Source organism: Corythoichthys intestinalis, chromosome 11 (assembly GCF_030265065.1).
Source record: "Corythoichthys intestinalis isolate RoL2023-P3 chromosome 11, ASM3026506v1, whole genome shotgun sequence".
In the NCBI taxonomy this organism is placed as follows: Eukaryota; Metazoa; Chordata; class Actinopteri; order Syngnathiformes; family Syngnathidae; genus Corythoichthys; species Corythoichthys intestinalis.
This window is the reverse complement of record NC_080405.1, coordinates 25810174-26375662: the sequence shown is the minus strand read 5'-3', so window position 1 is coordinate 26375662 and position 565489 is coordinate 25810174. Positions and strand designations below refer to the sequence as shown.

Below are 565489 nucleotides of genomic sequence, written 5' to 3'. Positions count from 1 at the left end.
AAATGTTCAGTTAAAGAGATGGCTTGAGTGTCGAAGGCTGAAAAAGACGAAAAAAAACGAGCCGACCTAAGCATAGCTTTAGCTTTTTTATCAACGCGACTGACAATGACATTCTCCTGTTTCAACAAGCTATCCTTTACTATCAGCCCTGTCTTTCTTGTATATCCTCTGGTTGTCCTACGTCTCTTACCGTTCTTGGGGGTAATTTAGTTAGCTTTGTGTAGCGATCGCAAATGCTACTCAGTGACAGTCAACGAACACTTTTAATTTTTTCATTGATAACACATCTTAATTCTAGAATTTATTTACACTTCCCCCTTACTAAAGTTGTTATATATATATATATATATATATATATATATATATATATATATATATAAATAACAAAAACGGTAACAATGGGAGTCAGATACCATTGTAATTCTTTTCATGTCATTTATTGTCAGACAGAAGCAGTACGGCACAACGTTACGCAAAAAAAATTATAGTTAAAAATTAGGGCTGTCAAAATTATCGCGTTAACGCGCGGTAATTAATTTTTTAAATTAATCACATTAAAATATTTGACGCAATTAACGCACATGTTCCACTCAGACAGTATTCTGCCTTTTGGTATGTTTTACAGCAAGGTTTTTTGTGCTGTCTAACAGCGAACTCTTGTGGTCGCTTTGCGACATGGTTTATTGCTTTTTTGCCAGTTCAATATGGCTGCACGACGTCTCGGGCTGACGCCTACGTTGTAATGTTGTGCATATATGATCCTTGGACAAGATTTGTCCCTAAGTATGGTTGTTGTAAAGAATGTACATATTATGTTAGTAAGCGAAATGTTATATTTTTTGTATGAGACGCTTTTTGTTTATGTTTAGTGAACCTGTATAGCGTGCTAAGCTAACGTTGTTGCTAATGCAATGCTTGTGTACTTTTTTTTTGTAGTTTTATGACGGTCTAAAGAGGACAATGGTTTGAGGCTATTTTATTAATAAATCAGATGAAAAAGGAAGAAGTCTGATTATTAAGGCGTCGTTCACTAGCTGTCTAGCTTTGGAAAAAGTAGACGCTTCGGAGTGAGGACAGCATAGACATAATTAAATGACAGTAGAGTGAAATGCCCACTACAGTCCTTATGTACCGTATGTTGAATGTATATATCCATCTTGTGTCTTATCTTTCCATTCCAACAATTTATTTTACAGAATATATATATAATTTACAGAAAAATATGGCATATTTTATAGATGGTTTGAATTGCGATTAATTGCGATTAATTACGATTAATTAATTTTTAAGCTGTAATTAACTCGATTAAAAATTTTAATCGTTTGACAGCCCTATTAAAAATATAAAAATGGCTTACCTCTTTGTCCTCTGAAAGACCATGCCAACCCAACATAATGTTTACTGCATATGAAATGTGAATGGATTCACCGAGCTGGTGTTAAAGTCCGCGCAAGTTGATTCGGTCTTCACATTTTTTCCTCCCGAGTTTTTGGTTTCCGGAAACGTAAGAAGAAACATCCTTCATGTTTCGTAATGTCTAGAGTCGTTTCTACAAGTTCCAAAAAAGCAATGCGTGATCGGCATGTTCGTTTTTGAAAGATTACCGGCGAAAAGTAGCACAAATTACGTTAAGTCTATGCGAGTGCGGGTCTATAATGTCCCACTTCGGCTTTACTTCCGCTTTACGATGCGACGTTACGGTCTAAAAATAGCCTGCGTGCGGTACGCCATTTATTTATTTTTTGTATGTGTTCAATGTAGTCAGATTTAGCATTGAAAATATTTGGCGGAAAACACTCAGGTGACTTGATGCTCCGCTCTAAGACCCCCAAATTCGCCAAATTTCAAAATTGTTCGATATGCATGTGTGATACATCATTGGAAAGCATAACATCTCAATTTTCTGGGGGATGAAAATTTTTGGACAGGAGGGCATTTTTTCAAAATAAATAAAGAAATAAACAGCAAAACCCTACTGGAGGTGAGAGCACGCGAGAGCAGAGTTACAAACGCCATGACTGTAACGAGACATTATTGCGTACAGTACCTTGTTTCGATCCAAAAACTCCATGTAGCATGTATTGCTAAGTGTCAAGACACAGCTGTGAATGGCCACAGCTGGATTTTGGGGGGATTTTATGGGTGAAACGTGGTAATATAACAAGGGTCGCGATGCAGAAATCGCAGACATCAAGGAGTTGTCGAGATTTTCTTTTTCATATATTGACCCTTTTAAACATTTTTTTCCAATTTTTCTTTGTTTGGCACAGGTGTCAAACCGATTCTAGAAACGGCCAAGTGGGTGCTGGATTTTGTGCCAACCGATACCGTGCAGAGAGTTTAACCAATGAACTACTACTGAAACAAGCAGCACCTGACAAAGTTTAACTGATTACACATGTGAAAGATCTGATTGGTGAAAAGGTGCCCTCTTTATTGGTTGGAAAGCAAACCTGCACCCACTTGGCCCTTTCTGGAATAGGTTTGACACCTGTGATCTAACATATCGGGGAAAATGCGACACTAACAAAAAACTACAATTTAGCGATAGTTATGTGGTAGATATCCGTGACTTTTTTATAGACGCCATTTTTTTCATTGTGACGTAATTTGTTTAAAATATGCGAGTGAATAATTTTTTAAAGTCGTTTTCTTTTTTTTTTAAACAAAATATTAGACATCAATTAATGATTCTAAGTTGAAAATGACAGACATTTTGAATAATAAATATAATGACCTTGTTTTCATGGCTGGGTTGAAACAAAAACGGTTGCGCGACATCTGTAAACGGGGGTTTCCAGGGTAAAACGGAAAATTGTTCGGAAACTTAATGCGCCATGAATCTGCTATGGCAGCATATAGACATTTTGTTCTATCAAACACAACAGTCCTTTTGGCTTAAAATACAGCAGTTTCTTTTAAAGAGGAGTGCAAGAGCAGAAACTGCTTTTTCAGCCTTGTCTGTGTTTTTCCGCCATATATATATCCATCCCCCATATATATATATATATATATATATATATATATATATATATATATACATATATATATATATATATATATATATAAATCAATCATGTTAAAATATTTGACGCAATTAACGCACATGTCCCGCTCAGACAGTATTCTGCCTTTTGGTAAGTTTCACAGCAAGGCTTTTTGTGCTGTCTAACAGCAAACTCTTGTGGTCGCTTTTCGACATGGTTTATTGTGTTCTTGCCAGTTCAATATGGCTGTACGACGTCTCGGGCTGATGCCTACGTTGTAATGTTGTGCTTATATGATCCTTGGACAAGATTTGTCCGTAAGTATGGTTGTTGTAAAGAATGTACATATTATGTTAGTAAGCGAAATGTTATATTTTTTGTATGAGACGCTTTTTGTTTATGTTTAGTGAACCTGTATAGCGTGCTAAGCTAACGTTGTTGCTAATGCAATGCTTGTGTACTTTTTTTTGTAGTTTTACGACGGTCTAAAGAGGACAATGGTTTGAGGCATTTTATTAATAAATCAGATGAAAAAGGAAGAAGTCTGATTATTAAGGCGTCGTTCACTCGCAGTCAAGCTTTGGAAAAAGTAGATGCTTCGGAGTGAGGACAGCATAGACAGATTTAAATGACAGTAGAGTGAAATGCCCACTACAGTCCTTATGTACCGTATGTTGAATGTATATATCCATCTTGTGTCTTATCTTTCCATTCCAACAATTTATTTTACAGAATATACAGTGCCTTGCAAAAGTATTCGGCCCCCTTGAACCTTGCAACCTTTCGCCACATTTCAGGCTTCAAACATAAAGATATAAAATTTTAATTTTTTGTCAAGAATCAACAACAAGTGGGACACAACCATGAAGTGGAACAAAATTTATTGGATAATTTAAACTTTTTTAACAAATAAAAAACTGAAAAGTGTGGCGTGCAATATTATTCGGCCCCCTTGCGTTAATACTTTGTAGCGCCACCTTTTGCTCCAATTACAGCTGTAAGTCGCTTGGGGTATGTTTCTATCAGTTTTGCACATCGAGAGACTGACATTCTTGCCCATTCTTCCTTGCAAAACAGCTCGAGCTCAGTGAGGTTGGATGGAGAGTGTTTGTGAACAGCAGTCTTCAGCTCTTTCCACAGATTCTCGATTGGATTCAGGTCTGGACTTTGACTTGGCCATTCTAACACCTAGATATGTTTATTTTTGAACCATTCCATTGTAGATTTGGCTTTAGGTTTTGGATCATTGTCCTGTTGGAAGATAAATCTCCGTCCCAGTCTCAGGTCTTGTGCAGATACCAACAGGTTTTCTTCCAGAATGTTCCTGTGTTTGGCTGCATCCATCTTCCCGTCAATTTTAACCATCTTCCCTGTCCCTGCTGAAGAAAAGCAGGCCCAAACCATGATGCTGCCACCACCATGTTTGACAGTGGGGATGGTCTGTTCAGGGTGATGAGCTGTGTTGCTTTTACGCCAAACATATCGTTTTGCACTGTGGCCAAAAAGTTCAATTTTGGTTTCATCTGACCAGAGCACCTTCTTCCACATGTTTGGTGTGTCTCCCAGGTGGCTTGTGGCAAACTTTAAACGAGACTTTTTATGGATATCTTTGAGAAATGGCTTTCTTCTTGCCACTCTTCCATAAAGGCCAGTATTGTGCAGTGTACGACTGATTGTTGTCCTATGGACAGACTCTCCCACCTCAGCTGTAGATCTCTGCAGTTCATCCAGAGTGATCATGGGCCTCTTGGCTGCATCTCTGATCAGTTTTCTCCTTGTTTGAGAAGAAAGTTTGGAAGGGCGGCCGGGTCTTGGTAGATTTGCAGTGGTCTGATGCTCCTTCCATCTCAATATGATGGCTTGCACAGTGCTCCTTGAGATGTTTAAAGCTTGGGAAATCTTTTTGTATCCAAATCCGGCTTTAAACTTCTCCACAACAGTATCTCGGACCTGCCTGGTGTGTTCTTTGGTTTTCATAATGCTCGCTGCACTTTAAACAGAACCCTGAGACTATCACAGAGCAGGTGCATTTATACGGAGACTTGATTACACACAGGTGGATTCTATTTATCATCATCGGTCATTTAGGACAACATTGGATCATTCAGAGATCCTCACTGAACTTCTGGAGTGAGTTTGCTGCACTGAAAGTAAAGGGGCCGAATAATATTGCACGCCCCACTTTTCAGTTTTTTATTTGTTAAAAAAGTTTAAATTATCCAATAAATGTTGTTCCACTTCACGATTGTGTCCCACTTGTTGTTGATTCTTGACAAAAACATTAAATTTCTTATCTTTATGTTTGAAGCCTGAAATGTGGCGAAAGGTTGCAAGATTCAAGGGGGCCGAATACTTTTGCAAGGCACTGTATATATATATATATATATATATATATATATATATATATATATATATATACAGTGGGGAGAACAAGTATTTGATACACAGTCAATGGGAAAACCCATTGGCAGTGTATGAAATACTTCTTCTCCCACTGTATATATGTGTATATACAGTATATGTCTGGTTTTCAATGCAATATCTACATAGGTGTTGATAATTGTGTTTGCTAATTGCGTTAGAAGGCTAATGGATGATTAGAAAACCATTGTGCAATTATGTTAGCACAGCTGAAAACTGTTTAGCTGGTTAGAGAAGCTATGAAAATGACCTTCCTTTGAGATAGTCGAGTATCTGGAGCATCGCATTTGTGGGTGTGATTAAACTTTCAGAATGGCCAGAAAAAGAGAACTTTCATGTGAAACTTGACAGTCTATTCTTGTTCTAAGAAATGAAGGCTATTCCATGCAAAAAAAAATTGCCAAGAAACTGAAGATCTCCTACAACGGTGTGTATTACTCGCTTCAGAGAACACCACAAACAGGCTCTTACCAGAGTAGAAAGAGAAATGGGAGGCCCCGCTGCACAACCAAGCAAAAGAACAAGTACATTAGAGTCTCTAGTTTGAGAAATAGACGCCGTACAGGTCCTCAACTTGCAGCTTCGTTAAATAGTACCCGCAAAACACCAGTGTCAACATCTACAGTGAAGAGGCGATTTCGAGATGCTGGCCTTCAAGGCAGAGTGGCAAAGAAAAAGCCAGATCTGAGACTGGCCAACAAAAGGAAGAGATTAATATGGGCAAAAGAACACAGACATTGGACAGAGGGAGGTTGGAAAAAAGTGTTATGGTCAGATGAATCGAAGTTTGAGGTGTTTGGATCACACAGAAGAGCATTTGTGGGATGCAAAACAACTGAAAAGATGCTGGAAGAGTGCCTGACGCCATCTGTCAAGCATGGTGGAGGTAATGCTATGGTCTGGGGTTGCTTTGGTGCTGGTAAAGTAGGGGAGTTGTACAAGGTCAAAGGGACTTTAAATAAGGAAGGCTATCACTCCATTTTGCCATACCCTGTGGGCAGCGCTTGATCGTACCCAATTTCATCCTACAACAGGACAAACACCCAAAGCACACCTCCAAATTATGCAAGAGCTATTTAGGGAAGAAGCAGGCAGCTGGTATTCTGTCTGTAATGAAGTGGCCAGCGTAGTCACCAGATCCCAACCCCATTGAGCTGTTGTGGGAGCAGCTGCACCGTACGGTACGCAAGAAGTGCCCATCAAGCCAATCCAATTTGTGGGAGGTGCTTCTGGAAGCGTGGAGTGAGATTTCTCCAGATTACCTCAACAAATTAACAGCTAGAATGCCAAAGGTCTGCAATGCTGTAATTGACAAAAGCAAAGTTTGAAGAAATTATTTTTTCGAATAAAAATCATTATTTATAACCTTCTTAATGTCTCTACAATACTTTCTATTTATTTTGCAACTCATTTGATAAATAAAAGTGACTTTTCATGCAAAACACAAAATTGTCTGGGTGACCCCTAACTTATGAACAGTAGTATGTATGTATGTATGTATGTATGTATGTATGTATATATACATATATACAGTGGGGAGAACAAGTATTTGATACACTCACAATGGGAAAGCCCATTGGCAGTGTATCAAATACTTGTTCTCCCCACTGTATATATATGTGTGTGTATAGTTTTTAAGCACCTCAAATGTAATAATTATGATAAGTTTGACACATTTTACTGTCCCACCAAATTATTTTTAAACAAGAATAAAGCAGCTTTATTAAATACTTCATAGAGTGAGTCCACTCAAATCTGCTCACTTACACACAATGAGTTGTAACAGGAACTGTTTAACTAGTTAAATGATGATTGACGCATGCGGCGCTTTGATCTTGCCAGAGGAGTGAACCTCAAACATTAAACGTCTGTCAATCATTATTTACCTTAATCAGCGACTCCGGTGCACTCACTGCCTGACCAAATAAAGGGCAGGGAGGAGGAGGGAGAGAGCTTTAGACTACAAATCTGCGATGGACTGAGGGCCCGAAATTTGAAACGCGAAGTAGCGAGGGTTCGCTGTACTTAACGTAGATGGAATTTCATGCAGTCCGTGTTGCCAACTTGGCGACTTACCAAAGCCCCTTAGCGACCTTTTTTTTTTTAAAATTGTCAAAAACAACTAGCAACAAGTCATTTTTTCCTATTGTACTGTAACACATTTCTAGTCCATTTAGTTTTGTATTTAAAAAAAAAAAAAAGGTTTAGTGTTTATTAGTAGTTCCAAACATATTCAGGGTGTGTTTTTTACCCACTTTTTTTTTTTCACTCACTCACATTCCTCTCTCCTAAAGCGTACATTACAATAACATGCAAATTGCCTATAATGCATATTAGGCGACAATGTCATTTAGCGCCTTTTACAACAGCCAATAGCAAAAAAAAACAGAACAAAAAAGGACAGGCAATAGCTACTTTGTACGTTCCTTACTGGGGAGTTGGCAACACTGAGTCCATGCATTTGACGGCACCTTTTGTATGAATTACAACTCATAATTAAGTGATTTCATTGAAAAACGTGCTGTATTGTCACTAGTCAGAACATCAAAAAGGTCAAAAACTGCATCAAAACTTTTGTTCTCCAATCATTTTAATGTCATAATCAGCAAAACATTATTTACACAACTTTCTTGGCATCACGATGCGATTTTTTTTCTTTTCAAATTTTTTCCCCAAAATAGAATTTTACAGAGTACATAGAATTGCTTTGAAAAGGATTTCTGCGATTTAAAACCAACTCAAGTGACATGAGAGCCAAAGCTCAAGTACATGATAAAGTATCAAGGCTGCTGAATGGTTGAACAAATCACAGCAGTGAGAACTATCAGGTTGTTAATTACAATTCTGTCAGTATTTGTATATTAGTTAATTGTGTTATTAGCTTGATAATAAATGTCATAAACCAGGGTAAACACACCGACCCGTGATAAGACTTCCACAGTCAAACCGTCAATTCATTCATTCATCTGTGCATGGTAGAATTACATTCGGAGTGCTATCAAGGGGGGACAGGGGTCCAAACCAACAAAACAAACAGAAATGAGTCGAAATAATATTAAAAATTTTGCTAACTTTTGATAGCATGACTACTGTAATACACACAAAGAGAAGGAAAAACATTGAATTAATTCTTTATCACTTGGGATAAACAGAAAACAAGCAGTTATTTACAGCACACGTAGATTTTTTTGGTTAGCGGGTGGTTCCAAAAACAGAACAATGCTGAAGGTTACCGAGTTAGCTAGAGGAGGCGCGGGCTTTGACATGCAGTGTGTTCAGTGCTCCCTTTAAGCCTTGACAGAAGTATCACAGTTCAAAAGACAGCGCGGCATGTCCCGCATTAGTCCTTCCCACTTGAACCTCAGTTAGCAGCGAGTTAGCTTAGCGCAGCTAAATTTACCTTCTATGATGTCCAAGCTTCTAGACTATTACAGCTGCCAAATTTGTAGGTACAAGACTCACAAAATTGGGAGGGGCATCGAGTCAAATTTCAGGATGAACCTGAAATGCACTATAATGTGATAAGCGCAATATCAAAAGGTGGTGTTAGCCTACACTAAACTAAGCATGCTAGGCTCTAGGTTAGCGAGAGTAGGCAAAGAGGGAGCACTGATTGGTTCACTGGTGTCACATGAGTACATCCAGGTCATCGCCGTGGTCGTCTTCCTCGGTCACCCGCAGCGACAGCACTTCCTCGTTGAGGAACAGGCCGCTCAGACGCTCCTTGCGGGCCTGACGCTGCTCCTTTAGTTGACGTTTGCGTAGGGCTTTCTGCTGGAGCTTGCGTTGCTTGGAACGTTTCTACAAGGTGGAGAAAGTTATGAGAGAAGGTTGGGGATGGGCTTATATATAAATCGTCTTACTTTAGAATCTCTGATGCGTTCTGCAGCACTGGAAAGATTGCCATCGCTGTGGGCTCTGCTGATGTTAGCCACGCTGCTTCCACTGCAAGCTGAAGCTGTTCCACCTGGAGATCATCACGATGGTAAAAGTATTTCACTTAAATAGTAGTGAGTAGGGATGTCCAAATCACATACATTTGCATGAGGATCGAATACATTGTCCAGATCCAATAACCCGGAAATGTATAAATGATATTTATTTAAATAATTAAAAAAAAAAACTATCCAGACATTATAGCTATATAAAGATGTTATTTGTACAGCAGTGGTTTCAAGAAAGCTGTTTTTTGCAAATAAATGTGCAGCACAATATAAGGTTGGAAAAAAATTACGTTTGAATATTTTGTTTGTGATCCCTCATTTTTGGCGGTTGATGGGGACCAGAACCCGCCACGATAAGTGGAAAAACCGCGAAGTAGTGCTCCCCCCCAAAAAACAAAAGTAGGTTCAATTTATTTATGCAGATTTAGCATTGGAAAGAGATAAATATAAGGCATGTGTGTTCACTTTTTTCCCCCAAAGCATAATTAAAAAAAAAAAAAAACGTATGTATATTTTAATAAATGGGTTTTATGCACTTAAAATCTAATAATAATGATAGGTTTTAAAGATGCTACTTTCCCACCGAATTATTTTTAAACAAGAAGAAAATGCTTGTCTTTATTATACGCTTCATTGAATAAGTACACTCAAATCCGCTCAAGCTGCTCACTTACAATGAGTTGCAACAGCAAATGTTTAACAAGCTAAACGATGATTGACGCATGCGGTGCTTTGAGTTTTGGTTTCCAAGCCTCTCTGACAAGATCAAACCTTAACATCTGTCAATCATCGTTAACTTTAATAAGCAACTCCAGTGGACTGACAGATCAAGGAAAGCAGCAAGAGGGAGAGGGAGACTACGTGATCGGATCGGGAGAGCTCTTCTGTATTTATTTATTCATTAAAATCCGCAATGGACTGAGGGTGCGAAGTTTGAAGCGCGGGGTAGCGAGGGAAATCTGTAAATAAATAAGTTTATATCATAAATTAAGTTGGTAATCCTATGTGATAAATGGAGCTCTCGGTTTAATTTTCTTGACTTTCTTTTGCTATCAGTGGACATTTCTCTTTATTCTACAAAGTTTGTTTCAGTAGTGTAAATATGTATAATATCTATATACACACACGTTATTTTTTTTTTTTAAATATCTTGCTTTCAATATCATTTTACCTCTAGATCAGAGATCCCCAACCACCGGGCCGGGGAACCAGTGTGGTCCATGGCGCATTTGCTACCGGGCAGCAGAGAAATAATAAATAATTTATTAATTGGTTAGCGACTGCAATCTGGCTTGTGCCTCTTGACATATGACTAATCTGAGTAGAGATTTGTGTACGTCGCCCTCTAGTGGTTGGTCACCATTACTGGGGTTTTTGCACTCCTATAGAGCCTACCCACCAACGTCATAAAACCACGTGCTCGCTGTATGGTTCCGCCCACTTGTCCGTCATTTTGACTCTGTATTAGCATTGTTTTCAATTGATGGCGGAATTTAAAATGCATTTCACGGAAGACCCGGTGCTTTCTGATGCCGCAAACTCACTGGATCTGTTGCATAAAAGGCGTTATGTGGAAAAGCTTCGTTCTATACAGTCGCCAGATCCATATCTGATGCCTAAATCGATGATTTTTGACCGGCTGCCTTCGCCGTCTCTGCCTGACCCTGATATTTACAACTATCTTGTCCACACAAAATCAGCCTATTCTCACGAAAGTTTGAAAAACTTTAAGAGCTTGGAGGCTTATAAATGCTACGTTGCTGGTTGGGTGAAACAGGTCCTCGTACACGAAAATTCGGCAGGAATCTTGTGCTCGGAAGGTGAGTTACGAAATTTTCAATTCAAAATCTTTTGTTCTTGCTAACATCCACTGTCAAGTCTAATGTATTTCATGTCATTTGTCAATGGAGCTAGGGCTTTTAATGTTTATATGGTTTAGCGATAGCACTCTCACGACATACATACGTGTATGTTGTCGGCGATTAGCCTAGCAATGATCTTCATTGTGGTTATTTGTCAGCCCCGTAGACGAGGCCAGTTTCTTTCACTTGGTACCAGCTAAATATTATTCAAAAAATAACGATGGTGGAAGAAAGGGAAGTCACAAACATCTTGAATTTGAAACTATGTCGTACTACGTCGTATGTTGTCGGCGATTAGCCTCGCAATGATCTTAATTGTGGTTATTTGTCAGCCCAAAACCCCCTAAGTATATCTTAAATGCATCTTACCGGATATAAAATGACTACTACATAGTCTGTGGTGATTTTTTGGTGCCCAGTTTTCACGTCGAATTGCAGCCGTCCATTTCGCTCTCCTCTTTGGATCCCTCGGAATACGGTAAAACTTCAAGTCTCTTCTTCCATCTTCTCTGTTAGTGCAACCAACAGCCACACACGCCTTCACCATTTTGATTATTAATGTTAAGGAGCAGAAAAACACGCCGTAAATAGGAGAAATGTACGTAGCCGTAACAGGTTAACACAATGTTTTGACGGACAAGTGGGCGGTACCATTCAGGAGAGCGGAGCTGTGACGTCACGTGGGTAGGGTCTATAGCCTAGAGTCATTAAATGTAAACAGTAACATTAGCTGCTGTTGTGTGTGTGGTGACGTCTTTGGACAGCTTTTCATTCAAGTCCATTCTGCATAATATGTGGCTAAAATCTAGCAAATGAGGCAACAAAAACAAATGCACTGAGAGCATACCATGTGACGAACTGCATTCCTCTAAGAAACCTTTCTCGATTAGAGAAGAACTCATTACGCCTGCGATCAAGGATATTTGCCGTCAAGTTTTAGGAGAGGCCGCTGTTAAAAAAAAGTTTGATTCAGGGATTACATTTTCCCTGCACTTCCCTTCCCTGCCCGGTGTGTTATTTTATATTTACTGTAATTTTCTGCCACACATTTCCGGTCAGTAAAAAAATAAAAGGCTCACATCACACCACTCCTTGGAGCAAAAAAGGTTGGGGACCACTGCTCTAGATTATTTTGTTTCTTGTTTTCACTGCCATTGTCATTTATAGATATCAAATCCATTTCAATTGGGAAGGCGAGAATTGAGTGCTCATTGTTTACTGATTGACCGGCTGAATGATCGTGATCCTTCGATGGCTGCCAGCCCCCTAGTCAAGTTCGATTTGACGTCAATCGCCGTAAATGGCAGCCAATGAATTAATACTTATAATAAAATTAATACATTTTTTAAAATCCCATCTTTTACACAGGATTCTGATCCTCTGAAAATGTGTTGGATTTGGACTGCTGACATCCCTAGTAGTAAGGTTGTTTTTTGAAAGAAGTGGAGAATTTTTTTCTACCTGCGACAGAGTTGGAGGCCGTGGAGCTGGTCGAGGAGCTGGCTGAACTGACCATGCTGGCGTTGCTGCTGCTAGCCCCGCTGATGCCGCCTGTGCTGGCGCTGCTGTGGCTGCTTCTCTTCCAACCCTCCCTTGTGCTGCTGGCCCTCTGCCTCGGCCCGTGCTCTCTGATGTAGTTCCGTACCTGGAGGCGGTAAATACACACATCATGAACTGTGCTCTGAATCATTTACTTGCATAATTTTTTTCATTTTGGACAATACATTTGACTAATCAGGCAACGAAATAATAGCATTTGATTTAACACTACTTGTGCGTATTATGTCATTGCAGTCTTATAAGGTAGATGATTCACTCTTGATTTATCAGAGTGCATTTTTTGCCCAATGAATTGAAACTCTGTCCATTGTGTTGTGCTGTGTTACACTACCTTTTTAACACTTTTAACAACCTATACCCAAAAACTGACCTTAACCTTTTCATTGGTCAGTTATAAAAACAATAAATAACAGTTGAAATATGAGACTCTCCCCAATGGTTGCAATACCGCTCAAAAAAAAAAACAAACAGCAAAAACATGAGAAATTACTCAGATTTCTTGGACACTAGGTTTACTGTATATTTCCCTTTTTGCCCATTTTTTTTAATGCAATGATTGTAGAACATGAAATACTTTATCACAATGGAGATTACACAATCACAATCTATTTTCCGCTCGTTTAAAACAACAGTACACCATTACTTGAGTGCTACAGTAACAAAACATGATGTCTTTAATTAAATTTGAAAAACATAATGCACTAAACTGGCATCTCTTCTGATTGGTCGAGTAGGTAGTTCAACGTTCAAGGATATTTTTACACTTAAAGGGTATGAAAACACTAAGGGGCTGTGAGATATCAATAGAACCGTTATGTGGCAAGATAACAAATATTAATAAAGTTAACAAAAAAAATAAATCGCATTCATGAGCAATTATCGAAAATAGATAGAAAATTACGAACATTTCCGAAAGTATTCCGGAAACAGCCGAATGGGGCGGAGACGTCATAACAAGGAAACAAAAGGTTGAGGCAGGTGCCATCGTTGTTTATCGACGAGAGAGTTGCGTTCGTGTTTTATCAAAAAAATCGCTAAAATGGTTCAAACCTGTCATGCTATGTGGTTTACAAATAGCCATTTGTCGCAATGTAGTACCCATGAGTTCCCGAACACGAAAAAAAGAGCTGGACTACGCAGACAATGAGTAAAGTTGGTCCGTGCTAAGAGGGCTAATTTTGCAGACCCAGCCTCCCGCACGGCTTTGTGTGGTGCGCATTTTACACCTGAAAGCTATACGAACTATGGACAAACGAAATCAGGTTTTCCTAAGAAATTGCTGCTGAAAGCAGATGCGGTGCCCACCTACACGAGCATTCACCTAAATGTCCCGAGATAACAAGAAAGAGGACGATGACTGGCTCTGATGAGACCACCCCACCACCCCAGGCAAAGCAAAGGAGGGAAATGGCCAGGGTGAGTACTCTTTTATAATAAAAAACATATCACGCATTGGATATAGGACTGGACACATGTATAAATTATCGCTCGTAAAATATATAGAACAAATCCTCTAATCCCATTCATATTTGTGTCGGTTGGCAGAGCGAAAACCGATGATAGCACATTAAATGATAATTATTCTATACATTACTTTATTTTGCGGTCACGGTGTATCAGCTTCACAAAAAGAAATGCAAAACAAACCATTCGGTGTTTCTGTTGCCGCCGGTGTTTCATCAGTGTGATTGCTCCCCTCAATGATCCTTTCATTAGGCTGCATTGGCTTTCGTTTGGACTCAAATTGATAGCCCAAAACACCAAAGAAAGGTTCATAACTCTCCTCGTCACCATTAGAAGAATGTTCGTTACGTCGGATTCGTCGCTGCAACTAACAAAATTGTCCGCCATCATCGCCGCCATTCAGTACTAAGCACTGAGCCGGTTGTTTCCTTATAGTGACGTCACGCACACAATATGCTAGATTTCCGGTATCTCGGGGGCGGGTCGTTTTAGCTTGACAATCGACCTAATTTCTATCATTTTCTTGGTGTTGCGATGTGTGTAATTACACGAAGTGGCATGATATGAATTCAAAAGGCATGCGTTGATGGATAAATAATGGAATATTAGCATTTCCCCAGGTGTTGTCATACCCTTTAAAGGCATGAATGCCCCACACTAAAAATCAAACCATACCCAAAACCCGAGAAAAAAAAAACGCATTTCTTTTACAAAAATATAAAGAGTTTTTATAGCCAGTGTCGTGTGGCCCACCTGCTTGAGTTTCTCATCAGTGAGACAGTTGAGCTCGATGATGAACTCGCTATCCGTGGGGGAGATTTGAGCACAGGGATCGATGATCTTAATGATGTCAAGTTGCTCTCGCAGGCCCATCTCTGTGCTGACTTTACGACTCAGGTATTCGATGTACTCCACCTGAATGATAAAAAGGTAGTCACTGTTTAATCGCTGTTGTCTAGACATGTTAAAACTGTGATGTTTTAGTAGCATTACTTGTTCATCATTGGTCATGGCGCTCCATGGCAGCTCATCCAGGTTGCGGTGAGGGTGGGGTTTAGGCTTCCTCTTGGGAACCAAACAAGGTGAATTTGGGACACTCGGAATGATGTCGGACAGGACATCGCTGTTGCTAGTGATGTCACTTCCTGGCAACTGGAAGACAGATGGAGAATGTGTGAAGATTCACAAAACGCACAGACCTCCACTAAGGCCTAACTCGGTAGACTATCTTATTATTTATAATTTTAATAGTTTATTTATGCACCATGAGTTTGTGACGTGTGGTGACTTATAACACCCAAGAGACATCAGAGGCATTTAGTTGCCGTTTCCTCACTATAAATAGCCAATTCTTGATAATTGGCGATAGTAAGAATAGCAGGAAATTATGATAAAGTATAGATAAAAAATCTGCAGTTTTGTGTAAAAGAAAAAAAAACAAAGTACTGTTGATGTTTTTTGTTTTTTTTTTAAAATCACAATCCCACCTGCCACTCAAACTCGCTGTCAGACCAATCCCAGTAGGTGCTGATGGAAGAGGAAACATCACTGCAAACGCTTCCCTCGGGAAACAAGTCCAAAGATGTCAGCTCTTGGTCATCAAGGAGAGAGTAGCAGTCATCCTGGTCGCCCACGGACACAGACGAAAAGAGTTCCTCGCTGCATTCGGAGCTGGCCACACTCGTGCCGCAAGAAGTGAGGTTCCACCTGGACAACAACAAGTCGAGGAATCAATTGTCGAATGTAAAATGACTTGAATGCATGATTTTCTTCTTGTGGTCTTTAACTGAAGCTAGTGCTCATTCAATGCCATCCGCTCCCAGTTGAGATGGATTGAATCATAAAGGAGTCAAAACCTACTGAGTGGCTAATTTGGCAACTCATTTGGACTATGATAGACAGTCTACCTCCTTGTTATCTAACTAAGAAGGCTATGATTGCTTGAGCCTGACTTTTCTGTCGCTAGGATTAATGGATTAACACACTCTTTGATAGGGATGTCTAGGGCAGTGTTTTTCAACCTTTTCTGAGCCACAGCACATTTTTATTATAGGAAAAAAAATAGTATATACCAGTATATAACATTATATTTAATTATCCAATAATTTCTCAATATTTATTCTAACTCAGTGTGACTTGAACCTGTTTAGATGAACAAAAAGCCGATATCCTGGTTGGAATTGAAGAAAGACGTGCCCGAAGCTCTTCTTCAACAGCTCTTTGTCTTTGTTTTTATTTTGTCTTTCGCAGTTAGGCTTCAAAAGCTCAGACTTATCAGACAGAGGGACTTTAGCAATGTCTTTAACCGCATCAGGGCCGAGCATCTTTCTGTCTCTGCCACAGTGTGGGACTTTTTGAATTTAGCGACAAGTTCAGCAACAACGTAACTGGCTTTGAGGGCTTTCTCATTTACCTTTGTAGTTTTTCTCAAAAAAGTTGCCTGTTTCTCTGTGTTTTCATAAAGGCGAACAAAATAGTCCATTGACTTGTTTTGAAGCGACGGGTGTTTCGTTTGGAGATGACATTTAAGCTTGTTTGGCACCATGGGGCTGTTGGATAGCTACTCGTGTCGCATTCAAGAACTACTCTGATTTCTAGCCATCGGCCACCTTGCTGTCCTCGACAATGTGTTGGAATAAAACACAGGGGGAGGATTGACGGTCGTCACATATGGATAAAATAGAACACTTTTGTGTATATCGACACTTGATAAGTCTAACTCTAATCCAATGACGTACAGTAGACGTGCTAAGGTCCACACTGTCGCGGATAGCAAGGTGGGTAGAAATCCGAGCAGCTCTTGAACACAACACCAGCCATACCTCCCTCATTAGCACACAACCGAAACCTTCTTCCTCGTCTCTCCTTCCTTGTGCAACTCCGCCAGACGACATAAAAAATTTTTAAAAATGCGATATTGGATAATTTCTCACGGCACACCTTACAATCTCTTACAGCACACCGGTTGAAAAACACTGGTCTAGGGTTCTGATTTTAATCCAATTTTTTCAAGATATGTTTTGCCGATTCAGATCTCTTTATTTTCAGACCTGAAAATCATGCAATAAAAAAAAAAATCATAATTTTTGTATTAAGCCAAGATCTGCTGCTGGCTCTTCAAGAATATTACACAATGCTCTGTTACTATAATTAGTTCCTGAAGAGCAGTTGTCTCAGTCAGCAGATGTATTTGCTCTCTAGTTTGATTTAGAGCAGCCGAAAAGCATGATGGTACTGCGAAACATGCGACGACTGGATCGGATCTTGTCAACAAATCTGATACAATCCGATACTCCAAAGTTAGTCGTATCGGAGGTAGGTATGTGCCGGTAAGCGGTTTCAAGGTTTACCGTATGAAAACGTTACCGTTTCAAAACCACTAAAATTTTCCGTAATACCGTAGTACGGTAAGATCTATTATTTACTGTATGTCCCGATAATCCGGCGGGAAATGGCTTGGAGCGGCAGGATGCATTGCAGCGCTACAAATGTAAATAATAATCAAAATTCGTGGTCTGTGCTAATTATGTCTTCAGTTACTGTTCCAGTTGTTTCATTAATTGCTAGTTATGGTATTTGGTAACACTTTATTTAACAGTGGCGCCATAAGACTGTCATAAGACCATCTTAATTACGACATGACACTGCCATGAGTATTAATGAATTCGATGTAATTTTGTGTCATCCAGTAAACCATCTCACTTTTGATTGCATGTAAAAGATCCGAGCTGGACATAAATGGAGTTAGTGACATATTGGCCTGATGATACTTAATGACATCTGTCGTAAGCATTCATTAATACCCATGACAGCGTAATGTCATAAATATGATTGTCTTATGGCAGTCTTATGACGCCACTGTCAAATAAAATGTTACCTATTAACCCAAATAAATCAATAAATAAGCGCAGTGGACTATGAGTTGCTCGATTCAAAATGAGGGGAAAAAGTACAGGCTTATAGTCCGAAAATTACGGTATATATTTATATTTTTTTGTATTATTTATTTAATTTTATCTGGAAGTGTTTTTACTTTTTTATGGAAAATAATTATTTTTGTTCCTATGTTTAGCAACTAGAGCTGTTGATGTGGGTTTAGTCTATAAATTATATTTAAGATAGTTCCGTGATTTAATTTTCATTTATTTAAACATTATATTCATGTTGTTCCAATTTGGCAAATTTGTTAAAAATAAAATGAAATCCTGTTCAATTGAACTTTTTTTTAACCCATACATTTCAAAATAACACATTTTAGAGCTATAATTGCAATACCGTGAAACCACGGTATTTTTGCTTAAGATTGTCATACCGTAAAAATCTCATACAGACACATGCCTAATTGGGTGCTGATATCAATACTGAGTATCGGATCGGGATATCACTACTCTTAGACGATTTGGCTAAGGATTAACTCAAACGCTTTTCAAATTTTTCCTTTAAATGCAGACAGGTCTTACATTAAAAGAGAAGAAAAACAGAATAAGAAAGCGTTTTTTTTTTTTGCAAGAGCTGTAAATGCACTGAACTGATGAATATTTGTCCCTTCAAATGGGCTTCTCTGTGTCTGAACATATCTACAAATCTTCATGCATCTCAGACAATACTGTACTCGCCTGTTGCCGTGGAAGCGGCGCAGGGGGTCCGTCCTGTGACAGGATGAAAGCTGACAGCTGAAATCACTGACATCAAGGGTTCCCACATCACTGAGGTTGGCTCTTTGGGAGAGGAGGGGGAAAGGCTCCTCTGGTGCCAGAAATTTCTCATACAGAGAATCCGACATGATGTACATGAACCTGAGAACGATTTTAACAAATAAATACCAATAAATTAAAATGAAAACAAATATGTCGCACAAGTTGAATCGTATTCATTCATCCTATTTGGTTGTAACGGCAGTCATCACAAGACTAAAAAATTATTTAAACTGTTGTAAAAGGAACAAATAAATGGACGAACAGACGAACAATGTCAGATGCTGATTGACAGCATGCCAAGATGCAGTCAAGGCTGCAGTCATCAAAAAACAATGGCTATGTAATCATGTACTAATTTTTATGTGTAACTACGGACTGAAGCACTTATTTTCAGTAATAAAATAAGTGCAGTAATAAAACCTCTCCTAAAAAACCTCTCCTAAAAAAACCTAATCTGGATGCCTCAACCATTAGTAATTACAGGCCAATATCAAATCTGACATTCCTGGGGAAAATTATCGAAAGGGTTGTGTTTGAACAGATCCAGACTTTTATGATGCAAAACAATCTTTTTAACTCATTTCAGTCTGGATTTCGGCCACAACACAGCACCGAGACCGTGCTTATCAAAGTCCTAAATGATATTCGTCGGAATACCGATGCAGGCAAATCATCTGTTCTGCTACTATTGGATCTCAGCGCCGCATTTGACACGGTTGATCACAAAATACTACTCAGCAGATTGGAACAGTGGGTAGTGCTTACTGACACTATTCTTCAGTGGTTCACATCCTATTTATATGATAGAGATTTCTTTGTGTCAATTGGAAACTATCAGTCAGAACGAACCAAATTCACGTGTGGAGTCCCTCAAGGGTCAATTCTTGGACCACTCTTATTTAACATCTATATGCTTCCGTTAGCTCAGATAATGGAACAGTATGACATCTCCTATCACGCCTATGCAGATGACACACAACTGTACATTTCTGTGTCCCCACATGATTACAGTCCCTTAGTCTCCCTGAGTAAATGCATTCGTCAAATCAATGAATGGATGTGCCAGAATTTTCTCCAGTTAAATGTGGAGAAGACAGAGGTGATCATTTTTGGGCCAAAAAAGGAAAGGTCAAAGATAAGCAGCCAACTTAGCACAATGTCACTTACAGCTACAAATCAAGTCAGAAACCTTGGCGTAATTATTGACTCAGACCTAAAATTTGATAGCCATCTAAAGTCCGTCACTAAATCCGCTTATTACCACCTAAAAAATATAACCAGAATTAAGGGGCTTCTGACTCAACAAGACATGGAAAAACTTATGCATGCATTCATTTTCAGCAGATTGGACTACTGCAACGGTATATTTACAGGTCTTGATAAAAAATCAGTCAGGAAGCTGCAGCTAGTACAGAATGCTGCAGCCAGAGTCCTCACAAATACAAGGAAGCTGGACCACATTACACCGGTTTTGAAATCGCTACACTGGCTTCCAGTGAGTCAAAGGATAGACTATAAAATACTACTGCGCGTCTACAAAACACTTAATGGCCTTGGACCAAAATACATCCTTTACTTGTTAGATTCCTATGAGACATCTAGAGCCCTAAGGTCGTCTGGAACGGGTCTTCTGCATGTTCCAAGAACAAGAACCATGCAGGGTGAGGCAGCATTTAGTTATTATGCTCCTCACCTCTGGAACAAGTTACCCGAACGTCTGAAGTATGCTCAAACTGTTAGCTCCTTTAAATCAGGGCTAAAAACGCTTTTGTTTGGCACTGCATATCCATAACTGTCTATATATTTCAACCTACCTGCCTTCTATTCCTCTTGTGCTTATCTCCATTGCTGATTTCAATGATTATTAGTAGTAGTAGTTTTTGCTTTATTTTTATTTTTGTTTTATTTTTATTTATTTATTTTTATTCTGTGATTAAATGCGATCATTTGTCTTGGTTTTTACGTTGTGTTGATTTAAATGTGATTTTTATGGTCTTCATGTGATGTAAAGCACTTTGAATTGCCTTGTGTTGAATTGTGCTATATAAATAAATTTGCCTTGCCTTGCCTTATTTTGTCTACACAATGTCATTGTCACTGATGTAAAGTAGGAGTGGGAACCTCTTGGTACCTCACGATACGGTGCGATTTGCGATACAAAGCTCACGGGTAACGATTATCTGACGATATGGCGATACAATAATTATCGATACATTTGTCAGGAAATCATTCTAGGATATTCTACAAACAACTAATTAACAGAAAAACAAGCATCTAGTTTGAATTGGAATTAGTTTATCACTAGTAGATGCCCAATCCATTTGAAGTCGGAGGGTGGCAGCGAATGAACGAATATTCGCTGCCATCCCTCCCACTTCAAACGGATTGAACGTCTATGGCTGTCAGTGGCAGTCAATGACGGGCAATTAGGTAATTTTGGGCCATTTAAGGTCTCACTGGAACAGCACCAAACAAAAGTTCCAGCATCATTACCTTGTCCAATGCAGATTCTTGACTCTTGACAAGGTGAAGATGCTGGAACTTTTGTTTGGTGCAGTTCCAGTGAGATTTACAAAGATGATTGCCTGTAGAAGACACCAAAATTCCCGCGGTCCTTGATGATATGGAGCTGCATGTCAGGCAAAGGCACTGGGGAGATGGCTGTGGTTAAATTGTCAATAAATGCACAAGTTAACATTGAAATTTTAGACAGCTGTCTTATCCCTTCGATTGAAAATATGTTTGTCATTTTCTAAGATGACAATGCATCATGCCACAGAGCTAAAACTGTTAAAGCATTCCTTGGAGAAAGACTCATGCAGTCAGTGTCATGGCCTGCAAATAGCCAGATCCCAACCCTAATGATAACCTGTGGTGGAAATTGAAAAAAATGGTCCACAGCAAGGCTCCAACCTGCATGGATGATCTGGCAACTGCAATCAGAGAGAGTTGGCACCAATTTGATGAAGAATACTCATCAAGTCCATGCCTCAGAGACTGCAAACTGTCATAAAAGCCATAGGTGGTGCTACTAAATACTAGAGATGTATTTTGATTGTTATTTCTTTGTTTGTTTCTCATCATTCCATATTTTTTTCCTCAGAATGGAGTGATTCCATATATATTTCCCTGCACTTGGTCAATAAAATTAACATTTACTGACCACCACAATGTTTTTTATTCATTTCTTTTAGTGTTTCTGAATGCTAAAGATGTGCATTTTTGAACTAATTCATTATTTTTTCAAGCTTTTAACCTGAGTTTGTTCTACATGATAAAATGTATGAGTGAGTGATCGTCAGAGACTGGCGATTGCATACTTTTTGCTAGGGGTTGTATTATGGTGGAAGATTTTGATAATAACTTTTATTTATTTATTTATTTTTATTAAATTTAAAAAAAAATTGACACAGTTTTTAAAACGATATCTCGATTCTTGGCAGGAGCATATCGATAACCTTTTGGAATACAAAGTATCACGATATGTCACCATTTTGATATTTTGTTACACCCCTAATGTAAAGACTTAGGTATTATGAAGGAAATTGCCAGAAATCAGCTCTCAATTTTTTTAGCTCAAGCCAGCATTATATTTGTCTGAAAATAATAACAGGTTAGTATGCTTTGTATATAAAGCATTTAAAATGATCAATTTGTTTCACATAAATGTATATAACCGCACAGCAAATTACACTGCAATTACCTACTAGGCCAAATAATTAAATATTATTGTCACAGAAAAAATAGTTTTTATGGGTAAGGGCTGCAACATAGATTTACAGGCTATCTTTACGTTGTTATTGTTAGTTGCTGTTCTCACGTCACCAATATGATCGTGTCGTAAAACACTTAATAAATCCACTGCCGTGCACTAGACAAGATCAAGATCTAAATCAATATCTTCGATTCGAGTTGTTCATGGTAAATTATTGTTGTGATCAGTAGCTTGCAACGGAGCGCTTGGCTGATTGTTAGCTTGCTGCTATTGCTAAATGCCAACGGGGCGTTGACAAAAGCCATGAAATGATACTAAAGTGGTTTTTACCAATCTTAAAGTAGCTTTGTTAAATTAAATAAATCTTAAATCAGTGAGATGAAATAATGAAACAGTAAATCCTAACCTACTGCCGTTTAGAGTCTTCGAGTTCCCGCAGCCTCCATTTGCAAATCTTTGCCAGCAAAACGACAACGCGAGAAATGACTTATCGCGAGACTTACTACACGTACACGAGGACCAAATCACGTGACGTGACACGGAAGTTGTCGTGTCCTCGAAAAGAAAACATGACCGCTTTGTATGTTACTGCATTTTAGGGACTATTAGTGAAAATTTTGAAGATTTGAAAATGTCGTTAACCCAAATAAAGGACACCAGTTTTCTGGGAGGTAGAATACCAGCTGAAATCGAGTCGATGTCAAAAAACTTGAAGGAAGTGGAGCAAGAGCTATTTAGAAAGTTACTAAAAGGTGAATGCTAATGATGGAAATAGATTTTTAGGTTTTAATTACTATGTTGTATTTTATACTTAATTTTGATCTTTCCATTTTCAGCGGTAGTGAATGCCTTGGAAGGAAAGGACTGCAGAGACACGATGAAGACAATCGCAGAGAACAGTGTCATTCCACAAGAGAAGCTCAGTCACATTGTAGCTGGGATGTACAGATTGTTGTCAGAGGCTGTTCGTATACCGCAGACATTACTTAAACAGGAGGTGAGCCTACTGCCATAACTTGAAATTACTGGTTTTCACTAGGCCTGCACAATATATCGTTTGAACATCGCCATCGCAATGTGCACATGCGCAATAGTCCTAACGCAGGACGTTTTTTTTTTTTTTTTGCCTCATAAAAGCAGGTGTACAGGGACATGGCCTCCTGGATCCCTTTTATCAGAGCTGGGAAGAGTAGGCAAAAATTGTACTAAAAATGTACTCAAGTTCAAGTAAACAAGTATTTGGTGAAAAGTATACATAAGTAATTAGTAACATTGTGAGTAACTGCTTACAATGTTTGATTTTTATTATTATTACTTTTAAATGTTTTTTTTCTCAGCGCATACAGCAAATACTTAATTTTTTATGGTGCTTTAAAGATGGTGTGATTGAACAGGCTGGCATGATAGAAGAACAGCAAGCTTGAGTTTGATTGGTATAATTGTGTCATGTGATAATTGTTGTGACATCTCATTGGTGAAACTGGTGGAGCTACTGTTGGCATCGCTGACAAAAATTAAGTCAGTATGTAGAATAAAGAGGAAAAATGTACTGACTCTAGCGTAGCCCAAAGTAGTGGCGTAACAGTAGCGTTTCTTCTTCTTCTTCAGGAATTTACTCAAGTAAAAGTAAAAAGTACGTTTTTCTAAAAAAGTTACTCAAGTAAATGTACTGGGTAAATGGAATGCGTTGCTACCTACCAATGCTGTTTATATACAGCAATTGTCATTATTCACAAATTAAACCCCTTAGCCCGGAATAAACGGTATTGTATGAATAAAATGTGGTCATGGTGAGTCAACCAAAGTATCTAACCAAATTCTTCCAGTTTTAATATATGATATATATATAATATATTTAATTAAGATATCGCAACCACCCCAAAAATCGCAATGATAGTTTTTTTCCAATATTGTTTAGGTTTAGTTTACACATCGGATTCAGAATTTGACAGACGTAACATTGAGTTTGACGAGTAAATGGTGCATATGGGTTCATTATTTTATAATTTACCTCGTCATCTTCTGGTAAAAAGCAAGACTGCGGCAGATTTAATCATCTTCACTTACATATCTTGGACGCACACACGCTAAAATTAAAGGTCATTTTGTATTTTTAAATCAGGAAAGATATAATCACTCACTTATTTTCCTTTGTAGGCTTTTAAAGAAGATCTTCGAGAACTGAGGCAAGTATCAACACTTGATTACAGCTGCTACACTCTTCCCAGTTTGTAACTTTTTTTTTGTTGTGACTTCAGGATACCAGAAGACTTCATCACAGATTTCTGCAGTGTGGTCTTTGGGAATCGGTGTGTATTTTCACTTATGCATTATGAAATTACTCCTTGCTGAGATTATCAAGCAACTCTTGTGATCTTCAGTAAATAGCGTGTAAAATTACATCCTTGCTGCCTCTCATTTCTGTAATTGTAGTCGTGCAGCTCTAGAAGCCGCAACTTCTCAGAGGGATCCTCACCTACCTACATTGGATGAATTTAAATGGAGAGTAGATGTCGCCATTTCTACAAGGTAAAGCAGAGAGGGTGGCTTACCAGATCATAGACAATTCTCTGGTGTGGGTCTGGAAAGTAAATTTGACAAATTCGTCTCCTCAGCTCTTTGGCCAGAGCACTGCAGCCTTCTGTCTTGATGAACATGAAGCTGTCAAATGGAAGTGTACACCAATTTGAGGTACTTAAATAATTAAATATGATTTATTCTGGAATTTGGGCACCATTAGGAAACCATTATTGGTTAGCTCGTCCACCTTACAGACAGAGATTCTGATGGTATGATAACTAGGGATGGGAATCGAAATCCGATTCCAATTCGGAACCGGTTCCGAGTGTTTCGAGGCCTCGACATCACAATGAAAAAGCCTTAACGATCCCTTTAACGATTCCTAAAGACGCGTATTGCGTTGTGACGTGTGTTGTTGTCCAGACGCATCAAACTAGCATGGCGCTAAGAACCACTCGCTCCAAAGTTTGACTACACTTCACCAGGAAAGAGTGTGAAAATGAAAGGTTACGACGGGTAAGCACAAGCATTGCAGCCATAAACATAACAATGACAGCACGTAGGTTCAAACGCTCGAAAGTGTGTCTTCACTTCACGAGGAAAAATTACAACAAAGCGACTTGCAGTCATTGCAAGGTGGCGATAACTGCATCGGGAGGGAATACTGCGCTGTCCTCACAGAGAGGCTAAGGCTCAGTCCTGGCTATACAGCTAGCTAAACTCCCAAATGACGATGCAGAAGACGTTGGTATAATTTGCTGACTTTATTCAACCATCACTTGAAGAGTGAAACTAAGAATAGAAATGAAACAAATCAATTTCGTCCCCAATAACAAACAGGTTTGCATCAACGTAAATCGACGATGATTAGCTGCTAATAACAGTAATAACAAATGGTTAGCATTCGTTCGCTAGCATTAGCACATCGTTCAAACCACTACACAACTGGATTTAAGTGTCCGATCGCGAGTGGAAACACAACAACAACACAAAAGATGATACATACAGGCGTTGCCTCTGTAGATATTAACATTAACAAAGAACGTAGGCTCGTAGAAGTGTTTCCCTCTCTCACTAACTCGCTCACTCACTTGGATGCGGCATTTCTTCTTTGGGTGTAAGCGCGCTCTTCTTCACGTGAGCGCGTTCTTCTTCGCGTGAGGAAGCGCAAGGGCGCCCCCACTTGAGCGTGTAAGCGCCACAAAAACTAAAAGGCATGCAATTCAATGTAATGGTAAAATAATACACGTTAACCCAGCAGTTCCCAAACTGCGGCCCGCGGCCCAAATACGGCCCGCCTCCACATTTGGTCCGACCATTTTGAATTTTTTTTTTCTCAATCGTGTTATTTATTTCCTGGCCTTTTCCTTGAAGAATTCAGAGAGGGTTATTTGGTTATTATCTATTTAATTAATAGTGTTTTTATTATTATTAATTATTATTATTATTATTATAAAGAATCCAGAAAGGGTTATTTGATTGTGGCTTTCTGAAAAACAATAATTTTTTACATTTATGCACTTCTGCAATCGTCACACTTTTTCTGTTACAAACTGACCCCGGCACCTCATCAGAGAAGGGAAAAGTTATGTGGCCCTCACAGGAAAAAGTTTGGGGACCCCTGCTTTAACACATATTGCCAAAGGCAGAACAACAAACTATCTGCCAATATATACCAATACTTTTTATTTCTATTAGATAAATGTTTCAGTAAAATGTTACACATTCTTGTGTATTTGCCACTTATTGCCACAGTTAACATTGAGGCTTTGGGCCTCTTTTGATCTCGTTGTGAGTTTGTAAGGTTGTGACTTCTGATTAAACAAACTCGATGCCAATCAAAACGTTTGTTCTTCTTTTTCCCCAAATTAGAATCGATAAGAGAATCGATAAACAATCGAATCGTTAAGCAATATCGATAATGGAATCGGAATCGTAAAAATCCTATCAATTCCCATCCCTAATGATAACCTTAAGTAGAAATATTACAGTTTCACGGTATCACGGTATTGCAATTACAGCTTTAAAATGTGTTACTTTGAGATATCTGGGTTAAAAAAACTTTTCTCATTGAACAAGAATTGTATTTTTCAAAACATATTAGCAATTATTATGTAATGTTAAAATACGTTTTAAAAATAACAAAAAAATAACGAAATATTCTAAATAAAATTAAAATAAATGCAGTCCTTTGGAGAGCGTAAACCCACAGCCACAGCTCAACATTATTACCATCAGAACAAAAATAATTGAATTATTTTCCATCACAAGCATGTGTGTATGACTTGTGTCATGTTTACCTTATACCCACACTCTCACAACACAGTTGCCAGAGAGAAAAAAACACCACGTTTAACCACTGAAAGTCACACTGAACACAATGGAGTTAACTCTCGTACCTAGTGGGAAAGGTTAATGACTGTGTTTACGAACCTTTAATTTTGTATAAATGCAGAATCATATTGGAGGTATTGCTTCCTCAGCAGCCACCCTCCGCAAACATGTTTTACATGTCGGTTGGCCCTCCTCGTCTAAGCCGCGGCCATCTGTAACTTTTCTGTAGCCGAAGTATTCCCATACCTGCCATTTCGTTTTCTTTGATGGGGGAAATAAGTTCAAGAGTTTAGCGTATATAGCATATAGGAGTATATATATATAAAAGAGTATACGTTGAAACCGGTAACCGGCACATGCCTACTCACAGTTCTGAGATCAAGGGCTCAATCCGGTCTTTCTGTGTGGAGTTTGCATGTTCTCTCAGTGCCTGCGTGGGCTTTTTCCAGGTTTCCTCCCACATCCCAAAAACATGCATGGTAGGCTGATTGGACACTCAAAATTGTTCAGTGTGTGCGTGAATGCTTGTTTGTCTCTATGTGACCTGCAACTGGCTGGCAACCAGTTATGGGTGTACCCTGCCTCCTGCCCTCTGTTAGCTGTGATAGGCTCCAGCACCCCCGCGACCCTTGCAAAGATAAGCGGTTCAGGAGAGGAATAAATGAATAGTACACATTATATTAAACTGTACTGTTATCAATATATAAACTATATTATCATACCAATGAAGTCAACATTAGTTTTGTTTTTGATTTTTAAAAAAAAAAAAAAAACTGAGGGAAAGAAGTCACAATAGTTTCAATTAATTTCGTAGAAAAAACAGGAAATCAAACAAAAATCACGTTTAAAATTGGAATTCAAATAATGTACTGTACAGTATGTGTTGCAATCACCTTGTATTATGTGTATCAAACAATATCCTAATCCCAAGCATTGGCGTTTGTAAATGAGAAAGATACTTCAGTCAAAAGGGGGCGCCACACTCCTACATTCAGGCTCAATGTTGATGAACGAGTTGAACGCGAGTGTTTCTTCAGATCACAGAACAGTCGCAGAGCCTCAACATCTAAAGTGCAAACTTATCAAATGACTTATTTTTAGTCATCCTGGAATGTAATGATATATATTTTTTGATTGTTTTTTCTGTGCAGGTGCCAACATCCAAATTCCACGAGCTGCGCTACAATGTTGCTCTTATCCTCAAAGAGATGAATGATTTGGAGAAGAGGAGCATTCTCAGGATTCAAGACTGATAAGCATTTCATTTTCGGTTAAAGTGTCAACTCTGATAAGGAAACTTCATAGTTGTTTTTTGTTAAAAATATTTATTCAGCATTCATTTCATACTTTCCCTTTTCATACCCAGTTCTATTGGTATAGACCCTACCCACGTGACGTCACAGCTCCGCTCTCCTGAATGGTACCGCCCACTTGTCCGTCAAAACATAGTGTTAACCTGTTACGGCTACGTACATTTCTCCTATTTACGGCGTGTTTTTCTGCTCCTTAACATTAATAATCAAAATGGTGAAGGCGTGTGTGGCTGTTGGTTGCACTAACAGAGAAGATGGAAGGAGAGACTTGAAGTTTTACCGTATTCCGAGGGATCCAAAGAGGAGAGCGAAATGGACGGCTGCAATTCAACGTGAAAACTGGGCACCAAAAAATCACCACAGACTATGTAGTAGTCATTTTATAGCCGGTAAAATGCATTTAGGATATACTTAGGGGGTTTTGGGCTGACAAATAACCACAATTAAGATCATTGCGAGGCTAATCGCCGACAACATACGACGTAGTACGACATAGTTTCAAATTCAAGATGTTTGTGACTTCCCTTTCTTCCACCATCGTTATTTTTTGAATAATATTTAGCTGGTACCAAGTGAAAGAAACTGGCCTCGTCTACGGAGCTGACAAATAACCACAATTAAGATCATTGCGAGGCTAATCGCCGACAACATACGACGTAGTACGACATAGTTTCAAATTCAAGATGTTTGTGACTTCCCTTTCTTCCACCATCGTTATTTTTTTTGAATAATATTTAGCTGGTACCAAGTGAAAGAAACTGGCCTCGTCTACGGGGCTGACAAATAACCACAATTAAGATCATTGCTAGGCTAATCGCCGACAACATACACGTATGTATGTCGTGAGAGTGCTATCGCTAAACCATATAAACATTAAAAGCCTTAACTCCATTGACAAACGACATGAAATACATTAGACTTGACAGTGGATGTTAGCAATAACAAAAGATTTTGAATTGAAAATTTCGTAACTCACCTTTCCAAGCACAAGATAGATTCCTGCCGAACGAGGACCTGTTTCACCCAACCAGCAACGAAGTATTTATAAGCCTCCAAGCTCTTGAAGTTTTTCAAATTTTCGTGGGAATAGGCTGATTTTGTGTGGACAAGATAATTGTAAATATCAGCGTAGCAGATGTCAGGCAGACAGGGCGAAGACAGTGGGTCGAAAAACATCGATTTGGGCATCAAATATGGATCTAGCGACTGTATAGAACGAAGCTTTTCCTCATAACGCCTTCTATGCAACAGATCCAGTGAGTTTGCGGCATCAGAAAGCACCGGGTCTTCCATGAAATGCATTTTAAATTCCGCCATCAATTGAAAACAATGCTAATACAGAGTCAAAATGACGGACAAGTGGGCGGAACCATACAGCGAGCACGTGGTTTTATGACGTTGGTGGGTAGGCTCTATAGTTGTGGCTTAATATACTATAGATATTGATCATCCTCGTCGACGGGCTATATTTACGTAGGCATGGATCATCTCCCGAAGATACTAGCATGTCATTAATACACATTTCTGCAACTCTACTTACATCTCTCATACCATTTATACAGTTTTTTTATGGTAAGCGGTAACACACAACTGTGGATTATCATTAAGCACCCTGTTATAAGAAAAAAAATAAAGGGCGAGGGTCCTACCCTCTCAAAGGGCCAGAACAATGAGATGTTCATTCGCTCATCTTAAAGGCCCAGTCATAAACATAAACAACATACACATTAACTGGGCTTTCCTACACAAGTGATTGGGCATCATGTTGGGGTGTTGCTCTTGTTATTGCAGTTTTAACTTGTATAATGCTCTATGGAGGAAGTCGGCGTGATGTCACGATGACGTCACCTCGCTTAGCAACGTGTCGCTATTTTGCGAAGGGGGCATGCACAGCTAAACATTCCGTAGACAAATGTCTGAAATTTATATATTTCAGGTGTGTTTTGCGTCTTTTTTCATAAAAACGCCTTAAACATGGCTTATACTATTATCACTAGTCACTGCCGACAGACGCGAGGAGGCGATACAATTTAAAATTACCGTGTATTGGCTTGCAAGTCTGCCCATACAAAGTCGCAGCTGATAGCTGGATGAACAATCCAAAGGAATGGCCTGCAGTGGAGTTCGGAAACATCTACAACTACCTCATAAAGTCACCCAAAGTTGACCATTATCAATTACGTGGAATATGTACTGCGTGGAACTAAGAAACTGTTAGTATATACGGAGTGATTATTTCTGCCGTCACCGGTAATTCGCCTCCAAACGTTAATTAGCCGTGAACACGTCACGGCAAAATAATCAATTCCCACCAGGCCAATAATATGCCGAATGACTAATCAGTTCACGGCAATAGAAAAATAACGCTTTGCGAGTTGCTGTTTACGGTAATAATAACCACTGCCTAGTCTATTGAATCCTAGCAGCTAATTGGGGCAAAAAAATAGATTAGAGTTTACTCACCAGTAATAAAATGTCGGCTGCAAACGTAAATGCGCTTGGATTTAGGTTCCGAGAATAGTCCATGGAGCCGTCTTCATTTTACTGTTCCTCGATTAATTGCTTTCAGCCATTTGTTTCTCTTCTTCTCACGAGGAAGAATGAAGAACTTCAAATGCGGCTCCGAACTCTTCCTTGTGTGACAACCCGCAACACAGCAACTTTTAGTCATTCCAACGGAAAAAAGACCGCAAATAAGACGAAAGTTCAACGCGTTTGTGTTACAATGCACAACAGAGCAACTGCTTGTGACTCGTCTTTTGCCCTGTTTTCAATATGGCGACGCTTTGTTGTGGCTGGTGACGTCATTAATGCCAGGATACCCGACGTCTGTCTGAAAAGGTTTAACCATTTCACAGCGGACAACTATTTATCAGTCATTAGTTTTAACTAGGGCTGTTCAAATTATCGCGTTAACGGGCGGTAATTAATTTTTTTAATTAATCATGTTAAAATATTTGACGCATTTAACACAAATGCCCCGCTTAAACAGAATAAAATGACAGCACAGTGTAATGTCCTCTTGTTACTTGTGTTTTTCGGTGTTTTGGTGCCCTCTGCTGGCGCTTGGGTGCGACTGATTTTATGGGTTTCAGCACCACATGGGCATTGTGTAATTATTGACATCAACAATGGCGAGCTACTAGTTTATTTTTTGATTGAAAATTTGTACAAATTTTATGAAAACGAAAACATTAAGAGGGGTTTTAATATAAAATTTCTATAACTTGTACTAACATTTATCTTTTAAGAACTACAAGTCTTTCTATCCATGGATTGCTTTAACAGAAAGTTAATAATGTTAATGCCATTTATTGTTATAATAAACACAGTACTTATGTACCAGATGTTGAATGTACATATCTGTCTTGTGTCTTATCTTTCCATTCCAACAATAATTTACAGAAAAATATGGCATATTTTATAGATGGTTTGAATTGCGATTAATTACGATTAATTAATTTTTAAGCTGTAATTAACTCGATTAAAATTTTAATCGTTAAACAGCCCTAGTTTTAACTTATTCATTGCCAGCCCAGGTCACAGAGTATACAGTGGTTTGAAAAAGTATCTGAACTTTTGGAATTTCTCACATTTCTGCATAAAATCACCATCAAACTTGATCTGATCTTTGTCAAAATCACACGGATGTAAAAACAGTGTTTGCTTTAACTAAAACCACACAAACAATTGTAGGTTTTCATATTATAATGAGGATTGTTTGCAAACAGTGATAGAAGGGGAGAAAAATAAGGTGAATCATCACATTTAATGTTTTGTTGTCCCCCCTTTGGCAGCAATAACTTCTACCAGACGCTTCCTGTAGCTACAGGTCAGTCTGGCACATCGATCAGGACCAATCTTGGCCCATTTTTCTCTACAAAACTGCTGTATTTCAGTCAGATTCCTGGGATGTTTGGCATGAATCGCTGTCTTTAGGTCATGCCACAACATCTCAATGGGTTTCAAGTCTGGACTTTGACTTGGCCACTCCAGAATGTGTATTTTGTTCTTCTGAAACCATTCTGAAGTTGATTTACTTCTGTGTTTTGGATCATTGTCTTGTTGCAGCAGCCATCCTCTTTTTTAGCTATAACTGTATGACGGACGGCCTCAGGTTTTCCTGCAAAACATCCTGATAAACCTTTGAATTCATTCTTCCATTAATGATCGCAAGTCATCCAGGCCCTGATGAAGCAAAACAGCTCCAAATCACGATGTTCCCTTCACCATGCTTTATGGTGGGGATGAGGTGTTGATGTTGGTGAGGTGTTCCATTTTTCCTCCACACATGACGTTGTATGTTACTTCCAAACAATTCAACTTTGATTTCATCAGTCCACAAAATATTTTGCCAAAGCTTCTGTGGGGTGTCCAAGTGCCTTTTTGCGAACATTAAACGAGCAACAATGTTTTTTTAAACAGCAGTAGCGTCCTCCGTGGCGTCCTCCCATGAATACCATTCTTGGTAATAGTTTTACATATAGTCGATGTGTGCACAGAGATATTGGACTGTGCCAGTGATTTCTGTAGGTCTTTAGCAGACACTCAAGGGTTCTTTTTGCCGCTCTGAGTATTCTGCGCTGAACTGTTGGCATCATCTTTGGTGGGCGCCCACTCCTTGGGAGAGAAGCAACAGTGCCAAACTCTCTCCATTTGTAAACAACTTCTCTGACTGTCGATTGATGAACATCCAGACTTTTAGAGATGGTTTTGTATCCTTTCCCAGCTTTATACAAATCGACAATCCTTGATCGCAGGTCTTCAGACAGCTCTTTTGACCGAGCCATGATGCACATCTGACAATACCTCTTATCAAGACAATTTTTACTTTTAACTTTTTAATGATTTTTTTTTTACTTTAAACCACTCATCAGTGATTGGGCACACACCTGACTTAAATTGTTTGGTAAAAATTGGTTTCAATTGTTCTTTAAGTCTCCTTAAGCAGAGGGTTTACTTACTTATTTTTCCCCCTTCTGTCATTGTTTGCATGCTATCCTCATTAAAATATGAAAACCTCGGGTGATTTTAGTTAAAGCAGACACTGTTTTGACATCTGTGTGATTTTGACGAAGATCAATCCACATAATGCTGATTTTATGCAGAAATGTGACAAATTCCTAAAGGTTCACATACTTTTTTATACCACTGTTAGTTGGGGTAGTTGGTAAAAGAGGGGAATTTATATTGAAAACGGCTATTGACAACAATAGACAGCCAATTCATTTTAACTGGGAGGGGCTGGAAGCCATTGAATGATGGCTTCCAGCAGCTCCCAGTTAATATGGATTGGACGTCTATTGCCGTCAATGGCAGCCAAAGAGTTGAGCTATGTGAGGTCACAAGAGATATAGAAAACAAAACAAAATGAAATAAAATTCCCTGAGCAAAATACAGCTGGGCCACACTTATTTGAATTAGTCTTCTTTTTTTTTTTCAAATTTATTGCAATTTCTTTTACTTTTTTAAAAAGTTTTAATTATTTAATCTAGAATTATTTATATTTTTTTAATTGTTTTTTTTTTTTTTTTTTTTTTGTTCTTTTTACTTTGTTATTATCATTCAAATAAATGCCTTTTCCCCCAATAAGAATCCTTAAAATTAAAGATACACGATAATATCGGTCACCGATAATTATCGGCCGATAATGGCAATTATGAGGTCACACAGATAATCCAGATAATAAAAAAATTCAACCGATAATGCAATCCGATAATTACAGTATATACTTGATTTTGCCTCCAAATGCGCGCAATCGAAGAATTCAGCATGCCGCCTCCTCAACCCCTCCCCTCTCTGAAGCCCCTGAGGGAGGAGGGGTTGAGGAGGCGGTGTTACACAACAAGAAGTAGTTGAATATTATGGCGGCTGTTACTAAAAAAACGACGCTCTCGCCATCTGCGAAACATGTACCGTAGCAGTTCCACGAGGCAGAAAGAAAGCGTCCTCATTCAAAACCACTAACCCAGCAGCCATTTAAAACTGCATCACAAAGATTTTTGGAACGAATACGAGGCTTCTGCTAGGGGGAATGCTAAAGCTATTGTAAACACTAACCAAGTTAAACTAGAGGGCTTGTGACGATACAGAGTCGGTCTGTTTGGGAATGCAGCCCAAGGCGGGTGGTAAATTCGCATCTAAGGCTAAACACCGGCACGACTGGAGACCGATAGTCGGCAAGTAGCTGTCTTCCGACGGAGCCTGCCGCTCTGGCCGGTCCGGCAGGCAGGCCGCTGCCGCCTCGCTATAGGCGGGGCGGGCCGAGCCCGGTTCCCCGGCTTCGGGACCTCCGGCGAACACCCCGGTTTCTCGAGCAATCCCCAACGGCGTGCGAGCAGAGCCAGGACCCGAATACGCCGCGGCGAACCGGCTGGGGCGGGCGGATTATCCGGTACGAAAGTAGCTGCCGCCGCCGCCGAGATGAGACATGTTTTTTTTTTTTTTTTTTTTACCTAAATGACCCGAGAACCAAAGCCCTGGATAGAAAAAATAATGCAGTTTATACGACCACCATTCTTCATGAAAAAGTGATGTCCAGTAAGCAAGCTTATCATGACGGCACATTGGTTAGATGATAATTTAAACATGGAGAAAACGAAGTCAGCCAGTCAATAATGCATTCAGTATGTAAAATGACGAGTGGCCAGATGACTTTGCCTTTATTTTCGGCCTAACAAAACTCAGGCACAAAACAACACGCACGCGGATGCGAGCTCCAACTCCGTCCAGATAGTACTGCCGTGTATAAGGTGTATCAGTTTAGCTGCTGTGAAGCAAATGTCGTGAAAGCCGCAAATGTAAACAAAGCGCTGTAGAATGGGTACATGACATCTCGCTCTTTTGAGTTAATCATTTTCACAGTGTGCAACATAGCATATAACATTAGCAATCACTTTTCAAATTATTTAACATATTTCTCTGATCAATTACAGTCACAGTAGATAATCAAATTCTTAAATCAATATTCTGTAGCCACAAATATTATTCAAAATCTTTCCTTCTTCCAAGTTTTTGTTTTTTTTAGGATTAAGTATAATAATGTATTGCTTAAAACAAGGCTGTTAAGATTATTTTCAGCTAGCTATTTTTCTTCCAAGAAATCTGAGAGAAATAAATACACTTGAAGCGATGGCAGATAATTTCACTTATTGCCAATAGATTTACACTTAAAACTGACTAGTTTTAAGGAGGTGTGTTTTCCAGTGTATTAATGTTATATATGTTAGGAATGGCTTACTTTTAAAGGCATTTTGTGCAACTTAGGTATTTACTCTTTAAGTAATTGTTGCCAAAAGTTTACCATTACACAATGTCAGACAATCTGTCATTATTTAGATGTTTGAATTGACGACTTGTTCATATTTTATGTTGAAAAAAAAAGCGCAATAAATTATATTTTTGCACAGTAATAGTTTCTTTTGTGTATACTTTAAAATTTTACATAAATCTTTTAATAGAATTATCGGCTTGACATTATCGGTTATCGGTTGGAATGAGGAGGAAATTATCGGTTTTCGATATCGGTTGAAAAATGTATTATCGTGCATCACTACTTAAAATAATTTATTAACCATATGTAAAATTATATATACTGTAAATTTTGTATTGCCCATCACAAAATACGTGCGAGCAACACTAATATTACAATTGAATGCCAAATGGGTGCTGCAAAATATTGTTCCGTGGGACCCAGTTATGTTTAAGACAAAGTTTGAGGGGGGGGGGGGGGTGGAGAATCATAATTCGTGCATGAAGGGGTTAATATCGGAAAACAATGACTAATCATATTCATCACCATGGCTTATGTGGCTGTATCTTCTCCTGGCCAGGCTGTTGAGAAATTGGAGGATCCGTAAAAATAAAAATATCACTGTGATACAGGTCATGTAATATTTCCATCAGCATCTGTGTTCTTGCATAAGACAAAAAACGTGTGCCCTCATTTGTAGAAATAACTTCTGTCTGTAACCGTGTCAGGTGGTCCGTGTGTGACTGCTGTATGTCCACTAGCCTTAAATGTCTGCGTAAGGGATTGAGTCCGCAGGCTAGACCGGCCGACCTATATTAAACACTCCTTTACTACTGACATGACACAGATCATCCTAAAGTAATCACACCCACTGCTTCCAGATTACCAAATAGCTTTATTGTGAAATGTCAAGAAGTAGTGCCCATCTGCATAAACTGCTAATAATATTTTATAATTAGAATCATTTGGAGGAGAATCCCTTCACCACAATATGGAAACTGCACTCAGGTTCCTTCTTTGATATTACGTTAAATAAAAATGTCTTAATGAAAAAGTCACGACTATCAGTGCAGAGATTTAGATACCATATAATACAGGCAGTATTTCAGAAAAATGTCTGTTTTCTTATGCAACCACTTACGCAACTACTGACGAAACTTCCATGTGCTTAACTACCACCTTGTCTTTCTTACTAACATCCCCCAGCCATGGCAGTCACTGACAAACAATGAAGGGTTTTATCCATTCATAATATACTTTTTAAAAAAAAATTTTTTTAAACCTGTTCTGTTCAGCTGTTTGACACGGAGAATGGAAGTCTTAGTGCCCGGTTGGTCTGAACAGTTTTAATGCTTCACATTGAGAGTATGGTATACTCCCATGGTGATCATTCAACATACCTCGTTTATTATGACAAAGCAGTGAACAGGAAGGAGTTATGGGGGAACGTTTACACAAGCTACTAATGTGTTGGTGCTATCGTCAGCTAGATATATTTCCGGTTGACACCATGTGGGGGGCCTATTGACCAGGGAAAGAGGGGGTTGGGGGTGGGGGAGTCTATAAGCTAAGTGGTTGAAAGGGGTAGAGTGTACACAAATCAGCTCTGTGATCTGTAACCCAGTAATCGTGTGAATCCCTTGTGAGTGTAAGCCTGTTGGTGACCGACCCTACGCCGCCCCACTGCCACTCCCGGCACCGGGACCCCCCACCCGAGCGCACCCTATTACATCCTGCCGCACGCGAGCACAATCAAGCACGCGACAGCCACGCAGACGAGCGGAGACACCACGCGGGCACCAACCCAGGGCCACGGCACCCACCCAGCCAACCCGGGGAGGGACGGCCGTCGGGGGGAGGGTTCAGCGCAGCCCATCCCTCCTCCCGCAGCCCAGCAAAGGAGCCATCGTCTGTCCCCCCCGCACCCCTCCAGGATCCAGGGTGGTCCCTCGGGCCACCCGTGCACCCATCAACTGGCCTTCAGGGATGGCAAGAGGGGACGCACCAACATGAACACACAGCACCGAGACCGTGCTTATCAAATTCCTAAATGATATTTGTCTGAATACCGATGCAGGCAGATCATCTGTTCTGCTACTATTGGATCCCAGTGCTGCATTCGACACTGTTGATAACAACATACTACTCAGCAGACTGGAACAGTGGGTCGGGCTCACTGACACTGTTCTTCAGTGATTCACACCCTTTTTACATGATAGGGATTTATTTGTGTCAATCAGAAACCATCAGTCAGAACGAATAATTTCACGTGTGGAGTCCCTCAAGGGTCCTTTCTTGGACCACTCTTATTTAACATCCATATGCTCCCCCTAGTCAAATCATGGATAAGTATGACATCTCCTATCACATCTATGCAGATGACACACAACTCTACATCTCTGTGTCCCCACATGTTTATAGTCCCTTAGTCTCCCTGAGTAAATGCATTCATCAAATCAATAAATGGATGCGCTAGAATTTTCTCCAGCTGAATGTGGAAAAGACAGAAGTGATCATTTTTGGGCCAAAAAAAGAAAAGGTCAAAGATAAGCATGCACAGACAGACAGACATCCAATCCTTTTTGACTCGCCGTCAAATTTTGTCCAGCACTGGGCCTGGTGGTCATCTTGCTGCGTGCGCAGGCAGTGCACGCAAGGACGAACGAGCGGGTGTCTGTCACAAGGGTCGGCCACCAAAAACGCTGTCTCAGCACTGCCAACGTCCTCCTAATGCCGGGTGGCAAAACAAACGGGAAGAATGGGCCCACTCCAATACCTGGGCTCGAAGGTCTGGAGGAACGAAGAGGGTTGGTTGTGGCCCAACACGAGGGTCGGGGTGGTCCTTGAGTGATTCTTTCACCTTCCCCTCAATCTCCCACTCCATGGCGGCAAGAAAGCAGGTTGGTGGGAGGATGGTCAAGGGTTCCTCCTGAGACTGGCTCCTCTGGAACTGCCGGGACAGGGCGTTTGGTTTTGCATTCTTGGAGCCTGGAATGTAGGACAGATTAAAATTGAACCAGCAAAAGTACATGGCCCACCGTGCTTGACGTGGATTGAGACGTTTGGCGGACTTGAGGTATTCAAGGTTTTTGTGATCGGTGAGCACAAGGAACGGTAAGGATGCTCCCTCCAGGTGGTGGCGCCATTCCTCCAGGGCCAGCTTCACAGTGAGGAGCTCTCTATCACCGGTGCTGTAGTTACGTTCGGCTGGGGACAACCTGCGGGAAAAATAGGTGCAGGGGTGCACTTTGTTGTCGGCCCTGCGTTGGGACAACACAGCACCCTTCCCAACCTCGGAGGCGTCAACTTCAACAATGAATTGAAGTGCCGGGTCGGGATTGACTAGCAAAGGAGCAGTTGTGAAATGGGCTTTGAGGTCGCGGAAGGCTGCGCTGGCAGCATCAGACCAGTGAAAGGGCGTGGCTGTGGAGGTGAGGGCCGTGAAAGGAGCAGCAATCCGGCTGTAGTTGCGAATGAACCGGCGGTAGTAATTCACAAAGCCCAAGAAGCGCTGGAGCTGTTTTCGGTCTGTGGGAAGAGGCCAATCCAGGACTGCTGAGAGCTTAGCTGGGTCCATTCGTAACTGGCCTTTGCCGATGATGTAGCCGAGAAAGGTGGTCTCAGGGACGTGGAACTCGCATTTTTCTGCCTTAACAAAGAGCTTGTTCTCCAGTAACCGCTGGAGCACTTGGCGGACATGTTCTTTGTGTTCAGCGAGGGTGCGGGAGTAGACCAGGATGTCGTCAAGGTCCACCACGAACCGGCTGATCAGGTTCCCGAGGACATCGTTAACGAGGTTTTGGAAGACGGCAGGGGCGTTGGTGAGACCGAATAGCATAACGAGGTACTCATAGTGACCCAGGGGCGTGTTGAATGCAGTCTTCCACTCATCTCCCTCTCGGATACGGACGAGATGGTAGGCGTTGCAGAGATCAAGTTTGGAGAAGATGGTGGCATCCTGGATGGGGGTGAATGCAGACTCGAGTGGGAGCGGATACTTGTTCTTTACAGTGATATCATTCAGGGATCGATAATCAATGCACGGGCGTAAGCCGCCGTCTTTTTTCGGCACGAAGAAGAATCCCGTGCCCACCGGGGAAGAGGACGGCCGTATAATGCCCGTTGCCAAGGATTCTTTGACATACTGTTCCATCGCCTCCCTCTCAGGTTGAGAGATGGAAAACAGGCACCCCCTGGGGAGAGCTGCTCCTGGTAGGAGGCCGATAGCACAGTCTTACGGGCGATGTGGAGGGAGCGAAGCGGCATATTCCTTACTGAACACATGCCCAAGATCATGATAGCACTCCGGGACCTTGGAGAGGTCGGGTGGCTCCACTTCTGGGACAGGGCAGGACGGCATCAATGAAGACTGAAGACAGTGTGCGTGGCAATATGAGCTCCAGGCGGTTATCTTGGGGTGGGACTAGTCAATGGTGGGATTGTGTTTTTTCAACCAAGGCAGCCCGAGGACAAGGGGGGAGCGAGGGCTCCTGAAAACGAGGAAGGGGCTCACCTCTCTGATTACCTGATACGAGGATGTCGAGGGCTTCGGTCTAATGGGTCACCCAGAACAAGATTTGGCCGTCCAATGCCGTGGTCTGCATAGGTGTCGAGAGAACGTGAATGGCAAGCCCCAACTGATTAGCCAGTTCTTGGTCAATGAAATTTTCATCAGAGCCACAGTCCACCAAGGCAGTGATGGTGCGCGACTGGCCCTTCCTGGAGAGGGTAACTGGGAGTTGGAGTCGGCAAGAGGAGATGTTGCTCATATGGCTCACAAGTAGTCCCTCTGTTACTGGTGAGCCATAACTTCCCGGGCGTACTGAGCAGTCGCAAAGGAAATGTCCCCCTGTTCTGCAGTAGATGCACAATTTGCTTCTGAATCTTCGCTCCCGTTCTCCTGGTGTTAGTCGTGCTCGACCCAGTTGCATGGGCTCTGAGTCGTCGACAGGGGGCGCGCCCGTGGGCACACACGCAGCGCTGGGTGCCGGGCCGGGAGGCCGAAGCGGCCGGGGGAGAGACACACGGGCGGGCGGAGCCTCCTGCTGCTCTCGGCACTGTCTCCTTCATTCCCGCAGCCGATTGTCCAGCTGGATCGAAAGGGCGATCACGTGATCCAGCGAAGAAGTTTCCCTTGTGGCCAGTTCATCTTTGAGGGATTCGTTTAGCGCACGGGTGAATCCTTCCTGTAGCGCCTCGTCGTTAAATCGGCTCTCCGTCGCCGGCGTTCGGAATACATTGGCGAATTCTGCAACGCTGCGGGCTCCCTAGCGCACTGACATGAGCCGCTTAGCGGCTTCCTTTCCCTGAACGGGGTGATCGAAGATCTTCTTCATTTCTTCGGTGAACCTGGCATAGGAATAGCACACGGGGGAATCTTGCTCCCACACGGAAGAAGCCCACTCCAATGTGGCGCCGCGAAGACAGCCAATCAAATATGCTATCCTTGTCCTGTCATTCCGGTAAGTAGATGGCTGTTGTTTGAATACCGGGCTACACTGCACTAGAAATGTCTGGCATGCTTCGAGGTCGCCACCATAGGTAGCTGGGGCGGGAACGTGAGGCTCACGGAGATCGAATAGGCCCGGTGGGGAAGTCGGCGGCCGGCGATTGTGTGGTTCGGCCGGGCGATCCGGTCAAGGAAGCGGCGTAAGCTGTGCCTCAATGACTTGGAGCATCAGCCCAATATCCGCTACCTTTCCGTACAGGCCCTGGATGGCTTGGTGGTGTCCAACTAGCCATGCGGGCGGGCTCCTGGCGTTGTCTGCGGGATCCATTTCATGGCCCGAACAAACTGTTAGGGATTGCGGAACCGGTGGGGGGATCCCAACGCAGGCAACTTGACAAACACGATGAGAGGGAGAATTCTCGTTTATTTGGGTCTTGAGCTTCAAGCGAGGCAGAAGGCAGAATGGTCGCGGTGAGCACTGTGGATGCCACGTATGTCGCTGTCAGCTGGGGGTTTGACAGGCTGGGGTTGGCAGAAGTATCCGAGGAGGGGCGAGCTGATCAGGTCCTGGAAACAAAAGATATCGTGAGCCGGAGGTCAAAGTCAATAGATACACTAGGGATGCAAGAATCAACTGACGTGCAAAACAGACAAGTTGTTCGGGCGACGTGGTGGTGCATCCGCTGGGTTTTTAAGCTGGCTGATGACGATTGCTTACAGCTGGCCGCTCCACCCGTCTGACGTTCGACCTGTAATCAGGCAAAACTCCCCTCACCTTAGGCAGGGCTCAGGAAGGAGGGGCGGAGGCCCTAACAGTCGTGCAATTGCTTTTGTTTCAACCCAGCCATAAAAACAAGGTAAGTAATTATATTTAATATTCAAAATGTCATTTTTAGCCTAGAATCATTAAACGATATTTTGTTTAAAAAAAAAAAGACTTTAAAAAAGTATTCACTTGCATATTTATTTTAAATCTTTAAACAAATTACGTCACAATGAAAAAAATGGCGTCTGTAAAAAAGTCTCGGATATCTACCTCATAACTATCGCTAATTTTAATGTTTTTATTAGTGTCACATTTTCCCGATATGTTCGATGATAAATAATCGATCCACACAAAGAAAAATTGGAAAGAAAACGTTTAAAAGGGTAAATATATGAAAAAGAAAATCTCGACCACTCCTTGATGTCTGCGATTTCTGCATCGCGACCTTTGTATATTACCATGTTTCATCCATAAAATCCCCAAAATATCCAGCTGTGGCAATTCACAGCTGTGTCTTGACACTTAGTGAACATGCCAGATGGAGTTTTTGGACCGAAAAGAGGTAAGTACGCGATAATATCTCGTTAAAATCGTGGCGTCTTTAATTCTGCTCTTGCGTGCTCTCACCTCCAGTTAGGGTTTTGCTGTTTAAAAAAGATATTTTTGGGGGGGAATATGCCCTCCTGTTCAAAATTTTTCTTCCTCCGGAAAAATGTGATTTTAAGCTTTCCAATGTTCTATCACACATGCATATAGGACAATTTTAAAATTTGGCCAAATTGGGGGTCTCAAAGCAGAACTTCAAGTCACCAGAGTGTTTTACGCCTTATGCTTGATGTACATTCCTGTGACAGTCTTTTTTTGTTTTTTATTTTTTTGGTTGGGAGGAGGAAAAGTGTCAAATCTGAGTGAACAAATTCAAACACACACAAAAAATAAAATAAATGGATTGGACGTCTGTAGCCGTTCAGGGCAGTGAAACATGATCACTAAATGCTAGTCTGATTTGCATAAATTGAGGTTAAACGTCCCACTGAGTTAAATTGAAAGATGTTTTGGAAGGATGTTTTAGTCTGTACAACAAAGTGTGACTTATGAATGTATTTCAAATGTAGTTTGCCTTTGGAATATTGAAAGACGTAATTATATACCTGACCCGTCCGGCGAGTCTAGAATGCAGGTCAGAGCGGCTGCTGCCCTACAGTCACTACGGTTAAGAACGTGTTACATGGCGAATTGTTTTGTAATCGTTTTTTTCCCTCAGCGATAGTCCAATGAGAACGTCCCACTGGGGTCACGTGACACAACTTTTACGTAAGCCCCCCGCCCTCCCTCCCCTGCTGTAATGAATGAGACGCGTAGTTCATGGAAGTCAAGTGAGAGCGCGCCGGTAGTTTAGTCTTCAGTGCTTCCCGGTACACACGTAACACTAGCGGGGATGCTCCACACATATGAGCTCCTCCAACAAGCTAGCCGCCATGGGGACAGAGAGCGAGAGCATGCTGCAGCTCGCCGCGGAAGCTTTCCGGGCGAAAAACTTCGACCTGGCCGCGGATATTTACGAGTGCCAGCTCGCGGCACTGGCAGAAGAAGACACCCGACATGAGCTGACGGTCAAGCGGGCGGACGCGCTCGCGTTCGGGGGGAAATTCGCGGAGGCTTTCATGGTGTACCGACGAGCCGCGGAGATGGAGAGACTGAAACCCGCACATCTGGACAACCTCGTCGACTACTTGACCTCCATCACGAGGCTAGACAACGACAATGACCGGCGGGGTGAGGACACGGAAGCCCGCGCGACGGCGGCGGGACACCCCGACGCAAAAGCCACAGGTTGCCGGGGCGAAGACTTGTCATGTCGGATATGTCTGAGTTCGCTGTTCGAGCCTGTCACTTTGGCGTGCGGGCACTGCTTCTGTAAAAAGTGTCTGGAGAGGGAAAAGAAGGACAAGGAGGTGATTTGTAAGGAGTGCAGGCTCAGTAGCGGAGTGGCTGTCCACAGCTTTAGGGTCAACGTGGTGCTCAGCAACATCCTGGCCAAATGGTTCCCGAGGGTCTACCAGGCCGGTCAACTGAGACGGGAGGGCAACGGCCTCTACTCGGAGAAGAAGGTGGAAGCGGCCCTGGAGAAATACAACCAAGCTATCTTGATTTGTGAGTCATGGCTGTTATTTATTTTTGAATACTAACTTCATCGACAATAACTAACTTTTTTTGTATCACATGATACAACAATAGAATCTAATGTTTCCCAGGTTATGTGATATTGATCATGACCTCCTTTCTACCAATGATTATTATCACAGTGTTCAGGACTTCACAAAACAGAGGGCAGAGAAAAAGACACTTCAATGTGTGTCATGAAAACATGTACTGCAAACTTTATCGTGCGCTTATGTATGTATGTGTGTGTGTGTGTGGGGGCGTGACGCGCACTGCGTCTCCACGTGTTGAATAACAAGCTGAATGTTGGCTGGGCCAGTGGGCCAAACATTGCGTAAGCACATCACCGCCCCCTTGGCTCGCTCGTTGTGTAATGGGAGAATGACACAAATGTAGGTCAAGGGTATTATTGTAGGTCACCACTAGGAATACTCAATAGGCCAACTTTGCTTCTATAACGGGCCTCCAGACATGCTGATATACAAGATTAACTCATAGTCCTCCATTGACAGTGATAGACGTCTAATCCTTTTGAATTGGGAGCTGCCAGCCTCTCCCAGTTCAAATGGATTAGATGTCTATCACTGTAAATCGCAATAAAACTTTACCATTGCTAACCCTCCATTTTCTCTGGTTTTACATGACTATATTATGCAAGGCTGGTAGTTAAGGACACCATAAATACTGTTCATGAAAGAAAAATGCCTCTCCTGTCTACATTAGTAGGCTTGTGATAGACGTCTAATCCATTTGAATTGGGAGCAGCCAGCCTCTCCCAGTTCAAATGGATTAGATGTCTATCACTGTAAATGGCGGTAAAACTTGAACATACTGAATAGGCCAACTTTTCTTCTATAACGGGCCTCCAGACATCCTGATATACAAGATTAACTCATTGTCTTCCATTGACAGTGATAGACGTCTAATCCATTTAAATTGAAAGCTGCCTGCCTCTCCCAGCTCAAATGGATTAGATGTCTATCACTGTAAATCGCAATAAAACTTGACCATTGCCAACCCTCCATTTTCTCTGGTTTTGCATGACTATTTTATGCAAGGCTGGTAGTTAAGGACACCATAAATACTCTTCATGAAAGAAAAATGCCTCTCAAAAGAAAACAGGGTTAGCGATTAGTAGGCACGTGCTGGTATGATGTTCTGATGGTATGATAACCTTAAGCCAAAATGTCATGGTATCACGGTATTGCTATCACAGCTCTAAAATGTGTTACTTTCAAATATATGGGTTTGAAAAAAAAAAAAAAAAAAAAAAAACTTTTTTACATTGAACAGGATTTTTATTTTTCAAAACATTCTCAAATTGGTTAAAGTTAAAATATTTTTTTTTAAAAACAATTTATTGTGAAGAAAATTAAAATGAATGCAGTCCTTTAAGTGAGCCTAAACTAGGGCTGTAGCTATCGATTATTTTAGTAGTCGATTAATCGATGAACTAGTTAGTTCAAATAATCGAGTAATATAGCGGATAAAGATCATGGAAAATGGTATAAAACGGTATAAAAAAAAGAGGATCTATGTACAACAATAGAACAGTTGGCTAACTTACATAGCAAAAGTCCGCTAGCTAAATGCTAAGTTTATTTTTTTACAATGCTCTTAACAAATGGTTCAGACACATATTCCCACAAAAAAAAAAAAAAAACGATTAAATATGCCTCAAAACTAAATTATGAATGCATAAAAAACATTGGGTCAAACATAAACTTAGCTTACGTTGGTCTTATCAGGGGGCAGTTGGATTCAGCCATGTGAAATGAAGCAGACCAGAGGGCAGTGTATCCACCCTAATTAACAAAACTAAATGCAGTTTCAAAATAAACCATTTACAACACCACTTTAATTAAACGAATACTTGAAGCAATAAAATTTAATTTGAATATTTTTTTCGAATCGAATACTTGAGTTAATCGATTAATCGTTGCAGCACTGGCCTAAACCCACAGCCACAGCTCAACATTATTACCACCAGAACAAAAATAATTGAATTATTTTCCATAAAAACCGCGTGTACTCGTATCATGTTTACATTATACGCACTCTCTTTCTCGACACAGACAGTTGCCAGAGAGAAAAAACACACCAAGTTTTACTCCTGCTAGTCACACTAAACAAGCTGGAGTTAACTCTCGTACCTGGTGGGAAACGTTCATGACAGTGTTTACTACCGTTTAATTTTGTATAAATGCAAAATCATATTGGAGGTATTGCCTCCTTAGCAGCAACCCTCCGCAAAAATGTTTTACACATGGGTTTGCCTCCTCCTCTAGGCCGTGGCCGTCTGTCACGTTTCTGTAGCCAAAGTATTCCCATACCGGCAATTTTGTTTTCTTCGATGAGGGAAAAAGTTCACGAGTTTCACCTCCTCCAGCCTTTGTGTAGCACAACTGACTCACTGACACTGAGTAACAACCGGCAGGGGAGGTTTGAGCGCATTGCAGCTGCAAGCGAGGGATTTCTCCATGCTTTTTTGGAATACATCCAACTTGATTCTCAATTTGAATAGCATAATCATTCTTTAATATTATATTACAGTCGCGTTACACGACTACAATTAGGAGTAAAAGTATCGTTATGAATTTTCACGCGGTCGTAGATGGTGTCTTAGATCTGAATTGAGGTCACGGGTGGAATCAATTTTATGTCGAGACATTTGGCTGTTGTGTGTCATATCACGCCAAGCCCTCAGGGAATGCAAGTGAGTTCACTGTCTTGTACTGTAGAGAAGTATAATTAGCACAGGGTTTTTGGGAGTGTGGATAAATGTGTATGGAATGAACTAGTATGTGTGCATCAACATCTACTGAACACCTTTTTCTTAGAAGGTGTTCAGTTGTGTTTGTTTTTTAAATGTTTTTTTTTTTTTTTTTTTTTGTAATTTTTTTTTGGTGTTTTTATTTCATTTCAATTTCGCCCATATTGACAGATATGTCCTGAATCCTCCTTCAATATTCTTTAGGCTAAATGTGACATTTGCATAAGTTTTTAGTAGTTATGAAACACAGAATGTGGGTCACCTTGATAGTGCTGCATGGTTTTGTAAGACAGGCGTTTTGTAATATGGGACCTAATCGTTTTGATATGCAAAAGTCATTCTTTCATATGACTTGCCCCACATGTAACTCTCTTATATATCTAGTTTGGTATTACATATATGTATTGGTGTTACATATATATGTATTACATATCTGTCAAGTTTCAGCATTCAAAATTATGCATTTTAATTTTCCATATCGGTTGACAAAAGATGGTTGAGAGTACAAATGGTCATTAAAATGATTTTGAGTTCACATCAAATTTACAGTTATAGAATTAGGCTGTTGGAACCACCTCTGCTTTTATTTCAGCTTTTAAAACTTAATGATATTGCAATCATTTTTCAATAATGAACAGGGAATTTCACATTCTTTGGAATTCAGTTCTTTTTTTTAGTTTGTTTACCTACCAAAGTTTAAATCCAAGGAAATTCTGTTGATGCAACTTTTAACCTTTTTGTTTATTGTCACAACGTTTGTGAGACAAGACAAGCAATTTAAAACCTGACACTTTATTCATGCGGTTGTATTTAATAGGAAACCTAATATATATTTTTTAAATTATTGTTATTCTACACTTTAGCACCCATGGACCACATCCTTTTCAGTAATCGTTCCCAGATCTACTCCAGTCTGAAAGACTATGAAAAGGCCCTGAGAGATGCTGAGATGGCCTGCAGACTTATGCCTCTGTGGTCCAAGGTACGACCTAATATGGAGAAAGCAAATCCACACCTTTCCTTGAGTTAGACTCTATGATTAACTTTTAAAAATATATATATACTTCTAAAATATTTTCACACATTAAATTCTAACTTTTTCATTCCACCAGGGTCATGTCCGTAAAGCACAGGCCCTGGTGTCACTGGGCAGGACTGAGGAAGCGTTGCGAGAATACCTGCTATGTCTTTCCATAGAGCCTGAATGTCGACTGGCTAGAAATGAAGTTCACAAGGTATTCATACTTTTGTGTATTCACTACTTTTTCATGAATTTCATAAACTGATGGATTCAGTTTATTTAGAATGTCCAATCTAAGGGGTTTGTAATAATGGTTTTACCTTGTACATGCAGCAAAGCAAGTACTATCTGAATATGGTGTTGCCAGTATAACAAAATATTTAACTACTGTATATTCTAATGTATAAATTGCACCTGTATAAAGGAAAATGTCGCATTGGATTTATACTTGCATTTTTGGGGTGAAATATACATTTCTTAAACAGATCAAGAACGGGTATTTTTATTTAAATGCAATATTGCTGCCAGTGCCCGATACAGTTTTTGGAGTATAAGACATTATCGGATTTGGCCAATCCAGTATTCAAGTGTGTTTTCATCCTGGTTGGCTGCCGTAAATCAATCAACCACTGGGCAAACATGTCTGCTGTGTTGGACCACTTTTCTTTAGAAACCAGTGATGGTAAAAGAGCATAGTGTAACATTTGTAAATAGAGCATTCCACATGGAGGTACAACATACAAGTTCAAATGAACTACGATCGTCCAGCTCCCTAACTCATCATCAGCCCTGAGACATAAGCACAACTGAAGAGCACCCGTGCCGTCTACTGGAAAACTGAACCCATAGGCAGTATAGGTGCCTAAAATAACGTTTGGATAATTATTTATGTTAATTGTAAATAATTTATTTGGTTATATAAGACAGAATTTTTATTTGTTTACTTGGTTTAATTGGACGGGCTTGTGACGTCATGTCGTACGATATAAATGGGCAGCAAGGGCTGTTTTGGACGAGTCAGTCGGCATGACCGCAGGAAGGAGTAAGGATAGAGCCCAGATAATTTTTTGACCTACATTCTCTTCATCTCTACCTCTTTTTCTAGCGATCTCAGTTGCTCTTTTTTGTTTGTATTTTGGATGTCGCTCAGTGGATTGCCATTTGTTGTATTAAAGAACGAACACGTAAGGAGCGGCGTGAGAGTTTTTCCTCCCCGCTGTCTCGCGGGTACGAGGGAGAACGAAGAAGATAGCCTCTGGCTGAAGGGCCTTTTTCATTGTGGATCCTACAGGCAGCAACACTGGTCTACAAACAAAATGCTTCCTGGATAAAAGTAGTGAGACTTTACTAAATTTGGGTCATTCAAAAAGACAAATGTGGTCAAAAATGTGAATTGGCTATATTTTTTTAATAGACAAAGTATCTGGCTTAAATGTTAAAATCCAAGCAATTTAGGCGAAAATGAGTATTACTGTAATTGAAATGAAAAGGGTTATTTCTGGGTAAAAATACAGTATGTCCCTAAAATAATTTTATACCATTTCAGACAAGAGCTTTACCATAAATGCTGTTTTTAATGTATTTCATAACTCCCAGTGTTATGGAAGTGGACAAAATGCTTCACACATTCGTTAGCTGATGATATCCATCTCATGTCAAATGTAGCCACTTGTAAAACTGATATCTAATTACACTAATGCATTTTTGTAATGAAACTTAAAGATTAAATATCTTGAATATTGTAGCTAACCAGCACTAAAATCTTTTATTTTTCAATCCATGTCACCACAGCAAGAAGGATTTAGCCATTTTTACCTCTGAAGCATATATATTCCAAAATTTTTGTAGACTAGTGCAATAAATACGCAGTGACTTAATCATCCCTACGACAAAAAAAATAATAAATTAAACCGGTTTCTGAGCATCGATGCATGTACGTAAATTCCTAGAATATATCTACAGTCATCTAAGATAGTGTCCTCACCAAGAAGACTACGAACAACACGTGAGTGAGTTGTAAAGCCTTCCGGCCAGTCTACCTCTGCTGTGCTTTCTACCCATAAAAATGATAAAAAGAGGCAAAAAGCAAATGTACCAAATTTCTTTAATTTTATTAGACACTCCTTAGACACAGAAGGAGCAAATTGTAAAATAATGTAAATGACATTTTATTTTGTAAAGCTTCTTAGTGACCTCTTGGCCCCTGTGGTGACTGATAAGGTGCCCATCTCAGACTTCCCCAGCATCCTACCTTCTAGAAGGCACATGAAGAATGGCGTCAGTGTAACCTCTCAGGTAAGAGAAGATTGAGTGAGCACGGTTTGACAATATGGTTAATTATAACATTTCCCCACGTCCTTCTCTCAGCTTTTTGACTCTGTCCGGCCGTCATTGGAGTGGAGCATGGCTTCCGGCGCTCAGGAGGACCGAAATATGGACCACTGTCTTTTACACAAGAGGAAGCGAAGGATCACAAAAGAGGAGTGGGAAAAAGGGCAGGAAGAAGAAGGGAAGAGTGATGCTAAAAAAAGATTAAAGTCTGGTGAGCACATGCAGAAATATAGTGACTATGGCAATGATGCACTAAAAAATGAAGCGCTGAAGGCACGTCTCGTATTTTAGAATCAGCAGAGGTGAACAATCTGTGGAGTTCTCCAGTTGGTGAAATTTTGGACCCGACAGATTTGGAATGTTCTCTTTGCATGAGGTGAGGAGCTGTATCTTAAATCAGTTGCAGCTGTTAACATAAATGCTAAAGGGCAGTCTTTTACTTAGATTGCTCTATGAGCCGGTGACGACGCCGTGCGGCCACAGCTTCTGTCTCCAGTGCCTCAAGAGATGTCTGGACCACAACCCAAAGTGTCCACTCTGCAAAGAAGAGTTGTCAGAAGTATTTGAGCTTCCTGTTCTAACTATTCTGTGTCTATAAACTGCTGTGTACTATTGCCACAATTCATTGTCGATCTCGTATACTAAGTGTCTGCGTATCTGTCTCTGCAGTACCTAGTCCAAAGACAATACTGCAAGACCACATTAATGGAAAACCTCATAGAGAGATATCTTCCGTCTGAGCTCATGGAAAGACAGAAAATTCACAATGAGGAGATGGCTGAGCTTTCCAAGTGAGTTTACAACTTCCTCTCAATATGAGGAGCAGAATTATTTGCACCCCTTGTAATTTTGCAAGTTCACCCACTTAGAAAATAGGTAGAGGTCTGAAATTTCAATCATAGATGCATTTCCACTCATAGAAACATAATTTTTAAAAGCGTCAGAAATCACATTGTATGATTTTTAAAAACAATTTATTTGTAATTTACTGGGGTTCATAAGTATTTGTACCACTGAGAATCAGCAATAATTATGACACTCAAAGATTTGTCAGACTATCTTAAAAAAAATCCACCTTCACCCCATGAGTAACCACCCACCCACCACCACCCGTTTGAGCTCATTATTGTCGCCTGTGCACCTCACAGTCAGTAATAATCCAACTGCTACTATGGGACAATTGGAAAGCAGCTTGGTAAGAATAAATCAACAGTTGCAGAAATTGTTAGAAAATGGAAAAAGCTAAACATGACTGAGAATCTACCTCGAACTGGGGCTCCATGTAAAAATGTCTCCTCATGGGGCATCACTCATGATGAGAAAAGTGAGGGCTAAGCCTAGAACTACACGGCGGGAGTTGGTCAATGTCCTGAGGAGAGCTGGATACACAGTTTCAAAGGCTGCTGTCAGTACAATACTACGGTGCAATGGTTTAAAATCGTGCTTTGCTCAAAAGGTTCCCCTGTTGAAACCAGTACATGTGAAGACCCGTCTGAAGTTTGCCAGGGACCATCTGAATGATGCAGAGGGGTCATGGGAGAAAGTCATGAGACCAAAGTAGAACTTTTTGGTGCAAACTTTACTCGTCATTTGGGGAAGAAAAAGAAGGGTTCTTGGGATTGTACTCATACAATCCCAAGAACACCAACCCCACTGTGAAGTGTGGGGGTGGAAACCTCATTCTTTGAGGCTGCTTTTGGCAAAAGGGACAGGACGACTGAACTGTATAAAGCAGAGGATGAATGGTGAATTGTATTGTCAGATTTTGAGCCACAACCGCCTTTCCTCAGTCAGAGACTTGAAGATTAGTCAAGGCTGGATCTTCCAACATGACAATGATCCGAAGCACACAGCCAAGCTGACCAAGAAGTGGCTTTGTAAAAAGCATATCAAGGTTCTGTAGTGGCCTAGCCAGTCTTCAGGCCTCAGTCCAATAGAAAAATTTTTGGATGGAGCTCAAACTTTTTTCTCAACAACAGCCCCAAAACCTGACAGGTCTAAAGAACATTTTTGTGTGGAGGAATGGGCCAAAATCACTGTTTTCATATATGAAAACTTGGTGAAGAACAACAGAAAGTGTCTGACTTCTGTAATTGCAAACAAAGGCTTCTGCACTAAATATTAGCGCTGATTTTGTTAGGGGTACAAATACTTATGAACCCCAATAAATTACAAATAAATTATTGCAAAATCATACAATGTGAGTTCCGGAATTTATTATTATTATTTTTTTTTTTAGATTATGTCCCTATAAGTTGAAATGCCTCTATGATTGACATTACAGACCTCTACCTATTTTCTAAGTGCATGAAATTGCAAAACCAAGGGGTGTACAGTATATACTTCTGCTCCTCACTGTATAGTCTCCTATCATGGTACCTTCTTATGATTTATGACATGTTTAACACGACTATAGATAGCTGAGAGATGTCTGAAGTCTGGACTTGGGTAACCTTTCCTCTCGTGCCACGCCTTATTTGTTGGCCTGACATAACTTGTTTGACCTACTGCCCCACTGTAGCTCGTCTGTCGAGATGACACACTGACCTCTTATTAGATAAGCGTCATGCCAAGTGTCAAATATCACCAACCGGAGGCCTGAGCATAAAAATCTATTTATAATTATTAACCTTATACAGTGTCATGTTATTTAGGTCTGTATTTTTTATATTTTATCGTTGAAGGTCAATTTTTAAATTAGCTGAATGGAGTCAGTGCGCTTTGCTGTTTTGACTATTTAATATGCCGTGCTGCACAATGGATCAGAAAAATTTACGCCACAAATGGACTAAATTAATGGTTCTCTAACTTTTGGAGGGGGAAAAAATGGCGAAGTACCACTAAAATGACCATCATTAAACTAGAAGGCCTCAATAGCGATTAATATAAATAGACAAAGGTTGTTTTCCAAAAGTTGTAGGTTAAAAAAAAAAGATTTTTCATGAGTAACATCCCAAATTTAATGTGGAAAAACTAATTTCAAATATTGCAAATATTTTTTTGCTCTGAGTCTAAAGGCATTCAACAAGAAATATTAAACAATAATAAATACATAAATCGACGACGACAGAAGATAAAATCCAAATTAAACGATATTAAAATGTTATTGGAAAACATGTAATTTAAGCTTAAAGAATCAAAATAAAAGACAAAAAATATAATCTCGCAAATAAGCAAGTTATGACATTGGTCTCTGAAATTAAATTCCTAAAAAAAAATTTTTCAATGCAATGCATGTTAAAAAAAAGATATTAATTGGAAATGATATTTTTCATGCCAAATTTAATCGTGATGTTTTACCGAAAATGAAACAAACTGTAAAGCAGATAGTTTCTTGAATACATGTCAAGTTGTTTTGTAAATGCAAAACAATGCAAATAAATAAATGCAAATAAGTAAATGCAAATATTAACTAATTTCCTGCCATTGTCAAAGATAAACATCCAATTCATTTAAACTGGGAGGGCGGGCTCTGAATGCTCATCTGTCAATGCTATTGACGGCACAAGATGTCCAATCCATTATGACTAGGAGGGGTGGCAGTGATCATTCGCTGCCTGCAGTGTTGTTTTTGGCAGCCCTTTTAATTTTCTTCTTAGTCGTTTAGACGAAAATACTTACTGGTCTTTGTCACATTTTAGTCATTTCAAAATTTGTTCGTGTTGTTTTGGTCAACAAAAACTCAAGACAAACTTCAACAAACAATTAATCAAAAGGTTTTGTCTGTAAAATTTTAAAAGTCTCAGTGAAAAAATAAATAAATAAATAAAGGTTTCCAGCAATTTCGAATGAACATTGTCAGACGAACATAATTATAGCATCTACAAGGACATCACCATCTTCGTGATGTTAATACACACTCAGCAAGGCAAGGCGCGGCAAGGCAAATTTATTTTGTACAGCAAAATTCAACACAAGGTAATTCAAAGTGCTTAACATCACATGAAGATCATAAAAATCACATTAATCAATAGAACTTAAAAACAAAGACAATCGAAACAGGAAATAAAATTATACATAAAAATTGCTTTTAATTACGAATTGAAAAAAAATACAATAAAAAAAAAATACCACTACTACTACTAATAATAATTGAAATCAGCAATGGAGATAAAGCACAAGAGCAATAGAAAGCAAATAGATTGAAAGATATAGATAATTATGGATATGCTGTGCTAAACAAAAGCGTTTTTAGCCCTGATTTAAAGGAGCTAACAGTTTGAGCATACTTCAGAAGCATAATAACTAAATGCTGCCTCACCCTGCTTGGTTCTTGTTCTTGGAACATACAGGAGACCGGTTCCAGATGACCTTAGGGGTCTAGATGTTTCATAGGAATCTAACAAATCAAGCATGTATTTTGGTCCAAGGTCATTTAGTGTTTTGTAGACAAGCAGTAGTATTTTATAGTCTATCCTTTGACTCAATGGAAGCCAGTGTAACGATTTCAAAACCGGTGTAAAGTGGTTCAGCTTCCTTGTATTTGTGAGGAGTCTTGCTGCAGCATTCTGTACTAGCTGCAGCTTCCTGACTGATATTTATCAAGACCTGTAAATATAACATTGCTATAGTCCAATCTGCTGAAAATGAATGCATGCATGCATAAGTTTTTCCATGTCTTGTTGAGTGGGAAGCCCTTTAATTCTGGCTATATTTTTTAGGTGGTAATAAGCAGATTTAGTGATGGACTTGTGTGTTCAGTTGTGTGTCATCTGCATAGGTGTGATAGGAGATGTCATACTGTTCCATAATCTGAGCTAGGAGAAGGATATAGATGTTAAATAAGAGTGGTCCAAGAACTGACCCTTGAGGGACCCCACACGTGAATTTGGTTCGTTCTGACTGATGGTGTCCGATTGACACAAAGAAATCTCTATAATGTAAATAAGATGTGAACCACTGAAGAACAGTGTCAATAAGCCCTACCCATTTTACCAATCTGCTGAGTAGTATGTTGTGATCAACCGTGTCAGCAGGAAAATCATACATCATTTTAAATGAATTAAACCCACCTGGATGCCACGAACTGTATGTAAAAAAACAGATGTGGAAAAGTTTAAGATGACGCTTGCCACGCTAAATGCTAATGCGAACGCTATGCTAATGCTACAAGTTACATTCAGTGTGTGATGATCACTCATTACAGACCTTTAAAGGCTAAAGCAACATGGCATATTCTCTCGAGCCAAGATTACAAAAACAAATCTTACCAAGTGTTTTCAAAACAAGCAAGTCTGGAGCCTGGAGAGCAGTGCTACGATGCAGTCTAACTACATATACGATAAGAATATGTCACAGATTGTGAATTTATGACGGAAACTATGGCGCATTTTCATTGTCTCGTCAGACAAAAACTGGCATTCGTCTCTTTATGCTTTAGTCTCCCAAAACATGTTTTCAGCTCGTTATCGTCACGTCATTGTCATTAAAAAATTGTTCATTGACGAAATATTTTCGTTATCGTCCATTGTCACTGGCTGCCAGCCTCTGCCAGTCAAAATGGATTGAACGTGTCGCACCTTCAATGGAATTCAGTCAATAATTACATTATTCAGCTTTCAATATTTCCACGTTCCCATTTTTTTTTTCATATTGCTATCTTCTGGTTTTCTTCAGCCTCAACAAGAACGTGCCTATATTTGTGTGCACTATGGCCTTCCCCACCGTCCCCTGTCCTCTGCATATCTTCGAGCCCTGTTACCGACTGATGATTCGCCGATGCATGGAGACAGGAACCAACTGTTTCGGCATGTGTCTTGGGGACGACCTCAAAGGGTGGGTGTGCCATTCGCTTTCGGCCTATGCTTGCAGATCGTATGATATTCATTCACCTCCCTGTTTTTTTTTTAACTAGTTTCGCAGATTACGGCTGCCTGCTGGAGATTCGCGACGTGCAGTTCTTCTCCGACGGGCGCTCGGTCGTGGACACTATCGGCAGGCGGAGATTTAAAGTCGTCCAGCAGAGGGAGAGAGATGGCTACAATACGGCCGACATTGAGTACCTGGAGGACGTCAAGGTAATATTGAAAACGACGAAAAGTGACGGCGGATATTTTTTGCAAGACTCAAACTGGATTGCTAAATGGTTTGTAGGTGGAAGGCTTAGCAGTGGGGGAGCTGCAGTCGTTACATGACTCTGTGTACGACCAGGCTCTGGTCTGGGTCAACTCCCTGAAAACAGAGCAAAAGGAACGTATTGAAGGCCACTTTGGACCGATACCTGAGAAAGACTCTGAACTTCAGGTATGTGTCACTCTGGGCCAAATTACCCCGGGCAACATTTCAAAAATCAAATTGCTTTGGGGTTTTTTTTTTTTTTTTTTTTTAAAGTCTGACTTTTTAACTATTTTTTTAATATCAGTTTTTCACTTGTTACATCATTTTTTTCTCCACATCTTACAGTGCTAGCCAAAAGTAATGGCACCCCTGCAATTCTGTCAGATAATGCTCAATTTCTCCCAGAAAATGATTGCAATTACAAATGCTTCGGTAGTAATATCTTCATTTATTTTGCTTGCAATTAAAAAACACAAAACAGAATGGGGAAAAAATATTAAATCATTATCATTTTACACAAAACTTCAAAAATGGGCCAGACAAAAGTATTGGCACCCTTTGAAAAATCATGACGCTTCTCTAATTTGTGTAATTAACAGCACTTGTTACTTACCTGTGGCACATAACAGGTGGTGGCAACAACTAATTCACACTTGCAGCCAGTTAAAATGGATTAAAGTTGACTCAACTTCTGTCCTGTGTCCATTTGTGTACCACATTGAGCATGGAGAAAAGAAAGAAGACCAAAGAACTGTCTGAGGACTTGAGAAGTAAAATTGTGAGGAAGCATGGGCAATCTCAAGGCTACAAGTCCATCTCCAAAGACCTGAATGTTCCTGTCTCTACTAGGGCTGCAGCTATCGAATATTTTAGTAATCGAGTAATCGACTGAAAATTCTATCGATTAATCGAGTAATCGGATAAAACTTTTTTTTTAGGTAAAGAGCAATTATAATTATAGATGAGAAAACGACATTTCATCTAATACTGAACCATTTTCAGTCAATTACTGTCTTTGCTTTCGATGAACATTGTTGAAAACGGCCAACAATTGCATCTCAAAGGTGACTTAAAAAAAAGACTATTTCACTGCTTTCACTCAAAAAACTTTTAGATCTTATAAAAAAAATAAATAAAAAAATTCTTACCTAAAAATGTCATTACGCTTGATAACACACATCACTTAAAAGTTAGGTGTTTTTCCCACGTGTTTCAATTGAATTTCCACGTGTGTCAAGCTATAAGTTCTAGTTAAGTTTTAAGTTAGTCTAAACTGTAAGTCTTGATAGGATTTTGAGTTTTTGCAGTGTTCAAAATAAATGCTGTTCTGTATTGGAGCACATTAAGCACCAGTGCTACTTGGTAATATATCCAGTAATGACTACTGAGCTAAAATTGACAGTTAGCATTATTAAGTTTTTATTTTACACCCTAATCACTCTACAGCGCTGTTTTCACAAATTCAATCAAGCCTGTATGTAAGAGTTAGCCACGCATTGACAGTGGTCATAATGAATAGAAACCTAGCCATCCGCAGGGATAATGTTATGTGAGCGAGTGACAGCAACGTTGATCTTATTTATGAGCGCTGAGAAGTGTACTGCTTTAAGATGGCGGCTGTTTTATTAACGCCGCCGAGTCGGTCATTTCGCATCTAGTTCTACGTACATGTGATATCTATGACACGCATCAGACGGCAGACGCTACCTGCTACCACCGTAGCAACACGCGGGCGTAGTTTTTAGCAACGTCGACGCAGTTTGTAACGGCTGTCGGCTGCAGTAAGGTATTTTTTTTTTTATTGCGTCTTCCTCTACGCACGTGGCGTCAGCACGTTGTCCCGCATTAAAAGTAGTCTGGGCAAAACGCGATGCTGAGAGCTGTCAAAATTAAACGATTCCTCGAGGTGAATAAAATTACTCGGATCAGTTTTTAAACTCGAGTTACCCGAGTTGCTCGAGTATTCGTTTCAGCTCTAGTGTCTACCGTGCGCAGTGTCATCAATCAGTGTAAAGCCCATGGCAATGTGGCTAACCTCCCTAGATGTGGACAGAAAAGAAAAATTGACGAGAGATTTCAACGAAAGATTTTGCAGATGGTGGATAAAGAACCTCGACTAACATTCATAACAGTCCGACGGTACAAGTTTCAACCCGTACTATCCGTCGGGGTCTGAATGAAAAGGGACTCCATGGTAGGATACCCAGAAAGACCCCACTTCTGACCCAGAGACGTAAAAAAGCCAGGCTGAAGTTTGCCAAAACTTACCTGAGAAAGCCAAAATTGTTTTGGAAGAATGCTCTCTGGTCAGATGAGACAAGAGTAGGTTTTTTTGGGAAAAGGCATCAACATAGAGTTTACAGGAAAAAAATAACGCCTTGAAAGAACATGGTCCACACAGTCAACCATGGCATAGGTTCCCTGAAGTTTTGGGGTTGCTTTCCTGCCTCTGGCACTGGACTGCTTGACCGTTTGCATGACATTATGAAGTCTGAAGACTACCAACAAATTTTGCAGCATAATGTAGGGCCCAGTATGAGAAAGCTGGTTCTCCCTCAAAGGTCATGGGTCTTCCAGCAGGACAATGACCCAAAACACACTTCAAAAAGCACTAGAAAATGCTTTGAGAGAAAGCACTGGAGACTTCTAAAGTGGCCAGCAATGAGTCCAGACCTGAATCCCATAGAACACCTGTGGAGAGATCTGAAAATGGCACCCTTCAAATCTCAGACCTGGAGCATTTGGCCAAAGAAGACCTTTCTAAAATTCCAGCAGAGCATTGTAAGAAAGTCATTGATGGATACCGGAAGCGGTTCTTCAGTTATTTTGTGTAAAGGTTGTGCTACCAAGTATTAGGCTGAGGGTGCCAATACTTTTGTCCAGCCCATTTTTGGAGTTTTGTGTAATGTGATATATATTTTCTTCCTATTCTCTTTTGTGTTTTTTCATTGCAGGCAAAATAAATGAAGATATTACAACCAAAGCATTTGTAATTGCAATAATTTTCTGGGAGAAATTGAGCATTATCTGATAGAATTGCAGGGGTGCCAATACTTTTGGCCAGCACTGTGTCTACTTATTATATTGTACATATACAAAAACCAGACTTATGCTTTGTCAAAACATAATAGTGTTAAATAAATATTGCAGGCATGTCTATTACTTTCATATTTCATTTTTTGCCAGGGAAACTCTTTGAGTTTAACTGTGTAATCTTTTACAAGTTGGGAATGAACAGAAATTCATTGGATCAGGCATGAAAATGGGTCAGGGGTTAAAAAGGTGAGAAGGGTGTGGAGGAAATATGTTCCAGTACATTGTATTGTACACCCCAACAAAATATTGAGCTCTGTCGACCCACACTGTGTTTCAGCAGGGCCATGCAGAGACCGGTGGAGGGGTGGGTGCTCGTAGATCAAAAGGGGCACATGAACAAGTATTTAATAGACCTTAAAACAACATAATTTAAATTTTAACTAGCTTTAGATAATAATTGGCTGCGACTGTGACATACTGTACTTTAATTGGGAGGGGGCAACAGTGAATAGAAATCAAAACTGTCATCAACACTTTCTGGCTGTGACTCAGTCAGTCTGCCTCTTTTCTTCCTTCAACGTCTGCATCAAAACTTCCTTCCTCAACTTGTTCATCTGAGAACAAACCACATCAGATGGTCACTGAGCCACCAACAGCACAGTTTTCTTAAAACTATTATTTCATTATTATCCATACTTAACAACTCTAGCACCTAATGATTAATAAAGCAATGACATAAAAATCTTATAGAAAAATAACATTGTAATTGTGTTTATAATTGGATTTAATACCCGACTATCCTTGCAAACTTGTTCTTACCAGGTCTGCTATTCACCCAGCTGATGAGGTATCCACTGCCTTTAGCAGCCTCATCTAACTCCTTTTTTTTTATCCCTCAATCTCCCTTCCCTACGACGCATGTCTATGTAATGAAATATAAATATTTAAAAAAACAAACAGACTCCCCGGTGGCTTTTAGTTTTAAAGCTTTCTTAATTTCTTTCTCTCTCAATAACGATGGAGTTAGATTTGTGTTTTTATTATTCAATCAAAAAACAAAGTTACTTCTATCAAAAACAAAGTTGCTTCAATCAAAATACAGTATATACTTTTAATCCCAAAAAGTAGCTTCAATTTAAAAAAAAAAATGTTTTTGATTGCAATAATAAATTTGAGACAAAAAAAGCATTTGAAAACTATTTTTCTTGATTGAAACCAATTTTTCCAGTTAAGTAATGTTTTGCGTTTGGGCCACATTTTGGCTAGGACATTTGTGTCTTTATTATTCAATCAAATAAGTTGCTTCAAACAAAAAAATATATATAAAAAGAAAAACTTTGCACATGTGCCAATCACCGTTTACCAAAGCCTGAGAGGATTTGAGTAGACTCACTATGAAGCTTTTAATAAAGCCAAGCATTTTCTAACTACTTTATTCTTGTTTAAAAATAATTCGGTGGGGCAGTAACATGTTTAAAACTTATCATAATTCTTACATTTTGAAGTGCTTGAAAACCATTTATAAATGATACTTTGGTGAAAAAACATGTCTTATATATATGTATCTTTTTTCCAATGTAAAATCTGAATAAATGCATTGAACACGCACAAAAAAATGGGGGGGGGCGCTACTTCGCGGTTTTCACTTATTGCGGCGGGTTCTGGTCCCCATTAACCGCGAAAAACGGGGGATCCCTGTATTTCTGAAAAGCTTTAAGAAGCAGGACTCATTCCCACCACTCGTCGGGCCGCTGTTGTGCCGACACCGGCCGTTAGCTCAAATCCAAGCCGAAAATAACGTGTCTCTGGCGGACGACGGGAGCGATGTGAGGCGCCCCCTCCATCCGAGAGAATGCCGCTTAATTTGACTCAACAGTGTGTTTCTTCGTTTATATTACCGCTAAATACACAAGCTTGATGCCAATTTAACGGGAGCTATTTTTTTTTCATGGGAGATTTGGCTAGCTCTGGCAGTGTTTAACGCAAGCTGCAACGACTGGCAGTAACTTTTTTATATCGCAAAACGTGAAAACGATTGAAACCATTACTCACCAAATTCAATCTGCTGGCAAATACAGGCAAGTGTGTATGCTGCGCTCTGGTCTGCCCCGATGTGGATAAGGCCTGCTTTTTGTTTTCGCTGCTTTGCAATGCAACCGAAGGCTCTCCGAGCACTCCATGTACACGCGTAAGGAGTGCGCGTTTGGAATAATGGAACGCAGCTTGGGCCGATGATTGGTTCTCGTCAGCGAAGCATCTAGAAGGATTTGCTGACTGTGTTCTTAAGTGCTCAGTTTACGTACTAAGTTAATCACATGATGATAACAATAATAATTAAATAAAACCTCCCGACCCCCCCCCCCCCCCCCCCCCAAATAATTTCTCCTCGGATCTACGCAATTCACGTAGGTCGCCCTTTTTGACTTCAAAACGGTGAATTTCGCCGAAAGGTGAGAGATTTTCATGCCTGTTGGATTATACCACAATTTCCAAAATTGAAGTTCAACTCGTTGGCTGCCATTTTCAGCGATAGACATCCAAACGATTTGAACTGGGAAAGGCTGGTAGCCATTAAGATAAATATAAAGGCGATATATTTCAGCATAATCCTTTATAAAACAAGATTTAGTACGATGTAAATTTACTGGACCTTGTCGACCCTTTCACAGGACAGTCCTAACGGTCCATCGTGGTGTTGGTGGTTACTCGCCGTTCTTCCATTAGAGGGCAGAGCCCAGCTGCCTTTCCTCGCCATCACGTCTCTGAAAGACCGCCTGAGCGGCATCCGCAAAGTTTTGCTCTTCATGGCTCGCAGCAGACATCGGGGACATGCCGTGGGTCAAAGGTCGTAGTCCCGCTCGCCCCCGATAACCAACGAGCAATTGACCTGTTCTTCCTTCTGAGACTTTTATGTTCAAGTGACACCACCTTCCAATAATTCATTCTTCTGAGAGGTGGAAGGCAACTCTTCCTCTTTATTTCATCTTTGTAAAAACAGACTTCTTATTGTGTCTAGATGTATATTTCATTATCTTTAAGATTATCATCTTTCTTTGTAAAAGTTTTCATAACGCTAATGCGCACAACAGAAGCAATGGACTCAACGTATGCCTGGCACTCCTCCAGTTTTTAGTTGTCAACACTTCCAACTTGAGATAATGTACTAAAATGAAAAAAAAAATGCAATACATTTACATTTTTCTTGAAGTGAGTTGCCTATCTAAACAGCTTTAAAGCAAAAACAAAGCCCCCTGATATACATATGTATATGCTTTATGTACAGTGCTTAACATGTTTAGACCACCAAACATTAGTAGAAAAAAAATAGTATTTTTACCATTGAAAATGTATATTTATTTTTAAGCAATATATGGAATACTTTGCTTTCCATACTACGTAATGCCATGCCTAGAATTGATACATATTCAGGTATGATGATAACATTTTAAAGTTTTTTTTTTAAACACCTTTCACACACTAGTGCATTATTACCACTTAAGAATAATATTGGGTGTTGGTCTATTCCATTTGTTAAGCACTTTATGTATCTAAGTGTACTTATGAATTCTGAGAGACCAAACATACAACTTTTTTGTAAAGGCACTCACTGCAATCAAGTGAATTATGATTGAAAAAATGAGTTGAAATCTATCAAGTGAAACGTCACTTAAAGAAAAAAAAAAACACTCTGACTGACTAATTTATTTGAATGTGTAATCTTTTTTTTCTTGTGTGGCATTTTTTTTTTTTATCTCCATTATTTATTTATTTTTTTCATTATTTATGCAAGCAATGACATTGTTTACATTTGTCAAAAAAAATGTGTTCCACAGGATTGTTTGTGTGAACGTAGAAATTTAGAGCACATATTGTACAAATGGAAAAGGAGAAAGAAAAAAACGGCTCACGTTGCTGCTTTGCGTCATATAATTTTTTTTTTTTTTTTTCAAATCAGTGTTAATTGTTTAATTGGTACTTCCACCCAAAGGAGGGAAAAATAACTTCCGTAGATTGAAATAGTTAATAAGTAACGACTTCTTTAAAAAAAAAAAAAAAAAAAAATCTTCCATTAAAATTCTAGATATGTGAATGAATTTATTCTTCATTCATGTTTCCATTTTCTTTTTTAAATGTTAGCAATCATGTATTTGGGAGACATTTTGGCTATTCCAGAAGTATATTGTGAGAGAAATTGTTATGCGTTTCTAAACAAAAAAAAAAGGACACCTTTCTTCCAAAATTGTTGTTGAGCCCAAAATTGGAGTTTGTTATGAATCATAATATTAAATATGCAATAGTACAGAGATGTCACCTTTAATAAATCACCTCAATTTGGTTTTTTTTTTTTATCTGCAATGAGGTAAATACAGTGTACTCCAACTTAGTTATCTACAGTGATCCCTCACTACTTCGTGCTTCAAACTTTGCGCCCTCAGTCCATGGCCGATTTTTTTATCCAATTGATAAAATAATATCAAATGCAGATGAGCTGTCTTGAGCTGATCGGGTAGTCTCACTCTCCCTCCCTCCCTCCCTCCCTCCCTCTCCCTGCTCTTTGTTGGTTAACTTGTTAAACAGTTGCTGTGGCAACTCATTGTGTGTACGTGAGCAGCTTGAGCAGATTTGAGTGGACTCACTCAATGAAGCGTTTAATAAAGCCAAACATTTTTCTTTATTTTTGTTTAAAAATAATTCGGTGGCACAGTAACATGTTTAAAACTTATCATAATCATAGGACACGCCCCCCAAATGACCTGATATGAAAAGGCCACGCCCCCCAAATGGCCACAAATGACCTGATATGACCAAGCCACGTCCCCCAAATGACCTGATATGACCAGGCCATGCCCTCCAAATGTCCCCAAACGACCTAATATGACTAGTGACATTTGAAGTGCTTAAAAAACATTTAAAATATGAACACTATATACATTTTTTAAAAATTGTACTTTGGAGGGAAAAAGTGAAAAAATGTCATATCTATCTCTTTCCAATGCTAAATCTGAATTAATACATTGAACACAAATTTTTTTTTTTGAAGATGTGCCCCCCATCTTCGTGGTTTTTCCACTTATCACGGAGGATTCTGGTCCCCATTAACCACGAAAAACGAGGGATCACTGTATTGTATTCTTGTAATAGTTTTTCTTTATTTACGTTTTCTATTACCCACAAAAATAAGCAGGGTTCAGTTGCACCTTTCTTGTATGTTTGATATTTCCCCACAATTTATGAGGTAAAGAAACATTTATTGTAATCATTAGATCTGAATCAACCTGTTAAGCTGATTTTCTTCCACAACTGAGCAAATATAATGGGCCAAAAAGGGAAATGCTTTCAGTCAAATGTAACTACTGTACACACAGAGTGTCAACCTACATGCGTTGCACCCAATTATGATTAGAATAATTGTTTTGCAATAGAAAATGATTGAAAACATCATGTAGCACATCTTCTTTGTGATGGACATTGGTTGAAAACTGAAAATGATCTTCCACTGAAAGCAGTTCAAGTGCCTTAAGTTGGACTTCTTCCTGTTACATAGAAAGTGGAATGTTTTATGTATGCGTGCAGATTTCCGGGGTTCCCTAAATTACAACAATTCCATACTGTGTATCTTTAATTTGAATACATCCTACTTACTATTCAGTTTCAAGAGATGGAAAAAATTAGGTGGACGAAGAGTGGGTTGAATATGACTATGTTTTAAATCATTAATGTTAAAATAAGCTAAGGATATCTCTGTAAGGTTTTTGTCCCTGTATAAGTCATCACATTTGTAAAAGTAGCAATTTAACTCATTGGCTGCCTTGAGGGCGATAGACATCCAATCCATGCGCCGTTCATGGCATTGAATGAGTTGACAAACTATGCTTCCATTAAAACTAGTTCAAATTAGCAGAAAGCACGAATACTGTTGAACTAGGTTACAAAGATGACAGTGATACTTTTGCTGCTTCCTTTTGTTAATTGTAAAAATGTATTTGTCAAGTAAACTGGATGCTCAAAGGCTGTTGCAGTCAATGTCATGATAAATGTCCTTGTACCGTCAAACTGACAATGTTCTAATAAAAGACAACATGCACATGACAACAGCAAGCAATGCAAATATTTGTTGGGCAGCTTTTGTGTCTATTTTATTTATTTTTTGGTTATTGGGTTGGAAATATTCAGACAATTAGGTTATAAAGATTATTGACTCCTTAATGCCTGTATTTACAATTACAAATATACTGTACATAACACATTGTAGGAATACACAATTACATAACATTTATACAAAAATACCAAATACAGAAAATTCGGATCGCAGGGGTGCTGGAGCCTCTCCAATACACCTATGGGCAGCTTGAATTGTTTACCAGTCAATCGCAGAATACAGGGGGGAAAAAGAAAGAACGAAAAATACAGTTAGAAATGTGAAAATCCTGAAATAATAATGTAAATTTCTTTTCTTTAAAAAAATAAAAATGAACATTTTATTTAAAATGTAAAAAATAGTAAAACATTAGAGCATTTAAATTTTTTCATCCATTCCTCTTCTAATATAATCCAATATTAGAAATGATGCTGTGTTGTCAAGAAAGTTATTAAAGTTCTCTTTGTTAGCAAAAGAAAATTCAGAGGAACATGTTCCTCTTGCATAATGAGTGCAACAGTTCATTTGATTGTGTTCTACAAGGTTGGCTAAGCTTCCTTAATGGGAACAGTTCACATTACTGATTGCATCATTAGTTTCAATGATCAATTATTTAGGTCTTTAACCTTTTGAAACTATCTCATCTATCAATGAATAAGGTTTGAAGGAAATATACCTTTTTTCCCCACGATGTTATATGAAGGTGTTGATCATGTGTTTAACACGCGTTCATCAAAATACCCTAGATTTAACAAGCTTTTTTATTCAACCTATTTCAATACGTTTTCAATACAGTACATCAGGGGCGCTGCCAGGGATTTTGGGCCCCATGAAAAGATATCACTTTGGGCCCCACCACCAGTGCCGGGACACACACACACACACACACACACACACACACATTTAGAGTATCAACTACGTAATTTCCTGCATTCTGGTGAATCTTTACACACTAATTTGTGCATTTTCTGCATTAATTTAAGATGAAAATATATTTATGTAAACATACAGCGTATAGAGCAATAATGAATAGACTGATATCATCTTTAAGAAATGTACTGAAGCCCATCTTTTACAATCTAAATATATTTTTATTAGAAATATTCTCAAATACCACAATGAATGACTTAAGTTAAAACAAAACTTTTATTCTAACAATACTACAGCATACATTAACGCCAATCAAAAAAACAATCTTTAGAATGATATAACAAAGCGAACACCACACATACACACACACACACACACACACATACACACGCAATCACACTCACAATTACAAACAAAGCGAGCAGATTGCAGGTTGCTCAGCCTTAGTCACCAAGAGCCCAGCGCCGAGCCTTCTTGATAGCAAAGTCAGTGATCAAATCATTAAAGTCTAGCTTCCTAGCCAACTGACTTTCAATGGACAACATGGCAAGACTAGAAAGCCTGTCCTGACACATAGTGGACCTCATATAATTTTCTATGAGTTTTAGCTTACTAAAAGCTCTCTCGCCGCCTGCAACCGTTACGGGGAGTGTACAAAATATTCGTAAAGCGATGCACACTTCTCCAAAAATGCTTTGCAGCTGCATCTTAAAAATTGCATTCAGGAGACCAAGAGAGGACAAGTTAGGGGGGAATGTAGCAGTATACACAGAGTTCAGGTGTCTTACTGAAGATGGTCCTGGCTCTGTAGTGTACATAAAATGACAAATATAACAATATCTTCTATATTATTCTAGTATCTTAATTTAATTATTAATTATGTATCATTAATTAATAATAATAATTATTATTATTAATTATTATTACTTATTACTATTTGTCTCTTAGCCACTGATATTTTATGTGTGGTGTGGCTGTGTTCAAGTTGATTCCTCACCTCCTTCAGTTGGGAGTAAAGATGAGGCTGGCTCATAAAGGGTGTCAGGAGACAGGGCTGCTGAGCCAGACGCAGCAAGAGGAGTTGTGCTTGTGCCTATTACAACAGGCGAGGGCAGAGACAACTGTTTTGGTGTGGAGAGCTTGCGAATGGGTTAACCTGCTGTACTAATTAAATGTAAGCTAAAAGTGGAGCAAACACTAGCTAGCAAACAATTACAGTATTTCATCATGGAGTAGGCTTAGCCCCATTTGAAAACTTACAATCTCCACTATAGGCTACAGCTCCGAAGCCAGGTCCCTTCCTTGTTAACTAAATTTAATTGATGACAAACTAAATTCAATAAATTCTTGACAAACTGGATTCAACCAGATTAAACAAAAAATCCACACCAACTTTCAACATGTGTATGATACCAAAAAATGCCGTCATTATTTGGAATTCATGTTCTTGAATTGGTCAGTGTCGCTCACTGAGGTCGGGAAAATCCCGTATTTCTTACGGAGTGAGCTGGGACCTGCTTCTGAGCTTTCTAATAGACGTCGCGTGAGCTAAAATAACAGGTTAATTTTCAGCACTACACTGACACAATTTACACCAACCTTCCTTTGTGAAGTACTTTTTCACATCCTGTTGGCCTTTTCTACCCCTCTCCTGCTTTGCTTTATTTTCTTTCCTCTTTTGATAGCCTGATTTCTGTTTTGAAAACATTTTTGATGTAGCCTACCGCACGCACAGTACTCAGAGTCATTGACTGGTGTAAATGTGCACCGCTGCTCAGCCTGCGCGCGGTCTGATCAAAGGAAGGGCGGACGAAACCAATTAATGAAAATACGCGGGGGCGGGGTTGCTGGCAGTACATATGCTCTCTGGATGTTTACTTTTGGCCAAAAACAAAACAAGAAAAAGAAACCCTTCGTTTTATACCTTTTAAAATTATAATGATTAATATTTAAATTTGCAAACGATTACCTAATGCTCTAATTTTCTTTGTGGGCCCCCTCAGGCCATGGGCCCTTAGAATCAGTACCACTTTTCCCCCCTATACAGCGCCCCTGCAGTACATTCACAGTGGAGCTTAAATTGGCTTCCATTGAGGGCGATAGACGTCTAATCCATTTTGACTGGTGGGGCTGGCATTGATCGTGAAACCCCCCCCCCCCCCCCAATCAAATTGAATTGAAGGTCTAGTGCCGTTAATGGCACTAATTGTACTAAATGCAGTGTTGCTTTGGCAGCCCTTTTATTTTCATCTTCGGCTTTTGGAATATAACACTTATTAGTCATAAATATATATTTTTGGAATTTCTCACATTTCTGCATAAACTCATCAAATGTGATCTTTGTCAAAATCACACAGATGAAAAAAAGTGTCTGCTTTAACTAAAACCACCCAAACATTAATAGGCTTTCATATTTTAATGAGGATAGTATGCAAAGAATGACAGAAGGGGGAAAAGTGAACCATCACATTTATTATTTTGTGGGCCCCCTTTGGCAGCAATAACTTCAACCAGTCGCTTCCTATAGTTGCAGATCAGTCTGGCACATCGATCAGGGCTAATCTTGGCCCATTCTTTTCTACAAAACTGCTGTAGTTCAGTCAGATTCCTGGGAGGTCTGGCGTGAATCGCTGTCTTTAGGTCATGCCACAGCATCTCAATGGGGTTCATGTCTGGACTTTGACTCGGCCACTCCAGAACGTGTATTTTGTTCTTCTGAAACCATTCTAAAGTTGATTTACTTCTGTGTTGTGGTTCATTGTCTTGTTGCATTAGCCATCTTCTTTTTAGCTTCAACTGTCTGACAGACGGCCCCAGGTTTTCCAGCAATACATCCTAATGAACTTTTGAATTTATTCTTCCAATAATGATTGCAAGTTGTCCAGGCCCTGAGGCAGTAAAACAGCCCCAAATCATGATGCTCCCTCCACCATGCTTCTCGGTGGGGATGAGGTGTTGATGTTGCTGAGCTGTTCCATTTTTCCTCCACATATGATGTTGTGTGTTACTCCCAAAAAATCAAACTTTGGTTGCATCGGTCCACAAAATATTTTGCCAAAACTTCTGTGGCGTGTGCAAGTGCCTTTTTGCAAACATTAAACGAGCAACATATTTTTTGTAGACAGCAGTGGCTTCCTTCGTGGAGTTCTCCCATGAACACCATTCTTGACCATAGTTTTGCATATAGTTGATGTGTGTATTGGTATGTGCCAGTGATTTCTGTAAGTCTTTAGCAGACACTCTAGGATGCTCTTTTACCTCTCTGAGTATTCTGCGCTGAACTCTTGGTGTCATCCTTGGTGGACGGCCACTGGGAGAGAAGCAACAGTCCCAAACTCTCTCCATTTGTAGACAACTTCTCTGACTGTTGATTGATGAACATCCAGACTTTTAGAGATGATTTTGCATCCTTTCCCAGCTTTATACAAATCGACAATCCTTGATCGCAGGTCTTCAGACAGCTCTTTTGACCGAGCCATGATGCACACCAGACAACGCTTCTCATCAAGACATTTCTTACCAGGTGTGTATTTTATAGTGGGCATGGCAGCTTTAAACCACTGATCAGCGATTGGGCACACACGTGACTTAAAATGTTTGGTAAAAAATTAGTTTCAATTGTTTTTTAAGTCTCCTTAGGCAGAGGGTTCTTTTCTAAAAATGTTTTTGTTAGCATTTTTTAAAAGTTACTCCAAAAATAAATGAATAAAGGTTTCCAACTATTTCGAATGAACTTGAACAGATGAACGCATATTGTAGCATCTACAAGGACAACGCCAACTTGGTGATAATAGAAACTTGGCAGGAAAACAGTACAATATTTTCAATGAATTATACTAGGGGTGAAGCTACCGATTATTTTAGAAGTCGATTAATCGATGAACTAGTTAGTTCGAATAATCGAGTAATCAGATAAGGAACATAAAAACGTAAAATACCTAAGTTGAGTCTCAAACGGTATAAAAAAATTAATAAATGAGGATCGAAGTACAGCAAAAGAACAATGGCGTACCGCAAGCAACACGTCACTTCCGTTCATTAATATTCATGACATTAGCTACTGTTGCTAAGTAAGGACAAGCCACCGTTTGTCCCTAATAGGAAATGAATGGAAATCGTGTACGAAGGAGATGTTTACAGAGTTAAACCAACCAATTTTCTCCGAAAATTATGTGCCTGGTGCCAAATTCACTGGCAAAGATGTGGAAGAACATAAAAATGTTCAGTTAAAGAGATGGCTTTAGTGTCGAAGGCTGAAAAAGACGAAAAAAACGAGCCGACCTAAGCATACCTTTAGCTTTTATATCGACGTGACTGACAATGACATTCTCCTGTTTTAACAAGCTATCCTTTACAATCAGCCCTGTCTTTCTTATATATCCTCTGGTTGACCTACGTCTCTTACCGTTCTTGGGGGTAATTTAGTTAGCTTTGTGTAGCGATCGCAAATGCTACTCAGTGACAGTCAACGAACACTTTTAATTTTTTCATTGATAACACATCTTAATCCTATAATTTATTTACACTTCCCCCTTACTAAAGTTGTTATTTTATATACTGTATATAACAGAAACGGTAACAGTGGCAGTCAGATACCATTGTAATTCTTTTCAGGTCATTCATTGTCAGACAGAAGCAGTACGGCACAACGTTACGCTAAAAAAATAAGTTAAAAATATAAAAATGGCTTACCTCTTTGTCCTCTGAAAGACCATGACAACCCAACATAATGTTTACTGCATATGAAACGTGAATGGATTCGCCGAGCTGGTGTTAAAGTCCGCGCAGGTTGATTCGGTCTTCACATTTTTTACTCTTGAGTTTTTGGTTTCCGGAAACGTATGAAGAAAACATCTTTCATGTGTCGTAATGTCTAAATTCGTTTCTACAAGTTCCAAAAAAGCAATGCGTGATCGGCATGTTCGTTTTTGAAAGATTACTGGAGAAAAGTAGCACTTTTTACGTTGGGTCTATGCGAGGGCGGGTCTATAATGTCCCACTTCGGCTTTACTTCTGCTTTACGATGCGACGTCACAGTCTAAAAATAGCCTGCGTGCGGTACGCCATTGGCTAACTTACATAGCAAAAGCCTGCTAGCTTAAATGCTATAAAATGCTAACTTTTTCTTTTTACAATGCTTTTACTAAATGGTTCAAACACATATTCCCACAAAAACGGCTGCTAAATATACCAATAAACTAAATTACGAATGCATTAAAAAACATTAACTCAAACAAAAACTGCCACTAGAGGGCAGTGTATCCACCCAAATCAATAAAACTAAATGCAAACAATTTCAAAACAAACCATTACAACGCCACTTTAATTAAACAAATACTCGAAGCAACAAAATTGAATTTGAATCTTTTTTTCTAATCGAGTAACTCGAATTAATCGATTAATCGTTGCAGCGCTAAATTATACCCACCTGGACGCCACGAACTGTATGTATAAAAACTGTCCGAGAGTAAGAGGAGAGCTTAATGCTAACTCAGCACGTCACAAGTGACACAACCAGACACTGTTATGATGCAGGCTAACTACATATAAAATGTCATACATTCTTACATGACGTAAACTATTGCACATTTTTGTTTTGTTCTTGTCTTGTCAGACGAAAACTGGCATCCATTTCGTTACGTTTTAGTCTTCCAAAATACGTTTTTAGTTCGTTATCGTCTAGTCATCGTCATGAAAAAAATGTTCGTTGATGAAATACTTTCGTTATTTTCATTGTTAACGGAAACAATACTGACTGAATGAAACATGATAATTCAATGCTAGGAAATGAATTGGACACCTATTGTTGTCTATCACAAGCAATGAGAAAAAATCAACTTTACAGTGTTATTGGATCCATAACCGGGAGTACCCAGTATTTCTGTTTCTTTTTTTTTTTTTTTTTTTTTTTTTTTTTTTTAAATTTTAAAATTGAGCAAATTAAAATGAATAGTTGTAATTGAGACCTGGCATGAACACAAGTAGATTTTACAATTTGTGTCATGTAAGCCACACTTGTATACCAAATGTTAACATTGTGCCCTACATGACCCAAAGCGTGATGTCTTTATGGTAGGGTTGCCACCTTTCAGAAATACAAATAAGGGACGCCCCACCTCGTGCCCAAAGCCTTACGGGCGAAAAAAAAGGGGCATCCCCAAAACTCCCAAAATGCATAGAAATGTATGTATTTTTAGATGAGAAAACTGTATTGTGTACTTTGTGGGCATGGCAGTTTCCTTGCAGCAGATTGTTTTTTTTTTTCTTTTCTGCAGGTTAGTGAAAACGAAGTTGTGAATATCGTAATTAACATTTGTGTTGTCGGCAATGAATCCGGTCACGTGATGCATTGACAAGCCAAATTTCTTAAGGGAATGTTCCAGGATAGCTACAATTCCAGCAGCTGACTCGTCTGCATTCTCTCTGAAGTCCAGCATTTTGTTGGTGAGCCCAGACTCTGGACTGAAGTACTGGACAGCAAGGGGAACATCTTCCTATTCCATTTATTCGAGGCATCGGTCTGTATGGAGAATGGGATGGGTGACGTTAAGATCTTAAGCACATCACCCACTGCCTTTGGACCCAGGACTTGTTTCAACAGTGCCTCTTGCTTGTTCTCCCCAAAGTCATTTTCTTCATCATTTTGGAATCACATAAAAATCTGATTGAGCCTGTGTCAGCAGTCAGCACTATTGTAGCTCTGGCTGGCTACGTTTTACTGTGTGGTATACCTGTGTCACCTCAGCTGCAGTAATTTAGAGGGTAGGAGTGGGATGATGTCAAATTCACTATTAATCAATCAACAGATAGCATATATTTGCAGTAGGACTATTTATTCAGTGTTTATTTGCTGTTAATCTAATAGGAATAATTCCAAATAAGTAGCATTAGTTAGCGTAACAAAATAACATGTTCTTTATGGGTACATAAATTCATTCCATATTGATTGATAATAAATGCATGTTTCAAAAAAAAAAAAAAAAAAATCAACATTCCTAAAATAATCAACCATAGTAGCAACTGAAATAGCATAGCTATGCGCCTATCAATGCAAGATGTATGAAGGTAAACATAAATATAGCCTATATGTTATACATATGCAAGAGCATAATAACACACCAAATCAAGCTCAGGGGATGTTTCAGGTACAAAGAATTGTGACGAAGGCTCTTCTGGGATCTTATATTCCGTTTGTGGAGGTCCCTTGCAGCATGCTGTTTTACACTTCCATGAGACACTGAAAAAACTTTCCTGCCTGCCTTGCAGTTCGTGTTATAATCATCATCAGTGACTCTATCGAGCCACTCCAGTCTAATTTTTGGAGATGTTTCCCCTTTTGAGGATGACGTGGGGTGTCCTGAACTTCTAATGTTGAAGAGACATGTTAGTTTTGAAAACGCGCTGGGCGGTGCACTGAGCAGAGAGAGCGAGGTAACTAGGCAACGAACCCGGAAGTGGAGCGCAGTGCAGGACAGACAGCAGCGGGCAGGCAGATAACTATCTTGCTGTCTTTAATATCTCCTGCCCTTTTTGTTCATTATTGTTGGCTCAGTGGTCACTCATGAGCGCAGGTGTGTGTTTGTGTGTGACAGACGTGCATAGGCTGGGCGCACCGCCGCCTGACACGCAGGAGCCGCGGGTCGCGCGGGGTCGACCCATGGGACAATTATGAAAAACGGAATAAACTGCGTTCCGTATTGGTTCAATACAAAACGCAACTTTTAATTCCCAATTATGGAACGATTCTGTATTTCAAGTGACAGGTAGCACACCTACTTTATGGGGTTAATTTTTTTTTTTTTTTTTAACCAAGTCACTTGGCCTATAAAGGGATAAGAAAAGTCATCTCATTTCAGAGTGTTGGAATAACATCCAACATTTTTTTTTCATCGTTATTATTGTCAAATGGTGAAGCAGATAACATTTGAGTTGAATATATAAGTGTAAATAAGTAATCAAGTGAACAGAGTTTTAACATAGTTGGAATCATCCAAAATGTTGATTTGAGTTAAAATAAGGTCAAGACTTTTGACTGTGTTATGCACTTTCTTGTCATTTTGTGTTGCTATTAACAGGAAGCAATGCTGACACCAAAATCCTCAAAACAGTTTAAGTTACACAACATTACTTTTATTTCGGCATTGAGCAATAGTTTCAATGTGTTTTCAGAGAATGCAGGGTGTTGCTGGTTCACACATGAGAAAAACACAGGAACGGTTCATGTTCCAACTCACAACAACACTCTAAATTATCTTAATTGTTGACAATGCACTCAATCTTGAAGCAGCAAGCGGGACAGGAATAGTTTATGCAAGTGGGATAAATGTAGGTCAGTCAGTCAAAGGTTGATGATTTGAAAATGAACCGTTTTCACATGGTAACTTTGACATAATAACACTTAAAACACCGAAACTAAGGGAACACATCAAGGACCTTCCCAATGTTAAATCCGTTGGACCTCTATTGCTGTCAATGGTACCGAATAAATTTAGTTTACATAATACACAACCGGCACTAAGCCAAATTACTCTTTGTGAACTATACTCTCCAAATTTTCTTGTCAGTTTATTGTTTTCATAGCACACCTCTTGCTTTTGTCTCTTCACCTCTGGGTTTATGATTCTTGCCAAAATTGTTGGTTATATAACCTGTAAATGAGAAGGTCAACCTTAACAGTCATCTCTATGGATACTTGGCACACACGCACACGTCGTCCATCATGACTGGTCCAGTTTGGACTTACGTGTGTGTGTGTGTGTTTGGGTTGATGTTGCATTGAGCAGAAATAGGGCAGCAACCGCAGCATTATCTAACTCACCCAGAAAAATAAATCTGGAAGTTTATGTGGCCCCTGAGTGGTTACATGAATACACAATAGTCTAACAAGCAGTGAGACAATTTGACCTAAAAAGTTCAGTATTTGTTATATGATTGTGACAACATGAATGTCATGGGACTGAGTTTAGAGGTATGAATCCTCTTTTTGACTGTTTGGACAGCTTTATCTTCCCCCCAAGGTTGCATTGTGTCACAACCTGCAGTCAATGACAATTTATTGTTGAGCAGAGTGGCACAGCGTAAGCGTGCTGGGCCCATAACCTAGAAGTCGAATTTAATGTTGATTTTAAATTTCGGACGAGTTGAGTATGGCACATGGGAACTCTTATTTTGACTCCTAACATCAATAAAAATGATCACTTCCAATCGATGACACAAAAAACAAGTGTGACACCCAAGATTAACGACACAAAAATTTTGACTCCATCCATCCATCCATCCATCATCTACCGCTTAATCCGGGGTCGTGTTGTGGGGGCAGCAGCTTTAGCAGGGAAGACCAGACTTCCCTCTCCCCAGCCACTTCAACCAGCTCCTCCGGCGGGATCCCAAGCCGTTCCCAGGCTAGCCGAGAGACACAATCTCTCCAGTGTGTCCTGGATCTTCCCCGAGGCCTCCCGCCGGTGTGACATGTCCGGAATACCTCTCCAGGGAGGCGTTCAGGAGGCATCCAAACCATATGCCCGAACCACCTCAACTGGCTCCCTCAACGCCGAGGAGTATTGGCTCGACACCGAATCCTTCCCGGATGATCGAGCTTGTCACCCTAACAGAAACTGATATTTAAAAGATAATAGAGAACCAAAGAGAACCAAAGAGATCCACAGGTGTTGAACAATAGGGCTTCTACAAGTATTTAACCCAAGCCAGGTCGAACTGATGACAGTCAGGCTGACAGTCAAATAGCAGTGGTGATTCAAACCCACACCTCCTGAGAAACTGGAACCTGAACCCAGCACTTTGGACAGCTCAGCTCCTCTACTGAATGGCACCACCTCCATTATATCAGAACCCTACAAAATCTATCCAAGGTGTGGTCTTATACTTCTGAGCAGGGCTGTCAACAGACTTGCAGGTGCCCGGGGACAAGACACCATTATAGGGCCCTCCCACCCCTACCACCGGCTCGTCACGACGACATACGCAGTATTTTTAACGCTTTGCAAGCAATGACAGTGTAAAAATTCAAATTATTTGAGATGGACAGTTAAATTTTACAGACCTTAATGTGATGTGACACAATATAAACAAACAATTTCCATCTATTGTCCAATGTAGGCTACTATACAATACAATACAACTGAGAGTGCTATGCCTACGCTCCTCTGCAGTTCCACTGTGCTTTGTGCTGTTTCGGTGATGCATTTGTATTAGCATTTGCTATAATACACAGTGGATTGTAAACCAAAGATAAATCCAGCCGCCGGACCCGAGTCTGTTCAACCTCGCGCACCTGCTCCCGACAGACTAACACATATCCCTGATCTCCCATTACCTTCTCTCTCCTCGGCTCAAAGCGAGCAGCATGTCTTGTCATACCGCAGCTCAATCGGCTACAAGCGGCCGGTGACAGACTCGAATCAGGCTTTGGTCACGGTGATCACGAATGTAAACGTTTAATGTTAGCGGCTGATGTTCACATACCGACATCACTGTCCACTACCAACTCTAGCCCTAATTCTCTGGCTTCTTATCCCCTTTAAAAACGTCATTGTTTTTTCTCGTTCACTTCTATGATCTTCATCTCTTTTTCTTTTTTCTTTTCTTTTCTCCGCACCCGATTTATGACGACTTGCCATGTTTAGAGTTTATAACAATGACAGATTTTAATTTCCCACTTGTTCAGGGCACGTACGTAGCGTAGCCTTAAGTGCGGCAGACCGAGGTGAAACCATTCTCTGCTAAGAGAGAGGTGGTCGGGGGGGGGGGGGGGCGTTGTGCAAAAAAAGGAAAAAATATATATTTGAAATATTTAATATGTTAAAGTTTTTAAGTATATATCGAGTTGAACATAATATTTAACCACAGAATGATTTAAATAAAAAATAAATATGAGAATGTAAAGCAAGATAAATTAAGGGTCATTCAGGGGCCCCTATGGTCCTGAGGCCTGGGACAACATACCCGGTTGCTCAACTACTTTGTCTATTGAAGCCATCAGAACAGGCATCCAATAAATGAACTTTTAGAAAATTTTGGAGCAAGTTCAAGAAATTTCAGTTGCCTATGTTGTACTTAGTAGTAGTTCTGTACTCTGTATCATTAAAGTGCATACGACAGGATAACAAAAAAAGTCTTAAAAAGCATTATTGTGTGAATTAGAATCATATTTTGAGACGATTTGACTATATCCAACAATTTGGCAAAGCACAGATGATGACAAATTAATTTTTTTAATCCACCATTTAGCCACGCCTACCATTATAGGGCTCTAGCGTCCCCAACAGGAGGATGACGTCGGCAGGGTCATGGTTTCATCTGATTTACAATTCAGCCCATTGAGGGGGAATTATTCAGAACCAGGAAAATGCGACGAAGGCAGCTGCAAAATGTCATTGTCTCAGTCTCTCTCCTCCAATATTTTTTTACAGGATATTCTTTTTATCGAAGTATTTTTCCCCAATTGCTAAATAAATGTATGTTCATGACAAATAATAGTCTTGTGCTAAATGGAATATGAAATAATAAAAATGCATTTATTCAATACGACATGGCAAAATTACTCCATAATGGTCAAAACTGTCGACTTACTGTCTCACCTCCCGAACGATATTTTATGCCACCGTAGTTAGTCAGGCTTTTGTCATTTCCCTGCCCTGGCTTCGGAGAATGTAAACAAACCAAGAGGCGTGACAGGTAGCCGACATGCTAACCTGAACCGAGTGACGTCTCAAAGTCTTATTTTTGCTTTTCGAAGCGAAAAATCACACAAAACTAGCTTGGATCATGTCACACGACTGCAGGGTTGTCATTGTTTTTGCTGATCGGCAAACCGCCCGGCGGTGAGCAAGTTACAGCTTGTTGCCCTGCTACGGAGAGGAGAGCTTGCTGGGGAAGCAGCTGGAGAGTACCCCCGGACAAACCGGCTGACGCCGGAGGAGCACGTAGCTGCCACATGGTCACCACGAATATGCCATAAAATAATGTTTTACTACACGGCGAAGACAAACAGAGAGCAGCTTGCAGTTGTTTTGCAGCTAACATGGCAGGATATATCTGAGGAGAACTTCTCTACATGTCAGTCCCAGGGTCCCCCCAGGATTGATAAATCTAAATTCAAGACTTTTAAGACCTTTTTTAATGCCATTTCAACTGAAAATTTATACTTTTCTCGCACCCATTATTTAGATAATATTTAATCATATTAAAAAAATAAAGCACTGAACATCAAATTTAACCTCAATTACTAAGTGTGTTTGACAAAAGAATGCACATTTATTGAAGATACAATTAAAACAAAAAGTTTTGTGCCACAGACCGGCCCTCTTTATGTCATGACCTACCTTATTAAAATATTGTAATAATAATCGTGCTGTCAAGCGATTAATTTTTTAAAATCGCGACTAATCGCATGATGTCAATAGTAAACTTGCGATTTTTTTAAATGCATAAATTATATATTTCAGTTTCTAAATACACCTATTAGCACAGGAGTTCATCAAATTTAAGCCTCATTAGAAACAAGAAAAGAGTTTTCCTTTACACTAGTAAAGATGAATCAAATATGAATTTTCCCCAAATAACTTGTAAAAAGGGAGGCACAGAGGAAGAGCATGTCTACTGATAGTTCTGAAATCAAGGGCTCAAGCGCAGGTTCTGTGTGAAGTTACCATTTTATTTTTGGGGTACTAGCTATAATTTTATCTTGTATTAGACTGACTTTTTAAAGAATGAGGAACCTTTTGCAGGTGTTTTGAATTACACATGTGGCAAGTGTGTACAAAATTAAAGCTTTTCATCATATTTTTTTTTTGGGTTTGTGGTACATGCAAATTGACATACTCAATTTTGTTGGTTTAATATACCAAAATAAAACAACTTTTACTTGATATTCAAAATTTTGGGGGCGTACTGTATATAGTTTAAATAAATAAAAAATTAATGTAATATATCATTACTTGTGAGTGTTTTCATATTATCCATGACATAAAATTACGGCAATTAAATGTGAAAGATTGAATGAAAGAATAATTGAACAGACACCTGTGAATTTCAGGGTAGTTCACACTCATCAATCCACCTCAGAGTGCAATGTTTTGGGTTAAAACTTATGTTTTGCCTGAGAACTTGGATTTCACCCCAATCCTCCGTCTTTGTGCCCACAAATAGTGCCTGGAGCCAAACATGCTCAAAAACAACGATAATGGGTCGCGCCAACAGCCAGACGGGTTCACGCTCTCCATGCTGCCTCAACGTGCCCCATTTCGGCCATTAAAATCCAAAATTAAGTTTTTCCAGAATCAAGTCAACAGGATGATATTATGATACTCTTTCCCAGAGGCAGAGCTGGCGGCATTGGAGAATGAGAGGGAGCTTGTTGCGGGGTATCGAATTTCAAACTACGGAATGCTAAAAGGGCCACAATTTATGCGCAAAGCGGGGTTGTGTGATGCCGTTCGTAAATAGTTTAACTCAGACATGTCCAAAGTCCGGCCCGGGGGCCAAATGCGGCCCGTGGTCAGATTTCATCCGGCCCCCAGCCTATGTCATAAAATCAATAACGTCTGGCCCGCACACAGACCTAATAAATTGGTCAGCAGTACTGCTACAAGCATATGAAGTAGCTTACACACTAAATGCTGCTCCTCATTTACCCACTAAAAGGGAGCAGCACTCTAAGCAACATTACCAGGTGTGACCCTTTACTCCCAATTTTCTAAAATGGCGACAATCAACAACAAAAAAAGTTGACTGCAACGGCTGGCGCTTAAAGGATAGGTGGAAACTGGACTATTTCGTCACTAAAATACGCAACGACTGTGTCTGCCTCATTTGCAAAGAGACATTCGATGTTTTTAAAGAGTTCAATATGAGGCGATATTACTAAACAAGACATGTTGACATGTGCGACAAGATTACAGGGTAAATACGTAGCGAGAAGTTGAAGCAACTTGAAACTAGTTGTATTTCGCAAGAGCCCGAGAGTCGAAAGAGAACGCCACAAACGCTAGTTGCAAAATTGTTGAAATTATTAATTTAAAAAAAAAAAAAAAAAAGTAGTCCTGCAACGATTAATCGATTAACTCGAGTATTCGATTGGAAAAAAATATTTAAGCTAAATGTTGTTGCTTCAAGTATTCGTTTAATTGAAGTGGCATTGTAATGGTTGATTTTAAAAGTGTTTGCATTTAATTTTACTGATGAGGGTGGATACAATGCCCTCTGGTCTGTCTCTTTTCACATGGCTGAATCCAACTGCTCCCTGTTAAGACCAACATAATCTAAGTTTTTGTTTGAGCGATGTTTTTTTAATGCATTCTTAATTTAGTCTGTAGGTATATTTAGCCGTTTTTGTGGGAATATGTGTCTGAATCACTTGTTAAGAGCATTGTGTAAAAAAAAAAAAAAAAAAACTTAAGCACTTTATAGCATTTAAGCTAGCTGACTTTTGCCATCCAAGTTAGCCAATTGTTCTTTTGTACACAGATCCTCTTTTTTTTTTTTTTTTTTTTTTTATATCATTTGAGGCTCAGCTCAGGTGTTTTAATTTTTCATGTTCCTTATCCGATTACTCGAATATTCGAACAAACTAGTCCATCGATTAATCGACTATTAAAATATTCGATAGCTGCAGCCCTATAATAAAGCAAATGTGACACACAGAACGGCTTGCTAAAATTTGCTTAAATATATTGTTCTATGTAAAGGACGTCAGCCAAAGTCGGCCCCCCACATTTTTACCACACCAAATCTGGCCCCCTTTGCAAAAAGTTTGGACACCCCTGGTTTAACTGAAAGCTTCGTTAAAAATGTGTATTGCGACCTGCCCAAATGTCAGGCCGGCCCACCGGGAACTGTCCCGGTTCTCCCGATTAGCCACTCCGGGCCTGGTACTGTGCGATTGCCTGCTGTTGTTACGTTGATGCTAACGGCGCGCACGCACGAGGTGCAGTGCATCATAAAAATTCTACGCGTCATCTTCGTTATGGATTAAAAAAAAAAAAAAAAAAAAAACTTCGTCACGGATATAATTTAGGTTGCACTGAGATGTTCTTGAAAATTAAAATCACTGTGAAAAAATTCCGGACTTACGACAGCTAAATTAATACTTTAATACCTTTAATAATGGAAAACTAAATTCAATGCCTTTTTAATACTTTTAATAACTCGCCGGTACCCTGAGTCAATGATCAAACGTAAGTAAATAGTCCTAATTTTAAAGAAAGTTTGTTGTGTAAAATTGAAAATTTGACAAAACACCGGGCACACGAATAGGGCAATAAGCAGAGTATAGCGGCGGGGGAGGGAGGGGGGGTGCAAACAAGCCGCCAGTCGTGGGCCGAGCCACTTCAATATTAAAACATGTGCCATGATCCCACTATTTGACATAATACAAAATACAATGTTTACTCCCTCGTAAGTCCAATGGTCCCACATTAGTAGGACTTGTTTTGCCCAATATCCACGGTGAACGGGAACCTTTTGAAACCCAAAAAAGCTAACGCGCCTCTCCCTAGTGCAGCAACAATTTTCTGCAGCCGTTTGGCTGGCGTGATGCGAAAAATAAACCAATTAATCCGCAAAATCAGCTGAATCTGCAGTCCATCTGCATGCTTTAAAGCAATGCTGTATTGTGAGATGCTGACCCGGGTGACATCACATTTGCATTTGTCCTAAACCCGAGACTGAAGCCAGAACTCACTCATTTTCATGGCGCGGGATTCAAAAAGTGATTTGGCGGAAAACACAAAGCTGAAAAAGCAGTTTTTGCTCTTGCACCCCTCCTTAAAATAAACTGCTGTATTTTAAGCCAAAAAGAACTGTTGCGTTTGATAGAACAATATGTCTATATGGTGCCATAGCAGATTCACGGCGCATTAAGTCCCTGAATTATTGTTAATTTGTCCGTTTAACCCTGGAAACCCATTTACAGATGGCGCGCACGCGCTTTTGGTCCAGCCTAGCCATAAAAAGAAGGTAAGTAATCGTGTTTATTACTCGAAATGTCTGACATTTTTAGCTTAAAATCATTAACTGATGTCTAATATTTAGTTAAAAAAAAAAAAAAAAAAAAAAAAAAGACTTAAAAAAATTATTCACTCGAATAAACAAATTACGTCACAGTGACAATATTGGCGTCTGTAAAAAAAGTCATGATATCTACCTCATAACTATAGCTTAATAGTATTTTTTTCGTTACTGTCACATTTTCCCCAATATTTTAGATGATAAATAATCGATCCGGACAAAGAAAAAAACAAAACAAAACAAAAAAAAAACCTTTTAAAAGGGTAAATATATGAAAAAGAACATCTTGACCACTCCTTGATGTCTGCGATTTTTGCATCGCGACCCTTATTATATTACTATGTTTCACCCATAAAATCCCCCAAAAATCTGGCTGTGGCCGTTCACATCTGTGTCTTCACACTCGGTGATAGATGTTACACGGAGTTTTTGGATCGAAACAAGGTAAGTGTGCGATAATATCTCGTTAAAATCGTGGTGTCTTTAATTCTGCTCTCGAGTGTTCTCATCTCCAGTTAGGGTTTTGCTGTTTAATTTTTAAAAATTTTTTTTATTGCCCTCCTGTTCAAAATTGGTCTTCCCCCAGAAAATTGAGATTTTAAGCTTTCCATGTGTCACACATGCATATTGGACAATTTTGAAATTTGGCCAAATTGGGGGTCTCGGAGCGGAACTTCAAGTCCCCCGAGTGTTTTCCGCCATATATAAAATGATCGCTTCCACACACATCCAAGCAGTCCATTCATTCAGGAGCATAAAACACCGTGTGAAATATGAAATAAACATGCTTTTTGGTGTCATACGCACTTTAAATGCACTGAAATGTTCAAACCCACATTATATCTTGATTGTTGCTTTTGTGAAAAGACAGCAGGCAGATACATAGAGGCATAAAAACACAGTAAGATTTCATTTTTTGTTTACTGCACCTTTTACGGATACGACAAATAATAAAAGGCAACATAAAATAAACACATTAAACTACACTGAGACAGATCAATCTGATACCAATGGAATCTCTCGTTGAACATCAATCTCCAAATAGCTGGCTGCTTCTTTATTAGATTTTCTGTATCATTAGCACACTGTACATTTGGTAGTGATTAGATATCAAGCAACACTCAAAAGGCTGCCAACATGATGATGCGGTACAAAAAAAAAAAAAAAAAAACTGAAAAGAATTCATGTAACAAACATTTTAACTCATTGGCTGCCACTGACGGTGGGCTGGGAGCAAATGAACATTCGTTTATTCGCCGCCACTCCTACAAGTTCAAATGGATTGGATGTCTACTAGTGACAAAGTCATTGAAATCCACAGCAGAAAGATGAAAAGAGCCACATGATTGGGCGTCTATGATCGTCAATGGCACTGAAAGAGTTAAGATTTTTTTCTTATGGCCATTGTCTTAAAAATACACAGGGCACCTACAAGTAACGGTGGCCTGTTGAGAAAATGCCTGTTAGGGACTTAAGAATTACTTAAGAAGAGTTGTACAATATGTAATTAGGAGAATAAATTAAGGTTAAACAAAAAAAGACTTTGAATTTGACAAGAATATTTGAGCTTTTACGAGAAAAAATAAGAGGGGGAAAAAAAAAATCTAGTTTATGAGAAAAGGCGAAGCGAGACATGAGTAGTCTTTCTATTAGGACTGTACTGTTTTAACAAGAGAACATTTGACACTTGGTATCAATACTGTAATTACCTATTAAGTGTTAAGTATGGCAGGTTTGACACTGTTGCATTCATGTTTCTGTGGGAATTTCGACATTCTTTAAAATGCTCTTTTCCTTGACAAATATGTCATTATAATAGCATAACGAGATTATGCACGTGACTGTCTTTCTTTGGTAATTTACGTTTTTATCTTGAGTGGCCATAATAGCCATTCACAAAATATTATACCTAATACCACCTTTTCTCTTGAACAGGCACTTCTCTTATCAGCTAAAAGTGCACACGTGTGGATAAAACTTAAGTTCAGTCTATATCTATTTTGGAGGTACAAATTACCCTGTCATTGCTGGACAACATATAGAAATAAAGAATTAGTGTCAGACATGCTAATACACGAGAAGACAATTACATATCATTAATGTGCAAATAAATTGTAGTCCATCCAGACTCTTTGCAGAGACAAATCATTAAATGTGAGCCTTTCGGGTCTTTAAATGTTCACACTGTAGAGCAGAGTACCGGGTATTGTGTCATTTCTGTCACTGAACTATTTGAGGCATCTCACTCCAAGCTTTGGCCTTCTTTTTGGCCAAAGCCATCCACGGTGGCTCATCCTGGGGCAAAGACGAAGGTGCGAGTCCGCGCGGAGACACAGGAGGCGGACCGGAAAGTGACACAACTCTTGCCGTCGGCAGTGGAGGGTTGATTCTTGCTGAAAAAGGAGGCGAGGTGAGGATCATGCTCTGGGTCTGAGGTTTGGATTCTAGGGGGGGCTTGGATGGGTTCAAGATAGACTGAGGTTTTATGGCAACCGGAACAGGTGTAGGAGGGGGCAGAGATCGATGGGAGGGTGCAGATTTGGAGCTAATCAAGGGATGTGCTGGCTTGGGGTTTACAGATTTAGGAAGCTGAGGTGGCACTGGAGTCACAGGAGATACAGACTTCCTAGTTTCGTTTTCTGGAGTTGATGAAGGCTTCTCTGGCAGACTCACTAAAGGAAGGAAAGAATTGTATTGTGAGCATACCTGACGTAAAAGGCAGGTGATCCTCTTGTACTAATATCTGTAAACCCTTTATAACTGAATTTACAATTAACAAATCTACATCATTAAGCACTGGAGGAATACATAAGTACAGGAAAATACCAATAACACAAATAAATAAGGAAACTTTCATTGAAAAATACAACTACAAATTAAACAATTTTAAGATTTTTTTCTTTTAAACAGATACAAAGATACAAAATATAGAAAACTAATTGAAAGTAAAGATTTCCAAAAATTTCAATTCCCCAAAAATCTTTTTTAAATTAAAGAATTAAAAAAAATAAAAAATAAAAAGGAGCTTACAAATAAATATATTCCTTCTTTTGTATTATTGAAATGTATAATTTAGTTTATCATGTAGTTTTACTACTTTTAATGCCTTTACTATATCAGGCATGAAAATGGGCCAGGGGTTAAAAATGTGAGAAGGGAGAGGAGGAAATATGTTCCGGTACACTGCACAACTAGGGCTGTTCCAAACGACTAATTTTCTCCCGATTAGTCAGTCGACTATTTTTATGATTAGTCGACCAATCCAATAATCCCCCCTCCCCCTTTTATTTTTTTATTACTAATTTAGCAATGAAATTTTTTATGACACTTATTAATTCACAAAAACATTTTGGAACACTTAAATTCTTTATTAAAGTACAAATAAACACATAAATAACAACAATAAATTACAAATAAACAATGAGGTCAAATGCTGATGGCATTAACTAGTGCAAAAGAATGGAATGTAAACAAATTCAGAACACTGACTTCGCCTTTCCAACATGATTCAAAACAATTCTTAAAAAAATATCTAGCGTATAGTATACAATATATAATAGTGGTATAATAATTATTCATTGCTAATCAGATTTTTCATAAAGGTTGTCATTTTAAAGCTATTCTTAGTGTAGGATCTGAATTCTGAAGTACGTGGGATTAACTCCAGAAATCGTTATTTATATGACGAACATGACATGCTTTTATTTTTTAAATGTTCACCGGAAGTACGTTCGCTAAACCGCTAACCGTAAGCTTTACACTTTTTCTCATTGTATGTAGTGTCAGTAATCAATTTTTTAAAATCACTTTTTTTCGCTTGCAAATGCTGTTAACCAGTGATTTTTCATTTTTGAAGTGTTACCTTTTAACCGCAAGTTGGCGTTTTGGAGAAGACTTTTTTCCCCATTAGCCTCTATGTAGCAATGCTAACGTTTACAGTATTTAGTATAGATGTGTCTCCTTATTTTGTATGTCTGAACTTTAATTCTACGCCGTGTTGATGACCAATAAACATCTGTTAAAGGAACTGCAGTCTCATGTGCCATCAGCACGTATGCACAAATTTATGCACGCGGGCGCGGCGACAAAATGCAGCCGTGAAAATTACCGCCCTCATTTTTATTTACCGTATGATAAATGGACTTGTAGCATTTTGCGACAGGCTTCGCAACTTCAATAAAACATGTTGTCAGCTAAATGGACTTACGATCTGCCAGCTTGTAATTGTCACCTGTCGTCTTTCAAAATTATAACTGGGTGACGGCGCTTTAGGTGTTCATTCACGGCCGACGTGCAGCCAAGCTTGGCATTGAAGACACAGGAAACAACAGTGTACCCTCCTTTGTTTCGTTGAAATAAGTCAATGTTTTGGCCACTCTGGTGTGCTTTTTTGGTTTTGTGCTGCTTTTCTCGGTTGCATATCAAGCGTCCACAATTTAAAAAAATCTCCCGAACCCCCCCCCTTAAAAATTGTCTCCTCAGATCTACACATTTCACGTCGGTCACCCTTTTTGACCTCAAAACAGTGAATTTCGCCAAAAGGTGAGAGATTTCCATGCCTGTATATTTACTTAGTTTTCTTATTCTTTTACAGTAGGATTTGTTAATTTTTAGGGTTCTTCAATCATATATTTAGTATTTCTTTTATTAATACTATTTTTCATATGTTGAAATACTCTTGGCGGCATGGTGGCAGAGTGGTTAGCACGTCCGCTTCACAGCTCTAAAATTGAGAGTTTCAATCCCGGTGCCTGGTGTGGAGTTATGTGTGCATATTCTCCCCGTGCCTGCGTGGGTTTTCTCCGGGTCCTCCGGTTTATCCACACACCCCAAAAACATGCATGGTAGGCTGATTGAACACTCTAAATTGGCACCAGGTATCAGTGTGTGCGCAAATGGTTGTTCGTCTCCTTTTGCCCTGCGATTGGCTGGCAACCGATTCAGGGTGTACCCCGCCTACTACCCATAGTTAGCTGGGATTGGCTTCAGCACCCCGTGACCTTAGTGAGGATAAGCGGCTCGGAGAATGAATGAAATCTTCCTTGAATGCTTTATGTACATTTATTAAATGTAAATTCAGGCATTAGGAGTTAATTTTGTTTAATAAATTAATTTATTAGTTGCCACTGACTAATATAGATTTTCAATCTCTTTGGACTGTGAGGGCTGGCATTGTAACACCAAACCCCTTCCAGTTCAAATGGATTGGACACCTATCACCATCAATGAGACTGAAACACGTACAGTTGTGGTCAAAAGTTTACATACACTTGTGAAGAACATAATGTCATGGCTCTCTTGAGTTTCCAGTTATTTCTACAACTCTGATTTTTCTCTGATAGTGATTGGAACAGATACTTCTTTGTCACAAAAAACATTCATGAAGTTTGGTTCGTTTATGACTTTATTATGGGTGAACAGAAAAAAGTGATCAAATCTGCTGGGTCAAAAATATACATACAGCAGCGCTAATATTTGGTAACATGTCCCTTGGCCATTTTCACTTCAATTAGGCGCTTTTGGTAGCCATCCACAAGCTTCTGGCAAGCTTCTGGTTGAATCTTTGACCACTCCTCTTGACAGAATTGGTGCAGTTCAGTTAAATTTGATGGCTTTCTGACATGGACTTGTGTCTTCAGCATTGTCCACAAGTTCTCAATGGGGTTTAAATCAGGACTTTGGGAAGGCCATTCGAAAACCTTAATTCTAGCCTGATTTAGCCATTCCATTACCACTTTCGATGTGTGTTTGGGGTCATCGTCCTGTTGGAACACCCAACTGCACCCAAGACCTAATCTTCGGGCTGATGACGTTAGGTTGTCTTGAAGAATTTGAAGGTAATTCTCCTTCTTCATTATCCCATTTACTCTCTGTAAAGCACCAGTTCCATTGGCAGCAATACAGCCCCACAGCATAATACTACCACCACCGTGCTTGACGGTAGGCATGGTGTACTTGGGGTTAAAGGCCTCACCTTTTCTCCTCCAAACATATTGCTGGGCATTGTGGCCAAACAGCTCGATTTTTGTTCCGTCTGACCACAGAACTTTCCTCCAGAAGGTCTTATCTTTGTCCATGTGATCAGCAGCAAACTTCAGTCAAGCCTTAAAGGTGCCGCTTTTGGAGAAAGGGCTTCCTTCTTGCATGGCAGCCTCTCAGTCCATGGAGATGCAAAACACGCTTGACTGTGGACACTGACACCTGTGTTCCAGCAGCTTCTAATTCTTGGCAGATCTGCTTTTTGGTGATTCTCAGTTGAATCTTCACCCTCCTGACCAATTTTCTCTCAGCAGCATGTGATCGCTTGCGTTTTCTTCCTGATCGTGGCAGTGACAAAACAGTGCCATGCACTTTATACTTACAAACAATTGTTTGCACTGTTGCTCTTGGGACCTGCAGCTGCTTTGAAATGGCTCCAAGTGACTTTCCTGACTTGTTCAAGTCAATGATTCGTTTTTTCAGATCCATGTATGTATATTTTTGACCCAGCAGATTTGATCACTTTTTTCTGTTCACCCATGATAAAGTCATAAAAGAACCAAACTTCATGAATGTTTTTTGTGACAAAGAAGTATCTGTTCCAATCACTCTATCAGAGAAATATCAGAGTTGTAGAAATAACTGGACACTCAAGAGAGCCATGACATTATGTTCTTCACAAGTGTATGTAAACTTTTGACCACAACTGTACATTTAATGGCAGCCCTTCCTGCTAAAAATAGATTTCATGTCGATCACCTTCGATGCCAGTGAATAAGTTAATGCATTTAGTCTGCTTTCCAGGTAACATTACATTGCAGATCTGTTCTGTCGTGTTTGCTTATTCTAGTTCCTAGTTATTGTGGGTGTAATACCACTGGCAACCACTAGAGAGCACACTACAGTATTTTGTTTGACAATGGATTTGATGAAACAAAGGATAGAAACATGAAGATTTTTCTGCTCACTGATATAATTAAGTGAAAAAGTATGAAGTTTAATTTTAACATTATACAATTTAAATTTGTCAGGTTTTCAGACCTTTTCCAGTAAATTCAGGTGCTTTGGTAGGGTGTTCCTTTTTTGATGTCGAGCTGACATACGCTGGCAGTGAAGACTTCCTGTCTTGTTCCTCCTGAATAAACAGAGTCGACATTTTCAGGTACATTCTCAATCTTTCAGTTTGAAAATTAAACAAGTGACATACCTTCTTGACGGTCATCTCTTCCAGTGAATTTTCTTTGTAGATCTTCTGCTTCTGTCTGGCCATGGAGATCCAGCTAGGACCTTGAGATTCAGCAGAGACACCACGGGATGGTGCGGGCTCTAAATGAAATAGGCAGCACAGTTAGGCACTATTGGAGCCATAACGCCAATCTGAGTGTAAGACCAATATTTCCATGTACGTATGTGTTTGTATGTACCTGAAACACGCTTAGATTTCACCACGGTGTCCCCATGGACATCCGGTTTCTTGGGAAGGGCAGGTTTTGTGAGGACTGCTTGACTTATAGCGGGTTTGAAACTGGATGCTTCAACTTTACAACTAACAGGCTGCACTGGGGGCTCAGTGGGTTCCTAAAATGAGGGAACAACAAATGCAATAATTAGTACAAAGTTGCTTGAGTTAAACTTCGACTAGATGGCAGTCAGTACAATCCTGTGTACCCATCTGTTTCCATTGATTATAAGATTAGAGATGTCACATTCCAGGAACATCCTATCCACACTTAAAAATAAAAGAATTAACACTGACAAAGATTAAGACTAGCTGATTTGTTTGCACCTCTGTGTTTTCCTCTTCTGAACTGAAGCGGGGCAAAACGGCAGTCTTCCTCAGCCGAACTCCAAAGGGAGTGTCGTAGCTTCCCTCCATCGCAGCAGAGCTCTCTGAAGATAGAAGTGCAAGATGAATTGTACTTTAATATGTTTAAATTTAATCAAATAATAAAATCAAACTTCTTTAAATAAACCACAAAAAAGTATTTCATTGTTTTAAAAAAAAGTTGCCAGAGGAGTCAAGAAAATTGCAAATCAGCTAACGCATGCAACAGAGTAAGAATGGCTACACTTATGAACAGGCATCACTAGACAAAATATAACTGTTGGTGTTGGGATTACCATTTGAATATTAAACATAATATTAACAACATTAGCTGTTTGCTCAGTCATTATGTCCTGTCATACCCTAATCCGTCCCTTCTTCCATCTTCCTGTCCCAACAGTTGTTAGGTTTATCTCATTGATAAAAAAAAAACAAAAAAACATCTCACCTATACTAAATTTACTGTAATCTCAGGCCAGCAAGATATATGATGATGTTCCCTTCAACATTGTTTACTAACATCAAAAACCAGAGTAACAAAGCACCAAATCTTAGTAATGCTAGCGGTTCAACATCCACAAAAATTACAGTAGACTAATAGGAAGTGACAGCGAAAATGCCCCAAAATCAACAGGAAGTAATACGATACAAACATCGAGTGACAAGAAATGCCTCCAAAACATCAGAAAGTTATCTGGAAGTGCCCAAAAAAATCAAAAGGAAGTGACCCGGAATAGATACACAATCAATTATGGAATGCCTGAAATGCCCCAAAATTAACTCATTCAATGCCATTGACAAAGATATATGTCCAAGCATATGTTTTTTTTTTCATTCTATTGCTATAAAATTATTTTGTCACAAGTAGACGTTCAATCCATTAGAACTAGGAGGGCTGGCAGCAAATGAACAGCTCTCTCAGGTTGTTTGTCACCGTCAGTGGCAGCCAATGAATTAACAGAAAGTGACCCCAGTGAGTTCCAGTGTTGTCACAGATTACTTAAAGTAATTTAATTACTGATTACACCTCAAAAAAGTAATCTCGTTACTTTACTGATTACTTTATTATCAAAGTAACTAAATGACTTTAAAAGTAATTTATTTAACCAATTTTTCTCCCTTTGCCGCTTCAACATAAGAGCGACAACAGAAAAATGTCATCATATATAACTGATTTTCCGATAATTTAATTTAAAGGTGACATAAGGCCTAATCTTCGGGTTAGCGGAGCTTTAACTAGTCGATGGAGTTGATTTCAACCAGCATTGACTAGCGCTAGCTTAGCCACTCCAGAGCCCTGAAACCAACAAATAACTGACAAACTGTGTGGAATTTGTTGAAATCAACTCCACCGACTAATCAAACCCTGCTAACGCGAAGATTATACCTAATGTCAAAAATTGTTAATTTCAGGTTAGTGTTTAGGGTTAACAGCACATCATTGTCAATGTAAAACAATGCAAATCGACTGCACAATATTCAACAACACATAAATTAATTGCAGAGTGCAATAAACACAAAGGTAGGGATGGGTGAGGATGCGCGCGCACAACCTTTGAAGTACACCGTACACAGACGAGGTCAATTTAGCACTTTACACTCAATCAGACTTACAGCACATCCCAAAGATGCTACATGAACACGTCACCTCACCGTATAAATGTGCAACACCAATATGATGTATAAAATGCTTGCCGACTTGGAGTGATGACCAACCGCCGTTGTAACGGCAAAGCTACAAAGAGGCCGCACAGGTAGCGGCTTCAACCTATTGCTGGAACCCTCCAGAATGAAGGAAAAATACTAACGTTCATTCCCTCGCACATATCAACAGGTGGCTGCACTCGGCTCGAACGTGTACCCACACTGGCCTTTCTCAGTCCCAAAACACTCAGCACGTGTGATTGAGACCAAAACAGGAAGTAACTGTGAGCGGTTACCATGGAAACAAACACGTAGTGGGAGCCTTTCTAACATTTTCTATTCAAAATGCTCTTCGTCCATGACTACAATATTCTTCATTTTTCATACATTATGAGGCAATAACAAAATAGTAATGCACTGACAGTAAAAAAATAACTTTAATCAGATTAATGGTTTGGAAAAATGAACGTTTTAGATTACTCGTTACTCTCAGAAAGTAATTAGATTACAGTGACGTGTTACTTAGTAAGGCGTTAGTGACAACACTGGAGTTGACCAACCAGCAGAGCAAAGCATCCCCCCTTAAGTTACTCACCTTCTTTGCTTGGAACAGTTGAGGTTTGAGCTTTGACTGATTCATGGACCACAGCAGCCTTTGTAGCAGTGCCTCTGACCACTGTTGTTTTTACAAATTTCTCCATCTGGGCGTCTGATGGTAGGTCTTTCTTGGTGGTCTCTTCCATATCCTCAGCTACAGGGTCAGCGCCTGGAAGTGGGGCTGATGATGTCTGTTTTGCTTCCTCATCAGATAGGGACCTCTGCCAGGCGGGGGCAATGGTGAATCGAACTTTGCTCTCATTTGAGCCTTCGAGGGACTGTTTGACTATTTGATTATCAGACGAAGGAGGCATGGCGTCTTCGGTAACAGCAGCTGGAGCACAAATGTGAGCCATTTGCTCTTCTACCTCTGACACTGTTTCGAAGGTCTCTTCGTCAGCACGTTGCTCTGAAGATGAGACTTTGGTACATTCATCCGTTGGGGAGGGCTGAAATGAAAATGTGACTGACTCTGAAGTTGGAGAGACAAGATTCATGTGGACAACGGTGGTCCGAGTGTTCGTTTCGGGAGGAGGAGTGATTTCTCTAGGTGTATTATATTCACTTGCAAAAGTGGTTTCATGGAGAGTGGTGATCTCACTGGGAGTGGGAGTTACTGTATGTTCTTGTAAAGGAGATTCAATGAGTGGAGAAGAAGAAGACGGTATAGGTGATATTTGGTCTTTTTCCATCTCCAGTAATTCTTCCTGCTCCACATTTTCATCCTCCAGGTTTGCTTCTTCCTGTGGCTCAGAATGAACCTCTGTGTGCTTAAAGTCTTCATCGTCATCCACTCCCTCCTCCCTTGCTTTACATTCACTGTCATTTTCATTGGGAGACGCCAGGCTTTCGTTTCTGGAGTCCTGATCACATGACTCTTGATGTGTTTCAACATCATGTGTGTATTGTGTGTTATTCGTGGCATCAACAATTACAGATTCCCTTTCCTCCTGCATGAAAGTGACACTGCAAATCTCTTCGCTTGTTTCATCAGGAAGTATTTCCCATTCTTCGTCCGTCTCTTCTTCTAATTTCTGGTTTTCCTCTACTTCCTCTTCCACCATCACCACATGACTCTCTTCCTCCACTTCTTCATCACTTGCCTCAGTTTCCTGCTCCTCCGAGTGGTTGGATTCTGTTATGTGTGAGTCATTTTGTTCTTCAGGTTTGGCTTCTTGAGGTACGTTTATGTCTGCCATGTCCTCCGAGGGAATCTGAAAGGAGACACGAAGTTATTTTTATGGACATGTTTACAAAGATTTGAAAGAACACTACATGGTCAATACAATAAGACCAATCAATTAAAAAAAATTAAATCAGATTAAGGTAATTCATTTCCTGTTTATCGATGATATGCGGATACTAAGGATGCTCTATTCAGTGCTATTGACGATGATAAGACATCCAATACAATTTGACTGGGAGGCTATGTCTATCGCTGTCAGTGGCAGGCAATCAGTTAATTTATGAAATAACATTAAAGCTGTTATAACAGTTGTCTAGTTGTTTCCTTAGTTCATCTATCACATAGGTGTAAAATTAGTGGCTCGGGGGCAAATTCTATTCCACCACATTATTTTGTATGGCCTGCGAAAATAAATCACGTGCAGTGACTTCATGTTTGCCGCTAAAATAACATTTCTGTAGTCTTCCGTAAGACTGAGCAGTCTAGACGTTGGTATTTTTTTCCAAAAACTAAAAAAAAAAAAAAAAAAGTTGTTAAAAAATGTAAATATATAAAAAGTAGGCCTGCACAATATATCGTTTAAACATTGTCATCGCAATGTGCGCATACACAATAGTCCCATCCTAGGACGTGCGTTGTTTTGTTGTTGTTTTTTTGTTGAATTACCGTATTGGCCCGAATATAAGACGGTGTTTTTTGCATTGAAATGAGACTGAAAAAGTGGGAGTCGTCTTATATTTGGGGTCTAGACATTATACCCATTTACGACGCAAGATGGCGCCAGATATCACTGAAGCGAATGCTGAACTTGAGGAGTAATGTTCTTTCATGACAGATCTCAGCTACTCTCAAGTTTAACCAGTTTGCATTATTTTATTGCAATGTTTTTCCTTATTCAGATTTGTTTCAAGACGACAGTTACAGTTAGACCTCACTTTGATGGTTAATGCAGTTATTGCAATTTTGTTGTTTTATCACAATAGATTGGTTTATTTACATTTCAAAAACCAGAAGCCATTCATTTACGAATGTGATTGCACTTTAGTTTACATATTTAAATATTTAGATATTAAGATTTGAATGAGGCCAAATAACTTGCTTTTCCTCTCAAATACATTGTTATAATCATTTGTTTCAGATGTACTGTAATTATTTTCTGTCTAAAAATTAATTTGGTGTTCAAAGAGTCTTTTTTCAAACTTGGGTCTTGAAAAAGAGGGGGTAGTCTTATAATCAGGTCCGTCTTATATTCGGGCCAATACAGTAGTCGAAACTTTTGTTTTTCTTCATAAAAGCAGCAATTGTGCAGGGACATGGCTTCCTGGACCCCTTTTATACACACCAATCTTCATCGTTCACGAATAACCCCCCTTTAGCCTGGATCAAACGGTTTAATAGGATTGCTAGGGATGTCCTGATCGCATATTTTTGCACCCGAGTCCGAGTCCAAGTCCAAGATTTCGAGAATCTGCTGATACAGAGTCTTGATCCGATACCAGAAAAAAAAAAGTTGTTTTTTGCTTTGATGCTCACGCTGCCGAGAACAGCCTCTCACTTACACAATGAATGAGTTGCCACAGCACCCTTAAGACTATGTACTAAGCTTAACGATGATTAACACATTTATGCCTTTGATTGTAGAGCTACCGAAGCGTGTCTGGCCAGATCAAAGCTACAAACCTGTCAATCATCGTTAACTTTATGTTAGGGCTGCTTCATTGCAGTCTGGAGGCCAGACAGTGGGGAACAATGACCGCTGAGGGCGATCAAGATCAGCCGCCTTCATAAGCCTGCTCGTCGTTGCCGCTCGTCGCCAGACCAACTTTCGGTATCCCTGGTTAATCTGACTTCAAATCAACCGACTGGATTGTTAAAATTGTGGCAACTCATTGTGTGTGCGTGTGTGTAAGTGAGCAGCGTGAGCATATTTGAGTGGACTCACTCAATGAAGCATTGAATAAAGACAAGCATTTTGCTACGTTATTCTTGTTTAAAAATAATTCGGTGGGACAGTGACATGTTTAAAACTTAGTATAATTATTACATTTGAAGTGCTTAAAAATCATTTATTAAAATATAACTAAAACGTTTTTTTTCTTTTTAATTATACTTTGGAGGAAAAAGGTCAACCATGTCTTATAAGTATAAAAATAAATTACAATATATATATATATATATATATATATATATATATATATATATATATATATATATATATATATATATATATATATACACTTTAGGGGAAAATAGTAAACCATGTCTTATAAGTATAAAAATAAATTTGAAACATTTTTTTTAATGTAAATAAGCTCCGCCTATACATCGCGGGTCCCCATTAACAGCGAAAAAGGAGGGATCACTGTAAGAAAGAACTGCTTTTGAAAGTTTCAAAAAGACAATTTGGACAATTTTGTGAACATGGATTTGACGTTTAGCTCTGTCAATGAACGCCAATGATTTAATACATTGCTAATGTATTGGATCAGGACTCAAATCTATGGAGTCACAGGAGTGCCAAAATTAAAAATAAATAAATGAATAAATAAATAAATGAATGAATAAATAAATATGAAGAGAAATAAATATATAAATAAATAAATGAATAGGTAAATAAATGAACGAATAAATAAATATAAAGAGAAAAAATATATATAAATAAATAAAAAATATAACCGTATACTTTGTCATTGACATTTACTTTTGGTCATTAACAACCACAAATGGAAAAAAACAATGACAATATTTTTCATTGACTTTTACTTTCTGTCATTGAACACCACAAACGGAAAAACCAATGACAATTATAGTTTTTGCCTTTGCCTTTTCTGTTTGGCTTTCACATTGCCATTGTCTTTTGCCGATCGCCTTTCCTCTTTGGGAATGTAAATGGCAAATGCGCAGAGAAACTGTCTGTCAATCAAATGACGTTGGGAGGGGCTTTCCAACCAGGAATAGTGTCGATAACTGATTATTCCTGGTTTAACTTTCCGCACATGCGCCGTACGGCTACCCAAGCACGACCGCGGCTGTTTTGTGTGACTGCACTACGCCACTTCCTCCAATGTCGTCATGATTATAAACGCGAAGATTCGAACATAGAAAATAATTATTCTTTGAATGGTCTGGCATGTGGGTCGAATAATATATAATATATTTTTTTACCGGTCTAGAAAAATGTATTTCTATCGTTGAATCTATCACGTAAAAAGTCTATCCATATCCATATCTATCCAGTCTATCCTATCCATAAAAACCGCACGTGCAACTCGATAACCGACGTCACTTTCCTTCAGGTAAACTAGGAATAATCAGTTATCGACTACTATTCCTGGTAGGAAAGCTCCGCCCAAAGTCATTTGATTGACAGACCGTTTCTCTGCGCATTTGCCATTTACATTCCCGAAGAGGAAAGGCGATCGACAAATGACAATGACAATGTAAAAGCCAAACAGAAAAGGCAAAAAATACAATTGTCATTGTTTTTTCCATTTGTGGTGTTCAATGACAGAAAGTAAAAGTCAATGAAAAATATTGTCATTGTTTTTTCTGTTTGTGGTTGTTTATGACCAAAAGTAAATGTCAATGACAACGTATACCGTTATATTTGTATTTATTTTTATATTTATTTCTCTTTATATTTATTTATTCGTTCATTTATTTACCTATTCATTTATTTATTTATATATTTATTTCTCTTTATATTTATTTATTCATTCATTTATTTATTTATTTTAATTTTGGCACTCCTGTGACTCCATACAAATCCAGGCAGTTCCTCAAATTCAATTGCCTCGGGATGCAAAAATATGTGATTGTGACATCCTCAGTTGATAGTAAAATAGTACATACACAAGGTTGACCGAATCTTTCCACAACAAGTTCCTCTTCCTCCACCTCTTCCTCTTCTTTTTCATTCTCGTCTTCACTTTTCTCCACTTCATCAACATGTGGAGAGGGACTGCTTAAAGCGGTGATCTCCTCCTTCTCGTCCTCGCTGGACTGATCCATAAGGACTGCATCGCAAGGAGCAACTAGATCAAACACAGGCTCATCTTCATCTTCTGTCTCCTTGTTCTCATCTTTTGTCTGGTCCTTCATTTCCAGGACTACATCTTCAGAGTCCACACATTGAGTGCAAGAAGTCTTCAGGGAGCTTAGTACTTCCTGTAGGAAAGAGCTGTCGGCTACTACACCTCCCAGTACATCATCTTCGACCAGATCTGGTCCTTCCATGTTCCCCTCATTCCCATTTACAATTGAATGATCTGGGAAGTCTTTTTCACCAGCAGGAGGCTCTGGTGTGGTTCTGAAAGCAGAAAAGTTTTATTTAGCTGAGTAAACCGCAATTATAACACATGCTAAATACGGAAGTGATGGTAAATTACCTAGGAGTGTCCAGGTAGGAGCTTCTGGTGCTGAGTTGGGGTGAAGGTGAAGGCTGAGTGTCAGCAGCGAGAAAATCTGATTGACAAGAAGTGTCTTGAGCAATTGATATATCCTGCTCTTTTTCCAACTCCGTTTTTTCTTTTGCTTCCTGCAACAAAGGCTGCTTGTTCTCTTGACATTCTTCTGCCTCCTTAAACTTTTGTTTTGACTCATCTCCACTTGCATCTGGATCAACAGGGAGAAAATGATGAAAGAGACAATAGAGGAAGCTGTCAGCAAGAAGGGAGAGGAGGAAAAACACTTACCAATTATCTTCTCTTCCTCTTGTCGCTCTGGGAAGGGGATGTTTAATGATCCATTTATCTCATTGTGTTCCTCTGACTTAATCTCAAGCCTCTGCATGGACCAGACACAAAGCAGCAGTAATTTGAGCACCGCAAACAAGGCAATGAACGAAGATGCGCATCTGACCTATCAAAACAGTTGATTCTTGGAATGGAAAGTTTTTATAAATAAACCAAGGCACCAGTGGTGTTACCAGGATACCAGGTGTGGGTGGGCATTAGTCTAACCTTGGGGGGCAAAAAACAAAAACAAAAAAAAAACCCTACAATGCTCAAGTAGGTCGAAATCCAGCGTAGGGCTACTGAACCTTAAAACATGTTTTGTTTTCTCCTTGAGATAACTGTTGTTGTGATTTGGTCCAAACAAATAAAAGTTGATTTGATTTTATTTGACTTAGAACACATCCATAACTGAACAGTATGGACATGCAGGTGACAATGTTTTTTTTAGGTAACCTATTGTGGTTCCTTGATTTTATTATTATTATTATTATTATAGTCTTTGTTCCGCAGCCCTTTTGAGCTCAATCTGACCCCCTTAGAATGCTTCAAAATGCACCAAAATCGGCAGGCAGGTCAAGACAGGTGCAATCTTTGATACCTTGTAATGACAAATTCTAAATACACTATCTAAATACACATTGTTTGTCCCACCAACGCTTTGAACCCCACTTTGACCCCCTCAGAATGCCTCAACAGTCAAGTGAACACTGGTGAAAACTTAAAAAAAATGTAAAATAAATAAATAAATAAATAAATCTAAATATGTGTAAATGTGTGTAGCGCCCCCAAGAAACAAAACCAACATTTCATTTCATTTTTTTTTCTTAAGGTGAAAGAGGAGGTAACAACGCAAAGGTTAAAACTTAGAACACATTAGTACTATATGAATGGGATACCATACGCGGTGCCCAGACTGCCGTTAGTACTACATCCAGTTTTCTTTGGGTGGGCAGAGTGTGTCCGTGGGAGGGCACTGTCCACCCTTGCTTGTAATTGACTTCCTATAAATGAATTTGAAGGAGTTCAGAATTTTTGACATAAGGCTTAATCTTTGAGTAAGCGGGGGATTAATTAGTCTGTGAAGTTGATTTCAACAAATGACATCTGCTAAAAGCATTCATTAATGCTCATGAAATTGTCATTTCATAATTATGATTGTCTAATGACAGTCTTATGGCGCTACTGTCAAATAAAGTGTTACCAAATACCACAACTAGCAATTAATGAAAAAACTGGAACAGTAAATGAAGAAATGGCACAGAGCATGACTTTTGATTGTTATTTACATCTGTCGCACTGCAATGCATGCTCGGAGTCATGTTGGACAACAACAGGGTTGACAGCAGGTGGCAGCAGAGGTTGACCGTCTCCCCCAAGGGAGCAGTGATGGCCAAATGAAGCTTCTTGAAGCAATAAAGCTTTGCAGCCAATTGGTTCAAAGCTGGTGGTTCATTTGGTCTTATGACATACTTATGTTGCCGCTGTCAAAGTGTTACCGGTTAATAACTTTTGGTATAAATATCTTATAAATAGGGATGGGAATCGAGAACCGGTTCCTATAGAGAAGCGGTTCCGTGTGTTTCAATTCCATGGAATCGTTTGGCAGTTTATCGAACGATTATCTTATCGATTCCAAAGAGTACAATTTACGTCACGTAACTTACGCATGTTACACACATTCGATTCAGAAAGGGAGACTACATGATTACTCCGAGAGCGACCACCCACAAAGTACAGTTGTGGTCAAAAGTTTACATACACTTGTGAAGAACATAATGTCATGGCTCTCTTGAGTTTCCAGTTATTTCTACAGCTCTGATTTTTCTCCGATAGAGTGATTGGAACAGATACTTCTTTGTCACAAAAACCATTCATGAAGTTTGGTTCTTTTATGACTTTATTATGGGTTAACAGAAAAAGTGATCAAATCTGCTGGGTCAAAAATATACATACATGGATCTGAAAAAGCAAATCATTGACTTGAACAAGTCAGGAAAGTCACTTGGAGCCATTTCAAAGCAGCTGCAGGTCCCAAGAGCAATAGCGCAAACAATTGTTTGTAATTATAAAGTGCATGGCACTGTTTTGTCACTGGCACGATCAGGAAGAAAACGCAAGCTCTCACCTGCTGCTGAGAGAAAATTGGTCAGGAGGGTGAAGATTCAACCGAGAATCACCAAAAAGCAGATCTGCCAAGAATTAGAAGCTGCTTGAACACAGGTGTCCGTGTCCACAGTCAAGCGTGTTTTGCATCTCCATGGACTAAGAGGCTGCCGTGCAAGAAGGAAGCCCTTGCTCCAAAAGCGGCACCTTAAGGCTCGACTGAAGTTTGTTGCTGATCACATGGACAAAGATAAGACCTTCTGGAGGAAAGTTCTGTGGTTAGACGAAACAAAAATCGAGCTGTTTGGCCACAATGCCCAGCAATATGTTTGGAGGAGAAAAGGTGAGGCCTTTAACCCCAAGTACACCATGCCTACCGTCAAGCACGGTGGTGGTAGTATTATGCTGTGGGGCTGTATTGCTGCCAATGGAACTGGTGCTTTACAAAGAGTAAATGGGATAATGAAGAAGGAGGATTACCTTCAAATTCTTCAAGATAACCTAACGTCATCAGCCTGAAGATTGGGTCTTGGGTGCAGTTGGGTGTTCCAACAGGACGATGACCCCAAACACACATCAAAAGTGGTAATGGAATGGCTAAATCAGGCTAGAATTAAGGTTTTCGAATGGCCTTCCCAAAGTCCTGACTGAAACCCCATTGAGAACTTGTGGACAATGCTGAAGAAACAAGTCCATGTCAGAAAGCCATCAAATTTAACTGAACTGCACCAATTCTGTCAAGAGGAGTGGTCAAAGATTCAACCAGAAGCTTGCCAGAAGCTTGTGGATGGCTACCAAAAGCGCCTAATTGAAGTGAAAATGGCCAAGGGACATGTTACCAAATATTAGCACTGCTGTATGTATATTTTTGACCCAGCAGATTTGATCACTTTTTTCTGTTCACCCATAATAAAGTCATAAAAGAACCAAACTTCATGAATATTTTTTGTGACAAAGAAGTATCTGTTCCAATCACTCTATCAGAGAAAAATCAGAGTTGTAGAAATAACTGGAAACTCAAGAGAGCCATGACATTATGTTCTTCACAAGTGTATGTAAACTTTTGACCACAACTATATGTGTGTTATTGACTACTTTACAGTCAATTTGCATTGTTAATTGCATCAGCACTAATTTTCTTTCCTTTCAGAACCACACATATAACCACACATTCCAATCTTTCAAACACATACAAATACATCAACATCTTTCCACGCATGCTCTCATCTGCTCATTGAGTGATTCTCATATCAAGTACCATTGCCTGTATATAGTTGTGCCTGTTGCCAAGTTGGATTAAAAGTGGCAAAACCAACTCCACTCTCCGGTCCTTGTGTTCTAACCGACACCCCGAGGCGAATGAACCATAAAACATACAGTGCATTAGTCCAGATTAGAATCGATAAGAGAATCGATAAAGAATCGAATCATTTAGCAATATTAATAATGGTATCGGAATCGTAAAAATCTTATCGGTTCCCATCCCTACCCATAATACAGGGAGGACAGCTGTGGCTTATTTATGAACAAATGCCGTTTTCGTGTCAATTTGGTGGGTGGTGGCTTAAAGTCAGGCGCGCCTTATAGTGCAAAAAGTGTGTGTGTGTGTGTATATATATATATATATATTCATTCATTCATTTTCCATGCCGCTACATGTATATATATTAGGTCTGTCAAAATTATCGCGTTAACGGGCGGTAATTAATTTTTTAAATTAATCACGTTAAAATATTTGACGCAATTAAAGCACGTGCCCCGCTCAAACAGATTAAAATGACAGCACAGTGTCATGTCCACTTGTTACTTATGTTTTTTTTTCTCCCTCTGCTGACGCTTTGGTGCGACGGATTTTATGGGTTTAAGCACCATGTGTAATTATTGACATCAACAATGGTGAGCTACTAGTTTATTTTTTGATTGAAATTTTTACAAATTTTTATTAAAACAAAAACATTAAAAGGGGTTTTAATATAACATTTCGATAACTTGTACTAGCATTTATCTTTTAAGAACAAAGTCTTTCTATCCATGGACCGCTTTAACAGAATGTTAATGTAAATGCCATCTTGTTGATTTAATGTTGTAATAAACAAATACAGTACTTATGTACAGTATGTTGAATGTATATATCCATCTTGTGTCTTATCTTTCCATTCCAACAATAATTTACAGAAAAATATGGCATATTTTATAGATGGTTTGAATTGCGATTAATTACGATTAATTTTTAAGCTGTGATTAACGCGATTAAAAATTTTAATGGTTTGACATAATTGTTTTGCTACAACAATATTTAAACTCCGCCTATGACTGAAAGTAAGGTAATACTTATCAGAATAACTGGTTATATGTTACTTTTATTATTAATACAATAATGTTTAATATTTGTGCTTAGTGTGATAAAATAACCCTCCACAAAATGAGACTTATACTCCAGTGGGACATGGATGTTTTTCCCCCCTCATATTAATTGTGCATTTTTGGGGCCAGAGAGACTGATAGTCTGAAAATACAATATTTGTCTTCTTACATTGGCAGGTTTCCTCTTGTTGTTGGCCTTCTGTCTCAAACCCAGCTTGTGTTTTGCTGCAGAGTTATCCAGACACCCGAATGGGCTTGCAGGCTGGCTGAAATCCCCCGGAACAGTCACCAGAGGGCTCACTACTCTGCTGGATGCAGCACAAGACAACTGTGGAAAGAACAGCAAAAGAAGGTTTCATTTATTTGTCTCACTTCATTTGGTTTCACTCAAATCTTTCACTTTATTTATTCAGCCATCCATCTCGTATAAGGCTTGTACTCATGTGGGTCATGGGCGAGCTAGAGCCTATCCCAACTGTGCACTGGTTGACAACCGATCACACATTTACGCCTTTGAAAAATGATTTTTTTCCTTAAGTATTGTGACTCAATGGCCTATGTTCAAGTGTGCTTCTATTTACAGAAACATATGGAAGATCTAAAAATGTTGGCAAACTGAAATCCAAATACCAAGCGTAAACACAACCTTGTCTGTACGATGGCCGAGAAGTGTCAGGCGAAATACAAAGTCCAAACACTTTGCAAAAAGAAAAAAGCATAAATGCAAACTGCCACAACACAAACAGCAATTGCAAACGCTTTGCAAAAGAAAAAAAGCACAGATTCAAATTGACAAAAGCACAAAGCCCAATCGCCACAACACAAATGCAAGTGGCTCGCAGCACGGACACAAAAGAAAAACACACAAATGCAAATTGCCACCACATGATCCCCAGTTGCCAAAGCACGAGTGCAAATTGGCAAAAGCACGAATACAATTGCCACAACACAAATGCAAATGGCTCACAATGCAACCGCAAGAAGCCACAGCACGGATGCCGATAGATGAAACAGAAGTAGACTAAATTTCACGGACGTAGACATGAGGACTCCTAGTCCCGCTTAACCACAAGTTATCACGTCACATCCTCACATGTGCAGAGCTTGAAACCTTAAGTTACAGAAATTCACACTTTGGTATATACAGAGGTACATCTACATACGAAGTTAATTCGTTCCAGGACCTTGTTTGTAAGTCGAAATGGTCGTATGTCGATCAGGATTTTCCAATAAGAATACATTATAATTCCATTAATTGGTTCCACAGCCCGAAAACCTACAATAAATCCTTAATAAATACTTCTGGTACTATTACAAATGGCAACTAGAAACTGCAATTTCTGAAGTCTGGGTCTTTGCTATTTGGAGATACAGATCTTAGCCAAAACCCAGGTTTGTTTGGGGACATTTCGGGGACAATATCAGGTCACTTCCTGTTGATTTGGGGACATTTCGGGGACATGTCCAGGTCATATCAGGTCATTTGGACACATTTGGGGGGCGGGGGGGTGTCCAGGTCATATAAGGTAATTTGGGGACATTTGGGGGGGCGTGTTCTGGTGATGTCAGGTCATTTGGGGACATTTGGGGAGCGTGTCCGCGTCATATCAGGTCATTTGGGGGACACGTCCTATTGATATCTGGTAATTTCCTGTTGATTTGAGGACATTTGTTTTTTTGCCATTGAAAATGAATGGGAAATTTGGACGTCCATGGCCTTCAATGGCATCGACTTACATTTGCGTCAATGAAATCCAAGTACATTGGCATCAATAGAACCAACAAACATGGAGGTCAGTGGCTTTAAACAAAATAAATTCCATTGAAAATGAATGGGAAATTTGGACGTCCATGGCCGTTACTGGCATCTACATCCATATCAATACAATTGATATACACGGGACTCAATGGCATCAATGCACTGTAAATTCTATTCGAAATTCCAATGGAAGTGAATGGGAAATTTGAACCAACGTTGCATGCCATTAAAAATGAGTGGGAAAGTTTTTGGCAAATTTCCGGGGAACTGTAATTTTTTTTCCAAATTCTGTATACAACTTTTATGCCCTCACCTTCCTGAAATTTTTGATGTCCAAAATATGTGATTTGGACATTAAATGTAGGACAAGATACATTTTGAAAAAATGTTTTTTTCCCCCCCAAAATCGGTGAAAATCGGCGTTTACGGGTGAACAGAAAATTTTTTCGATGTCGTTCGAAAAATTTCCTGCGTTGTGTGAATATTCCGGTCGTTTCGATATTCAAACGGTGCCGATCGGTCAAACGGTTCGGGCTGTGCGGCGCGCCAAAGAAATCTCATTCAAAAAGTAAATCCAGAACAACACTATCTGGGTCTTTGAAAAAGACCCAGATATTACACAAAGCAAAACATACATATTAAAAACCGGAATAATAAAATAATAGTAATTACTGTAGCCTATATATGTAACGAATCCGGTTCTAATGTGGCGGCGTGTTGTGTTGCACAAGTTCTGAATTAAATGATAAAAACCTGACGATGTTACCACAATAATAATTGTTACCTTAACTTATAAAGACTGGCAAAGGGAGGTCGGAGGAGGACCGTGGAGATCGTCGACATTCTACGGCCGTATTGTTGAGCCAGTTTACGTGTGCACACCCCACGGTCATCTTTTTCAATCATTTCCATCTTCATCTCAATGTTAAGCGTGACCTTTTTACTTGTTTCACCACCTGCACCAACCTTCTCGGAACCTGTGTTGATTTCTCTCACAAGAAAATCCGCCGTGCGTCCGTCTGTGGCACTGTCATGTCATCATGTCATCACCACTGTATTGTTTTGTGACTATCTCAATGGTGGCAGCATCAGGGTGGGAGTTGTAGTCCTTCTGTGTACTTCCATGGAATTTAGTCATCCTTTTGCATTCGTGTTGTGGCTGTTTGCAGCTGTGTTGTGATTCCATGTGTTTCCATTTGTGTTGCGGTCAATTGGGGTTCGTGTTTTGGCAACTGGGGTTTGTGTTGTGGCTAATTTCATTTGCGCTGTGGCAATTTGCACTCGTGCTTTGGCCAATTTGCATAACTTTTTTTTTTTTTTTTTGCAAAGTGTTTGCACGAATGCTATTTTTAGACGTAACGTCGCCATCGTAACGCGAAAGTGGGACATGATAGACATGCCCTCGCATACAATTCAAAAGGGTATCTGACAACCCCTGTTACCTTTTCTGTTGTAAAAAAAAAAAAAAAAAAAACTTTAGTAAGGGGGAAGTGTAAATAAATTATAGATTTAAGATTTGTTAATAACGAGAAAATTCAAAGTTTTCGTTGGCTGTCACTGAGTAGCATTTGCGATCGTGAAACAAAAGTAGCAACGTAAATTGCCCCCAAGAACCGTCACAGACGTAAGACAACAAGAGGATATAATATATGAGAAAGACAGGGCATAAGGTGAAGGACAGATTGTTGAAACAGGAGAATATCACTGTCAGTAGCGTAAGGCACTGCACACAAGAAAAAGGTGTCGATAAAAAAGCTAACTCAGGATTAGGTCGGCTCTTTTTCAGCCCTCGACACGCAAGCCATCTCCTTTAACTGAACATTTGTATGTTCTTCCACATCTTTATCAGTGAATTTGGCAGCAGGGACATCATTTTCGGACAGAATTGGTAGGTTTAGCTCAGTAAATATCTTGTTCGTACACTATATCCATTTATTTACTATAGGGGACAAACAGGAGGTTGACCCGTCTAGCAACAATTGCTAACGTCATGAATATTAATGAGCAAAAGTGAGGTGTTGCTTGCGGTATGCCATTGCCGTTTGTGTTGTGGAAATCTGCATTCGTGCTTTTTTCTTTTTGCAAAATGTTTGGACTTGTTATTTCGCCTGACACTTCTCAGCCATAGTATGTCTGCCTTTGTTTGACCAGATTTGTTCCAGGCAGTGCAGCTCACATCACACATGAGTCACTGACTTGCTGTGGCTTTATGAAGACAACTTCCAACCATGAAATGATGGTCGGTTAGTGTTGAAAAGTTAACGTTCTTATACTTGAAAGATGAAGCCTGAAGATAGGAAACCTAAAAGGAAATAGAGCACGACTGTGTGTGAGTACGTCCAGCTGTATAAATATTAGCCGTGCTTTAAACACTTGTGGTGTTGATTATAGAGGCCGTGCTTCTCCACTAAGAGAAGATTTCAAACTTGGACTAAATTCAAGAAAAACTAAGCTACGACAATGGGAACTTACTTCTCCCGCTGAGGTGAAATGAACATTGTTAAAAGTGTGTTGTGTTAAACCTCTTAATTTTCCCACCTATTTGGTCACGTTATAACCTAATTCCAATGTCAGAGCATTCATTTTTAAACCTCAACTCTTTAGTTTTGTAATTTCTGTACCCTCTTGTCAATGAATTTTTTTGAAAATAAACATAATAAACACATTTTTAAACATAGAGCTAATGTAAATGAAAGTATTAAAAAAAATAATCAAGAAAAATACAAATTAAAAAACAATTTTTGAAAAAAGAAACTGCTTACAGTTCCCTAATACAGTAAAAGTGTTTTTTTTTTTTTTTTTTTTTTTTTAATTTATAGTAGTTTTTCTAGTATTTTCCCATACCAACAGGTATTCTCATAGTTTTAACCCTTTCCAGGATAACAGTATTGTTTTTGTCAACGATGACGATAACGAAAATATTTTGTCAATGAAAAACTTTCACCACGATGACGTCACGATGACCCTCTGAAAACGTGTCTTGGGAGACTAAAACATAACGAGATGGATGCCAGTTGTCATCTGACGACACGAAATCGAGAGGGAAATAGTTTCCGTCATAAATTCACAATGTGTGATATTTTCTCATTGCATGTGTAGTTACAATGCATTTAGCGAAGTTTGCTTGTGTCACTCGTGACGTGCTGCGCCTCGCTACGACCCCTCGGCCCACAGGCAGGCTTACTCACACGGGTGGTGAATAAGTGTGTGCCCATTCCAGGCTCCTATTGCGAAACATGTGTCAGGTGATGCTTGGTAAGTTTTGCTTTCTTATCTTTGCTAGATATGCCATGTTGCTTTAGCCTTTAAAGGTCTGTGCTGAGTGATCATCATACACTAAACAAAGTTGTAGCGTTAGCATAGCGTTCGCATTAGCATAGCATTCGCGTTAGCATTTAACGCGGGGACTCTGCGTCTTCTTAAACTCTTGAAAACTCTTCTACATACAGTTCGTGGCGTCCAGGTAACTTTAATTAATTGTAAATAATGCACTGTTTTGCTGCTGAGTGTGTATTGTCATCGTGATGTTTATAGACAAAACCATTTTGAGAATTGTCGACTAAAACTAGACGAAGTCAAACACATTTTGAAGTGACTAAAATATGACTAATAAGTATTTTCGTCCAAAAGACAGACTAAAACGAAAATTAAAATGGCTGCGAAAAACAACACTGCAGGGTGACAATTTTTTGGTCATTTCTAAACCATTTGAAAATGAAAAAAAAATTGCAATTGTTCAAAAATAAATCTAAAAAAGTAAATACATAAATAACACAAAATAAAATAATAATAACTAGGCCTGCAAGCAGGACTGAACGGGCCCTCGCAATCTAGCGCCAACTCGGACGTCACGCAAGTCTGACAGTGTGCAGGTCAGGGTGGTGGCAGATCGTCCTCTCTAATCATCTCATTAGAACCTAACATGCTCGGAAGTCGCCTCTTTACATTCACACACCTAAGAGATAAAAACCCGTATTGGAGAGAGTACTACAAAAAGGAGCGAATAAAGGGTCGTCACGGCAACAGACAGAGACGTGTGGACATGGGCTGTAAAATAAGTATTTCAAAAGGTCTTGAAACTACAATGATCAACCTGAAAAGACCTGGACATATATTAGAAAAATGAGTGACTTTCTATTGCCACTAGTTGGCGCTGTAGGGTTGATGCAAATGACCCCTACAGGACCCTTCAGAGTATGACTCAACAAGCACGAGATGTTTGGCGCAGATATGTTGTAGAAGTTATGACCGTTCAAAACTTGTGGTGAGACGAAATGGCTTCAGTCATTTTCACTTCTCCTGTTGGACTCTTCTGCTTCAACCAAACCTCAGTATTTTTCATCAGGCACCTGAACACAGGTCTTAAGGCTCCCCTTATGCAGGTTTGAGGTCAACAGATTTTTTTCCCTTGGAGGAGGAACCTGTCTCGTAAAAAAAGGCATTTCCTGTTCTCACTAGAGGGCGCTAGGCCTAATGGGTAATATTTCAAAGCACTCGTGTTAAGGGTGGGATACCGCACATACATGCCAAATATGAAAAAGATTGAACGTTGTGTCAAGGAACTATTAGTCATTTACTGAATTTGTCATTTTGCCGAAAAAATGGCCGACTTTGGCACCATGCCCAGGTCAGACCCGTGAATGAAAACGCACCATTTTAAAAACTTAAGATCTCATATGTCTCCTGAACAGTCTCACCAATTTTGAAGATGATCCAACTAACTCCCTCGGCAAAAAGGTCTGAAATGTGCACCCTGTAAATCAGGGGTCCCCAAACTACGGCCCGCGGGCCGGACACGGCCCGCAGCCACATTTGGTCCGGCCCCCTGAACAAAAAAAAAAAAAAAATTGTAAAAAAATTTTTTTTTTTTTTTTTTTCCCCCAATAGAGTTATTTATTTCCTGGCTTTTTTCTGTGAAGAACCGAGCAATGGTTATTTGGTTAATATCTATTTAATTAATACAGTATTATTATATTATATTATATTATATTATATTATATTACATGATATTATATTATATTATATTATATTCAGGGGTGCACATAAGTGGTCCGCACATGCGTACTGGACGTAGACAAACGCGATCAAAGTTAATTGGCTCTAAGTAAAGCTTGTCATAAATTTATCGCATCAGGTGGGTCGGCTCTCAAGCTCAATGAGGACCAAGTCACATCTCCAGGTCCTCCTCTGAGAACCTGGGCAAAAAAATTATGTGCACCCCTGATTATATTATATTATATTATATTATATTATATTATATTATATTATATTAAGGGCTGTCAAAGTTATCACGTTAACGGGCGGTAATTAATTTTTTTCATTAATCACGTTAAAATATTTGACGCAATTAACGCATATGCCCCGCTCAAACAGATTAAAATGACAGCAGTGTCATGTCCACTTGTTACTTGTGTTTTTTGTCTCCCTCTGCTGGCGCTTGGGTGCGACTGATTTTATGCACCATGAGCATTGTGTAATTCTTGACATCAACAATGGTGAGCTACTAGTTAATTTTTTTGATTGAAAATTTTACCAATTTTATTAAAACGAAAACATTAAGAGGGGTTTTAACATAAAATTTCTATCATTTGTACTAAAATCTATCTTTTAAGAACTACAAGTCTTTCTATCCATGGATTGCTTTGACAGAATATTAATGTTAATGCCATCTTGTTGATTTATTGTTATAATAAACAAATACAGTACTTATGTACAGTATGTTGAATGTATATATCCGTCTTGTGTCTTATCTTTCCATTCCAACAATAATTTACAGAAAAATAAGGCATATTTTAGAGATGTTTGAATTGCGATTAATTACAATTAATTTTTAAGCTGTGATTAACTCGCTTAAAAATTTTAATCGTTTGACAGCCCTAATTATATTATATTATATTATACTATATTATATTATATCATTTTTATTTTATTTACTTTGGTTCCGTGAAGAATCCAGAAAGGGTTATTTGATTGTGGCTTTCTGAAAAACAATACATTTTTACATTTAGGCACTCCTGCAATCGTCACACTTTTTCTGTTACAAACTGACCCCGGCCCCTCATCAGAGAAGAGAAGGGTTATGTGGCCCTCACAGGAAAAAGTTTGGGGACCCCTGCTGTAAATCGATAAAAATTTCATATTTGATCCAAAATAACCGATTTCCTGTTGGATTTGGAATATGGGTGTAAATGCTTTTTTGGAGCGGTTTTGGACAAGGTATAGACCCTCCAAATTTCATTGCTCTACGCTGACAGACCCTAATGTTATAGGCCAATTTAAAAATTTCAAGGGGGCGCCACTGAGCCATTTTGTTATATTTTTTTGCAACGTCGAAAAATTATCGAAATTTACAATTTTTCGCACGTATGTGCAAATTTTGGTGACTTTTCGTGCATGTTCATGTTTCATTTGCCCTGAGAAAAAAAAAAAAAAAAATCCTTTGCAAAACAATAGGGCCTTCGCACGCTTAGTGCTCGGGCCCTAATAAAAAAAAAGGTTGGATACAGCAACAAACTGTATGATTTGAAATTCAAAGTATTGCAATAAGTGTCCTGTAACGGAGTTGAATTCAGCTGGAAAAAAACAGACAAAAATATTGGAAAAAAAAATGGCAGCAAACAAGTTGTAGGAAATTCAGTTAAGTTGAGATATTTCCGACACTTGTGAAACAGTATCCTTACTCTCTGTAAACCTGTTTATTCCATCAAGCTTGTTTAAGTGCTACCAATGGTTCACTACAACCAACCAAGAGATTTGCAATTTGATTTCCAAGGGTCTGCTCAAGGTGGAGAGATAGAGCTGAAGACAGAAGGAGGTCAAACGACATGAAGGGGGTTTTTAGAATAACCACAAGTGATTAAACTCAACCATGAGATGTTTTTTCCATTGTAGTCACATGGGAAATAACTCAATAATACAAGGCTCTGCCGCACGGCATAAAGTGTGTCCTCCCGGCTTTCATAAATCACATAAAGTATCTTATGCCGCTGGCTTGGATGGATTTCCTGGCCTACATTTAAATACCTGACTTCTTTCTACAAAGCATTCACTTTCTTTTCTAGAAAGCTGCGTATTTACCTCGATCAAAATGGTGGCTTACATCTGAGCCAAAGAGAAACAAAAACAAAGAAATTGGAACTGCATTGGCCCATAAAGAGTTATAACACCTTATGCACCAAATTTGTATGAAAGCCTGAACAGACTGCAATGTAACGCAAACTAACTTAGTGTCTGGGTCTGTCGCTGCATCACAGGTGTCAAACTCAAGGCCCGGGGCCCAGTTGTGGCCTGCTAGTTATTTTGTCTGTTTTGCGGAAGTAAATCATATCCATTGGCTTTATCTATCTCAGTAAAGTAAAATTAAAATAGAATTTCTATAGCAGTCAATGAACGATCGTGGACTACAGAAATCAGAAAACATTTAGCTGTTTTTTTTTCTAATGAAATAATTAAATAAGCATTTTCTTAAATTAAAAAATAAAAAGAGAATACTGTAATTTTCAGACCATAAGCAGCGACTCCCCCCCCCCTCATTCTGAATCCTGCGGCTTATTGTCCAGTGGAACTTATTTGTTGATTTATTTGGGTTAATAGTTAATACTTTATTTGACAGCGGCGTCATGAGACCGTCATAATTATGACATGACATTATCATGGGCAGTATTGTTAATAATGGCGTTAGATTATAACCGCGTTACTAACGGCATTATTTTTGTCAGTAGGGAATATTCTAATTAATTAGGGAAGGGGGTTGTAACGCCGTTGCAAACGCGATGCTAGGTGGATGGGAGTGTTATTAGCATTGCATTTGCGTTCTCGCTAGAATTAGCATTTAGCGTGGCGAGCGTCATCTTAAACACTCAGGAAACTTAAAAAAAAAAAATTTTAAATACCGTATTTGCCCGAATATAAGACGGTGTTTTTTGCATTGAAATAAGATTGAAAAAGAGGGGGTAATCTTATATTCGCGGTCTAGACATTCTACACTTTCACCACGCTAGATGGCGCCAGATATCATTGAAGCGATGTTCTGTCATGACAGATCTCAGCGGTCTAGACATTATACCCATTCTTGATGCTGGATGGCGCCAGATATCATTGAAGCGATGTTCTGTCATGACATCTCACCTACTCTCAAGTTTGCATTATTTTATTGCTAAGTTTTCCCTTATTCAGATTTGTTTAAAGACTACGGTTACAGTTAGACTTCACTTTGATGGTTAATGCAGTTATTGCAATTTTGTTGTTTTATCACAATAGATTGGTTTATTTACACTTCAAAAATCAGAAGCCATTAATTTATGAATGTCACTGCACTTTACATATTTAAATGTTCAGATTTTAAGATTTGAATGAGGCAAAATAACATGCTTTTTCTCTCAAATATATTGTTATAATCATTTGTTTCGGATGTACTGTAATTAGTTTCTGCATAAAAATTAATTTGGTGTTCAAAAAGTCTTTTTTTTTTCCAAACTTGAGTCTTGAAAAAGAGTGGGTTGTCTTATAATCAGTGCCGTCTTATATTCGAGCCAATATGGTACATACAGTTCCTGGCGTTCAGGTGGGTACAATTAATTGAAAATGGACTGTTTTCCTGTTCAGTATGCATTATCATCACCAAGGGCCGTTGTCCTTATAGATGCTACAATAATAATTTGTTTTTGTTTAGTACTAAAAATAGTTACTTGCACTAAACTTTTCTTGAATGACGTATCCATAAACCGTGTGTGATTTAAAAAAAAATCAAAACAACTAGAGCAAAGATAGAAGAGGGAAGAGATTCAGAAGCTCTCCTGCATGTTGAAAAAAAAAAAAATTATTAGGGGTGTGACGGTAAACACAAGTCACTGTTCAGAACGACAGGAAAAAGGCTTTTTTCTCACAGCAATTTTAAAGTTAAAGTTTGTATACCATTAAACTCTTAAATAAGTGAAATTACAAAACATGTAAAAAAGGCGACTTTTGTTTCTTTTTTTGAATGAAAAAGAGTTTAATTCAATCAGTTAATATAAGCATATTTGATGTGAATAGAATGGATCATGTAATAACGTGTAGACCATGAAAAGTAACGTCAGTTACTTTGCCGAGTAACTGATTACTCTTACGTAAGGGTAACCGAGTTACTAACGCAATTACTTTTTGAGAGAAGTAATTTGTAAATGTAACTATTTTTTTTTTTTTTTTTTAAGTAAGATTAACAACACTGGTCATGGACATGAATGAATACTTATAACAGATGTCATTAAGTGTCATCAGGCAAATTTTGTCACTAACTCCATTTATGTCCAGCTCGGATCTTTTACATCCTTTTAAAAGTGAGGTAATTTGCTGGATGACACTAAATGATATCCGCTATAAGCATTCATTAATACTTATGACAGTGTCATGCCATAGTTATGACGGTCTTATGAAAGTTTTATGACGCAACTGTCAAAGTGTTACGGGTTAATATCTTTGGTGTAACTATCCCATAGCACAGTGAGGACAGCTGCGGCTTATCTATGAACAAATGCCATTTGCGTGTCAAATTTGGTGGGTGGCGCCTTATAGTCCGAAAATTACGGTACTTATTTAAAAAAAAAAAAAAAAAAAAAATTCAACTGAAGAGAATACTGTTTTTTTTGTTTTTGTTTTTCATTAAACATGTAAATAAACACTATAACATAAAATTGATAAAAAAAAGAAGACAATATTTAATTTTTTTTTTTTTTTAAATTTCTAATTTAGACCATAAAATACACGGTTACTGACGCACCTTACTGTTTTTATGGATATTTTGTTATATTGTATATACGCTCACCTTGTCGTCATCACTGTCCACTCCCTCTAGGCTAATAGAGCTGTTCCTCTGAGCCTGATTCTGAAAAATACAGGTTGAAAGAAAACAATTCATACATACATGGGTATATATGGTGATTACATGGAGCGTGTAGTGGGACACGTTACCTTGGCGACATGAGGTGAAATGTACTCTGGTGGACTGCAGGGCAGTCCGTCGTCCTCCGACATGGTTCCGGCATCTTCCGACCTCTTCACACACATCAGTGACGGAGGGGAGCCCAGTCTGATGGCTTGCTTCAGTTGAAGCTGCGAATCCATGGAAGCGACACATGCTATCCTTGGTTTTGAAATCTAGGTGTCGAAAGTGGTACCTCGACATACGATCGCTTCGACATGCAACGTAAAATTTGACTCGCCATTTGTTTCTACATCCGATGACATGCTCGAAATACGACGATTTATGACAGCGCCGCAGTTTCTTTGTTTTCCTCTAAGACGGACACAGGGCGGATTTTCTCGTGAGGGAAATCAACATGGATTCCAACAAGGTTAGCGCAAGAGGTGAAAAAAGGAAAAAGGTGACGCTTACCATGGAAATGAAGATGGAAATGATAGAAAAATATGAGTGTGTTGTGCGCGTCCATAAACTGGCTTGACAATATGGCCTAGAATGTTTACGATCTCGACGGTCGTCCTCCGACTTCTGACAGTCTTTATAAGTTAAGGTGACAATTATTATTGTGGTAATATCGCTAGCCTAGTCAGGTTTTTAATCATTTATTTCTGAACCCGTGCAACACAACACGCCTACTGTCCGTTGCAGTTCACGCCAACAACAACAGAACATTAAAGAGAAAGTAAAATCTCAACCGCACCTATATCACTGTCACATCAGCTACGTGGTGCGTTTAGGTACAGCACGCAAAACAACCGCCACATTAGAACCCGATTCGTTACATTATTACAGGAATTATTATTATATTATTATTCCCATTTTTATTTATAATTTATTTGTTTTGCTATGTGCAATTGCCCTTTGTAATGGTACCAGCAGTATTTATTGTGGATTCAGTGTAGGTTTTCGGGCTGTGGAATGAATTAATGGAATTATAATGTATTCTTATGGGAAAATCCTAGTCGACATACGACCATTTAGACAAGAAACAAGGTCCTGGAACAAATTAACTTCGTATGTAGAGGTACCACTGTATTTTTAAAAAAGTACCATATTGTCTGGACTATCATACACACTTAAAAAAATGCTTTAGTTTGGCTGGGACTATGACTGTGCAAATAATGGTCTGAAAAATCTGGTACAAAGTTAGGAAAATTTACAAGGGTTCGTCAGTAGTCTTGTACAAAGTATGTGAAAATAGAATTTAGTACCAATATTTTGACTGAAAATAAAAGTTTGCCTCAATTTAGTGACTGCCAAATTCCTGGAAATGTTTACTTAGGAAACTCACTGGTGTGGAGTATGATTAACACACAATGACTAGCTCATACAGTCGCAACAGAGTGGTAAGTGTTTATTTTAGCAGTGTGCATGCGCATGTGTGTGCGTGTTTGTTTTTGCCGGTAAGTATCACAGAAACTAAAAGCAGCGCATTTTATCTGTTTGCTGCATGTTACACTATGTGTAGTCGGTCAGTAACTCATTTATCAGGGTATCAATAAACATTCTGTGCTTACCAAGTACATTTTAAGGCTAGAATAGCATTGTCATGCAACATGCGGTGTTTTTTTTTTTTTTTTTTTTATGGATGGATGCTAAATTTTGTATACTGTAGTTTTAGTTGACATTATTTGGATCCTCTTTTGCCTCATGATTTCAATCAATTACTTGTACAATACAAATGTCCTTAAATGGATACAATTTTGAGATCTGTCATAATCCCAACTACACGAGTCGAAAATCATAAAACTTTGACCTGAATCATGAGGTGGGATGGAGGGCAAACATTTTCAAACTAGGCCACTATGTGGGTGGCAAAACGTGCAATTTTTTTGCAATGTGCAGCTTGCGTGTTACATAATGTTTCGACCGCATTTCTGTCTTCATGAAAATAACAGGCCAGTTGATTGTTTAGATTAGGATAAAAAAATCCCGATAACATCTTTCAAAAATTGGATATGTTGAACTCATAATGTCTCATAACTACAGTGGTATTAAAAAGTATCTGAACCTTTTGGAATTTCTCACATTTCTCTATAAAATCACCATCAAACGTGACCTGATCTTTGTCAAAATCATACAGATGTAAAAACTGTCTGCTTTAACTAAAACCACCCAAAATGTAGAGGTTTTCATTATTTAATGAGGATAGCATGCAAACAATGACAGAAGGGGGGGAAATAAGTGAACCCTCTGCCTAATGCAGTGCTTCTCAATTATTTTCTGTTACACCCCCCCAAGGAAGACATAAATGTTTCGCGCCCCCCCAAACTCTCTGCCGCCACTGTAAATAGTATCATTTGTCTATAAAATTACTATTATAAATACGCATCTGCCTAATATTGTGTCCTTTTTTTTCTAATAAAGAAAAAAAGTAACATAGATCAAGTTATAATGAAGTATAACTTTATTAACATTGTTTTGTTTGTAACAGACAAGACTTGACACGCATCAATTTACCTGAATTTAAAAAAAAGTCACATCCAAACTGTAAAAAATACACTCAAGGTACATTTTTGACCATTTGATACAGAAAAATAAAATGTAATAAAATCAGTAAATAATAACAAATTAAAATTGATTAGAAACATTCACTCATGAGGACAATATGCCAAAAAATTTGACCGAAAAAACAAAACTGACTAAAAGAAAAAAAAGAGTGTCCTTGGACACAAGGTCAGTTTTGATTTTTGCTGCTCACAGTATTTACCTCCTTTGCAATGGTGTGGAGTTATTTTGCAATGAGCATGCTAACAATGCTCACTGGTTTACTGATATAACACTGACAAAGCAGGACGATTGTTGGCAATATTTGGCACGTTTTCACTGAAAAACAATCAAGCGGCTTATCAATGAGATTGGGGTTTAATGTCTTTAAGTGGCGTCTTAATTGATTTGGCTTCTGGCTGTCTGTTATAATTATTTTTAGACACAGTAAACAGTGGTCTTTCCTCATCAGCCACTGTATTAAAAGTCAAAGCTAAAAGGCAAACGGCACGAAAAAAGCGCATTCTCGGCGGCCGAGGTAGAACCGTAGGTGAAGGCGGTCGTCGTGACGATCCCAAGCCGAAAATGGCACTTCTCGGGCGGCGACGTGAGAACCGGACAAGACAGTGGGTCGCTGCGTGAGTGAGTCCGGTCGGAAAACGGCTTTCGAAAACGGCGGCGCCACACTGCTCTTCATATCTGTTTTCTGTGTGTGCTGAGTGCTCTTCCTTAGTTCAAAAATACTGCGCGCACTCTGAAAATGAGAGCGCCACTGCCACCCACTGAGTGGATGTGCAAGTACACTTTATTCCAGTACGGCAAAAAAAAAAAAAAAAGCATGTTCCCCGAGGTCACATGCGCCCCCCCTGGCATTGCTCTGCGCCCCCCCAGGGGGGCGCGCCCCTCTATTTGAGAAGTACTGGCCTAATGAGACCTAAAGAGCAAGTGAAACCAAACAATTTAAGTCAGGTGTGTGCCCAATCACTGGTGAGTGATTTAAAGCTGCCCATTCCACTATAAAAACACCTAGTAATAATTGTCTTGATGAGAAGCATTTTCTGATGTGCATCATGGCTCGGTCAAAAGAGCTGTCTGAAGATTTGCGATCAAGGTATAAAGCTAGGAAAAGGCACAAAACCATCTGTAAAAGTCTGGATTTTCATCAATCGGCAGTCAGAGAAGTTGTCTACAAATGAAGAGAGTTTGGCACTGTTGCTTCTCTCCCAAGGAGGGGACGTCCACCAAAGATGACGCCAGAAGCGCAGAACACTCAGAGAGGTAAAAAAAAGAACCCTAGAGTGTCTGCTAAAGACTTACAGAAATCACTGGCACAGTAGTCCAATATCTTTGTGCACACATCAACTATATGTAAAAATATGGCCAAGAATGGTGTTCATGGGAGGACTCCATGAAGGAAGCCAATGCTGTATAAAAAAAAAAAAAAAAAAAAAAAAAAAAAAAAAAATCTTGCTCGTTTAATGTTAGCAAAAGGGCACTTGGACATGCCACAGAAGTTTTGGCAAAACATTTTGTGGACTAATGAAACAAAAGTTGAATTGTTTGGGAGTAACACACAACGTCATGTGTGGAGGAAAAATGGAACAGCTCACCAACATCAACACCTCATCCCCATCGTGAAGCATGGTGGAGGGAGCATCATGATTTGAGGCTGTTTTGCTACCCCAGGGGCTGGACAACTTGAAATCATTAATGGAAGAATGAATTCAAAAGTATGTCAGGATGTTTTGCAGAAAAACCTGAGGCTGTCTGTCAGACAGTTGAAGCTGACGTAAATAAACTTCAGAATAGTTTCAGAAGAACAAAATACACATTCTGGAGTGGCCAAGTCAAAGTCCAGACTTGAACCCCTTTGAGATGCTGTGGCATAACCTAAAGACAGCGATTCATGCCAGACATCACAGGAATCTGACTCAACTACAGAGTTTTTTAAGAGAAGAATGGGCCAAGATTAGTCCTGATCGATGTGCCAGACTGATCTGCAGCTACAGGAAGTGTCTGGTTGAGGTTATTGCTAGAAAGGGGGAGGGGCGGCACAAAATATTAAATGTGATTGGTTCACTTAGTTATTTTCCCCCTTCTGTTATTGTTTACATACTATCCTCATAAAATATGAAAACCTATGAAGGTTTGGGTGGTTTTAGTTACTGTTTTTTTTTCATCTGTGCGATTTTGACAAACATCAGATCACATTTGAGGGTTATTCTATGCAGAAATTCCAAAAGGCTCAGATACTTTTTCATTCCACTGTATGTTCAATTTTATTCTCAAACACACTCTTAAAAGAGACAACTTTGGTGGTAGGCTTGTCATTTTTTGACAAGACAACTGTGTCTGAGGTATAATTTAGATAACATAAAAGGAAACACTTAGGCCTGCAATTATTTCTTATGGAAAGACATTATAACACACTTCCAAGTGATGGAATTTGAGCTAAGCATTGTTTATGGCAGCAGTAAACATCAGTTAGTGATCCTTGCAGTGAAAACCAATTGAAGTGAAATGTGCAAGTATACCTGAAGAGATTTCACTTTTCCATGAATGCTGTCCTGAGAAGCCCCCAGAGCCTCGTTGGCCTCAGATGAATCCGAGACAAAGACAGAGTCGTGTGACAAGGCCTTGCTGCCCAGGCTAATCTTTGACCTTTGGAAAACAGGATGTTGGCAAAGAAAATAAAACGTTTCACCAAACCAGACAAACACTTTTATTCTTTTGCTTCCATGTTTTGTTTTAGAAGTGGGACTATGGTCTTCCAGTAAAAATGAGTAGGAGTTACAACAGGATGTGGCAGCAACACCTAGTCTCCCCCCCCCCCCCCCCCCCCCAAAAAAAAGGAAATTAGGACTGTTCCAAGGAAGAGATGCTCCACTACCTAAAACAAAAACAGGAAAAAGCTGTCCTCCTATTTTGTGCGACTTAAGTATCCGGAGATGGACTCTTTAAATCGTTTTTCCTCTCCAGAAAGCAATACATAGGAAAATAGCACTTCAGTTGACATTGTGTTTGCAACTTTTGTATGTTTGTTCTCCCTTACAAACATAAAATATGCACGTATGATCTTAGATGTAGCTTATTTATGTATTAAATATTGTAAAACACACCTGATCAATTTTTAGAAGAATAGTCTATCAGAATCTTCATTGGTAGACTAGTATTTTTAGAGCTAGTAATAATTTAAAAGGAGTTTTATAATTACAATACCACACACAAATTGGGGGTCCATACATAGGAAATGTTTCGCATTGGTGCGGTTTCAACTGATTTATCGGGTAACACTTAAATTGACAGTGGGTTCATAAGACATCATTTTGACATGACACTGTCATGAACATTAATGTATGCTTATGACAGCTGTCATTGAGCGTCATTCCGCAAATTGTGTCACTTTTGAAAGGATGTAAACAATAATGACGGTCTTATGAGCCCACTGTCAAATAAAGTGTTACCATTGACCATCATATTTGGAAACCTTTCTAAGTATTTAGAGACATTCAAGGCACTCAGGTCTTTTGTGGTGGTACAGGAGGCCCCAAGTATGGCTATAGGAAAAAATTGTTTAGGCATGATGCAAAAGGGAATGAGCTTTTTATAAATAAAGCCAGCCAATACAAACTTTAAATCTCTAACTTCTTGACAATGAACTAAGCCTTTGCATGTGGTACTATTTTTCTGAAAAAAAGTCCAGAAAAAGATCATTTGTTATTAACTTGATTATATTATTTAATTAATTAGCATTTATCATAAGCGGCTTTTAAAGGGGGGAGGGGGGGGGGGCTGGTGGCCGAAAAGTGTTATTCCATGAAATTGACTTTCCTATACATATATATATATATATATATATATACATATAAGTTGTAATGCAATAGAACTGCAACAAAAATGAATGAAATGAACAAAAAAATATATTTTGATAATGGGTCAAAATTATTTTGTCAAACAGATCATGTGACAGGCACCTTAAACAGTCATTTGCTTTGCATATAACTTAAAAAAAAAAAAAAAAATAGGGGAGGGCAATTTTATTTTTCAAATTGTTATTATTATTATTGTATTTTTTTTTAAATGAAATGAAACAAATGTCCTACCCATAATATGGGTACACAACCCACAAAAAATTGCTTCAGTCAAACTTTTTCAATGAAAAATTAAGTGTTCAAATGCAAATTTTTCAATCTCAAATATTTACTATGATTGAATTTTCTTTTTTTGATTGAAGTGATTTTTCTTTTTGAAAATATTTTTTTGGAAGCAACTTATTTTTTGATTGAATAATAAAGACAAAAATGTCCTAGTCAAAATGTGGCCCAAACACATATCAACATTACTTCAATCAAAAAAACAAAACAAAACAAAACAAAACAAAACAAAACAAAACAAAAAATCAAAGAAAAATAGCATTCACGTGCGTTTTTTTGGAGTTTCAAATTTATTTTTGCATTCAAACACATTTTTTTTTGTTTTTTTTTGATTGAAGCGACTTTTTTTAATTGAAAACAAATATTTTGATTCTAGCAACTTTTTTTTTGACTGAATAATAAAGACACGAATCTACCGCCATATGGTTCCGCACAGGGGATACAATTTTTGACTGGGGTAACTACATTGGCACGACACCGGTGGGCGTACCATATTCAAAGGATGACCATATTGGCAAAAAGTATTGCCCAAGCAGCCTAATTTAGAATTCCCCTTAAGAATGATGGGAAACAAAAAACGCTTTATCATTATAAATATTCTTGTAAGTCAATTTTATTGCTGACACTGCTATTCGGGGTCATCAACATGTTGTGCCCCCCCCCCGCTCCAAAAGTCAAACTCCACCTATGCTATTTATTGTTATGCACTGTTGTAATTGCATTACTATTTGGCTGATACTTTCAGTAATTTTGTATGAGGATGTGCATATATTACACGTGTGAGCATGATCTTACCCCTTCTCCTTCTCTGAGCGACTGAGCGTATTGTTTTGCGACGTTTTACTGATATTGTCACTCGACTGACTGCCTTTGAGCTCTGCACGATCTCCAGTAGACTCCTTTTTCTTCTTCCTGGCAAAGAAGTTTTTAAAAGTCTGGAACTTGGACTTCTTCTTTCCTGAGGGTACACATGAGAGGACTATGTTTGAAATATGCTAGCACATTTTTGCTCTCCTGTTGGTCGTTGACCAGCTCTTTCAAACAAACACCGCGCGGTGGTAATCTAATGTGGCAATTAAACACTCAGCATCTTTATACACTACCAACATATGAAACACTGTACCCGCAATTTGCCTGTTGGCTTTAATAGCCTAGGTAGGCACATGAGAAAAAAAAAAAAACCCGCACATTCATGCGTGTTCACACTGATAAACACATAAACACAACACACACGCTTGTAAAGGTTTCCTCAATGGAGCTGCAGCTCCATTAGCACCGCAGTGGAAAACTTGACAACTCTTTTATAACTCATTAAATAGCTACAAATTGCTTTCATTCAGAAGGATAAGTGGAAGGTAATGAGACTGATTTCGTGCCATAACGAGTGAATCGGCTATTTCAGGATGGTACCTAGAGGTAATTTGTTGAAAATGAAATAATTTTTTTAGTGTATTATAGCAACAATTATTTTGTAATAATTATGAATCATACTGATAACTACTGCTGTACCAATACCGATGACGGTATTGGTACCGATACGGCACTAAGATGACATCATCGGTACTGGGGATGGCAGCACTTCCGAAGATGACGATAGACGTCCAATCATCCTTCTGGGAATTTTAAATGACTATCACATGTAGAGGTCCATTAGTTTGTAGTGGGAGGGAAGCAGCGAATTAAGGTTCTTTCATTCGCTGCCGAACCCTCCTGTTTCAAATGGATTGGACATCTGGTGCCGTCAATGGCAGACACTGAATTAGGAAGTATCTGACCAATCCTTGATAGAAATTACCTTACATTCAAGTAAGTATAATAATATATATACAGTTCTCAAAAAACATTGAATTGGTACACTCGGCATTGGCCGATACCATAGGTGTTGGAATCGGTATCGGGAGCCCCCTCAGAAAAATGGCATCGGTGCAACACTACTGATATCTTAATGCAAACTGGTTTAGTAAATAAAAACCTTTGCAATAGTCAATTAAAAAAAACAAAACAAAAAAACAACAACAACAAAAAAAGGACTGTCTGGACAAAAACAAAAACACAGTACACATCTCTGGATTAAGAAACAGAACAAGCAGAGTCAAGAAAACAGTAGCAGATGAATACAAAAACATTTAGAGTAGAGTTGTCCGATATAACCGGGTAGCCAATAAAAGTATTTTAAAATGATATCGGATAAAATAGACATTGGGTTTTTATTATCGGTTTTGGGCCCAATATGCATATGGCAGTGCCTTATAGGAAATTTGCACTTGCACTTGACCCAAAAAAACTTAAAAACAAAAGTCTTCATTTCAACAATTAATATAGTGGTGAATATAGGCACTTTTTCTCTTATATTTTTCGCAGAATGTTTATTTAGAAAGCCTTGAAGTTGTTACATACATCATTACCAAAGCATCCAATGAGGCATCGCAATACAATTTGCCATAATATGTTGAGGGCATGAATTCATATACTGTATCTGTATTGGGTAAATATCGGCTTTTTGGAGTTTGACAATACAGTGATCCCTCGCTACTTCGCGCTTCAAACTTCACGCCCTCATCCCATCACAGATATTTTTTCCAATTAAAAAAATTAATGAATACAGATGAGCTGTCTTGATCCAATCACGTCGTCTCCCTCTCCCTCCTGCTGCTATTCTTGGTCAGGCAGTGCACTGGAGTTGCTTGTTAAAGTTAACGATGATTGTCAGACGTTAAGGTTTGATCTTGCCGGGGATGCTTGGAAGCAGAAACTTCAAAGTGCCATATGCGTCAATCATCGTTTAATTTGTTAAACAGTTGCTGTGGCAACTCATTGTATGTAAGTGAGAAGCTTGAGCGGATTTGAGAGGATTTAATGAAGCATTTAATAAAGACAAGCATTTTTCTACTTTATTCTTGTTTAAAAATAATTCGGTGGCACAGTAACACGTTTAAAACTTATGATTATTACATTTGAAGTGCTTAAAAACATTTATTAAAGTGTATATACATATATATACACACACACACACACACACACAAAAGTTTTTTTTAAATTGTACTTTGGGGAAAAAAAAGTGAAAAAACCATGTCTTATACGTATCTCTTTCCAATGCTGAATCTGAATAAATACATTGAAAAAAAAAAATCTCAAACATTTTTTTGGGCGCTACTTTGTGGTTTTCCACTTATCGCGGCGAATTCTGGTCCCCATTAACCGTGAAATACGAGGGATCACTGTATCGCTATATCGGTTATCGGGTAAAAAGCCATTATTGAACAACTGGGAGAGCTGTAACAAAAAAAAACAAACCTTACTGATATCAGCAACAACTGAAAGAGGGCAGAAGTGGAGCTAGTATGAGTCACTTGAATTACGATAACACAAAGATTAACCTTTCACAAAATAAATGGAAAATTTGAAGTAAGAAAGGAGCAGATCTCAAACTGTGAAACAAAGCCATGGTGTACTGCTTGCGCTTCTAGGATGGGCCCCATTAATCTTTAACCTTACAGTACGGTGGTTGTCAAACATTTTACACCAACTGCCAATATCAAGTGTTAACATACAGTAGTGTGTATGTAGTAAGTAGTGTTGGGTGAGGCCGAGATTTTAATTCAATAAAGTACCACTAGAGACACTAGCTACAAAGCACACATTTATTTAGAATGAGGTAAAATGAAGTGTGACACCCCCCAAACAAACTCGAGAAAGAAAGTTTTTTGACACTGTTGAAACACAGAATCTAATTTATCTCAATGACTGCCATTGACAGCGGTAGACGTCAAATCTTGGCATTGCATGATTGTTTTACACACTGACAGTAATTAGACGTACAATCCATTCTGACTGGGTGGGGCTGACAGCTCCTTCCAGTAAAAATGATTGGAAGCCTATCCGGCCAGAATCAATTTATGAAATAACATTGTTGATGTGTTTCCAGAGTTTCAGTGATGTGAGTGCTCTAGTGAGTGTAAGTATTCTAGTTATGGTGCGATAAATATAAAAACAGCTATTTTTAAAGCAACTCTGGCTTGTTAATCACTCACAATTAATGAGTTGATTTCCGAAATAACATTAAAGCCATTTGAACGGTAGGACGGTTGTTGATTTGTTTTCCAAGTTTCAGTGTTTTAAGTAGAAATATGCCAAAGTTATGTCTGGTCAATGTAAAAACAGCTCATTTTTCAAGCTACTCTGTTTCCCATCACTGTCAATGGCAGCCAACAAGTTAAAAATAAGATGTTTTGTTAAAAATCAAGTTGTCTCCAAATTGACCAGACCTATGTTTTTCCTCTGGAAAACGAAGTAATGAGGATATTTAAGAAGGGTACTTTAGTGATGTACTGATACTTAAGTTGATTTGAATTCTAAACATTATATACACTATTTAGCGCATTATGTTGGTGTTGTCAAATATTTTAAATGAATCACATTTTACCTGCCAGACTCTGAGTCATATAGCAAAGAATCTTTGAGCATCCTTCAAACTTTTATCAAACTACAGTTGAAAATATGCTCAGAATCTGAGATCAGGAGGTGCACATTTTGTCTGAGAATCCATCATTTTACATTTGTCTTTCTGTATTACTTATATTTAATTTAGAAAGCTGCCTTCTTTACATAAAACTTGAAATCTAGTTGTCTATGGAGGTAGATTTGTGTCTTTATTATTCAATCTAAAAAAAAGTTGCTTCAATCAAATAAAAAGTGGCTTCAATCAAAATATATATTTTCAATTGAAGAAAACGTCACTTCAATAAAAAAAAATGTGTTTGAATGCAAAAATAAATTTGAAACTCAAAAACATATATTTGAAAACTATTTTTCTTTGATTTTTTTTGGTTCTTTATTCAAGTCGTTATTTTTTATATTGAAACACCATTTTTGATTGAAGTCATGATTTCTAAGTCTCAAATTTTTTTTCACATTCAAACCTTTTTTTCTACGATTGAATTTAAAAAAAAAAAAAAATTTGATTGAAGTGATTTTTCTTTTGAAAATATGCTTTTTTTTTTTTTTGAAGCAACTTATTTTTGATTGAATAATAAAGACACAAATGTCCTAGCCAAAATGTGGTCCAAACGCAAAATTACATGACTTCAATCAAAAATGGTGTTTGAATTTAGAAAAAAAAAATTGACTTAAATCAAAAAAAAAAAAAAAAAATTCAATCAAAGAAAAATGGTTTTCAAATATATTTTTTTGAGCTCAAATTTATTTTTGCATTCAAACAAATTTTTCTTTTTGATTGAGGTGACGTTTTCTTCAATTGAAAATATAATTTTGATTGAAGCAACTTTTTATTTGATTGAAGCAACTTTTTTTTGGATTAAATAATAAAGACACAAATCTACCTCCATAGTTGTCCAGGTCATTTTTGTGTGCTTAGAAATTTCAGCAACTAATTCCCATTTCCTTTGTCAGACAACGCAAAATGAATAGCTTTAGAGTTACTTCCAGCATGCTCTTGAAAAGGCCTGTCTGTATTACAAATGTTAAAGTCAGGTGAAAATACTATTAGGTACTTTTATTGTGCTATTTCAGGTACAATTCACCACTAATGTAAAGGTTTGTACAATAGAAGGTCAACCTGAGCAACTAACCATGAAATTTCAATTACAGTCTTTTCTTTGCTATCATTACTTGTACACAAACATGGGAATTGACCAATAGCACAAACAGTGGGAAAATTGTGACCTTTAACAGGGGCGGAAAACGAAAGGGAGGTAAAGCGCATCTACGCTGACATCGTATCAGCATGTGTTAGAACTGAAAGTATGAGGTCATGTTCTCTCTAGAGCAGTTGGCTTTCTGACTTTTAAAGCAACTTGAAGGACAAACTGTACAAGCAATAGAAAATCACGTCATGGATTTAAGAGTACCAAGATTTCGTACATAGCAGTGTGTTTTATATTTTGGCACTATCCACACTGTGCTGTGCGTCTTGCAAATAAACTTGATTGAAAATGCACACTCTAATATTCTCTACTATATATTCTCAGAAGTACAAATACTTATGAACCCCAGTAATTTAAAAAAAAAAAAAACATACAATGTGAGTTCTGGATTTTTAAAAATTATTTCTCTTAATGGAAATGCATCTATGATTGAAATTTCAGACTCCTACCTATTTTCTAAGTAGGTGAACTTGCAAAGTCAAAAGGGGTGTAAATACTTCTGCTCCTCAGTGTATATATACGAGAATATTGACATTTTCCCTTTTTTCTTTACATAAAAAAATAAAACATAAAATTAAATTTAAAAAAGAATATGTACTGTTTTTACTTTTTTCCCCTCCCCCTAGGACACTAGGTACAACGTGGCCCGCAACAAAAATGACTTTGACATACCTGCTCTAAGTAATCTCATTTTGCAGATCCAATCAAAACACAGAATGAGATACCAATGGGAGATAAGTCATCTATGTGAGCAGTAGTCAACAACACATCGCTGCCTCGTTGCAATCATATCAGTGTGTGTTGTTTATCTGTGAGCCAATGTTATGTTCTTGGGCATGTGAGATAATCTTAGCTTTCTTTTCTTCATTTCCTCTAAGTAGGCGCAGTACGGCCATTGAAATATTTACAGTGGCCTGGCAATATGTTATGTGTGATGCTAACAAAACAATTTCCTTTCCATGAAATTCTATGTACACATACTATCATACTGCCAATACCTACAGTATATTAAACATCTCTGGGGCAAAATACAACTTGAAAGTTCTAATAAAAGCAATCATGACATCCACAAATCTTGCAACACGAAAATTCTAGCCTATATGAACAAGTGGAACAGAACGGATTATATCCCTCACTGAAAATGCTGAGAAAGGCATGTTGGTGGAACTGGTGAAGAATTTGTCAGGGGTAGCAACTGAAATCAAAGGGGGCAGGACTTATCAAAGAATCAACTACAAATGGAGGATTTAAACTTACAACTAATTTTTCAGAGAAAATAAAGGATTTTGATGGAAAGTGGACCTGTAACTAAATTCGCTTTTACAGTGAGGCAGACAGTATAATATGTTAAAATATTACTTAAAACATGATATAAACTTTAAATATTAGTTTTATGATCAAAATCTGAACACGGAAAGGATTATATACTATAATAAAGAGGTCGAAAATTGTCAGAAAATTTCAAGCAAGTTTATGCAAAATTTTGTTCACAATTCACAAAATTTTGCATCATGAAAAAAATGAGCAATCAACTGATGTACTGTATAATGTGCACTCCAGAAAAGATCGTAGTCAAATTTAGGAGTCCCACTTACTATAATATAAACTTGCCAGTGTGTTGGTGTCTTTGTAGATAATTTCTAATACAAACTCCAATAGACTTCATAATGTAATGACGTGACACATTCACCCTTCACTGCGTCGTGTCTTCCCGAAGGGGGCTGTCCCATACTCCGTCTCATTTATTAGCAGTCAGTCACATGCAGTGATCTAACACCGGATTTAGGTTGAAAAAGTACGAAAGCTGTAATGCATACAAACAGGCAGGATTGTCTCAGGAATGATTTGTTTGAGGTTTCAAGGTATTTATTATATTTTTCATACCATGCATGCATTTTGAACCTTTGTGAAAAAAATCAATGGGAGAAATTAGCCGCTACAGCATTGGCATTACACTTCGCAATATTTATGTAGAATAGATACTACCTGCACGTTTTTTTTTTTGTGTGCTTTCAACCAAGAATCGAGACTCTTTTAAATCCATATCAATAAAGAATTCAGGGATTTAAGCATTTATTCACAAGAATTGTCAACGGAAAAAGCATTTTGTTTACATATGGCGGCCGCTGATTTCTTTACTGACGAGCCTCATAGTTCGCAATATTTACGTAAAATATATGTTACCTGCACAGTTTTTTTTTTTTTTGCTTTTAACCAAGAATTGAGACTTTTTTTTTTACATCCACTGGGGATGGTGTGGCTCAGTGGTGGAGTAGTTGTCCCACAACCCAGAGATTGTGGGTTCAATTCTCCACCCTGATGAACTCGCCTAAGTATCCTTGCGCAAGATACTGAACCCCGCATTGCTCCTGGTGCTGTGTCACCAGTAGGTAGATGGCGATGTAGTGTAAAGTGCTTTGGGTACTTTGAGAGGTAGAAAAGCGCTATACAAGTATAACACCATTTACTGACACCATCCATATCTATAAAGAATTCAGGGATTTAGGCATTTATTCACAAGACTTTTCAACGGAAAAAGCTCTTTGTTTACATATGGCGGCTGCTAATTTCCTTACTGACAAGCCTTATAGTTCGCAATACTTACGTAAAATAAATGCTACCAGCATGGTTTTCTTGCTTTTAACCAAGAATTGAGACTGTTTTACGTCCATATCTATAAAGAATTCAGGGATTTAAGCATTTATTTACAAGAATTTTCAACAGAAAAAGCTCTTTGTTTACATATGGCGGCCGCTAATTTCCTAACTGACTAACCTCATTGTTCGCAATATTTCAAATGCTATCTGCACGGTTTTTTTTTGCTTTTAACCAAGAATTGAGACCGTTTCACGTCAATATCTATAAATAATTCAGGGATTTAAGCATTTATTACTAGAATTTTCAACGGAAAAAGCTCTTTGTGTTTCCACTTGGTCACCTTTGACGGAGATTGGCCACCTATGAATCGGCCCCGCGCCCTGTGTCCCATCAATACATTATGAAGTCTATGAAACTCCTATATGTCATTTCATGCTGTGGATGTATTCATGCATGAGAGCACAGAGCGGAAACCCGTTAATGTATTTTGGAAAATATGATTAGATGTGATTAAAATTATTACCAGAATTATGGCTCAGAATACTATACAGTATATGCTTTGTTATGTGAATGTACCTGAGCACTCTTCTGAGACCTCAGCAGGCTCCTGGTTGGCCATCACATCTGGAGGTCCTGATGCCATGGCGGCAGGGTCACTGCTGTGAAAGAGAATGACTGCAATGAGCATGATCAACCTTAATACTATTGCGGCTTGGCAATACTGTTAGAAATTTTAATGAATGTATTCTTGCTGTGGGGAGTAAAATTGAAAAGTAAACATGTATATACATAGAAAATATTTCACTCTCCTGGGGCTGCATAAATTCTTCATTGTAGCTGCATATCCACTTCGAAGCAATCGGACCGTCATGATTATAAAGTGTTTGAAGTGTGATTCTCGTTAAAGTAGTGTCTTGTGGCAGAGACAAAATTATTTTCAGATATCACAAGGAACTTTTATTTTTATCACAATGCAAGAACCTCATCAAACGAACTGCGCAATCAAGTTCAAATAACCCCACAGAGGCATCTATCTGAGCTATATTTATCATTGCCTACTGATGATGCCAGTGTAGCTTCACCAGAAATGTCTGTTAAATGTACGGTACCTGCAGCTTCTTTATAACCAATCATTATCTCATTTCGAGATACTGTAGTTAATAAGGTTATTTTCTTCTCACAGCGAAATTGAATGTCTTTTTCCAAAAGGGAATAGAAGCAAACAACATACTTCTTGTCATCTGTATTGATATTATGTACATAATTGGAGCAAACTGAACATTCTGGAGTTTATCAACAAGCTATTGGCCTTTCTACTTGTACAGCAGAGAGGATTAGTAAAATCAATTTGGTTTCTAAAATGGTTTTATCACGTGACACAGAAATTAAGACAGTAATGGGCTGAAGACAGGAAACAATTAGTGTTGAAGAAAAGACAATTGTGAACTTTCAGCAGCAGGGGTTGTACTGACTGAACTGTAATATACTGTATAAAGCATTCGGGAAAGACAAAAATGAGTATGATAGACACAATAAAGGCAAAATACAGTGCAGAATATGTAGAATGCAATTACGTGCAGAAGTGAAATATACAGCATGCTAGCATTAGATAATAGCAGAGTTATTTAACTTCAGTGTTACATTGGAAAAGACTGTTTGATGTGATGTTAAATGACTGATATTACAAAAAAATCAAAGATAATGCTGTTTTCGGTTAGTCTTTTGTCTTTAGGTTCTGCATGCCCTGCAATTGATTAGTGTGCGTGCTTATGCTAGCTGTTTCAAATTTTTTTTTAATGCTAGCTCTTTAAGCTCTTGTATTTTTGGGAAATCTTGTGACTGAGAAACATTTTTCGATTTAAGCCTTAACTTAAGTTTATACAGTGTACTCCCTGACATAACAAACTGCTGATTTAAACCGCAATGCCAGGGGGCACAACAAGCAGGAGAAACAGTGGGTTCAACAAGACAAAGTTGATTTTTTAGAAAAGACTAAATGACTACTCGTGGCTTCAAGGCAATTTTTTTGATCGGCCAAATCACAAGATTTTATCTTTCGGTTTGCATCTTTCTCCCCTTATGCCAGTCCACCAAGGTTCTGATGGTGAGCTCTTCCAACTACTTCTGACCACAAAAGGCTAACACTCCTCTCTTTTAAAGTGATACATATGAAGTCACATTTGTAAATTGACTGTGATAGAAAGGTAAGAACAAATACAGTAATATGTCCGCACAAGGAGAGACATGACTTGACAGCTTGCGCTGTACATTTGGATCAATGTTGTTCCACTTAACTCATTGGCTGCAATTGACAGCATTAGATGTTCAATTCATTTGAAGTGGGAGGGCTTCTGCCACCCTCCTACTTTAAATAGATTGGACTGACATCTACTAGTGATCCACAACAGAAGGATGAAAAAAGCCACATCATCGTCTGTGGCACTGAAAGAGTTAAGTTTCAAAGTGGCACTCATCCACATTTTTAACTGTTGCCAACTTTCAAAACGAATCAAGATGAAGTCTTGCCATCTGTGCCTCGGTGATGTGAGTTACAAAAAAAACAAAAAAAAAACAGCAACAACAAAACTGAGCAGTGTTCTTCTTATCATTGACGATTTGTGCCAGAAATACAGTGGGGCAAATAAGTATTTAGTCAACCACCAATTGTCCACCAATTGTGCAAGTTCTCCTACTTGAAAAGATTAGAGGCCTGTAATTGTCAACATGGGTAAACTATCTCAACCATGAGAGACAGAATGTGGAAACCCCCCCCCAGAAAATCACATTGTTTGATTTTTAAAGAATTTATTTCCAAATTAGAGTGGAAAATAAGTATTTAGTCACCTATAAACAAGCAAGATTTCTGCCTGTCAAAGAGGTCTAACTTCTTCTAACGAGGTCTAACGAAGCTACCAAAAAGTTCTATTTTGGTTTCATCTGACCATAACACATTCTCCCAGTCCTCTTCTGGATCATCCAAATGCTCTCTAGCGAACCGCAGACTGGCCTGGACGTGTACTGGCTTTAGCAAGGGACACGTCTGGCAGTGCAGGATTTGAGTCCCTGGCGGCGCATTGTGTTACTGATAGTAGCCTTTGTTACTGTGGTCCCAGCTCACTGTAGGTCATTCACTAGGTCCCCCCGTGTTGTTCTGGGATTTTTGCTCACCGTTCTTGTTATCATTTTGACGCCACGGGGTGAGATCTTGCATAGAGCCCCAGGTCGGGGGAGATTATCAGTGGTCTTGTATGTCTTCCATTTTCTAATAATTGCTCCCACAGTTGAATTCTTTACACCAAGCGTTTTACCTATTGCAGATTCAGTCTTCCCAGCCTGGTGCAGGTCTACAATTTTGTCTCTGGTGTCCATGGACGGCTCTTTGGTCTTGGCCATAGTGGAGTTTGGAGTGTGACTGACTGAAGTTGTGGACAGGTGTCTTTTATAACGATAATGAGTTAAAACAGGTGCCATTAACACAGGTAACGAGAGGAGCCTCGTTAGACCCCGTTAGAAGAAGTTAGACCTCTTTGGCAGCCAGAAATCTTGCTTGTTTGTAGGTGACCAAATACTTATTTTCCACTCTAATTTGGAGATAAATTCTTTAAAAATCAGACAATATGATTTTCTGTTGTTTTTTTCCCCACATTCTGTCTCTCATGGTTGAGGTTTACCCATGTTGACAATTACAGGCCTCTCTAATCTTTTCAAGTAGGAGAACTTGCACAATTGGTGGTTGACTAAATACTTATTTGCCCCACTGTATATGGGGGAGAACGGGGTTTGTTGCACACAGGTTGATTGTCACACTTGCTAAAACTTGACCACTGGAGGGCAGTGTTTGCGCAATATCAGTATTGATATGATTGGAATTGATCCATTTAAAACTTTTTTTTTTTTTTTTTAAAGATCAAATTTAGCTTGTGCCAGAATCACGTATAAGTAATACATTTACTATTATCCATCTGGCAGGGAGAGTACTTCCAGTACTTTAGTCGGACTGAAAAGATATGGAAACCTTCTACTGAAAAGATATGGAAAGATTGCTGGAGTGAGAGATAAAGTAGCAGCTGCTAATCTTTTAAGAACTCGCGGCATTCATTGAAAAAAATATCTTCTGGTGAAGGCAGACCCTCATTGCTTCCATTAAGTTGAATCAGTGCAGCTGGATCAATATTCTCTGCCACTTAAAGTCCACCAACTAATGCATGTACTGTACCCAAAAATGCACAAAAGGTTCAACTTGTAAATAGGCCTGCATGGGTACTCATGTTTTAGCAAGTAACGAACACTGCGCATACAATATCAGTTTTTGTGTGTGTTGTGCATAAAAAGACGATTAAATTTTGCACACTTAATGTTCTTAGTACTGTCCAATCCAAGAAATCCAAAAGATGTCCTAGCCTTTTCCGCCATGGAAACATAAGGAAGCTAGGGGTCTAAATGACTGACCTTCGCCCGCTTCCAAAGCTTGCTCCCCACGGCGACATCCTCCGTTTCATCTATGAGAAAGATGGGGAACGACGAGGAAGAACGATGAAAAAGAAGAGAGAAGAGCGTTGACGAAGAGGTCATTAATGCAGAGCCAAGGACAGTTTGGACAAAAAAGGGAGAAAGGGTCACAGATGGGGTTGTGAGAAAGAACAACAAGAAGAGAAAGAAAGTCAGTTAGATAAACTCATGACTGAGAAGAGAAGGAAAACAGTCTTACAGTAAACAGAATGTGCCTTGTAGACTAAATCATGGGTGCGGTTTTAACCAAACATGGCAAAAGACCCACATGTAGCTTTTTACACGCCGTCCAGTTAAGCCACAGGTGTCAAACTCAAAGCTTGGGGAGACACATCCAGCCTGCCATTTTGTTTTGTGGGGACTGCGAAAGTAAATCATACGCATCGACTTTTCGCTAAAATGAAATTCAAATAAAATGTATGTAGTCCTCAATGATGGTTGGAGGACTACAGAAATGAGAGAATACTTACTCTAACATTTAAAAAATAATTTTTTTGAATTATTAAAAACTAAAACATATAAAAATAACTTAAAAAGACCATAGATAGTTTTCCATTTTTTGAAAAATGAAAAATATAAATTAAAAAAAAAAAGAAAAATGAACAGATTATTTGCCCCCCCAAAAAACAACAACCAAAAACTAAAGAACACTTACAGAATATTTACCATTTTAATTAAAAAATGCAAATAAAAAAGGAAAAAACTGTTTAGACAAGTATCCAACGTACTTCTGCTTTACATCCGCATTTCTGCTCACGACTTCCGTTTTCCACATTCGCTAACCGAAACAACAATGGAACTGGAGTGGCATCCCTCATCAAAATCCCTCAAAAAAAGGCAATTTACCGCATCCATCTGCCATCTTCACAACACTGGAGGACAACATGTTCATGAAGGCAGATGTGAAACCAACACCCTGCCACCACAAAGACTGGGTGTTTATGTAGCCATGTTGCCGCTGAGTTGTGGAAGATATGTTCTTTCTATCCCTGCATTTTCATGTGTACAGCGCTCCAAAAATACTTAAGCTAAACTCTTTAGCATGAAACAATTTGTTATCTTTGATATTTTTATAATGATGTAATTATGATGATGTTTAATATTATTTACTACAACTACTGTACTACTATGGCTGCAACACATGCTATGAGCTGCTAGCCTGTTGCTGATCAGTACGTGTAGGATAGCACAATTATATTAAATTTGACTACTTCGCTAAATCTAGTTATACAACGATAAAGAAATGGAAATCAAACACTCATCTACTGGGGCTTCTTACCCTAAATGCATAAATGCAAGTGTTACAAGTTTTTGTCTGTTTGTTTACAAGTGGAAAAAGCTGTTAGGCGAGGGAAGACAACTTGATGTCCCTCACAACAACATTTAGTGTGCGCTGTTGGACATATATCAAGACTACGTGCATTCTACTTTGATGATGGAAGGCTCGACTTAGGCTTCACCTTCATTAAAATTTCTCTAATGATTTTATAAATTGTGATTTATTGACCTGTTTTGCACATGCACCAATTGTTATAAATAAGAAATGGAATCATGTTGTATAAAAGTTTGATTGCGATCAATATCTGCAATAAAAAAGAATGACATACTATTTGTGTTTATATGTACATGTGTGATGAGCTCATAAAACCATAACTATAAACTAACCAGATGAAAAATACCTTGTGGTATTTCCTTGTAACAACAAAATCCGTGAGCCCTTCTGCATTCGGCAACTGCAATATTATTTGCAATTTTGCCTCATTTTGGTCACCTCGTATTAACACAGGCTGCACAGATTGTTAGAATTTTGCCCACCAACGAAGTGATAAGAACAAATGGACAACACAGAAAGTCCAGGAGCGTCATCTACGTTGTGCTGAATCAGTTTTTGGAAATTCCGTGGGTTCCTCTGGTTTGATTTTGACGTTTTAACTGTCTACATCAGGGGAGCCCAAACTTTTTCCTGTGAGGGCCACATAACTTTTTGTAACAGAAAAAGTGTGTGGATTGCAGGAGTGCCTAAATGTAAAAATTTATTGTTTTTCAGAAAGTCACCATCAAATAACCCTTTCTGGATTCTTCACGGAACAAAAGTAAATATATATATATATATATATATATATATATAAAATATAATATAATATAATAATACAATAATAATAACACTATCAATTAAATAGATAATAACCAAATAACCCTCTCTGGGTTCTTCACAGAAAAAGCCAGGAAATAAATAACACAAGTTAAAAAAAAAAAAAAAATTGTTCAGGGGGCCGCACCAAATGTGGAGGCGGGCCGTATCTGACCCCTGTAGTTTGGGGACCCCTGGTCTACATTCTGCTTCAACCGCACTTCCTTCCGTTTTGTCAAAACCGGAAGTCCGAAGCAGAAAATGTCAAAGATGATGCCGCCCAATTGTTGCTCAAGAAATTTAAGTCCATATATAGGCTATTTTCTATTCAGAGGTTAAAAAAAAAAGAGGACAAAGTCTCTAAACAATAATCGAATATCAGAATAATTGTCGATTCATTTAATAATCTATTAGCTGTAGTTTTTAGTTGATTCATCGTGGCAGCTACAGCTGCCAATAATATGGCACTCCGAAGGAAAGCATACCTCGAACGTGACCTGTGAAAATATGAGTTGACACCTTTGATCCAAGCAGTCTTTTTATCTCTTTTCTACCTGCCAGAGTAGTCTGTAAGATACAAATGCTGGATGGAGAGTTGAAGTTGAAATGGGAATTTACTTGCGAAATGAATGCATCTAGGTTTTATTGAATGTTTTGTCCTGCATTTTGATTAATGATGGAAATGGAATATGCAATGTACAAGGAACTAAGAGTGTAAAAGAGAGTAAATACTGATATAAAAGTAAATAGCAAGTCATAAGCCTTAGCTATAGGGCTTGGTGGATAGGCAGAATGCAAGGCAGAAAGGAAGGAGGAGGATAAAGGGGGCATCAACTAAGGGGAGTGCGAGGTCAAGCATACAGGATGTTTCACTGAGATGTATACAGGGAGGGCTCATGCAACGGAACACTAGGGAGCCATTCTTGCAGCACTGGGTCATGCCGTTTGGGGGGCTGTGTCTTGTTGAAAGTAATTCACCAGTCATAATTAAAGGAGGCAGCAGAAGGTGTTGAGTTAGCCAGTCGGCCATGACTTTAAATTCACTGCACATCAGCACTAGATACAGTTTATATATGGGTTGGTTGTGGAAGAACAGGAAAAAGACCTCAGTGACCTCTAACAAATGTTTTCACTGATATTACACGATATGTAGAAGTTATTTTTTCCCCAGGTTATGAACACTCTTTTAGTCCAGTTGTATATAAAGATGTCAAACAGCAGTGAGCAAAAAATATAGTTTAACACATTCATAAGGGTGTGGAAACGCTTGTAAATGTGTTCCAATACTTCATTGTTATGGTGAAACATTTCACAAGAAGCAGTATCACCTTTAGTTGAAGTTCACAAAAACACGTTGCATCATTTTCTGGAGGTCTAAACATGCTCACTTGTGTAAAGCACTTTGTGTAAATCTATAAAATGGAAAACCTCAAATGCCACATTCAGGCCTAATTCAGGCCAGGCATACTAAGCAATCTCTGACAATTCTAATATTTTCAAGATGACTGTCCAAAAATTGGAGTCAATTGAAAATAAATTCAGTGTTCTTTTAAAACCACTAAAGTGTCAACACGGTATTATTGAGCTGGAACACGAGGGCTCTTGTCTACGCAAGAGTAAATGTGTGTGTATGTGTGTGCATGTGTTTGTGCCAGAAATCTTACATAACAATGGATTAGCACATAAATGGCTGGCTTTATTAAGCGTATAAAATAACATCAGTTTCACATATAAACATTCAGAATAAAGGTTTTGACAAATAGAGGCCCAGATGAGACAATAAAACTGAGGCTGAGGCATGCATTTCAGTTACAGTAGAACAGAAGGATATGTACAAACAATCAGATGAATGGTTGTAGCTTGTTCTTATGTCCCCTTGCCCGAATGATGTAACACAAATCCAGTCTAATTCGCCTTAATTCCTCAATGAAACCAGTGTCACCAGACTCAGTATTCTACAGGTCCACGACACTTATTTATGATAAACTTCCATGCTAAATAAGATGACTACTATGCAATAAAAACAACTTTGTACAAACAAACAGTGTAAATGTAAATAAAACTTTTATTACTGAAGTTCACAGCACCGTCAGATGGAAGACTTCACAATGTACTATAAAAACTAAGATGGACTTATTATTATTAGCAATTACAGTAGATCATAGAGTACTTCAAATTTCTAAGAGCTTCAGGAGTTTTACAATGTTATTTACTATAATTAACTGATTCACTGCCATTGACCGACTGCAATTCCATTTGAACTGGGATGGCTGGCATTGAGTGACCATGTTTCACTGCCATTGACGGCACGAGTTGTCCAATCCAATTTGACTGAGAAGCTCCCACTCAAAATGGATTGGACCGTCTAATGCCGCCAATGGCAGCCAATGAGTTAAAAAATTGATTTACTTCTGTTTAAAGCTATTATTATCTTCGCTTAACATTTTTATTCCTTTTAAAAGGCTTTAACACTGAATGAAGGGATGAAGAGGTCCCAACATTCAGCCTTCTGACCTAGTATTAGCACTGTAACAAATGTCTGTCAGCACCCATGTGGAAGGTATTGGCGTAATTCCAGGAAAAGAGTATGAAATTTAACACGTTCGCTAACACTAACATTGTCACGCATGTACCGCATTTTCCGCACTATAAGGCGCACCGAAAAGCCTTCAATTTTCTCAAAAACTGTCAATCCGCCTTATAATCCAGTGCTCTTTATATATGGATCAATATTGGTTGATCATGGCATGAAACTCCCTTTAGCGCAACTCCATATAGTGGTATGCATAACATAACCCCTACTACTACTACTACTACTGTGCCTTATAATGCGGTGCACCCTATATATGAATAACATTTTAAAATAGGCCATTCATTCAAGGTGCACCCTATACTCCGATGTGCCTTGTAGTGCGGAAAATACAGTAATTGTTTGATTGGGTTATATGCGGTTGTCAGGTAAAAGGCATACCTGTCAAGTTGTACGGTTTCGGCGTAATTTGTACAAGTGAGCACTGATTTTTAAATGTGTACGCCATACGTTCAAAATCTGTACGTTTTTCGTGCATTACGTTTTTTTCCCCTCCGTTCGGATTTTGTCATCGTCTCGGCAACGAGACAATGTGCGTTACTACGTTGGTTGAATGACGCGAGAAAAGTCAGAGACACTGAGAGAAAAGAGTGTTGTGACGCTGTAGCAAACGCGATGCTAGGCTAGGTGGCTCCAATATTTCCTGACTGTAGCCGACAGCCTACAATCTACCCCTAGATATTAAATGCTTATAGAAATACATGCGAAATGACAGACGGCGGCGTTAATAAACAGCCGCCATTTTGAAGCAGTAGACTTCTCAGAAAGGCTCTCTTGTAGTGAACCTTCCTAGTGAACTTAAGTAACTTTTTATCTAAAATAATACTAAATCCGCAAAATCTTGACTTGAATCTATCTTTAAATGATGAAATAGTTTTAAAACTTTAACATGAAAGTAGACGCAAGGGAACTAATGCAAACACGGCAGCAATTTTAACAACTTTAACAGTTGATTCACAACATTAAACGTTTCCAAACATAGCAAAGGTTACTATTTTTTTATTTATTTAAAAAAACAATAAAAACAACAACATGAAAGGTAACACCAGTTACTTTGCCAAGTAACTAATTTCTCTTACCTTCAGGAAACTGAGTTACTAACTCAATTACTTTTTGGGAGAAGTAATTTGTAACTAATTAATTACTTTTTAAAAGTAATATTAACAACACTGGTCATAAAGATGAAGTCTGCAGAATGAAAAGTGACGAAAGCGGAGATTTCATTCTGCCAATTTGTTGCCGAACACAATTGGCCTGCAACTATTGCTGATCACTTCTCAGAATTAGCAAAAGAAATGTTCCCTGACTCAAAGATTGCATCGCTAAGTTAATTTTAACAATTGACCTTTTCAATTTATAATTGGACACACTAACAAACTACCTTCAAGTCAAACTGAATTGCGAGCTGAAGTGCCATGAAGTGCAGCCATCAAGACATGATGGAAATTGCCAAAAGTGCTACATACAATTATAACAAAAGTCACTGTTAAATTTTAGTAATCATGATGTAGCTGAATATATTGATTGTTCTTTGATTGCCCCAGGTTATATGTTACAATATTGCCAATAAATTAATATTATTTTAAAAATTGAGTTTAATTTTATTTCATATTGCACGCTATATACAACGTTGTAAAATTAGTCACCGATTTGTAAGGGCATACGTCACTATTTGTAAGACTGCCAACGGCCTCGGGTTCCCAGGTATGAAAAGGTCACACAGCTGTGGCAATGTTGCATAAAAATAGGATTAAATATACAGTTAAGAACTAAAATGCAAACGTGGATAAACCTCGAATCTTATTTTCAGGTTTGAAGAATATTGAAATTACACACCGATCTTCTGTCATGCTAATCTGATGACCAAAAAGTAACATCTAAATTGGAATTTCCCAACAAGCTTGAGCAGAAAATATTTTGACTGTGCGTCTTCCCCCCCAAAATGATGTCACGCAACTGAATTTAAGAAGTTGATAAACTGATTTCTGTTTTGTACAAGGAGCATTAAAACTAATTCATGGAATATCCCATGAAAAACACATCCTCAGCGTTTTTTTAACACAACAGTTAAAAAATAACAATTGCCAACATGTGCTTCATGCTGTCGAAAGATCTGCTTCGCATCTTTTCTATACGCTGCATTTGAGACACAAACTAAATTGTAGCTATGCATAGCGGGGCCAGATGAGAAGCAGAACAGAGGAAGTGCAGATGGATTGAGTTTGGTAATGTGACGTTGGTGATTCGATGATGAACCACAGGCCTTCAATTTACAGAGAGAGCCGGAGATGCCAAAGGGAATCAAGAAGGAACTGAGACAAGGCTAGGAAGATTATCGTGCAGATGAATGTCACTTGACACCTGTTCTGTTCAGAGACATCAGCAAAGATGGAACGACTCCGGTACTATTCAAGACATCAACAAAAATAATCAGTTTAATGTGCACGTAAAAGATCAGTGTGAACAGAGTGAGAGTTTTGATTAGCTGATTCGCACCATATCTAATCCAACAGTCACAAGGCAGCTTAGCCACGAGTGGAGCCTTTCAAATAAAAAGGCATGTAACAAAGTCAACTAGTCAAGGCCTGAATAGCTGCAGGGAAATCACTCAATTGGAGATTTGAGGAATTTGTCAGAAAGGATATCCTGAACCGTGTTCTACTTCTCAATGGAACAATAACATGAGTTTTTGCAATTTCACTACTGGTTTGTAAAATGAAAAATACATAAAGTTAACTTTAAATCTTTGTTACTTCACTTTTATTAGATTGACCAGAACTCCTATCTGGAAAAGATACAGAATCTGGAAATAGGAGTGGGAACCTCTTGGTACCTCACGATTTGCGATACCAAGCTCACGATAACGTGACGATATGGCGATACAACGATTATCGATAAATTGGTCAGGAAATAATTTTAGGATTTTCTACAAACAATTAATACACAGAAAAACAGGTTCCTGCTGTGAATTGGAATGAGTTTATCACTAGTAGACGTCCAATCCGTTTGAAGTGGGAGGGGTGGCAGCGAATGAACATTTCGCTGCCACCCTCCCACTTCAAACGGATTGAACGTCTATGGCAGTCAGTGGCAGCTAATGCCAGGCAATGAGGTAATTTTGGGCCATTTAAGACCATTTACGTGTTGATTTTCAGTTACTTCCTGTTGATTTTGGGGTATTTTATGGGTCACTTCCTGTTTATTTTGAGTTAGAGAACAGGACGTGACCTGGGAATCACCCAAATGAATAGGCAGTGACTCAAACTCAACAGGAAACGACCTGTAAATGCCCTAAAATGAACAGCAAGTGACCTGTAAATGCCCCGAAAATCGGACCGAATGACTGTGAATGCTCTGGTTTCGAATTAACGAACGTTCCCAGTCTAAATGGATTGGGCGTCGAGCACCGCCAGCCTTAGAGGTAACTGAGACACTATTATGGTGGAAGATTTTGGTAGCAACTTGATGGTTCCTTTTTTTTTTGAAAACATTGACACCTTTTTAAAACGATATCTCGATTCTTGACAGGAGCATATCGATAACCTTTCGGGATACAAAGTATCACGATATATCACTATTTCTATATTTTGTCACACCCCTACTTGGAAATGTGTACACAATACAACTTGGAATGCTCAGACAAACACAAGCATTTGGGGGTGTTCTCATCAGGCACCTCAATCCACTACACTCCCCCATCACACATACTTCCCTGCTTGAAATGCGACTGTGTTCTTAGCAACGGACCTTACAAGGACTCCAGACAGAGCTTGACCAAACATTGTTAACAATCACTCTGCACAATCTACAGTACACTCACTTACATCTGCATCAGAAATACAATCTTCAAAATGTGTTACTGATGTAGACTTCATTCAGGTGAAAAAAATATTGATTAGGCAATATAACAATGAAAAGCAGAACAAACAGCTTTGCTAGTTTATGCAATAAAGTAATAACGCTGGCACCATTGACTGCAGATTGTGCTAGCCAATCTACTTTCTGGCCTATTTTAGGAACAAATTGATCTGGCACTACCTCAGCTTTTTGTGTGTCAGTCGTGAAACAGAGAATTCAAAAGCAAAATGAGCTCTTGTCTTAATGATAAGAATAATCTGGCATAATTAATTTTTACCCTGCTTAAAGCAGTTATTAAACCTCACTGCAGCAAGGGCATTATTCAGCATTATGCCACTTAATGTGGCAATGTAGAAATGCTCAGATTTTTCTTTACGGTTACCTGCCACGGAAATACACTCAAACGAGCATCCCTCAAATTACTTTATTGAATGCAGATGGATACAAACATAATATTCTCCAAACAAAGCATTTAGTGTTTACATTTTATGACTATAGCCGATAAAAGTAAAAGATTATTTCAAGATCTCCCAAATGAAAATACCGTAAGTGGGAACAATGGGAATTCACTATTGCGGGTTATCAAAGTGTGGTACTAGTACCACCAGTTGTACGCGGGCTCCTTCCGGTGGTACGCAAAAGACTGACTGAATAAAATGTTCAAACAGCCATTTTTAACCTACTACAGTGCATTAGTCAAGTATGGTTCACTTGTATTCATTTTAACCTATGAAAGATTCACATTTAATGTTTAACGATTTCTTTTTAAGTAATTAGGAACAATTTCTAGGCGTAATAACATTGAGATCAATCCTTAAATACTAGTATATTACCATTTCATTATTGCCCCCCCTCCCCCCCCCAAAAAAAATCTAACCACACTTTTAAATATCAAAATGTGGCTTATAAAAACAAAACAAAACAAAAACTAAATTCCCTGCCTTTATTTCTCAACATTTTGGACTACTACACTAACGTATTTTAACGCATTGCCCGCTTTTGACGGTGATAGCCTTCCAATTCTTAAAAGCTGACCCTGTTGTCGTGTCATGAAAACTGAGAGTGAAAATAAAGAAGTTAAAATGGTAAGTCGTGTACACCACATCTAGTACAAAAATGATGCTTGACTGTAGCTTAAATAGCTCAAAGCAGTCATTATACTAAACCTCTGTGCTCCAATCACACTGCCAGGCCCAGTTAAAGTGCTCTATATATATATACACACTGTATAACCAATTCAAAGCACAAACAGTAAATCACTGAGTGACTTCAAGTTTCGAAGCAAGCCATCAATTGAGCAATATGCCTGTTGCTGAGTCATATCCATTATCCTAATATTCCTGCATAACAACCACCAACAAAAGCAGTCTCATTTCTCAGACGGGGTGACCAATCATTTACTCAGAGTGAAAAAAAACATACAAACACAATCAGTCCATCAGCTCTGAGTCATCCAGCTGACTGTCATTGCCAGCTACAAGCCATCAACTGTCTCAATAAGCAAAGACTGACAAAAGCTTCATTAGCCAACATTCTGGAACAATACCGGTTCAATTCATTTGTGTGACAATGTGCCATACAAGCTAAAACTAGTACATTTTGGTGAATTAATTGGAATTTTACTATAACAGAGTGCAAACCCATCATTATCTTCAAGTGCACTCCAGCTCATCTGTAACCACTTAACATGTAGTGTGGAAGAAAATGACATAGCAGCAATGAAAAACAGGCACACATCTTATTCAACAAATATAGACCGAACAAACTTACTCTTTCCTCTTGAAGCATCCATACATTCCGGCCGTGCTGTTGAAGTCTTGTTAATGATAAATTAAATCTTCCTCTTGTTTGTCCAACAGCAGAATATAAACTGTTGAATCCTCTTTGAACTTCAGAGAATGGGGACCTCTCTCTCTCAGTCTTGAAAAAGAAGTTGCCTCTCTGTGTGAGATGATCGCTCTCATCGCAGTCAAACCATCTTCTGAGGTTACTCCCACTTATGGAACCTTACTGTCGTCAAATTACATACAGAATTCCCTTTAACCAAATGTTGGGAAAAAAGCGGGTCAGAAAGAAAGAACGCCAAGTTTAACTGCTCCAGTATGCACAATATCCCAGAAGCACAAATTCTTTTCAAGTGAGTCAGGATTTTGTGAGTCTTCAAAACAGTTTTGTCTTTTTTCCTTTCTCCGGTTATTTGCAAGCGATCCTGAGTGCTACAGTGCAGTGTTGAACTAAAGGGGAAACAATGGACTGACTACATGACTAAGTGGCTGACTGCATGCCTCGTTCCTCTCGTCCCAGTCACCATGGATGGTAATGCTGCAGCGGGAGGAGGGCGAGACTGCCCTCTAAACTTCCTCTCATGTCTTCTTAACTGGTGTATACTACATACAACAAGTCCAACAGCCGGATACTTGTCCACACATATCCAGCTCCACTTGCTGGAGGTCTGACTGCCCTCAATTTTGTCTTAAGCAAGCATAACTTACTATTAGGGTTTTCAAAAGTATGGATACCAAAATGTTGTATCTGAATACAATTTTGATTGCAATAGGTCGAGATCTTTTGCGGTTGCTGCCTCCAGGGTTGTGGAATAGCCGTCCCCCTGAAATCCGCACCACCACGACTCTATTTCCTTTTAAGTCTCGGTTAAAAACACACAGATTGGGGTAGCCTGGTTTTATGTTTTATTTCTTAAGGGTTTTTAATTTTTTACTGTTATATTGTTTTATTTGCTGCAGTGGCGCCTCCAGAAACTTTTCATAGGGGTGGCCAGATGGGGCCACTTAAAATGTTGGGGTGGCAAAAACTAAAAGCCATAATTTCAGGTTTTCATTATATTATTGCAGTAAAAAGGTCAGGGGAAAACTATCAGAAAGACTTAAGGACACGGAAACTGATATACTTTGGTGTATTGTGTAATATTTGATGTTACTAATGATTTAATGTGCTTAGTCCATAACTGTCCAGTCAACATTTTGAGTTCCACAACAATTCTGTTTTATTGTGTTATGTATATATTAGGTGAAAGTTGTGCATTTAACTAGGGCTGTCAAACGATTAAAATTTTTAATCGAGTTAATCACAGCTTAAAAATTAATTAATCATAATTAATCGCCATTCAAACCATCTCTAAAATATGCCATATTTTAGTGTAAATTATTGTTGGAATGGAAAGATAAGACGGATATATACATTCAATATACTGTACATAAGTACTGTATTTGTTTATTATAAAAATAAATCCACAAGATGGCATTAACTTTATTAACATTCTTTCTGTGAAAGGGATCCACGGATAGAAAGACTTGTAATTCTCAAAGGATAAATGTGAGTTTGTATATTGTGACTAAATATTGCCATCTAGTGTATTTGTTGAGCTTTCAGTTAATGATACTGAAGCGACCTAACTGTTCTGCCCAAATGCATGATGGGAAGTGGTGCAACCATGACTGTGTGGTGGCTGCAAATGTTGCATCTTCTCTGCGCTGGGTACACTACAGGGTGTTAAGAAAAAGATCAACTGCTGTCATTCTTCCCCACCTCGCTTCCCTCAATATTTATAGTTGCTGTGGGAGAGATGACAAAGCTTTTGCCAATTAAAAGCACGGCCCCAATGAATGCTTGTATTTACTCCACTCTGCCTCAAAAGTAAAACGGCGCCATTGTAGGCTGTTTGCGGCAATGCGTGAATGAGTCGTACCGCGAATGCGTTAATTGCGATGAATATTTTCACGTGATTAATTTTAAAAAATTAATTACTGCCCGTTAACGCAATCAATTTTACAGCCTTACATTTAACAAAACAAAATAAAAGCATTCATTTGGGATGAAATGCATAACTGATGCTACAACAATCTAATGATGTACTGGCAAGCGGGGTGGCCAGTGGGGTGGCCACACTGATTTGCTGTCTGACTTTTATCGCGATGCCCTGTTTTTGTTTTATTTATTCATTTATTTATTTATTATTAATGTCATTGTATAATACTTTCCTGCCTTCTATTTCACTTGAGACATGTTTGTCTTTGTTGTAAAGCACTTTGGGGAGCTTTCAGGTTTTGTAAAGGGCTATACAAATAAATTAGATTGATTGATTGAAAAGTATCAGTACTCATTTGCACAATCACAGTTCAAAAGAAATTTATTGTCATGAGGGTAAATTTGATTTTGCACTACTTTTGATAGTAATGGTAATGGAGGATATTTTTGCATTTTCCTTTGTTAACTAATTGAGTGCCATTGACTGAACAAGAAGTCCAAGTCATTTTGACTGGAAGCAGGGTTCCTACAGGTTTCCTCAAGTTAAATTTATGACTTTTTAAGACTTAATTAAGACCGTTTTTAAAAAACGTAATACCTATTTCACAGCCATATCGACAACGGGAAAAAAAAGTGAATTTGGGTTATTTCTCGAAAGTGGAAATGTGGAATGTGTGCAGGATCTAAGAATGCAGCGTATTGAATAGGCTAGTCACACGACACCACCACAGCGCAGACACAGACCACAGGCCAAGTAGAGGTGTTCTCGTTAGCATTAGCATGTAGCATGGCGAGCGTCATCTTAAAACTCTTGGGCAACCACAACACTTGCTTTCATGGTTGCTGTGGACCCTAACCATGTACGTAGATCCACTTTCGCAAATCCACTAGCAATCTTAGCTGGGCTGGTATGCAGGGGGGCTGCGGCACTAGCAGCTGGCTGGCTAGTGTTAGCTGCTGTCACTTTGCTTACATTAGCAGCATGCTGGCTGGCTTTAGCTTCTGTCTCGTGAGCAGCTAGCCGTCTTATACAGGCAGATTGAAAAATAACGGCAATGGAGGGAGTTTCTTTCCTCGTCTGGATGTTATGTACTTGGATGATTTAGGCTAAATCGTATGCTAAATCATTTAGCATGGGACTCTAGTGCCTTCATGCCCATTGTACCCAGCTGAATCTTTTTTTTTTGTTTTTTTGCATATGACACGGACAAGTTACATACATCATAAATTTTAATACCCAGATATAAAAAATCAATACTTTTTCAAGACTTTTAAAGGTATTATTTCCAAATTCATAAATTCAATGCTTTTAAGACTTAAGACCCCACGGGTACCCTGTGAAAGGGGCTAATGAATGAATTTTCATTCGCCCATCCGAGTCAAAAGTATTACTATTATTTTAACATGATAAATTTACCATAATCCTTAAAAATGAAGTACACAAACTGGAATCAAATCAAATACTCATTTTGTATTTGTATTTTCCAAAGAAGGACTGAGAAGCCACATGCAGCTGTGGAGCCATGCTTTTCCGATCCCCCTATTGCCCTTTAAATAATCTGTCAAGAGTCATATAAACACCTGTGAACCCTTTCCATTAGTAAAGACCAAGTATCCGCTATCATACTTGTCACATGATGTGATATGCTTCGCCTCTGCATTCTTTTCTCATCACTTTGATGTTGGTTTCGTGTTATTTTTCTCCTTTGTTGTCTTTTGTATTAAAGGGCAACAGAAGACCTTTCCGGATTTTGGTGTAATTTTACAAATATAAACTTTGGACGAGTTCGTCAAAACAACCATGACATTATCAACACGTAATTGTAAGGATAATTTGCGTTTTTTTTTAGTTTTTTTGCACTCAGTTAATGGTCCCTCCGCAAACCCGGAAGTGTGACGTAGGCAACAGAAGACTACCCACAGCTAGCATAGCAGCAACAACTATGTTAGGATCGCTCTTTCGTGACGCTACCGATGGCAAAGGCTCCCAGGAAAGATGAACTACAATTAATCCCTACATGTTTGAACCTGAGGCGTGAGATGACAGTGATTTACTTGACACAGCAGATGGCGTCATGACGCCATTTGACAGCTCGACACTTCACGAACGGGAGAGTGAGTGGTAAACCTAAATCCAGCATCGTGATTTTTTTATGAGAGAGAATGTGATTACATGGTTGTTTATTTTCCCATGCTCTCCACATAGCTAAAACTGGATATTAGGTAATGGGACAGCTCCTACCGATCTAAATATGGTAAAGCTAGCCCAAATGTGGCTAAATGAATGATATGTTATTGATTTTTCAAAATAAATGACAAAACGATTTTATTTTCCAGGTGTTGCTGTAAACCGTCAAGTAATTACCCTTCCAACATTATGCCTGTGTCGTCAGGAGATCCCAGACGTGAGAGCCAAACTTGAGGAGGCTGAAGCACTGACAGGGGCATGAATTACATTAAAAAAATAAAACCATAAATTGTAAACAACATTGACACATTTTGTTGACTGTTTAATGTATTCTATTGGTATATAATATATTGTAATTATATTACATTCTGAAAAAATATTCAAAAGGCCACAATAATAAATGATACCAGATTTATGTTAAATCAGCATCAGCTTTCGCTGTCAGATTGTGACACAACATATGAGCTAAGTTATACCAAGCACACAATGGCACACATCAAAGACCATAAATTTAGTAAGCAAAACAAAGTTAGGATAGCAACGGATTAGCGCAACATTGAAAAATGATAATGGCAGTGGGAAATATGTATTTATATGATAAATATGTATTATATATGAAGGTAACTAGATTTTTCTTTTAAAAAATGTGTACTGTATATATGACTAGTTTATGATTTCATGTCATCAAAATTTGCTACATTTATTTCTCCTAAGTCATCGTCATCTGATGTCGCAGATGGAAGAAATTCAGCATCTGGCAGGCCTCATAGGATCTCTTCAGTCGTCATCGCTGGACACCGCATCACTTGGGTCATCATATGACTCGACCCACTCTCTCTTGATTTTGGGAAACTGGGTGGCGACTGACTTGCAACGCTTTTTCATCGTGTTGTGGGTTTCCGCCACTTAATTTTTTATGTTTGGCTTCCTGGGGAAAAAAAAAAAATCACAGCAGCATGAAAATATTGGATGAATCCTAATTTTAATTTAATAATAATTTCTTGGTGATCAAATAATAATGCCCCAGTCAAAGCATCATCTATTTGATGCTATTGTTCCCTCTTCAAATAGGCAGACCTTGATGTTGAAGGATAACAAGTTATTGTTTTATTGAGATGTATTTGATACATTAGGGCCTGACAGGTGGATTGTTTTGATGTTATAGGCTTTATATCTGCCCTGTGACAGGCCAAAAAACAACGAGCCAAGGACCTATTTGGTGCTGGGGACATTTGAATTTACATAATACCTATTGATATAGTAATAAAATCACATGAGTAGACGACATGTCAGCCAACCTATCTACTTATGACAGGCCAACAGCAACAACAAAAAAATGTCGCACTTCAACAAACAGGCTGTAGGAGTCCCCCTCGTTTATCAAAAAAACCTAGTAATGTTCTACTTACGTCTTTGTAAAACCAAGGTTGCATTGTTGTAGGTTTTCAAAGCTGTCGTCGCTGAAATGAGGAAAACAATGAGCCGATTGGGGACCTGTATGCATACTCACAAAAACGGTCCAAACCTTTGCAGGAGAAGTTTTTTTTGACCACTCCTAGAGTCTCGAGTCTTCCTGTGAGCAATTCATCGCTACACATCGAGATGGCATGACGAATCCCGCGAGTAAAACCCAGAAAATGTTTGCAATATATGGCGAGGATAGCGTGGTGCTATATTTCCGTGTTCAGAGTGGTGGCGAGGCTTCCTGGAAGTTACGTCATGAGGTAGCGGTCGGCAGGACGGCGCATCCCTCGTTGCTATGGTGTTGCTATGGCCATAACTAAAAAACTACGCGGTCAAATTTTTTTTTTTTTTTTTTTATGTGACTGTGAGACAGCGAATGATGCATTTAATACAGTTCAACTGAGTAAAACACTTAAGAGCGAAATCCGAAAAGCTCTTCAGTTGCCCTTTAAATTTGAAAGTAGTAAGAGAGAGAGACAGATAGATATGAAATGTCCTGCATATATTGTAAGGAGGAATTGCACTGGAACACGTCAATTTCTTATTGCCTTAGAAAGCCAGGGAGAGAGAGATGATACTAGCGTGCCTTTACAAAAGTATACGCTCCACCCCCAGACCCGGAGGCATGCGCATTAGGGGGCCGGGCCCGCCCCGAGAGACTACTGTGCCCGCGCTAGATTGATTAGACTGTACTGTGTAATTTTTTTTTTTTCACACGTGAGTTTTAACAGTTCTTGTCTACATGGTTGCACTTCACTTATAAACAAAAAAAAATACCTAGGGTTTTCATTGTGCACATAAATCAGTATTGTGCTATGTATTGATGACTAAATGTCTGTGATGCGTCTTCCTTTCCCTTTGCAACAACTAACAGAAACTAACCTCTAACAGAAAGCGAGCAAAAGTGGAATGAGCTGGAGATGTATTGTGGTCATCCTTGTTAGATTTAACACTGACAATAGGATCCTTGATGGGCTTCATGTTACTCATTTAATCTGTCCAAGCAGGGGGCCAAGAGACTGCAAACTGCCCGTTGCAGCTGATCATAGTAAGTAGGGAGCTTACAGTAAATACCGACAGAAAGTACAGCTCCACAGGCTTATCGGTGTGTGTGGCTGCGAGAGGTGCATGAGGCTCGATTCTGAGCTGGTTTGTTGCGAGATTCCCCCACGTTAGATCCTCTCAGACACATGAGCATCCTTTAAGGGAGGTAGCCTATTTTAGCAAGTTTATTGAAATTATGAAAGTGTGACTTGAGCTCACATAGAGGTGGGTTTCAACTTGGCAGGTCAACATCTATCTACGCTGTTGGAGGATTAGCGACTAGCGCGCTTTCAAAAGTAAAGAAGATTGTAGAATGAAGCTGTGTGAACGCACAGCACATCACAACTTGGTCGAGTGACAAAAATGTAGTGCTGAAAATTGGAACAACATTTATGTCACTCAAAGATGAGTGAAGTTGGGGAAAATTTCTCAATTTAACATGTTCAGACTTAGCCCCATTCACACACATGTCCTGGTAAATTCCCGTGTAAGGAGACGCGGGATTTACTCGCGTAATTGCCTTCTCACATGGAGAGATATCCCGGAAATGATGCAGAAACTTTCACAAACGTGTCCTGTTTTGCCGACTCGACGGTCTCTGTGCTGGGAGGGCTGCTGGCGGGATTTTATAACCGGGACATTACGTCATTTTTGGTTGGCATCGGCTGTCGCATTCTCTTGGTGATATCATGTTTTGTTACGGAGCTGGTTGTGGTAGGGAGTGTTCCCGACGTCGTACCTGCAGCCAATTCAAGCTCATCGAGACTGTATTCAAGCCCAGGCAATCCAAGAGAAGGGTGCCGAGATATTAACTTGCTGGGCGCCATTCGACACCTTGTACTCTCGAATTTCGTGCATTTGCTAGCTTGTTCGTCTGCCCCCCTTGTTTTGAAAACCCCTACGTTGTGCTGGAATTTGAGTGTATTTGTTTTGTCTTATCGGCTCTCTGCTTACTGCTTAGGTTAGTATTATTGATACACGTTGACCTACTGTCACGGACCCATTGTGTTATTTCCCCTTTTCCGTGATCACGTGTATTTTTGTTTGTATTTAATAAACCTTTGAACGCATCCCTCTGTTGTTTTTTGATTTGAGGTACAACCATGTTTCCACAGTTGCGGACCCGAACATCGGCAACAAAAGAAACCACATACTTCCAAAGATGGACGATGGGCTCTCTTCCTCGGCTCTACGATCCAGTACCAATTTAACTTCGTTATGTTTTCAGTTTAATTTAGCTACTTCCAGCTTGCTATGTTGATAATTGCGATGTTTGTCAACCGCTTTTCTTCTTACTGCGAAGAAAGCGGAAGTGACGATCAGCCCGCCATGATTTTTACTTCATCAGCCATTTTGCTGTGACCCGGGAATTTAACGCCTGCTTTCACACACACACCCCTTCCCAGGAAAGTCCCAGACAATATACTAAGATGCAACTTGGAAAATGTTCATGTCATCTCCGTGTCAGTTGACCCGGGAAATTTGCTCTCACATATAAGGGCTGCCTGTTTAAATCCCGGGATTTAAACGGTGTTCAGGTGTTTGTGAAAGGGGCTAAAGGTGTGTGACACATAACATTGCCGTGGGAATGGGAATTCAACAAAAACGATTACTGATAAGCCAAATTACTAAAGAAAGAGAAACAACTTTTGTATTAATGATCTCTTTAGTATTTATATATAAACAATGTTGTAGCTCTCATTATTTCCCATTTTAAATTTAGTAGTAGAAAATCTATAACATAAATTTCGTTTTAATATATGATTGAACTGAGAACTTTCAAAAATAAGTATCAGTCCAGTCATTATTTTAGTTAAATTGTTTAGAGTCTGGCTGTACGTTATTTTCAACACATTTTAAAATCGCGGTAATGGTATGTGTAATATGCTTAACTTGTGCAATAAATTAATACTTACTACATATACGTACAAGTTGTGTGTTGTATACGTGGTTGCACAAATTTGGCATTTTTTCGTATTTGACCAGTTGCACTTAATCTTAAACATGCATTGCCATCCATCACACTAGATACTGTTCTCCTATTGGCTAAAGCATGGTTGTTATATACAAATGACTGCATGAATAAAATAGTTAAAAGTAATGCCTTTTCATTTGTGTGAATTTTGCAATATTTTTTTTGGTGTGTACGCATTTTGCAGGTGCTGCTTTGTCTATGTCTTGGATGCTGCCTTTTCTTGCCTTAATAGACTCCAGATGGGATGTAATACCATACCAGAAGGGCATCAAGTAAAACGAAGACCTTTGCCAGGACTAATAACATACTGTACATTCATGTAAATCTATAATGAAAACAACACATGATTTTTTTCTTCCTTCTCCAAAAGTGTTCAAATGGAATGTAATGAGATCTAAACCACATTCAGGCCTGGCTTCAGTTACTAAAAAGTAGGAAAGTAGGTCACACCAAGTTGTCGTTTGGTTACCAGACAATAGAGTATAGAATATTGTACAGGTTAAAAAGGGCAAAGAAAGAGCTATCTAAAGTCATTTGGTGCTCATCAGTTTTATCTTTGTAGTTTGTCAATCTTGTAATAGCATAACAGTAAGCCAAAAATCATGTTTCTATCTGACAAACGACTTTAGTCATAGAATGCCACACCAGAAATGATCAATTTTTGTGACTATCAACTGTGAATTAAACCCTATACCAGGGTGCATGTTTTTAATTCCTGTCCTAGTATGATTTCCCACAAACTTTATTCCATTTTAGCCAAGTGGGTGAAACTACAAGCGCAGTTAAGTGGGGGATATTGACAGTATTTCCATTAGAATAATCAATGGAATACTTTCTGCACCATGTCCACAGTCAATGCCATTAAATCCAGTCACTCCCATGCTGATGTGATTTTCTGGTATATTGTTCTCCTATAGAACAATGAGATCCGCAAGCAACTCATCAGTTCCGTAAAATATAGCATGTGAGATCATATCCACGAGAATCTGCACAGAATCTTTCAAAACACAGCTAGTGAATGTCTCCAATGTGCATGTGTTGACTTTCCCAGGGCTAAACGTGTCCCAGCGTATCCAAGAGCAAAATATGTGTACATGATGTGAGTATACATATTTATCAAATATGTGACTTTGTTTATACAGCTAAGAGGAATGTCGTTCAACTAAGTTTCTCTTGATGAAAAAAAAAGGTTATCGGTATTTCCTGAACGAGCCTGGAGAACACCCACTTTGTCCGCTTGCCTTTTTTTTTTTTTTTTTTTCTAAAGGGAAAGCCTTGCTGTCAAAACACTGGGCCTTCACCTCAACTTCTGCAGAGTGGTTACTGAATTTAGAGACCACCAGGAAAATATGACAAAAAAAAAAGGAATTCCCCTCTCTCTTCCATAATGATTTATTGAAGTGTTGGCAAATATTGTTGACATAAAGCGGATACAGAGTGAATTTTAGTGAGGTTTCATGTTTATTATTGTGGTTTGAGTTTGCAGTGATTTAGAACTGCAGTGCTTTACATTGTCACTTAGATTATAAAGGCAGTATTGAACCAGAAAGTACCCCTAAATATCAACAAGAAGTGACCCTGAAGTACCCCCAAATCAACAGGAAGTGACCCAGAACCAATTAGGCATGTGCCGGTATAAGATTTTGACAGTATTATAATCACGGTATTGCAATTATAGCCCTAAAATGTGTTGAGATGTATGGGTTAAAAAAAACAAACAAACAAAAAAATTCTCGATTGGATAGGATTTTAAAAAATTTTCAACAACATGAATGTAATGTTAAGATAAGTAAATAAAATAATGACAAATAAATAACTGAAATGTTTTAAATAAAATTGAAATAAATAGAACTTAGCCACAGCTCAAGTTGCTCAACATTACAACAAGAACCCTTGGTAATATATAACTGGACTGAAACAATATATGATCAAACTGATTTTATGTAAAACACATACCACTAATACTATTAATATTAATTAGTTGAATATTAATGGAGAGCAACAGTAAGAGACAGAGCGTGTGTGTATGACTCGTATCATTATTTACACATAATACACATAATACATAATACACTCACCCTCTCTCAACACAGAAAGTTGGCAGAGAGAAAAAAAACACCACAGGCTGTATTATGAAAATGTTGATTTTAACAGATGTTTACAATGGCGGAAGACATTACAAAAGTAGGCTAATGGTAGAGAGGAAAATACTTGGCCATTTGGCATGCTAACTAGCCACATTAGCTGCCTCGTTAACAAGCTTATGTTATAGTATTTTGTTTTACCATCGCTAGACACACTAAACACGCTGGAGTTAACTCTCGTAGCTGATGGGAAACGTTTATGTACCTTAAATTTTGTGTAAAGTGATGGATGATCGTCATGTAAATATGAAATCATGTTGGAGGTGTAGCTTCTCCTGGGAACCACCCTCCGCAAGCATGTCGGCTGTCCCTCCTCCTCCAAGCTGCGGCTGTTCATTTCTTTACAGTAGTTGAAGTACTCCCATATTAGCAACTTTGTCTTTTTGAGGGAGGGAAAAAAGCTCAGGTGTCGTGTCACCGACAGACACAGGACAGAGCAACAACCGGTTGGGGGAAGGGTGAGCGCTGGCGCTCCAAGCCACGGATTTCTCACTGCATTTTTTTGGACAGAAAAAATAGCCAGTGCAGTACGACGGAAAATTTTAATGGTTTTGAAACCGTGACGTTTTCATAACACGGTAAACCTTTAAACTGGTAACCGGCACATGCCGAGACAGGAAGCTACCTGCGGGAGTTTACTGACCAGCAGAGCAAAGCAACGCCATGCAATCCCTCCAGAAACTGCCTTTTCTAGTTACATAATGTAGTGTGTATCACTGCATACGAGAGCTACAATTTTGCAAAATCGTGTGTTGACAAAAGTGAGCTGCTTCAACTGTCATGCATGAAGTATCCTTCAAAATCATCACCTTTTATATAATAAAGTGAAAGCTGACAACTGTGTAATTGTTCATTTTCTATCAAATCTTGATCTATCTTGATCAACGAGGATCACGGGTGAACCGGTGAAATATGCCAAACACTGGTTGAGTCGCCAGCCAATTGTAGAGCAAAACCTTTCAAATTCCAATTCACATTAACTGGTATTTTTCAATTAGTCTTACTAGTTTTATTTTTAATTTGGATTTTTTGAATGTTCTGAATTCCTCAGTTTGTGTATGCCAGAGTCACAAACAGCAGCGAAATGGCGTCCGGAAGAGTTGTGCCATTGTGGAGGTGGGCGTAGGCCATATCTTACTTATTATGTTGGGTCTTTGGACAGTCACAGCACAGATCATACAAATCTACACCATTATGGACAAATTACTATCATCCACATTTCAAACTCTAGTACTCTTGGACACCTTCTGTACAAGATTACACACATCCACCAAAGCTAAACCCCGCATGGAAATGTATGCAAATTTAGAACAAATTTAAGTTTGTCTTGACTTGGCATCCCCACTCCCCAAACTAAGTACATTTTTTGTCTTTACCGAGACGCTGGTTGGAATGCTACAAGGAAAGATTTCCATGCTTCCCTTTTGACATCATCTCTTCCTTTTTTTTTTTTTTTTAATTTTGTGGTTTCTCTCCATCCGCCCCCTTCCCCAGATATCTTTCTGTATCTTCATGTGCATAGCAAGAGGAGGAGGAGCAGCTCTCTGGCGCCCTGAATTCCACCTAACATCTGGAAGCCATCTTCTCTCGCTTTGCCAAACATTCACTGATTTTCAGTGTAGCTCTCTGCTGTAATGTAAATAACCCTATAATCAAACTCCGGCCCTTAGTTTGCTACCATCCATGCTGTGTGTATATATTTTTCACATGAAAAACACTGCACCATTAAAGAGCATCTTTTTCTTCCTCTCCATCCGAAGATGAGATTTATGGTCTGTGAAAAAACAAATAATCTTCATGGACTTAGCATTAAGTGTGTATGTGTATTAGCACTTATCCTTGTATTCAAACTCTTGATTTTTACACTGTATTTTTCCTTGATTTTCAAGTATTTCAGACTCCTCGGCTATTTCCCCCAAATTACCATCACATTTTCCTAAAAGGGTTTGTATGATGCTCATTGTATGTAATTAAAACTGGCTTGGCACAAATTACATTCCTGGGTTTGGAATTCAGTGGGTAGCAGGGTTTGAGTTGTGTTTGAGTCATCTAATGCAAAAGTTAGTTTGGAGTAAAATAAAAGATTTCTGCATTTCTAGGTCTAGCTATAGTTGTTACCTGGAGCCAAAATTATCTTATTCAAGTGAGTATACCAACTTAAAACTACTCATCAGATAAAACCTTCTTTGATCTCATCAAAGAATTTTCTTTGATAATGTGTCAGCCCAAAATATCTACTGTGGCAACAGCAAGACACACTCAAAATAATAATTTAAAATAATTCTATTAAAAGATGACCGAAAATTAAAGCTGACCTAGCAAGAGGAATTTTATAAAAGCTCATCCTAAATTTCAAAATTCAGTTATTGAAATACTCCAAATGAGTGGTGGTGAACATATTGCCTGTGGGCTACAATTGGCCTGCTAATGGTCTCAATACGGCAGAATGGTTCTGAAGGGTGTTCTTTAACCTCCAACTGTCAGACAGGGTGTGCATATTCACACACACACATATATCTATCTATATCTATCTATATATATATGATTCCAAACAGTTATGCAGCTTGCTTAGGTGGAACACTAGCTTCTTGACAATGACAAATAAACTCTGAATCTGAATCTTGATGATGACTTAATGCATGGATACTATCCATATTAGCCAAATATGTCATGCTTGCTCATAGTCAACCACCAACTGGAATCAAATATCAGGCTGGCAGTGTCAAAATAGCCACGTTTAAGTCTTTAATGTGCTTTGCAATACATATAGTGTAGACATTTCACCCTGCTTTGCTATTTTTTGAGACTGCAAAAATACTGAGGTCAAAGGAAAATTACTCTCTTATCAGTCACTGGTGAGGGCCAGAATATAAACAGGAAAAGCTTGAGGTTTGGACTAGTCCGTGGCAACAAGCTGCTAAACAAAAAACAGAACTACATTCAGATTTATCAATGAGTTAAATTATTATTTATATAGACAATCTACATTAAAAAAGTTATTGCAGTTTGAAAAAAAGAATATAGTGTAATTTAGAACTATTCAAGCATTTCTATCGATAACCATTTCAAATGGGTGCTTCCATCCCATACAAATCTAGATAGATAGATAGATAGATAGATAGATAGATAGATAGATAGATAGATAGATAGATAGATAGATAGATAGATAGATAGATAGATAGATAGATAGATAGATAGATAGATAGATAATGCATATCATTGGGCTGCAATTAATGAACGTTAATAGAGGATAAAACAGTGATGTTTATCTTCCATATGGATGAATTGGATTATTTCCCAAAAATTTCACAATCTCCTTTCAGTCATTCAAAAACAGACACCAACAGGCACAGGCAGGTTGCTGCATGATCATCACAGAGCTTTTAAAGTAATAAATTATGAATAACAATAAAAACAAAATGTTTACTCGCTGACTGATTGGTATGCAGGATGGTCGATTCACTAACCTCATTGGGGAACAACAACCATCCATTGTTGATCACCCACTGAGACCTCACCCACCAAGGTGTTGAAAAAATAAATTCAACTGAAGAAGCTATTTGGATTTAAAGGTGCAAACGTGTTTAACAAACAACAACAGCCTAGTTGTTGTGTCTGCTTGGTATACCATGATAGCCTTAATTACTCAGAATCGCGGTAGACACGTCTAGCCTGTCTTTATTGTAAAATGCACTGTATGTGTTACAAATGTCAATACTAGACTAACAGAAAAACTATTTTCAAACCGAGGTATATTATACAGCATTTAGTACAATCTTAAAAAGGGATGTCCCGATCGCATATTTTTGCGCCAGATTTTGAGAATCTGCTGATAGCCCTTAACAAAACAAACAAACAAACAAACAAAAAAACATAAGTGTACTGCCCAAAACAGTACGTTTCCTTGTGCACTATCAGATAGCCAGCTAACATTGAATGTCACCCAATGAACCAAAAGGCTTGGTCTTTTCTTGTTTTCATATGAAGTCATTTGTTTAGGTTTGTGAAAGAAAACAAAGAAACATGCATGCATTCAACACAACTGCACAATACACGCCGGTATACAAATACCATGCAGACACCACTGTTCACTTTAGCTACAAGCTATAAATAAAGGTTAGCTTCCATACAGCAGGACTTATTAACAAATTTCGTTCATATAGCTTTTCTTCATAAACACACGTATACTGCATATTTACAAGTTGGTACAGATGCTATATTTACTGTATATGTACAGTGGGGAGAACAAGTATTTGATACACTCACAATGGGAAAACCCATTGGCGGTGTATCAAATACTTGTTCTCCCCACTGTATATATATATAATACTTACATACTGTATAGTTTCTAAGGCAGAATGGCAACACAAAGCACTCAACAGCATCAGTGTCACATGGTGGGTGCAATGAATTATTATGGCCACAGGGTGGCAGTAATGCTCTATAAAATGTCAACTGGCTCTTAACACTGGAGACTCTAGCCAAATTAAAATTAAATTAAAAACCTGACCCTTTTCACCCAATTCCGATTCTCTGAAAAATGGTCCGATCGGCCCAATTTCTGATCACGTGATCGGATCGTGGATATCCATAATCTTTCATGCTAATGTTTTCTTATTAATATTTTTCCCATAAAATACTTTTACAGTCGTGGGCATCACCATACAAGTCAACATGCAAAATGCAAATTTTCAAAATAGTATATTTCAGTACAACACATACCTGGGCATGGAAATCTTGCAAGCTTTTAATCTTTAGTTGCTAACACTCAATGCAAAACCCTGTTGAGAGGCTAAAAAAGCTAGCAACAAAATTGTGATATTATAAAACTCTAAAAACCGAATAATTAAACACTGCACTAACAAACACAGAAAAATAATAGAGCATAACAATACTCAAAGGCATTAATACTTACTATTCTTTATTAATTCATGTCCGGTGTGACTTCCCTTGTCAAACTTTTTTTGTATTGCTACAGTACATCTGCATGCATGTGTCACACTGTCCCTAAGAGGCTGTGAAACGCACAATAGGTAAAGCTAACTCTCCAATACAAGGTATAAAAAGGCACATTTGATCGCGTGACACAGCTGATCAATAACAAAGGTTATTGCCAACACTTTTAAATGATTGATTACGACAAAAGCACTAAAGCTTTGCAATGTCATCTTTAGAACAATTTCTTTTGTATTTAGATTTTTTTCATTTCAAATGTCACTAGCTTTTACAGTCTGCTCATCCAGGGTCAATCAATGGCGAAACTGATCTTTTTCATGGTGGCATGTCACAGCGAGTTAAAACAAGCATCGAATTGTCTCCTGATGTACTATGAGTGATCATGATGGGACACTGAACATGACATCTCTGTATACGCTCTCACATGGTTTGTACAATGACCTAGTGAGAGATGACCTGATCAGGCCTCTCTAATCACGAGTCGCGCGCACACATTCACATGCACAAACACCAAGCCTATCAGTCAGATTACCAGCTCTGAAGCTTTTAAATGTACATATCCCCATCCAAAACAGTTTGTCATCTCTCTTAATCACAATTCATTTGAGGGCCAAAGGCATGATTGTAGCATTTATCTGATACCACGCTCATGTGCGAAACAATCCATGGACTACGATGCACTTTGTTGACACTATTAGAACAATTAGATGGAGTGGATGATAACTAGTTGACAGTGAGTGTTTGAATGTGTGCATGAGTGACTGTGAACCACTTTGGGCATCATGATGGTTTTGGGGATTAGCTCTAAAAGTGCTCTCCTTTAGTACGTACAATTAACTGGTACTGCACCAGGACTCCAGACTGTGACCAAATCACATTTTGCGATTAAAATTAGAGCCAGTGTGAGCATTTTTTTAATCTACTCACATATGTGCGACCAGTAACATTGCATTTTTCTTTTTGCTTTTGCTGGCAAACTCCTTCACGGTCAAATCCATTATTTGGCGGTAATGTAATGAGCTGGTTTGCCAAGGGAAATACAAGAGAAGAAAAAGAAGGCAGATGATGTGTGAAGCGGTCGATGCTCGGCCAGCAGCGGGGTCGGCCCCTCCCGAATTGATGCCGAGCAAACTGGAGTATATAAAAAAATGCTTAAGGGAAAATTAAACCACGAAAGGGAACCGCGTGGTACCCCACGCACACAGGCGCGATTGTTTTCACTTTCATGACTTTTTGGACTGTCAAATTGTCGCCACTTCCAGGAGAGCGAGACTCACGAAACAAGCTGGCAACAGAACATAGGATATACAATATACAGTATATACTGTATATACATACATACATATATACATACATACATACATACATACACACACACACATACACACGCTGTAAGGCTCTCGTGGAATCACATTTTAAAATGTGTTGGGTGTTTTGGCTTTCTGGGTCAAAAGGGTCCTGACCCCTGACTACAATCCATGACTATCTTTATATTCTGCTTTTTTAAAGTTATTTTTCATATGTATATATTTATTCTTTGTCATTAATGTGACACTTGGTATACTTGTTACAGCTGGGTCCCCCCCCCCCCCAAAAAAAATGTCCCATATTAACCTAATTTGTAAGCAGTATACTGGTTGATGTCAAAACTGATAGAGAATAAAATATAGATGCAGAAGTTTGTAGTTTTATGCATTTATTATGAAAGTATTTATCAGTTAAACAGTGAAAATTAGACAAAAACTTTGCATGTCGATTTACAGTGTGCGCCCTTTAATCTTTTGCTTGCGCCCCTAAAATTTTAAGTTAGGGACAATTGTGCACAGATCAATTAGTACAAAGTTTCACCTCACTAGTAACATCTATTTGTTCCACTACTGCACAGAAGTAGTTTCTATTGTAATTTCTCTTGTAAGTGGTAGTTACAAGAGAAATTCAGATCAATAGTGGAAGTAGATGTTGTCAGGTACATGGGCCATTTAGTGCCATTTCATGCCCTCTTTGAAGCAAAGCAACAGGCGAGCAGAATCCACCCGTGTCTGTGTTTAGGATTAGAGTGGTTCCATCACAGTTAAAGATAACTGTTTAATCTGATGCGCCCTTGACTCAGTCAACACCGTCACTAGTAGAGAGGGAGGAACACAACTAAGTCATTGGCCACCATTGACGCTAAGTGACGTCCTATACATTTTGACTGAGTGGTCTGTCAGTGATCAAATCTACTCCAGACGGATCACTAATATTGAAGTGGCACATGACATTCAATATCCTAGTTGCAAATTTGCCTTTGATCATACACACACAAATAGTTGGGAAATTTACAAAGACATATCTTTTAAGACTGGAATCACAGGACTAAAGAGATTGAACACTTTTAAAGTGATATACTACCTACAACAAAGCACTACATAGAGCACATGTATCGATTGCCAATCACCACTCCCAACAGCCCACAAACTGGTCTTCAGCTACAACAACATAGCAAAGATCAAAGTTGCTATAGTTTGCACCGATGACAGCCAAAGTTGGTGTGTTCAAGGTTCGGAGAACAAATCACACTTACGGTGTTTCTTGGATCTCAAATGGTCTCAGAGTGAAGTCATCTCTCAGTGAGTGAAACCAAGACATCAGCGCTGTTGGTGGACTAATGATTGGATTATTTGTCTCAGTCCTGCCCAGTTTCCTCGGTCTCCCATGATGCGTTCAGGGATACCTAGGAACTTTCACAATTACAAAAACTTCATAGCATTTTTAAAGAATACAATACAAGAATACAAGAATACAACTGTATGATATAATTACATCGTCACACATACATTTCCAATGTGTCTGTATACAAAATAAATAAATAACATGTAACATTTTCTCACATTGAGACTAGTTGAGGAAAGGAAAATAAAGACTAGATAATGTCTAGCTAGATACCTCGAGCAAAACGGTGGATATTCTTGGCAAAGTGCAGTGGTTTAATTCCACATGTTAAGAATATTTTTGTACAGTCTTCCAAAGATCCAATAAACGCATGAACGATGCGATGGCCAATTTCCATTTTTATATAGTAACATTGAAGGCATCCTAATTGCAGCGCCGATCACGACCCAAATTACTTTAAAGAAAGGAAATGAGGCGATAAATTTACAATGTTTTGTGTTTACTTACATTGATTTACTCCAAATGAAAGAGTTTTCGAGTAGACACAATTCAATTATTTCACAATTAGACAATTTAACTATATGTATATAATTCGTGATTCCCCCCCAACATTGAAAGGAAATACTATTGGATGTAGTATTTGAGCTACACCGTTATAAATGGTGATTTAAACACTGCCACCTAGTGTTGATATTTGGTTACACAATTTACCACACCCAACCTTGATCAATGAAGATTTTTTTAGATTTAATAATGTATCATAATATGATAATATACTATGTAAGTAGTTTGGACGTTAATTAATATGATTAATAATAATTTAATATGGGTTAAACAAAAACTGCCAGCCTTAATTTATTCAGATGAAAAACTATCATCAAAAATATTTTTTAAAAAGTGCTTGCCTTGCTTATTGTTCACTGAGTGGAATTGTCATACATATATAAATTTATGGTAGATTTTCAAACCTTGATAATATTATGGTGGCCTCTTCTGTCACTTTCTGTATGCACAGTGTATACTGTATGTTAGAATATACAGGGCAGTACAAATAAGAGGTTGCCAATTTTATCATGTAGCACATTTTATTAAAAAAAAACAACAACAACAAACAAAACAAACATAAGAAATAAGAAAATAAGCACGAATTCGCTTGAAATCTTTCAATTAGAAAAACATTACATGATTTGAAAGGTCCAATTTGCAGATACTTTTAAACTGAATATCTCCATTCCTCAGTATGTACAAAACTGATTTTTTATTCAAAGATGAATAGAATCATTAGTTATATGAGATACAGATGTTCAAAAACTGCAACTATAGAAAACAAATAGGCACAGAAGCTATTTATTCCATTACAAAAAGAAGCAGACTGAGAAAAATAACTCGTGCTAGTGTGAAACCGCCCTGAGGTTTTCATACACGATGAATTTGCCTAGATAACAAAACATGACCTGTGAACAACCCAGGACACACTGGAGAGACTATGTCTCTCGGCTGGCCTGGAAATGCCTTGGGATCCCACCGGAGGAGCTGGTTGAAGTGGCTGGGGAGAGAGAGGTCTAGGCTTCCCTGCTGGGGCTGCTGCCCCCGCGACCCGCCCCCGGATTAAGTGTTACATGATGGATGGATAGGTGGAACAAAACAAACTGTTACATAAAAACATTTTTTGCCGCTAAAAAGTACATGCTCACCAGTGAGCGAACAGTTTTGAATTACAAATGATCAACATACAAAAATAGATCGGAAAAACTGTGTCTATGAGCAGGTGGATCATTACAATCTCCCGGCTTCTCTAAATTGACTGAGCAGTCCATCATCTGCCCGCAGCGGGAAGGATAGACTCCTGGTTTTATAAAAACGTGGATTGGACTGTAGGTTCTGGATGACATCTGTGAGGAGGTGGGCACGTTCTACTCCGCAACCCGGCGCCTCATAGCCAAGCTTGGTGAAGTGGACATGAAGGTGGTAGTAAGAAGGCTGGTAGTGCAAGTAGATTCTCAGCTTGCTGGCTGGGAGGCTGTAGCGTTGCAGGATGGCCTCCTAATGCACATGGTTAGATCAAAGTCGCAATGAAAAAATAAAGACAAAGTGGTTCAAGAAAGTTCGTGAGGTTTCACCTTTCCTTTCTGTAAAATGTTTTGAAGGAGTGGTAAGTGCTCCAATGTCAGGTCTCTCAGACTTTTGATGTTTCTCTGATGTGTGATAGCGATCAGGTACAAATTATCCACCTGAAAGGAGACACATTATGTCATAAGTAACAAGTCCAAAAAAGTCCAAAACAAGCTGCAACAAGCATAATCCTGTATTTCTGCTAAACTTTAAATTACATAGATTTTACATTTTTGTTAAAATATCTCAGCTTGCATGGTATATGTACTCGATAAAGTACGTATAATGTATGTTTACCTGTTTCTGGTCCCATTTGAAGTCCGGGAGTAGGACAAAACCAAGCATTGGGTCTGGGTCTTCAAACACTATCCGCTCAGACTCTGCCTTCTTCTCCAAGATGTTATATACCCACTAGAGAGCAAATATAATGCCCCAAAAATATAACAACAAAATTTAAGTGTTGACATTTTTCTGGCACACAAACCTGCACACTGAAACTCTGCTTCTGAATGAAAGGAAGCGTGATGGACTCATAGTCATCCGCAGTCTCGTCCACCAGGAAGCTTTCCTGACGCTGGTATTTCTTCACATGCTTATCAGTGGCTGGACATACCACAGTCGCCTTGATCTCTGAAAATAACAAAAAAATACATCTTTCCTCTTTCCTCACAAATATTTGATGTCTTCATCGTATATATACCATTAAGGTGAGGTGGAGCCAGGAGACGGTAGGTGCTGTAAATGTCATTCCTTAGATCTAACTCCAGGGTCGAAGCAGTGAATATTTCAGACAGGGCTTCTTCTCTAATGGGTGTCTTTTCCAGGATGACAACAGCATTCTGGTCGGCAAGCTGATGATAATGGAAACAACCCAAAGGTAAATACAGGCCAAGAATACAATAATTTCGCCCTAAACAAATGTTGTTAACCTGTGGATGCCTATTGTCTCCAATCAGTGATATTCCAGATCAAAGCAGCCTCAATGCACCCCCTCTCTCTTTTTTTTAAAAAGCATAAATGCTTGTTGTTGCTAATTTGCACATACATAAAATTATATTTAAGCGTTTTATTTTTTAATTGCTTATTGTATTATTATTTATGCATTATTATTTTAATGTATTATTTTAATTAATGTTCTCACAAGTCTACGGTTCTCAACTTCATTTAGCAGCTACCTGAAAACAAAGTTTTTTTGTTTGTTTGTTTAAATCTAATGCAGTGATAGGTATCAAATTTATTTTGGCTAGAATGGCTGGCATTGAGTCAGAGTGATCAGATCGTTCAGTCGCTAACACCCCTCCACTACGAAGTCAAATTAAATTGGACGTCTATCATCGTCAATTGCAGCAAATTAATTACTATTTATTATTTTAATATTGACGTCAAGGGTATTGGGTATTATGTTGGAAATCATGGCGTATGAAGATGTTGCTACTTATTACCAAAAAACGCTATTCAAAACGAGACACACTCGCCAAAATCACGAAAACAGACTGTGCTGTAGCAATTACACAAACGGAGGTGTACATACGACTACAAAATTTCACAGTTGATCGTAAATTAAAACACCGATTTAAGACAACACGTCAATCACATAAACAATTTGTAACATGTAATCAGATTTAGCCAAATACTAATGTCATTATGTCTACCTTTCCGTGGACGAAGATGGTTTTCTCCCTAGCAGAATCACTCAAAACGGAAGCGGTTTGAAAACCTGATAGGACACTTTTCCCAGATTCATTTCCATTTTCTCCTCGATCATTTTCATGCTCCGTTTTTGTCTTCTTAGCTTTTGGAGATAATTCATCCGATGCAGCTACATTATTTTCACGTTTTGTTGAATGGTCAGCCATGTTTTACACCGCGTCCTCAATGTCCAAAGATTGTTTATTAAAGAAAGACACTTCACTCTGAACCACAACAAAGCGTGGAGATATGAAATATTGCGCATACGTGTTCACTTGAAAGGCATTTTGATACGTGAGTTTCATATTACGTATTTCTGACTGGCTTTGTTTCTGAATTATGATATAATAATTGCATTAGTTGTGAATTTGATCTTTGTCAGTGAAACTTTGAAACTCGTAATGTGATTGACAGATTATTTAGCTAACTGAATCACTAGCTAGGGGCGGGGTTACCTAAGAGTAGACCTATGAAAATACAGCACAGATAACGCTAGGAAGCTATTAAATAGAAGGAGCGGCCGATATGTATTTATTTGTTAAGAACAAATTTAGAGGTACGGAGATGATAATTTAACTTCATGTACATGACTTAAAAGTGCCCTTTGGACTTCTTAGCAACATGTACATTAATGTCCATAAATGTATTTTTGTCATTATTCACGTGCTTCTTGTCGGTGCGAGAAAAGGTAAGCCAAGTTCGTAACGTTGTGTGAGTACTGTAATACTAGAGAACAAATCAAAGGAAAGCTAAATGTCACCCCCCCCCCCCCCCCCCCCCATTTCAACACAAGTGTTTAATTTAATTTGGCAATAATTCGTCGTAATAGAATTCTTGTTATCCACTTTATGGCCCGAGTAAGTAGAACATGTCAGCATTTCTGTGTAAATTTACCAGCATTTATTTATTTATTTATTTTTAAATTGCTTACATTACAAATAAAATTACAACTTTCTGTCCTTGAATCTAGAGAGACGAAATGTCCTTTTCATCATTGCTGACGACCTAAGGACATCTTTGGGATGCTATGGAGATGTTACAGTAAAATCACCAAACATTGACCAACTGGCATCCAAAAGCCATGTTTTTCTAAATGCGTTTGCACAGGTTAGCCAACGATGTTAAACAATGATTCAAACACATCTACAGTATATCTTTACATACATTTGGTTTTATATTTATTGTTATTTGCAGCAAGCAGTGTGTGCCCCAAGTCGAACATCCATGTTAACAAGTCGAAGACCAGATACAACTAGGCTGTATGATTTTAAATCCTACTGGAGAGTGCATTCTGGAAACTACACCACTCTTCCACAGTACTTTAAATCCCAAGGTTATACAACATTCTCTGTGGGAAAGGTTTTTCACCCAGGTAAATTGAATTTAGAAAACCCCATACTCCTTTGCCAATATCATCATTTGCTGCATTTTTGGACTATCCGCTGTCATTCCTTTTCCATTGAATGTTTGGAACAATGATTGTGCTTTGTTTGTTGGCAGGCATCGCCTCAAACTACACCGATGACTATCCTTACAGCTGGTCCATCCCTGCATACCACCCTGCTTCATTCAGATTTGAGAAAGGAAAGGTACACCCAAGAAGTGAAGTTCATATAATGTTGACATTTTGACAACGCAAAACCAGGATGCAGCTAACCTAAAAGTTATTATTTCTAAATACAAAATAACTCGTGAGATGACACCGTTTTTTTCTCATTGTCTTACACTGCTGGCCAAAAGTATTGGCACCCCTGCAATTCTTTCAAATAATGCTCAATTTCTCCCAGAAAATGATTGAAATTATGAATGCGTTGGTAGTAATGTCTTAATTTATTTTGCTTGCAATGAAAAAACACAAAAAATGGGGAAAAAAACTAAACAAAAACATTATAATTTTACACAAAACTCCAAAAATGGGCCGAACAAAAGCAATGGCCCCCTCAGCGTAATACTTGGAAAAACAACCTTTACACAAAATAACTGCGAACAACCGCTTCCAGTATCCATCATTGAGTTTCTTACAATGCTCTGCTGGAATTTTAGACCATTCTTCTTTGGCCAACTGCTCCAGGTCTCTGAGATTTGAAAGGTGCCTTCTCCAAACTGCCATTTTCAGATCTCTCCACAGGTGTTTTATGGGATTCAGGTCTGGATTCATTGCTGGCCACTTTAGAAGTCTCTAGTGCTTTCTCTCAAACCATTTTTAGTGCATTTTGAAGTGTGTTTTGGTTCATTGTCCTGCTGGAAGACCCATGACCACTCAGGGAGACCTAGCTTTCTAACACTGGGCCCTACATTATGCTGCAAGATTTGTTGGTAGTCTTCAGACTTCATAATGCCAAGCACACGGCCAAGCAGTCCAGTGCCAGAGGTAGCTAAGCAACCCCAAAACATCAGGGAACCGCCGCCATGTTTGACCGTGGGGACCGTGTTTCTTTGAAGGCCTTGTTTTTTCCCTATAAACTCTATGTTGATGCCTTTCCCCAAAAAGCTCTACTTTTGTCTTATCTGACCAGAGAACATTCCTCTAATCCGTTTTTGGCTTTCTCAGTTAAGTTTTGGCAAAGTCCAACCTGGCTTTTTTATGTCTCTGGGTCAGAAGTGGGGTATCCTACCATTGAGTCCCTTTTCATTTAGACGCCGACGAATAGTACGGGTTGACATTGTTGTACCCTCGCACTGCAGGACAGCTTGAACTTGTTTGGATGTTAGACGAGGTTCTTTATCCACCAGCCGCACAATCTTTCGTTGAAATCTCTCATAATTTGTTCTTTTCTGTCGACATCTAGGGAGGTTAGCCACAGTGCCATGGGCTTTACACTTATTGATGACACTGCGCACGGTAGACACAGGAACATTAAGGTCTTTGGAGATGGACTTGTAGCCTTGAGATTACCCGTGATTCATCACAATTTTGCTTCTCAAGTCCTCAGTCAGTTCTTTGGTCTTTATTTTCTCCATGCTCAATGTGGTACACACAAGGACACAGGACAGGGGTTGAGTCAATTTTAATCCATTTTAACTTGCTGCATGTGTGATTTAGTTATCACCACCACCTGTTATGTGCCACAGGTATATCGCCACCACCTGTTATGTGCCACAGGTAAGTAACAGGTGATGCTAATTACACAAATTAGAGAAGCATCACATTTTTTCCCCCATTCTCTTTTGTGTTTTTTCATTGCAAGCAAAGCAAATGAAGATAGTTCTACCAAAGCATTTGTAATGGCAATCATTTTATGGGAGAAATTGAGCATTATCTGACAGAATTTCAGGGGTGCCAATACTTTTGGCCAGAAGTGTATTTCTTATCCTTTTTTGTTTTTGTTGAGAAGCGTACGCAGTGGCATGGACAAAAATGATGATCAATTTGTTTCACATGACATGAAACTTCACAATATTTGATTTTTTATTTCCTAACACCACAAGTGTTTAATATTTTACCTTTTTTGCTTGTGTATATTTTATATAGCTACTTATCCCAAATGTCAGACTATGTTCATGTGATATCAGTCCACTTCTGCTCTCTGTTCCAGTAATTTTTAACTTCTGCCACATGCATTTTCTAAAGTCATGAGACCCAAACACATTAGTCAGAAAAAGTTGAAGTGAGATTAATTATTTTATTACTGAAAGCTTGAAGCAGTTTTCTAAGGTTCTGGCGACAAGTGTAATTAGGGATGTCCCGATCGCATATTTTTGTCTGAGTCACCTGGATTTGAGAATCTACATCTACATAATGACATTTATTATTTTATTTTATTATTATTTTTTTTTTTTACACAAGAATAACATAGAAAATGCTTGTCTTTATTAAATGCTTCATTGAGTGAGTCCACTCAAATCAACTCACGCATTGACGCTCACGCTGCTGAGAACAGCCTCTCACTTACACACTGAGTTGCCCAGCACACAGCCGCTAGCAAGCTAAACGATGATTTACACATTTGGGCCTTCGATTGTAGCGCTATCAAGCTTCTCTGGCAAGATCAGAGCTACAAATCTGTCAATCATCGTTAACTTTAAGTACCAAACAAGCTGGCCAGTTTGGCTGCACTGCTTAGCAGGAGGGAAGGTGATTGCCTGGTACACCAGACTCACCACTGTTCCAGCTATAGTCTGGCGACCGTTCAGCGGATCAAATTCCCAGGGCGGAGCAAGCCACAGCAAACAGACAGCGGAGTGGACCAATCAGCGACGGGCGGACATGCCGTTGATAAAGCGACAAGAAACTCTAGCGCGAGGGAATAAACATACGAGGAGAATAGAGAAGTTTATTCAACATGGCTAGCGCGAGACAGACTGTTGTTTTTAGCGACTCAGTGTGTTTTTGGTCTGTTAAAAGTGAATTTACCGCGGATTGGAACATATTCTCGGCTCTCCTGTTTGCCATCTGTGTTGTTGTGGAGCGCATTGGAAGTAGTCTCCAACGCACAAGAGTGACGTTGCTCGTTAAGAAGATGTCGATTTCGTTCTGGCTCGAGAGGCCAATAAGGAGATGGATCCCAGACTCTTCTCACAGTTTTGAAAAATACAGGGAGAATAGTCTGGCGGTGCCAGGCAAGGAAGGTGAGAGGCTCTGTCGCTATACGAGCATGATTCAGAAAACATAAATATATTTTTAAAATTAAAAACCCGATTCTCTGAAAAATGGCGTGATCGACCTGATTTCCAGTCACGTGATCGGATCGGGACATCCCTCCCTAGTACGTAATACTAATTCTTTCCAACCAAAACAAAGTGTCAATTACTGGTTATCTTACCTCTTCGATCGTAATCTAATTAAATATGTGATAATGTGAATAAATCGCTAACAAAACCTTGTTTTCAGATGTGTAGAGGAGAGGATGGTCATCTCCATGCCAACCTGCTGTGTGCAGTCAATGTCACCGAGCAGCCTGGAGGAACACTCCCTGACATGGAGATAGCGGATGAGGCGGTGAGACTACTGAAAACTCAAGCCACTGATGGCAATCCTTTTTTTCTGGCTGTGGGCTTTCACAAACCTCACATTCCCTTCCGGATACCACAGGTATGTTATGCTATTCTATAGAAATGACTAAAGTGTTACTGGAATCATAATAAATACGTACTTCGATATTCTAGGAGTATCTGCGGCTCTACCCAATAGAGCAAATGACTCTGGCACCTGATCCAGATGTTCCCAAACGCCTTCCCCCTGTAGCTTACAACCCTTGGGCAGACATTAGAAAGCGAGATGATGTCCAAAAGCTCAACATTAGCTTCCCTTATGGACCAATTCCTAAAGATTTTCAAGTATGAATCTTACTCTATGAAGGTTTTTCAAACTTGTGTCATTCCTTTTAACCACTGGGCATTTGTCTTTCAGCTTCGCATCCGCCAGCACTATTATGCTGCAGTGTCCTACATGGATGCCCAGGTTGGGCGACTGCTCAGTGCTCTGGATGCCCTGGGGCTGGCTCAGAGCACACTAGTGGTTTTCACCTCTGATCATGGTGAGCGAGTAAGGACAAGTACTTGTCATAGCTAATACCAGTGTTTATAATACTGTATATACTTTTGTGATCATTCTACGCTGTTTGATATCACGCATGGTAGGTGCCTCTATGAAATGCAAGCCACCAGAGGGCAGTGTTGTCACAGTATTGATTCAAATTTGTTTTGGGCTGCTACTGTACAAGATTTGGGAATATTGACTTATTTCTTCTATCTGTAACTTATCATTTTCAACTGTATTCATTATACAAGACTGGAGATAGACACCACTTCACGATTTAAAGGCCTGTTTCTCTACTTCCACAATCATCCAAAATTCTTGAAAAATTATTCAACAACAGATTAGATAAATTCATAAGTAAATATAACTTAGTTTTCAACCGTCAGTATGGATTTAGTGCAAACAGTTCAATATCTCTAGCTTTAATAGAATCAGTTGAGGAGATCAGTAACACAATTGATCACAAATTACACTTAGTTGGAAAATTCTTAGATCTTAAGGAAGCATTTGACACCACGAATCATGACATTTTAATCAATAAACTTGAAAAGTATGGTATCAGGGGGTGGCACTACACTGAGTGAAGAGTTACTTAACTAACAGAAAACAATTTGTGAATTTGGGTGACTATTCATCATCATGCTTGGACATTGCTTGTGGCGTCCCTCAGGGTTCATTGTTAGGTCCAAAACTGTTTAAAATGACATATACAAAGTTTCAATAACATTAAAATCAGTTTTATTGGCAGATGACACAAGTATCTTTTGCTCTGGGGAGGATGTACATGAGCTCCTGTGGAAGGCTTCTGATTAAGTTTGTAAACTAAAGACATGCTTTGAGAGAAACAAATTACATTAAATGTAAGTAAAACCAAATTCATGATATTTAGCAGATACAATAAATATACGGTAGTCAAGTACAAATACAGATAGATGATGTGAATATTGAAAGGGTCTATGAAAACAGGTTTTTTTAGGTTAGTTATTGTTGAGAAGGTTAACTGGAAAGCTCATATAAAACATATTCAAAGTAAATTATCAAGAAGCATAATGTATCAGTCCTGAATAAAGCCAAACACAGTCATGAAATAAAACACTCCACATTCTTTACTGTTCTTTAATCCAACCATATTTACACTACTGTGCAGAGGTCTGGGGTAATACTTATCAATGTACAATAAATTCACTATCCATTTTGCTAAAAAGAGCCATAAAAATAGTACATAATGCCGGTTACAGGGATAATACTACTATATTATTTTTAAAATCCAGAACATTAAAACTCACAGACTTGGTTCATTTTCGAACGGCTCAGCTCATGTAGAAGGCTATACACAGGTCACTTCCTGGCAATGTACAGAAATTCTTTTTTAACAAAGAAGGTCATTACAGTTTGAGAGGGAGCTTCACTTACAGCATCAGAGGGTACAGACTACATTAAAAAGTTTTTGTGTTTCTGTTTGTGGAGTGAGGCTGTGGAATACGCTAGATGAGGGTCTTAAGCAATGTCCAAGCATGACACAGTTTAAGAAGTGGTACAAGCACATGGTTTTCACAGGGTATAGAGAAGAGGAATGGGTTATATAATAGGGGAGGGGGTCCTCAAATACAAATCTTGAAGGTCCACAATTATTATTTTTTTTTTTACACAAGCATGGGTCCATTTATTAATGTCCATCAAGTACAAGACAAGTCAAAGGTGGTAAAGGAGGTTTTCTTTTGACCAAACAAAAATACAGTGCACATTCTGATTAAATAAAAATAAATTAACAAAACATTTTCTTGACTTAAAAAAAAAACATGCAAGTACAATGTTTACACATGTACACTAAATAAAAGAGATAAAAGATCTCTCATTAAGGTGCAAACAATAACTATTGACAGTACATTTTGTAACTATAAAACACTGCTGGACAAAAAAAGAAAACTTGCAAGTAGTACATGTTCACATGTACAGAACATAAATGACAAGCTCTTTCATTAAGGTGCAAACATAATAATTATTGACAGTAACTTTAACTTTAATACACTGCTAAATGAGAGAAATGGCATTTGGGTGTCACAAAGCTGTTTACTCATATCATCAGCCAGTACTTCAGTGTGTCTTGTGGTTGATGAATCTGAGAGTGAGATTTGTTTGATTTTTGTTGTCATTTCCTCCTATTCATTTCCTTCAAGCATTGCTGCCATCACCTCACTCATACACTATTATTTCTCCATCAGAGAACTGCTTCTTATGTTTGGCCAACACCCTCAACACTCTGAGTGAGCACTCCGTTGCAATTTGTTGTTGTGTCATAGTTTTATCAATAACCTTCCTTGACTCTTGATATGACTGCTTCAACCTGTTAATGTCTTGCCCTCTCAATTCTGATTTAGGAGGAAACTTCTCTTCAAAAGAGCTGTGCTCTTTAACATAATGGTGTTTCACATTTTCACTTTTTATCAGAGCAACTGTCATGAAGCATATTAAGCACATAGGTTTGGTACTTGCAGTTGGCAAAATGGATGCATATTTGTCAGTCCATTCATCATTGAAACGGCGATTTTCATTGTACACTTTTCTTCTCTAGGTCAAATTTGAGCATGCCATTTTGTTAGATTCGGTCTTCTACTGGGGGCATGTAAACAAACAGATTGCAAAGTGCCGGGTGCAACTCGTGTTCCACCCTGTTGCGTTCCGTCCAGTCTAGCTAGCTAGCAACATGCAGGCTCTCTCAGCCAATCAGCGCATACATGCACACTCTCTCAGCCAATCAGCGCATCCATGCAGGCTCTCTCAGGCAATCATTGCATCGTTGTCTTAGATATGACAACAGAAGTGGGGAAGATATTTGATTAAAAATGAAACAGAATGCGATAGAATAGTAGCGCATAGCGATAGATCAGCGAGTCATACAAATAATATATGTAAATAAAAAAATTTAAAAAATTTTAAGTGCAGTTTGCTCTGGGTCCGCAGAGAGGTGTGCTGTGGTCTGGTCGTGGACCGCGGTCCGCTAATTTAGGACCCCGGTTATAGGGTTTTTCACATATCGGTTATCGTCTAGTCCTTTTTCTTTCTTTTTTTTTTTTGTTTCTCTTGCTTCTTATGTATATGGTTATTTACTTTATTTCTTTGTTGAAATGAGGACTAGTTAAATAGGGCGGACTGATATTAGTATTATCATTGGTTTTGTCAGATTCTTTTTTGTTTATTGTTTTTATTTTCTAATTAAATTAAAGCATTCATTCATTCATTCATTTCTTTCTTGGACACTTTGTTAATCTTTGTCCAAATTTGTTTCAGGCTGGTCGCTCGGCGAGCATGGCGAATGGGCGAAATACTCCAACTTTGACGTGGCAACACATGTTCCTCTTATCTTCTATGTCCCTGAAGCATCTGCATCTTATAGTGGGTTTAAAAGACCTTCCTTTCCCTTTATGGATGTCTTTAGCCAACCAGAGTTCATCTTTAATAGTAAGAACCTACATTTCTCAAAATATCTAAAATTGCACACATTGTTGACAACTTTAAGACCCAGTAAAATAAAAAATATTTTTTTTTTACAAAAATAATTCTCATTTTAATGCCACAGTTTTTACTGTGATAGCATATTATGTTGTCAGTTTCTGTAAATAATTCCTTCAGTTGAGACTGAAATTGATTAACATGTCTTTTCCAGTTGATAATGTTGTACGAAATGTAGTGGAGCTTGTAGCTGTTTTCCCAACCGTCTCCCACTTGGCTGGTCTAAAAATACCTCCACCCTGTCCTGAGGTTTCTTTCCAGGTATTTTTCCATGATACTTAAAAAAAATATTTTCCCCCTTAAAAACTAATACAAAGTTTTTTTTATTAAGCTTCTCCTCTAAGTACAGTTTTACATTAAATGTAGCCATACCATTTTTTGATTTTTATTGATTTAGTCGGATAATCACTTAAAAAATATATTAATTATAATGCATAGAAAGACATTATGAAGTATCATGTGTTGTACGAAGCAATGTACTGAAGCTAGCAGTACAATGTTGAAGGCACCTCATTAGATCAAAAAAGAAAATAAACAAAAAACAAACCGAACCCGTTTTGGTCATGTAGTGAAAATGATCAATACACACACAGAGAAGTTGATTGAAAAAGAATTGTAATGAGGTGGCCAGCTGGAAGTCTTGTGCTTCTGCTGTCAAATCACAGAAATTGCTCATGCCACAAAAATGAAGATGGTGTCATTGAAATAGAACTTCAGCTGATCATAAAATTCACCAGTGTAAATATCAGAAATGATTGATTGATCAATGTAATTGTCCTGGGATGTATTGGAAGTCCTAATCGCTTTTTGAAAACATTTAGTGGTTCCCTAGTTTTGCATTTTCTACATGGACTCTAAATTGCCCATACATTAACATGTTACCCATTTTTTTTGTCTCTTTGAGTCAGCCCTGCTATTGAGACATGATTAATCTGTGGTATACTCCCACTTATCACCCTCCCATGTTGGTGTATTTATTCCCTGACATGGATAAGATGTATGTACATACCTCACTGAAATCTTGTTTATTCAGAAAGAGCTGTGTACAGATGGAAAGAACTTGTCCCAAGAATTCAACTCTCCCCTCAAAATTAATATGGAGGCAGTGTCTTTCAGCCAATACCCACGACCTGCTGACACACCACAGGTAATATAAGTGAAAGGCTTTTTTTTTTTTTTTTGAGGACAAATTAGCTTTGGATGTGTTATCTTCTTATCTTCTCCTTAAAGTAGCTATAAACTTTTAAACACCACCACTCTATTCTAGTTAACCCTTTCAATCAAAATTTTACCACTCATTCAACTCAGTCTGCCATTGACGGCGCCAGACGTCCAATCCATTTTGACTTCATTCTCGCGCTGTCAATTGCCCAGAAAATGAGCATTCATGGCCAACCCTCTCAGTTCAAAGTTCAAACGAATCTGATTTCTGTCACCATTAATGGCATGCAATGAGTTAAATGCTGTACTATTGGGGGGGTTCGTCAGGATTTTTTCTTTAACATAATAATATTACAAATAAAAAAAATACAAACCAAAAACACCAACATTAATTAGAAGGCAGATGTTTTGTCCACAAAATATTAGCAACATAAGCTTCCCACTGCATTGTCCAAGTGAGACATTTACAAAGGTTTTGCTCTCTAGTGATAAAAAAATTAAAATATGTGATATGGCAGGCAGCACATATTTAAAAAAAAAAAAAAAAAAAAAAAAAAAAAGTACATGAAAGTTGAAAGATGCCTATTCCAAATGTTGGATAAAAAATCAGAAAGGTGCAATTACGAGCACAGCATGTGTGCACAAATCAATACACCCACTCTTTGTGAGTGGAACATCATTTAAAGGGAACCTCGGACTGAAAGACTTGTTGGCTCTTGTTCTCTTTTACTAAAGTATGTTAATAGAAACATAAAATATTGTCATTGATTTAAAAATGAATAATTATTCGTACATATTTTGACCTACGGAGGGTGCCATGTTTTATGGACGCACGGGGTGATGACGTACATTGTCACTGTCACTCGACAAATATTATAGGGTTTCTGCAATTCCTTCTACGTGCCGAGACGTCCAACACATGCGCTCAAAAGTGGCGAGTACTTACTATTTTTGTTTTTATTGAGTCTTATATTACCTTTTCATTGCCTCAAAATACTTTTTGCATGTGTTTCCCCTCTCATACTTTTTAAGCATTGTTTTCTTGTGGTAGCTTTAAAGCAGATTGTTGATCTGTTGACCACGTAGCATATTTAAACCACCCTTGTTTGATATTACTACGCTTAAGTATTTTCTTAAACCATCTTTAGTATTTTCTGTCTGTAAGCATCTAATCAAAACAAGCTGAAAGCACACGGTAGTAGTTTGCGTGTCAAATTCGCCTCTTGTAGGCGTTTCGCCGGTGTAGCACATTTTGGCAGAACACTTTTTTTTTTTTTTTTCCTACTCTTGCCTCGTCTCGTCTTTCATGTTCATTTTGCTTTTCCTGCTCATTTTGTGAAATATCGACAGTGCTGTCATGCTCATTAATGTTCTTCTTGGGTTCAAATTGAAAGGATTGAACAGATGACATGTTTCTGTCACTAGAGTCATTCTCTGGAAGCCTGGCAGTGTAACCATGTGATGTCACCGCCCTGTGACGTCGACAACAATGGCGACCTACTAGTTAAACGTATTTTACAAATTGTATAAAAACGAAAACATCAAGAGGGGTTTCAATATCAAATTATTTTAACGTATAATAAAGTTCTTTTTTTTTTTTTTTAAGAACTACTAGTCTTTCTATCAGTGGATCCCTTTAAATACACAGATGAGATAAAATACATTCACAATTGGATACTGCTTAGGGCAGGGGTGCTCATGATTTTTGCTCCAAGATCTTCTTTTTAAGGAAACAACCTCCCAAGACCTACCTGAAGAGCGGGGGGGTGTTTTGCTGCATAACCTCATATAGTATGTTGCTCACACAACATAATCAAGCATGTACATTTAAAAAAAAAAAAAACAATTTTTTTTGATGCCGCGAGCTACCCACACTAGCGTTGTGTTCGATCGCGATCGATGTAATGGGCACCCCTGGTATAGAGTTATGTCCATGTCTTTCAAAAAACCCACAACTAATTACATTTCTTTGTTCTATGCCAAAGAAGAACAAAACCACCAATTAGAATCTTAACATTGATTGCCATTGAAAAATTAACGTTTTAATTACCTTTCTTTTCGCAGGATTTGCTGTCATGCACTTTCATTGTGGATACCAATCTTCGAAACAATTTTATTAACACACAACTGCCACTAGATGGCAGCAATGCATCATTTTAGATTCGAGATCAGGCCTGTTTTTCAGTACCCTATTACAAGGTCTAATTAGGTCTGAGAAGTTAAGGGCTTTGCCATTCAAGTACATATATTTTACAGGGATCCCTTGTTTTTCGCGGTTAATGGGGACCAGAACCCGTTGCGATAAGTAAAAAAACGCAAAGTATTTATTTATTCAGATTTAGCATTGGAAAGAGATGCATATAAGACATGTTTAATTAAAAAAACCTTTTATGTGTATCTATATTTTAACAAATGGGTTTTAAGCACTTCAAGTGTAATAATTATGATAATTTTTAAAAATGTTACTGTCCTACCAAATTATTATTAAATAAGAATAATGTAGTAAAATGCTTGTCTTCATTAAATGTTTCATTGAGTGAGTCCACTCAAATCCGCTCAAGCTGCTCACTTACACACAATGAGTTGCCACAGCAACTGTTTAACAATTAAACGATAATTGACGTATGCGACCCTTTGAAGTTTTGGCTTGCAGGCATCTCTGGCAAGATCAAACCTTAAGGTCTGTCAATCATCGTTAACTTTAATAAGCAAATCCAGTGCACTGTCTGACCAAGAAAAGAGCAGGAGCGAGAGTGACATAATCAGGTCGGGACAGCTCATTTGCGTCCATTCCATGATGGACTTAGGGCGTGAAGTTTGAAGTGCGAAGTAGCGAGGGATCACTGTATATGTATAGTTTTAGTAGAGTATGCGTTGTGGGTACTGGGTAGTGTGTGTGTCATATATATCAAATCAAATGATAGCCACTCTTCTGCTTGGATAAAGTATGTTTTGCTTTACAAAAATTTTCTTGGTTTTGTGGGGGAAAACGGCTGCTCTTTGTAAAACCTTCAAATTGCTGACAGCGGGCAGTTTGAGTGCAGTTAAACAAACAAAAGTTAGTGTCTGAGGTGTAATATTTGTCATCGTCTACTAGGAGGACTCAGACCTGCCTGACCTTAAAGACATAAAGGTGATGGGCTATTCATTGCGCACCTATGACTACAGATTCACTCTGTGGCTGGGCTTTGACCCTAAGACATATCAGGTAAAAGTTCAGTCTTCAAATACAACAACACAGCTTTAACTCAATCTTTCTCAAAGCCACTCTGTAAAATGACTGATCATCTGCCTTGTGTTGTTGACATTTCCTACTGCTGTCGATTTTAAAGGTCAACGTATCTAATGTCCATGCTGGAGAGCTGTACATGCTATTAGATGACCCCGGCGAGGACAACAACGTTTATGATGATCTTGAGCGGCACAGCATGATGAAGATGATGAGCAGGAAAATGAAGAGCGTGCCTCCTGTAAGTTTGCTTATGTCCATCCATTTAACTTCTTCATCAATGTGATTGTCATTGTTGTTTTTCCTGTCTAGACTGGGAGTGTACAGACGAGGATGAAGCTGCAGCTCCATTACCTCACAGCAGGAATGAAGATGAGTGGAAGGACAAGGCAATGACAGATGGCTGTAGAGTGCACACAAGCAATAAACCCACAAAAGGGAAACAACTTTTTCTTATAAAATAAGCCTTTGATTTGAATCTAAAATGCTATTTTGCACTGTTTGAATTTACAGCAACTGTCATATAATCTGCAGTTTTTGTGACACAAGGTCAGATTTCAACAGCAAGCACTCTCATGGACTGCTTTAATTAGTTGTAAATTATTCTGTTAATTTTATACACTGCTTCCTCGAGGAATGCTGATAATGAGTGTTGAGCATGTTTGATATTTCAAGGCATTGTTTCTACAGGTTTTGTATTAATTCATATTTCTATTGCACTTCGTCACCTTGTACACAACTGAGCTCAATCTGTGCACACATGCTATCTGTAATAATTGAGTACCAACGAAGACTTTCCCACACTACTTGCCATTTCACTGAACATGTTTGAGGGAGAAAACCGATTTGTTGATTGGACCCACTGTTATTTCAAGCTAAAGTCTCTACACAATGTGTTTCCTGTTATACTGTACTGTATGTAACGGCACAAAAGTGTTGCAATGATATTTCGAATGTCCTGCATAGGTATGTATGTCTTTTGTGTGTGTATATATTGTACATATATACATTTGCAAAGTTCAAACCAAAGTTTGAAGCCTCATTCCTTTTAAACATTTCGCACTAATGAGATTTTTCCAGTACAGAAGTATAAAGAAGAACACTCTGTATTTAACAGTTGGGATAGACAGTTTCAAGCTCCTCCCCTTTTCCTCCAAACCTAAAACTTTCATGCACATATTATGATGTTTGTTTGTTTGTTTTGCTTTTTTTTTTTTTTATTACATTCATATAGGACAGGGGTCCAAAATTGATATACAATTGATTTCAAGTCCATTTTAACTGGGAGGAGCTGGAAGCGATTGAAAGATGAAAAAATGCTGCTAAATAAAGGATTGCTTTTAGCCCCTCCAAGTTGAAATGGATTGGACATCTATTGCCATCAATTGATGTTTGCAATATCAGTTTATCTCTTTTACTAATGACCACAACACATACAGCATACTCTGTGACCTGGGCTGGCAGTGAATAAATTAAGCTGATGATAACTTTTGAAAAGTTGTCCACTGCAGTGGCCATTGTCTCTAAAAGGGTTAATATAAATCATGGCCAAATACTGTACTTCTATTTCTAATAGTAGTTGCAAATCCCAAATTAATGTTCAGTCTAGTTCAGTTCTTTGATATGTTTTCAGAGCGATAGTCCTGTCAATCTGGTACAATATTAACGAGAGACATCTACTGTAATGCAAATCAAATTGAATGTGTGATCATACAACATAGATCTTTTACTCAGACTCCTGTCATTGAGAAGGATGAATTGATGTAAAACATTTTACACTTTCACATGAAAGCAAACATAATTAACAACGCTGGGTGTTTTTGTTCTCTCTTAATTTGTTTAATCTTTCCTATGTGGGATTTAAGGAATTTTACCTAATTGTCTGCCATTGGCGGTAATAGACAGCTTGTCATTTTGAATGAATTGAGCATCTATTGCTGTCAATGAGACATGTACGATTGCGCAAAATAACGTACAATTTGTGTCCAAATTCAAATATCTCATACTAGTGGACACAAAGAAAGAACAAGGAGAATAGTGATACAGTACAGTATATGCTACATGCAGTAGTATGAAAAAGTATCTGAACCTATCACATTTCTGCATAAAATCACTATCAAATGTGATCTGATCTTTATCAAAAACATACAGATTTAAAAACGGTGTCTGCTTTAACTAAAACCGCCCAAACATTTATAGGTTTTCATATTGTAATGAGGATAGCATGCAAACAATGACAGAAGGGTGAAAATAAGTGAGCCCTCTGCCTAAGGAGACTTACAGAGCAATTGAAACCAATATTTACCAAACAATTAAGTTAGGTGTAGTAGGCCCAATCACTGATGAGTGGTTTAAAGCTGCCCTGCCCACTATAAAACACACACCTGGTAATAATTGTCTGGATGAGAAGCATTGTCTGATGTGCATCATGGCTCGGTCAAAAGAGCTGTCTGAAGACCTGCGATCCAGGATTGTTGATTTGTATAAAGCTGGGAAAGGATACAAAACCATCTCTAAAAGTCTGAATGTTCATCAATCGACAGTCAGAAAAGTTGTCTACAACTACTGCGCTCCGTCGCGGGTCGCTGGCTGGGCGCCGGTGTATCAGCGGGGTGTCGCCTGCACCGGCGGGGGGCCCTGCCTTGCCTGGGGCTTGGTGGGCCGCTGGGGGTCCCGTGGCGTGCCGTGCCGGTTGGGGGGCTGTGGCTCGTGGTCCGGGTGGGCGGGCGGGGGTGGGTGTAGGCGTGGGGGTTGGTGATGCGTCCCCTCCTGCCATCCCTGAAGGCCGGTTGATGGGCGCGCGGGTGGCCCGGGGGACCACCCTGGGTCCCGGGGGGGGGTGACGGTGGCTCCTTTGCTGGGCGGTTGGAGGAGGGATGGGCTGCGCGTGGATCCCCCCGCCCGCCCTCCCTCCCCGGGCTGGCTGGGTGTGGGCCGTGGCCCTGGGTTGGTGCCCGCGCGGTCTCTCCGCCCGTCTGCGTGGCTGTCGCGCGCCCGGTGGGGCTTGCGTGCTGCTGGATGTGGTAGGGCATGCTCGGGTTGGGGGTTCCGGTGCCGGGATTGGCGATGCGGCGGCGTAGGGTTGGTCGCCAACGGGCTTTCACTCATAAGAGATTCACACGATTACTGGGTTCTAGATCACAGAACTGATTTGTGTACACTCTACCCCTTTCAATCACTTAGTTTATAGTCTTATAGACACCCCCACCCCCATTCTCCTCTTTCACTGGCCAATAGGCCCCCACATGGTGTAAACCGGAAATACATCTCGCTGACGATAGCACCAGCATATTAGTAACTAGTTTAGATGTTCAATGTATTTCTTGTTGTTGTTTGTGTATGTGTTTCTTTTCTTTCTTCTCTTGTATTTCTTTTCTTCTGTCCCCCCATAATCCCTTCCTGTTCGCTGCTTTGTCATAATAAAAAGGTATTTTGAATGATCACAATGGGAGTATGTCAGACTCTCAATGTGAAACATTAAAACTGTTCAGAATCCGGGCACTTAGACTTCCATTCTCTGTGTCAAACAGCTGAACAGGACAGGTTTAAAAAAAAAAAAAAAAAAAAAAAAAAAAAGAAAAGTTGTCTACAAATGGAGAGAGTTTGGCACTGTTGCTTCTCTCCCTAGGAGTGGCCGTCCACCAAAGATGACGCCAAGAGTCCAGCACAGAATACTCAGAGAGGTAAAAAAGAACCCTAGAGTGTCTGCTAAAGACTTCCAAAAATCCTGGCACATACCAATATCTGTGCACACATCAACTACAGCAGCACCAACATCAATACCTCATCCCCACCGTGAAGCATGGTGGAGGAAGCATCCTGATTTCGGGCTGTTTTCCTGCCACAGACCCTGGACAACTTGCAATCATTAATGGAAAAATACATTCAAAAGTTTATCAGGATGTTTTGCAGAAAAACCTGAGGCCGTCCATAAGACATTTGAAGCTAAAAAGAAGATGGATGCTGCGACAAGACAATCATCCAAAACACAGAAGTAAATCAGCTTCAGAATGGTTTCAGAAGAACAAAATAGACGTTCTGGAGTGGCCAAGTCAAAGTCCAGACTTGAACCCCTTTGAGATGCTGTGGCATAACCTAAATACAGCGATTAATGCCAGACATCCCAGGAATCTGACTAAACTGCAGCAATTTTGCAGCGTGGAATGGCCAAGATTAGTCCTGATCGACGTGCTAGACTGATCTGCATCTACAGGAAGTGTGTGGTTGAAGTTATCGCTACCAAGGGGGGGGGGGGGGGGGGGGGGCACAAAATATTACATGTGATGGTTCATTTACTTATTTTCCCCCTTTCTGTCATTGTTTGCATAATATCCTCATTAAAATATGAAAACCTATAAATCTTTGGGTGGTTTTAGTAAGAGCAGTAGTAGGAGTAGTTCGAGCATCTGTGTGCTTTTGAAAAAGATCAGAACACATTTGATGGTGATTTTATGCATAAATATGAGAAATTTGAAACGTTTCAGATCCTTTTTCATACCACTGTGGCTTTAAGTGGCCATACAATATCATTTTACGACTTCATATACTGGACTGTCTCAGAAAATTAGAATACACAATATTCTAATTTTCTGAGACAGTCCTGTATATTGTTCTATGTAAAGGACGTCAGCCAAGGTCGGCCCCCCACATTTTTACCACGCCAAATCTGGTCCCCTTTGCAAAAAGTTTGGACACCCCTGCTTTAAATGGTGGATTAATGTACAGGACTGTCTCAGAAAATTAGAATATTGTGTATTCTAATTTTCTGAGACAGTCCAGTATACCTTCTAACTGATATATACTGTATATTTTGCAGGTAGGATGACATTATTTAAGTCAACCTGGGACCATTTAAAATCATGAAAACATGCATAATGCCAGATTTTAGCTCATAATTTAGCAGCATTTTGTGATTTGGACTCACAGCAGTATATTCACTTTCATGTTGTGCGCATGAATATAAAGCACTGAGTCATTGTGGTTGTGCCTGTCTTGTGTCAGCCCATAAATGTCCCTCAGTGGTTTTATCCGATCAATATTTATCATCCCGAGCAGTGATCTCTTACCATGATCACATTGATCTAATGACAATTACGTTAGTGTTGTTTACCTCCTGCCTCCTTTTTGTTCTCAGTATGACATACGTAGCTGCTCCTGCTCCCCCTAGCCACTTTGTCATTGTCACACTCTCATTATGATTCATACACTGCTAATCACATTACCACTATGGGCTCATAGCCTGGCAGGTCACCCTGCCTTTCTGTTAACATTGGCGACACACAATTACATTAGAGAGATGGAGTGTGGGCATGTGTGTGAAAAAGCTTAGCTCAGCTTCCTCACACCTGGGGTTGGACTCAAACTGGGTGTGTGTGTTTGTGTGTGCATGTGTGAGAATTCGGCAACTTCCCACCTTTTCCTCATGGAACCTGTCCAATATGCATTATATTAGCTACTTTTATTTGGAGGTAGATTTGTGTCTTCATTATTCAATAAAAAAAAAAAAACAGTTGCTTCAATCAAAAAAAGTTGCTTCAATCAAAATATATATTTTCAATAAAAAAGGCACTTCAATAAAAATGTGTTTGAATGCATAAATAAATTTGAGACAAAAAAATTTGAAAACTATTTTCTTTGATTTACTTATTTTTTTTAACTGAAGTGATTTTTTGATTGAAATAGTGTTATTTTGTGCTTGGGCCACATTATGTTTCTTTATTAATCAATAAAAAAAATAAGTTGCTTCAAACAAAAAAATATTTTCAAAAGAAAAACCAATAAAAAAAACAATCAATCATTGCAAAAAAAAGGTTTTTGAATGTGGAAAAAAATGAGACTCAAAAATTTACATTTGAACAGTTAATTTTTGATTAAAAGTTTTTATTGCTTCAATCAAAAAATATTTTCAATAAAAAAGCCTACTTCCATCAAAAAAAAAAAAAAAAAAAAAAATTCAATCAAAGAAAGATAGTTTTCAAATGCTTTTTTTTTTGAGTCTCAAATTTATTTTTGCATACAAACACATTTTTTTTTAATTGAAGTAGCTTTTGTTTGATTGAAAATATATATTTTGATTGAAGCAACTTTTTTTTTGATAGAAACAACTTTTTTTAAATTGAATAATAAAGACACAAATCTACCTCCTTACTTTTGGGGCTAATTGTTTCTCTGTGTAGACTGAAAAACTTGAATTGAATTAACATGAAAGATTTATAGGGCAAGTGATTATTTAAGGCAATTTAAAAAAAGACCTGGTGTCCACATGCATCGGTATCACATTTTGGATCATGTAGGCAGACAAGCTTAATATTTGGTATAAGTGTGGTCTACATGACTCAAATTAGGTCTAATTATTAGGTACAGTTCTGGCCAAAAGTATTGGCACCCCTGAAATTCTGTCAGATAATGTTCAATTTCTCCCAGAAAAATGATTGCTATTTGAAATGCTTTCGTAGTAATGTCTTCATTAATTTGCTTGCAATGAAAAAACACAAAAGAGAATAGGAAAAAAAAAACATGATCATTTTACACAAAACTCCAAAAATGGGCCCAACAAAATTATTGGCACCCTTTTTGAAAATCATTTGATGCTTCTCTAATTTGTGTCATTAACAGCACCTTTTACTTACCTGTGGCACATAACAGGTGGTGGCAGTAACTAAATCACACTTGCAGCCAGTTAAAATCGATTAAAGTTGACTCAACCTCTGTCCTGTGTCCTTCTTTGTACCACAATGAGCATGGAGGAAATAAAGAAGACCAAAGAACTGTCTGAGGACTTGAGAAGCAAAATTTTGAGAAAGCATGGGTAATCTCAAGGTTACAAGTCCATCTCCAAAGACCTGAATGTTGCTGTGTCTACAGTGTGTAGTGTCATCAATAAGTGTAAAGCCCATGGCACTGTGGCTAACCTCCCTAGATGTGGGGGGAAAACAAAAATTGACAAAAGATTTCAACGAAAGATTGTGCGGATGGTGGTTAAAGAACCTCAACTAACATCCAAACAAGTTCAAGCTGTCCCGCAGTCCGAGGGTACAACAACGTCAACCAGTACTATCCATGGGTGTCTGAACGAAAAAGTACTCTATGGTAGGATACCCAGGAAGGCCCCACTTCTGACCCAGAGACATAAAAAAGGCAGGCTGGAGTTTGCCAAAACTTACCTGAGAAAGCCAAAAAGACTGTTCTCTGGTCAGATGAGACATAGGTAGAGCTTTTTGGAAAAGGCATCAACATAGAGTTTACGGGGGGAAAAACCAGGCCTTCAAAGAAAAGAACATGGTCCTCACAGTCAAACATGGCGGAGGTTCCCTGATGTTCTGGGGTTGCTTGGCTGCCTCTGGCACTGGACTGCTTGACAGTGTGCATGGCATTATGTAGTCTGAAGATTACCAACAAATTTTGCAGCATAATATAGGGCCCAGTGTGAGAAAGCTGGTTCTCCCTCAGAGGTCATGGGTCTTCCAACAGGACAAAAAGGGGCTAAAGTGGCCAGCAATGAGTCCAGACCTGAATCCCATAGAACACCTGTGGAGAAATCTGAAAATGGCAGTTTGGAAAAGGCTCAAATCTCAGAGACCTGGAGCAGTTGGCCAAAGAAGAATGGTCTAAAATTCCAGCAAGTAAGAATCTCATTGATGGATACCGGAAGCGGTTGTTCGCAGTTATTTTGTCTAAAGGTTGTGCTACCAAGTATTAGGCTGAGGGCGCCAATACTTTTGTCCGGCCCATTTTTGGAGATTTGTGTAAAATCATCATGTTTTTTTTTTTTCATTTTATTTTGTGTCTTTTCATTGCAAGCAAAATAAATTAAGATATTACTACCAAAGCATTTGTAATTAGAATCATTTTCTGGGAGAAATTGAGCATTAACTGACAAAATTGCAGAGGTGCCAACACTTTACATATATGTATATATGTATATGTATATACTGTATGTGTAGGTATATATATATATATATATATATATATATATATATGTATATATATATATATATATATATATATATATATATATATATATATATATATATATATATATATATATACAGTGCCTTGCAAAAGTATTCGGCCCCCTTGAACCTTGCAACCTTTCGCCACATTTCAGGCTTCAAACATAAAGATATAAAATTTTAATTTTTTGTCAAGAATCAACAACAAGTGGGACACAATCGTGAAGTGGAACAAAATTTATTGGATAATTTAAACTTTTTTAACAAATAAAAAACTGAAAAGTGGGGCGTGCAATATTATTCGGCCCCCTTGCGTTAATACTTTGTAGTGCCATCTTTTGCTCCAATTACAGCTGCAAGTCGCTTGGGTTATGTTTCTATCAGTTTTGCACATCGAGAGACTGACATTCTTGCCCATTCTTCCTTGTAAAACAGCTCGAGCTCAGTGAGGTTGGATGGAGGGTGTTTGTGAACAGCAGTCTTCAGCTCTTTCCACAGATTCTCGATTGGATTCAGGTCTGGACTCTGACTTGGACATTCTAACACCTGGATACGTTTATTTTTTAACCATTCCATTGTAGATTTGGCTTTATGTTTTGGATCATTGTCCTGTTGGAAGATAAATCTCTGTCCCAGTCTCAGGTCTTGTGCAGAAACCAACAGGTTTTCTTCCAGAATGTTCCTGTATTTAGCTGCATCCATCTTCCCGTCAATTTTAGCCATCTTCCCTGTCCCTGCTGAAGAAAAGCAGGCCCAAACCATGATGCTGCCACCACCATGTTTGACAGTGGGGATGGTGTGTTCAGGGTGATGAGCAGTGTTGCTTTTACGCCAAACATCGTTTTGCATTGTGGCCAAAAAGTTCAATTTTGGTTTCATCTGACCAGAGCACCTTCTTCCACATGTTTGGTGTGTCTCCCAGGTGGCTTGTGGCAAACTTTAAACGAGACTTTTTATGGATATCTTTGAGAAATGGCTTTCTTCTTGCCACTCTTCCATAAAGGCCAGATTTGCGCAGTGTACGACTGATTGTTGTCCTAAGGACAGACTCTCCCACCTCAGCTGTAGATCTCTGCAGTTCATCCAGAGTGATCATGGGCATCTTGGCTGCATCTCTGATCAGTTTTCTCCTTGTTTGAGAAGAAAGTTTGGAAGGACGGCCGGGTCTTGGTAGATTTGCAGTGGTCTGATGCTCCTTCCATTTCAATATGATGGCTTGCACAGTACTCCTTGAGATGTTTAAAGCTTGGGAAATCTTTTTGTATCCAAATCCGGCTTTAAACTTCTCCACAACAGTATCTCGGACCTGCCTGGTGTGTTCCTTGGTTTTCATAATGCTCTCTGCACTTTAAACAGAACCCTGAGACTATCACAGAGCAGGTGCATTTGTACGGAGACTTGATTACACACAGGTGGATTCTATTTATCATCATCGGTCATTTAGGAAAACATTGGATCATTCAGAGATCCTCACTGAACTTCTGGAGTGAGTTTGCTGCACTGAAAGTAAAGGGGCCGAATAATATTGCACGCAAACTCCAGAAGTTCAGTGAGGATCTCTGAATGATCCAATGTTGTCCTAAATGACCGACGATGATAAATAGAATCCACCTGTGTGTAATCAAGTCTCCGTATAAATGCACCTGCTCTGTGATAGTCTCAGGGTTCTGTTTAAAGTGCAGAGAGCATTATGAAAACCAAGGAACACACCAGGCAGGTCCGAGATACTGTTGTGGAGAAGTTTAAAGCCGGATTTGGATACAAAAAGATTTCCCAAGCTTTAAACATCTCAAGGAGCACTGTGCAAGCCATCATATTGAAATGGAAGGAGCATCAGACCACTGCAAATCTACCAAGACCCGGCCGTCCTTCCAAACTTTCTTCTCAAACAAGGAGAAAACTGACCAGAGATGCAGCCAAGAGGCCCATGATCACTCTGGATGAACTGCAGAGATCTACAGCTGAGGTGGGAGAGTCTGTCCATAGGACAACAATCAGTCGTACACTGCACAAATCTGGCCTTTATGGAAGAGTGGCAAGAAGAAAGCCATTTCTCAAAGATATCCATAAAAAGTCTCGTTTAAAGTTTGCCACAAGCTGAAGATTGCACAAGATGAAACCAAAATTGAACTTTTTGGCCACAGTGCAAAATGATATGTTTGGCGTAAAAGCAACACAGCTCATCACCCTGAACAGACCATCCCCACTGTCAAACATGGTGGTGGCAGCATCATGGTTTGGGCCTGCTTTTCTTCAGCAGGGAAGGGAAGATGGTTAAAATTGACGGGAAGATGGATGCAGCCAAATACAGGAACATTCTGGAAGAAAACCTGTTGGTATCTGAACAAGACCTGAGACTGGGACGGAGATTTATCTTCCAACAGGACAATGATCCAAAACATAAATCCAAATCTACAATGGAATGGTTCAAAAATAATCGTATCCAGGTGTTAGAATGGCCAAGTCAAAGTCCAGACCTGAATCCAATCGAGAATCTGTGGAAAGAGCTGAAGACTGCTGTTCACAAACACTCTCCATCCAACCTCACTGAGCTCGAGCTGTTTTGCAAGGAAGAATGGGCAAGAATGTCAGTCTCTCGATGTGCAAAACTGATAGAAACATACCCCAAGCGACTTGCAGCTGTAATTGGAGCAAAAGGTGGCGCTACAAAGTATTAACGCAAGGGGGCCGAATAATATTGCACGCCCCACTTTTCAGTTTTTTATTTGTTAAAAAAGTTTAAATTATCCAATAAATTTTGTTCCACTTCACGATTGTGTCCCACTTGTTGTTGATTCTTGACAAAAAATTAAAATTTTATATCTTTATGTTTGAAGCCTGAAATGTGGCGAAAGGTTGCAAGGTTCAAGGGGGCCGAATACTTTTGCAAGGCACTGATATATATATATATATATAAATAAATGATTCGGGTGGACCCCGCTTACTGCCCATTGTTAGGTCAAAAGTGTCAGTTGGTTATAGTTTTTGAGATGGCCAACCCTTGCTTAAATCTTTTATTTTCCAATCCATGTCACCACAGCAAGTACCATTTAGCCATTTTTGACTGAATGTTCATGTTTTAGTGCTAGATGTCCATCCATAATGATTGAAATATTAATCCCATGAGAATCTTGACAGTTATTGTGTTCCTAGAAAAAAAACCCCAATGACAATAAAAAACATTTTTTCAAGTGAAAGCTTTTACTTTGTATAGCACAGCACAACATAAGAAGTTTGCCTACCACTATAATTTTACACCTCTGCTCTAAGCTAACTACTACAACATTGCCATAAAAGACTACAGTGGCTGACATATGCCATTTTTAAAATGTCATGAAATAATTAATTAATTACAAAACACCACAAAATAGATTGAGGTCAAGCATAATCATTTACGGGCGTGTAATTTGATTCAAAACCAAATTTGCACAGTTTAATGGGGCAGCCGATGCACAAACGTCATTAAAACTGTCTGTACGAACTTGAAATTTGCATCGATACAGTAACATACATCCTGAAAGTTTAATGATTAGTGAGCGACAGTCCTCATCTAAAATTCAACAACAACACACGAGTTAATCGTCTTGGTGATACATGTTTGATCTGTTGATTGGATATGAAGAGGCAGTCTGGGGTGAGCACTGGATCAAAATGATAAATGCTTAAATGATCTAATAGGAAAGGTGTGAAGGGCATGTTCTTTCTAACATCAGGTTCATTTCTTCTTTCTTGGCTTTCATGTCCACTTCCACATGCAGGTTTCTTTTATTCTGAAATGTATTTATAGTAGAGTTGCGTACAACGACCAATGAATTGAAGATTCACTGCAAAAGAGACTAATAGTCAAATGAATGTAGAAATACATTAATTCTCCATTAGCTTAAAGGGAATGAACACATTTAATGGATCACATCTTTAAAGCGAACAGACCTTGTTGAGTGCACCTGTGAGGGTTTATTCATTAAGAACAATGCTCTAATTATGAGGATCCATTACTAGTGTGTGTGCGTGTTTTTAAAAAATGTATATATCTATATATATTTTTTTTAAGAAAACAGTTGAAGTTTAGATGTGTAACTGCTTTGTGAAATTTCAAGGTTTCCCTTCATTCTTCAACTTTCCTACATACTAATTTCCCCACTGCGCACAAAAGATATTTTTTTCAATTTTTAACTACATTTACCAAGATAGAAGCCATAATTCCTTACAATTGTAGCTATTTGCCAATCACCTATTTTGCTTGTCCTCATTAAGGTGGTAAGAAATGGCTTTTATCAACACAATACTCCTATTTATACTAGATTCACAGTTAAATTCTAAGCATCATTGTGTAAATATGTGGCTTATTTATGACGTGTATTATCTAATTCATTTTTTATGTGTGTTTGTCTCAGTCAAGGCACCATGTTGCTGCTGGCTTTGTACTTTATTTCACACTTTAGTGATGCCAAACACTATACAATGGCCAAGTAGCTTTTTAACATTCATCAAACATTAGTCAAAGCTGTATTTCCTTCACTTCTTACTTACTCTTGCACAACATCTTAATTTTTCCGACATCATGATATTTTAGGAAAAGGTCAAACCAAAAACAGGAAACTTGCAGAATCACAGGTACAAACTCAAAATTTTCATTATAAAAGTAAAAAGCAAAACAAGGGAAGTAAAATCGAGTAAAAAGTCAATAAAATAATTATATCAAAAAGCGATGTTAACAAGACTCCTGAGATGAAACTCACGACAGAGTCCAAAAAATGTAACAAGCTACAACATAAAACATAAAATTTGAAAGACAGCAGGAAAGCTATAGCCTCATATTTGTGCAACCAGAAACTAAATCTGAATTTCGGAAAATTAATCTGAAATACTAAACCTGAGTTGAAAACACTTAACTTGAATAGTTGAAATACAAGGGCGTAGGTTTGGTCTCAACATTGGTAGGGACGATATAACAGCATAATCTGCATGCACACTTTTTGCTTGGGATGTGACATTAATAAGACAAAACAGGTTGGGTGAACGGGGGTCAGGGCTACATTTCTCACGAACATGAACCTAATTAATTTATATGCTCGGGTGCTCATCACGTTGATCACGATCGACCAGTCGATCGCAACGCTAGTGTGGGTAGCTCGTGATTACAAAACCCGCCAACATTTTTATCTTTTTATGTACACAGTTAATTATGATTATGTTGTATGAGCAACATTTGAAGTTTTGTAGCACCCGTCTCTCTCCAAGCAGCTTCTTGCTCATGTTTATCTGGTTTGAAAGTTTCCAGCAGAATTCACTAAATTTTTCACAGTTTAAATAATGTTAACAGTAGAAAACACAAACAGAAGGACACTTCTCTCTAAGCAGCTTGCTACTCGAGTTATGCAGATCAGCAAGTTCACACAGTTTAATGTCATGTTTACTCTGATGCAAGTCGGACAAAATTAGTGGTGTGTTTTCCACCTCCACAACTTTGGTGTCTTTTTAAATTACTTACAGTGGCTGTTGCTTGCCAAAAAAACTTCTACTATCCCTCATCTTTGAAGGGGGTGGAGGAGGTGGCATGTTGTCGACATGTATTGCTTTCGGGGCTGTGTGTGTGTGTGTGAGCATTCATCTGTGTGTTGAGGGTGGGTCAAATCATCAGCGAATCAAACTTGCATTTAAGGGGGAAAAAATGGACTGGTGCATTCAGCAAGTGAAAAGGGGTAAATGTGAGTTTGAAGAAAATGGAAATAATTCACTTAATCATGGTAGGGTCAATTCTTTCCTTAAAACATATGGGAGTACAAGACAAACTAAATTACCTGTACAACTGAACTCATTATAGAATGCATATAAATTTGCTTAAAGGTTGGTGGGGACAATTTGAACATCCTGAAAAGTTGGTAGTGTTATGTACCTACCATCCCTATGCAAACCCTTGTTGAAATATAAAACAGGGTCTGAAAAATGCAATGTAAACTTGCATTGCTTGATTTGAATCACTGCATTGAAAACTGAATGGGAATTATTTAATTTGAAATTTGTAGTTCACTTTCATGAAAAGTTCAACTTCAGTTTTGATTACATTAATGTCGAGTAATACAAATTCAGTTTGAAACATAGAAATTCAAGTTGCAAAATTCAGATTCCAATACTCGTGACATACATATGAGTACTTGGGGAAACGCAATTGATCACAAGTAACAAAGATATCCTCTTGGCCAATCAGCATATTTGTTTTTGATCACTCGACATGCCTTCGGGAGAAATAATATTAAGTAAATGAAACTAGCGTGACACACTATCACGCGTATTTGTAATATAATAAGTAAGGCTATAACAACTAATTGATTAAATCGATTCAAACCCATTAATAAATTAGTTGCAAACTTAAATTGATAATCGTTTTTTTCCCCGCAGCTTTGAGCAGTCTCGTTTGGGTCCTTGTTTGTGTGTTATGTGAGGTTGCGCGTGCGTGTCAGTGATTACAGCAAGAGAGAGAGAGTTCACTGCTCCACACAGGTTGAGTTGCTGAATCAACAATAATGCAAATTGTCGAGAGTCAGATTGTCTTTTCTGTTGTTACATCCAGTGTGCCTCTGTCAGAGGTGAGTAAATGAAGCCAATTGTATTTTTTGTATTCTTTATTGATGAGACATTACTACTTAACACAGAGCGCTAAGCTAGTCAGCGATTATGGTGATCAGTGTCTTAAGCAACAATGTACTAACTATTTTACACAGGGCATTAGTGGGTGCTGGGTTTCATGCCAACAAAGCAAGATGACAACCGAACACCAATCTGGTGTCTTACAAGTGTAATCAGTTGATTGTAGTCAGGTGTTGCTTGTTTTAGCATAAATTTAATTGGTTAAACTGTCTGTGCTCGATTGGTAAGAACAAAAACCAGGACCCACAGTGGCCCTTGAGGACCGGTTTGGATACCCCTGGTCTTAAGTGTCCGTTTGTATTGTGTTTTGAAGAAGCATATTACCACTTGAGTTATTGTAAGATAGTTGTCTAATTTCTTTTTATAAAGAAATCACACACATAAACCCATTCATATAACAGCTTAGTCTCCTTTCAACACAAACTTCCATTCCAACTGTAAATTGTCATACGAGAGTGTGCTTTGAAATTGGATTGTATTTATGAAGAACTGTTTGATATCATTACTGTCTTCCTCCTCCTTATTCGATTTTGTTTAGTTTATTTAAAGAACACGTTTAATGTACTTAAAACAGTACAGTTGTAGACTACATTTAAGTCAGGAAGCTGTAATATTATATTATTTTTGAAGATAATAGTCATCCATTTTTTTTTTGTAGGAAGTGACTGAAAATCTACAGGAAATGAACCATTTTTCATTTTGTAGTTGCTATTGTTACTGCAAGTATCATGACACAAGTTGTTGGTCTGACGCTACCATTTATTGCATGCAACGTTTTTCATATCAGGCATTTCGGACAAACCTTAAAAACATCAAGGAAAAAAAAAACAAAACAAAACAATGGAAACTTGACACTTCGAATCAGACATTTTCCTTAAAGCCAAACTCCAATGTCATCATACAGTAAATGCTAGTAAAAAGCTTATGGAAACATTTGATTTTACAAAAAACAATCTCATATTTGTACCAATATGGTATGGAAAGTCACTTAGATTCAGTATTTTTTTCTTAAATAAATAGAGTAATTCCCACTGGACACGAATAGAGGCACTTAAGTTTTTTTTTTCTTTTTTCCATTTTTTTGTCAAATGTTCTTTCCACATCCGCATGGTCTTCCATACACATTCAACAGTGGTTACATGATTGACAACCGAAACACTCACTCTCGATGAGCTGGATTTACACAGACCACATGACAACATAAAAATAAATATGATTAAACCCAAATCAAAAGAACAGCACAGAAGGAAGCATGGAGTTTTCATGTGCCGTAAAAGAATGACGGATTTTTTGCTATGTGCGACCATAAACAATCACACACATTTCTCTTTTTTCCTCACTCGTACAAACACGCACACGTTACAGAATATACTGTAGATGTTCATTAGGTATCTTGTTTTACATCATTCAATTGTCCGGTCACTTTGAACTGACACAAACAACCACAACAACAATAACAACAACATCACTGTTTGTAGAAGTCACAGTCTCTATATTGTGGAGCACAAACATTACTGTTGTCCAGTCGTTTTTCAAAGACTTGACACAATCAGCTGTACACGTATGCAAACGACAACACAACAAACGATCAAAATGTCCAGTGGTGATTTGATCGGAATCAAATTTGTGCAAAGTTGCCATTGGTGCACAGTCTGTTGGTGGGGAATCTTGTATTTTATACTCCACTTTGGACAGTTTGCCAGATTGGTGGGTTACCGTGGGAGCCAGAACTGAGCCAACTTACCTAAAAATGAACTAGTAAGGCATAGATTAATAAAACTCAAGAAATACCGAAATGCCTCATTTTGTGTGTAGCTAAAATTCGCAGACTTCTTTGGTGAAAGATTTCACTTTAAACAATGACAGAAAAGTCACCGTGTCAAATTCAGATTATCTTCACTAGTTAGCTTGAATATTTGGCAATACAACAACAAATGTTTTCATTTTCAAACCTTACAGCAGAGGTGTCAAACTCATATTTTGTCAGGCTATTTCACATTTGTCACATCAAAGTTATGGTTTGCCTTGGAGGGCCATCATGACTAAGAATTTGTATTAATGTTTGATCACCTCATATCATTACATACGGGAAAAATATTATATTTTCAAATAATTTTCAAATAAGTCTGAAAACCAAAATTACTTGTATTATAGCTCTTATTTCAACATTTTTAATATCAAATTACAGTCTTCAGGGTTCCCGTGAGGTCTTAAATTCGTTCAAAGTCAGGAATATCTTTCTGATATATATTTTTTTTAATACTGTGGGATTATCCCAGAAATTTGCCCTAAAATTGGCAATGACCTCTATGATTACTGGTCTTAAAATATCTTTAAAATTTGACTTCATAAAATCCATTGGTATCCTGATTTTGGAATTTGGCCACAAAACATGAAGTTGATACACATGATTTGCTTTTACGGGCCACACAAAATGATGTAACAGGTCGAATCTGGCCCTCTGGTTTTGAGTTTGACACCTGAGCCTTACAGAATTCCAAACTTTCTTCATGAATAATGAAGCATAGTAATAAAAAATCCTTTTAAAAAGACAATGTCAGCAAATGATTGTATTTAGGAATTAGTGCAAAGGCAGTTTCCACACAAATAAAAAATAAATGACTTGGAATTAAGCAATCTAGGGCCTACAAGACAGTAGCAAACCTTTATAAACCACTGTCAACCGCAAATACAGTATAAAGTGCCAAAAAAAGGCTTATATTAAAGGCCAGTTGCTGAAAATGCAACCTTATTTGTTTATTTTGAAATAAAAATGACAGTCACACAGCGAAACATCAAATGACTTTACAATAAATGACCACAGGAGAATTTAGCACTTAAAACTGAATCCTTGAATGTGTCAGATGTTAATTTTCAGATGTCCAGTGTATAAATGATGCTTGCCTCTTACTTAATTGTTGCACTGAACAACTACTTTAGAAACTGGATCAATATCAGACATGTTTCTTGGAACCTTTTTGGAGCTTCCTTGCAAGCGTCATCCACTTTAATCGCAACCAGCTAATGTAGAACATTTCCTTTTGAAAATGATCCAATCTTGTTAAAAATACATCTAACTTATATTCCTATTCAGGGAGGAATTTAAACTGCACAAATCAGAGTATAATTGTTGTCTCTCCGAAGAGGCACATCAATTTCATTATGCTAATCAGTGCTTGGTGAGTCACATTCAAATGATGTAGTTAGTGTTCATTCCTAAGTGCTGATTGATTTTTGCTCAATTAATCCACCTAGTCAATGCCATTACTTTATGACTGCGTGTTGAGTCATTTGAAGGACCCCAGCGGGGACTAAGCGTCATTGTGTGTGTCATCGGACTGATCCCAGTTCTAGCTCCCAGGCCCATTTGATGATTTTTCTGTCGTTTTTTTTTTTTTTTTAAATAGCTGTCTCTGGTTCATCGCCTACAGCAGGTGAGCCTCAATGCGGAGCCAGTGCAGACCCTGTCTGATGTAACGGACCAGTTCAGTCATGCCGCTCTGCTGGCTCAACGGCTCCATAACAGAGTCCAACTCGCGGTAGAACTCTGCAGGGATACAAGAAGACACTAATCAAGTTATTTCTCACAATGGTTAATACAGTGAACCCTCATTTTTCGGGGATAAGTGAAAAAACGCAAAATAGCGCCAAATATATATATAGTATTTTTTTTGTATAATGCATTTATTCAGATCTATCGCTGGAAAGAGATACATAGAAGACATTTTTAAAAATCTTTTTCTTCACAGTATAATTAAAAAACATATATATATATATATACATATATATATATATACACTCACCGGCCACTTTATTAGGTACACCTGTCCAACTGCTCGTTAACACTTAATTTCTAATCAGCCAATCACATGGCGGCAACTCAGTGCATTTAGGCATGTAGACATGGTTTAAGACAATCTCCTGCAGTTCAAACCGAGCATCAGTATGGGCAGGGCCGGCCCAGCCTATACGCAGACTATGCAGCTGCTGAGGGCCCCTGACCTCTTGGGGGCCCCCAATCTGGCAATTGTTTAATTTATTTTTATTTTTTTGTTTACTACAGTTTGCTTTATTTGACTTTTGTGAGATTTGATACTTGATTACAAGCTTAAAAAAAATAAAATTTCTTCCTTAACTTCTTTCTTTCCACTTTTAGAAAAAGGTTTGGCGCTATCTACTGTAAGTACTGACAATCATTTGGGGTGAGAAGTTTGAAGCATGCAGTGCAACAAAATCTGATTAATATACAAAATATGGACGTATGGGTTGGATCGCATGTATGGGTTTCACAGTACACTGTGATGAAATGGTGGGCCAAAAATATGGGCCCCTTTGCATTATTTTGCTTAGGGCCCCCAAATGGCCTGGGCCGGCCCTGAGTATGGGGAAGAAAGGTGATTTGAGTGACTTTGAACGTGGCATGGTTGTTGGTGCCAGAAGGGTTGGTCTGAGTATTTCAAAAACTACTGATCTACTGGGATTTTCACGCACAACCATCTCTAGGGCTTACAGAGAATGGTCCGAAAAAGAAAAAATATCCAGTGAGCAGCAGTTCTGTGGGCGGAAATGCCTTGTTGATGCCAGAGGTCAGAGGAGAATGGCCAGACTGGTTCGAGCTGATAGAAAGGCAACAGTGACTCAAATAACCACCTGTTACAACCAAGGTACGCAGAAGAGCATCTCTAAAAGCAGGGTATGTCGAACTTTGAGGCAGATGGGCTACAGCAGCAGAAGACCACGCCGGGTGCCACTCCTTTCAGCTAAGAACAGGAAACTGAGGCTACAATTTGCACAAGCTCATCGAAATTGGACAATAGAAGATTGGAAAAACGTTGCTTGGTCTGATGAGTCTCGATTTCTGCTGCGACATTCGATGGTAGGGTCAGAATTTGGCGTCAACAACATGAAAGCATGGATCCATCTTGCCTTGTATCAACGGTTCTGTCTGGTGGTGGTTGTGTAATGGTGTGGGGAATATTTTCTTGGCATTTTGCCCCTTGGTACCAATTGAGCATCGTTTGAACGCCTCAGCCTACCTGAGTATTGTTGCTGACCACCATGTCCATCCCTTTATGACCACAATGTACCCAACTTCTGATGGCTACTTTCCGCAGGATAATGCGCCATGTCATAAAGCTGGAATCATCTCAGAATGGTTTCTTGAACATGACAATGAATTCACTGTACTCAAATGGCCTCCACAGTCACCAGATCTCAATCCAATAGAGCATCTTTGGGATGTGGTGGAACGGGAGATTCGCATCATGGATGTGCAGCCTACAAATCTGCACCAACTGTGTGATGCCATCATGTCAATATGGACCAAACTCTCTGAGCAATGCTTCCAGCAACTTGTTGAATCTATGCCACGAAGAATTGAGGCAGTTCTGAAGGCAAAAGGGGGTCCAACCCGTTACTAGCATGGTGTACCTAATTAAGTGGCCGGTGAGTGTATACTGCATATATATAAATAAAAAGCTTATCTTTATTAAATGCTTCATTGAGTGTCCATTCAAATCCACTTCAGCTGCTCACTTACACACAATAAGTTGCCACAACAACTGTTTAACAAGTTAAACAATGATTGACGCATGAGGCGCTTTGAAGTTCGAGTCTCTGGCTAGATCAAAGCTTAACCGTCCGTCAATCATTTTTTAATTTAATAAGCAACTCCAGTTCATTCTCTGACGACGAAAGAGCAGGGAGAAGGAGGGAGCGAGCGGGAGACTGAGTGATCGGCTCGGGACAGCTCATTTGCATTTATTTATTTATTTTTTAATTGAAAAAAAATAATAAATCCGCGATGGATTGAGGGCACGAAGTTTGAAGCGCGAATTAGCGAGGGATCACTGAATTATGATTTGCTAGACCATTTATTTAATTGTTTCAATGACTTTCCGAGGAAATCACAATACAGGTAGTCCCCAGGTAACGAACGAGTTGTTTTCTACACTGGCGACGTAACCCAAATTTCCACGTAAGTTGGAATGAACCCTTTAAGTACCCATATATAAAGAAATAACTGTCCAAAAACATGTGTTATACGTCACTGTATCGTCCTCGCCAAGACGTTGGAGCAAAATCCTAGCTGGACAGCGAGCTAAGCTCCGAAAAGACGATGTCAGATGACTGTGTGGTTTGCTGAGTTTATTCAGCTATTAATGACATCAAAACTTGCAGAATGAAACTAAAATAAAAAATTAAATCAGTTTAATCTTTAATAACAGCAATTCAAATTTGTGTTTATAACTAGCTGCTGATACAACAATAACAATCCACACAAATGATTAGCATGTATGAGTTAGCGTCCGCACATCATCAAAAACAATCACATAAACCCGCCCCAAGTATTCGACCACAATTGAAAATGCACAATAAACAGAATGAAATGTGTTATATACAAGCGTTGCCTCGGTTGATGCTTTACAAGCAACAAATGTAAGCGCAGGCTTACAGCTGCAAACTATCCCCTCTCTCACTTGTCTCTCGCCCACTTCTTTTTGGGAGTAAATACGCTCTTCCTCGTGTGTGCGCGTGCGTTCTTCTTCGTGTGTACATGCGCTCCTACTCGCGTGCGGAAGTACTACCTACTCTGTGCGATTCCTGCGCCAAAATAAAAGCATGCATCACAAAACAAAAGTCAACGTTATATTTTTTTGATAAACGACTGCAGACAAAATTGTGGACGAGTATAGTAAAGTCGAAATCACGTAAGTCAGGTACGTCGTAACCCGGGGACTACCTGTATTCAACCGAATTTAGAATGCTCGTATTCATTTCCTTTTCCTACCTTGACTACCAGAGGCCAATCTGTCAGCTGTTTCCCAGTGTTCATAGCTGCGTAGGATGTTGTTAGTGATGTTGACGTGACTAGCCGCCATGTGGTGGATTCGTTGTGGAATAGCTACGGTGCCTGATGAATTTGGCGCAACTCCTGAGGTTCCGCCTCCAACGCCGCCGCTGGCTGGCGACAGACTGAGAGAGAGTGGAGACGGGGTCCCGTTGATCCTGGAATTCACAGAGTAACTATTAGTGAGATTTAAACAGTAACCGATGAGTTAATGGTGGGTTATTAAAACATGAATCTTAACATCAGCAATTCAGTATGTCAAACAAATACTACATGCTGCTTTTTCAATGCTAGCTTTAACAGCTTGTGGTTAGCATGTCGGCAACACAGTTCTGAGGTTTGTGGATGGAATCCTCCCTGTGTGAAGTTTGCATGTTTTGCGCTTCTTCCCACATTCCAAATATGCTAGGGTTAATTGAAGACTCTAAATTGGCCACAGAGTAGCAAATGAGAGTGTGGACGCTGAAGGTCTTCATGGTTTAAAATGTTTTCTGTGTGACACAGGGAAAGGAAAAATCCCATTTAAACATCCCCCCCCCCCCCCCAAAATAAAAAAGCTCCTACATCAACATCTAATAAAAATATCCTTTAACTTAGAAATACAGTATTAAGGATGAAGACAGTCAGCGCAAAACTTCAATGATTAAAACTTCATAGGGCAAGTGACTAATTTTGTAAATTAAAAACAAAAAACAACAACAACCTCAAAATTTTTGGACATCACATTTTGGGGCGAGAAGGAAACAATATAAACATTTGATAGACCCAAAATTAGATGTCAACATATGCGGATGTCAGGTCTATACTACAACTATATTATCATTTATAATTATTTATATATGGCGGAAAACACTCAGGTGACTTAAAGTTCTGCTCTGAGACCCCAATTTGACAAATTTCAGAACTGTCCTATATACATGTGTCATCATTGGAAAGCTTAAAATCTCAATTTTCTGGGGGAAGAAAAATTTTGAACAGAGGGCATTTAAAAAAAAACAACAACAAAAAAACAGCAAAACTCTAACTGGAGGTGAGAGCATGACAGAGCATAATTAAAGACACCATGATTTTAATGGATATTATCGCATACTTCTTTTCGATCCAAAAACTCCATGTAACATGTATCACCGAGTGTCAAGACACAGCTGTGAATGGCCACAGGCGGATTTTTGGGGGATTTTATGGGTGAAACATGGTAATATAACAAGGGTCGCGATTAGGGGTGTGACAAAATATCGAAATGGTGATATATCGTGATAAATTGTATCACAAAAGGTTATCGATATGCTCCTGCCAAGAATCGAGATATCATTTTAAAAAGGTGTCAGTTTCTAAAAAAAAGAAGTACAAAGGAACAACAAGTTGCTACCAAAATCTTCCACCATAATAGTGTCTCAGTTAACTCTAAGGTTGCATTGACGGTGCACAACGCCGAATCCATTTAGACTGGTAACGTCCGTTCATTCGAAACCAGAGCATTCACAGTCATTCTGTCAGATTTTCAGGGCATTTACAGGTCATTTCCTGTTGAGTTTGACTACCTATTCATTTGGGTGATTCCCAGTTAACTTCCTGTTCTGTAATTCAAAATAAAAAGGAAGTGACCCGTAAAATACCCCAAAATCAACAGGAAGTAACTGAAAATTAACAGGTAAATGACCTTAAATAGCCCAAAATTACCTCATTGCCTGGCATTGGCTGCCACTGACGGCCATAGACGTTCAATCCGTTTGAAGTGGGAGGGATGGCAGCGAATGAGCGAATGTTCATTCGCTGCCACCCTCCCAGTTCAAATGGATTGGACGTCTACTAGTAATAAACACATTCCAATTCACAGCAGAAGCTTGTTTTTCTGTTTATTAGTTGTTTGTAGAATATTCTAGAATGATTTCCTGACCAATGTATCGATAATCGTTGTATGGCCATATCGTCAGATCATCGTTATCGTGAGCTTTGTATCGCAAATCGTATCGTATCGTGAGGTACAAAGAGGTTCCCACTCCTAGTTGTGTTGCAGAAATCGCAGATATCAAAGAGTGGTTTAGCCTTTTAAATGATTTTTTTTTCAATTTTTCTTTGTTTAGATCAATTATTTATCATCTAAAATATTGGGGAAAATGCGACAGTACCAAAAAAATACAATTAAGCGATAGTTATGAGGTAGATATCCGTGACTTATTTACAGACAATATTTTTTTCATTGTGATGTAATTTGTTTAAAAGTTTAAAATATGTGAGTGAATAATTTTTTTTAAGTCGTATTTTTTTTTTTAAAGTAAATATTAGACATCATTTATTTTATTCTAAGCTAAAAATGAGAGACATTTCAAATAATAAATATAATTACTTACCTTCTTTTTTTGGCTGGGTTGAAACAAAAGCGGTTGCGCGACGTCTGTAAACGGGGGTCTCCAGGATAATACGGACAAATTGAAAATAATTCGGGGAATTAATGTGCCATGAATCTGTTATAGCAGCATATAGACATATTGTTCTATCAAACACAACAGTTCTTTTGGCTTAAAATACAGCAGTTTTTTTTAAAGAGGGGTGCAAGAGCAGAAACTGCTTTTTCAGCCTTGTCTGTGTTTTCCGCCATATGCATTTGTTTTAAATACCTAAAATAATAAATACATAAAAATGTTTTTTAAAAACTAAATTGACAAAATTCAAATAAATAAAACAGAAATACACTCTGCTTATGGCCCCAATAACACTAATGTACATTTTTGGTTTTTGTTTTTAATTTCATAGTGTTTAACTCATTGCTTGCCATTGACAACGATAGATGTCCAGTTCATTTAAACTGGTAGGAATGCTCATTTTTCGGTGCCATTGATGGCGCTAGACATCCAATCCATTTTGACTGGGAGAGTTGAAGGTATCATTTGCTAATTGAGTGCTCTTTTAATGTTTAAACGTTAAGCATGAACTGGTATGATGCTTGTAAAGTTAGATGAAGCTTTCAAGTTCAAAAATCTCCTCCCGCATCACACAGTGGGTGTGTGACTCTGACACTGACGTCATGTCTGTGATTATGGACTCGGCCCTTGCTAATCCTTAGACTTGGCGCGTTCTTGGCTAAGCACACATTACTCACACACACACATACACACACACATGCATTGGGGTCCGGTCTTGCTGTTATACAGCGTCAGAGCTGTTCAAACTCATTAACTTCACATCCACAGCCCCTCCATGCCTCTCCTCTTTCTATCACCACCCACTCTATCTCACCTCAGCCAGCACTCGACAGCCCCTCTAGTCTTTTGCTCACATCTACAGCAAATCAATTCACTTTTTTTTTTACTTCAGGGGTTTGTTTGTCTACAAGATTGTTAGGGACGCCACAGTATTTTGCAGTGGAGCGCCAGTGAATTCTAAATTCAAAATTATCTGTGTGAGAGCAAGGATGTGTACTGTATATGTGTGTACTTACTTTCCATTTGTCCTCCAGGGAGAGGGCGCATGGTGGGAGCTCTTGGCAGAATTCTGGTATACAAAATGACACACAAGAGAAGCTGCATTATTTACAGAAATCGAAGTACAGGTACATGCTGAAGGCCCTTCTTGAGAAGAAGCTCGGGAATATCATCTTTTCAATTTATTTATTTAGCTACTCTGAGTTTTTGCCTTTGTTGTGTTGAATTTACAGTGATCACTTCTTTGTGAACCACAGATCCAATAAACGCTGCATCTGGGTCATTTCAGTACACAGTGACAGTTTTTTTAAGTGTGCTAACCCAAGTTTAACCTTGTTTTCATGCAGTATTCATGAATGAAACGTGTCAGCGGTCTGCACAATTTTCAAACAGGTGCGTGAAGCTTAGGAATGAGTGACAGCAATCTTAATTACAAAAAAAAAAAAAATCAGTTTATCCACACTATTTAAAAAGCTAATCCCAAAGGGATATTTAGATTTTAAACGTACTTTGCCAAGGTACAAATAAACCCAAATCACAATCGATTACAAAACATTTCAACCACAAGAGCAGCAACTAAGTCATTAGATGTTAAGTAATACTGGCCACCAATTCATTTTTTCATTTTTTTGTTGCATGAATGAATTTAAAAAAAAAAAAAAAAAAAAAAAAAAAAAAAAAAAAGATTCAGGTAACACTTTAAAATAAGGGTTTCTTAATTAACATTAGTTTTTGTCTAAAACTGCATTGACTAATGTTTGCGTAACATTACAATAATTAATATAATTGCTTATCTAACATTTATTATTATATTAATTAACATGAGTTAATGCATTAGATAATGCATAACCAGACAGTAACTAATGGTTTGGTAAAAAAAAAAAAAAAAAAAAGCCTATATAGCGTTAGAGTCAGGGTTTTGGGTTGGGGTTTGTTAACTTAGCATTTATTATTTCTTAGTTAAGGGACACATGTGGTACACTTTACAATAAGGGTCCAAAAACATTCAGTAATGGTTAATAAAGGTTAAGGGGGGGGGGGGGGGGGGGGGGCGGGGACTTTAGCATTTATGATTTCTTAGTTAAGGAACAAATGTGCTACACTTTACAATAAGGGTCCAAAAAACATTCAGTAATGGTTAGTTGAGGTTAAGTAATACTTATGAGGTATGTTCACGTGAAATAACACCATACTTAAGGTTAGTTTAGCAGCACCCAAGGACTCACAGAGCAATGTTTCTCATTTTAGAATAACATAATCACTTACTAGTACCAGTATACATTAATAACTATTTATTAATGCACTAATGCATATGTGAATTAATGTTAAGTAATGTATTATATAATTATACATATTATATATTATAACCTAACCTTAAGTATGGTATTATTTCCCGTTAATGTACCTCATAAGTATTGCTTAACCTTTAACTTTTTTGGACCCTTATTATAAAGTGTAGCACACGTTTCCCTTAACTAAGAAATTATAAATGCTTAAGTTACTCCCTCTTAACCTTTATGTATTATATATTTATATATATTATAACCTAACCTTAAGTATGTTATTATTTCCCGTTAATGTACCTCATAAGTATTACTTAACCTTAATTACAGTAATTACCATTACTGAATGTTTTGCTACCCTTATTGTAAAGTGTAGCACGCGTTTCCCTTAACTAAGAAATTATAAATGCTTAAGTTCCTCCCTCTTAACCTTTATTAACCATTACGGAATGTTTTTTGGACCCTTATTGTAAAGTGTAGCACATGTGTCCCTTAACTAAGAAATTCTAAATGCTTAAGCCCCCCCCCTTAACCTTTATTAAACATTACTGAATGGTTTTTGGACCCTTATTGTAAAGTGTAGCACATGTGTACCCTAACTAAGAAATTATAAATGCTTAAGTTAACAAACCCTAACCCTATATAGGCCTATATATATTTTTAATTTGACCAAACTATTAGTTACTGTCTGGTTTTACATTATCTAATGCATTAACTAAATCATTAACTAATGCATTAACTCATGTTAATTAATATATTAATAAATGTTAGATAAGCAATTATATTAATTATTGTAATGTTACTCAAACATGAGTTATTTTCTAAAAATGCATTAAGTAATGTTAATTAAGGGACCCTTATTGTAAAGTGTTACCAAGATTCATATAAGATTATATATATTTTACACAAGTTCTTAATATGTTATCAAACAATACCCATTTAACTTTTCAGTCCTTTTAATAGTTATATATAATATTTTTTTTCTGAATCATTGTCAACATTAGCTTGTCGTGGTTGACTGATTTTCACATATTGGTTCACTGTGATCAATGTCACATCGTCTCTGTTGTTGGTTTCCTGTGTCTGCAGTTGTCTAAAACATGGCATAACAGGTATTATTTTGTAACTAAATAAATAATAAATGTGGGCTGACTATTTCCCTTCATATTGTTACTTTTGGACTATTTTTTAAGTGCCAGTTGTAAACCTATTTTGTTAAAAATAGCACTTTGCAAAATTTTGCATCTCACAAAAAAATGTAAATCTTGATTTGCAAACAAAGAAACAAACAAACAAGCAAGCAGAAAAAAAACTTTACAGTCAGATTTGAATTCAGCACCCCAAAATTAAAAAAGAACAAGTGTTTGCATCAATGCAACATTTTTTGTTGTTGACCAAAGCGGCACACTTTGTTCATTTAAAATGTGCATTTATCATATTGTGAAACTGTTTTTATTTTGCAGTGTGACTTAGTTCATTATTTTGTCCCCACAACACTGCAGTACACAGCCTGACTACCACGCTTGCACGCAGCTCCCACAAAATCTCATTCCGTGCCTTCCCAGAAATTCAATCCCATCACTGCAAATACGGCACTGTGATAATGACATCCTCAGTAATTAATTAAACTACACATAATTAATCAAAACAAGTACATTAAACCCTAACAATCCTCTCTGATGATTGATGGAGCTAATTAGGGCGCTAATATCAAAGAGAAAGAATGGATTTTAATAACGCCATACAAAATTAATGCATCGGCACCATGAAAACGAATATGAAATGTGTTTTAGGGATTGTAATTGGCTCTGCATGTTTTTCACCCACAGAGTGGAAAATTAGTGGGGAAGGAAGTAAAGTCACTATCTTCGCGTGTGTGCCAGTATGTGTGTATGTGTGTTACCTTGAAATACTCCATCAGCGAACGTGAGTATTTGACAGCATGGTCTTTCTTCAAATGGAACATCCTCAGATACAGCAGAGACAGACAGCGGTTACTATGGAAACAAAACCATTAGAAGGCAGATGAAGCCTCTGTATAAATTCACCGTAAAAGCTTCATCCCCAATACTGTATTATCGTTGCATCATCCCAAAAGAATACAGTCAGATTTTATATATGCCCACTCAGAAACAGAGTAGTAGAAATAATGCAAAAAATTAACTTATAGGCTGCTATTGACGACAATAGACATCCAATCCATTTTGACTGGGAGGGTTGGCAGTGATTAAAAGATGCACTGAAAAAAATGTGGTGGATTTACTTGATAAAATCATTGTAACAATTTGCAATTACTTTTATGAAGTAATTTTTACTGCTTGCAGTAAAATTTACTTAATAAAAGTAAGTGCAAGCAGTAAAATTTTCTTAATAAAAGTAAGTGCAAATTGTTACAATGATTTTATCAAGTAAATCCACCAGTTATTTTTTTCGGTGTAGATAGCAGCCCCCCAGTCAAATTAGATTGGACGTCTATCGCTGTCCATTGCAGTGAGACATGAGCACTCAATGTCAGCCCTCCCATTTGAAATGGATTTGATATCTAATACTGTCACTGGCACTGAATGAGTTAAGGTAGTACACATGAAGGGCAAAACACAACATGTGTTTATCTAATTCTCCAGTATGATATGAAACTAATGTATCAGAAATACTTTTTTTTTTTACAGAATAACATGAAGAGGTAGATGGGTGTAACTACTAGGGAAGTCCCGATCTCATATTTTTACACTTGAGTCCGTGTCACCTGATTTTGAGACTGCTGATTCCGAGTACTGAGTCCCGATCTCATACTGAAAAAACTTTTTCCGGGAGTGTTGTGGAGTATAAAACGTATATATTTTTGTTTCTTTTGTTTTTTTTTCTGAACTATTTTGTTACTTTTTAGCCTTTAAAAAATAATATATATTTTAAAAAATAATTTAAAATCCGATGTTTTTCACCCAATTCCGATCCTTTGAAAAATGGCCCAATCGGCCCAATTACTGATCACGTGATTGGACGGGGACATCCCTAGTAACTACCTTTACCAAAGTTTTCCAATGGGAAATATAGTTTGGTTTAGGGCAGTGCTTCTTAATTATTTTCTGTTACACCCCCCCAAGGAAGACGTAAACATTTCGCATTGCCCCACCCAAACTCTTTGCTGCCACTATTTTGTAAATAGCATAATTTATCTATAAAATTATTATTATTATTATAAGAACACCTGCATAACATTGTCCTTTTCAATAAGAAGGACATGACGCATTCGTGTCTCTGAACCAATAAATAGACTGAATTTAGTTGCTATTGCCACTTCTGGGAGATGATTGGTTGAAACTTTACCCATCGAAAAAAAAGGTCACGTCCAAACTGTAAAAGTATACTCAAGGTACCTTGAGTATACTTTTGCCCATTTTTGACCATTTGATACTGACAAATAAAATGCAATAAAATCAATAATAATAAATTCAAATTGATTATTAACATTCACGCATGAGAACAATATGCCACACAATTTGACCCAAAAACCAAAAATGAATAGAACAAAACGACCATGTCATTAGACAAAGGGACAGTTTTTATTTTTGCTGCAGGCGATATCAGCTCCTTTGCTAAGGTGCGGGTTTATTTTGCACTGAGCAACTTGGTAGGCCACCTTATATGATGCTAAGTTAACAGTGCTTACTGGTTTACTGTTGTAACACTGACAAATATGGACGATTGTTGGCAATATTTGGCACATTTTCGCTGAGAAAAAAAAAATCAAGCGGCTTATCAATGTGATTGAGGTCTATTAGGGTCTTAAGTGATGTCTTAATTGTTTGGCTTCCTGCTGTCCGCAGCCAACATTTTTAGATATGGTAAACATATGGGTCTTTTCTTGTCTCCCACTGTATAATAAGTCAAAGCCAAAAGCCAAACGCTACATACGGTTCGTCATTTTTCCTCGCCTTAGCTCTTATTATCTCCAGCGCGCTGTGCTGTGTCCTCTTGTTTGGTTAAAAAATACTGCGCATACTCTGAAAAGGAGAGCGTCACTGCCACCCACTGAGTGGATGTGCAATTACACTTTATTCTAGTATAGTGAAAAAGAATGCTCCCTGAGGTCACATGCGCCACCATCTGGGCGGCACCCCCCCATTATTTGAAAAGTACTGGTTTAGGGCAATATCTTACTGAAAAAAAAAAAATCAAAACCAAACCAAAAAAACACATAATTGCTTTTATTTTCCTCCCAACTTGTAATACCCTAGTACATAAAGCTGGAAGTATTGTTTAAACATTTTGGAATTTATATTTTTTAGACCAGCCAACCCATGTGAAGGAGATAGTTCCTTTTCTCGTAGGCACCGTCTAACTGTTTGTATTACTCTAACATCCCCAATATAAAATAAATGGCACTTATACCATAGTTTAAGGAAAACAAGCAGAATATAGGGCATAAGAGATAAACAACGCATTCTTACCACAGAAGCTCAGCGCGTGTGTCATACAACTGACTGACGCACCAACTCTCGCAATCAGTCCTCCCGGACAGTCCAGAACAAATAACAGGGGGCTCTGTCTCAACACAAGGAGACCGATATCAAACTGATAAAACTCCTAGAGCCCCTTTGATGCTGAGGCGGCAAAATCCACAACACTCGTTGCCCTGACAACAGTAACTCCCGACTCCTCCTGTCCAATCCACAAAACAGACAATACTCCCAAACACACCCTTCTTTCTGCCCACGACCTGCCTCGCGAGATCCTTCAAAAGACTGAATGTTTAACTAATTGTTGTCATTTTTCTCGGGAACCTTTTGTTGACTTCTGATATGGAACTGGGTTGAAAAATTATTCAAATAATTAATCAAACACAAAAGGAAAACAAAGCAGCGGTGTTTTAGTCAGCACATTAGAAAAAGTCATGCACACCTAAACATCAAAATTTTCTAGTTTCTACTTTGCTAAGGTGACTTTGCAATTAGAAAAAAAAAAATTTCCATTTCCAACTTCACTGTAATACAGCAGACTTCGGCAAGACATTGAAAACTAAATTGATACCAGTATACGTGGCAGAACCTTGTACTGCAATGTGTGAAAGTGAACCTGTGAAGCACTTTGGGCACTGCAATAGTGGGGATAAACATGAGCGTGAACTACATAATCTGTAACTGTGTTTCTTTTGCGCTTTTTTTTTTTTTTTCAAAATAAAAGCGATATTTTAAAAACAATCAAAGTATAGGAGCTTCCATTAAAAGTTGTTTTTTGAAAAAGACCGTATTTCTCGTCAAGTCTCATTGAAAGAAGATGCTCAAAACCTGCTGGATGTGATCATATGACGAGGTAGCTCACATTTTGTGGCTTATAAATTAAAAAGAAATGTGTTTGAATGGCACTTTTGCATTGTATATCCATATTGTCTTTTGGGGATATTTGAGTGTTTTTATTTTTTAAATTCAGGCGTTTCTGTTACCAATTTTTCATTTTTGTTTTGCCAATTATTGGATACTCGAAATGCAGACTATGTAGTAAAATAAAATCGTAATCATACCATAACACAGCAAGTTTCTTCTCGGCTATGGTGGCTGAGTGGCTGGTGAAGTTCTTCAACCTCATGGCATACCTAGAAAAAGCAGCAAGCGAGAGACAAAGAGCGAAAATGAGCGATAGAGAGAGTCAGTGATAAGGCTAATAGTGTACAGTATAGGGATGTCCCCGATCCGATCACGTGATTGGAAATCGGGCCGATCGGGCCATTTTTCAGAGGATTGGAATCAGGTGAAAAGGATCTTTTTTTTTTTTTTTTTAGCTTTTTAAAGAATATATAGATATTTTATTTTTTAAGGGCTAAAAAGAAACAAAATAATCCAGAAATACAATGGCATTGCCAAAAAAAACCCCTAAAATATATACGTTTTATAAAACGTTTTTAGCGTTTTAACGTAACAGAAAGTTTTTTTCATTATCGGATCGGGACCCGCTATCGGCAGAGTCTGAAAATCAGGTGACTAAGACTCGAGTGTAAAAATATGCGTTCGGGACATCCCTAGTAAATACAGCTATCTATCTCTTCATGCTATTCTTTAAAAATAAACAAAAATTTCTGATAAATTACTTTTTTATTTAATTAATCAACCTCATAAATTGGCCTCTAATTGGTAAATTGGAAGAATGTGAGATTGCAGAGATAGAAAATAAAAAAATATTTTTTATTTTTTTAAGGGCTAAAAAGAAACAAAGGAATCCAGAAATATAATGGAATTGCCAAATATAACAAAAATATACTGTATACGTTTTATACTCCGCAACACTCCCGGAAAAAGTGGAAGAGGAAATACTGTAAACAGTATTGTAACATGTTTAGAACTTTTGTTCAAATTAAAAAAGAAAAACAAAACAAAACAAAACAGAAAATAGCATAACAGAAAAAGTTTTTTTCATTATCAGATCAGGACTCGCTATCAGCAGAGTCTCAAAATCCGGTGACTCGGACTCGAGTGAAAAAATATGCGATCGGAACATCCCTAGTTGTTACAGCTAGGTATCTATCTCTTCATGCGATTCTGTAAAAATAAAAAACATTTCTGATAGATTAGATTTTTATTTAATTAATCAACCTCATAAATTGGCTTCTAACTGGTAAATTGGAAGAATGTGAGATTACAAATATAGAAAAATATAAATATTTGATTTTTTAAGGGCTAAAAAGTAACAAAATAATCCAGAAATATAATGGCATTGCCAAAAGTAGCAAAAATATGTACGTTTTATACTCGACAACACTCACAGAAAAAGCGGAAGAGGAAGTTCTATAAAACAGTACAGTACTGTAAGATGTTTGGAATTTTTGTTCAAATAAAAGAAAAAAAAAGAGAGTTTTTTTTAATATGAGATCGGGACCTGGTATCGGCAGAGTCTCAAAATCAGGTGATTTGGACTTGAATGCAAAAATATGCGATTGAGACATCCCTTGCACAGTATAGGCAAACAACTATGTACAACAGTCTTTACTCGTTTCTAATTTTCTCTCTCAAAGTTTTTTTTTTCACACTATCGTATTGCCCACTTGCTGCATGCGTGTTATCGCATACTGTGAAAACCCTACACAAACCTTTTACTCCATTTTGATTTCGAAGAATATATCTGACCTTTGGTTATTGATTTTTGATTTGAGAAACAGACATACTGTTGGGTCAGCTGTTGCTTTCTGCCCTCAGTGACCCAATCAGCTCTGCATGATTGCCTTCTGGAGCAGTTAATCAGTCTTCTGAAATTCAGCACCGACGGGTGAATCAAAGAAGATGACTTGGGCATTTATGCTTTATTGATCTTTAGGAAAATGTGTGTCCTTCCTTCTCTTCTCTCCGCTGGGAGACCAAAGGTGCAAATAAGCAGCCTTGAAGCTATAGCAAGGAGTCAGTCTTGCTCAAGGATACTTCAGTAGGATGGATGAGGTTGGACTGGAGTCCTTCAGTTAAGAGTCCCTGCCTTCAACCTGTCTGCTGTCTGAAGCACAAGTGGTATGTTATGACATAGTCTCGGAATAAGATACAGCACTACTATCTGCTTTCTAGGAAAGTACGCTTTGATCCATGCATAAAAAACAACAACAAAAAAACTGACTTTTTTTTTTTTTTTTTTAAATTATGTATTTGATTTTTATCCATCATTCTTTAAAACGTCCATCTCACTTACTGACATCACTTCAAACCCATACCTGATTAGCTCGACAGTTTCCGAGTACATTGTGTATGGAGATTTGGCCTCAAGAGGATCACGCTCCATAGCATTTCCACACTCAATGAATGAGAGGGCACCGTCTGCGTAGTTCACTGCTTTACCAAATTTGTCCATCTTTGCACAAAGAAGACATATGAGACAAAAAAAAGCAATTAGACCACCATACATGTTTAAAGAGCTTTGTGGTAGACAGTCCCCTATTAAGGCACAAATCCCTGGATAAATCTGAGAAAATATTGAAAAAATATAAGCTAAATTAGACTTGACTACATCCTTATCTTATTGTTTAGAAAAATCCGATAATTATTTTTGATAATGTTCCTCTTAGAAAAATTAAATCTCACAGTACAGGCCTTGATATAAATCTTTCATGGGGCATTAATTTATGGTAACTTATTGACTGCCGCTGACGGCGCTAGATGTCCAACCAGGGGCGTTACTGGGTGGGGTGCCCCCACCCCCACCGTGGGGGGGTATAGTGCCCACCCACGGACACGCTCTGCCCACCCAAAGAAAATTGGATGTAGAACTAACGGCAGTCTGGGCACCGCGTATGGTATCCTATTCATATAGTACTGATGTGTTCTAAGTTTAACCTTTGCGTTGTTACCTCCTCTTTCACCTTAAAAAAAAAAAAAAAAAAAGAAATGAAATGTTGGTTTTGTTCCTAGGGGGCGCTACACACATTTACTGATATTTGGATTAAAATTTTTTTTTTTAAATTTTTTTTTATATTTTATCAAAGTTTTCACCAGTGTTCACCTGGCTGTTTAGTTTGGTGAGTTTTGAAGCATCCTGAGGGGGTCAAAGTATGGCTCAAAGCATCGGCGGGACAAAGAATGACTGCTAGGGGGCGCTACATAGTATATTTGGAATTTGTCTTTACACCGTATCAAAGATTGTACCTGTCTTGACCTGCCTGCCGATTTTGGTGCAATTTGAAGCATTCTAAGGGGGTCAAATTGAGCTCAAAGGGGCTGCGGAACACAGAACAACAACATAATAATAATAATAAAACCGAGGAACCACAATAGGTTACCTAAAAAAACATTGTCACCTGCATGTGCCTACTGTTCAGTTATGGATGTGTTCTAAGTCAAATAAAATCAAATCAACTTTTATTTGTTTCGACCAAATCACAACAGTTATCTCAAGGAGAAAACAAAACCTGTTTTAAGGTGCAGTATCCCTACGCTGGATTTTGACCTACTTGAGCATTGTAGCTTTTTCTTTTTTTTTTGCCCCCCCAGGTAAGACTAATGCCCACCCACACCTGGCATCCTGGTAACACCACTGCGTCCAATCCATTTTGAATGGGAGAGGATAGCAGGGTCATTTCCTTGTTTGCTCATTGGCCGCTATTGATGAGTTAGACCTCCAATCTGTTTGGACTGGTAGTGGTGGGTGAATGAACCAATCATTTAAATTTACAGCAGATGGATGAAAAAAGCAACATGATTGGATGACTATCATTAGTAATCTTTATTAATTAGTTTTTTTTTTGTTTTTTTTAAATTTAAAAAAAAAAAAAAAAATCTAACATCTTGGCAGGGTAGTAACTACACGAGGCATCATATTTGCAGCTTTAGCTTGTTAGAGTCAGCAATGTTCTTGTCATAATTTTGATTTAATTTTGTTGATAAATTCTAATGAGTAAAAAGAGAAATACATTCTAGTTCTGACCCCTAACAACACTGTAAAGTTGATTTTTATTTTTTTCATAATAATTAACTCATTACCAGCCAACAATAGTTTTTTTTTTTCAAATGACCAAAAATAGTCACTTGCCCGCAAAATTAAATAAATAAAAACAACATTTAGAAATAAATACCATTTGATAAATAACAGATGGATTCTGGAATATGTCCTTTAAATTGTAAAATAAGGTAATATTATTACCAAAAAGATTTTATAAGATAAAAAGTTATTATTATTATTTTTTTTATTTCAAATGCCTTTTCCCACAATAGGCTTTTTATTTCATAATGTCGTTTTTCAGCAAAAGGAGATTTTACAAGATGAAAAGCGTTTTTCACAAAGTCATTTCTTTCATAATGTCTTTTTCCACAATGGCCTTTTTATTTCATAATGTCGTTTGCCAGCACAATTAAGCGTGTGCACCGTGAATCAAATAGATAAGGTGGAGTCAATTAAATGATTGGCTGGATGGATCGTGAAGTCTGGCTGGCTGCGCTACCATTTCGTAGCGTCACTTTCAGAGTTACTCAGAGAAGTTGCGAACCGGTTGGATAGTAATGAACGACTTTTACCTATGCCCGAGCGAGGATTTCAGCAGCAGCGTGTTTTTGATTGTATGCTTTGTGGAGGTTTCCCTAACAGTTCATCGACGCTACCGAATGCTAGCACAGCTAGCCAGACTCCATGATCCAGCCCATCACTTAACTGACTCAGCCTCAAGGGCGTAGGTTTGCATGGGGACGGTAGGGACAAAACACTACCAACTTTTCAGGATGCTGAAATTGTCCCCACCAACTTTTAAGCAACCTTATTTGCATTATATAATTTGTTCAGTTATATAAGTCATTTAGATTGTCTTCCCATATGTTATAACTATAGAATTGAGTTGGGGTACCTACCATTATTAAGTGTATTATTTTCAGACTTACATTTACCCCTTTTTCATTTGCTGAATCAGCCAGTCCATGTTTTTTTTCCTTAAACGCAAGTTTGATTGGCTGCTGACTTGACCCCCCCAACCAACACGCACACTTTCACAATGAAGAATTATGTTACATGTCGACATGCCGCCTCCTCCGCCCGCTTCAAAAAGGAGGGATATTAGTAATAGTAATAGCCTTAGTAGGAAACTGCTTCAACAAAAGTGTCCTCCTGTATGTGTATTCCACTATATTAACGTTAAATAAACTGAGAAATATCGTGAACTCTGCTCAGTTGTAAGAAATGTAGTGAACCAAGGTTTACCCCCTTCTTCCCAGTTTTCATTTTTATTTTGCTTATGTGGTCTTAAAGCAGCCCAAAGGAGATTTCATTTTTTGTTGAGTTTGGCTGTGCTTGTGGATAAAAGCAGTAGTGTTTTTCCTGATGGAAGGCTCCATTTTTATCTATTTTTGGTAGACAATTTTGAGTGGTATTAAGGCAAATGTTTATTTATTTATTTTTTTGCATTCCTAGATAGTTAAGAGATGAGTAACAATTTTGTATTTCTTTGTATGTTAATACACTAGTTTGTGTTCAGATATTGTAATTTAAATTTGCAAATAAAAGTTAAAATAATAAAAAAAAAATTCTTTAGTAGTTTTTGAAACAAAGGTTTGACTCGAACGGTGTATCACCTGGACCTATACATGTGCACTGCAAAAACCCATCTCCTTAAAACTGAAAAAATAAGAAAGCTAAATTCCCTTGTTTTGAGTATAAATCTACTAGAAATAAGTGAAATCATCTGCCTGTGTAAATTTTACTCAGATTTCTTGAAATTAGAAAAATCGGTAGCTGAAAATAAACATTACAGACCTATTTTAAGCAAAAATCTTCTATATTTAATCTTAAAAAATTTGTGTGTCAAGAATAGATATTGTTCAAAACATTATTTGAAAGCATTTTTGGGGGGGATTTAGGAGAAAAATGACCGGTTTTTAGATTTTTGAGCTTAATAAGAACAAATGGTATTATTTACTAAAAGTAAATGGAAGAATCTGATACATTAATCTGTTAACTAGCCTTTAAAACTCAAAACAAGATGAAGAAAATATTTCGACTAGATTTAAGAAAAATTATGTTATACTGTAAATTTCCAGTGGGAAAGTTAATATGTGTCAATACAGATTTATTTTGCATTAATCATTTAGCCTATTGATTAATTAGGTTCTTATTAGTGAGAAATGTAGCCCTGACCGCCGTTCACCCAGTCTGTTTGGTCATATTAATGTCCTGTCCCCAGCATAAACTGTACATGCAGGTTGTGCTGTTATATCGTCCCTACTGACATTGAGACCAAACCTACGCCCATGCTCGGCCTTATGTATTCTATTGACAGCACACGCTTCATTTTGTTGAAAAACTACATTATGAAATAAAAAGGCTATTGTTGAAAAAAGGCATTATGATATAAAAAACACACGTTGTGAAAAATGCTTTTTATCTTGTAAAGTCTTTTTCATCATTAAATTACCTTATTTTACAATTTAAGGGCCATATTACACACTTTCTCTGTTAGTTGTCAAAATTGTATTCATTTCAAAATGTTATTTTTATTTTTTATTTAAATTTTGATGCTATTGGGGTTTCATATAAAAGCCTCTTTGCCTTTGTGGGGACTCAAATGCACATATTTAAATGCAGGCACAATACCATACCCAACAAAGCTAGGACATACATCATTACAGTTAACTCATATATTGTATTTTTAAAAAAAAATTTATTTAAGCTTTACATAGTTTTTCCTAAATGCATCAGTTCATGGAAGTGTACTTGCACTATGAGTGTGTGTGTGTGTGATCTTCATTCGGTGGTGATCGTCAATAAACTTACCAAAGCATCAGCCTTGTGCTTTAGCCTTTTGGCCTCCTGCATATAGTAGTCTGCACTGTGAACCCTGGATACGGCAAAGAGAGAATATAGACTGTAAACAGGCACAAATAGTACATTTGGGCAGGGATGTCATTCACCCCAAAATGTAAAAAAAAATCTTTGCGTTAAAGTGAAAATCAAATAAATTACGTACTACATGGTGGCACCATATATAACCCCAACAGGTTCACATGGTCTCTTTAATATTGAATTCAGGAAGTCAAAAGCCTCCAAGGAAAATATGTTCTTTTTTTCTTTACATTGGTTAAGCTGTTAGAAGAATATCTGCTCTGTCCTGCATGACCCGATTTATTTACTTTGGTTTAAAAAAGACTCAGCGGTGAGATTAAATCACGAGTCACCTACCGCAGAAATTACATACATCACATGTAAAATAAACATGGTGTAGTTCAATGGTAACAGACACAAATGTGTTTAATTTAAGAAAATTTGTTCAATACTATAGAAAGGCATAATTACATACTTTATTTGTAGTATGTACATACGTTTCGCTAAACGACAGTCTTGGTCTTGGAGGTTCTGCTGGTTCTGTCAGTGGTTCTGACCAAGCGTCTGAGTCGGACTGTCCGTTGGCATGGAAACTGTCTCCACAAGGCTTCTTGTTGTGATGATCCGTTAGCTGTAAAAGGGAGTTGGAAACACAGATTTTGAATGAACTTCCTGATTCAACTACACTGCTGGTCAAAAGTATTGGCACCCCTGCAATTCTGTCAGATAATGTTCAATTTCTTCCAGAAAAGATGCATGATTGCAATTACAAATGCTTTGGTAGTAATATTTTCATTTCTTTTGCTTGCAATGAAAAAACACAAAAGCGAATGATTCTTTTTTTTTTTTTTTTTTGAATCATCATCATTTTACACTTAACTCCAAAAATGGCCTGGACAAAAGTATTGTCACCCTCAGCCTAGTACTTGGTAGCACAACCTTTAGACAAAATAACTGCGAACAACTGCTTCCAATATCCATCAATGAGTTTCTTATAATGCTCTGCTGGAATTTTAGACAATCCTTTTATTGCCAACTGCTCCAGGTCTCCGATATTTGAAGGGTCTCCAAACTGCCATTTTCAGATCTCTCCACAGGTGTTCTATGAGATTCAGGTCTAGACTCCGCTTTCTCACACTGGGCCCAACATTATGCTGCAAAATTTGTTGGTTCTTCAGACTTCATAATGCCATACACACGGTCAAACAGTCCAGTGCCAGAGGCAGCAAAGCAACCCCAAAACATCAAGGAACCTCTGTCATGTTTGACTGTGGGGACCGTGTTATTTTCTTTCAAGGCCTCGTTTTTTTCCCTGTAAACTCTATGTTGATGCCTTTTCCCCAAAAACTCTACTTTTGTCTCATATGACCAGAGAAAATTCTTCCAAAACGTTTTTGGCTTTCTCAGGTAAGTTTTGGCAAACTCCAGCCTGCCTTTTTTTTAATGTCTCTGGGTGAGAAGTGGGGTTTTCCTCAGTATCCTACCATAGAGTTCCTTTTCATTCAGACGCCGACGGAAAATACGGGTTGACACTGTTGTACCTTCGGACTGCAGGACAGCTTGAACTTGTTTGGATGTTAGTCGAGGTTCTTTATACATGATACACCCAATCTTTCATTGAAATCTCTAGTCAATTTTTCTTTTCCGCCCACATCTATGGAGGTTAGCCACAGTGCCATGAGCTTTACACTTATTGATGACACTGCGCACAGCAGACACAGGAACATTCAGGTCTTTGGAGATTAACTTGCAGCCTTGAGATTGCCCATTCTTCCTCACAATTTTGCTTCTCTAGTCCTCAGACAGTGCTTTGGTCTTCTTTCTTTTTTCCATGCGCAACGTGATACACACAAGGACAAAGGAAAGGGGTAGAGTCAACTTTAATCCATTTTAACTGGCTGCAAGTGTGATTTAGTTATTGCTATCACCTGTTATGTGCCACAGGTAAGTAACAGGTGCTGTTAATTACACAAATTAGAGAAGCGTCGCATGGTTTTTCAAAGGGTGCTAATACTTTTGGCCGGGCCATTTTTTGAGTTTTGTGTAAAATGATAATGATTTAATTTTTTCCCATTCTCTTTTGTGTTTTTTAATTGCAAGCAAAATAAATAAAGATACTACTACCAAAGCATTTGTAATCATTGCAATCATTTTCTGGGAGAAATTGAGCATTATCTGACAGAATTGCAGGGGTGCCAATACTTTTGGCCAGCAATGTATGTATTAGGTTATATTTGGACTCATAAGTAAATAATAAATAATAACAAACAAATAATAAATAAATAATAAGAACCATCAGCAAATAAGGACCAAAGTGTAATACAGACAAAAACAAATGTCAATTATATTAATAACCATCATCAAATAAGGACTAAAGTGTTATACAGACAAAAACAAATGTCCATTTATATACGTTTTAATTTGGCCTAATTATGAATGAGATTAAAATAACACTTCAACATTACACAGCATAATTGCATAGTTTTGAACACAACTATATAATTAAGATAACACATGAAATTCTGCAGCTATTTTCAATGAATACAAAAAAAAAAAAAAAAAAAAAATAGCCAGAGAATCACTGCACTTTTTAATGATACTGTCCTCCAAGTTCTATCATCATGTTCATTGTTTGTAATTTTTTTGTTGCTATTTGGGAAAAAAACAAAAACAAAAGTAAACTAGATTAGCTCCAGGTAAATATTAGGCAAATCTTCAAACTTACACTTGTAGCAACATTTCTGGCATGTGATAATGCTCTGCTTTCTGCTCTTTTGTGTCTGTGTGTGGAGGAGGAGATGGAGCAAGGCACCACTGAAGTTGAGGCGCCATCCTGGCCGAGAGATGAACTGCTCTCACAGGTACGTTTATGCGGGGGCTCCTCAGAAAGGGGGGACAGTAGTGGAGGAAGGAGCTTCTCATCTTGCCGCCGGGACTGTTTCCGGTTTAGAGATCTGAAGAACATGCAAAGACACACGCACACATTCATTTTAAAATACAATAAAACAAATACCGAAACTCATGGGATGTACGCACCAATGTTTGATTCCTATTTTGTACAATATAACAGCCATATATGTACAAGTAATATAAAAAATATATACTGTTTACCAACATAGCATATGGATTAACATACTTGTTGTGCTCTGTGTTTGTCTTATGGCTCTCTAAATCTAAAAGTGTTGATAGCAACAAACATTCTGAAAGCTTTCCATGCTGTGCTATCTACTACATTACACTGAGAGACTTCATTTGTACTTGAAAGATAGTTTAGAAAGTTGAAATGGTCCTTTTTTTTTATTTACTGGTAGAACTCCGATGATTAATCCCTCAGTTGCCTTATTGTAGCTCCTGTGACTCATATTGTTTGCAACACCGCAGATAATATTTTTTATGTTTTTCCTCTCGCTAGAAGCTCTGGGGGGTTGATGCAATGCAAAAGTTGCTGAGCTCGCAGAACAGCACCGCAGGCTTAGACATTAGTGATGATATACAAAACCTGCGAGACAAAACTAATTAGTGGCAGAGTGTCTGCGCGCGTGTGTGTTATGGCTATGTGTGTGTTCAGAATAATGAATGTGAGCAATATGCATGACAATATGCATGTTTGTGTGTTGTTAAAAATGAATGCTGGTTTGTGTGTGGATTTCAGGGCACTCATGCATCTTTTAAGGTGACAACTACCAGTGTCATGGCATGATATTTGCCAAATATTCTCTTGCAGTTTATGAAATGTTACTTAGCCAGTTGTGGATAGTTCTTGCTTTCAAAATTAGAAAGGAAATCCCCAAAACTAATTTTTAACTGTTAATTTATATCATCATGATTCGACCAACTGAGCGGTGATAATCTGTCAAAAATCACAGATTAGAAAATGGTGAAAGGCTCTGAGTCGGGTAATCACATCAGCCAGTTTACAGCTACTATAAAAAGCCTCTTGGGCAAAATACAGACGCCTCACACACTGAGGCGTCAGGCGCACAATGTTGAGGGTTCAACTCCAGGTCACCCCAACTTTCACTCCCTTCTCGCTTGCCATATAATCTGTGATTGTGATGAGCTTCTTTGTAAATCTCTCTCAACGCCACGTTGGGTTTTATGCAACAAGACAGCCGGCTTGATCTGTTTTTAGAAATTTACAGAGGGTGCCGTATGTCATTTGTGTCACAGTGTAATTTGTATTCCCTGATGTTTTCATTAACAATCAATTCAGTAATTTAAATCTAGCTGTAGTTTAATTTTAAGGAGATTTAAATGTGGATCCTTTCTTTAGTACTCACTCCATTGAATTGTTCTTGTGGTTGTGTATCGGAGAAATACAAGGTGGAAGGAGCAAACAGTCTTTGTCCAATTGTAGCTTTTTATTGCTGTTGCAGGAGGGCTCCATGTGGTCCAACTGGGAATAGAACCAAGACAAATATGAGTTACAAAAGAGTGACATGAATTGTGCAAACACAACAGGAACAACACTTAAAGCTAGGGGTGATTCTTTTACTTTCAGGGCAGTGATCAATTACTGTATAAAAAAAACATGGGTGGATAATATTTGCAGTTAGAGTACATTAATTAATAAAAGCGAGTACTATAGTTTTCCTAGTATCTAGTAGGCCAGGCAATTTATCGAATTTAATCGTGATCTCAATTTTTGGAGCAAAAACAATTTAACAAGAGAGTTACTTTACATTTAAAATGTGGGCTCTGTTGCACATCTAATCAAGCACATCCCCAAGTAGTCAGCCAGTCAATCAACCACTAGGGGATGAGCAGACACCCCTTACTGAATAATAGTGACAGAAAAAAACTACTGCCTCACAAGGGTCAACCTTTGTTTGAACTTGTTTCGGGTTCATGGCAAGGGACAATAGACAGGATCATAGCATATTGGAAAAAGTTAGGACACCCTACCACCTAATAGCTAGTGTTACCCCCTTTGGCTAAAATAACCTCAGTGAGACGCTTTTTGTAGCCATCTACCAGTCTTTGACATCGGTCTGAAGAAAGTTTGCCCCACTCCTCAACGCAGTGTACATTCAATAGTGAGATGTTTGAGGGGTTTCTTGCATGTACAGCCCATTTCAAGTCACCCCACAGCATCTCAATGGGATTAAGATCTGGGCTTTGGAACTCTCCATTTCTTTTCAGCCAGTCCTTGGCAGAGTTACTGGTATGTTTTGGGTCATTGTCATGTTGCAGGGTCCAGTGTCGCTTCAGCTTTAATTGTTTCACAGATGATCTCACATCTTCCTCAAGCACCCTCTGATACACGATAGAATGGCGTACCGCAAGCAACACGTCACTTCCATTCATTAATATTTATGACATTAGCTACTGTTGCTAAGTAGGGACAAGCTACCATTTGTCACAAATAGGAAATGAATGGAAATCGTGTACGAAGGAGATGTTTACAGAGTTCAACCTAATAATTCTCTCCGAAAATGATGTGCCTGGTGCCAAATTCACTGGCAAAGATGTGGAAGAACATAAAAATGTTCAGTTAAAGAGATGGCTTGAGTGTCGAAGGCTGAAAAAGACGAATATAACGAGCCGATCTAAGCATAGCCTTAGCTTTTTTATCGACGCAACTGACAATGACATTTTCCTGTTTCAACAAGCTATCCTTTACCATCAGCCCTGTCTTTCTTATATATCCTCTGGTTGTCCTACGTCTCTGACCGTTCTTGGGGATAATTTAGTTAGCTTTGTGTAGCGATCGCAAATGCTACTCAGTGACAGCCAACGAACACTTTAAATGTTTTCATTGATAACAAATCTTAATTCTATCATTTATTTTCACTTACAAAAATAAGTTAAAAATATAAAAATGGCTTACCCACTTTGTCCTCTGAAAGACCATGCCAACCCAACGAAATGTTTACTGCATATGAAATATGAATGGATTCACCGAGCTGGTGTAAAAGTCCGTGCAAGTTGATTCGGTCTTCACATTTTTCCTCCCGAGTTTTTGATTTCCGGAAACGTGTGAAAAAAACATCCTTCATATGTCGTAATGTCCAGAGTCGTTTCTACAAGTTCCAAAAAAGCAATGTGTGATCGGCATGATTGTTTTTGAAAGATTACCGGCGAAAAGTAGCACAAATTACGTTGTTTCTATGCGAGGGTGGGCCTATAATGTCCCACTTCGGCTTTACTTCCGCTTTACGATGCGACGTCACGGTCTAAAAATAGCATGTGTGCGGTACGCCATTCATGGTGGATTCTATGATGGTGTGCTCGCCAGGTACTGCTGCAGCAAAGCTTCCCCAAACTATCACACTTCCACCTCCATGCTTCACAGTTGGTATGAGGTTCTTTTCTTGGAATCCTGCATTGGGTTCACGCCAAAGATGCCCTCTGTTCTGGTGTCCAAATAATTCAATTTTAGATTCGTCTGTCCTAAGAACATTATTCCACAAGTCCTGTTCTTAGTCTACATTCACTCTAGCAAACCTCAGTCTGGCCTTAATGTTCTTCTTGGAGAGCAAAGGTTTCCTCCTTGCACACCTCCCATGAATGTTAAATTTGTGTAGTCGCTTACTGATTGCAGAGGCATGCACTTTCACATCAACAGTAGCAAGAGCCTGCTGTTGGTCCCGTGATGACATTTTTGGGTTTTTGGAGACTTCTTTTAGCATCTTGCGGTCTGCTCTCAGGGTGAACTTGCTTTGATGGCCAGACCTGGACATGTTGGCAGTTGTTTTGAATGTCTTCCACTTGTAGACTATTTTCCGGACAGTGGAATGGCGCTTTTTATATTATTTTGAGATCTTTTGAAATCCCTTACCAGACTCATAAGCATCTACAATCTTCTTTCTGAAGGCCTCAGACAGCTCCCTTGATCTCACCATGCTGTTTTCTCTCACTTCAACAGTCAGTCACTGTTGAAAGTATTCTGCGTTGAGGGGTGGGGCAAACTTTCTTCAGACCGATGTCAAAGACTGGTAGATGCGTCTCACTGAAGTTATTTCAGGCAAAGGGGGTAAGACTAACTATTAGGTGGTAGGGTGTCCTAACTTTTTCCTCAGTTAGAATATGTATTTTTGTTGATATATTTGGTTTAATAAGTAAAACAATGTTAAGTTTTGTTGTTTACCTGCAATTAAATCACTTTCTTCTCCAGAGATAAAGAAAAATAAGATCAGACTTTGATCTGTAAACATTTCTTAATAAAGAACTGAATATTTAATGGGGTGTCCTCATTTTTTCACATGACAGTATGTACAGTATGCATTAAGTACTTGGTTTACTATTATTTCATTGATAAACCGCTTATTGGATGCTTGGTTTACTATTATTTCATTGATAAACTGCTTATTGGATGGACAAATAACAATTCAGGTGTGCAACCAAAGTTTGAATAAAATCCAAACAATATTCTACCTTGTGTTTTCTCTTGCTCTTGCTGGTGTGCCTTTCTGTCGGTGCTACCATGCTGCCACTCGCTTGCCTCCTGTGTTTTCCTTCACTCTCTCCTCTCTCCGTCCTGCCGGGCAGCCTTGGAATACTCTTCTCCTGCACAGGGGGATTGTCTGGGACCCTGAGCCCCTGACATGCCTTCTCTCTTCTCTCTGCCACCTTGTCTCTTTCTCCTAAATTGAACCTTTCTCTGTCCTCTCTGTCCATCTGCCTATCCCTCTCTGTTGATCTGTTGCCATTACATAGCCTCTCTGTATCCTGCACTAATGATTCATTTTCTTCATTCTGCTGTTCCCCTTTAGGTAACTTTGTTCTTTCCCTGAGCCCTTGCCACTCTCTGTCAGCCTGTTTTTGTCTCTCTCTGTCTGATACCATGACCCTTTCGCGTTCTATTACACCCACCCTAGATATTTGACCAAAACCCTGTCCTGGCACCCTGTTGATCAAGCTCAGGTCAATTTTCACCCATAGACTCTGAATCTCAAGGTATTCTGTTAGAGGGGAAAGAGGCAAATCTTGTCCCATGCTGAAGTGTGGTGACATAGACTCTAGGTTCTTGCATGGTTCACCTAACCCTCCTGGGTCAGGAACAGAAGTACCAAAAGAACCACTTATGTTGATAATGCTTAGCGTGTTACAGCTACTATTACTTCCAATACCACTACTGCTGATGCTACTAGTGCTACTATTGATATTGGTAGTCACATTGCTACCATCTCGGACACATAGTCCCTTCCCCCCGAAGACTCCCTGATTTCCCACACTGCTGGCCGAGCCAAAACAGGGAAGAGGCGGTGTGTACGAGTTGGACTGAGACTGCGTGTTAATTGCGGTACGTGTTGACTGAAGCGGCAAAGCAGGGATTTTCATGGCTTGCTCTGAATCCGACTGGCATTCCGAAGAGGAGGATGAAGAATCTGTTTCAACAAACTCTCTGGACTTGGGTGTGATTTTGCTACTTGGGCCTCTGTGCTTTCTCTTGTCCTGTAAAAAGAATCAGGATTGATAATTCCTGTTGCTAACATGTTTTGCTGCGACATTGGATGCTATACGACAGTGTTCTCAGACTCAAGTCAAAATATTTGTTGCGGGCCATATCATAGTTATACGTATAAAGTTACATTTGGAAGGTTGTAATGTGTGCCAAATAAGCCTGCATCAATGAATCAAGTAATTTACAACTATAATAATGAATTAAATCAATTACAGGTAGTGCTCACATGAAAATTGTCCAAATTCTCTTTAGTGCCTATAATTATGTAATGTACTTTAACTTCTTTTATATTTTTAATTTTTAAAAATGTATTTAATTAAAACAAAAACAAAGGGGGGGAAATGTAAATACAGTGGTACCTCGACCTATGATCACTTCGACACACGATCTTTTCGACATCTGACGTAGAATTTGACTGGCCATTTGTTTCTACATCCGACGACATGCTCGAAATACAACGATTTATAAAAGCGCTGCAGTTTCTTTGTTTTCCCGCAAGATGGACCCATGGTAGATTATCTTGTGAGAGAAATCACTATGGGTTCCGAGAATGTTAGTGCAGGTGGTGAAAAAAGTAAACAGCGGAGGCTTACCATTAAAATAAATATGAAAATGATAGAAAAATATGAGAGTGTTGTGCACGTCCGTGAGCTGGCTCGACAATACGGCCGGAGAATGTCTACGATCTAGACGGTCCTCCTCTGAACTCTGTTCGACCATCTTTATAAGTTAAGGTGACAATTATTATTGTGGTGACATAGCCAAAAAATCGCCAGTTTCATCAGGTTTTTAATCTTTTATTTCAGAACTTGTGCAAGACTACATGCCTACTGTCCGCCACAGCTGAACATGAAAAGTGAAAGTAAAAAGTCCACTCTCACTCTGTCAAGTCAGCCACGCGGTGCGTTCAGGTACACCACTTAAAACACATCCGCCACATTAGAACACGATTCGTTACATTATTACTAGAGGTGGGAATCTTTGGGCCCCTAACGATTCGATTACAATTACGATTCAGAGGCTACGATTCGATTATGAATCGATTATTGATCCCCCCCCCAAGCTATTAGCTGCTTTTAATGTTTTGGACATTAGTTAAGAAAATTGTACAAAAAGCCTCTCAGGTTAAATAAATGACTATTTCAGTATCAAGTTAACAATTCAAAACAGTAAATAAAATACTCAAGTCCCCATTTTGTATCAGCAGCTTTAAAATACATTCAATTAACTTAATGTTGTAAATTAACCGTTAAAGTTGTTTAAATTGCTCCCGTTATTCCATAATTTCCCTTCTGTCTATTTTCGACATGTGAAAGGTTTAAAACTGTTTTAAAGATACAGTGGGGCAAATAAGTATTTAGTCAACCACTAATTGTGCAAGTTCTCCCACTTCAGAATGTCAGAGAGGCCTGTAATTGTCAACATGGGTAAACCTCAACCATGAGAGACGTAATGTGGACCCCCCCCCCCCCCCCCCCAAAATCACATTGTTTGATTTTTAAAGAATTTATTTGCAAATCATGGTGGAAAATAAGTATTTGGTCAATACCAAAAGTTCATCTCAATACTTTGTTATGTACTCTTTGTTGGCAATAATGGAGGCCAAATGTTTTCTGTAACTCTTCACAAGCTTTTCACACACTGTTGCTGGTTTTTGGCCCATTCCTCCATGCAGATCTCCTCTCGAGCAGTGAAGTTTTGGGGCTGTCGTTAGGCAACACGGACTTTCAACTCCCTCCACAGATTTTAAATGGGGTTGAGATCTGGAGACTGGCTAGGCCACTCCAGGACCTTGAAATGATTCTTAAGAAGCCACTCCTTTGTTGCCCTGGCTGTGTGTTTGGGATCATTGTCATGCTGAAAGACCCAGCCACGTCTCATCTTCAATGCCCTTGCTGATGGAAGGAGATTTTCACTCAAAATCTCTCGATACATGGCCCCATTCATTCTTTCCTTTACACAGATCAGTCATCCTGGTCCCTTTGCAGAAAAACAGCCCCAAAGCATGTTTCCACCCTCATGCTTCACAGTGGGTATGGTGTTCCTCGGATGCAATTCAGTATTCTTTCTCCTCCAAACACGAGAACCTGTGTTTCTACCAAAAAGTATTATTTTTTTGGTTTCATCTGACCATAACACATTCTCCCAGTCCTCTTCTGGATCATCCAAATGCTCTCTAGCGAACAACCGCAGACGGTCCTGGACATGTACTGGCTTCAGCAGGGGGACACGTCTGGCAGTGCAGGATTTGAGTCCCGGCGGCGCATTATGTTACTGATAGTAGCCTTTGTTACTGCGGTCCCAGCTCTCTGTAGGTCATTCACTAGGTCCCCCCTGTGTGGTTCTGGGATTTTTGCTCTTGTTATCATTTTGACGCCACGGGCTGAGATCTTGCATGAGCCCCAGATCGAGGGAGATTATCAGTGGTGTTGTATGTCTTCCATTTTCTAATAATTTTTCCCACAGTTGATTTCTTTACACCAAGCATTTTACCTATTGCAGATTCAGTCTTTCCAGCCTGGTGCAGGTGTACAATTTTGTCTCTGGTGTCCTCCGACAGCTCTTTGGTCTTGGCCATAGTGGAGTTTGGAGTGTGACTGACTAAGATTGTGGACAGGTGTCTTATATACCGATAATGAGTTAAAACAGGTGCCATTAATACAGGTAAAAGTGGAGCCTCGTTAGACCTCGTTAGAAGAAATTAGAGCTTTTTGACAGCCAGAAATCTTGCTTGTTTGTAGGTGACCAAATACTTATTTTCCTCTCTAATTTGGAAATAACTTCTCTAAAATTCAAACAATGTGATTTTCTGTTTTATTTTTCATATTCTGTCCGTCATGGTTGAGGTTTACCCATGTTGACAATTACAGGCCTCTCTAATCTTTTCAAGTAGGAGAAATTTGACTAAAAATTGACTAAATACATATTTGCCCCACTGTAGTTTCAAGTCAAGATTTTTCCGATTTATGAGTAGTTTAGAAATAAAGTTTAATAGGTTTGCATGGAAGGTTCGCTACAACAGCCTTCCAGGGAAGTCTGCTGCTTTAAGATGGCAGCTGTTTACTAACGCTGGACCGTCTGTCATTTGGCATGTAGTTTTCTATACATGTGCTGCTAACCCCGTCGAGTGTGTCATTTCGCATCTACATAGTGTTCTATATACATATGATATCTATTATCTACCATAGCATTACATGGACGTAGTTTGTAGCGGCTGACGGCAGCAGTCAGGTACAGGTATTCTTCTTTTTTTTTTTTTTTTAATCTAGCGGCATGAGTTAAGCCAGAGCTGTGAGTTGAGCATTGTCATTATCCGGGTAATGACAGGCATGATGTTTACTCTCGGTCCGTTCCTCATTGCATCCCGAAGACCGTGCCGACTGTGTTTTAGTTCGGCTTTACTTGACATATTTCAAGATTCGGAATTTGGATGTTTGTGAAACGTTTTCGAATCTTCCACGGCCGAATTGCGAATAATTTAAGAATTGGAGATTTTGCACACCTCTATCACAGGTATTATTATTATTATATTATTATTCCGATTTTTAATCAGAATCTACCGTATTCGCCTGAATATAAGACAATGTTTTTTGCATTGAAATAAGATTGAAAAAGAGGGGGTCGTTTTATATTCCCAATCAAGACATTATACCCATTCACGACGCTAGATGACGCCAGATATCATTGAAGTGATGTTCTGTTATGACAGATTTTAGCTACTCTCCCCATTCACGACGCTAGATGGCGCCAGATATCATTGAAGCGATGTTCTGTCATGACAGATCTCAGCTACGAGTTTAACCAGTTTGCATTATTTTATTTTAATGTTTTTCCTTATTCAGATTTGTTTCAAGACTGCAGTTACAGTTAGACTTCACTTTGATGGTTAATGCATTTATTTCAATTTTGTTGTTTTGTCACAATAGATAGGTTTATTTACATTTCAAAAACCAGAAGCCATTCATTTACGAATGTGATTGCACTTAAGTTTACATATTTAAATGTTCAGATATTAAGATTTGAATGAGGCAAAATAACATGCTTTTTCTCTGAAATATATTGTTATAATCATTTGTTTCGGATGTACTGTAATTATTTTCTGTATAAAAATTTGGTGTTCAAAAAGTCTTTTTTTCAAACTTGAGTCTTGAAAAAGAGGGGGTTGTCTTTTAATCAGGGCCGTCTTATATTCGGGCCAATACGGTATTTGTTTTGCTCCATGTAATTGCTATTTGCAATAGTACCAACAGCATTTATTAAGGATTTAGTGTAGGTTTTCATGCTGTGGTAAGAATGAATGGAATTATAATGTATTCTTATGGGAAAATCCTGCTCAAGATATGACCATTTCGATTTACAAACAAGGTCCTGGAACGAATTAACTTTGTATGTAGAGGTACCACTGTGGTACCTCTACATACGAAGTTAATTAATAAATACTGTTACTTTTACTGTTACTATTGCAAATAGCAATTACAAAGAGCAAAACATATAAATTATGAATAAAAATCAGAATAACAATAATATAATAATAGCAGTACCTGTAATAATGTAACAAATCGGGTTCTAATGTTGCAGACTTTTTTGCTGTACCTGAACACACCGTGGGCCTGAAGTGACGGTGAGCAAGAGAGCGCTATTTTATTTTCTGTTGTGATGCTGGCGTCAATAGCAGTGGACACTAGGCGAGTTGATGGAATAAATGATTAGAAACCGGACGAAGCTGGTGATTTCTTTGGCGATGTTACCACAATTAGAATTGTCACCATAACTTATAAAGACTGGCGAACGAAGGAGGACCTCCGGTCGAGATTGACATTTGGCCCTATTGTCGACCCAGTTCATGGATGCACACACCATGCTTATATTTTACTATTATTCACATCTTCATTTCAATGGTAAGTGTCACCTTTTCTTTTTTCTCTCCACCTGCACTAACCTTTATGAATCCAGTGTTGGTTTCTTTCACAAGAAAATCAGCCGTGCGTCCGTCTTCCGGCAAAACTAAGAAACTGCGGCGCTGTCAAAAATCGTCGTATTTCGAGCATGTCGTCGGATGTAGAAACAAATGGCCAGTCAAATTTTATGTTGGATGTCGAAAAGGTACCACTATATTCTCTTTGAATTTTTATCAGTTTTTTATTGAAATGGAAAAAAGTAAAGTGGTTTATTTTATTTTTTTCTGGAGTCCTTTTAAGAAAAAAACATAAAAAACATGTTTTACATTAAGAAAGAAAAATGGGTAAAATGGAAATATTCTGTTCATTATTATAAGGAACTTTTCAAAATTTTTTTTAAATGGTGAAAAACATGAAATATTTTCTCATTTCTTTAGACCTCAATCTTTCAATGCGGCCAACAGAAATTGTTTTATTTTTCCGAGAAATATGAAGTAGACTCACAAGATTTCCTTTGGGGACCACACAAAATGATGTGGCAGGGCTGATCAATCTTGAGTTGTTGTGGTACAAGACATCATAATGAAAATGATGAGCCCATTATGATTTGAAATGATTGTTTTTACTGATATATGTCGCATACAATAGTTCTCCAAAGTCTCCAATTTGCAAATCACGTAATTAGTAGTGCAGTTTTTTTTTTTTTTTTTTTTAATTTCTCTGACTTTGCGCCTGTATTTGCCATCTGCTGCACAACCTGCCAAAGAAAGCTAAATAATATATTTTTAACCGCATATGATAATTAAATGCAAATAAGACAGAGCAGACAGACGTGTTTTTCTGTCAAACGAAACATGTTTTGGCTCTCCAATGCACACAACACACAAGCAAATGAAAGATGATGTCTGTCACATGTAAATTATGAGGCAATCTTGCCATTTACCAGACTTTTCAAATTGTAAAAGCGGACCATGCCATCTGCAAAACTAACAAAATTTTAATCTTAAAACTAAATTCTAGGATTTAATTATCCGTATACAGTGCAAACTAGACCCTTTCTACCTAATTAAGCCAATGTCATTAACCCAGGTCAAGCCTTTTGCGGAATAAATAAAAATAATATGTTGCGCTTGATTTGTTTCCTTGAGAACAGCTAATGTTGGAAAACATAAAGCCAAGTAACAAAGGCAGTTTTGTGGTTTGAACCTATGACTGCTTAACGGAATTATACGCTGCAGAAAAAGTAGAAGATGTGAAGGTCATGTCTGTGTTTTCGGCATGACAGATTAGTTGCTTTTCGCTTGTTGTTGAGGTCATGAATGAGGTCATACAGTATCTTTTCATTTGCGATATGGAATTTGCCTTTTTTATTCCGGCGTTTTCAAAGGCATCAAACACAAAGCTCAAAAGGTGAGCCAGTCTACAACACAACACACCGTCAGCGGTGCGTAAAGTGATCGTTACTTCCTGTGTTCCTCTAAAGGTGCCTGTATTGATCTTTGATGTGTCAAATTGACTTGAGGGGTTTGGTAAGATTTAGAAGCGTTTTGATGGCTTGTTTATTTAAAGAATCCACATTGAAATTACTGTATGTTCACAAACTGATTAGAAAATAAATCAACAAATATTTTGAGAGTCGATTAATATTTTTGGAGACGCTTTGACCTAAAATTGTTCCGAATCCTCTTTTTTGATCCTCTTAATAGCAATTAAGCTCTTGTATGTTTTCACCTTCGCCAGTAGGTAAAACCTGCAGAGGGCCGAAGTTATGCATTCGGTTTCGTGTTTCTGTTTGTCTTCAAGATAAATCAAGAACATTTAAAAGGATTATTGACAAACTTGCAGGATTAATTCATTACTTCTCCATGCCACTTATACTCATGAGGGTTGTGGGGGTGCTGGAGCCTATCCCAGCTAACTACGGGCAGTAGGCGTGGTTGCCAGCCAATCGCAGGCACAATGAGACAAACAAACATTCACACATGGGATGTGGGAGGAAACCAGAGTAACCGGAGAAATCCCACACAGGACAGAACATGCAAACTCCACACAGGAAGGTGGATATGTTTGTAATATGAAACAGCAGTGATGATCAGTGTTGTTAATCTTACTTTAAAAAACGTAATTAATTACAGTTACAAATTACTTCTCCCAAAAAGAAATTGCGTTAGAAACTCAGTTACCTGAATGTAATAGTAATTAGTTACTTGGCAAAATAACTGGTGGTAATTTTCAACTTTTTTTTTGGACCCCCCCCCCCCCCCACACACACACACACACACAAAAACAAAACAAAACAAAACAAAACAAAAAAACAAAAACAGGTCGCACAATGTGAAGTTTAAATGTTTTTTTTAGGACAATTGGCCCTAGCCCAATTCTTTACCCTAAACTTAACTAGACACAGGGGTATTTCGGATATTGCGATAACTAGATAGTAACCTTTGCTATGTGTGAAAGTCATTTAATGTTGTGAATCAACTGTTGAAGTTGTTAAAATTGCTCCCATTATTGCATTAGTTCCCTTCTGTCTACTTTTGACTTGATGTAAGTTTTGAAACTATTTAATCATTTAAAGATAGATTAAGTCAAGGTTTTGCCGATTTAGGGGCATTTTAGATAAAAAGTTACTTAGTTTCGCTAGTAAGGTTCTCTACAACAGAGCCATCCTTAGAAGTCTACTGCTTTAAGATGGCGGCGGTTTACTAACGCATCTAGTTCTATATTATACATGTTGCTAATGCAGCCGTGTCTGTCATTCGCATCTAGTTCTGTATATATGTGATATCTACAGAAGCATCATGAGGTGTAGCTTGTAGGCTATCGGCAACAGTCAGGTATTATTGGAGCCACCTAGCAAAGTAGCATCGCGTTTGCAAGTGTTACAGAGGTCAAAAATATGACGATGCTTTGAATTTGGCTGCTTAGGCTGCTTTGAGAGTGCTACTCTCTTATTTGCTTTGAATTTTTTGAATTAAAAAAAAAAAAAAAAAAAAAGAGAAAAACAGCCAATATGTTGTTTTTCATTAAAAAAAATGAAAATGAAAATTATATATATTTTTAAATTTATTTTTTTCATTTATATGTGGCAGAAAACACAGACTAGGCTGAAAAATCAGTATCTGCTCTTGCACCCCTCTTTAAAATAAACTGCTCTATTTTAAGCCAAAATAACGGTTGTGTTTGATGTCCACATACTGCCATAGCAGTTTCATGGTGTATTAAGCCCCCAAACTATTTTTAATTTGTTTGTTTTACCCTGGAGAGCTCCGTTTACAGACACTGCGCAACCACTTTTGTTTTAACTCATCCATAAAAAGAACGTACCGTAAGTAATTATATTTATTATTTGAAATTTCTATGATTTTTAGCTTAGAATCATTAATTGATTTCTAATATTTAGTTTAAAAATAAAAACAACTTTATAAAATTATTCACTAGCACATTTTAAACTTTTAAACAAATTACACCACAATGAAAAAAGTAGTGTCCGTTAACAGGTCACGGATATCTAACCCATAATTATCGCTGAATTGTATTCTTTTTGTTACTGTTGCATTTTCCCCATCATTTCAGATGATAAATAATGGATCCAAATAAATAAAAATTGGAAAAAAAAAAAACCTTTAAAAGGGTAAATATTTGAAAAAGAAAATCTCGACCACTCCTTGATGTCTGTGATTTTTGCATTGCGATCCCTGTTATAGTACCACGTTTCACCCATAAAATCCTCAAAAAGTCCGGCTGTGGCCATTCAGAGCTTTGCCTTGACACTCAGTGAGACATGCTACAGAGAGTTTTTAGATCGATACTAGGTAAGTACGCGATAATATCTCGTTAAAATCATGGTGTCTCATGCTCTCACCTCGAGTTAGGGTTTAAGGGTGTCAGTTTTTTTTTTTTTAAAAATGCCCTCCTTTTCAAAATTGAGATTTTAAGCTTTCCAGCGATGTATCACACATGCATATAGAACAATTTTGAAATCTGGCCAAATTGCGGGTCTCAGAGCGGAACTTCAAGTCACCAGAGTGCTTTCCGCCATATAAATATATATGTATATTTGTGTAAATTAAAAAGCCTCTAAATATTTATTTATTATTATTATTATTATTATTCTCTGCATTTTCTAAACCATGTTTATTTATTTCTTTAAATGTCGATAAAAAGGGATAAATATTATGTAATCTCTGATTTCTTTAGTCATCAATTAAATTAACATTTGATTTAAATTTCATTGTAATGAAAAAAACATGGTGTTTTTACTGTCTACTTTCGTGGGCCACACAAAATGAAGACAGAGGGTGCATCTAGCCCCCCTCCACCTTTGCTAGGTATGAATTGTCAATAAACAACATCATAACAATATTGATAATATTGATAATAATAGCTAATGCACAATTTTACCGTGTTATGAATGCGTGTTTGTAGTATAATAAGTAACATTTTTATCTCTTTCTCTGTTTTACTCTTAAACTGTCTTTCAATTGTACGACAAAACTGGGAGATATTGATTCAGAATAGTTCTTAAGCTATCTAAGAACAATAAAGCTCAAATGCTCATTGAATACTGAAAAATAACACCTCTTTCTGCCATTGTTGACAGTGATGATGACACACACACACACATAAACACACACTAACCTGATTTAAACTGACAGTAGGTACTGGCACAGTGGTTTGCTGTAGTGCTACAGGTTGTACAACTATGTTGTTAGAGATGGCAGAACTGCGAGGTTCTTTCCTGGGAGCGGTTTTCCCATTGGGGGTCTTGGTTCGCACCCTGGAAGTGTTCTGATGCTCCAGGGAGGAAGCAGGGTAAATCTCTTTTTCCCTCACTGCAGGGCTGCTAATGAAATTTTTACACCAGTGTCATTATAAAGGGAAAAAAATGTAAGAAACTAAGACACAAGTCTTTTTGTATCGTCATTCCTCTTTACCTTTGTTGGTTTGATCTGTTCCATGTCTGACTCTGATTATCCTCCACACTGTTCGACCTTTCTGTCCGTCTGGGCTGTTTCTTTCCTGTAGTGGTCCTCCTCGGTGTGCTGACCTCTTGTCCAGACATCAGTCCTGGTGACAGCCTAATCTTTGACCTCTGTCCTTCCCCCGATGCCTTCTGGCTGAGTTTGGCCTTCGTCTTCTCTCTGCCAGGGCTGTGAGACACAAACATGATGGATTTCTCTTTGATGTTTTTAACTTATTTTACTGTCACTCACAGCGATAAACATCAAATCTTTTTAATAGGGAGATTTCGTTGCAATTGTCTGCGATAGACGTCCATCTTGACTTGGAGAGTACCAGTCAAAATGGAGTGGATGTCTATCGCTGTCAATGGCAGCCCATGAGTACATTAATGACATACCAATGAAGCCGTTAGGACAGAAAGAATGTTGTTGATCTGTTTCCTTAGTCTCAGTTTTATAAGTGGTATTATGCCAAAGTTACTGTACTGTGAGGGCAATGTAAAATCTGTTCATTTTCAGCACAACACTGGTTAATCTATCACTGTCAGAGGCAGCCAATGAGTTAATGCGAGGGGGGGCAAACTATTTTTTGTCACGAGCCACATCGTTATGGTTTCCCTCTCAGGGCTATTATGACTGCAACTCCAGAAATGTATGTATGCCCATATGCCTACAAATACAACAGATTTTTTTTTTTTTTTTAATCACAAGTATGTACAAACATTTTGTTTAACAACTATTCCATTCATTTATTAATTAAAAAAAAAAAAAAAAAAAAAAAGACATCATTAGGCAATTTGCGGGGGTGAAAGTGGCTTCCCTGACATTAAATGTCGCCACAGAGCCAGAATTTTTTTTTTTATTTGCATTACACTTACTGTCACAAGGCATACATGACAAATTGATTTCTGTAAAATTCTATTTTTTTTTCAATGATGTGCAATAGTTTCCAAAAAAACCCATAGTTACCCCAACGTCCATCTTCTAATTTTTATTTTCCCTGATTTCTTCACATCAAAATGAAAAAACCTCAATTTAAAGTACTTGAGAACATCGTATGTACAGTACATTAAAATTGAAAAGATGATGCAGACATTGACTTATATATTACTAAAAAAGAGTAACATACATGAACAAAATAAGTACAAATGACTTACATTATGCACAGTAAAGGCATTTGAAGATAACGCAAACATTGACTTTTTTTTTTAATCTATATAAATATTAATAAGGAAATAAATAGGTGACCTAACATAAGTAAATGAACAAAAATAAGTCCAAAGTGCACATTAACTATATTGCCAAATGTATCACATTTGAGACAAGCATTTCTGGACCTCATTGCAGTAAAAAAAGTTGTTTTAAACCTTATTGTGTTCAATTTCACTTCAGTTATATTTGTTTTACCACAATAACTGTGTGAAATGCTTAATGTAGTATTTATGATACAAATTAATTTTAAAAAATGGTTTGAGTTTTTTTTAAATTATACTATGTTTAACGACCACATGAAGCTTTCAAAAAAAAAAACAAAAAAAAAATCAGAATTTTCTGTTGATTAATTCTGGGGTCAGAAGTTCTGAATCTCCCCATCGGAGCAAATAAAATAAAAGATAAATAAATAAAATGAAATAAAAATAAAAAAGCCTCTTCAATACTTTTCTTTCTCTTAAAGATCTGATCAAATTTCCGTTGCATTGCCCTTTTTATCGCATTAAATCAACAACCTTGTTATTTTCTTTTTGTTTTCCCAGAAACGTGCATTTGAATCAATCAGAGCTAACTATCCATGCTGCTCACATGTCAGTATGTCAACCAATTGAAAGGACAACTGGAGTCCAGGCAGAGTGGTTTGCATGTGCACATTGACGCGAGTCGACTGTCTTGTCAAACTCATCAAATACACATGCTGGGAGAACTCCGTGGAATAAATAAATAATAAATATCAGTGGAAACGGCTGACATTACACAAGCTCTTTATTAGGCTTGTTTTTAACACTTGTGTTTGTAAATCTGATGTTAGTAGATTGTTTTCTATTTTGGAGATGCGTGTGTGGCAGCCTGGCAGTTTTTTTAACATGGAGGTTTGACAGTTGCCATCATATTTTCGGGATTTAAGCATCGTTCCGCCCCCAAGTTTTATACCAGAATGGCGTTCCGTCCCACTTTCACCCATTACATTTTGCCCTTTTAGCAAGAAACAAGAATGTGATGCAGATGATTTACTTTTGCAGGCAAAAGATTCTGTGGTGGGCCAGATCTGGCCCCCGCGCCTAAAGTTTGACACCAGTGAGTTAATGGGAATGGTACAGTTAAGAAAATAGCATGTCAATTCACTACTGAGGTCAATAAACCTTAAATACAAATCTTGGAAGACATTTTACATAAAATATTTTGAAACCAATATTAAATGATGTTGGTACCAGAATGTTCCCCTGGCATCTTTGTGCTCCACTGCTGGCACTGCGGGAAGAGCAGCGCCACTGGACCCGAGGGGTTTAGTCTTGGCTGCGGCACCAACTCCTGCTGCCTCGCTGCGCTGTGGGAATGTTTCCTGACTTCGGGTGACAGAACCTGGGCAGGGGACCGTTACAGCACATTAGAGCAACCTTAGATGTAGACACCTTTACATTTGGGAGCATGTTTACCAACCTGCTCCATGATGATCTTTCTGGGGAGCCACCAGGGGTTTAGTTTGAGCTTGGACCTTGTTTAACCAGCTGTCCAGCTGCCACTTGTTCGTTGAGGATGGCTCAGGCTAAAGGGTAGCAACACATATTTTACATGTAGCATGCATGTGCATCTTTATTCAGGTAAGGGAGAACAAGGTTGGTTGTCACACAGCAATAAGGATTGTGCCATAAAAACAAAAAAAAAAAAATCTAAAATCTCAATTCACTTTGAGGTAAGAAGCAATTACAATTTTTGAGGGCAATTTCAAAATTTGAAGCCCACTTACTATTATTTTTTTATGCACTTTTACAAAATGGGTTTCTAGTTATGAAAGTGTAATAATTAAAGAATGAGGTAAAGTAAGAGGACTAAGCTAAAGTTTTGATTGACATTCTCTAACTAACCATTTGCTCTTAGTTTATCTTTCAGCCAAAAATTGGAGTTGGCATTGGTTGCCTTACCATCAACAAGTCTCACAGGCTTTTAAGCATTTTTACTGTCATGTGCAGGGAACAGTAAAATTGTTTTCAAGCAGATCTCATTCGTGAACATGATATCAATATAATTATTAATAGTAATAAAAAAACCTCTGGAAAACAAAACTAATTTAAGGCAGTAAAACACGACAGTCTCGAGTTTATTGTGCAGACAGTGGGCACACCAACTTTGCATATTTGGAGAGCGCAAATTCTGTCAGTCGTTCTGACTGTGAAAAGCAATTAGATAAGATGCTGATATTCAGTTCTAGACTCAATTTACTTTTGTGTTGAATACGCCTAGATGAGTTCTTAAGTGCGATGACTACTGTAATTTTCAGATTATAAGAGTTTTTTTCCCTCATTTTGAATCCTGCGGTTTATAGTCCAGTCCAGCTTATTTGTTAATTTATTTGGGTTAATAGGCAACACTTTATTTGACAGCGGCTTCATAAGACTGCCATAAGAATGTATTAATTAAAACATGACACTATCATGGGTATTAATGGATCCTTATGACAGACGCCATTAAGTATCATTCGGCAAAATATGTCACTAACTCCATTTGTGCTCAGTTCAGATCTTTTACATCAATTCAAAAGTTAGATAATACCAATACCAAATACCCTAACTAGCAATTAATGAAACAACTGGAACAGTAACTGAAGAAATAATTAACACAGAACATGAATTGTGATTGTTATTTACATCTGTAGCACTGCTATGCATGCTAAGAAGCATGTTGGATGACATCAGTGTTGACAGCAGGTGGCAGCAGAGGTCGACTGTCTCCCCATTGGGAATGAAGCAAATGAAGCTTATTCAAGCAATGAAGCTTTGCAGCCAACTGGTTCAAAGTTTCATGGTGGTTCATTTGGTCTTATGACAGTTTTATGATGCAGCTGTCAAGTGTTGCCGGTTAATACCTTTTGGTGTAAATATGCCGTAATACATTGAGGACAGCTGCGGCTTATAGTTCAGTGTGGCTTTTCTATGAACAAATGCCGTTTTCGTGTCAAATTTGGTGGGTGGTGGCTTATAGTCCGAAAATTACGGTACTTGTTTGTACACAATAACTTGAAAAATTGATATGATGGATGGATGGATGAATGTTGTTGAAGCAACTTTATAAAACTTCTAATTTAAAGGCAAAGCTATAATGTATTCTTGTTAATATGATTTATTTATTAGAATAAACCCCACAAGAGGGATGCTTGTCACAAAGTGTCAGGTTGTCTATGATAGATAATAAATAGAGGAAAGAGATGAAAAGTGAAAAGGATGTCAAATCGAACAAAAGATACAGTATTAAGCTTTTCAGTAACAAATTAATGACTACACTGAAACAAGTTGATGGGAAAATCTTCATGAAAGAGTAACAATTGTGTCAACCAAACCTATTCTCCCCTATGTATGCTTGACGACCAATAAATGAATTTAGGTAGACAGACACAGCATTTGTTTTTGGCTCAACGTATTCAGCAACATGAGTAAAGGGAATATTAAGACCAGCGCCAGGCATGATGACATACAGACAGGTAGACCAACGTGTTTAAAATTCAGTTTCTAATAGGACAAGATAAGAAAAAGATCCAATTAGTATAACTCACAATCTTGGACATTCATTCTTGAAACAAGGACTGCCAAATGTGTGTTTTGCATGTGTTTTGCAGTCCATAGTTGACAAACACGCATGCTTTTTAAGGTACCTCAGGGGAGTTGGTTCGGGTGGCCTGGTTATACTCGCTGTCACTGGAGCTGCTCTCAGATTCGTCTGTGTCCGACTCGGAGCTGCTCTCCGACTCACTGCTGCTCCCCGATGCGCCACTTTAGAGGACAGAGAGTAGACAGATTTAATCTACATGTCACAGTAGCAAAACAATAGACAGCGATTGATTCACTTGACACAAAGCAAAGCTCATTCATGTCGTCTTACATCGCTAACAGGGGTACAACACAATTTACAAGTAGAGTCGTTCACCCTCTCCTGTATATCTGTCACCAAGTCTGGACTCAATATGAGTCAAGATATCTATTCACTACATTTATTCATACATACAATGCTTGTCAATTAATGCCATTCTTGACAATTAAATATGGAGCCTTTGCAAGTTAAGCTACTGTTCAGGCAGTTAACCACATATTTACTCATATATTCAAAGTTGAAAAGAAAAGTACAGCAGGATTTCCAACGCCACCATTTTTCACCCTTGGCAATATGCAAAAAAGAACATTGTAGTTGCATTGCATGTCACACGCAACTCTTTTACACTTCTTCTCCTGTATTTATAGTATCTAAACAAAATATTATTCCAGACAACTGTGTGAAGTTCCTACAAAATGACAATACTTTCATATTTTTCTGACAATAAGGTGCAATTAAAATCCAGAGGGCCTCTTTCTGATTAATGATTGTACACCTACTTTTGTGCGAGCATAATTGTATTATACTGCTCGATTAAAGTGCTCAAGACACACATTCATCATTCATCAAACCCATAAATAAACCAATTAATAAATTAACCCTATTAACACCGGAGCCTGCTTTATCCGAATTTGCATACCTTTGATGCTGCCTTCATATTTCAAAGAAAAAGTTGTTCACAGTGGCCTGTTTGGGTCTGTTTTTTCAGGACACCATAACCTTATCGGCCAAACTGTTGTTTTCGTCAATGACCAATTATGATCAACATTTTGGACCCCCCTCCAAAAAAATCCCAAATGTTTTTTTCAAAACCAAACATGCTCAACGAAACGTTTTGAAGCTTGATAATATTTATTCTACTTGTTCGGATAAAAATTCAACAGAAAAAAATGAGACTCAATAGTTTTATATTTGATAATTCAACCGAAAAGGCAGGTATGGTCATAGGCGTTTTTGTCCTTTCTACATTCTGTGGTCGAAAAAGGTTATATGCAGGAAACCGACAGTGCAAAATAGTAAATACATATATATATATATATATATATATACACATACATACATACATACATACATACATACATACATACACACAGCCCACTCTTCCACCGTTTGTGCTGTCAGGCTGTCACTCTTCCCAACTCGCCGACTCATCCGAAGAAAACAACGACAAATCTGGCCCACCCTCTTCCTCGAGTTGATGATATAATGCATTAGCTTGTGCTAAATTTAGTTTTCGATTCATTCCACAGGTTTCAAAGTCGCTTGCTCAATCCAACTGGCCATAGCTCGCTACCTCACCTCCCTCTCCATAGGTGGCGCCTCGCTCGGCAGTTTATTTTTATTTATTATTATTATTATTTTTTTCGTGACCTCACATTGGCTCCTGGGATATGTAATTTTTAATAGTGCTTTCGATTTTGAAAAAGACAAGAAATGATTGGAATATGGACATAAACACATGGTCCATACAGTGTTTTAATGTTTATTTATGAGGGCAATAAAACTATAAAGGTCAAATGACATTATCTCCTGTTTTACGTAGTCGATTGACTTCAAAACGGACAATGGTCTCAACTCCCGCACTTTCAAACGAGACTAACCAGCGGCATGTGGGTTATGTAATTAAAGCGTGACGAGGCTTTAAAGATTATATGCATAAATGTGTCGCCGCCGACACGTTCAGGTAAAGGGTTGATAAAAAAATTAAAACATTACAAAAGATAAACAAGAAATAACAACTGCAGTACATGAATTCAGTAATGTGCCTTATGTAAGAACATAAACCTGTTTATTGATGGTGTGCCGAATAATCCGATGCACTTTATAGTCTGAAAAATATGGAATACATCAGTTGTGAACACTGTTTTTTGTTGTTGTTGTTTTTTTAAAAATGCATTTCTCTAGATGTAGTAAACACATTTAGACACGTAAAAACAAAACAAAAACAAACCAAAAATCAACATTAAAAACTACAAACAAATCAATACAAAAACCAAGCAAAGCAAATACAAAAGAAAAACAAGCCAAAACAAAAATAAAGACCAAAACAAACAAAAAACAAAATCAATCAATCGATCAAGCAATCGACTGATCAATCGTAAACTAAAACCAAAACAAAACAACTAAAAATATATATTATTTATTCTTTTTAAAATGTATATATCGTATGACAAATTTGAGGAAGTTTACCTTTTTAGTGTATTTTGTGGAGAAGAAAATTCAATTAAACTCAAAGGGAAATTTTATGTAAACAACTTCTTAGTTTCTGAGGTTTTTGCTTAGATTTATTGAACACATTGCCAATATCATTCAAACTGATTTCAAATAGTAATTGAATATAAAGAATACCGTACATCATCTTAAAAAAGCTCATATGTTCCAGTGGAATTTTCCCAGCATTGACCAAATTGCCTCTTCTCGTCAAAAAGATCATAAAGTGCACCATATACTGTATCTATCAGTTTTCTATACATCGTATAGAAAGGTATTATAGAAAGGTGAGCTGACTGGTCAGCAGATTAAGGCAACACATGGATTTGCTTTAATTGTTAAAAGTTATCAGTTTGGAGACGTGTTGCTATCATGTTGTAGCATTACAAGGTCCTTAAGATGACAAAGAACTAGAAATTTGTTCAAAATTGAAAAGTGCTTAAACATGCTCCCAAGAAGCCATCAGCAAGATGGAAAGCTGACTGAATACAAGACGAGACAAAATGTGAGACAATTCGTTCATACAATGAATATGTAGCCTAAGCAAAAATAGTTACATTACATGCTCCTAAGAACAATGGAATTGTATTATTCCAATATATTACAGGATTTAAATTACATTAGCATGATCTTTCAGCTTGACTTTTTTTCCAGTTGGTAAAAAAAAAAACAAAAGAAACCCTCTCTTTGTAGAATAACAAGGATTTGAGTTTTCATTATACTTTTGGCTTCATATTTCTTATCTCATCAATGAAAAACGAGTAGGTAGAGACATTATCTACTTTCACACTCAACCAATATTAACATTAATATAAAATATAATCACATATCGCATGATAATTGCTGAAATGCAGTCTTTTGAACCAGTTCAATTATCTCTTTCTAGTGCTTTTGCTGGTTCATCCGTCCTTCCACAATCCTTTGAAATGGTCTCCTAGAGGCAACACAACCGCTTACACAAGTTTGAGAACACACAAACGTGCACAAATAGCAAGCGTGTGTAGCGCGCGCCTATGTGTATATGTGTGTAATTTCAGTGCAAGGCTGCCGTCACAGCAGGCACCAATCTGTGTGAGCAGTCAAGCAGCAAATCCATCAACTGTTCCTCAGGCAACACACGCGCACGCACTCACACATATATGCACGCACACAGGAATTGTGATTTCTTCTATCATTTCTCATCTCCTCTCGCTCCTGCCTTTCTCTTTCAATTTTAATACATTCTCCTCTCAGTTTTCACTATTAGTGTCGCATGGTGTTAAACTCCACCATAGTTGTATTGTTCTCAGCTGATGAATTTCACTTCACTTTTGTTCCATACTCAGAATAGTGACCTCAATTGGCATGTATTTGTGGCAAAATTGCGCCAAAATGCTGAATGGCCAAATAAGACTATCCATTTGAATTAGTGTATATTTGTATTAATTTTGTTCATTCCGTTATACAAACACATGGGATTTCAATGTATGAGCTTCTTTTTTAAAAGTTAATTTAGAAGCAAAGTTTTTAAGATTCATGCCTGATTTCATTTTTTTTAAAAATTCAAATGATGTCAATTTGTGAGTGTACATATAGAAACAAATGGGATTTCAATGTATGAGCTTCTTTTTTAAAAATGAATTTAGAAGCGAAGTTTTTCTTAAGATTCATGCCCGATTTTTTTTCTTTTTTCTTTTCTTTTTTTTAAATTCAAATGACGTCAATTTGAGGGTGTAAGTATAGTAACTAGGTTAATCAATCTAATTTCATGTATGAATTTGTTGAGCCACAGCTTTTGAATATGCCATTTTGTAATAAAGAATAGTTTTCATTACAATTTCTGAATGTTACAGGAACAAAATTGTCCAAAATCAAAATTGTATTTTATTTAATGCTTTCGGGAAAATTGAACTGATTGTGTTGAATGTGAATTGATTTTGTATTGTCATGAAATAGTCGACTTAAACCCTTACTAATAACTACTTACATACTCGAAAACAATTCTTTTCTGAGGTTGATGTCATAATAAAAAAAAAAAAGACACAGCTATTCTTCCCAAATTAATTCGTAATTAATTAATTACAAAGGGCGATAAACACAATCCAGAGCTTTGACTACTATTCTGACTTTCCCAAAATAACAGGATTCAGATTCCATCGAAAAAGTCACAGTTGTAAATTATATAATATACATTGCATCGCTACTTCGCGCTTCAAACTTTGCCCCCTCAGTCTATTGCGGATATTTTTTTTCAATGAAAAAAAATACAGATGAGCTGTCCCGAGCCAATCGCATAGTCTCATTCTCGCTCCCGCTCCCTGCTATTTGTTCGTCAGGCACGTCAATGGAATTACTTATTAAAGTTAACTATGTTGACAGATGTTTGTGTTTGAGCTTGCCAGTCACAGACATTAAAGCGCCCTATGCGTCAATCATCGTTTAACTTGTTAAACAGTTGCTGTGGCAACTCATTCTGTGTGAGTGAGCAGCTTGAGAGGATTTGAGTAGACTCACTATGACGCATTTAATAAAGCCAAGCATTTTCCTACTACTCTATTGTTCAAAAATAATTCGATGGAACATTACCATGTTTAAAACTTATCATAATTAGTACATTTAAAGTGCTTATAAACCATTACTTAAAAAATATATAGATACATAAAAGTTTTTTAAAGTTATACTTTGGGTAAAAAGGTAAAGCAAAACATTTCTTATATGTATCTCTTTCCAATGATATAAATACATTCAACAAAAAAAAAATTTGGGGGAGGCTTTGGGCTACTTCGCGGTTTTTACTTATCGCGGTGGGTCCTGGTCCCCATTAAACTGCGAAAAACGAGGGATCACTGTATTCATAATTGTGGTTTAGAACTGTACTGCATTATTACTACTGCTTTGTATAATATTTTGTTTTCATCATTTAGTTACATGAGGGTCATTACATTCACCAACACTCTTGAATTGACATCATTATTTTATGTATGGTGTCATAATTGTATTAAAAATAAATGGTACATCTCAGTTGCAATGTGTGCATAGCTGTTTTCATTTGCAAAAACTACTACGGTGAGTCAAGCACGAATTGCTTGAATTGAAGCAGTGCTAGTTTGTGTTTGAATACAGTACATAATGGTAGTTTGTCTTTATTTTCCATCTCTGTTTTATAGCTGTTGAATACTGATCCGTTTTGTTTTTGGTATCGTAAATACTGCGGAGTTGAAGGCATGGTGTGTACTCCTCGATGAGACATACAGTCCAACACTCTCCAACCTATTTTATTCTGGCACCATAAACAAGAGAGTGTTGCAGGAACAAGATGAAAGGAGCTGAATACATGTGTGAAAGTATTACATCTGGCCCGCGTCCCTCTTCTCTCCTCAGGAATCAGGCGGGCATCAGCCGTCAAACATAATTTAGCACCGTTGTCTGTGCCAAATTGAAATGCGGCACCAGCTGGTGCAATCTGACAGGCAAGCATTTCACTGGACACCTTAAATACATCTCTATGATGTCAGGTCTTAAATGAAGATACACTCTTCGGTTCATCCAGGAGCAAATTGGATCACTTTGCGGCATTGTGTCGTATTTTATGCTGGACTCCTCTGATGGGCATTTTCTGATAGTATGCAGTATGTGAATCACTCGTGTAATACTTTAAACAGGTTACGCACGTATCCATTTTTTTTTTTGTTTGTTTTTTTTTTTTTTTACATCTTAAAATGCGAACGAACCTACACACGATTAGGACAAAGTGTGTGCTCGCCGCTGTTTTGCTGCACGGGGTACTTGTCCGACTATGAAGTAACAACAAAATAGAGGACATTCTGGTTTCAAGATTCTTGGGAAAAAAAAAAGCCTTCATTTTTTCTATCCCCGATCGATTACTATCAAACTATCAAAGTATCGATTAGCTCATCTTGCAAAATGAAGGATCCTTTTAAAAATTACATTAATTATGTGTTTAATAGTGTCAAATTCAAGGCCCACGGGCCAGATGTGGCCCACCACAACATTTTATGTGGCCCGGGAAAGTAATTCATGTTTCTCGATATAAAAATAACAGAATATCTGCTGTTCCCCTCCCCTCATTTCATGTTGAATAAATGAATAAATAAATGAAAATAAATATGGAGAGAAGATGAATCTTTTTTTCCCTTTTTGTTGTCTATATTTTTTTTAAACTGTAAGAGAATATTTACAGTTTTTCCCTTTCTTTAATTTGAAATGTAAATCAATTTTTTTTTTTAAATTGAAAAAAAAAGGCTTGATAGGGAAGATTTGGACAATTTTATGGTCAACAATGTCTCGACATAGTTGTTGATCATCGATTAGTTGTCAATTAGTCACTTGTGGCGACCCTTATAAGGAACTACTAAGATGTCGCTCCTGACATTTAAAAAAAAGAGTTTAAGAATTTGACGCCCCTGAACTTCTCTCCCTATAGTTTTTTGTACAAATGCTTCCAGTAACAGCAACAGTGTGGTCTATTCAGGTTTATTTGTAAGAGCAAAATGGACTCCAAACATTGATATGATCTCAGAATAAAATATAATTTAGAACATTTCTTCCTTAATGTTTCAAAGTAGATTCTTTCTGCGATCTGAAAAGCATGATTTACAACGCTGAACTGTCTGCCTTTGTATTGCATTAAAAAAAATGTATTGCTTTTGTCAGATTCTCAGACTGCAGCCAAGCCTTTGGTATGCGCCTGTTGGTTTGTATGATAAAATCATCCTTGCCAGGGGAAATGAAAGCCTCACAGCCTTGACATAGTGAGCCGTTGGTTTGATATGCCCTATGGGCTTCACAAGAACCCCATGATCCTCATAGGCTTGAACTACCACTTCAAAAAGATTGGACATTATTCATCGTCAATTGCAGCGATTGAGTTAAAACTTTTTTTTAGGACAGGAATAGATAAAGATTTTCATTCAAGTAATAAATGCTGAATAATTAAAATTTCTTCTAATATGGAAACAGTTGCAGCTTTTGCGAACGCAATCAATTAAAAACAAACCTTTTTTAAAAAAAAAGACTGATTTGCATTAATAGGGAAAATGTAACTACTCGCATAGAATGTGTGAGTAGCGCAAAATGTGAACCACTTATACTGGTTGTTGATTTGTTTTCCACTCATTTCCTGCTCTTCAAATCTTAATTGATTTCAGAGGAATTTACATTAGCTATGTTGAATTCAACACGCTACAAAGCCATTCAAAAGCTTATGATTAAATGTTGATGACTTCAGAAGGGCCATTCATTCAATTTTAGATAGCAATGATTAATAATGTTGCATGAAATGGTGACTCGTGTAGTGAAGGATATAGTCATGAACTGGATTTCTTTCTCAAGCTGTATTCTGCCTGGCTTGTTATGTTTTTATAGGCTGCTTGTTGAAGGAAGTGATTTTTGTCAATGCCAATTTGATTGCACATATGTTTTAGCCGTTTCTTCCGCTTATTTTTTTGTTTTTATATCCGCGAGCAGATTAGTTTTGAAATATCGACACTTTGTGTAATATTAGGCATATTGTTTGGTCCTTCTCTTGTCGATAACACTTTAACAGGGTTTTACGAGTGCATACATAATGTCAGTTTACTGTATTTTCAAGTGATTTACATACAAACTGACTGTCTCATTCCAGAGATGATAATAGCTACCTGTAGTTACTCTTTCAGGGAAATGATTAAAGCCTCCAGGGTACTTTCGTGTCGCAGTGCATGATTCTGTTTGCATTGTGTCAATTAAGCAGCAGGAATAGAAAATACAAAAGAAAGTTAACGGTCGATCGTTTTTCTCCTCCCGCCAATCACCTCTGCAATAGACTAAATCGATTAGCCTTTGACAACAATGAACTGAGTGGCTTAGAGCCAGACAGACCTCGGATCAGATAAACAGTAAGATGTAGCAGAGTGTGACACAGGAGGATATGGCTTCTCAACTACAGTTGGAGTTAGAGGTAAATATAGTCTCTTAAATTGGTCAAAGAGTCATGGTGGTATTTTGGGATGTTAGAGTGAAGATGTGGACGCCATCTGGACTCAGTTCATCTGTCATCAAATCATCTTCCACTTGGCAAAGCTTCCACCCTGCACAGCTGGCTGTACAATCTTCCTCTCTGTATCACTTTAAATCACTCTCACACACTTGTGCACGTATGTGTATTTTCCCATCATGTGTGTTTAACCACAATTTGACATACATTTGCAGCTTGTTTCCTTAAACATTAAAAAATGATCATTATTCATATAAATTAGCGACTTTCAGTACTTCAAGTTTACATGAATTGATATAGATTATAACTTACATGTTGTATTTCAATTTTGTTCTTTCCTCATATGCAAAGCCAAAGTGCTTGCATGTGCCTGGAGCAATACTGTGGGAAAGGCTGTACAGTAATTGTTTTTTATTCGTAATAGTGTAGTGCAATGCACCCTGGTAGCACGGGTGAGACAGTCATAATACTTGATACACTTGACTGACATGAGTAGTACGACCAGATTGACCCCACTGTCAAATTTGCTTGTCACTTATACTAGTAAATTGGAGGGCATTCATTTAAAAAAAGGAAACAAATGTATTTACGTAGAGATTCGAAAATGACAAAGTTTTATCTTAAATATTTCAATGAAACAAAATCTAATGCAGCGAGTCTGGGTGAGTGTGAGACAAGGTTATAATTTTTTAAAGGGAACCATGGATAGAAAGACTTGTAGTTCTTAAAAGATAAATGTTATTTTTAGTTAAAAAATTTTGATATTAAAACATCTCTTGATGTTTTCATTTTTATACAATTTGTAAAATTAGTTTGGGCTGCGCTGCCGCCACCCCCCTGGATTGGCTCGGGGGGGGGGGCGTGGCCTCGGGGTGGAGTCTCCGCTCGTCTGCGTGGTTATCGCATGTTTGATGGGATTTGCGCATGGCTGGATGTGATTGGGCGCGCTCGGGTGGGGGACCTCGTTGCCAGGATTGCCGATGGGGCGGTGTAGGGTGAGTTGCCAATGGGCTCACACTCACAAGGGATTCACACGATTACTGGGTTCTAGATCACAGGGCTGATTTGTGTACACTCCACCCCTCCCAAACACTTATCTTCTAAACCCCCCTACCTCTCTTTCCCTGGTTAACAGGCCCCCCACAAGGTCTCTACCGGACATGCATCTAGCTGACGACAGCACCAACATATTCAGAGTTAGTGTAGGCGTTCAATGCATTTCTTGTTGCTGTTTGTGTTTCTTCTGTCTCTCTCGCCTTCTTTTATTCTGTTCCCCCATAACCCCTTACTGTTCACTGCTTTGTCTTAATAAACGAGGTATGTTAATGATCACAATGGGAGTATGTCATACTCTAATGTGAAACATTAAAACTTTTCAGACCAACACTCAGACTTCCATTCTCCTTGGGACAGATTTAAAAAAAAACAAAAAAAAACTAGTAGGTCACCATTGTTGTTGACGTCGCAGGGCAGTGATATCACTGGCTTAATCTACCGGGCTTCCAGAGTATGACTCTAGCGACATAAACATGTCATCTATTCAGCGAGAGGAACATTAATGAGCATGACAGCACTGTTGATATTTCACAAAACGAGCAGCAAAAGCAAAATAAACAGGAAAGACGGAATGAGACGAGACGAGAGGACAAAACCTGTGTTCTGCCAAAATGTGCTACACCGGCGTAACATCTACAAGAGGCGAATTTGACACCCAAAGTATTGCCATCCACTTTCAGCTTGTATAATTTAGATGCATACACACAGAAAATACTAAAGATGCCTTAAGAAAATACTTAAAATTGGTCATATCAAATAAGGGTGGTTTAAATATGCTACGTGACTAATGTGGTCAACAGATCAACAATCTGCTTTAAAGCTACCACAAAAAACCACAATGCTTAATAGTATGAGGGGTAAATACATGCAAAAAGTATTTTGAGGCAATGAAAAGGTAATACAAGTCTCAATAAATACACAAATAGTAGGTACTCGCCACTTTTAACCGATGTGCGCATGTGTTGGACGTCTCGCTGGGTAGGAAGGAATTGTTCGACTATTGACAGTGCCAAACTACGTCATCACCCCGAGCGTCCATTGCACGCATAAAACATGGTGCCCTCCGTAGGTCAAAACATGTACTAAATATTATATATTTTTAAATAAATGGCAATATTTTATGTGTTTGTAATAACATATTTTAGTTAAAGAGAACAATTCTGGCTTATTAGAGCCTGCAAGTCTAAGTCTGAGGTTCCTTTAAAGGTTTTTTATTGTAGTTTTATTTGGTTTTATCCACTCCCCCCATATTCAGTTAGTTTTAATATGTTTTTAGAGTGATTTTGCAAATTTGTATTAGTTTTTGTTTTTACTTAATAATTAGATTTAGTATTGTTTTACATATTAGTTTTAAAATTAGTTATTCATTCATTGGGTTATTTGTCAGGGGCAGGATTAAAAAAACAAACAAACAAAAAAAAAAACTCAGAAAAGAACTCAGAAAGAGAACATGCATAAAAATTTGTTTTGAACCATACGGAATCATTAGAATCAGTTGGGCACCATAACAAAATGATGAAAATATGAGAAACTGAAAAATATTTTGAACTATCTGTCCAAGAAGACATGTTAACAAAACTATGGAGGTGACGAATGGTGGTGCTGTGCATGACGGCAGAAGAATATATAATTGGAATAGGGGTGAAGTTGACAGAGCAATATTAACAATAGCTGTTGTATATATAATACAACACTGTATTTAGACATATTTTGTATGTGAGTATGCGCACGCTCGTGTGTTTGTTTCTATTGGATATAGCCCATGGATTGCTTGTAGCAACTTGAGTTGCAGCATCCCTGTGGATACATGTCTGTGTATGTGCCCGCTCTGCTCGGGCTCATTAGCAGTAGCAAAAGTAACACATGGCCCGGGGCACACACAGAAACATGGCACAATCTCTCTTTACCACACACCCATACACGCATACACACGCACGCACGCACATTCACAGACGCACAGACTGAGAACACAACAAGCCTAATTCATGTAATGTTTTTATATTCTTATGCACCAGTTGGAGACTGACTTTTTAATGACAAGCAGAACGCATTTCCCTTAGCACATTAATCTTTCTCGTACAATGTAGAGAATGTGAAATTATGTTTTAATCAATACTGTGTCACGTACCAAAACCCACAGTATATAAGATGTACATTAAAACAGATATAAATTTTAAAAAATGCGAATGCCGTGCAGATTGTAGCTATTTGGGTTTGACATTATGACAAAAAAACAGCAACATATCAATTTTATTTTATTTGTAGTTCTGTCCATTTGCCTCAAAAACATTTATTTGAGACAGTATTATTTTTAATGAAAACAGTTAGTGTTAGAATTAGCATAGATAGGACTTAAAGTAGAAATAGAAAAAAGAATATCTTGAAAAAGTTCAATATTTTTAAAACAAATTACAGAAAGTCAATCAGTTAAATTTTTATAGATTAATGAGATAACGGGTACCAGTACATTATTGCAAGCAAAACCCAATGTTCAGAGGCTCAGATATTTAGTATCATGAAATCAGTTTAAAAAAGACTGTTTAAAGCAAATTTAGCAAATCAGACTTCTCAACATTGTTGTTTTTGGCAGCCCTTTTAATTTTCGTCTTAGTCTTTTTTGGACGATAATACTTATTAGTCATATTTTAGTCATCTCAACATGTGTTTGTCTTCGCCTAGTTTTTGTTGACGAAAACTCAAGACTAATTTCGTCTAGTTTTAGTCGACGTTTGCTAAAAATGTTTTCGTCTGTAAAATACATTTTTTTTTACTACAATAAATAAATAAATAAAGGTATCCAAATATTTTGAATGAACATTGACAGACGAGCACATATTGTTTAGGGTTGGGAATCTCTGGCATGAAGCCGATTCGATATGTATCTAGATACACAGGTTATGATTCGATTAAAAACGATACATTTTTAAGGCCGAGCGATTCGATACGATTCGATACAGTTTAAGAACGATACGGTTCGATACAGAGTGAAAACAATACGATACTAAACATTTGTTGTGTGTGTTCGTACTGTATTTTAAACATATAAAAAAGATCACATTTTTAATTGCAAAATTAAACAACAAAATTTCATACCAATGTTATGTTTTATTTTTTTATGAAAAAAAAAAAAGGCTTACTATATGACCGTCATTTTGTTGGATGGGATTGATAATATAATAAAAGTGACAAAAAGTGACAGACAACAATAAAGTGCAGTAATTCAATTACTGTATTTCCTGGTGTTTTGAACACGAGAGGTAAGTAATTTAAGTACAAACTTTCAACGTAAACATCTTACAAACAAAAAATATTAATTATATGCAGCAGCTCTAGAAAAAAATAATTAAACCTGCAATGTTATCATAAATAAATAATAAATTATGCTTTACCACTGGTATAATTGGGGGAATAAAAACATGGCATTTTAGACAGACAGGTCAATAATCATTTATTTATACACAGCAGTCTTTCACTTATGCCTGTGCCTTCACATTTTTTTATACCTAATCACTGTTCATATCTTTTTTGAAGGGCAGATTTTTTCTTGAGGAAGATCAACTAATCCACATGTTAATGTTTAAGTAGACGGAGTTTGGTGGAAAAAAAAATCTCAAGCGGGTCGTGCTCCCCTTTCCACCATTGTTGTGGGTTATTTTTCAGGGTTAAAAACTCACGATCTTTGTACCGCTCCACACTTCACACTAGCTCTGTCCCATGCGAAAAGATCTGACTGCCTTCCTCACTTCAAAGTCCGACTTTTGTTTTTCCTGGGTGCGTTGAAAATCAATCGCTGCACGTCGCTGGCGTCGGTGCTCAAACTGTCCATTGTTTTAGAATGTTGCTTCGTTACCACTACTAGTTTCGTTTTCGTATTGGGCTGTGAAGAAAACACTACGGAGCGTGCGTTACAGTGGTTTTGTTAGCTTTCCCGTTATGACACGCCCGTGACGATCGGGTAATGACGGCGACTAGTAGTTGTTCTGCCGAAATGCATGGGAAGTTGAGGCAACCACGACCATGAGTTGTGCTTGTCCATATTATATCATGCGTGTGGTCTCAATCTAAGTGCGCTGTGTGGTGAATGACACAAGCGTAGCATGTGAAATAAAAGTTAAATTATTGTCCCATTAAGCAATGCATTGAACTAGGCATTAGAAGCCGATTCTTGTGCTCGCGATAGCCGAATTCTATCTCTACTATCGGTTCATTGAATATTTAATGGCTAATTACTGTTGAATGGTAACTTTACTATCGATACAGCTGTATCTCTCACCTGTAAAACTGGATATCTGGTCGTATCGGTTTATCGTTCTCAAGCTTAATATTGTTGTGTCTACAAGGACAACGCCAACTTGGTGATAATACACACTCAGCAGGAAAACAGTACATTATTTTCAATTAATTATACCCCACTTGGACACCACAAACTAAGTAAAAGAAGTTGTCCGAGAGTTTTTAAGAGGATGCTCACCGTTAGGATTAGCCTAATGCTAACCAGCGTTGTTTTCGTCAACGATGACTATAACGAAAATATTTCGTCAATGAACAATTTTTTCATGACAATGACAAGACGACAATGAGCTAAAAACGTGTTTTGGGAGACTAAAACATAACAAAACTAATGCCAGTTTTCGTCTGACAAGACGAGAACAAGACGAAAATGCGCCAGTTTCCGTCCCATGTTCACAATGTGTTACATTTTATGTGTAGTTAGCCTGGATCGTAGCAGTGTCTGGTTGTGTCAATCATGTGACGTGCTAGTGTCCTCCCCAGTCTTCCCATTGCTTGACACACATGGTAAAATTAATTTTGTTATCTATGCCAGAGAAAATATGCAATGTTGCTTTAGCTTTGAAGTCATTTGCTCCCAAAAACGTATAAATACGTTGTTTTTTTAATTGTTTCAGTGTCCCAAAGAAGTATTTATACGTCTTTCACGTTTTTTTTCACAAGAGACATCTCTAGGTTCTGATTCAACTTAGCTCCAAAGCACAATGCTGAAAATCTATTTTAAAGCAATAAAACTGGCCACTGACGGGCAGTAGCACATTTGGTAAGACCCCCAATCCGATTCAATGGAACAAATGGCCGGCCAGGGTGCCGGCGGAAGATGACTGAATGGACGTCCAGGATGCCAGGTGGCGGGCGACCGAGCAGAACAACCGGGATGCCAGGCGTTGGACGACAGTGCAGCGGACGATGCCGTTGAGTCCGTGCTGCTCGCCGAGTAGAGACTGCGTCGCCGTGCTCGGCCGCTCGCGTCCGCCGCACCCTTCAGTGTCCCGCGATTCAGCCGGAAATGGACACGGCCAAACCAGTTCCCCCCTCAGGGACACAAATCCCCAGCCTCAAAAAAATCCATCTTTATGAGACAGGCGGCGATGAGGCAAAAGTGTTCCCTGGCTGTCGCGGCCACAACAGCGTCATCTCTCAGTTAGTTATGTGTAAATAAATTGTTACTTTGCTATCAAAAGCTCTATTTGTCTTGCTGTTTATGTTATTTTGTAAAAGGAAAACATTATTCAGATGTTTGGGATGTAACTGAAGCAAAAAATACCTGTGTTAAAGTCAAAGTTAAGTTTGAAATATATGCGTTTACAAAAAGCTCAATTTCTCTGTTTTTTCATCAGAAATTGGGAAATTGCTCAAACAGCTATTTTCTAATGCTGATTTCTAAAGACTGGAAAAAGACATGAACTTTTTTTTCCTGCTGAAAGAAGAGAGTCTAATCTTTCTTTTGGTGGGTTCCATGTTTATATAGCAATATAACAGAATTATCTGTGGGCCTTGCAAAATCAGCCAAAATCCAGTAAAACGCCCGGGAGCGAAGAGGGTTGCACCGGTGAAAATGGCTGGGAGTGAATGAGTTAAAGGTCTGTGCTGAGGTGATCATCAGACACTAACTACAACTTGTAGCGTTAGCATAGCATTCGTGTTAGCATTAGGCTGATGCTCTCCTCTTAAACTGTCGGACTTTTTTTTTTTTTTTTTTTTTTTTTTACATACAGTTCGTGGCGTCCAGGTATAATTCATTAAAAACAATGTATTTGTGTTTTCCTGCTGAGTATGTAGTATCACCAAGTTGGTGTTGTCCTTGTAGATGCGACAATATGTGCTTGTCTGTCAATGTTCATTCAAAAGAGTTGGGAACCTTCATTTATTTATTTATTTTTGGTGTCAAAATTTTAAATTTTACGGACAAATACATTTTTAGTAAACGTCGACTAAAACTAGACAAAATTAGTCTTGAGTTTTTGTCAACAAAAACTAGACTAAGACACATTTTGAGATGACGAAAATATGACTGAGACTAATTAGTATTATCGTGCAAAAGACTAAGACTAAGACCAAAATGAAAAGAGCTGCCAAAAACAACACTGGTGCTAACGCGAACACAAATCCTATTCTAACGCTACAGGTTACATTTAGTGAGTGAGGAGCACTCAGCACAGACCTTTAAAGGCTAAAGCAACATTACATATTCTCTCTGGCCTAGAAAACAAATCTTACTGTGTGTGCAAGCCTGCATGGAGACTTGAGACGACACAATGGGAAGTTGGGAAGGTGGGGTGCAGCACGTCACGAGTGCCACAACCAGACGCTGCTCCTAATGCAGGCTAACTATACATAAAATGTCACACATTGTGAACATGTGACGGAAACTATTGCGCATTTTTGTCTCGTTTTCGTCCCGTCAGATGATAACTGGAATTCGTCTCATTATGTTTTAGTCTCCCCAAAAATATTTTTGTTGTTGTCACCATTGACGAAAACAACGCTGCTTCTTAAACATTCATGTATTAACAATTTTCACTATATTCGAAGCAGTGATGAAAGTGAATTTTGGGTTTTCATTATAAGGTAATACAGTATGTAACCATAATTAACTGAATTACATTAACTACATTATTACACGTTTAAACTTGCTCAATCGATCTGTAATGATATAATGACACCACATAGACAAAATTTTGACTTCCTCAAATGGCTTTCAAAACAATCATGCCCCTTTTCATGATATTATTATTATTTAGGCACTGGGGGGATACAACAATACAAACTCTAAATCAAATGAAATTTGGATATTGTGTAACTGTAATTAAAAATACATATGTACAATTATTTCATTTTTGTGTATTCAATTGAATACAGTACATTTCACAATGTAGATAATTAATTAATTAATTAGTTTTTTTGGGGGTGGGGTCATATTTTCTCATTTTGAATCTAATGCCTGAACATGCTGCAGTAAAGTTTTTTTTTTTCTCCTAATTTTCTGCTCTTGGGCTTAAATTTTGATTTGTCAACCGTATTACTCAAAAAGCACACAAATTATTCCCGTCTAATTGACAATAGGTGTTATATGTGCTTAACATGAACTATTAACTCTTCATAATACTGTTACCGGGACTTAAATTGAACGGACTAAGCTGAAATATGCATTTCAGTGAGTGGCGTTCAAACAACATTCAAGGTGACAAAAATCCAAATAGCATCATAAACAGAAACTAATGGGGTACATGCAGACAGATGTGCTGTGGTTTATGCATGAACCAACAAAAAGTGACACCTGCTGCTTTGTGAAGAATGTTTGTGCTGCTGCAGAATGGTGACTGAAGTTACAGATGTTTGAGTTAATTACAGCCACTGTGGCTCCAGATTGCCTTATGGGGATTATGTTCACAATAACCTTGAAACACCCCTACTTCTTAAAAGTGCATGCGACAAAACATTATTCACCAACAGCAGATTGTGTGTGTTACCTCGGGGCTGACGCTCTGGCTTTTGGCTTGTCGGATACCTGGCAACAAATGCAGACACGTTTGTTAAATTATTCTGCATGTTAGTACCATGTCAACATTGCATGAATAGACATCATAGGAGCACATGTTTAATTTCATGAGAATGTGCAGCTGTAAAAAAAAAAAAAAAAAAAAAAAAAAGGAGCGTGGTTGTGTCACTGCAAAAAGTGACAAGAGATTCAAAGTTGAATGGTGACACGGTGAATGTTTGATGCAACACGCATGTGGCTGGATCATATATTTGCTGTCTCACTTTAACTCAGTGGTTGTTAACCTCGCTAACCCACCGACCGAACCCACCAAGTTTCACATGTGCGTTCACCAAACCCTTGGGAATTTAATTATAAAGCTTTTTTTTTTTTTCAAATTCAAAACCTATGTAGCTAAGCTAACAAGCACATACTGTATCTAATTGAATTCTCATTAAAATCACTTAAAATTTCAAATATACTACAAATAATTTTGCATTTTAGTGTTGATTTTTACATTGAAAATGAAAAGCAGCTCATTTCATTTCACACTGTTCCTTTTTTGTTTTCATGTCTACATTCTCACTTTACTTTCGCATCCTTGCATCACATACTATTTTCGTGGCGTAAAATGTGACGCAAATGTTTTATTATCTGCGCAGTCCACGTTGCCTGTAGGTCATGTAATTCTTCCTCATACCAAGTGCGAGTCAAGCTTCCACTGAGCAAACCAATTTCTCCTCCCATTAGATAGATGGCTTGCAGTTTAAAGAAATGGACTTAAGCCTGTAAATTTTGGGCAAACCAATCCAAAACCTATTCTAAAACGACACTGCATTTAGTCAGTGTATGAAATTAGGGCTCAGTGTGTCTTAGACTTTGACTTGCTCACCGAATCCCTGGGGATCGAACTCAGGTTAAGCATCACTGCTCTAGCTAGTTTGTGAGTACCAGCCAATGCCTCTTGAATGAGAATTAAGCCCGTATTAACAAATTTTGCCAAGATAGGGCAGTACTTTTCCACATTATGGTGTTCCCTATAAACCCTGAAAGAACGAGCTGGAAAGGATGTCACTGCCAGGCTACAAACCATCGAGTTACAAAGTTGAAAAACAAGATGGCGACGTTCCTGAAAGCTACTCAAATAAATTTGGACTAAAAGCAGAAAAAACAGGAACTATACATTTGTGACATCAGGCGCGGACAGGTAGTGGAGGGCCGTTACATTCCTTTTCCAGAGCTGAAGAACCAAGTAAAAATGGCCACCAGCCCAAAGACTAAACCTCCCAGCATGCCGCACAACGCATCCAGGTGTGGCTGCTTAAGCCACCTAATTGCAGCTGGCCTGGAGGACAATATAAAAGACAACCAGATGGAGCGAAGGGGGAGGCGGAAGGAGATCGACAAAGAGACTTGGAAGAAAGTATTTTGAGAACAGACCTAAGTTGCCATTTTTGAGACATTTTAGTTGATTGTTCGCTATATTACTGTTTGTGCCACATTTCGGTCTTTTTCTTTTGACAAAACCCGCTGTTTTTTCTGATTAAAGAACTGTTTGGTTGGAAACCTTGGCGTCTCAGGCTCCTTCCTGGCCAGGCCTACCGCGTGTTCGGTCACAATATATATATATATATATATATATATATATATATATATATATATATATATATATATATATATATATACACACACGTATATATACGTATATGGTGACGTAATGCGCCAGTGCACTGCAGTAGCCAGATAATGGACGTGCCTACATGAAGAGGCCGATTGCTTTATGAGGTGATGCATGGACATTGAAAAGTAAGTCGTAACTTATCCATTTCTTAATAGATTTAAAATCTGGTTTATTCTATTTTATGACCCCTGGGACAGGCTGTATAGAAAATGGATGTACAGAGGTACCTCTACTTAAGAACGTCTCTACATACAGAATTTTAACGTTAAGACACGCTTCAATGGGAAAATATTGCCTGTTGTAGAGAAAAAAAAATCAGGATTAGAAAGGCAAAAATACAGTATGGCTGGCACTCGCAGCTCCCAGAAGATGACTGAAGGTAAAATACTTATAGCTGCTCTGCAATTGGCTATTGCCAAGCATTCCTAGTATCCAATTGGCTAAGAGGGACCTCTACTGTATGTGTGAATCCCTGCATCCTTTTCATTCGCCCCTCGTGTTCCGACAACTTCACATAAGTGTATTGATTTTGATTCTTTATTCTTGGTTTTACACATGATGCACAACTCAGATTTGACGTTTATTGTGCAATAACCTAATTATAACATGTATTTGTCAAATGTTTTGATGCATTTTTATGCATTATGAAAGATATATGTCTGAATTTTGGGGGGCTTGGAACAGATTAGGGCATTCACATGGAAAACGCGTCTCTCCTTACAGAATTTTTGGTAACACCTTACAATAAGGGTCCCTTAATTAACATTAGTTAATGCATTTTTAGACAGTAACTAATGTTTAAGTAACATGACAATAATTCATTTAATCCCTTATCTAACATTTATTAATATATTAATTAACATGAGTTAATGCATTAGTTAATGCATTTTAAGACAATAACTAATGTTTAAGTAAAATTACAATAATTAATATAATTGCGTATCTAACATTTATTAATATATTAATTAACATGAGTTAATGCATTTGTTAATGCACAACCAGACAGGAACTAATGGTTTGGTAACATAAAAAAAAAAAAAAAAAAAGGCCTATATAGGGTTAGGGTTTAGGGTTTGTTAACTAAATCACTTATAATTTCTTAGTTAAGGGACACATGTGCTACACTTTACAATAAGGGTCCAAAAAGCATTCAGTAATGGTTAATAAAGGTTAGGAGGGGGGACTTAAGCATTTATAATTTCTTCGTTAAGGGATACGTGTGCTACACTTTACAATAAGGGTCCAAAAAACATTCAGTACTGGTTAATTAAGGTTAAGTAATACTTAACGTACCTCATACGTATTACTTAACTTTAATTAACCCACATGTGTCCCTTAACTAAGAAATTATAAATGCCTAGTTAACAAACCCTAAACCTAAACCCTAATCCTTAACCCTATATAGGCTATATATATTTTCAATTTTACCAAACCATTAGTTACTGTCTGGTTATGCATTAACTAATGCATTAACTAATGCATTAGGTAATGCATTAACTCGTGTTAATTAATATATTAATAAATGTTAGATAAGCAATTATATTCATTATTGTAATGTTTCTTAAGCATTAGTTATTGTCTAAAAATGCATTAAGTAATGTTAATTAAGGGACCCTTATTGTAAAGTGTTACCAAATTTTCAAGTGAAGAAACTACTTCCAGAACCAATTAATTTCGTAAGTAGAGGTACCACTGTATGGATGGCTGAATTACAAATCAATTGAATTCAAAGTCAAATGTTTCATAATTGCAATATAATGGCATACAAACCTGGCACCGCCAGGTATCAATTCAGTATTGTACAGTATTCTTGTTAATTTGAGGTGTTTGGTAACGAATTTTAACCGATATCCTTATATTGTCCATCTCCAAAAATCTGATACCAATATCAAACAGATCCAGACATATGCGGTTGTGGACTTAACATATTATGGCTAATTGTATTGTGATACCCCACTGGATGTTTTAATAACGATAAGTGTAACAACTTCAAAGTTTTCCAAATAAACATTCTGTGAAAAATAAGTGAACAGCTTCAAGTGAAGTTATGGAAAAAGTGCCTACAGTATATTGAACCACTATTTCTTTGAAGGCAACATGCATATTGGCCCAAAACTGATCATGAAAAACCGATCTGGATATTATCCGATATCATTTTGAAATGCTTATATTTGCATTTCAATGTTGTATAATTTTTTATGAATACATACAGTTAGAAATTTAATTGTCTTCATAGAAATAAAATTAATAAAATGAAAATGAATAAAAATAGAAATACTTTGTGGTTATGCCCCCCCCCCTTTTAAATTTTTTTTTTTTTTTTTTAAATATTGTAGTATTTTACTTATAGTCTGCCACTGACAAGATCTCGATTCATTTAAACTGGGAGAAGGACTAGCTGTGAACGCTGATGTTTCAGTGCCCCTGACTGTGCTAGATGTCCAATCCATTTTGACTGGGAGGAATGGCAGTGATCATTCGCTGCCAGCCTCTCCCAGTCAAAATAGATTGGATGTCTAGCAACGTTAATGTTGGCTAGTGAGATAAATTGGTGCCCTATAAAGGGTTAATAATACAGTAGTAATGCACATAATTTGATTGGAATAATAGAAGTAATCAAATGTTACAGTGATGCTTTCCCATCATTATACCCAATCTTTTTCCATCACCATCTCAATCAGTCAAATTTTCTACGTGGTTACGTCAGTTACAACAACAAAACAAAAATAGTTAATTCAGTTATTTAATTTATTCATCTGCATCTGTTAATTAAAATGAATTCATATTTAGCCCTTTTTCTGTCTCTCAAGGAATGAGGTGATTATCAGCACCAGTGGTTTTGTGGTTCTGATAGCTTGGAGTTGAGCTACAGTCTTGAATAATAAACCTTGTCAGCTCTGTGGCTCAGGGAGATTTGCAGGGTTCATGAAGAGGATCTGTGTGGGAATATATCCCGCAAGGATTTAAACAACAACATGGGCTGCAATTATTCACTAAATCCACTAAACATGGCTGCGACATGGATGAGAAGTCAGTCTAGGAGATATTTGCTCTCATGTACTACAATTCGGATATGTTTCATGGTATATCAGAATCAGGTCGCTTCCAAATGTGGATTGAAATCTATTATGTATTGGCTGTCTGCCAAGATAGCTGTGGCGTAATTGCATATTTTGGCTACATCTCGTGGCAGTACTAGTTGCGTATCTAATAAACAATTCCTCATACTTTAGACGCTTCAATCTCACAGACTCGAGTAAATCAGTTTCTTCTTGTCATGTCAAAAACTAACTGTGACTAAAACACCACATTTAAAGGGTATGAGAAGGTGATCGCTCATTGGCTGCAAGTAGTCGCTAGTGTTTATGCCTCCAGCAGCGCAAAATCACTCACTTTCCAATTCTACAAATTCTAACGTGCCTCCTCACCAGGCTCAACAACACGCAAGTGTAAAACAGCACTGCACACATAAATAGAGCCCTTAGTGTCTAAGCACCTTGAGAGTACTGGAGAAATTAGCGTAATCATTCATACACTCAGTGGAACCGAGCATTAGGTAAACAGAAACACTTTAGAAATCTAATAAGATTTATTATGACAGCACGACCAAATTACTTTTATGAGTATAATAATGTTCATTTTAAAATGTTTATTTGATTGAATACTATTAAGTCACTGAAAGTGTAGTGTTTCTTCAGTACAGGGAGCATGGATACAGCTCTCACTTATTAAGAATGCAAATGTGAGGTTGTCTGTCTGTGACTGACAGGCAACTACTCCAGAGAGTAGACTGCTTTTTGCTCATTGTTTATTAATATCACATTTTAATTGCTGCATTTTTTAGGTGCAGTGTTTCTCTAGTGTTTCTTATAACTCCACTGTGTGACTACTTAAACTAACAAGAATATTAAAGATCTCTCACCAGGATACTGTGTAATACTACACCACTGCAATCTCAATATTAATTATATTGTGAGATTAAAAAGTAAAGCATTTTTAATTAAAAGTACCTCAAAAAACTATTGTTCTATTGTTTGATTAATGCATATAATGACAGCATCTTATTCCTGTCCTTCAATACTTACTTTCCATATACAGGAGTATGAAAAGGCATCTGAAAATTTTGGAATTTGTCACATTTGGGCATAAAATCACCATCAAATGTGATCTTATATTTGTCAAAATCACACAGATGAAAAAACTTTTAACTAAAACCACCCAAACATTTATAGGTTTTCATATTTTAATGAGGAAAGTATGCAAACAATGACAGAAGGGGGAAAACTAAGTAAGTGAACCATCACATTTAATATTTTGCGGCTCCACCTTTGGCAGCAATAACTTCAACCAGACGCTTCCTGTAGCTGCAGATCAGTCTGGCACATCGATCAGGACTAATCTTGGCCCATTCCGCTCTACAAAATTGCTGTAGTTCAGTCAGATTCCTGGGATGTCTGGCATGAATCATTGTCTTTAGGTCATGCCAGACCATCTCAATGGGGTTAAACACTGGAGTTGATTTACTTCTGTGTTTTGGATCATTGTCCTGTTGCAGCATCCATCCTCTTTTCAGCTTCAAATGTCTGACAGATGGCCTCGGGTTTTCCTGCAAAACATCCTGATAAAGTTTTGAATTCATTCTTCCATTAATGATTGCAAGTTGTCCAGGCCCTGAGGCAGGAAAACAGCCCTAAATTATGATGCTCCCTCCACCATGCTTCACGGTGGGGATGAGGTGTTGATGTTGGTGAGCTCTTCCATTTTTCCTCTACACATGATTATGTGTGTTGTGTCATCAGTCCACAAAATATTTTGCCAAAACATCTGTGGAATGTCCAAGTGCCTTTTTGCAAACATTAAACGAGCAACAATGTTTTTTGTTAGACAGCACTGGCTTCCTCCATGGAGTCCTCCTACGAACACCATTCTTGGCCATTGTTTTACATATAGTTGATGTGTGCACAGAGATATTGGACTGGCAGAGGGTTCACTTACGTGTTTTTCATTTATTGTTTGTATGCTCTCCTCATTAAAATATGAAAACCTATAAATGTTAGGGTGGTTTTAGTTAAAGCAGACACTGTACTTTCATCTGTGCAACTTTGACAAATATCAGATCACATTTCATGGTGATTTTTTGAAATGTGAGAAATTCCAAAAGGTTCAGATACTTTTTCATACCACTGTAATTATGGATACAAGTCATCCCTTCAGTGTTGGTGGTTCACTTTTTTACTAGGGGTGTAACAGTACACAAAAATCTCGGTTCGGTACGTACCCCGGTTTTGAGGTCACGGTTCGCTTCATTTTCGGTACAGTAAGAAAACAAAATGCAAAATATAAATGTGCTAGTTGTTTATTACACACTTTTGTGCTTTCAACAATAGGAACATTAGCCTATACAAAGCTAAAATTCTGCTCAAAAGAGAAAATACAATATTCTGAAATGTAGATATTTTGAAAAACAAAATAAAAATAACTTTGGCTAAGACTTTTTCTTTAAAATAAATATCTGATGTGTAAAATTGAACAGTTGCAACACTGAAGTGAAGAGTTGTTCCATCTATATTCTTTTTTAATTTGAATTCCCCACCCAGAGGGCCAACCATCTTCCATGTTATCATTTAACCGTTACCCACGCTGCTCACTGCACTCCAGAGTGGTGCGACGGCCCTGGCCGTTTAATTGTTATCTTTTTTGAGACTGTCAGTCATCTGATCGCCGCGTCTGCCAGCTGGCTGCCTCCCCTCCCAACGTGGCATACTCTGATTGATGCCGGACGGGCAGACGACGTCACCGCCGCTGACGGGCCACCCGAACTAGCCGCTGTCTGACACGTATCCAATATGCAGCGCTTTGTTTACATTTGCGGCAATAACGACACTTGCTTTATGGCAGCTAATCAGATACACGGTAATACGGCTCTGGGTAATAATATTAGGCCGTTGTTTGAGCTTGCATACCCGCTTGTGTGTTGTATTGTGCCTGAGTCTTGTTAACCAAATAAAGGCAGCGTTAACAAAAGTCATCTGACTGCTCGTCATTTTACAGTCAACACTCAGAGTTCGCAACTTCGCATTTGACAGCATATGTGCCGCGTACCTCCTCGCCAGCTGTTTGCTCGCCATTCATTCACCTGTGCATTTGATCGCTATTTTGTTACACTCCCGCTTTTTCGGTGAGGTATTTTGTGTTCATTCGTTATTGGATCCTTTTTGTTCACCACTGTAAATAAGAGCACCGCAGCAGTAGAGGTAAACTGCCGTTTTCCTTCAACCCGTTTTGTTTAGTTAGAAGCCAGGGTAGTGGCTGTATTGTTTTTTCTTTTTTACGATCAGGGTTTACTTAGCGGGTGGGGTTCCAGTGTAGTTTCATTTTGTTTGTTGTTTTGGCCTGGGCTTACGCTGAAGCCAGCTTCTTCCGCATTTTGTATATTTTGTTCATTGCGAGTTCGACTTGTGTGAATAAATTTGCCAGTTTCTTTGCATTGAGCGCTTTTCTTTTTGTGACCATTATTTTTTTGAGTGATAGGAATATTATTTTTGTTGTGCTTTCAGTAAATGATACTGAACCGCCCAAATGCATGACGGGAAGTTGGGCAACCATGACTGTCAGTGGTGGCTGCAAATAGTATATCTTCTCTGTGTTGTGTTCAACACAGGGTGTTAAGAAAAAGATTATGTCCTGTCTTTCTTCCTCACGTCGGTCGCCACAATAGTTATAATTCTTGTGGAAGGGATGCCAAAGCTTATGCTAATAAATAGCGTGGCCCTATTGAATGCCTGTGTTCACTCTACTCGCTTGTCTCTGCCTCTTGGCTCTCAATATACATAAAATGGCGCCATTGTCGTTCCGCGCATGCGTTAAATGCGTTAAATATTTTAACCTGATTAATTTAAAAAAATTAATTACCGCTACCATTAACGCGATAAATTTGACAGCCCTAGTAAAAATATGCATTCATCGATGCATTGAAGTCAAACAAAGGGTTTCCCTCAGTGCTTTATAAGCCGGGTCGGTCGCCATCTAGTACAAATCAATATTGTTTTAGCATTTCTATTGTCAAATAAAACACAACATGTACAGAATATTGGCAATGTTTCTTAAACATTTGGGTGATAACTACAGAGGACCATTGCAACAGTTCATTCATTGCTGTTTTGTTTAACAATTGTGCCTTCATTAAATACCATAAATTGAATATAACGTCATTAATCAATACAACTAGCACAATTTAAACAGTGTATGGTGGATGGCTTTTTCTTTTTAAACCACCACATTTACTTTTTCCAATATTAGTTGGTTGTGTAGCATGCAAACAGTAGTGGTAGGTAGAGTATCCCTCCCTCCCCCATGTCTACCACGATATAGGGCCTACATCGTGGTAGGCCTATATTATAGCGGATTACTATTCACACACCTGCTTTGAAGCCCACCAATTCACTCAGCCAGGCTTTATTTGTACTTCAACCCGATGAACTCATTGGCTAAGGCCTTTCCAGGCATTTCTCATGTTTCCTGTAGTATGAGCTGACCAAGCTTGATTCAACCATCTGTTCCAAGTTATTCTTCCTTCAAGGTCAATTAAAGAGGCACTGATCTCTATTCCAAATGCTTCTAAAGATCCAATTCTTTCACTACCTTTGTAAAATGTATTATTTTTTGTGACGCTGGAACTGTTTATTGCCTTTTTCTTATGTGTTAATTAGTGTTATTATTTGTTTGTGCTAAGTTGAATTATTCTAACATCATGAATTAAAAAAATACAATAACATCATATCTCCAAATAGACGTAATTAAAGGGCAGACAGCTCAGCTTTTTAATAGTCACACAGACCCCAGATTGACACAACTGTGTATATTTTCCAAGATGGTCCACCATCACGGTCAACAGCAAAAACCGGTGATTAGGGATTATTTTCCTTCCAGTGCCATCCATCCATTTCTATACCACTCCTCCTGTAAAGCGTTAGAGCAGGAGCTAAAGCCCACCCTCGCTGAATCAGGGCAAAAGGCAGACCACATCCTGCACTGGTTGCCAATCAATCATAGTGTGACTGTGAATGGGTCATTGAGTAGGGAATCAATCCTACAGCAGTCGCATGAAAATAAGCTATGTGAACCACGACACTATTATTGGTGAGTTACTCCATGCCAATACAGTATCTGGTATTGTTATGCTGCGTCTTGGAGCAACTGGAAAGGAGGGCAAGTAGAGCAATAAAGTAGGTATTAGACACGATGACGTTATGTCTGCAAAAAATATTGTTGTTGAATAAACATAGTAACTAGAGGATGTGTCATTCCTTGGTAGAACACCAATTTCTTGCTAGTCTCAAATAAGGGGACAAGAGGTTTATAGTCACTTTATTGCTACCTCAGTCAATGAATGTAGTGGGGGGTTTTAACATGGGTCACATAAGGAGCAGACCAGGGCAGCATTGGCAAAGGGATGTGAGCAATAGCTAAAAAAAAAATAAAATACAATAAACTTAGCTGAATAGTTGGCGTTCAAGCTAAGATCGTCACAACTATGGGGCTAGGTTCAAACTGGAGGTCTTAATGCACATATCCGATTTTTTCGTGTTTTTCCGATTCGAGTGAGGCTTTAACTTGACGGTCTGAACGAGACAAGTCGCATAGAAGTGGACCATTTCAAATCTGATCTGGGTCACTTTCATATGTGGTCTAAATACAATCTGGGCCGAATTTTTCCAGAATGTCGTGGCGGTCAGAACTGTCAAGTCTCTCAAATCGGAATTCATGCAGCATTTACGTCAGCAAAGAGCGAGAGCGGCACGCAAGACGGCAGCAATGTAGCGGTTCATTAGCATTAGCGCCTAGCTTTTACAACGCAGGAGGTGGGCTTGACTACAGTTGTAAAAAAATACAGTGAAGAAAACGATAAACCTGATAATGCGTGGTTACTGTGCGCCAAATGAGCAATATTTCTGTATTGCTTACAAGGCCGAGTCGGGGAAAACTGACGCACACACATAAAGCTTATGCGTGTGCGTCATGCACGCACATTGCATAGTTATTTGTTTTTATGCTTCTGCGCATGCTGGACAGTTTCGCGTGTCAGACTGCGAATTGTGAATGTGTGATACTTGAACGGGCTCAATGGACAAAGGCAGTTTGAACGGGCACGCCAAAAAAACAGATATGACAAAAATCGGAATTGTGCATTAAGACCTGCAGTATGAACCTAGCCTGAGTGTGGCTGTACGGCCTGATTTAGGCAGGACAGTCCATAATTTAAATGCATCGTCCGGTGTCGTGCAGAGCCTTGAGCAGGACACTTACTTGTCGTCCCTTTTGGAGTTGCACCTAAACGCAACACACTCCATTGTGTTTATTAGTGCTCACGATGCTAAACATTTAGGGAAGTGCTATTTTAGCTTAACTTCTGATATGCTGTCAACTAAATTTGTACGCGCCGCTGCCACCATTGACTCATTTTTCGTTGTAAAAGTATTGTTGAAAAGAGGTAATTGGTGTTAGCATGCTAGCATTTAGCAGCTTACCACATTAGACTATGCAGTAGTTGTTGATGCTGGACTCTTGTAAATATTGCAAATACTGCAAAATATTTGTCAGTTTAATACTAAAATCTTTTGCATCACATCATTGTCATAAAACTTTCTCTTTTTATATGCACCTGTTATATGGTGTTTGTTTACCCAAAAGCTCTATCAAGATGTACGTTTTATTTATTACTTATTTTTTAAATTTATTTCTGTCTACGTTTATTTATCTTTATGCAACTTTTTTTTGCATGTATAAAGCCATACATGTTTTGCTTTACCTATATATACTTTATGTATATGTACATACTGTATATATGTATATGGCAGAAAACACAGACAAGATTGAAAAATCAGTTTCTGCTCTTGCACTCCTCTTTAAAACAAACTGCTGTATTTTAAGCCAAAAGAACTGTTGTGTTTGATAGAACAATATGTCTATATGCTGCCATAGGAGATTCATGGCGCATTAAGCCCCTGAACTATTTTTAATTTGTCCCTTTTACCCTGGAAACCCCCGCTTACAGACGTCACACAACCACTTTTGTTTCAACCCAGCCATAAAAAAAAGTAATTGTATTTATTAATCAAAATTTATGTCATTTTTAGCTTAGAATCATTAATTGATGTGTCATATTTTGTTTTAAAAAAAAAAGACGACCTTAAAAAATTATTCACTTGCATATTTTAAACTTTTAAACAAATTACGTCACAATGAAAAGAATGGCGTCTGTAAAAAAGTCACGGATATCTACCTCATAACTATCAATTAATTTCAGTTTTTTGTTACGGTTGCATTTTCCCCAATATGTTAGATGATAAATAATCGATCGAAACAAAGAAAAATTAAAAAAAAAAAAAAAAACATTTAAAAGGGTAAATATATGAAAAAGAACATCTTGACCACTCCTTGATGTATGCGATTTCTGCATCACGACCCTTGTTATATGACCATGCTTCACGCATAAAATCCCCCCAAAATCCAGCTGTGGCCATTCACATCTGTGTCTTGAAACTCGATGATACATCCTACATGGATTTTTTTTGGATCAAAACAAGGTAAGTATGCGATAAGATCTCGTTAAAATCTTGGTGTCTTTAATTCTGCTCTCGCGTGCTCTCGACTCCAGTTAGGGTTTTGCTGTTAAATTTTTTTTTTTTAAATGCCCTATGGTTCAAAATTTTTCTTCCCAAAGAAAATTGAGATTTTAAGCTTTCCAATGATATAGCACACATGCATATAGGACAATTTTTAATTTTGGCAAAATTGGGGGTCTCAGAGCGGAACTTCAAGTCACCTGAGTGTTTTCCGACATATATATTCATATTTACAGTACATACTTATATGTATGTATAAATATATATATATATATATATATTATATATTAGGGCTGTCAAAATTATCACGTTAACGGGCGTTAATTTTTTTAATTAATCACGTTAAAATATTTGACGGAATTAACGCATGCACTTAATGACCCGCTCGCACATTGCCTCAAACAGATGACAATGAGGCTGTTTATGGACATTAAGAGTGAAGAGAATGCCACCGGCCGCTTGGGGGCAGCGCCGTTCCATACTCATATTATTTCCTCTAAAGCTGGGAAAATTAGTAGTTGTGAGACGTTTATGCTGTATTCACAATGCAATGCAAATTGCTATTTGTGCTCCACACATATTTCGGTAAGTTTTCTTTCTTTTAGTGGCAATTATGTGTCTCTTGTTGTATTTTGGGTAAGATATGTACAGATATACAGTATCTTATACAGTAAAGGCGAGTGGACACAAGCGTTCTTTGGACCGCGCCGTTTATTGGCATAAGCTTCTCCTTCACAACAAACATAAGTATCGTTTAGTGAAAGCACAACAAAAATAATATTCCTATCTCTACAAAAAAAAAATAATAATAATGTTCACAAAAAGAAAAGCACTTCAGTCTATAGTAATGAGGCCCTATTCTGACACACAGTTAAACAACAATGCAAAATGAACTGGCATTCCATATCAAAATAGCTATGCAAAATACACGTAAAACTTAGACTTTGGTCACTCTATTTTTATTATTGTTATTTTTATTCTTATTCTTATTATATGAACTCTACTTTTGATTGAAAATTTTACAAATTTTATTAAAACAAAAACATGAAGAGGGGTTTTAATATAAAATTATTATAACTTGTAACTATAACAATTATCTTTTAAGAACTACAAGTCTTTCTATTCGTGGATCACTCTAACAGAAAGAATGTTAATAATGGCATTTGTGGATTTATTGTTACAATAAACAAATACAGTACTTATGTACAGTATGTTGTATGTATATATCCGTCGTGTGTCTTATCTCTCCATTCCAACAATAATTTACAGAAAAATATGGCATATTTTAGAGATGGTTTGAATTGCGATTAATTGTGATTAATTACGATTAATTAATTTTTAAGCTGTAATTAACTCGATTAAAATTTTTAATCGTTTGACAGCCCTAATATATATATATATATATATATATATATATATATATATATATATATATATATATATGGAGGGAAAAATGGTTAATTTGAACCATACAATCAAAACAGTAAACTGAAACAGGCTTATCTACACAAGTGACCCGAAGCAACGTTAAACAAAGCAATGTGACCCAGTGTTGGGAAGATTGCAGTTTTCAGAAAGCATCATTATTTTTGCATAGGGCAGATTATTTTTGCATAGGGCAGATTTAACGTGGCCTTTCCCCGAGTTGGGGCCATTTTTACCAGCTTCAATTGAACTTTTATAGAAAGCCAGAGCTTTTTAGTGTGACCTTGCTCTGACCAAGGTGATCTGTCATCACAGAGAGAAATGTGCAGGGAGCTAGAGACAAAGGACATTCGTGCAGTGGTAATTGGGTTGGTGTTTTTCTTTCAGCTTTTAAAGTCGCCAGGAACATCTCTCTTCTTCTCTTTTCGCTCTCCTTCTTCCTCTCCCTTCCTCTTTCCGCCGCTCCTTCTTTCAATTCCCTGCCCTCCTTCGTGTCTTTGCTCAGTGCAAAAACATATTCATCATACTCCTCTGCTGCCCTCACAGTGCCGCGCCACAGAATACTAATGACAGTGTGTCTGTGTGTGAGAGGCTGCCAACATTTGCACAACACACACGCATCTGTGTATTTGATTATGAATGTATGTGTGAGTTGTGTTTTACTTGAGGCTATAAAAGCTTGATAATACACCGTGCACTCATTTGCTATAAGCCTATTAAGTGCATGCACAGAAAAATGCCATTGGATTCATGTCAAGTTCTCTCTCTCTTCTTGCATTTCAGCATCCCTTGCTCTCTTCATCTCCTCCTGTCTGCACTGTTATCAGTATGTCTGCTCCGTCTTTGTCTCTCCAGTTTCTCTTTTTACTTTCTATTCTGTTTATTCTTTCCATATCCGTCTTGCACTGTCACACTGAAGGCTTAAAGTAATAGTTCAAAAACTTTGGAGAAATTCATTTTATTTCTCAGGGTGAGCCAGGGAATGAGTTGCATATACCTGTTATGTTTTTGGGTTATACCCAAGTGAAGATGCAAAGTGAAAGGAAATATATCAAGCGCCTGTAGTTTGTAAAATGAAGGTAGCATCAATATCTTCCTAGCAATATGGTCTGACTAACATCTTTATGCCTGCATAGTATGCAACCCCCTAGGGTCGCAACCTGTGTTGTTAATAACGGCATTAGAGTATAATGGCATTTCTAACAGCATTATTTTTTTTCAGTAGTGAATAATCTAATTAACTACTTTTCTCCATCTTTGCATTGCAACGCCGTTACCGTTACTGAGAATGTGAAGGGGCGCGTTACTACAATTTGGCTGAATGAAGCACAAGTTGTCTGATTTTGCCACACATCCGCCTGCCTGTGTGCCCTGGAGAGTGCAGAACGGGAGGATGGAAGTGGGTGGTGATGCAATTGCAAACACGATGATGAATGGCTAGGTGGCTCGGGGCGTTAGCATAGCATTCGCGTTATTGTTAGCATTAGAGTGGTGAGCGTCTTTTTTTTTTTTTTGTTACTTACAGTTCGTGGCGTCGCGTCAAGGTGAATACAATTAATTGCAAATAATGCACTGTTTTCCTGCGAAGTGTGCATTGTCATCACCAAGTTGGCGTTGTCCTTGTAGATGCTACAATACAATTATAATATACTATTATATATATATATATATATATCGTAGTCTCGCCCACCCGGGTGGTATGGTCTCTCCTTTCAAGCTCGGGTCCTCTACCAGAGGCCTAGGAGCTATATATGTATATATATATATACAGTGCCTTGCAAAAGTATTCGGCCCCCTTGAATCTTGCAACCTTTCGCCACATTTCAGGCTTCAAACATAAAGATATGAAATTTAATTTTTTTGTTAAGAATCAACAACAAGTGGGACACAATCGTGAAGTGGAACATTTATTGGATAATTTAAACTTTTTTAACAAATAAAAAACTGAAAAGTGGGGCGTGCAATATTATTCGGCCCCTTTACTTTCAGTGCAGCAAACTCACTCCAGAAGTTCAGTGAGGATCTCTGAATGATCCAATGTTGTCCTAAATGACCGATGATGATAAATAGAATCCACCTGTGTGTAATCAAGTCTCTGTATAAATGCACCTGCTCTGTGATAGTCTCAGGGTTCTGTTTAAAGTACAGAGAGCATTATGAAAACCAAGGAACACACCAGGCAGGTCCGAGATACTGTTGTGGAGAAGTTTAAAGCCGGATTTGGATACAAAAAGATTTCCCAAGCTTTAAACATCTCAAGGAGCACTGTGCAAGCCATCATATTGAAATGGAAGGAGCATCAGACCACTGCAAATCTACCAAGACCCGGCCGTCCTTCCAAACTTTCTTCTCAAACAAGGAGAAAACTGATCAGAGATGCAGCCAAGAGGCCCATGATCACTCTGGATGAACTGCAGAGATCTACAGCTGAGGTGGGAGAGTCTGTCCATAGGACAACAATCAGTCGTACACTGCACAAATCTGGCCTTTATGGAAGAGTGTCAAGAAGAAAGCCATTTCTCAAAGATATCCATAAAAAGTCTCGTTTAAAGTTTGCCACAAGCCACCTGGGAGACACACCAAACATGTGGAAGAAGGTGCTCTGGTCAGATGAAACCAAAATTGAACTTTTTGGCCACAATGCAAAACGATATGTTTGGCGTAAAAGCAACACAGCTCATCACCCTGAACACACCATCCCCACTGTCAAACATGGTGGTGGCAGCATCATGGTTTGGGCCTGCTTTTCTTCAGCAGGGACAGGGAAGATGGTTAAAATTGACGGGAAGATGGATGCAGCCAAATACAGGAACATTGTGGAAGAAAACCTGTTGGTATCTGCACAAGACCTGAGACTGGGACGGAGATTTATCTTCCAACAGGACAATGTTCCAAAACATAAAGCCAAATCTACAATGGAATGGTTAAAAAATAAATGTATCCAAGTGTTAGAATGGCCAAGTCAAAGTCCAGACCTGAATCCAATCGAGAATCTGTGGAAAGAGCTGAAGACTGCTGTTCACAAACACTCTCCATCAAACCTCACTGAGCTCGAGCTGTTTTGCAAGGAAGAATGGGCAAGAATGTCAGTCTCTCGATGTGCAAAACTGATAGAAACATACCCCAAGCGACTTGCAGCTGTAATTGGAGCACAAGGTGGCGCTACAAAGTATTAACGCAAGGGGGCCGAATAATATTGCACGCCCCACTTTTCAGTTTTTTATTTGTTAAAAAAGTTTAAATTATCCAATAAATTTTGTTCCACTTCACGATTGTGTCCCACTTGTTGTTGATTCTTGACAAAAAATTAAAATTTTATATCTTTATGTTTGAAGCCTGAAATGTGGTGAAAGGTTGCAAGGTTCAAGGGGGCCGAATACTTTTGCAAGGCACTGTATATACACATATATATATATATATATATATATATATATATATATATATATATATATATATATATATATATATATATATATATATACACATATATATATAGACATATATATATATACACACATATATATATATTAATATTAATATATATTTTAATTACCTAGTCACTTGCTCTAAACTTTTCTTGAATGATGTATCCATGAACCTTGTGTGATGTTTTTAATCAAAACAACTACAGCAAAGGCCAAACTTTCTGGCCAAACTATCCCACACTCTGTAACTGTCAATGATACTGATGATGATGACAATGACAATAAATTCAAAGACAGAAGAGGCAGGAGATTCAGAGCCTCATCTTCATATTGAAAAATATATATGGCTGAAAACACAGACAAGGCTGAAAAAGCAGTTTCTCCTCTTGCAACTCTCTTTAAAATAAACTGCTGTATTTTTAGCCAAAAGAACTGTTGCATTTGATAGAACAATATGTCTATATGCTGCTATAGCAGTTTCATGGTGCCCCATGAAACTGCTATAGCAGCTGCAAGCCTCAAAACTATTTTTAATTTGTTTGTTTTATCCTGGAGACCCCCTTTTACAGACACTGCGCAACTGCTTTTGTTTCAACCCAGCCATAAAAAAACGGTAAGTAATAATATTTTTTATTATATAAAATTCTATCATTTTTAGCTTAGAATCATTAATTGATATCTAATATTTATGGTAGTATAAAAAATGACTTTATAAAATTATTCATTCGCATATTTTAAAGTTTTAAACAAATTATATCACAATGAAAAAAATTGTGTCTGTAAATAGGTCTGTAAATAGGTCACGGATATCTACCTCATATCGCTTCATTGTATTTTTATTTTTTTGTTACTGTCGCATTTTCCCCGATATTTTAGAGTATAAATAATCGATCCAAACAAAGAAAAATTGAGAAAAAAATGATAATCTCGACCACTCCTTGATGTCTGCGATTTCTGCATTGCGACCCTTGTTATATTACCGTGTTTCACCCATAAAATCTCCAAAAAATCTGGCTGTGGCCATTCACCGCTGTGTCTTGACACTCGGTGAGACATGCTACTTGGAAATTTGCATGGAAACAAGTTAAGTACATGATAATATCTCGTTATAATCATGGTGTCTTTAATTACGCTCGCTCATGCTTTCACCTTGAGATAGGGTTTAGAGGTTCACATTTTTTTTAAATGCCTTCCTGTTCAAATTTTTTCTTCCCCCAGATACGTAATTGAGATTTTAAACTTCCAATGATGTATCAAACATGTATATAGGACAATTTTGAAATTTGGCAAAATTGGGGGTCTCAGAGCAGAACTTCAAGTCACCTGAGTGTTTTCTGCCATATATATTAGAGGTGTGACGATGCACACAAGTCACAGTTCAGTACGTACCATGGTACGGGGGTCACGGTTTGGTGCGGGTTCAGTACAACAGGAAAAACAAAAAGGCTTTTTTTCCCTCACAGCATTTGAAAGTTAAAGTTTGTATACAATTACACTTCTATCTAGGTGAAATTAAAAACAAATGTCAAAAGTGTGAGCTACAATTTTTGAGGGGAATGAAAAAAATCATTTCAATTCAATCAGTTAATATAAACATCTTTATGTGAAAGATGTTATAGACTGTATCATGTAATAACATATATAACATGAAAAGTAACGTCAGTTACTTTGCTGGGTAACTAATTACTCTTACAATGAGGTAACTGAGTTACTAACTCAATTACTTTTTGAGAAAAGTAATTTTTAACTAACTAATTACCGTTTTAAAGTAAAGATTAACAAAACTGGTTGCGAGTATTGTTATTTATTATTATTATTTTAAATTACTCTATGAATCTAAGAAAAAAAAAAAACGCTTTAATTTCTACCCCTTTATTAAAAGACGGGACATTAACTCAAATTTATATGTATGCTTGAAATTGGCAAAACATAATGATAATCAGTCTGCTTTATTGTTAAGAAGCAGAAAATCAAAGGATTTGGACAGTATGAAACTAAACAACGGGCCTCATTCACTAATAAATTCATAGAAATGCTTTCACTCTGTGCATAAATTGGGCATACACATGAAATCAATGTCGTAGCACATGTACACCAATCTTCTTAACACCACAGTACATATGTATGTTAATCACAATTCATTCTAAAAGAAGAGCTCAAGCCTGTGATCAGAAATCTGCACAAGCCGCATCTCTATTTCACTATGAAAGGGCATTTGTTTTATGCATCCCAGCCAATGAATTATGGTTGACACGTCATAAGAGATGGCTGAAAAACATTCATAACGTTATTTATCAATTTGTTATAAAAGGTTGCCATCATCAGAAAGCTTTATCAAACCAGAAATTGACAACATATATAGTATAACAGTTGTCGATGGATAAATTAATGATTTTCAATTTATGGTCCATTAACCCTTTCATGCACAAATTATGATTCAACACCCCCCCCCCCCCCCCCCCCCCAATTTAACTCACTAGCTGCCTTCGATTGGGCTAAATGTCCAATCCATTTTGACTGCTAGGGCGAATGATTTGACTTCCCAGTCAAAATAGATTGGAAGTCTAGTGCCGTCAATGACACTGAAACATGAACATTCACAGCCAGTCTATCTAGGTTATATTGATTTGGCCGTTTATCAGCATCAATGGCATGCAGTGAGTTCAATACGTACTATGAAGAAAAAAAAAATCAATTTTGCAGTGTTACTGAGGCCGTAAAGAGTGTGCATTTCTGTTTTCATTCATTTTAATTTAATAATTTTTTAGAAACTACAAATAAATATAGATTTATAAATGTGTGTACAGTATATTATGAAAATATAATAATGATTAACAATTAAAAAAAAAAAAGTAAATATTTGTTTTTTTAAATGACCAAAAATTAATAAAGGGTTAAAGGTCTTAAATGTTAATTAAAAAAAAAAAAAAAAAAAAAAAAAAAAAAGATTTTTAAAATGACCAAAAATCGTCACTTGCTCTATAAAGGGTTAAATTTCTTAAGTATCAACCTTTGAATAGCTCGCCTCTATAGTGACCAGAGTCCCTGAAAGGGTTATTGGTTGCACCTCTGACATTCACCATTTTAACAAATGTGATAAAATGCACAGAAAAACAAAGGAAGACTGCATAAGTACACTAAAGCTCCACTGTAATCAAGCATATACTGAATAGATGAGGTGATTATGGTACTCACTTGCCACAATTCTGTAATTAACATATCTATTTTCAGCATGATTATACAAACTAAAGCCACTAAATACAACCTGCCGGCATTCATAATTATAATCTCGATGACCCCATAATTATTCAGAATTGTAATCTCGATCACCCTGTAATTATTCAATCAGAACGACAGTTAAAAAAAAATGAATGCGAGGAATTGGTCAATTTTCATTAGCATTTCGTGGACTCTTTGATTAGCACTGATGTGAGTGGGGAGGGACAGTGGTCTGACCCCCACTGGCATCATGTGTGCACAAAGATTGTGATTAGTGGAGAGCGTACTTCTCATACATATTCAGTTCTTTTTATGTTGTAGCAGGATCATTTTTAATGAATGTGATAAATCAAATGGTAAATTTGTATAACTCAATATCTGAATGGTAGTCTTAAACTAAAAATAGGATTTATTGCACTAAGGAAGCCAAAGAAAAGCCACACAAGAATATACAGCACATCACAAAACAGGGGAGGAGCATTTTAATTAATTACTGCATATATAAATATGATGTTTATTCCCCTTTTATTTCTCCTCATAGTTGGAATTTTGACATTATTGACTTAAATTCAATTTTTCATATGTAAAACTAAGCTTATGCATTTTAAAATGGCTGTTAGCTGTCATGAAAAAATGACCACAAACCTTCAGTGCGTATAAAAGTCTTGAGACACACTTCATGATAAATTTGAGTATAGGTGTCAAACTCAAGGCTCCGGGCCTCATCTGCCGAGTCATGTCATTCAGTGTAGCCCGCTAAAGTAAAACACGTGCATCTACTTCATTTTTCTAACTAAAATTGAGAGATTATGTTTTCCCTTCTTTTAATAAATTGTAAATACCGTAAATCAATAAATATTAGGGCTGTCAAACGATTAAAATTTTTAATCGAGTTAATTGAAGCTTAAAAATTAATTAATCGTAATTAATCGCAATTAATCGCAATTCAAACCATCTATAAAATATGCCATATTCTTCTGTAAATCATTGTTGGAATGGAAAGATAAGACACAAGATGGATATATACATTCAACATACAGTACATAGGGACTGTATTTGTTCATTATAACAATAAATCAACAAGATGGCATTAACATTATTAACATTCTGTTAAAGCGATCCATGGATAGAAAGATTTGTAGTTCTTAAAAGATAAATGTTAGTACAAGTTATAGAAATTTTATATTAAAACCCCTCTTAATGTCTTCGTTTTAATAAAATTTGTAAAAATTTAAACCAAAAAGTAAACTAGTAGCCCGCTATTGTTGATGTCAATGATTACTTACACAATGCTCATGGGTGCTGAAGCCCAAAAAAAAATCAGTCGCACCCAAGCGCCAGCAGAGGGCGGAAAACTCCATAAAACACAATTAACATGTGGGCATTTCACTGTACTGTCATTTAAACCTGTCTGAGCGGGGCATGTGCGTTAATTGCGTAAATATTTTGACGTGATTAATTAAAAAAAAAAAATTTACCGCCCGTTAACGCGATAATTTTGACAGCCCCAATAAATATTAAAAAAAAAAAAATAGAAAAAGACTATCTAGTGTCTTTTCCTTATTTTGTAAATTTTGAAATATAAAATTTAGACAAATAAAAGTATTCACTGTTTTTTCCCTTTTCTAATTATTTCAAATTATAAAATGTAATCAAAGAACACAAAACAAAAAAATGAATAAGAAATCTTTGCAATTAACTCGTTGGCTATCATTGACTGTGATAGACATTTAATCCATTTGAACTGGAATAGGCTGGCAGAAAGACTTTTATAACAACCATAACAACCAGGTGTTTGGCTGTGATGTAGTGTTTGTATTATGTAGTTCATACCATTTTTTAATGAACCTGCACCGCCGACTTACACGATTTCAACTTTACGATGCCATTTAAAAAAAAAAAAACATTTTTTTTTTTTTTTTTTAAGTCATGTAATCTGTACCTTATTGTTCCTCATAGTATCTTATTTTTTACTTTATTTTATTAATATGACTATTCTGCCCTTCGGTGAAATGTGTATTTGATTATAATGTTGACTTTTGTTTTGTGATGCATGCTTTATTTTGGCGCAGGAGGCGTAGAGCAGGTGGTATTTTTGCATGCGAAGAAGAAGAAAGTATTTGCGCAGACGAAGAAGAGCGCAGATGCACACACGAGGAAGAGCGAATTTGCTCCCAGGAAGAAGTCGCTCAGCCGAGTGAGAGAGAGAGCGGAAAGTTTCAGTTTAGCGCGCTGTCTACCTAGGATTTATCTTCGTCTTGGCGAGGACAGTACAATGATATATAATACATGTTTTTGGATAGCTATTTTGAGATTTAGGGGATATTTAGGGGTACTTAAAGGGTTATTTCCATCTTACGCAGAAATTCGGGTTATGTCGCCACCGTAGGAATGGAACTAATTCGTAACCCAGAGCATACCTGTATAGGTTTAATATTCACAGGGTATGTGCTGTGGTAGTTAGTAAAATGTAATATTCAAAACATCTTCTGTCTATTGCCGTCAATGGCAGGCAAAGAGTTAAAAGGTTAAAAAAAAAAAAGACCTAAATTTTTTAGGTCAAGAATTTCTAAATGCTTTTTAGGTGATTTTCTGCTGAAGCATGACATCATCCCAGTAACCACCATTAACTAACTCATTGGCTGCCATTTATGGCGAGACTTCAAATCCATTTTGACTATGAATAGCCAGCAGTAAGAGAGTGGGAAAAAGGCCCCTTGTTCAACTCCAATGACCCCTGGAAGGACGAAAGTTCTAGGGCCTGCTTGACACACAGCTAATACTTGTAAATGTTAGCGAATTAAAAGCTGATGGCAAAAGTATGCATGGTTCAACTGATGACAGAAGAAAGGAAATTAAAATTAATCGTGGATGAATGCTTTCAGTTGAATGCTTTCAGTTAAACTAATTAAACAGATGTTGGGACTGATGAGCAAATCACTCCAAAGGAGTGGTTGTAATTGAATGAAAGACAAATGGTGGTGAGCCAAGGATAGTATTGACAAATGGATAGACTGCAGACTAGCGGCAACTCACCTGTTGCTCAGCTTCTTCCTCATCACTGCTGATCTTCAGATCATCCTCCAGCATTCTGCACATAAACAAGAACATGTTTTATTGCAGGCCCAACCTTAACAACTGCTTGGATGAGCTTTAATACAGCACATTGTTAGCTGTCATTTCTTTTAAAGTGCTGTCCTGGCAAATTGATGAACTGCGTAGCCAAAGTACCACTGGCTTATGTTAGGGACTGAGGGAAAAGATGGTGGATGAGGCATAGCGGTGCAAAAAAACAACCAGATGTTCAATTTGGAGAGAGAAGCCAGATTGTTTTTTCACCTGGAAACATTCTGTGTTGACAAGTGCTGACCTGCTGCCAGGATTTCTTTGGTAACAAGAGGGTAGACTGAGAAAAGAGAGCCCACTGAGACCGAATTCTATTTCTAATCACTAAAACTTGCTTTCACCCTCCATTTGCAGAAAAATAAATACACAGTATGTAAGATATAAACACAACATGTACTTAAGCTTGTGTATTAGATGACCTCCCTGGTAGCAAATTATTCTGTATTTATGTGCTGTGCATTGGCAAGTTCCCGTGTTTTATTGCTTTATATAAACCATCCACGCATGCTACTGTTATTTTAAGATAGCACTGCTATTGTTATGACAGGAGAATCCCCTAAAGGGATTTTTACTGCCTCCCGAACTGCTCTCTTCACTGCTCTCACCACTAAAAAACACTCCCTAGTGTTGTGGTGTTTTCAGATGGGACCGTGCGAGTCGTGAATGAGTGAAGCGCAATGAGAAAAGCTTCACAGATAAGGGCGCAGTGCAGCACATAGGCGATGATAGATATATTGGGATGAATGAAAAATGGAGCCATACTTTATTTCATAAGAAGGCACAGATGGGTAGCGTGAGATAGGGAGGTAAGATGGAGATGATAATGACAGGGGAAGTGGAGGGCAAGGCCCCAAGAGGTTGAATAGTGGTAGAAAATGGAAACAGACAAAATCAAATCAAATGCCTGTGGAATGACAACATGTTGAAAATGCATTTAATCTTCAACCGTAGTTGCTTAGTGGGTGTTAAGTGCAGTGTTTTCCCACCAATGAAAGAGACTGTGGCGGCCCGCCCCCCCCGCCGAAAAAAAAAAAAAAAAAATACTAATCAGATGCGTCAGTCAGCCGATTACACAGCTGTAGCCCACTCCACTCTACTACCCGCGCGAGTGAGAGCAGCATTTTAGAGTAGTATTTTATTTATTTATTTATTCATTTAAGAGACGCAAGAGGAACGAGTAGGAAGAATGGGAGAACGAGCGAGATAGCGAGAGATAGCGGTCGCATGTCGTAGCAGCCCGCTGTTATTTTGTTATTGTTTTTCTTTATTATTGTTACCACAATCAAGTGGGTAAGCAAATACAGACTTCTCTCCTTCTTCCCCATATCCGGGGCATTACAATAGTTTGGATCGGACTTTACGGCGAAAGTGAGCGGTGGACGGCCGTCTTGGACGGAAAGCAAACTTTGATTGAACTTGCGCAGAGAGGCGGGGCCCAAAATAAAGCCTTGCTCTATTTTCAGAGCGTTGGTCACAGTAAAGTATTTATTAGTTCAAGCAGAGTAAAATGATACATATTCACGGTACAAGAACGTCGTTTCCGTGTCCATCGATTGGTAAGAAAAGGCTGTTTGTACGAGTGACGTGTGGGCGCTCCCGTCGGGGGGACATTTCGCGTGGAGTGGCTATTTTTCGGCACAACACCGACGTGCCAACTTCAGACGAAAGTTGGATAAATGCGCCCCCCCCCCCCGCCCCCCCAATTTCGCGAGCTCTGGGACACTCGAAAAATGACTCTCATACCTCTTCTTGCTAAGTTAATGGTACCTCGATGTGCGTTTGTGTGGAAATTTAGTTGACGAACAACGGGGAAAAAACTATTCACCTTCTCACCGAATCAAGAAAAACTTTACACGGCCATTAGAATTCCCTCAGTCCTGTAAATGGGTCAGTTGACAGAAGGACTGTTATTGTTGTGGTAATGTAGTACTTATGAGGGTCAAATAAAAAGGAAAAAGGAGGGCTACGATGGCGGTCTGAAACCCGCGGCTCTTGGGCCGCATGCGGCTCTTTAGTGCTGCTTCGGAGCTTTTTTTTTTTTTTTTTTTTTTTAATGGAAAAAGATGGGGGAGGGAAATATATTTTTTGTTTTAATAGGATTTCTAGGAGGACAAACATGATACAAACATTCTTTCAATTCATTAATATTGTAATGAAGTTAAACTTGTGGTGTCATCGTACAACAGAGTAGTCACGTGGTGCGCTATAGGATCCACTGCAGGGAAAATAAACATTTAATCATGAAGGCTAATTATGTATTTCTAGCCAACTTATTCATTTTTAGAGTAGGCTAATATAGCTAGTATTGATAATTATAAGGCTTGTACAAGGCTTTTAATTTTTTGCTGCTCCAGACATACTGTATCAGTTTTTTTTGGAGGGGGGGGTCAAATATGGCTCTTTCAACAGTTTGGGTTGCCAACCCTGAGTCACTACGAGATGTAAGTCGTACTATTGCTACGAGAAAAAAAGTCGCATTATTACATAGGGTAACGTAGCTGTAACGCATTTTACATACATGTACCGTAGCTGAGAGCTATAACATTAGCCTAGCTAATGAAATATTTCAAATATATCTTTGTTATGGTTCTTCTTGGGGGAAAAAAATAATGGAAAAAAAAAAAAAAAATTCGCCGTGGCACGACATGGTGTGGCTATCCGACTCCGATGCAGCCCACCACCACAGTTTCAAAAAATCCTATGGTCAGAGACCCGCCCACCACAGTCTCCTAAAATCCTGTGGGAAACACACTTTACTGCAAAAGTAAAATAAAAAAATTCAAACTGTCATTTTATCATCTATCTACCTATCTTAATCATTAGTGTCAAACTCAAAGGTGAAGGTTTGGTGTCAACATTGGTAGGGACGACATAACAGCATAACCTGCATGTACACTTTTTGCTGGGGACGGGATATTAATAACATCAGATTATTGAACAAGGGTCAGGGGTACATTTCTCACAGATGTGAACCTAATTAATTGTTGGCTAATTGATCAATCCAAAATAATCTTTCATGTGTATTGGTTCAGGTGGTACAAAATTCGATTTAAACCTTTGTTTTCAAAAATACTAAAGAAACATTTTGAAGTGCATGTCCCTTGATTTAAAAAAACGGGAGCTAGCCAAGAATGGGTTCACTTCTGGAGGACACTGGAGCCCCTCTAGAATCAAGCTATAGTATTTTAATATAAAAGCTATTTGGGAAAAAAATGTACAAAAAACAAAACAAAACAGATACCTAAGGCTCGATCTACACCTGAAGCATAAGTCTCGAACCAAAGCACTCTCATGAAATTCTAATGTGTGATTTCATTTCAGTTTTTTTTTCACGTCAGTTCATGTTCATATCAGTGTCCCACTGAAGTGCACCCATTCTTGGATAGTTCCCCATGTTTTTTATTTATTTATTTTTTAATAAAGCGACTTGCACTTTGAAGCCACTGCGTTGCATTACCGATTACCCTAATGCGCATAATGCAAACAATGATCCAAATGAGGGACGGCTAGCTGGACTTTGTTGTTCCTTGTGGAGGCTGGCCTGACCGCAGTAGTTTTGCAGATTAGCAAGTTCACACAGTTTAATGTTGAGCTAACTCTGATGCAGGTCGAACTTTCAGTAGCAAAATTAGTAGTGTTTGCCCCACTTCCACAAAATTGATATCTTTTTACAATTCTTACAGTGGCTGCTGCTGGCCGAAAAAAGACTTCTAATATCCCTCTTCTCCGAAGGGGGGAGAGGAGACGGCATGTTGTTGGCATGAATTTGTCGGGGCTGTGTGAGTGTGCGTGTGTCTGATTGGCGTTTGGGGGGGGGGGGGGGGGCACTGTCAAGTCATCAGCCAATCAAACATGCATTTGAAGGGGAAAAAAATGGACTGGCACATTCAGCAAGTGAAAATGGATAAATGTCAGTCTGAACATAATGGAAATTCACTTAACTCATTTGCTCCCAAAAATGTATAAATACGTTCTATTTTTAATTGTTTCAGTGTCCCAAAGACGTATTCATACGTCTTTTACGTTTTTTTTCACAAGAGAAATCTCTAGGTTCTGATGCAACTTGGCTCCAAAGCACAATGCTGTAAATCCATTTTAAAGCAATAAAACTGGCCACTGTGGGCAATAGCGCATTTGGTAAGACCCGCAACCCGATTCAAAGAAAAGAACGGTCGGGCCGCACGGCTGAGGCACTGGCGGAAGACGACCGAATGGACGACCAGGAGGCCAGGCGGTGGACGACCGTGCAGAGCAACTGGGACCTTCAGTGCAGCAGACAATGCCGTTGAGTCCATGCTGCTCTCCGAGCAGATCCCGCGCCCCCGTGCTCGGCCGCTCGCCTCCCCCGCTACCCTCCAGTGTCCCGCGACTCAGCCGGAAACCCGCACGGCCAAACCAGTTCCCCCCAGGAACACAACATGCCCCATACAATTCCCGAGGCGAACTCCACCACGAGGCAGAGGTCACTACAATAGAAAGACTTTAAAAATCCATCTTGATGAGACAGGCGGCGATTAAGGAAAAGTTTACCCCGGCTGTCACGGCCACAACAGCGTCATCGCTAAGTTCAATAGTTTAGTTATGTGTAAATAAATTGTTTCTTTGCTATCAAAAGCTCAATTTGTTTTGTTGTTTATGTTATTTTGTAGATGAAAAACATTATTCAGATGTTTGGGATGTCACAAAAGAAAAGATAGCTGTGTTAAAGTGAAAGTGATGTTTGAAATGTATGCTTTTACAAAAAGCTCAATTTCTCTGTTTTTTCATCAGAAATTGGAAAATTACTTAAACTAAGCTATTTTCTAATACTGATTTCTAAAGAATGGAAAAAGATACGAACTAACTTTTTTTCCTGCTAAAAGAAGAGAGTCTAATCTTTCTTTTGGTGGGTTCCATGTTTATATAGCAATAGAACAGAATTTTCTGTGGGCCTTGCAAAATCAGTCAAAATCCAGTAAAACGGCCGGGAGCGAAGGGGGTTGCACCGGTGAAAATGGCTGGGAGTGAATGAGTTAATAATGGTAGGGTCTACCTGTATTCTATCCTTACAACATATGGGAAGACAATCGAAATTACCTATATAACTGAACTCTTTATATCATGCCAATAAGGTTGTTTAAAATTTGGTGGGGACAATTCAAGCATCCTGAAAAGTTGGTAGTGTTATGTCCGTACCATCCCTATGCAAACCTATGCCCTTGGTCACACTCAAGGACCGGTGCCAGATCCAGCTCGCCCCATGATTTTGTGTGGCCCGTGAAAGTAAATTATGTGCATTGACTTCATGTTTCTTGCCAAAATAAGATTCAAATAACATTTCTGTAGTCCTCGATGAAAGATTAAGGACTTCATGAATCTGAAAATATTTACTATTTTAAATAATTGAACACTTTTTTAAACCTGAGAAAATTTTAAAATAAAAAGAGAATATTAGTTTTTTCCCCGTTTTGTTTTTTGTTAGTCAAGTCAAGTCAAACTCTCCCAAATGGCAGGGCCTTACAATTGTAAATCTCTTACAGAATTCTATAGCAATTAAGTTTGTTAATGTCTGTAATGTATAGTTAATAAAGTTTTATTGTATATTGTTTAGTGCATTGGAAAACCAGTGCCAATGAATCCCTCACCAGTTATTGTGTACAAAATAAAATGGATGTGTTAGTGATGTGGTGACTGGGAAGACATACAAACATGAGACATCCTATTACTGTGGAATGACAATTCTTATACTTTTACACTTTAACATGCACAAAATCTGAAACTAATAGATAGGAGTCGGTGTTTTGTGGATTTAGTGTAACACTAATTTTGTAAAACAAAATCATTATGCCTGTGTGGCAGATTTACAAGCAAGGATCCCTGCCTTGCCATGAATCCTACTGTGTTGCTATGCGAGTGAAGTGGAGTGGGCTGCCGTCAGAGATGTTGCAATATGCCCCTGGCTCACGTTAAATTAATGTAGCTGCACTTTCCCGCTCTGATCCACATAATCTTTTTCCCCCCTCTGCTACCAGCACTGAATTTCTTCCAAGAGTCAAACTTAATTTTACCTTGAGGGAAACATAACGTTAGGTCAGAAATTTGGTGTTTGCGCATGTATGTGGGTGTGAAAGAGGGATACTTACGATTTTTGTGGTGCAGTTGGTGGCTTCACAGCTGGCTTGCTTGCTGATACTGTACATCTCTCTGTAACACAGCAAATATTTTTTTGTTGTTGCTTGTTTTTTTCTTGCTTATCAAAATACATAATGTTTGTTTTACTTTAGTATACAGGAAAAGCAAAATCGTAGGGGACATTTTCTAATGTTTATCACAAGCAATTTAATTTAATAAAGATGATAGTAGTCATGTTTTCAAAGAATAATGTGCAATCTTGCTATTTGATTTCCTCAGTGAATTTATTCCCTTGTGTTTTCTTTATTGCGTAATTTCTCCCTCTTCCTGGTTATTGCTTTTGCCAGCTTCTTTTGCTCCCTCAGGTTACAACAAAACATTTCCTTTGCTGACTGTAGCATTCACATGAGTCAATTCCCTGCTTTTCTCCCTCCCTCAGAGACATATTTTGTTGTGACTCACAGATCCAAACATGCAGTTTAGTGTATTAGTTCTTAGTTCAAAATTAATCTTTGATATAGACACTAGAGCATCCTGACAGGTGACATATAAATCACATATCAATCTCTTTTCTTTAGTCTACCCTTAATAGTTGTATCACTATGGTTCAAGTGTACTATTGTACAGTTGCACTTCATCATACTGACAGATGTTTTCTCCAGTAAGATGTAGTGTAGTCCTTATACGTACTGTCACATACAATAGATACTGTTCAAATGATACTTGTTTAAAAGTGAACAATTATGACTTTTTTGATACAACTCCTGTATTGATTCTCTTTGGGATTATTTAAGCTTTTAATATGTATATTCTGTTAAATAAGGCAACATCACTCAGCAGATTGGAACAGTGGGTAGGGCTTACTGACACTATTCTTCAGTGGTTCACATCCTATTTACATGATAGGGATTTCTTTATGTCAATCGGAAACCATCAGTCAGAACGAACCAAATTCACGTGTGGAGTCCCTCAAGGGTCAATTCTTGGACCACTCTTATTTAACATCTATATGCTTCCGTTAGCTCAGATAATGGAACAGTATGACATCTCCTATCACGCCTATGCAGATGACACACAACTGTACATTTCTGTGTCCCCCATATGATTATAGTCCCTTAGTCACCCTGAGCAAATGCATTCATCAAATCAATGAATGGATGTGCCAGAATTTTCTCCAGTTAAATGTGCAGAAGACAGAGGTGATCATTTTTGGGCCAAAAAAGGAAAGGTCAAAGATAAGCAGCCAACTTAGCACAATGTCACTTACAGCTACAAATCAAGTCAGAAACCTTGGCGTAATTATTGACTCAGACCTAAAATTTGATAGCCATTTAAAGTCCGTCACTAAATCCGCTTATTACCACCTAAAAAATATAACCAGAATTAAGGGGCTTCTGACAACAAGACATGGAAAAACTTATGCATGCATTCATTTTCAGCAGATTGGACTATTGCAACGGTATATTTACAGGTCTTGATAAAAAATCAGTCAGGAAGTTGCAGCTGGTACAGAATGCTGCAGCCAGAGTCCTCACAAATAAAAGGAAGCTGGACCACATTACACCAGTTTTGAAATCGCTACACTGGCTTCCAGTAAGTCAAAGGATAGACTATAAAATACTACTGCTCGTCTACAAAACACTTAATGGCCTTGGACCAAAATACATGCTTGACTTGTTAGAGTCCTATGAGACATCTAGACCCCTAAGGTCGTCTGGAACTGGTCTTCTGCATGTTCCAAGAACAAGAACCAAGCAGGGTGAGGCAGCATTTAGTTATTATGCTCCTCACCTCTGGAACAAGTTACCCGAACGTCTGAAGTATGCTCAAACTGTTAGCTCTTTTAAATCAGGGCTAAAAACGCTTTTGTTTAGCACTGCATATCTATAACTGTCTATATATTTCAATCTACCTGCTTTCTATTCCTCTTGTTTTTATCTCCATTGCTGATTTCAATTATTATTATTAGTAGTAGTTTTTGTTTTATTTTTATATTTATTTATTTATTTTTATTCTGTGATTAAATGCGATCTTTTGTCTTCGTTTCTACGTTGTGTTGATTTAAATGTGATTTTTATGATCTTCATGTGATGTAAAGCACTTTGAATTGCCTTGTGTTGAATTGTGCTATATAAATAAATTTGCCTTGCCTTGCCTTGCCTTGCCTTGCCTAGTAATGTGTTGGGTTGATTTGGATTTGCTTTAAGAAGAGAAGCAAATCATGATGAGATATTATTTTTTTGTGGTATGATTGCACTGTAAAAAAATAACCAGTTACATTTACGGTAAAATACTGTCAGCTGAGTTTGCTTACCATTAAAGAAACGGGTAAACTGTTTTTCAGTAACCTGAAAATCATCACAGCAAAAATGTAATATTGTTACTTCCTACCCGTGTTGTTTTTGGCAGCCCTTTTAATTTTCGTCTTAGTCTTTTGGACGAAAATACTTATTAGTCTTAGTCTTTTTTTAGTTATTTCAAAATGTGTTCGTCCTCGTCTAGTTTCAGCCAACGAAAACACAGATAAATTTCGTCTAGTTTTAGTCCACAATTTCTCCCCCCAAATTTTTTTTGTCTAGAAACTTCAAAAGTTTTAGTTCATGAATAAATACATAAAGATTTCCAACAATTTTGAATGAAAATTGACAGACGAGCACATAATTGCAGAGTCTGCAAGGACGTCACCATCTTCGTGACGATAATACACACTCAGCAGGAAAACAATATATTATTTTTAATTAAACTCACCTCGATACCACGAACTGTATGTACAAAGTTTTCCGAGAGATAAAGACGACACCACACTAAATACTAATGCTATGCCAATGCTATAAGTTACATTTAGTTTGTGATGATCACTCAGCACAGACCTTTAAAGGCTAAAGGAACTGGCATATCTAGCCAAGATAAGAAAACAAAACTTACAAGCGGCACCTGGCATGTGTTTCAGAAAAGGCAAATGTGGAGCCAAGAGAGGACGCCGGTGAGTAAGCGTGTATGTGGGGCTTGCAGCACGTCACATGAGTAACATGACCAAACACTGCTACGATGCATGCTAACTACACATACGATAAGAAAACGTCACACATTTTGAACTTATGACAGAAACTATGGCAGATTTTAATCTCGTTCTCGTCTCGTCAGAAGAAAACTGGCATTCGTCTCGTTGTTTTAGTCTCCCAAGACATGTTTTTAGCTCGTCGTCGTCACGTCATTGTCATGAAAAAAAAAAATGGTTCGTCGTCGAAAATTTCTGTAATTGTCATCGTTGAAAAAAACAACACTTGTCATGAAAAAAAAAATGGTTCGTCATCGAAAATTTCCTTTATTGTCATCGCTGAAACAAACAACACTGCTTCCTACACCGTAACTTAGTGGTCCCCAACCTTTTTTGAACCACGGACTGGTGTGGTATGGGCCTTTTTTCGTGTACCGCCAATGTGTGACAGAAAATTACAGTAAATATAAAATAACACGATGATGCTAAAAACGAACATTAAGTGCAGGGAAAATGTAACTCACCAAATGCTGAATCAACCTCTTTTAACAGCCATCACTACTTAAACTTGATCGCTGGCATAATTGGTTCTTCTCAATCGAGAAAGGTTTCTTGGCTTTAGCAATATGGTTCGCCATGAGTTATGATGCTCTCAGTGCATTCGTTTTTGTTTCCTCTTTTACTAGCTTTTAACCACATACAGTGTATTACAAAAGTGAGTACACCCCTCGCATTTCTGCAGATATTTAAGTATATCTTTTCATAGGACAACACTGAAAAATGACACTTTGACACAATGAAAAGTAGTCTGTGTCCAGCTTACATAATAGAGTTAATTTATTTTCCCCTCAAAATAACTCAAAATATAGCCATTAATATCCAAACCCCTGGCAACAAACGTGAGTACACCGCATAGGAACTACGTACATCCCTAAATTCCAAATTGAGTACTGCTTGTCATTTTCCCTCCAAAATGTCATGTGACTCGTTACAGGAGTGCTGTCAGTATTGCTCCAGAGAATGAAGAGGTGGGAGGTCAGCCTGTTAGCGCTCAGACCATACGCCGCACTCTACATCAAATTGGTGTGCATGGCTGTCACCCCTTGTGTCTGAAGACGGTACACAAGAAAGCCGGCAAACAGTTTGCTGAAGACATGTCAACAAAGCAAATGATTATTGGAACCATCTGATGAGACGAAGATTAATTTGTTTGGTTCCGATGGTCTCTAGCATGTGTGGCGGCGACCAGGTGAGGAGTACAAAGATAAGTGTGTCATGCCTACAGTCAAGCATGGTGGTGGGAAAGACCCCCACACCTCTTCAATCTCTGCAGCAATGCTGACAGCACTCCTGTAACGGGTCACATGACATTTTGGAGGGAAAATGACAAGCAGTACTCAATTTAGACATTTAGGGATGTACGTAGTTCCCATGCGGTGTACTCACTTTTGTTGCCAGGGGTTTGGACATTAATGGCTATATTTTGAGTTATTTTGAGGGGAAAAATGAATCAACTCTATTATATAAGCTACACACAGACTACTTTTCATTGTGTCAAGGTGTCATTTTTTTCAGTGTTGTCCCATGAAAAGATATACTTAAATATCTGCTGAAATGCAAGGGGTGTACTCACTTTTGTGATACACTGTATTATACAGAATGGACTTAAGTGTAGGCTTCTCTTACGGCCCAGCAGGTGGCCTTTTCCCCGTAAAAAAAAAAAAAAAAAAAACTGTCCAAAGATGTAGCCACCCACAGCACACAGTCAACAGCAGCTAACGTTACAGTTTACATTGACCGAAACTGGGCTGTTATAAATTTGCAAACACCCCAGTAATGGTGGCCAACATCTAGAGGGCAACGTGCACAAATCTCTACTCGAATTAGTCAATAGAGTAGAGAGGCATGTGCTAAGAGGCACAGGTCAGATTACGGTTGTTAAGAAATTATTTATTACTTCTCTGCGGCCTGGTAGCAAATGGGCCACGGACTGGTACCGGTCCCTGGCCCGGTGGTTGGGGATCACTGCTGGAAATGACATGCAACCAATCTTGATGATGGTGACATCACGTCGCAACTATTCTCGTTGCCCATTGCCCCGATTAGATTCAAACCCACGCCGTTATCTTGGCAGTCAAATGTGCTAACCAATGAGCTACTGCCAACCATTTGCAGGAAGTGTTGTGAATGTGGAATGTTAGGGAACCTTGACTGAGAGTTCAGAAGAATGTACTGGCAGTTGAAGCTAGACTGTGCTATAAACGTATAAAAGTCAGCACATCTGACTGCCAAATTGATAGTGTGAGTCCAAACTTAAGTTGGAGAAAGCGGAGAACAAGAAAGGCAACAGTGGGATGTCAGCACCATCACACCAGTTACATATACATATTTACTTTTTACAGATGTTTGATGTAAAAATAAAGTAATAATTAAAAAAAACTGTAGAGTACATAAAATATCGTGCTTCTTACAGTAGTTTGCCATGAATCTATATATTTTTTTATTTTTTTTGTCATGGTGCCTTTCCAGATTAACCCTGATGAATGTTGATGACTCCACAGTTAGGGTAGTAGGGTAGCTATAACATTGAAAAACTTACTCTGGGTGTTGTAGCTTGAGGTCACATGCTGCGACTCCTAGAAAGAAAAAAAAAAAAAGAAAAAAATACGGATGAAAGCCTTAACTAAATAAACCAGCAATGGACATAATGCATCTTACAGGGTTATAATCATTTCAGTCACACATTTAAGTCTTCATCTCCCATCTAGTTTGACCATACTGCAATTGAATTGACCTTGGCTATCTAACCACAAAATGTTTTATTTTTTTTAGATCAAGTGGTATAATATGTAATATCAATAATTTACACAGTCCTCCAGTGGAAAAAGCTGTAGCTTTGTCATGATAAGCATGTGGGCTTGTATTCAATAGTTGGATGTCAGTACTTTTCAAGGTTGGAATTTCATTAAAAGATTTTACTATACAAAGAGATACAAGCTCTTCCAGCCAAAACCGTTGAGTGTCTCAAAGATAGTCGTGCAAGTCTAAGAACACGTAGAGCTGCTTGTATTGCATTAGGGAACTGCAAATGACTGATTAAATCAGATAAGAATCCTTTGATTGTTTCAGCAATACTTGGGTAACAGGAGCACTTATGAAGGAAATGTTTCCATGCTTTGTTCAGTCAAAGTACATTGCTTCATTATGCCACAATTAATCGACAACTAATTAATTATCAACAACTGTTTTGGTAGTCGATTAACTAATGGGTTGCCAACCCTCCCAGTCAAAATGGATTGGACGTGTAGCACTGTCAATGGCACAGAAAGATGAACATTCACAGCTAGACTCCAAGTTTAATTTAATTGGACATTAATCATTGCCATTGGAAGGCAATAAGTTAATAATTTGGAGAATTGCTGACCTAAAAATTGTCCAAATCCTCTCTTCAATTTAAAAAAAAAATTATTATATGGAATATTATTATTATTTTTTTTAAAATTAAAAATTTATGTATTTATTTATTTTCATTTTTATTTAGAGTAAATGCATTCATCAAATCCATGAATATGTGCCAGAATTTTCTCCAGCTAAATGTGGAGATGACAGAAGTGATCCTTTTTGGGCCAAAAAGGGAAAGGTCAAAGATAAACACGCACCTTGGCACAATGTCACTTACAGCTACAAATCAAGTCAGAAATCTTGGCATAATTATTGATTCAGACCTAAAATGTGATACCCATCTAAAGTCTGTCACTGCTTATTACCACCTAAAAAATATAGTCAAAATTAAGGGCTTCTGACTAAACAAGACATGGAAAAACCTATGCATGCATTCATTTTCAGTAGATTGGACAATAGAAACAGTATATCCACAAGTCTTGATAAAAAAAAGTCAGTCAGGAAGCTGCAGCTAGTACAGAATGCTGCAGCCAGAGTCCTTACAAATACAAAGAAACGGGACCACATTACACCGGTTTTTAAATCATTACACTGGCTTCCAGTGAGTCAAAGGATAGACTATAAAATACTACTGCTTGTCTACAAAACACTTAATGGCCTTGGACCTATAAATACATGCTTGATTTGTTGGATCCCTATGAAGCATCTAGACCCCAAAGGTCGTCTGGAACCGATCTCCTGTATGTTCCAAGAACAAGAACCAAGCAGGGTGAGGCAGCATTTAGGTATTATGTTCCTCACCTCTGGAACAAGTTACCTGAAGGTCTGAAGAGTGCTCAAACTATTAGTTCCTTTAAATCAGGGCTAAAAATGCTTTTGTTTATCACAGCATATCCATCACTGTCTATATATTTCAAATTTCAAGCTATTTGCTTTTTATTCATTTTATGTATAATTTTATTTCATTTTTCAATTGTCTTTGAACTTTCTTTTGATTGAATGTGATTTTTATGAATCATTTTATCACTGCTCACGGACCTTCATGTGATGTAAAGAACATTGAATTGCCTTGTGTTGAATTGTGCTATACAAATAAATTTGCCTTGCCTATATACCGTATTTTTCGGACTATAAGTCGCAGTTTTTTTTCATAGTTTGGCTTGGGGTGCGACTTATACTCTGGAGCGACTTATGTGTGAAATTATTAACACTTTATTATATCATTCCAGATGTTATTTTGGTGTTTTGGAGTGACACTGATGGTTTGGTAAACTTGTTAGCATGTTCTTTATGCTATAGTTATCGGAATGAGTCTTAATAGCTATGTTACGTTAACATACCAGCCTCGTTCGCATTTCGTTATTCATGCATTGTGTAACAAGTAACATTATCATACTGTACACTTATTCAGCATGTCGTCCTCTGTTGTATTTTTATTTTAAATTGCCTTTCAAGATGACATATCTGTTCTATGTGTTGGATTTTATCAAGTAAATTTCCCCCAAGAATGCGACTTATACTCCGGTGCGACTTAAATATGTTTTGTCCTCTTCGTTGGGCATTTTAGGGCTGGTGCGACTTATACTCAGGTGCGACTTATAGTCCGAAAAATACAGTGTGTATATATTTATATTTTTTAAAAATTAAAATAAATAAATAAAAATCTCCAATTTCAGTGGTCCAGGATGATACAATATCTTTGTAATTAATCATAATGAGATATTCGAAAGTTTAGCATAGTTTTTGGTTCCAATGCACATTTAAAAGTAAAATCTGAAACACATAGTAATATAAAAGTAAATAACATGATTTATAGAGATATAATTATAGACATTATATATACACCGATTAGTCGACTCAACACAAAAATAATCAGTGATGAGTTGACTATGAAAGTAATCCTTTATGGCAGCTCTATACTGTGGCTTGCACTTCTGTTCCCATAATTTCAATTTTCACTCACAAATGTAAGAGAGTAAAAGTCATACTAACCTTGCTTGGGATGGGAAACTTGGTTTGATCTGCTTTTCCGGGAGTGTGAATGGCTGTAAGAGGGGGTGGCCAGGAGTGAGTCATTTCCTATATATAAAACAAACAGACATAAACGTGTATTATTAAGTGATGTTGACAATTATGGATAATCCCATTTGTATCTGTGGATCAAACAAAAGTATAAATCAGTAGAAACTGTGTAAATACAATTCTCACTTCAGTTCTCTCTGACAAGAGGAATTTATTTGCACAAGCAAAATTATCATCCAGCTCAGTTTTTTTTTAGAGAGGCACACATCAGTGGACTGTATTATAACTCACATTTTAAAGTGAGAAGTGTATTGGGAGTTGGCAGCACACTCAGGGATCTGAGCATGAACTAAGTGCAGAGTGTTCAGTATCCAAAATAAAAGCTGACTCCAGTTGGTTGCATTAAAAGCTAAACACAAGCACTGCAGCAGCAGCAATGTGATTTAATTACCAATCACACAGTCGCTACGTTCAATTCCAGCCTCAGTATGTGCGAACGTCAATTAACAGAATAAACATCTGATGTTTGTGTGTGCATGTGTGTGTCTGTGTTAGTTCCGTGATGCTACCAGAAAGTTTGATGCCTACGTTAAAAATCCGCTCACACGACAAAATGTACCTTTATCCGATTTGCTATGTAACGTCTTTATAATCATAACAATAATACTCAGACTTGATTTGCACTGGTGGTGGAGAGGGATTACATTAACAATGCAGTATGTTTACTATTGCATTTGTAGTGGTGTATAAATGAACTGCCTTAAATGACTGCTTTTTATGTATTAATCCCTTCTTATGTACAGTAACTAAACAATGGAAATATGTCGTAGGATGTATTGCAACTGTAATCCAATGAAAAGTATTTTGAATGATCACTAAATACGCAACATTTTGAATAATTTTCTGAGATTTACAGAATTCATATAACAGATTCTACATTTTGCCTTGTGCAGAAATAATTAGTATATAGTATAGACAACTGAATGTTTTTTTTATAATCTGTGCTGCCCTTGTGGTGTCGACACCTTATCTTGACGCCAGCAGCTTTAATTGTTTCCATGAAGCAGAGAAAATACTGTATATGTATGTCCAATATTCTATTTGTATGTGCCACTGACACTCTTATGCAAGAGCAATGATGGTTTACAGCAAGCCTGTCTGTGGTCTATCACCAAAAATACTGCTATTGTCACAGCAAAATATGTACCCAAAAAAATATATATACTGTATATTATGTTTTCAAAATGATTAGCAAATAAGAATTTTAGCTATGGTCAAATCTACTGTAAATACAAGACAATTGCACGAGTTACTATGATCCGAGTCACAAGTAAGATCCGAGTCTTACCTGTGAAGTCGAGTTGAGTCACGAAGTTATGTCAAGTCGAGTCAGAAGGTTACGTCAAGTCAAGTCTCGAAGTCAAGTTGAGAGGAGCTGAGCCACAAAGTCGTAAAGACGAGTCGTGTCAAGTCAAAGATTGAAAAGACGAGTCGTGTCAAGTCAAAAAGTTGTCGAGTTAAGTAGAGTCCCAGGTTAGTCAAGGCCTTGACCATTGTTCCCCAGCCCACCGACAAAGCACTCAAGTTTATTTTTGAGGGAAACCTTACTGCCAATGTAAGTCAACGTAAAAAACAAACAAACTATGCAGTACAGTCTGCTGGGAATTTGATCTGATTTGTGATTTCCATGATGTTCCGTGAGGGCGTGGCGAGAGCGGCCAAGGCAACCTAGCGGATCATTGGCAGGTGGTTTTTCGAGTCAGCTTGTCAGGTTTTGAGTCATTGTCTCACGCGTCAAGTCGAGTCGATTCTATTTATTTATTGCCCCACAAGTTGAGTCGAGTCTCAGACCCTCCCATCTTAAGAGGGTCAAGTCCGAGTTTTTTTTCCCTTCAAGTTCGAGTCAAGTTGAGAGTCATCAAATTTGCAACTTGAGTTGACTTGTCCCTATGACTCAAGTCCAAATGTCTGGTAAGTACTGATGAGAATCTTTCAACTTGTGTGGATTTGCATTAAAAACATGAACAGGAAACACTTTGAACATGGAGTTTATTGAACATAAAGCTTAAATTTTGGTGAGTTAATATGGTGAAAAAGTGGTTAATATTCCGAACAATAAAGTGCAATTTTTGGATTTTTTTCAGTACTTAGACAATGACAATATTTTTATGATTTTACCCTTTTTGATTGCACTGTGAGACAATCTATATGTGATTGAAGTCTAGACTTTAAGTGTTAATTTAAACAGTTTCAAAGAAATTTGCAATTTATCATTTGACAATTACAACCATTTTGTGTTACGCAGCTCTGCAGTTACTGAGATTCAGATTTAGAATTTATTTGTCATTGTCAGGATAACAAAAAAATTCAATGACTGGACCGATTGATATACTACTCAGATAGAAAGGTAGTCATTAAGATTGATGTAAGTTTTTGTTTTTGAAGGTAGTTATCTCATTGTACATCAATTTAAACACGAAACCACTCATCTGGCACATGCAGGTCAACAGTGTGAAAGTTCTACACACGATCACTGACGTAACAGCTTCATCATCGAGCACATCCATGGATGACTCATCAGATGAGTCATGTTTACGAGTCTGTTCTGTATGTGTGGGAGTTTCATCTATTTAATCAGAAACTCCATCGCGTACACTGAGTGAGTGTAGTGCACACATGTGTACGTCAGTAATCCTAATATACTTAGCCTAATATGCTATAGAGTGTGTTGCCAGGAGATTCTTTGACGTGCATATTACGAGAACAACTATATTTTGACAGACAGGGTTCCCGATTATGCATATTTTAATTATGCGTGTTTGCTTCTATAAATGTTTTCGTGAGTGATTACATCAGCCAGTCACAAATCCTCCCTCTCTCTTTCTCCCTGCATCGTGCACACACAGACCTGTATATCAAAGTGATTTGATCTTTTTGTCATCTAGTAGTCCCATTAACAATTCTTCTGTTGTCATTATACAAACCTTTGGGATATTCTATCGGTGTAAGACAAATCTTTGGGGACTCACACCTGTCTAGTGTTTTGCTACATTTGCATAAAGGTAAAATACCAGTGATACAACACCAATAGCGTACCGCATGAATGCTATTTTTAGACTGTAAAGTCGCATCGTAAAGCGGAAGTGGGACATTATAGACACTCCCTCGCATACAAACCATTATATTTCTAACAGTTTTCTCCTGGAAAAAACTCTTTTAAAAAAACGAACATGCCGATCGTGCTGATATCGAACTTGTAGAAACGATTCTGGACATTACGACATAGGAAGCATGTTTTCTTCATACGTTTCCCGAAACCAAAAATTCGGAGGAAAAAATGTAAACTTGCGCGGACGTTTAACGCCAGCAAGGTGAAGCCATTCACATTTCATTTGCAGTAAACATTTTGTTGGGTTGGCATGGTCCTTCAGAGGACAAAGAGGTAAGCCATTTTGATATTTTTTTTACTTATTTTTTAGCGTGGTGTTTTGCTGTGCTGCTTCTGTCTGACAATGAATGACCTGAAAAGAATTAAAATAGTATTTGACTGCCACTGTTACCTTTTCTGTTGTAACAAAAACAACTTTAGTAAGGGGAAAGTGTAAATAAATTATAAAATTAAGATTTGTTATGAAATAATTACAAGTGTTCGTTGGCTGTCAACGAGTAGCATTTGCGATCGCTACACAAAAATAGAAATGTAAATTGCCCAAAAGAATGGTCAGAGACGTAAGACAACCAGAGGATATAATATATAAGAAAGACAGGGCATACGGTGGTAAAGGATAGATTATTGAAACAGGAGAATGGCATTGTCAGTGGCGTAAGAAAATGGTACGGCTCAGCTTGGGTCGGCTGGTTTATTTTTTTTCCATCTTTTTCAGCCCTCGACACTCAAGCTATCTCTTTAACTGAACATTTGTATGTTCTTCCACATCTTTACCAGTGAATTTGGCACCAGGGACGTCATTTTCAGACAGAATTGGTAGGTTTAGCTCTGTAAACATCTCCTTCGTACACTATTTCTATTCATTTACTATTGGGGACAAACGGGAGCTTGCCCCCCCCCCCCCCCCTCCCCAACCTTAGCAACGTCATGAATATTCAATGTCAATGGGGTACGCCATTGACTACAATGAATGACCCAACATCTTAATTTTCTAACCATCTCAACTACCAAAATTTGACTTATCAATAAAAGCTTACAGCAACAATAATCAGCCTTTCACCAAGTTACTGAAATCAAGCTAAGTAGTAGGCAGCTCAGTAAGTTCCCACCAGCAATATCTCCTATCTATTACATTGAAGCTACCACACACTCAAATTAATTAAATAATTAAATGTGGTATTAATGCAAGAGCCTTGTTTCAAGTGGTTTCACACATTCCTTTAAGAAACTATTAAGTTAAGTAGTTAAATGAAAAATGTCCAAATGCTTCATGTAAGACTTAATAAACTATTTGAACAAGTTAAGCAATTCCTATTCAAATCTTATACATGCAGAATGTGTAACCACACTCAAAAAAACGAAACACAGTATTTATGAAAGAACCTTATTCCAATTGGTTACACACACCTGCTTTAAGTAACTATTAAGTTATGCCATTATTTAAAAAATGCCAAAATGATTTAAGTAAGCCTTAATAAACTACTTAAACAAGTTAAGCAATCCCTATTCAAACCGTTTACATGCAAAATGTGTAACCACCTTTTGTTTTCTTTCAATAGGAGTGTTAGGTTTAAATATTCATTGTGATGTTGTTAATATTCTGGTTGAGTGGGGGACCCTAGTGCAGAACATGGGCCTAGCTGGCAACTGTACCCTACTGTCGCTCTTGCAGGGGGTAACAGAGGGACTTTGCATCCCTTAAGTAAGCACAGAAGTCTTTTTTTCAACCGAACACACGCCAGCAATTTACAGACAACACTACTTACAGTCGTGGTGTCACTGCACCCTTAAGTCTTTACGCCTGCTTTGTTTTCTGACACATGCACTTAAACTGGGTGTGGCTGATTAACTCTGCTTGTACATTTAACTCTGCCAGGGGTGTCTGTTTTCAACTCACTTAACTGACACCGCCACAAGAACAATCTTAACATTGCTAGTGTTAAAACAACACCCAAATCAACACCAATCAACTCAAAAATAATTCACACCAAAAAAATCAACTTTACAAATTTTGCTGTGTACGGCAACCTCAGAAGGACAAAAGTCATACCTTTTGTGCAATCACGTTACAGATACATTAAGCATTGCTTTGTCATAAGTGTTTTAATTGACTCTCTAACATGATAAATACAACAATGGGTTCAGTAATTTGTAAAAAAGGTAATATGTATATGAAATAAAAAACACATATTTGAAATTTAATTTTATTTCATTTAATCACATTACAAATATACTAAGAAATGCTTTTTCATAAGTGTTTCAAACGACTCTCTTAAATAATTACTATTTTAATCATTAAATAATTACAACAATGGATTCAGTAAAGTGTAAAAACACAAAGCTAATGTGTATATAAAATGAAAAACACCTATTTAAAAGATATCATGCTACGTATATATTAAGTAATGCTTATTCAGAAGTGTTTTAATTTGCAGTGGTACCTCTACATACGAAATTAATTTGCTCCAGGACCTTGTTTGTAAGTGGAAATGGTCATATGTAGAGTAGGATTTTCCCATAGGAATACATTATACAGGCATGAAAATGGGTCAGGGGTTAAAAAGGTGAGAAAGGTGTGGAGGAAATATGTTCCGGCGTTCTGCCAAAATGTCCTCCGTCAGCGAAACGTGCTACTAATGTGGCGAATTTGACCATTTTCATTTTTCACATAAGGCTTAATATTCGAGTTAGCAGGGGTTTAATCAGGGCCGGAGTGGGACTCATTTTCGGCCCTGGAATTTCATGCCTCAGACCGGCCCACTCATTTAAAATTATGTCATTATGCATACACGTGTTAAGTTCAGTGTTCTCTAAAGCCGTGTACTGTAATTCTGTGTATTCCAATTCAGTGCAGGTCATGGTTGTTTAACAAGGTGGCTTTATTTTAACAAGTGCAACACAACATATTTTGAACAAATTTAAAAATGGATTTTAAAAAAAACTATATTAAATGATACATTTGAAAAATAAATTAGGCCTGTCAAATGATTAAAATTTTTGATCGAGTTAATTACAGCTTAAAAATTAATCGTAATTAATCGCAATTCAAACCATCTATAAAATATGCCATATTTTTCTGTAAATTATTGTTGGAATGGAAAGATGAGACACAAGATGGATATATACATTCAACATAAGGTACATAAGGACTGTATTTGTTTATTATAACAATAAATCAACAAGATGGCATTAACATTATTAACATTCTGTTAAAGCGATCCATGGATAGAAAGACTTGTAGTTCTTAAAAGATAAATGTTAGTACAAGTTATAGAAATTTTATATTAAAACCCCTCTTAATGTTTTCGTTTTAATAAAATTTGTAAAATTTTCAATCAAAAAATAAACTAGTAGCCCGCCATTGTTGATGTCAATAATTACTTACACAATGCTCATGGGTGCTGAAGCCTATAAAATCAGTCGCACCCAAACGCCAGCGGTGGGCGGCAAAACTCCATAAAGCACAATTAACAAGTGGGCATGTCATTGTACTGTCATTTAAATCTGTCTGAGCAGGGCATGTGCGTTAATTGCGTCAAATATTTTAACGTGATTCATTAAAAAAAATTAATTACCGCCCGTTAACGCGATAATTTTGGCAGCCCCAAAATAAATGAATAAATAAGACCTTTTCTGCAACATCAAATATTAACAAAATGAGTGCTTACAGATAAAACAAACATAGCAACATAACAATATGAAAAATAAAGAATACGTATTGCACATTGTAACAACTTCTAATGATACTATTATCCATTTTCCATTTCCACTTTAAAAACGCCACGTAATTGATTATATTAATTCTAATGTTCACTCGCTGAACGACATGGCAATCCTACCTTCCAGCTCTGCACCTGTGGTGTGTTCATTATGGCTAATGCTTGCTGCTACATATCCCTTGTGAGGTGCTACAAGAAGCCAAAGTTTCCACAATTACATATTGTCGTATCACACGGTGCAAGTTGCATTTTATTCGCCATCTGGCCTTACCACTTTCGTTGTAATCCTCTGTAGTTTGAGGCAGCAAGGTCGTTGCATGAAAAAAATTAGCTATTTTCGCGCATTTTGCCGATTCTTTCACGAGTGCTTTTCTCTTTTTAATTCTTATTTTTCAGCGCCACCCTTGCTCTTTTTATCCATCCGAGCACCGAGATAGCAGCTAATTTGGCTCAATACAGACTACAATTAGGGGGCGGAGCTGCATGCTGTATTTTTCGTCTGCACACGTGAGGATGAGTCTGGGAAAAAAAATAATACTGTTTTTTTTTTTTTTAAAGACGGCCCACAGGGACAGCGGTAACAGAATGTAAGTTATACTCAGTGACACTGTCATAAATAAATACCAAACAAAAAATGATAACAGTGTAATTTTTTTTTTTTTTTTTTAATAAAACGCGGACCGGCCCATCTGGCCGGCCGGCCCTTCTGGAATCGTCCAGAAGCTCCCGATTAGTCACTCCGGGCCTGATTAATTAGTTGAAGGAGTTGATTTCAACCACCATTGACTCTCGCTAGCTTAGCATCTCCGGAGCCCTGAAACTAACAAATAACTGGCAAACTGCACAGAATTTGTTCAAATCAACTCCAACGACTAATTAAACCCTGGCTAACTCAAAGATTAATCCTAATGTACAAAATTCTGAACTTTCCCTTTAAAATAAAGACCATTGAATATGGCCATTAAAATGTTGTCTATAAAAGTTTTAGAGCAATAAAGCAAACAACAAAAATGAATGAAATGAACAAGAATCCTTCAAAGTATTTCATAATGGGTCCAAATTATTTTTCGAACAGATCATGTGATTATAGCACCTTAGAGACAGCCGTTTGCATTGCTTAGCCAAAACTACAGCTGAGGAGGCAAGATGGATATTTAGAATCTCTTTAAACCTAAGCTTTCAAAACCTTCAACAACAACTGACCTTGAACAGAGGATTGAGCACGAGCAGTATCAAAAAGTCCTGGCTGTCGTGTTACCTGTTGTGCTGTAATTCCAAGTGGTGCTTGAATTGGATGCTTATAGCGGTCGACAGTCTTTTTGAGCCAGCGCCAAGTTCGCAGCGCACGGAGATATTTTGGTCATCTTTATTGGACAAAAATGTGAAGTAATGGCTGTGTTTCCAGTGTGCAAATGCAGCTGTTTGTAGTATATCTCCTGCCTATTTCATTGCATCCTGGCGAGGTAGCAAGGCTATGTTGTTTGGCCGCAAACTCCCAGCGCTCACAGCTCACGAATCATCGTAATACACGTGACCCGTTTTTTTCCATCCCCGATTAGAAAATGTGACATGTGATGTCACTCCCATGACTACAGTATTCTTCATTCTACATACATTATGGGGCAATAACAAAATAGAAACGCACAGGGATCAAGGAAAGTTATTTTAATCAGATTACTGATTTAGAAAAATGAACGCGTTAGATTGTTCTTTACTGAAAGACGGTAATCAGACTACAGTTACGCATTACTCACGTAACGCTTTACTGACAACACTGCTTTTATATTACCGTTAAATACACAAGCTTGACGCTACCTTAACGGAAGCTATTTTTTCACCGGACGCTCTGGCAGTGTTCAACGCAAGCTGCAATGAACGGCAGTAACTTTGTCATGCCGCAAAATATGAAAACGATCCATTACTCACCAAATTCAATATGCTGGCAAATGCATTCATCTAAAAGAAAATTGGGAGTGAGACCTCACCTCGTCCAGCGAACGTGAATTTGTGCTTAGGACAAGATCATCTGTCGCTATTAGCGATCTTTGAAGCTCTTTTTTTTTTTCCTCCCCGCATACAAACTTGTTTCTCTCTCAGCGGCTGTGATTAACCTCAGTGAAGTTGCTCTCCTAGCTAAGCCTTGTCTATCATTCGTCTTTGTAAGTTTTTAGTAACTTTGTGTATTGAATTTGAAAGGAAAATGTGTGTTTTGTTTTTGGCGAACTTTTTCATGAAGCTAAACTGTTGAAGCTACCCACACGGGGAAAAATACGATTGTACAACGTTTTAAATGTATTCATTTGGTATATTCCAGTTACCACAATTTGACAGATCAATAAATTGAAGAAATTACGCCTTGTTTGGAGTGTTTGTTTTTGGGTTTACTGGAATAGCGTCACTGACACACGCAGCATCAAACAGGGGAAGGGGTAAGCGCTGCCGTGCCAAGCCACTTCTGGCTGCATTTTCGATACATGAAAAATAACGAATACGTACTACTGTATGACGGAAAATTTTAGTGGTTTTGTAACCGCGACGTTGTCATAGCATGGTAAACCGTGAAGGTAACAGGTGTTCTGACAAATTTTGCAACCCATCAAAAATTGCTACCTTTCGGGTTTTGCGCGTTCTCAGACACATCCTACCATGTTAGCTGCACACAGCAACTGCACCCCGCGCTCTCATTGTTAACGACTTCGCCGTGTCGTTAAGTATTAATTTACGCCATTTTCGTGTTGCACATGTATGTTTATGATGTATCTACTTTAATTACCACCTTTGGATAACATTGATAGTCCAACTGAATGCAAAAGAGGGCTTTTTCAGCGCCACAAAAGCTTTGGGAGCAAAATTTTATAAGGGAGAAAATTTTGACAGAACACCGGCACATGGCTACAAGCCCCCCCCCCACCTCCCCCCCCTTAAAAGTTTTCTCCTCGGATCTACACGATTCACGTAGGTCATACTTTTTTACTTCAAAACGGCGAATTTCGCCGAAAGGTGAGAGATTTTCATGCCTGATTATAATTCCATTAATTCATTCCACAGCCCGAAAACCTACGCTAAATTTGCAATAAATATTGATGTTACTATTGCAAATATCATTTACAAAGAGCAAAACAAGTACATTATGAATAAAAATCAGAATACTAATATAATAATAGCAATAATAATAATAATAATAATACCTGTAATAATGTAAAAAACCGGGCTCTAATGTGGCAAATGTGTTTAAGTGGTGTACCTGAATGCATCGTGTGGCTGACCCGATAGTGTGAGCCATTTTAGTTTCACTTTCACTTGGTTTACTTGCCGCGGGCGGGGAACCCTAGGCACAAGTTGATGGAATAAATGATTAGAAACCTGACGAAGCTGGCAATTTTTTTTGGCGATGTTACCACAATAATAATTGCCACCTTAACTTATTAAGACTGGCCAACAGAGGAGGACAGTCATAGACCGTCTACGGCTGTATTGTTGAGCGAGCCATATAACGGATGCGCCCCCCACGCTCATATTTTTTTATCATACAGTATCTATCTGTATGTCAATGGTAATGGTAATGGCAAGAATCACCTTTATTCCTTTTTTTTCACCACCTGCACTAACATTGTTGGAACCCATGTGATTTCTCTCACAAGAAAATATACCATGCGTCCGTCTTGTGGGAAAACAAAGAAACTGCAGAGCTGTTGTATTTAGAGCATTTTGTCGGATGTAGAAACAAATGGATCGAGTATTGAAGTGATCGTACAGTATGTCGAGGGACCACTGTACTCTCCTACATGATGAATACAACAATGGATTCAGTAATGTGCAAAAAGACAAAACTGATGTGTACATACATACTATTTAAAAATTAAAATTGTGCATGTGCATTTTTTTGAGAGTACATACTAAACTTTTAAGAGTGATGATAGGTAAATGTTCATGAGTACACTACATTATCTGATCAGACAGCTTAAGGTGAATGAAATTATTCATCATTAACTATAAACAATTTATCCAGTGTGTCTAAAAGGATATACTTTAAACATTTGAGCTGTGCATGAATCAGTGGTGAATAAAAATGGCAATAAAGAGGGTATGAAAAAGTGATGAATTAATAAAACTTTCTGACTCAAATCAGAACAAAATGTACTGTTACATGTCTGACGGGCTGCAAAATGCTGATGGATTGTCAGTAAACGTACAATAATGAATTTACAACGACTAAATGGCCAATGTACAGCATGGAGTCTTGTAAAGTAAGCCATTTTAAACTTAAAAACAAAAAAACGACAACAATAATAAAAATCTGTTGGTTAAAGCACAAGGCAAAACCAACCCAAAAATACTCTGGGTAAAAAGAGTGAACATGAGGATTTATTAATATTATTATTATATCTATTAATATATGTAGAATCGCACTGAAGTTACCATTTGATTGAATTAAATATTAATTTATTTTAGTTTTTTTCCCTGCATAAGTTGAAGGAATAACTTCTTGAATTCCTTCAAATGTCATTCTTTTTTGCCCGAGCAAAAATGGAATCTTTCGTATTATGGCATGAATAAATTTAAGTATTAGGGCTGTCAAATGATTAAAATTTTTAATCGAGTTAATCACAGCTTAAAAATTAATTAATCGTAATTCATCGCAATTCAAAACATCTATAAAATATGCCATATTTTTCTGTAAATTATTGTTGGAATGGAAAGATAAGACACAAGACGGATATATACACTCAACATACTGTACATAAGTACTGTATTTGTTTATTATAACAATAAATCAACAATATGGCATTAACATTATAAACATTTTGTTAAAGCGATCCATGGATAGAAAGACTTGTAGTTCTTAAAAGATAAATGTTAGCACAAGTTATAGAACTTTTATATTAAAACCCCTCTTAATGTTTTGGTTTTAATAAAAAAATTTAAATTTTCAATCAAAAAATAAACTAGCAGCTCGCCATTGTTCATGGTGCTGAAACCCATAAACTCAGTCGCACCCAAGTGCCAGCAGAGGGCGACAAAACACAAGTAACACGTGGACATGACACTGTGGTGTCATTTTAATCTGTTTGAGCGGGGCATGTGCGTTAAATGCGTCAAATATTTAAACGTGATTAATTTAAAAAATTAATTACCGCCCGTTAACACGATAATTTTGACAGCCCTATTAAATATAGAAAAAGTCAAGGAACAATTGTTATTACGTTAATATTCTTTGTTTTGTTCTATGTTAACATTTTAATGCCCTACAGGCCATTGTAATTAGATGATGTTGTTGAGCTGAATAGGAATACAGCTCAGAAATGTTTTGTATTATCGTGAGATGTAAAACAGGTGACACAAGAGCACACTGGGTTGCAGATTTGATTTTGAGAGTTTTTCTGTGTAGTTCGTCTTTCTTCCTCTAATATTCTAAAAGCTTAGGTTAGTTAAAGACATGAAACTGATGTGGATTAGAGATGATTGGTAATATCTCCAGAGGTGCTGTGCAATGGGCTGTTGACCAGCCCAAGATGTACATCACCCTTCAACATAAAGCACCTCACCTATAACTCTACTCCGGACAAGTGATACAGAAAATGGATCAACACCTTGACGGATGAATCGATTTAACACTCAAATCAACAATGTTTTTGTGCCATCTAACCTATTGCAGTGAAAGAACAGACGAAACACCTGCTGGCCTTCCTAAGTCACTATTTGAACTTTGCTGATCTTTCCACTTGACACTCCTAAAAACTACAGATTGAATTCAACAGTGCACCAATTTTATTGACATAAGGCTTCTCATGCAGCTCTCAGCACACGATCTGTCACACAGGCTGTTGACCAGCATATTGATTTGTGAGAGGAGAGGTGAATGACAGAGGGCAGAGAGCGATGAACGGGCACACAAAGAGAGCATCACCAGAGAAGGGATGGAGACAATTCCAGTGATGGGTGACAGAGGAAAGTGAGCGATAAGTTGATATCCCATTATATGCTATTCTGCCTTGACAGCTTCAACTATCCTCATTGGTGAAGTGATGGCTTTACAGTACTCTCACCTTCTGTTGGGAAAAGGAAACCACAAATGGAAAATAAAGAAGGGTGCTGAGCGTTTGGGATATTCAATGTAATTTTGACATGTAATGCTAATAGCGAGAGATTTCTGCACGTGATTTAAAAAATAGAACGAAAGCTCTATTATCATAAATACAGTATATATTCATCTTTTGCTCCAAGCAGTAACCCATTCACTCCCATTGACAGGAATGGACATCAAATCCATTTGAACTGGGTTGGCTGACATTGAGTGATCATATTTCAATGCCAATGACGGCATGAGCCGCCCAGGGGTCGCGTTAACCGGAAATTTTCCGTCGTTGACCGTTTTTTTAAAACGGTGACGGAAAAAACTGAAGTCCGTCCGTCATTTTGACAGGTTGCAATTTACACCCCAGACCACAGGGTGGCGAGTTAGCATATTAATTAACTATTGTCTCTCTTAATGCATGACGTCGTTGGCTATTCTGTCAGAATATTGTAGCGTCACCGGGGTCTGGCGGCGGCACCGTGATTGACACATCAACGCGAGGTTCTTATTGGTGCACCCGGTGTGCCAGTGCGTCATCCAATTGATGGACAAGATTGCCGCCTGTGTATAGACCCCAATCACATGACGTCACAACTCCGCCCCCCTGACCGGAGCCGCCATATTGTGTGTCAGGTCGTCATGTTTACACATTACCGCTACGTACATGCCTCCTATTACGGCGTATTTTTCTGCTCGTTAATATTAATAATCAAAATGGTGGAGGCGTGTGTTGCTGTAACAGAGAAGATAGACGGAGAGACTTGAAGTTCTACCGTATTCTGAGAGACCCGAAGATGAGAGCTAGATGGACTGCTGTAATTCGACAAGAAATCTGGGCACCAAACGATCACCACAGACTATGTAGTAGTCTTTTTATATCTGGTAAGATGCATTTAATATATATTTAGAAGATTTTGGGCTGACAACCACAATTAAGATCATTGTGTGACGTTGGTGATTGGGGTCTATATCGTTGCCTCTTTTTCTTTGGGGGCGGAGTTGTTGGCGGTAAGCAGAGTAAAAAAGGGAGAAAAATACCATGACTTCCGTGTCTAATTTTTCGCCGCCAAGCAAGCGTTACAATATTAATTAAAAATGAATGAAAACTAAATACTATTGAATATGTCATCATTATCATTTTAAAAATTTAAGTGACGGGTAAAAATAGACTATGACCGGATTTTTATGACCCTGTCAGTCAAAATGACAGACAACGAAAAGCCGCCTAATCCAATTTCACTCAGGGGTTGGCCCTCCCAGTCAAAATGGATTGGATGTGTAGCGCTGTCATTTGCAACTAATGAGTTAAAATCCTGGCTATAATCTATCTACCTTCAGAGACAAAAAACATTTACAAGCGAACTTAAAACAGCTGAGGTTCACTGCAATTACTCTCTGCATGTGTGTTTGTGTTTACAACATACCCGTAAAATCTCTTCCACACAGCTGGAGTCATTTGGAAGACTGACCTGCAGAAAACAAACACAAGACAATGAAACTGTCACTATGAATAGAAATGCAACAAAAGGAACATCTGTTGAAGAATGCAATTGCACATCTTAGTATCCATATATTTTATTTGATCTGTTCTACCTATTACAGAGTCTAACCAGGACCTGGAGCTTTAGTATCCCAAAACCAGCTGCAAATGTTAGCTATGCAAAACATTATAATTAGGATTGAATTTGATAGGACTCTAGTGTTTATGGCATTTAGAGCTAACACGCCTGTTCATAATCACAACTTGGGTGATTACAATTCCCTCAATTCTCAGGTACGTATATTCAAGATGCCCTTACCATTAATATTTCTGACTAAAGTTACGAGCAATGTCACCTGTACCTGCTGTTCAAATAAAACTTAACTCATTTATTATTGGTGGTGCACTGTAGATGCGATTTTCATGACATTACGATACAATATCAATTCTATGGACAAACAATACAATATTTACCGATATTACAAAGCCAGTAATGATTCGACTCGACTAAAGGGCACTGGATCGATTTAAAACAGTATTATGAACACAATTTACAATCAGTTGCATTTCACCTAAAGCAATAAAAATAAAAAGCAATTTCAGCATCAACCAGGGATTTAGAAGCCTGGTGGGTCGCCAGGTTTCTCTTGCCCCGCTAGGTATATAATGGTGCTACAAAAAAAAGCTGTAAAAGGTATACATATTTAAATTGCATTTCAATCACATCTGGTGAAATGATTGCAAGCGCAATGGCGACATCATATGGTCAATATGTGAAATATGTGAACCTGTTCCAGCTCTCTGTAATTGCACTGAATTGCATTGTATATATCATTGTTTGTTTGTTAAAACTGTATTTAGAGAGTTTTTTTTTAAGACTGTACATTTAATAAATTGCTTTTAACAACACATAAGTCACAATTTCAAAATTCCTGCGAACTCAACATTTTTATTTTATTTTATTTTTTTCTCCCCAAACACGGTGGGCCACCAGTGGGCTTCTCTACCAACCGGCTTTGCAAGTCTTCTAAAGGAAACCTTGAAGATAACAATATTAATCAATATTTTGAGTTTGGATTGATTTTGATTCCATTGTGCCTAATAAATTGATCAATTCAGATTAATTAATTGTTACACCCATATTCACGACTAGTGATGATGACAGACGTCAAATGAATTTGAACTGTAAGTGTACTGATCATTCACTGCCAGACACTCCTAGTTCTATCACGGTCAATGACAGATAATTGAGTTCAATAAGATTCATATGGAATATATGTGGTCCACAAAGTGTTTTACTTTGTTAATTTTATTTAAGTTCAAAACAAAATTCTAGTAAACAATGAAAAGTCTCTTATAAAAGCCAAACAAATGGGTTTCTTGGAGCAGCCGTTCTTTGCTGTGCCAGTTCAGCCAAAGTGCATGTTGTACGTCTTCCATTATTTGAAACAAATCATTATTGTCTCTGCTGGATACGCACCCTGCATTGTTAGCTAAATGTACCTCGCACAAGTATAAATGCCAGTGCCAAATGAGTGTTTCCAAAAAGCATTTGAAAACAAAATAAAACAGTGTGATGGACTCGTTCTTGGCTTGGCTCTCCCTGACAGGCTCAATAAAGAAGGAGTGAGGGATAAAGGAGCAGCTGGAGAAGAGGAGAGCAAATCCCTCTATAACCATAACCTCTGTCGCACAACATCACTAACTGCACCAACATGAGCATCAGGAAACATTTAGTACCCACAATAATGGGGATGACATCATCTTCATCCTAAATTACAGCTAATAAAACTACAAGCGACACTGGCATATGCTGTGTAAAAAAATAGGTAAATGAAAAAGTACTTCACAAGAACTAAAATAAGCAGTAAGTCATTCTCTGTGTCTTTGAACACCTATAAGGGTTTTTATTAAGAGTTAAATAAACATTTACAAGTCATCCACAATAAAATTGTCCTAAATTGCTATATCAAATAAGAATTTAAAAAGATAAGATAATCAATGTAAATTTCGTTCCATAAAGAAGACTGGAAGAAATATTATCACCGTGAATTATTCCATATTTTACTACAGCCTTACCTTTATAATTACTTCAGTTATCCATGTGTGGGCGAAGTTATCAAAGGATCCATATCTAATTTAATCACCTATTCACATTTTTAAAATACATGGTGGTCCATCCTTCTGTTAATTGCATTGCTTATCCTCAGGAGGGTCAGAGAGATGCTGGAGTTTATCCCACCTAACTATGGACAGAAGGGGTGGTAAACCCTGAACTGGTCATCAGCCAATCGCAGGGCATTTACATACAGTGGTATGAAAAGGTATCTGAACCTTTTGGAATGTCTCACATTTCTGCATAAAATCATCAAATGTGATCTGATCTTTGTCAAAATCACACAGATGAAAAAACAGTGTCTGCTTTAACTAAAACCACCCAAACATTTATTGGTTTTCATATTTTAATGAGGATAGTATGCAAACAATGACAGATGGAGAAACAATAAGTACTGTATGTGAACCATCACATTTAATATTTTCTGCCCCCCCCCCTTGGCAACAATAAGTTCAAACAGACGCTTCTTTTAGCTGCAGATCAGTCTGGCACATCGATCAGGACTAATCTTGGCCCATTCTTCTCTACAAAACTGCTGTTGTTCAGTCAGATTACAGGGATGTCTGGCATGAATCCCTGTCTTTAGGTCATGCCACAGCATCTCAATGGGGTTCAAGTCTGGACTTTGACTTAGCCACTCAATCAAGACATGTCTTACCAGGTGTGTGTTTTATAGTGGGCAGGGCAGCTTTACACACACCTGACTTAAATTGTTTGGTAATTGCTCTTTAAGTCTCCTTAGGCAGAGGGTTCACTTAATGATTTTCCCCCTTCTGTCATTGTTTGCATGCTATCCTCATTAAAATATTAAAACCTATAAATGTTTGGGTGGTTTTTAGTTAAAGCAGACACTGTTTTTACATCTGTGATATTTTGACAAAGATCAGATCACATTTGATGGCGATCTTATGCAGAAATGTGGAAAAATTCCAAAACATTCAGATACTTTCTCATAGGCACCGTCTAAGTGTTTGCATTATTCTAACACACTTAATATAATCAATCAGGGAATAGTATCGTTTCTCGTATTTACTGTTTGACTAATTGTATTACTCTGACACACCCAATATGAAAATAAATAGCACTTATACCATAGTTTAAGGAAAACAAGCAGAATATAGGGCATAAGAGATACATGAAACCTTCTTATCACAGAAGCCCAACGTGTGTGTCATAAAATTGACTGAGCAAGAGTGAAGCTGACAAGCACACGTCTGCACCATCAACTCTCGCAATCACTTCTCCCGGACAGTCCAGAACAAATGGCGGGACGCCATGTCCAAGGAACACTCTCTCTCTCTCTCTCTCTCTCTCTCTCTCTCTCTCTCTCTCTCTCTCTCTCTCTCTCCCTCTCTCTCTCTCCATATATATATATATATATATATATATATATATATATATATATATATATATATATATATATATATATATATATATATATATATTAGGGCTGTCAAATGATTACAATTTTTAATCGAGTTAATTACAGCTTAAAAATTAATTAATCGTAATTAATCGCAATTAATCGCAATTCAAACCATCTATAAAATATGCCATATTTTTCTGTAAGTTATTGTTGGAATGGAACAAGATGGATATATACATTCAACATACGGTACATAAGGACTGTATTTGTTTATTATAACAATAAATCAACAAGATGGCATTAACATTATTAACATTCTGTTAAAGTGATCCATGGATAAAATGTTATATTAAAACGCCTCTAAATGTTTTCGTTTTAATAAAATTTGTAAAATTTTCAATCAAAAAATAAACTAATAGCCCTATTCTGTCCTCAATGTGTGTGAGTACACAAATTGACAGATAGCGAACATAAGTTCCAAAAAGAAATCAGACAGTGTGGCAAAGTTGCAAGGGCTTTACTGAAGTCATCTCTTTTTGACAGGAGCACGTTTCTTGTATTTTTGTAAAACTGAAAATAACAAGGCAATGTGTCAATAACTTGCATAAATCACAAAATAACATAAAATGTACACACACGTGTCCATTTGAGCAGTAGCACTAGCCAATTAGCTCACAAGCATCTAACAATGTAACTGCATTTCACCATATATGTGAACAAATTCAAATACACATCATCAATAACTATCTAATGCTCATAAATATAAACAAAGGAGGAATATAACTCACAAGCGATGCATGTATTAGACACAAACAGTGTGATGGGGCTATGAGAACTGCCACTGAATACTGGATGCGGACGTTAGCTGGTCTGAATAGCACTGTCTATTAGTGTGAGTTCACGTCGACATATAATCACGTCAGAAAAGCGCGCCGAAACCCAAATAATCCGCTGCACTGAATCGCCAGCAGAGGGCGACATTACGCCACATAACATATGCAAGTCACACCCAAGCGCCAGCAGAGGGCGGAAAAACTCCATAAAACACAATTAACAAGTTGGCCTTTCACTGTACTGACATTTAAATCTGTCTGAGCGGGCATAGTGCGTTAATTGCGTCAAATATTTTAACGGGATTAATTTAAAAAATTAATTAACGCCCGTTAACGGTAATTTTTTAAATTAATCACGTTAATATATTTGACACATTTAACGCACATGCCCCGCTTAAACTGATTAAAATGACAGCACAGTCTAATGTCCAAATGTCCATTTGTTACTTGTGTTTTTTGGTGTTCTGTCGCCCTCTGCTGATGCTTGGGTGCGACTGATTTTATGGGTTTCAGCACCATGAGAATTGTGTAATTATTGACATCAACAATGGCGAGCTACTAGTTCATTTTTTGAGTGAAAATTTTACAAATTACAGATTACAAATTTTATTAAAACGAAAACATTAAGAGGGGTTTTAATATAAAATTTGTATAACTTGTACTAACATTTATCTTTTAAGAACTACACGTCTTTCTATCCATAGATCGCTTTAACAGAATATTAATAATGTTAATGCCATCTTGTTAATTTATTGTTATAATATAAAAATACAGTACTTAGGTACCGTATGCTGAATGCATATATCCGTCTTGTGTCTTATTTGTCGATTCCAACAGTAATTTACAGAAAAATATGGAATATTTTGTAGATGGTTTGAATCGCGATTAATTACGATTAATTAATTTTTAAGCTGTAATTAACTCGATTAAAAATTTTAATCGTTTGACAGCCCTAATATATATATATATATATATATATATATATATATATATATATATATATATATATATATATATATATATATATATATATATATATATATATATATATTCTGTAAGACTTCAATCCAAGCTTGGAATTTTTTTTCTGTGGTGAATCCGTTTCATTTGATTTTTACTAAAGCGCAAAACACAGATCACCTACAAATGAAACCGCTCATGTTTTCCATCTGGATGTCTACCACAGGAGTATGTTACTAAAGATACCAGTGTTTGGTCTTTGTTTCCACTTGGCGACATGCACCTTCAGACAGGATGGAATACTGAATGTATCGTAATAAAAGACATACCACTCATACAACAGCCTCAAGGCTCTGTGAATAGCAACCAGCTGTGAGTGTTGCTATGTGTGGGTTTATGAGTGTGTTTGTAATGTTGAACACTGAAAAAAAAAAAAAAAAAAAAAAAAAAAAATATATATATATATATATATATATATAAATAAATAAAACATGATAAAAATAAAAAAAATGAGTAAAAAAGACTAGAGGAAAAGGAGTGCAAGTAAGAATGACAAAATATGAGGGGGGAAAAAGTCTGAAGTTAATTGAGTGGAAAATATAACCAATGCAATTACTGGGGCAGAAATCCTTTTCTGTCTGGAATAGCTGCTAAAATGATAGACGTCGACACACATCAACACACCTACAATGGATCTTACAACTCTTCTCGCAAACACAACTACAAATGCACATTTATACGAAGTCATGTATTTAAATTATAGTAAACAAGTCAAAATATCAACAAAATAATCAAAATACAAATATCAAAAAGTTAATAAATGGAGTCCAAGGAGGCTTGAGTCCTTTGTAATGCTGTTAAATTAATTAAAAGACAAAGTCATGTATACAAAAACGAAAAAGAAAACATCCTTTTTTGTCGTGTTGTGAAAGGGCAAGCAAAGAAAAAGGGACAAAAGATAAATGATTGGAAAAACACAAAGACTGTGTCAACCGGAATTAAAATCTGCTATCTAATGAATGCAAAGTTTTTTTCTCCTCGGCATCCTCAGAGAGCTGTTAACTCAGTCACTCCACTTCCTGTTACATCTCAAAGTCATTTCTCAGGATTTCTTGTCATGCGCTGACAAGGAAAAGGCTCATATTGTTGCAGAAATTACATGAAGTAAGTGAACGCTGTCAACACTTGGAAAGGTTTAAGTATGGCACAGAGACAAACTGTTGCTCGACTCCCATGGAAAAAAACGCAGTGGAGTCAAAGTGAAACTGTCAATCATCCAGTTAGCGCGACTGAAGTTTTGAAGATTGAGGTCCAGCCGGGTTTGGAAAATCTTCAAGGATTTTTTTGTTCGTTGACTATTTGTTTATTCAGTTTCATGTGTTCCTGTTATCATCCATATTTCAGCTGTTTACAGAGCTGCACTGACCGCCATCACTGGGATTACCAGCATGTGAGTTAGATCACAAGCACAACTCGCAGTGTGTGCGCATGTGTGTGTGTGTGTTGGCGCGTGTGTGTGAGAGCAAGCAGCGCACATTTTTGTGTTATCTGGGAACGTCTGCATGAATCGGCGTGCCTAATAACATGCAGATTATCCTCTAACTTTTCCAATCTTTATTATGAGATTATCTAAAGTTGTTAGGCAAATGTTGAAGAGTTGAACAAGACAGGTTAAAAGAAAGTTAAAAAAAAAAACACAACAATAACAACTTACAGTATTTTTATCATCCAATTTCTTTTTACTACCATCGACGTAGAAATACACAAAATTCGAGACCCGGTTGTTTACTTTTTACAGAATTTACCTTTAAAATCCCTCATTCAGCTGAATGACACATTCACTTGAAAAGTTTGTCATTTTTCTCATTACAAATTCAACCAATTCAGCGCACCTTTGAAAAATGTTTTTACACTTTAATCGGTACCATTTCTCAAAATTCCACACTTTACAAAATCAAATCCCCAAATTTAATTGAGAAATAATTCATATGTTTACCACCTCTTTCTGCATTTCCTGACCGAAACAAACGTTTCCAACTTCTAAAAAGTCCATTTAACAAGTAAAATTTGGAAACTATTTTGCATCTTGTCCAAATTACAATATAAATAAACAAATCACACACATACAAAATTTCCAAAATAACAAATTTTACATTTTATGAACAAATCAAACCATTAAGACTTCTCATTATTCAAAACATGTTGAGCATCTGAGCAACCATTTTTCATATTACTAAAATTCCATTAACCCCTCAATTGCCCACCTTTTGCAGCACAATTTCCAAATTATGAGATATTTTACTATTTTAATTCCCTCATCCACATTACTTGAATGATTCAACACATTCCAAGTATGAAATGATCAACTCATTCAGGACCACTTGGTATTATAACAAAATTCCCAAATGAGGAGATAAGTGTCATGTTGACCTTTTACATTATGCACTTCAACAATTCAAATAATTTCACAATACCACAGTGATGCTTCAGCTCTACAGTATTAAAACTACCCTCCCCCCATTTTGAAATTTAACCAATCATACAGGAATTACTTTTTTTTTTTTAATTAAATGTATTTATTACATCATCACCATTTGATCGCTTCCAGGGCCTCCCTGTTGAAATGGTTTCAATAGCAAATCCCTCTTTTACTAACTACCACAATACGTCACCTGTAACCTGGGCTGGCAGTGAAGGAATTAAACTAACTATAACATGCATGAATACATGCTCATTGTATTGACCACTGTCCTTGATAGAGTTCATTTGGTCACGACTGCCTTATGGATCATTTACTGTATAAAGAAATATTTTGACACTAACGTGAGATAAATTAGGTAATGAGAGTAATTGCTGCAGACAAAACAATATAGACAAGTTTCGTGAGCGAAACATGGGCGGCGCAATCTTTGATTTTGTGTGCTACAGACTTCTGGTTCAGACGGAACAACATGAAGCGCGGCTGAAGTAAGCAGTGTGTAGACAAAGTTAAACTGCAAAATCAAAGCAGAGGAACCCACGCAATCTCCAAAAATGGATTCAGCCTGACGTAGATGAGGCTACGGGACTTTCTGTGCTGTGCGTGGTTGTGTCAACTCTTGGAAGCTCCCATATGTATGATTGGAAGCGGAATGTTTTGATCAGCAACCAGCTGCTACAAAAGCGCCAGTGTAGATGTAGCTCGCCATACGCCTTAAATCAAAACCAGCAGCAGACAATAAGTTAAGGCTGTGGCTCGCTGCTTTAAACTTAAAGGATCCAACGAAAAGATTATATGTCCTTTATCACTTCGTTCATTGTTCGTGGACAAAATTCTAACAGTCTGTGCAGCCTGTGTAAAAAATTAGGGTGAAGATTGATACGCCGGCCACCTGAGTGACCAAAATGAGGCGAAATTACGAATAATATGACAGTTGCTGAATGCAGAAGTGCTGCAACGGATTTTATTGTTACAAGGAAATACTACATGGTATTTTCCACCTAGTCAGATTATAGTTATGGTATAATGACATCACAATCCATGTGCATCCATATAAACGCAAGCAGTATGTCTGTCTTTTAAAATTGCAGATATTGATCACAATAAAACTTTTGGACAACATGATTCCATTTCTTGTTTTATTTATAACAAATTGATGCATGTGCAAAACAGGTCAATAAATCACAATTCAAAAATTAGAAAGATATTAACGTAGGTGGAGCATTAGTCGAGCCTTCCATCAGCAAAGCCATCCACACTTTTGGCAGCATGTGTAAAAAATTGGATGCACGTAGTCGCGATGTATGTCCATCAACGTACAGTACGTTTTTGTGTGGCACATCAAATTGTCTTCCCTTGCCTAACAGCGTTCTCCACCTGTCAACAAAAAAACTTGCTGTGGTGACTCGCAGCCATTTCTTCATGTTATCCGGATGCCCATGTGGTGATGATGGCAGATGGATGTGGTATTTCCAAATTGTCTTTTTTGAGGGATTTTGATGAGTGATGCCCCTCCAGTTTCATTGTTGTTTTGGTTAGAGAACGTGTAAAATGGAAGTCACTACCAGAAATGCTGAAATAAAGTGGAAGTACCTTGGAAAACTGTCTATACGCTAGAGAGATTCTGGTTTGCTTTCTGAGTACTGTCGTGGTGGTGCCCTTTGAGCAAGGAGCAACATTTGGAATGCTGTGTCTTGTTGTATTTCGACTCAGTATCAATTACATGGAAATGCAAGTTTTCATAATTTCTTCTCCACATCTCAACACGGCAGCACCTGCCATTTCAGTATATCACTCTGAGTTAAGGTGCATATGAAAGGATAAAAAAGTAAAATAGCATTATTATGTGAATTAGAATCATATTTTGAGACGATTCGACTGTATACAACAATTTGGCAAAGCACAGATGATGAGAAATTAGTCTTTTAATCTGCTGTTTAGCCACGCCTGCCATTATAGGGCTCTAGCGTCCCCAACAGGAGGATGAAATCGGCAGGGTCATGGTTTTATCTGAGTTAGAATTCAGCCCATTGAGGGGGAATTATTCAGAACGAGGAAAATGCCACCAAGAGAGCAGCAAAATGTAATTGTTTCAATCTCTCTACTCCAATATTTTTACAGGATATTCTTTTTATCCAAGTATTTTCCGAAATTGCTAAATAAATGGTATGGTCATGGCAAATAACAGTCTTGTGCTAAATGGAATATTAAATATTAAAAATGCATTTGTTCAGTACGACATGGCAAAATTACTCCATAATGGTCAAAACTGTTGACTTCACCTTAGCTGTCGCACCTCCCGAACGATATTTTATGCGATCGTAGTTAGTCCGGCTTTTGTCATTTCCCTGCCCCGGCTTCGGAGAATGTAAAAAACCAAGAGGCGTGACAGGTAGCCGACATGCTAACCCGAACCGAGTGACATCTTAAAGTCTTATTTTCGCTTTTCGAAGCAAAAAAAATCACACAAAAATAGCCCGTAACATGTCACACGGCGGCGGGGTTGTCGATTGTCTTCACCGATCGGCAACCCACCCAGTGGCAAGGAAGTTACAGCTTGTCATTCCCCTGCTGCAGGAGAGCTCGTTTGCAGGGGAGCAGCTGGACAAAGACCGCCGGACAAACCGGCCGACGTGAGAGGAGCGCGTAGCTGCCACATGGTCAACACGAATATGGTGTAAATTGGCTGAATGTTACATATCAGTAACTACACACAAAGACAATGTAATGTGTGTACACTTTCAAACACTACCGTGCGCCAATTTCCTCTTCTCCTTTTTTATTTCATTGCTTCTGTCTTGCTTACTTCCTGCCCCCCCAACACATTTATTTAGCGTTCTTTCTCCCTCCATTCTCTCTTGTCCTTCATCTTGCTTTTCCCTTTCCAAGCTGCAAAGAGGCAGATAAGCAGTTGATGTACCATCCAATTAAATGTCGACATTGAAACATTGCTTCAAATAAGTCTGTCATTTTAGCCCCGTGCTGATTGGACTTGATCTATGCATGCGCGAGACTGTGCGCAAGGCATTGTGTGTAGCATGTGTATGCCGTGTGCTTGGAAGGGGGTGGGGTGGGGGGGGGGTCATTTTAAGTTCAGACTGAGTTCCACGTGTGGGTATTTTTGTCCCTGCTTTGGTATAATGAAGCTCTTTTTCTTTTATTCAACTTTCCAGCTGCTATTTTTTTCTTTTTCAATTACTGTATCTTTTCCCAATAATGTTATTAGAATACATAATTCCAAACTTTGCCAACAATTGTTAAGACCCCCCCATTCTTCACATATTTGTTCAGTTTGAATGAACATAGGGGTTCCTACAAAAGCGTGTCACAAACATGCTATTAAATTAATTGTTTAAAAAGCATACATTTCTTTTAAGTAATATTTTAATAACTGAATTGGTTAAACTCATAAATCTTTTATAAACTATTGAAAATTTTTGGGCCGTTATATGCGGATGAGCGAAGGAGACAAGAGTTAAGAGAGGCTGTGATCAATGCCGTTGGACCATATAATTGCATCAAGATTGAATTGAGGTTGAATACATTAATTAGCCTTGTTTTGTGAGGACTCACAGCCCAGAACAAGTTAGCTACACCATATACTTCAGTCTGTTTAAATGTGACCCCAACAAATGCAAATACAATGTACTTTTTTTTTTTTAGATGAGTGGAAATGATTTTTGTTTGGTTACCTCACACTTTCCTTGATTGGATATGATAAGTTGCTTTATGTATCTTGTTTTTTATTTATGTTATGAGTGCCTTTAAGATGCTGCTATTCTGTTTCTTACAATGAATAAATTGCATACAAGTTTTTTTGTTTTTTATTTTACAATCAATTTCGTATCGGTGGACGGTTGCACCTTTGAACAGAGATGGGTGGTAACGCTTTACATTTTCTTGAGTAACATTGTGAGAAAAATTTACTTCTTAGAGTAGTATCACACCATACGTTTTTTTTTCGTTTATTTGAGTAGATTTGTGAAGAAGAAACGCTACACTTACTCCACTCCGCTTCTTTGGGCTACACTAAAGTCATTCAATTTTTCATCTTTATTTTATAAATTTTACTTCTTTTTTGCCAGAGATGCCGTCAGTGTTTCTATGAGTTACACCAATGAGACGTCGCAACAATAATCACATGACACCATGATACCAATCAGACATAACAATACTGTCACATGACCACACACATTCAGTCGGAAGTCCTATGATTCGGTTGGTGTGTTCAATCACGTTGCGTCTTTAAAGCGCCGTAAAAATTATACTATTTGATATAGAGACGTTAATTGAAAGTGTGGGTTTCAAGGTTACTCCCAGTTTTTATTTGAATGGAAAACCAGTGGTATGATCGTTTTCATTTCATGGTAGGAAATGTTTTCTCCACTAGAGGGCACTCATGGTCTTTGGACAGGTGATGATTCATTTCTGTAGATTTTTCTAGTCAGAATTCGATGATTTTTGTGGTTCTTTTGGCCAAAATGCAATAGGTTATAATACACTGTCATAATAAGATTTCATATATACGAAGTTGTGCTGAGAAATGTAATATGCCATTATTAAAAAATATTCGACCTTGTAAGCAGTTAGTCACAACGTTACTCATTGCTTGAGTATTTTTTCCACTGAATACCTTCTTACTTGTACTTGAGTACATTTTTTGGATGACTACTTTTACTTGAGTAACATTATTTTGAAGTAACTGTTATTTGAGTCACATTTTTGGCTACTCTACCCACCTCTGCCTTTGGACTATGGTTGGAATTTGAAAGTTCTCCATTTGTTTTTCCAGGTTTCCGACAGAATGCCGCTTAAGTTAATTGAAAAATCTAAATTGTGAGTGGTTGGATGACCTCATGTTTTGTCACCAATGTCAGGTGATGCCAGCCCAGTCAAATATGTTATTATTCAATAAAAATTGAATTCCATGGAGCTAAGCTGAATAATGGTTCCCACCTGAGTGGAATCACAAATGGCAAGTGCCTTAAAATAAACAAAATAATTGTGCATCATCACATTGTATTAGTCAATAAAACAATACTTAGTCATTCAATGGCAACTAGTTATACTACTCAAAACAAATGAACAAAAATAAGTTGGCTGAACTTGGAATTTCAACTAAAAAAAAAAACAAAAAAAAAACAAACAAAAAAAAAGTTAATTGTTAAAACAAGATTTTAAGTAAAATTAGACTAAGTGAACATCCAAGTCGCCGGAATCAAACCTTGGCAACCATAGTGGTAGCGAAGCACACAGCCAGCAGAGCAAAACACCACCGCTGAATGCTAGTAGCTAGCATGCTCTTTGAAGGCATCGGGGGTAAGGTGAATGCTAAATTCACGCAAATTATTATGTCAAATTCAGTTGACTCAGAAATTTAAGTATTGCCCACACACTTGATCATGAATGTTAATTCAACACTTTTAATCAGTTCATAATATTAACTTGATTAAATGAGTTGGGAGTACACAAAATTTAAGACAACTAAGGAATTTGACTCATGTGTACTTAGTTTATCTTTAGTTAGCATTACTACATTATAATAGTTTGGACCCATATTCTCATTAAATTCCATGGGCATGAACTATTTTGTAGTTTCACAAAGGTGCCTCTATAAAAGCAGTCGTATAAAGGACACAACAGAAAGCATCCCAATGGCTTTGGAGTTGAGAGCAGTGAATAGACAATGACTGACAGATTTTTGTTTTTCTGTGTGTGCACAGCAACATTCAAGCTGAGTATATATGATTTGTTCTGTTGGCAGGGAAATGCAGCGTATTTGATTTGTACTCTTGGCAGAATGTGTAAGTGTGTGTGGTCTCTCTGTGTGTGGTTCTCGGCATGATGCCTTTTTTTAACCAACTAAATAAGTGCCTCTTGAAATGGGGACGGCGGGTGGGAGTTGGAGGGTCGTCAGCAGTACAATAGGACACCAGTTTGTATTTGTTTATTCACTCACATTCATCAACTGTGGCTTCACATAGTTCCCACTAAAACGCAGGGTGCATTTGCCATCAATTATTACAAAATAATTTATTCACCCTCGACTGCTTCCGTACTGTGCACTGAGGCTGTGTGTGTGTAAATACTACAGTTGCACAGAGAATGGGGCAATAAAGTAATGATCAGCTAGTCAGCAGTAATCACACTGAACAATGTTTACGCTTCATATAAATGCTCAAGCGAGTGTCATTTAAAATTATTGGTGGATTTGGAAATTTATTACTCTCCATGTGAGATTACAATCAATCTGGGCACATAACTGAATCTGACACACTGTTCCTGATAAACCACTACATCTTTAATTAGCTATATTGGGTTTCATGTCAGAATTCATGACTTAAAAGGGAACCTTGGATTTAAAGACTCATAGGCTCTAATAAGCCACAATTGTTCTCGTTTACTAAAATATGTTATTAGAACCACATATATTATTGCCATTGATTTAAAAATCTATAATATTTAGTTGATGTTTTGACCTACGCCATGTTTTACGCGTGCAATGCATGTTGGCGGTGATGACACGGTTGGACTGGACTGGGATAATAGCTGTGCTAGCTAGCAAGTGAAGCTAGTATTACGACTGGCATGATTTTGTAACATTCTGCTGCTGGTCAGATTGTTTTGTTACAGAGCTTTGGGATAAGTTCCCAAAGTCGTACCTGCATCCAATTCCAGCTCATCAACAGTGTCTTTAAACTGATCCTAGGCGGCTTGCCGAGATATTGACTTGCTGCCATTTGACAGTTAGTATATCTCTTCATTGCTAGTTGCATCATTGCCTTGTTCTTTCGTTTGTCTGCCTCTCACTGCGTTTTCCCTCATTTAAAAAAATTTAAAAAACATTTTTTTTATTGATCCCGACCTATTGTCATGGAGCCTTTTTGCGATCGCGTATTCTTTTTTTGTGTGTTCAATAAACCCTTTTACCCAATCCCTCTTTTATTGTTGTCTCCTTGCTGTCTGAAGTGAGCCACGTTTTCTAATTCCGTGGTCAAGCCGGCCGCACCTTTTTTCAGTTGCACTTCCCTTTCAGGTTTTTTCGCACAGACGGACAACGCATGTGGGTTGCGATTGCTTTACAAGGAAAATCAAGTTGGAATGGCAGAACCGACGATATGTTTATGTAGCTAACGAGTGACACTGTGGAAGTACCGCAGTGTTGCCCAGTGACGTCACCACCCAGAGTGCATTGCGTCATCAACAACAATGACGACCTACTAGTTAGTTTATAAAATTTTTCAAATTTTATAAAAACGAAATATCATAAAATATAATAAAATAATAAAAATTGAATACCAAATTATTATTATTATAACTCATACTAACATTTATCTTTTAAGAACTACAAATCTTTCTGTCCTTGGTTCCTTTTATGACAGAATCTTTGATTAGATAGTCGTATTTGTGAAAAGTTAGTCTGGCATTTGAAGTCCTTTGTTTGGAAGTGGCAAAATCGCCAGCAAAACCATATGATTGTCCATGAGTCTTTTGAGCTAAAAGGAGATTTATTGCATGAATATTTCTTTGTGCTTTTAAAACACCTTTTGTGATCAAATAATGAACCATTTTTACATCTATGATATCAAAAGATAATAGCCCTCCCTGATATTGTGTCATAGAAACACAATAAAATGGCGAGAACAAGCGCTGAACACATGTAGGTGTGAAAGCAGCATCATCTCAGCAATGTTGGACGTGACAGCGAGCAATCAGGCAGAACACTGGCAAGCTGAGAGTTGTAAGGATAGCGTGACTTCACATGTGCGCTGTGGGAGTGTTTAAATTGAAGCCCAAAGCACTAATGTTGTACTTAATACATAGCCATTAACACAAGACAAAAAATGGGAACGGGCTCGCAGCTCACTTTCTCACATTTCTTTTCCGAATCAGCGGAACTACTTCGGCAGTCTGTTTCCTCAACCTGGTATCATCAGTACCTCATAAACTATTCAGCGTGACTTGTGAAAAATCCACATCTATGTGCAGTTTTTCTGAAATATAGACACGCCTGAGACCTGACTTGCATATTAATTGAGATCTAGTATTTTTATGTACAGTACATGTAATCTATCAAAACTTGTCAAGCAACATACATTAAAAACAAGACACATTGCCGTTTCCTCATCATTTTATTTACTTACTAGTAGGGTTGTTCCGATCATGTTTTTTTGCCCCCGATCCGATCCCGATCGTTTTAGTTTGAGTATCTGCCGATCCCGATATTTCCCGATCCGATTGCTTTTTTTTTGCTCCCGATTCAATTCCAATCATTCCCGATAATTTTTCCCAATCATAGGCATTTTGGCAATGCATTAAGAAAAAAATGAATACAACTTCGACGAATATATACATTCAACATACAGTACATAAGTACTGTATTTGTTTATTATGACAATAAATCTTCAAGATGGCATTTACATTATTAACATTCTTTCTGTGAGAGGGATCCACGGATAGAAAGACTTATGACTTTGTATATTGTGACAAAATATTGCCATCTAGTGTATTTGTTGAGCTTTCAGTAAATGATAATGAAGGCCATGCCCAAATGCATGATGGGAAGTGGAACCATGACTGTGCGTAGTGCTACCAATTGATATATCTTCTCTGCGTTGGGAAATAACATAAGGTGCTAAGAATAAGATCAATTGCTACCTTGCTTCCCATGATATTTCTAATCATAGGGAGAGGGATTGTAAGGCTTTAGCCAATTAAAATAAGGCTCCAAAGGCTGCCAAAATTCAATCTACTCATTTTACGCTGCCTTTTATCTCTCTATATAGGTAAAACGGTGCCATTACAGATTGAGCGTGACATTGCGTGAGTGGGTCGTGCAGCGCATGCATTAATTGCGTTAAATATTTTAACGTGATAAATTTTATAAAAAATTAATTACCGCTGTTATTTGGATAAATTTGATAACCCTACCTTAAGCCTAAACTAAAGACTCTGGATAAGTGTAACATATTATGTCTGTAACGTTAAATCCAATTAGAAAACGATTTAATAAAAAATATATATATATATTTAAAAAAAGGCATGGCCGATATTTTTTTGCCGATTCCGATACTTTGAAAATGACATGATCGGACCCGATCGATCGGCACTTAGTAGTACGTATATCCCTTCACCTTTCTTTGATCTACATGCTAAGTCTAAATTGGAAGATTTGAGGGTGTTAGGAGCTCAGATGTAAACCACTAGTTGGCACTCAGTAATCTCCCAAGAAGCACAATATGACTACTTCATAACCTCTGCACTTCAACACCACTTGAAGCTGCTCACAATCAATATTTATCTAATAACATGACAAAAACATTAAAACTTTAAATAAAATACATCATATCACCAGGGATGCTGATTTTTTATAGATCATAAAATCCATCCGCCTTTCATTGCTCCTGCCTGTAGGGTAGCTGTAACGCTCATATCTTCTGCTCTCAGATGCCCAAATAAATCCTTCTCTGATTAAAACATGCAGGCCAGCAAGTGTCAAATGACACCTGCTGGCCTATATCGGCACCAATAATCGGGGCAGATATTTACCTTAACCAACCGGATGAGTTAATTTTTTTTTTTTTTTAAATAAAGAAATAGGCAATTTAATAGTGTGCCACAGGCAGACTACCTTGACCTGGCAACACATAGGGCTCTGTGGGCTTCCCTATGTCGCTTAAATTTAGACCAGTGCAGGTCTGTCCAAGGCAAAGAGGCATTTTAGATCAGGTTTTAGTAATTCCATGGACAGGCTCAGGCCTGCACTTATTTTAAAGAGAGCGTGAGGCGCTGGACTCCTTTCAGACCAATGAGCAACCATCCTCATGTATCATTTAAGAACCGGTATAACAATGGCGGATTTGTCTGCGACACTTACTGTATCTTTTTTTTTTTTCCAAACAACGAGGCACCTTCTCACAAGTACGCAAACGTCTTCCAACAAGTTCTACGACCCCGGAGGTTCAAGAAATTTAATTTGAAAGGTGCCGATTCCGAAACCCCCTGGGAGAGTTGATAGCATGCTTTGGTTGATGGAGACACTAAAGACACGGGCGAGGAAACCTTGATAAATGCACTTTCTTGATGTTTGGGACACTACAAAAAAATGGTTCTCACACCTCCAATTGCTAAGATAAATGATATGTCTGTACGATTGTAAGGAACTGTAGTTTACAACAACAACAAAAAAACTATTCCATTCAAGCCGAAACTAGTAAAGCTCTTAACAAAGATAATGCAATTTCTTCTACTCCTAAATACGATAAGTGGCTGTTGTCTTGTGCAACAAGGGATGTTGATGAAGAACCAGGCGAATGGTCCAAGAGGCGACGAAGCTTTACTTCCAACCAAATTAAATGGTGACTGACAGAGGGGGTGTGGAGGTCGCGGAAATAGAATGTGACAAAAAGAGGAACTGATCATGCGCTAATAGTATTGTACTAAACCACAGCAAATGCACATCTATGCATTTAAATTAGGGTTGGGAATCTCTGGCATGAAACCGATTCAATATGTATCTAGATACACAGGTTAAAATTTGATTAAAAAACTATACATTTTTAAGGCAGAGCGATTCGATACGATTCGATACAGTTTCAAAACGATACGTTCGATACTGTGTGAAAACAATACAATAGTAAACATTTGTTGTTTGTTCTTCCAGTATTTCAAACGGATAAAAAAAGACCAAGTTTCTACAAGCAAAATTAAACAACCAAAGTTCATACCAATGTATAATTATTTTTGAGACAGGAAAAAAAATAAGGCTAACTAGATGACCATCATTTTGTTGGATGGGATTGATAATACAATAAAACTCCAGTGACAGACAACAATAAAGTGCAGTAATTCAATCTCTGTATTATATAGTATGTGTGTTGGCCTATATATGTATGTGGTGTTTTGAACACAAGAGATAGGTAATTTAAGTGCAACCTTTCAACGTAAACATCTTACAAACTAAAATTATATGCAGGAGCTCTAGAAAAAAAGAATTAAACCTGCTGGTGTTGTCATAATAAATAAGTAATAAATAAAGCATAATGCTATTATTTTCTACCTCTGATATAATTGGGGGAATAAAAACATGGCATTTTAGCCAGATAGGTCAATATATCATAATTATAACCTTATACACAGCAAATTCATTCACCTATGCCTGCGCTTCCTCAATTTTATTCCTCATCACTGTCCATATCTTTTTTGAAGGGCAGATTTTTCTTGAGGAAGATCAACTGATCCACATGTTCATGTTTAAGTAGACTGCGTTTCGTGGAAACAATATCTCCAGCAAGTCGTGCTGCCCTTTCCACCATTGTAGTGGTTTATTTTTCAGGGTTAAAAACTCACAATCTCTGTCCCATACAGATCTGGCTGCCGACTTCACTTCAAAGTCCCAACTTTTGTTTTCCCGGTGCGTTGAAAATCAATCGCTGTCATTCACAACTTCCGCCTGGCAAGATGGCGCTGGTGTCAGTGCTCATGCTGTTTGTCCATTGTTTTAGGATGCGCGACTGTGGTTTCGTTTGCTCTTGCGTACTTATGACAAGGCCGTCACGATCGGGTAATGACAGAAATGCATGATGGGAAGTTGAGGCAACCACCACTGTGAGTGGTGCCTGTCCATGTTATATGATGTGTGCAGTTTCCCTTCAAATGTGGCGATCCCTGAGGTCGAGCAGTGTAGAAGGCACAGTGCAGCATTAATGAAGTAAAAGCTAATAATTTGTCAATATACCATACATCGCTTGATACATAAAAATAGCAAAACGATGGTAAGGGCGCTGATAACCAATTCTTATTCTCGTGATAGCCGAGTCCTTATTCTAGTATCAATATAATTAAGATTTACTGGCTATTTACTGTCAATTGGTTAGTTTGCTATTGATACTAGCTGTATCGCTCGCTTGTAAAACCGGATATCTTGTCGTATCGGTTTATCGTTCTCAAGCTGAACTAAAATACTACTCTATTTGTATACTGTCCGCTTGATTAATCTCCAAACTACACACACAATGATTCAAATGCACTGTACTCTCAGGAGCGACGATGTGACGCGGGACATTAAAGGAAAAGCAACATCAGAACAAGTGCGTAGCAGCGATGAATTTGTTTTATTTTCCTTTATGTAATAAGTCATATTTTTAGACAGAGTGCTGAGAAATATTGTATGCCTAACACTCCCAAGCATTTTCAAAGACTTTATGCATTTTTTCAAACCTTGAAAACACATCAGTTAAATCCAAGCATTTTCAAGGATTTCAAGGAATCGTACAAACTCTGTGGTTTGCTCAGTGGAAGGTTGACATGCATTCTATAAGGAAGTACAGTAGTCCTACCAGGCAGATCACACTTCTGAGCTTTTAAAAATGCATTGACAATGACGTTATATTATATTGTATGTTGTTAGCATTTGATAAAAAAATCAATGTGCTTGATTTTAACAGAGAGTCAGATATAACGGACAATCCATGCCCCCCCATTAGTTAGTTAAATTGAGGTTTGATGGTATTTTTTAGGGCTGTCAAATGATTAAAATTTTTAATTGAGTTAATTACAGCATAAAAATTAATTAATTAATCGCAATTTAAACCATCTATAAAATATGCCATATTTTTCTGTAAATTTTTGTTGGAATGGAAAGATAGGACACAAGACGGATATATACATTCAACATATGATACATAAGTACTGTATTTGTTTATTATAATAATAAATCAAAAAGATGGCATTAACATTATCAACATTCTGTTAAAGCGATCCATGGATAGAAATACTTGTTCTTAAAAGATAAATTTTAGTACAAGTTATAGAAATTTTGTATTAAAAATCGTTTTAATAAAATTTGTAAAATTTTCAATCAAAAAAATAAACTAGTAGCTCGCCATTGTTGATGTCAATAATTACACAATGCTCACCCATAAAAATCAGTTGCACCCAAGCGGAGGGCGAAAAAACACCAAAAAACACATGTAACAAGTGGCCATTACACTGTGCTGTCATTTTAATCTGTTTGAGCGCGGCATGTGAGTTAAATGCGTCAAATATTTTAACGTGATTAATTAAAAAAAACTAATTACCGCCTATTAACGCGATCATTTTGACAGCCCTAGTATTTTTACAAATGTACAAAAAACACAACCTCCATGCCCTACATGTTCACATTTTTGACTGGGTGGGGTGAATGAACAAATGACTGTTAGCCACTCAGTCAAAATAAATTGGACATCTAGCGCGGTCAATGGCACTGAAAGATGAGCATTCACAGCCAGTTCTTCAGGGGGTCATGTCCATTTAGAATCTTTTCCTATTGGTTTCATGGCAATTTTGGTCACTTCCTGTTTAGTGATCACTTCCTGTTGCTTTTGGGTCACTTTTTGTTGGTTTTGGAGCACACAAGGGACATTCTCTGTTGATTTTGGGTGAAATGTGATGATTTTGGGGCACTTCGAGGTCTTTATTTTGCCCCAAAAATGACCACAATTGAGATTTTTTTGCAGATGTGAGTTGAAAATCTATAGGAGTGAATGGAAATATTTTTGCGGGAGTTTAATGAGGTATTGGAAATGAATGGGGCCACTGAAAATGCATAGGGGGGTTTTGTCAAATTTGTGTGGAGTTGTATATTTTTACCAAAAACTGGCTGATAACTTTCATGTGCCTTGGTTTTATTTATGTTTTGATGGGTGAATTACTTGAATTTGTCCAAAACTGTAGGATAAATAGCATTTTGAAATTTGAAATATTTTTGGCAATGTAAATAAATGGGGCTATTTGGGGGTGGAACTGTCAACGTGCCGAAAAAGTGGACAGAAAAAAATACACATTCAAATGCGGGGAGCTTTGCAAAATTCTGCATAACTATTCTTTAGGAATAGACCATTGCAAAATGTAATCGACGCCACAATGTCTAACTAACCTGTAAAATGAAAAGTTTTGTCTAATGTTCCACAACAATGCCAAAATGTATCGGTGGTAGTGAAGTTTACTTTTGGGACCTCTTTTCAGGGGATTCCATCGCCAGTCACTCGCATGAATTGTCTGGCACTGCTTTCATGCCAGATGCCTTTTTTTTTTTTTTTTTTTTAAACGGGTATGGAAGGAACTAGTGGCAGGGTGTCAGAGTATGGGAGGGGAATCAAACCCACACCATTTTTATGATAGGGAACAAAATGCATCATAACTTTCATACATTCAATTAAAGTAGAAGCTATCCAGCCAGTATTGCTGTTACTGTACTTGTATTCATCACAAAGATAAAACAATAGACTGTTGTCTTTATGGTCATAGACTCCGTTCTCCCCTCTCTGTCTTCACTCCTCCCTCTCTCATCTATCTCATCTTCCTTCTCTTAACTTCAATCCTTCTCCCTCTCTCTCTCTTTTTTATATTCATAGGATTTTAAAATGTCTGTAATAGCCCTGCTAGATCAAAACACTCCTTCTCCCACGCTGTGTGTGTGCGCGTGTGTGCTTGTGTGTTGTATACGTGATTTGCATATCACAGCTATGCTCTGATTGGCAAACTGGCAATGCCGAGTCCAGCGGGGCATATTTTTTAAGAGGCCCTACCCCACACACAACGTCGGGAGCAACCACTGGTCTGTATCAGAACCTAATGAATAATATGAGAGCGCAAGCAGCAGGGGTTCTCCATGAATTGTCCTATAATGCCAAGAGCAATAAAGATTTTTATAACCATGTTTTTATGGGCACCAGACATAAGCTGTTATGAAATAGTCTGATATTTTATTCGCCGTTTGGTCTAGGTTTTATTGTCTCAAATGAAGTCGCCTTGTAATGTATCATATTTGACCAGTCAAGACTATCAAATAGGATATTTTACTACCTTAATATCCTAGGGAATTAATATTAATAGATGGAACGTGTGTAATCTCTAATAATACCAATCAGTTATCTCCCATTTGATTACAATGCAGCATTGCATTACATATTTGAATCACAAATAATCTAAAAGGAAGAAGAGAATGTATATTACTAAAAAATAGGTCAACCACAAATCATCGGAAGAGTAAAAGGATGTTCATCGGGGCAAATGTTGCAACAACTCTGAAACCTACACGTTTGTGGGGATGCTAACAAGTGAGGCTTCATTTCAAAACCATGTGTGGTAGAATATGAGAAGGGTTTCTTCTCCAGAAAATCAAGTTACAGGACTATTCATTAAAAACAATACATACAGTAACATGAGATGCTGCACATTATATTTTGAAGATTGCTTCCTCTCTGTACAACCATTTCTTCAGTTATATTGAGCTGCAGGAGATCTGCAGTCAAAAGTGCACAGAATTACTGCTGTGACCCTAGACCACCATCAGTGGGAGCTGCAGGGAGTCAAGTGTTCAGCCCTGCCTCTTTTTGAACCACCGACCTCTCATTCAGGAGTGTGATAACAGTCGCTTTATCCAACCAGCCTCTTGAAGGTGCCCAAAGCAGAGGATGTAAAATGGACTTTTAGTTGGGATGAGGGCTCTCTGAGGGGCTATAACACACACACCTTCACACTCTTAGTGATGGCAAAAATCAATGTGATCATTGCAGCAAATCCAATGTTGTAATGGAAATCCCAAAGGTAAAAATGCATATACAGATGCGGAATAACTGCCATCATATGTTTACCACTCTTTTATGTATAAGAAAAAGTCATACAAAGAAAAAGAAAGTGAGGTATTTTTGTCTCTCGATTCTTTCTGCTTGTGAATCCCAGCAATACATGACACAATACAACTGTATTGGAGAATCTTCTATTTACCGGTATGTTGTGTCAAATAAGAACATGAAACGAGCTGTTCAGAGTTTGAATATACAACTTCAATGGCCTTCTAGGACCTTACTGAGAGTTCCATTCAGTGAACTGCATTATTTGTTTGCTTTAACACAAGTCGATGTTTGAGTGGATACTTTATCAAGAATATCTTTACCTAGACGAAACAAATTCCGGATGATAAACAGCTGTGGTGCCCATGTAAATGAAAAAGGTAGCGGTACAATGAATCGTTTCACGTGTGTTCATGCATTTGTGCGCGTGTCTTGGTGTCTTGACTTGACAGCCTGAGGGATATTATGCAAATGAGGCCAGCTGTTTGCTGCAATGGCAGACACTGTGGAAATGAAAGAATACCATGTCCCCATATTCCCCATTTGCCACAATACCTTGTCTGTTCAGTAAACGCACCTCAAAATATTTTCATACTCTGGCTTCTTTACTTGTTTTTACATGATCAATTTAAGTGGTTACATATGTAAACAGTAGGAATGTGACAAAATATCGAAACGGTGGTATATCGTGATACTTTTGATCCCAAAACGTTATCATTATGCTCCTGCCAAGAATCGAGATATCGTTTTAAAAAGGTGTCAATGTCTAAAAAATAAGATAAATAAATAAAAAGGAACAAACAAGTTGCTACCAAAATCTTCCACCATAATAGTATCTCAGTTAACTCTAAGGCTGCACTGATGGTGCTCGACCATCCATCCATCCATCCATCCATCCATCCATCCATCCATCCATCCATCCATCCATCCATCCATCCATCCATCCATCCATCCATCCATCCATCCATCCATCCATCCATCCATCCATCCATCCATCCATCCAATCCATTTAGACTGGGAACGTTCGTTCATCCGAAACCAGATCATTCACAGTCATTCTTTCCAATTTTCAGGGCATTTCCAGGTCACTTGCTGTGCATTTTAGAACCTTTACAGGACATTTCCTCTTGTCACTGCCTATCAGTGTTGTTAATAACGGCGTTGGTATATAACGGCGTTACTAACAGCATTATTTTTTTCACTAGTGAGTAATCTAATTAAGTACTTTTCCCATCTTGCCGTTACCGTTGCGTTACTATGTTGGTTGAATGATGCGAGAAAAGTGAAAGGGATGGACTCACGGAGACGAGAGAGCAGAGCAGGAGTGGGGATTATTACCTGATTATTACCTACAATTATACCTGACTGTCGCCGATAGCCTACAAACTACGCCCACATGATGCTACTGTAGATATCACATATATATCGAACTTTAGATGCAAATGACACACACAGCGGCATTAGCAACATGTAAAAATAACTAGATGCGTCAGTAAAGAGCCACCATCTTAAAGCAGTAGACTTCTCAGGAAGGCTCTGTTGTAGAGAACTTTCCTAGCGAACCTCAGTAACTTTTTATCTAAAAGGTTTCTAAATTGGCAAAATCTTGACTTAAATATCTTTAAATGATGAAACTGTTTTAAAACTTACACATGTCGAAAGTAGACAGAAGGGAACTAATGTAATAACGGGAGCAATTTTAACAACTTTAATGGTTGATTCACAACATTAAATGAGATCCACACATAGCAAAGGTTACTATCTAGTTATCGCAATATGCGCAATACCCCTGTGTCTAGTTAAGTTTAGCGTAAAGAATTGGGCTGGGGCCAATTGCCCTCAAAACCCTTTAAACTTCACATTGTGTGACCTGTTTTTTTTTTTTTTTTTTTAAAAAGAGAAAAAAAAAAACAACTTGAAAATTATCACCAGATCACCAGTTTTTGCCAAGTAACTAATTACTTTTACATTCAGGTAACTGAGTTACTAACGCAATTACTTTTTGGCAGAAGTAATTTGTAACTGTAATTAATTATTTTTTAAAAGTAAGATTAACAACACTGCTGCCTATTCATTTGGTTGATTCCATGGTCAATTTCTGCTCTGTAACTCAAAATAAACAGGAAGTGAAATACCCCTAAATCAACAGGAAGTAACTGAAAATCAACAGGTAAATGACCTTAAATGGCCCGAAATTTACCTCATTGCCTGGCATTGGCTGCCACTGACAGCCATAGACGTTCAATCCGTTTGAAGTGGGAGGGATGGGAGCGAATGAACATTCACTGCAGCGAATGAACATTCACTGCCACCCTCCCACTTCAATGGTCCACTTCTTGGTCTCACACAAAAATACACACGGTCCCAGGCTTCAACTGGGACCGTGTGCTTTGGTCAGATGAGACCAAGATTGAGCTTTTTGGCAACAAACACTCTAAGTGGGTCTGACGTGCCACGAAAGATGCGCATGCTGAAAAGCACCTCATACCCACTGTGAAGTATGGGGGTGGGTCAGTGATGCTGTGGTGCTGTTTCCCTTCCAAAGGCCCTGGGAACCTTGTTAGGGTGCATGGCATCATGAATGCTTTGAAATACCAGGACATTTTAAATCAAAATCTGTTGCCCTCTGCCCGAAACCTAAAGATGGGTCGTCACTGGGTCTTTCAGCAAGACAATGACCCTAAACATATGGCCAAATCTACACAGAAATGGTTCACCAGACACAAAATCAAGCTCCTCCCATGGCCATCTCAGTCCCTAGACCTTGTTTTGTTGGCAAAAGGGGGTTATACAAAGTATTAACACCAGGGGTGTTAATAATTGTGACACACATTATTTGATGTCAAATAATTTTTTCTTTATGTGGGATTTTTCCCCCACTGAATGAATGCACTTGTATTGAAGTTTGGTTTTTTTCTCTTTTTTTTCCATTAAGGTCCCATATTATCTAAAAAATATATATATATTAGAACCTAAAAACACATCTTTTTCAGGGGTGCCAATAATTATGGAGGGCACTCTATAATGTTTAGAATGTCTTCCATAATGGCAAATATTCCTAAAACAAAGGCCAAACCAGGACAGTTGTGGAGAATATGACATAAATATGATGGAATTATGACAAAACATTTTTGCCTGACACTCTGGTTTAAACAGCAATATATGAAACCACAAAGCTCTTCTTCCAAATATTCATATTGATTTAATTAGTAAACCAAATCTTAAAATTTACAGTCTCTACAGCTACATAAATAGAGCGGTGGGTTTATTTGGATGAGATATAACACAGTATCACCATTCGTTTTATTTATATAACATTTGCTCAAAACACTTTTGTTATTGGATTATTAATGCCACCATAATTGATCGTATGATGTTTTGAGAGAGAAAGTAAAGTACATTTTTTCCCTCTGTTGCTAATAACACCATCGCTACTTAAAAGGAATTATGACCTCAGTGGACAGGAAGAGATGAAGCCTCGCCGCTGAGGTTTTTAAGAGCGCACAGTGAGTTTATCTGAGCTTTTCAAAGATAAGAGCGGCGGGAGTGAATTAAAACAGTAAAGTTGTGGCCCACAGAACAGTCAGCTGGCAGATGATAAAACATTCTGTGGAGCTGCTCACTGTGGATGATTACTCTCAGTAGCCTGGCCTCTTAAAGTGACCTCTTTCACATTACACAAACTCATTTGATCCATCGCTAACATAAAAATATTGATCACTTTAGCAAGCAGACTGTTACAGAGAGTAAAAACCAACACCTGCAATTTCATCACTGCTGCTACAAGCCTTTGCAAGGGAAACGTTTTTATATGAATTGTAGCCTCAGTGTGCTTGGTAAAATAAATTATGCAGTCATGTTTTTTTCATGATGAAAAGGATTAATAAACATTTTTATGAAAATGCATCAAGCTAATGTATCTAAGAAGAGTTTTGTGTTGGATTTGAACAACGGTTAGCACTACCTTAGTTACTGTATGAATTATGAGGTCAAAAGGCAACTGGAAATGGCAAAGTACTGAAAGAAATGTGTCAAGAAAAAAAAAGACATCTACATTAACCAACCTTTTATTACTCATGTCAGTTTTTTATCAGTCTATTTTCTTTTATCAGACTGAAGTATCATATGAGGGCTTTTCTTTCATGTAAAAAGGCAGAAATGGAAGCATTCTCTGTGAGCAGAATATAATTCTGTTAGCGTGGCCTTATGCTGATTACTGACTGGAGGTCCTAGACCATCCTGCTTCTTATTTACCGCTACATTAGTGGCAAAGCGCCGTGTGAGCGTTTACACACGACCGACAGAAATGCCACAGCGGGTCTTCAAATCAGTGTGAAATTACATCAGCTCTATTCTTTGAACTACTTTGAAATGAAACCTGTCACAGCACTGTTGGAAATGTCACCTGTCAGCGCAGAGTTTACCTTCTTGCCGCCTCGCTCGTAGGTCTAAAATGTGCCTGAGTGTTGTTTACCTGTGTATTTCTGAAAAATGTCACAACAGCGCAATGACCTCACATGAAGTGTTTCATTGAAGCATCAATAATGTCTCTGGAAGCCTCTTTTGTCCCTCCCGGTTAAAGAGATATTGCCTTTGCTAATTTGAAAGTAATGTTGAGAAGGATTTTTTGGGAGGTATTTTACACAATGCTATAATGAAGGTCTCAGATTTCAAAAGAATACGATTAGGCGAGAAGTATTCATCTGTTTATTTTTTTCATCATCATTTTTTGACAGAAAAAAAAATGCTAGGTATTAATTCATTGATGTTAGTATTCAAATAAAGTCACAACTTGTTTTGTGTCTCAAAAAATGTTTACCCTTACCTAAAATGCACAAATCTTTCATACTTCGCTTATGCTCTGCTTTGAGAATCAAACTACAGTGGTACCTCGACATACGATTGCTTCGACACATTATCTTTTCGACATCCGACGTAAAATTTGACTCGCCATTTTTTCGACGACATGCTCGAACTACGACAATTTTTGACAGTGCCGCAGTTTCTTTGTTTTTCTGGAAGACGGACGCACGGCTGATTTTTTTTTTTTTTGTGAGAGAAATCAACACTGGATCCAAAAAGGTTAAAGTAGGTGGAGAAAAAAAAAAAAGAAAATGTGACGCTTACGATTGAAATGAAGATGTGAATGATAGCAAAATATAAGCATGGTGTGTGCATCCATGAACTGGGTCGACTATAGAGCCGTAGAATGTTGATCTCGGCCAGCGGTCCTCTTCCGTTCGCCAGTCTTTATAAGTTAAGGCAAGCGCGTAGGTTTGGTCTCAACATTGGTAGGAACGATATAACAGCATAACCTGCATGTACACTTTTAGTTGGGGAAGAAATATTTATAAGACCAAACACACTAGGTGAACGGGGGTCAGGGCTACATTTCTCACCAATATGAACGTTGAACATTAATTGATAGGCTAAATGACCAATGCAAAATAAATATGTATTAACTTATACTAACATTCATGTGTATTGGTTGATGTGATATACTGTTCGATTCAAACCCTTGTTTTAAAAAAAAATACTAAAGATACAATTTGAAAACTTTTCTGAAAAATGTCTGGATTTTATTAGCAAATTGAAATTGCAATATTTGAACACAAATTATGTCAACATGCACAAGAAATACAAACGTGTTAATCATCAATTCACTATCCATAAGGGGGAAATCCTTAGTTCACTACATTTCTTACAGTTTAATTAACGTTAACAGTAGAAAACAAACATGAGGATATTTCTCTCAACGCAGCTTCCTCCTGGAGTTCGAGAAATTCACACGAACTTTCAGTTGCAAAATTAGTGGTGTGTTCCCCACCTCCACAAAAGACATCTTTGTACATAACTTACAGTGGCTGCTACTGGTGGAAAAAAAAACTTCTAATATTCCTCGTCTTTGAAGGGGGCGGAGGAAGAGGCATGTTGTATTTCTGTTGGGTTGTGAATGTGTGTGTGTGTGTGTGGGGAACAAGTCAGCCAATCAAACGTGCGTTTGAGGGGAAAAATGGACTGGCACATCAGCAAGTGAAAAGGGGTCAATGAAAGTTTGAACATAATGAAAGTACTATAATTCACTTAATAATGGTCGGGTCAATTGAATTTTATCCTTACAACATATATGGGAAGACAATCTAAATGACCTATATAACTGAAGTCATTATATAATGCAAATAAGGTTGCTTAAAAGTTGGTGGGGACAATTTCAGCATCCTGAAAAGTTGGTAGTGTTGGGTCCCTACCGTCCCTATGCATACCTACGCCCTTGAGTTAAGGTGACAATTCTTATTGTGGTAACATCGCCAAAGAAATCGCCAGCTTCGTCAGGTTTCTAATCATTTATTCCATGAACTTGCCTAGTGTCCTCTGCTGTTGATGCCAGGATTGAAACACAAAGTAAAATCTTGCTCACCGTAACGTTGGCTACGCAGTGCGTTCAGGCACAGCAAACGAGTTATTACATTATTACAGGTATTATTATTATTATTATTATTATTGCTATTATTATATTACTGTTATTCTGATTTTTATTCATCATTTATTTCTTTTGTCTTTGTAATTGCTATTTGCAATAGTAACAGCAGTATTTATTAAGGATTTAGTGTAGGTTTTTGGGCTGTGGAACGAATTAATGGAATTATAATGTATTCCTATGGGAAAATCCTGCTTGCCATACGACCATTTCGACTTACAAACAAGCTCCTGGAGCGAATTAACTTCGTATGTAGAGTTACCACTGTATTAGGCTATGTTTCAACTAAAAGGACAATTCAGATTTGTTCGCACATATGTGAGACTTATCTAGTTTTTCATGCAGTGTGAACAATCGAATTCCAATATTTATCAAATCTGACTTGGGCTCATCCGTATGTGAATAAAAATCAGATATCGATCAAACTCCTCTGCAATGCAAATACGATTTGTACAGATTTGACATATACCTTATCAACAAGTGAAAATCGTCACCACTGTTCGACTAAACAAATAACAGATGCGAACGAGCAATGGCGGAAGAAGGCACAGAAAATAACTTTTAGTTCATGTTACCACTGTTAATATCAAAATGTTGACTTTGGTAGCATAAAATCCTCATAACTGCCATAAAAGTGTGACGGAAAAGACCGCTGGAGGGACCATATTGACTTCCGTAAGCACTATGACACGGCTGTCCTGATCCAATCACGTGATTAGAAACCGGGCCAATGATGCCATTTTTCACAGGATCGGAATCGGGTAAAAAAATTGGGCTTTTAATTAAAAAATATATTTGTGTTTTTCTGCTTCATGCTTGTACAGCACACCTTCCCTCCTGCTAAGCAGTGCGACTAAACTGTTTTTCTTGGTCGCCAGTGCAGCTGGTGTTTGGTACCTCAAAGTTAATGATGATTGACATGTTTGTAGCTTTGATCTGGCCAAAGAAGTCTTGGTAGCTCTAAGATCAAAGGCAAAAATAATCATTGTTAAACTTGCAGTCCAGTCAGAAGTGCGCTGTGGCAACTTATTCATTGTGTAAGTTAGAGGCTGTTCTTGGCAGCATGAGCGTCAAAGCGTGAGTGAATTTGAGTGACTCAAATATGGTGTCACAGGTGATGCAATGAAAAATGTGGATGTGCCTACATTTTGTGCTGGTGCACCTTAAGAAAAAAGTTAGGCGCATCAGTACAACCAATGCAAAAAGTAAGTGTGGAGCCTCGCCAATAGATATCGCAATGTTTTTTCTAATACTGTTCAGGCCTATCCCAAACAGAGATATTCAAGAATATATCGTAAACCACCCAAAACACGATTTTTTCCCCCAATATCGTTCAGGCCTAATTTACTGTGGATATTTTTCTACTTTTTAACGGCTAAAAAGTAACAAAATAATCCAGAAATGCAATGGCATAGCCAAAAGATATGTTACAGTACTGTAACATGTTTTGAACTTTTGTTCAAATAATAATTAAAAAATAAGAAGAAGAAGAAAAAAGAAAAAAAATTGGTGGCGGATCGGGACTCGGGATCAGGTGCAAAAATATGCAATTGAGACATCCCTAGTTATCACGTCAGTGTTTACGCATGCATGTCAATTCGTGCTGCATGCCGTTCACACTGCAAGTCGTTTATGCTTTTGCAATATGAACGGCTCCACAAAAATAAATGGAATTAACAAAAGACCCGAACTGGGCATCACGCCATACGGTCGGGTGTGAATGTACCCTTAAAGTGCCTGTGACACGAAAAAGCATGTTTATTTCATAATACACGCGGTATTTTATGCTCCTGAATGATATGGACCGCTTGGATGTATGTGGAAGCGATCGTTATATTTATTTAGTTTTTTGAATCCCGCGCCAGGAAAATGAGTGACTTCCGGCTTCGGTCTTGCATTAAGGAGGAGGGCGCTGTGACGTGTACGGTAGAAGACGTCCTCTTCACGCTACAGTGTACTGTTGTGTATGAGGACGAAGGATTCAGCTGATTTTGCGGATTAATACGTTTATTTTTCTCATCACGCCAGCCAAACGGCTGCAGAAAAATCATTCTGTATGAGGGAGAGGCGTATGCACCTTTTTGGAGTTTCAAAAGGTTCCCATTCACCGTGGATATTTACTGTGGGACCATTGGACTTACGAGGAAGTGAGTAAACATCTTTTTTTGTATTATGTCAAATACGAATACAGCGATTACAAAGTAAACACTACAAACTTCCTTTAAATGAAGGACTACTTACGTTTGATCATTGATAGGCATGTAAAAAGCTCTCCTAATGCATTAGCAGCAGCACGTTAGCTGCGTTAGCTCCAGCCACCATCCTCCGGGGAACGAACTGTAAATTGCTCTCCACCGGGCGGTTTGCCGATCCGCTAAGACATTCGACAACCGGGTCGTCATGTCAAATAATCCAGGATGGCTATGTGTGATTTTCCGCTTTGAAGACTTTGAAACATTACTCGGTTCGGGTTAGCATGTCGGCTAGCTGTCACGCCTTCTGGTTTGTTTACATTCTCCGAAGCCGGGGAAGGGAAATGACATATGTCCGATTTAGGTGTAATAAAATATTGTTCGGGAGGTGAGACAGTAAAGGTGAAGTCGACAGTTTTGACCATTATGGAGTAATTTTGCCATGTCGTCCTGAATATATGCATTTTTATTATTTCATATTCCATTCAGCACAAGACTGTTATTTGTCATGACCATGCCATTTATTTAGCAATTGGGGAAAATACTTGGATAAAAAGAGTATCCTGTAAAAATATTGAAGTAAAGAGACAGAAACAATGACATTTTGCCGCTCTATGCGTCGCGTTTTCCTCGTTGTGAATAGTTCCCCCTCAATGGGCTGACTGGTCCTTCTCAAGCCATTTATATAGCTATTGGGGAAAAATACTTGGGTAAAAAGAATATTCTGTAAAAATATTGGAGTAGAGAGACTGAAACAATGACATTTTGCCGCTCTCTTCGTCGCGTTTTCCTCGTTGTGAATAGTTCCTCCTCAACGGGCTGACTGGTCCTTCTCAAGCCATTTATATAGCTATTGGGGAAAAATACTTGGGTAAAAAGAATATCCTGTAAAAATATTGGAGTAGAGAGACTGAAACAATGACATTTTGCGGCTTTCTTCGTCGCGTTTTCCTCGTTCTGAATAATTTCCCCTCAATGGGCTGAATAGTAAAATCGATGAGCCAAGTCTACCGCTGACGTCATCCACCTGTTGGGGACGCTAAAGCCCTATAATGGTAGGCGTGGCTAACCGGCAGATTAAAAGACTAATTTCTCGTCATCTGTGCTTTGCTAAATTGTTGTTTATAGTCGAATCGTCTCAAAATATGATTCTAATTCACATAATAATGACATTTTAGACTTTTTTTCTCGTGTCATATGCTCTTTAAGTATGACAGAAGTACCTATTTTTCCTCACGTGTTAACGATAAGCATTAGCCAACACAGATCCATAATATAGACCGTTTTATTTGATGTGACTGTAGCAATCTTTGGCATTGAACAAGAAATTGTCTCTTCCTCTTCCCCAACTTTCGAGAGCATTTTTAGATCTTTCAGCTCATTGATTCAATTTAACAACCGTTTCTTCACGCTTTGTTTGTCCCCTACTCCCATCAGCCTCACATGGAAGACAGTGTTAGGAGCTAGCTGCTGAAGAAAGCAGAGCAATTAAATCCAGATATTTCCCTCAGGAGATGGTAGAAACCAAATCAGGTCTTATATCCACCAGGCGGATGCAGAATTGACTAACATGAACATTATGTTGCTCTGTGCCTTGTGGAGGAACAAGTACACTTCTGTGTGCTTACACCTTTGCCTTAAATAGAATAGAGAATGGAAAAACTGTTATTGCCACACAACGTACTATTAAACTGCATAAATATACAGTATATGCGGTCTATATAGTAAATGGTATAGATTTTTTTTCTTGCACAGTATTTACATTACTACTGGATTACCATGAAATCTTACTATTCTGTGAAAATCGTAAATATTCCGATTCTAATTATATGCAGCATCTCATGCTGCTGATGTGTGAGTGTGTTTGCACACGTTGTACGAGTGTGTCTGGGAATAGGTTTTAGCCTACTGTAAGTGTGTGAGGAATGGAGCAATAATTTTATCGGCCTTCTCTCACTTACTTTCTCACATATGCACGTGTGCCCACGGAGACACACAAGCGCACACACACCCCTGGGAAGTAAAGGCACAAATCGATAATTCTATAGTGCTAACAGAAAGCTTCCACAGCAGTTTAAAGACTTAGTGCTTACATGCAAACACACATGCTCACACGTAGCAGATGTACTAAGCTGTGAGACGAGGCCAATATTGAGTATTTTAAACTATTTCATGGCACCTCAACTAATCTGAAAACTGTTACATGCAAAATCAATGATGGTGATTTACTGGCCTGTCCTTGTAGTCCTTAGTTTTGTTGGTTTTGCACTCATGAGTCTGCCTTTGGTGTCCATGGTTAAGGCAAACTTTGAGTTTGTCAAAGTCTGTGACTTAAGAAGTTTTTCGACTGACACAGATATTTACATTAAGTAAGTTCTCATAGACTTCAAAACTCTATTGACATGACACTTCGTCATTTTTTGCGTCATGCCTTACCATAGGGGCCTGAGCTTCATTTAGTAATAGTCATTTAAAGACGGTACACGCTCATGTCCAAGCCGGATTTAAGCTTGGATTTTTGAAGAAGTACGAAGCTGTACCGCATACAAACAGGAAGGATCGTCTCAGGAGTGATTTGTTCGAGGATTCGAGGGAATTATTATATTTTTCGTACCATGCATGCATTTTTAAACGTTGTGAAAAAAATCTATGGGAGAAATCATAGTTCGCTATATTTATGTAAAATAAACGCTAACTGCATGTTTTTTTTGTTGCTTTTAACCAAGAATCAAGACTGTTTTACGTCCATATCTATGAAGAATTCGGGGATTTAAGCATTTGTTCACAAAAACTTTCGCCAGAAAAGCTCTGTTTACATCAGGCGGCCGCTAGCCTCATTCGCTAACAGAGTAACATTGTACTTCGACATATTTACGTAAAATAAACGCTAACTGCATGGTTTCCTTGCTTTTAACCAAGAATCGAGAATTAAGGCCATATGGAGGAAAAATTCAGGGATTCCTACATTTATTCACAAGAATTTTCACCAGAGAAGCTGTTTACGTCAGGCGGCCGCGAGCCTCATTCACTACAAATATATAACTATTTAAATGTATAATGACCATAAAAGGCTATTCTATTCTATAATAAATTGTGTTTGCATATAGCATTTATGAATAATCAATTTATAAATTATTTATAATTGATTGTGCATGTTTTCCTCAAGTATTAAGTTTCCGATGTGAAAATTGAGTGATTTATTAGCTGTTGAAAAAAAATTAAGTTGCTATTTATGGCAAAAACTTACATGATACGTTAAATATTGCTATTGATCCTGAAAATATAAGTGATTATCTCTACATTTGGTGATTTTTGTGTATCTAGTGTAAAATCCGAGAATTTTATAGCCATTTTAAGTTTTGTTATACCTATATAAAAAATAATTAAACAGGATTTTATAAGGGAACGACTTTGAATTTTTAGATGCCGCTGCTCATGGAGATTCATATATGGCTAAGGTAAGAGCCTGTTTTGGTTTTAGGTTGGTAGCAGCTTTGGTTTTGAAAAAATTTGAATTTGAAGCTTTTGAATATAGGCCCCCTACGGATCGGCCCTGCGCCCCGTGTCATGTCAATATATTATGAAGTCTATGAGTATATATTGTAAATAGAGAAACACCTGTTTACATTGTGTGTAAAAGTCTGAATTGATTAACTTATTGATTGAGTGATGATGATTAAGGGAAGGAGGGCTACATTTCTCAATGTATAAGCACACTGACAAAGAAATATATAATTTGGGAATGCATTGACATCATCTACAAAGACGATTTAATTACCCCATCCATTTTGATTTCAATTACCCACTAAATCTTGCTAACTTCTATCTATCTTTGCCCCGGTCAATGGCTCTACATGCTAAATAACGTAGCACCGTTCAATGGATCCACATGCTAAACAACACAGCACAACCACGCCAAATGAATGCATACAATTGTTTTGCTTCTCTTGTTGTCCTAAATCCTAATTAATAATAATAAGTAATTAAGACTGCTTGTCAAAGTTGGCGCAGCCTTAGTTTACAGAGCTGTCGCAACCCGGACGAAGACTGGAAACTGGTCTTGTGGTTGGCTGATGATGAACACGGAAGCAGAACAGAAAGAAATTTGCGACACGTAAATTGTCTTTTAAAATGGGAAAATCTCCACTTCACAATTGAGATCCGTTTCTTTAATGTCTATTGAAATATTGCCATTTCATTAATAATTGAAGTGCGAATCCTACATTGCGCACCTTTAATAAAAACAAAATTAAACTAAAATTAGAATGAACAGAAATACCCCCTAATTACAGCCCCCTGGTAACACAGTATTTGATAGAATTTAAATGAGTGCTCTATGGAGGGATAGGGGAACAGGCAAGGGCGTAGGTTTGCATAGGGACAGTAACGACATAACACTACAAACTTTTCAGGATGCTCAAATTGTCCCCACCAACTTTTAAGCAACCTTATTTGCATTATACAGTATAATGACTTCAGTTATATAGGTCATAAACGTTCCCATATCTTGTAAGGATATAATTGACATTACTTTTATTAGGGATAGAATTGACACTACTTTTATTAAGTGGATTAATTTCATTATGTTCAGACTTAAATTTACACCTTTTCCCATGCTGAATGTGCCGGTCCATTTTTCCCCCTCAAACGCATGTTTGATTGGCTGACTCCCTCCCCCACCCTCTACACACATGCACACTCACACTCACCCAACCACGACAGAAATACAACATGTCGACAATATGCCGCCTCCTTTGCCCCCTTTGAAAAGGAGGGATATTAGTAGTCTTTTTCAGCCAGCAGCAACAGCAGCCACTGTAAGTAATGCAAAAAGACATCAATGTTGTGTAGGTGGGGAGCACGCCACTAATTTTGCGACTGAAAGTCTGACCTGCATCAGAGTTAGCATAACTTTAAACTGTGAATTTGCTAACCTGCAAAACTCAAGTAAGAAGCTTTCGACTGTTAAGGTTAATTAAACTGTGAGAAATGTAGTGAGCCGAGGTTTACCCCCCAATTTTAATTTTTATATTATTTGTGTGGTCTTAAAGCAGCCCAAAGGAGCTTTCATTTTTTGCTGAGTTTGGCTGTGATTGTGGACAAAAGCAGTAGTGTTTTACCTAAAGAAAGGCTCCATTTTTATTTATTTTTGTTGCTCCCTCACTAAGACGTTTTTCAGTAATACTTAATTTCTTTATTTAGACAGACAGTGTTGAGTGGTCTTAAGACAAATGTTTATTTTTTTCATTCCTGGATATTTAAGAGATTATTAACAAGTTCGCATTTATTGTGTATGTTAATATAATTTATGTTCCAATATTGCAATTTAAATTAGCTAAATCCAGAAATTTATTTTAGAAGTTTTCAAAATGTTTCTTAAGTAGTTTTTGAAAACAAAAGTTTGAATTGAGCGGTGTATCACCTGAACCAATACATATGAAAGTCAGTATAGGTCAATACAGATTTATTTTTGCGTTGATCATTTAGCCTATCAATTAATTAGGTTCATGTTTGTGAGAAATGGGAAATTTTAATCTTTTTATCATTGTTTTGTTGGTATTGTGATTCCATCTGTCTTGTGAAGCGTCTTTGTGTGGCTTGAAAAGCACTCTAGAAATAAAATGTATTATTGTTATTATTAAATGTAGCCCTGACCCCTGTTCACTCAATCTGTTAAGTCTTATTAATGTCTCGTCCCCAGAAAAAAAGTGTGCATTCAGGTTATGCCGTTATATCGTCCCTACCAATTTTGAGACCAAACCTACGCCCTTGGGAACAGGTGAAAAAATTGCAACTGTCGTTTTTGCCTGTAATGCACGTTATTTAGTGGGAAAACAGTGTGAAAGGAGTCAAAGTCTCCATGTGCATAAAGTTCTGAAAAATAGCAGAATTCAACTGAGGATTCACACTACAAAAAAATAAACAGTCAGTAAAGGAAGACATTCTAATGCTGAACTGTATTGCCTATCAGCATCAACGTTTGCAAAGGTTGTATTTAGTGATTTACTACCTCTGGACCTTTAATTAAAATATTTCCATGCCTATAGTTTGTCTCCTAAATAGGTATAAATGCCTTTTAGGGCAAACATTGGCACGTGGATGAAAAACTGTAAAAGAAACTTCTTGTCTTTGATTGGTTGCAGTTGTTGTCGTTACACTCCTCTATAATAAAGTCTCAAGAATAAAGTGTATTTTAAGTCCTATGTCTTCCCACATCTGACTGACTTTCTCCTTCTCGATGCCATATGCTCCAAGCTCCATCTCGGGCTCATTTAGAAAGCAATGCACACACACACTGGCTCCATCAAAGCAAGGGAACAGCTGGTACGTTCGATAGGGATGACTACTCTCCTGTCACATAGTACACACACAGACACACACACACACCCACGCGCACACGCATGCACCATCAAGCCGGATGTTTCATGCTGTTTTTTTTTTTTTTTTTTTTTTAAAGGCAAGTGAGAGAGATAAAGATGGAGAGCAAGCTGAAGTAAGAGAGTCAGAGTGAGCAGACTGGAAGGAGTTTGGGATGGTCCAATTTATTTGACAATACAATTGTGTCCAATTATATTCAATCTGTATCTGCCATTTATAAGCACCAGAACCACAACTCAATTTGGAAAAGAACAAGAATTGCATGACTTAGGAGCTGCTAGTGTTATTGGTGAGCTTTATGAGGTTTGGCCATGCAAATCAAATTAAGGAAATTATTGATTAGTTGGTAATGATTAGGTCATTGGGTCATATGGTAGAAGAGTATTCTTATTAGTGTATCCAGACAAACTTTTTGGGCCTTGACTGACAACCCAGATCCATTCTTAATAATTCAATTTACTTTTCATTATCATGAAGGAGAGTTCAAGTTAGTAATAACAAAGCTGTTCTCATCTGAGAGATCATCTGGGGTAGCGGAAACATAGTTACTCAGTAATAGCACTGGTCAACAAAAAAATTGTTACATTGGCGCAAACAACTTTTTACATAATTTGGGGAAATCCAAACCTGACTTTCGTTTTCTTTTCTTGTTTTTTGTTTTTTCTTTTTCGCAAATCAAGATTGAAAGTACAGTTTTGAAATCCGGTTAACCTACTAACATTAAGGGAATATCAAAAATGCTGATTGCAATAGAATTAAAGGCAGATTTAAAATCAGCGCCCAAAAATTGTAGAGAATAAATAAATATAAAAAGTTAAATAAATATAAAATATATTTTAAAAAATTAAAAAAAATGCATACAAACAAAAGTAAAAAAAAAAAAAAAAAAAAACATTGTTGACCAGTGTATTTTTTTAATCCAATTTGATTTGAACTATATTTAATTGAATAAAAAATACATCTTTGTTCATTTATGAATGCCAGTGATATGACCGATGTTTTTTTTTGTTTTTGTTTTTTTAATTACGGTATTGATTAAATACGCCTGTTTATGCACCTGTTGCCATTCATACAACAGAAAAAGTCACGCCTTCCGGCAAGTATATCCACTTTGTTTTGAATCAAACATGTCCACATTTTACACTAAGAATGTTTGTTTGTGAGTAATTTCAGAAAGATCGTTATTTCTATATACAAACAATGTAAAATGGGTGCTTTGGCTTAATAGAAATATATGATCAATAGCAATAACAGACACTAATAAAATATATTTTTGGATCGATATTCTGTTTCACCACTCAAACTCTGATCATTCAGGAGCATCTACCACTGTATCATTTATCTAAAAGCAAAATAAAACATTTTACTTGTCACATAGTCATTGATCAGGTGTATGCAAACAGTATCATTTCTCAGTCAAAATCCTCAAATACTGTTCAGAATATAAATCCATTCTAAACAGTTTAGCAGTATAGCAAATGGGTGTAGTATAATTAAAGCTAGTCCTTTATACAGGTAGTCCCTGCGTTACGAACGAGTTCTGCTCCTACGCTGGCGATGTAACCCAAATTTCCGTGTAAATCGGAATTAACCCTTTAAAAATTCTGAATAACTATCCAAAAAGTCCAAAAGTATTGAGTTTTGTTTAATGGTGGAGGATATACTGCCCTCTGGTGGCAGCGTTGGATCTGGCTGGACTGTCGTTCAATAATGCTTCCATACAAGAGCACTCAGATGTCTTACATGGATAAAGGATAGCTGCAATCTGATTTGGCCCACATAAGGCTGGAAGTTGCTTTAGTTAATATATGTTTGTGTATACATTTGTGATTAAGCTTAGCTCTACAGTTTGTGAAGTTACAAGTGAGCGATTTGCTATTGTCGTCGTCTCCTGCTTATCCGAATCCAGGTCGTGGGGGCAGCAGCCTCAGCATAGAGGCCCAGACAGCCCTCTCCCCAGTCACTTTCAGCAGCTTGTCTGGGAGAATCGCAAGGCGTTCCCAGGCCAACCGAGAGATATAATCTCTCAAGAGTGTCCTGGGTTGGCCGTGGAATCTCCTCCCAGTTGGACATGCCTGAAACACCTTCCGAGGGAGGCGTCCAGGGGGCATCCTAACCAGATGTCCAAACCACCTCAACTGGCTCCTCTTGACATGGAGGAGATGTGGCTCTACTCCGAGTCCCTCCCAGATGAGTGTGCTCCTCAACCTCAAAGGCTGAGCCAGGCAACTCTGCGAAGGAAACTCATTATAGCCGCTTGTAGCCACGCTCTTGTTCTTTCGGTCATTATCCAAAGTTCATGGCCATAGGTGAGGGTAGGGACGTAGATTGACTGGTAAATCGAGAGCCTGGCCTTCCGGCTCAGCTCCCTGTTCATCACGACAAACTGGTTAAGTGTCCGCAACACTGTGGACGCCGCCCCAATCCGCCTGTCAATCTCATACTCTGACCTACCCGCACTCTTGAAAAAGATCCCGAGATACTTAAACTCCTGCACCTGGGGCAGGAACTCACCCCTGACCTGGAGCGAGTAGTCCACCCTTTTCTGGCTGAGAACCTTGGCCTCAGACTTGGAGGTGCTGATTCTCATCCCAGCCGCTTCACACTTGGCTGTGAACTGTCCCAGCAAGAGCTGGAGGTCGCTGTGCGATGGAGCCAGAAGGACCACATTATCTGCAAAAAGCAGAGATGAGATCCTCCAACCACTGAACCTGACCCCCTCCACTACCCGGCTGCGCCTAGAAATTCTGTCCATGAGTCACGAACAGAACCGGTGACAAAGGGCAGTCCTGGCGGAGTCCAACCCTCAACTGGAACAGGTCCGACTTATTGCCGGCCACATGGACCAGACTCATTCACCTGTGGTAGAGGGACTGGATGGCCCCTAGCAGAGGGCCATCCACCCCATACTCCCGGAGTATCCCCCACAGGGGGCCCCTGGGGACATGGTCATAAGCTTTCTCCAAATCCACAAAACACATGTGGACTGAATTGGCAAACTCCCTTACCCCCTCGAGCACCCTCGCGAGGGTAATGAGCTAGTCCGTGTTTCCACGGCCAGGACAAAAACCACATTGTTCCTCCTCGATCTGAGGTTCAACTATTGACCGGACCCTCCTTTCCAGTACCTTGGCATAGACTTTCCCGGGGAGGCTGAGGAGTGTAATCCCCTGATAGTTGGAACACACCCTCTGGTAGCCTTTCTTAAAGATAGGAACCACCACCCTGTTTTGCTATTCCAAATGCACTGCCCCCGATGACCATGCAATGTTGCACAGGCACGTCAATCAAGACAGTCCTGCAACATCCAAAGTCTTGAGATACCCAGGGCGGACTTCATCAATCCCCGGAGCTTCGCCGCCACGGAGTAATTTCACTACCTCGGCGATTTCTGCCCTAGTGATTGACCTGACCAACCCCAGGTCCCTCAGCTCTGTTTCCTCCATGGAATGCGTATTGGTGGGATTAAGGAGGTCCTCAAAGTATTCCTTCCACCGCCCGACATTGTCCTCAGTTGAAGTCAGTAGCTCCCCGCCTCTACTGTAAACAGTGTGGGTGAGATGCCGTCTTGCCCCCCTGAGGTGCCGGCCAGTTTGCCAGAACCTCTTTGGAGCCGATCGATAGTCTTCCTCCATAGCCTCACCGAATTCCTCCCACGTCCGAATTTTTGCCTTGGAAACTGCCACAGCTGCACTTCGCTTGGCCTGCCGGTACCAGTCAGCTGTCTCAGGAGATTCAAGGCCAACCATGCTCCGTAGGCCTCCTTCTTGTGCCTGATGCCCCCCCCTCACCTCTGGTGTCCGCCATCTGATTCGAGGGTTACCACCACGACTGGTCCCAGCTACCTTGCGGCCACAGCTCTCAGCAGCCGTCTCGACAACGGCAGAGCGAAACAAAGCCCATTCAGACTCAATGTCCCCCACTGCCCCTGAAACGCAGTCGAAGCTCTGCCGGAGGTGCGAGTTGAAAATCAATCTGACAGGTTCTCCCGCCAAGCGTTCCCAGCAGACCCTCTCTATCCGTTTAGGCCGACCAGGTCTGCACGGCTTCTTCCTCTGCCATCTGATCCAACTCACAGCTTTGCTCCACTCTTTACCCGAGTGTCCAGAACATACGACCGCAGGTCTGATGACACGACTACAAAATTAATCATTGACCGGCAGCCTAAGGTGTCCTGGTGCCATGTGCCTTATGTTCGAACATGGTGTTCGTTACGGCCAAACTGTAGGTAGCACAGAAGTCCAATAACTGAACACCACTCGGGTTCAGATCAGGCAGGCCGTTCCTCCCAACCACTCCTCTCCAGGTCATACTGTCATTGCCCATGTGGGCGTTAAAGTCCCCCAATAGGACAATGGAGGCTCCTTTCAGGGCACTTTCTAGTACCCTTCCAAGGGACTCCAAAAAGGGCGGGTAATCTGCACTACCATTCAGTGCATATGCACTGATAATAATGAGAACCCGTTCCCGACCCTAAGGTGCAGGGAAGCGACCCTTTCGTCCACCGGGGTAAACTCCAACACAGAGGCAGAAAGCCATGGGGCAATCAAAAGACCCACCCCAGCCCTCCGCCTCTCCCCCAGAGCAACTCCAGAAAAGGAGAGTGTCCAACCCCTCTCGGGGACCTGGGTTCCAGAGCCAGAGCTATGTGTCGAGGGGAGGCCGACAATATCTAGCCGGAATCACTCAACCTCTTCCACATGCTCCTGCTCCTTCTCCGCCAGAGAGGTGACGTTCCATGTTCCAAATGCCAGTTTCCACAACCGGGGATCAGACCGCCAAGGTCCCTGCTACCTGATCCACATTGCACCGGACCCTGCGGATTCAGCCTGCGGGTGGTGGGTCCACAGGACGACGAGCCCATGTATCCGGTTCGGGCTGTGCCCGGCCGGGCCCCATGGGTGAAGGCCCGACTACCAGGCACTTGCACACGGGCCCCAACCCCAGGCCTGGCTCAAGATGGAGTCCTGGTACTCCTCCGGGCCGGGTACACTTACTCCTGTTTTTACCGTCCATCAGAGTCTTCTGAACCGTTCTTAGTTTGACCCATGGCCTAGGACCAATCTGTCATGTGAAACACTACCAGGGGCAAAAGCCCCCGACAGCATAGCTCCTAGGGTCATTAGGGCATTCAAACTCCTCCACCACGATAAGGTGACGGCTCACAGAGGAGCGATTTGGTATGGGAATTTTAAATGCGTTAGCATTTGTAGCATTTAAGATAGCTGACTTTTGTAAAGCAAATTAGGATAATTGAATCTACCAAGTTTACATATTGATCAGATTAGATGGACGTTTGAACAAGAATCATTTTGTGTTGAGTGTTTTGTTGTTAAAATGCGTGTCTTTTGAACAGATTTGTGTTACAGGTTTACAAATTGTCAAAAGGAAGTAAAAAGCTTCAAAAAGCACAATTGCTTTGTTTGGTGTCTGTCAACCTCAAAAAAGTCATGTTAATAAAGTAAAGTAAAAAAATAAGATACCGTGAGGTACAATTAGGTACTGTTTGCGCAACTGGCGGATGAGACTCCCACATCGTAAAGTGGAAATCGCCTAAGTCAAGTACACTGTAACCCGGGGATTATCTGTATTCTTGTGGAAACCCGTAGTTGCTAATGCATACTTCATTCATGGTTACTGATAAAATGACATCACTGTCCAAAACCACTTTGGAAGAATGCCTCTGCTAAATTAATCTATGTTGATAATGAATCGAATGGCTGCTTATTCCTTACCTCTGCAGTGTGGCTCAGACTCAGTTTGGGCAGTTTGTTCTTCATATTCCCAGAGTTTCCTCCATACGTTTGGCCACAGTTGAATCCCTCTGGGGCCACAAGAAGTGGTTTTAATTGAGGAGAGTCGATAGGTGCCTGGTCTTGACCATCCATTGGGCGAACATAAGCTGTTGGTTTCTGCTGCACTGCAATCGACTTCCCAGATAGGCCGCCAAGTGGGAATGTAGATGTGGGAGTGGTTAGACCAGGTACAGGTGTTGACAAAAGTGATGTGGAAGCCAGCGGGGAGGAGGACATAGAGAGGTGAGAGCTGGGTTCAGTTTCTAATGGGGAGCAAGATGATTTGCAGTGACCAGCTTCCATTGTAGAAGATCGATAATTTCCACCAGTCTCTGTGAGTTGGGAAGAAAATAGACCAAAAAGGAAAAAAAGTGACCAAAACAACCCAGTTATGAGAGGACATTGAGCAACTCTGTGCTTCCTAAATCTAATCATACAACTCTCTGAAGGATTGTGCTTGAATTGAATACTGAATTATTGAAATACACAAATTTGTAAAAAACAACACAGCAAGTTCAATGGTTTTTCCTCCTTCCATTAAGTTAACTACAACTTTCAGCAGCTTTTCAGTTAGCAAGCAAATTGTCTACTAAATGAAACAAAGTGCTCGTTTAGAATAGATGAGAAATTCACTATGAATGTTCAATGGCCAAGCTCGTGGGTTTCCCCACTTTTTTAAGATTTTAGGCTAAGCTGTGCCAATCAAACTGTTATTGCAACTTAGCAACGCTTATACAAATCACTTCTTTAAATTCCAAAGAAGAAAAAGGCATAGCAATCTATCAAATAAGATTTAAAAACAAAAAATATTCCAAACATTGTTAGAAGATCAAGTATAATCTTTACGGTTAACGCAACTTTAATTATAACGTTCTTAAAAAAGAAGACCACACGCACAACCATAGCCAACCACAAAATTTGTCGAGCAGATTTTCATCATCAAGCTATACTACCATCAACTACTTGCCAGTCTACTTGTTAACTCTAAAATTTGATTGGTGCCAAGTAATCCAGTAGGTGCGTTTCCATTACATAAGTTGCAAAACTGACATTTGGCAATGAAAAATTGATAATGAAAACATCCGGACCACTCGCAGAAGAAAAAAAAAAAACAACAAAAAAACATTCACATACCACAAAAAAACATTTTTTATGCTTTCATGAGGTTTTTCGGTCACTTAAATATAAAAATATATCGCAAGAGCGTAATAGAAAAACTTTACTCGAATTTATTACACCGCAGTACGTGATGTTTGGACTTGTTGTCACATGATCACTTTTCCACACACAACAGGTTTTGGCTGTTCCTCTTTATGCAGTAAAATCCCGCAGGATGAGCATTCAAGAGAATTATTTTTCGAAAAGTGCCTACAATCAAAAGATGCTTAAGTTGTATTTTGTATGCCTTAAGTTTTAATGCATACTTTGGTAACATATCTAACTTATTTAAAAAAAAAAAAATTGTGGAAATGCAGCTAGTATTTACAGCGGTGACGCTAATTTCACATTGTTGCTTAGTTTTTATTTGGCTATTTTTGACTATTTCCTTATTTTTATGTATTGTTTGTGTTGGTGGGTTGTAACGGCAATTAAATTGTGTTGTTCTACAATACAGTGGTACCTCTACAAACAAAGTTAATTCGTTCCAGGACCTTGATTGTAAGTCGAAATGGTCGTATGTCGAGCAGGATTTTCCCATAAGAATACATTATAATTCCATTAATCCGTTCCACAGCCCGAAAACCTACACTAAGTCCTTAATAAATACTGCTGTTACTATTGCAAATAGCAATGGCGTACCACACGCAGGCTATTTTTAGACCGTGACATCGCATCGTAAAGCGGAAGTAAAGCCGAAGTGGGACATTATAGTCCCGCCCTCGCGTAGACACAACGTAATTTGTGCTACTTTTCGCCGGTAATCTTTCAAAAGCGAACATGCCGATCACGCATTGCTTTTTTGGAACTTGTAGAAACGACTTTAGGCATTACGACACATGAAGGAGGTTTTCTTCATACGTTTCCAGAAACCAAAAACTCGGGAGGAAAAAATGTGAAGACCGAATCAACTTACGCGGACTTTAACACCAGCTCGGTGAATCCATTCACATTTCATATGCAGTAAACATTATGTTGGGTTGGCATGGTCTTTCAGAGGACAAAGAGGTAAGCCATTTGTATATTTTTAACTTATTTTTTTAGCATAACGTTGTGCCGTACTGCTTCTGTCTGACAATGAATGACCTGAAAAGAATTACAATGGTATCTGACTGCCACTGTTACCGTTTGTTTTATATATATATAAACAACAACATTAGTAAGGGGGAAGTGTAAATAAATTATAGGATTAAGATGTGTTATCATGAAAAAATTACAAGTGTTCGTTGGCTGTCACTAAGTAGCATTTGCGATCGCTACACAAAGCTAACTAAATTACCCCCAAGAACGGTAAGAGACGTAGGACAACCAGAGGATATATAAGAAAGACAGGGCTGATGGTAAAGGATAGCTTGTTGAAACAGGAGAATGACATTGTCAGTCGCGTCGATAAAAAAGCTAAAGCTATGCTTAGGTCCGTTCGTTTTTTTCATCTTTTTCAGCCTTCGACACTAAAGCCATCTCTTTAACTGAACATTTTTATGTTCTTCCACATCTTTGCCAGTCAATTTGGCACCAGGCACATCATTTTCGGAAAGAATTGGTAGGATTAGCTCTGTAAACATCTCCTTCGTACACGATTTCCATTCATTTCCTATTAGGGACAAATGGTGGCTTGTCCCTACTTAGCAACAGTAGCTAACGTCATGAATATTAATGAGCGGAAGTGACGTGTTGCTTGCGGTACGCCATTACAAAGAGCAAAACAAAGAAATTCTAAATAAAAATCGGAATAATAATAATTCCTATAATAATGTAACGATTCTGGATCCAATGTGGCATCTGTGTTATGTGTACTGTACCTGAACGACCCGCGTGGCTGACATCACAGTGAGTTAGGGGCGTGTGGTAGAGATTTTAATTTCACTTTCAATGGCCTTTTGTTTTTGGCGTGTACTGCGGGGGACAAAAGGCGTGTTGTGCTGCACAAGTTCTGAAATAAATGATAAAAACCTGACGAAGCTGGCGACTTCCTTGCTAATGTTACCACAATTATAATTGTCACCTTAACCTACAGTATGAAGACTGGCGAACCGAGGTCAGAGGAGGACCGTTTAAATAGGAGACATTCTACGGCCATATTGTCGAGCCAGTTCACGGACGCTCACATTTCCATCTTAATTTCAATGGTAAGCCTCACCTTTTTCATTTTTTTTCAGCACCTGCACTAACAATGTTGGAACCCATGTTGATTTCTCACAAGAAAATCTGCCGTGCGTCCGTCTTGTGGGAAAACAAGAAACTGCGGCGCTGTCATAGATCGCCGTATTTCGAGCATGTCGTCGAATGCAGAACCAAATGGCGAGTCAAAATTTACGTTGGATGTCGAAAAAATCGTGTGTCGAAGCGATCATATGTCAAGGTACCACTGTAAGTTGCAATAGCCATCAATGGCTGTTGTATTCTATTTCGTAAATTAGCTTGCTGATCCATATTATAAAAGCTTGTGGTAATGCGAGCACACAATTTTTGGGTGACCTACTGTAAGACTTACCTGGCAAAGGAATAGTTTTAGTGGGGTGTGAAGAATGCCGTCTCCCAGAAGAGGTGGAGGAAGAAGAGGATGAAGATGACGAAGAAGGGCTCAAATCTTTTTTTAGACCTAATTCATCTTTCAGTGAGCTGAAAAGCTCATCATGTCTTTGGAGTTCCTGGTCTTCAAACATGGACACTTTCCCCCTTCCATGTGCAGCTCCCACAGCCTGACCTTGGCCTTGCCCCAACCCCAGATGGAGGCCTGTTCCCGGTGTGCTTTGTGCATGCCCTCCTTTTGCCCAGTCCATGGAGCTCCTAGATTTTTTGGAATTCTGATGAGGCACTGACTGCACACTTGAAGCCGTTGTTGTTGTTGATGCGGGAGGTTGCATGGAATTTGAGGATGCCAAGGAGGCACTTGCAATCCTTTTTTCTCCACCTCCCTCCGCTCCTCCCCCCTCCTGTCCTGTGCTTCCATTCAGGGTTTCATTGAAAAGCTGGGACTCCATTGTGGCTCTCTCACTTGTTGAAGTGGTTGGTGTTTGCATGGTGTTGTTGTTGCTGCTGGCGCTGCTGCCTTTGGGGATGCCCACTAAGTGGCTCTGATTTGAATGGCTGGTTAACAGGTCTTTCATTTCTTCATAGGAGCCAAGCGTGTTCTGGACCCGATTTGCCAAGGCATCACCTTTATTAGTCTGAAAGAAAGGCAAAAGAGACGGTAGGGAGGAAAAGTGACAGACAGGAGTATTAATTAAGTTTCCATCTTTCTGTTTCATTTCTAAGCACTTGATGAAAAGCCCTCTTTACTCATTCGGAGAGGAACAGGAAGAGATGAATTAGTTGACCACTGACCAGGCACATGGAGAAGATGATTAATTAAACACATGCCATCCTTAAGAGGGTCCAGTCCAGGCTGGAGGAGTAAAACTAATGGAGCAGGAATCATTATTAGCCTGACCTCAGGTTCTCAAGCAATCATCGCAAGGAGGACAGTCTGGCTTCTACTGATTTATGATCCAAAAGCCCCTTCAGCTGTTATGTGCTCATGCTGAGATGTTCCCCGGAATAGTTAAGAATCTTTGACAGGTTCTTTAATGATGAAACTACGCTATTTCATCATCTGCCGTTTCAGCTCGAGACTCTCTCAGAAAGGCAAAGACGTAAAGAGCTGTAGTTGTTCCCTTATCCCCTCGTGTGGTTTTCTTTCAACCACATGTTGAAAATATTAATCGTGAGCCAAAGTGAACCTATGGTAGCTGTTAATAATTTAATAAAGACATAGTGAAATGGCAGATGTAAAAAGAATAAATAAATAAAACTAGTTGGAAAGGAAACTATGCTCTGTATTGAGTTGCACTTTTCTTTAATTTACTCACCAAATTGAACAATGCACAGCGTCATTTACACCCTTAAATACAATTCACCATTGTGTTGACGTGTTTTGTTTGCATCAACAATCAAATACAGTAATAGGCAATGATCCGAGATCAGAGAGGTTTTATTGCTGAGCAGGGAATTCTCCAAGTGTGCAGTTTATAAACCTTTCAGGCCGGAAGATTATCCCCACCATTGATTTGCTTGAACTGAATACAATTTAACCATTATTGGATGATAATTACAACAATTACTGTTACACGTCGTTTTAGCTCTGCTAAAAAGTCACAGACCACTGCACCGCCAGTTTCTACACGCCAGTTACATTGGTTATTTATTTTGCAGATTTTGCTGCTTACTTCGTCAATTCATTGTCCAATTAATGACACGGGTATGTCGAACATTCAAATAGGCAATTCTGTCCGACGCTTTAAATTTTGAATGTCCCTTGTGCTTCCGCTGTCAGTTAAAGTGGTGTATAGAGCCAATAAAAAGCAAATGAGTGTGTTTAAAATAAATCAATAAGCAGATGAGCCTAATAAATTGGTAACAAAATTGCTTTATTATTGAGAAGATATACCGCACACAGGATGAGGAAGAACTCCAGCAGTTCAATTCCAATTGTGCTGAAGCCCTTAAAGTGCGTACGACAGGAGGAAAAAAAGTCTTAAATAGGATTATTGTGTGAATTAGAATTATATTTTGAGACAATTCGACTATATACAACAATTTAGCAAAGTGCAGATGACGAGAAATTAGTCTTTTAATCTGCCGTTTAGCCACGCCTACCATTATAGGGCTCTAGCGTCCCCAACAGGTGGATGACGTCAGCTGAGTCACGATTTCATCTGATTTAGTATGCAGCCCATTGAGGGGGAATTATTCACAACGAGGAAAACGCGACAAAGAGAGCCGCAAAATGTCATTGTTTCAGTCTCTCTACTCCAATATTTTTACAAGTTTTTTTTTTTATCCAAGTATTTTTCCCAATAGCTGAATAAATGGCTTGAGAAGGACCAGTCAGCCCGTTGAGGGGGAATTATTCAGAATGAGGAAAACGCAACGAAGAGAGCCACAAAATGTCATTGTTTCAGTCTCTCTACTCCAATATTTTTACAGTATATTATTTTTATCCAAGTATTTTTCCAAATAGCTAAATAAATGGCATGGCCATGACAAATAACAGTCTTGTGCTAAATGGAATATGAAATTTAAAAAAATGCATTTATTCAAGACGACATGGCAAAATTACTCCATAATGGTCAAAACTGTAGACTTCACCTTTACTGTCGCACCTCTCGAACGATATTTTATGCCACCTAAATCGGGCTTATGTCATTTCCCTTCTCCGGCTTCGGAGAATGTAAACAAACCAAGAGGCGTGACAGCTAGCTGACATGCTAACCCGAACCGAGTGATGTTTCAAAGTCTTCGAAGTGGAAAATCATACGTAACTAGCCCGGATTATTTGACATGACGACTAGGTTGTCGATTGTCTTTGCCGATGGGTAAAGAGCCCGGCGGAGATCAATTTACAACTCGTTCCCCTGCTACTACGGACAGGAGAGCTCGCCGGGGAAGCAGCTGGACAATGACTGCCGAACAAACCGGCCGACGTCGGAGGAGCGTGTAGCTGCCAAATGGTCAACACGAATATGGTAAAATAATGATTTACTACACAGCGAAGTCGTAAGCAGCGAGAGGCTAGTGGAGGAGGGCGGCTGCACTTGTTGTGCAGCTAATGTGTATGATGAGAGCTTTTTACATGCTTATCCATGATCAAACGTAAGTAGTCCTTTATTTAAAGAAAGTTTGTAGTGTTTACTTTGTAATCGCTACTTTGTAATCGCTGCATTCGTGGCTATTTTTAACACAAAGTTGCAAATTTCTGATCGGTCAGAAAATTTGACAGAACACCGGGCACATGAAGAGGGGAATAAGCCCAGTATAATGCTCTCCCGGCGGGGGGATGTGCGACAAGCCGCCGGCCGAGGGGACAAAGAGCATGTCAGCCACAAAATGCAAGCCACCTACATATTAAAATGATCCCAGTATTTGACATAATACAAAACACGATGTTTACTCACTTCCTCGTAAGTCCCATGGTCCCACAGTAGTAGGGCTTTTTTTGGCCAATATCCACCGGTGAATGGGAACCTTTTGAAACCCAAAAAGGCGCACACGTCTCTCCCTCGTACAGCAAGATTTTTCTGCAGCTGTTTGGCTGCCGTGATGCGAAAAATAAACGTATAATCCGCAAAATCAGCTGAATCCTTGGTTCTTCTCATACAACAGTACGGCTGTATAGTGAAGAGGACTCCTTCCTCCATACACGTCACAGTGCCCTCTTTCTCAACTCGAGACTGTTGCCGGAAGTCACTCATTTTCATGGCGCGGGATTCGAAAAACTAAATAAATATAGCGATCGCTTCCACACACATCCAAGCGATTTCATTCAGGAGCATAAAATACCGCGTGTATTATGAAATAAACATGCTTTTTCGTGTCACAGGCACTTTAACCAGTCAAAAAGTTGGGGTGAAATTTGGGTTGGACCTAACCATTCTGCGTGGATTTTGTTTTAGACACATGCTCAATAATATGTGCCGCTATGATTAATAAACAGCTAACATTGTGTCTCTGTTAAATGACCCCACACACCGACACAAAACCAACCGAGGACCTCCGTGAAGTTGGCCCCATATCAGATGCAAATTTATAGAAAAATCATGTCATTCGTTTGTGCTAGGTCTGTGCTGAAAAAAAAACTTGTTTGTGCCGTTATCATTTTTGAGATATTAACAATTCTTTTATAGGTCAACCTGAGGTCAACCAGCCCCACATTTTGATTACAAATGGCGTCACTCGTTTGTGCTATGTTTGTGCTGCAAAACTAGTCGTTTGTGCCGCAATCGTTTTTGAGTTATTGAGATATTAATTTCGAGTGATGACGTCACGCAGCCCTCCATTTAATGCAAAATGGACCCGAAATGTTGCCATTAATTTATGCTACGTTTGTGCAGTAAAGATTTCTGTTTGTGCTGCTATCATTTTATAGATATTGAGATATTAACTAGGGCTGTCAAACGATTAAAATTTTTAATCGAGTTAATCACAGCTTAAAAATTAATTAAACGTAATTAATTACAATTTAAATCATCTCTAAAACATGACATATTTTTCTGTAAATTATTGTTGGAATGGAAAGATAAGACAAGACGTATATATACATTCAACATACTGTACATAAGTACTGTATTTGTTTATTATAATAATAAATCAACAAGATGGCATTGACATTATTAACATTTTTTTTGTTAAAGGGATCCACGGATAGGAAGACTTGTAGTTCTTAAAAGATAAATGTTAGTACAATTTATAGTAATTTTATATTAAAACCCCTCTTAATGTTTTCGTTTTAGTAAAATTTAAAAACATTTCAAACAAAAAATAAACTAGTAGCTCGCCATTGTTGACGTTGCTGTGGTGACGTCACATGGGCTCCCTACCGTTCTTCCACAGTGTCTTCAACTACGTAAGGTAGTGATTGAAATACACCACAAGGTGTCAATGGCGAGTTTTAAATTACTTAGAAATCAAGCCAATGAGTGTGTTTCGTCCCTCGACTGACGCCGTAGTTCTGTTTACTGGGTCCATCCATTCCATTGTACTTCACGGTCATTTGAGTGCTGGCTTCACAACGTACGAGACCTCTGATAGTTTGTGTATTGTGACTAAATTTTGCCATCCAGTGTATTTGTTGAGCTAAACTAAATGTTTCGATAAAGTTTGACCAGTCTGAGTAAGTTTTATGTGTATTTTTCAATCCTATTTTGATCGGTAATTCAATTTTTTTTTTTTTTTTTTTTTTTTTTTTACATTGCAGTTTAACTGTGTGAGAATAGGGCCTCATTAATATAGATTGAAGCGCTTTTCTTTTCGTTAACATTATTTTTTTTTTTTTGAGAGATAGGAATATTATTTTTGTTGTGCTTTCACCAAATGATATTTATGTTTGTTGTGAAGGAGTTGCCGAAGCTTATGACAATAAACGGTGTGTTCCAGTGAACGCCTGTGTCCACTCGTCTTTCTTTGCCTCTTAAGTCTCAATGTGCAAAAAAACGGCGCCATTGTAATCTGTTTGAGGCAATGCATGAGCGGGTCATTCCACGCATGCGTTAAATGCGTCAATTTTTTTAACGTAATTAATTTTAAAAATTAATTACCGCCCGTTAACGCGATAAATTTGACAGCACTAATATTAACGTTTTAACACCGGACATGTCGGCGGCGACACATTTACGCATATCATCTTTGAAGCCTCGTCATGCTGTAATTATGTCACCCACGTGCCATTGGTTTGTCTCAATTGAAAGTGCGGAAGTTGAGGTCCAGACCCGTTTTTACTTGAAGTCCATCGACTGAGTAAAACGGGAGATAATGTCATTTGAGTTTATTGTTTTATTGCCCTCATAAATAAACATTAAAACGCTGCGTGGACCATGTTTTTATGTCCATATTTCCATAATTTCCTGTTCTTTTTCAAAACCGAAAGCACCACAACAAACTACATATCTCAGGAGCCATTGTGAGGTCATGAAGAAAGGACGTAATGTGAACATTTTTAATAAATTGCCGAGCGTGGTGGTACCTAAGGACAGGGAGGCAAGGTAGCAAGCGACGGCTGGTTGGATTGAGCAAGCCACTTTGAAACGTGCGGAATGAATAAAAACTAAATTTAGTGCAAGCTAATGCATTATTTCATCAACTTGAGGAAGATTGTGGGCCAGATTTGTCATTTTTTTCTTTGGATGAGTCGGCAAGCGAGAAGAGTGACAGGCTGACTGCAGTGCACAAATGGCGGAAGAGTGGGCGGTCTAACGTATAGTGTATGAGGTAGCCCTGTGTCCTGTTCAAGGGGAAACTGAGTGGCATGCCTGAAAAAAATTGAACTGAATTAATTTATTGTCAATATTTTTTTAAAAAAATCTTTATTTCAATGTTATATTTGATTTTTGTTTTCACTATCAATCTTTTCAATTTGTATATAGATGTGTGTATAAGGCAGTACTTCTCAAATAGTGGGGCGGGCCGCTCCAGGGGGGCGCAGAGCGATGCTGGGGGTGGCGCATGTGACCTTGGGGAACATATTTTTTTGCTAGAATAAAGTGTAATTGCACATCCACTGAGTGGGTGGCAGTGGCGCTCTCATTTTCAGCATGTGCGCATTATGTTTGAACCAAATATTTGATTGATGAATGATTTGATGATGATGAATGATTGAATGATTTCGGCCACAACACAGCACCGAGACCGTGCTTATCAAAGTCCTAAATGATATTCGTCAGAATACCGATGCAGGCAAATCATCTGTTCTGTTACTATTGGATCTCAGCGCCGCATTCGACACGGTTGATCACAACATCACTCTAAAAAATGATTCATGAGGCTAGTTGGTATGACTTGAAAACATGAGTTTTTTCAACATAAAAATGACTTTTTTTTACTATTCATTGTTTTATTAAGTTGGTAACTTCTTTTATGGAGTTAATCAAAATTAAATATTAAGAAAGACGTATTAACTTAAAAGTATATTGTTTTTGAATAAGCTTTTCTGCTTTCACGTAACAAAGGGAAAGATTAAGTGAGTGAAATTTAATTTCTATTCCATTATTAAGTTGGTGCAACTTCCTAAATTCCCATCACATGTGCATATTACCACAGGAAAAGAATTGGCCATTTTCTGCCTTACAATATTTGCAGTCAGAAAGAAAATGAAAACAGATTTCATTACCATGCATCAAGCAGCATACTCAAAAAATTACAAAAATGTTTACAACATTTAAATAAATTATCTTAAAACAGGAGTTACTTTTCAATCACCCTATATTGTTTGTACATTTGCAAACATTTTGTTGTACACTTGTTTTGCACTGTGTGTTGTTGTGCCATATCTGTGTATCAACGTACTGGAAGTACACTTTTCGTTTATACCTGCACCTGAAGTGAACTGTTGACAATGTTTAGGATGTTTATATTGGTTTTGCTCTGCACTTTCATTTTGTCCATTCTTTTGAGTTTTGAAATATATATTTTTTTCCAAATAAAACTGGAGTTGCCATGTCCAATTTATTTTAGAAAAACAAGTTACTCTTAGGCGGCTGTGTGGAGTTTGCATGTTCTCCCTGTGCCTGCGTGGGTTTCCTCCGGGAACTCCGGTTTCCTCCCACATCCCAAAAACATGCATGGTAGGCTGATTGAGCACTCTAAATTGTCCGTAGGCATGAGTGTGCCTGAATGGTTGTATGTCTCCTTGTGCCCTGCGATTGGCAACCAGTTCAGGGTGTCCCCTGCCTACTGCCCATAGTTAGCTGAGATAGTCTCCAGCACCTCCGTGACCCTCGTGAGGAAAAAGCGGCATGGAAAATGAATGAGTTGCTCTTACTCAATAAATTTAAGTACCATTTTGCATCAACTTTTGAGTTGATAAATTAAAATGAAGGAGTTATAGCAACCTAAATGAAGTAGTTTTATTTCTTATTAATGCTATAAAAATTGAGTTGGTTCTACACAATAAAGCTTGTGGAGGACAATAAATAATGATGGTTCAACTATACTAATTGAGTTAGTCCAGTTAGAAAATTTATAAGGGAAGTACTCAATCATTGCTTAGTTGAATTTACTTAAAAAATTAAATGCAAATTGTTACAACAATTTTTTTAAGTAGAGCCAGTGGATTTTTTTTAGAGTGTACTCAGCAGATTGGAACAGTGGGTAGGGCTTACTGACACTTTTCTTCAGTGGTTCACATCCTATTTACATGATAGGGATTTCTTTGTGTCAATCGGAAACTATCAGTCAGAACGAACCAAATTCTCGTGTGGAGTCCCTCAAGGGTCAATTCTTGGACCACTCTTATTTAACATCTATATGCTTCCGTTAGCTCAGATAATGGAACAGTGTGACATCTCCTATCACGCCTATGCAGATGACACACAACTGTAAATTTCTGTGTCCCCACATGATTATAGTCCCTTAGTCTCCCTGAGTAAATGCATTCATCAAATCAATGAATGGATGTGCCGGAATTTTCTCCAGTTAAATGTGGAGAAGACAGAGGTGATCATTTTTGGGCCAAAAACAGGAAAGGTCAAAGATAAGCAGGCAACTTAGCACAATTTCACTTACAGCTACAAATCAAGTCAGAAACCTTGGCGTAATTATTGATTCAGACCTAAAATTTGATAGCCAGCTAAAGTCCGTCACTAAATCCGCTTATTCCCACCTAAAAAATATAACCAGAATTAAGGGGCTTCTGACTCAACAAGACATGGAAAAGCTTATGATTGCATTCATTTTCAGCAGATTGGACTATTGCAACGGTATATTTACAGGTCTTGATAAAAAATCAGTCAGCAAGCTGCAGCTAGTACAGAATGCTGCAGCCAGAGTCCTCACAAACACAAGGAAGCTGGACCACATTACACCGGTTTTGAAATCACTACACTGGCTTCCAGTGAGTCAAAGGATATCATCTAAAATAATTGAGAAGCCCGGGTATAAGGTGATGAGTGCAATACCTAACCTCACAAAGAGACATCAACCTTTTTGTGTTAGATGATATATATATGTATCACTACTTTACACTGCTGTACACTCACCAGCCCATTTATTAGGTACACCTGTCCAACTGCTCGTTAACACTTAATTTCTAATCAGCCAATCACATGGCTGCAACTCAGTGCATTTAGGCATGTAGACATGGTTTAAGACAATCTCCTGCAGTTTAAACCGAGCATCAGTGTGGGGAAGAAAGGTGATTTGAGTGACTTTGAACGTGGCATGGTTGTTGGTGCCAGAAGGGCTGGTCTGAGTATTTCAGAAACTGCTGATCTACTGGGATTTGCACGCACAACCATCTCTAGGGTTTACAGAGAATGGTCCGGAAAAGAAAATATATCCACTGAGCAGCAGTTCAGTGGGCGGAAATGCCTTGTTGATGCCAGATGTCAGAGGAGAATGGCCAGACTGGTTCAAGCTGATAGAAAGGCAACAATGACTCAAATAACCACCCGTTACAACCAAGGTAGGCAGAAGAGCATCTCTGAATGCACAGTACAACTTTGAGGCAGATGGGCTATACAGCAGCAGAAGACCACGCCGGGTGCCACTCCTTTCAGCTAAGAACAGGAAACTGAAGCTACAATTTGCACAAGCTCATCGAAATTGGACAATAAAAGATTTGTAAAAACGTTGCCTGGTCTGATGAGTCTCTATTTTTGCTGCGACATTCGGATGGTAGGGTCAGAATTTGGCGTCAACAACATGAAAGGATGGATCAATCCTGCCTTGTATCAACGGTTCAGGCTGGTGGTGCTGGTGTAATGGTGTGGGGAATATTTTCTTGGCACTCTTTGGGACCTTTGGTACCAATTGAGCATCGTTGGAACGCCATCTGAGTATTGTTGCTGACCATGTCCATCCCTTTATGACCACAATGTACCCAACTTCTGATGGCTACTTTCAGAAGGATAATGCGCCATGTCATAAAGCTGGAATCATCTCAGACTGGTTTCTTCAACATGACAATGAGTTCACTGTACTCAAATGGCCTCCACAGTCACCAGATCTCAATCCAATAGAGCATCTTTGGGATGTGGTGGAACGGGAGATTCGCATCATGGATGTGCAGCCGACAAATCTGCACCAACTGTGTGATGCCATCATGTCAATATGGACCAAACTCTCTGAGGAATGCTTCCAGCACCTTGTTGAATCTATGCCACGAAGAACTGAGGCAGTTCTGAAGGCAAAAGTGGGTCCAAACCGTTACTAGCATGGTGTACCAAATTAAGTGGCTGGTGAGTGTATATAACCTGTTTTGACCATAGAATGTAGAAAGAACAAAACCGCTGATGACCATTTTTGCTGTTTCTGTTGAATTATCAAATATAAAACTATTTAGTCTAATTTTTTTCTGTTGCATGTTTATCCTTACAAGTTGAATAAATATTATCAAGCTTCAAAACGTTTCGTTGAGCGTGTTTGGTTGTCAATAGGACATCAATATTACAAATTTTGACAAAAAATGTGGGATTTTCTTTTGTCTTTTTGGGTCCAAAATGTTAATTATAATTGGTCAATGTAGAAAACAACAGCTTGGACATGAAGGTTATAGTGTCCTGAAAAAAGGGACCCAACCAGGCCAATGTAACATTTTTTTCTTTGAAATATAAAGCCAACATCAAAGGCATGCAAATTCAGATAAAATTAGATCAGGTGTTAAAGGGTTCATTTCGAGTGATGGCGTCAATCGTAGCCCCTCGACGCGTCTCTCTCAATATCAGAGGGGTACCCCAATAACTAACGCAAGCGCAGCACAAACGAATGGCACACCTTTAGGTTCATTTTGCAGGAAATGGGGAGCTGTGAATCACGTCATCATTTGAAATTAATATCTCAAGCCAATTTAGTTTGGACAAAAGCAACACAAATAAAATGATTGCAAGCCAGGAACAAAATGGATTTTTTTTTTTTTTTTTTTCTGTAACATGGTGAATTGGCCTTCAGCCCCTGAGCCATGTGTTGGTCCTCACATTAATCTGTACAGTAGATTGAATAAACTTTACATGTATTATATTATAATATATATATTTTTTAAATCTTTGAATCAATTTCAGAATATTTTCAAAAGTTTCCCTTATTTTAAATAAAAAGTATCTCAGCATGAATAAATTTTTGCACTACATAAACCGTTGTGAGCTAAAGTTAAGACACGAATATATTAGCTTGTTTCTTCGCAAAACCATGAATAAAAGATCTGGTGAATAACATGAGACAACACATTCACAAAGAGGCCAAATGGAAAACAGAAAAGGGGATGAATACCTGCATTTGTGTGAAAGTCTACTTGGGCTCTTGTGTGTGACTGACTAGCTCACCCAAATATAGCTGGTAACAACATATCGCTCTTTAACAGGATTAGCTAGGGGATTAGCTAATAGCTGACAGAGAAAAAAATATAAATAAGAAAAGCCAGACAGTGACAGTACCAAACTGATATCGAGCTGACTGATGTAGAGGGGGAAAAAAAGGAAAAAGTGATTGAGAAGAAAGTTCTCTATATATCCGCTGTGATAACGAAGAGATATAAATCTTAGAAGTTCACCATGCACTCAGTGAGAGTGGGCTGTGAGATTGAGGAGGCCCTATGATTGTATGTATCTGTAAAGCAACACCTTCAGTAGAAACTGAAATCTTCAGCGAGACAAATAAATCAACAGAACCAAGTAGCAAAGTGTGCCAGAGCCATTTGTCATGAGTCACAGCAGCAAGAGCTATAGCAAGGGCAGATATGGAGGAGGAACACGGGGAGGCTGGAATATGAAGCAAATAAACATAAACCCCCGTGGATGGTCAAGTCAGCTGTTTGGCCTCAAGGCTGAAAAAATGCTCCATCCATCACATTTTCGCCCAAATGGCCACAACATTAGGTTGGCATGCAAAATCCAAGTGTTGCACCAAAAGCTCAGGTTTCCTTGACAATATGACAAAAAATGTTTGAATTAAAACATGCATCTATTATGTTTTGTATCATAATGAGAGGTGATATTACAGGTTCATTGGTCTAATTAACTTTTTTCATTGCCATTGATGGCAATAGATGTCAAATTCATTAAACATTGGTAGGGACGATATAACAGCATGACCTGCATATACACTTTTTGCTAGGGACAGGACATTAATTAGACCAAACAGATTGGGTGAACTGGGGTCAGGGCTACATATCTCATGAATATGAAGCTAATTAATTGAAAGGCTAAAAGATCAATGCAAAATACATCTGTATTGACTTATACTAACTTTCACATGCATTGGTTCAGGTGATACACCTTTCCATCCAAACCCGTTTTCAAAAACTACTGAAGAAACAGTTTGAAAAAAAAAAATTCAGCCTTCCATTCAGGTAAGACATTACTGCTTTTGTTCACATGTACAGCCAAACTCAACAACAACAACAAAAAATGAAAGCTCCTTTGGACTGCTTTAAAACCACATAAATGACATAAAAATGAAAATTGGGGAGAAAGGGATAAACCTCGGTTCACTACATTTCTCACAGTTTAATTAATGTTAACAGTCTCTCTACTCAAGTGTTGCAGGTTAGCCAAAACACACAGTTTAATGTTGTGCTAACACTGATACAGGTCGGACTTTCAGTTGGAAAATTAGTGTTGTGTTCCCCACCTCCACATCATTGAAGTCTTTTTACATAAGTTAAAGTCGCTGCAGCTGCTGCTGGCTTACAAAAAAAAAAAAAAAAAAAAACTTCTAATATCCCTTCTCTTCGAAGGGGGCGGAGGAGGCGGGCTGGGGCTGTGAGTGTGTGTGTGTGTGTGTGTGTGTGTGTGTGTGTGTGTGTGTGTGGGTTCAGGGGGTCAAGTCATCAGCCAATCAAATGTGCATTTGAGGGGAAAAAAATGGACTGGCACACTCAGCAGTGAAAAGGGGTAAACGTAAGTCTGAACATAATGAAAATAATTCACTTCATAATAGTAGGCTCCATTCTATCCTTACAACATATGGGGAGACAATCGAAATTACCTATATGACTGAAGTCATTATATAATGCTAATAAGCTTGCTTGAAAGTTAGTGGGGACAATTTGAGCTTCCTGAGAAGTTGGTATTGTAATGTCCGTAACGTCCCAGTGCAAACCTACGCCCTTGGTAAAACCTACGGAAGAAGTTGGAGTATCTCGGGGTCTTGCTCACGAGTGATGGAAAAATAGAGCAGGAGATCGACAGGCCAATCGGTGCTGCGTCTGCAGTGATGCAAAATTTGCATTGGTCCATCATGGTTAAGAGCGAGCTGACCTGAAAGGCGAAGCTCTTTATTTACCGGTCGCTCTTTGTTCCTACCCTCACCTATGTTCAGGAGCTGTGGGTCGTGACCGAAAGAACAAGATCCCGGATACAATCGGTCAAAATGAGTTTCCTCTGTAGGGTGTCTGGGCTCTCCCTTAGAGATAAGGTGAGAAACCGGGACACCTCCCTTGTGAGGTGTTCTGGGCACGTTCCACGGGGAGGAGGCCGCGAGGCTGACTCAGGACACACTGGGGAGATTATGTCACCCGACTGGCCAGGGAACACCATGGGATCCCCCAAGAAGAGCTGGATGATGTGGCTGGGGAGAGGGAAGTCTGGGCTTCCCTGCTGAAGCTGCTGCCCCCGCAACCCGAACTCGGATAAGCGGGAGAGGATGGATGGATGGATGGATGGACGGACGGACGGATGGAAGGATGGATGGTTATGTGGTCAAAGGTCACAGAAGTTTGTTTTGTATGCCTGTGTTCAAAATAACTCAAGAACGAATAATGGGATTATTATCAAATTTGCAGGATATTTTTTATTTGTATGTATGTATTCATATGTATTGAGAAACGGAAGAGCTGATTCCATTTTGGGTTATTGGGGTCAAGGGCCACAGAGGTCAGAAAAGGAATTCTGCAATAAGTCAAGAATGAATAAATGGGTTATTATTATTAAACAAACAGAAATGTCTGTAATATGAAATGGAATAGGTAATTCAATTTTGGGGTCATGAGCTCTAAGTTCATAGAGGTGAAAATGAATTTCATGAAAACTTGCTTCATCCTTAAAGGGAGTGCCAACGCTACCAAATATGGCGATGCTTTGAATTTAACTGCTTAAGCAGAAGTCTGCCCTCTCAGAGTGCTCCTCAAGTTTTTTCCCTGTTCTTTTTTTTTTTTTTTTTTAATTATTATTACTATTCAAACACTTAACCTATTCATCAGAAAGGTTCAAATTGGTGTCACCTGATAATTTTCTCAAACACTCACTCATATCTCGACCTGAGCTCAGCACTATTACAGATTTGAAAACAATTAATTGAAGCCTGAAGGCATTCTCATTATCATTGTAACCTCTTATGTGGCGTCCTCACAAATCAACCTTGAACATTTTCTAACAGTAGGGAACCAGCTCTGTTTTTGAGGTATTCTGACAGCCGCACTCACACACTTTCTGTCAAGATTCAAAGCCGGCCTGTCCCAAGGTCGACACATTTGGCTGCAAAAGCAAGTGAAGTGCTTAGCCGCAGAGAATGAGAGTTAACTCAAGTGAATCCATTTCATACACATGGGGCAGCAGTTGGCTGTGGACTTGGATGCATGACTTAATACGTTATGAGGGTCTCGAAAGCTCTAGCGAAGACCCTTATGTTTGAAGGTACAATGGTTTATCACAGGGGAAAATCAAATGAAAATATTAGCCTATAATAATCTACTTGAAGGTAATTACTGACTTTATCATACCCAAAATGACCATTTAAGAAAAGCCTGGTGCAATAAAATATACAGCATATTAAGGTTAATCAGTGGTTTACAGTAAGTTTTAGTTCATTGCTTTGAATAAAGACACTGAATCACATAGTCGAGCTGCTTTTTAAAGTGACCCATCCTCACGAGTTAAGATCTTGTAAAATCATCCCATTCACCCAAATGAAAAGCTGATGTCAAGCATGTCCAATTGTCCTTGTCAAAAGATCAATCAAATTTTAACAGCTGGTATAAAACTGTCTCCTAAAAGACAGGGACCTTTTGAGTGTCCAGAAAGCTGCTGAGTGTGAAATGTAAAATATTTTATTTATCTTTACTTCATTGTCCTTCTGTCGAAATTGAACACTTTCCATTTATTCATTCATCTTCCATTACACTTATCCTCACGAGAGTCGTGGGGTACTTTTCATTTTTAGGAAAAAAAAAAAAAAGCACTAATCTATGGCTGTCATAAACTGTATTTGGAAGCTCATATAATAACTAATCAACATTTTCCCAGACCTAATTGAAGAATAATGATGAGATTCAGAAAAGTGTGGACAGCCAAATGTGTGAGTGACTTACTTTGTAAGGTTCCCCAAACAGGTTGAATCCACTCGAGAACAAATCTTCATCCTGCTGCACCTCCTGAGTCCTCCTCTCCCATTCTCTCCTTTTCAGGACACTGCGCTCTGACTCCAAATGGCTAAAGGGAAACAGGGAGAAAATCTTATTAGTTTTACCCTCTCTCAAAAACCAGTGTTTTTATGTCTGACATGTGGACAATATCAACCACCTACAATGGCAAATAAAAGCATGATGCTACATAGACGATCCCCCAACCACCCATTTCTGACCTAAAAACAAAACAGAGACCAATCACATGATGGCCTTAATTTCCACAAAGTGAGGTGTAGTAAATCAAAGCTTGAGTTATAGTCCTGCTGTAAAATGTGAGTAAAGGTAATGAACTGTTTCATAGATTATTGTTATAGTCCTAATTGAGTTTTGAATATTAACATTTGTCAGTCTCCTTACTGGGGGGGGGACGGTACTCAAAAATAGCGGTTCGGTACGTACCTGGGTTTTGGGGTCACGGTTCGGTTCATGTTCGGTACAGTAAGAAAACAAAATGCAAAATATAAATGTGCTAGTTGTTTATTACACACCTTTGTGCTTTCAACAATAGGAACATTAACCTATACAAAGCTACAATTCTGCTCAAAAAGTGGCAGGTCTTTAAAGATAATCCAACAACAATTTGCCTTTCAGACCCCGTGTATTGGTCAGCTTTCTTTCTGAAAGAAAGGACAAAAAAGAAGTCCTGTGCTAAAGAGAAAAGCAATCCCAATGACAAAGATTTTAACATATATTTTACAAATGAAATGCTTCAATGTATGATTTTTTTCCCCTTATGAACGGTTTTCAAAAGCTTTATTGGTGGATTTTCTCAAGTTAAAGCGCCACACAGAAATTAATAAATTTAATTGTGTAAGCAGGATCTGTGTATAATTCCTATTATTACAGGTGTTTTAGCTCATTTCAATTTAATTTATGTAAATGGACTATTATTTATTTTATATTGTGTATATTTTATGTTGTATAACTTTAGTTCCTATGTGAATATTGGTTCCTACTTGTTTTGTTGTGGTAGGAGGGTTTTGTATTGAACACGGGGCCGTGTTTGTTATTATTATAGCAGAGAAGACAGCAGCAAATCAGCAAAGACAAGTCAACTGTGCCCCGATCTACCACTGAAGAGATCTGATGGACTCAAAAAGTTGGTTACGATTGCATATTAGTTTGAAAATGGACCGGATCCACCGTATTTTTACACGAATGACTTCCGGTCTGCCCGATCCTAGCTACCGGTAGTAGTATTGATGCAGGAGGGTCGCGTCTCGCGTCAAATAATAAACTCTGCCGTTCTTTTCACGTGCGTCGTGTTGAGCCGCATCTGGGACGAGTCTGACACGCGGCCGCACTGCGACTGGTGTGCATTGGCTGATTGACTTTAACGCCCGTTTCACAGCGTTCTCGCGGCGGCCACGTTGTCGCGCCGTTGACGTTTCTGGGTTATACTGTCCTACCGTGTTGGTCCTCATTATAGTAGAGAAGACGGAGTAAATATAATCTACACAAAGACACTGTAACACGATCGACTCACCGCCTCGAAAAGTAAGGGTTACATTAAGTCAGAAACTCGTTCGGTACGCCACCGTTCCGAACCGAGCACCACTTACCGAAACGGTTCAATACAAATACATGTGCCTGTACATACCCTTACTCCTTACCTACCAAAATACCCCCAAATCAAGAGGAAGTGACCCAAAATCAATAGCGTACCGCACGAACGCTATTTTTAGATCGCAAGGCTGCGTGATGTCACTATCGTAAACCGGAAGGTGGTCAACATAGAAGCGCGCTCGCATACAACCAATGCTAGTACTGCTTGTTTTCTGCCGGTAATCTTTCAAAAAAAGACATGCCGAGGAAACACTGCTGCTTTGGAACTTGTAGAAACGACTCTAGACATTAAGACCGTTCACACATAAAGGATGTTTTCTTCATACGTTTCCCGAAGCCAAAAACTCAGACGGAAAAAATGTGATAAATTGATCAACTTGTGTGGACCTCCAAACGACCAGTCAATGCCAGAAAGGTGAAGCCTTTCACCTTCATATGCAGGAAAAAAATTGTTGGGGGCCTTGGTCCTATAGATCGACAATCCTGATCAATTGCCTGCCCAAAGGGGTGAGCCATTTTGATATTTTTACTCATATTTTAGCGTGGCGTTTTGCTGTGCTGTTTCTGTCTGACAATGGATTTCCTGGGAAAAAAAATCAAAATTTTATTTATATATCACAACAGCCATGTAGGCCTATTTTTCTCAAATACAGATTTTTAAACAAATTAGCTATTTTTGGCCTTGGTCTTTTTGTAGTAAGGCTGTTCATGCCTACAGGTAGGCTCTAGATTTAACAGCTTTACCTTTCTGTTGTAAGGAAACAACCTTAGTAAGGGGAAAGTGTAAATAAATTAATAGAATTAAGATTTGTTATTAATGAAAAAAATAAAAGTGTTTGTTGGTTGTCACCGAGTAGCATTTGCGATCGCTACACAAAAATTGCAATGCAAATTGCCCCCAAGAATGGTCAGAGACTTAAGACAACCAGAGGATATAATATACAAGAAAGACAGGGCATATGGTGGTAAAGGATAGCTTGTTTAAACAGGAGAATGCCATTGTCAGTGGCATATGGCAATGCACACAAGAAAAAGCTGTTGATAAAAAAAGCTACCTCTGGATCAGGTCGGGCTCTTTTTCCCGTCTTTTTCAGCCCTCGATACTCAAGCCACTCTTTAACTGAACATTTGTATGTTCTTCCACATCTTTACCAGTGAATTTGGCACCAGGGACATCATTTTCGGACAGAATTGGTAGGTTTAGCTCAGTAAACATCTCGTTCGTACACTATTTACATGCATCTAGCATGAGGGACAAACGCACGTTTAACCCTCCCTAGCAACAGTTGCTAATGTCATGAATATTAATGAGCAAATGTGAAGTGTTACGTGCGGTACGCTATTGGAAGTGAGTCCGAACTTTAAATTAAGAGAAAATGATATATCTGATATCAACAAGAAGTGACCCGGAAATGCCTCAGCAGGAAGCGACCGGCTATCAGCAGGAAGTGGACTAAGAATTGCCTGAAAGTTGAGTGGAAGTCACCTGATTTAAACAGGAAGTGACCCTCAAATGCTCCAAAATCAACAGGAGGTGACTCTATATTGCCCCCAAATCAAAAGGAAATGACCCGATATCAACAGGAAATGAGTCGGGAATGCCCCAAAATAAACAGGAAGTGGCCTGGAAATGCTCCAAATCAAAAGGAAGTGACCTGAAATCAACAGGAAGTGACCCGCGGATGTTAACCGACCATCAGAGCAAAGCATCCCCAATGCCAGAGGTGGGCAAACCAGTCCTTGAGGGCCGCAGTGGTTCCTGGTCTTTGTTCCAACTGATCCAGCACAGAGCTTTTAACCAATGAGGTTTCAATGGAAACAAGAAGCACCTGACTGCAATCAACTGATTGCACTTATAACACACCAGATTGGTGAAAAGGTGTCCTCTTGATGGGTTACAGCAAAAACCTGCACCCACAGCGGCCCTTTCTGGAATAGTTTGCCCATCCCTGCCCTATGCAATTTGTCTTTGGAATTGTGCCTCTGCTGGCATTTGTGCCTCCACACGGAGCTCAAACAAGATTTTAACTCAAGTGTCAACTTTGTTTGCTAAATATGATATGAACAGTTGCTCCTCAGAGTAGCCATGCACGTCTTCTTTTTGTTCTCCATCAGCTCCTGCAGCGTATATGCATGTGTCTCTCTTAATTCTCTTCAGTGCTCATCAGCCAGCAGTTACAAGACATAAAAGCACCACGAAGTGTACAGCGGTGCATTTGAGACTGTTTATCAACAATACTTTTGATCCAAATGGGCAAATATTGAAAACAGAATAATCATTACATTTATTCTAATGACATTAAGAATGATAATCCAGAGACCAACTCATTTCATTCATCATAGATCAGAAATTGACTTCTTTGTATTCATTTTTAACTTTTGTGGGATATGTGGGAGTTGGGAGTCTGATTTTGTCAAGTGTTGATGATAAATCGTACCTTCATGTCCTGTCATTGATAAAATTTGAATAAAACGAGCTTTTTAATCAGTCGTTCGGGAACTCCGCTTTCTTGGCTTGCACACGCCACCCAAGAGTGCTGTCGGATATATGATTCATGATGAAGGTTTTTTTGTGTAAAACATCACAAAGCATGAATTGAAACAAGTGATCTGTAGAGAATAATACGGCTGCTGATTGTTTCTCTCAAACTAATCTGTTTTAAGCAAAATCTACACTTAACCATGTTAAATCTAACCTTTTCAATCAACTGCGGTCCAGCAATCTACTGAGAAATCTACATGTGACTCTCAGAGCCTATGGTCTGTTGACCCATGAAAGGGCAATTCACTGCACACAGAGGAACGAGAGTGCCTGATTAGCCATCAACACAATTAAAAGAGACGTTCTCTCTTCCTGCACCAGACCTCGCCTCCGACATTTAATCTCCCAGTAAGATGTGAGTGGGAGGTAAGAATAATGGAACGGTAACAAGAAGAAAGCAAGCAGGGGGGAGGGGTTCGTAGAGGCCCATAGGAAAGGGGGAAAAACACTTTAGGGCAACGGGTATTTCTTAAAAAGGAGAGAAAATAAAAGAATGATGAAAGACTGAGTAGAGATTTGAGGACAGGAAGGTAAGATTAGCAAAAAGCAACAGAGACCAATGGGAATTCTAGGCAAATGACTGACAAGTGCAGTGTGTGCGCGTGTGATGTGGCACTGTCGATTTTCATCAGCTCGTCAGTGCACAGAAATAAGAGACAGCTCAGTCAGAAAAGTACCAGACTAATGTGCATTAGGCATGTACGATAACCTCATCATTGAAGAAGATAAGCATCCTGACATGCCACCAGTGATACTACTAGTCCTTCTAAAAAAATAGCATATTGTGATAAAGTTCATTATTTTCTGTAATGTACTGATAAACATTAGACTTTCATATATTTTAGAGTCATTACACACAACCAGGGGTCGCGTTAACCGAATATTTTCCGTCGTTGACCGTTTTTTTAAAACGGTGACGGAAAAAACTGAATTCCATCCGTCATTTTGACAGGTTGCAATTCACACCCCAGACCACAGGGTGGCAAGTGAGCATATTAATTAGCTATTGTCTCTCTTGATGCATGACGTCGTTGGCCTTACTCGGAAAAATGTCAAGGCAACTTAGTGTTTGCCTGGCACGGCCAGACTGTTCTCCCTGTATTTTTCAAACACTGAGAGAAAAGTCTGGGACACAGAGTGTGTAAAAATCAATCGACAAATCACATTTGTTTATTTGCGTGACGTGTTCTTCATGAGCAACGTCACTCTTGCGCGCCGAAAGTCATCTCTACAACAACACGGATGGCGGGAGAGCCGAGAATATGTTCCAATCCGCGGTAAATTCAGTTTTAAATGAGCTAAAACATATCGACACGAGACATTGACAACAGTCTGTCTCGCGCTCGCCATGTTGAATAAACTCCGTTCTCCTCGTATGTTTACTTCTGTGTGCAAGTCCCTCGTCCTGCCCTCGTCGCTTTGCTAACGGCACGTCTGCCCGTCGCTGATTGGTGCACTCCGCTGTCTGTTTGCCTCTTGTTAAGCTTGTTCGGACAGAATATTAATTAAAAATGAATGAAAACTAAATACTATTGAATATGTCATTATTATCATTTTAAAAATGTAAGTGACGGGTAAAAATAGATTATGACCGGATTTTTATGACACTGTCAGTCAAAATGACAGACAACTAAAAAGTCTAGCGCAACCTCTGCACACAACTGAAGTAGTTCAAGCCTTTTATTGTTCTAATATTGATGATTTTGGCAAAAAAAAAAAAAAAAAAGTCAAGAAAAACCAAAAAGCCCTATCTCAAAAAATAAGCATATCATGAAAAGGTTTTCTAAAGAAGCTACTAACCTAATCATCTGAATGAACGAATTAACTCAAAACCCCTGCAAAAGATTCCTGAGGCTTTTAAAAACTTTTGTCTCCTTTTCTTCTAAACTGTTAACAATTTTTTAACCTGGTCTTCGTGTTCACCTAATCTGCTTCCCTCGGCCACTCATATCTTGTCCAGGTGTTCCTTTTTTATTTCCCTGCTTTCTTTCATGACTTTATTCCTCTGTGATTTGTTTTTGTTTTTGTGAGTAAATAAAAATATTATGTCACTGTTTGCACCTGCTCCCCAGCCACACCACTGCCTGGCTCTGTGCCTCCCATAAAATCCGTTGCCATCCTTACCACATTAAAAATTGTGATTTACATGCGAGGGCTCAAAGCTCTTGCCTAATGCAAAGAGACAGAAGAACTAGACCACTGTGCTCACATCATGCCACCCTTTCAAATGAGCACTTAATTGTGTTGAGGTGATCGATATGGATACATCCATACTCCAATAGTCAAGACGATTCCCAGGAGAAAATATTGATACACTCACATGAAAAAATAATTGAAACAATAAAAAGTTACTACACTTATTCTAATTTCTTGATTGAAAGTGCTTGGTATTATTTCAACAACATGATTTTGTTGTAGGTGTAATTAGTTATTAACTCATTCACTGCCAGCCCAGGTTAAGGAGTATGTGTTGTGGGAGTTAGTAAAAGGAGGAAATTGATATTGAAAAAAAAAACCCCATTCCCTGCAATAGACTTCCAACCCATTTCGACTAGGAAGGGCTAGAAGCGATCAAACCTTTTCAATTATTGTAACTGGGAATTTTTGGGGGGTCGGTGTGCAGTAGTTTTAAGAAAACTGCCTTGACAGTCTTGTACAATTGCTTTTTTTAATCATAAAACCAAAATGTGCACACTCATTTGTGTTAAAAAAGTATGACAGCATTTATGAAATGTATTCTGATACCTACAACATATAATGTGAACTGTGATCTAGTGTGACGACTGAAAAGATCATAGTATCTTCCTATCTCATTTCCCTCTTGTTTGGTATTCTAAATATAACAGGCAAAACGGATGAAGGATAGAAATTGCGTTAAGGGAACCTCGGACCTAAAGACTTGTAGGCTCTATCAAGCCACAATTGTTCTCTTTTACTAAAATATGTTATTAGAAAAACATAAAATATTGTTATTGATTTAAAATCTATAATATTTATTACATGTTTTGACCTACGGAGGGCGCCATGTTTTAAGCGCGCAATGGACGCTCAGGGTGATGACTTGAAGTGCGAATCTTGGGGCATCTTACGATTAGATCAGGGGTCCCCATCTGTACCGGTCCGCAGCCCGGCAGCCGCACAGAAATAATAATTTATTAACGATCGCATTCTGGCCGAATGAACCCTGTGCCCCTGCTTAACACACCAATATACTTGTCTACTCTAGATATAATACTACAGGATAGAATAGAAATCCACTGATTGATTGAAGCAGTACATCTTGTTTTGTGTATATAATATATCTATGTGCGCTTGTCCTCGATAATAACGTATTACTAGGCCGCGGGCTCAGCACATTTGTTCCCGGAAATAATTAGCCCCCACACGAGCGAAGATGACTGGAAAACAGACGTCTTTGGCGATACTTTTTACAGCGAAAAGGGCACCTGATGAGCCAGAAGATGAGCACACAACCTCGAAGACCCACGAACTGCAAAGGAGTGGATTCGTGACCCGTTTGTGAATAAACCGAGTGATTCGAGCAGGTCTGTGCAACAGGAGGATCAGCTTGTAGAGATAGCAAATGACGGCGACCTTAAACGTACATTTGAGACAACAACTCTGTCGAGGTTCTGGATAAATGTAATTCTGGAATATCCTGACATCGCTACGAGAGCATTGAAAACCTTGCTACAATTTCCAACGTCGTATCTTTGTGAAGCGGGCTTCTTAATTAATGCTTAACGACAAGGTGAAGTTGTTAATGGTGAGAGAGCGGTGTGCAGTTGTTGTGTGCAGCTAACATGGCAGAATGTATCTGAGGAGAACTTTCCTACATGTCCTTCCATGATCAAACGTGAGTTAATATTCCTTTCTTTAACGTTTGTAGTGTTTACTTTGGAATTGCTGCATTTGCGGCCATGTTTGTTACGCGCATGGACAGAACCGCATCGTTGCAATTTTTGATGGGTTGCAAAATTTGTCAGAACACCGGTCCGTGGAAAAAAAAGACCCAAGTAACACCGGTCCGTGGTGCAAAAAAGGTTGAGGACCCTTGGATTAGATTACGATTCAGAGGCTACGATTCGATTATAAATCTATTATTGATACTCTTCTCCCTCCCAGCTATTGGCTGCTTTTAATGTCTTGTACATTAGTTACAAAAATTGTACAAAAATCCTCTCAGGCTTAAATAAACTACTACTACTACTTCAGTATCAAGTTAACAGATCTAAACAGTACACAAAATATCAAGTACTCATTCTGTATCAGCAGCTTTAAACTACATTAAATTTTTCAAATTTAATGTTGTGAATCAACCAATAAAGTTGTTAAAATTGCTCCCGTTATTCCATAATTTCCCTTCTTCTTCTTTCGACATGTGAAAGTTTTAAAACTGTTTCATCATTTAAAGATGGATTCAAGTCAAGATTTTGCCAATTTAGGAGTATATTAGATAAAAAGTTGATTAGGTTCGCTCAGAAGGTTCGCTACAAAAGCCTTCCGGAGAACTCTAATGCTTTAAGATGGCGGCTGTTTACTAATGCCGGTCTGTCATTTTGCATCTAGTTTATTATACAGTATGTGCTAACTCCACGGAGGGCGTCTAGTTCTATATAAGATATTTACCTTAGCATTATGTGGGCCGAGTTTGTAGCGGCTGTCGGCTGTAATCAGTTATTATTATTATTTTTTTAATCTAGTGACATGAGTTGAGCATGATGTGTACTCTTGGTCCGTTCCTCATTGCATCCCGAAGACCGCGCTGTGTTTTAGCGCTGCTTTATTTGGAATATTTCAGTAATCGAAATTTGGATGTTTGTGATTCTCACTCGAATCTTCCACAGCCGAATCGCGAATAATCAAAGAATCTGAAATTGTCACTCAACGACTACAACTGGGTTACTGCAATTCCTTCTGCGCGGCGAGACGTCCAACACATGCGCTCCTTGGTTAAAAGCAGAAAGTACTTACTATTTGTGTTTGTATTGAGTCTTTTATTATCTTTTCATTCCCTCAAAATACTTTTTGCATGTATTTACCCCTCATACTTTTGAGCATTGTGTTTTCTTGTGGTAGCTTAACAGCAGATTGTTGATCTGTTAACCAAATTAGTCACGTGGCATATCGCGGAAAACACAGACAAGACTGAAAAAACATTTTGTGCTCTTGCACTCCTCTTTAAAAGAAACTGCTGATTTTAAGCCAAAACAACTTTTGTGCTTGATAGAACAATATGTCATATGCTGCCATAGCAGATTAATGGCGCATGAAGCCCCCGAACTATTTTTGTCCGTTTTACCCTTGAAACCCCCGTTTACAGACGTCGCGCAACCGCTTTTGTTTCAACCCAGCCATAAAACGAAGGTAATTAATTATATTTCTTATTCAAAATGTCTGTTATTTTTAGCGTAGCATCATTAATTGATGTCTAATATTTCGTTAAAAAAAAAAAAAAAGACTTAAAAAAATTATCCACTTGCATATTTTCAACTTTTAAACAAATTAAATCACAATGAAAAAAATGGTGTCTGTAAAAAATTCACGGATATCTACCTTATAACTATCGCTTAATTGTATTGTTTTGTGTTACTGCTGCATTTTCTCTGATATGTTAGATGATAAATAATCGATCTAAACAAAGAAAAATTGAGAAAAAACATTTAAAAGGGTAAATTTATGAAAAATAACATCTCGATGTCTGCGATTTCTGCATCGCGACCCTTGTTATATTACCATGTTTCACCCATAAAATCCCCGCAAAAATCTGGCTGTGGCCATTAACAGCTGTGTCTTGACACTCAGTGATACATGCTACATGGAGTTTTTGGATCGAAACAAGGTAAGTACGCGATAATATCTCGTTAAAGTCATGACGTCTGTAATTCTGCTCTCGCATGCGCTCGCCTCCAGATAGGGTTTTGCTGTTTAAATTTTTTTTTTTTTTTTTAAATGCCATCCTGTTCAAAAACTTTCTTCCCCCAGAAAACTGAGATTTTAAGCTTTTCCAATGATGTATCACACATGCATATCGGACAGTTTTTAAATTTGGCCAAACTGGGGGTCTCAGAGCGGAACATCAGGTCACCTGAGTATTTTCCGCCATATCTAAACCACCCGTATTCAATTTTTACTACCTTTAAGTATTTTCTTAAGGCATCTTTAGTATTCTGTCTGTAGGCATCTAAACAAAACAAGCTGAAAGCGTACGGTAGTACTCTGATGTCAAATTTGCTTTTTGTAGGACATTTCACCGTTTTTTTTTTTTCCTGTTCTTGTCGCGTCTCATCCCGTCTTTCCTGTTCTGTTTGCTTTTCGTGCTTTTCTTCGGGAAATATCAACAGTGCTGTTATGCTCATTAATGTTCCTCTCGGGTCCAAATTGAAAGGGTTGAACAGATGACATGTTTATGTCGCTAGAGTCAAACTCTGGAAGCCCAGCAGTATAACCATGTGTCGTCACTGCCCTGCGACGTCAACAACAATGGCGACCTGTTAAACTAATTTTACAAATTGTATAAAAACGAAAACATCAAGCGGGGTTTCAATATCAAAATGTTTTAACTCATAATAACTTTTATCTTTTAAGAACTACAAGTCTTTCTACCCGTGGATCCCTTTAAGGCAGAATAGAACTGTCGGTTCATGTTTGGTTTTCTCAATCGAAGACAGAAAAATACAAATTTTTTTGGACTCATATCTGACGAAAAAAGTTTTTCATTACGTGTTTGTGGTGTGCATTAAATTCTTAACCTGACTAACAATTTTCTTTTGCATGTCTATCCCTGCCACATACAATAATCAATGACTATCAATGAGTACTTTAAAAAATGTTTTTCATTTGCACATATTTTAAACAAAGATTGTTTTAATATTCTGTTTTAAATGAAAATTATTTAAATGTGTCTTTAGTGTATGAATGAAAAAGAAGGCTCCACATTGTTCATGCTGATTTTTTTCTTTATGAATGAAATCGTGGCATGCACGCCAGTATGTGTGTGCGTGCACGAGAGAGTGTGTGTGTCCTGAAGTAATGCTGATAGCCAGAGTAAGCTCTGGGAATTTAATCTCAACAGAGCAATGCTGGTCTCCCCTGATAACTATTTGCACACACTTTTCAGTCACAAACACACACACGTACACCCCCACAGACTTGAATGCATGCACCCAGCCTAACTGCCTTTTCTTGCACATTCACCGTCAACGTTCTCAACCAACAATATTGAACAAGTATTAAGTATGGCCATGGAGTTAGATTGCGGTCTTAAAAATGTCACTTTTTGAAACTGTATTACAGTGTGTAATCTCTGCAAAGCGCCACCTAAAGTCTGATAGCTATGAATTAGTTTGTAGTTTATGGCACTAGGGCCTCATGCACATTATATTTGTGCCATTGAGATTCAATTCATTTTTATTGTATTTTTGTTTTTAATGTGACGCCTAAACTGACTCAAGAGTGAACTCTCAATTCCCATCAAAAGTCTTTTAATCCAAGATTGTTACATTCATGTCTTTATTCACACTAGTCTTAAAAACTTATGCTTCAGTGTGGTTAAGAATTCCTAAATAAACATTCTTTTACGAAATTAAGGAAATACTAGTGTTTATTTTGCAACCCCAAGGCATCAAGATAGCGCATTTTAAAGAACACATAACCAGGCACCCAAAGTTAACACAACCGTCGCAAGAAAGGTGAGTTATATATATATATATATATATATATGGCAGAAAACACTCAGGTGACTTGAAGTTCCGCTCTGAGACCCCCAATTTGGCCAAATTTCAAAATTGTCCGATATGCGTGTGTGATACATCATTGTAAAGCTTCAAATCTTAATTTTCTGGGGGAAGAAAAAATTTCAACAAGAGGGCATTTTTTAAAAAAATAATTTTTTTAAACAACAAAACCCTAACCGGAGGCGAGAGCACGCAAGAGCAGAATTACAGACGCCATGACTTTAACGAAATATTATCGCGTACTTACCTTGTTTCTATCCAAAATCTCCATGTAGCAAGTATCACCGAATGTCAAGACACAGCTGGGAATGGCCACAGCTGGATTTTTGGGGGATTTTATGGGTAAAACATGGTAATATAACAAGGGCCGCGATGCACAAATCGCAGACGTCAAGGAGTGGTCAAGATTTTCTTTTTCATATATTTACCCTTTTCAACGTTTTTTTTTTTTTTTTTCAATTTTTCTTTGTTTGGATCGATTATTTATCATCTAACATATTGGAGAAAATGCGACAGTAACAAAAAAAATACAATTAAGCGATAGTTATGAGGTAGATATCCATGACTTTTTTACAGACACCATTTTTTTCATTGTGACGTCATTTGTTTAAAAGTTTAAAATATGTGAGTGAATAATTATTTAAAGTTGTTTTTTTTTTTTAAACGAAATATTAGACTTCAATTAATTATTCTAAGCTAAAAATGACAATTTTGAATAATCAATATAATTAATTACCTTCGTTTTATGGCTGGGTTGAAACAAAAGCGGTTGCGCGACATCTGTAAGCGGGGGTTTCAAGGGTAAAACGGACAAATTAAAAATAGTTCGGGGGCTTAATGCACCATGAATCTGCTATGGCAGCATATGGAAATATTGTTCTATCAAATACAACAGTTGTTTTGGCTTAAAATACAGCAGTTTCTTTTAAAGACGAGTGCAAGAGCAGAAACTGCTTTTCTGTGTTTCCCGCCATATATACATACTGTATACTGGACTGTCTCAGGAAATTAGAATACACAATATTCTAATTTCCTGAGACAGTCCTGTGTATATATACAGGACTGTCTCAGGAAATTAGAATACACAATATTCTAATTTCCTGAGACAGTCAGGAAATGTCTGTGGAACTGTCTCAAAAAATTAGAATATTGTGTATTCTAATTTTCTGAGACAGTCCAGTATATATATATATATATATATATATATATATATATATATATATATATATATATATATATATATATATATATATATATATATTTATTTATTAGGGCTGTCAAAATTATCGCATTAACAGGCATTAATTAATTTTTTAAATTAATCATGTTAAAATATTTGACGCAATTAACGCAGATGCCCCGCTCAGACAGATTTAAATGACAGTACAGTGAAACGCTCACTTGTTGTGTTTTATGGGGTTTTGCCGCCCTCTGCTGGCGCTTGGGTGCGACTGATTTTATAGGCTTCAGAACCCATGAGCATTGTGTAAGTAATTATTGACATCAACAATGGCGGGCTACTAGTTTATTTTTTGATTGAAAATTTTACAAATTTTATTAAAACTAAAACATTAAGAGGGGTTTTAATATAAAATTTCTATAACTTGTACTAACATTCATCTTTTAAGAACTACAAGTCTTTCTATCCATGGATCGCTTTAACAGAATGTTAATAATGTTAATGCCGTCTTGTTGATTTATTGTTATAATAAACAAATACAGTCCTTATGTACCACATGTTGAATATATATATATATATCTATCTTGTCTTATCTTTCCATTCCAACAATAATTTACAGAAAAATATGGCATACTTTATAGATGGTTTGAATTGCGATTAATTGCGATTAATTACGATTAATTAGTTTTTAAGCTTTAATTAACTCGATTAAAAATTTTAATCGTTTGACAACCCTTATATATATATATATATATATATATCACAGCTAACTAGGAACTATCACTAATTAGGAACGTTGCATTGGCAGCAATAGGATGTGTGTGCGAAGAGAATTTTGACAGGAGGAAAGAAAAAAAAAAAAAAGTTGATGAAGCTTACAAGTCTAACTTTAGGTTGTTTCTCTAAAATATTATGTGTCCAGGCTATTTTCTCTGCAATATAGATAATGTGAAAACCAAACTGTCAAAAGCCAGATAGCCATGCTCTGTAAAACCAAGGATGCCCTGAATTATACCCATTTTTATTGCTGACTGTCACTTCTTAATATAATTTACGGTGTTGAGATATGGGGGAACATTTACAAAACCAACACTCACCCTATTTGCAAGCTACAAAACAGAGCTGTGAGTATTATTAGTCGACCATCAGCTAAAGTTATAGTCGTAAAAACATATTGCTATAGCGCATAATACAAGAAATTTACGCTTTCATGCACAAATTAGGATTTCTATTTTTTTATCGTTACCGTTACAGCGCGCCTATTTATTAATTGGTTGCATTGACGGAGCTAGACGTCCACTCCAGTTTGACATGGAGGGGTGCCATTAATGCAGTACTTCTCAAATGGTGGGGCGCCCCCCCAGGGGGGCGCAGAGCAATGCCAGGGGTGGCGCGAGTGACCTCGGGGAACATGCTTTTTTTTTTTTTTTTGCCATACTAGAATAAAGTGTACTTGCACGTCCACGCCGTGGGTGGCAGTGGCGCTCTCATTTTCAAAGTGCGTGCAGTATTTTTGAAGTAAGCAAGAGCACACGGAAGAGACTCATGCAGAGCTGGACTCACGCAGCGACCCACTGTCTTCTCCGGTTCTCACATGTCCGGCCGAGAAGTGCCGTTTTCGGCTTGGGATCGTCATGACCACCGCCCACACCTACGGTTCTCCCACGGCCGCCGATAATGCGCTTTTTTCGTGCCTTTTGGCTTTGACTTTTAATATAGTGGGAAATGAGGAAAGACCACTGTTTACTGAGTCTAAAAATGATTATAGGAGAGAGTCTGAAGCCAAATCAGTTAAGACGCCACTTAAAGACATTAGACCTCAATCTCATTGATAAGCCGCTTGATTGTTTTTCAGCGAAAACGTGCCGAATATTGCCAATTGTCACAATCGTCCCGCTTTGTCAGTGTTATATCAGTAAACCAGTGAGCACTGTGGTGAATCAGCGAAAATAAAAACTTTCCTTCTGTCCAAAGACAGCCCCCCCCCCCCCCCCCCCATTCAGTTTTGTTTTTTTCGGTCAAATTTTTGGGCATGTCCTAAAGAGTAAATGTTTCTAATCAATTTGAATTTGTTATTATTTACTGATTTTATTACATTTTATTTTTCAGTATCAAATGGTCAAAAATACCTTGAGTGTATTTTTACAGTTTGGATGTGACTTTTTTTTTTTTTTTTTACTTCAGGCAAATTGATGCGCGTTAAGTCTTTTCTGTTACAAGCAAAACAATGTTAATAAAGTTATACTTTATTATAAGTTGATCTATGTTACTTTTTTTCTTTAATAGAAAAAAAAAGGACACAATGTTAGACTGAGGCGTACGTATAATAGTAATATTATAGACATGATACTATTTACAGTGGCGGCAGAGAGTTGGGGGGGCGCGAAACATTTACCTCTTCCTTGGGGGGGCGTAACAGAAAATAATTGAGAAGCACTGCATTAATGTCACTGAAAAATGGGCATTCACCGCCAGTCCTCTCAGTTTAAACGAATTGGACGTCTATCGCAGTCATTACATGTAATGAGTTAAATACTTAAAAAAAATATATATGCATTGAAATCTATTTTAGAGTGTTACTTGGGCTGTAACCAGAATGTATTTCTGTTGTTACTCATTTGAATTTCATTAATTTAGCTTTTAGTAACATTGTATGAATTTATAAATACATTTATAATTATATAAAATGTAATTTAGAAAATAAAAAAATGAAATACATTAGTTTATTTATTAATTGTTTTTTTTTTTTAATAGCCACCTATGACCACTTATTGACAAAATAGTCACTTGCTTTAGCTACAAAGGGTTACAGTTTTAAATGTCAAAATTAAATTAAAATATTTTTTTAATGGTCAAAAATTGTCACTTGCTTGTTAAAGGCATAGGCGGGTGGGGGTGGGGGGGGCACAGCATTTTGATGATTCAGCAATAAAATTAACTTACAATTATATTTATAATAATAAGTTGAAAATAAGCGTTTTTTTGTTTCTCATCATTCTTGAGGGGAATTCTAAATCAGCTATACTTTTCGCCAAGATTGTCATCCATTGAATATGGTACCGCTGCCGGTGTTGTGCCAATGTAGTTACCGCCATCAAAAATTGTATCCCCTGGGCGGAGCCACTGAGCTGCACTGATTTGCTCGATTTCTGTGTTTTGATGAAGGTTTTAAAACATGGCCCATCCATCAAAAAAAAAAAAAAAGAAGAAATCTGTTGTATAGCGTAACATGCGTACTGAACGTAAAAAAAGGCAATGTTTTACTGTTTTACTTGGAGGATGACCTATAACTGTTATTACAGTAATTCAAATCCTGTGTGGTGTTTCTTCAGTTTAAGAAACGTCAAAATATAACTGTGGTTCTTTTCTGGCTTCATTTAATTTTTTAAGTCGACATAACTCATAACTAATGTGTGGGTGTGCGCTCCCGCAGCCAGGGGATGCAATTTTTGACGGGGGTAACTACATTGGTAAGACACCGGTGGTGGCTCTGTTGTACAATTAGCGTCTTCATTGGGGCAAATAGAAACTCCGCTCACCATTTGGCAGTGCTCTCTGGCGTTTTATAGTCCACATTTGTAATCTTTGGTTCTTGCTCAGTCATTGTTGTTGCTTTTTGAAAGCTTAGGTTTGAAAAATTACGTGTATCCATCTTGCCTCTTCGGTCCTCGGGTGGTTTTGGCTAAGCAAAGCAAATGACCGTCTAAGGTGCTAGTCACATGATCTGTCCGAAAAATAATTTTGACCCATTATAAAATTATCTTTTTTTGTTCATTTCATTCATCTTTGATGTTTTTTTTTTTTTTTAATTCCTTTACAAGTTTTATCTACAATATTTTACTGGAAAATGCTTCGTTTTAAAATCATATATAGGAAAGTCAATTACATGCAATGACACTTTTCGGCCAACAGGGAGGGCCTGGCCCACTGCCCCCCCCCCCCCCCCAAACTCCGTGTATAGTTAAAGGTCATGAGTGTCACTTTTGAATAGCTGTCGACTGTAGTGACCATTGTCCCTGTCCAAAATTTCTGAAAATCTCATTTTTAGTCTTTGTTAGCTGTTCTTATATTTTTGCTGTTGCTGACTAGCTGGCTAAGAACATTACAATATAAAAGGCACAGTTGAAAACCATTGACATTCCAATCATTGAAACATTTGATCGGCTCAAAGAGACAGATGGCGCAGCAGGTGTGTGTATAGCGCAGCAACATAGTTATGTTGGTATTTTGAAGAAAGTCTGTGGCCTGTGCATGCCATCAAGAGTTTGTGGGTCCACATCACTATGCATTCATGCAGTATTTGTGTCTTATGGGAAGAACTGTCAGAACAGTTCAAGGCAACCTCTTGAAATATGTTTCAACTAATTTAAAGCCATCCAGACATTCAGAGCAAAGTTTTTCTTTGCTGTCTGAGCTCAATGAGCCTGTGCACACAATTTGTAGAGTGACTGGATTAAAGTGTTCCTCTGGAGATGAAAAGCATTTGTTTCAGCTCAAGTGAATATATCAGCATTTATCTCACATCTGAAACTATGTTTTGTAAATACACACTTTGTAATTGAGCAAAAGGAGCCCATTTATTGGATCACTTTGAAGCAAAACATTCCTAACAGTGAACACTGACAGCACGCAGCAGCTCTGCTCATTTAAATGAGAAAACATGCAAATGGAGGCTTTTATGTTTAAATGCTTCCCACAGTCCTGATGAGCGCTTTTCAGGGCAGATTGGATGATATGACACCGTAGGAAAGGCACAGGTGTTACTGAAGCCATTAATGATGGCTGTTTTCCATTTAGGCTTTCCACAATAATGCTAGTAATCAGAGTATGCAGCAGCATGATGGGATACAGATTTCAGACATTTTAAGTTGCTTCTTAAGAACTACAAATTACTTTAGGTGAGTTTTTTTTTTTTTTAATTAAGTTTTGCTCAGAATTTCATGCAGATCTGTTGAAGTCTTCTGCCAACAGGAAAAGGCCAGGTAATAAAGGATGGTTTTGATCCATTGACCTCTCAGTTATGGGCCCAGCACACTTCACTGTGCTTCTTGGGAATTTCTCTCTCGTTGACTTAAAAGTATCAGGCCATACACTGAACTACTTGTTCTAGACTCTGGCTACGTCTACACTAGGGCAGATCATTTTCCCCAGAGTCCAGTGTATTTTGTCGACCATTTTTATACTTGTCCGCACTTGCCTGGCACCGCCAGACTTTTTTCCCTGTATTTTTCCAACACTGTGAGAAGAGTCTGGGACCCATCTCCTTATTGGCCTCTCGAGCCAGAATAAAATCATCCGTGCAATCAGATTAGTTTATTTACGTGACGTGTTCTTAACGAGCAACGTCACTCTTGCGCGTTGGAAGTCGTCTCAACAACAACACAGATGGCGAAAGGGAGAGCCGACAATATGTTCCAACCCGCGATAAATTCAGTTTTAAATGACCAAAAACACATCGAGTCGCTAAAACCAACAATCTGTCTCGCGCTAGCCATGTTGAATATACTTCTCTGTTCTCCACAATCTTCGTACATTTATTCCCTCGCGCTAGAGTTTCTTGTCGCTTTACTGACGGCACGTCCGCCCATCGCTGATTGGTCCACTCCGCTGTCTTTTGCTGTGGCTTGCTCCGCCCAGGGAATTTGATCCGCCGAACGGTCGCCAGACTCTATAGCTGGAACAGCGGTGAGTCTAGTGTACCAGGCAATGTCCGCACTACGTTTAAGGTGCGTTTAAGGTCCCCCCACTTCCGCAAGGTACGCCTGCATTTGCGCAAACTACACATGCGTGGAAAGAAGCAGCCTCATGTGTTACGTCATTGCCCTTGCGGTTTACCTCTGAACCGGAAAGTCGTTACTCGCCGGCAGGAAATTTCAAAATTACTACACCTTCTACGCCATGGGTCGGGAACGCCGTTTTGTGATCACTGCTTTTTTTTTGTGAACACAATTGAACGCATCACGTGGGAGCGAGAGTGAAGGGAGGGTACACTTGGCTTTTACGCGTCGCCGAGTTGTGATTGAAGTAAATCTTTAGAAAACTGTCAGGGTTTGCTGGCAGGCATGTGGTGTGGACCCAATTGCGGGAAAAGAGGTGACGCAGACCGGCAGTGCAAAAATGATTTAATTGCAGCAAACAAACAAAAACTGTGGCGATCCCAAAAAAAAAACCAGAAGAACAAAACACAGGTTACTATCAAAAACTTACTGAGGGGAGCGCGAGGGCTTGGAGAAACTGACGGGAACAGACTCAGATGTGCACATGGACATTGACAATGACGCAACAAGGAGTGAAAAGAAACTTGGAGCCTATATACACACGCAGACAAGGAGTAACGAGACAACGAGGAACAGATGGGTGACACACAGGAGGACGCAGATCGGAGGATACACTAGGAGCAGCGACAACAGGTGAAATCAATGGGCAATCACAGGGACACACTGGGAGGGAACCAACACAAAACCTAACAGAAAACAACCAAAGTCTGACATCGTTACTTGGAATGTTACAATCGATGTTCAGTTGCACTCTCACCACTTGGAAAATAACAAATAGAAACATATTGTGTGGCACTGCGTATATTTCCTGCAAGTGAAAACCGCAACCTGGAGGACTTGTGCATAACAGTGGCGCTCCTGGAAGTGTGGACAGTTTAGACAAGCGGAAATGTTATCAAAATGAAACTGATCTAGCAGTTCTGTGATTTGAGGTAGCACACAGTTCACTTTTCGGGGTTTAATTTTCCTCAACACATTGTTATATACTCCAGTTCAGTCGGCATTAAGTTGGGAGGGGCCAGCCCCACAGCTGGTTGATTGGATATTTAACGTGGGACATGAGCTCTGTAATAAAACGCTCATCTCCGCGTAATTCACGATGGGAGGACCACAAACGGGTACTGAATTGAAGCATATTATTGCGACGTACGTTTGAAGGTTCAAGAAAAATTTGTGAATGCATTATCAGCTCTTCAGAGCTCGTTCAAATCCAGCGATCTGGCCGGTACCACATTTAAAATTATGGGTTGGCGGAGAGGCAGATGCACTCATCAAAAGAGCCAAAAATGACTCGCAAAGACATAGGTTCCTGACACCTGTTCAACAATCAAGATGATAAACTGGAAAAAAATGACTGTGGAAAAGAAAAGAAGAGCAGGAATGCCACGTCTTGATCGTCTGCCTCCATTGATTACAATGCAGTCATGCCGCACTAAAAATTGCGATGGCATGACAACACTTCCTTAGTATCAGATTGTTGTACGGACACACTAGTTTATATTAAGCGGCGGGTAATATTAGTTGGTTAACTAAACTGTGTAAATTATTGCACTGATAAGAGGCACATTAGTGTTACCGACATGCCGTATAGTCCAACTAATTACACGTTTCAGGGTTTTATCCGTCCTCGTGTAGACGTAGCCTCTAGTGTTCTCATACCAGATTGCACATATTTCAGGTTGTGTGGCTGAGGAGTCCAAGGTGCTGGATTAAGGTTTTAGTCTCCCAAGAGGCGTGGGTACAAACCCCACTACTGCCACACATCCCTAATGGCCCTAATCTTTATCTTTTGCCCTGATTTGACCTGCCAAGTTCAAGACTGCCAAAAGTGTGGCTTTAAAATAGTGTAATCCTGAAGGCAGGCAGATTTCTACTTCACCATTATTACAGGCTAAAGGCCTGTCAATGCGCTACTCAAGCAGTTGATCTTCTTGTGTAATTGTCAGAATGGACCATTTTTCTTGGCTGCCAACTTGTTTTAGTGGTTATATAATTGTGTGATTTTAACTTATTTTATGTGTGTGTTTTTGTGTTTTAACCAGTATTTTACATTGTATGGTTTTAGTGATGCATTTTAATTGTTGGCAGCTGAGTGAGAATTGGACTTGAGAGACCACACCCACTGCACTTGATTGCCTTTGACTCTTTTTAAAGAGAGGCCAGATGGCCAAACTGGGTAGACTGTACTGGACTCGACTGTAAAGGGAAGCAGCAGACGAACCAAGCGGCGTGCGCTTCGTGGCACCCACCGCGCAAACGCTATGGATAGATGTATGGCAAGGGCGACTCAAAAGCCGCTGCGATTGGGCACAGGCGGGCCAGAGGACGCCGCCGCGATCGGGCAAAGGCGGCCCAGAAAGAGCTCCCGGAAGAGGCAATGACCGGCCGAGAGCAAGGTGCTGCTTCCGGAAGAGGCAACGAGCGGCCGAGAGCAAGGCGCCGCAACTAGAAGAGGCTCGAGAATTTCATCAATTTTGTTACTTTTAGAAATAAATATGTTTTTTTTTAAGTTGAACTCTTTTAGCCTCCATTTTCTGATGGTGGAAACAAATGTCGATGTCAGAAGAACCTCCGAGCCTACTGTGACATAATCTAACGCTGAAGTTTAACTCTTCCGTCATTCGAGAACTGTTCGCCTAGAAACTTTGCAGCTTTGTCAGGTGGGGCAGTATCTATCGATCCTCGGAGTCTGGTTTTTTTTTTTTTTTTGCGTGTATATCAGGGCTGATGAATTAATTAGCGGATTAATTGCCATTTGTTTGCCTGTAAATCACGGATTAGCCAATCGAGGGCTTGTGCACAGAGCCTTCAGCCTGTAGTGAGCCGAAGAACAGTCTTGTTCACACTTGGAATGGAGGTGGTAACAAAACATGTTGCTTTCACGCTTCTGCAAACAGAGAAGAAGCTCTAATTAGCAGAGGGTGGTTTCGATCCATCGACCTATGGGTTATGGGTCCTGTTGCAGCTTTTGTTGTGTTCCAAGTGTCAGTCAGATGAAGTGCGACTGGATTGCTTGACAGGGACAAAAGGATGGCATTGTTTTTGGGATATGTGTGTTGTCTAGGGCTGTCAAACGATTAAAATTTTTAATCGAGTTAATTACAGCTTAAAAATTAATTAATCGTAATTAATCGCAATTCAAACCATCTATAAAATATGCCATATTTTTCTGTGAATTATATATATATTCTGTAAAATAAATTGTTGGAATGGAAAGATAAGACACAAGATGGATATATACATTCAACATACGGTACATAAGGACTGTAGTGGGCATTTCACTCTACTGTCATTTAAATCTGTATGCTGTCCTCACTCCGAAGCGTCTACTTTTTCCAAAGCTAGACAGCTAGTGAACAACGCCTTAATAATCAGACTTCTTCCTTTTTCATCTGATTTATTAATAAAATGGCCTCAAACCATTGTCCTCTTTAGACCGTCGTAAAACTACAAAAAAAAAAGAACACAAGCATTGCATTAGCAACAACGTTAGCTTAGCACGCTATACAGGTTCACTAAACATAAGCGTCTCATACAAAAAATATAACATTTCGCTTCCTAACATAATATGTACATTCTTTACAACAACCATACTTACGGACAAATCTTGTCCAAGGATCATATAAGCACAACATTACAACGTAGGCGTCAGCCCGAGACGTCGTGCAGCCATATTGAACCGGCATGAAAACAATAAACCATGTCGCAAAGCGAACTCAAGAGCTCGCTGTTAGACAGCACAAAAAGCCTTGCTGTAAAACTTACCAAAAGGCAGAATACTGTCTGAGCGGGACTTGTGCGTTAATTGCGTCAAATATTTTAACGTGATTAATTAAAAAAAATTAATTACCGCGCGTTAACGCGATAATTTTGACAGCCCTAGTGTTGTCATAATCCTCCTCCTCTGAAACCAAATCAAACCATTGTCCTCCAGTATAGGTTTCTTTCTTTTTCTGATTTAGATTGGGCTTAAGTCTGCCTCACACAATTTACGCCATTTTCCGGGCCATCAAATGGCTATCGAGTTGGTGCAACAACTTGCTGTCTTCAACAGGTAATCATTATGATTTACACACTACACAGCTGAGCCATGACAGGCCAACAGGGTCACACATTACAAGGTCAATCGCTAGAAGGAAGACCTGATGAGACTGTCTGGTTTCTTGTCGATTTTTCCCTGGGGTCAGGGCTGTATGTCTCAAGTGGCACTCTTGAATGTTGACACATTTAGATACAGAACAAATGCTGAAATTATTCATCCATCTGTTTTGCATACTCCTCATTATATTATGTTCTCATTAGGGTCGTGGGTAAGGTGCTTATCCCAGCTGGCTATGGGCCAAAGGCAGAGCAATTATTGTTATTATTACATTAAAGATGGTACTTTGCTCCACGTTTTGATGGTCCTGTGGCTACTATGTACAACACAGGGGTGAAAGTGGGCGGGAACGGCCAGGAACACAGTTCCGGTATAAGATTCAGGGCTGGAACGCAGTTCCGGTATAAGTTTCAGGGCCGGAATGCTGTTCCGGTATACGGTGCTTTGATTCCGAAAATATGACGGCAACTGTCAAAACGCTATGTAAAAAAAAAATATATATATATATATATATATATATATACAAAGCTGCCACACATGCATTTCATCTCAGAGAAGAAAACAATCTAGGCTACTTATTTATTTCCTTATGATTTCAAAAAGTCAATGTTTGCAGGATCTGCATAATATATTCCATATCACTCTGCATAATATAAGTCATTTGTACTTATTTTTCTGAATTTATGTTACTTATATCTTCATTATTAAAAAAAAAAAAACACAACAAAAAGTAAATGTTTACATTATGTTCAATTTTAATATCCTACATCCTATGTTCTTAAGTAGTTAAAATTGAGATTTGGTATTTAGTATGTGAGGAAATGAGGGAAAACAAAAATTAGGAGATGGAGGTTGGGGTTATAGCTGTTTTTGTTAACTTTTGTTTTGCAAATCATTGAAAAAATACCATTTTGAATGAAAAGCAGTTTTTGTATGTGTTATACAAATAACTGACCAAAACAGTTTTCTTTGCAGTTTAGTAGTTTTGACCCCCCCAAATAAACAAATAAATAAAATTTCTGGCTCCGTGGCGACCTTCACGTTGGGGAGTTCTGACAAGAAATTCTAACCACTTTCACCCCTGGTACAACATGTATTCATTTGTTTTGAATGGTGACCATTGTGACACCCACTGACAAGTCATTACCATAGACAACATTTTTAGAACATACCTTGTTCATTTGCTGCTTGTTTTATGATGTATAGTACGTATTACTCTTACTGTTCATTGGTTTTAGCCATTTTAAGACCATTTTGAAATACAGTTAGAAGATTTTGTGTTGATGTTAGGCACATCCAACCATGCTGACTTTAGACCGGTTGTGGGAAACTATTGCAAAAACGGCCGCAGCGAGTGCAGGTTTTTGTTCCAATCCATTAAGAGGACACCTTTTCACCAATCTGGTATCTTACAAGTGCAATTGCAGTCAGGGGTTTAATGTTTCCACAGAAACACCAATAGTTAAACTGTCTGTGCTGGATTGGTTAGAACAAAATCCAGGACCCACAGCAGCCCTTGATGACTGGTTTGCCCACCCATGCCTGCCTTAGACTTGTACAATGATTGAGGTTGTAATATAGACCTCATTCACATGACGTCACAACATCGCTTGTGCAGCCATATTTTCTGTCAGCTGATCGTGTTTACATGTTACCACTACGTACATTCCTCCTATTACTGCGTGTTTTTCTGCTTGTCTAAGGTATCACCGCCTAGTAAACGAACCAAAAAACCTTCCTGACAATGGTTAACATTGTTTAAGCAAAATGGTGAAGGCATGTGTGGCGGTTGGTTGCAGTAACAGGAAAGATAAACGGAGAGACTTGAAGTTCTATCGTATACCGAGAGACCCGAAGAGGAGAGCAAGATGGACTGCTGCAATTAGACGACAAAACTTGGTACCAAACGATCACCACAGACTATGTAGTAGTGATTTTATATCTGGTAAAATGCATTTAATATATATTTAGAAGGTTTTGGGCTGACAAATAACCACAATTAAGATCATTGCGAGGCTAATCGGCGACAGCATACAGTTTGTTTCAAATTCAAAATGTTTATTTCTTCTCTTTCTTCAACCATCATTATTTTTTGGATAATATTTAGCTGGGACCAAGTGAAAGAAGCTTTTAGTAGTTACTGTGTGTCCATTGTTAGAGGGGCAAATCTCTAAAGCAGCACGGTTGGTTTATCTCGGTCCATGATGCGTTTGTGTCGACAGTCGTCAGACAGCGGCGAAAACATCAATAGTCGTGATGCCAACACGATCGCAGACATCATCAGATGGAGACTACGCAGCTCGGCGCCACGGTCGTGCAACAAGAAAGTGAGCGCAACGTTTCCGGCCTGTCATCGAACCGCCGATCAGGTTTCATTTTACAATCCTGACAACAGTGATGCACAGCTACCCAAATGTCGGTTTATATTTCGCGCCGATGCCGATTTTGGGTACGCGACTCCTCATCGTCACATAAACTGGAGTATGGCTGGAAATTTTGTGGTCTCAGGATAAGCTCTGACCCACGGGACCGAACAGGAGGAAACATCGATTTGGGCATCAAATATGGATCTGGTGACTGGATCGACCGAAGCTTTTCCAAATAACAGCTTTTATGCAACTCATCCAATGAGTTTACAGTGTCTGAAAGCACCGGGGCTTCCATAATTTGCAAGTGAATCCACCTTTAGAAACTATGATCATTGACAATTCATTGACAATACGGACACACAATGACGGACAATATGGCGGCACAATACAGCGATCACGTTATTGTGTGACGTAGGTAACTGGGGTCTATATCACGCTTGGCTCTGAAGACAGGTTAATTCTCTGAATAAACAGGAGATGGCGACACATAAATCTGGAGAAAAAAAAAGAAAGAAAGAAAGCAATCATCATCTATGCTAAATACATTTATTAAGAAAAGAAAAATGAAAAGCTGGCCAGCCAGAACTGAATACCCTAGAGTGCCCTATGTGCCTTTGAGAAGATTCCGTCTTCCACCTTTCAACACGTACACTTTTTGTTATTCCAAATCTGAATAGACAGGCCCTCATGTTAGCCCATGAGGTGGCTCACAAGAAAGGGGAATTTTACTAGAAGCTACATTATGTTCTCTGCTTTGACCTCGCGTCAGAGAAGCCAAGAGCTGCACTCTTATCATATCCAAATAAAGTCGGAAATAAGACAAATAATATAGAAAAGAATATATCAAGTAAAATGAACAAATATATGGGAATAAATATCTCTACAGCTCCAGCAATTATTTACAGGAGCGTTTGGGTTGATACCGTATTTCAAAGATGTGTCATACCGTTAAACCACGCAAAAATAACCCAACATAAAAATATTGTATGTGTATGTCCTTTTAAAACTTGTGTTTATAGCATTACATTATTTTGCTGGTGAATATACTGTATGTCAGTACAAAATGTACTGCAAAGCGGGGCATTAATCAGCAATTTCACAATGATACAACATGATATTTATTCTTAGGACAAAAATACGGTAATTGCCAATATTACCAAATCTGACACAATTTCATTTGATTAAATTCAAGGGCCTTTGATCGTTTTAATAAAAAATTATGTACATAGTACAATCAATTCCATTTCACCTAAAGCTGTGTTTTTCAACCATTGCGCCGTGGCACACTTCTGTGCTGTGGCTTTTTGGTGTTCCGTGGAAAATCATCCACATCCACAAAATAATTTTGAATTTTACAGTTTTGTAGCTGCAACATTTCAGACATTTTAATGAAAACCAGTCCTTTTACCAAAACTGGCTTAAAAAAAAGACAATATTAATTGATAGATCGTATTTTGATCGAGTCGATTATGTACATCCATGAATCAATCCATGCTGAATTGTCATACACCTCGTGCACAACCATTTTACCTGATTCACCTTTGTCTTCATAAAGATTTGTGCAGACAAAGAAATGTTGGCAATAAATAGGTGTACAGATTGCAAAGACTGCACAAAATAAATTATCAAGGCACCGTCAAACAGTGAAGATTTTGCATTTTAATAGTGTCACTTCAGTATTCCTGTTAATGAGTGATGAACACAGGAATCCTGCACTACTTGTGATGAAATTCACCTGATTAGTATACCTTTCCTTTATCTCGAGTGGTGTTATGCAAAGCTCTTCATACTTTCAGTCTTTGCGTTTTATTTAGCCAGCATTAAGCCGAGCGGCTCAATTAAGTATAAACCCTCGAATGTGCTCACTGTGTGTATTCATGTAGCGGAGGGAAGGGGGTGTCTACGCAGCTCGTAGGAGTGCTTTGGAATGACAGGGAGGAGTGAGGGGGATAATGAGAGGGGGAGGAGAGGGGGAAGGAAAGAGGAATAGCTGTCAGGCTGCAGACAAAAGCTTTGTTTGAAGTGTCACTTCAACGACACATTTTTGTCTGTGTGTGTTTGTGTGTGTTTTCTCTGGTTTGTGTGTTCATTCTGAAAGCATTAGACATCAGAGGAAATATCAGCAGGCATTCCTGGACCCACAGAGAAGAAGAAGACAAGCCGCAATGCCATCAACATGATAATATACAGCTTGTACTTTTTCTCTGTTGTAAAGATGAACTGTATCGAAAATCTCACAATTTCGTCTCAATGTGTCTGAGCGTATGTTTGTGTGCTACACATCACAGCAGATATTATAATGAGACACATTTATACCTTCTGGATTTGTCTCAATGTCCATCACTCAAATGTGTGTGTTTGACACTGATGGATGGATAAATACACTCAGAGTGAGGGCAGAGCAGGAATAGGGGGACACTCCTTTGTGGTTTTCACCTCCGTGTCACATTAAAGAGGCGTGAACAATGACACATTACATACAGTATAGGAATGTATTATACTCTCATCTGCAGGCAGTTTTAAATCTATGTTTATTTATTCTTTTTTATTTTGTGCAATGAAACATCTCAGTACAATACAGAGATGTTCCGGTAACAGGTTAACGGTTTCAAAGTAGGCCTATACAATGGTATGAAAACGTCAGGGTTTCAAAACCTCAAAAATTTTCCATCACGCCGTCCCTAATGTATTAGCTATTTTTTATGTCCCAAAAATGCAGGGAGAAATCCCTCGCTTGCAGCTGCAAGGCTCAACCCTCCCCCACCGATTGTTACTCAGTGTCAGTGAGTCAACTGTGCTAAACAATGGCTGGAGGAGGTGAAACTCATTTTTCCCCCCATTGAAGAAAACAAAATCGCCAGTATGGGAATACTTAGGCTACAGAAAAGTTAGACAGCCGTGGGTTAGAAGAGGAGGGCAAACCGACATGTAAAAATTGTTTGCGGAGGGTGGCTGCCGAGGAAGCAATACCTCCAATATGATGTCACATTTATACAGAAATAAAGGTTAGTAAACACTGTCATGAACGTGTCCCACCAGCTACGAGAGTTAACTCCAGCGTGTTTAGTGTGTCTAGCGGTGGTAAAACGTGGTGGGGTTTTTTTCTTCTCTGGCAACTGTCTGTGTTGAGAAAGAGAGAGTGTGTGTGAATGTAAACATCATACGAGTCAAACACATGCTTTTTGGGGGGGGGGGGGGGGGGGGGGAATAATTCAATTTTTTTTTTTCTGATGGTAATAATGTTGAACTGTGGCTCTGGGTTTAGACTGACCTAAAGGACTGCATTTATTTTAATGTTATTTACATTTTTTTTTTTTCAAACATAACATTATACTTATGTTCCAATTTGCTAATATTTTTTGAATAATAAAAACCCTGCTCAATGGAAAAAGTTTTATTGATATCTCTAAGTAATACATTTTAGAGCTGTAATTGCAATACCGTGATACTGTGAAACCGTGATACTTTGGCTTAAGGTTATCGTATCGTCCGAATATCATACCGTCACATGCCTAGTACAGTATATACTTTTTAAATATCTGTTGGATAAAATCCTATAGATCTTGAAATAATAAGTATTAGAGATGTGACTGTAAAGTTTACCACTGAATAATGTGATAGTCCTCTTGTGATGAAGTAATCAAAACACGGCGAGAAGAAACATGCTTGCTCACACTGTCTCACTAACACTACCGGCTCACAGCCAACATGTCAGCGATTTTGAAGTATTTTGAGCAATCAAATATCAATTTTTAAATAAAGGAAAATAAAACAAATGTGCTTCATCACTGCTACCGGCTCGTTCTGACGTTGCATTCCATTGATGTCCCATGTCACATCGAGTACAGTGCATTTGTACACGTGCATGATTAGTTTGGAGTTTAATCAAGCGAACAGTATACAAATAAAGTTGTATTTAAATCATTTCCACATTTTAAGGAGTAGGGGAGATTGTAATAGCCTTGTTAAAAGCTTTACTAGTTTCAGGAGAATGGAATAGTTTTTTTGTCGTTGAACTACAGTTCCACACAAACGTACATCAACATCTCATTTAGCTTAGCAATTGGAGGCGTGAGACACATTTTCGAGTGTCCTAAATTTCCAAGAAAGTTTGTTTTCTGGGGATAGTGCCAAGAGAATAGGGCATTAATCTGAAAATTATTAAATAAAATAATTTTTTTTAAATAATGAAAAAAAATTGTGTACATGTGTATACAGTAATTCGGCCTTTCGCTTGTCGGCCGAGTTTTTCCAATATTGTGTTTTCGGTTTTGGCCAAGAATTTTGCTTTCGGTACATCCCAAATAAATGTGTATACTTATTATCTTATTATATTTTGAAAGGTTGTGTTCTAAATGACACAATTTTCAGCATAAGAATTTGAAAAAAGTATTTAGCATTTGATACTGAGTACAATTTTGAAATTGATCAGTATCATTTAATGCAGTTTGTTATTAGAAAGCGCCATTAAAACCCAGAGCTAGTGTTTAGCACATCTGCCTTGCCGTTGTTGAAGTTTGAAGCTTCAGTCTTGGGTTCGACCTTTCTGTGTGTAATTTGTACTCGGTGGCATTCTGGCTCTATTCATTAGAATGGGCTGTGAAAATAAAACAATATCAATCATCAAAGAAACAATGCAGTTTACCAATCTTCTTTCATTGATTTTTATTACTATTGTTACCATGACTTCGAATTAAATGCTGAATGCTAGCGAGTGTCAAACATGGTCTCGCAGTGACTCTGACAATAAGATTGCCTATTTGGCATGGGCTCTGTCACATTGGCAAGCAAATGACACGAAGCTGGTCAATTATCCTGAACTCCAAGAGTCTCCCTGAAATCATCTGGATTGAAGTCAATTGTCCCATCTGCTTGCAGTGAGTTGCCCTCATGAGTCAGGTGCTAGATTGTACTCACAGATGGTCAAAAATTGTACCGCCTTACTCCCTGCCCCAGCAAACATGACTGAGGCTTCTTTTGCAAGGCACTGTAACTGCCCCTCAGGCAATATAAAGCTGCTAACTCCAGTGTGTCAACGATTTTGTGTGCTCACTGTGTTCACTGCAATTATGGGAAGACTTGCACTTGTCCTTAGGTGTGAAAGTGCGTGTAGATAGTTGTTTGTCTATACTCTATACTGCATGAATCTGCAATAGGTAAAACGCTTAGTGTAAAGAAATCAACTGTAGGAGCAATTATTAGAAAATGGAAGACATACAAGACCACTGATAATCTCCCTCGATCTGGGGCTCCATGCAAGATCTCATCCCGTGGCGTGAAAATGATAACAAGAACGGTGATCAAAAATCCCAGAACCACACGGGGGGAACCTAGTGAATGCCCTACAGAGAGCTGGGACCACAGTAACAAAGGCTACTATCAGTAACAAAATGTGCCGCCAGGGACTCAAATCCTGCACTGCCAGACGTGTCCCCCTGCTGAAGAAAGTACACGTCCAGGCCAGTCTGTGGTTTGCTAGAGAGCATTTGGATGATCCAGAAGAGGACTGGGAGAATGTGTTATGGTCAGATGAAACCAAAATAGAACTTTTTGGTAGAAACACAGGTTCTCGTGTTTGGAGGAGAAAGAATACCGAATTGCATCCAAAGAACACCATACCCACTGTGAAGCATGGGGGTGGAAACATCATGCGTTGGGGCTGTTTTTCTGCAAAGGGACCAGGATGACTGATCTGTGTAAAGGAAAGAATGAATGGGGCCATGTATCAAGAGATTTTGAGTGAAAATCTCCTTTCATCAGCTAGGGCATTGAAGATGAGACATGGCTGGGTCTTTCAGCATGACTATGATCCCAAACACACAGCCAGGGCAACAAAGGTGTGGCTTCGTAAGAAGCATTTCAAGGTCCTGGAGTGGCCTAGCCAGTCTCCAGATCTCAACCCCATAGAAAATCTCTGGAGGGAGTTGAAAGTCCATGTTGCCCAACGAGAGCCCCAAAACATCACTACTCTAGAGGAGATCTGCAAGGAGGAATGGGCCAAAAATACCAGCAACAGTGTGTGAAAAGCTTGTGAAGAGTTACAGAAAACGTTTGGCCTCCGTTATTGCCAACAAAGGGTACATGCTGTAACAAAGTTTTGAGTATTGACCAAATACTTATTTTCCACCATGATTTGCTAATAAATTCTTTAAAAATCAAACAATGTGATTTTCTGGGTTTTTTTCCCCACATTCTGTCTCTCATGGTTGAAGTTTACCCATGTTGACAATTACAGGCCTCTCTAATATTTTCAAGTGGGAGAACTTGCACAATTAGTGGTTGACTAAATACTTATTTCCCCCACTGTACTCATTTATTTGTTTTTGCACTACCACAGGTCACAAATGTGTCGTCATGGTGTAAATTTCATTTTGCACGACACTAGTAATGAAGGATATCTTTGCATTTTCCTGGTTAACTAATTGGTTGGCATTGACAGCGCTGGACAATTCATTTTGACTGGGAGGGGTGAATGAACATTCGTCAATGGCACTGAAAGATTAGCATTCACAGCTACTCCTCCCAGTTTAAATGAATTTGATGTCTATCGTTGTCACTTCTTGTTGATTTTAGGTCATTTTGTGTTGATTCTTGGGCATTCCCAGGTCACCTTCTGTTGATTTCGGGTCACTTTCTGTTGACTTTTGGGTTACTATCTGATTATTTTGGTGCATTGCCGGGTCATTTCCTGTACATTTTAAAGCAAGTCAAGGACGATTTTTCTTGTCAACAATAATGACCACCAATGGAGAAATATTGAAAGTTTTGGTTTTTGATTTATATAGTATCAAAAACAGTATCATGCATTTAGTGGAGTATCAATATCGAGTTGAAAATTTTAGTATCATGGCAACAATGTAAACATACTAATATTATTAACTATAAAATCACCAATTTATGTATATGAATATTTTTTTACAGTACCAAACCTTTGGTTGCTGTGTACAGTACTATGTGTGCGTGTGAGTAGTCTGTCTGAGGTGTTAAATGAGTGTACTGCCCATATTCAATGGTGCGCCTGCTTCATTGTGAGTACTCAGACATAATGGCTTTTAGGGAGCAAAGAAATAAAAGGAATGAAAAGCATGATAAGAAGGATAGAGCAGAAGGGCAAGATTCTCGAGTGTGTGAGACACAATGAAAACAGGCCACTCAGACGCATTTCCGAGAGCAAACACTTTTGAGCACGATCATTGTCAGAGCAAACAGGACTCCTGTGTTTCCAAAGGACATTACAACACGTTGCGGAAGTAATTTTCAAATGCATGAGGAGCCTCACCCTATTCTTAAAAACAAAAATCTTTCTTGTTGATAATACTTAATTGTTGTTCCTTTAGATAAACAGAAAATTGTGAAGGATGTGTGAAAATTAACAGTTAAGGTGTGAATATTCTTGGTGTTTTTATTAAGAATGTACATCCTATTATTGATTGTGTTAAGTGCAGCTGTCCAGTGGCTAGAACAAATCATGAAATTGGCTCATAATCAGTTAATTCATTTTTTGGCTGTTCTCAAACCTTTTACAAGTATTGTCAAACAAAATACTGCTTTTCAAGTTCCAAAATGTTGACAAACAAGTTGAAAAAATGTAGGCTGTACAGAAAGGCTAATCAAACTTTAGCGCATTTTAATGTTTTATCATGAAAAAGGAGTTTTAATAACAACTAGGGTCGATCAAACAAGCACTGGCCCAAGGGGGACTGAAAACTGGGGCTTAGTGAGCACCAACCCAATGCTGGGCCAGACGAGGGTAAGCCAAGGACCAAACTTACGTCAGGAGGCAGGGGGCAGGGTTATCGCAACAACGAAGAGCTGTGAGTGAGCAGGAGTCAACTGGTGGTTGACATGAGCAGTAGCACGGATAGTCCCCGACTCAAACTCTACTTGCAGCTGCCATCCTACATTGAGTTCCGACTGCGGCCGGTGAAAATGCCGGCTCCCCAAGCCGCGAAAAGAAGAAAACGCTCTCCCCTCGAGCACATGAGCCACGTCGAATGCTCCTCGTTGCACAAGGGCCCGTGATTGCGGGTCAAATCCAGCGAGTCCCCACAGACAAACGTGTATGGAGGACCAGGAGTGCAAAAAATAAATAAATATACAATGAAATAAATTATGAAATGTGTCCTTATGATGCTTCTGTTTTAATATTTATTTATTTATTTCAATTTCAGTTCATTTCAATTTTAATGTATTCGACGTACGTAATTTTTAAAAATTTCAGTATTTCTTTATTTCATTAGTTATTATTTCAACATTTATTCATTTTACTTTTTGGCAGCGCTGGCCCAGGTTCTGCATGAGCTCTCTCGGGATTTAATAATGGACATGTTAGACTTGGCTGAACACGCTGACTCAGGAAATTCGGACCCTGAGCACGTGGCTTACAAAACCTAGCTGTTTAGTTGATGACTGATTTTTTTAAGCTTGTAATCAAGTCTCAAAACTCACAAAAGTCAAAGACAGCAAACTGAAGTAAACAAAATAGAACACTAATTAAACAATTGCCAGATTGGGGGGCCCCCTGGTGTTCAGGGGCTCTAAGCAGCTGCATAGTCTGCGTATAGGTTGGGCCCTGGATACAACTTAAAATTAGCATGTATTGGCCTGCAAATCTGCCCATACAAAGTCGCAGCTGATAGCTGGATAAACAATCCAAAGGAATTGCCTGCAGTGGAGTTCGGAAACATCTACAACTACCTCATAAAGTCACCCAGTAAGTTGACCTTTATCAATTACGTGGAATATGTACTGTGTGGAACTAAGAAAACTGGTAGTATATACGTAGTGATTATTTCTGCCGTAACCAGTAATTCGCCTCCAAGCGTTATTTAGCCGTGAACACGTCACGGCAAAATAACCAATTCCCACCAGGCCAATAATATACCGACTGAGAGCAGTTCACGGCAAAAGAAAAATAACACTTTGCGAGTTGTCGGTTATGGTAATAATAACCACTGCCTAGTCTATTGAATCCTAGCAGCTAATTGGGGCAACAAAAAAAATCGATTAAAGTTTACTCACCAGTAATAAAATGTCGGTTGCAAACGTAAATGTTCCTGGATTTAGGTTCCCACTGGCGAGAATGGTCCACGGAACAGTCTTCTTTTACTGTTCCTCATTTGATAGCTTTCAGCCATTTGCTTGTCCTTTTCTTCTCACTAGGAAGAATGAAGAACTTCAAATGCGGCTCCGAACTCTTCCTTGTGATAAAACCCGCAACACGGCAACTTTTAGTCATTCCGACGGAAAAAAAGGACCGCAAATAAGACAAAAGTTCAACGCGTTTGTTCTACAATGCACGACAGAGCAACTTCTTGTGACTCGTGTTTTGCCCCCATTTCAATATGGCGACGCTTTGTTGTGGCTGGTGACGTCATTAATGCCCGGATGTCCGACTGCGAGAATGTGTCTGGAGGAGAGAGAGGAAGTGCGCGGATAACAAACGAGGTTAGAAAAACTGCTTGTTTCGGTGATTGCTTGTTCGGCGTGGTTGTGGCAAACAGTAACCGTTAATCCTGCAATAAAAAAGTAGGTGAGACCAACTCTCCGTGCGTTCTCTATATCCAGTGCGACGCTACAATAGATATTCCCGACATGTTTATTGGGTGGGCCGTGCTCACCCCGGCCCCCCCATACATCCGGCCCCAAGTTTGATGAGCCAATTACTGATAAAATGATATCATGCAGTTACAAGGAAAATGGGAGCATAACAATGAAATGAATAAAAATTGAAATAAATAATTGTTGAAATATATAAATAAAAATTGAAATAAATAAATGTTGAAATAAATAAATATGTACTGGAATAAATAAATAAATGTTGAAATGAATAAATAAATAAATGTTGGAAAAAAAAAATAGATTAAGAAAATTATCAATAAAAAAACAAATATATAAATAAAAATGGAAATACAGTATAATTTGAAATAAATATTGAAATAATTTATTCTATATTGAAATAGAAGCATTTTAATGACACATTTAATCATTTATTCCATTGTGTATTTATCTAACGTGAGCGTGTAGACCCGTAGTCAAAAGTTTTAAGACATTTTTTTCAACTAATTTGACACTCGTCACCCAGTTTACTCACACGGCCGGCAATGCGTGGCTCTCACGGCAACAATGCTGCGTGCAGTGCAAGCATTTAGTAGGATGAGAAAGTGTCTCAAAACATTTGACGGCTGGTGTACACGCTCACGTTTGCCCGCGCAAACTCACTTCCCCCTTTTTCCACCTTGTTTGTGTGTTATGTACATTGTTATGTCACACCAATTACAGATATATTTGCAGATTTCGAAAAAAAATACATGAAAAGCTTTGATACATTTGAATTGGTATATATGCTGAAAACGCACGTGACTCGCGGATGTATTTGTATGAATATTTTGGGGAGAAACCTCTCCCCATATGAGGCCATGGGGTTCAAGCTAGGGCAAAATGTACAAAGCACCGAAGCTGAGCTCAAGCAGAGGGTAGTTCTACCCTTTTCCTGGCTTGTGTGTTCCACTGTTATGTCATTTACGCTTAATAAAAAAAGACACTAGGTTCGGGAAAAGCACATTTTATTGCCGTGTGCCATGTAGCACAAAAATGACGTACTGACGTATTCCGGTGACACATGACATGGCTCCAGTTTGGCTCATTGCTGATGGAATGCCAACTGGTGTTTGGGAAGCACGCGAAAAGAACTAACAAAGCACGAGCACCAGCACACTCGTTGTTTTGGTCCAAAAGCGGTATGAGAGGCAGGCCTCACCTAAGTGGCCAAATTCATGAGGGTCTGCGACTGCCATTACCCCAAAATTTAATCACTTATTCCTTTTCATATTACAAACATATCCTGCACGTTTGATCATAATTCTAGCATTTTTTCTTGAATTACCCTGAATATTTTAATATAGTCGAAGAACTTTATATTTAAAATATTTGACAACCAGCATGGGGTACTGAGGAGAGGGGAAAATGAATAAACAGCATGCGAGTCCAGCCGAGAAGCAGTCTAAGTGGTTCAGCTGAGGTCAAAAGCATGGAGACGAGGATTTAGCTGGGAGACATCGTTTCAGCTCTGACTCATTCCTTCAAGAATTACCTTTTTAAAACGGTAAAAGGCTCTATGAACATTAGGCATAAATGTTCTGTAAATTTAAGTTGTTAACCTAATATTGTAGTACACTGTAGTGATGCCATTTGTCCAAGTGGACTCACACTTCTAAAGAAACATATACATAATGCTTGGGGCTACCATTAAATACAGAAAACTATGATGATACAGTGAGGCATGCTTGAATATGTAGTACTCTGAACTGGATGTCCATGCCAAATATGCTGTCTGGAACAGATTTATTTATAATTCGCATTATTTCAGACTTGTATGTATTTTATCTCTTCAGAAAAGAGACTGTCGAGGGTTCTGGAACGGATCTGTTTGACCTTTGACGTTCAACTGTTAAATGTGAATTCTATATCAAAACACGGATTGGAATTAGGATGCGTTTGGCATTCTATGTATAAGAACAAACACCATTTATAGATTTCACTGTCGCTGTTTCGATGCCTGTACGGAGCGCATACAGCATATTAAGACTTTTATCTTAGTATGAACACATTTTACATGCACTGCCAAAGATTGCGCCTCTGCATTGAACCCATCACAATAGTGAACACAGCAAGCAAATCCCATTAGTGACACGCAGGAGCAGTGGGCAGCTCCCAGCGCTGGGAAATCGAACTTGGGGGAGCCCCACGGTCACAGCCTACATTCTTTGGCATTTGTTCACAGCTGCCCCAAAATGATAAATGTTTCACACATTGGAAAATACCAGTTGTCATCAGCAAAGACCGTTAATGTTAGTGGCACTTTTTGGACTGCTATATTTTGATTCCAATAATGATTTATATCTGCCTTTGATTAAAATTCCATGCTTGCGAGCCCAGTGACAATATAATTTTAGCAAAAGAAGGGGTTGGGGTGTGATTGGGAAAGAACGTGCATTGGAAACATACGGTGTTCATTCCAAATGATTACATGCCTTTTCTTCACCTGCCAGAAAAAATACACGATGGCAAATTATAAATGACGGTGGGCACAAAATTCTGATTGTGCACCGTTGCTTTTTGAAAGGAATAGTGATTATGCTCTGATTTGCCAGATCGGTGATGGAGGCCCTCTTTATCTCCTGACTTTCACCTGATAATGAGGGTTAATAATTTAACACACACTCAAAAAGAGACCCTGCACCCCCCCTTCCTCATTCAGACGCACTCCCACCACTGCCGCAGTTAATATGCTGACTATTAGCTGATGAGAAAGAATTAGTGCATAGTAAATTGATTAATTAGGTAATGAATGAACACACTTAACTATATCCTGTATGCTGTGAAATGAAAACTGGAGAATGGGGGACACAGCCAAGTGATCAGATAACAGGTTAAAAAGCGAAGGACAAAAGATGGAGAGTGAGGAAGAGGAGGAGGGGAGTCAGACGAAGGCGTGTGGAGATGTTAATGTTTGTGAGTTGTGGTCTGGGCGACACACAAGCGCACGCACACACGCACAGTTGATAAGAAAAACAATGTTAGACAGGCAGTTTATCATAAGGGCAGGATGAGACAGAGAAAGATTAGACACCATCCCTGCGTGTGTGTGTATGTGCTGTTTTTGGGTAAGTCTGTGTGTGCATTATTCCCAGAAGAAAGTCAGTAAAAGATTAGACCAATTTGGTCTAATTTTATATATTGATGTCTTTTCCGTGTAGCTATAAATGAAAAACACATATGATGCATTTTCGAGAAAACTACATTATAATGGGCTAAGTAACGCTTTATAATTCCTTCCATGCATATTGTATACAGTTTAATGCCCTAACTGCATAAATGTGAATGTTTCCGAAGATGGTCAATATGTTAATCAGACGTGTCATCTCAAACATAATAGCTGAACTAATACAATCGTTTCCATTATCACGCTTTTGATCTTTGTCTTAGTCATTAGCGTTGATGTCACATGCTTGTCAGAGCCACTGGCATCCTAGCACGCCAGCGCCGTTAAAATGTGCCAGCCATTCACACGCACAGTTCTTGTGCTTACTGTTTTATTCACCGAGGGGGAATTACCAGATTCGAAAATGTAATTGAAATGACAGTCGTGTAATCATCCCGCTATAATCTTGCTCATTTACATGCACGTACATGGCCATGTTAAGTATGTACAATAATGAATGTCAATGTCACTGATCACATGGATCAGTTAGACATAAAACAATGAATTTGGTATGTGGCTGCTTCACTAATGTCACAGATGCAATCATTTAATTTGTGTGATTTCACATACTAAAATAATGTGAAAAAAAATTGTATGGGTGTCATAACAATATTTACAGTATATATCAATGTGATTGAAGCATGAAAGGCATGTTTTTGGCAAATGCATTACATTACATGCATTCAAGTAAAGATAAAGCAAAGTTGGTGTATGACATTCCGATAATAAAATGGATTTATATCGAAATATTGGCGTCTTTCTAAAGTCACATTTAATTATGTGATTAATCAAAATCCAAATGTATGATGAATCTGATTTAAAGGCCAAATGTGAAGTAAGGCTGGCCAACCATGTTTTTGAATAATATCAGTGGCTAAACAATTATAAGCATTTTTTCGGTATTTTTTTAAACGCAACACTTCCAGATTCTTTGTTTAACCCATAGCAACGCCCTTGACAACAAAAATGCTTTTCTTCGACAATCTTCGGAATTGACGTCACACCGAGAACTGCGAGGGAGTCCGCCATACACACAGTATTGTTGCATTGCTTCTCGATAAGATGCCACGATAGTGTTTGGCGATGTATTGTTCTTAATCTAAAGAAAAGTTGTATGAGTGGCTGAAGGATAGCATGGCACGTAAATGGACATCTTTTGTTCGCACTAAGCGAATGAATTTCATGCCATCATCGAGTCGTGTTCTCTGCTACAAGGACTTCGAAGATGCCTGCTTCCTCAACCGGTCTGCTTATGATCAAGGATTTGCAAAAAAGTAAGTGTGATTTTTGGATAGATGACTGATGACTTTGTCAAAGCAGAGCTGCCAACTGTTGTGGAACAGTGCTTAATTTGTAAATCATAAGGTGCCGGAACGCAAAGTACATATGACAGCGCAGGGATAAAGGCAAGTGGACAGGTCCCGGAACATATTGTAATACCTCGAATAGGGAAATAGAAAGGAGAGGAGTGAATGATGGCTTCCTTCACTTTATTGTGGCAACAGTTAAATAAGAAATAACAAAAATAATAGCGGACTGCAGCAGCATGCGACCGCCCAACTTCGCTCTCACGCCGCACTCCTCACCTCACTTCCCGCTACGTCACCACTCTGCTGTCCGATGGCCCCTTCACGGGCCTGCAAACAGTTACGGACATTACATTATGTAGAAAATGGTGCTGAAACAAAACGCAATTTCCCACTTGCCGTGCTGTGGGACTTTCCTTTATTTCTTTCTTTTCTATGTGCTTTTCTGACTCGTTTTGAACCATCTTCCTTCTTTTTGAAAAAGACAGTAAATGCAACAGTCTTTTTGGTATGTTGAAATACCATTTGATCCTGGCTGCTTGCTCCCAAGATGCCGCAAATTTCAATTTTTTAATTATTTTTTTTTAAATGTCAGGAGTGTGATTTGTTGGTCCAGCTTCTCAGTGCACCATTATTATTTTATTTTATACTGCAATGTCGACTTGTAATTGCGTGTAATATTCTGATATAATGTTTTTCGAGGTACCCTGAAGTGCACGCAACGTTACTCTTGTTTTGGTCACGTGACGCGGGAGTGTGATAAAGAAGCATAGGCTCTATCTATCGCTCCGCACAGCCTGCCGAGAGCCCCAAGTTGTGTTCGTACTGTTAGCTCCATGTGTTAATAAAGAAACAAAGTTGTCAGCACGTCGTGTGTTCGATACCTTTGTCAACAAAAAGCTCATAACAAGTAGGAGGCGAGGGGGAGATGATGAGAGGCAAAACTTTGCGGTCGAATGTGGCGGCAGTCCGCTATTATTTTGTTTTCTTATTGTTGCCACAATAAAGTGGAGAAAGCCATCAACGACTCATCCCCTTCTTTCCCCCCAACGTTTTTATATTATTATTTTATATACACGAGAGCTGCCGGATCTGACAAAATGAACATGAAGTCTGATTTTTTTTTTTTTTTTTTTTTAAACCCTGTCTTCAGATAGACAGAAACATAAAATTATGTGCAAATGCCTGCATCTTCAAATCATGAAAATAATAACAGCTTATATTTTACCAATCTTGTAATCTCGATGGGTCTTGTCTCCATTCCATGTCAGGTAGTCCAGGCACATTGTTTGCATCCTGATTAACGTCTGGCTAATGTATGTTAGGTCCAACATGAAATTCCAACCTCCTCTTCTTCCTCCAACTCTTCAAAAACTTGGATCTCCTCCCTTGCGCTCGATCTATCGCTTATATCGCTGTTTGAATCATTGTTTGAAGGGCTTTGTATGGCGGCCGTATGGAGCGCTGCCATCGCTGTTCTCGGTGTGACGTGTCACTTCCGGGTTCGTCTCCTTTCAGGCTCGAACTTCGAAAGCGCGATTATTTGTCAAATAGACAACATACAGTATAAATTATTTTTTCATGCTTTATTTTTTTGGACAATGTTTAATTACTTAAATTGTGAACCTGTTTGGCATGTTATGAAATTACTTCACATTTGGTCTTCAAGTTAATCAGTTGAAAGCCCTACTATAATGTGCATTCGTGCATTTGTCTGTGTATGTGTACTTTTAGCTCCACCGCATGCTGTAAACCGGAGGGGTCTCAAACTTGTTGCCTGAAGGCCAATTCCGGCCAGTGGGACAGTATTTTGTTGCCCCTTATTTGATATGATGTTACCTATGTTAAGTGTTTGTGCAGACCTGTTTTTTTATTGAATCACTCAACAATGTCAGTTTGTCAATATTTAGCAAATTCGTTAAGAATTGTCCAAATTCTATTTTGTGAGCTTTTTAATAGCAAATATTTTCATAATTCTTTTTCATTTGAATGTATTTTTTTAATTTATAATTTTAATTCAATTAAAAATAATAAATATTCTCTTTTTTTAATGATGATTTTTTTTTTAAAAAAAGGGGGGGAACTAAGATTTAGATTTTTTTTATTAAAAAAAAAAAGTATTTTAAATGTTGAAAAAGGGTGGGCAGTCAGTGCATATTCAATCATTTTTAAACATTCATCATCTCATTTTTCAGATTTTAGGTTTATTTTAAAAGACAAAATAATGACACCAGTGATTTTACTGTATAAGATTGGACTGCTTGTGCATTTTTTAAAATATTGTGAACTTTTTTGTGAACTTTTTGATGTGGCCCACATTCACCCAGACTATCTCAATGAATTGAGTTCAAAGCCCGTCCTTTTAAACATACTTGAATTTTTTAGACACTTTTCTTGTATTCCTTGCATTGTATTGTATGGGATTGTTTCCAATCTCGCTGACGTAGTTCTCCAAATCATCTCCAAATCTCCAGGTCTGTGATTTTTTTCAAGCTGAAACAGCTTTGTCAATTATAGTTGAAGTTAAATGTAAAGCACACACAAACACTAGACCGGGGTCCTCAAATACAAATCTTGAAGGTCCACAATTACTTTTTCCATACAAGCATGGGTCCATTTATTAATGTCGGTCAAGTCCAAGCCAGGTCGAAGGTGGTAAAGGTGGTTTTCTTTTGATCAAACAAAAAAGAATGCACATTGTGATTAAATAAAAATAAATTAACCAAACATTTTCTTGACTTAAAAATAGACTTACACACACATAAAAAAATCCAGGTACAATGTTTACACATGTACAACAAATAATTGAAGATCTGCCATTTAGGTGCAAAGAATAACAATTGACAGTACATTTTGTAACTGTAAATCACTGCTGGTCAAAAAAATAGAAAACGTGCAATAAGCAGTACAGTACATGTTCAAATGTACAAATCATAAATGACAAGCTCGGTCATTAAGGTGCAAACATAATAATTATTGAATTTGACAGTAACTTTAACTGTAAAACACTGCTCAATGAGAGAAATTGCATTTGGTGGTCACAAAGCTGTTTACTCACACCATCAGCCAGTACTTCAGTGCGTCTTGTGGTTGATGAATCTGAGAGTAAGATTCGTTTGATTTTTGTTGTCATTTCCTCCTTTCCTTTTCCTTTGAACATTGCTGCCATCACTTCAGTCATTACACTCTTATTATTTCTCCGTCAGAGAATGGCTTCTTATGTTTGGCCAACACCCACGACACTGAGTGAGCACTCCGTTGCAATTTGTTGTTGTGTCATAGATTTAACAACAACCTTGCTTGACTCTTAATATGACTGCTTCAACCTGTTAATTTTTTGCCTTCTCAATTCTGATTTAGGAGGAAACTTATCTTCAAAAGAGCTGTGCACATAGGTTTGGTACTTGCAGTTGGTAAAATGGACGCATATCTGTCAGTCCATTCCTCAGTGAAACGGTGATTTTCGTTGTCCACTTTTCTTCTCTTGGTCAACTTTGAAGATACGGTCTTCTACTGGGATTGCAAAGTGCCGGGTGCGACTCGTCTTTCACACTGCTGGCGGTCCGTTAACTTTATCTAGTAGCACACAGGCTCTCTCAGCCAATCAGCACATCCATGCAAGCTCTCTCAGCCAATCATCACATTGTTGTTTTAGAGATGACAACAGAAGTGGGAACATTGAAGATATTTGACTAAAAATGAAACAGAATTCAGCGATAGAATAGGAGCGCTTTTTTTTTTTTTTTTTTGGAAAAGTGCCATTTGCTCTGGGTCCACAGAGAGGTGTGCGGTGGTCCGGTCGTGGACCACGGTTCGCTAATTGAGGAAGCCCGCACTACCGGTAGATTAAAATGTTATACAGTATTTAGATGTCTTTGCCAGGATGTAGTCTATCTTTGGTCCAAATGAACTGGGATAGGTTTTAGCTCTCTACAACATTCATAGGGTTAATAGTGAACTGCGGCAGCAAATTGCTGTAGTAACGTATCGGCTAATCGGCCCTTCCTGTGTGGAGTTTTCATGTTCTCCACTTGCTCCTGTTTCAGTGACTGTATAAATATTCAGCATAACAAAAAAGTAGGGTTGTTCTGATCATGTTTTTTTTGCTCCCGATTCAATTCCAATCATTCCCGATAATTTTTCCCGATTATATACATTTTGGCAATGCATTAAGAAAAAAATGAATAAAACTCGGACGGATATATACATTCAACATACAGTACATAAGTACTGTATTTGTTTATTATGACAATAAATCCTCAAGATAGCATTTACATTATTAACATTCTTTCTGTGAGAGGGATCCACGGATAGAAAGACTTATAATTCTTAAAGGATAAATGTGACTTTGTATATTGTGACTAAATATTGCCCTCTAGTGTATTTGTTGAGCTTTCAGTAAATGACAGTGTAGCCATTTAACTGTTCTGCCCAAATGCATGATGGGAAGTACAACCATGACTGTGCGTAGTGGTACCAATTGATATATCTTCTCTGCATTGGGGATTAACATAGGGTGTTAAGAAAAAGATCAATTACTACCTTTCTTCCCCACATTGCTTCCCACGATATTTCTAACCGTAGGGAGAGGGATTGTAAAGCTTTAGCCAATTAAAAAAAGGCTCCAAAGGCTGCCAAAAATCACTCTATTCATTTTACGCTGCCTTTTAGCTCTATATAGGTAATACGGCGCCATTACAGATTGAAAGTGACAATGCGTGAGTGGGTCGTGCAGCGCATGCGTTAATTGCGTTAAATATTTTAACGTGATACATTTTTTGAAAAATTAATTACCGCCGTTAACGGGATAAATTTGATAACCCTACCTTAAGCCTAAACTAAAGACTCTGGATGAGTGTAACATATTATGTCTGTAACGTGAAATACAATTAAAAAAACGATTTTATATCACTTATATCTATATATACTGTATATATATATACACATATTAAAAAAAGGCATGTCCGATATTTTTTTGCCGATTCCGATACTTTGGAAATGACGTGATCGGACCCAATCGATCGAGATGCCGATCGATCGGGACAGCTCTACAACAAAGCATTGCACAAACATGATGTAATCTAGCTAAGCAATTCAAGCCATTAGTGAATTTCAGTCGTAAAGTTTAATAATGATGTTTAAAATCTTAAAATATGTTTGTTATATGTGCAGTTTTCTACATTGTACAGAGGAAAATATTACCCTTGTGACTACAGTATATACTAACCATAAACACCCTTACTATTCTTTGGTATGCTTTGCAGGCATTTCCGAGCATCGTGCTGTGCCTTAATTACCTGTTGCACTAAACAACCCACTAAAAATACAGTAAGTGCCCTCCTTAGCTGTCATAAAAAACCTATCCAGCAGTTCGAACATGACCTTGTCTACTCTGCTGCAAATTTCCACTCGTCCTGCTTTTCCTTCAAACTGTCTCTCTCTCACTGCTACTGCCTGGCAGCATGAACAAGCTGTGCTGGGCACAACCGGATAAATACACAGACACACACACACCTCTCTGTCTGTCTTGCACTTACACAAACTGGCAGGCTGATACATTTGTGTGTCTCTGTGTGCATGTAGTATGTCTGAAAAAGATAATACAATTTTTGGGACTCCGGCATTACCTCTTCTTCTATGTTGCCATAGTAACAAGCTCTGGACCAGAGAGTGAGAGCAAGAAAGATGGATAGAGAGTCCCCTAAGGACACACACACATGCACTCACATATACACACATAGCAAACATGCTTATACCACCACCATCACCACTTTCTCCTCTCTCGCTCTCAAACAAAGGCTTTTTGAGCCAATTATCCACTGGTGGCACATGAAGGGTTAATAAAGTGCTATCTGTAGCAAAGAGATTTTTACTTCAAGCCATTTAGTCTTGGCTGTAATCACCGCACACCATTCTGTTAGGTTACATGTATTCAGACTATGTGAAATGGCATTCTTTTTTTTTTGTTCATATTGTGGCAAATTGCTTTATCAATGCTTCAGCACGCACACATGCACACAAAAAAAAAATATTAGAGCAGCAGCAAGACATATCGGGACATAGCAAGTAAAAATAATGTGACTTTTAGTGGCCCTTATATTCGCAGCAATGTTTCGACATACACAAAGATTTTGCAACACATATTAAGATAAATAAACTGTATGTAAATTGTATCAGTTGTGATATAATCCTCGCTTCTATTAAAGACCCTACTTAGCTGCTTTTATTTGACGGACAAAATACCGCACTGTAGGCTTTAACTTTCATAAATTAAGACCAAGTCACAGTTTGAAACAATTTGAGGGTGTGTGTGTGTGTGCGCGAATGAGTGGTAAACGCCCATATTTTTTGTGTACAAAGTCAATGCAGCTTTGTTAAACATCAAGCGGCTGTAAAAGAACCACCAGCAAAAGTCTGCACTCATCACATTGTTGCTCTCCGATATATAGTGGAAGCATGCGCAAATTCTTATCCTTTGCGTCCAGTTATGACTTTGGAAACATGTTCTGGCAAATTACATGGGAAAACAATAGGGCAAGCTAAAAACATTGAAACATTAAAAAGCACTGGTGTGAAACTTAAGGTCCGTGGGCCAGATTTGGTCCGCCAAATCAATTTGCGTGGTCCGTGACCATATGCTTTGACCTTATGTTTCTTGCAAAAATACCACCATCAATGACAGCCAATGATTAAATATACAGTGATCCCTCGCTACTTCGCGCTTTAGACTTCACGCCCTCAGTCCATCGCGAATTTGTTTTCGATTAAAAAAAAAAAAATTGTAGATGAGCGGTCCCCAGCCCATCGCTTAGTCTCATCCTCGCTCTCTCCCTGCCTCTCCCTGCTCTTTGTTCCCCAGGCAGGCAGTGCACGTGCACTGGAGTTGCTTATTAAAGGTAACAATGTTGACAGATGTTTGTGTTTGATCTTGCCCGAGTCACGGGCTTTAAAAGCGCTGCATGCGTCAATCATCGTTTAACCTGTTAAACCGTTGCTGTGGCAACTCATTGTGTGTAAGTAAGAGGATTTGAGTAGACTCAATCAATGAAGTGCTGCCTTGGAACAGACAGGCTCTGCGTGCGCATTGCGTAGGCAGGGGAATAAGGAAGCGCGCACTGGAATGAATGTGTGTCTGTGTGGCGACGTTCAAGGCAGCCGGACGTGTTGTGTTTGCGGCAATAAACGCTTCATGTTAAAAGTGATTCTGAGCATTTTGTAATTTCCACATGTTACTCCAAGAGTCACAGTCAAGGGAGGTAACACAAGCACTTAATAAAGCCAAGCATTTTTCTACTAAAGTACAGTACTTTATTCTTGTTTAAAAATAATTTGGTGGGGCAGTAACATGTTTAAAGTGTTTCCAATGCTACATCTGAATAAATACATTGAACACACACACAAAAAAAAACATTTTTTGGGGGAGGGGGCGCTACTTCGCGGTTTTTCACTCAGCGCGATGGGTTCTGGTTCCCATTAACCACGAAAAATGAGGGATCACTGTATTCCAATAAATGTCTTATGATAAACATATTTAACAAAAATCACATCTGTCAAAGAGCTGCTTGGAATGAATGATTGAATGACATTCGGAACAAGAACAAATGAGTGGAAGGCCAGTGGGCTAAAATTCTCATTCATTCATCTTCCGAGCCACTTATCCTCACGAGGGTCGCAGGGTGCTGGAGCCTATCACAGCTAACTACGGGCAGTACGTAGGCAGAGTACACCCTAAATCAGTTGCCAGCCAATCGCAGGGCGCAAGGAGACGGAAAACCATTCACATATACTAGTACACACTTAAAGATAAGGACCATTTGGAGTGTCCAATCAGTCTACCATGCATGTTTTTTGGAGATGGGAGGAAATCGGCGTACCCAGAGAAAACCCACACAGGCACGGGTAGATCATGCGAACCCTTGATCTCAGAACTGTGTGGCGGACAAGTTAGCCAATTTCCCACCGTGTCGCCTGGGCTAAAGTATATTTAATGTAATTGTTTTTAAAGATACTAGTTTGAAAAAGATTTGCACGTATGTTCGTTTGTGTAGTATCATGGGCTACTCCACAAATTCACATCAATAATCAGAAGGGTTCTTAAGGCTGCAGGCAGCAGCATCCTCGCAGGTGGTTAACCTTTCCTAAAAGAGCACGCATGACTGCACTGCAAAAGCTGCTCGGCTTTTTGAGAGAGGTAGAACTGTCAACAGCCATCACAGATCTTTGTATGCACTTTCATCACCACTTGCAGGTGCATGAATATCACCAGTCATTAATCTGATCCCTGACAAGAGCAATGAGGCCCGTTGGCATCGACATCTGCACTGATGACCTTCTTAGAGAGGCTGTGACACAAAGCTGGCGACTTTAATCTCGCCAATATGTGGGTTAGCAGTGTAACGCTGTGTTCTTTCTTCAAAATAAAGGCCAAATTTGTGAAACTGTTGTCCAGTTATGAAGCACAAACAGCAGCAAATGAATATCAAGCAGCAGATCATTCAAGGGATTGTTTTTACCCTAACAGCAGGTCAGTTGCAATGAACACTCTAAACAGTAGATCATGATGAGATCTAGCTCCCCCAAAAGTCCTCTGGGCTCTCTCATATCAGCAGGGCTGTTTACCGTGCATACAGATGACTAGAAGAGTACAGATATGTTCTCTCTCCGACACTCAGATGACATCGTAATCCTGGATGCATTATGAGGCTCCTGAGCTTTGCCTGTGGTTTGCCTCCTAGAGGAAAAGCAATCACCTCGGTGTGGAGCATCCAAAAGAAAAGAAGTGGTTATAGACTTTGTGGAACTGCCAGCAAATGTGACAGGGGACTTCATCTGTGGTTAGGATAGTTGAATGTGTGGCCATTAGGACAAATGTTGGCCTTGTTATTAAATTACAATTACGGGAGAAGTAATTACATTCCCTTTATCATGGTATTTTATGAGCAGAATATAAAGTAGAACATCGACAATCTGTTCTCAATTGTGAGTCGACCGTACGTTTTTAGACTATTTTTTCCCAACCATCCATTTTCTACACCACTCTTCCCGTTCAAGGGTTGTGTCGAGTTGGCACTTGTCGAACCTGGGTAGGGGCAGATGACATGGTGGAATAGTCGCCAGTCAATCACAGGACAGCAATTTTTCTCATGCAATATGAAATAATGAAAATTAACTAATCTCTTCAAAAGTTAAACACATGCCAAAATACAACCCCTGATTCAGTTTGTATAGGACTTAGGGTGAGCTGCAAGGTATCCCAGCTGACTTGCAGACTTTTAATGATGGTGCAACATCGGATTCTGTTCAGATTGTCTAGGTCTGGGGTGCCCAAACAGATTCTCATGGGCCACAGTGGGTGCAGGTTTTTGTTACAACCAGTAGAGTTTTTGGCAGCCATTTTAATTTTCATTTTAGTCGTAGTGTTTTGGACGGAAATACTTATTAGTCTGTCATATTTTAGTAATTTCAAAATGTGTTCGTCTTTGTCTAGTTTTAGTTAACGAAAACTCAGACAAATTTCGTCTAGTTTTTGTCGACGGTTCTCAAAATGTTTTCGTCTATAAACTTCAAAAGTTTCAGTCCATGAATAGATAAATGAATAAATAACTAAAAGGTTTCCAACAATTTCAAATGAACATGACAGACGAGCACATAACTGTAGGGTCTACAAGGAAATCAACATTTTCATGATGATAATACACACTCAGCAGGAAAACAGCACATTATTTCCAATTAATTAAACTCACCTGTATGTAAAAGGTTTTCCAAGAGTTTAAAAAGACACCGAGGCATCGCGCTAAATGCTAATGCTAACGCAAACGCTATGCTATCACTAGAAGTGAGTTTAGTGTGTGATGATCACTCAGCACGGACCTTTAAAAGCTAAAGCAACATGGCATATCTAGCCAAAATAAGACAGCAAAACTTACCAAGCAACACCTGACACATATGTTTCACAAAGGAGCCTGAAATGGGAACAGGCTTTCTCACCAGCCGCTGAGTAAGCCCATGAGTGACATGAACAAACACAGCTAAATGCACGCAAACTACACATAAAATAAGAAAATATCACACATTGTGAATTTATGACAGAAACTATGGCGTATTTTCACCTCTACTGGCATCGGTCTCGTTATGTTATAGTCTCCCAAGACATGTTTTCAGCGCGTCATCGTGACGTCACAGTCATGGACAAAAAAGGTTTGTTGATTAAATATTCTCATTATCGTCAACGTTGACGAAAACAACACTGGTTACAACTGATCCAGCAAGCACAATTTTAACAATAAGGTTTCTGCGGAAACAAGAAGCACCTGACTATCATCAACTGATTATACTTGTAAACCTGTACCCACTGCAGCCTTTGGTGGACTAGTTCGGACACCCTGATTTAGGAAATTGTATAATATTCTTCACAAAGTCATTTTTCTGTTTACTTGAATAGTTTAGACACACTGACCATGAAAATTCTATAATATTCTTCACAAAGTCATTTTTCTGTTTACTTATTTCCTTCTGATATCTACATACGTTTAATGATCTTCAATATTGAAGCTGGGAAACTGCCACCTTGCCCCAAAAAGTAAGAATCTTTATGTTGCATGATAACGGTCCACAACATTTAAATACCAAGAGTCAATTTCTAAATACAACATTGAACAGTTTAACAAATTACTTAGGCAGGCAACACTTTTACTACTGTTAAAATTTTTTTTTTTTTAAATGTATGTTTCCAATTAGGGTGTGGATACTGAGGCCTTATACTCAGATCTAATTAGGGCTGAGGAATATATCAATATAAAAGATTATATCGATAAATTTTAAATGCGCTATGATGTTAGAACACACATTTATATATGTGCACCTGATAAGTGCTGCAAAGATTAATCGATTAACTCGAGTAATTCGATTACAAAAAAAGCTTCAAATCAAATTTTGCTGCTTTGTTTAATTAGAGTGGCGTTGTAATGGCATCTATTGAAAGTGTCTGCATTTAGTTTTATTGATTTGGTCATTTGGGTAAATACACTGCCCTCTATTGGCAACATTGGCTGAATCCAGCTGCTCCCTGTTAAGACCAACAAAAGTTTGAAATAAAGTTTTTGTTTGAGCTATTTTTAATGCATTTGTAACTTATTTTATTAGGCCTGAATGATATTGGACAAAATTAACATTGCGATATTTATTGCCAAGGCTCCACACTTACTTTTTGCATTGGCTGCACTGGTGCAATTAACTTTTTTCTTAAGGTGCACCAGCACAAAATGCAGGCACACCCGCATTTTTCATTCCATCACCTTTAACTTTTAATCACTCTTCATAACATTCATATAATTCATATGAGTGCGTCCACTCAGATTCAGTCGGGCTTTGATGCTCTCGCTGCCAAAAACAGCGTCCAGACAACGAAGATTGACTAAACGATGATTGACACATCTGTGCCTTTGATCGTAGCGCTGCAGTCTTCACTCGCTAGATCAAAGCTACAAACCTGTCAATCATCGTTAACTTTAAGTAGCAAACTCTAGCTGCCTGCTGACCAAGAAAAGCAGCAGGAGGGAGAGTGAGAGGCTGTAAGATCGCTTTAAAATTAAAAACCCGATCATTTTCACCCAATTCCGATCCTCTGAAAAATGGAGCGATCGGCCCGAGTTCTGATCACGTGATTGGATCGGGACGTCCATAATATATATTTTTTACCAATACTCAACCTAACTATATTGGGATATTTGATCAAGTTCGAATTCAATTTCCTGGCACATTTCAATAACTCATTGGCTGCCTTTGACAGCGTTAGACGTCCATTGCATTTCGTCTCAAACGATCGCTGCCAGCCCAACAGTCAAAGTGAATTGGATGTCTATCGGTGTTCACGGCAGTGAAGCATGATCACTCACCGTTGAAATTGATTTGATGACTGACAGTGTCAATGGAAGTGAATGAGTTAAATATCAATGGGAGCAAAACAAAATTTGGACTAGAAGAAATCAGATATTGTTTTTAGACACTGGAACCCATAAACAAGAAGCAAATTAGTTGGTATAACATTAAATTAACTTTACTCGTTTAAAGTTTGCCAGACACAGATATGTTATTCAACTCATCCAAACATGAAATTGAAGGATCCCAGCGGAATACACATAAGTGTATGTTCTTGTTCTTTGATGCTTTTTCTGTCTTTGCTGCATCTTAGAATTAGAGCTGGAGGAGAGGGCAGCCTGTGTTTTCTAGGCCAGTTTTCCCCACATGGCAGAGCATCAAGGCCCAGCACAAACCCTTGCTCTTTGCACTTGTGAAAGAATGATTTTCTACAGCTGATTCACACAGACGTCTCTCCTCTGGCAGAGTGAAAACGTCAGATGTAACCTGGAATCGGTTTTCAGCTGTCATCCCCTCGCTGTCTCGTGACGTTTACACTTTGACACACTCGCCTCCACAGTGAAATAACACTGCTCGTGTTTAGCCGGACTAAGGCAGCTGGTCAATACACTAGGCACACATTGGGCTCCCATGACTGGTGGCTGTGAGGAGGTTGGTGTTGCATAAAGATGAGAAACAGCCAACTTCGCTCTAAGGATTAAAATCTCATTGTTCATCGCTTTAAATTCATACCCGGGAATTGTGAGATTTTTATGCGGACAGACCCTTTTGAATAAAAAAAGGGAGACAAAGTCATGATATGATAGCAGCAGAGGTTTTATTTGTCTGTAATTATCATATTTTTTTTATCCATTGCGAATAGAAAAATTTACATACAGTATGTTATTTCTTTGACACGGAATTTCCAGACCAGCATTAACAAAACGACGAATTCCAAGCATTTTCGCCCTAATTAATATTTCATACTCTAAATAAGCATCAATCGGCAATCCATGTGACACGCTAGTTAACAGGTGAGCAAAGCAAGGGAGCTTTATTTATATAGTGCATTTTATACACACAAGGTATTTCAATGAGCTTTACATGATTAAACAATGCTATAAAGCTACAGAATTTAAGGGAAGCTACTCATTACAACACAGTGGACATATTCCCCCCACAAAAAAAGTCATATTTCTCATTTAGATAAGGGATAAACTTGTATTAATACCAATGAGGCAAAAAGGCCGATGTTCAGTGATTTATTCAGAGAGCATACTTTTGATCATGTGCTTATACTGTATTTGAAAAATGACTTCGAGGTGGAAAAAGGAGCCCAAAAAAAATAATTAAAAAGAAAGATAATGAAAACTGCGTTTAGTAAACACTTGGGAGGTGTAAGTTGGGTCTTGTGTTTATTTTTAATGCTATTTACAGTAACATTAACAAGGTGACCTGGATTCTTTGTGTCTTTCTTTTGAGGTTCAAGCTTCCGAAGAGTGAGAGACTTTTGTTTGTGTTCAGATTTATTATCCTTATTATTTAGCTCCTGCTGTTTTGGCAATCCCCCCGAGAGCCAGAAAGTGTCTGTTACACGTCTAATGATGTGCAAATGCAGTAAAACTAATTTTACTCTGATTATTATAATGGCGGTGCTATAAATATGATGTTAACACAGCTCTCTTAAATCTTTATGCTGCTAAATTCATACGAACATGCTTCAAGTAGCTTCTAAATTTAAAATATGTCACAGAAATGGCATGAATCTTTCAGCTGTTGTATGGTTTAGAGCAGAGGTGTCACTCATGTTTGACATGGGTCTAGAGCTGTTATAGGCAGTGAGTAAGGCTGCAAATCTTTATCGACAACTCGTCATTTAGCAAGTTAATCGACAACTATTCTGATAGTCGATGAGTCGTTAAGAGACATTTTTGACCTCAAAATTGTCCCATTTTCACTTTTTAAAAGCCTTAATAACAATTCTTTTCTTATTTCTTTTTCATTTCACTTTTCATTTTAATTCATGTAGTATTTGGTAAAATTGCAGATATTCTATTTTTTGTCTCTATTGTTTTTTAATTAAATCATAGACTTCATAAGGATATTGACGGGACACGGGGCGCAGGGCCGATTAATAGGGGCCTATCTTCGTCAAAGCTGACCAAGTGGAAACACTGACAGCTTTTTACGTTGAAAATTCTTGTGAATAAATGCGTAAATCCCTCAATTCATTATAGATATGGATGTAAAACAGTCTTCAATTCTTTGTTAAAAGAGCAAAGAACCAGGCTGTTAGCATTTATTATATGTAAATATGTCGAATGTGCTGCTAGTCTTTAAGCCATTGTAGCGCCACCTTATTATCACAAAGAGCTTTTTCTGTTGAAAATTCTTGTGAATAAATGCTTAAATCCATGAATGCTTTATAGATATGGACGTAAAAAATGTCTCGATTCTTTTTTAAAAGAGCAAAGAACCAGGCAGTTAGCATTTATTTTACATAAATATGTCGAATGTGCTGCTCGTCTTTAAGCTTTTTCCATTGAAGATTCTTTTGAATAAATGCTTAAATCCCGGAAATTTTTATTGATATGGATGGAAAACAGTCCTCGATTCTTGTAAAAGCAAAAAAAAAAAAAAAAAGAAAAAAAAAAAGAAAAAGGTGCAATCAGCATTTATTTCACGTTGTCTTTTCATTTCAATTTGACATTTCATCGAGGACTACAGAAATTTTATATTAATTTATTTTGATGGGAAACATGAAGTCAATGTATGTGATTTATTATTGCGGGCTACGCAAAACACTCTTGTGGGCCAGATCTGCGTCCTAGGCATCCAGTTTCACACCTGCGATTGACAGTGATCAGTTCACCTAAAGCGTATGTTTTTTTATTTTTATTATTTGTTTAATCTGGGAGCCAGGCCACAGGGAGACAAACAACCATTTGCACTCACAATCAAAGGACCTCAATCAAATGATGCACCTCAAGGGACTATCCTTGAAATAAATTCTCAAACCTACAGACATTTTTCTGTCTTCACTTAACCTGCATGTTTTTGAAATGCAAAATGCAGCACAACAGCCCTGTGAATTCAAACAAAACTTGACGTTAGATCTAACACCATGCAAGAGTCCTCTCAAAATCCATTTGCTGCTGGCATTGATTGGCGCAAACACACAATATTGCCGTTTCTTGTTAGGGGAATCAGTCGATGAGCAGCAAACAGTTTGTCATTTCACTGTGACAAACCATCGATCACGGAGCTTAATTATTTCGGGAGGCGATGTGAAACAAGTGGGAGATGAAGACAAAGCCTTTCTTTCTTTGGATGCGAACTAACATCAATTGAAAGAAATATTAGGGAATATAATAGAGAAGATAAGCATGTATAAATACTGTACTGCATGTGCACAAGGGGCATAGCAATTCAGTCACTCCCTAATATGTACTCTGAATGTATTGCATACTTTTTTGTATTGACTGTCTCATCTCTAGTATGTGCATATACTGTACTTCAAATAAAAAAGAATGCCCTCACTGCCCAAAACGCATTAAGTTAAGACAGCTAAAAAATGTCCTTGTGAAGAAGAAAAAAAGTGTGCTGATGAATCACACTTCAGTCATCTGTCATCATTAGTGTGTGTGAGCCAAAGTTAATGAAAGTAAAACACAGCAGAGCATCAGATACACAAGACAGCACCCCAGGATCGATACACACTGTGTACACACAACGTGTGAGGTTAAAGATGCGCAGACACACATAATCCAAGCGCACGCAGTCGTACGTACACGCACATTCACACACGCTTAGCATATTGATCGAACCCTCCGTTTGCCATTTTCGGCAAAAGCTTGATGTCAAGGCTTACAGGTTATAGCCAATCCTCGCCAAAGCACAATCATCCATCTGCTGCTTAATGAGGCCCAACTAAGATTTGTTTTTTTCGTGTTTGACTTACTTAGTTGTTGAGCAAACAGGATTACTTATCCAGCATATGCAGCCCTTACACTATAGCTTACTTAAACATACTGTAAGGGAAAAAAAAAAAAACACTGTACAACTGTGCTTTCAGCTCTGAATCAAAAGAACTAATGAGAAAACCTTATGGCGTTGGATCTACATGACGTGTTCACCATCCTCACCCCTGAATCCTGCTCTTCAACGCAAGGCAGCTGTTTTTACTGATTTTTTACCACTCTATTCTGTCTTGTGTCCTTCAGAATGTATTTGCATTGGAAACAAAATTAAAAAGTCAAATACTGGATGTATCGTACAGCGTATTGTTTTGGTTCACATGATTGTACGAGTAGCACCAACAAGGTCAAAAGGCACAAAATGTGATGAGATTACATGCAAAGACCATGCATACTGAATAATAAGAATAACAATAAAATAAAGGGCTGCTGTTTAATTATTTAAACGTGAATTTCAAGCAAGGGTTAGCCAAATAAATGTATTCCAACCATGACCATTGCTGGTCAGTTTTTGTGTACATGATTGGACAGACATCGACAAACATTGTACAGTATACTATGCCTTCTCAAAGAATAAGCATATTGTGATAAAGTTAATTATTTTCTGTAATGTACTGATAAACATTAGACTTTCATATATTTTAGATTCATTACACACGACTGAAGTAGTTCAAGCCTTTTAATTGTTTTAATATTGATGACTTTGGCAAAAAAGTCAAGAAAAACCAAAAATCTCTTTCTAAAAAAATTAGCATATTTCATCCGACCAATACAAAAAAGTGTTTTTTCAGGCAAAAAAGTCAACCTTCAATTAATTATATCAGCTATCACTCAGTACTTCGTCGGGAATCCTTTTACAGAAATGACTGCTTCAATGCGGCGTGGCATGGAGGCAATCAACCTGTGGCACTGCTGAGGTGTTATGGAGGCCCAGGATGCTTCGATAGCGGCCTTAAGCTCATCCACAGTATTGGGTCTGGTGTCTCTCAACTTCCTCTTCACAATATCCCACAGATTCTCTGTGGGGTTCAGGTCAGGAGAGTTGGCAGGCCAATTGAGCACAGTAATGCAATGGTGAGTAAACCATTTACTAGTGGTTTTGACACTGTGAGCAGGTGCCAGGTCATGCTGAAAAATGAAATCTTCATCTCCATAAAGCTTTTCAGCAGATGGAAGCATGAAGTACTCCAAAATCTCCTGATAGCTAGCTGCCTTGACCCTGCCCTTGATAAAACACAGTAGACCAACATCAGCAGCTAACATGGCACCCAAGACCATCACTGACTGTGGATACTTGACACAGGACTTCAGGCATTTTGGCATTTCCTTCTCCCCAGTCTTCCTCCAAACTCTGGCACCTTGATTTCCGAATGACATGCAAAATTTGCTTTCATCTGAAAGAAGTACTTTGTACCACTGAGCAACAGTCCAGTGCTGCTTCTCTGTAGCCCAATTCAGGCGCTTCTGCCGCCGTTTCAGGTTCAAAAGTGGCTTGACCCGGGGAATGCGGCACCTGTAGCCCATTTCCAGCACACGCCTGTGCACGGTGGCTCTGGATGTTTCTACTCCAGACTCGATCCAATGTTTGTGCAGGACCCCCAAGGTCTGGAATCGGCCTTTCTCCACAATCATTCTCAGGGTGTGGTCACCTCTTCTGGTTGTGCAGTGTTTCCTGTCACACTTTTTCCTTCCCACTGACTTCCCACTGAGGTGCCTTGATACAGCACTGTGGGAACAGCCTATTCGCTCAGAAATGTCTTTCTGTTTCTTAGCCTCTTGCTTGAGGGTGTCAATGATGGCCTTGTGGACGGCAGTCAGGTCGGCAGTCTTGCCCATGATTGCGGTTTTGAGTAATGAACCAGGCTGGGCGTTTTTAAAAGCCTCGGGAATCTTTCGCAGAGGTTTTGAGTTAATTCGTTGATTCAGATAGTTAGGCGAGTAGCTTCTTTAGAGTATCTTTTCATGATATGCTTAATTTTTTGAGACAGGGATTTTTGTTTTTTCTTGACTTTTTTGCCAAAATCATCAATATTAAAACAATGAAAGGCTTGAACTTCTTCAGTTGTGTGTAATGAATCTAAAATATATGAAAGCCTAATGTTTATCAGTACATTACAGAAAATAATGAACTTTATCACAATATGCTAATTTTTTTAGAAGGACTTATATGCATACGACTGAACAGGAAAATGTGTACCTATGAATGGATGGGCAGATTCTTTCCCCATATGCATATTTGTGAACAAACGCGAGGATATTTACTTTATGTATCTAAATGGAAAAATAATGTTTATTTATGCATGAATTTTGAGTGGACAGACCAGTTTACATTTACTTAAATGGAGGGTAATATTCATAATTGGCTATATTTTCATGCATGGTGCAAATCCGGCACAACATGTTTTAAATGTGCATAGAAGCGTTTTAAAACAGGTGTATTTTTAGGTGATCAAAATAATGAGAGAAGGTGGTTTGCCCCATTTTGACTCGCCAATCAATGGAGGTCCTCTCATTCCCTTTAAATGTGACGTCCTCTCATTGGAAACTAAAAGTGATAAAGTGGGCATTTTCTCTTCCTGAATGAATTTTACATGACTTACAATTAAAATTCGAGTACAGTGGCACCTCTATTTACAAAGTTAATTCGTTCCAGGAGCTTGTTTGTAAGTCAAAATGGTCGTATGTCGAGCAGGATTTTCCCATAAGAATATATAATAATTCCATTAATTTGTTCCACAGCTTAAAAACCTACACTAAATCCTTAATAAATACTGCTGTTACTATTGCAAATAGCAATTACAGAGAGCAAAACAAATAAATTATGAATAAAAATCAGAATAACAATAATATGATAATAGCAATAATAATATTAATACCTGTAATAACGTAATGATTCGGGTTCTAATGTGGCGGGCATTTTTTTGTCTGTACCTGAACGCACCGCGAGGCTGACGGTGAGCAAGAGAGCGCTATTTTACTTTCTGTTTCGATCCTGGCGTCAACAGCAGAGGACACTAGGCGAGTTCATGGAGTATATGATTAGAAACCTGACGAAGCTGGTGATTTCTTTGGTGATGTTACAACAATAAGAATCGTCACCTTTACTAATAAAGACTTGCGAACGGAGGAGGACCGCCGGCCGAGATCGACATTCTATGGCCCTATTGTCGACCCAGTTCATGGATGCACACACCATGCTTATATTTTGCTATCATTCACATCTTCATTTCAATGGTAAGCGTCACCTTTTCTTTTTTGCCCCACCTGCACTAACTTTTTTGGATCCAGTGTTGATTTCTCTCACAAGAAAATCAGCCGTGCGTCCATCTTCCGGCAAAACAGAGAAACTGCGGCGCTGTCAAAAATCATCGTATTTCGAGCATGTCGTCGGACGTGGAAACAAATGGCGAGTCAAATTTTACGTCGGATGTCGAAAAGATCGTGTGTCGAAGCGCTCGTATGTCGAAGTAACACTGTATTCCATTAGTAGTGTCATTTGACCATCCTCGAAATCGCTTCTGATAAAAAATCAATTCTTTCCCTATTGAAATGTATTGAAATGACGGCTCCACAAACAGCCATTATGCTCCTTACAGCATTTGCCAGCTGTGGGCAGTATCAGCCAGTGGCAATGTAACAACTCCTCGCAGAGGATAACGAAAATAAAATTGAGTACTGCATGTCATAATGTGTTCCTGTATCGTTTCTATTCAAAAATAGGTTGCTGAAATGGTAATACCAAGGGCATAGGTTTGGTCTCAATATTGGTAGGGACGATATAACGGCATAACCTGCATGTACACTTTTTGCTGGGAACGGAACATTAATAAGACCAAACAGATTTGGTGAACGGGGGTCAGGGCTACATTTCTCACCAATATGAACTAAATAATACTTAAATAATTAATTCAAAATAAATCTGTATTGGCTTATACGAATTTTCACACTTGCTGTGAATTGTAATGAGTTAATTCGAAAAAAATTCACACGGATTAATGTCACGCTAACTCTGATGCAGGTCGGACTTTCGGTAGAAAAATTAGTGGTGTGTTCCCCACCTTCACAACATTGACACCTTTTTACATTTCTTACAGTGGCTGCTGCTGGCGGGGAAAAAAATTCTAATATCCCTCTTCTTGAAGGGGTTGGAGGAGTCGTCAGTCAATCAAACATGTGTTTGAGAGAAAGAAACGGACCGGCCAATTCAGCAAGTGACAAGTCAGAACATACAGAAAGTACTGTAATTTACTTAGAAATGGTAGGGTCATTTCTATCCTTACAAAATTTGGGTATAGACAATCTAAATTACCTATATAACTGAAGTCATAATATAATGCAATTAAAGTTGCTCAAAAGTTGGTGGGGATTATTTGGGCATCCTGAAAAGTTGGTAGTGTTATGTCTCTATCGTCCCTATGTAAACCTACGCCCTTGGGTAATACCCTATACACATTTTCCATTATGTGTTCATCATATTAGCATTAGTAAGCCTTAATTGAATGAATCTTCCTTTGCTATTTTTGGCTTTACGTTAGCAGCAATATACCCTGAAAGTGTATCCTTATTTCTTTGACCTCCCAAAACTCATTTCATATTTTCGACCTATGCTTGCGTGTCTCACTGTAAATTTTACCATCCTTCGAAAACAGAAAAAGAAGCTTTCTAATGAATTTTATACTAAACACCGATCATGTTGTTGGAGAAGGTAAAACCTTGCACAGACACACACTGCAAAGCCAAACAAAGACAGACACTATTTCACAAATGACTGTAGAAAATAGAACAGCAGTCTGGTAGAATTCAGACTTGACTGTCCCTCTGCAGATATTAGTCACACTAGAAGATGAAGAGCCATCCACAAAATAAGAGTAGAGAAACACATCTAGATCAAAAAGAGGATGAAAAGACTTAGCATAATAAAGATTCTAACAAGAAGGGAGCAAGTTGCATGTTAATTACAAAACAGGTTCATAACAAATGTTGTACTGGGCCCTTGAAATAAGCCAACAGAGTGTACTAGGGCAAGATAAAGAGAGAAAGGTTTCAGAAAAAATGAGGAGGATGAGTAAAGACAGAGATGCAGAACTATTACGAACAGCATAAGTAAGATACACTTCTAAAACGGAGTGGGAGTAAATTAGACAAGAAATGCAAAGGCAAATGGATATTCTCGGTAAATAGATATGCTAAAAGAAATACAATGAAAAAAGATCCCTCACCCATATTCAGTAAATGATAATCATCATTTGTAACATCGTGATTAATTAATGATGGGTTTATACTAAGGGTGTAACAGTACACAAAAATCTCGGTTCGGTACGTACCTCGGTTTTGAGGTCACGCTTCGGTTCATTTTCGTTACAGTAAGAAAACAAAATACAAAATATAAATGTGCTAGTTGTTTATTACACACCTTTGTGCTTTCAACAATAGGAACATTAGCCTATACAAAGCTAGAATTCTGCTAAAAAAGGAGCGGGTATTTAAAGATAATCCAACAACAATTTGCCTTTCAGACCCCGCGTATTGGTCAGCTTTCTTTCTGAAAGAAAGAAGAAAGAAGTCCTGTGCTAAAGAGAAAAGCAATCCCAATGACAAAGATTGTAACATATATTTTACAAATGAAATGCCTCAATGAATCTTTTTTTTTTCTTATGAACGGTTTTCAAAAGCTTTATTGGTGGATTTTCTCAAGTTAAAGCGCCACACAGAAATTAATAAATTTAATTGTGTAAGCAGAATCTGTGTATTATTCTCATTATTTAATTACAGGTGTTTCAGCTCATTTCAGTTTATTTTATTTAAATGGGCTATTATTTATTTTATTATGTGTTTATATTTTACAAATGTGATGTAGTATTCATTTCTATTGTATATTTTATGTTGTGTAACTTTAGTTCCTATGTGAATATTAGTTCCTACTTGTTTTGTTGTGGTAGGAGGGTTTTGTATTGAACACGGGGCAGTGTTGGTTATTATTATAGCAGAGAAGACAGCAGTAAATCAACAAAGACAAGTCAACTGTGCCCTGATCTACCACTCAAGAGATCTGATGGACTCAAAAAGTGGGTTACGATTGCATATTAGTTTGAAAATCGACCGGATCCACCGTATTTTTACACGAGTGTCTTTTGGTCTGCCCGATCCTAGCTACCGGTAGTCGTGTTGACGCAGAAGGGTCGCGTCCTGCGTCAAATAATAAACTCTGCCGTTCTTTTCGAGTGTGTCATGTTGAGCCGCTTCAGGGACGCGTGTAACACGTGGCCGCACTGCGACTGGTGTGCATTGGCTGATAGACTTTAACGCCCCCGTTTCACTGCGTTCTCGCGGCAGCCACGTTGTCGCGCCGTTGACGTTTCTGGGTTATACTGTCCTACCGTGTTGGTCCTCATTATAGTAGAGACGACAGAGTAAATATAATCTACACAAAGAAACTGTAACCCGATCGACTCACAGCCTCGAAAAGTAAGGGTTACATTATGTCAGAAACTCGTTCGGTACGTCTCCGTTCCGAACCGAGCACCATGTACCGAAACGGTTCAATACAAATACATGTACCATTACACACTTAGTTTATACAGACTGTAACAATGAATCTGTCAATTTTCATCATGCGTGACCGTGACTAGTCGATCAATCTCATATTACTATGCTGGTCCTATGTACTTACTATCAAGTCAAACTTGTCTTTCTACCGTATCAAGATAGATGAGGCTATTTAGGGTGAATCAGGCTTTGAGTAAAGGTTGTGCAAATGTTTAAAGGATGTCATGCAATGCATATGTACACAAAAAGTGGATATTCCCATTTGATACACTCTTTGGCCCGCACAGATTTTCTATTTGTGACCCAAAAATACATAATGCTGTTGGCTGGTTGTATACATGACTGGCTTCTAATGACTTTGACACGTGTCACCTATAAATGTCTTTAAACCCTAAATAAAATCTTGACTAATTGGGGTAAATCAGCATCAGGACACATTGAAACACATGATGAAGAAATGAAATGGGTCCCCATCAGTCATTTTAATACTATGACAATAAATGAACAAATTATTTTAAAAGAAAATGAGTTATGCAAAGAGCATTTCTAAGGTCAAGTTCATACAAGAAGGCATTTTCAGTTAATATTTTCAACCAATTCCACACAAGTGCATTATGTAAGTTAAACACAAAAGCATTACCTTGACCGATAAATAATATGTTTTGAGTGGAATGGGTTGGCCAGAAAATGTGAATAAAAGTCATTGCTTCTCGCAAATGTTACCTATGAGCTCTTGTGTTCATATTTAATGAGTCTTTTGAGATTTCATCCCCAGGTTATCACTTCTATCAGCACTTTGAAGGGATTATTTAAAGTTATGTTGAAAGAACCATATTGACAAATTGAAATATTGAATAATGCTGCAGACAGCTGCGTCCATTTGTGTGGAAATTTTTTACAATTTTTAAAATTACTCCATCTTCGTATTAATCTAACAGGGATGTCCACGATCCGATAACATGATCGGAAATCCGTCCGATCGGGCCGTTTTTCAGAGGATCGGAATCGGGTGAAAAGATCGGTTTTTTTATTCAATTTAAAAAATGTTTAGTTTCTTTTAAGGGCTATAAATAACAAAATAATCCAGAAATATAAAAACATACACTTTTTATACTCTGCAACACTCCCAAAAAAAGCGGAAGAGGAAGTACTGTGAACAGTACAGTAATGTAACATGTTTGGAACTTTTGTGAACAGTACAGTAATGTAACATGTTTGGAACTTTTGTTTGAATTGAAGAAAAAAAAAAAAAAAAAAAATATTTTCAGTACCGAATCGTGACACTCTATCGGCAGATTCTAAAAATCAGGTGACTCGGGTGCAAAAATATGCAATCGGGCCATCCCTGTAATATAGTACAGTATTGAATTTTTCTTACAATTAAATTTCGCTCTTCATATCCTGCAATATTATTACTTTCAACACGTTCACGCACCAATAAAGTGTTTTTTTTTCTCCTTTTTCTAACCCTCTCAGGGCACTCATTTAACTCATTGACTGCCACTGATGGCACTAGACGTCAAATCCATTTTGATTGACGGGCCGAATGAACGTCCATTCATCTGCACCTCCTAAGTCAAAGTGGATTGGATTTTTTGTGCACTGAGAATGTGCAAGCAGTGCGCGATTGCACCACATGCATGACGAAAATCAAATTGCACTTTTTTTTTTTTTTAACAGTATAGTTTTTAATATAGTTTGTGTTTTATCTAAGAATAACAATTAATTGCATTTGAATGGGTGATTTATAATTAGGACATATTGTCACTGCATTTGTTGTTGAATTGGTATAAAAAAGTAATAATATCTCATATCTGCAACAATTTATGCGACAATATATCGTCTACTATAATTTGTCATCGTGACAGGTCGATGGTTAGATTGAAAATGCAGTTGGACAGAACAGGATGGCAAGACAGCAAAAACAGTAAGACTGAAACAACAGGATATATTATGACAATCCTTACATTCCATTGGCGTAAGATTTGATCTAAATGTGGACTGGGAAACCAGTGGTACACCCTTGAGGAAAGAATGTCACGAGCGGTAAACACGATGGGATGGCAAAAATTACAGGTTTCGACACAAAATGTGTCATAGGTTTCCTTGGTCAACTAATGTTAGAATGAAAACAAGTTCTCAAGTAGACACACATTGTTACTTTCTCTTTCAATACAGTATATACAGGTAAGTACTGTATGCACCCTTGTTGAGGTAAAGTTTAGGAAACACTGCAAGAAAGGATACGAAAAGGAAAAGCTGAGCCGGAAGAAAAAGGTAAAGCCAGTAGAGTTGAAGCATTAGTGTTCCCTTTCACTTTCACAGTCGGCTGCCTCTTTTTACACTGTTGATAGAAAATATTCATGAGTGCATAAATATGAACGCTTAAAAGAGAATCATCGGGCTACACTGCAATCTGCGCTAATAGGTGCTAACAGGTGTATATGTTATATGTTTTTGCAATTAAATCTACGTTGTCACCATATCAAAAAATTAGATTTCCTTTACCAGAAATACACCACCATTTGTTTAAAGAGGAAATATTCATTTGTAAAAAGTGCTTTTTAATTTCTGTACACAAATAGTTTGGTCTCAGGAGCGCATCTCCTATGTAGTGTGAAAATAAGCAGCCAAGTAAATCATTTGGCATGCCTAAATCTGAAAATCATTCCATCTCTCAGACAGAAAAACACATTATTAAGACAGCTAGGATTTGTTTTAAATTGTGACAGCAAAAAACATACAGTATGTCCTTTAACAAGTAATAATATACAGAACATGGCACTTCATATAATACTGATATTCACAAATTATACTTCTGTTCAGGACACTGCCACAGGATGTTAATAAAATATCATGCTTTATTCATTTGGGACTTTTCTAAATATTAATATTTCTGTTAAACCCAAAATCCCAAACCATTTAACAACTAATCCCTTTAGCTCTTCCTTTTCTGCATAGCCCACAGGACACACACACACACACACACACACACACACAAAAACACACAGATACTGTATAAAGCTGTTCTTTGGGGGATGTGGGTTTGCTTCTTTAGGGAAATAAAACACATTTCATTGATTCTTTCCTATTTTGCATCATGAAACAAATCAAGCAAATATGTAGGCAAACGTGAATGATGATGCAACATCAAATATGATATATAGTACTGTATAACCTAATTAGCATACAGTTGCTTTAGGAAACATTACCAACGTTGCCTTGCTTCATTTTCTCCTAACTTGGGCTGCATTCTGGGATCATCTGTCAATCAGACAGCCTCTGTGTTGCTCTTGCAGAGAGCATCTGTCACTCAAATAATGTGTCTGTCATTTAATTAGTTTTCCGTCTCAGTAGAGTTTGACTTTCCGAGTCTGGTGAGCTTTTCTCTGTCGATCCAACCAGGTTGTATACTAATTAGACCCTCCCTCTCGTCCTTAGTTGGAATTAATGGGAATCATTAAGTCCCTCAGTTTCATGAGGATTCCTTTAAGAAGATATATAGCAGTAAGTAACAAAGTTTTAATAAGGTCTCTGCAATAGAAAAGGCTAATAGTGTAAGAAAGTGCATTCGAAAATTAAAACGTTAAAATGTTGATAGGAAACATTTGGCAGTGTGTACGACACTGTGGTCCAGTGTCAGAAATGTAGTGTTTGATAGGAGCATCATTAGGAGAATCTTGGCAAATGTCTCCGGGGCTCTTATGTTAACTGTGTGGAACAATTAGTGTCAAAAATCAACACATACCCACCAACCCTCCCCCTCTCTTCTTAGACTCTCCATCTTTCTCAGAGTCTTTCTAGCCCAGTAAATAATGAAATTTGTCACAGACAGGCCTCCATGTAGGAATTGACCTTTGGAAACCTCACAGTAAATTGGCTTCAGCTAGAAAAGCTACGTCATTAGCCTCTCCCCGTCTTTGTGTCACTGCCGCTTTTCTTTTGCTGTCTCGCCGCATTCACATTGACTTTTATTATTTCAGTTTAATTTGAAACTGGCTGTTTAATCTGTGCAGTCCTGTGAGGCTCTTGAGCTTTGGGTGTCTTTCCTCTGAAGTGGTGGAGTCAAACGGTACAGTGGGAGACTCTTCTACTCTAAGTGATCTGCTTTCTGATTGTATTGTGATGGGATTTGTTTGACCACGCACTCTCAACTCTCTTGTTTTGAGTTTATTTTAGTGTATTGTGCATCTACCATCTGTTCAACAATGAATTTAAATGTGACTATCAACAGCCCAATTTTGGAAATGTTAGTTTGCCCATATGCAAATATTATGAGTGGGTTGGCCCACCTAAGCAGTGTGACCATCCCAGACAGAACAAGACACACTGTTCATTTCCTCATCCAATGAGTCCATATCAAGGATCGTAATGAGGAGATTGAATTAGAAGAGCCTCACAGTCCGAATACTAATTGGAACTGTGGGTGTCCACTTTGTTAGGTTTGAAATGTACAAACAGGATCAGACCACCTTAAAGTGCGAATCCAGTACGTGCACTAAAATATATGAATACTGTTTTGTTAGAGGAAACATTTCCTGGCATCATTCCAAAAAATGTCTTAAGGGAATTTAATGTTATTACTAAGTTATATATTCACTTTTTAAACTCAGTAATTTAGGATAATAAACAAATGCTTGCATGAAAATGACAATATTCAAGTCGAGATAATTGTATTGTACTTCTTGTGATAATACTCTTTGATAGTTAAGCTCCCTTTTATCTTAATGCTTCAAAACAATTTACGTGTGTAACAAACCTTATGATTGGTTCATTTTCCATATATTTTCATGCTGTTTTTGAAAAATGCGAGATAACGTGCAAATGGATGTATCTAATCAAATCAGTAAGTGTATTTTTAAGTGATGCTAAAATCACCCATTAAATGTGTTTATGGGAGAAGCAAAAGTGCATCACACTGCAAGCCTTATTCTGCACTTTTAGATAAGCAATTAAAAGGCTGTTTTCCTTTAATATTGTGTTCATTATACTATGTTTGTTTGGTTGCTGTACTGAAGTGTTTCTTTGTGTATTGTTCTCTTGTGCCCTTGTGTGTGACTCAACTCTAGCATCTGGTATCATAAAAGGATTGAATTCATCTAAGCTTATTAGATGTTTTTGTTTCCTCTGCGGTATGTATATAGCACAAAATGCTTTTATACTAGCAATAATTACCTAACAGTGAAAATACAGTATATAATATGTTAGGATGGGGAGTTTATTTCAACCTTTACTTTTGTTTGGCATTTAAATATGGATTTTCTCTGTATGTTGTAGATTTGAAATGGGATCCAATTAATGAGTCGCTAATGGCTTTTACTGTCTCACCCCCAAAGTTACATATGTATACTGCTGGCCAAAAGTATTGGCACCCCTGTAATTCTGTCAGATAATGCTCAATTCCTTCCAGAAAATGATTGCAATTACAAATGCTTTGGTAGTAATATCTTTATTTATGTTGCTTGCAATGAAAAAACACAAAAGAGAATAGGAAAAAAAAAAATTATCATTTTACACCACCCTTTGAAAAATCATGAGATGCTTCTCTAATTTGTGTCATTAACAGCACCTGTTACTTACCTGTGACACATAACAGGTGGTGGCAATAACTACATCACACTTGCAGCCAGTTGAAATGGATTAAAGCTGACTCAACCTCTGTCCTGTGTCCTTGTGTGTACCACATTTGAGGAATTGAGAAGTAAAATTGTGAGGAAGCATGGGCAATCTCAAGGCTACAAGTCCATCTCCAAAGACCTGGTTGTTCCTGTGTCTACCGTGCGCAGTGTCATCAATTAGTGTAAAGCCCATGGCATTGTAGTTAACCTCCCTAGATGTGGACAGAAAAGAAAAATAAAGGAGAGATTTCAATTAAAGATTGTGCGGATGGTGGATAAAGAACCTCGACTAACATCCAAACAAGTTCAAGCTGTCCTGCAGTCCGAGGGTACAACAGTGTCAACCCGTACTATCCGTCAGCGTCTGAATGAAAAGGGACTCTATTGTAGGATATGGTAGGATACCCAGGAAGACCCCACTTCTGACTTAGAGACATAAAAAAGCCAGGCTGGAGTTGCCAAAACGTACCAGAGAAAGCCAAAAACGTTTTGGAAGAATGTTCTCTGGTCAGATAAGACAAAAGTACAGCTTTTTGGGAAAAGGTATAAACATGGAGTTTACAGGCGGGAAAAAACTAGGCCGTCAAAGAAAAGAACATGGTCCCGACAGTCAAACATGGCGGAGGTTCCCTGATGTTTTGGGGTTGCTTTGCTATCTCTGTCACTGGACTGCTTGACCATGTGCATGGCATTATAAAGTTTGAAAACTACCGACAAATTTACCAGCATAATGTAGGGCCCAGTATGAGAAAGCTTGGTCCCCCTCAGAGGTCATGGGTCTTCCAGCAGGACAATGACCCAAAACACACTTCAAAATGCACTAGAAAGTGGTTTGAGAGAAAGCACTGGAGACTTCTAAAGTGGCCAGCAATGAATCCCATAGAACACCTGTGGAGAGATCTGAAAATGGCAGTTTGGAAAAGGCACCCTTTAAATCTCAGAGACCTGTAGCAGTTGGCCAAAGAACAATGGTCCAAAATTCCAGCAGAGCATTGTAAGAAACTCATTAATGGATACTGGAAGCGGTTGTTCGCAGTTATTTTGTCTAAAGGTTATGCTAACAAGTATAATGCTGAGGGTGCCAATACTTTTGTCCGGCCCATTTTTGGAGTTTTGTGTAAAATGATAATGACAATGATTTAATTTTTTTCCCCCATTATTTTGTGTTTTTTTTTTTTCGTTTCAAGCAAAATAAATGAAGATATTACTACCAAAGCATTTGTAATTGGAATCATTTTCTGGGAGAAATTGAGCATGAACCGAGAGAATCACAGGGGCGCTAATACTTTTGGCCAGCAGTGTATGTATAAAGCAACATCAACAAACAACAGAGCAATAATTACTCAGTAAAATACAGTTATGGAGGCTTCAGGTTAGAAGTCAAGGACTCCAACACTTACCATACATGTAAGATAAACAATATACAGTATGTAGTCACAAGGCTCTAAGTCACATCTATTGACAGAGCAATTTCAGTGTCTAATCCAAATATGTCGGTACAGAAAAATGGTTTCTTGTTCATTGATCCATGCCTTTGTAATCAGAATGTTCCACATCATTAGTGGTGATCATTTTACAGGCATCTCACTAAGCTATTGTGCCATCTCACTGTGAGTTATGGTGAATTATTCATTCATTTTCAAAATCGTTTATCCTGTTCAGGGTACACTGGATCAGAATTTAACCTTTGCAATTTTACCCAAAGTCAGGCGAATGTACCAATAAACCTGTATAATTAACAAAATTTGTCTTTGGCTAATTATTTTTAAAGCAACAGCATGGGTATTATGGAACATCTGTGGATAATGGAATTCAATTTTGTTTGAGTCCAGCTGATATTTTAGTCATCAACAATTACATGATTACTGGAGCCACTTCATTTATTTTAATTCCGGTGAATAAATTACATTGCTCCTTTCTTGAGCGTTATTTGTTCCTAATGACGAGTCTTAGAATGGATTACATGTTTTTATCCCAGTCAATCCAGAATGATGACTCAAGTCCACCTTCTTTAGTGTATTTAATAAAACAATATTCTGTGGACCTTGAAAGATCAGTTGAAATCCTCTAAAATGTTTTGCTTTTTTTGTAAATGTCTGGCATTGAGTTATGAAACAAACATCAGTAAACACAAATAGAAGCCTTTAAAAAGATGGATTTCATATAGGAAAAATGTGTTTAGCATAAAAATTACCAACTGATTACTCTTCCAAATTCCAAATTGCAGTGCGTGCTACTATTTGTTGCATCGAGGAACATCAATAACAATCCATGAGTTCATTTACATTGCTGTTCGAGTTCAAGTTTCAGTTCAAGAATACAGTATCACACAAAAACCCTAAAAACCACAGAAAAATCAAAAAGCGTGCAGTCAATCCCTTAAAGTTTGTTGAACTAAAGGCCTATTATTAAAAAAAAAAAAAAAATCTATGAACGTCAGATACATTTTAATTAAGACAGTTAACAGTAGTAGTTGAAATATGAAAAGAGAATCCAGTCTGATAACACATGTTGTACCCCCAACAGATAACTTCATCTCTTTAGTCATGACAGGCATTTGAGGCATTGTGTCAGGGCACATTAGAAAAATACTTGTAACTTCAATTGCATCAATATAATGGTTATCTTTTGTCTCTAATCAATTGATCATGCCATTCAAGACGTTAAGTCAGCAATGGGACCTTTAACTCTTTCAGTGACATTGATGAGAGAGACCCAATCATATGGCTCTTTTCATGCTTTTGCTGTGAATTGAAATGAGTTTGTTACTAGTAGATGTCCAATCCATTTGAAGTGAAGGGTTGAGAGTAAATAGACTTTGCTCATTTCAGCACCGTCTATGGCAGCCAATGAGTTAATGTTACTACATCTAAACTGCCCTTATTTAATATGCAGCAAAATATTATACAGTGGGGTAAATAAGTATTTAGTCAACCTTTAATTGTGCAAGTTCTCCCACTTGAAAATAATAGAGAAGCCTGTAATTGTCAACATGGGTAAACCTCTACCATGAGAAACAATGTGGGGAAAAAAACACAAAATTACATTGTTTGATTTTTTAAAGAATTTATTTCCAAATTAGAGTGGAAAATAATTATTTGGTCACCTACAAACAAGCAAGATTTCTGGCTGTCAAAGAGGTCTAACTTCTTCTAACTAGGTCTGAGGAGGCTCCACTCGTTACCTGTAATAGCACCTGTTTTAACTCATTATCGGTATAAAAGACACCTGTTCACAATCTCAGTCAGTCACACTCCAAACTCCACTACAGCCAAGACCAAAGAGCCGTTGAAGGACACCAGAGACAAAATTGTAGACCTGCACCAGGCTGGGAAGACTGAATTTTCAATAGCTAAAACACTTGGTGTAAAGAAATCAACTATGGGAGCAATTATTAGAAAATGGAAGACATACAAGACCACTGATAATCTCCCTCGATCTGGGGCTCATGCAAGATCTCAGCCCGTGGCGTCAAAATGATAACAAGAACAAGAGCAAAAATCCCAGAACCACACAGGGGGGACCTAGTGAATGACCTACAGAGAGCTGGGACCGCAGTAACAAAGGCTACTATCAGTAACATAATGCGCCGCCGGGACTCAAATCCTGCACTGCCAGACGTGTCCCCCTGCTGAAGCCAGTACATGTCCAGGACCGTCTGCGGTTGTTCGCTAGAGAGCATTTGGATGATCCAGAAGAGGACTGGGAGAATGTGTTATGGTCAGATGAAACCAAAAAAATAATACTTTTTGGTAGAAACACAGGTTCTCGTGTTTGGAGGAGAAAGAATACTGAATTGCATCCGAAGAACACCATACCCACTGTGAAGCATGGGGGTGGAAACAACATGCTTTGGGGCTGTTTTTCTGCAAAGGGACCAAGACGAGTGATTTGTGTAAAGGAAAATATGAATGGGGCCATGTATCGAGAGATTTTGAGTGAAAATCTCCTTCCATCAGCAATGGCATTGAAGATGAGACGTGGCTGGGTCTTTCAGCATGACAATGATCCCAAACACACAGCCAGGGCAACAAAGGAGTGGCTTTGTAAGAAGCATTTCAAGGTCCTGGAGTGGCCTAGCTAGTCTCCAGATCTCAACCCCATAGAAAATCTGTGGAGGGAGTTGAAAGTCTGTGTTGCCCAACGACAGCCCCAAAACATCACTGCTCTAAAGGAGATCTGCATGGAGGAATGGGCCAAAACACAAGCAACAGTGTGTGAAAAACTTGTGAAGAGTTACAGAAAACGTTTGGCCTCGGTTATTGCCAATAAAGGGTACATAACAAAGTATTGAGATGAACTTTAGGTATTGACCAAATACTTATTTTCCACCATGATTTGCAAATAAATTATTTGAAAATCAAACAATGTGATTTTCAGTTTTTTTTCTCCCCACATTCTGTCTCTCATGGTTGAGGTTTACCCTTTAATATATATCAAGTGGGAGAACTTGCACAATTAGTGGTTGACTAAATACTTATTTGCCCCACTGTAAATGTATTTATTTATTTTTTTATTTTTTTTTGGGGGGGGGGGGGGGGAGTGGGTGCAAAGATATGAATTGATCAACCACACAAAACTACAAAACTATGACTAATGGTTCATCATTTATACTTATGATCAATTTGTTAGCAGTTGCATTGCAGTTGCATTGCATTAGCATTCTCCTCAAACTGCCTGTAAAGAGGTCCACTGAGATGGCAACATGGCTAGGCAGCATCTAATTATGTGTCCATACACTTCCTTTAGCCTTCAGATCTGAGTCCTGATTTAATCAGGGAAGTGGACTGCATAATAGTCATTTATCATACTCTGTGGAGTATGGATAAAAATCCTGTGAATTTTGGAGGTGAATGTTGTTTTTATGGCACTAAGGTTGCCTTCACAGAACTGTGCTTTTTCCAGGTTTCCATCCCAGATGGACTCCAGGTGACACGAGAGCTCATAAGGCATTGCACCACATGTATGAGACAAACTTGACTATTTTTCTTTCCAGATAGAACCTTCTTTCAGTGTTGTCTGGGAATTCTTGGCAGTTACGGGATGAGACACAGCTTCCTTTCACAACCCCTGAGTTGCTGATGATGTTAGTGTGAAGTAGCATCAAGTGGAGCTGGTTTGGCAAGCGGAGACTGATCACGAAGCGGCGGTGCAGATTTCAATGTGATGAATGATTCGAAGCTCGCACGTGTGACTGTGCTGATTAAGCGCTTGGGATCGTTGAAAGGCAGATTGAATGTAGGAATGTGAGACTGAACACTGAATACATGCATTCTAAATTTACTCTGTTTAAGTATTATAGCCGATTCCCTTCCTTTTTAGGCCTGCCTCCAGCAAAATATGTTTATCTAATGTCACTAATCAATGTGAAAAAGATAATTCAAAAAAATAAATCAAGCAATAATAATAACAGTAATCAAGGTGTTTTCATGCATTTATGCACTTTTAGGCTTTAAATGCACAGCTGGGACTCTATAGTGAGTTGATATGACATAAATTCTCTGATAGTCTGCACAAATGCAGTAGGTTATTACAATTAGCATCAATTAACATCCTCTGCCACCTCCTCCCAATTCTACTTCTACAATTAGCCAGATACATGATGTCAGGAGTAGGTTACATGGAATGGAGGCACTTTTTCAATCATTCAGAGCCTTCAGACCCCTTGCTAGACAATGAGACGATGAGTAAAATGACATGTACAACTAAGACAAGAGCAGGCGAACAAAGGGAAGGACGTGATCTACAGTGTTGGATTCATTCACATTTAACAAACCTGCGGGAAGCTTCTAGATTTTCTTTCTGTTCCTTGAAAGAGGAAAATCTACAAACAAAGCACTCTTCAATTGTGACTGACTTTGCAAGTGATTTAAAGTAACTTAGAAAAACAAACGTAAAACAAAAAATGTTCTCAGTGGCTGCATTAATGTCATTTTAATCTAGTTCAGTCCCTTATGACATCTGGCAACACTGTCAGCAAAAGGAGCTAGTAATGTTAAAATACATGGTCAAAAACAGGCTCACCGAGAAATTAATCATTTTCCAATCATTGGCATTGACTGCAGAGTAGTTTGTGAGAAAAATGATTATTAAATAATGTCAACATTTATTCCACAGTAAACTGTAGATTGCAAATAATAAAACCTTATCGTAAATCCGAACTAAACAGCGCACATACAGCGGTACTAATAATTCTCAACTCCATACGTTCCATGCCGCTGGTCAAAAACAAAAACTGTAGCCATCATAAAATGTTTTAATGTTTTCTGTTTTTCATGTTTTTATAATGGTTGTCAACTTGGTCACTTTATGTTGAATAGCCAGAATTGTTTTCTACTGTGCGATGGTTGAGTCTATACTAAAGCTAACTATTTTGTCATCACTTGCAAACTTTTAATGATGAAATGAAAAAAATGAAACATTCAGATGCTCACTAAATGTCTCTTGAGAAATGTGGTCAGTGACAGTCAGTGCTGTATAATATTTCACAATTTTCTCAAACCATCTCACATTTTAGCCTCGTTTTAAGGCACAGTATGTGGCCAATTCATCAGACATTAGACAACCAAACAACCATGTATTTGTTAAACACTTAATCATCTAGCTCACTGTGCTGGCTTCTTTCACTTTGCCCCGACTGTCACAATTGTTTGTATTTCTCTCTGTGTTCCATCATGCGAGCATCATTAATGAGGAAGCTGCAGATTTTGGAAATGTTTCTGTAACCTTCTTCCAATGTGTCAAGAGCATAAACAGTTAAGAGTGTGGTTGTAATCGATTAGAAGTAAATTATAGTAGATTAAATGCATGCATTGTTTCCCTGTGCATACCACATTAGCAGCAGGTAATGTGAGTCAGTGTGGAAGCTAAGTGCTCTGACACGCATGGGCTGTAAAGTTAACAAAAAAATGTAACAATATCTAATTCAGTCTATGACGATTGAATGAATGACAAGAGAGGCCATTAGCAATATTAATGTATAGTACTTCCCCGCCATGAGTTGAGAAATATACCATCAGTGTTGCAGTTAAAGCAGCATGATGTAAAACAAAGAGCAACTATCATCCTATTTTTGCTACGTTTTGATTGCCCTACTATTCAAACATGCCTATGGCTCTGACGTGCGACATAAAGCAGGGGTCCCCAACCGCCGGGCCGCGGACCGGTACCGGTCCGTGGCGCATTTGCTACCGCACAGAAATAATCATTTGTTAACGACTGCATTCTGGCCAAATTAACTTTGGCGTGTGCCCCTTAACACACCAATATCTCTGTCTACTCTAGATACAGTGGGGCAAATAAGTATTTAGTCAACCACGAATTGTTCTCCCACTTGAAAATATTAGAGAGGCCTTTAATTGTCAACATGGGTAAACCTCAACCATGAGAGACAGAATGTGGGGAAAAAAACAGAAAATCACATTGTTGGATTTTTAAAGAATTTATTTGCAAATCACGGTGGAAAATAAGTATTTGGTCAATACCAAAAGTTCATCTCAATACTTTGTGATGTACCCTTTATTGGCAATAACGGAGGCCAAATGTTTTCTGCACACAGTGTATCTGGTAATTTGGCCCATTCCTCAATGCAGATCTCCTCTAGAGCAGGGATGTCTTGGGGCTCCCTCCACAGATTTTCTATGGGGTTGAGATCTGGAGACTGGCTAGGCCACTCCAGGACCTTGAAATGCTTCTTCGAAGCCACTCCTTTGTTGCCCTGGCTGTGTGTTTGGGATCATTGTCATGCTGAAAGAACCAGCCGCGTCTCATCTTCAATGCCCCTGCTGATGGAAGGAGATTTTCACTCAAAATCTCTCGATACATGGCCCCATTCATTCTTTCCTTTACACAGATCAGTCGTCCTGGTCCCTTTGCAGAAAAACAGCCCCAAAGCATGATGTTTCCACTCCCATGCTTCACAGTGGGTATGGTGTTCTTCGAAAGCAATTCAGCATTCTTTCTCCTCCAAACACGTGAACCTGTGTTTCTACCAAAAAGTTCTATTTTGGTTCCATCTGACCATAACACATTCTCCCAGTCCTCTTCTGGATCATCCAAATGCTCTCTAGCGAACCGCAAACGGGCCTGGACGTATACTTTCTTCAGCAGGGGGGACACGTCTGGCAGTGCAGGATTTGAGTCCCTGGCAGCGCATTGTGTTACTGGAAGTAGCCTTTGTTACTGTGGCCCCAGCTCTCTGTAGGTCATTCACTAGGTCCCCCCATGTGGTTTTGGGATTTTTGCTCACTGTTCTTGTTGTCATTTTGACGCCATGGGGTGAGATCTTGCATGGAGCCCCAGATCGAGGGGGATTATCAGTGGTCTTGTTTGTCTTCCATTTTCTAATATTTGCTCCCACAGTTGATTTCTTTACACGAAGTGTTTTACCTATTGCAGATTCAGTCTTCCCAGCCTGGTGCAGGTCTACAATTTTGTCTCTGGTGTCCTTCGACAGCTCTTTGGTCTTGTCCATTGTGGAGGTTGGAGTGTGACTGACTGATGTTGTGGACAGGTGTCTTTTATACCGATAATGCGTTAAAACAGGTGCCATTAATACAGGTAACGAGTGGAGCCTCGTCAGACCTGGTTAGAAGAAGTTAGACCTCTTTGACAGCCAGAAATCTTGCTTGTTTGTAGGTGACCAAATACTTATTTTCCAATCTAATTTGAAAATAGATTCTTTAAAAATCAAACAATGTGATTTTCTGTTTTTTTTCCACATTCTGTCTCTCATGGTTAAGGTTTACCCATGTTGACAATTACAGGCCTCTCTAATCTTTTCAAGTGGGAGAACCTGGACAATTGGTGGTTAACTAAATACTTATTTGTCCCACTGTATAATACTACAGGATAGAATGTTGTCATAGAAATCCATTGATTGGACTGCTAGCAGTACATCTTGTTTTGTATATCTACAGTGGGGCAAATAAGTATTTAGTCACCCACTAATTGTGCAAGTTCTCCCACTTGAAAATATTAGAGAGGCCTGTGATTGTCAACATGGGTAAACCTCAACCATGAGAGACAGAATGTGGAGAAGAAGAAAAAAAAACAGAAAATCACATTGTTTGATTTTTAAGAATTTATTTGCAAATCATGGTGGAAAATAAGTATTTGGTCAATACCAAAAGTTCATCTCAATACTTTGTTATGTACCCTTTGTTGGCAATAACAGAGGCCAAACGTTTTCTGTAACTCTTCACAAGCTTTTCACACACTGTTGCTGGTATTTTGGCCCATTCCTCCATGCAGATCTCCTCTAGAGCAGTGATGTTTTGGGGCTGTCGCTGGGCAACACAGACTTTGGGCAACACCCCACTGTATGTGCGCTTGTCCTCGATAATGATGTATGACGCAGGGCGGGCGCATCACATTTGTTCCCGGAAATAATTAGCCCCCACACTAGAATGACTGAAAAACAGACGTCTTTGGACAGATTTTTTACGGGGAAAAGGGAACCTGACGAGCCAGAAGATGAGCCTACAACCTTGAAGAAAACAAAATCTATGCTACTTCCCAATCACTAAAGACCCACGAACTGCGAACGAGTGGATTCGTGACCCTTGTGTGAATAAACAGAGTGATTCGAGCATGTCTGTGCAACAGGAATATCAGCTTGTAGAGATCGCAAGTCACAGCGACCTTAAACGTACATTTGAGACAAATACTCTACCGAGGTTCTGGATTAAAGTCATTTTGGAATATCCTGACATCGCTAGGAGAGCACTGAAAACTGTGCTACAATTTCCAACATTGTATTTTTGTGAAGCAGGACCATCTCGTCTTAACGAAATAAGCTCAGGCCTCCCACTTATTCAGCGGGTGAGTTGTATTTTCCCTGCACTCAACACGACGGGGCTATAAACAAATGTTATTTTATATTTGCTTTATTTTTCTGCCGCACATTGCCAGTGTTCTGACAAATTTGGTATGCGCGTAATGTTAAAAATGACCGCGAATGCAGCGATTTTAAAGTACACACTACAAACTTTCTTTTAAGAAAGGAATATTAACTTACGTTTGCCATGTTAGCTGCACACAACAACTGCACGCAGCGCTCACTTAATGACTTTGCCGTGTCGTTAAGCATTAATTTACCCCATTTTGGAGTTGCACATGTATGTTTATGATGTAAATAGTTTTTTTAGCACGGTTGAATAACATTGAGAGTCCAACTGAATATAAAAGAGGGCGTTTTTCACCGCCACATGAGTTTCGGGAGCAAAATTTCATAAGGGTGCAACATTTGACAGAACACCGGTCCGTGAAAAAATAGACCCAAATCGCACCGGTCCGTGGTGCAAAAAAGGTTGGGGACCCCTGACATAAAGTACATCCTTGTGACATAAACTCAAGATTTACTGCTTTTTAGCTTACACCATGCTCTGATGACACCTGAGCATGCTACAGCTTTGTGGCAGATGTATTTAGCTAGCTTGTGATTAGTGTGGTGATGTAAAAGCAATGTGTGAAATGTTCCTCGTTGTGTGGCTGTCAAAGTCAGTTGCCTTCAATTGCCTGTTCTTAATATACAAGAGTCACACACAGTTTATACTTACCTCTAACGAAATTATTCAAAGATAGATAAAATATTCTGCCAACAAAGATAATATCCTTTAGTGCTGATTGACAGTGTTAAATTTATCTTTGTATAACATTGAGTTGTTGGTTAAGAACAGTGGCAGAAAGATTAAGAAAACCTATTTAAAATTGTTGAAGAGGTGTCTTCATTTTGTTGTATTTATAGTCTATATGTACTTGTTTATAATGTATTATATTCTACTGTGAATTTAATTTTCTGCTCTTCTCCGGCCCAGCAACGACATTTAAACGAAATACCATGTACAAGCCATGACTCATGGCTGTGATCTGTCCATGCTGTCATGTCACACGGCGCACATGCAATTGTGCACTTGTGAGTGACACACTTTCACCCACACGTTAACACCCGAGCAGGGTTCATTATTCAAACCGCTCATTAATGCACATTTCCATATTCTCTTTCCAGGAATCACGCGGTTGTCTGTGCCAGCCCCGTTTCCCATCAGGAGCAGCTGTCAGCCGCTGTGTGATGGACTGGTGGCAGAGCGAGGGCAACGTGTAGACACCCTGAGCTTGTTGTTCAGCCCTGAGCTGCTCCGCTCCAGCAGTGGGGGGTTAAGTACCTTGCTCCAGGGCCTTCCATGGTGGCTGCTGAGGGACAGCACTGTGTGTATGCATGTGTCATTTTTCCCCTGCTTGGATTTTCCAGCTAAAGAACACACAGCCAAAACAGCAGTACTGTTGCCAAGTTATTGTGGCCCCTCTGTAACTCATGGTTGACCTGGAGATGTGGTGCAAAAGAATATGATGCTCCTACTGACTTCTTGACTGAGTGACAAAAAAACAATCAAATGTGGCGAGAAATATATAGACTGGCCAGTATTTATGCAGGGGTCTCATAGTTAGCTGTTTCGTAATTAACCTAAACTAAAAGATATTTGCTAAAAGGTGAGATTTATGTGAACCCTTGAATAGCCTGATTGCATTTTTAGAAAATTTCACTGTGGAATTACATCATTGCAATGATGTTTGAAGTTGCAAACAAATCCGTTTTTTCTGTGAGGGCTTGCAAATATGAATTAACACATTTTTAGACGCAGTTGGATATCATACAAATCCAGCTAAATTTTCCTTTATTTTATGACAAGGTTTATTTTATTTCTTGTAGCTTTCTGAGCATACATACACTTAAATCATAGCCTAAAACAGTCTTGCTGACACTGCAGTTCAGTGGTTCAAATCTTATTAACAAGATAGGGATTTCTTTGTATCAATCAGAAACAATGGATCTGTACAAAACAAATGCATATGTGGGGTTCCTCAAGGCTCCATTCTCAGACCATTTCAATTCATCATCTATAATATGCTTCCCTTGGCTCAGATTATTAAACAGTACAGCATCTCATATCACACCTATGCAGATGGAATACAATTTAACATTTCAGTGTCCCTACATGATTATAATCCCTTAGTCTCACCGAGTAAATCAAAGAATGGATGTGCCAGAATTTTCTCCTGCTAAATGTGGCAAATACAAAGGTTTTGGGGCCAAAAAAAGTAAAGGTCAAAGACCAGCACTCACCTGGGCACTATGCAACTTTCAGCTACAAACCAAGCCAGAAATCCTAGCGTACTTATTGATTCAGAATTAAAGTTTGTCACTAAATCTGCTTATTGTCACCTATAATATATAGCCAGAATTAAGGGGCTTTTATCCAAACAAAGCATGAAAAAACTTATCCAAGCATTCATTTTTAGTAGACCGGGTTATTGTCATGGAATATTTACAGGGTTTAACAAAAAATCAATCAGGAAACTGCAGCTAATGCAGAATGGTGCCACCAGAGTCCTTACAAATACAAGGAAATTTGACCATATTACACCAATTATGAAATTGTTACATTGGCTTCCAGTCAGTCAAAGGATATACTACAAATACTTCTGCTGGTCTACAAAACACGTATTGGCCTTGGGACAAAATACATGCTCAATTAGTTTGACCCATCTAAACCAGTGATGTCCAAACCGGTCCAAACCGTACCTCAAGGGCCGCTGTGGCTCCTGATCGCCCCCCCACCAATCGAGCAAAGACAGTTTATCCAATGAAGTTTCTGATCAAACAAGCAGCACCTGACTACAATCAACTGATAACACTTGTAAGACACCAGATTGTTGAAAAGGCATTGTCTTGTTTTGTTGGAATGAAATCCAGCATCCACTGCATCCACCTATGTGCAATACTTTGGACACCCCTGATCCAGACCCCTAAGATCGTCTGGAACCGGTCTGCTGTGTGTTTCATGTAAGAACCAAGCAGGATGAGGAAGCATTCAGTTACTATGCTCATCACCCCTGGAACAAGTTACCTATAACTCTAAAGTGTCCTAAACTAAACAGGGCTAAAAATGCGTTTACCACGGCTTATTCATAACTGCCCTTATACGTACTTCAAATTTCGAGTTAGAAGACTTTTACATTTCATTCAATATTTCTTTTTTGTTTTATTTATATTTACTATTTTAATTGTTTTTGTTTGAACTTTCTGGATGACTTAATGTGTTTTTTTATGTATCATTTTATTTGTGTCTGGATTTTTATGTGATATGTAAAGTGCTTTGATTTACCTTGTGCTGAATTGTCCTATACAAAATAAATTAGGCTTGCCTTGCCTTGCTGCACTTAATTACCTTGTATTATTCTTGTTTTTAACACTGTACCAGTTGCTGTCCAGTATGTAAAGTTTGTCATAACAGGCAACTATACAGATTTTAACTCACTAAATCATTTGATTGACAATCTACAAGAACTGCAAAGGATCGTGCCATAGTCAAAATTCTTTTGTATAAATGGGTAAATAGTATCTATTGATTAATCCAGGGAGGAAAAAAGCAAATCCACATCGCTTGTTTTATGAGATTATCAAATGTTTTCTCAAATGATCTAGCAACTATGACAGAAACAAATACATCGCCCAAACAATTAGGTACCTCCTGCGCAACCAATTATGCAAACATATGGATTAATACATTTTTGCATTTTGTAAAGATTATCATGTAATACTGAGTTTGAACCTGCTGATAATGTCCAACTAAACATGCAAAGTTATGAGATGATTAAAAATATATATCTTTAAATCATCAAAAGCAGTACCAAACACAATATTAGTTCTATAATTGTATAATATTGATAATGACAGCATCAGTGACATAAGAGCATTAATAAAATCATACATTTATAGGTGTTATCTTATATTCAATACAAAATATGAAAATGCAAATAAATGCATTACTTCTCTTTAAAATGTTTTCCACTGACTATCCTACTGACAAACTCACAGGATGCACAAGGCTGCAGCACGCTGAGGTAACAAATGATGCCCATTCATTTTTTCATTGCAACTTGACTGGTCCAGTCCGCGTGCATGATTGTATCACTCACAAGATCAGAAGCACTTGCTACTCTGACAACAGTGTGACACCACCGCAAGCACACAACCTAGAACCAAACTTCGTCTTAGTGCTACCTGTTAACAATCTGTGCACGTGATTGTTTTATCAGAACATCGCTGGCTGATATTCAACATTCCGTCGTTGCACAATAAGAAACAACCCAAAAGCCGGTGTTACGTGTATGTGCACGCATGCATAGGTGTCAGCCAAACATCGGTGGCACAAAGGAAGACACGCTAATAGCGGGACCCACTTTTGGTTTCATCTCCATCACTCGTAAAAAGCGAACAATACAACTCTTACATTGTGTACACGTTATTGGAAAAGGATAGAAAAAAAAAATGACGAAATAACTCACCATGGTTGTTCAAGCTCCCAGTCTCGGAAAAAGTCCAGTTCAAAAAGATCCATGACAGGCTCCGGTTGGCTTTGTGAGGCTGTTCGGAATCCAAAGCTTCTGCTGCTACGTGGTTCTACATGGGCAAGGGATACACGCGGCGTGAGTGCGCGTGTGTATGCGTGTGCGGGAGATACAGAGAGGGAGAGACGGAGTGAGAAGGAGAGTAGACACTCGCGGCTGCCTCTGCCAGGAATCTGCTACGTGGTCGAGGCGAGCTGACAGCAAGGCAGAGGTAGTACGGGGAGGGAGGGAGACACACACGCGGGTGCACACACAGGAAAGGGGCCAAAAAAAAAAAAAAAAAAAAATTCTTCATAAAGACTCATGTCTGGGAGAACAAAAGCATGTGCCAAATGTAATGAAATCCAGTTGAATACTTGTACCTTCATTTGGCAGTATTGTTGTAAACTATGTGAAGATCACACCCTAATAGTCTGATGAGTCACCTCACATTTGCACACATAAATGGTGATCTTTTTTTGTTAGTCTCCACACTGTGGGAAAGAGTAAATGAAGCTCTCTGATTCAAAGTGGTGACAGTAATTATAAAAGCACAATGGCATATGAGAGGATTCTTTGTTCATCCTGCTCAACTCAGTTGCAGAGCCATAGCTAACATTTTAAATAGCTGATTCCCTCCACACACAAACAGACAAATGCATTCGCCAATAAATCTTGTGATTTGTTTGATTCGGTGTGGAAGCCCAGATCCAAGGGCGTAGGCTTGCATAGGGACTGTAGGGACAAAACACTACCAACTTTTCAGGATGCTCAAATTGTCCCCACCAACATTTAAGCAACCTTATTTGCGTTACATAATGACTTAGTTATATATGTCATTTAGATTGTCTTCCCATATGTTTTAATTGTAACTTACCCCACCACTATTGAGTGAATTATTTTCATTATGTTCAGACTTACATTTATTTACTTCTTTTCACTTGTTGAATGAACTGGTCCATTTTTTTTTTTTTTTTTTTTCCAACTCCTAAATGCACATTTTATTGGCTGATGACTTGACCCCTACCAACACACACACACGAGAAATGGGAGATATTGGGGATGTAAGATGTTTTTATTTATCCAGCAGCAGCCATTATAAAAAATGCAAAAAGACGTCAGTGTTGTGGAAGTGGGGAACACACCACAAATTTTGCTAGTGAAAGTCCGACCTGCATCAGAGTTAGCATAACATTAAACTGTCCGAATTTGCTAACCTGTCAAACTCGAGTATGAAGCTGGTAAGAGTGCTTGATGACAAAAGCTGTAGTGTTTTACCTGAAGGACGGCTCCATTTTTATTTATTTTTGTTATTCCCTGACAAAGTTTTTTCAGTTATATTTAATTTCTTTACTTAGACAATGTTGAGGGGTTTTAAGACAAATGTTTAATTTTTTAATTCCTAGATAGTTAAGAGATTATCAATAAGCTTGTATTTATTGTGTATGTTAATATAATTTAAGTGATGTTCAGATAATGCAATTTAATTATGCTCATAAAATCCGAACATTTTTTCTGGAAGTTTTCAAAATGTTTCTTTAGTAGTTTTTGAAATGAATCGTATAGGCTGAACCAATACACATAAAAGTTAGTATAAGTCAATACAGATTTATTTTGCATTGATCATTATGAATGGCCCATCCCCAGCAAAAAAGTGTACATGCAGGTTATACCATATCATCCCTACCAATGTTGAGACCAAACGTACGCCCTTGCCCAGATCATAATCTGTATTACGATGCAAATCCAGTTAGCCAATTGGAAATGTTCCATCATGGCTGATGTATTTATACATCACTATTTGGCAACATCTGTTCTTGGAGACATACACTGGAAGGTTGCTTTTACAAGGTAGGTTTTGTTAAAAAGGAGAGATAAAAAAAAAAAATCTAAACATAAAAGGTGGTGTAATTTATTACAATACTGCAAAAAGCAGAAATGTAGTTTTGGAATCACTGCAGAAAGTCATATTTTCTTAGTCGAAAAATGAGGATCATCCATCTCAAAAACTGGTGCCAGAAGCTGACAATCATTTCCTTTTTTTTTTTTTTACCCTGAAGTACTGTATCTGTACTTTACTAGAGCATTTCTTTTCTGGCAGGTTTTTAATTTTACTTCTTCATGTGAAAATGGTTGTTTTTATTTTTTGGTCAATATATAATTTCCCAACTTCCTATACGTTATTCATTTTTCATTTATCATTCATGTCACAGATCTTGATTAAAGGGGTCTTTGGGGTCTCATTTGCTGAAAACAAAAACAAGTAGCAGCGACATGGTAGAATGTGAAGCAGGAAGCATCAACAATGATGATGCAACAGATTCTTAGATATTCCCATCCGCCGCTCCGTGACTTTAATTAACCAAATTGCTTGATGTTGTTGGCTTAAATAAATAATGTGTTTGACAAATACATTGTGACTTCTTCATAAATTCTCCGATGTGTTTCACATGATGAACATTGATATTGGATATACTTAACAGCAAAAACTAACATTTAGAGTCTGCCCGTTGGCTATGTTAAGTAAAGGTGTCAAATAAGTAAGTTCTTTACAAGAGTACCTGTTGTTCTACTTCAGTACTTTTGCCATCTTTTGCTTGAATGGGCAACGTAGTATTTCAATATAGAAAGTGTTACTGCAAGTTTAAGGTACCTTTGGCCAGCAGAGGTTCCCCAAGAGTAGCTCGAGCAGCAGGCTCCCTCATCAGCTGCTGCAAGTGGAGCTCGTGGTGGCTCCCTGGAGGTCAAAATTAAGCAGGCTCATGGAGGGCCAGGTCACACAGAATGAGAGAAAGGCCAACCACTGGAAAGGACTGAGTGAGAAGAAAAAAATAAGAATACTCCTCAATTGTTTTTGCAATATTATTTGAATTCTTTACAATTAACCAATAAACATTTCTTAATGAAATGATGTCAATCAAAAAATGTCAAACATTCTTTGTAAAGATTGGATTTTCCGTACAACTTTTGCATTCTAGTTCAGTGGACGTTATAGATACATTTAAGTGCTCTGATTCGGCCTCATTTAAACTTTTACATCATATTAATTCACACAGAACTTTTCTATCACTGGATCTATGAAGCCCATTCTTTCAGGATCTGTGATTTGGTTGGCAATTTGTTCGTCACTGTGTCATTCCTAGTTTTTGTCACATTTTACAATAGTTTTCGTTTCCATGTGTTCTTGTTACCTTACCCCACCCACTCCTCATGTCTTGTCCAGGTGTTCCTCCTTGTCTCATCAGTTTGTCTGAATTTAGTTTCCTGATGATGCCACCGTCAATTCAGTTTATAGTATATAGCTCTATATTATCAAAAGATCCCAAAGGGCTTCACAGATGAACAACATTTGAAGAAATAATTAACAGTAAATTAAGTTAGCAGAAAAAAAATGACTTGACTATATAAAAAAAGCAATTAATGCAATCAGTGGTGACTTCCCCTCATACACCCCCCCCTCTCCCCCACCACCCCCATGGGCAAGGAAAACCTAAAATAAATAATCAATTAAAACACACACATGTGGGTGGGGTGGATAAGAAACCTTGAGAAGGGACCATAGAAGGGAGGGATCCCACCTCTAGGACGACCAGGCCACAATGGATGCCATCTTGCTAACGCATCATTCATCCAAAAAAACGACAAAAAAAGGATTTATTCCAGCTATTTTTTTTATCTGTCCTGTTCAGCTGCTTGACACGGAGAATGGAAATCGGAGTGTCCGACTGGTCTGAACAGTTTTAATGTATCACATGGGAGTATAACATACTCCCATTGTGATCATTCAATGTACCTCGTTTATTAGGGGAAAGCAGCGACCACGAAGGGGTTATGGTGGCTCAAAAGAAAAGAGAGGAGAGAGAGACAGAAAAAGCGCAAAAACCAAGGAATACATTGTACGCCTACATTAGCTATGGATACAGTGGGGCAAATAAGTATTTAGTCAACCACCAACTGTGCAAGTTCTCCTACTTGAAAAGATTAGAGAGGCCTGTAATTTTCAAGATGGGTAAACTTCAACCATGAGTGACAGAATGTGGGAAAAAAAACAGAAAATCAAATTGGAAATAAATTATTTAAAAATCAAACAAATTAGAGTGGAAAATAAGTATTTGGTCACCTACAAACAAGCAAGATTTCTGGCTGTCAATGAGGTCTAACTTCTTCTAACGAGGTCTAACGAGGCTCCACTCGTTGCCTGTATTAATGGCACCTGTTTTAACTCATTATCGGTATAAAAGACTCCTGTCCACAATCTCAGTCAGTCCCACTCCAAAGTTAACTATGGCCAAGACCAAAGAGCTGTGGAAGGACACCAGAGACAAAATTGTAGACCTGCACCAGGCTGAGAAGACTGAATCTGCAATAGGTAAAATGCTTGGTGTAAACAAATCAACTGTGGGAGCAATTATTAGAAAATGGAAGACATACAAGACCACTGATAACCTCCCTCGATCTGGGGCTCCATGCAAGATCTCACCCCGTGGCGTCAAAATGATAAGAACGGTGTGCAAAAATCCCAGAACCACACGGGGGACCTAGTGAATGACCTACAGAGAGCTGGGACCACAGTAACAAAGGCTACTATCAGTAACACAATGCACCGCCAGGGACTCAAATCCTGCACTTCCAGACGTGTCCCCCTGCTGAAGAAAGTACAAGTCCAGGCCCATCTTCAGTTCGCTAGAGAGCATTTGGATGATCCAGAAGAGGACTGGGAGAATGTGTTATGGTCAGATGAAACCAAAATAGAACTTTTTGGTAGAAACACAGGTTCTCGTGTTTGGAGGAGAAAGAATACTGAATTGCATCCGAAGAACACCATACCCACTGTGAAGCATGGGGGTGGAAACAACATGCTTTGGGGCTGTTTTTCTGCGAAGGGCCCAGGACGACTGATCTGTGTAAAGGAAAGAATGAATGGGGCCATATATCGAGAACATTTTGAGAGAAAATCTCCTTCCATCAGCAATGGCATTGAAGATGAGACGCGGTTGCTTCTTTCAGCATGACAATGATCCCAAACACACAGCCAGGGCAACAAAGGAATGGCTTTGTAAGAAGCATTTCAAGGTCCTGTAGTGGCCTAGCCAGTCTCCAGATCTCAACCCCATAGAAAATCTGTGGAGGGAGTTGAAAGTCCTTGTTGCCCAACTACAGCCCCAAAACATCATTGCTCTAGAGGAGATCTGCATGGAGGAATGGGCCAAAATACCAGCAACAGTGTGTAAGAAGCTTGTGAAGAGTTACAGAAAAGGGTCGCCCTCCGTTATTGAATACAAAAAGCACATAACAAAGTATTGGGATGAACTTTTGGTATCAACCAAATACTTATTTTCCACCATGAGCCAACGCAGCCCATCCCTCCTCCCGCAGCCCAGCAAGGGGACCGCCGTCATCCCCCCGGGATCCAAGGTGGTCCCCAGACCGTCCGCGCCCCCATCAACCAGCCTTCAGGGTTGGGATAAAGGGACGCGCCACAACCCCCCACCCCCACCACTGCACCTGACGAGCCACCGCCGCAGCCCCCCAACCAAAACGGCACACTGCGGGACCCCCACGGCCCAATAAACCCAGGGCAGGGCAGGATCCCTACCCGGAGCAGTCGACCCACTGGCACCCAGCTCTGTCGATGGGTTTTGGGAATCTGTGAGGTAGATGGAGTAACCAGAGAAAACCCTCACAAACACTATGAGAACCTATAAGCCCCACTTGGAAGGACAAAAATGAGATTGTGTCATTAAATCTTAGTGGATGACCATCCTCCTCCACCGCCATCATGCAATTGCTGCGACACGTGGCCAGCAGCACGTTTTATTGTTTACGCCTTGCCTTGAGAAATGATCGACCAGATGGTCCAAACGTCTCTCTCAGCATGTGTGGTGGCGGGCGCTCTAACTGTGTGTGACATCACTGTCTCCCACGCAAAATCTTGCATGTTTTTAAGATGACAACAAATCAACGGATACACGTCAAAAAGTAGCACAAAATAACATTTTCGGTTGTGCTGCAGGCAATGTGTGCATACAAGAGTGACTGTATGTGTCTTTGTTTTTGGAGTGTGCATGTGTGTGTGTTTTGGTCTGGTCTAAGGCAACATGCCAGTACTACTCTGCATCACACTCTGCAAGTACAAACAGCAGGCCCCAACAGAGGATGAGGAGGAAAGAAAGCAATATCTTATTTAACGTGACAGAATTTAGGATTTAGATCTCAGCTGCTTTGTCCTCATCCCTTTGGATAAAAGTGTGTCATTTCACCTCAAAGTGCCATGGGAATTGCCATACGCAATGTGGCCATGACCTTGTTACAATCCGGCCATTTCCAATGATATAAAATACAACTATACACAAAATTATCCCCCTTGTCTTGTTTTAAGCATCAAACACTCTTGTGTGTGGGGGGTGGGGTACTGTCCAAAACTAGGTCAGACCTTGAGAGACAGAGAGCGAGAGAGAGAGAGGTTCAAAGTGATGAGATTTTAATGTAGAAATTGCAGGATGAGTTAGTGGTGCATAAAATGACAAAATGAGCTTGAAAGACACTGAGATAAGATGTCATTATAGCAAGGATATGATTAAAACCCTCGATTTTAATTGAACTAATCCCAACATAATCATTGTTATTTTTCCTTTTTTTTTTTTACTGATGGTTATTTTGTGCAATTAAGATGTTCATAATGTAACAATAATAAATATTATGACGTGAAACAGCTCCAAGTCATTCCTCTCGCTCCATTTGGTGACAGCACTACAACTCCCCCCTGTGGCATTTAGGAAATACAGCAATATTATTTTTCAATTATTTATTTATTTTTGATTTATATATAGCCCTTAGTTATCAAAAAAAATCCATCAAAAAACCAACAGTGTGACTCTTAACAAGTTTAATTATGGTCATTTAATTTTTTAAACATTCTGGTCACCCACTGTTTTATAAAAAAATATAAAAAATTAAGTCTTTATTCCATCAGATGTTTACATCCAGGAAGCAGCTGTTTTTTTTTTTTTTTTTTTTTTTTGGTTTTCACCGTCTTCTGTCTGTAAGATATATTAAGGTATATTTTGTAATCATTTTGGCTCTGTGTCACACTTAATGAGAAAGGCCTTTTCGGGTCTTCAATTTTCATTTCAGTTTTCAATTCAACATCTACAGAACACAACATTCTGTAGAGAGCAGAATATGGCCATTGCCTTCCTTAAAATTAAGACCCAAGATGTAAAAATGTGACAGGTGCACTTTGATATACTGGTGTGTTCTAGTTCTAGGTTTGATAATAAAATAAAAATGTACAATACAAAAACGAGGCCTGGATTATCAGAAGATCAATTTCTGTTTATTGAAACTGCTTGCATACAAAATATATTGCACTATAACCAGACATGTAAACCCAGACACCTTAAATGCTAGTAAGTAGTATTTACACAGGGAAACAAAAAATGCCCAAAAGTGCTCACAAAATTTACAGCTTTTTAGACTACCCTGGTTTTAAGAATGTAAAGTTTTTCTTTGCATTTTGCCTTCGTGCTTCTCTGTTAAACAGCCAGCAATGTGTCAAGTTAGCGTTTTATGCATTATACATTCTGGAGTAAAAGAAGAAACATTTGCTGCAAAAGTTGGTCATCTTCAGTTGAAAATGTGTTGCAAACCTCAATAGAGTAAATGCTGACTGAGGGAATCAATTCATGATCTTGATGCTGCATTACCCATTTGTTCTTAAACATTGCCATTTAAAATAGTCCAAACCAAAATTTCCACATACAATTCTGAGACACTTTTAAATCTATTAGGGAATCAATTCATGATCTTGATGCTGCATTACCCATTTGTTCTTAAACATTGCCATTTAAAATAGTTCAAACCAAAATTTCCACATACAATTCTGAGACACTTTTAAATCTATTTCCTCACTATCTAAACTCATCATTAAAATTTGTCTTAAACCCTGTGTGGCATGGGTAAAACGCTTCTCAGAAATCTTAGATTAGGAGAGCAGTTAGACATCTATGTTAATCCAAACGATATTTAAAAAATTTTAAATAACCATGTTTAATCCCATTTACTCCATCAATATGAAACCTTTTTTATAATTACCCATAAGTATGAATTTACAGTTCAGTGAAAATATTAATCTATTTTTACAAAGTGGACAGCCTCAAACCCGTCTGATACAGGCAGTTGTCATTATAGTTGGTATTAGCCATAAAGGAAGAATTTAGATACACCATCCATTCTGCAAACAACACATACTGTATAACAGAAAATTCTCCATTTGGATGAATCCTTTCAGCTATATTGCTTTCAAAGCATTCAAGAGTTGTTTTAGTACAGCGTGGTTGATTTCACAAGGTCTACCAACAGGATATCACAAACCCAAAGATGATCGTGTAGCAATACTAAAATTTAACATTTTCTGTTCCGTCACTGTTGGGTATTAGTCTCTTTAGTTGCTCACAGTCACTTTTTTCTACTGTTTGTTTCTAGCTTTTGACAGATAGTTGTATAAACCTTGTCAGATTGAGTGTTATAATGACAATACCCATTTGAACAGATAATTCCATTGCATCACACCCTTACCGACTATACATGGGCAGCATGCAAGTTTCCATTTCCTCAATGTACATGTTCTATTATAGTACAAACTTTGCTTTTTGCAAGACTTTGTGATGGTATTTACCCCTATAAACATAACAGCACACATGTTAACTTCTGTTAAAAAGCTGACTTCAATCTTTAGAAATGTATCCCTTTTTTTTTTTTTTTTGACTGGAACCAGATTGTAGCATGACACATAAACCATCCAACTTTCCATCCTTTCACTAATCCTGGGTGTAAAATGCTTTAATATAAACATCATTCTCCTGGTTCATCGATGAAGAAATGGACAGTTAGAGAGATTAGATACCTGTACTACTACTTTTTTTTTTTTTTTTTTTTAATATTACAACCAGAAAATAATGCGGAGCAAAAAGTGTCACATTTTTGAGTCGAGTTTTCTTCAACTTTACTGGTTTATGATTCAATTTCTCCACTATCCATCTTATACACGTAATTATAAATACCTTGTGCGTCTGGCAACATTTATCAATGAAATGATTTGGGAAATGGTGAAATTCATTCGAGCTAAATTAAAAAAAAAAAAAAAAAAAAAAGCTTGTAAAAGCCTGAAATAATCCCGGGCTTGAAACTTTGTTCCACATACTGCTTAAAAGTCAAAGCTATTCATGTAGTTTAAATGGAAAAACACCCAACTAAAACAGTTACAAGTGCAAGTCAATCCAAGTTATTGTACCAAAAATGATTAATGGCCTGATGTATTAGTTTTCTTATCATTCATTGAGACACTAAACAGTATAGAAGTTTTAAGTCTTGTTTCATATGAAATTGAAGTTTTTGACCTCTGCTGTAGCGCTACAGACATCATTATCAATGTGACTCAACCGCGCTATGGATGATACTTTTTTTTGTTTTATACAGCAAGTTTATTCTCAAGAGATCTAGCATTTAACTGATATCAAACAGCAACAAAAGAAAAAAAAATAAGGATAAGTGCACATTTGAAACAATAGTACAAATCTTTCTTCAGACAAATTATGACATCATTATATACAGTATGTCTCCCTCTCCTTTTTCACGACACAACTTCATTTTGTTGATGTTTTATGGACAGTAAAAAGGTTATTTGTACTCAAACCACTTTTTGATGCATTGCAGAAAATGCTAACTGTAAAGAGGCAGCCTGGCTGCACTGCGAAAGCCTAAGATTAGTGAAAAAGAAATCACAAAAAAAGCACAATGAAAAGGAATACTGGCCTCAGAAACTGGAATGTGAGCACGAGGACTTGTGTACATCCAGAGTGTAGCACAGAAAAATGTTGCATGTGCCTATAAGTTGGAACAAAATTATAAATCAGTCAGGTGCGCATAAAAAGCAGACAAAAATGCACAAATCCATGGCACAAAGATAGAAACAACTACCTTCTTGGAGTTCCAGATTTAACTCCACATTTGGATTCAAATCAAATTTAAATCATGTTAGCTTTTGGGGGACAGACGCAACTTAAATTTGTATGCAGGAAATGAAGCAGAGATTTAATCAACAAAACACACCAAGAAGCAAAAGTACAGGCAGTGTGGTGCCAAAACAAGATGTGATACATAAATGATATCGCGGAAACAGAATGACTAGGACAGACGTATGTCATCATTCAACAACAGAGAATTAGGATTTCAATTAAAAGAACCAGATTCTTCCTTCACTAAGTGGCTACCATTGACAGCGATAGATGTTCAATCCATTTGAAGTGGGAGGGCTAGTCACCCTCCCACTTCAAACTGATTGGACGTTTACTATTGTTAAACTCATTTCAATCCATGACTGGGCGTCTATCATCATCAATGGCAGTGAAAGAGTTAAGAATTCATTTCAGAATCGTGGTGCCAGAAAAGCTGCTTTTACTATATTTACAAATGTACAGACTATTAAATAGACATGTTAAGGTGGGATTTCTGGTAGCTTCCCTGTGACGACACATTTTCAAATGCATTTGTTTTGTATTAGATTTGCATCTGCATGCCATGGATTTGTCTGCTCAACCACATGGGTGGATAGATGTGTGTTTTCTACAATTGAAAAGACCAATTAAACTTGTACATAGGCACCAAGAGACAAAACCGTGAAATAAGCGTGGTGACACTTTTAAAGACCACCACAAAAAAAGTCAAATTTCTTCCAACTAAGGTCAGTTCACTTAAAAAGCTTCTTAGGAGTTAAGAAAACTAAATAAAAGTTGAAATTACTACAGGTTTCATCTAGAAATGTCTCCTCAAACTCATTGGTAAGTTTTATCTACCCGGACCGTAGTTAACACTATTCATCCAAATGTGGTAAAAATTCATGCTGAAGCATGAGCTAATTGGGATATAAAAGCATGCCCAATTAGGAGAGCAAGAAATTTTCCCAAGTAAGATGTCAATGAGCATGGAAATGTTTGTGTATATGGTTTCTGGATAAGTTTACGTCTTAAACTCCTCACTTACATTTGTCCAAAAAGCACTGAGCCCAAGACACTAAAATGCTGCAAGGAGGATGTTCCAAAGATGGACATTCGGTTAGTGTTTGTGTACAAACAAAAATGAAATATAGTATTGATGTGTCATGTCAAATGTTGCCCACGTGACATCTAGTCCTAAATTGTGATCTTGCCAGTTTTGAGATTATGGACTAGAGTGTCTTACGCCCGCCACAGCTGTCAGGGTTGCAGTCATTGTGCCCAAACCATCTGGTCCATTGAGCAGTCTTGAAACACACATGAGCAAGCCTACGGTTTAGAATGAAACTTCACGGTGCAAAGACAGTGAAGAGTAGCATGCGCTTCATCCATGTTTGCTTAATGAGCTAAAAGAAAAACTTGATGCTTATAACAATTGTCGATGAAGTTTTCTAAACAAAAAACTGCTTTTAAATCAAGCAACTCAATTGCTTATTCACTGTGGAAGGAAAATATCCATTCAGTCACAGACCAGCCTGCTGCACTACACTGAGAAGTAAACATAAGTAGCAGACAGGCAGTGGTCTTCACTACAATAAGCCTTCCATGCTGATGGAAGCTCCTGTCTAATAATGCAATTGACAAAAATGGAAAAAGAGAAAAACGAGTGAAAAAAGAATCTGTGGATGGTTAATGAGCGGTTGTTTGCGTATGTGCATGTGAAGAGTGTGGGTTCATTTCTGAATGTGTGTGTCTAGTCAGAAGGTCCTCCAGTGTTGCATCTACGACACTCCGTTCACCAGAGGGGGAGTATCCTGCTTCTCTTTCTTCATTCCGCGGTCCCGAACGGTTCGCTGATGATGGCGCAGCGGGCCCTCACCACCGCCACTGTGCCCACCCTGCGATGAAGGCCCTCCTCCTCTCCCTCCTGAGGAATGCTGCACGCTACGTTCATTGTTTCCATCCACGCGAATCTGTGGAATAAAAGAAACAAGTGTATGTTCATACAGAAACTAATCACAGTGAAGACTTGTTGCTTCAAGTTTTTCAAATAAACATTTCTAACATGATAGACATATTCTGTAGCAAATTGTAGGCCGTTTAATTTATAGACCGAAGTGCGTGGGAAATGCCTATCATAATAAAAGACTTCATAATGATATTGACGGGACACCTTCCCAGACACTGCGCCACTCCTTCAAGTAGCGAGCCGTCCCACACTCCGCTTCAGTCGGTCGCAGCTATTCTCAAACACATGCAGAGATCCAACGCTGGTTTTAGGTTGAAAAAGTATGAAAGCTGTACTGCATACAAACAGGAAGGATTGTCTCAGGAATGATCTGTTCGAGGATTTAAGGTGGCTTAAGGACTAGCTGCACATTCGACATATTTTCGTAAAATAAATGCTAACTGCCTGGTTCTTTGCTCTTTGAACAAAGAATCAAGGCTGTTTTACGTCCATATCTATTAGAGGTGTGCAAAATTTCCGATTCTTAGATTATTCGCGATTCGGCCGTGGAAGATTCGAGAACGATTCACAAACATCCAAATTCCGATTATTGAAATATGCCAAGTAAAGCGGAAGTACAACACACTCAGCGCGCCGCGCGGTCTTCGGGACGGAACGGAGCGGGAGTAGCTAAACATTATGCTTCTCATTAACCGGCCCCTCGGGTAATGCCAACGCTCAACTCACGGCTCTAGCTCAACTCATGCCACGAGATAAAAAAACACAACAACATACCTGACTGCTGCCGAAAAGCTGCTACAAGTACAGCTAAGCTACATAATGTTACGGTAGATATCATTTATATAGGACTAGATGGATTATAGACTTGGTAGCGGTAGCAGCACATCTGCAAAAAGCTAGATGCGGGCGTTAGTAAACGGCCGCCATCTTAAAGCAGTAAACTTCCCTGCAATGCTGTTGTAGCGAACCTTCCAAGCAAACCGAATTAACTTTTTATCTAAAATACTCCTAAATCGGTAAAATATTGACTTGAATCCATCTTTAAAATAGTTTTAAAACTTTCACATGTCAAAAGTAGACAAAAGGGAAATTATGGAATAATGGGAGCAATTTTAACAACTTTAACGGTTGATTCACAACATTAAATTAATTGAATGTAGTTTAAAGCTGCTGATACAGAATGGGGACTGGAGTTTTTTTATTTAATGTTATTTTTGTATATTTGTTTACTGCTATATGTTAACTTGATACTGAAATAGTTTGGTTTAGCCTGAGAGTATTTTTGAACAATATTGGAACTAATGTACAAAACTTTATAAAAAAAAAAAATTTTTTTTTAAATTTTTTTTAAAAAAAGGAGGGGGGTGCATCAATAATCGTTTTATAATCGAATCGGAGCCTCTGAATCGTAATCGTAATCGAATCGTTAGGTGCCCAAAGATTCACAGCTCTAATATCTATAAAGAATTCAGAGATTTACGCATTTATTCACAAGAATTTTCAACGTAAAAAGCTCTTTGTGGTGATAAGGCGGCGCCACAGTGGCTTAAGGATTAGCACCACTTTCAACATATTTATGTAAAATAAATGCTCACTGCCCTGTTTTTGCTCTTTAACCAAGAATCGAGGCCGTTTTACGTCCATATCCATAAGGAATTCAGGGATTTAAGCATTTATTCACAAAAATTTTCAACATAAAAAGCTCTTTGTGGTAATAAGGCGGCGCGACAGTGGCTTGAAGACTAGCAGCACAGTCGACATATTTACGTACAATAAATGCAAACTGCCCGTTTTTTTTGCTATTAATCAAGAATCAAGACTGTTTTACGTCGATATTTATAAATAATTCAGGGATTTTAGCATTTTTTCACAAGAATTTTTAACATAAAAAGCTCTTTGTGTTTCCACTCGGTCAGCTTTGACGGAAATAGGCCCCTTATTAATTGGCCCCGCGCCACGTCAATATATTATGAAGACTATGATTATAAATAACTTTTATTGAAGTAAAAAATGAATGTATGCAACACTACTACCTGCAAGTTATCATCCTGAGCTCTCGTTTTGGGCTCTCTGATATGACGAGGCCTTGGGTCACTCCACTGAACATCATCACCTAAAAATGACAGAACAAAAACAACGTCAAATTACAACAACCTGTTACCCCAACAATGAAGAATTACCTGAATCTCATATGAACAGGAATGTCCTGATTACATATTTTTAGCACCCCAGTCTGAGTAGTCACTTGATTTTGATCAGCTCAAACCGAGGCCGATTCAGTTACATTTATTACCACCCTACCAGCGGTACTAAAAAAAAAAAAAAAAAAAAAAAAAAAAACTGAAATATTACATTGAGGAACATAAAACGGAGCTATTGCTACTCCATTTGCTGAGATGTACGCCAGCATTTTTTATTGTTTTATTTTTACCTCTGAAAATTAAACTCAGAAAAATCAAATATAAAATCAGATTCAACTTGTATGATTTATATGATCAGATTAGGAAATCACTATACACAAATGATACGTCCAAAGCAGAAAAGACAGCGAACAATAACTTACTTTTATATCCTCCTCTTCCTCTTCCTCCTCGCCCCCGAAGTCCTGCCCCACCTGGCCGCCTTCTCCCATCAGTCCGTCTGGGTAACGTTCCACCACCTGTCATTAGCTCTTCTGTGGGAGCCAGGGACCAATCGCTGAGCTCGTCTCTGTGGTCAGATTCTGTCTCTGAAGCGTTGGATGCCTCTGAATTGGTGCCTAATGGACAATGCGAAGGTCAGTTTAAAGTAGGCATGAACAATGATATTGGAAAAAACTATCATTGCGATTTTTTGGAGGTTTGGGATATATTGCAGTATTATACTGCAATATTAAAACTAGAAGAATTTTCATCAGATAACTTGAATAGCTCTTTGGAAGAGGCCTGAGCGATATTGGAAAAAACTAACATTGCGCCAAGCCTCCACACTTACCTTTTTTGAATTGGTTGCACTGGTGCGCCTAACTTTTTTTCTTAAGGTGCACCAGCACAAAATATAGCCGCACACACATTTTTCATTGCATCACTTACAACGCATATTTTTATTAACTCTCCATCACATACACATTATTCATTCATTCATCTTCTTCACGGGGGCTGCAGGGGTGCTGGAGCCTATCACAGCTAACTCCAGGCAGGTACACCGTGACCCTGAACTAGTTGCCAGCCAGTTGCAAGTCACATACAGTGAGGAGCAGAATTATTGCACTCCTAGAGATATGGTAGGTTCACCCACTTAGAAAATAGGGAGAGGTCTGAAATTTCAACCATAGATGCATTTCCACTCATAGAGACATAATCTAAAAAAAAAAAAAATCTAGAAATCACATTGTATGATTTATTTAAATAACTTTTTTGTAATTTACTGGGGTTCATAAGCATTTGTACCCCTTAGATTCAGCAATGATGACACTCAAAGAGTTGTCAGTCTACCTTAAAAAAAAAAAAGTCCACCTTTCCCCTATTGGTAACCACCCACCACCCGTTTCAGCTCATTATTGTCACCTGTGCACCCCACAGTCAGTCATAATCCAACAGCTTTGACCATTGGCAAGATCAAAGAGCTGTCCAAGGACACCAGAGACAGAATTGTAGAGGGTTATGGGGCAATTGCCAAGCAGCTTGGTGATATAAGACCAACCATTAGAGCAATAATTAGAAAATGGAAGATGCTAAACACCAATCTCTTTTGGACTGGGGTTCCATGCAAGATCTACCTCGTAGGGTCTCAATTATCTTAAGAATGGTGAGGAATTAGCCAAGAACTACACATCCCAAGAACACAGTCCATACTGTAAAGCATGGGGGTGGTAGCATTATTTTTGGGAGGTGTTTTTCTGCATATGGGACTAGACGACTGCACTGTATTAAGGAGCGGATGACCAGGGCCATGTATTGTGAAATTTTGAGGGAATAACCTCCTTCCCTCAGTTAGAGCATTGAAATTGGGTCGTGGCTGGGTCTTTCAACATGACAATGGCCCGAATCAGACAGCCAGAATAACCAAGGATTGGCTTTTGTAAAAAGCAAATCAAGGTTCTGGAGTGGCCTAGCCAGTCTTCAGACTTCAATCCAATAGAAAATATTTGGATGGAGCTGAAACTTGGTGTTTCTCAATGGCAGCCCCGAAACCTGACAGTTAGAGAAGATTAGCGTGGAGGAATGGCCCAAAATCCCTATTTCCATTCGTGAAAACCTGGTGAAGAACTACAGAAAGTATCTGACCTGTGTTAGTGCAAAGTGCAAACAAATGCTTCTGCACTAAATATTAGCACCGATTTTCTCAGGGCTACGAATACTTATGAACCCCAGTAAATTACAAATAAATTACTGAACAATTATACAATGTGAGTTCCGGATTTTTTTTTTTTTTTTTTTTTTTAGATTATGTCTCTGTTAGTGGAAATGCATCTATGATTGAAATTTCAGACCTTTACCCATTTTCTAAGGGGGTGAACTTGCAACTGTAAAGACACATAACCATTCACGCACACACTCGCACCTACGAACAATCTGGACAGTTCAATAGGTGGGAACCCTGAGAAAACCCACGCAGGCACAGGACGAAACCCCACACAGGAAGGCTACAGCCAAGATTGAACCCATGATCCCAGAACTGCGAGGTGGACGTGCTAACCACTGTGCCGCCTTTATAATGTGAATTAGTTTTAAAAAAACAATAGCTTAGCTTAGCTTTAGCATTATTAAATGCTTCATTGAGTGAGTCTACTCAGCCATTCACAGCTCCCTCCTGCAGTGCGACCAAATTGTTCCGTTTTTGTCACCAGTGTAGCGGGCATTTGGTCCTTAAAGTTAACGAAAATTGACAAGTTTATAGCTTTGATCTGGCCATGAATGACTGTAGCGCTACAATCAAAGACAACTCATTCAGTGTGTTAGTGAGAAGCTGTTCTCGGCAGCGTGAGCGAATTTGTGGCGCTGTACGATCTTGAAGCAGAAAAACAAGTTTGCGGATTCTAAATATATTAATATATGTATCGCACGTCCTTGCGATGCGAGTATTGCACATCCACACATCGTGATGACGATGTTCAAACGATATTGCTGAGGCGTAGTTCAAAGTCATTTTAAATAGAAATTTTGTGCGAGCACGTAGTTTCTAATCAAGTACATTATCAGTAAAACATGTACAGTAGTACCTCTACTTACGAACATCTTTACAAAAGTTATTTTTCAGGTTACGAAACGTTTAAACGGGAAAATATTGCCATTTTAAAGAAAGAAATTTCAGGTTACGAGAGGCAAAAATACTATACAATACTGTAAAAGATACGTATGTACTTCCTGCTTTTAAATGTCGCGCCATAAGATCCTGCTGCCCAATTGGCCATAATATTTCCCATCATGCTTACTAATGGAATTCAGGTCTCCCATTTCCCCATTGTTGATGACGTTTCAATTTGGGTGTCGCAGTGACATGCACAGGCGCGACGGTGTTATTATTGGTGATATAGCGGGGACGTCCGAGACAAATGAGCAAAATGTTTTGTCGCACAAAGTTTTTTTTAAGCCCACAGGTGGTTCGTTAAGTTAGAGCATAAATCTCACGTTTTTGTGTCACGAAAAGATACATGATAGCCACCATCAATCTCGTAAAAGAGGACACTGCCTCACTCGAAACATAAGTTATACATTTTTCTTTTTTATTCTTTGCATTTTGTTTTTTTATCTACATTACAGGTATTAACGGTTAGGTATACGGAATCACTTAAATGTGTTTGGCTGTCGTTTTATTCCGGTTTTAACCCAATTATAAAATCTAAAGTGGCGTGTCAGTTGTGTTTGGAATTGGATGACGACATTTACATGTAAAATGGTTCTCTACTCACGAAATTTTTGGGTTACGATATTACTTCCAGAACCAATTAATGTCGCAAGTAGAGGTACCACTCTATGTATGGGTCTCTGAATGGCATTTTTTTAATAATTATGTATAATTGGCTGAAGTGTATAGAAAATTTGCTTAGTTTTCCAGCAGATTTATGCTATTGCAGAAAAAGAATGAATACAAAACAAAAAAAAATCGGATTGATGTAGCAATGTGAGATCACCTGAGGCAAAAGCAGCACTCCCTCCTCTTCTTCCTCGACCGCCTCTTCCTCCTCCTCCATAAGGCTTCCCTCCCCCTGCACCTCTCCCAAGGCCCGTGCCATTGTCAAACACATAGCTTTTGTCTTTAAGATTTCGTGGGCCCGTCCCACTAACACCACCCCCGCCACCAATCTGTCTCAGCTGCTCATCAATCTGAAGACGCTCCAGACGAAGCTGGTCCACCTCCTGCAGGTATTGAGAATGCTGTTACCATGCAACATTGAATAATACACTTCAAAGACAACATGATCATTATGAGGAGTCTTCTCATGTGAAATTAGTTTCAAGTATAACAAAACTAGTTGTTAAATAGCATTTCTCAAGTACCTTCAGGTAGTTCAGGTGATAGTCTAGCAGTACCGTTGCATTTGAGATGCTTTCCTTGGTCCCCACAAAGACAAAGGGCACCATTCCCTATGGCGAATATTGTCAAAATATGAGAATCCAAGAAAATGTACATATTCTTCTGACCCACTTTTGATTGAGGTGGGATAAAATGGGTAAAGTTATGGCTCGTAATTAAAAGAGTCACCAATATCAATCAAATGTTAAAGGTTACAAGAGTATCATAAGCTAAAGTTGATTTCCATTTTAAAGAAACAAAAACCTAAAATCACCTAAAATCATCAGTGGTTAATGTGAGTGGATTAATACAAGTGTCCAAGTACGATTCCAAAACATTAAGTCATGATTTTAATGAACACTATAACTTGGTTATTTATATAATAATAAAAATAATTGTATGAATGTGTACATGAATTGCCCGTAAAGTGTTTTTGGCACTGTAACGGTGTAGATCAGAGGTCAGCAACCCATGGCTCTAGAGGCGCATGCTGCTCTTTAGTGCTGCCTTATAGTGGCTTTTTCAAAAATGTTTGAAAATGGAAAAAGATGGGGAAGAGAAATATATATTTTGTTTGATTATGGTTTCTGTAGGAGGACAAATATGACAAAACCAATATTTTAATTCGTTAATATACGTTAATAATAATATGTATTTAACTTAAAAAAAAAAAACTTGAGGCAGCATCGTACAACAGAGTAGTCACACGGTGAGTCACTCTCTGTAGGATGCATTTCAGGGAAGATGAACATTTAATCATGAAGGCTCATTATGTACTTTTGAAAGTAGGCTAATATACAGTAGATACATACAGCATGTGTTGCCTACATTATAAGCAGGGGTGCACATATTTTTTTTGCCCAGGTTCTCAGAGGAGGACATGGAGATGTGACTTGGTCCTCATTGAGCTTGAGAGCCAACCCGCCTGATGCGATAAAATTATGACAAGCTTTACTTAGAGCCAATTACCTTTAATTAAACAATTAACGCTTGATTAACATCAACTGGCACAACAAAATTGCTATTACTTTGAAGTGAAATGTAAAGAAATAAACATAAAAGCACTAATTCAAAATAAAGGGCATTCATATGCAGCTCCCACATTAACTCCAAGCCTTTGTAAAAGTGGGATGTCCTCCTCATAAGAGCTCATTGAACGTGCATGTTTAGCTTTGTGAAATGCTTGCAAAAACACGTTTGTTAGTGCATGGCGCTGTTCTTCAATAACTTTATTCCGCCACTTGTCCATAGGGCGAGTAGGGTCCTGTCTGACATCGATAGTTTGCTTAGTTGCCACATGCTCTGTTTTTTTCGTGCTTATCAAAGTTTGGATGGCTGAAATTCTTTGACTGTACATAAAATGCGCTGCTCTTATTAGTGACATTGGGATTCTCACGGCAAATGTTGCACCACATTTCCGTGCGAGCATCATTTGCTTTTAGCCATGGTACCTCCTGCAGCCACTTTTCAGCAAAAGTCCTTTTTTTCGGTAGCTCCGGTGACGTCTCTGTCGTCTGTTTTTGACGGGAGTGGGGGAACACGGAAATAATTACTCAGTGGGGCCTACCTCTGACATTTTGAGAAGTGATTTTCTCGTGTCCGCCGCAAATACAGTGGTCAGCCATCGGTACGCAAAAGCGTATGGAAGCCGTTGAGGGCCAGCGCGTTTATCTACGTCCAGTACGCATGCGCGCATGCGGACCACTTATGTGCACCCCTGATTATAAGGCTTTCAATTTTTTTGCGGCTCCAGACATATTTGTTTTTTTGGTGCAATATGGCTCTTTGAACATTTTGGGTTGCAGACCCCCGGTGTAGATGAAAGCACTGTGCAAGTGTCTTACACAATCAAGCAATTAGATATCCAGTTTCTTTCTGACTCACATCATCGGTTGCTGATGCTGTTGCTCCTCCCATTGACCCCACCAAAGGCTTTTTGTCATTTTCTGGTTCAATACGAACCCGCACGACACCAGACTTATCAACCACTTCTTGGATTAGTTTACCACTCTTTCCAATCACTTTGCCTAAAGAGAAAAATCACAATTACTACTATTGACTTATACAGTTGTTTTACAGTAAATTAGAATATCTGTGAAAATGATATTTCAGTAGATCAATGAGTTCAATGAGCAATTAGCACCAGGGATTTGACACCTTCATCTATTGATGCACAGTGGTTCTGGACACACATCTCTAAATCTAATCGTTGTCAAGTTACCCCAAATTCTTGAATTGTTTTTACTTCATAATCCTCTTTGGGTTACACTTGCTTGTGCATCATTTTTCTACCACTTTTTTTCTTCCACTCAATTTACATGGATACATTTAAGATACTTTTAAGATTAGCAAACTCCTTGAATAATGTGGAGGACTCTTAGACAACAGTCAAGTCAGAAGTAATCTCAATGATTGTGGAGGCTACTATGCCAGACTTAGGAGAACATTAAAAGCAGTGATGCTCATATTTTTTTGCTCCAAGAGCTACTTTTCAAGGAGACAACCTCCCGTAATGTATATCGTTAATTATGTTGTATGAGCAACGTATGAGGTTATGTTGCTCACACAACATAACTAACGATGTGCATTAAAAAAAAAAAATATATATATATATATATATATATATATATATATATATATTAGGTGTGTCAAACGATTAAAACTTTTACTCGAGTTAATTACAGCTCAAAAATTAATTAATCGTAATTAATCACAATTAATCGCAATTCAAACCATCTATAAAATATGCCATATTTTTCTGTAAATTATTGTTGGAATGGAAAGATAAGACCGAGATGGATATATACATTCAACATACGGTACATAAGTACTGTATTTCTTTATTATAACAATAAATCAACAAGATGGCATTACCATTACTAACATTCTGTTAAAGCAATCCATGGATAGAAAGACTTGTAGTTGTTAAAAGATAAATAAAAATAATAAATAAAATATATAAACATATAAATAAATAAAATATATAAATATTTATAAAAAATTTATAGAAAATAAAATAACTAGTACAAGTTATAGAAATTTTATATTAAAACCCCTCATGTTTTCGTTTTAATAAAATTTGTAAAATTTTCAATCAAAAAATAAACTAGTAGCCCGCCATTGTTGATAATAATTACTTACACAATGCTCATGGGTGCTGAAGCTTATAAAATCAGTCGCACCCAAGCGCCAGCAGAGGGCGGCAAAACTCCGAAAAAAACAAAACAAGTGCACCTTTCACTTTGCAGTCCTTTTTTCTGTCCTTTCTGTTTGAGCGGGGCATTTGTGCGTTAATTGCGTTAAATATTTTAACAGGATTAATTAAAAAAATAATTACCACTCGTTAATGTGATAATTTTGACACCCCTAATATATATATATTAGGGCTGTCAAAATTATCGCGTTAACGGGCATTAATTAATTTTTTAAATTAATCACGTTAAAATATTTGACGCAATTAACGCACCCGCTGGCATATTGCCTCAAACATTACAATGAGGCTGTTTATGGACATTAAGAGTGAAGAGAATGCCACCGGCCGCTTGGGGGCAGCGCCATTCCATACTCATATTATGTCTTCTAAACGTGGGAGAATTAGTAGTAGTGAGACGTTTATGCTGTATTCACAATGCAATGCAAATTGCTATTTGTGCTCCACATATATTTCGGTAAGTTTTCTTTCAGTGGCAATCATGTGTCTCTTGTTTTATTTTCGGTAAGATATGTACAGGTACAGTGGGGAGAACAAGTATTTGATACACTGCCAATGGGTTTTGGCAGTGTATCAAATACTTGTTCTCCCCACTGTATATGTTATACAGTAAAGGCGAGTGGACACAGGCGCGCCGTTTATTGGCATAAGCTTCTCTTTCACAACAAACATAAGTATCGTTTAGTGAAAGCACAACAAAAATAATACTCCCATCTCTTAAAAAAAAAAAAAAAAAAATTCAGTCTATAGTAATGAGGCCCTATTCTGACACACAGTTAAACAACAATGCTAAATAAACTGGCATTCCATATAAATTTAGCTATGCAAAATACACGTAAAACTTTTCACTCTATTTTTATTATTGTTATTTTTATTATTATTATTACTGTGTTTCCCACCAATGAAAGAGACTGTGGCGGCCCGCCACAGTCTCGTTTGGGCCCGCCACAGTCTCGTTTGCGCCCCCCCCGCCGAAAAAAAAAAAAAAAAAGATACTAATCAGATGCGTCAGTCAGCCGATTACACAGCTGTAGCCCACTCCACTCTACTACCCGCGCGAGTGAGAGCAGCATTTTAGAGTAGTATTTTATTTATTTATTTATTCATTTAAGAGACGCAAGGGGAACGAGTAGGAAGAATGGGAGAACGAGCGAGATAGCGAGAGATAGCGGTCGCATGTCGTAGCAGCCCGCTGTTATTTTGTTATTGTTTTTATTTATTATTGTTACCACAATCAAGTGGGTAAGCAAATACAGACTTCTCTCCTTCTTCCCCATATCCGGGGCATTACAATAGTTTGGATCGGACTTTTCGGCGAAAGTGAGCGGTGGACGGCCGTCTTGGACGGAAAGCAAACTTTGATTGAACTTGCGCAGAGAGGCGGGGCCCAAAATAAAGCCTTGCTCTATTTTCAGAGCGTTGGTCACAGTAAAGTATTTATTAGTTCAAGCAGAGTAAAATGATACATATTCACGGTACAAGAACGTCGTTTCCGTGTCCATCGATTGGTAAGAAAAGGCTGTTTGTACGAGTGACGTGTGGGCGCTCCCGTCGGGGGGACATTTCGCGTGGAGTGGCTATTTTTCGGCACAACACCGACGCGCCAACTTCAGACAATTACGGCTGACGAAAGTTGGATAAATGCGCCCCCCCGCCCCCCCAATTTCGCGAGCTCTGGGACACTCGAAAAATGACTCTCATACCTCTCCTTGCTAAGTTAATGGTACCTCGATGTGCGTTTGTGTGGAAATTTAGTTCACGAACAACGGGGAAAAAACTAATCACTTTCTCACCGAATCAAGAAAAACTTTACACGGCCATTAGAATTCCCCCAGTCCTGTAAATGGGTCAGTTGACAGAAGGACTGTTATTGTTGTGGTAATGTAGTACTTATGAGGGTCAAATAAAAAGGAAAAAGGAGGGCTACGACGGCGGTCTGAAACCCGCGGCTCTTGGGCCGCATGCGGCTCTTTAGTGCTGCTTCGGGTTTTTTTTTTTTTTTTTTTAAATGGAAAAAGATGGGGGAGGGAAATATATTTTTTGTTTTAATAGGATTTCTAGGAGGACAAACATGATACAAACATTCTTTCAATTCATTAATATTGTAATGAAGTTAAACTTGTGGTGTCATCGTACAACAGAGTAGTAGCTATAGGATCCACTGCAGGGAAAATAAACATTTAATCATGAAGGCTAATTATGTATTTCTAGCCAACTTATTCATTTTTATAGCAGGCTAATATAGCTAGTATTGATAATTATAAGGCTTGTACAAGGCTTTTAATTTTTTGCTGCTCCAGACATACTGTATCAGTTTTTTTTTTTTTTTTTTTTTGGTGGTGGTGGGGGGGGGGGGGGGGGGGTCAAATATGGCTCTTTCAACAGTTTGGGTTGCCAACCCTGAGTCACTACGAGATGTAAGTCGTACTATTGCTACGAGAAAAAAAGTCGCATTATTACATAGGGTAACGTAGCTGTAATCAGCAACGCATTTTACATACATGTACCGTAGCTGAGAGCTATAACATTAGCCTAGCTAATGAAATATTTCAAATATATCTTTGTTATGGTTCTTCTTGGGGGGAAAAAAAAATGAAAAAAAAAAAAAAAAAAAATTCGCCGTGGCACGACATGGTGTGGCTGTCCGACTCCGATGCAGCCCACCACCACAGTTTCAAAAAATCCTATGGTCAGAGACCCTCCCACCACAGTCTCCTAAAATCCTGTGGGAAACACTGTATTATATTAACTCTACTTTTGATTGAAAATTTTACAAATTTTATTAAAACGAAAACATGAAGAGGGGTTTTAATATAAAATTACTATAACTTGTAACTATAACATTTATCGTTTAAGAACTACAAGTCTTTCTATCCGTGGATCACTTTAACAGAAAGAATGTTAATAATGCCATTTGTGGATTTATTGTTACAATAAACAAATACAGTACTGATGTACAGTATGTTGTATGTATATATCCGTCGTGTGTCTTATCTTTCCATTCCAACAATAATTTACATAAAAATATGGCATATTTTAGAGATGGTTTGAATTGCGATTAATTGCGATTAATTACGATTAATTAATTTTTAAGCTGTAATTAACTCGATTAAAATTTTTAATCGTTTGATATATATATATATATATATATATATATATATATATATATATATATATAAGGGCTGCAGCTATCGAATATTTTAGTAATCGAGTAATCGATTGAAAATTCTATCGATTAATCGGATAAAACAAATATATTTTTAGGTGAAGAGCAATTATAAATATACATGAGAAAACAAGACATTTCATCTAATCTTGAACCATTTTCAGTCAATCAATGTCTTTATTTTCGATGTATATTGTTGAAAACAGCCAACAATTGCATCTCAGATGTAATTAGAATAAAAAAAAAAAAGACATTCACTGCTTTCACTCAAAAAATCTTCAGATATATACAGTTGGGAGAACAAGTATTTAATACACTGTCAATGGGAAAACCCATTAGGTTTTCCCATTGACCCCACTCCCCACTGTATATATACACCTAAAAATGCCGTTACGCTTGTCAACACACATCACTTAAAAGTTAGGATTTTTTCCCATGTGTTTCAATTGAATTTCTATTTGTGTCAAGCCATTTTTAAGTTCTAGTTAAGTTTTAAGTTAGTCTAAACTGTAAGTCCTGATAGGATTTTTAGTTTTTGCAGTGTTCAAAATAAATGTATGATACAGGCTGTATTGGAGCACATTAGGGAGCAGTGCTACTTGGTGTTTTATCCAGCAATGACTACTGAGCTAAAATTGATAGTTAGCATTATTGAGTTTTAATTTTACACCCTCATCACTCCACAACGCTGTTATGTTAAAGCCTGCATGTAAGACACGTTAGCCACGCATCGACAGTGGTCATAATTAAAAGAAACCTAGCCCTCCGCAGGGCTAATGTTACGTGCGCTAGTGACAGTAACGTTAATCTTATTTATTAGCGCTCTACTGCTTTAAGATGGTGGCTGTTTACTAACGCTGCCCAGATGCGGCCGAGTCTGTCATTTCGCATCTAGTTCAACATACATGTGATCTCTATGAGACTCATCAGACGCTACCTGCTACCAACGTAGCATCGTGCGGGCTAGTATTCAGCAACGTCGGCGTCGTTTGTAGCGGCTGTCGGCTGCAGTAAGTTTTTTTTTTTTTTTTTTGCTTCTTCCTCTACACACGTGACATCAGCGTGTTGTCCCACATTAAAAGTAGTCCGAGCAAAACGTGATGCTTAGAGCTGTCAAAATAAACGATTACTCGAGGTGAATAAAATTACTCAGATCAGTATTTAAGTTACTCGAGTTGCTCGAGTATTCGTTTCAGCTCTAATATATATATATATATATATATTTGTGTATATATACAGTGGGGAGAACAAGTATTTGATACACTCACAACGGGAAAACCCATTGGCAGTGTATCAAATAATTGTTCTCCCCACTGTATATATATATATATATATATAATGTATAGATATCATTTTGGGGGGAGGGGGGCGCGAGCTACCCACACCAGTGTTGCGATTGAATGGTCCATCGCGATCGACCAGACGTAATGGGCACACCTGAATTGAAGGCTCAAGAAAGCAGTGTAGTTTCATGTTTTTAAATGATTAGTGCGCGACACAAATATGACTGACACAAGTATACCTTTTTATGATTTCCCTTTCTAGGCAGCGTTCATAGAACTGCATTTGCTCCTCAACACTTGAGTAAGTTGTCAGTCACATATATGCATAATCAGTCATTTTTATATTCACCCCTCTACGTAAATTTGAAAATAATTATAAGCCCAACATAGCCATGTGGTAGACGCTGCCCTTATTACTAGTCACCAGCACTATTTTTGAGTGATTTCCTCACCTACTAAGTTCCGGGGTACTTTGATGACATCTTCAGAGAACTCCAAGAAACTCCGAGCAATACGGACAGCTTCCTGGTCCTTAGATAAACACCAAACATGAAACACGATTTAATGTAATGTCTACCAATAAAAAGGCAGATTGTGCTTAATAAAACACAGCAAATCTTTGTGTGCCATCCCCCAAATCAGCTTAACATAAAAATGAGTGATTGAAAATTATATTGACTGGTGCACAAGAAAATGAAAGTATGTACAGTATGTAGGTAAACAACAACAGACTGTTTGTGACTGCTTGCAGATACGGTGTGTGGCTAATGCAGCAAATGTGGTCATTCCAAGTACGGTAAGTGATTTACACAATTGTGGACAAGTTTCAGACTGATTTGAATTGGATATTTTGGAATACTGACTATATATACTATGTGGGTGTAAGACATCGTAGAGCCTATTTGTGATCCATCAATAAAGTTAAATAACGTGAGATATATACAAAAGGGACAACTGGGAGTATCATACCTCTCCGTAAATATGGAATGTACAAGTCTCTTCATCAAGGTCGATATTAGTGACTCCCGGGACTTTACGGGCTTGCTGAATGTTGGCACCGTGAGTCCCGATGGCGAGTCCCATTAAATCATCACGCACTGCAAATTGTTCATGGAACCGTGATGCCAGCTGTCGGGAACTCTGCAAGCAACACAATGATAGTAAGTAGGTGGAGCTGGTACTTTTGACAGGCAGGAACTTAGGAAGGATAGCATTTATGATATCACAAGTTTCTTCAGCTTTGTTTTGTTTGCGTGTGTGTACCTCGAGTTGTCTGCTAGCCTCTTCATTCCTTAGCATGAGAGACAGTTTGGTACGGAGGCTCCTGAAGTGCATGTCGCTCATCATGTTGGCCCGCTTTGCTGTGACCTCATTTACTGACTGCAACAACAAATCAAAGTATATCTCACTTCAAAACCTTCAAACAGTAGTAGATGCAAGACAAGAGGAATGTTATACTAACTAAATTCAAATACAAAACTTACATGGGTCAATCACAGTATATCAGATTTTGACTGCAAATATATTCCAAAATATGAAATAATAATCAAAAAAGCAACACATACCAAGATTACCAGCTGTTTCTTCTCAGAGTCGTAGGTGACACTGAATGCTCCAACAGCCTTTTTAAAGTCTTTGTGTGCCGATTCCTTAGAGCACCTGAAAGTTGTCATTGGTATCGGTTACATTTATACCGTAATATGTAAGGCAGTTATTTAACTGCAATGTGTTTCTACTAGGGCTGTCAAAATTATCGCGTTAACGCACGGTAATTAATTTTTTTAATTAATCACGTTAAAATATTTGACACAATTAAAGAACATGTCCCGCTCAGACAGCATTCTGCCTTTTGGTAAGTTTTACAGCAAGGCTTTTTGTGCTGTCTAACAGCGAACTCTTGTGGTCGCTTTGCGACATGGTTTATTGTTGTCTTGCCAGTTCAATATGGCTGCACGACGTCTCGGGCTGACGCCTACGTTGTAATGTTGTGCTTATATGATCCTTGGACAAGATTTGTCCGTAAGTATGGTTGTTTTAAATAATGCACATATTATGTTAGTAAGCGAAATGTTATATTTTTTGTATGAGACGCTTTTTGTTTATGTTTAGTGAACCTGTATAGCGTGCTAAGCTAACGTTGTTGCTAATGCAATGCTTGTGTACTTTTTTTTGTAGTTTTACGACGGTCTAAAGAGGACAATGGTTTGAGGCCATTTTATTAATCAGATGAAAAAGGAAGAAGTCTGATTATTTTGGCGTCGTTCACTAGCTGTCTAGCTTTGGAAAAAGTAGACGCTTCGGAGTGAGGACAGCATAGACAGATTTAAATGACAGTAGAGTGAAATGCCCACTACTGTCCTTATGTACCGTATGTTGAATGTATATATCCATCTTGTGTCTTATCTTTCCATTCCAAAAATTTATTTTACAGAATATGTATATAATTTACAGAAAAATATGGCATATTTTATGGATGGTTTGAATTGCGATTAATTGCGATTAATTACGATTAATTAATTTTTAAGCCGTAATTAACTCGATTAAAACTTTTAATCGCTTGACAGCCCTAGTTTCTACCATTTAAAAGTATTTGCCCCCTTTCTGATTTATAACATTTATTCCCATATTTATCACAATTAACGTATTTTTCAGACTAAGTCGCATGTTTTTTTTTTTTTTTTTCTCTCCATAGTTTGGCTTGGGTGCGACTTATACTCTGGCGCGACATATGTGTAAAATTATTAACACATTATTATACCATTTCACATGTTATTTTGGTGTGACACTGATGGTTTGGTAAACTTGTTCGCATGTTCTTTATGCTCTAGTGATCTGAATAACTCTTAATAGCTATGTTACGTTAACATACCGGCCACGTTTGCATTTCGTTGTTCATGCATCATGTAACTATCAGTGACGTGCGGTGAGGTTCATGGTTGGTGAGGCACTGACTCCTTTAGTGTCAGATTTCCAAATACAGTGCCTTGCAAAAGTATTCGGCCCCCTTGAATCTTGCAACCTTTCGCCACATTTCAGGCTTCAAACATAAAGATATGAAATTTAATTTTTTTGTCAAGAATCAACAACAAGTGGGACACAATCGTGAAGTGGAACAACATTTATTGGCTAATTTAAACTTTTTTAACAAATAAAAAACTGAAAAGTGGGGCGTGCAATATTATTCGGCCCCCTTGTGTTAATACTTTGTAGCGCCACCTTTTGCTCCAATTACAGCTGCAAGTCACTTGGGGTATGTTTCTATCAGTTTTGCACATCGAGAGACTGACATTCTTGCCCATTCTTCCTTGCAAAACAGCTCGAGCTCAGTGAGGTTGGATGGAGAGTGTTTGTGAACAGCAGTCTTCAGCTCTTTCCACAGATTCTCGATTGGATTCAGGTCTGGACTTTGACTTGGCCATTCTTACACCTGGATACGTTTATTTTTTAACCATTCCATTGTAGATTTGGCTTTATGTTTTGGATCATTGTCCTGTTGGAAGATAAATCTCCGTCCCAGTCTCAGGTCTTGTGCAGATACCAACAGGTTTTCTCCCAGAATGTTCCTGTATTTGGCTGCATCCATCTTCCCGTCAATTTTAACCATCTTCCCTGTCCCTGCTGAAGAAAAGCAGGCCCAAACCATGATGCTGCCACCACCATGTTTGACAGTGGGGATGGTGTGTTCAGGGTGATGAGCTGTGTTGCTTTTACACCAAACATATCGTTTTGCATTGTGGCCAAAAAGTTCAATTTTGGTTTCATCTGACCAGAGCACCTTCTTCCACATCTTTGGTGTGTCTCCCAGGTGGCTTGTGGCAAACTTTAAACGAGACTTTTTATGGATATCTTTGAGAAATGGCTTTCTTCTTGCCACTCTTCTATAAAGGCCAGATTTGTGCAGTGTACGACTGATTGTTGTCCTATGGACAGACTCTCCCACCTCAGCTGTAGATCTCTGCAGTTCATCCAGAGTGATCATGGGTCTCTTGGCTGCATCTCTGATCAGTTTTCTCCTCGTTTGAGAAGAAAGTTTGGAAGGACGGCCGGGTCTTGGTAGATTTGCAGTGGTCTGATGCCCCTTCCATTTCAATATGATGGCTTGCACAGTGCTCCTTGAGATGTTTAAAGCTTGGGAAATCTTTTTGTATCCAAATCCGGCTTTAAACTTCTCCACAACAGTATCTCAGACCTGCCTGGTGTGTTCCTTGGTTTTCATAATGCTCTCTGCACTTTAAACAGAACCCTGAGACTATCACAGAGCAGGTGCATTTATACGGAGACTTGATTACACACAGGTGGATTCTATTTATCATCATCGGTCATTTAGGACAACATTGGATCATTCAGAGATCCTCACTGAACTTCTGGAGTGAGTTTGCTGCACTGAAAGTAAAGGGGCCGAATAATATTGCACGCCCCACTTTTCAGTTTTTTATTTGTTAAAAAAGTTTAAATTATCCAATAAATGTTGTTCCACTTCACGATTGTGTCCCACTTGTTGTTGATTCTTGACAAAAAAATTAAATTTCATATCTTTATGTTTGAAGCCTGAAATGTGGCGAAAAGTTGCAAGATTCAAGGGGGCCGAATACTTTTGCAAGGCACTGTATATGAACCAAAAAGGGTAGCTTATTCAATTGGCTACTGGTTATTTCATATCTCATCAGCATTCTTGACAAAACACGCACACACGGTACATATTATCGATACGTAAAAGAAAGAAAATAACATGCATCTGCTCTACACCCTCAATGTGTTGGCCGTCGCAATTCTATAATTCATGCAACATAAATGAGAGTAAAGAGTGGTGTACAAAATCACAGAATTCAATTCTGACCTTTAGTGAAATATTCAGTTGTTTTTAAAACTTTGAATTCTGATACTTTAATCAATTTATTACAGATTACTAAACAAAAAGTGTGAAAAGAAAAACAAAGAATATTTTATTTAAGTCCAAAATTTAGTTTTTAAATATTCTATTGTATTTTTCTTAGTCTATGCTCTTTTTTTTTTTTTTTTATAAGATTGAAATGTAAACTGTTTGTGGTCTTGCGCATGTCCTTCACCGCAAAAACCGCCGTTACTTTGGAAGGGCATAGGTTTGGTCTCAACATTCGTAGGGACGATATAACAGCATAACCTGCATGTAGGTACACTTTTTGCTGGGGACGGGACATTAATAAGACCAAACAGATTGGATGAAGGGGGCAAAGGGCCACATTTCTCATGTATATGAACCTAATTAATTAATAGGCAAAATGAACAATGCAAAATAAATCCTTATCTACTGATAATAACTTTTACGTGCATTGGTTCAGATGATACACTGTTCGATTCAAACCTTTGTTTTCAAAAAATACTACAGAAACATTTTGAAAACTTCCTGAATAAATGTCTGGTTTTTATTAGCAAACATTAACATAATGAAAATAATTCACTTAATAATTGTAGGGTCAATTCTATCCTTACAACATATGGAACTATTGAAAGATCTAAATTCTCTATATAACTGAACATTATATCATGCAAAAAAGGTAAGGTTGCTTAAAAGTTGGTGGGGACAATTTTAGCATCCTGAAAAGTTGGTAGTGTTATGTCCCTACCGTCCCTATGCAAACCTACGCCCTTTTTGTAAAAGTCCTCCTTATTTTCCTTTACTTTAAAAAATCTCTCTGCCTCAGTGGAGAGATTTGCTTCAATTAGATTGTTCTGTGTTCTATTTGATAAGCCAGAAAACACAGTGGATGTGTCCAAATGTCTAGCTAACCTTTCATCTTTCTCAGCAAAACCATGTAATCGTTCTACATATATGCCACGTTTAGAAGAGCTTACACGCTCATCGTTACTACGAAATGTTAACTCCTGTTTAGCTAGGATGCAGGTTGCATTAATGAGGTCTTTCAAACTCTTTCGGTTTTCCTTTACCTTGGCTTTGTGGATGCTACCGTTGAGCTTCCGCTGTTCGTCAAAGCCAAATCGATCCTTGAGCTTCCAAAAGTTTTTAAAGCAATCAGGCTTTGAATGTGAGTGGTCGAGCTCTCATGTTTGCTGAGGCTTCGTGGTAGTTTTTTAATGTCACAACATCTCGTGTTAGTCCAGACATTGGCACAGGTTGAGAAGAAAAGGCAGGGAAAGCAGCAAAGGCGATTTTTCGAAGGACAGCCACATAGCCAGTCTTTTCGGGTGTACCAGTCCGTTTGAAAAGCACGAGTTATCTTCTGTCCTGTAGTTTGAGGCAAACCTTTTAGCTCCGGTGTTGTTAATCGTGTCCACTTTTGACGGAAAGTCCAGTTTCACGTACGCCCCCTTTCAGTGCGGCAGAGTACTATCTGCTGCAACCTGTGCCTTTTCACTGCGGTTTTATTTCCCATCAGCAAAACTAAATATGTCGCTAAAAAACATTAAACTTTAAGGGTTAAAGACATTAGCCAGACTGTGGAAAATCAGGTCAAATAAACGTATCTGGAAACATTATAATGGCGACATGCAGATGTACGGCAACCAGCACGCTCCAATTCCATGTATCGACCCAGTTTGTTATGGATTGCGCATTCAGAGGTGAGGCTTTACTCGTTGCTGCCGCACCTCTCGTTTCGTTTCGTTTCGTTTCGTTTCGTTATTTGAACAGGAAATAGGCAAATTCAGCGATTTTGACTATAAAAAATGTTTGAAATGAGTCATACATAAAGAGCAATGGACAAATATTAATATAAATTTGATGCTATAAATATTTTTTTGTCATGATGACAGGTGAGGCTCTGCCTCCCCTGCCTCCCCTGACCGCACGTCACTGAACACTATCATACTGTAAACTTATTCAGCATGTTGTTCTCTATTGTATTTTTATTTGAAATTGCCTTTCAGGATGACATATCTGTTCTATGCGTTGGATTTTATCAAGTACATTTTCCCCAAAAATGCGACTTATACTCTGGTAAGACAGGGTTATGTGCACTTGTTAAGTGTGCTTTTGAGTTTTGTCGCCCTCTGCTGGCGCTTGGGTGTGACTGATTTTATGACCATGAGAATTGTGTAATTATTGACATCAACAATGGCGACCTACTAGTTTATTTTTTGATTAAAAATTTTTACAAATTTTATTAAAACGAAAACATTAAGAGGGGTTTTAATATAAAATTTCTATAACTTGTACTAACATTTATCTTTTAAGAACTACAAGTCTTTCTATCCATGGATCCCTTTAACAGAATGTTAATGCCATCTTGTTGATTTATTGTTATAATACACAAATACAGTACTTATGTACAGTATGTACAGTATGTTGAATGTATATATCCGTCTTGTGTCTTATCTTTCCATTCCAACAATAATTTACCGAAAAATATGGCATATTTTATAGATGGTTTTGAATTGCGATTAATTACGATTAATTAATTTTTAAGCTGTGATTAACTCTATTAAAAATTTTAATCATTTGACAGCCCTAGTTTTTTTCCTCTTCATTGTGCATTTTAGGGCTGGTACGACCAATGGTGGTGCGGCTTATAGTCCGAAAAACACGGTAAATGTTTCAGATATAGCAATCATTTAGAAACTGCACCTTGTATTATTGTTACTTGTTATTTTGAGATTTTTAAATTGGCTCAAGCTTTAAGATTGGTGAGTGGGAAAACATACGGACAAAACAATCTCAAAGGCACAAATTCGTTTTCACGCCAATGCATATGGTGAACTTACATTTGCCGTAGATCATCAGGGACGTCCAGTCTGATCTTGATGAAGGTAGTTTTTGTGGCTGGTTTGCTGGGATTGATCGGCCGTAACCGTTCCAGCGTCACAATCTCATTTAACGTCGCATCACATGCAGCATACTCTATAACGTAAAACTATACACACACAAAAAATATATCAATATGGACTAATAAACAGAAGCAATAAAATAGAAACAGTCGGATGAAAGGTTGTTTTTAAGAAAATGATACACAACAAATGTAAATACCGCAGACATAGCAAAACATTCAAATGAGACAATAAAATAGTAAAGATGATTTTGTATGAGAAGTTTTCATATGCGATACATTATTTTTTTTAATCCCCAGGTGTCTGCAGGTTGTTTATCTAATCGACCCTATTTCAGTGAATGGTAATGAATTCCCTAGAACCTACTGACATTCTATTCTATACCATGTTAAAGGAAAAAAATAAAATTCGTTCCTGGCTTGTAATAATTTTGTGTTGCTTGGATCCAAACTAAATGAAAAAGTGCCACTAAAAGGGTAAAAGATTGGCTTTGCTAAAGTTAGAGGCGATATTCAAAATTTCCGATTTTATGTCCTAGTTATGCATAAAATATTTGTTAAATTTCTTTATGTTTCAGGTCAAACTAAGTCTATGAAATGAAGAAAGTGTATATCACACTCACCGGCCACTTTATTAGGTACACCATGCTAGTAACGGGTTGGACCCCCTTTTGCCTTCAGAACTGCCTCAATTCTTCGTGGCATAGATTCAACAAGGTGCTGGAAGCATTCCTCAGAGAGTTTGGTCCATTTTGACATGATGGCATCACACAGTTGGTGCAGATTTGTCAGCTGCACATCCATGATGCGAATCTCCCGTTCCACCACATCCCAAAGATGCTCTATTGGATTGAGATCTGGTGACTGTGGAGGCCATTTGAATACAGTGAACTCATTGTCATGTTCAAGAAACCAGTCTGAGATGATTCCAGCTTTATGACATGGCGCATTATCCTGCTGAAAGTAGCCATCAGAAGTTGAGTACATTGTGGTCATAAAGGGATGGACATGGTGGTCAGCAACAATACTCAGGTAGGCTGTGGCGTTCAAACGATGCTCAATTGGTACCAAGGGGCAAAATGCCAAGAAAATCTTCCCCACACCATTACACCACCACCACCAGCCTGAACCGTTGATACAAGGCAGGATGGATCCATGCTTTCATGTTGTTGACGCCAAATTCTGACCCTACCGAATGTCGCAGCAGAAACTGAGACTCATCAGACCAGGCAACATTTTTCCAATCTTCTATTGTCCAATTTCGATGAGCTTGTGCAAATTGTAGCCTCAGTTTCCTGTTCTTAGCTGAAAGGAGTGGCACCCGGCGTGGTCTACTGGTGCTGTAGCCCATCTGCCTCAAAGTTCGAGGTACTGTGCGTTCAGAGATGCTCTTCTGCCTACCTTGGTTGTAACAGGTGCTTATTTGAGTCACCGTTGCCTTTCTATCAGCTCGAACCAGTCTGGCCATTCTCCTCTGACCTCTGGCATCAACAAGGCATTTCCGCCCACAAAACTGCCGCTCACTGGATATATTTTCTTTTTTTGGACCATTCTCTGTAAACCCTAGAGATGGTTGTGCGTGAAAATCCCAGTAGATCAGCAGTTTCTGAAATATTCAGACCAGCCCTTCTAGCACCAACAACCATCCCACGTTCAAAGTCACTCAAATCACCTTTCTTCCCCATACTGATGCTCGGTTTGAACTGCAGGAGATTGTCTTAAACCATGTCTACATGCCTAAATGCACTGAGTTGCCGACATGTGATTGGCTGATTAGAAATTAAGTGTTAACGAGCAGTTGGACAGGTGTACCTAATAAAGTGGCCGGTGAGTGTAGTGTATCAAATACTTGTTCTCCCCACTGTATATAAGCATTAGAAAGTACAAAAGTAAAGAAAATTGCAAAATAGAATTTCAAAGTTGTGACCACAAACCCAAACATTTTGGGAAACAAAAGTGTTAATGCAACGAAACCAACTAGGAAATGCCACTTAGAACCTGGGAACAAAATATGTGTTCCATGGTGTTATCAGTAATGAAAGGAATAGATATGACGAAATGTCCTGAACAGAAGGACGGACAGAAACAGACAGCTGGATGGACTACATTCTCGTCTAAAGGTGAAAAGTTGACAGATTCCTTCCTAACTTTCAGTTTTCAGCTTTCAGTGGATATATTTTTAGCCAGATCAATTGATGATTTATGAAAGATTTTAAAACTGAAAGAACAATTGAACTGCACCACTGTAGATCAAGACAAATGCGCTTCTTTGTTTTGGTTTCCCAACCAAAAATTAAAAAGACATTCAAGTCCTGCCTTGCCAGGTAGACCAGACTCAATGCTGTTCCAGCGATTGAGTCTGATGACCGTCCAGCAGATCGAATTCCCAGGGCGGAGCAAGCCACGACAAACAGACAGCGGAGTGGACCGATCAGCGACGGGCGGACGTGACGTTGGTAAAGCGACAAGAAACGAGCGCGAGCGGAGAATGGACAAGTTTATTCAACATGGCTAGCGCGAAACAGACTGATGTCAATGACTTGTGTTGATGTGTTTTTGGTCATTTAAAATTGATTTTACCGCAGATTGGAACATATTCTCGGCTCTCCCGTTTGCCATCTGTGATGTTGTGGAGACTACTTCCGACGCGGAAGAGTGACGTTGCTTGTTAAGAACACATCACACAAATAATCTAATCTGATTGGACGGATGATTTCGTTCGCCTCAAGAGGCCATTAAGGACCTATTCTCAAACTGTTTGAAAAGTACAGGGAGAACAGTCTGGCCGTGCCAGGCAAAGTCCTGCCCACTTGGCTAACTGTGAATGAAAACCTAAACTGAAGCAGAGAAATGAAAGTTAAGTGATTTGAACTGGGTCTTACCTCTCCTTTAACCATGCGAACTTTGGCCAACCACCATCCACATGGCTCCTTGTCATTTGCCCTAGAATACACCTGTCAAAACCCACACTGTATATATTAATTATCACCAAACCATGACAAAATAAAGCTGGTACGACTCTCTGAACAGAAAATATATTTTTCAACATTCTTGCCCCATCCCATCCAACATTCTTGCCCCATCCCATCCACGCCATTAACACCTTAGTCAAACATGATATCATGATAACTCCCACCTCGACCTCATCGCTCTCATTTATTTCTTTGCAGAACCCTGTCGGAGGAGGAAATCGCACATCCTGCAATGGGATCTGGCGCTCCGGCTGCCAACTAATAGAGAAACACAAATTTATTTGATCACTGGCTGCACTACAATGACCTGTAGCTTGTTGACACCATGGCATTACTCACTTGTTTTCAAATGCAACTGTGATAGAGCCTTCGTGGACATCCTTCACAAATGCCTAGAGAAGCACAGAGGTCAAATGAAAGATGTTAAATGCATTCAGAAACACAAAAAGTGAGCCGACTTAAATCTTGATGTGTTTTGCGCTCCCTGACCAATTAAATGTATGCTGACAGTTTGGCTCACTCTTAAGTTATAAAATTGCTGGATTTCTACATATCAAATGTTGAAAGTAGGACATGCCATGCCCTGAAGGACACCACGCAAAGTGGCTTGCCTGTGGGTTACCGGTGTCATGAGTATGACAGATTATAAGTAAGAAATGCAGAGAAGCCAAACAACTAACAGACAGGGAACAACACAAAATCAGAAATGATTAAAGATAGGCTAAAATTATCATGTCCATGACATAGCCAGTTAATTGGCCGATGTCAAATGTGAAAAGTCAATCATACGGCATTCAATAGGGGAAAAAATGCATTTTATTCTGCAGTGTGAATTCGACTGATCTGTGTTAATGTTGGGATTAAATACTGGCTATTGCTGAGAAACCAAGGGATGGAAATGCAACAGACAACAAATATATAAAAAGAATGTTACGAGTCTTGAATAATGATAGTGTGAATACAGGCAAATTTAATTGTATTTAACAAAAACATATATAAAGGACCAAGGCCTCCATACCAATTAAAGATTCTATTTGTTGCTTAACCACATCTTGATAAAACTGAGAAAATAAATTTTGTGACTTGGCTGCTATCGCAAACAGATCACAAGACGAGAACAACATCCGCCATCCTCAACTCCCATGAGATGCAATACACCTTTGCTAAATCATAAGCAGCCAAATGTTTAAAGCGTTCAAAGGTTGTTTTCAGTATCATTCACCTCACTTCATTCAGTGCGAGTCATTTTGAATGATCACATGACCCTCCCATTTTGATCAAATTCATCCAACTAAATATTTTCTCATTTGTTTAAGCTGCTCTTGATAGGTCATGAATAAACTAAGCGGGATCTGTTTCTAGCTAACTCAGGGCAAGAACCTCGGTGCACCTTTGACTGGTCGCCAGTATGGCATGGCCCATAAAGGCAAATAATCATTCTCAAAAATTCATATTTAGGATTACTTTGAGTTTGAAATTAACCCAAAAAGGATATTTTTAGGAAATGGGAGGACGCCAGTACCTGGAGAAAACCCACAAAAGAGTGGGGAGAACATACAAAGTACGTTGGAGACTAAAATCAGGAATCTCTTGAATGTGAAACAAATTATCATAAATGCAACCTTAAATGATAAATGTATTTTAATATTACTATTAAATAAATATAACATGTAACAAGAGCAGAAGTAAGGCTGGCATTGCCCATTCACTCCCTGTCAAAATTGATTGGACGTCTATAGCAGTCAATGGCAGCCAATAAGTAACAGTTACCTCTTGACGCCAAACACCTTGGCAGCCTTATGAAATGCGGTAAATGTCTACAATTTAACGAATATGAAAGAACCAATTTGATGAATAGCCATATTAATACGACTGATCGACTGACTGACTGACTCACTAAATTACATTTCATTCAGCTCAGTACCACCGTTTCTACTAGTAGAGCCTTAGAAAACTGCAAAAATATGATCCACCAAGAGAGAATACAAGCTGTCAGCCCAGTTTTCAAATCAACAGTGTAAGCTTTCTGTTTTTACGTCCCGACCGGCGGAGGGTGACGAGGAGGAGCACGGAGGCCGGAGCAGGTATTTCAATCAATGCTACTCCAACCGGGAAATTGTTCACGGTGCGTATGCGTCGCGTGTTGATTTGCAAAATGAAAAGAAAAAGAAAATAGCAACTTACCTTATAAAAGGCACCACTTGTTCCTCTCACTTCCACTAGTAGTTCATCCATGACGCAAGTTACCTCAGCTCGCTAGCTAGCTAACCTCGGTTAGCGATAGGAGTAGCTAGCTAGCTGGCTAGCCTGATGCTAGCCAAGGCAGAGGGTTCGAGGGGAACAAATAAATATGTGTAATCGTAAAGCGATCCCTAATGCTGCGAGGTCGTCAAATCTCTATTTTGTTGAAAGCTAACATACGAATTTGGATTTACGAGGAATCAAAGACGACGCATGTACACCGCGCAAGGGTTTGCTCGTAGTAGGTAGTTAATGTTGTGTGATTAGTGGTTAGGCAGCAACTGCTGCTACTTGCATCTCTGTGACGTCTACGGTTTCTTCCTCTACTCAGCTCTGAGGCTGCTTGCGTTCACGAAGGACTAGTGCTGCTATCCACAGGTTTCTCATTTGAAGAACTGAATGATCCGCCCAGATTTAAATCAAAAGAACATCAAATAATGACTGGACTAATTTTACGCAATCAGCATTTTAAGAAAATAGCTCAGTAATCAATGGCACGTCACACTTGTCATATATGTGCCCGTCCCACCTCATCTCTTCCACGTTTTGCATTTGTAAGGCGATAAACAGTATTCGATTTTTTTAAAATGTCACGTACAGAATAGATTTTTCAATAACATCCCACCATGGGAAATGAGACCAACATGGAATTGTGACTACTAGGCCTGCACAATATATCGTTTGAATATCGCCATTGCGATATGCGCAATATCCTATCGCAGGATGTGCAATTATTATTTTTTGAGAACGTAAATTTTTGGTTTGCTTCATAAAAGCAGCCAGTGTGCTGAGACATAGCTTCCTGTATTCCTTTTATTTACAGCAATCTTCATCATTCACAGATAAACTATTAGCTTGGATTATATTGTACTGTATTATTTTGCGGTTTTGCAATGTTTTGCACTTTCAGTTCTTAAATGAATAATAAATAAATATATTTAAAGTAAATTGAAGCACCTTAAATCTATAATGCAACAATAAAAAAGAAACTAAGATAACATTTTGATAATGAAGAATATGATAAATTGTTTAAAGAACATAAAATGAAGAAAAAAACACTAATACAGTAACACTAATACTAATAACATGGTAAGTCAACCAAAGTCTTCCCAAACAGAGCTATTCAAGTCATCTGGTGAAAATTCGTCTAGTTTTATTATTGCAATATATATCGCAAACCCCCAAAAAGTCGTAATGTAAGTTTTTTTCCCGATATCGTTCAGCCCTAGTGACAACCTTAATTATTGCGTTTAGATTATGATTATTTATTCCTTAATATGAAATCAAGTAAACCACCACAAATAATAAAGGCAAAGCCCCCCCCCCCCCAAAAAAAAATTCCTGACAAAAATTGTCAGCATTTCCCAACACCCCCCTATTATATAATATCTAACAGTGTGGTGTTCTGAGTGAAGTTTATTTCATGTGTGAATAGTGACAAACTCCTGTGAATGACTGTTCCTGAAAAACTGCTTTTTCTTTTTTTTTTTTTTTTTTTTTTAACATAGCATTTTGCTAATTTTGTTTATAGTGATTTCGCTCATATTTTTTCTGTTGCTCTCATACTACCTGTAGCTTACTTATAAATGTTACTTTTCACAATCCATTAATGGACACACCTGACAATGTGAGAGCCACAAACCATATTTGGGAGTAGAAAGGGGAACAAGCAGATATGAGAAACGTAAGGTAGAAAGAATGAAGTGAAACATAAACTAAATACACCAACATGAATATGAAAACAATTTAACATAACTAAAAAATGAATAGCAGAACAAACAAAATACAGAAAGGACAATTTTTCCCGGTTGGAAACTAATATACAGTATGATGATATATTGTCATTCATCCAGATCATTAAATTAATATTCACAGGAGGTATTCATTCAATAATCTTTTCTCATATATATTTTTTCCAGCTCATTTATGCACTGTGAGTGGTGCTAACCTGCTGAAATAGGATTTGCTTTACAATGCGCAACTTCTTAATCATCTGTGAGTACATTAAAACTGAAGAACAACAAAGATGAAGCTGTGCAAGCGACCCAGTGGTTTACTCAGGGAATAATAAATCACTAAGACCTACGTATTGGAGGGTTTACTCAAATGATCATTCATGTGAATTATCTCCATATAAACCACAGTGCTGTGTCCCTTGACCCATAACTTACTCTGGCAGCTATCTCAATGTCAAGCATATTGCATGTCTGTGGACCGTAAAGAGTGATCATCACTGCTGTAGCCTTGTGTCGACAGGTTATAAGCCGTTTTGTAGGTAAACGGGGGTATTAATACAAATGTAAAGAATACTTCAACAAGCAAAATGATGAACACTATAGAAATTATTGTGTCTGATGAGAAGTCACAAGTCATTTAGCTCTTCTTGCATTTGTATATGAAGGCAAAGCGGGATAAGCCACTGTACAAAAGGAAAGCACTAAAAAGATACAGTACATATACAGCGTGTCAAACAGGAGAGTACATTAACCATTTGGTCAAAAACCAACACATTTTTAAGCATTATCCACATTTGCTATTTCCAAACTATGTTATGTTCCCTCTGCATTGATGTTTTCACAGTGATTTTACACAAGTCATAGTTTTTGAAGATACAACTTATATAATAATTATGATTATATACCCTGATCTGAAACCCCTGTACAGTAAGCGCCCAATGGCCAACTGGATCATCAAACTCAGAGATGCATTATGAAGGCAAGGGCTATATGAAGAACATCAGAAGTACATTTTCTGCCAGGTTGAAATAATATTGAATACACTTAGTAAATAACACTGACGGTGTTTAAAAACGTGTATACTGGTTCTGTAAATGCCTTTTCACTCTGTCATTTTGCTCAGTCTTCGATGTGAAGTTTATCAGTTTAGTATTTGTGATGTATTCATTTGAAAGTACAATAAATCGAAAAGTATTTTCAAATGATTGTAATCTGTTTCTCTGTATAGTTTATACAATGTCCTAACTTAATTGGTATTGCATTTTATGTATAATGCATATTAGTGTCTCATATAAAATGAAAAGACTCCAAAAGCTTTCTGTCCAACTCTCTCGTGAAAGGTGTTTTTACATGACAGGAGACATCACGTTTTTTGCTTATTTTTGTTATTCAAATCCCTCATTAGTTTTGGATCAGTGTTGAAATATTCGTTTTTAGGCGCCTATTCAAGCAGAGGCCACTATTTGAGGAAACACTATACACAGCTCATCAAAGTAAAACAAAGCAGTCATTTCAGAACTCTGAACTATACGTATGTAACGTTCGTATTCATCTTTCCTTCAATCCATCACCAGACTATATTTGTCTTTTCTTGTGCTAAAGTCCAAAGCAAAAGTTGCCGCCCCTCCACTTCTACAAGACATGTTTGCATGTCAATCATAAGCATCATTTTGCTCCTAAACCAGTAAAAGTCCATGAAGACTCTTTTATTTTTGTCCCCATCATCATTGTCCTCCCCCTCCTTGACATGCACCGTTATTCCGATGTACACAATTCCATTCCAGTATTTCCACTAATTGCATTTTTCTTCAACAAAGACAATTACTTTTTGTTTCAGTCTCTTGAGTGAGTCGCACTCTCCCGTCCTCCCGCTCCACGTCTCTGTAGAGTAAAGACTTTTGAGCTTTCAGTCGACAGGCCAGTGACATAAAGATCGAGTCCACATTCTGACTCTCTCTCGGATCTTTTGCAGACGTTTCGAACAGCAGCATGTTGTGAGAATCTGCAAACTTCAGTGCTGTGTTGGATGGTACCTGAGGAAAGGATTATTACTACAGATCATGACTAATTATAACAGAAGAATCTTCAATCACAGATGAACATTTGATTGAACTTCCATGATCAAACATCGGTAAAATACATTTTTAAGACTGCTTGTCGTTTTTGAGACTAATAGGTGAGGTAACAATCTACAGCTTCAAAGTGTGACTACTCGACAATCAAAGTGAATTCATTACGATCAATCAATTGGCTATTCAATTATGATGCATATTCTTAATCTTGCGCTCTCTGTTGTTGGTAATGCTTAAATCCACTGACCTGTACTTGGTCCACGAGGTCACACTTGTTCCCTACAAGGACTCGAGGTACTGATGCTGAAACCCGATGACCGTTACATTCCTGCAAATAAGCAAACACTTGATTCAGTCCAAGCAAATTATATTATTTTCTAAGCTTTATTGCAAAAAAAAAATATATATATATACACACACAGTATATATGGTCCTTGATGTGCTAGTGTGTTTTTAAATGTTCTGCCCTATATATATATATATATATATATATATATATATATATATATATATATATATATATATATATGTGTGTGTGTGTGTATACTGGTGCTATTATTTTGCAGATTTACATTAACAAATAGAATGTATATATATGCAGAGTGCAATGTAATGGATATTAGTTAGAAAATTGGCTAAAATGTGTCAATGAAATTCAATAATGACAATCAATTTGATCAGTAGTGGCTGCTGTGACTTCATGAAATAAATCTTGAAATTGCAAAAAAAAATATATATTTTTTTTTAAAAGGTTACAAATAGTTGAGTGTTGAATTAATTTAATAATACTGTAATACTCATGTTCCTTTTGGGTAAAAAAGTTTGGCTGTTAGAGCATTAAAATTCTACAATGGCCATCTTCTGTTTGCTATATTTTAACAAAATCGATATAAAGAACAATAATTTCAAGCAGTTTAGAAATAAAGATATTCTTTGGAGTGTCAGCAATGAGAAAGCTAACATCCAGATAACCATCAGTACTTCGTCTTGGCGATAACACCTGAAGTTTGCGAGATACAGAAGATTGCTGTGAACAAATTATACCTGGTATTATAGTTGTTTAAACGCACCTCAATCCACGTTTGCAGGTTGCGGAAAGAAGCCATTTTGGTGACATCATAAACAAAGACGACTGCATGGACATTGCGGTAGTAGTGCTCGACCATGGATTTACGAAATCGCTCCTGGCCAGCTGTGTCCCATACCTGCACCTGAAGTGACATAAATGTTTGATGACCATTTGAAAGCTTAAGTATCTACTAACTCATTGCATACAGTAATCTAGAATTTCTTTTTTTTTTTTTTTTTTTTAAACCTGTCCTGTTCAGCTGTTTGACACAGAGAATGGAAGTCTAAGTGCCCGGATTCTGAACAGCTTTAATGTTTCACATTGAGAGTCTGACATACTCCCATTGTGATCATTCAAAATACCTTTTTATTATGACAAAGCAGCGAACAGGAAGGGATTATGGGGGGACAGAAGAAAAGAAATACAAGAGAAGAAAGAAAAGAAACACATACACAAACAACAACAAGAAATACATTGAACATCTAAACTAGTTACTAATATGCTGGTGCTATCGTCAGCGAGATGTATTTCCGGTTTACACCATGTGGGGGCCTACTGGCCAGTGAAAGAGGAGAATGGGGGTGGGGGTGTCTATAAGACTATAAGCTAAGTGATTGAAAGGGGCAGAATGTACACAAATCAGTTCTGTGATCTAGAACCCAGTAATCGTGTGAATCTCTTATGAGTGTAAGCCCGTTGGCGACCAACCCTACGCCGCCGCATCGCCAATCCCGGCACCGGAACCCCCAACCCAAGCATGCCCTACCACATCCAGCAGCACGCAAGCCCCACCGGGCGCGCGACAGCCACGCAGACGGGCGGAGAAACACAGTAAAACAGTAATCTAGAATTTCTATACCTTCAATACAAATCTTATGCAGCCTTCTCAACATAGTTCAAAGTTTGGCAGTGTTCCATTTATGTCACAATCTTTGAAAATCAAAACAGCAGCAGGACTCAAGGTAGGTAGTACTTTTAGATGTGCCTACATTGGCAGCATTGTAATTGATTCTGTATCTTGGGTCTAATCACTGAAGTGCACTGTTTATAGAAAGAATTGATGCCCATGTCAGGAAGTGCCAATGCCAAGATTAACATTTCGTTCATCCAACCATCCATTTGCTGTAATGCTTACAATATTCATGTTCACGGGGAGAGGGATGACTGCAACTGGATGAGACTGTAGTTAGAATGCAGCACAGCCTCCAACAACTAGTTGCAATTTATTTTTACTCAGCAATGGGTTTCAAACCTTGACCTTCTAGTTACAGCCAGATTTCTTAGATGAGGTACTACTGTCTTCAATCTTATAGTATACTTCAGAGACTCACTGTGGCATATTACAAAATGCCAGATATCGGTTACAATAAAATAATTTCTCAGGTCTCGTATTACCATTTGAAAGGACCAAATGAATTCTTATTAGAGGATGAAACATTTTTAAAAACTCAAACCCTATGTTTTGTTGAACTTAAAACAAATCGCGTATGTCTTGACAATTTCAAGCCAAGGTATGATTTGCATTTCACTTGTATTGAAATGATACTTTCGGCAGCCTCAAGATGACCATGGTGTACTCATTTTACATGCATCATATCTGTACATTTTCAATAACTGAAAACAAGCTGACATAAAAGAATGTTGAGTGTGTTTTTGTGACTCAGCAGCAATTGGGCTATCGAGGCGTTACAAACAGGAGAGGGTGGTCAGCTGAGATCTAAAAGGGGGATGGGAGCATACTATGCACATGTGTCGCTTTGTTGCAGCCAGATGCATATGGGGGAAAGTAGGTTGGACCTTGCTTGATATGGCAATCATCCTGATTAGATCCAATATAGATGTAAAAAAATGATTTTACAAGTTTGCATGAGCAATTGTATAGTTTTCTTTAGACCTGATCGTGTTTGCAATGTTTGATAACTGTATTCAGGAAATACCAGTTATCAGTATAAAAGGCTTTCATTTAGTCCACTACTGACGTTACATTTTATTATGGCTATTTTATGAGGTATATTACATCTGAGCCCAATTCAATTTCATGATTCAAGTGGATGTCACTTTTTCTTTTTCTACAATAAAAATTTTTTAAGTGCTTATTTTCTCTTCACTGACTTAACAAAATGTATAGTTCTTTCCTTTACTAGAATAATCTTAATATAATATATATATATATATATATATATATATATATATATATATATATATATATATATATATATATATAATACCGGTAATTTGGAAAGACACAAAACATTTTCTCCATGGCAAATTACATACAGCACAAATAAAGTTTAATTGACAAAAAAAATTATATATACACACACACACACACACACACACACATATATATATATATATTTATTTTATTTTATTTATTTATTTTTTTTTTAAATCAAACTTTGATCCCAGATCCTAGTGCCTTAGTGTGACCACTTGTTTCTTAATCAAATGCCAACATCATTTTGTTAATTTATAATATCAATTTGGAGTCACCAGTCACTTTTGGATTTGACAACACAGATGATGCATATTGACAAAAAAAAGTGGATCATGGAGTAGCTAGTGTGACATTTTGTATATGGGCTACCAGTAGGTCAGGACCATTGGACGCTTAGGATGTGTATGAGGGGGTGGGGACAAGGAAACACCTCCAATTCCCATCCAGACACGTTTATTTTACCTTGATCGTTTCTCCTTCGATTTCCACCGCCTTCTCACTGAAATCCACGCCAATGGTGGCTTCGGTCTGATCGGGAAAGCTTCCGCCAGTGAAGCGGAAGGTGAGACACGTCTTCCCCACGTTGGAGTCCCCAATAACGATTATCTTAAAGATCCGAGTCTGAATGCTCAGTTCCAGGGAGGAGGTGCTTAGGTCCGCGGACGATGTGAAGCTGGCGCCAGCGTCGTTGCTGCTGCTGGCCCGGCTCCGGTTTCGGTAAACATCCATTGATGATGTCAGGATGGTGACATTGTCGTCTGCTCGGCTCGGCCGAGGTACCCTCCGTCCTCGGCTCTCCTCCTCCGGGGAATCGTTGGTCATTGTGCCGGAGGAGCTATGCAAAAATTGGGATGCGTGAGTCTAGAGAGGAGAGATGGAAGAATGGGTGGATGGAGTGAAGGGAGGGGACACAGAGAAGGAGGAGACTTGATGTGTCGTACCGGCAAGGGCAGAACATTTAAAAACACACGAGCGCATCAGGGACCATGACTATATTGGACAAAACCATATAGTATTTTGCAGTATTAATCATATGATCAAAATAATAATAATAATATCATTCATGCTACTATAGGTAGGCATATTCAATTAGGCATGAATCATACAGGAGCTGTAGGCTATCCTAAACTGAGATTTTACAAAGATAATAGATTGCCGTTTCGATTTTTACATTTTCTCTCATGCATCTTATCAAATGTCAACCACCATAAAAGACCTTAGTAATGGGACACTAATAGTATAGCTGCTTTTAATAAAGTGTCAAGTGTGTGCAGACATATTACTGCCCTCTGCATTCTCTTGACATGAAACAATACAAGGGCCTTAAGTTTGCATAGGGACGTAGGGACATAACACTACCAACTTTTCAGGATGCTCAAATTGTCCCCACCAACTTTTAAGCAACCTGATTTGCATTTTATCATGAGTTCAGTTATATAGGTCATTTAAAATGCCTTCCCATATGTTGTAAGGATACGATTGACCCTACCATTATTAACTGAATTATTTTCATTATGTTCAGACTTATAATTTACCCCTTTTTCACTGCTGAATGTGGGAGTCCATTTTTCACCCCTCAAACTCACGTTTGATTGGCTGATGACTTGACCCCCCCCCCCCCCCACACACACACACACAGACACTGACCCGACAAAAATACAACACGTCGCCAACATGCCGCCTCATCCTCCCCTTTCAAAGAAGAGGGTATTAGAAGATTTTTTTTTTCAGTCAGCAGCCACTATATATAAGTAATGTAAAAAGACGTCAAAGTTGTGGAGGTGGGGAACACACCACTAATTTAGATACTGAAATTTTGCTACAACCTGCATCAGAGTTTGCATAACATTAAACTGTGTGAATTTGCTAACCTGCAAAACTCGAGCTGGAAGCTGCTTAGAGAGACGTGCCCTCCACTTTTGTATGTATTTTCTGCTGTTAACGTTAATTAAACTGTGAGGAATGTAGTGAACCGAGGTTTACCCCCTTCTACCCAATTTTCATTTTTGTTTTGTTTATGTGGTCTTAAAGCAACCCTTGGTAACTTTTTAGTTTTGGTCGATTTTAGTGACGTGGACAAAAGCGGTAGTTTTTTGAAGACTGTGTTTCCCATGAGGGGCGTAACAGAAAATAATTGAGAAGCACTGGTATAACTCAATACAGATTTATTTTGCAATGATCAGTTAGCCTATCAATTAATTAGGTTCATATTTGTGAGAAATGTAGCCCTGACCCCCGTTTACCCAAACTGTTTGGTCTTATTAATGTCCCGTCGCCAGCAAAAAGTGTACATGCATGTTATGCTGTTATACCGTCCTTACCAATGTTGAGCCCAAACCTGCACTCTTGAAACAGTATAATGTGTTCATCAAATATTGAACTTCCACAATTATATTGAATTGTTGATGATGGATTTATAACTTAAAACTTGAGTGTGAATGCGCAACAGCACTTCTCACACTAGTCATGATCTGATTAGCTGCATATCATCACATTCCATGAAGTAACATGGCCTTAATGCACAGGATTGCTGTGTTGTCAGATTCCAGACCTGATTAAGACAAAGTGGTTTTTAATTCAGTTCACTCCCTTATTAAAAGAAAAATCAGTTTTCAAAAACTACACTGTGCAACTGTATTAAAAATATTTCATTACTGTCCACATTTACTAAGTTTTTAGTTTCACAATAAATAATTTGTAATATTAATATGAAAATAATGTAAGTTCTAGTCATTCATCAAATGTGAAAGATAACTGCATTTAGCCACTGATTTACTGTACCTGTATATCTGTGTTTTCAGTATTCAGATTGCTCTAGTGGTTTAATGATAACTCCCAGACTGACATCCTATGATTAAATTGCATAACTTTTGTGGTTATAGGGGAAAAAAATGTTGAACAAACCTTGAATCTGCACGCTGAATGAACAAAAGACATTAAATATGTGTCACTCAGCATTTACAAAAAATGTAGGCATAAAAAAAAAATGTTGCCAGACATTTAAGCCGCTTTAGTGGCATCCTGAGACACACTTGGAAATAATCCCGAACATGTTGGAAAATGCTGTCTTTCCTTTTTGTTGAGATGCCACTGTTTTTGTGATATGCACAAGCGCGCACACACATGTGCCATTTGTGAACAATCCCTCAGACACAATCACTTTAGCACAGACTCTCTCTTTCTCAACGCGGCAAACATAATCTCTCTGTAACACACACGCACAGCAAACTCACACAAGATGTGAAGAACAGTCCTAACATTTGTCTCTGACAAAAGCGCCCTTCTTCATCAGTCAAAGATTTATTTGTCTAGAAGTGAGACAGAGGGAGACATTCATATTCTAATGGAAACGGACAGTGAAACTGACCACACATCTGGGTACAACACATCACTTTGATTTATTTGGCTCTTATATTAACACTAATTGGACAAATGTGTAGCTAAACATAAATGGCTCAATAATACTGGACTCAATAGTGTGTGAAATGTATCTTATATCACTTATATGTTAGGAAATCAACAACTGTAATTGTAACATATATATACAGTGGGGCAAATAAGTATTTAGTCAACCACCAATTGTGCAAGTTCTCCTACTTGAAAAGATTAGAGAGGCCTGTAATTGTCAACATGGGTAAACCTCAACCATGAGAGACAGAATGTGAAAAAAAAGACAATCACATAGTTTGATTTTTAAAGAATTTATTTCCAAATTAGAGAGGAAAATAAGTATTTGGTCACCTACAAACAAGCAAGATTTCTGGCCGTCAAAGAGGTCTAACGTCTTCTGACGAGGTCTAACGAGGCTCCACTCGTTACCTGTATTAATGGCACCTGTTTTAACTCATTATCGGTATAAAAGACACCTGTCCACAACCTCAGTCAGTCATACTCCAAACTCCACTATGGCCAAGACCAAAGAGCTGTCGAAGGACACCAGAGACAAAATTGTAGACCTGCACCAGGCTGGGAAGACTGAATCTGCAATAGGTAAAGCGCTTGGTGTAAAGAAATCAACTGTGGGAGCAATTATTAGAAAATGGAAGAAATACAAGACCACTGATAATCTTCCTCGATCTGGGGCTCCATGCAAGATCTCACCCCGTGGCGTCAAAATGATAACAAGAACGGTGAGCAAAAATCCCAGACCCTGACCTAGTGAATGACCTACAGAGAGCTGGGACCACAGTAACAAAGGCTACTATCAGTAACACAATGCGCCGCCAGGGACTCAAATCCTGCACTGCCAGACGTGTCCCCCTGCTGAAGAAAGTACATGTCCAGGCCCGTCTGCGGTTCGCTAGAGGGCATTTTTATGATCCAGAAGAGGACTGGGAGAATGTGTTATGGTCAGATGAAACCAAAACAGAACTTTTTGGTAGAAACACAGGTTCTCGTGTTTGGAGGAGAAAGAATACTGAATTACATCCAAAGAACACCATACCCACTGTGAAGCATGGGGGTGGAAACATCATGCTTTGGGGCTGTTTTTCTGCAAAGGGACCAGGACGACTGATCTGTGTAAAGGAAAGAATGAATGGGGCCATGTATCGAGAGATTTTGAGTGAAAATCTCCTTCCATCAGCAAGGGCATTGAAGATTAGACGTGGCTGGGTCTTTCACCATGACAATGATCCCAAACACAAAGCCAGGGCAACAAAGGAGTGGCTTCGTAAGAAGCATTTCAAGGTCCTGGAGTGGCCTAGCCAGTCTCCAGCTCTCAACCCCATAGAAAATCTGTGGAGCGAGTTGAAAGTCCGTGTTGCCCAACGACAGCCCCAAAACATCACTGCTCTAGAGGAGATCTGCATGGATGAATGGACCAAAATACCAGCAACAGTGTGTGAAAAGCTTGTGAAGAGTTACAGAAAACTTTTGGCCTTCGTTATTGCCAACAAAGGGTACAGAACAAAGTATTGAGATGAACTTTTGCTATTGACCAAATACTTATTTTCCACCATGATATGCAAATAAATTCTTTACAAATCAAACAATGTGATTTTCTGTTTTTTTTTTTTTCCCCACATTGTCTTTCATGGTTGAGGTTTACCCATGTTGACAATTACAGGCCTGTCTAATATTTTCAAGTGGGAGAAGTTGCACAATTAGTGGTTGACTAAATACTTATTTGCCCACTGTGTATGATCATGTTGAAAGAGCTTTCATGCCTGCATGTGAATCCACATATTATTTATATGATATGACTTGTGGATATTTTAACATTGCATGACATCAATGACACAGCTCTTATATATGAAGGTAGTTGTTAGTGTTACAGCATACTGATAAACAGAAAGTCAGTGTTAGTCAAGATATCTAACAATCAAATTTGTGGGCCTAATTCAGTAAAAGATATTTGTGTTGAAACACAACCATTAACCTCTAAGTGGTGCTAAAGGATGGGTTAAGACAGACTATTACAGGTGTCCTTAAGAATCTACTGTTTGGAACATCGGCAGATATCTGCATTTGTAAGCCAATAGCAAATACATAATGGCAAAAGAGTTTAATAAACTATTCACTGAAGGCATGGCTTTATTGAACTTGATTGATTCAAGAATTCTGCATAATAAATAAAGAATTGCCCACACGAGGAGGCTTTCTCCACTTTTTATCCAATTAAGGCATTCTATAGAATTTGAGGGATATTGCAGTCTAAACCATCATACCAATTAAACCAAATTAAAAAAAGAGAACATGTACATTAAAAATAGTCTTAATCAAATTAACATTGAACACTCTTAAAACCTTCAATGTTCCCTAGATCTGAATAAGAATCTGGTCCCCAAAATCATACACATGAAAAACAGTATACACATAGTTCACACTCAGTAATACATTTGAGGATATCAATTCCTGTGCAAAAGTCTTGGCCAACCGCTAGTTAGTTCGTTTTAATAACCATTTCAACAACAGCACTTTTTTCATATTAAAAAAGTAAAACGTAAGATACAGAGGAAACATATTTCTTTTTCGTTTTGCTTTGAGAATAAAACATGGATGAACACAGTACAGGAATAATGTAGAATTTATCTTTACCTTTCAATCAGGATTAGGGAATGAATGGCTGATGATCCAGAAGCATAATAGCACAGTACATCTGCTGTCCACCATAAACCAAGAGGCACCTAGCTTACTCAGTGATGAATAGATGGATAAACAAACAAATAGGACGATACACCATTTTTTGTTGTTGTTTTATTTACAGTTATGTACTGTAAGATTGGATATTTAATAGCACTCACATATACTGTACCCGCATTGTAACTGTGTTGCTGTGAAGTTATTACAGTTTCTTAATAGAACATTCATGTTTTTAAGGGTTCTTTGTGTGACAGTCATCCTTTTTTTTTATATTCTGTGATTCTACCCCTTTTTTATTTTCCCTAAATCTGTTACCTAGAATGGGTTCCTGTAATTACAAGACTTGTCCATTGTTACAATGCAGTCCTCATTTATAAGTTATTTTATTGAAAAGAAAACTGAAGCAATTCCAAGTCAGAATTAAGATATTGCTTAAGTGACAAAGAAGTGCATTTTTAGGTTTAAAAATACTAAATGACTTGAGAAAAAATGCAAAGTAAAAAGCTTCCACCAGTTACAGTGGCTTGTCGCTGGGCAAACGTATTGTGGTTGAGTCTCTTGTTATTTACATCTTTATGAACATATCCTTATCCAGTTTTTATTTTATTTCTGAGTGTGTCTTTACCTCACTGTTCCCTCATAGAAGGTGTGTCAACATTCCCCTTAGATCACTTGTATGTATGTAGATTTAAAATCTGTTCCGAGAGCATTTTTAGCATTGCATTTGTAAATACCAGAGTTCATGAGCACTGGATTCTGTATTACCAGGCTACCGTCCTCTGTCATGTGGATCCCTCCTTGAACTATGTAGCGGTTATGTGGAATCAGCGTTGTACGGCCAGGTAAAGTCCAGGAGATTTCCGGCTTAGGTACACCTGTTGCGACACAATTTAACTTAACAGGTGATCCACGGTTCACTCTGGTGATGGAAGGCAGCATGCCTGTGATGCGTGGTGGATGGACCATTACTGTGATAGGGTACGACAATGTTGATGTGCCAAAAGAGTTAGATGCTTTGCAGATGTATGTTCCTTTGTCAAAAGTCGCAATCTGTCTCATCTGGAGGGTCCCATTGGCATGAAAAGTAACTCGGCCAATTGACTGAGGTTTATCCAATGTAAAGCCATTGGGTAGGGTCCATGCGATCGATGCCTGCGGCCAGCCATCCGTGATACAATGTAAGTTGAGAGTTTGGCCATATGTGATCTTTATTCCACCTGAAAATTTGAAATACAACAGTACTATAAGATTTGGCTATGAGACAAGTAATATCAAGTGAAACGTATATTTTACCAGTCGGTCCTCTGATCACTGGCTTCCGTCCTGCTTCCAGTGCATAACGCTTCTCTGCTTGCCCAGCCACATTCTTTGCTAGACACCTGTAGACTCCCTTATCATTTGCAGAAAGCTGATGGATCCACAGAGTTCCATTTCCCTGATGGTGGGTGAAGCGTTGTAGTTTAACACCAGGCATCAATGCTGTCCCATTGGGTAGTATCCATACATACTCTGGATTTGGTTTTCCACGGGCAAGGCAGTGCAGATACAATTCCCCACTATTATCTTTTATCGATAAGAGTTCTATGTTAGGAACAGCAAAACTTGGCTTTTCTGCTATGGGAGCTACATCTAATTCAACTAAAAGGGATGCTTCTCCGAGTTGGTTTTTTGCCAGGCACATGTACCTCCCTTCATCTGTTTTTCTCACTCCTCTCACTTCCAAACTCCCATTTTGATGTACTTGGAAGCGACCACTTAGGTAGGAGAGTTGGAGTGATTGGCCGTAAGGGGTAACCCACCAAACCTTTGGCTCAGGTTTCCCTTCGACCTTGCAATCTAAGAGTACAGTTTGATAAGAAATGCCTGTAACCTTTTTGACACTCTTCCCGTTGTTACCGTTGATAACTGGTTGCTTGGATTCAACCTCAAGAATAATGTTTTTAATGTCATCGCCAGCAGAGTTTCGTGCCACACAGGCATATTTCCCTTCATCAGTAAGTGTTACTTTTTTCACCACCAACATGCCATTTCCCACTATCTCAAATTTATCCGAGAACGTGGGAATGACTTCATTTCGTGGTGAGATCCAGAAGACTTGGGGTGTGGGTTCACCAGTAGCCTGACAGCTCAGTTGAGCAATTTCTCCATATTTTACCGTAACCTGGGATGGAAATTTGAAAGTAATCCTTGGGGCGTTCGGGCCAACCTTGACACTAACTTTCCTCTCATCTTTACCAAGTTTATTCTTGGCATAACAAGTGTAGTCACCCTCGTCTTTTTTGTCCATCTGCTGGAGAAGTAATGTACCATTGCCAAAAATAACATAGCGACGATTGCGATAGCCACTGTCATCCGACTGGAGGGCATTGTTGACTAGCGTTCCATCTGGTAGACTCCAAGAGACTTCAGGATCTGGGAGTCCTGTTGCAACACAGTCGACCTAAAAAAGATATAAAACACAAATTGCAGTAACTGAAGTAAAATTGATTTACTGACGCCCATAAAAAAAAAAAAAAAAAAGTTGTATTTAAATTGTTAGTTACATATTCCATGTTTTCACTTCACCCTCTCAACCACAATGCTGCGTGTGATTTAACCTGTTTCCTGTACAAACAGTACCTGGACGTTTTCTCCAAAACTGACTCTCGGTTGTACTGTTCTCACATGTTCGATTCTAGGCGGGGTCATCAAGACATCCAACTAATACAGAAATATGGAACAAATTAATGAGAGGGGAGACCTACATTTTTCTTCACATTGTATACGGTCACTACTCATTGTGTGAACATTGAGAGAATAGGAAGTATTGTGGCAAATATAAATAAATACACATGCTAATTGGTAATTTTTTATCATACCCGAAAGACCTCCATGTCCTCTCCATTGGGTCGCTGAAAAAAACACAAATAATTTCCTCCATCCAGCTCTGTTAACTGAAGTATCCTCAGGGTCCCATTCCGGAAAACTTTAATTGGTCTCTCTGGACTAGGAGCAGATAAAAGCGAGAGATTATTTCGGGATTAAACCATACTCTAGTCTGATATCAGACCAAATAAAGTTTCCCATTCAAAATCTGTATTCGGTAACCTGTAGTGATGCTCCATGATGATTTTAGATGGCAGTTGCCAGACGGTCCCCCTTGGAGATCCAATTGACTCTGGACAGTGTAAGTAGACAGCAGAACCATACATGGCTGAGACTGAGTGCTGGCGCGATGGCACTGCATGATGAGTAGGAGGGAAAGGAAGAGAAGGATGGCGGAAATGTGAAGAGGAGTCTGCCCGCACTTCAAGACGCACGGTTCTTTTTGCAATGCCCACCGTGTTTGTGGCTGAACACTCGTACCTGTGTGGAGATCAATGAAAACCTAAATTTATATTTTAAACATGTACCAAAACTAATCACAAGCATTTGTTTTAGAAACTTCTATAATTGACCAACAGTGAAGACATAACCGATGGTATCTCTAATTATCTTAATTTGACCACTCTTTCATTAAAATGATCGAATAACACAAACTTTCAAAGTGACCCTTAAGAATATACTTGTTACTTTACTCTCCAATTATTTCATGGATAATCTCATACCTCCCTGCATCAGCTGGTAAGACATTTTTGAAATACAGTGTCCCATTGGGAAAGACAAAGAGTTTATGTCCCAGAAACTGTGATGGCCTAACATGGATCCCTGATGGCAGTGTCCACTTCAAAGTGGGCAAAGGTTCACCCTTCATGGAGCAATGGACATATACGTTCCTTCCTGTGTAGATGTAATTAGTTAATACATTGCATTGAGTGTATTTTTACTCATTAGGCTACAGTAGTTATGACTTTATGGACATTGTATGTTCCATACCTGTTGGAATAATCAAAGTGTCACTTGCAGCTTCACTGATACTTGGAGGTAAAGCTGCAACATGAAGATGATAAGTGACTGTATCAGCACCTGCTGCATTACTTGCAATACATTTATAGTCTCCTTTACTAGAGAAATTGGTTGACTGCATTTGCAGTGTTCCATTCTCGAGCAGTGACATTTTAGAGATGGGAGAATTAATGGTCCCAATTTCTCGGACAAATGTTCCATCTGGTAGAATCCAAGAAATGTGTGCTGGGGGTTTTCCGGAAGCAAGACAGTCAAGGCTCACGCCTTTCCCAAAATAGTTTGCGATCTCTGTGGATCTGGGAGGTTGGATCTTGGGGGCCTCAGTCTGGACCGCTAAGGTAATAACCATGCGATCTGATCCAAATTTATTCTGGGCAGTGCAGAGATACTGGCCTCTATCCTGCAGCTGTACTGTTTTGATTACAAAAGTTCCATTTTTGAAGACTTCAAACCGGGAACCATGCTTGTTGTTGGCTGGAATGGTGGCACCTGAAGGGGAAATCCCCCACCCCCAAAAAGGAAGAAAATGGATGAGTCAAGCACATGTAGAAAAATCCAATGTTCATCTTCATATACTGGTCCTTCTAAAAAAAATTAGCATATTGTGATAGGTTCATTATTTTCTGTAATGTACTGATAAACATTAAACTTTCATATATTTTAGATTCATTACACACAACTGCAGTAGTTCAAGCCTTATTGTTTTAATATTGCTGATTTTGGCAAAAAAGTAAAAAAAAAAAATTTAAAAATCCCTAACTAAAAAAATTAGCATATTTCATCCGACCAATACAAAAAAGTGTTTTTTAAAACCAAAAAAGTCAACCCTCAATTAATTATATCAGCTATGCACTCAATACTTGGTCGGGAATCCATTTGCAGAAATGACTGCTTCAATGCGGCGTGGCATGGAGGCAATCAGCCTGTGGCACTGCTGAGGTGTTGTGGAGGCCCAGGATGCTTCGATAGGGCCTTAAGCTCATCCACAGTGTTGGGTCTGGTGTCTCTCAACTTCTTCTTTACAATATCCCATAGATTCTCTATGGGGTTCAGGTCAGGAGAGTTGGCAGGTCAATTGAGCACAGTAATGGCATGGCCAGTAAACCATTTACCAATGGTTTTGGCACTGTAAGCAGGTGCCAGGTCGTGCAGAAAAATGAAATCTTCATCTCCATAAAGCTTTTCAGCAGATGGAAGCATGAAGTGCTCCAAAATCTCCTGATAGCTAGCTGCATTGACCTTGCCCTTGATAAAACACAGTAGACCAACACCAGCAGCTGACATGGCACCCCAGACCATCACTGACTGTGGGTACGTGACACTGGACTTCAGGCGTTTTGGCATTTCCTTCTCCTCAGTCTTCCTCCAAATTCTGGCACCCTGATTTCCTAATGACATGCAAAATTTGCTTTCATCTGAAAAAAGTACTTTGGACCCCAGAGGAACAGTCCAGTGCTGCTTATCTGTAGCCCAGGTGAGGTGCTTCTGCCGCTGTTTCAGGTTCAAAAGTGGCTTGACCTGGGGAATGTGGCACCTCTGTAGCCCATTTCCAGCACACGCCTGTGCATGGTGGCTCTGGATGTTTCTACTCCAGACTCAGTCCACTGTTTCTGCAGGTCTACCAAGGTCTGGAATCGGCCCTTCTCCACAATCTTTCTCAAGGTGCGGTCACCTCTTTTAGTTGTGCAGCGTTTCCTGCCACACTTTTTCCTTCCCACAGACTTCCCACTTGGGTGCCTTGATACAGCACTATTCGCTAAGAAATTTCTTTCTGTGTCTTAGCCTCTTGCATGACGATGTCAATGATGGCCTTCTGGATAGCTGTCAGGTCGGCAGTCTTGCCCATGATTGCGGTTTTGAGTAATGAACCAGGCTGGGAGTTTTTAAAAGCCTCAGGAATCTTTTGCAGGGGTTTTGAGTTAATTCGTTGATTCAGATGATTAGGTTAGTAGCTTCTTTAGAGTACCTTTTCGTTATATGCAAATTTTTTGAGATAGGGATTTTTGTTTTTCTGGACTTTTTTTGCCAAAATCATCAATATTAAAACAATAAAAGGCTTGAACTACTTCAGTTGTGTGTGATGAATCTAAAATATATGAAAGTCTAACGTTTATCAGTACATTACAGAAAATAATTAACTTTATCACAAGATACAAATTTTTTGAGAAGGACCAGTATAGTAAAACCGCACAAAATGTTGCATCCAAATGCAAAACTCAACATTCTCGGATTTAAAAGGTTGCACATGGCTTCACTATTTCAGCATTTTACCTGTGGATACCTTTGTCCATGAGATGCTTGGTTCAGGAATTCCCGTTGCTTCACAATGTAGAACAACATCACCCTCTGCCAGGACTGACACACTGGCTTTGTTCACTGTAGTGATGCGAGGTTTGGTCCTACCAACACCAGCTCCTAACAGCATCACTTCAAAATTAAATCATCAAAACATTTTTCAATAAAATGCTTGTACTAGTATATAAAAATGCATACCTCTAACTGGCAAATGAACTTCCTGCTGTAATCCTGGGGTTGTAGCATGGTGAGCGTGAGGAATCAAATTATAATCAGAGAAAGAGGATGCTGTGGGTTTACTGATGTTTGTAGGTTGCAGGGCAGAGGAGTGTGTCGGTACTGGTGGTCTGAGGAGTGAAGGTCTTGCAAGAGGTTTGAGACTGGGTTGAATTTGGTTTGGAGGATTGTTGTTGTTTATGCGAGGTTTGGGTGTCACTATCTTTCCAAGCTGGGATAGACGGTCGATATATGCCTTGAAAAAAAATGTAAACATGCAATTAGTACAAACATACACAATGATTTTCATAACCACAAATGACCAGAGATGTACAGTACCTGTCTATATCTGTTCCTCAACTTAGATAGCAACAGTTGATCTCTGATTTGAGTCCTGACATCCAAAGGATTATTTTGATCTGAAGAATGGATTAGTGTTGGTTCGATGGTCCTGGTTGTGGGTTTCAATGTTTTATCTGTGATCTCTGGTCTGTTGGTAGCAACTAAGTTTTGGGCTTGTCCATGAGGAAAAAGTCTGGTTTCATGTGTAGGCAAAATGTATGGTGCAGCACCTGGAAGATAAAGCAAATCATGTAGATATCTGAAACATACAGTACAGCAACAAGCCAACACAGAATGAGCAATTTAGTTGTTTTGACTTAAGTATTAACAATTACAAAACATATTTACAGTACTTACCATGCTTGGGATGAGGAAATGACCGTTGCCCAGGCCACTGAGGATAAATAGGGTAATGATGATGGTTTGAAGGCCAGTAGGAAGTTGGGACAATATGGGGAGGAAGTGGTGGGCTTCTGAGATCTACATCTCCCAGCTTCTCTAGATTTCTGTCTTTATGTATGTGTGGCATCTGAGCAGAGTTTGGTTGCTCTGGCACTTGCCTGTACTGATGTAGCCAGGGGTGAATGGAGACACTGGGAACATAAGGGTTTTCAGACTTTGCTTTTGCATTATTCACCTCTTTATTTTCCATGTGAATGTTGTCTTTTTTCAAATTTTCCATACTTGGATCTGAATCGTTGAAGATTACTTTGTGAGATGCAACTTTAGCTTGGGTAGGTGATATTTGTTCAAATGAAGGCAGAATGTTTGATTTTGGTGTTTGAGATGTTGAAATTGAAAGTATGTTATCCGACATATCATAACTCTGTGTAACTAACTCATTTTTAGGTGATTCGGTCTCTATCGCTAGCGCTGTGTTCATCGTTTGGGTTCCGATTCCTGTAATTATTGTTTTTAACCTTCTCTGCGTTGCATTCTTTTGTACATCAGAAGAATTTTTTAATTGTATTTCTTTTTCACTCACTGATTGAGAACCTCTCTGAGTACTTTCAAGATCTTGAACTGGATTATGAGTTTCAGAGTTTGATTCTTTTCTTTCATCCATGCTTTCACTATTCTCATTATCTCCAACTTGTTCTATCTGATAGTAAGGAGTCACAGTGATTTGTTCAGATGTTGTCCAACTAGAAGTGGTGTTGGTGGTTGTAGTAATAATTGTTGACATTGGTGGAGGAGCATTAGATTTGAGCGCTATTGAGGAATTCAGAAATGATTTGATGTCAGGAATAATTTTTCTTGCAGGTGGTTTTCGTCTTCTAAAAGGTGGCCTTCTCCGGTTTGAGCGACCAGGGATAAATTTCCTGTTGCCCGAACCAAATTTCAGGGTTTCAGTTTTTTCAGCTGGGGTTCTGACAATTAAAGTTACTCTGTTGTTTTTCTCTGTTATCTCACTAATATTTTGAAGGGAGGACTCTGTACTTCTGATCAGTTGTGTCTGTGAAGTTTTGGGTCGTGATTCTTCCGTTGTTGATTCTTTCCAATAGTTAGAAGTAGTTGTAATGGGAAAATTGTTGGCAATTTTATAGGACGAAATTGGAGTTGCAGGGTTGGGCAAACTGTCCAGGGCACTTACAGTGGTAGAATCCAGTAATGGCAACTCTGGGTCTTGTGCAATGGGTAATTTAGAATTGGCTTTAGCCAAAACCTCTGCCCAGTAATTTGGTTCCAATGTCTTCGCAATGATGGTGGGTTTTCGTTTAAAATCTCTCTTTGAGTTTTTGTTTGAAAATGAATCAGGATTGCTTTGCTGGTTTCCCAATGTTGGAGCCTGTGTTGCAAAAGAGCGAATTGTTTCTTGGTAATCTCCTGCGGAACCCTCTTCTATATCAGGGTTTAAGATATTCTGCCTTGTTTCTGTCTTTTCTTCAGAGTTATAAGGCAGCTCTTCCCCTGTTACCTCCACCATGTGTGACAGCATATCAACTCCATAGAGATTTGAGGCCAAACAACTGTACTCCCCTGAATCTTCTACCATCAATTTCCTCACCACCAAAGTACCATTCTGCATTACAGCTGCCTTTCTTGTCTTTTGTGTCGGGAGAAGCACTTTATTTGTGGGCATGTACCATATTGTTTGACTAGGTTGCACTGATATGACCTCACATGGGAGGGAGATTGACCCTCCCTTTTCAACGATAATTTTCTGGCCATTAAAAGCAGAAGGGCTAGGCAATCGTTCTTTAATAGTAAGCCTCAAAGAGATCAAATCCACACCTGCCTTTGTTTTGATCATACAGTGATATAGGCCAGAGTCAGACTGAGATGCATTCATGATCACGAGATCTCCCGTGTCATCAATTTGGAGTTTATTAGTCAAACTGTCCACGATTGACAAATCTGGAAGCATCCACTCCACTTTCACCCCCTGCTGTGAAGTGACAACACTACATTGCAAATGAACTTTTGACCCCTCAAGAGCAGTCTTAACCCGCCCTGCAGTCCCGCGGTCAATCATTGCCCAAGAGGAAGTAAGGTCATCGTCATCCTGCTGCCGTCTGTGGCTGTTGATTATTCTGGTGATTATGGTCGTAAAATCCATAACCAATTTCTTGGTTGTTGTTTGTTGTCTATTAAGTTTTAACGTGACTCTGTGTTGAAGCAACCATGCTGGTTCTGCCACCAAATAACCCTTTAAGTCTGTGAAATAAGGTGAATTTTCATTTGCAACTTGGGCATATTGATAAGTTGCTCTGCTGGTGTTATGTCTTTGTTGACCTCTTTCCAAGATAGCGGGACTTTCATAGTAATATGCGACCAGTTGCCAAAGATTTTGTAATTTTTCCCTATCAATCTCACACTCAAGGATAGTTGCCAATGATACATTGACAGACAGCCCTTGAGCCGACCGTGGATTTATCGTCCAGTTTATATCTGAACTGTCTCCTGGGTGCCGCATTTCACAGTCGACATGAGCATTATTTCCATGGCTATCTGAGAAGACAAAGCTTAGGTGGCCCAAGGGCTTCTCAAAGTCCCGGGTATATGGGAGGTCAGGTTCTGTGTCAGATTCAGCCCATAGAGGGTTGTCCCAGAGTTTGAGGGACGAGCGAAGAACTGGTCTTTCACAGGTTAGCTGATTTTCACTTAATGCAAAAATGTGGGTTCCATTCAGGGGTTGAGGAGAGAAACACTGAGGACAAATTTCTGTTGTACTTGTCTCACGTTCCTTTTTACATTTTATTACTCCTGAGAAAAGAACAGAAGAGATTAAAGTTTATTAAAGTTGTGGAATCGAAAGGTGGATGATAGTAAATTGGGCAATTATGGATTGACCATTGAGAGCTAAGCATGCTGAAAAATATGTACAGTGGGGCGAATAAGTATTTAGTCAACCACCAATTGTGCAAGTTCCCTACTTGAAAAGATTCGAGTGGCCTGTAATTGTCAACATGTGTAAACCTCAACCATGAGAGACAGAATGTGGAGAAAAAAAAACTGAAAATCACATTGTTACATTTTTAAAGAATTTATTTCCAAATTAGAGTGGAAAATAAGTATTTGGTCACCTACAAACAAGCAAGATTTCTGGCCGTCAAAGAGGTCTAACTTCTTCTAACGAGGTCTAACGAGGTTCCACTCGTTATCTGTATAAATGGCACTTGTTTTAACTCATTATCAGTATAAAAGACACCACCTGTCAGTCACACTCCAAACTCCACAATAGCCAAGACCAAAGAGCTGTCGAAGGACAACAGAGAAAAAATTGTAGACCTGCACCAGGCTGGGAAGACTGAATCCGCAATAGGTAAAACACTTGGTGTAGGGAAATCAACTGTGGGAGCAGTAATTAGAAAATGGAAGACATACAAGACCACTGATAATCTTCCTCGATCTGGGGCTCCATGCAAGATCTCACCCCGTGGGGTCAAAATGATAACAAGAGCAAAAATCCCAGAACCACACAGGAGGACCTAGTGAATGACCTACAGAGAGCTGGGACCACAGTAACAAAGGCTACTATTAGTAACACAATGCGCCGCCAGGGACTCAAATTCTGCACTCCCAGACGTGTCCCCCTACTGAAAGTACATGTCCAGGCCCGTCTGTGGTTCACTAGAGAGCATTTGGATGATCCAGAAGAGTACTGGGAGAATGTGTAATGGTCAGATGAAACCAAAATAGAACTTTTTGGTAGAAACACAGGTTCTCATGTTTGGAGGAGAAAGAATACTGAATTGCATCCGAAGAACAACATACCCAATGTGAAGCATGGGGGTGGAAAGAATGGAAAGGATGAATGGGGCCATGTATCGAGCGATTTTGAGTGAAAATCTCCTTCCATCAGCAAGGGCATTGAAGATGAGACATGGCTGGGTCTTTCAGCATGACAATGATTACAAACACACAGCCAGGGCAACAAAGGAGTGGCTTCGTAAGAAGCATTTCAAGGTCCTGGAGTGGCCTAGCCAGTCTCCAGATCTCAATCCCATAGAAAATCTGTGGAGAAAGTTGAAATCAGTGTTGCTCAACGACAGCCCCAAAACATCACTGCTCTAGAGGAGATCTGCATGGAGGAATTGGTCAAAATACCAGCAGCAGTGTGTGAAAAGCTTGTGAAGAGTTACAGAAAACGTTCGGCCTCCATTATTTCCAACAAAGGGTACATAACAAAGTATTGAGATGAACTTTTGGTATTGACTAAATACTTATTTTCCACCATGATTTGCAAATAAATTCTTTAAAAATCAAAGAATGTGATTTTCTGTTTTTTTTTTTTTTTCCTCCACATTCTGTCTCTCATGGTTGAGGTTTACCCATGTTGACAATTACAGGCCTCGCTAATATTTTAGGGTGGGAGAACTTGCACAATTAGTGGTTAACTAAATACTTATTTGCCCCACTGTAGGCCTATCGGTTGTTTTTGGTGCTTTATGTTGTTTTTTTTCCCTTATGAAAAATCTAATGACACAAATAGTTAAACTGCACTTTTGGATAATATTTTGTAAAACTACAACCTGATAATGGTTAATTACCTTCTTACCTAAGGCCCAAGTCCAATACGCCCCACTACTCTTTCCTTATATACGGTAATTGATTGTTTTGTGTTGGAATACAGAAGAGTGAAATCTGTAGTAATTTTGCTGTTGATCTGGAAATTTCATTTCTATAAGAGTTGTAATTGATATTTTTATGTCATACCTTCATGTGTAGAGCTCCACTGCAGCAGCCAGTGAAGTTGACAATCACAGGTCCAAGGGTTACCATTAAGAGTGAGAATTTCCAGTTTTGGAGATGTGCTCAGTACAGTGGCAGGGAGATGTTCCAACAAATTGTCTGAAAGGTGTAAATGTCTGAGACAAAAAACAAACAAACTCAGATTCCTATTCTCCTTGTCTAAGCAGCTGAACAGGACAGGTAAAAAGAAAATGAAAGAATGAAGGAATGAATGAATTAAAAAAGTTCAATCAACCAGGCTGGTTCTTTAGAGGTAGTGGAAAATTCACGTGTTAAGATTTTAAACTTGAACTAAGGGTGTAAAACAAGCTTTGTAAGATGTTTTGAGAAAGGTTGTGCTCATTATTCTAACAAAAGAAATATGTTGTTTTGTCAATTTAATCTGTCATGAGCTACAACTGTTACTGAATACCACAATAGAAAGATAAATAATATTATTTTGTATCATTTTATGTACTGGTATTTGCTTTTGATTAATGTTTATAACAAGACAACAACAATAAATTTACGCAAAAGTGCATTTTTGTTGACTTACTTGAGTCCAGAGGTCCAAAAGTTCCCTAGTAGTGACACTGTAATGAAGGTATGAGGATGGAGCTCTTTAAGAAGGTTCCCTTCCAGTTGAAGTAGTTTGAGAGAAGTCAAACCCGAAAACGAGTATGGCTCAATGAAGCTGATGAGGTTGTGGTCCAGGTGAAGACGAACCAAACCCACCAGACCATCAAACAGACCAGGTTTCACTATTGGTAGCTTGTTATAACTCAACTTCAATATCTGAAATTTTAAATACAGAGTCCATATTACGTTAAACATAACATGGGTAATGATGCAACACACTCACACACACAGTACCTGTAGTGACCGCAAGCTGTAAAATGTCCGCGGGTGGACTACGTTTATGTCATTGCCATGCATCAAGAGCATTTCAAGTTGCCGTAGTGACCTGAAATCTGACACTTCCAGCTCAGTCAAACTATTATATCTGTGAGGGAAATTTAAAAAAAAAAAGAAAAAAGGTATAACTCACTGTAGGTTTTAGTTATTATTTTGTTGTGGAATTGACAAAATGAAGTGCCAAGACCTCAGGGGATCACAAGACACTGAATAAAAGTGTCAAGAGAACTCATGAATAATTCCATCTATTCCTATATTCAGTGATACGTGGCGATTTGGCATTCCTACAGTTGGCAGTGGTTTTGGATTGTTGTGCCCCATGCTAACGGTGTTGGTAACATACCTGTGAAGCAGCAGGGGCCTTTGTGAATAGAGCTTTGGCATCCCAGTAATTAAAATACAAAGAGCTATTGAGAAACCTGCAATGTATTACCTACAGTAGCTTTCAGCACATTACAATAAGTATACAGTTTCTTTCCAAGAATCCTTCAGATGCAAAATATAGTACAGCAAAGCTGATGCTTCAGTCAGGTACATTATTCTTAAAAACAAAAAAAAGGATGAATTAATTTTGGCAGCTACACTAAGGCGTTCCAGATTCAGAGGTTCACATCTACTAAGAAGTATCATAATAAGTGCCGTTTGCCATTTAAAAATGCTTGTTTGTGTTGGTACCTAACCTTTGAAAATAGCAGAAGTTGACAGCAAAATGACTTTAGAAGTCTACAGAAACATGTTGTCCGAAGTGTAAAAAACACTGCCCCCAAACTGATTACAGCAGGAGACGACCAAACCAAAAAGATGGGCAAGCCGTGGAAGCTTTAAGACTGATAAATCCATTTCCAGATTTAAAACAAACATGTGATCAGTTGCCAAATAGAATACTTGTGGTAAAGGGATTAAGCTTCACAAAAATAAAAAGTGCGAATCTGGAAACATCACAAAAGAATATCTACGTTTGGTCACTGGTCACAGATTTGATGCAGTTATTGCAAAATAATTTGCAACTACTATATTATATTTTAGTCACTTTATTTTATTTGTTGGAAGTGACTAAAAGAGTTGTATTCAACACATATTTTCAGAATACAGCAAAAGTAAGCGTATTGGCCTTACTGTTCAAATGCTTTAGGTGGAGAGTGTACGGTACATCTGTGACTAGTTCTGACTGTCTCCTATAATCCATGTTACATTTGCATGTAAGCAAATGCGTTGTTTATCTAAAAAAATACTAAATGCATTGTTATTTAAAGTCTCATTGTGTCGGAAATTAAAAAAACATATTTTTTTAAAAATGGCATTCTTTGCCGTGTTCCAAGAAAACATACTTGTTCCGTTATACACTGAAAAGCAAACCTATTCTTACACTTTTAATATCTTTGATTAAGTATAATTACTCCTCCAACTTGTGTATTTACTGGACAAAGTTACATTTAAATACTGACAGAGAATATTATTCTATTGTGGTCCTGTTATTTTGGTTTCTCTCCATACGTTCCTTGGCAATATTCCCTGAGAGGATAAATATTGAGAGCTGCATTTATTTATTAGTGTATTTCCATAGTGAAACTAGAATAAAGATAAACATTAAGGCCACACATGTAAATAAAACCCACATAATATGTTTGGTGTGAATGTATACCAAAGCAGTGCTTTTGAACTATGGGTAAGTGGGTGGTCTGGGATTTTGAAAGTCCATTACTTTCAGTTCCCTGAAGGTCTGGTCCCCCTCCAAATGTCTGGTCTGCTGATGTGCTCTCTTGGTCTCTGTGTGATCATACTCTGAACCACGTAAACACATATGCAACACAAATGAATAACATACAATTACCATGGAACGCTTCCTTAGAGTGAGGGCCATTAACTACTCAAATTCAACCAGGGAGCACTTTCAGCATTGCTCCCCTGTGAAAAGTAGGGTCCTAATAGTATATTGAATGAGTCTGTTTACTTTACGTTCGTGTAAGTTTGTTCGTTCTATTTCCTCACTGTAATAGTACATTTGCAATCTATTGCAGTCTGAGTTTATAGAAATAAGAGCAGTCTTGATGTCACAGAATTGACTTCCATTCGTTTGTCAAGTACTTGAAAAGTTGTATACTAACAGCTTATGATGTTTTCCTGTCTAATAATGTTGCTATTTCTCTTTCTTTCTTTCTTTCTTTCTTTCTTTCTTTCTTTCTTTCTTTCTTTCTTTCTTTCTTTCTTTCTTTCTTTCTTTCTTTCTTTCTTTCTTTCTTTCTTTCTTTCTTTCAACCTTCTATTCAGTCTTGAGGCCCCACCACAGCATAGAAACAACTCTGATCATGATGACACATAATATCTGCCTGAAAATTGATGCAAGCAAAGTCTCAAACTTAGTTCTGGAAGACCTGAGTGTTTCCTTTGACACATTCAATGATGTGATTCAGCGGTTAGAAAACTACATGAGAATCTGCTATTGTGCTATAATGATTTTAAGGCTGTAGGGGAGTACATACTCTGTTGGAAGTGGCAACAGCATCTCAGGCTAAATGACCAATCCTAGTGGAGTTACCCAAGTTTCATTCCCGGGACTCTATTTGTCAAGCCTTACACACTTCCAGCAAAATTCAGACAAAACTCAGAAACTGGTGATTCTCTGTGGCCCACATTAGTAAAATAATAATGAGGAAGTTAGAATCACTAGCTTATTTGTAGATCCAGACCTGAACCCAGACCTGAATTTCAACAGCTTGATTAAATAGATAAAATCAGCAGCGTTTTACCAACCAAAAATGATGGGTTAAATCACCAGGCCACAATTTTTTTCATTGTCAAATGCCAAAACAAATTTAATTTAAGAACAAGTACAATATGAACCATGGACCTTCTTGTCACCTGCTGGCTACCAAAGGCAGTTTTATGCTATTAAAACAAGAAATAGTTTTCCAGAGGCTGTGACAAAAAAAAATCAGGCTGACAACACAGTCCTTTTAAGTTGTTCATAAATCAAGCTAAAGTATTTGTACTTTTCATAGTAGTATAAATTGACCATCAACTACATTCAGCAGACTCTGATCCTGTATATAAAGTTCTCCAGGTGCAGCCGGTTGCTCAGGACAAACAGCGTTGTACTCTGCACTTGAATTCATCCAATGTCAGGACGAAATAATCAGGCAAAGGAGAGAGGTCACCATATGGAGCACAATTTCCCACTACGGACCCACTCAGCTGACTGGCTAGCCTGTCTCAGACCGTTTGTTGTCACCTGCTGTCACCGCTGCAGCTGGGCAGAGCTCAACACTCCACCACGGAATGCCATGCTTCTAACTGCAGACAGCTGTGCTACACAGTGAGTAACTGCAATGTCAAGGGGGGCAGTCCTGTCAGCAAAGAAGCAGTGAGTCTCAATTTGATTACTGATAATACAGCTCGTGTCTTACCCAAAGTTATACTCAGCTTAGCCAATCACAACATGGAACTATTCGTGTTCATGATTCTGATCTTTCCTCATTAGATTAATGCTTTATATCTTTTCAACATCCTGAGGTAATGCAAATCTCACACAATTCTGAACATTATCATTTTTTAACTCATCTATCCTATGACCTCAACTGTTATCCCACCTGTTATCTTGACCTTAAAAGTTTTTTTCTCAAGCTAAGTCTTTGATGCTAAGTGCTCGTTTAACAGCGCAGATCTCCCTCGCCAAATTTAAATTCTATTCAGCTAGTACAGTATATCATCGTACCAAATGCGCCTCATGTCAACCGTCCACTAAGCAAACCACTTTCTTCTTATGTAGAGGATGTATGGCGCATAGAAATTAGCCAATATTTTAAAGGGAAAGTGAGGAAGCCTGCCTATTGGTCAAAGGGAGTCGGTAGTGCTTAAACCTTCAGTATTACAGACATATCCTGCCCTCTTTCCAAAGCATAAGCTTGCACCCGTCAACAAAATTACCCAAACCTGTTCCAGAACACACCTTTGCTTGATGCAGACTAGCATTGATTTAGATGGGTTACAAAAGTAGCGCCTAACATTTTAACACAAACAAAAACGCATCTCTTACAAATAATAACATTAGTCTAGCTGTTCTGCTACAAGATAAAGCTCTATTACACAAAAGACAAGGTCTACCGATTAAGGACTTGAGCACCTGAATTGTCACATTAGACGTTCGTATCAAACGAGCCTCCTATGCAAATTAGTTTACCGTACATCTGCAAACAATGGTGAAACTTTTTCTGCAACCTTTCAAATTGATAAATGAAATCCACATTCAATACAACCAAAACAGTGACTAAGTTATTTATCTACTCATTGTGCAAGACCACTGCATTGAAAGCTTCATACGCTATGCCAAAGCCCACATGGAAGTGATTAAGAGCTCTCCCCAGGTCAGTTTGGAAGCACATGTTGGTACTAAAACTTTAGCTCTTGACAGAACAGAACAGACAACAGAAGTTGTCATATTAAATGCACAATGAATTGTGTGTTGGCTAGCTTCCTGATTACTGCTTTGATGTTTAAAAAAAAAAAAAAAAAAAAAAAAAAGTATACATTTTTCCAAAAGTGCAATTTCAAAGTGTAACCAAATCTTACCCCAGGTTGAGCCGCTCTGTGTCCTTAGGAAAGTTTTTGGGTACAGCTGTCAGATGTCTGAATGTACAATGAACATCTTTAACACTCGGACAGCTACAACTCTGTGGACAGGGAGGCTCAGCTTGTACAGGGAAACTCTGCAATAGGGGAGACAAGAGAACCCAAGTGATCCAGTATCAGTGGGCAGAGGTAAAGTTAGGTAACAGAACAAGAGAGAATGGAGTTTGGCAGCTAAAAAATGTAATTGTGACAAGAAAATTGACGACACATTCATTGAGGATGATGAATGGATAGCCTAGGAATATGCAGAAAGCGTGACTGACTCTATAGTTAAAAAAAAAAAAAAAAAAAAAAAAAAGAAAGTAGAAGCTCACCAATAACCTAGTCCATGTAATAAAGATAGAAGATATTTACCATTAGACATAGTAGTGATGTGAGGAGAAGGGAAACGCAAACAGCGGCTGGCCTGCAGAGGATCTTAGTGTACCACCACAATGCCATGACTGGATCACTGAAGAGACTCAAGCCATTAATATATCTGCATGAGGTGAGAATGTAATTTAAATTAAATGTACAGATTACCAGTGCATTTAAATGGGTGCTGTAGTTAACAACTGGCACATTAATATACACAGTGCAATCCTGTCATATTTACCTTAAAAAATTCAATATGGCAGATATTTACACTGTACATTATGTACATTGTATGCACTCTATACAGGATATTTTTAACAAAGCTACAGTAAATCACCAGTATTTACAATGACTGCTGACATTCATCTGCAAGATTCCATCATTTTTTTTAGTTTCCATTTTTTTCTCTGGGTCCTTCCTAATTCAATGCCAAATTGAAGTCCAAGAAATTATCTCATATCTTATATTTGGTCAATGATGTACAAATCTATACATATTGCACTGAGACCTGCAATTCTTATTCTTAATATATTTGACCAAGTGTTACTTGACAGTCTTCACCCTCACCTCGAATATTTCTAGGATACGAACTACTTCTTCTGGTACCAAGACTTTAAAGACCAATAAAAATCCAACTTGTCTCCCATATCAAGTGGTCTGGAATTGTCTTCCTGGTCAAAGCTACATTTCTACGTGGTCTTCCTCACTGATGGCTTTACCAGTCCCTCTGGAGACAGTGGGAAAGGACGGAAGTAACAGAAGACAGAAAAAAAATAAAATAAAAACAGGTAAAAAGTGAGAAAGTCTCGAATTGTCGTCTTCATGGAAAACAACGTTTTAATATGCTCTATGAATGGCGTTTTCTTGTTAATGGTTACTGACATTGGCACATTTACATTCTTTTGCAGTGCACCCATTCCAGCCTGGTACTTCCTGGTAGCTGTGAACAGGGCCACACAGGGTGCAGCCGACTTTCCAGACTAAGCTGAAAAGGCACACTTGTTGAATAGATTTAAGCTTCCAAGCAACAGAGGGTGACCTCTGGGAACTCCAAGGGGGAGAATCCCTGCAGTCCTTTGCCTCATATGTCATTCAAAACTGTGGATGGTGTCAGATCAAGTAATCATCAATAAAATATGTTGAAGGTACCATTTGGATGTTATCAGGTGAGGCTGGCACGTTATGGTTTCAAGCGAGACAATGCTAGTTTACATTACAGCTCATGTAGAGATGATCTCACAAGAGCTCATTTACCTATTTGATCTTGAAATAGCATTAGGCTTTAGGTAAACGAAAATCCAGATATTTTCCACACAAAAATGTAGGGTAAAAATGGATCAGACCAGTTATGACTGGATTACCAAGAATGTAAACTATGTAAAAACTCTACAATCTACTGTTGTAACATCTTGTACCTTTAAAAAGACCCAACATTGGCATCATATTAATTTTTTACGGGACCCAGTGGACCTTGGCTTAGGTAAGAAGACATTTTGGCCAAGGTACTCTGTGTACCTCAAGCTGTTAAGATCACATATTCATGGCAAAAACATCACACTGACGAGCCAACTAACAGCTTCTCCATTAAGAATGACAAAGAATTTCCACTTTTTTTTCTATCCAGGTCTATCAATCGCTTTAGCTTTATCTGAATGGGTAACGGAACACAATATATTTGAAGAAAATAAAAACATTTCTGTAAATTTGGTCATTTAAGAACATACCAACATAAAACAGAAGACATGCAAAAATCATTTGTATCATTAAATTGTGTTAGACTCTGAATTAAATCAGGTGGGAATCAACATATTTTCATGCACTCACCTGTAAATTCCTCCATCAGATAATACGAACTAATTAAAACAATGACCACTGAACAAAGTCCTGGAGCTTTGACTGCTGCTTTAAAAGTTTTACAAGACAAAGCAAGCGTAAAGTATCCAATTGGTGTGTCAGTCCGCTTGATGCCTGCTGACTTGTAAAAGTGAGGGAAAACAACAGAGAACACAAGCAGGGATGGAGCTCTGCGAGTGTGCTTGGATTAGTTTGACCCTCTGTTGGTCCTCAAGGCATCTGGATTTCAGATTAGCTTCTTTCCTCCTTTCTGGTCCCTTTTGGTGTGTTCACACAGGAATGCTGCACAACTTCTCCATCCCCTCCTACACCTACGCTCCTTTACTTCACCTCCCCAAACTTTCCCTTCCTCTCTCTGCATCAATCTGCTAAAAACATTAGGGTATTATTTTCAAATTTTATTCCTTTCTTACTTATTCTTCCGGTTTGTTGTTTGCCAACTATCGCAATCTCAGACATTGTTTCTCACGAAATTATGTTCCCTTGCTTGGAAACTATTTGCAGAGATGGTAAAGAATATGGTGGTGGTTTATTTTATGTGAATGTTGTTATTATTCATTTACAGGACTACATAACATCTGTATTTTGGCCTGTTTTACTGCAGCTTCTCCTTGACGGAATAGAGAGATTTCAAGAAAGAGATTGCATTGGTCGTGGTCTAAATTCACTCTTGAAGGTATTCGCTTATTCCTTTTAATTGTGGTTACAGTTTACAGTGGTGTTTAACTAGACTGCATCATGCTGTGAGCATTCGAGTCAACTTTTGTGTTGGATCACACCCCAGAGTGCATGTCTGCTCTGCTACTGCATAATCAGAGGTGAATACCTGGGTTTGGCTTATAGCTTCTCTCATAAAACCCAGAGGCATGGTTCACTCCAAAGTAAGGGGCTGGCTGGTCCAAATCATAGTATTTGATCTCATTACCATTTGGGAACAGTAAAGCTGTTGACTTGTTCATTTTTCCTGGGTCAAGCTCCAAACAAATGTATCTCAATAGGCCTTTTGTACACACCGTTTTCACTTTTTTAGGCAGGGTAGGGGAATGGGTCTGCCAGGGCCATCAAGACATAATTAAAGCTCCCAACATGTCCTAATGAAAGGCTGTTCATGTTAGAAGAAATTTATGTTGAGAAAAACTAGTAAATATATTTAGTTTTTTTTTACATGCTATCATTAACGTTTTCTCTACTAGCGATTCTTGAAGTATCACTAATGGTACCACGAGAACTCATTTTGTAATAAAATCTACTGTGATAACAACTTTGGAAAATTTGACAGTGTTGAGATTTTTGAAGAAAAAAAATTAATACACTACAATACACAATTGATATTGAAACGTTAATTCAATTCATACACTTGCACTTAAACACAATGCAGGCTTTTGTTCACTCAATTATTTTTTTTTAATTCTTCGGCTCTCTCAAACAGAAGACAACTGTTCGTGACTTAACACTATCTGTCGACACCTGTCTTGTATATGCACACACATGTCAGTCATCAGCTCATTATAATGCCAGTTTCTAAGCCACATGTAAGACCTGGACTTTCTGCCAAATCATTTTGGCAAAATGAAAACTTTAATATGCAAGAGATGAGGAGTCATAAATGTGGTGTCGCAAGTGCCATGCCTGGAGTGAATCTCCCGTTTTGTTCTTGTTGTTATTTAATTTTATAGCATTCTTTTGTACAGCAATTGACTAGCCAACTGTGTTTCAGTGTAATATACTGTATATCCAGGTTAGTCATTTGAAATGCTAAGATTCTACAATACATCCTGTTTTGACAAGTGTTCTCCATGACTGTTTTTGAGCACATGTGTGCATTCTAAAGCAGTGTGTGCCTAAACATAACATTTTATCCCACATCATTCATCTCCAAATATTTTTGTTTTGATAATGAACTGTATAGCAATATCATATGTTTATTGTGATCATGATCACTGGAGGTTCAGCGTACAGTCATGTTATTCTGTCTCAACGGGTTTATATATGTGGGACCTCCATCACAACTCTGTCTCTTGAATGCTTAAGTGAAAGTTTGTAATTTTACGCAGTGTTACTGTAAGATCATATGGACTTTTAACAAATATGAACAAAAGTCTTTTTCTTGAATAGCAAAATGCTCCTTTTGTTGGTTTTCCCACATTTTTCTGCAACTGTTTTCCATCACATTTCGCCCCCTACTCACTTCCCCTCTCCTGTCTTGTCTCCTATCCGGCTTTACAATGTTCTCCTCTTAGTGTAGTTGGAGAGTGCAGCTCATTAACTGTTGGCTTTGCTGTGATTTGTTTGGCTGTCAGGCCTGCTGAGCTGGCGCTTTCCAAAACCATTACCAAAAGTTATGTTTTGTGATATATCAGCTCTTTTTGTAAGGGGCATTGATTTACCAATCTACTCTGAGAGACTTGAGGACAACTCACCTCAAGCTCACATAAGGAAATAAATCTGGAATGGTAAAGGGGATTTGTTGTGCCTCTCCATATTTCTGAACTTGTTTTATATACATGTCATGGATGAATATATAGTAGGGTATATTTCACGATGTTTAAGTATCTTGCAGTTGCACTAAAAAGCACAAACATGGTCATGATTTGCTAAGTTCCTTTCTATACTATAATGTACTGGTAGCCAGTTTTATGACTGACGGACTGCATTGGTCAATCTACGTCCTTGCACTGGGTACATCACAGTAGTTTCTGAAGATGAAAAGGTAGATATTTTTTAAATGTGTTTTATTGTAGTTTTTCGAATATTTTGAAATTGTCTTTCTTTCTTCTCTCTTTGATGTTTTACCTATCAATGTGAATGGGCATTGACTTGACAATGTTACGGTCTGTATGTGGAATCAATTAAATGACCCGCAGGCATAGACATGCAAATCCGGCTATTAGCTATTTTTGGTCATTTAAAAATGTATCTTATCTCTATCACATTTTGACTCATGTGAGCCACATAATTAACATCTGGTATTCAAGTATGGTCTACATGTGATGGCCGCATTCAGTATATTGATGCCAGGTCTCATAATTACATATATTTGAAATTTTATTAATTATGACTGTGTTATATTATCTACTAGTATACTGTGTATATATATATATATATATATATATATATATATTTTTAATAACAATATATAGATTAATAAATGTGAACAAAATTAGAAATACACTGGTAGTGGCCCCCAATAATCTGATGGTGACAACAAAAAAATAGAATTCGTAGTATTAAACTCATTGCCTACCATGATTGACAGCGATGGATGCCCAATTCATTTCAACAGGGAAGATTGGCTGTAAATGCTCATGTTTCAGTACTATTGACAGCGCTAGACGTCCAATCCAATTTAACTGGGAGGGCTGATAGTGATTATTTGAGCGTTGTCAATGGCAGCTAATGAGTTAATTAATGCTTTATAATGGGTTAAAACTATCTGATTTTAAGCTTTGTTTTTCCTTTTTATTATACATCCATTGTACACAACCATTATACTGTACGTCTAAATACTGCCTCTTATGGATATAAAACAAATCTGAATGGTGTCACTGGAACCATGCACCGTGAATCAAGGCAGGTGGAAAAGCAAATACTGATAGGCATACAAATATTGGGTGGACAGCTTGTTGAAAAAATTGTTCTTCTGGAACTCAAGGTGAAAGGTCAGCCTTCAATAAGCCATACAGTTTATATCATTGTGTCATTGTATATGGCAAATGTGACTCACTCGTTCTGGACATCCATGTGAGAGAATTTCTGGATATGAGTTAAACACAACCGGATAAAATAGAAATTTATAGTAAAGTCCAACAATGTTGTATCTTTGTTGTTTGCATCAGTAATGTAACACTTCATTTTTTAAATACCATATCTTATATCATGCTTGCTGCAGTTTTTTTTTTTTTTTTTAAAGTGTATAATACAAAAAATTAGATACATTATATATGTGTAATTGTGGACAAGCTGACTTGTGTTTAAAAAAAAAAAAAAAAAAAAAAAAACATTCTAAATCTGTGTGTCAGGTGTTAGCTGTTGATACAGCTCAGCACCTGGACACATTCATCTTTCACTATACAATTATCAGTTTTGGACAGCCCTCCACACTCTGTTGCCCACCAGACATTCAAGCCCATCATCCCAAGTCTGGGTGTCAAATTGGGATGGATGTATTACAGCTTCCTGTGGTGATGTTCATTCTCCAAGGAATTATGTATTGATCTTTCCTATGTGGCACCCATGATGTCATATGCCGGGATTCAACATGTGTCATGGGTGAGGGGGATCCAATGGTGGATTTAGGCTTTTGAGCTGCTAGCCAAATAAAGCCAGAGGAACATTGTGGACTGTTTTGACCCTTGACTGAATATTTTCATTTGGAAAAAAATGCATTATCATATCACTACACTGCCTTGTCAGTGCACTGCACTTAACATATACAGTGCTGGCCAAAAGTATTGGCACCCCTGCAATTCTGTCAGATAATGCTCAATTTCTCCCAGAAAATGATTGCAATTACAAATGCTTTGGTAGTAATATATTAATTTATTTTGCTTGCAATGAAAAAACACAAAAGAGAATGGAAAAAAAAAAAAATTAAATCATTATCATTTTACACAAAACTCCCAAAATGGGCTGGACATTGACACCCTTTGAAAAATCATGTGATGATTATCTAATTTGTGTAATTAACAGCACCTATTACTTACCTGTGGCACATAACAGGTGGTGGCAATAACTAAATAACACTTGCAGCCAGTTAAAATGGATTAAAGTTGATGCAACCTCTGTCCTGTTTCCTAAGCAGGCACGGAAAAAAGAAAGAAGACCAAAGAACTGTCTGAGGACTTGAGAAGCAAAATTGTGAGGAAGCATGTGCAATCTCAAGGCTACAAGTCCATCTCCAAAGACCTGAATGTTCCTGTGTCTGCCGTACGCAGTTTCATCAATAAGTTTAAAGCCCACGGCACTGTGGCTAACTTCCCAAGATGTGGACGGAAAAGAAAAATTGAGGAGAGACTTCAACGAAAGATTGTGCAGATAATGGATAAAGAACCTTGACTAACATCCAAGCAAGTTCAAGCTGTCCTGCAATCCGAGTGTACAACAGTGTCAACCCATAGTATCTGTCACTATCTGAATGAAAAGGGACTCTATGGTAGGATACCCAGAATAGACCCCAGTTCTGACACAGAAACATAAAAAAAGCCAGGCTGGAGTTTGTCAAACTTACCCGAGAAAGCCCAAACAGTTTTGAAAGAATGTTCTCTGGTCAGATGAGACAAAAGTCGAGCTTTTTGGGAAAAGGCCTCAACATAGAGTTTACAGGGAAAAAACAAGGCCTTTGAAGAAAAAACACACGGTCCCCACAGTCAAACATGGCGGAGGTTTATTGATGTTTTGGGGTTGCTTTGCTCCCTCTGACACTGGACTGCTTGACCGTGTGCGTGGCATTATGAAGTCTGAAGACTACCAACAAGTTTTGCAGCATAATGTAGGGCCCAGTGTGAGAAAGCTGGGTCTCCCTCAGTTGTCATGGGTCTTCCAGCAGGACAAAGACCCAAAACACACTTCAAAAAGCACTAGAAAATGGTTTTAGAGAAAGCACTGGAGACTTCTAAAGTGGGGTGGATCTGGGGTGAGATCTGAAAATGGCAGTTTGGAGAAGGCACCCTTCAAATTTCAGAGACCTGGAGCAGTTGGCCAAAGGAGAATGGTCTAAAATTCCAGCAGAGCATTGTAAGAAGCTGACTGATGGATACCGGAAGCGGTTGTTCACAGTTATTTTGTCTAAAGGTTGTGCTACCAAGTACTTGGCTGAGGGTGCCAATACTTTTGTCTGGCCCATTTTTGGAGTTTTGTGTAAAATGATCAGGATTTAAATTTTTTTCCCTTCTCTTTCGTGTTTTTTCATTGCAAGCAAAATAAATGAATGTACAGTATTACTACCAAAGCATTTTGAAATAGTACTATTTTCTGGGAGAAATTGAGCATTATCTGACAGAATTGCAGGGGTGTTAGTACTTTTAGCCAGCACTGTATCTACGTACTGAAGATAGCGGCATTATACCTGTTCAGAAATCGTGCTATGTGCATCATGGGCAGAGGAATAACAATAACTATTTTTTAAGCCGTCGCTTAACACTTAATTGTCACGGGAACAAACCGATTCCTATTAATTTGAACAAATCGGACCACATTGTTAAAAAGAATGCCTCTATATTCTGGATAAATGATTTGGACATAAATAAATTATCTCAAATAAATTGAAATATTTAAAAATAGTTTCAAACACTAATGTGAAACTCTAACTTCAGTGTGAAACCCTAATTTGGTAACCTAAACATATTTTTAAAACCAACTTTGGGTGCCGAAACATGTGTTTTGAAACCAAAATTCGGGGTTTAAACCTTACACTATGTTGGGATCCCATCCTTAGTTTGAAACCTTAGTTTTAGACAGTTGTTTGGAACCTGAAGTCAGATTTTAAATGCTACTTTGGTGCCCTAAACCCAGTTTAAAATGTTACTTTGGACCACTATTGAAACCCTAACTCTTTGGATAAGAAACACAAGTCAATACACAATCTTTAAAGTGAAGGTGATGTCGTAGGAGATACTGAATGGCGGCAGCCACTCATCACTGTACTATACGTTACATTGTTGGAAGGTTGCAACTTCAACTGTACAAGAAATAGACCTGATCTTGAAACATCCTTGAGTTAATGTTTGTGTAACAGCGCGTTTTCCATTTTCTTAAAAATCATCATAAAGGGGAGGGGTGCATTTCCAGCAATTTTCACATTTTTCTGCCTCGTGTGGAGTTTTATTTTCATGAACTGGAAGAGATATGGAAAAAGTTAAAAAACAGACACACTATTGGTCTGTGCTAGAATGGTTTAGGATATGTGTTCAACCTCCCCCCCCCCCCCCAAAAAAAAAAAACTGCAGAAACCTACTGTCATATGGAAGTGATTTATACGACTAAACCTTTTATAATCCTTCACAAAATCCATGAGTGGCACTTTTACTTTGTGAAAGGCAAAATATTTTTATAAATGTCAAGTGCAAACATGTGATTCACAATTCTTATTATATTACTTGATAATTTTCTTTGAGCCTGACATTATGGGTATTTCATTTGCTTTCAGGTTATTAAACTGTCTGCACACATACAGTATATCATACAAGTCTAAAGTTTGCAAGCGCGTCTTTAAGTTACGAAATGGGATGGTATGCACGTCCACAATAGTAGGTCTAGAGTAGATTTACACTGAACATGAAAATGGAGGTCTTCCTCAGAATGTCACATTTTGGTTCATGTTCAAAGTAATATAGGACAGGTGAAAACATTTTAGATATGTTTCTCAAATTGTTTGAGTCAATCTGAGCTCCAAAATGTTCTCTCTATGTTTGTTTGGATTTTCCTTTGGTGTTCTGTCATTTACCAAACACTTATAACACACATTTAGTTTAATTGGTACTAAATTTTCGATGAGTGTGAATATCATTTTTATTTTACTTTTGTCTACATATAGGTACTGTATGTTCCCTGCAAATTTGCAACAAGTTAATGGTGAAACCCATTTCTTGCTAAATTCAAATGGGGTAAACTCCAGCACACCTACAGTGTATCACAAAAGTGAGTACACCCCTCGCATTTCTGCAGATATTTAAGTATATCTTTTCATGGGACAACACTGACAAAATGATACTTTGACACAATGAAAAGTAATCTGTGTGCTGCTTATATAATAGAGTTAATTTATTTTCCCCTCAAATAACTCAAAACATAGCCATTAATATCTAAACCCTTGGCAACAAAAGTGAGTACACCGCATTAGAACTACGTACAGTGGGGAGAACAAGTATTTGATACACTGCCAATGGGTTTTCCCATTGACTATGTATCAAATACTTGTTCTCCCCACTGTATATCCCTAAATGTCCAAATTGAGTACTGCTTGTCATTTTCCCTCCAAAATGTCATGTGACTCTTTACAGGAGTGCTGTCAGCATTGCTGCAGAGATTGAAGAGGTGGGGGGTCAGCCTGTTAGTGCTCAGACCATACGCCGTACTCTACATCAAATTGGTGTGCATGGCTGTCACCCTAGGAGGAAGCCTCTTCTGAAGACTGTACAGAAGAAAGCCCGCAAAGTTTGCTGATGACATGTCAACAAAGCACATGGATTACTGGAACCATGTCCTATGGTCTGATGAGACGAAGATTAATTTGCTTGGTTCTGATGGCATGTGTGGCGGCGACCAGGTGAGGAGTACAAAGATAAGTGTGTCATGCATACAGTCAAGCATGGTGGGAAGAATGCCCCCCCCCCCTTCAATCTCTGCAGCAATGATGACGGCACTCCTGTAACGTGTCACATGACATTTTGGAGGGAAAAGGACAAGCAGTACTCAATTTGGAAATTTAGGGATGTACGTAGTTCCCATGCGGTGTACTCACTTATGTTGCCAGGGGTTTAGATATCAATGGCTACATTTTGAGTTATTTTGAGAGGAAAATAAATGAACTCTATTATATAAGCTGCACACAGACTGCTTTTCATTGTGTCAAAGTGTCATTTTGTCAGTGTTGTCCCATGAAAAGATATACTTAAATATCTGCAGAAATGCGAGGGGTGTACTCACTTTTGTGATACACTGTATGACCCTAATTAGATTGAAAGCTAAACATATGGAACGCCCTTGGTGACATGGTAGAAAGAAAGAAAAAACAACAACAATCTGCACCTGCAGTTTAGTAAACTGTGGTTACAGTACAGATTAGTAAATTGAGGGGTCCTGATAAGAAAACTGGTTACTGATAAAAACATAAAATAAAAAAATAAAAAAACGTTAGGCAGGATTTCTGAATTATGCAGTCAGAATGCTACCAAACGTTTTTCCCATCTAATCCTCTACCGTAGAATGAAGATATTCCATTACCATTATTATTAAACGCTCCCTTGACACTACATCCTCCCGCCCTTCTCCGCCATAGCTGTCGCTTTCCTATGACGTAGTATTCTGCTTTTACTATGGCGACTCTCTGCTAACTAAAAGGCAAAATGATGTTTTTGTAGCACGTACGGCAGCCACAATTCAAGGAGGGGGGGGGGAAAAAAACACATTTACCAGAATGACTAACAGAACGTCGTATTTTTATGACCCTGACGTGGGTAACTTTCATTACGGTGAGTAACAATAATTGTGTTGGGGAGCGGGCCTACAAAAAGAAATGGATGCTGAGATGTGCATCCATTTCTAGCATTTGTGTGTGTCTTATAATTGCTCTCGATTACTAAGTCACGTGTTTTTGTAATATTTGAAGTCCGACATTCGCTTTTTTAGCGCTGTTGAAGCATTACAAACGACGCTGAATTGAATTCCCGTTCAGTGCGCATTCACGTTCATCTAAATTCAAATGTACAATCATGTCCCAAACCTTTATTAGTCCCCGGCTTGAATTATGAATAGCTATAAAAGCTGCACACAATTGGACTAAAACACATTCTCACTTAATGCATTATCTGAAACAAGGTGCTGGTCATCCTATGAAGCCCCACCGATTATCCCTGACTCACAGCCTGGTGCTACACTATGGACTCTACAAGAAAATGATGGTAGGTCAACACAGCATATAACAATGCATTTAAGATGCACTGCTAGCTTCATCCAAAATTCCTAATATTATTAAAATATGATTTATTTTGTACTGCATACTTGAATTTGCAGGTGTTCAAACCATACAAAGCATCCCAGCACGACATGTGTCGCTTCCATTCTGAAGATTACATTGATTTCCTGCAGAAGGTCAGCCCCAACAACATGCAGGGCTTTACCAAGAGCCTTAACACTTTCAATGTTGGAGATGACTGGTAAGTACTCACAGCACAAAATTCAAGTAGCTATCTGTTAATTTACTACAGACCTTCACTTGCTGCTGAGTTGGAACTTATCTCCGATGACTTTAGTGCCTTGTTCATGGGCAGGTTGTAGTCGTCACATCTAATTGCCCTTTAAAAACTTGCATTTCTTTTGTTGTGTGTTTCAGTCCGGTCTTTCCAGGTCTTTTTGAGTTCTGCTCTAGATATACAGGAGCCTCTTTGCAGGGTGCCACTCAACTCAATCACAAGGTAGCAACAAGCTAACTTAATATTTTTTAACACACACAAGAGACCAAATTAGCATAATTTCCATAGCCTTACAATGTATTTTTTGTGTTGGGTGGGAAAAAAGTTAATGTATGTATTGAAAGCGGTCCTGTTATCTTTCAGATCTGTGACATAGCTATCAACTGGGCCGGAGGTTTGCACCATGCTAAAAAGTTTGAGGTCAGAATACACATTCTGCCTTTGCAAAGATAATGTTTTTAACTGGTTTCTTAGTGTAATGTATGAGTTTTGTTTTGGCTAAATACAGGGCAAATCTGTTTGTGTTGTGGTTGCAGGCGTCGGGATTTTGTTACGTCAATGACATAGTCATCAGTATACTAGAGCTTCTCAAGTAAGATGATACACAATGTGATGTTCTGTAATGATTAACTTTATCACTCTGCAAACAAAACAATCATCTGTGACACGTGTGTTTGCTACAGATACCACCCAAGGGTCCTGTACATTGACATCGACATTCACCACGGTGACGGCGTGCAAGAAGCCTTTTACCTCACCGATCGTGTCATGACCGTGTCATTCCACAAATATGGCAATTACTTTTTCCCTGGGACAGGTGAGTGCTCCTTTCAGCGTCCTCGGAAATGAGTCAATGCAGCTTATTATTCTCTTAGGGTAATGGCAATGGATACCTTGGAAGACAAACGCACACAATCAATAGAATATGACAACAGCTTTGAGCTTTTCATACTTATTTCATGTTAAAAAATAATAAACTAATTAATAATTAAAAGGCACGTATTAGTGTATGAAAATGCTTTGTGGATTTTGTTGTAGTTTCTGTAAAACCCGATTATCCGGATTAGTTGTTACACGGATGATGTAGGTGGGTAATATTACCCGCCGCTTAATATGGACTGCTGTGCCCGTACAACAATCAGATACTAAGGAAGTGACGTCATGCCGTCGCCATTTTTGGCATGACGGCATCGTAAACAAAGGAGGCGGACGATCACAATGTGTCATTCCTGCTCTTTTCATTTCCACACATTTTTCTTGAACCTTCAAACTATGTTGCAATAATATGCTTCAATTCAGTGCCCATTTGTGGTCCTCCCATCGCGGCGATGAGTTTTTTTACAGAGCTCGTCTCCCGTGCTGTGCCCGATCAGCCAGCTGTGGGGCTGGCCCCTCCCAACTCAATGCCGAGCGAACATGAGTATATAAAAATGCGTAGAGGAAAATTAAACCCCGAAAAGTGACCTGCGTGGTACCCCCAGTCAAAGAGGCGCGTGATCACTTTTTTCATGACATTTCTGCCTGTCAAAACTGTTTTCACTTCCAGGATCGCCACTGGTATGCACAAGCACTCCTGGTTGCGGCTTCCAGGAAATATACGCAGTGCCACACCATATGCTTCTATTTGTTATTTTCCAAGTGGTGAAAGCGCAACTGAGCATCGATTATAACATCCCAAGTAACGATGTCAGGCTTTCGTTGTTCATAGCCTCAGACATGTACCGTTTCGGTGCTTCTTAAGTGGGAACGGCAAGGATTGGGATTTTATAATCCGGACATTGCGCCATTTTTGTGCGACGTCAGCAGCAAAACAAACCAAACATCCGAAGATAGGCACCTGAATAGTGGCAGACGTACTCAGACTGATCGCTGTATCTCATCCTCTGCTCTAAGGTCCAGTAGCACTTCAGTTTTGCCATCTTTGCAGTTTGCCATGCTGATAATTCCAATGTTTGTTTACTGCTTTTTGTCTTGCCACGGAGGAGGAGCAAATGACGTCGTGTACAACAGCCTGCGCTGTAGTCCCGTGATATTTACGTCATCGGCCTTCCCGCTCTGACAAGGGACTTAACTGGCTGTATTCACACAGCTCAGGCCGGTTAAGTTCCGGACATTACACTAGGTAGCGACCCGGTTAATGTCCGTCTAATCTCCGTGTCAGCCTACCCTTGAAATTGCTTCCAGAGATGAGGCCTACCCGTTTAAATACAGAGACACAACTGGAGTTCATCATATGTCTGAAAGGGGTATAATAGAGTATGTGCTTGTGTGTTGAAGGAGACATGTATGAGGTCGGAGCAGAAAGTGGCCGCTACTATTGCCTCAATGTTCCTCTCAGAGATGGCATTGACGACCAGAGTGAGTTTCACCACGTCCCCCATTTTTAATAAATCGGACTGTTTTACACTTACGTTCTGTGTTTATGTCAGGCTACAGGCAGCTTTTCCAGCCGGTTATTAAGCAGGTGGTGGATTTTTACCAGCCTACTTGCATTGTTCTACAGGTAGGCCAAACACTCGCTAGCATCTCCTAGTTTTACAGTATCTACTAAATTGTATTACCCTGAAAAGTTGTACTTGATCCTTGAATCCATCCTTTACATCTATATATAATGTTTGTGAAATATTGATTGAATGAATTGAATTTGCTTACATTTGCCCTTGTTTTTTTTCTGTCAGTGTGGAGCGGATTCTCTAGGCTGTGACAGGTTGGGCTGCTTTAACCTCAGTATACGAGGACACGGGTGCGTTGTGTAAAAGTTGTTCACTGCGCATGTCTTGGTATTTTTCCTTGACGTATTTTGTGTCACGCTGCAGCGAGTGTGTGGAGTTTGTGAAGAGCTTTAAGATTCCTCTGTTAGTTCTGGGAGGAGGCGGATACACTGTTAGGAACGTTGCTCGATGCTGGTGAGTTTGATCCACATAGAAATTGTAAGCTGTGAATGACACACTTTAAATTCACAAATAAAATCCAGATTCACTTTAACTCTATTGGATTATAGGACATTTGAGACATCTCTATTATTGGATGAATCTATAAGTGATGAGCTGCCATACAGTGGTGAGTTACTGCATTGTCCTTAAAGAGCATATGACACCAGAAAAAAAGTCTTAAATGGCATTATTATGTAAATTAGAATCATATTTTGAGACAATTCGACTATATACAACAATTTAGCAAAGCGCAGATGACGAGAAATTAGTCTTTTAATCTGCCGGTTAGCCACGCCTACCATTATAGGGCTTTAGCGTCCCCAACAGGTGGATGACGTCAGCGGTAGACTAGGCTCATCGGTTTTACTATTCAGCCCATTGAGGGGGAATTGTTCAGAACGAGGAAAACGCGACGAAGAGAGCTGCAAAATGTCATTGTTTCAGTCTCTCTACTCCCAATATTTTTACAGGATATTCTTTTTATCCAAGTATTTTTCCCCAATAGCTATATAAATGGCTTGAGAAGGACCAGTCAGCCCGTCGAAACTATTCACAATGAGGAAAACGCGACGAAGAGAGCGGCAAAATGTCATTGTTTCTGTCTCTTTACTTCAATATTTTTCAGGATATTCTTTTTACCCAAGTACTTTCCCCAATTGCTAAATAAATGGCATGGCCATGACAAATAACAATCTTGTGCTAAATGGAATATAAAACAATAAAAATCCATTTATTCAAGACGAAATGGCAAAATTACTCCATAATGGTCAAAACAGTCGACTTCACCTTTACTGTCACACCTCCCGAACTATATTTTATGACACCTAAATCGGACATATGTAATTTCCCTTCCCCGGCTTCGGAGAATGTAAACAGACCAGAAGCAGTGACAGCTAGCCGACATGCTAACCCGAACCGAGGGATGTTTCAAAGTCTTCGAAGTGGAAAATCACACATAACTAGCCTGGATTATTTGACATGACGACCCGGTTGTCGAGTTTCTTTGCGGATCGGCAAACCGCCCGGCGGAGAGCAATTTACAGTTCGTTCCCTGGAGGAGGGTGGCTGGAGTTGTTGTGTAGCTAACGCGCTAACAGCTAACTGCTAATGAGCATGAGGATAGCTTTTTACATGCCTATCAATGATCAAACGTAAGTAGTCCTTTATTTAAAGGAATTTTATAGTGTTTACTTTGTAATCACTGTATTCGTATTTGACATAATACAAAACAAGATGTTTACTCACTTCCTTGTAAGTCCAATGGTCCCACAGTAAATATCCACGGTGAATGGGAACCTTTTGAAACTCCAAAAAGGCGCATACGCCTCTCCCGCATACAGAATGATTTTTCTGCAGCCGTCTGGCTGGCGTGATGCAAAAAATAAAAGTATTAATCCGCAAAATCAGCTGAATCCTTCGTCCTCATACACAACAGTACACTGTATAGTGAAGAGAACGTCTTCTACCGTACACGTCACAGCGCCCTCCTCCTCAATGCAAGACCGAAGCCGGAAGTCACTCATTTTCATGGCGCGGGATTCAAAAAACTAAATAAATATAGCAATCGCTTCCACACACATCCAAGCGGTCCATATCATTCAGGGGCATAAAATACCGCGTGTATTATGAAATAAACATGCTTTTTCGTGTCACAGGCACTTTAACTCTCTGCTGAGGTTATGCTTTCGACTTTGGCGCCATCTAGTGAAGATGCGTTTAAATAATTGTAACAACAAATGCTCAGCTGTATGTGTTAAATGGTAAATGGTGTTATACTTGTATAAACTTCTAATTTTTCTCCCCAGAGTATTTTGAATATTTCGCTCCAGACTTCACACTGCATCCTGATGTCAGCACCAGAATAGAAAACCAAAACTCCCGACAGGTGAAAATCCAGCACATTTGTTGCAGTGAAAGCTTGTCTTACCCATGTAACCACATTGTCCTAAATGCGCCGTCGGGCGCAGTATTTGGAGCAAATCCGTCAGACGGTGTTTGAGAACTTGAAGATGTTGAATCACGCACCCAGTGTCCAGATCCACGATGTGCCCTCGGACATGCTGAGCTACGAACGCACTGATGAGCCCGATCCTGATGAGAGGGGAGGCGAGGAAAACTACACGCGGTCAGAATACACATTTAATTAAGAGGAAAACAAAGTAGCTGATTAGAATGTTGATTAAATACACATTCAATGCATGACACCACCTCTCCACAGGCCAGAAGCAGCTAACGAGTTCTACGATGGTGACCATGACAACGATAAAGAAAGTGATGTGGAAATTTGACCTACTAGGAGTTTCTAAAAAGCTGTTGGCCTTCTGCCTTTTTTTGTATCGTCATTTACAACTATGGACACTCAGCATTGTGGTTTAAATGTTTTGTATTATATTCACAAGAACTTGTCTGCATTTTGATAAAAGATTTTAAATGTCTTTTGTGATCCTGTTCATTGTTTTGTTATACGATGCCACCTGACATGTTGCTTTTTAAGGTTTGGCTAATACTGTAATCATGGCAGTTGAGAAAGGATATTTTAACTTGATCATGCGCAAAATGCTGCTTCAAGCACCATTTAGGTCATGTTTAAAAGTTTGCCTTTATATTCCAAATACACTAATACGTCAGTGCCCTTCTAAGATTAACATGCCTTTCTGCTCAGTTGTTCATCCAATTTTGTTGCTGGCTTCTGCACTGTTGTACAATTGAAAACATCTCTATCATATCCAAATGTAGCATACTGTATATGCAAGGGCTACAGGTGGTTAGAGAAGTCTGTTCTGTAAAGTGCGAAACTTGGTTGGCTGATGCAATTCAGAATTGTTAGCTAGATTCTTGTACTTTTAATTTTTAAAAAAATTACGTGTCGAAATTTTGACTGTCAAACCATAACCTACAGTTGACACAGGAGTTTAGAGGTTTATTTTGATTTTATTCATCCACTCAATTGACAGTTTCAAGAGAAACACTCCCACCAGCAGCTTAACATTCACCAAAAGGCCTAAATTTGGTACTCAAACCGCAATTTTAGGATTGTTACATTTTGTGAAGGAATATGGATGACCGTTACTGACTGCAGTCCACATACAAACAAGTCAAAAGTTTTGGTGAAATATTTCAAAACAATGACCGTGGGTGTACTTGATTTGTAAGAGTAAATTACAGGTACTTTATGAAGGCACATTTGAATGTTTGCAGGGCTATGAGAGGCATTCAGCGTAGATAAATATTCACATACAGATTATTCAATTTAAAAACAAAAACTTATGAATCGCAGGAGGTTGTGACACAGCAATAAAATGTATATCATTTCCATGTTTCGTTGTCCAGTGACTAGAAAAGCGTCTCGTGATAACTAAAGTGCAGTACTGTCCAGTGGGCCTAAAGTAAGTAGGTATTGGATTGTGGGGACTGTGGCAAATAAGGTCAATCACATTCTAAACAGTGGGTGGCTTTTTAAGGGTGACACCAATTTGTGAGTAAATGTTTTACGGTAAACCTTTGTTTGACCACCACAAAAGAGGCACCAAGGCCGACTGTCACTCTACAACTATTAATAAACTTACAGTAAGTGACCTCGACGCACCATGTTGCTGAGAGACGCCATGATGGATTGTGAGGCTTACGGGCTTGTATGCAACATGAGCTCTACAGCTTGAAAGAGTAAACACAGTAACATGAAAAACCACGAAGACTGAAGATTAACTTAAGGGACCAACCGCAGTGTCATCCACAAACACAAATTCTAATACACTTTATAAGTAAATTCTAATACACTGTGTAAGTGCTTTAACAGTTCTGAGGTGTGTGTGTGTTTCTCAAGGGATCTACAGCTCTTCACTCTCATAAAGGGGGGCGGTGTGCTGGGTGGCAGGCTCTGCTGTCCTGGCGGGCACGTGGCTCAGAGATGACAGCAGTTTCAATGCCTTGGAACCAGGAGGCGCCGTTTTCATTGGTGGAACCGCTCGGCCTGCCAAAGGCAAAAAAAAAAAAAGTCAAAATGTTGGGAAGAATGTCTGGTTTGTCATATTAAAATTTGATTTAAGAATAAGAGCTAATTAGTGCAACCACATAGATCTCACTGGAGGACCAAAACTCAGTCAACATTCCCTTCATGCCAGGTTTCTGAAAATAACTTTTGCTCTCCACACAACTGTCACTTAAATGTAGGCACACAATATGGGTCCTCACCTACAAAGATCTAGAAAAAGTGCTATACATAATAAATAGTGGGCCTACCGTTCAAGCCACGTAGGTGCAGTCTTTAAAAAATTAAATACTCCAGCTAAAAATATTGACTTCCAAAGTAGGTCCAACTTCATCAACACAAGGTTCTCTATTAACCATTTATTTAACACACATAGCAGAAGGCAGGTAACTTTCGCTGACAAACACCACACAGAGCAGATGGTGTGTGAGTTACGTGTAACCTAATAGCTTCCTTGTACTTTGCTCCAGTGGATGGACTCAACATTTGTATCCTCCAAGTCCACGTGCAGCATTCTGTGGTCATATCCTTATCAGATTTCCGTTCGATGGTGTCATGCCACGTTTGTTTGATGTCGTTGAGGCTTGACAATCGGGTTCATTGTGGCGTTAAGTGCAATATCTGTTGCTTGATTTTTATTGCTTCTAAGGTAACAACAGTGGAGCGCCGAGAGAAAAAACGAACTTACAGCTTATATCCAGTCTGGCATTGCATGTGGACATGCCGGCTTCATTGATAGCAGAGAGCGTGTACCACCCAGCATCGGACATGGCCACCCTCTCTATCAGCAAACACTGTCTGCCCGAGCCGTCTTGGTACAAGCTGCATTCATAGTTGACACATTAAGACAGTAAACATTACAAAAAGGAATGTATAAAATTCTAAGATTTCAAAGAGTACCATTACTGTGAGAACATTCTGACTGAGTTCACCTCATTCTGGCCGGATCAATGCGTAGCATCTCTTTATCTTTCTTCCAGAAGAGTTGCGGAGGAGGAGACGCATCGACCTTGCATTCTAACCTCACGGTGTCACCTTCCACAGCTCGGAAGTTTGACATCTTTTGAACAAAGCAGGGAGGACGGAGAGCCTCCTGGGCTGCACAGTAGGGAAACAACTGCCATTATCACTATATTTCTACACCCCAAGTTAATCTGATACCACAGTGTATTTAAATTATGACCATGCATTTCATGATTTACCGATGACATCAAGCCTCAAGGTAAATCTGGCTTCCCCTGCACGGTTCCTGGCTACGCACTCGTACACACCAGCATGGTGCACGGTGACAATCTCGATGATGAATGAGTGCAGCCCTTTCTCGCACACTAGCATTTTATGGTAGTCATCTGGACGTATTGCTTTACCATCCAAGTACCAGCAGACATCCGGTGTGGGGAGGCCTCCAACCTGAATATGAATCAAGAGCACATCTGTAGAGCAGATCTGATACCAAAAAGTCTCCCAACTTTTAATTCAAGCAGTACTGCTATACTAGTATATACCATTTTAACAATTAGGTGTTTACGTGCCTCACCTTGAAATCAATTCTACAGAAGCGTCCCTCCTCCACAGTAAGGTCTTGAGGGGTCTGCAGGAAGCGGGGGGCGTAACATTTCTCCTGGATAGCCGATCCCTCGTTCCCCCGCTCATCTGTCCCAGAGTGGTGCTTCCCCCTACATGGAGCAACTGACTTTTTTATGACCACTGTGATTCACCACCCAGTGAGTAGAATTTACTTGTCTACTTGTATCCCTCCCAACTTGAGGATTTAAACACTAGCAAGTTTGTTAGACAATGTTGGAAAAAATAAAAAGTTTCCATGTGATCGGTCGCGTGTCGTGCATTCCACATCAGATGATCCTAAACAGCCCAATGTGGTATTCAGTAATTGTACCTTGAAAAAATTAAAGAATGAAATTCATTCATAATCACATGGCTGACCTTTAATTTAGCAGCAGACTAGACTTCCTATTCACATTCTATCTTGAAATTAAAACAACATTTGTGTGACGCAATTAAAAAAAAAAAAAAACCCATCAAACTCTTCATTATTTTTTGCAATTATTGGGTAATTCTTGAGTTCAAACCACTTTTCTCTCAGGCCAGCTACCATATGCAATTAAACCTAACACATTATCTCATCACATACTTCAACAACAAGAACTAACGAGCTTACAGACTGAAATTCGGGTCAGTCACACAGTTGTACTTACCATAGCCCACCAGTGTGCCTTCCTTCCGGTGAGTCTGGCTGTAAGAGGATAGAATAGCTAAGAGTTAAGAGTCAAACACGTCTTACGCCAGTCTTAATTTTGTGGCAACTTTGATGATTTTATGTTACTGGGGCCAACTTTTTAAACCGACTGCTTCACATGCGATATATAAGCAGGTATTTTGTCCTTTTTCTGCCATTGCTCATTCGCACGTTATTTTTTGGAACAGTGGTGACATATTTTATTTGTTGATGACCTATGTTGGTCGCATTCAAGCGGATAGGCATTCATATTGCAGAGATGTCAGATAGACATTGGATTTTAATCCAACTCATAATGAGTTAATATCGCATGTGAAATAAAATTGGAATTGGACTGTTACCACTGCATTAACAAGAATCAGATACATGTTGCAAGGCAAAGAAATTGTAATTGACCTGTAGTGTGAAGTTAGCCTTAGTGTGTCTAATGACACATTGCTATTCTCAGAAAGTGGGAAAAAAATAGCCTGGAGGAGTCCCAGAGAAGATATCGAGTTAATCAATCACCCATTTAATAGCACAAGGAAAGCGGAGATTTGAATGTCTTATACACGTCGAAAATGATAAAGGTTTTCAAAAAAGCACCTGATCAGGTTGGGAGTCTGAAAGAGAGTCTTGGTCAAACATGTAGTTGGCATTATCTGGACCCAGCAGCCTTCGAGCCATACGCTCCTCATAGGAAAGTTTCTGTTCAGCATGGAGTGTATACATCAATCAGTGTGTTGATATGTATAAATGTTTGTAAAGCAAAAAAAAAAAAAAAAAAAAAAAAAAAAACACTTACCTGGCTGTTTCTTCTTTTAACCTCTTTTGAACGCAACTTTTTCTCCAGATCTTGGATAAGCGCATCTTTGGAACCCTGGATTTCTTCATCTGTAGAGCGAGAGGAAGATGGCCGAGAAACTACCGTCTTTTTGACAACAGGCTTCGGATGGCTGGGAATGGCAAAAGAAATGCAAATTCAAGAATAAGAAAATATCATGCCCTGGTTAATTCAGTTATTTATACAAAATTGATAGACTGTTGGCTAATAAACATTCATTGTATCATGTGGAATGTGACCGATCTAACTCTTATAGTATATATTATGTAGTTGCCTGGTCCTTGAAGAAATGAGACACAATGGATCCTACGACTTGGTAGACCCAAAAGAGGGCCCCAGAAATTCAGGTTTGACAGAAAGTTTCCTAAATCAGATACTCAAATACACTTTAGACTATTGGAGAAAGACCTTCAACACTAATTAATGTCCATCTACTTTGTTTTGTATGCAGTTGAAGTTTGCCATGGCCTAATTGGTGTGCGTAATGAGCATGAAATGTGAAACTAATGTCTACTCACGTGCTGGGTGTTCCCTTGTAGTTGGCAGGTAAAGAGAGCACAGCAGGCGGGCCACTGTTATGACTAGGTGTACTAGGTTGAGGAAGTGTGGAGGTGGTGGGAGAGAGGTTGGAGCGAGGAAAGGAAGGGGACAATGGAGGAGGAGGAGGCTGCTGAATAGGGGGGGAAGGAGATGCTTCTTTGACAGGAAGGCGAGGGCTTGAAGGGGCTAGTGGTGAGCGGGACGGGGAAGTGGAGGAACAGGGAAGGGTGGATTTTGGGGAGAGTTTTGAGTAAGGTGAGAAAGAAGACTGGGAGGGCAAAACAGAGCAGAGGTAGGCAGCCGGAGCCGACATGGCGTCCTGATTGGCCGGCAGAGTGGCACTGCCGAGCCCGCTAACACTCGGGACGCTCGGGGTGAGGGTTATAGTTGAACGCATGGTCACGCGTGACGTAGATGAGTGAAGAGGAGCAGCAGATGAAGTGGAAATGGGGGAGCTTAGACTGGAAGAGGAAGGAGATGACTTGCCTGTCCCATTCGGTAGGGTTTGATTCATATTAAGGCTCAATGACTGAAACTGCGACTGAGTCTGAGACAAGGACTTTGGCTGGTTTTGTGAAGACATCATTCTAGTTTGACTTTGAACTTCAGAACTACTGGAACAATGGTTGGAACTGGTCGCATTCACTTGGGAATTATTCAGATTTTCCTGAGCTTCCCTAATTACACTTTCATAGCTGGGTGCCTGGAAGGCGGACTGCGACTGAATAAAGTGTCTTGGCCGCGCATAGTTGAAGGCACTAGGAGGGAAGGAATCAGGCTTAAAAGTAGGTAGGTCTGAGAGGTTCATAGTGTTGCTGCCTCCTGACAGGGAGGACTGGATAAAAGAAGAACAAGTCAAGAAAGTAACTATATCAGGACTAGAAAGTAGAATGACATAATTAAGTGCTTACATTGAAACTAAGCTTGCTTGGAGTGAAAAGCTTGGGTGTTGGGGCTTCTTTGACTGGTGCAGGTGGTATGGGTGAAGATGGTGGGTGAGGGCTGGGCGTAGAGACTGGTAATTCTGGTGACTGATGGACCTCTGAATGCAGTGATGACTCGTCCTGACTGTGGAGGAAGTGATCTTCAGAAGAATGGTTGACTAGCAGAGGATCCTGGACCCTGGGCAAAACAGTCCAACAGTTTGAAATAGAGGTTGACAACTAATCGATTAGCAAATTAATTGACAACTATTTTGATAACCAATTAATCATTTAAGACCTTTTTCACCTTAAACCTGCCTAAATTCTTGAAATTATACATACAGTATGACTTCTAAGTTGTAAATATTACCTGATTTATTCATTATATTTTTGTTAAGTCAAAGTAGGACATGAACAAAAATCTGCTTTACTTTGGAAAACAACAATTCACATTTCTGCCAATTTTCGGACACCTTACCGTCTAAGCTAGCTTCTTAATAAGGCTTCAATAGCTAACTGATTAAAAATCGCAAACAAATTTGACACAGTTGTAGACTTCAGTTAAGTCAGGAAGTTGTAATAAAATAGTATATTTTAAGGGAATAGTCGTCCATTTTGTATTCATTGTTACTAACAACATGCCTAAAGCAACTTCAAGGTAAATTGTGAAGGTAATTCAAAAGAAGTGATATTTTTCAGACTAATCGTTTAGTTAATCATCCGATCAATCAATTATGAAAATAATCGTTAGTTGCAGCCATAGTTTGAAATGGCATGGGTCAAAAATAAGACAATAACAGTTATACATAGAGGAGTGGAATACAGGGTGGGGCAGAGCAACTTGCTTATTTAAATTTGGTGCCCTGAAGCAGTGGTTGCTCTGAGGATGGTAGGGATGGACTTATTTGAGAGGGCGGGGCATAAAGTTTGGTTCTTCATCCGTGTTATTTATTTTGTGTTTATTTTTCATGAACCCCAGTGAGCATCATGGAGTGGACGAAGTTGGAACGCACTTTCGCTGTTGAGGCATTTTTTTCAAGCGAGCAATAAATTGGCGTGGATTAAGTTCCTGCACCAAAGCTAATTTGTAGGGATGAAAATTCAATTCTTCATGGAGGATTCGTGTCACAGAACAAGCAGACAACCCAATAGCAGATGCGTGTTTTGCGAGATTACGAGATTGTTTCACCACGTCAATGTTTTGGAGTGAACTTGCTGTTCGTGGGAGGCCAGGTTTCTTTTGCTTTACATCACCCATTTCCCTGAAGCTGTTTATCCAGGAAACAATTGACTGCCGGCCAGGAACATGACCACGTGGGGCAATATTGAAATGTCTACGGAATGCACGTTGCGTTGCGACGATTGAAAAAAAAAAAAAGCCTCAATAGCAAAAGCGCGTTACAACTTCGTCCACTCCGTGATGCTAACTGGGGTTCCTGAAAAATAAACACAAAATAAATAAGGCACGTTAAGAATCAAATTTAAAGCCCCACCCTCTTAAAGTCCATCCCTACCATGCTCTGAGCAACCATCGCTTCAGGGCGCCAAATTAAATTTCTTAACAACCATCTTTGAAAAATTAACAAATGAGGATCATCATCAGTCATTGATTTTCTTTTTGAGAGATTGGCTGTGCAAGTATTTGTAACCGTGACTAAATGTTTTTACTTCTAATCCACTTCTTCGCAGATGAGAAACCAAGACTGGCAATGACACCAGTGGATACACTCAGCATAGTTTTTTATTAGATGACTATTTTGGTACATATATTTAACTGTCAGTGTGGTAGGGTAACTGCTGAGATTAACATACAGTATACGATTACAAACATGATGGAGTACCTACACTTGGATTCTTTTTTTGTTTTAAAATGAATTATGAACAAATGAAAAAAGAGGTCAATAAAAAGATCATAATCTTTGACTCGTATAGGTCCACCAGACTATATTACAATATTATCAGTACATTTTTAATGCAGTATAATGTATAATATTTATCAAAATGATCAATTATCATTGTGAAGCGTTTTACAATTCCTTCTGATCTGAGACAATAATGCCGGCTGCAACGATCAATGTTCATTGTTCAAAATGACACACATAACTGAAGCTGTAGAATGATGAATACGGTATATAAAAATGGTTTATACTGTAAATAGCGTATCTAACAACAATCTAATTGAATCACACTCTTTCAAACAATTATATAAAAGTCATACCAACACTTGTGGCAGTAGGTTTTACATTAATAAACTAATATTGCGGCTAAAAAGCAGAATACAAAAATGAAGCCAGTAAAGTATTACACTTAAACACAATCCACCCATCTTTCCGTTTTATACATTGAATAATGAAGTGTAAATTCTCCTCAAAATTATACCGGCAACCACCGCAATATTTGCAAGTACTCTGCTAAAAATCCACATCACAAAAACACATTTTCATGTTATTCGGGGATAGCTACATGTTGTGATGTTTAAAAAAAACAAAAAAAAATCTTGATGTATTGCTTTGTTTACATTTTGGTTTGATGACAGCAACTCAGTTCAGGTCTGGCTGATCTGAACTGTGTGTTCGAGAGTAAGATTAAGTGGGCAAAGCTATATTGGTCAAGGAATTCGGACATCAGCTGGCAGGTGCAGACACACAACTGGTGACTCACACACACATGAATGCTTACATGCTACACACAACGTTTGCATGGCACTGGTAACAGTGTACCATCCTTTTCGTCCTCTATGACTGACAACAACAAAGTGAACAATACAATCTGATCACTGCTCTGGCATCTCCAGTCTTCATTACCTCAAAAATAGAAGCAAACCAGTTTCATCCTGTCACCATTAATTTTGCAACTGCACATATAATGTAGTACTGTATATGCACCTTTATATGACAGTTTAAACATGAAAAAAAATATATTTCTTCACTACTTACAATGCTTTTGTTATGTCATGGTGAAATAGTGGTTACCGTGTTCCTGTGTTGAGTTTGTGCGTTCTAATTGTGCATGCGTTGTTACTCGAGCACTTCAGAAAAGTGAATGGAGAGTTCATTATAGTCATAGGGCTGTCCATACTGGTCATTATATGCCATTGTTGGTCCAGTTTTTTGTTCCGATCGATCGAGCACAGACAATTAACCAATAAGGTTTCTGCTAAAACAAGCAGCACCTGACTACAATCAACTGATTACACTTGTGAGAAACCAGATTGGTGCTAAGGTGTTGTCCTGCTTTGTTGGAAAGAAATCCAGCACCTACCGCAGCCGGATGTGGAATAGTTTGGGGACTCTGATTTAAGACAATGTGGTTCCATAGATGTGTATTTGTCTACTGTACACTGCATACTTTGTTGTTGTACTGTATTTTTACGATATACAGTTAATTGGTAATTTGTCTGGGACAGTGGTCCCCAACCACCTGTCTGATAAACTCTAGGACCACCAAAGTCAGCTGGGATAACCTCTGACTCAACCGTGACCTATGACCCTAATGAAAATGTTGATTACTTTTCCCGTTTAAAGCAACACTTGGTAACTTTTCAGCTTTGGTCAATTTTAGCAACGCTGGTAGACAACAGCTGTAGCGTTTTGCCTTAAGAAAGACTGCGTTTCCAATGAGGATGAGCGCACACCCGTACAATGTCGTAAAATCATCAATCAATAAATCTGTCATCTTCTATTCTGTTTTCAGCGGCTGTGTGAAGGATGAATAGTAATAAGGTAATAAATCCAGTTGTGGCTAAACAATAGCATATGACTGTTAGCAACCGTGTTGCTTAGTGTGGCTACCACCCTCCCCCCCAAACTTGTCAGCGTTCGGATGAAGGGCGAGGGGAGCGTCAGGCCAGCGAGTAAAAACTGGGCCAATGTTTATTCCATATATCCTGGTACCCTCCTTTTTATTATCCTCCTCAGACAAAAATGTTTGTCTCTTTTGTTGCTCTGCCATCTTTGCAGAATTCGCGTGAAAACGCTCGCATCGACTTCCGTCTTTATAATGAATGGGGAAAGGTAGAAGTGACGTATGCCGTAAAGCAGTCAGCACATTTGCAGTTTTTTTGTGTGTGACAGGGTTCCTGCCACACTCCTCAAAGTTCATTAGTGCCAGTGAAAGGGATACAGACCCCCTCAATATATAAAAGGTGTCATTCCACTAGTTTTCAGTCGACATATCATCATAAATGTTATTAAAATATTTTATACAAGGTTGAAAAGTTACCCAGTGTTGCTTTAAATAGATGGATGGATTCAGGATGCATACCAAAGAATGTAAACTACAGAAGCTTCAATTTCGTTTAAAATGAATAACAAACCCTCTTAAATAAGAAAAGTTACAGACTTGACCACTGAAACTAAAGAGATTCTTAAAAATCAGACTTTTGCCAACAGTGACCAATTGTTGAGCTGCTGACGTTCTCAGATGCTACAGACCACACAAATTTAAATCCAGACATTTTAAACTGATTCCACAGATTTCCCCCTCAAAACAAGCAACACAATAAACACTTCAATGGAGGAAAATACATTTTGGTTGTAAATTCTTAAAGAGGCAAAAGCATGTGCGCAGGGAAATATTACCACAGTCAGATGAGCTCATAATTTATTTCAAGATACCACTTGGCTTCAATATGAGCCATTCGGCATGCAGTCTGCATACAGTCCATTAACAAGTGGGACCTCTGATTAGATTAAGAAGAACAAAAAAGGACATAAAACATGACAATACATTCATTTTAAACACACGGCAAGTTAAAAATGTATAATTGAGATTAAAGTTCAAACATTTTAATGAGGTCAATTAGGTTTGAGCAACAGGTGTGCTTAAAACCTTTGTAATGTAGTAAAATGCACTTCAGTCAGCTGACAACCCAGTTCTTCAGAATTCCTGTTCTATTTCTTATTCAACCAAGCAGCTTCTCAAAATTGCCCCAATCAAAATAAACTAATTTTTGTTGGCTCTTTATGTACAACTTTAACTTTCACCAAAATAGTTCAAAAACATGTCAAATTGTAGTTTCGAATACATTACGACAGAAGAGGGAAAACAGCAATAAATACAGAAAACGACATAGGGAATCGATAGAAAGTATTTCTCACCTTGTACAACGACTTGACCTCTGTTTCACGTTAACGGAAAACACGCGGTCAAATGGGCCCGTCTCCTTGAACAATTGAAGGAGGCAGCCGAGCCAAGAGCCAAGAGCCAACACCAGCCAACAGGTGATACCGTGCCGCAGTCGCAAGTTCGACTGGGTCGAGAAAAGCCTTGAAAGCAACGGAGCTCCACCTAATTGCTTATTTTTCTTTTGCCCTCAATGGCTGCGCTATACCGCCACCTTGTGGTCTTGTCTTTGCCGCTGCACTTTAGGACACCCACATAAACAAAAATAAGTATTTTAAACGCAAAGCGTTCCAACTTGACTCATTTGGTGAATACCAAGGGCTAGGTTTGGTTTCAACATTGGTAGGGACGATATTACAGCATAACATGCACGTACACTTTTTGCTGGAGATGGAACATTAATAAGACCAAATAGATTGGGTGAACGGGAGTCAGGGCTGCATTTCTCACCAATATAAACTTAATTAATTAATAGGCTAAATGATCAATGCAAACTAGATCTGTGTTGATTTATACTAACTTTCACAAATTACAAATTTATAACGCCTTAATCAGATAATTTTTCTTAAATTTAGTCAAATAATTTTCTCCGTCTTGTTTTGAGTGTCAAAGACTAACAGATTGATAGGTCATATTATTCCTCTTACTTTAGAAAAATATTACCATTTGTTCTTTTTAAACCGATAAATCTAAAAGTTGGTCGTTTTTCAGACTAAATCATGAAAAAAAATGCTTTCAAATAATGTTTTGAACAATATCTACAGCAGACATGTCCAAAGTGCGGCCCAGGGGCCAAATGCGGCCCGTGGTCGAATTTCATCCGGCCCCCAGCCTCTGTCATAAGATCAATAACGTCTGGCCCGCACACAGACTTAATAAATTGGTCAGCAGTACTGCTACCAGAAAATGAAGTAGCTTAAACGCTAAATGCTGCTCCTCATTTACCCACTAAAAGACAGCAGTACATTACCCCGTGTGACCCTTGACTTGACTTGACTTCCAATTTTCTAAAATGACAACAATCAACAACAACAACAAAAGAAAGTTGACTGCGACAGCCAACGCTTCAAGGATAGGTGGTAATTGGACTATTTTTTCACTAAAATACGCAACATTTGTGTCTGCCTCTTTTGCAAAGAGACAGTCGCTGTTTTTAGAGAGTTCAATGTGAGGCGATATTACCAAACAAGACACGCTGACATGTACGACAAGATTACAGGGAAGATACGCAGCGAGAAATTGAAGCAACTTGAAGCTAATTTAATTTCACAGCAGCAGTATTTTGCAAGAGCCTGAGAGTCGAAAGAGAATGCCACAAAGGCTAATTGCGAGATTATTGAAATTATTAATTTAAAAAAATTATAATGCAAATGTGACACACAGAATGGCTTGCTAAAATTTTCTTAAATATATTGTTCTACGTAAAGGACGTCAGCCAAGGTCGGCCCCCGACATTTTTACCACACATTTTTTTGGCCCCCTTTGCATAAAGTTTGGACACTACACTACAGTATTTTTAATTAAGAACATGTCTGCCAAAAAGGCGGCACGGTGGCTGAGTGGTTAGCACGTCTGCCTCACAGTTATGAGGTCAAGGGTTCAATCCCGGGCTTCGGCCTTCCTGTGTGGAGTTTGCATGTTCTCCCCCGTGCCTGCGTGGGTTTCCTCCGGGAACTACGGTTTCCTCCCACATCCCAAAAACATGCATGGTAGGCTGATTGAACACTCTAAATTGTCCGCAGGTATGAGTGTGTGCGTGAATGGTTGTATGTCTCCTTGTGCCCTGCGATTGGCTGGCAACCAGTTCAGGGTGTCTCCTGCCTACTGCCCATAGTTAGCTGGGATAGGCTCCAGCACCTCCGCGACCCTCGTGAGGAAAAGTGGCATGGAAAATGAATGAATGAATGTCTGCCAAACAAGCTTTTTTTTTTATTTTTTTTTTAATTTTTTAAAAAAAATTAAATATACTAATTAATATCTTAAAAAATGTGTGTTGAGATTATTTTCAGCTAGCTATTTTTCTTATTTCAAGAAATCTAAATGAGTAAAATTTACTTGAAGCACAAACATTTGTTTTCAAAAACTACAAAACTAACATTTTGGAAACTTACAGAATAAATGTCTTATTAGCAAATTTAAATTGCAATGTTTGAACATAAATTATATTAGCATACACTAGAAATACAAACTTGTCAATCATTTCTTAACTATCCAGGAATGCAAAAACAACCCCCCCCAAAAAAACAATTGTCTTAAGACTACTTAACATTGTCTGTCTAAAAAAGAAATTAAGTTAAATTGGGTAAAACACTACTGCTTTTGTCCACAAGCACAGCGAAACTCAACAAAAAATGATAGCTCCTTTGAGCTGCTTTAAGACTACATAAATAGAATTTTAACCAATTTAAAAAAAGACAATTTGGGGAGAAGCGGGTAAACCTCGGTTCACTACATTTCTCACAGTTTAATTAACGTTGAGTTAAGTTAGAGTTTGACGTGTACTTCCGCCCTTATCAGACAAAAACGTTTGTCAGTGATAAAAGAAAAGATTAACTAAGATTATTGTTATGCTAACTCTGATGCAGGTCGGACTTTCAGTAGCAAAATTAGTGGTGTTTTCCCCACCTCCACAACATTGATGTCTTTTTACATTACTTACAGTGGAAAAATGACCAATATAACTGAACTCACTATATAATGCAAATAAGGTTGCTTAAAAGTTGGTGGGGACATTTAGAGCATCCTTAAAAGTTGCAAGTGTTATGTCCCTACCATCCCTATGCAAACCTACGCCCTTGGTGAATACATTATGTAAGTCTGGTCCGTGTGACAGAATAAAAATAATATATTTAGCTTAGTTTTTTAATTTTATTTAAATGAAAGAAGTGTAAATTATTGAAACGGAGACATCCTCTGACATTAAACACAGTAAGTAAAATATACAAATAGGTTTTCCACTGAAAACCTCATCAAGTCTTTGTTTATGTACCAGTACGTTCTTTGGTATCACCAGTTTCAGGCATTAGTACAACAACTGTGTCTCAAAAGTAGTGTTTTTGTGCTTACAGGTTCCACTTTTTGGCCTTCTGGTCCTGCTAAGAAATCCAGCATATGCTGGTCTCTGAATCAACGGCAAAGCAATTACAAAAACACTACAAATACAGCAGAACCTTGCTGGATATGTTACGTTTTGGTAATGGTCTTGCTTATACAGTAACCAGCATATGCTGGATTTCTTAGCAGGAATTACATTAAACAGAATAACATAAAATGACAAAAACAAACCATACCTGAAGTACTATATATGTAGTGTTCACCAGTGATGCTGATTGTATGGAGTACTATGGAAGTGCTTAGACTTCTTAATATATTGATGGAACACGGGGAACGGGGCTGATTAATAGGGGGCCTATCTCTGTCAAAGCTGACTGAGTGGAAACACAGACAAAAAGCTTTTTACGTTGAAAATTCTTCTGAATAAATGTTTAAATCCCTGAATTCTTTATAGATATGGACGTAAAACAGTCTCGATTTTTGGTTCAAAGCAAAAAACAGGGCAGTTAGCATTAATTTTACATAAATATGTCGAATGTGCTACTAGTCTTTAAGTCACTGTGGCACCGCCTTATCAGCACAAAGAGCTTTTTACGTTGAACATTCTAGTGAATAAATGCTTAAATCCCTGATTTCTTTATAGATATGGACTTAAAACAGTCTTGATACTTTGTTAAAAGAGCAAAGAACCTTGCAGTTAGCATTTATTTCACCTAAATATGTCGAATGTGCTGCTAGTCTTTAAGCTGCTGTGGTACCGTCTTATCACCACAAAGAGATTTTTACATGGAAAATTCTTGTGAATAAATGCTTAAATCCTGAATTCTTTATAAATATGGACGTAAAACAGTCTCATTTCTTGGTTAAAAGCAAAAAAACGGGCAGTTAGCATTAATTTTACACAAATATGTCAAATGTGCTGCTGGTCTTTATGGCGCCGCCTTATCAGCACAAAGAGCTTTTTACGTTGAACATTCTTGTGAATAAATGTGTAAATCCCTGATTTCTTTATAGATATGGACTTAAAACAGTCTTGATACTTTGTTAAAAGAGCAAAGAACCTTGCAGTTAGCATTTATTTCACCTAAATATGTCGAATGTGCTGCTAGTCTTTAAGCTGCTGTGGTACCGTCTTATCACCACAAAGAGATTTTTACATGGAAAATTCTTGTGAATAAATGCTTAAATCCTGAATTCTTTATAAATATGGACGTAAAACAGTCTCATTTCTTGGTTAAAAGCAAAAAAACGGGCAGTTAGCATTAATTTTACACAAATATGTCAAATGTGCTGCTGGTCTTTATGGCACCGCCTTATCAGCACAAAGAGCTTTTTACGTTGAACATTCTTGTGAATAAATGCGTAAATCCCTGATTTCTTTATAGATATGGACTTAAAACAGTCTCGATTCTTTGTTAAAAGCAACAACAACAACAAAAAGAACCGGGCAGTTATCATTTATTTTACGTAAATATTGCAAATTATGACGGCAATACCGTAGCGGTTAATTTCTCCCATTGCTTTTTTTTCACAACGTTTCAAAATGCATGCATGGTACGAAAAATATAATAATTACCTAGAATCCTCGAATAAATCATTCCTGAGACAATCCTTCCTGTTTGTATGCGGTACAGCTTTTTTACTTTTTCAACCTAAATCCGGCGTTGGATCGCTGCATGTGTTTTGAGAATAACTGCGACCGACTGAAGCAGAGTGTGGGACGGCCCCCTACTTGAAGAAGTGGCGCAGGGTCTGGGAAATGTGTCCCGTCAATATCATTATGAAGTTTACGGGAAGTGTTTTGCTAGTTGAATTGAAACAGTATGATAATAAAAACTGATATACTGTATGCGGGGGTTCTCTACTAAGAAATCCAGTTTATGCTGGTGTCTGTACCTGCAAAACTAGTACCAAAACACAACAAATCCAGCAAGGTTCCGTTGGATTTTCTGTGATTTGCTAAGAAATCCAGTATTTGCTGGTTTCTGTACTAGCAAGACCGGTAGCAAAACACAACAAACAAAAAATGGATTTCTGGATTTGTTTTCAACTGGTTCTTCCGGTACAGAAACCAGCATTTGCTGGATTTCTTAGCAGGGTTGATCTATGACACGTTTGTACAGGTAGGTCTATGTACAGTATATACCACTCACCCGTCTTCACCTGTGATGTGTTCTTCCAGTGAGCTGCTGGGCCAATCGGACGGGGTAAGAATCATGGAGTCAGGCAGCACAGTAGGGAAGTCTTCACCAGTGTGAAGAGGAACACTCTCAAGGTGGAATTCTGCGTCATTTGCCTCCCTAAAGCACTCTGCTTCCCGTTGACCAATTGACTCAATCTCAAGTTGCTCCTCAAGGTCTACATGGGTTGGTTTTAGGAGTTGCAGTTACAGTTAGTTCGTTACTGGACATTTGTGTAGGTATTACTAAAACACAGCCATTTATACTTGCTTCATTCAATTCATACTATTGAGAGATATTAACAAACCGTTGTAAATGTCCAGCATGGCAGAGCATGAGTCTGTGCCAAAGGAATTATGGGCGATGCATTTAAACACACCAGAATCCTCTGGAAAAGCTTCACTTATCACCAATGTACAGAGTTCCTCTGTGGACAGCATCACAACAATATTTATGTAATGAATTGTATCACATTGTCACTTAGATTTAAGGTCCTAAGTATGAAATAGTGTCTCTGAAGTCTGGACAAAGCATTATTTATTTACTTGCTCAGCATTTATTGTGCATAATTGTATTATGAAATTCTATCTTCTAATACAATTTATCATTCTTGACAGCTAAATGACCATAAGCCTTTATTATGCCATGATTACATTAAACAATTTTGATAAAGGGCAAGAATAATAAGAGTTTACTCACCTGGCACGGATGCAGAACTGGCCTCTAAGAAGAAAAAAACAGAAAAGAAGAGGGGTTATTATAGTGAAAAAAAAAACAAAAAAACTCAGATTATTCTATAGTCAAAGTTTAGCTTCATAAATTAATTCGATTTTTAATATGGTGTTCTAATTGTGTATTATTGTAAGTGTAATTTATAGCCATCTGTCCTTCTGAAACATGATATAGTATGTTTTATTTTTGACTTTGCCGCTTGCAAAATTCAACAGTTAACACCAAATACACGCACTTACTTTTGCGTAGTATCCTAAAGTCGTCAGAATCCAGAATTTGCTCATCCTCTCTGTACCACGTGACCTGTAGTGGAGAAGACCCCCTGACTCGACACTCCAGGACCACCAACTGGCCCTTCAGCGCACACACATCGTGGAGGCACTGTAGGATGTGATAATAATGATCACAGAAAGACAAGCAACAATAAACACAAAATCCTCCATTTTTATTGAACATACAGTACAACCAAGCTTAATATACATTACCTTTACAAATGTAGCAGGAACTCCACTGCCAGAATGTTCAGTGCAGACAAGACTCTCAGTCTAGAAAACATCATATGGAGTATTCAGTGAAGCACAAATGGTTTGTTTAATTATTTTTAAACGTGTTGCAATCACCCTGTGAGGGCTCACACAAGGCTGTGTCAGCAGGCTGGAGTGTCTTGAAGCGAGGGTGGCGGAAGATGAAGATGAGCTGGAGGAAAGCTCCCTAGTGAACGACGCAGAGGAAGATGAAGCGATGGTCAGAGACATGGAACTGCTCTTCTTCTGCACCATCTGGACGCTTCAGAGTAACATGCGCAAAGGTAAATGGATCAATCTGCAAAAACTGACCATTTTGTTGACTTGAACGTCCCAAACAACCCACACAATATTGTGCAACTTACTGGGCCATGTTTCAGGCGTTCCAGGAGGCGCTAACAGTGTTATACAGTGAGTTTCTGGGAAAACAACAACAACAACAACAAACAAAAACTGTAACATGAGATGAAAAATGCATTACCGTAATTTTCAGACTATAAGCCGCTACTTTTCCCCATCATTTGAATCCGGGGGCTTATAGTCCAGTGCGACTTATTTCTTGATTTGTTTGAGTTAATAGGTAATAGTTTATTTGACAGAGACACCATAAGACTGTCATAATTATGACATGACACTGTCATGGGTATTAATGAATGCTCATGACAGATTTCATCAAGTATCATTCGGCAAATTTTATCACTAACTTCATTTAAGTCCAGTCCGGATCTTTTACACCCATTCAAAAGTGAGATAATTTGCCGAATAACACTTAATGACATCTGTCACAAGTATTCAATTGTGCTCATGACGGTATTGTGTCATAATTATGATGGTCTTATGACAGTCTTATGACGCCACTGTCAAAAAAATTGTTACCAAAAACCATAACTAGAAATTAATGAAACAACTGGAACAGTAACTGAAGTTATAATAAAAAAAAATGTTAGCATAGAACATTAATTTTCATTGTTGTAATGTTGCAATGCATGCTAGGAGGCATGCTGGACGACAACAGTGTAGACAGCAGGTGGTCGCAGAGGTTGACTGTCCGCCGCAATGGAGCAGTGATGGCCAAATGAAGCTTCTTAAAGCAATGAAGAGGTTCAAAGCTTCATTGTAGTTTATTTGGTCTTATTTTGGTCTTATGACAGTCTTATAATACCTCTGTCAAGTAAAGTGTTACCGGTTAATATCTTCTGGTTTAAATATCCCATAATACAGTGGGTAAAGCTGTGGTTTATAGTCCAGAGCGGCTTATCTATGAACAAATGCTGTTTTTGTGTCAAATTTGGTGGGTGGCGGCTTATAGTCTTTTGTACCTCAGAGTAAAAAAAACAAAAAAAAAACATACTTGTTACTGAGGCCAAACATCAGCCTCCATCGCCTGATGATGCATTTCACACCAAAAAGTGTGAAATGCTTATGTCCTACAATTCCTGAAGGCAACTGACAGACAACACTGAAGAGTCAGGTTTCTAAGCTAAATTAAACCGTGACCCTCTGAGCAAAGCAGCGCCGAGGTAAATCTCTCAAAATAATATTTGCTACTTAATCTACCTATGTCGTACCACAATCAGAGTCATAGTCATAGAAATCAATCATCAATACTTTAATACATTAAGACAAACACGCAACACGGACATCATCCAGAAGAGTCAATATCTATCTAACGACATAAAAAGAGTGGATAATAAAAATGCAATACGTCATGCTAACCAGAGATGCTGATAACTGAATGTGTTATTGTGCACAACAGTACGTGCTTTGAGTAAATCAAAAAGGCGATTGATTAAGCTGTTTTACTGAATGAAGTAGATATTTGTGTGATATTTGCAACCCTCCAGCAATGCAAGATGAACACGTTACATCACATGCTTGCTTATTTCCAAAATATGTGTTCTACCCCTTTCAAGTTTGAAAAAAAGCTCAACAAAAACATAATGTTGAGATGTAAGACATAAAACATTTACTGACTAGTGGGAAAAAAGCTAGATTTCAAATGTTTAAGTGGATACTGTACAATTGGCGTCACAAATACTGCAGACCTACCTGCAGAGAGTACATATACAGTATGATTTCAAAAACAAGAGCTATGTTGGTCCCAATGTGAGTTTCACAAAATCTCATGCAGTGAAACAGTTACCAACTAGATTGACTTTAAGGAAGCCACCACAGTGTAATTCCAGCCTGCATCTAACACCAGCACCACTGGAAAGGAGACACATTTAGAAGGACTTTGGCACATCTTGTTATTACATAAGTGTGATGGCCACCAGTGAAAACGACAGTTGCACTGGAATTTTGCCTGTATTTGAAGTCCATATAGTGTTTTGGTGATAAATGTTTTTTAGTTTGTGGCCTAATTTTTGGGTTATTCTGAAGTGTTCTGGTGACTTTTATTATATTGAAGGTGTTGTATTAAGAAGAAAAAAAAAACACTCATACGGTTTAGTGACAAATCTATCTAAATATTTTCAAGACTAACATTATCACTGCAAAGCTGATACAAATCAGCAATCTTCACTACTCATTTAACGCCATATAAAATCTGAATAAAAAGGTTCTACGGAGCGCAAAGTATATCATTATATCGCGGCATGAACTCTTAAAAAGGGAGGCATGTGGTTGGCTTTGACTACATCAGTGACACAAACTAAAATAAGATTAGAATGATAAGGAAAAAAAGCTTTAACCATTCACTTTATTTTGGAAAAAAAAATCAATTATTGCATGAAATGTTTAATGTGTGGAATTTGTATTTTAGCAAGACAGTTTATGTGAGCTATGTTGTGACCTTCTGAAGTCATATTTTACAAAGTTTATTTTACATCTACATAAGTCACATACACTTAAATATTGCATTTAGGAACAAATTGGCAAGCCATTTCTTCACACATTCAAATGCACGGACAATTCAAAGTCCTGAATTAAACTAACATGCATGTCTTTAAGAATGGGAGGGAAGATACAGCAACCAAAATGAACAACATGCACAGTAGAACAGGAGGCCGCAGCTGAGATTCAAACCTGAGAACTCTTTGAAAAACTTCCAATCCAAGTCAAGTTCAGCAAAAATGTTGTTTTACTGGAGAGGAAAATATTTTACATTCCCACTGTTGCATCACTGCAAAACTCAAAACCCTCCACTCCTGATTTCTCCAAGCACCTCAACTCGTCAACTGGGGAGGACAGATTTAGCCAGTACCAAGTCACCTGATCCCCTGGTCCTCCCAATCACATATGAGCGTCGACCCCTGTGTCATAAAAGCATGTTCAGCTTTGCACTGTGAAGTGTGAGCAACACTTACGTTTAATGTCCCCATTTTTCTACATATGCCAAGTGTTTGCACACTCAAACCACATGGCCACCACTATGGTGCACACATTCTAATGTATCTACGCCCCTGTCTTGCAGGCCGCAAACAGACCCTACTTCATACATTGCCTACCGTCCACCGGGTGTTAAGAACCCTGTATTTATCCAACAGGAAATTCTAGTAATTCAAATTGTCCACTGCTACCGTTTGATTGTTTGTTGAGCTGCTATGACTTGAGGGAGAAGTTGCTCGTCCACCATACGCAAGCTGACTTTAGGACACAAAAACAGTCATTGGTGTTTATGTGTTGAGAGTGTGTGTATGGGGGGCTTGTAATTAGGTTTAGGGGAATCTGGGGCTAGCAGATGGTGGGGGCAGTTTGGGGTGTTCTGTAGGGGCAAATTTAGAACATGGCATACTAAAGAAGAAAACACTCATCTGAGAGTTACAAACCGGGCTAACGGCTGTTGTGACCAGACACAATCCTGCCACTTGTTGTAGTAGAGGGGACCAAATAGAACATAATTTAATATTTCATTTCATCACTGCTTGTCTGACCATCATGTTTTACTCTTATTTTTGTTCACACTGAGTGCAGACTTGACAGACTTCTGCAACAAAGAAGGTAACCTGCAGAGAAGGCAATTGCCCAGGGCTCCAAACAGAAGGGTGACCTGAGACGTGGCTGACATTGGGCCCTATCACTGACACAACAATTATACATCATTAGACACTGCAGTGACAACGTGCCATCTCCTGTATAGGGCTCTGTTATCAGCTGTTGCTAGCTGGCGGTCATTATGGAGCATCCGGGGGCGGCTA

The 565489-nt window shown here is 38.4% G+C and overlaps 12 protein-coding genes across 25 annotated transcripts; 4 read left to right on the top strand and 8 right to left on the bottom strand.

Moving 5' to 3' along the window:
- Positions 1 to 7980: 7980 nt before the first annotated feature.
- Positions 7981 to 23143, bottom strand: fam199x (family with sequence similarity 199, X-linked). Of its 3 annotated transcripts, none has more exons than XM_057850629.1 (8): positions 23057 to 23143; positions 18855 to 19034; positions 15726 to 15945; positions 15232 to 15390; positions 14992 to 15153; positions 12676 to 12859; positions 9272 to 9375; positions 7981 to 9209 (listed from the first exon to the last, which is right to left on the bottom strand). In XM_057850629.1, exons 2-8 carry the CDS (start codon positions 19028 to 19030, stop codon positions 9036 to 9038), a joined length of 1179 nt encoding a protein of 392 aa, XP_057706612.1. In that variant the 5' UTR covers positions 19031 to 19034; positions 23057 to 23143; the 3' UTR covers positions 7981 to 9035. The 3 variants fall into 3 exon arrangements, with proteins under 3 accessions (XP_057706612.1, XP_057706613.1, XP_057706614.1); XM_057850630.1 differs by having other exon boundaries at positions 23061 to 23131; XM_057850631.1 differs by lacking the exon at positions 23057 to 23143 and adding an exon at positions 21429 to 21580.
- Positions 23144 to 23157: 14 nt separating this feature from the next.
- On the top strand, positions 23158 to 34377 carry commd5 (COMM domain containing 5). Its single transcript, XM_057850632.1, has 7 exons — positions 23158 to 23402; positions 23487 to 23647; positions 24808 to 24836; positions 24909 to 24959; positions 25084 to 25179; positions 25266 to 25341; positions 28656 to 34377. The coding sequence occupies exons 1-7, from the start codon at positions 23282 to 23284 to the stop codon at positions 28755 to 28757; spliced, it is 636 nt and encodes a 211-aa protein (XP_057706615.1). The 5' UTR covers positions 23158 to 23281; the 3' UTR covers positions 28758 to 34377.
- A 9270-nt stretch (positions 34378 to 43647) lies between these two features.
- On the top strand, positions 43648 to 70494 carry LOC130924157 (LON peptidase N-terminal domain and RING finger protein 3-like). 2 transcript variants are annotated; one of them, XM_057850539.1, is made up of 12 exons: positions 43648 to 44438; positions 48084 to 48202; positions 48333 to 48455; positions 50423 to 50536; positions 50609 to 50783; positions 50864 to 50948; positions 51017 to 51131; positions 51242 to 51363; positions 56189 to 56347; positions 56427 to 56589; positions 56666 to 56815; positions 70124 to 70494. In XM_057850539.1, the coding sequence occupies exons 1-12, from the start codon at positions 43736 to 43738 to the stop codon at positions 70142 to 70144; spliced, it is 2049 nt and encodes a 682-aa protein (XP_057706522.1). In that variant the 5' UTR covers positions 43648 to 43735; the 3' UTR covers positions 70145 to 70494. The 2 variants fall into 2 exon arrangements, with proteins under 2 accessions (XP_057706522.1, XP_057706520.1); XM_057850537.1 differs by lacking the exon at positions 70124 to 70494 and adding an exon at positions 62335 to 66036.
- A 13007-nt stretch (positions 70495 to 83501) lies between these two features.
- zgc:66433 (uncharacterized protein LOC321250 homolog) lies at positions 83502 to 163090 on the bottom strand. 5 transcript variants are annotated; one of them, XM_057849643.1, is made up of 17 exons: positions 162941 to 163045; positions 134203 to 134252; positions 130330 to 130412; positions 122288 to 122450; positions 119873 to 119999; positions 114842 to 114982; positions 114696 to 114755; positions 103304 to 103462; positions 98626 to 98716; positions 98320 to 98545; positions 97784 to 98240; positions 92744 to 93959; positions 90466 to 90569; positions 90104 to 90257; positions 89887 to 90005; positions 89721 to 89814; positions 83502 to 85372 (listed from the first exon to the last, which is right to left on the bottom strand). In XM_057849643.1, exons 2-17 carry the CDS (start codon positions 134250 to 134252, stop codon positions 84921 to 84923), a joined length of 3696 nt encoding a protein of 1231 aa, XP_057705626.1. In that variant the 5' UTR covers positions 162941 to 163045; the 3' UTR covers positions 83502 to 84920. The 5 variants fall into 5 exon arrangements, with proteins under 5 accessions (XP_057705626.1, XP_057705623.1, XP_057705624.1 ...); XM_057849640.1 differs by lacking the exon at positions 162941 to 163045 and adding an exon at positions 144612 to 154520; XM_057849641.1 differs by lacking the exon at positions 134203 to 134252 and having other exon boundaries at positions 162941 to 163090.
- Positions 163091 to 164104: 1014 nt separating this feature from the next.
- Positions 164105 to 167091, bottom strand: dcps (decapping enzyme, scavenger). Its single transcript, XM_057851176.1, has 6 exons — positions 166794 to 167091; positions 165842 to 165992; positions 165626 to 165771; positions 165439 to 165552; positions 165150 to 165260; positions 164105 to 165072 (listed from the first exon to the last, which is right to left on the bottom strand). The coding sequence occupies exons 1-6, from the start codon at positions 166995 to 166997 to the stop codon at positions 164806 to 164808; spliced, it is 993 nt and encodes a 330-aa protein (XP_057707159.1). The 5' UTR covers positions 166998 to 167091; the 3' UTR covers positions 164105 to 164805.
- Positions 167092 to 167314: 223 nt separating this feature from the next.
- Positions 167315 to 181015, top strand: ids (iduronate 2-sulfatase). 2 transcript variants are annotated; one of them, XM_057851174.1, is made up of 14 exons: positions 167315 to 167518; positions 167801 to 167937; positions 168025 to 168202; positions 168331 to 168419; positions 171662 to 171862; positions 171937 to 172107; positions 172181 to 172307; positions 174532 to 174573; positions 175598 to 175768; positions 175974 to 176080; positions 176853 to 176966; positions 180078 to 180188; positions 180313 to 180450; positions 180522 to 181015. In XM_057851174.1, exons 1-14 carry the CDS (start codon positions 167452 to 167454, stop codon positions 180603 to 180605), a joined length of 1737 nt encoding a protein of 578 aa, XP_057707157.1. In that variant the 5' UTR covers positions 167315 to 167451; the 3' UTR covers positions 180606 to 181015. The 2 variants fall into 2 exon arrangements, with proteins under 2 accessions (XP_057707157.1, XP_057707158.1); XM_057851175.1 differs by lacking the exon at positions 174532 to 174573.
- Positions 181016 to 195419: 14404 nt separating this feature from the next.
- On the bottom strand, positions 195420 to 459243 carry aff2 (AF4/FMR2 family, member 2). Of its 4 annotated transcripts, none has more exons than XM_057849436.1 (27): positions 459088 to 459243; positions 456393 to 456507; positions 374612 to 374732; positions 359333 to 360008; positions 355621 to 356012; positions 311411 to 311455; positions 296993 to 297079; positions 294198 to 294234; positions 288612 to 288672; positions 282400 to 282454; positions 258981 to 259018; positions 241762 to 241879; positions 239556 to 239661; positions 239327 to 239477; positions 236877 to 237092; positions 236581 to 236782; positions 226012 to 227031; positions 222915 to 223030; positions 221360 to 221588; positions 219132 to 219265; positions 218587 to 218650; positions 214052 to 214188; positions 211886 to 211957; positions 208268 to 208361; positions 205099 to 205151; positions 201600 to 201817; positions 195420 to 198356 (listed from the first exon to the last, which is right to left on the bottom strand). In XM_057849436.1, the coding sequence occupies exons 1-27, from the start codon at positions 459137 to 459139 to the stop codon at positions 198235 to 198237; spliced, it is 4731 nt and encodes a 1576-aa protein (XP_057705419.1). In that variant the 5' UTR covers positions 459140 to 459243; the 3' UTR covers positions 195420 to 198234. The 4 variants fall into 4 exon arrangements, with proteins under 4 accessions (XP_057705419.1, XP_057705418.1, XP_057705421.1 ...); XM_057849435.1 differs by having other exon boundaries at positions 195421 to 198356; positions 236581 to 236785; XM_057849438.1 differs by lacking the exons at positions 456393 to 456507; positions 459088 to 459243 and adding an exon at positions 408998 to 409139 and having other exon boundaries at positions 195421 to 198356; positions 236581 to 236785.
- A 3641-nt stretch (positions 459244 to 462884) lies between these two features.
- Positions 462885 to 496176, bottom strand: fmr1 (fragile X messenger ribonucleoprotein 1). Its single transcript, XM_057850461.1, has 15 exons — positions 495467 to 496176; positions 493622 to 493674; positions 493447 to 493540; positions 493193 to 493264; positions 490249 to 490397; positions 484116 to 484209; positions 483814 to 483930; positions 483520 to 483690; positions 483003 to 483081; positions 476775 to 476917; positions 474875 to 474961; positions 474508 to 474733; positions 470959 to 471153; positions 470429 to 470508; positions 462885 to 468399 (listed from the first exon to the last, which is right to left on the bottom strand). The coding sequence occupies exons 1-15, from the start codon at positions 495515 to 495517 to the stop codon at positions 468208 to 468210; spliced, it is 1803 nt and encodes a 600-aa protein (XP_057706444.1). The 5' UTR covers positions 495518 to 496176; the 3' UTR covers positions 462885 to 468207.
- A 787-nt stretch (positions 496177 to 496963) lies between these two features.
- rab33a (RAB33A, member RAS oncogene family) lies at positions 496964 to 503509 on the bottom strand. Its single transcript, XM_057850462.1, has 4 exons — positions 503081 to 503509; positions 500402 to 500542; positions 499579 to 499659; positions 496964 to 499292 (listed from the first exon to the last, which is right to left on the bottom strand). Exons 1-4 carry the CDS (start codon positions 503438 to 503440, stop codon positions 499068 to 499070), a joined length of 807 nt encoding a protein of 268 aa, XP_057706445.1. The 5' UTR covers positions 503441 to 503509; the 3' UTR covers positions 496964 to 499067.
- Positions 503510 to 507755: 4246 nt separating this feature from the next.
- si:ch211-159i8.4 (matrix-remodeling-associated protein 5) lies at positions 507756 to 528694 on the bottom strand. Of its 3 annotated transcripts, none has more exons than XM_057849582.1 (18): positions 528335 to 528694; positions 527078 to 527237; positions 526511 to 526634; positions 526097 to 526233; positions 521489 to 521618; positions 521172 to 521410; positions 520601 to 520752; positions 515798 to 518647; positions 515438 to 515670; positions 515081 to 515354; positions 514859 to 515014; positions 512558 to 513076; positions 512290 to 512461; positions 511790 to 512047; positions 511561 to 511687; positions 511322 to 511402; positions 509996 to 511142; positions 507756 to 509919 (listed from the first exon to the last, which is right to left on the bottom strand). In XM_057849582.1, the coding sequence occupies exons 3-18, from the start codon at positions 526595 to 526597 to the stop codon at positions 509366 to 509368; spliced, it is 7116 nt and encodes a 2371-aa protein (XP_057705565.1). In that variant the 5' UTR covers positions 526598 to 526634; positions 527078 to 527237; positions 528335 to 528694; the 3' UTR covers positions 507756 to 509365. The 3 variants fall into 3 exon arrangements, with proteins under 3 accessions (XP_057705565.1, XP_057705567.1, XP_057705566.1); XM_057849584.1 differs by having other exon boundaries at positions 514859 to 515002; XM_057849583.1 differs by lacking the exon at positions 527078 to 527237.
- An 8648-nt stretch (positions 528695 to 537342) lies between these two features.
- On the top strand, positions 537343 to 543718 carry hdac3 (histone deacetylase 3). Its single transcript, XM_057849591.1, has 15 exons — positions 537343 to 537552; positions 537899 to 537981; positions 538094 to 538236; positions 538413 to 538494; positions 538636 to 538692; positions 538809 to 538864; positions 538956 to 539089; positions 540550 to 540630; positions 540702 to 540775; positions 540951 to 541015; positions 541089 to 541178; positions 541274 to 541332; positions 543011 to 543090; positions 543173 to 543330; positions 543424 to 543718. Exons 1-15 carry the CDS (start codon positions 537498 to 537500, stop codon positions 543491 to 543493), a joined length of 1287 nt encoding a protein of 428 aa, XP_057705574.1. The 5' UTR covers positions 537343 to 537497; the 3' UTR covers positions 543494 to 543718.
- A 398-nt stretch (positions 543719 to 544116) lies between these two features.
- On the bottom strand, positions 544117 to 561738 carry myot (myotilin). Its single transcript, XM_057849654.1, has 18 exons — positions 561716 to 561738; positions 561447 to 561612; positions 561312 to 561371; positions 561066 to 561207; positions 560794 to 560817; positions 560402 to 560521; positions 560078 to 560272; positions 554836 to 555049; positions 549725 to 549935; positions 548792 to 549648; positions 548235 to 548385; positions 548036 to 548137; positions 547410 to 547447; positions 546731 to 546869; positions 546396 to 546603; positions 546126 to 546291; positions 545882 to 546015; positions 544117 to 545175 (listed from the first exon to the last, which is right to left on the bottom strand). The coding sequence occupies exons 1-18, from the start codon at positions 561721 to 561723 to the stop codon at positions 545033 to 545035; spliced, it is 3078 nt and encodes a 1025-aa protein (XP_057705637.1). The 5' UTR covers positions 561724 to 561738; the 3' UTR covers positions 544117 to 545032.
- Between the last annotated feature and the right edge of the window lie 3751 nt (positions 561739 to 565489).

Bases quoted from the DNA above. Each gene is read 5' to 3' on its own strand.
- si:ch211-159i8.4 (XM_057849582.1), bottom strand. From the start codon at position 526,597: ATGGCATTGTGGTGGTACACTAAGATCCTCTGCAGGCCAGCCGCTGTT. The intron at 521,411-521,488 runs GTACTGTGTGTG...TTAAAATTTCAG, and splicing joins ACAGCTTGCGGTCACTACAG to ATATTGAAGTTGAGTTATAA. The intron at 511,403-511,560 runs GTATGATAAAAA...TTTCTGTATTAG, and splicing joins AGGACATGGAGGTCTTTCGG to TTGGATGTCTTGATGACCCC.
- LOC130924157 (XM_057850537.1), top strand. From the start codon at position 43,736: ATGAGCTCCTCCAACAAGCTAGCCGCCATGGGGACAGAGAGCGAGAGC. The intron at 48,203-48,332 runs GTACGACCTAAT...TCATTCCACCAG, and splicing joins TTATGCCTCTGTGGTCCAAG to GGTCATGTCCGTAAAGCACA. The intron at 48,456-50,422 runs GTATTCATACTT...TATTTTGTAAAG, and splicing joins CTAGAAATGAAGTTCACAAG to CTTCTTAGTGACCTCTTGGC.
- dcps (XM_057851176.1), bottom strand. From the start codon at position 166,997: ATGGCTGACCATTCAACAAAACGTGAAAATAATGTAGCTGCATCGGAT. The intron at 165,261-165,438 runs GTAAACATACAT...GTCTCCTTTCAG, and splicing joins TCAAATGGGACCAGAAACAG to GTGGATAATTTGTACCTGAT. The intron at 165,073-165,149 runs GTGAAACCTCAC...CATGTGCATTAG, and splicing joins ACATTTTACAGAAAGGAAAG to GAGGCCATCCTGCAACGCTA.
- ids (XM_057851174.1), top strand. From the start codon at position 167,452: ATGTACATTAATGTCCATAAATGTATTTTTGTCATTATTCACGTGCTT. The intron at 176,967-180,077 runs GTAATATAAGTG...ATCGTCTACTAG, and splicing joins GACCTGCTGACACACCACAG to GAGGACTCAGACCTGCCTGA. The intron at 180,451-180,521 runs GTAAGTTTGCTT...TTTCCTGTCTAG, and splicing joins AAATGAAGAGCGTGCCTCCT to ACTGGGAGTGTACAGACGAG.
- fam199x (XM_057850629.1), bottom strand. From the start codon at position 19,030: ATGTACATCATGTCGGATTCTCTGTATGAGAAATTTCTGGCACCAGAG. The intron at 15,946-18,854 runs GCGAGTACAGTA...GTTGTTGTCCAG, and splicing joins CGCCGCTTCCACGGCAACAG to GTGGAACCTCACTTCTTGCG. The intron at 9,376-12,675 runs GTAGAAAAAAAT...GATGATCTCCAG, and splicing joins GGCCTCCAACTCTGTCGCAG to GTGGAACAGCTTCAGCTTGC.
- myot (XM_057849654.1), bottom strand. The intron at 549,649-549,724 runs GTAAGCACTTAA...TCTTTTATCCAG, and splicing joins CAAGCAAGCTTAGTTTCAAT to TCCTCCCTGTCAGGAGGCAG. The intron at 546,870-547,409 runs GTAAGTACAACT...TGCTCCATGTAG, and splicing joins AGGCACACTGGTGGGCTATG to GGGGAAGCACCACTCTGGGA.
- fmr1 (XM_057850461.1), bottom strand. From the start codon at position 495,517: ATGGATGAACTACTAGTGGAAGTGAGAGGAACAAGTGGTGCCTTTTAT. The intron at 493,265-493,446 runs GTGGGAGTTATC...GGGTTTTGACAG, and splicing joins ATGAGAGCGATGAGGTCGAG to GTGTATTCTAGGGCAAATGA. The intron at 484,210-490,248 runs GTAAGTTCACCA...GACAACTTTCAG, and splicing joins CCTGATGATCTACGGCAAAT to GTGCTCTAAGGAATCGGCAC.
- commd5 (XM_057850632.1), top strand. From the start codon at position 23,282: ATGTCGTTAACCCAAATAAAGGACACCAGTTTTCTGGGAGGTAGAATA. The intron at 23,403-23,486 runs GTGAATGCTAAT...TTCCATTTTCAG, and splicing joins ATTTAGAAAGTTACTAAAAG to CGGTAGTGAATGCCTTGGAA. The intron at 24,837-24,908 runs GCAAGTATCAAC...TTGTGACTTCAG, and splicing joins GAAGATCTTCGAGAACTGAG to GATACCAGAAGACTTCATCA.
- rab33a (XM_057850462.1), bottom strand. From the start codon at position 503,440: ATGACCAACGATTCCCCGGAGGAGGAGAGCCGAGGACGGAGGGTACCT. The intron at 500,543-503,080 runs GTAAAATAAACG...ATGTCACTTCAG, and splicing joins TCGAAGGAGAAACGATCAAG to GTGCAGGTATGGGACACAGC. The intron at 499,660-500,401 runs GTGCGTTTAAAC...GCTTATTTGCAG, and splicing joins ACCTGCAAACGTGGATTGAG to GAATGTAACGGTCATCGGGT.
- aff2 (XM_057849435.1), bottom strand. From the start codon at position 459,139: ATGAGGGAGCCTGCTGCTCGAGCTACTCTTGGGGAACCTCTGCTGGCC. The intron at 282,455-288,611 runs GTAAGTATCCCT...GTTTATGTGCAG, and splicing joins CCAACTGCACCACAAAAATC to AATGCTGGAGGATGATCTGA. The intron at 208,362-211,885 runs GTATGATTACGA...TTGTTTCCATAG, and splicing joins AAGAAACTTGCTGTGTTATG to TAACCGCTGTCTGTCTCTGC.
- hdac3 (XM_057849591.1), top strand. From the start codon at position 537,498: ATGACTAACAGAACGTCGTATTTTTATGACCCTGACGTGGGTAACTTT. The intron at 538,865-538,955 runs GTAAGATGATAC...TGTTTGCTACAG, and splicing joins AGTATACTAGAGCTTCTCAA to ATACCACCCAAGGGTCCTGT. The intron at 540,631-540,701 runs GTGAGTTTCACC...TGTTTATGTCAG, and splicing joins AGATGGCATTGACGACCAGA to GCTACAGGCAGCTTTTCCAG.
- zgc:66433 (XM_057849640.1), bottom strand. The intron at 114,983-119,872 runs GTATACTTGCAC...ATGGATTCGCAG, and splicing joins GAAAAGTGAAATCTCTTCAG to CTTCAACTGAAGCAAGCCAT. The intron at 114,756-114,841 runs GTAACGTGTCCC...TGTATTTTTCAG, and splicing joins TTTCACCTCATGTCGCCAAG to AATCAGGCTCAGAGGAACAG.